Genomic DNA, 487,587 nt, shown 5'->3' with positions numbered 1-487,587 from the left:
CAATGCCTCTCTGTATATCATACAGCATTTAAATAAAACCACTGTGAGTCTTCAAGCCTCTCAAAAGCTAGAAGAGATGCATGATGCTCAACAGCTAAAATGTGCTGGGCTTATAACCAATATTAATGTGAATGTATGGATTAAACACGAAGAGGATTGTACGAGCATTATGTTCGTTATGTTGAATTGTGGTATGTAGAACATTTTCACAAACCTGATAAAATTCAAAACTCAAGGAGTAAATAGCGTTTTCAAGTAGTATGTCTCCATATTTCACGTTACACCATTCAAATCAGTAGCATCTTGTACTACACTTTCCAAGTAGCCTATGTATACCTTAGCCTTCGAGTTACCTCCATACAAAATGCCATCAAAATCGGCTCAGCAGTTCAGTTGGGAAAGCGTAACAGACAGACTTTTACATTTATAATACTAATATGGATAAAACTATTTGAGAGTTACAACAGCAAAATCAACTTTGATCTAACAGTCACCCCTCGGGTCAGGAGACTGTTGGGTGTCAAGGTGAGGTGGTGACATTAAAAAGTGTTTGGAGGCCGAGCTCTGAGTGAAAATGCGATTGCTGTAATGAATATTGTCTTCTCTAGCACTCCAGCAGTGGGAAATGGTAGCGGGAGCCAGTGAGGCAGCCCGCAGACATGCCTCTGCGGAAACGATGGGCCTCAGTATTGTCCAAGATGGATGCACACTTAAACTTGTGCCCACAGCACCTCCCTCAGCAAACGCCACATACAGCCAAGAAGGCGGTACATGTACAGCCTGGGAGTGGCAACCATGTGCCCACCCAGCAAGCTGAAGATGGCAGCTTCAGTCAGTCGGTTTGGCCCTCCACCAGCGGAAGGCCCAGTAGGTCCACATCATCTATCAGTCACGGGTGCGACCCGCTGTTGTGGCTACATGGAGCGATGAAGTCCAACCGTAGCTGACAGGCTGCAATCTCATAGTTGAAGTCTTCAAACAGGCAGCAAGCAGAACATCACAGTTTTCCAACAGAATTAACCTGTACCTAGCGAGACGGTCTTTCTGACAGAATTTGAGATGCAGATCATATGACCAGACACAGAGGATGAATGTCTGAAACAATGATATTTAAAGGCAGATATAAGGTCCTTGTAGCAAGTTAGGCAGTCATTTACCTTCTTTAACACGAGGCATTAACAGTCCTGTGTGCACTGTGTTGTCTCAATTACAGTTTTCCCCTACCTCTGAATTTCTAATCTGTAGCAGAACACCTTGGAGTAGTGGAGTTCACATGTTGGATGTTATTAATTCGTACTTTAGTTTGCAGAATGGCGTTCCGTGCACTGTCATACTGGAGCGTTTGTGATCCATGCTATGGCTCTGCTCATTATGTGGCAATGAGTTATGAGCATTGCCCTACTTTCATAAAATTGACACTCTTCATGTGCTATAGATTATGTTTGTGACATGCAGTCTGAGTCAGATTTGGTTATTTTACTGTCTGCGTCAAGCAATAGCTTCAAAACTTTATTAATGCGCCCTAGAACTGTCCAACAATGCTCCTTTCTTCAAAAAAGTTGCCTCAAATTTTGGGTTGATGCTGCCCTAGAACAACTTCATATACACAGGTTATATTTATAAAGGTTTACATTTGGAAATTATTGTTTAAAAACTCCCAAGAGTGGCTTTTACTGCTCATTACCACTCAGTTCCATGAAATCTAGTTTTAATCTTCGATTACTATAACCTGATAACAAGTATTAAGACAATTAAGCCTAGTTCTTATTGTTACATACAGTGTCAAGCCATTCTATAGGGATCTGATGTAATGGTAGGCAGCTGGCAGCTTTTGCCTCAAGTGTAGGTAGAAGATATAAGTTGCTATAAGAAACACAGCTATGCAAAATCAAACAATGGAAAATCCAGGATGGAATGTAAAAATATTATGAAAAGGATAGCTGCTACTCACCATATAGAGGAGATGTTGAGTTGCAGATAGGCACAAGAAAAAAGACTGCCAGAAATGAGCATTCGGTCAACAAGGCTTTTGTCGTCACAAAATGAGCCTTCAGCCAATGAGACCTTTGTCGAAAGGGTACAAAACACACACACACACACACACACACACACACACACACACACACACACACACACACACACACACACACTGCTATATCTCAAGTTGTGCTAGTGATGAGATACCGCTGTTCTGTAGTTCCATCCTTTACATGCCTCTAGGTTTTCCATCCTCATAACAGCTGATTCTTACAGTTTCTGGTAAACAGTAAATCTAGTAGGTCATTTTTTCTGAAAATGTGGTTTAGGTTCCAACATTTCTCTGTGATACTATATGATGCCATTTTCATCTCTGAACAGCTGTACCTCACACGAACACGTTTTCGTCCGTACCATCCTAGCTGGACAACTAGTAACACTCCCTGTTTTACACCTTGCAAATCGTTTATTGTCATGAGAGTATGTGCATCATCTTGTTCCATAATTATTAATACTTCTTCCATCCACAGCTGCACTTGTTTATTCTTGGTTACCCACTTCATAGCATACAAATGAATGGTGTAGCAATGATAAAATGTGTTTCCATTCACTACCAGAAATTGGAATATATGAGTAATCTCACATTATATGTTGTAACCTCCGTGGAGGCTATTCTATGAAATAGTGCTAAATTCCTTTGTGGCAATTTGACTAAATGCTGAAGTTATGTTAGAAAAACCCTGTATGCTTGACGTAATCCTCCCGAAAACTGTTGCAATGGCATCAATGCCGAACTTAATTGCCCATGTCCTGTATTATGATGGCTGCTTTCATTCCTGCCACTTGAAGGCTTGCATCATTAATACTGTCTGCCAGTATCTGTAACAGTTTAGCGATAACCATCTTCTTGCTTAAGATACTCAATCATTTCTGAATGATTGCCAGATTATTATTGGCTGTTGTTACAGTATTGTGCCCACATTCTGTGAGTTCTTTGGCTACCTCCCATATCACTTTAGCATTCTTCTGTACACTACGTTCCAGTTTCATTAGTTGAGTGGCATGCCACTCTACCATGGTTTGCGCACCTTTACTGTATCTTGCACCTGATTTATTGCCACATTACGTTCTTGCACATCTTCTTAATTTGCTGACATAAATAGGGACATACCGTACAATAGGTCCCCCCTTACCTGTGGTTCTGTCTGACTTTCCTGAAATCTATCCCATTTTCTACACCTCTCCAGTCCATTTCCTTCATCCCTCTTTCCTTCCCCTTCAATCCTACCATCTGAAGGAGGAGCCACTGGCTCCAGAAGTTTGCCAATTACAACCATCTTTTATGTGTGTTTTCTGCAGACAACACAAAAGGAGTTACTCTAATTCTTACAGCATACCACAGCCCATCTACATACATTAAAATCTCATGCTAAATAATCCCAATGTCAGCAAATGAAATGTCTGGGTGGTACAACCTCAGTGCATGGAAGCTTGTGCCCTTGATTACCAAAAGTGCACACCTGACAGGCAAGCGACAAATGCCTCTGAACTCAAGACAGATTAGGTGGTTCATAATGCTGGGGCAGATTTATTTTGAGATTGAAGTGAATGAGTGTTTCTGCAATCTACCATGGCCAACAACTCCTACAGTGAAACAAAAAGGTCAGCTACAAGGTAATAAAACAATTTTCACCAACCACCCTTAATTCTGAAATGCAGACTGCAAGATGGAGCGACCCAACACTGAGAACGAAATGTCTGAAACAGGAGTATTTAAAGGCAGACATTACATGATAGTAACAGACTATGTGACCATGTGCCCTTGTTCAACCAGAGGTGTTGCCTCTGCATTTTTCATCTCTACTACAATGCCTTGGAGTGGTGGACTCAAATGTATGTTATTACTCTGTACTGCAAAGTGCGTAGAATGATATTATGGGTGCTGTCATAATGAACTTTTTGCACTGCTTGCTATGGCTCTGCCCACTGTGCAGCAATGAGTTATGAGTGTTGCCTTGGTTTTGCACTATTGGCACTTTCTGCACGCTCTAGATCATGACTGTGACACAGGGTCGAAGTTGGAACTGGCTCTTCTACCGTCTGTATTGAGCAACAGCTTCAAAAATGTATTAGTCAACCATGAAACAGGGTTGCTCTGCAACATTATTATGAAAATATACCAATTTATTTACCATGACACTTTATTCAAATAAACACAAAATTTTATACACCATAATTTCTCAATCACCAAGTGTTTTGGTCTGTCTCATGTTGTTTTCTATGCAGTTCTGACATCTGTTATTTCCATATGAAGCATAAAGCTGAAAACTACTTACTGAAAAAATAAAAAGGTTTTCTCATGTTATTTCCTGTGCAGTTCAGACATTTGTTACTTCATGATGAACCATAAAGCTGAGAACTACTTATTGAATAAATAAAAACGTTTTATTTTTGTATTTATTTTCATGTTTTGTCAAGCACCAAAGTGCAATTCAATTAAAATTCCAGATGTAAATGATACAATAGTGGATATTTGATTACAGAAATGAATCAATAGCTTATACCGTATAGATCAAAACACAGTATCAGCCTTTAAAATTTTCTTTTTCTATCTTTCACTCACAAACACCTTCACTTTCTTGAGATGATTTACTGCCAATGCATAAAGAAGAAAATTTACAATCAATGTAGTTGATAAATATAATTTGAAATTCACTCATTCTGAGACCAGTATTCTGTTTAACCCTCTAAGTGGCACTGGTAAATATATATACAACTAGATTTGGGTGTTTTATTACTTTATTTACTATATTCAATTGTACTGGTATTAATATATCAATAATAGTTTCTTGAATAAGTATGAATACCATTTTTGTGTTTCTATATCAGTAGCCTTGACATATCAATGAACGAATGACTAATGGTATCAATATACATTGATGGTCTTTTAGACTCTCAACTTCAAACTGGTTTTGCACTCAGCTAGCATTTATTACCTGTGGATTTTCTCTTCTGATATAAACAATGGTTAAGTTCAACTCACAGTAATGTTCCCTACATCATATAGTATAAAATCAATACAGGAGTCATTTGTAAGCATATTTACAGTTTTCCTCCACCCCGTACATGGAAGTAAATAGACTGTCGCATAAGCAGTATTTAGTTACATCCAATTTTACTCATTGTTTTCTCTGAAATGATTCTTCTAATGAAGAATGAGCACTGCAGATAATATTGTTTGACGTATTATCTCAAGAATGTAGCTGCTGAGATAATATCAATCATTTCCACTTTCAGTGTGTATATATGATGATTACAGAAAATATGCAACACAATGAAAACAGTTTATGTGTACCCTTCAACGGAATAAGCATATTATTTTCTCAGTTAGAGAGACAAGCTGGACATTTGTGACTGCTTCTTTTAGACCAGTATGACTGATTTCATGGAGGTGGCACAGTTTCATGGCAGAAGAAATTCTGGCTGATTGTGTAAAGAGCCGCAGGGAAGAGGTTGCAAAAGAACACATAGAAGATTAAGAATTTGGAGCAGATTCTGATGCAGGTGATGTGGCTACTATTTCTACAGTTTCAAACATTACTACAGTAACTGGTGGTAATCTGAGTAACAGTGTCAAGTGAATCTAGTCATCTCAGTACTAAACTGGAGAGACTAGTCAAAGGTGTCTTTGCGTAGAATATCATGACAGTGTTTGGTGGGTATGCCTTGGCGGTGAAGTGTATTCACAGTTGTCAGCACTTGTGCCTGTGACTTTCAAGCGATTCTTTGGTTGAACTATAAACCAAAGCTAAGCAGCATCATGTAGTACCAATAAACAGTAATTTCATTTCTCCTGTTTACATGAACTATTTGACAGCTGTCCAGTCCTTCACAGAGGCTGAGATGTTGCGTCATGGCTCAGTTTCCTCAAGTGGTCTCTCCAGTTTGGTACTCAGCTGAAGGAGTGCATCAGTGGGTGAAACATCCAGTACAGATGCAGCAGGTAGAGTAGACTATTTGCTTGTGCTTACAGAAGCATTTCATGAAAGTTGTGAAACTGACCCCAATGCTAAAATGGCTGCAAATGTGGATTTTTATGCAAAATGTCCCCCTGAGGGCATGTTTACTAACTGAAGTTGACATACAAATTTCCTGCAGATTTTTTTTTTTTTTTTTTTTTTTTTTTTTGAGACAGGTTTTTTGTTCCTGATTCATGGTACAAAAATTTACCACCATATAATTCATGACAGAAATATATAATAAATTGAGCAGTCTAACATTCTGACGACTTAAAAGTGTGAGTGTGGGTCTGGGTTACACGGATTTATTTCCCCAAACCACATTCCACTCCTTTACAAAAGCACTTACTTTGGGCTTGCAGCCACTCTTCTTTACTGCATAGCTGGCTTCTGGAAACTCTCTTGACTTCTTCTTCGTCAAATAACGCTAGGTACAGGAACTTTCTAGCCTCTTTCTACTAGTGAAATAAGTAGCCATACAAACTTTACATTTCAACAATCAACGATGTATTTGGCTTTCAAGCACAATAAAAATTCTCACTTTCAACATAATATGTAACTTCAGTAACTCTCTCGTGCAGTCGTATGTTAGAAACAATTGCATGGACGCCATGACTTTCAAAAAAGGAAACTGATAAAAAAAAGTCAAGAGTCTATATAAGTACTTTTTCAATTGTTCTTGTTTCACACAACAATAGTCCGTGGCACAATAAGCACAAAGCTGTATATAGATTCCATACACACTCACTAACAAATCTATGGATTGCCCGACAGGTACTTGTCAGTGCCGTTCGACTTCCGTGTCTACTTTCTTCATGCAACTGATTTTAAATCTGCACACACAAACATGTGACACACAGTAGGTAGGATTTTACCATCCCACACTCGTATCGAGAATATCGTGTGTTCTAGATGGTAGAAGGCTGAGTGGTTCTAGAATTTAAACAGAAATTCTCGAATCACTACAGCGGGTTTATTGATTTCTATTGCCAAAGAGTACATATGACATGGGTGTCTTTGTTATGTTTGATAAAACATTTTGTCACTCAGACAGTTAAGGTATTAACACCCAGCTATTCAAGCAATTTTGAGAGGTTAATTGTGCTTTGAATCATGATCTGAACCCTTACCCCTTCCTTTTGTTGACAGAGAATTTGGCACAAGTGTTTCAATGTTGCCTATACACCAGATAGCAGAAAATTATCTCAGAAAGTGATGTACCCCAGAAACATTCCAAGTACCACTGCAAATGCCACTCAGTTCGTTGGATAAGGTAGATGATAGTCAAATATTCAAGATGTTATCTTCAAGATCTTTTATTTTTCAGAAACTTGCAGAAGTTTTAACACAGAAGTTAACAATGTGTATTTTAGCTTAAACATAAAATCTCATATGGAATGAACAACTATTTCAATAGATATTCAACTGCACTAACATTACACTGAAATAAAAACAAACTGTAGTTTTTGAAGAAACTTCATGTTTTGGTTAGGTCTCTTAGTACTGCAGATGAATATTACAGAAACCTCATGACAATTAGCATTTAGTTTTTAAAATGCACACATTTCTTCTTTTACTGCAGCAATGAACAAATGTGTTCTTTATAATTTTATGCCAAAGCACTTAAGACTGAAGAAAGAAATTTATTAGGCTTTGTAGGTCATACTTGCGTAGGATTTCCAGTAACTGAGGAATCTTTCCTTTTACATTCTGTCCTTTAAATTTATGCCTGTCAATATAAAGGTCCGAGACCAAGCCTGGAATAGGAATTGTGTAAGTACTGTATAGATATCCACAACAAAACATGCTTGAGTACAATGTTGTGCCTCAAAACACTGTTTTAGAAGGCACTGTGCAGTAAATAATATATTTGAGAAGTCAAATGAATGAAACACTTCAAGTATCAGTATTTGGCTTACGGGGAATCTTTGGTCATAAACCAGACTAATAAATGCCTTCCAAACCACTCGAAAGGGTTCAGAACATTTAAAATAGAGGAACTGAAGCTGTTGGCGCAGAGAAGATTCTTGTGTTTTTGCCTACAGGAGAGACATTTTAAACCAAGATGCATGCACACAGGCGGGGGCACGCGCCCATCCACCGACCCACCCACCCACACACACACACACACACACACACACACACACACACACACACGCCGAAGTACCAGTCTTGTAAACATGAGTGGTGATACATAATTTAGTGTAACACTGTATTCTGCTCTTTTGCTGCTGTGAATACTGATCAATGGGAAGTAGTTAATAACTTGTATCCAAGTGAATGCTTCCCAGTCTCCTATGTACACCTGTCCTTGGCAAAAGCCCACCACATTGGGTACTCAACAGAGAAAACTAAATACTGTGCAGCCCACTTCTGTTTTCAAACACTGAGGGCAGTGTCTATCACTTGACAGATCACTTTACAACCATGATGCACCATAACACTGATTTGCCTGTTTGAAAGCCTTTTGGCCATTATCAGATGTAAAAGTTCTCAATGAAAAATGTCACTTTACACTGAGGATAAGGTTTCATAACAAGTGATATGCCAACCATGTGCTGAGAATTTTGCAACTTTTTGCATCATGACAGCAGAGGCACAAAGTAAAATCAGACCAGTGTTTCTGATTTTGATAACTCATTCTACTAACTTTACAAGGGTATGAAAAACCATAAGACAGATTTCTGGCAAAATTGCCCGATTACTAATAACTGCTTTATTGCAACAGCAGTATTTCCAGACTAAACTTAGTTAAATTTATAGACAGGAGACTCAGTCAACTCATACAAATACCCAGATTAACAACTGGTATGGATATGAAATGGAATGATCATATATGCTTATTCATAGAGAAAGCAGATGAAAGGCTTTATTTCTTTCTTAAGATACTGGAAAAACATTGTTGGTCCACAGAGGAGATTGATTACAATCGACTTGTATGACCAATACTAGAATGTTGCTCAATGTGTGGTATGCATACCAAACAGAGCTAATAGGAGAAATTGAATGTTCAAAGAAAAACAGCACATATGGCTGCAAAAATGCTAAGAAACAGAAAACTGATCCTACACTTGAAGATGGATCTCAACTATCCCACAGAAGGACAAGACTAAACTAACTACAGTTATTATTATTATTTTAGGGTGTTAACCTATAAGATCAGCAGTGAACTTACTCCATTACGTGTGCACAAAGAAGCATTTAGGCAGTCATCATTCCCATGTTCCATGTACAAATCAAATGGAAAGAAACCATAATATCTAGACAGTGGGAAGTGCACTCTGCCATGTACTTCATGTTGGTTTTGAGAGTATGGATGTGAATGCACACAAGTAACATCCCTTATCCATGAGGCATCTGCCTTCATAAATATTTTCTAAAACTAAGTAACTATTTAAAGTTGTATTACTTAACAGTGAAAAGCTCTCAGGTTACCAGCTGCATAGCAATGTTACAATACCATGACCGTTTGATGAGTGTCTCACTCATCATCTTCTGGTGGAGTTTTGAGGTATGTGGATGCTGTAATATTTATACTATTGGTATGCCCCCCTCCACATGGGTGCAGTTGGATGTGTACTGTCCAGCCAATGGGCGGGAGGAGGAAGAGGCCACAGTGGTGGAGTAGTGGGTGTGCCATTCGCATCTCTGTGTAGGCATTTTGACTGTGTCTTGAAAGCTGGACATTGCTGAGCATGCTCTTGTCTTATTGCTGGTCCACTTAGTTGATATCCTTCATTTTTGCTGGCCAGATTCTCATGAACCTGTATTTTAGTGGATTCACTTATGGTGCTGTCCCAATAGCTTGTTGCTCGACAAAGCATATTCGCATTCTGAAAGTCGGAGGTGGTGTCTCCCTTGAGGCTATGCTCAGCTAGCTATTGCTGATTTCTCTGACTGTCCCAATCAAACATGCCTGACATCAGTGTTATGAAATTCAGTGCTGTGTTTTTCCCAATGTACTGTTGGTCACACTCGTAGGTGATATTGAATATTCCAGGTATATTCAGTTTTAGTGTATCTCTGGCAATGCCAAGCCACTCTTTCGTTTTCGGCAGAGGTTGTAAGGTCATTTTTATATTGTATTTTTCAAGTAGCCATGCAATTTTGGCTAAGAGCCATCCCATGCATGGGTCTCTTGTCTTCTTCCTCCTCTCTCCACTTTCCAGCATCTTGCTTTTCTCTTCATGAATGAATGTACAACACAGCCTGCAAATAAGGCCAACAGTACAATGGGCAAATGCAGTGCTGTGTTTTAAAACACTGTGAGGAGCACATCAGGCACGTGTAATTGGGACAGACAGAGAAATCACTGACAGCAGAGCATAACCTAAATGGAGACTCCACCTCTGACTTTCAGAATATAAAGGTGTTTTGCCGAGCAACTGGCTACTGGCACAGCATTATAAAAGAAGCAATTGAAATACAGGTTCATGAGAATCTGTACAACATAGACAAAGGATACCAACTAAGTGCAGCATGGAATCTCACGTTACAAGCAATATGATGAGAACACGTCTAGTGTTGTCCAACTGGAATGCACACACAGATGTGAACAGTGCATCCATTACCACCACCACTGCAGTCTCACCCTGTCCTGCCCACCAGCCAGACAGTACACAGCTGTCCACAGACAGGTGGAGGGGAGCACACCACTAGTATAAACCTTACAGCATCCACATATCTTGACACTTCACAAAAAGATGACGACTACAAGACTTGTCAGAACATTGTGATATTTTAACATTGCCACCCAGCTGAACCCTGAGGGCCAACAGTATGTGCTGCAAAAGGGTACATTCACATATAAGTGCATTACTTATGTTTGTATTTTGGATTAATTATAGTTTCTGCTACATATTTGTTTGGTCTGATTTGCATCTTCCCTTAAAAGGGCGTGACAACAGATGATTGCATTAGATCACTGGTCAAGGCTGCTGTTACTGGCTGCTGCACATCAGATGCAGAAAACAACTCACAAGCCCCCATGTAATAAGAAAGGGTTCGGCATCTTGTCACTTAACAATTATTCCTGGCTAAAATAAAAATGTAGTACAGCAGATATGAATTTCTCAGTAGAACCAACTGATTTGTGTGTGTGTGTGTGTGTGTGTGTGTGTGTGTGTGTGTGTGTGTGTGTGTGTGTGTGTAGAATGCATGCACACACACAGGGAAACATTCCACGTAGGAAAAATATATCTAAAAACAAAGATGATGTGACATACCAAACGAAAATGCTGGCATGATGATAGACACACCAACTAACACAAACATACACACAAAATTCAAGCTTTCGCAACCAACGGTTGCTTCATCAGGAAAGAGGGAAAGACGAAAGTATGTGGATTTTAAGGGAGAGGGTAAGGAGTCATTCCAATCCCGGGAGTGGAAAGACTTACCTTAGGGGGACAAAAGGACAGGTATACACTCGCACACACAGGAAGTCTTATTTATAAAAGAACCACATTTAGAGTCTGATTCAGTCCCGGAAAGTATCCTGTCACAAGTGGGGCACTTCTGTGGTTCTTCTGTGGGAGGTTCTGGGTTTGAGGGGATGAGAAAGTGGCTCTGGTTATTTGCTTCTGTACCAGGTCTGGAGGGTAGTTGCGGGATGCAAAAGCTGTTTAGAGGTCGTTGGTGTAATGATTTAGGGATTCCGGACTGGAGCAGATTCGTTTGCCATGAAGACCTAGGCTGTTGTCCAAGCACCTCATATTTTTCACGCAAATGTAGATTCCTCCGTTTTATAGGAGTTATTTCCGAAATCAGAAGTAACTGGTGCATACACAAATTTTCAGGTCACTAAAGTATCGTTACCTGTTGACTTCCTCAAATCCTGCCCACAAATGAGATCCTTCCTTCATGAAATCCTCCCCACTCCACCAAGAGTGTCTTTCCGCTGTCCACCTAACCTTCGTAACCTCTTGGTTCATCCCTATGAAATCCCCAAACCACCTTCCCTACCCTCTGACTCCTACCATTGTAACTGCCCCCGGTGTAAAACCTGTCCTATGCACCCTCCCACCACCACCTACTCCAGTCCTGTAACCCGGAAGGTGTACACGATCAAAGGCAGAGCCACGTGTGAAAGCACCCACGTAACATGCCTTGGTGCATAGCCAGCACATCTTGGCACAGTGTTACACCGTCCGGGTTATCTGGATACTTCCCACCAACACCAACCTATCCAAACTCCGGAGATGGGAACTTGCCCTTCAATATATCCTCTCTGCTCGTTATCCACCAGGCCTCAATCTCCGCTAATTTCAAGTTGCCGCCACTCATACCTCACCTGTCATTCAACATCATCTTTGCCTCCACACTTCCGCCTCGACTGACATCTCTGCGCAAACTCTTTGCCTTTAAATATGTCTGCTTGTGTCTGTGTATGTATGGATGGATATATGTGTGTGTGTGTGTGTGTGTGTGTGTGTGTGTGTGTGTGTGTGTGCGCGCGCGCGCGCGTGAGTATATACCTATCCTTTTTTCCCCCTAAGGTAAGTATTTCCGCTCCCGGGATTGGAATGACTCCTTACCCTGTCCCTTAAAACCCACATCCTTTCATCTTTCCTTTTCCTTCCCTCTTTCCTGACGAAGCAGCCGCCGGTTGCGAAAGCTCGAAATTTTGTGTGTGTGTGTTTGTGTGTTATTTTATTGTGCCTGTCTACCGGTGCTTTCCCACTTGGTAAGTCTTGGAATCTTTGTTTTTAATATATTTTTCCCATGTGGAAGTTTCTTTCGCACAAGAGTATACCTGTCCTTTTTTCCCCCTAAGGTAAGGTTTTCTGCTCCCGGGATTGGAATGACTCCTTACCCTCTCCCTTAAAACCCACATCCTTTCGTCTTTCCCTCTCCTTCCCTCTTTCCTGATGAAGCAACTGTTGGTTGTGAAAGCTTGAATTTTGTGTATATGTTTGTGTTTGTTTGTGTGTCTATCAACATGCCAGCACTTTCGTTTGGTAAGTTACATCATCTTTGTTTTTAGATATATTTTTCCCACGTGGAATGTTTCCCTGTTGGTTCTACTGAGAAATTCATATCTACTGTACTACATTTTTTTATTTTAGCCAGGAATAATTGTAAGCGACAAGATGCTGAACCGTTTCTTATTACATGGGGGCTTGTGAGTTGTTTTCTGCATCTGATGTGCAGTAGCCAGTAACAGCACCCTTGACCAGTGATCTGATGCACCACTTTAGTGCAGTAATGTGTTCACTGTAAATAAGTGTGTGTGTGTGTGTGTGTGTGTGTGTGTGTGTGTGTGTGTGTTTGTGTGTGTAAGTACAATCTAACTTTTGCACCACTTCAGTGAAGTAATATGTTCATTGTAAATAAGTGTTGTAGTAGTCTATTATATGTTTGTTACCTTATAAATAAAAAAAACATTTTTATTTTAAATTCAGTGCACTAATGAGATCTTAGTAAATTAGTGTTTGTAAAATGATTCTTTCATATTGTGTTCATTTAATAACAAAAATAACAATTAAAATAAAGAAGTGGACCATCATTCCACTTGCGACCTGTGGAAGGTACATTACCTTATTCATTTCATTTGTAAATACGTGTCATGTATTATTGTTTTTCTGGCGTGTTCTACATCCTGGAGAACCTCCTCACAACGGATCAATTAGAATGAAAGTAAATCTAATCTAATCTAAGGACAGTAAGGACAACAGCCTAGGTTGGTTCAGGAGAATATATCCTATAATATGTAACCCAGCAACCCATAAATCTCATTGTGCTACAAAAAATTGCAGAACATTTAATCTAACATCACTAGTCTATAACAGAAGATACTTGTAGTTGACATATACATTATTTGGGAGTCAAACTGAGCATGAGTATTACGTTGAGTGACCTTCTGAGGAGCTGGAAGATTCTATTCGTGGTATTTAATTAGACATCTTTGAATATCACTGACTTCAAACTGATGCACAGGAAATTCAACAAGGGGATCTTACATGGACACACCAAAGGATAATAAAAACACTGCCAAAACCCTGCTTTACAAAATAAATGATATTTTAAGAACAAAAGTAATTGAAAGACAGTTGTACCATAAAGCCTTTCAAGTTGCTGTGGATGCTGAGAGTACCGCAGCTGTACTTCCTTCTCAGCGGCCAATAGGTCACGATATTCAGGCAGAAGTGACTGCTCCCATCCAGATTCTCTTTCACGCAGCTCGTGAAGAGCCTCCAACAGCGACATTTCGTGTGCCATTTTCTGCTGTTCTTCGAGGCGAGGATGAAGGCGATGCAATACACTTATAACACTCTCCTCATTCACTGCTGCAATTATAATGTACAGCCTCTGTGAGATGTATAAGGAGGCAAAGATTTCCAATGAGACAAGAAAACATTAACATCAGTTCCTGACGTTAAAACATTACATTACGTAAAACCAACTAGTAAACTCATACCCCAAATACATTGACTGTATAGACTGGCAGTTAGACTTGCTTCTAAATTTCATTTTCTAAGCAAAGGGGAGCTGCATAAGTAACTGTATGATGATTAGACAGGTGCACAGGTCAATGGTTGCCAGGCAGTCTGAGACAAATATATGGTATTTTATGTTGCTTAGATAATGTCATGTCACCTTTCAGGAGCCATTTCCATGGTTGTACAGCATCAAGTAAGCATCACCTGTGTACCATATCTCTCCCTCAGGTTTGACAGTCCAGTAACTACCCTGTACCAGCACAACTGATGCCAATATCTGTCTCACCCAACAATTGCTTAGCTTTTCGTTTTGTTAAGAATACAACATGGACTGGCAGAAAGGATCCCAGAAATATAAGAAAAGAACCTTCATGACAGATTAAAACTGTTCCGTGACTCAGGACTAGAATCCAGATCTTTGCCAATGAATGGCAGCAGACTGTGTTCCTGCCAACAAACAGTGAAAAGTGTTTGCTGTAGTCCAATTTTTGCAAGTGTTAGCATAAAGCCATGCCATCAATCATAGTTATTTTCCCATTTTATTTTAAAAATGTATGGTTTTTAGGTGAGTCTCGCATTAATTAATTGTATTTGGACATTAAGTCTACTTGATTCAAGGCAGTTAAGTTCAAAATGCAAAATCATTTGTTCAATATTCAACACCATCTAATCTGTCATTGGTGTAACTTTATGATGTGCAATGATATTATCACCATGTGCAAAACAGCAGGAAAAAAAATTAAAGACATACCGGGTCTTCCAAATGTTTAGGGTCAAGAATTATACAAACAGCAGAGGATCCTAAACTGATGATTGGAAATGAATATTTCAAGTGGTTAGAGGTGCTCAATAAGCAATGCAGGTGCTTGTAAACTGCTTATATTTCATTACAAGCAACTGTCTATCGCCTTAACATTGGCGGTGCCACCTTAAAAAACGATATTGTGTTGTCTTTGATGTGTCCATGGTGTTTATCCTTGGTTAATACATGACTGTTTGTTGAAGATAGAGGACTAATCATTACAAGAACTTGCAGTCATGCATTTCTTGTATGGTGCAGCAGAAAGTAATGCCCAGAAACTCAAACAAGTGTACAGACAAAACTTTCACAAAAGACATAATTTTATTTTATGCATGCTGGATCTCATGAACTCTACAGCTGCTCATAATTGTTGGTCAACACACAACCAGCCATAATTACTTCTAAAATGCTGTAATTCAATGCTGTGACTGGTTTTGGGCTATCATGCACGTCTTTAGATGGCTAATACTTTTAAAATGCTTACTTTCAAAGCCATGAAAAGTCTTAGGCTATCATGTTCATCTTCAGATCATATGAATGTTTTGCATGCCACAGTGATTGATTTAAAATATGTCTGCTGTTTTCACTGCAACAGCTTATACATTGTCCTGGAAAAGCATACAGATCTGAACAAGACAAAAATAAATACAAGGAACATTAGAATGCTTTTACTAACAGAACAACGTAAAACGTGGCACTAAACATTCAAATATTCTCATTCTGTGCAGTAGCAGATGATATGCTGCTGACAAAAACATTAGTGCAATCAGAAATATTAGTCATCTGAAGATGGGCAAGATGGCCCAAAACTGGTTGTGGCATTGAAGTAAAGCACTTCCAAAGTGTTTGTGACTGGTTGCATTATTCACCAATGAACATAATTCTAAATGCAAGAGATTTATCATCATGGATAGAAACAGAAGTTATTCAGGCCACAGAGATCTTGCCAAGAATATTGTGAATGAATTGTTCTACTACAGAATTTGAGGGAATGGTATTCAAGCGTGTAGGACAACATTCATCAATGAGCACCTATTAACTTGCCTGTGCTGTACACACTTTCAAGAATAACACACCGTGAAGAGTTCTGATGGAGCAGTTGCCAAAAGCAACATTTGAAATAATGCTGCCAAATGATTTGGAACCTGTATTTCAATTCTGTCTCTGGGTTATTTTGTAACATAGTCCCTGAGTCTGGTGCTCAACACATGAACAGTTGGTATGAGTTTAAGTTGTTATTGTTGTAAAGTATAAGATTGTTGAGTCAATAAAAAAATTAAATTTTCATTCCCAACCATTACTTCCTGTTTACAATTCTCTACCGTCTGTAAAATATTGACCCCATATGTTTGGCAAATCCTGCACAGGACAATATCATAAAGATTAAGGAATATAAAATTGGCAATAGAATTATTCTAAGTTACACAATAGTTTATGAGCCTTCTAAAAATATGTTTCACTCACAGAAAATTGAGACAACATGAAAAAATATCATATGACTAAGTAGTTGCAAGAGATAAATGCACACAATAAAACATACGTAGCTTGGGAACCACAGATTCAAATTATGCTTCACTTTATCATCTTACCTTCATAGATCTTGCATATTGAACCTTTAACAACTTACCACATAAAATATCTAATTTAATTTTCTTTTTTGTAGCTTCTCTTGTAAGGACATCCTTCAAAATTGATATGGTTGATATATTGTCAGACTTGAACTCAGCTCCTCCTTTCCTAGAACATGAAAGAAAACAGTGTTGCAGTTTACTGAAATAAATGGCACGAAGCAAATTTTTTAGTGGCTTTTTGAGTTGCATAATTTGTGATTTTTGACTGGAAACCTCCCTCAATACAGAAGATTTCTACATAAAACCACTTGTTCAATGAAGGCAAAATTCCATTCTCAGTTCAGTAGTGTGTGCTTTGTCTTCAATAATGAGTGGGGTATATCAGATTCCGTACACTGTTCAGTCTGCCAATATCTATCCTCAAACGATTATTTGGCGCTCAGACGTGCGTCACATTCTCTCTTAATGGCAAGAAGGGGTGATCAGTACCTTAAGTTGCCCACTGGATTATAGAACACCAAGCGATGTCATTTAAATGCTATCATGAGGGATCTGAAGACCTGCCTTGTAACATCTGTGAGGTGTACATTGTCTATTGAGACTCTGTCAGAATCTTACCTCCCACACTTAGTGACACAGTACCTTATAAAATGCTCTCAGATGCTGATAATTTCCTGACATGTTAATGTGTTTTGTGTAAAAATCAATGTAATAATTCACATAAATACTCTATCATTAAATAACTAACTAAACATCATTTTGGTTAAAAAGCTGAAATTTGCGTAATGTTTTCAGTTTCACACAATCACTATTATTTCATTTGTTGCATGCAATTATTGTAATTTTTTATACTGTCTGAGTCAAAGAGAAGATTAATGTTGGGTATGTGTGAAGTGTGAATTGCTGAAATTGTTGAATGAGTGAGAGAATCAGATTGTGCAACCTTACTGCTAGTCGCATACATGGGGGAATATGATGAGTGCAAAGCAGCAGCTTTCAGTGCTTTAGTGACATAATGTTTACTTCATTTATTCAGACAAGTAAAGATGCAGTAATTTTTTGCAGACTTTTTGAAATTTATTAATTTGAGTTTTTGTTAGATTGATTTTGGGACTGTGACTGGTGAAAAGTGGAGATTACCAGGTCATATGAGTAAAAATAGGAAGCCTACCATTTTACCTTACAAATTACAGAAGAGATGTGCATCTTCATATTTTTTTATGGTATGACTGATCCATTAAAATATTGGGCATTCAACTGCACCAACCCTATTTTTTCCCCTGATATTTTAGCTGCATATTTTTCAAATGCCTTTAGACTGAGCTGATGCATTAGAGCTACAACACTCGCTCTGTCCTTTTAAACACATGAACCAACCACTGTGCATGGGGCCACATATACACAAGCACCAGAGACGTTGATTGATGGCAAAGAAATATGCATAAATTGAATCTGTGGCTATGTAGTTAAACCATGGTGGGATACTGATGTATCATTATGAGCCGCACTATAGTGACTTCTTTGAGAGTTTATAAAAAAAAGTGCATGATTCCACGATTTTTCCAGTCTGATACCATTATCATTATTATTTAAATTCTTCATTAAATGAATTCCAACTTCTTCTTTCAAAAAAATTAAGCCAACACTACAATTTTGACATACTGAGTGTAACAGTTCTGTCACTAAATGTAACTGGATTTTCTCTTTTGATGCTAGTCAATTGTCAGGTTAAGCATTACTGCAAAGGGCATTTGATTCTAAGGCATTATGTCAGGGTGAAAATACTAAATAAATTAAACAGCATTTTTACATAAGATAACTTTTATTGAAAGTTTTGTACAACTGTTTTCTTACTCGATGTTCTGCCTCGGAGAGGGGCAGCTGTGTCGTTTGCGAAGCCTTCTGCTGCGGCAGCGTCTGATTACGCCTGGCGGTGTGTATCTCGTGTTGCTATCTCGCCCAGTTGGCTGGAGACACGCATCGTGCTGTGGCCCGTTTAATTATTGAGAGTGAAGTCGTCCATCAGACAGTGATACCTTGAATGTGGCGTCCCAGTGTTTCCCTTCTCTAAGCGACTGCATGTGTTGTGTGTCGGCCAGCGGAGCGGCGCGGCAGGGGAAGGCCAGTGTCCCGGACTCGAACAACGGACTCCCGTTTGCCAGTTTTCGGCTGTCAGATCTTCATCTCAGCTCACAGGTGACTGCTGATGTGAGTCCGTCTCCTTCCCGTCCTCACGAGTCATCTGGGTATGTAAAAATCAGATTTCAAATACCTTTTAACTTCTGTCTTCTGGCGCTGAGGCTGCTGCCTGGTATTCCATTACAGCGGCGGACTTGGTGCATCTGTGCATGATGTAGTCTCTTCTTGCATTACGGTCTTCAGCACCGAAACTGGCTGAAAACTACTGATACTCTTCTTCTTTTCTTGTCCGGACCACTGCGTCTCGCATATTTATTCACTTCAGTTCACTGGAGGTGAACGACTTCACGGTCATTGCCTCGTCTGTCACGTTGAAAAGCTTCTCGAGGAATCTTCTTAATGTCGGTCATTGGCTCTTGGAATGAAGGCGAGGGCCTTTGCTCACATGTGACAACTGAGAAACACGTGAGCTGGTCGGGCGATGCTCTGACGGCTGAATTGACAGCTTCTCCTGAACGTGCTATGCTGACTTGCAAGCGTCGGTCGTTCCCACTGCTGCTTTGTCCGTTGTTTGCCAGTGTAAAATTCTTCTAAACTAAACTAAGTTTTTCATTTATTTTCTAATTTCTCTAATTTATTTACTTATCTTAAGTACCATTCAACATGAGAGACAAGTGCTAGTGCCATGTGCTGCCACAGCCGATTTATTGGGCTTAAGAGGTGATGTAATTACAGTGTTTCATGCATCTTTCATGGACTATACAAGTTGCCTGCCTGAAGTACAAAAAGCCACACTTGCAGGGATCTTGTACATCACCACACTGCAGAGCGTTAAATCATCTTTTACAGGTTCGAAAAGTGCTGATTTTTTCAGTGGAGGGTAATAAATCACTTTAAGTTTGTTTCTGGTAACAATCTGTCCTAAGTTGGATGATATACTTCCTACATATGGCAGAAGAACTGTGGATTTAAGTCCTTTGTCTTCTTTCAAGAATGTCCAAATTAGTTACATTCATTGCACCTTGTGTATCTGTTGTGGAGAATATCCATTTGCTTCAAAAACTCCCTTTTAAGTTTAAGGGACTACTCTCATCACCAATGCTATGGGCTCTCAGAACCACAGTTCAAGAACATTTATCATCTTGAAGGCTATTTGTATGTAAATGTAAGTCCATAAGAGAAGTCACCTTTCAATAAACTGTGTATTCTAAAGTACCATCATCTTTGTGATGAACCAGAACTTCCAAAAATAAAAGGCATCCCTCTTTTTCAATTTCCATTGTAAACTAAATTTTTTAAAGGACAGTATTCAGATGGTTTAATAATTCTCATAATATAACCTCACCATGGTGCCATACTACAAACACCTTGTCAACGTATCTCCGGAATAATGTGGTTTTCAAACTAGCAACACCTTTCCTCGAAGTTCTCCACAAACTAAATGACCACCAAGAGCCACAAGATACTATCTATGGCTACAATGTCATTCTCTTTTTTTTAAAAAAAAGAGTTAGATAAAAAGTTGCTGTCAGAACATTTTTAAACAAAGTTAAACAAAAAACTCTTTATCAAACCATTTGCCAATAACAGATAAGGATATTAAGAAGGGAACCTCGATGAATAAGGATATCCCGTCAAAGCTGAATAATAAATCAAAACTGTTCAGTCTCGGTGATTTGAGTTTACCAATGGAGTACACAGAGTTGCCATGTTCTGAGTAAATTTTCCCACAAGATGTCTTATGTCGACACTAAGCATTTGGCATAGTTGTAATTTGCAGAGCCAGTGTTAAACACCACTGCTCCCATGATAACAGCTTTATTATGAATTTTAGGGTAGTCCATAAAGCTTTGGAGTAACTGCACCACTTGGTTTTAATCTTCACACATCCAAAACTTCATTGGGAAACTTAAATCACCGATTCTGAACAGTTCTGATTTATTAGTCAACTTTAATGTGCTTTCCTTATTCACCAAGGTTACTCTTTAAGAATCTTTATCTATTACTGACAAAAATATTATTAAACAGACTTCTGTTTTGTTCAAACATTTTCTTATTTCTTAATAACAAACTTTTTGTACAAACTAATGATGTCTGCATTACATTTGGTGACGTTTTTTTAGGGGTGACTGCGAAGAAACGGCAATCAAATCTGCTAGTTTGAAGCCCACAGTACTTTGGAGATACAATGAAACATTTGTAGCCTGGCCCCAGTGAGGATACTTTGCAGGAATCTTTAAACCACTTACATTCCATCCATTGGAGAAAAAAAAATAGTTTATAATGTTAATCAACTGAGAGGGATGTCTGCCATTTTTAGATGTTTTGGTTCGCCGCAAAGATGATGGCACTTTGCAACTCTCAGTTCATCAGAAGCTGACTCATATGGACTTATACTTACATGCAAAGATGTCACACGACCTTCCCAGATGATGAGTCTTTGCAGAAGTTTGGTTCTCAGAGCACATAGCATTGCTGATGAGAGCAGTCTGCAGGAAGAGTTTTTACATTTAAGGGGAGGTTTTGAAGCAAACAATGCAAATGTGTATTGTCCACAACAGATACAGAAGACACTATGAATAAAATGTAATTTGGACACAAATAAAGAGGGAGAAGACAGAAAGATTTAAATCCATGGCTTTCCTATTACATGTGGAAAGCCTGACATCATAAACAGGTTGGATCCTCACCAAGTGTAAGGTTAGTGTGATTTTTTGTCATCCACTGAAAACAGCAGCACTTTTGGGTTCCACCAAAGATGGTTTAATGCTCCGTAGAATGGGGATTCTCAATATCCCCTGTAAGTGTGGCCTTTCTAACACTGGGCAGATGACTCATACAGTCCATGAAAGAGGAATGGAATACTGTAGGTACAAGCCTTTCTAACACTGGGCAGATGACTCTACAGTCCATGAAAGAGGCATGGAATACTGTAGGTACAACTGCCTCTAACAGCCCAATAAAGATTTTTACACATTAGGTATTCAGTCATGCAAGTTCCTCACTGATTTCTCTGGCTGCCCAGGCCAGACTGAAACTGAAAAGCATCAACGGGAGCATGGAGTAGAAAGGAGAAAAGAAGCACAGAAGGGGAAAAGATCAGTGGGTGCATTGGCGGACAGCAGTGCTGTGCACAAGTGGATGAGGGGATGTGAGTTGGGAGGTGATGAAAGGACAGAGGGGGCAGCAATTGTTGGGTGGAAGCTGTGGTAGCAGTTGGTTACTGTATGTTGAGGCCTGGATGATTTCAGGAGTGGAGAATGCGTTGTAAGGATAACTCCCATCTGCGCAGTTCGAAAGAGCTGGTGATGGAGGGAAGGATTAGGTAGCTGGGTTTGTGAAGCAACCATTGAAATCAAGCATGTTATCTTCAATTGCATATTGTCCAACAGGGTGGTTCACTTTGCTCTACGCCACAATTTGGCAGCGGCCATTCATCCTAGTGGATAGCTGGTTGGTAGTCGTACCAATTTAAAAGTTGAGTGATGATTGCGGCACAGCTGGTACAAGAAATTGCTGCTTTCATTGGTCGCCCGCACCCTGATAGTGTAGGATAAATCTGTGACAGGACTAGAATAGGAAGTGCTGGTGGATTGGGCAGGTATTCCACCTGGTGTTCTACAGGAATATGATCCTTGTGGCAAGGGATTGGGATTGGGAATGGCATAGAAATGGTCTAGAATGTTGTGGAAGTTGGGTGGCTGTTGGAATACCACTTTAGGAGGGGTGGGAAGGATCTTGGGTATGATGTTCCTCATATCAGGGCATGATAATAGATAATCAAAACCCTGTTGAAGGATGTGGTTCAGTTGTTCCAATCTGGGGTGGTATTGAGTGACAAGGAGTTGCTCCTTTGTAGCTGGTTCCTGGGGGTGATGGGAGGTTATGAGTGTGTGGGGATATGGCACTGAAATCTGTTTGTAGTGCCGGTGAGAAAGCCTTTGCCAGACTTTCAGCATACTGAGAAAGGTATTGCGAGACCTTCAGCAGGCTGAGAAAGGTAGCTACTATCACTGTAGATTACCAATGATATATAAGTGAGTAACTTCATTTAGCTTTATAATATTCACACTTAGACTATAAAAGTTTTATGAGTAACACAAGAGAGGACACCACTGGGCCTATATGTACACACCAGCTCTTTACTACCTTATTAATTATGGGCAGTATACTGCTCTACATACATTTCCAAATTTGTATTCATTAGGGTCAGCCTTTCTTGGTGTTGCAAGATTCACAAATATTAGAGTTTCTGTAGCACTGAATACACAGATATAATATTACTGGGTGCACAAAAAAATCTACTCACCAAGGAATGGCAGGAGAAAACACATAAAAAGTTATGGAAATGTGCAAGCTCTTGATATCAGTGATTCCTTGCTCTGTCAGAAAGGTTGAAGGGAAAGGAAGAGGGTGAAGCAATAGGTCTGGCAAAATTTGGGAAATGTGGAGAGTTATGGAAAAGTTGCCCAGAACCCTGAGTCAGAGGAGATTTAATGCACAAGATGAGAAGGAAAGACTGATTGCTGGGGACTGCACTGGCTCAGATTTGAAAACCTGAGAGTTAAGAGTGAAAGACGGGGTAATAAGCAAGACAGATATCACTGACAAAGCCTCATGCAACTGTTATATAAGAGCAGAAAGCTAAGTACATTATATGTAGTAGATAGACGATGGTGGGGTGAGGAAAAATAGAAAAATAAAAAAGTAAAGAGGAGGTGGAAAAAAGGAATAGAAATGCTGAGGCCGAAGATATTAAAATACATTTTGGTGAGGTGTGTGACGAGAATCAAGAGCATGTTCTAGTGCCAGTTTCCATCTGTGGACTTCTGAGAAACTGATGCCAGGGAGGAGAATCCAGGTGGCACATGTGGTCAAACAGGTGTTGAGGTCACAATCTGTCATGTTGTACAGCATTCTCTGCAACAAGATATTGTATGTTGCCAGTATACATCCTCTGTCTATGCCCAATTATTCCAACTGGTAACTTGGTGGTAGCCATTTTAGGGCATTATTTTAGGAGATCCATTCAGTCTGACATTTTGCCCATCACAGCAAAAATAGCTGTTCCTTCTTTTGTCTTTCTAACAATTTATGTAATAATTCTTTTCTGTAACAGCATCTGAAAGTCCCAATAATGCCTTAGTGAATGGGTAGAATAAATGAGGTTATGTTATGAGGAAGTGAAGCCACTTTTATGAAGTTGCTCTGTTTGTTTAGGATGTTACAGGATGGATGAGGTGGTGTGTTGTCAAGGAGCAGTAATGTTCCCTCCCTTTTGCCAATTTTTAACTAGTGAGCATTCACAGAGGGTAAAAAAAACTTCCATAAAACCTTCGAGACAGGTGCTCATTTATGAGAATTAAACAATAGGCATCATAGACATTTCAATGTGTTTGAAGCAACACAGTTCCTTACTTTTACCATTGATGAGCATGGGGAACCTGTATCTACCAGTAGCATTAGCATAAACTAAAGCAGTAATAAGATCCTTGCTTATTTTAGGTCCATGCTGCTAATTCATGACTGTGAAGCAAGAGTTTTTCTGGTAAAACTGTGCAGTTGAGTCCTGTTTTGTCAGCATTGCAAACACTTTTGAGAGCATAATCCACTTCCCTCAATATGTCCCTTAGTATGATTTTCAAAGAATCAGCTGCTAAAGAACCAGTAGATAGTTTTTCTCCTTGTGTTAGAAGCTCACGGATGTCATGTCTTGACTTAAAGCATTTTTCAACCAACCCATGATTGCTTTAAAATTCATCAGCCATCTGAACTTTTCATAAAACTGAATTGCCTTTTCACATAAAATGGGACCAGAGATAAGTACTCTACGTGATCAAGATCTGTGTTTGCGGCAAGCTTCATAGTTCAAAAACTTGCGGCTCATCTTTCATTTTTTTGTATCAGCAATTGTCGACTTACCAGTCTTGTACTCATTGGCTATCTGGTTGCAAACTTTCCCTCCTCTAACCTTTTAGGTCAGGAAAATCATCACAGGATCGGGGAAGAGGGAGGGTGGGGGGTCGCGGCCTTGTGTGTAATGTACAAATAGAACAGTTTAGCTAAGGGGTCGTTCAGATAATCATTTACTGCACTACACTATCAAAGGGAGGGCTGTGTTGTGTACTAGCTGGTACGTAAACCCTGTTTGGCCTTCTACAGCAGTATGAATACAACATTGGGCATTGACGGAATGTGTACTGGCAACACACAATATCCTGGTACAGAACATGCCCTGGAACATGACATTTGTGACCTCGGTACCTGCTTGATCACATGTGCCACCTGGATTCTCCCACCTGACATCAGATTCTCAGAACTCTGCAGCTGGGAACTGGCAATACATGTCCTTAGCTCTCATCACTCATCTTACCAAAATTTATGTTAATTTCTTGGGTCTCAGCATTTCTTTTCAGTAACTATTCCTTTTCTTCCCTCCCTTTCAGTTTTTTATATTTTTTATTTCCTGACCCATCTATTTTTCTTCACCATATCCTCACCTGTCTAGATTGTAAATACACCTAGGTTTCTTCTCTTATTTAACTGTTGCGTGATGTTTTGTCAGTGATATCTGTCTTGCTTTTTACCCTATCTTCCACCCTTAAGCTCTCAGTTTTTCAAATCTCATTCAGGGCAGTATCCAACAATCAGTCTTCCCTTCTCATCTTGCCCTGTTATTGGTGTTCTGGGTGACTTTTCCATATCTCTCCTCATTTCCTAATACTTGCCCAACCTTTTCTTTCATTGCTCTTCCTTTCTTCCTTCTCCTTTAACCTTTCTGCTGGAGGAAGAAATCACTGGCTCCAAGAGCTTGCACACTTCCATAACTTTTTTATGTGATTTCTTCTGCTGCTGCTAAGTGAACAGATTTTTTATCTATCCAATTTTATTGATTTTCAAAAATTGATTATTTTCATGAATGCATAGTAGCTGCTGGTGACATAATGTTACAGATTCAAAAAGAGTTAAGTTAAAACTGTTATAATATCTCTGGTATGGAAAAGTTACCTTCAATTGATTTGCAGTAATGGATTTACTCATGTCAAATGAAAGATTTTATTCAACAGATATTGTGTTAATTGAGGCCTCTGCACTCTTGTTGAGAAATATAGTAACTTCATTTATCACTTTTTGAGCCAATTAAAAATGGTCTGTGATCAATACTACATTCCAAGACAAGTGGAAAGTGTTCCAACACAACACTTTTATTTTGAAGTGCAGAAAATCTGGAGCCATTAACAGAAGATACAGAAGGGACTGAAGGTAAAGTTGCAGTCAATCTTCACCTGCAACTAACTTCATTTCAACAGAAACATTACAAATTCATATTACTGACAACTCGATAAATGGCAGGTGTAGATTCCAGCTGAGAAGAGCTCTGCATAACTATAAGCAGGAATATATGGACTTCAATAACATCACAGTAATTTCTGGCATTTAATGAGGCATCTCTGACAACAGCTTAATAAACAATCTTGCACGGATTATGGTCAATATGTCATAGAAATGCATGATAATGACAGTAAGAAAAGTATCTGTAATGTTCTACACCACAATTCAAGGACATTCCCAAGAGTCAATAACAGATCAGTGACAACCTACAATCACACATAAAAACTGACACAAAATAATCTGAGAAACTAATATGTAGAGAACACCCAACTTGCTCCTCTTACCAGACATAGTGGGAACTATAGAACTTCTCATGCCAATTTATAAAAAAATTTATATTTCAAAGAGCTGAAACCTTTCAGTAAATTGCAATAATAATGAAAAACCATCAAGCAAATACAACAAATAAAGAAATAATTTGGCTTCATATCAAGTATTAATCTTGCAATTATATAACTCACCAGTAAGAACAAATCAACATAGTATCAGTGAAGGCTGATTTAAATGCAAGAACATTTTTTTCATTCATAGGTGGCTTCTCTGGAACTTCAGGCAAGCAAAAGCATATCCACGTATGTATTTCTGCCAGGCTGAAGGATCCTTTCAGTGTCAGAACATTAAATGGTCTGTAAATTCATGAGACACTTTTATTAGCTGATTCACTAATGGAAAGGTAACTACATTTCCACAGCAATTAATTTAATATTGCAACTAGTCATCCAAAACAAGGCAGAAAGGCGGGCCACATGCTTCCATATCTGCTATTATAATTGTACTAACCTTGTTTGATCGGGATGGTGGCAGCGGGCATGTAAAGAGAGTGGCTTGATGGCAAATGTTTTCAGTGTGCAACTCTTTGGCTGAGCAAGTGGAGTTACATATGCCCTTAGTGTTCCATACTGTCCTTCTACTGTTCGAAGCTTCACTTCAAGTCTTGTCACATTAACCTGACATCGGTAGGTCACCAAGAGATGATTACCACTCTGCAAATGTATAAGTGAAAAAATTAATAGTTTACATATATTACAACATGGGGTCTCAGATGTATACAATACATATTTCCTTTTGAAAAGAAATAAGAATAAGGGAAAAGAAACAAGAATAAGGAAGAGAGAAAATGGAAATCAGAAGAAAAAATTATTTGGCACATAAGAAATTGTATCAGTAATACAGAGATTATCAATACCACATTAAACTGAAATATAAAAGTTTTGGTTAGGTTACAGTAAGCATATTTTCTTGTTGACATTTATGACTAAATAGCTAAACTCAAAAGGAGCTTCAGGAATAGGTACGGTGTATTGAATATCACCTAAGAAATTTATTGCAAAGACTGATATAATTGTAAAAAAAAAATATGTATCTGAAGTTTAAACAAAACAATTTAGGACAACACATGCGTACAAATAGTGAAAGCAGTAGCATTTACTGTGCATTACTGATATGAGAATATAATGGAAGACATTTTTAAAAACCTTTTCAGCTTATAAATGACTAAGTAATGAATGAGTTGTAGTTTGCTGTAATGTCTTATAATGAACTAAGTGAGGAATGACTGGCAGTTTGCTACTGCATAATAAACAACAGTCAATATCTTGAGAAGAACTACTAAAATTAAGAGCAGTTAGGAGATTTTTATTAATTTGGAGTGGAGCTTCACAACAAACGTGCACCAAAAGCAGATGATGAGTGCAGGCCTGCAAGCAGCAAGCATTGTACCCCCTCCATCATCACAGGGAATAGGGTGAGGAGCTGTGTAATTATTTGTGTGAATGGGGAAATCAAACTCGATGGAAATGTTTGGAAAAATCTGCCTGTCACATTGCAAATACATTACTTCACACTGCAGATCAGTGCGAATCAGCTACTGGAAAGTTTTTTTTATTTTCCCATTCAGTTGCACTACAGATCCTGATTTATTACCCAACATATCTTGTGCTTCGTCTGTAGACACATAAACTAATAAATTCCATGTCAAACCTAGTTTTCCTACACTTTCTGCGGTGCTGTTAAGAAATTTATGTCCAGTTGTGTGATTGTGATATCTACATTTTCCCAGAGTGCTACAGAATATGTAACAAACTCCTTACAAAACTTTGCATTCTGGCTCTGAACATAGCTGCCTTAACTTGTGTGAGGTGCCAACTGCCATAAAGAACGTAAGTGGATGTAAAAGTTCAGCTGCACCCAACAAATATGTTGCTCAGTAAAAAAGAAGTACACCTGGAAAGATGATGTCAATTTTTATCTGATAATGGCATATGCTACCAAGAGAATAGATAATGGTTTCGACATTGTCCACCAACATATAGCATAGTGGAATAGCTACCAGAGTACCATGTGTTTCCACCATTTAATGGGGAATCCTCACATCTATAAGGCTCAGCATGGTGCAAGAGAGAATTTAGCATGAACTCTGCAATTCACAGTCACAATGCTAGAAGTAAAAATTAATTTTCATGGAGTCTTCTCTGAGGTTCAGAATTCAGTTTTATATCTGGTGAAAAAACCAGACAGGAAACTGAAAATCCCCACATTTTAAAAAAACACAGTGAAAAAGCTACCTCGTTACTCACTCAGTTTACAATTCATTCATATATTTGCACTCAGGGATCTAAATTCTGCACTACTAATGTATATATTAAAAAGATCTTTGGAGGGGAAAAAAAAGCAACAACAACCCTACAACTGAACTGTGTACAAGAAGTGGCAATGCCCCCCCCCCCCCCCGGAACTATTATTTTTCTTCCAGAATGTCCAGTAATCTAAAAGTAATTGCCAAATTTGTCAATGTGAGTAGATTAGCATTAGTTTTACTTTGTTGTTACAGAATTTGTCTGCATGAGCTGCTTTACAGTGCTCATGCGGCAATGCTCATCCCTCTGCTATTTTGAGTAAAGGTACATTTCTTGGGCAGTACCTTTCTGATGGGCTTCCTCCAATGATAATTTGTGATGATTAATTAATTAACTATGTCTTACACCCTAGACAATATTGTATACTTCTACCTGCAACTGTCTCCAAAGCTGGACTCTACTAAACTTCTTTGATCCAGTAATTTCAGAAATGATTATAATAAAAAACAATAAGTTTCTGCACTTTTGATAATGTTGAATGTTGGAATGAAAAATAGCAGCTTATTCACATAAGACTTCACTTCCTTCTACACACATCTTATAACAGGTACAAGTGTACTTTTAATATTAACCATAGCTTGTACAAATGTTCTCAAAAATAGCTCTGCTCAGACAGCATTTCTTTTTGCACTGTACAATACGGAACATTTACTTAAGCAATGGTTGCATATACACTCCTGGAAATGGAAAAAAGAACACATTGACACCAGTGTGTCAGACCCACCATACTTGCTCCGGACACTGCGAGAGGGTTGTACAAGCAATCATCACACGCACGGCACAGCGGACACACCAGGAACCGCGGTGTTGGCCGTCGAATGGCGATAGCTGCGCAGCATTTGTGCACCGCCACCGTCAGTATCAGCCAGTTTGCCGTGGCATACGGAGCTCCATCGCAGTCTTTAACACTGGTAGCATGCCGCGACAGCGTGGACGTGAACCGTATGTGCAGTTGACGGACTTTGAGCGAGGGCGTATAGTGGGCATGCGGGAGGCCGGGTGGACGTACCGCCGAATTGCTCAACACGTGGGGCGTTAGGTCTCCACAGTACATCGATGTTGTCGCCAGTGGTCGGCGGAAGGTGCACGTGCCCGTCGACCTGGGACCGGACCGCAGCGATGCACGGATGCACGCCAAGACTGTAGGATCCTATGCAGTGCCATAGGGGACCACACCGCCACTTCCCAGCAAATTAGGGACACTGTTGCTCCTGGGGTATCGGCGAGGACCATTCGCAACCGTCTCCATGAAGCTGGGCTACGGTCCCGCACACCGTTAGGCCGTCTTCCGCTTACGCCCCAACATCGTGCAGCCCGCCTCCAGTGGTATCGCGAAAGGCGTGAATGGAGGGACGAATGGAGACGTGTCGTCTTCAGCGATGAGAGTCGCTTCTGCTTTGGTGCCAATGATGGTCGTATGCGTGTTTGGCGCCGTGCAGGTGAGCGTCACAATCAGGACTGCATACGACCGAGGCACACAGGGCCAACACCCGGCATCATGGTGTGGCGAGCGATCTCCTACACTGGCCGTACATCTCTGGTGATCGTCGAGGGGACACTGAATAGTGCACGGTACATCCAAACCGTCATCGAACCCATCGTTCTACCATTCCTAGACCGGCAAGGGAACTTGCTGTTCCAACAGGACAATGCACGTCCGCATGTGTCCCGTGCCACCCAACGTGTTCTAGAAGGTGTAAGTCAACTACCCTGGCCAGCAAGATCTCCGGATCTGTCCCCCATTGAGCATGTTTGGGACTGGATGAAGCGTCGTCTCACGTGGTCTGCACGTCCAGCACGAACGCTGGTCCAACTGAGGCACCAGGTGGAAATGGCATGGCAAGCCGTTCCACAGGACTACATCCAGCATCTCTACGATCGTCTCCATGGGAGAATAGCAGCCTGCATTGCTGCGAAAGGTGGATATACACTGTACTAGTGCCGACATTGTGCATGCTCTGTTGCCTGTGTCTATGTGCCTGTGGTACTGTCAGTGTGATCATGTGATGTATCTGACCCCAGGAATGTGTCAATAAAGTTTCCCCTTCCTGGGACAATGAATTCACGGTGTTCTTATTTCAATTTCCAGGAGTGTATTGCATGATATGGAATGCCTTGTCCTATTTCTTGGATATTCTCCAGAGACCCACTTCCACATTGTATACACTAGTCCACAGCTGTAACTAGTCATCTACTGGATGTGCAGTTTAAGTACCATTCTCAAACTGCTAGACCATCCTACCATGTCCACGTAAACATCAATCACCAATACAACAAACATACACCGCTAGTGGAAAAAAGGTAGTATACCTGGAAACATGACATTTATTTTGATCCAATGACAGCATATGTCACTTGGGGGATAGTGGACGTACCGATACGGGTTTCAATGGCATCTGTCAACAGATAGTGTAGTGGCATAGCTACCACAGCACCATCTGTGTCTACCTTCTTAAAAGGAATGCTCACACACAGAAGACTCAGTGTTGGCAAACATGTGAAGCACGCAATCAACCATGCCACAGAGATGCACTCGCACATCCTATAGCCGACTAGTAAGTTTGAAAGGGGTCAAACTGTGGCCTTCTGAGTCGCTGGATGGTCCTTTCAGAGAACTGCCACACAAGTTGGATGTGCTGCATCAGTTGTGCACTGATGCTGGTATCAGTGGTCATGTCAACTTTCTCACGCCCATTGACAGGTCTGGATCCCCTCCAGGATCATCATACTGTAAGGGCAGCAGTGGCCAATCATACAGCCACCACAGCCCAGGTAAGAGGGCTTGTGAGCCCAGACATGTTAAGACAAACTGCTGCAAACCAGTTATTAGCTGTGGGACTATGGGCACACACCCCTCTAGTCCATCTTATGCTCATGCCACAACATCAATGTGCACAGCTCAACTGGTGCTGTCAGAGGATCACTTGGGAGATGGGATGGCGGTCTGTAGTCTTCAGCAATGACAAGAGATTCCACCTGCACACAAATGATGGTCACTAGCACATACAACATAGACCTGGTGAGTACTGTCTCACAGAATGCATTTGTCCAAGACACACTGGCCCCTTCCCAGGTCTTATGGCTTGGGGAGTGATAAACTACAACTCTTATCCATCTTTCCATCTTTGGTGTTTCCAGAGGGGACACTAACCAATGCTCAGAACATGCAGAATGTCGTTAGATCCGTTCTTTCGCCATTCTGACAACAGGAAGGTGACGTGTTGTTGCGACAGGATAATGCTCGCCCACACACTGCCCAAAAGGCTCACAATGTGCTCTCCCTGACATGCAGCAACTTCTTTGGCCAGCATGATCTCTGGATGTGTCTCCAATTGACCACATGTGGGTATGATGTGACTCAAGTGACTCATCAAACAACAACTCTTAACAGAACTATGTGAACAGGTCGAGCTGGTGTGGCATATGTATCCCAGGACAGATTCATAATCTGTATGATTGCCTGGATGCCAGAGTCCGCACCAGCAATTCCACTCACAAAGGCTACACCGTGTACTAATATGTATGTTTCAGCAAGGGTTGATACCTGGTGTCTCCCTGAACCACTTGTGCTACTGACCTGTAAATGTAATCATTTCATATACTCCATACGCACTGTTCCAACAATAAATCTTCAGTAAATGAAAACCTCTAAAATGATATATTAATTTTTTTCCACGTGTGTCTTAGCTAACCTATGATAACAATAACCTTATTTGTCTTAATCATGGATACTTATCTAGGGGCAGTTACATGAAAGGCATAAATCTAACCTCTATTTGCACTGTATATAGTCATGGGTGACTGGAATTCGGTAGTAGGAAAAGGGAGAGAAGGCAACGTAGTAGGTGAATATGGACTGGGGCAAAGAAATGAAAGAGGAAGCCGCCTGGTAGAATTTGGCACAGAGCACAACTTAATCATAGGTAACACTTGGTTCAAGAATCATAAAAGAAGGCTGTATACATGGAAGAAGCCTGGTGATACTAAAAGGTATCAGATTGATTATATAATAGTATGAAAGAGATTTAGGAACCAGGTTTTAAATTGTAAGACATTTCCAAGGGCAGATGTGGACTCTGACCACAATCTGTTGATTATGACCTGTAGATTAAAACTGAAGAAACTGCAAAAAGGTGGGAATTTAAGGAGATGGGACCTAGATAAACTAAAAGAACCAGAGGTTGTACGGAGTTTCAAGGAGAGCATAAGGGAGCAATTGACAGGAATGGGGGAAAGAAATACAATAGAAGAAGAATGGGCAGCTTTGAGGGATGAAGTAGTGAAGCCAGCAGAGGATCAAGTAGGTAAAAAGACAAGGGCTAGTAGAAATCCTTGGGTAACAGAAGAAATATTGAATTTAATTGATGAAAGGAGAAAATATAAAAATGCAGTAAATGAAGCAGGCAAAAAGGAATACAAACGTCTCAAAAATGACATCGACAGGAAGTGCAAAATGGCTAAGCAGGGATGGCTAGAGGACAAATGTAAGGATGTAGAGGCTTATCTCACTAGGGGTAAGATAGATACTGCCTACAGGAAAATTAAAGAGACCTTAGGAGATAAGAGAACTACTTGTATGAACATCAAGAGCTCAGATGGAAACCCAGTTCTAAGCAAAGAAGGGAAAGCAGAAAGGTGGAAGGAGTATATAGAGGGTCTATACAAGGGCGATGTATTTAAGGACAATGTTATGGAAATGGAAGAGGATGTAGATGAAGATGAAATGGGAGATACGATACTGCGTGAAGAGTTTGACAGAGCACTGAAAGACCTGAGTCGAAACAAGGCCCCTGGAGTGGACAACATTCCATTGGAACTACTGACGGCCTTGGGAGAGCCAGTCCTGACAAAACTCTACCATCTGGTGAGCAAGATGTATGAGACAGGCGAAATACCCTCAGACTTCAAGAAAAATATAATAATTCCAATCCCAAAGAAAGCAGGTGTTGACAGATGTGAAAATTACCGAACTATCAGTTTAATAAGCCACAGCTGCAAAATACTAACACGAATTCTTTACAGACGAATGGAAAAACTAGTAGAAGCTGACCTTGGGGAAGATCAGTTTGGATTCCGTAGAAACACTGGAACACGTGAGGCAATACTGACCCTATGACTTATCTTAGAAGCTAGATTAAGGAAGGGCAAACCTAAGTTTCTAGCATTTGTAGACTTAGAGAAAGCTTTTGACAATGTTGACTGGAATACTCTCTTTCAAATTCTGAAGGTGGCAGGGGTAAAATACAGGGAGCGAAAGGCTATTTACAATTTGTACAGAAACCAGATGGCAGTTATAAGAGTCGAGGGACATGAAAGGGAAGCAGTAGTTGGGAAGGGAGTGAGACAGGGCTGTAGTCTATCCCCGATGTTATTCAATCTGTATATTGAGCAAGCAGAAAAGGAAACAATAGAAAAATTCGGAGTAGGTATTAAAGTCCACGGAGAAGAAATAAAAACTTTGAGGTTCGCCAATGACGTCGTAATTCTGTCAGAGACAGCAAAGGACTTGGAAGAGCAGTTGAATGGAATGGACAGTGTCTTGAGAGGAGGATATAAGATGAACATCAACAAAAGCAAAATGAGGATAATGGAATGTAGTCGAATTAAGTCGGGTGATGCTGAGGGAATTAGATCAGGAAGTGAGACACTTAAAGTAGTAAAGGAGTTTTGCTATTTGGGGAGCAAAATAACTGTTGATGATCGAAGTAGAGAGGATATAAAATGTAGACTGGCAATGGCAAGGAAAGCGTTTCTGAAGAAGAGAAGTTTGTTAACATCGAGTATAGATTTAAGTGTCAGGAAGTCATTTCTGAAAGTATTTGTATGGAGTGTAGCCATGTATGGAAGTGAATCATGGACGATAAATAGTTTGGACCAGAAGAGAATAGAAGGTTTCGAAATGTGGTGCTACAGAAGAATGCTGAAGATTAGATGGGTAGATCACATAACTAATGAGGAAGTATTGAATCGGATTGGGGAGAAGAGAAGTTTGTGGCACAACTTGACCAGAAGAAGGGATCGGTTGGTAGGACATGTTCTGAGGCATCAAGGGATCACCAATTTAGTATTGGAGGGCAGTGTGGAGGGTAAAAATTGTAGAGGGAGACCAAGAGGTGACTACACTAAGTAGATTCAGAAGGATGTAGGTTGCAGTAGGTATTGGGAGATGAAGAAGCTTGCACAGGATAGAGTAGCATGGAGAGCTGCATCAAACCAGTTTCAGGACTGAAGACCACAACAACAACAACAACAACAACATGGCTCTTTTCTGAATTTAAATATACAGGAACTGTGTGACCTTATAGTGTTTTTTGGATGGTATGATTGCTTGCCAGTTGTTGCCCAGTATTGGACTGTGGTGAGTGGTTCACTGCAGATTGGTCTACCTATTCTATGTTACAGCCTGCCAGGGATGACAGTGAATCATATCACCCTTTCAACATGACAGTTCACTGGCAAGGATGACTTTCCCTAGACTGAGGCACCACAGGTATGGTACTAGTACTGCAATACATGAAAAGCAATAGTCTTCCATTTATAAGGAATCCACAATTTAGCCATTATAAAATGGGCGATATCACATAATTCACCCATCACGGACTTCACTGTTGGACGTACAGCCTGTACTACACTGAACTGACAAGTCATGGGATAGTGATATGCACTTATGCAGATGGCAGTAGTATCGTGTACACGAGGTATAAAAGGGCAGTGCACTGGTCACGCTGTCATTCATATTCAGGTGATTCGTGTGGAAAGGTTTCTGGCATGATTATGGCAGCACAACAGGAATTAACAGACTTTGAATGCGGAATGGTAGTTGGAGATAGACAAGTGGGACATTCCATTTTGGAAATCATTAGGGAATATTCTGAGATCCACAGTCAAAAGTGTGCCAGGAATACTAAATTTCAGGCACTGCTTCTTACCACGGACAATGCGGTGGTCGACGACCTTCACTTAACGACCGAGGGCAGTATCATTTGTGCAGAGTTGCCAGTGCCAACAGACAAGCAAAATTGCCTGAAATAACCACAGAAATCAATATGGGATGTACGACGAACATATCTGTTAGGACCACGCAGTGAAATTCAGCATGAATGGTTTATGACAGCAGATGACCGGAGTGAGTGCTTTTGCTAACAGCACGATTTCGCCTGCAGTGCATCTCCTCGTCTCCTGACGATATTTGTTGGACCGCAGATGACTGGGAAACTTCGGCCTGGTCAGATGTGTCCCAGTTTCAGTTGGTAAAATCTGACAGTACAGTTCAAGCGTGGTGCACACCCCGTGAAGCCTTGTTGTCAACAAGTCACTCTACAAATTGGTGATGGCTCTATAATGGTGTGGACTGTGTTTGCACGGAATGGACTGGGTCCTCTAGTCAAACTTGGCTGATAATGTTTGACTACACAGAGAGCATTTACAGCCATTCATGGACTTCATTTTTGTTGATGACAATATGCCATGTCACAATACCACAACTGTCCATGACTGGTTTGAAGAACATTCTGGACAATTCGAGCCAATGGTTTGGCCACCAGATCACCCGACATGGACTGCATCGAACATTTATTGGACATAATGGAGAGGTCAATTTGTGCACAAAATCCTCCACCGGTATCACTTTCGCAATTACAGATGGCCGTAGAGGCAGCATGGCTATGTATGTCTGTAAGGAATTTCCAACGGCTTGTTAAGTCCATGCTATATCAAGATGCTGTACCACTCCAGGCAAAGGAGGTCCAATGAGATATTAGGAGGTATCCCACGACTTCTGACACCTCAGTGTAGATCTTACAGCATTCCCATCGAGTAATATGGTCTGTGATTCAGGAATAATTAACTTTCTAACTCTCATCCTTCCATGCACATTCAATGCTACAAGTGCAGAAAAAAAAGTGCTGCCAAATGAGTAAACTGACACTCAGTTTCATTGAGTAGCAAAGTGTTATAGTTAACTATATTTTCAATTCCCTTTTCACTGGATGCCTGGTAATATACACTCCTGGAAATGGAAAAAAGAACACATTGACACCGGTGTGTCAGACCCACCATACTTGCTCCGGACACTGCGAGAGGGCTGTACAAGCAATGATCACACGCACGGCACAGCGGACACACCAGGAACCGCGGTGTTGGCCGTCAAATGGCGCTAGCTGCGCAGCATTTGTGCACCGCAGCCGTCAGTGTCAGCCAGTTTGCCGTGGCATACGGAGCTCCATCGCAGTCTTTAACACTGGTAGCATGCCGCGACAGCGTGGACGTGAACCGTATGTGCAGTTGACGGACTTTGAGCGAGGGCGTATAGTGGGCATGCGGGAGGCCGGGTGGACGTACCGCCGAATTGCTCAACACGTGGGGCGTGAGGTCTCCACAGTACATCGATGTTGTCGCCAGTGGTCGGTGGAAGGTGCACGTGCCCGTCGACCTGAGACCGGACCGCAGCGACGCACGGATGCACGCCAAGACCGTAGGATCCTACACAGTGCCGTAGGGGACCGCACCGCCACTTCCCAGCAAATTAGGGACACTGTTGCTCCTGCGGTATCGGCGAGAACCATTCGCAACCGTCTCCATGAAGCTGGGCTACGGTCCCGCACACCGTTAGGCCGTCTTCCGCTCACGCCCCAACATCGTGCAGCCCGCCTCCAGTGGTGTCGCGACAGGCGTGAATGGAGGGACGAATGGAGACGTGTCGTCTTCAGCGATGAGAGTCGCTTCTGCCTTGGTGCCAATGATGGTCGTATGCGTGTTTGGCGCCGTGCAGGTGAGCGCCACAATCAGGACTGCATACGACCGAGCCACACAGGGCCAACACCCGGCATCATGGTGTGGGGAGCGATCTCCTACACTGGCCGTACATCTCTGGTGATCGTCGAGGGGACACTGAATAGTGCACGGTACATCCAAACCGTCATCAAACCCATCGTTCTATCATTCCTAGACCGGCAAGGGAACTTGCTGTTCCAACAGGACAATGCACGTCCGCATGTATCCCGTGCTACCCAACGTGCTCTAGAAGGTGTAAGTCAACTACCCTGGCCAGCAAGATCTCTGGATCTGTCCCCCATTGAGCATGTTTGGGACTGGATGAAGCGTCGTCTCAAGCGGTCTGCACGTCCGGCACGAACGCTGGTCCAACTGAGGCGCCAGGTAGAAATGGCATGGCAAGCCATTCCACAGGACTACATCCAGCATCTCTACGATCGTCTCCATGGGAGAATAGCAGCCTGCATTGCTTGCGAAAGGTGGATATACACTGTACTAGTGCCGATATTGTGGATGCTCTGTTGCCTGTGTCTATGTGCCTGTGGTTCTGTCAGTGTGATCATGTGATGTATCTGACACCAGGAATGTGTCAATAAAGTTTCCCCTTCCTGGGACAATGAATTCACGGTGTTCTTATTTCAATTTCCAGGAGTGTATTTTTCCTAGACTTAAAACACTTACAGTGACATATGAGACTGGACCTGGAAGCTAGTTATCTGACAATCAGCAGCATACTCTTCTATTTTACAGCCACCATCATTATCAAAATGAATTTACACAACAGGATTGGAAAACTTCACTGCAATGCAAAATTTATAAATAATACATAATACATACCGAGGAGTCGCATTTACTGTGACTAACAACAGCTGAATTTTTTTCAACATCCAGAAGGTCAACTTGTACATCACTCTGTATAAGGACATTGTCTATAGGTGCCTGTACCTCAAGACTTAGCAAGTATGATGCATCCTCCTTGCACAGCACCATCTGTCAAAGTAACAGCATATGTTACCAATACCATTAAGTGTATTTATTATCCAAATAAACAGTGAAACTTCCATTATTTTGACAATTATTCTACACTCTATGACAGTAAAAGCAATATTTAAATTTACCTGTATTTCAATGAACAGTCGTACTAAATTTTTTATTTAAATACTAGTACTGAAATAGCCCTTTTTATGTTACTTTTAGTAATTAACTGAACAAACACTGTTTTTTGCCATTTACAAATACTTTTTGCCTTCCTTTACAAATTTTGTTACTGTTACTGCACAACCTAGGTTTTGGGTTACGAGACTGTTAAGAACTTCAAGTTAGATTAGATTAGATTAGATTAGATTAATACTTGTTCCATAGATCATGAATACGACACTTCGTAATGATGTGGAACGTGTCAGGTTAATAAAAGATGTCTGTACAAGAAATTACATTACACAAAATATTGCATGACACTAATGATTAAGTTTTTTTTTTTTTTTTTTTTTTTTTTTTTTTTTTTTTTTTTTTACTTTATATCTAAAAATTCAGCCAATGAGTAGAAGGAGTTGTCATCTAGAAATTCTTTTAATTTATTTTTAAATGTTAGTTGGCTATCTGTCAGGCTTTTGATGCTGTTTGGTAGGTGCCCAAAGACTTTTGTGGCAGCATAATTTACCCCTTTCTGTGCCAAAGTCAGATTTAACCCTGCATAGTGAAGATCATCCTTTCTCCTGGTGTTATAGGTATGCACACTGCTATTACTTTTGAATTGGGTTGGATTATTATCAACAAATTTCATAAGGGAATATATATACTGTGAGGTTACTGTGAGGATCCCTAGATCCTTAAATAGATGTCTGCAGGATGACCGTGGGTGGGCTCCAGCAATTATTCTGATTACACGTTTTTGTGCAATGAATACTTTTCTACTCAACGATGAATTACCCCAGAATATGATGCCATACGAAAGCAGTGAATGAAAGTAGGCATAGTAAGCTAATTTACTGAGATTCTTATCACCAAAATTTGCAATAACCCTAATAGCATACGTAGCTGAACTCAGACGTTTCAGCAGACCATCAATGTGTTGCTTCCAGTTTAACCTCTCATCAATGGACACACCTAAAAATTTTGAAAATTCTACCTTAGCTACAGACTTCTGTTCAAATTCTATATTTATTACTGGAGTTTTGCCATTTACTGTACGGAACTGTATATACTGTGTTTTATCAAAATTTAAAGAGAGTCCGTTTGCTGAGAACCACTTAATAATTTTGTGAAAAACATCATTTACAATTACATCACTTAGTTCTTGGTTTTTGGATGTTATTACTATACTTGTATCATCAGCAAAAAGAACTAACTTTGCATCTTCATCAATGTGGAATGGTAAGTCATTAATGTATATCAAGAACAGTAAAGGACCTAAGACCGAACCCTGTGGGACCCCGTGCTTGATAGCACCCCAGTTTGAGGAATCAGCTGTTTTAACATTACACGAACCACTTATTTCAACTTTCTGCATTCTTCCAGTTAAGTATGAATTAAACCATTTGTGCACTGCCCCACTCAAACCATAATGATTTAGCTTATCTAAAAGAATTCCATGATTTACACAATCAAAGGCCTTTGAGAGATCACAAAAAATACCAATGGGTGATGTCCGGTTATTCAGAGCATTTAATATTTGATCAGTGAAAGCATATATAGCATTTTCTGTTGAAAAGCCTTTCTGAAAACCAAACTGACATTTTGTTAGTACTTTATTTTTACAAATATGGGAGGCTACTCTTGAATACATTACTTTCTCAAAAATTTTTGATAGAGCTGTCAGAAGAGAGATTGGGCGGTAGTTGTTGACATCCGACATATCCCCCTTTTTATGCAATGGTTTTACAATGGCATATTTCAGTCTATCAGGGAAAACACCCTGCTCCAAAGAGCTATTACATACGTGGCTGAGAATTCTACTTATCTGTGGGGAACAAGCTTTAAGTACTTTGCTGGAAATGCCATCAATTCCGTAAGAGCTTTTACTTTTCAGTGAGTTTATTATTTTGCTGATTTCAGAGGGAGAGGTTGGTGGAATTACAGCTGTTTCAAACTGTGCAGGTATGGCCTCTTCTATTAATAGCCTTGCCTCTTCTAGTGAAGATCTAGATCCTATTTTCTCCACAACATTTAAAAAATGATTATTCAAAATATTTTCAATTTCTGATTGTTTGTTAGTGCACTTGTCATTCAATTTTATTGCACTAAAGTCTTCCTGTGCTCTTGGTTGCCCTGTTTCCCTTTCAATAATATTCCAAATTGCTTTAATTTTATTATCAGAGTTACTGATCTCAGACATGATACACATGCTTCTGGACTTTTTAATAACTTTTCTTAGTACCTTAGTTAGTTAAAAATCGGGTTATAGCCCAAAACCTAGTTTGTGCAGTAACAATAACAAAATTTGCAAAACAAGGCAAAAAACAGTGTTTGTTCAGTTAATTTACTATGTTTCACCAGGAACCCACAGCTGATTCCATTAAAAAATTACTTTTAGTTATCATTTGATGTGTACTGTTTGACACTGACCTCTTGAACATGAGAACCACTTCCCTCACCAATTACAGCAAGACAGAAACACAGTTTCCAACTGTGAAGAATTTTTCGTAATATACTGGTGGGCAAAACTTCAGGACAAAAGTAACTTTTGCAGGATCTGTCACAGCCAAGTAACATACCTCAATGAAACTTACACCGTAAAATAGAAAGAATTGCAACAACATAGAAGAGAAGGTAACTAAAAGAAATACATAATGATATTAACAGAAATGGTACTTTTACTCAAAGACAATAATTACACTGAAGTTACTGTGATTCATGATATTATGTTGGACATTAAAACAGGTGGGACATGGTTCTTAATAGAATGTGTGATCACCACAGGCAGCAATGAATGCTCTCCAATGTGATACCCTGCTGGCCATAAGGCTGATATGGATTTTTTGTGGTATGAAGTTCCATTCCTATACCAGCATAATTGACAACTGCTGGATGGTCACCAGCTGCAATATGTCTCCCCAACACATCCCACATGTGCTGGATGGGACTTAAGTTTGGGAAATGGGCAGGTCATTCCATTTACTGAATATTCTCTCATTCGAAGAGCTTCTCCATCCATGCAGTTTGAAGCAGTTGTGCACTTGTGTCCACAAATATGAATTCAGGGCCAAGTGCACCCCTTAAAAGACACTCATGGGGAGGGCGTACAGTGTCACATTAACATTTTCAAATGAGAGTACCATGTTCAAATATTTGGGGATTAGTACACCCATGCAACAATATTCTTCCCCACATCATGGCATCTGGATCATCAAAACTACCATGTTCAATAATACTGGACATACTGTTATACGGCAAAAGATGGGAACATGTAATGCACCCAAGGACAGGTCTTAGACAAATTTTGGAAAGTCTCAATGATGTTGACTCTTTTATACAGTTTGTTCAGCAGTTCATGGAAAAAGTTACAACCCCTCACACCTATCTTCTCTCCCACATTAGGCGAGTGAAGCAAGTTCCTTGATAAATCCATTTATTTGACATTTTACCCCTAAATTACTAAAACACAGGAATTAAAAATTAAAAAAGAAAAAAAGTAAAGTCTGTTGTCAAACATGTTGTTCATACTCTATGGGATAATTTAAGACCACTCAATGTGAAATGTATGTAAACATCTCATAATTGTATTTCCAATAAGAAAAGGAAAGTCAGTCACTTGTAGGTAATTAATGCATGGCACATGGAAACACAACAGCATAGAGATGCTAATAATTTATAAGGTATAACTCATTTTGTAGGATACACAAATAGCCACACTGATGCCAAAAGACAACCACTTGTGGGGAATTTCATAGGTCCCCAGGGTGACTGCAAAGACCCCAAATTTTTCTAACAAATTTATTGTGTAAGATACTGGAAAAAATAATGATCACCAGCTTAAAATGCCACAGTATGTTGGCATGATTAAACTATGCCCAGTTTAGGTCTACAAAGGAAAAAGTACGAAGGGCGCAATTAATGAAATGAGGCTAAGTAATTTGTTTATATTACAAAAGGAAAACATTTAACAGTTATAATGATAGACATATTCAAGATATAAGAAAGAAACTTCCACATGGGAAAAATATATTAAAAACAAAGATTCCAAGACTTACCAAGCGGGAAAGTGCCGGCAGACAGGCACATGAACAAAACACACAAACACACATACAGAATTACTAGCTTTCGCAACCGATGGTTGCTTCTTCAGGAAGGAGAGGGAAAGACGAAAGGATGTGGGTTTTAAGGGAGAGGGTAAGGAGTCATTCCAATCCCGGGAGCGGAAAGACTTCCCTTAGGGGAAAAAAAGGACAGGTGTACACTCGCAGACACACACACACACACACACACACACACACACACACACACACATATCCATCCGCACATACACAGACACAAGTAGACATTCATGTCTACTTGTGTCTGTGTATGTGCGGATGGATATGTGTGTGTGTGTGTGTGTGTGTGTGTGTGTGTGTGTGTGTGTGTGTGCGCGCGAGTGTACACCTGTCCTTTTTTTCCCCTAAGGGAAGTCTCTCCGCTCCCGGGATTGGAATGACTCCTTACCCTCTCCCTTAAAACCCACATCCTTTCGTCTTTCCCTCTCCTTCCTGAAGAAGCAACCTTCGGTTGCGAAAGCTAGTAATTCTGTGTGTGTGTTTGTGTGTTTTGTTCATGTGCCTGTCTGCCGGCGCTTTCCCGCTTGGTAAGTATATATATAATTAATATGGGATGTGTCCATCGTTTCATTTTATGACAGCTTGAACTCTCACTTGGACCACTTTCTATCACAAGAGCCAAAACCAGAGGAGGTCTTGAGTGAAAACCAGAGGCGGCCTTGAGTGAATTCAACGTTCTAACACATCTCAAATGTGTTACATTGGACTGAACTTGGGATATGGGCAGGGCACTCCATTTCACGAATGTTACTGTCCACAAACTGTTGCCTCACAGGTGATGGTTAATGACAGGGAGCACTGTCATGGTGATACATTCATTGATTTTATCCTAAATGTTCCTCTTCTTTATGCAGCATTTAGCATTTTCTTAAACAAAATAAAGGAACCGTACCCTAACCATGAAAAAGAAACTCTCATAACATAACATCTCCTGCTTTGTACTTCACTGTCAGCTCTACACATGATGGCAGGTAGCATTTTTCAGCTTCCATTGATTATCCACAGGGTATAACGTGACTGATAATTCCAAACCACTCATTTCCAGTCACCCATTGTCCAGTGGTGTCAGTCTTCGCACCACCTCAAGTGTTGCTTAGCACCGGCTACAAAAATGTGTGGCTTATGAGGAACTGCTTGACAATTGTACCCTACTGTTTTTAACTTGTTATGCACAGTTATTGTACTACCTAGAGTGCTGGTAGTACTGCGAAACTCACAAATGATTCCATGTGATTTTTTACCAACAACCCTCTGCACTGCTCAAAAGTCCCCATCTGTCAGTATGTGATGTCTGCCTGGTCTTGGCATAGCTGTGGTGTTTCCTTCATGTTTTCAGTTCACAATTACATCACCAACAGTTGACCTGGGCAGCTTTAGAAGGGTTGAAATGTCTGAGATGGATCTTTTACTCAGGTGACATTCAACCATTAGTCCATGTTCAAAGTTGCTTAGCTCTTCTGACAAGTCCATACTGCTGTACTGCTTCTCTACTGACAACACATTCCCTGCCTCCTTTTATACTAGTGGATCCGGCTGTAATGATATCTTGTGGGCAATTCTTTACTACCTAAGAGTATCCAGATACTTTTGATCAGATTGTTTATGTGCTGGGCTGACAGTAGACATCCCAATCCCACATGAATTATGTAGTAAATAAAGGCCACTGTTTATGAATAAAATTATTAAAGTGGAACTAAGGTTTTGTTTGTCACTTATAAATTGATAAACACAACAATGAGTACCACCCGTCATCAACAGAAGACTGATACATCTATCTTGGGAGTGATGTCAAACTTGATGAGTCATTTTATTTCAGTATTATGTTTGCTTCAAATGATGTTTATGCTGAAGTAGTTCTACATCTACATATATGTACCATGCAAGCCACTGTACAGTTTATGGCAGGGGTAACTTATATCACTGCTAGTTATTCCCTTTCCTATTCCACTTACAAATGGAGTAAGGGGAAAAACAGTTGTCTATATTCCTCTGTGTATGAGCCCTGATTTGTCTTACCTAATCTTCATGGTCCTTATGCGAGACGTTTGTTGGTGGTAGTAGAATAGTTCTGCAGTCTGATGCAAATGCTGGTTCCATAAAATTCCTCAATAATATTTTGCAAAAGCAACATCATCTTTCTTCCTGTGAGTCTCATTTCAATTCACAGAGCATTTCTGTAATATGTGTTGATCAGACCTACAAGTAACAAATACAGCAGCATGCCTCCAAATTACTTCAATCTCTCCCTTTAATTTGACCTGGTGGGAATCCAAACATTCTGGCAGTACTTACGAATAAGTCACACAAGGGTTCTATATGAAATTTCCTTCACAGAAGAGCTATGCTTTCCTAGGATTCTCCCAAGAAACGGAAGTCCAAAATTCACCTTTTCTACAACCAACCACATATGCTTATTCCATTTCATATTACTTTGCAATGTTATGCCTAGATATTTAATCAAGAAACATACCACTAATATTGTAATTATAGAATTCTTTTACCCACTCATCTCCATTCCTTACATTTTTCTACATTTATAGCAAGCTGTCATTCATCACATTGAACAGAAATTCTATCTAAGTCATGTTTTATCCTCCTAAAGTCACTCAACGACAACATTTTCCCATACTCTGCAGCCACAGCAGCAAGCTTTCACAGATTATAACTCACCCTAACTTTAAATCGTTTGAGTATATAGAGAACAAGACGAGTCCTATCACAGTTCCCTGGAGCACTCCTGATGAGACCCTTGTCTCTGATTAACACTCACCACCCAGGCCATTGTAATGGCTTCTATTACTAAAAAAGTCTTCAAGCCATTCACATATCTAAGAACCTATTACATATGCTTGGACCTTTGTTGGATGTGAGGTCCGCTTGGACCTTTGTTAATAGTCTACAGTGGCACACTGTGTCAAACACTTTCCAGAAATCTCGGAATATGTAATCTATCTGTTGCCCTTCATCCATGGTTTGCAGGATATCATGGGAGAAAGGCTAAGCAGAATTTTGCTTGAACAATATTTTCTAATTTCTGTGCTGATCTGTGGACAAAACTTTTCCTACCACAAGGGAATAGATTACTTAGAATATGTTCAAGAACTTATGCAGCAAACTGACATTAATGTAACTGGTCATTAATTTTCTGGTTATGTTCTTTTTCCCTTCTTATATATGGAAGACACCTGCTCTTTTTTCCAGTTGCTTGGGACTTTATGCTGGGAGAGATATTTGCAACAAAAGCAAACTAAGTAAAGGGATAATGGCAAAGAGTACCTCTGTAAAACTGAACTGGGATTCCATCCTGACCATGACTTACTTGTTTTCAACTCTTCCTGTTGCTTCTCAGTGGGATGAATGCCTACTTCTATGTCCTCTATTCAGTCTGGAAGTGTCTCCTGGATGAACATCAATTTTCCTTTTGCTGTTTTCTACTGCCACACCAGATTAGTCAACAAATCCTTCGACCAGAAATGGCATCCATTCATTGTCTAAGTAAGAACTGCTTATCCACTTTCCAGCACAAAGACTCTCATAGTCATCGTCACTATGATGATATAATCACTAATCCCTGTCTTTATGCTGACACTGTTGATGATGTCAAGTCTCTTTGTGTGTTCAAGGTCTAGAATATTTTATTGTGTTTCGGTTGTTGAACTACCTGCTCAAAACAGTTTTTGGAGAATGTGTTCAGAATTACTTCACAAGACTTATTGTCTGTGCCAACTGCAGTGAATCCACAGATTTCCCAGTGATGGCTCTACCAATTTTCTTTTAATGAATCTACAACTAATGGCACGTGACGAGGGACTCCCGTCGGGTAGATCGCTTGCCTGGTGCAAGTCTTTCGATTTGACACCACGTCGGCAACTTGTGCGTCGAAGTCTACAACTGTTTCGGTGGAATTGGGGTGGCCAATAAAAATATCCAATAATTAACTTGAATATACCTAGGCCAGTTATTTGTGTCCAGATAACTTCACAATAAGACTAATCCAGGATGCAATAATGACAACATTATGAAAAAGGTAGATTACCACTCACTGATGTTGAGTCGCTGACAGGCACAACAAAAAGACTTCTAAACAAGTAAGCTTTCAGCCAAATGGCCTTCTTCTGCAGTAGACAACATACACACATGCATTCATGCAAACACAACCCAAACACACATGACCACTGTCTCTGGCTGCTGAGGCCAGACCAGAGACAGTGGCTGTGAGTAGTGTCGTATGAGTAGTATCGTGAATGTGTGCATGTATGTTGTCTAACTCAGAAGAAGGCCTTTTGGCCAAATGCTTACTTTTTTAAATAGTTTCTTGTTGTGCCTATCTGCAGCTCAGCATCTCTGCTACATGGTGAGTAGCAATCTATCCTTTTCATAATATCGTCTATTTCGACCTCAAAAGACATAATATTTTTGTCAACTACAAGGAAGACTCTCCCTCTTATGATGTCTAATGTATCTTTTTGATATACATTCCATGTCTTGTTAACTATTTCAGAGCTTTTTATTTCAGATTTCATTCATTTCTCACTCCAGAGTACAACCTCAGCAAGACAGCTTTCCTGGAAGGCACTGAATTAAATAGCCCTTACGCAATGTTTTTACTCTGTAAATGACTATTTAGGTCAATAAATAATTCTCATAATGTTTATATTAAGGCAAAACTGAAAACAATGTCTTTCATTCCCTAAAGTTTCAGCTTTTTTAAAAATCTGATGGGCAGCTGTTGAGTGTGGTAAAAATCTTTACTGAATTATTGTAGTGAATATAGGGGCTTCCTGTTTAGGGAAGACAAAAGTAAAGCCTTAGGGCAAACAGACTATGCAGTTACAATACTGTTAGTATACATGTATAAAATGTTGTATTACTGTGTCTTGTATGACCAACTATTATTACTTTTTTTTGCTCAATGTAAAATTTGTATGTTCCTTTTGCAAACATTGTTTCCCATAAATTTGCATGTACTTTTGGACAACATCCATACACTATTTATTATCTACAGATGGATAAATAAATAAAATAAATAAATGTTGAAGTAATTCCTGTAACTATCAGCCTGAGTAGAGTGGCACTAGTCATAATTTGTTTCTAACATACTTTACATAAATTGCCAGCAATGACTGTTCCCACCTTTCAATGTATAGTTTAACATGTTCAACATCCCTAAAGGCTCTCATTCATGATGGGATTTACTGAATACGAATTGTGAATGGATGAATGAATTACTACTTGCATACTACTATACAAGGTATGAAATTAAAAAATGCAAGAGCACAACTGTCACACCAAGCGACAATCCTGCATAGTCTATAGACATTAATGCTCTTATATCCAACACAAAAGACTATTTGTTTAGTCATCATTGTAATTGCATGTTAACATATACCGAACCTGAATTATATTGATGAGTTCTTAATCAAAGTCTTCTGCAGCTTAAGTTTATGTTTCCTCACAGGTGTACTACATGTATAGTATTCAAATAACAGCTAATATTCTGCTACTTATTTCTAAATTTAAACCAGCTTACCCTGTCACTCACTGCAGCCATCTGGAGAACAGAGAGACCATCCGATTTGTCTACTGTTGAAGCCTGGTATTTTTCCCTTTCTTTGTTAACCCTCTGCTCAAGCTCTTCTATCTCTGATCTGAACAAAACAAAAGTACACAAAATATTTGTAAATATATTTTCTTTAGTTTCTGTCCTCACAATAGCCTTAAAAAGGCAGTCCTGACTTGTCAGTTATGTCCCCAAATAAGCAGTCAAGAGAGATTAGTCTCATAAAATACATACAAGCACAGATCAATTTGCTATTATTACTAAACACAATACCTACTTATTGCACAATAAGAACTATGGAAATCTTAAATTGTTGTAGTATTGTGAAATCTTTGTGTGCTTATGTCAATAATATCATCATGTTGTCCCAATGGATTTTCATCAGTGCTCCACAGTGTGGGTGTTTCCAGATGTAGTTACCAAATGACTATTGGACAGCTTAACATATTTGTCGACTGACAAATCTCAGTAAACATCACTCAGCTGAAGAGAATTGGTATCATAAAAAGAGACAACCCTACAGATAGCTAACCTTAATATTGGGTTGGTGCATAAGTTCATACCGTTTCAGCTGAATAAGGTGGGTATGGAATGGATTCCCAACCCAACTTCTGTACAGTATTTTCTTGTCAGTCTAACAGAATGCGGGTGGACATTATCATGGATTACCATCATTTCACATGGTCTTCCTCATCGTTGCTCTTGGGAGTGCCTCTGCAAGACATTTCAGTTATTGACAATAAATGTCAGCAGTCATGGTTACACCTTGGGAAAGCAATTTGTAGTACACTAACACTGTCATCGATCCACCAAGTGTATTAACATTACCTTTTGTGGATATGCACAGGTCTTCAAACAGGGAGTTGTTACTTTGTTTGGGCTCAACCACTCCTTCCTTTTTCTTCTGTTAGCATAAAGACACTATTTCTTGTCACCAGTAATGATACAGGATAGGAGAGGTTGGCACGGTTCACAACCCAGTTAATGTAGAACAAACGGAGATGCACATGCGGACACTTGCTGTTTTTTGTGAGTTTGGTTTAGAGCACGCGGTACCCATACATCTATTTTTGAACCTTCCCTACTGCATGCAAATGTCAAATGATGGTGGAACGATCACAGTCAATCACATTTGCCAGTTATCGAGTATGATGACGTGGGTAATTTTGGATTAATGCATTCAAACTATTTTCATCAAACCCCGAAGGTCTTCCTAGAATGTGAGAAGTCATTAACGACAAAACAAAAATCTTTAAAATGAGACAACCATTTTCTTGCCATGCTCTGTCCCAATGACATTCCCATGCATGAAGCAAATGTTTCTTGTTGCCTCTGCTCCTGTCACCCCTCTACTGAACTCAAACAGAAGAATATGTCAGAAATGTTATTTCTCCACTTAGCACTCCACTTCTAGCATCCACAGCTCAACTTATTATCTCCACATGACAAAATGACAATATGTAAACTCAAATAGCAAAAGTGAATTACAAATAAAAATGACAGTTGATAAATAAACCCATTGCAACTGGAATACCAACATCCAAAGCATAAAGATTATGAACTTATGCACTGACCTTATATATTTGAGGAGCTGATGACTCTGTGAGAGGATTGTGGTTGTGTAGATTGTCACTGTAGCTGCCATGCAAACAATGTAATGAAACTGAAGTTATATCCAGTAAATGAGCTGCTATTACTGAAGGATCACTACCGGACACATTTTTAATTAGTTCTTACTCTAACTTCACACTTTATTTAATTATGTCCTGCCAGTACCAATTTCTCAATGCAATTCATAAATAGTCTCTCCACTCATTTCAGAAGTTGATGAAATATAAACACAGTTCTCAGGTAGTGCAGCTCTGCCAACACTTTACAGGTAGGGAGCAGACATTTATATGCATCTGCACCTCCAAGAATCTATAGCAGCCAAGTGAAATTTGTCTTTAAATAATCAGATAATGGAAAATCTAGGATGGATGTTAACAATATTATGAAAAGGATAGTTGCTTCATTGTGTAGCGAAGATGCTGAGTTGCAGATAGGCACAACAAAAAGACTGTCACAAAATAAGCTTTCTGCCAACAAGGCCTTCGTCAAAAATACACTCCTGGAAATGGAAAAAAGAACACATTGACACCGGTTTGTCAGACCCACCATACTTGCTCCGGACACTGCGAGAGGGCTGTACAAGCAATGATCACTCGCACGGCACAGCGGACACACCAGGAACCGCGGTGTTGGCCGTCGAATGGCGCTAGCTGCGCAGCATTTGTGCACCGCCGCCGTCAGTGTCAGCCAGTTTGCCGTGGCATACGGAGCTCCATCGCAGTCTTTAACACTGGTAGCATGCCACGACAGCGTGGACGTGAACCGTATGTGCAGTTGACGGACTTTGAGCGAGGGCGTATAATGGGCATGCGGGAGGCCGGGTGGACATACCGCCGAATTCCTCAACACGTGGGTCGTGAGGTCTCCACAGTACATCGATGTTGTCGCCAGTGGTCGGCGGAAGGTGCACGTGCCCGTCGACCTGGGACCGGACCGCAGCGATGCACGGATGCACGCCAAGACCGTAGGATCCTACGCAGTGCCGTAGGGGACCGCGCCGCCACTTCCCAGCAAATTAGGGACACTGTTGCTCCTGGGGTATCGGTGAGGACCATTCGCAACCGTCTCCATGAAGCTGGGTTACGGTCCCGCACACCGTTAGGCCGTCTTCCGCTCACGCCCCAACATCGTGCAGCCCGCCTCCAGTGGTGTCGCGACAGGCGTGAATGGAGGGACGAATGGAGACGTGTCGTCTTCATTGATGAGAGTCGCTTCTGCCTTGGTGCCAATGATGGTCGTATGCGTGTTTGGCGCCGTGCAGGTGAGCGCCACAATCAGGACTGCATACAACCGAGGCACACAGGGCCAACACCCAGCATCATGGTGTGGGGAGCGATCTCCTACACTGGCCGTACACCTCTGGTGATCGTCGAGGGGACACTGAATAGTGCACGATACATCCAAACCGTCTTCGAACCCATCGTTCTACCATTCCTAGACCGGCAAGGGAACTTGCAGTTCCAACAGGACAATGCACGTCCGCATATATCCCGTGCCACCCAATGTGCTCTAGAAGGTGTAAGTCAACTACCATGGCCAGCAAGATCTCCGGATCTGTCCCCCATTGAGCATGTTTGGGACTGGATGAATTGTCGTCTCACGCGGTCTGCACGTGCAGCACGAACGCTGGTCCAACTGAGGCGCCAGGTGGAAATGGCATGGCAAGCCGTTCCACAGGACTACATCCAGCATCTCTACGATCGTCTCCATGGGAGAATAGCAGCCTGCATTGCTGCGAAAGGTGGATATACACTGTACTAGTGCCGACATTGTGCATGCTCTGTTGCCTGTGTCTATGTGCCTGTGGTTCTGTCAGTGTGATCATGTGATGTATCTGACCCCAGGAATGTGTCAATAAAGTTTCCCCTTCCTGGGACAATGAATTCACGGTGTTCTTATTTCAATTTCCAGGAGTGTAGATCTCACACACACACACACACACACACACACACACACACACACACACACACAGAAATGCAACTCTCACACAATGGAGAACACTAAGTCTCACATTTACAGAAATAATACCTCTTTGTGGAAGAAAAAGTACAATGAAAAATGGTACTAGCAATAAGTTTTCAATGGATTTCACAAACTGACCTAGATTTACCAAATACTGTCTTGGCATTTCTAAGTGAGTGTAATTTCTCCAGTCATTTTGGAATTCAATGAACTATTGTTAAACTTTGCAGACAGTCTAGCTTTTCAAACATTTTACACATATTGAGTCGTATATTCAAGTGTACCTTTATTTCACAGACTCTACAACATACATGTAAATTTTTCTTTATTAAAAGTACGTCAAACTTGAAATAAAATTTACACACACACACACACACACACATTTGCATGACTACAGTGTTCCAGCCAACAACATTAACCTGGCAATGGGATGAGGGGATTGTATTGGGTAGAGGAAGTTACAGGAGCAAAGAGATAGGGAGAGAAAGGGTGAAGTGAAGGGAGTGTGGCTAATGGCTGACTATAAAGCTAGCAAGGGAGCTGGATAGGAATGTGGTGCCCTTCAGCACATCCTGGTGAGAACAGGGGAAGTTGCATGGGGCACACATAAAAGTGGAGGATTTGGTTGGGAGGTGGAAGGGGAGGCGTAGGCCAGAGGAAGATGGAGACCACACAGAGGAAGACGTGAGTATAGATAAGCGAGGTGAAATTGTGGCCACAGGGACAAGAGAGGAGGTAGATGTGAGGTTGGTGCTGGTTGGGGCAGGATGAGTTGTAAAGACAACTCCAGTTTACTTAATTCAGAAAAGCTGGTATTTGGGGGCTGAGGAGAGGGAAGAGAAGAAGAGACTGAGATGGCATAGATTGTGAAGCAGCCACTGAAGTCAAAAAGTTTGTGTTCAGTAGTATGTTATGTACTTTTGTACTGGGTTGCTTTTGGCCATAGATTGGCATTAGCCATTCATTCTGGTGAACTTCTTGCTAGTGGTCATCAAAGTAGGTAGAAATTTAACAGGTAGGCCACTCTAGGTTATATGCTGCCACTAGTCAGTATCCCCTGATGTCACCAGGGAGAAAGCAGCTTCACGGAATTCTGTTCTCCGTTCTGCTAAGTGATGACCGCAATGTTTTTCCTCAGTGTATTTTACATAATGACAATTAACAATTACATCCTTTAGCCCAGATACATTGTTAAAACAATAATGTTCTAATTAGTCATGCTGGAGTGTTGGATAACAAAAGGGTTAAAAATGGAATGAGGCAGCTCAGAGTTTCAAAATGTGGCACATTCAGCTTTGCCATCTCTCATAGCTGTGTATGTTTACTGTTCACAATAATAATCAAATCATGGTCATGTTACTTTACATGATTTTCTGCAAATATGCTCAATGCACTCAGCCAATCAGTTGATGGAAATGGGAAACCTCGTTTGGAAATCACAGCAAACCAGTCATCATCTGTGATTTCTTTCATAGCAGGCAGACAATTTCCTGTTTGACCTTGCAGTGAACAGTGAATCTTCTTGCATTTGGAGACAATGCATGCTGCCAGGTACTTCAATATACTAACTGCCACATCTTTACTGGGACAATCGGAACAATTAGAACTCAATATTGGAAGCATGTTCTCATCGATTCTATCTTTGATATTATTATAACATGAATCGATGGTTAAACTGGCATCTAGTCTTACACACGACTAATTGAAAAGGCTGTATTCATAATGTTTGTTGATTCCTCTCAAAGCATACATTACTATAGGAGATGGAAATATCCTTTGCCCTGCCATTCAATGCTCTAAGCATGGACAACATAGCTTATTAGAGCTGGAAGAGAACTGCTTAAAACCTTCAAAGAGGTAGCCTATGTATTCACAAAGTGACCACTGATAGTCAAATAAGTTACATCTGTTGATGTGATATTTCAGTTGATGGTGGTCTGCAGCTTATTTACAGCTTGCAAGCAGCCAGTATATTACAAATCCAATGGCAAAATGGCAAGTGGACTCTACGAAAGAATAGTTAAACAACCAGATGGAGCTGGAGTACACATTGTAGTTGTTGCTGGTGGCATAGAAACCAAAAATTTGAAAGTATGGAAGCAACTTGGCCTATTCACGAAAGTAATTCCAAACCATGTGGATTGTGACAGGATAGATTGGGAATTCTATTATGTTCCCCCTTGTTGAAACTGCCAAGGAATCACTTACTAAAAAAAGGATTAGTGTTGCCAGATGTCATGACAAGGACAAAGAGGTTAATGCAAGTTCTACCAATATAATGGAAACAAAAGTTGTCACTCACCATACAGAAGAGATGCTGAGTTGCAGATAGTCACAACAAAAATACTGCACACCATAAGCTGCCAACCACACACACACACACACACACACACACACACACACACACACACACACATATGGTCATGTATCAGACAACAAATCCTTTGTCAAAAACAGACAACACACACACACACATGCGTGCAATTGTCAACTGCAACATTTTCATTTTGGACGGGGTGCTGGAGTTGGCAGTCGTGTGTGCCTTGGGTGTTGCTTCTCTGTGTGTGTGTGTCTTTTGCTGACAAAGGCTGTGGCTGAAAGCTTTATGTGAGTGTCTTTCAATTGTGCCTGTCTGTAAATTGATGTGTCTTCTTTATGGCAAGTAACAATCTGTCTTTTCCTACATTGTTTTAAGAAGTTCATTCAGTTATGATGCTAGGAATAAGGATAAGTCTCCAAGCATTTCAGAAATGAGTTTTAACACCTATGAACTCAGTCACTGGTATCTTTAGCATTGTGAGAAACATGAGAGCATCTTATATACTGACTGCTAGTTTAAACCAATACTGACTAGGAATTATTTTCCCATATTTTGGGCTGTTGGTGCATTTCACAGCATTAAAAAAATACTCCTTATAACATTCACAAGAAACTTCAATGTTATTCTGTTTCTGACTATGCTGGAGTGCTGAGGACAGAAGTCCATCATCTACCTCTGCTTCCACTGTAATTTTATTTAGTAACAATGGCAGATGACTTCTCCAAATACCATGGTTTTCCTTTCTAAGCAACAATATATCTGGTCTGATGTGAAATACTGTGACAAAACAACCTGTATGTCATTACTAACTACAAATTGCTAGACGCTTCCCTCCAACCTCCTCCCAAATCTCACCCCCCACCCCCCACCTCATGCTAGTACACTCACTGTGGGCCAGGAAAGAGCTGGCACCCAACTGAGCACAATGTAGGGAGACAGGTGTGTGCATATGTGTGTGTGTGTGTGTGTATGTGTTTGTTTGTTTTTCCTATAGTTAGAAGTGTTGATACAGATACAAAATAGGTCGAAAATAGGTCTTACAAGTCATCTACTTAATTCCTAAACAATTCATTATGAGCTGCAGTAGATTTTCTTTCTATACTCCTGTAAGATGCAACATGGCCATTTGTCTTAACAATATTGTTGATAATTATTTCCCGAGGCTTTCTTCTTGACACACACACACACACTAAACTCTTTCTTTATATCTGTTCACGCTATAACATAGTAGCCTAATCTTGCAGATAAATGTACTACTAACTCGGAAGTCAGACAAACAAATGACCAATGAGACAGCTAACAGTAACATATGTCTCTCAACAACATGTACCTTAAATTGACTAGATGCAGCAGTTTATAGAACCAGTCACCAACACGCATGAAACTAACAGCAATACTAAACAGCGAAGAGCATGAAATAATTCTTGTTTAAATCAAGAGGTCTATTAATGATCATACTCTGCAACATCATTGCTTAGTATAGGGTCTCGATGCCTGTGCATTAACCAACTTGCATTAGAATAGCTAACACAGTAAATATTTATTTCTTAAGCTCAGTTTGAAGCAATTAAACAGATTGCAAATCTAACTACACTGGCTCTGAAGGAGCCTTTTTGCTTTGCTTCATTAAATAACTAGCTTTGCACATGACAACCTTTAAACTTTCATGGTTTGAAGAACTATGCTCATTAACAAAACTACATAACTCTTTAAATAACAAATATGCTTTGATAAGCAGTTTTTTAACCTACTCAAAATATAGTTGGCAGTGCAAATGCTAACACAACATTAAATTCAAGTTCAAACACTTTCTCATGAAATGAACACTGACAAAACTTTGTAATTCTGATCAAAGCATATAAATGTAACAATTAATAATGTTTTTCACTATTATTGTTCTTTTAACTAACAACTTTACTATTTTCAGACAGGTTTCCAACTAAGGCAAATTATTTAAGAAAATGACTGCAGATTGATTTGAAAATGCACTGGAAGTGAAGTATTTCTCAAACTATAAAACTCAACTTTAAACAGTGTAGCTTCAGACATTAGAAAGCAATCACAAGTATTTTTACAGCTGCCAAATAAGTCTTTCCATAATAAAATAGGACACTCAGAATTAAATTCACTAGGATAGGATTCCTGTTGAGGTTTAAGATTTGGGATAGTCGCGGGCTTAAGATAAGAGTTTTAAGCAACACCACAATTATTAAAATCAACCAAATTTCACAAATACCTGGTCCATTTACAGAGCGCCAAATATAAGTAATTTAGTGGAAGGCTGGTGGCATAATTGGCAGTGGCTGTTAAAGTGCCGGCTTTGCAGTCATGGCAGTACTGTTGGCCTTGCCCAGTACTGTTGGCCTTGCCCCTTTACAGATCTTCTTGGCATTGGAATTATATTTCTATAGGACTACAAGCTATGCCATGATGATAGTATCACCAAATGCAGCATCTGAGGCCCAAAAATACTGCTCTTAAGCTCATCTGGCCTCAAAACTCCAAGATTATGAGCCACAATGATACACTTCTGTTAGTGAGATGTTAACCACACACAGCTCAGCACCGGCTCCTTACCTGTCACAATGGACGAGTTGCCACTTGCACACCAACCTTATCTTTTCCACTCCACAAGACTACTTCCATAGCTGCGGGGCTTCCTCACATCTTTTACTTTCAACCCTATGTTCCCTAACTATGGACCAAGTCATTTACAGTACATTATATAACAATCATTCCAGTAGTTATTTAAATCCACAAAAACAGTTTAAACAAAATCGTTCAAGAGGTTCACATAACTGAAATATGTATAGATAGTCAAAGAATTCTTCTGTCCATTCCATTCAACTGCTCTTCCAAGTCCTTTGCTATCTCTGACAGAATTACAATGTCATCAGCGAACCTCAAAGTTTTTATTTCTTCTCCACAGAATTTAATACCTACTCCGAAATTTTCTTTTGTTTCCTTTACTGCTTGCTCAATATACAGATTGAATAACATCGGGGATAGGCTACAACCCTGTCTCACTCCCTTACCAACCACTGCTTCCCTTTCATGTCCTTCGACTCTCATAACTGCCATCTGGTCTTGAAAGGAGGATATAAGATGAACATCAACAAAAGCAAAACGAGGATAATGGAATGTAGTCGGGTGATGCCGAGGGAATTAGATTAGGAAATGAGACACTTAAAGTAGTAAAGGAGTTTTGCTATTTGGGGAGCAAAATAACTGATGATGGTCGAAGTAGAGAGGACATAAAATGTAGACTGGCAATGGCGAGGAAAGTGTTTCTGAAGAAGACAAATTTGTTGACATCAAGTATAGATTTAAGTGTTAGGAAGTCGTTTCTGAAAGTATTTGTATGGAGTGTAGCCATGTATGGAAGTGAAACATGGGTGATAAATAGTTTGGACAAGAAGAGAATAGAAGCTTTCGAAATATAGTGCTACAGAAGAATGTTGAAGATCAGACGAGTAGATCACATAACTAATGAGGAAGTATTGAATAGGATTGGAGAGAAGAGAAGTTTGTGGCACAACTTGACCAGAAGAAGGGATCGGTTGGTAGGACATGTTCTGAGGCATCAAGGGATCACCAATTTAGTATTGGAGGGCAGCGTGGAGGGTAAAAATCGTAGAGGGAGACAAAGAGATAAATACACTAAGCAGATTCAGAAGGATGTAGGTTGCAGTAGGTACTGGGAGATGAAGAAGCTTGCACAGGATAGAGTAGCATGGAGAGCTGCATCAAACCAGTCTCAAGACTGAAGACCACAACAACAACAGTCAAAGAATTTCCATGACAGATACAACACTCTTCATAAGCAACACTACAAACTGACATAGAAGTGTTGATACAGATACAAAATAGGTCGAAAATAGGTCTTACAAGTCATCTACTTAATTCCTAAACAATTCATTATGAGCTGCTGTAGATTTTCTTTCTATACTCCTGTAAGATGCAACATGGCCATTTGTCTTAACAATATTGTTGATAATTATTTCCCGAGGCTTTCATTTTATTTTTCAGCTACTAGTGTGGCTGACTCTGAAATATATTCAGTACTTTTGATAAACATTAAGTCACATACGATATGGGCCATGTTGTTGTAATGGTGGACACAATTAAGCCTGCCTTGATTTATTTCACCTGAAATTCAGTTCAAACAAGGAAAGTAACAATGATGGCTAATACCACAGTTCAACCCACAAAGAAAACCATTACTTCTTGGAGACTGCAGCTAGCTAACATGTCGAGCCTGTTGCTTTGCACAATGAAGGAGCTGTCAATGAAAAAGATGAGTGAAAGAGAATAGTGGAAGCAGCTACAACCATCACTCAAGAAAAATAAGAATGACTGCTTACAGTATTGCTAATTATCCAGATATTAGTAACCTTACTAAGAATGCTGAAGTTACGGTTCCTGAAACTTTACAAGGGTTTGTAAGGTATGTGGTTGTGTCAAAGGAAAAAAAAAAATAGTGAACAATTCCATTTCAGAAAATGTACAGCAATATCCTATGACACTGTGCTGGTACCAAGGCCTAACTCCTTCATCTCGTGAAGGTTGACTTACTTTGCACAACAATGTGTGAGAGCTGTTGAGGATACAGTTACACTAACAAAACTCGCAGTGATCTGACAGAAAATCTGGATGTTTTCCTGTAAATAATTATACAGAACAGATTATTTGCTCAACAGATCTTGTGGTATTTTAGTCTTGCAGGTGTCCAGGTGTCTCGGGTATGAGGATTGTAAATGTATTATAAAGACAGTAATATTGTGATTAATTCTGTAATAATTCTTAACAAATGATTTTGATTCAAATATAAATATTAAGGTGCATAGTACTGAACAAAAAACTGTACATCAGAACTGTTCTGAATCAATAAATATCAGTTTTAAAATTAATTTCACCTTACCCCCCCCCCCCCCTCTCTCTCTCTCTTTTTTTTAACCTTCAGATTTTAGTTCTAACAATTACATGCTACATGTTTGTTTCTATATATATATATATATATATATATATATATATATATATATATATATATATATAAAAGGCAAGTAGTTGTGGAGAAACAGTGGAAAGATTTAAGTGAATTAAAATTGAAGTTGAAAATTTTCAGACTCGTAGGTTTTTAATCTTCCAGGCAGCATCTCTCGAAAACAGGTTATCTTGCTTAACCCTGCAACCTTCCTTACAAAAGCTATACGTAGTAACAAAGTAATGCACGGAATCAATCCAAGTTATGCAAATATAACTTTATTCATAAGACTCTGACCACTAACAGATAATAAGCCTCCTGTGAATCCACATGTAACAAGACGTACCACAACTGATGTGAACAGTACAAGTGGAAGAACATAGTGAGGGGCATTCACCACTGCTCCACGCATATATATGTGCGCTGCTGGCAGACGGTGTGGCGGAGACTGTGCCGCATACACTCTTCCCATAGGTGGCCTCAGTGGCTAGCCTGAGCTGATACAACTGGCAGCTGATTCAAGCCTATCCTTGCAGCGATGCCGCACTCAGCAAACACACATTGCACGCACTAGTAGCAGAATACAAGCACACTGATGGAGGAGATGCTGGCAGCCCCTTGAGGGACACACCCATCAGATCTGGAGTTCTGGCAACCCATGCCAATGGAGGGGGCAGGACGATGTGCTGGACGGGAACTGGAGCACAGGGCCGGAACATACAGGGGACGGGGTCACGCTCAAGGGCGGTGGGCCCATGAAGCGCCTGATGACAGCACGGAAGAGTAGGGAGCCATCACCATCTCTGCATCATCACCATCAACACTCAGATCCCAGTGTGGAGGAGATGGGTGAGGCGATAATGGTGCGGGGAAGAGTGGATGCGGCTCGACCGGAACAGCCGGCTGCGGTAACGGACCTGAGGCTGGAGACAAGACTGGCGCCCGCTGCTGGGAAGCTGGAACCCCACACCTGGAGGTGGTAGACAATGTCACGAGGGCTCCTCGAGAGCAGGTTGCGACAGGCTCGAAGCAGAGGGTGGCGGGGTAGGTTGCGGTGATGGGGGCAATACCCGCAGACTCCTATCTTCCAGTGGCAAGCAAGGGCACAACTGATCAATGTGGTGTGCCACCAGCCTTTTGGCCATACAGACATCAGAAAGATGGCATGCTCAATTATGGACAACAATGGCCAGTATCCACTTGAGCCAGCAACCAAATCATTGTGCCCACACTGGCAATCCCGGCGTGAAGCGGCCAGATGAATCTGACCGCGGCACATGTTATGCAGGCTGCAGAAGGTGGAGTGTGCATGGCTGCTGGCTCGCCAGCAACTCAACCAGCCTCAAGTCAGTCCTCAATAGGTGTAAAGTGATAGGTGCTCAGACTTGCCATTTGATTGAGGGTGGAATGAATGTCATGATGGGAACAAAACAACTGAAAGGTGTGAAAAATGACAAGGGCCCATTATCGGTAACTAAGCTACGAGGTAACTTTTCAATAGGAAAGAAACCTCAAAAGTGCACAAATTGTGACCGGAAAATGTAAAATTGTGACCGCAAAATGTCAGGAAACTGCGAAAATGCATCCACAAAAAAGAGCCAGTAGGATTTCAAGAAGGAACTTCTAAAGTCTACATGAATGCATTCCCATGGCTGGTGGGAAGTGGACCAGGGTAACAGGGACACCCTGGGGGCTTCCTGTCGTTGGACACACTGTTTCACAACCTGTGACAAAACAGACAACATAATCATCAATCTCTGGTCAAAAATTCTACCTGCTAACAGTTTAGCGTGCAAAATTCCCCAACTGCAATGGGGGAGAAGGCATAGAACTTTGCAATGGGAATGACTACTCTGGGAGAGAGGTCGTCCATGGACAACAGCAAAACACCGTCAAAAACAGAGAGATCACACCATAATGAAAAACAGCTGCACGGGAGGTCCAAAGCCCAAAGCCTCGTAATTGGGAAGCCCTTTACTGCAGCCTGCGTTTCAGTATCAAGATGGAAGTAAGCAATTCTTCATGATCCAAGTCAGGATCAGGACCCACAGGAAAGAAAGACATGGCATGTGAATTGACACATTTACATATAGGTTGAAAATCGATTTCACAAATGTAGTGAGACAAGAACAGCACGCAGCATTGTAGATAGAAGGCTGTCTTGTCAGGCAAGGAAGTGTAAGGGTTAAAAAAGGAAACCAAGGATTTATGGTCAGTAATAAGATGAAACATGAAGGGGGGAAAAAAAGTCTGGAGATCATAGACTATGGCAAGAACTTCTTTTTTGACCTGAGAGTGACACTCTGGGCCAGAGTGAGAGATTTAGAGGCAAAACCAACACATTGTTTGAGCCAGCAGCATATTGATGGAGTAGGACTGTGAGGCATCAGTCACCAAAACTATGTGCTGGTTCTGAGAGAAAGTAGCCAAATGAGAGGCTGAGAGTAGTTTGGATTTCAATGTTTGAAAAGCGCATTCACATTCCGAGCTCCACCAAAAAGGCACATTCTTACATATCAAGGCATGCAACAGGTAGATTAATGTGGCTGCTCCTGGCAGGAAATTATGGTAGCAGGCTTGCTTCTCTAGGGAGGCCTCAATCTCCTTCATGGACGCGGGGCGAAGCATAGACATAACAACGGAGATGTGGTCCGGCAGAGGGTGAAACCCATCTTGCAATATCTTGAATCCTAAATAAACAATGTTGTTGTTGTGGTCTTCAGTCCTGAAACTGGTTTGATGCAGCTCTCCATGCTACTCTATCCTGTGCAAGCTTCTTCATCTCCCAGTACCTACTGCAACCTACGTCCTTCTGAATCTGCTTAGTGTAGTCATCTCTTGGTCTCCCTCTACGATTTTTACCCTCCACGCTGCCCTCCAATACTAAATTGGTGATCCCCTGATGCCTCAGAACATGTCCTACCAACCGATCCCTTCTTCTGGTCAAGTTGTGCCACAAACTTCTCTTCTCCCCAATCCGATTCAATACTTCCTCATTAGTTATGTGATCTACCCATCTAATCTTCAGCATTCTTCTGTAGCACCACATTTCGAAACCTTCTATTCTCTTCTTGTCCAAACTATTTATCGTCCATGATTCACTTCCATACATGGCTACACTCCATACTAATACTTTCAGAAATGACTTCCTGACACTTAAATCTATACTCGATGTTAACAAACTTCTCTTCTTCAGAAACGCTTTTCTTGCCATTGCCAGTCTACATTTTATATCCTCTCTACTTCGACCATCAACAGTTATTTTACTTCCTAAATAGCAAAACTCCTTTACTACTTTAAGTGTCTCACTTCCTAATCTAATTCCCTCAGCATCACCCGACTTAATTTGACTACATTCCATTATCCTCGTTTTGCTTTTGTTGATGGTCATCTTATATCCTCCTTTCAAGACACTATCCATTCCGTTCAACTGCTCTTCCAAGTCCTTTGCTGTCTCTGACAGAATTACGATGTCATCGGTGAACCTCAAAGCTTTTATTTCTTCTCCATGAATTTTAATACCTACTCCGAATTTTTCTTTTGTTACCTTTACTGCTTGCTCAATATACAGATTGAATAACATCGGGGAGAGGCTACAACCCTGTCTCACTCCTTTCCCAACCACTGCTTTCCTTTCATGCCCCTCGACTCTTATGACTGCCATCTGGTTTCTGTACAAATTGTAAATAGCCTTTCGCTCCCTGTATTTTACCCCTGCCACCTTCAGAATTTGAAAGAGAGTATTCCAGTCAACATTGTCAAAAGCTTTCTCTAAGTCTACAAATGCTAGAAACATAGGTTTGCCTTTTCTTAATCTAGCTTCTAAGATAAGCCGTAGGGTCAGTATTGCCTCACGTGTTCCAACATTTCTACGGAATCCAAACTGATCTTCCCCGAGGTCGGCTTCTACCAGTTTTTCCATTCGTCTAGAAGGTTGAAAAAACTGAGATTTTGCGAGGTTACACCGTAAACCAGCAGATTGTAAGACAGAGAACAAAAACCATGAGAATTTTCCAAGTGATCAGCTGTGGAGGAGCCCTTGACAACAACATTATACAGACAATTAATGCAACCCGGGACAGGCATAGTCAACTGCTCTAAAAATCATTGAAAAACAACATGGGCACTAGCCACACCAAAAGGAAGGTGCAAATATTGACAGAGACCAAAAGGATAGTCAAAACCAGAACTTGTCGAAACTCTTTGCCTACAGGAACCCACAATACTCAGCACAAATCAATTTTAAAAAAGTACTAGCCACCAAACATTTTCACCAACATTCCTTCTGGCATGGGAAAGGATGAGTATCCATGATCGACTATGCGTTGACAGTAGTACCGAAGTCGCCACATAGGTGAATTTTCCCACACGGCCTCTGTAACACAACCAGTGGAGTTGTTGATTCAATAGCCATAACAGTTTGCACCATCCCGAGAGATTGAAGTGTATTCATTCTGCTTTCATTTGATCTTTCAGGGTGACAGGAATAGGCTGTGCATAACAAAAATGAGGCAAAGCTATGGATTTCAAAGAAATACCGTATTTACTAAAATCTAAGCCGCACTTTTTTCCAGTTTTTGTAATCTAAAAAACCGCCTGCAGCTTAGAATCGAGTGCAAAGCAAGTGGAAGTTCAGAAAAATGTTGGTAGGTGCCACCACAATTAACTTCTTCTGTCGAATATATGTAGCGCTACACAGGCATGCTTTGTAGGCACAAAGATAAATACTGGCGCCAAAACCTCTGCATCAGTAAATAAAATAAATAAATAAATAAATTGGTGGAAGATGAGCTTTTTTTCTCCACCCCGAGTTTCGACCACTGCATTTTCATACATTATCCAATGAAGTAAATACAAATTCCGTATTGTTCATCTTCGAATGTAGCAGAATTTCAATGTACTATGAAAATCCAACTGGCAAGACTGTTAGGGATGTTTGTCAGTATGGCCAACTCTACGTTCTGAATTTTTTCCTACCTGTGAGAAGAGATGGTTGCTAATAGTAACCTGATGAAATGTGAATCACATGCAGTATTCTCTTCACCATAAGAAAATGTGAATCACATGCAGTATTCTCTTCACCATAAGAATAATACGAATATAAACATTTTGCCATATATTCTTTCGTGTTTGCTGCTATCTCATTTAAATCCTGTCTGCCTAATAAACTACGAAACTAGAGTGAGACAACAGCAAAAGCGGAAGAATATACGTATCGTGTCATGTTTATATTCATATTATTCTTATGCCTAATAGTGATACAGTCAGAAATGAAGCACGGCAACTGACTAGATTTTTAAATCTAAGATGACTAATTTCTGTGCAGAATTTGATGTACTAAAGAAGCGGCCGCAAAGATTTTCAAATGGAGAAAATCTTTCGCCTAACTCTCGTTCAGAACATGTTCTATCATACGCAGTCTATTATTTGGTTCTTTTTGATCATTATCAAAGAAAGCAACAGTGTAAGTAACAACAAATAGCAGTCACTTGCCGCTGTTTCGCTAATGAGACAACTCCTCTTCCTTTTTTTTAAAATTGTAAGCGGCGGTAGCGTGCTCAAAAGCAAGCCATGCTGCGAGCGGCAACAGGCCGTAAACACACACTATCAAAATGTGACAAACAATGTATGACACAGTAAAGTAACGCATTTCAGCTTAGAGTGACGTAAACAGCTATAACAAAGAAAACGGCACTGATCAGATCAAAGCAAAATAAGCAAACGATTCAAACCAGACGAAGCACGTGAAAAAGGAAGGGTACCCATATAAATACGGACGGAGCACCTGATGCATAGCAATGGCTACCTGGTAAAGCTTAACTGCTAAGCTTATGACTCGAACCAAACTACTGTAGCTGTATCGTCTTTCATTCTACCTAAATTGTGTCTCATATTACAATGGACCAACTTTGTTTCGATTTGGAGGTGCGGGCTTAAACTTTTCTCTCCCCTTGAATTTCGAGTCCCAAATTTCAGGTGCGGCTTAGATTCGGGAATTTTTTTCTCCCCTTTATTTCGAGTCTTATTTTTCAGGTGCAGTTTAGATTCCAGTGCATCTTAGATTCGAGTAAATACGGTATGAGCAGCAAAATCAGTGATAGAAACTCCAAATGCCTGAAATGCATCCATCCTGAACAAGTTCTCAACAGCAACCACCAAAGAAGTTACAGAATGAACCACTAACTTGTAAGAGGCAGATGCCATGAACTGTCCCGGCAGCACAAAGTTCTGTTTGTTACAACTAACCAGCTTCAGTGTGACTGGTGTCAATGGCAGTGAGACTAAACTCACATAGGTTTGAGAATTCAATAATGTCACTGCAGCACCTGTGTTGACTTGGAGCCAGAGCACTAGAAAAAAACACTTAACCTGATAAACAACTTGGGAGAAGTCACAAGTACTGGAGTTATACACTTTATGCCGATGTATATATCCTGAGCCACCTTTGGCAAACGACGTTTGGACGTGATGTGGCCTTTCTTCTGGCAAGCATTATAAGTAGTCCAGCAGTTAGGGCATGCCGAACCTTCATGATGGACAAAACAGAAAGGCAAGGTGGAAACAGAGCATGCTAACAGTGGTGATGTGGCTCTCACAGCAGCTTGGTCTGCTCGACGCTGGGCCCGCATTTTTATGCCACCACTGCCGCTACCTTGTACAAGAAGCTATTCGTCACCCTAGTGGGCCCATCTTGAGAAACTACTGCCACATCGCCCCATGCTTCAATTTGGTCATCTGCTTCAAAAGATTGTGCTATCTGCAAAACTTCTGCAAATGGGGTGGGTTTCACAGAGTAAAGCCTTCTGGCGCACTTCCTTGTTTGGGGCAAACAGATAATTGTGTCACACATAAGAGTCAGTATGGGCATCAGTAACAAATTTATATCTAGGGCTAATACCATAAAGTTCAACTGCTGAGGCCCTGTACAACTAGTTTGGTTTCTTGCGGCATCAGTAGAATTCAACTCACACTGTTATGACATGCGTTCGTTTGTGATGGTAGTCGAACAATAAACTTCACATACGATCAAAGTAAGAGCTACCAGTTCTTATAAAGGGAATCCACAAGAGGGGGAAGGCTTTGCACAAATCTGAGTCTGTCACACCGTAATCCAAAAAATGCTGTCTAAGTCTTTTTTCATAAGCTTCCCAGTCCTTTGGACAAATCATCACATGGAGGAAAAGTGAGGAGTTGGCCCAGTGGAATGGTAACCAATCTGTTAATGGAAGCCAACAAAGTGGTCACTGCTAAAGTAAACTGTTCAATGAGGGCCGGCAGCACGACGTCCATAATGATTACCTTTATGAAACCACGCTTCAAGACTGCACACACAGAAGCCATTCCAAACACATCACCAATTGTGTACAGGGAGTACACAGAGACAAGAGAAAAAAAACCTGGATTTTTCCTGGTTAAAAATACACTTTTTCCCCACATGAAAACGAACTTTTTCCATTTTAAGTAACAGTATTCTTTCCCTCAGAGCTGTGAAACTTATCAGTCCTTTGAATGGTGAAGGTTTTATAAACCGGTGCAGAGCTTAGCCAGCACTACATAAAATGAAATCCACATCTTTCATGCATGACTACATATACACTGCATATCTTTGTATTAAGAAAGTATAAATATGAATTCCACCAAATACAGCACGTTAATTTCCAAAGGAAACGCAGATTGCAATGCACTTCTGTAAGCCAATCATAACTCACGTCATGTCATCTTGCCAGCCAATGACAGGAGATATTCAGAGTACAGGACACATACTGTAGTTAGCCAATAGCAACATCACTGTTAAGTAGCGTGAACACACAAATACAAAACATCGACAATTTTCTATCACTCACCAGTTCCAAATTAAGTCCTTAATCAATGGAACAACAAGAAAATAAACATCTGTGGGAAAGAATGTTGGACTTTATCTATATCTAATAATGGCAAAGGTTATGTCTGAAAACAAAGAGCTATTCCACTGAAACTCTGGTTCTACGGCAAAATATTCTCAAGGAAATTAATAACAAGTGAAATTCAGATACATTAATTAATCTACATATAACATAGCTAAAAGAAAAGCTAAGTTTCCTCATATAATAATTCGTCTTTTTTTGCATGTGTTATCCTTTAAGATATATCAAACATAAATGGGCCACTGAAATTTTAAATAATGGCGTAAATGACTGGTTTTCTGTGACTGAAATTTTTTTCAGGTGGGTGGTCCTCAAGTGCTAAGTACTGAGTGAGTCAAACGCTTGGTGATTTAAGAAATTCATACAAATTTTCACACATAACATAATTCATCCTGCATTAAAAGAAATTTACTTTAAAAGTAATGCTTCTCAAAATACCATTTGCAATATTTCCTTCTGTCCTGTTAGAAACGAAAGCATTTGTAATGTCACACTCATCAAAGCAGCTTGTTGTTTCAAAGTATTGCATAGTCTTTTTCCTGAAGCCATTGAGATGTTTTGCTGTCGGCAGAGGCTTGTCTTGCACTATATTTAGTTGTAAATGTCGCATTTTCTTTGCATTTGATTTTTACTTTGGTATCTTTCTCCCATTTATGTTTTTTTACTGCAGTATTATTCTGCAGTAGCATGCTAAAGTACAATTATTTGTCTGAGTATCAGTTCATTTTGTGGCACCATTTTTCTAGCTTCAATGTAAAGAGTAACCAGGAGTCTTTCCAAATCATACAGAAATATTCTTCTTTAAATCATACAGAAATATTCTTCTTCTGTAAAGAACATTTTTTCCACCCTGGATTTAATCAGCTCCACTACACAAAAGCATTGCAGGCACGAGCATCAATAGTACGGTAGAAGATGATCATTGGTCAGTTGTCGGTTTTCCTCTTGATTGTGTAGATGACAACAAGCTGATCCAATGTATCAACAGCTCCCTTATGTGCAATGTAGTCAAGTATCAATTTTGGTTTCTGGTCTTCTCTGTTGCATATTTCCTCAATATCGTGCATTGCGCTCATCAGGAAAACTTGTTTGTTCTTCCTTGGAACATAAGATATTAAAAAAAGACTTTGAACTGTGAACATTTTCTTTGCTTGATGCATGGGAGTTCAAGCTTATTTTTTATCACCATTCCCAGCACTGTAAGACGTTTTTTGAGAAGTCCTTGGCCTAATGCATATGATGTGGAGAAATTGTCAATGTGACTTTTTTCCTTTTAGCTTATGTGTCAGAACCATGACAACCCTCACACTTTGATTTTTCTCCGGTGCTTGTCCAGGTAATTTTCCTGTATAGATTTGTGTCTTCAAAACATAAGAGGTAGCACTCTCACAGAATACCCATATTTTTACCCAACATTTTGAGGGTTTGCTCACTATGTACTGTCTGTATGAACAACGACCTTGGAAAGCCTTCAGTTGTTCATCCACAGTCACATTTGTGCCAGGATTATATACTTTTGAAAGTATTTTCAACCTTATATCTCACAGAACACTTATTGGTGTCAACTTGACATTTACTCTTTGTGCTCTACAATCAGACTTACCATCAAAATGTAACACACGTGAGATGCGTTTCAGCGACATTACGGCACGAAGATGGCTGTATCTGTTTCTGGATCCCACAGACCCTTTGTTAATTCACCACAGGATTTATACACACCAGCCAATAATAACAGGCCAATATAGCCTTTAAGTGCAATTTCATCTACTGCTTCCCAGCCATCCCCATAAACTCTTTGACCATCAATATTAGTAATTTCCACCACAATACAGTGAATATTATCATTTATCATAACTTGAAAAGGTGATTTTATATTACTTATTCTGGTGACAGCACATCTTGTCGGGACCAGGAGTCAGTTTTATAATGTTTGTGGAAAAGGTTCTAACTTCCACGTCACTTTTTTGTCTTTAGACTGAATCAGTTGAACTGCTTGCACACTGTCATTTGAGGTATTGATATTTGAAATGTCTTCTGAATCAGATGAAGGATGCATGTTATCATAGTGGTGTGATTCTCCTTGATGTCAGATACATTTCCTAATACTTCCAATAGTCCATTGGAAAGAACTCATTTTTTGTTCTCACGCTCTCCCTACCATAACCTGTGCTAGTCCCATTCTAGTCTGATCTGTTCCCACTAACTCTGCACTGAGCCTCTCTTCTCTGCTGCATCATTCTCTACCCTATTCCTCACCTCAACATAGTGCTTTTATTTCCACCTCTTTCCCTCTCATACTTCTACCTTATTGTGATTTTTACGTTATTTAATCATATTTTCCTCCCATTGTCGCTGAAAGCTACCTAACTCTTCATGTCAGTGGCTGTCCTTCCTCACCTTTGTTCACTGTTTCTATTCTGGAGTTTCCATCACCATATCATCAAACAAAGATATCAATTAAAACGATAATACATACAGTTCCTTCAAGTATCATTTCAGTATGGGAGAAGTCCTAAAACAGTTTAAAGTAAGGCATTTTTAGAAAATGTTATTTGCTACACGGAAACTGCAGATTAATTAATTGCTATTTACATAAATCAAACAGAGGATAAGATGCAAAAAAACTAAGATTGTGACCTAATCAAAGACACATAGAACACTTCAGAAAATGTGCAGGAGCAACATAGCTATGTATAGCTGAAGACCACAGTGCATGCAAAAATTTAGAGAAGGTGGATTTCAAACTACTAATGGTGATGATGACTGAAATAAACTGTACGAGAAAAGGATGTTATGAGAGCAATGTGACAAGTTCTCATACTTGCAGTGTGCAGAGTAACACCATTCTTTAGGTAAAAATGCACTTAATCATGTTTGTGGACAGTGCATGGTCCTGATAGCCTTTTCCTTTTGCAGTCCAGGCCTCTTCTTATAATATTTTTTTTCATCCAGTTTGTCCATAAGTGTTTACCAGGTATTCTTTTACATTATGGAAAGTAATCAATAGGAGAGTCCTTGCATTCCAAGAAAACAAATATAAACAGCTCCTTTTTTAGTGCAGCCTTCAGTCTATTTATAATGTTGTTTAGTATGTGGAATTAAATGGTGAACTACAGAAACAACTCTGCTAATAAAATCAGTTGTAGTCTTTATAAAACTGAGAGACCATTGCTGAACAATTTGTTTTCACGTTTTATTTTGGTCAGCATTCAACAAATGTGGAATGCATCTTGCACAAAGCTTAGTTGTTTCTTCATGTCAACAGCACAGCAGTCTCTCCTGACATATATATAATAGAGGGAAACATTCCACGTGGGAAAAATATATCTAAAAACAAAGATGATGTGACTTACCAAACGAAAGCGCTGGCATGTCGATAGACACACAAACAAACACAAACATACACACAAAATTCAAGCTTTCGCAACCAACAGTTGCTTCATCAGGAAGGAGGGAAGGAGAGGGAAAGAAGAAAGGATGTGGGTTTTAAGGGAGAGGGTAAGGAGGCATTCCTATCCCGGGGGCGGAAAGACTTACCTTAGGGGGAAAAAAAGGACAGGTATACACTCGCACACACACCCATATCCATCCGCACATACACAAACACAAGCAGACATTTGCCTTTACAAATGCATTCCCTCTCCTTCCCTCTTTCCTGAAGAAGCAACTGTTAATTGCGAAAGCTTGAATTTTGTGTGTATGTTTGTGTATCTATCGACCTGCCAGCGCTTTTGTTTGGTAAGTCACATCAACTTTGTTTTTAGATATATTTTTCCCACGTGGAATGTTTCCCTCTATTATATATATACCTGTAATTATCAACTGTCCAATAATACTGTGCACTATCTTGATGTTTTGATCTTTGGTTGCAGAATTATATTTAGGAAAAGTTTGGTAAAAAATTTCATGCTCCATTTTTAAAATAAATAAAGTTGTTACAAAAACACAGATTAATTTGACATTGCTGTGCTTTACTGGGAACAGGTCCTATTGGAGGTGGTATGCCCCTGCTTTCCTCTGACTGTTTAATTGATTTATCTAGCCAGCTATGGGAGGGGGACTAAGTTTAATATGCAAATTCAAATATGGAGCAACTTAGCTTGTAGCACTATAATGAACCACTGTAAGATAAAAGAAATGCTAAGTGACAAAAAAGTTTGACAGAATATTGGATCCCCTGACCTTTGAATGAATATGAGAGCTCTCCACTTTACCACTCAGCCACACACTAATTTCTTAACTGTAAAAGATGAACAAGCATTTATTTATTTAGTTATAGATGAATATGTAATGCTGTGACTGCATTTCAGCAGGTAGACTGGTGTGAGGGTTTGTGTCAAGTGGGGTGGATATAGAAAGAAAGACGCGATAACTGAGAAGAGGTGTAGCTAGCAGCTCGGAAGGAAGCAGCAGGTATGTGAAATATGAATGAGGGAGGGAGAGGCGGCAGCGGGTACTGCGGCACCACAGATGGTGAGGTTGTATGGCACACGATGGTGATGACGATGATGATGATGTCGAAGCATAACTGGGGAGGAGGCGATAGGACAGAGGAGGGGAAGGCAGTTGAGTAGCTACTGTCAGTGCAGAGGGTTAGTGGAGACTGAGGCCAGATGGATTACAGGAGCGAATGTATTGCAGGGATAACTCCCATCCACATTGTTCAGAAAAGCTGGTGCTGGGGAGAAGGATCCAGATGACACTGGTTGTGAAGCAGTCATCAAACTTGAGACGGTAGAGTTCAGCAGCGTGTTCTGCCACTGGGTGTTAAATTCTACTCTTGGCCACAGTTTGGTGGTGACCATTCATTCTGGTGGACAGCCAGCTGGTGGTCATGCCCACATAAAATCCAGTGCAGAAATTGCACCATAGCTGGTGTATGATATAACTGCTTTCACAGGTGGCCTTGCCGCTGATATGATAGTATAAGCCTATGACAGAACTAGAGTAGGATAATCAGAGCAGATGAATCAGGCAGGTCTTGCATCTGGATATTTCACAAGAATCTGACATGCGTGTCAAGGAACTGGGAGTGGCAACCAACCTAAGTAGTGCAAAGAGATATGCAGTAGCACTGAGCGAGCACACAAAGTATGAAATAGTGAAATAGTCACAGGTGGGACAAATTCCACTCCTTGTTGCCAAGTTGTGTATCACGCCATGCCAATTAATGTGTCTCAGGTAGCAAGAACAGACAAAGTTTATTTACAGCTCATGTACTGAATGCAGCAAAACACTCATTTGGACTTGAAGCCCTACTATCTGGTTCCAGTCCACCAATAGTCAGTAATGTTGCACTGAGAGAGTTCTTACAAGAGCAATGGCAATGCAAATGCATCAGTGGAGAGTGGCAAGACTTGAGGACAGTCTAGGTGAGAGGCCTAGTAAGGCAGGAGCTCATAGCTGGTCAGGGTAGCGTTGCTGTTATGGACGATGCAAAGAGATGGCCTCCATTGGAAAGCCCAAGTGTAGCCACTCTAATTAGGGAGTGATGGTGAGTTGTGCACTGACAGGTTGCAGGTACAGCCGGTGTTGGGTCCAGTGAGTTGATCACAGACAAGGTGTGAAGTGAGCACTCAGACATGGGATGGAGAGTACAGCTGGACTAAGGTGAAGGGAGTTCTGATTTAGGGACAGGAATGCAGTCGGCACTTAGTCCAGAGTGACTCCTAATCTGAAACTGGCTCTGATCAGCTGTATGGTGTGTTTTAAAGCCACCTGGACGAAGAATACTGCCACTATCATCAGCAGATATGCGATCTGCAGAGGAAGAATCAGTGCCCATGATGGCCACACTGAATGTGGCAAGTCTCACACCATTAATGGCAAAGCTGGCACCACTTGTTACCATGGCAGCTGCACAAAATGCGATTGACAACAACTTGCTGTGCTTATATTACTGTCAGACTGATTTCCTGCAGTGGCGTTGCAAGTGCCGGAGAGCTGGCACCTTGCAGCACACCCTTGTGCTGCCTGGAGATGGATTGTAGGTGGATACAACAGCAGTTATATTAGATTTCAAAAGTGTTGTTAACTCAGCTGAAAATCCAAAATGGGACTACGATACAAATATATATGGCCAAAATTTCTCATATGGTGACACAAAACAATGACAAACAAATCATCTCTTCTTTCATTTGGACCTCTTCTCACTCCTGCATCACTCACTCAAAATGAACAGGTAGATCAGTTAACAGAGTTAGAATTAACATCAGGAATTTGCTATCACTCACCAATTCCTAAATAAGACCTTAATCTGTGGATCAAGGAGAAAATTAACATCTATGGGAAAGAATATTTGAATTTATCTATATCTAATGAGGAAAAAGGTTATGCCCAAACCCAAAGAACTTTTCCACTGAAAGCCTGGTTCCATGGCAAAATGGTCTCAAGGAAATTGATAACAAGCAAAAGAAAGATACGTTTTAATCATGGATATTATCCAGCACATCTTCAACAAACATAAATCTTGAATTGTCTCCTCTGCAGTAGTGATGATATTCTGATCTGAACTATATTATTTTAGCATGTTCCAAAAAGAGGGTGCACAGAAGAGGTTTTAAAGGCAGATTTCAGAAGTTTGCTTCCTTCTACCTTGTGGTTTTCCCAGTATTTTATGACAACTCCATCAATATGTGTAAGTTTTGGTCACAGCTTTTGTCAGTTAAGGAGGGACAAACACACAAGCAAGCAAACCTCATGCACACATGACCGCCATTTCCAGCATCTTAGTAAATAAATGCTGAAGTAGGCAGTCATGTGTGCATGAACTGTGTTTGTCTGTGTGTTTGTGTGTCTCTTTTACTGATGAAGGCTGTGACCAAAAGCTATACGTGAGTGTCTTAATTGCGTCCGTCTGCAACTTGGCTTGTCTTCTTAATGGTAAGTAGCAATCTGCCTCTTCCTACCTGGAGTTTCCAATGTTTGATCCACAGGTATAAATTAATACTCAATTTCCTGATATCATCTCAAATTACGTGTAAAGCTTGTATCTATAACACCTTGATGTTCCAAAAATGAATATTTGAAATTATATTTATAACAACTATTTGAAATGTATTATATTTGTTATATATATATCAGCATGGCACTTTGCCAAATGCCAAATAAAATAATAATATAGAAATAATTACAGTAATATAAAGAAAGTGGCCTAAAAGGTGAACTATATGGAGATAATGATCTTCACACTGCAGAATATGATGTGAGTTAGCACAACAAACTGTTAAATGAAGATGGGGTCACGTCTTTCACACAGTGTGTATATTGTAATTATTAATATTTATATCAGCCACAAAGGAAGTAAAAAGAAAGAAACCAGGTGCTTTAAGTCTGCAATGTTTATAGACTAGCCTAAATGTGTGCAATCACCCGTGACAGCTAAGAAGTGCACCCAAAGTTACAAATAATGAACATGACAAAATTATATATACATGCAATAGTACCTCAGTCGCAGAATTTTTGTTTTAGCATCCTGAGAGATGGTGACACCACCTGTGTTTGTGTCAATTTCCACCTGTTTATCAATTACTTCTGTAGTAAGGCCAAACAGCCAACCTAAATATCAAAATACTTATTAATGTACTAGCAAATGACTAATTTAACCATGTAACAAAGTATGTAATTAATTTCACAGTACTACAAAACGATATTCTGACTCATAAAAAAATTTAACATTACCAGTGGACCATAATTAAATAAATAAAAATCACCTTATAGTTGAAGAGTGGAATGGTAGACAAACACATAAACAACATTAGGAATCTGTACTGGCAGAAGTAAAGCTGTGAGTACCGGGCGTGAGTCGTGCTTCGTTAGCTCAGATGGTAGAGCGCTTGCCCGCGAAAGGCAAAGGTCCCGAGTTAGAGTCTCGGTCGGGCACACATCTTTAATCTGCCAGGAAGTTTCAATCTGTAGCTTAGCTTTTGGAGCTCTCTCTCTCTCTCTCTCTCTCTCTCTCAGACACACACACACACATACACACAAACACACAGAGTGGAAAGGCAGATGAAATGCCTGTATTTGCCAAAGCTTTAATGGTTGGCATACAGCAAACAGTTGATCTCACACTTTTCAAATTAGAATTCAATCTTCAGTAAACACAGAGGAACTTTAATGTATTGTTACTGGATAAACATTAAATTGTTTTATTGATAGTAATATATTCACATGGCAAATTTTGAAATTATGCAATTTCATCTTCAGATGTGATTGTGGCAGTTCAGGTCCACTGAAGCACTGAAGTACATGAAGTGATACAAATATAACTAGACTGAAAATCAATAGTGTTGCTGTAAGCATAAAGTATAGCAGTTCTTGTGTGCACCTAGTATGAAGGTCAAACATACAGTAATCAAAGTTTCATGTCTCCTTCGGCACCTAGGCAACCACCAGGAATTTAAACAGCAGTCTTTACCTTTATTCCCTTTTAATCATCTCTGGTGTGGTACCATCATGCTCATAATCTTAACATATTTAAGTTTTTTAATAGCTATCTGCATTTCATTTTACTCCAAATTACTGCAACCTAACTTTCACCCCCCCCCCCCCCCCCCCACCGAATCCAGAACCATGGACCTTGCCATAGGTGGGGAGGCTTGCGTGCCCAGCAATACAGATAGCCGTACCATACCATTGAACTTTGAAAAAACACTGTACATACAGTTCAGTACAGGGAAAGGCATAACACCGGAAATAAATATAGAGTGTGGGGGAAAATCTTTAGCTAAAGCAGATTGTTCAAAATTTCTGGGTGTCTGTATTGATCAGAATTTAAACTGGAGGACACACATTGACAATCTACTAAAACGATTGAGCTCAGCTACCTATGCTATTAGTGTCATTGCAAATTTTGGAGACAAGCACATCAGTAAGTTAGCTTACCATGCATATTTTCATTCGTTGCTTTCTTACGGAATCATCTTTTGGGGCAATTCATCACTAAGAAAGAAGGTATTTATTGCACAAAAACGTGTTATCAGAATAATGTCTGGGGCTCATCCAAGATCATCTTGTAGACAATTATTTAAAGAATTAGGGATATTGCCAGTAGCTTCACAATATATATACAGCCTAATGAAATTTGTTGTTAGTAACCAGATCACTTCAGAATTAATAGCACAGTCCACAGATACAATACTAGGAGACAGGGTGACCTTCACTACCGTTCATTGAATTTGACATTGGCACAAAAGGGGGTGAATTATACTGCCACAAAGATTTTTGGTCAATTGCCAAACAATATCAAAAGTCTGTCAGACAACCAATCGGCATTCAAAAGTAAGTTAAGGGAATTCCTGAATGACAACTCCTTCTACTCCATAGATGAATTTTTAGACATAGGCCAAAGAAATACAGTAAGCATTAACAATTGTACCGTATATAAGACTAACAATGATTATTTGGGATAAATGAATCTTGTGTACTTTGACACGTTCCACATCATTACGAAAGAATCGTGTTCATAATCCATGGAACAAGTAATATAACTAAATAACTAACTAACTAGGTGCAACCACAACGGAGGGGTATCTGTTGAGAGGCCAGACAAACGTGTGGTTCCTGAAGAGGGGCAGTAGCCTTTTCAGTAGTTGCAAGGGCAACAGTCTGGATGATTGACTGATCTGGCCTTGTAACAATAACCAAAACGACTTTGCTGTGCTGGTACTGTGAACGGCTGAAAGCAAGGGGAAACTACCGCCGTAATTTTTCCCGAGGGCATGCAGCTATACTGTATGATTAAATGATGATGGCGTCCTCTTGGTAAAATATTCCGGAGGTAAAATAGTCCCCCATTCGGATCTCCGGGTGGGAACTACTCAAGAGGATGTCGTTATCAGGAGAAATAAAACTGGCATTCCATGGATTGGAGCGTGGAATGTCAGGTCCCTTAATCGGGCAGGTAGGTTAGAAAATTTAAAAAGGGAAATGGATAGGTTAAAGTTAGATAAAGTGGGAATTAGTGAAGTTCGGTGGCAGGAGGAACAAGACTTCTGGTCAGGTGACTACAGGGTTATAAACACAAAATTAAATAGGGGTAATGCAGGAGTCGGTTTAATAATGAATAGGAAAATAGGAATGCGGGTAAGCTACTACAAACAGCATAGTGAATGCATTATTGTGGCCAAGATAGATACGAAGCCCACACCTACTACAGTAGCACAAGTTTATATGCCAACTAGCTCTGCAGATGACGAAGAAATTGAAGAAATGTATGATGAAATAAAAGAAATTATTCAGATAGTGAAGGGAGACGAAAATTTAATAGTCATGGGTGACTGGAATTCGATTGTAGGAAAAGGGAGAGAAGGAAACATAGTAGGTGAATATCGATTGGGGCTAAGAAATGAAAGAGGATGCCACCCGGTAGAATTTTGCACAGAGCACAACTTAATCATAGCTAACACTTGGTTTAAGAATCATGAAAGAAGGTTGTATACATGGAAGAACCCTGGAGATACTAAAAGGTATCAGATAGATTATATAATGGTAAGACAGAGATTTAGGAACCAGCTTTTAAATTGTAAGACATTTCCAAGGGCAGATGTGGACTCTGACCACAATCTATTGGTTATGACCTGTAGATTAAAACTGAAGAAACTGCAAAAATGTGGGAAATTAAGGAGATGGGACCTGGATAAACTGAAAGAACCAGAGGTTGTACAGAGTTTCAGGGAGAGCATAAGGGAACAATTGACAGGAATGGGGGAAAGAAATACAGTAGAAGAAGAATGGGTAGCTTTGAGGGGTGAAGTAGTGATGGCAGCAGAGGATCAAGTAGGTAAAAAGACAAGGGCTAGTAGAAATCCTTGTGTAACAGAAGGAATATTGAATTTCATTGGTGAAAGGAGAAAATATAAAAATGCAGTAAATGAAGCAGGCAAAAAGGAATACAAACGTCTCAAAAATGAGATTGACAGGAAGTGCAAAATAGCTAAGTGGGGATGGCTAGAGGACAAATGTAAGGATGTAGAGGCTTATCTCACTAGGGGTAAGATAGATACTGCCTACAGGAAAATTAAAAAGACCTTTGGAGATAAGAGAACCACGTGTATGAACATCAAGAGCTCAGATGGAAACCCAGTTCTAAGCAAAGAAGGGAAAGCAGAAAGGTGGAAGGAGTATATAGAGGGTGTATACAAGGGCGATGCACTTGAGGACAATCTGGTGGAAATGGAAGAGGATGTAGATGAAGATGAAATGGGAGGTAAGATACTGCGTGAAGAGTTTGACAGAGCACTGAAAGACCTGAGTCGAAACAAGGCCCCTGGAGTGGACAACATTCCATTGGAACTACTGACGGCCTTGGGAGAGCCAGTCCTGACAAAACTCTACCACCTGGTGAGCAAGATGTTTGAACAGGTGAAATACCCTCAGACTTCAAGAAGAATATAATAATTCCAATCCCAAAGAAAGCAGGTGTTGACAGATGTGAAAATTACCGAACTATCAGTTTAATAAGCCACAGCTGCAAAATACTAACACGAATTCTTTACAGACGAATGGAAAAACTAGTAGAAGCTGACCTTGGGGAAGATCAGTTTGGATTCCGTAGAAACACTGGAACACGTGAGGCAATACTGACCCTATGACTTATCTTAGAAGAAAGATTAAGGAAAGGCAAACCTACGTTTCTAGCATTTGTGGACTTAAAGAAAGCTTTTGACAATGTTGACTGGAATACTCTCTTTCAAAGTCTAAAGGCGGCAGGGGTAAAATACAGGGAGCGAAAGGCTATTTACAATTTGTACAGAAACCAGATGGCAGTTATAAGAGTCGAGGGACATGAAAGGGAAACAGTGGTTGGGAAGGGAGTAAGAGAGGGTTGTAGCCTCTCCCCAATGTTATTCAATCTGTATATTGAGCAAGCAGTAAAGGAAACAAAAGAAAAATTCGGAGTAGGTATTAAAATCCACGGAGAAGAAATAAAAACTTTGAGGTTCGCCGATGACATTGTAATTCTGTCAGAGACAGCAAAGGACTTGGAAGAGCAGTTGAATGGAATGGACAGTGTCTTGAAAGGAGGATATAAGATGAACATCAACAAAAGCAAAATGAGGATAATGGAATGTAGTCGAATTAAGTCGGGTGATGCTGAGGGAATTAGATTACGAAATGAGACACTTAAAGTAGTGAAGGAGTTTTGCTATTTGGGGAGCAAAATAACTGTTGATGATCGAAGTAGAGAGGATATAAAATGTAGACTGGCAATGGCAAGGAAAGCGTTTCTGAAGAAGAGAAATTTGTCAACATCGAGTATTGATTTAAGTGTCAGGAAGTCGTTTCTGAAAGTATTTGTATGGAGTGTAGCCATGTATGAAAGTGAAACGTGGACGATAAATAGCTTAGACAATAAGAGAATAGAAGCGTTCGAAATGTGGTGTTACAAAATAATGCTGAAGATTAGATGGGTAGATCACATAACTAATGAGGAAGTATTGAATAGGATTAGGGAGAAGAGATGTTTGTGGCACAACTTGACCAGAAGAAGGGATCGGTTGGTAGGACATGTTCTGAGGCATCAAGGGATCACCAGTTTGGTATTGAAGGCAGCGTGGAGGGTAAAAATCGTAGAGGGAGACCAAGAGACGAATACACTAAGCAGATTCAGAAGGATGTAGGTTGCAGTAGGTACTGGCAGATGAAGAAGGTTGCACAGGATAGAGTAGCATGGAGAGCTGCATCAAACCAGTCTCAGGACTGAAGACCGCAACAACAACAACAACTTTCTTCTTATTGATAATCATCTACTTTTACTTGGAGTCCAGCTTTGCCTGAACTCAAAAGTTCTCAGAAATATTCTCTCTATTACCCAGTTTTCATGGGTCTTTATGAATTTAGGAGGGCATTTTCTTTTCTGTTTTAGTGATGTTCAGTGTCCCTTACAATAATTTTGATATTCTTTGTATCTCTTCACAAGAGAGCCTACATGATAGTTTGTATGGTTAGGAGGGAGATGGGGGGTGGGGGCTAGACCTGGAAGTATGATGTACAGGGTGTCCAAAAAGACTTTCCCTGATTACATAAATAGATAAATCAGGCTAGAAGTAAGATACAAATATGAAACTTGTGTAGAATTGTTTACAATTATCAAAGTTTTTTTTTTCTGTTTTAGGTTCGCAGTACGTAAGTGGTGGATGAGGAGCAGTGCCCAAGAAGCCACGTTAACTAACCAAGAGAAGGCACAGTGTGTGCTGTGGTACCATGAGACACTATCACCAACCACAGTGCAGACACACTTCCAGACAACATTTGGAAGGAATCCACCTGATGTCAAGAGCATTAAAGCCTGGTATGAGAAGTTCAAGAACACAGGATCGGTTGCTGACCTTCCGAGGTCTGGTCGACCAAGAACTTCAGCAGACAGGGTGGAAGGTGTAAGGTAGTCTTTTCTGCAAAGTCCAAGGAAATCGGTGCGCAGGGCCTCACGTGAATTACAGATGCCAAAAAGCTCTCTCCATGACATTTTACACAAACGTTTATTGTTTCGTGTATACAAAACGTTTATTGTTTTGTGCATACAAAGTGCAAATTGTTCAGGCCTTGTTGCCCAATGACAGTACACGTCGATATGACTTTGCGGTCGAAATGCTATCACATATTGAGGACGATGATGGTTATCTCAGACAAATTGCCTTTTCCGATGAAGTGACCTTTTTTGTCAGTGGAGTAGTGAATTGCCATAATGTGCACATTTGGGGTTCACAACCCCCTGGCGAGGTCATGGAGAGCACCAGGGGCAGTCCAAAGGTGAATGTTTGGTGCGTGCTACTGCACGATCGAATTATCGGACCATTCTTCTTCGCTGAGGTTACCATCACATCTGCAGTGTACCTGGACATGTTGCAACTGGATGCTGTTTCTCAGCTGCTTCAGTATCACCCTGATGTCTTGTTTCAGCAAGACGGTGCACCGCCTCATTAGGGTTTGGACGTCCGTGCCTATTTCATTATGACCTTTCCTGGGCAATGGATTGGTCGTGATGGGCCAATGGTTTGGCCTCCATGCTCTCCTGACATAACCCCATTAGACTTCTTTTTATGGGATTATGTCAAGGACGAGGTCTACCGAACACGTGTACCAAATCTTGAAACTCTGCAGCAACGGATAACCACAGTTGTTGAATCGATCCCTCCAGTGATGTTGGCTAATGTGTGGACGGAAATTGAATATCGCCTAGATGTGCTACATGCTACCAAGGGTGTTCATGTGGAAGTTTACTGATGTGTGAAAAAAACTTTGATAGTTTGTAAACAATTAGACACCAGTTTCATATTTGTATCTTACTTCTAGCCTGAGTTATCAATTTATATAATCAGGGAAAGACTTTTCGGACACCCTGCATTTTTAATGTTTTGGAGGACAAACAGCAACTTGTAAGTAGCCATAAAAGAGTTCCAGTTCCTATCCTGTTAAAAACCTGCAGAATGCCCACTTTGAAATCATTTTCTTGAAAGATATGGGTATGGAAACCCTTGATTCTTTACCATCTTCTCTCCAAATTCTGTATTTCCTTTTGTTGCTTCAACTAGACTGTTGGACTGAGTGAGGTGGCACAGTGTTTAGCACACTGGGCTCACATTTGGGAGGATGAGGGTTCAATCCCATGTCCAGCCATCCTGATTTAGATTTTCTGTGATTTCCCTAAATCGCTTCAGGCAAATGCCGAGATGGTACTTTTGATAGGGCATGGCCAACTTCCTTTTCCATCCTTCCCTAATTTGATGAGACCGATGACCTCGGTGTTTGGTCTCTTCCACTAAATCAACCAACCAACTAGACTGTTGACTACGCAGAAGACAACAATCCACACACTACTGTTGTCAGGTGTGTGCTTTCCATTTCTACCAATTGTTCTTCGACCCTCCTCTGGTTGCTTTTTCACTCCAGCAATGGTGTCTCCTAAGTTTACTGTTTCTTCAGATATGTCACCCTCTACAGTCTGATGTTTTTAATGGCACCCCTGCTGATCCTTTTTCATCTTATTGTTGCTGATACCATACCACGGTGAATTTTTATTTTCTACACTTGGATCCAATTGCGCATCAGCAACAAGAATTCTGTTTGCATGGAACTTGACTATTCAACCTTATCTCTAAAGCTTTTGCATACCATCAGTGCTACCACTGCCTGCAATATTTGTCAGATTCTTACTTCACTGATACGATTCATTTTTCAATGTTTATAAAGACATTTTTCTTCTCTGTCACTCCTAATATCCCACAAAATCATTTGTTATGGAATTTACTGTCATTTATCAGCCTCTGTAATGCTTTCAAGTCTTATTATTCTTCACCAGAATGTGAGCATTATTTCTGCAGACTCATTCTGTATGAAACTCTTTCAGTACCTGCAATATTATTTCTAATTTACAACAGACCCAGTATCTAAATTTCCTGTTGGTTTCATTTCTTAGTTAGTCTTTACACCTAATAATCCTACTAAACCCATGTGATATTTTTTGATTCCTCTTCCAACTCTATTAACACTTCTTCTACAATTTATTGTTCCTAAATAAAAAGAGGTAGAAGCAGTTGGGTGGCTAATGTTATGTTTCTATTTACACTGATGAGTCCAAACATTACAACCATCTACTTAATAGCAGGTTTCTCTTCCTAGGGTACGCAATACAGTACCATATCCATATATCATGAATTCGACAAGTTCTTGGGGGGTTTAAGGAAGTACGTGCACCAGATGTTTGTGCATAATGCCTAGGTTATACGGTTTCCATAAGTTACAGACTGGTGGTTTGTGGTTGGGGAGCTGGCACACAATGTGATCCAATTGGATGTGTTTCATTGGCTTCAGGTCAGGACAGTTTGGTGGCCAAGACATCAACATCAGTTCAGTATCATGATCCTCAAAGCACTGTGACAATATACTGGCATTGTGACATGGACAGTTGTCCTGTTAAAAGATGCCACCACTGTTGGAAAAGTCATCAGGCATGAATCAGTTGTCATGGTGCCTTTGGTTCTGCCACAGGTCCCATGGAAGCCAAGTGAATGTTCCTCATAACATATTACTGCCCAATCAGCCTGTCAGTGGTATTCTACATCTTTCGAGCAGCTGTTCACCTGGACAATGATGTATCCGGCCACTGGTGAAACAAGAAACATGATTCATCTAACGATGTGACAGTTTCCACATGATCTCGTGCCCGCTGCAACCATATTTGACTATGTCATTGGGTCAACATTGAAACACACAGGGGCTGTCTACTGCGGGACTCTATGATCGACAATGTGTGCTGAATGGTGTGCTCCTAAACATTTGTGCATGGACCAGCATTGTAGTCTGTCGTCAGATCTGCCATAAATTGACACTTCTCCTGCTTAACAGATCACATAAACCTTCTCTCTCTATGTTCTGAGATGAGGCAAGGACATTCCACAACTTGTTGTCTGTGTATGGTTTCCATGTCCTTCAACCACTTTCCATAGATGCTCGTGACAGGAGCATGTGAACCATTGACCAGCTTCACCTTTCTGAGTTACTCTGATTCCCAGGCACAGGGACACACCAGCCTGCCCATCATCAAAGTCGCTTATGACAATGGATTTCTCCATTTTGGGCCCATATCATTGCTAGAATGATTCCCCATTCACCTGCTATTCGATTATGTACTTTCCTTGCCAGGTCAAATGCTCACAGTGCCAGCAAGCGGCATTCAGTCTAGTGGTGGGCAGTGGTCATGTTTCGGCTCATCAGTGTATTTAGGTGAATTTAATATAGCAGTGTGATACATACCAGTATATGTCGTGACCACAATTTCATCATAACCAGCACTGCCAAGGACACCACACTGCACAGAAGTAATGCTCTCATTGCAAGTCTGTGAAAAGAGAATCCTTGGGTTAATGGACTAAAAATATAACTAAAAAAAGTAATACCTTAATATAACTTACAGAAAATTTAAAATTAGCTACAAGCCATTGAACAGCTGTTCTGATTTACTAATTTTTATTTCCAGTTGTTCTGACTGGTTTCAAACTGAAACAGTGGTGCTGTATCAGATGGCTGTATTATAAGTAAAAATCTAGATGGGCAACACCAGCTGTTAGATGTAGAATTCACATATCAAAACAGAGGACGTGCAAGAGAAACTACTTTACAAGAGTCAGGCAAAAGATTAAGTTGGGGGGAAATAACATTCTGCATGCTTAACTTGATAAAGTACTGCTGCAGCCAAAATCAACAAAGCAGGCATAGTGACTGGGGCCAGGAATGAATACCTCAGGGTAACTGCTGGAGATGGAGGAAACAAGGCCATAAAGAGTTAACATGACCAGAGTAGCATTAGGAAAGTAGTGTTTGTAAGTGCAAAATACTTTCATTTTTGTTTCTGTTTAGTGAAAGTAGCATTTCTGAGTTGTTAACTTGTGGTGTGCGTACTGTAAGACCTTCGGTACACACACCATCAGATTATTTGACTTGTCGCTCTAACGAAGTAGGCGAGTGTCAGCAATATGTCTCGTGGTCTTATCGTGGCGTGTTTATCTTCTGCTGTTAGGTCCGACGATAGAAATGCCACTTGCACTCTTAGAGTAGGAGATTGACAGTGACCAACTTTAAACAGAACTTGATTAATTTTCACACACATTTATTAAAACAATAAAAAACATATATATTACGTAACTTGATTCTGGATGCTGTTTACAATTGACAATCTGAAGTTCCTTTGGTCTTGGTGTGTTAATCTTATTCTCACATATCTCTGATACTTGACAAAGTGTCTATACATTTCTCTTCATGGCTATGTACAGGGATATGATAATCTTATTAGGTGCAGACTGAAACTTAACCATAGACTGGTAAAGACAAATGCAGACTGGTACAGACTAATGCAGACTGACTAATTGGAGGTCTGTACACTCGTTATAATACCTTGCGCGTTCATGTATCACTGCGCGAGTGTGATCTGCGAGGATATAAGGTTCTACGTTAGCAGATGGTTGAGCACTGCGCCTGCGCTGTTATGCTTAGCGGGGCGCACTCTAGTGGGAAAGTTGTGTACGCGCTGACTACGCGGAACTATGTACACAATATAACTGAAAGATGGAAAAACCTCCCGATAATGAATTCAGTAGTTCCCAAACTTAGACCTTGACCTAAAATCCATAAAATGAGTGTTCATTATGGTCAGTTTAAGCAACATAAACTATCTTAAATGCAATCTTCGGAAGAAGCTGAGTCAATAGCTATGCCAAAAGTTCATAGTGATAAAAATTTATTGTAAGAAACATCAAAGAACTACTTAACAGTATCAAAATCCTCTGCTTCATCCCTCACTACAAGTTTCTCTTAATGACAAACATAAAAATATCCCTTGATTATGGTGTATGAACTAAATAACAAGTCCTCACTTAACACAATACACAATGTTAACCTTAATGCTCATGGAAAGTGATCTAACTCGGCAATGCCAATGTCTCTAATAATGGAAACAAAATAAATGTTGTTGACATAATAGCAAAGAAAATATAAATTAAATAACTAGTAGCATAATCCTACCACTTGACTCATTCCATTTAAGTCAGGCAAAGAACTCAAAATATCATCTGTCCTTCCTGTTATAAGTAATACATAATACAATACGTCAAATCTCTTTCAGAAATCAAATGATAACATTGTCTCCATCGTTAAAATACAGTACAAAATTCAATTAAACACAACCAACAACCCTCAGACATTAAAATCACAAATACACAAATATACAAACACAACTGCAACAAGTACTCCTCTCATTACATAGGGCAACTTTTGAAATTAGATTCGTATTACTCCTACATGCCATGAGGCTCAACAAGCTTAAGAAATTCACCTTTTGCAATTAGTCTACCCATTATAGATTACTGAGAAAAACTGCTTTAGCCACAGACTGAAACTGTACCCACTGCTGCTAAAGGATATGGACTTGCAAGAGGAAAGTGATATTCTTATTTGTAAACCTCTTTTACTGTAATACTACAGACTGAGCAAATGAATTTTCCAGATAATATATTCCTTAGCAATTTGTGTAAAATTCTACACACACTAGGCAAGGAAGGATGCATACCAACTGCCTCATATTCATCCCCCCCCAATGGAAAATATTTTTGTAGAGGGTGCTTCAGATCTACGGTTGAACAAACTGAAGAATAAGAATATGAGCTACCATTCTGACTACCCAGCTACATTAAAAAGAACATGAACAGTTCCACAAGAGAGTTATACCAGCCCTTGTACAGCCTTTTAAACATGGGGTGACACAGAGTACACAGACAAAATTTAGAGTTGATTATTTGTTTTTTACTAAATGTGTTAATAAAAACCAAAGAGTAGTGTGTGATAGCCTCCTTTCAGATCACTACATTAAAGGATAAATTACACGAAAATAGGGATAAAATACTGGAAGGATTCATGTATTTATTACAAATACAGACGTAACCAGTGAAGGTTTACCTCCCATCAATAGCAAACATTGTAAACATTTACATCAGCATTCGATTAATCAGTGACCTCATCAGTCTACAACATTGAAGTCGATAAGTCCAGATTTTAATTTAAAAACAGTGGCAGTATGCAGTCCTAGTCTAGGAATCATTTCATGGGTGGTGAACACGAATTTGAGAAGGGTGTAAACCTCAAATAAGTACAATTCTACAGATGGGTTTGCGAAATATTGTTCAGGTGGAGAGACATTTATATGAGATTTATTGCAAAAGGCTCTCCACTTCTATCATTCTTAATATAAATTCTGACTTTCTTGTTATGAATCTGAATTTGTTGCACACAGTTACATTTGTAAATCTATGCCTCCAATCACAGAAAACATGTAGTGATTTGTGCACACAGTCTCGATATATTTCTTCATGACTTAGTCTTGTTGTTGGTAATTTTGATGAGGTTCTCCAAATGCTATTAGCATGTTAAATGCTTCTTTGGACTATACACTGCTAAACAAGTAATACAAACACATCACACACAGTGACAAAACCTTGTGTTGTGTACAACTTCGTACACAATCGTAAGGAGAGGTGGGAAACTGAATGGTGCAGCAACTGTCATTGTAGGAAAGCTGGAAAGGAGCAGAAATGATTAGTGAACAAGGTAACACACCAAACAGAAGATTTACTTAACCTGTATTTCTCCAAACATATGAAGAATAGTTACAAATAATATAGCAAGAAAGAGAGTACAGCTATCACAACATCCAGAAGGATGAAACACAAATGAAGGTGTCGCAGCGAGGTGGCTCCGAGTGTGTATGGCCTGACCAGCTGCAGCAAGTCATCCTACATTGTGGCAGCAGAGGGCGCTCCAAGTACAGAGCTGCTGAAGGTGCGTCTCAGCAGACGTGTATCATTGGGTCTGACAGATCTTGTGTGATTGTATCAGCATCAATCAGATCCAACATTGTCACAAATTAAAACAGTGATCCAGGAAGTGTAGAATGAATTTCTTTGATTTCCGACACTGATTATAAAACGTTTGTCCTTAAATTACCAAATTCAGTCAGCAACGACCATTTTCAGATCTGTTTTATAACTTGGCCTAAAACAATAAAGTCATAGTGGCATTGTCACAAAATATACACAACATCAGCATAGCATCATCACACATATTTAAAATGAGATGTAAACTATGCCAAGTTCTGGCAAAGTCATACTCAACAACAATGCATGCTAATTTTGTGTGATGCCACTATGGCTTTATTATTTTAGGACAAGTTATAAAACAGATCTAGACCTGAAGATGGTCACTGCCAACTGAAAATGATAATAAAGACCAAAAGTTTTGTGATCAGTGGCAGAAACGAAAGAAATTCACTCTCAAAATATATCTCATTAGACAAGATTAATCGGCCTTGCTGTGGCGGATACCCCAGTTCCCGTCATATTACTACAGTTAAGCACTACTGGGTGTGTCTAGCACTTGGATAGGTGTCCGTCCAGGTCTGCTGTGTGCTGTTGGCAAGCAGGTTGCACTCAACCTTTATGAGGCCAATTGAAGAGCTGCTCTACTGAGACATAGCAGCTGTAGATCACAAAAACTGACAACAGCCATAAAAGTGGTGTCTTGAACCCATGGCCCTCCATAACGGCATTCAATAACAACTTTGGTGTGAGGATGACATGGCAGTTGGTCAGTACTGCTTTGCCTTCAGAGGCCTGTTAAAATGGAGTTCAGTTCTTGGACAAGATTAACAGCTCTAGAACAGACAAAATGAGAGTTATGCCATCTAGATCAACAGTTCAACTGAGCTGGCAAGGTTTGTGACATGTGATGACAGGAAGAGACTTTTAATGGTAACATCATATCAATGCAAACTGTGTGTGTGTGTGTGTGTGTGTGTGTGTGTGTGTTCCACATCTTCCCCTAAACCATTGGAGCAATTTCAACCAAACTTGGCACACATATCCCTTTCTGTCTAGCAACAACTGTTGTTTGGGGTAAGAACCACCAACCTACCTACCACTGTTCAGGAGATATGACATCATAAACAATGAGACGTGTAAAACACTGCAGCCATATACATGATGTTTAGACACACATCAAAAAAAGTTTTGCATCACCCTGGCTCCCAGAACTCCTGAAGATAAATGTTGACTGTGGATGCTGTATCACAGAGACAGTCCCTTTGACTGTTCAGAGATGTCACTAAACCTGCCCAAAGATATAAACAACCAAGCATAAGCAGCACCTATTAGACAGAGGGGGTCCAACAGCCGATCAGTTCCAGTCATTCCACCAGGAAGGAGGTACACGTCTCGTGTTGTCTATAGTTCAACCATGCCTAGATGATCAATACTGCAGTTTGATCACATCGCAATAGTTACTTTGCGACAGGAACAGGTGTGTTTATGGCAATAAGAAGTGCAATAGTATCGAAGGAAATTGACGGAGATCCGAAATGTGAAATGATTTGGGTGAAGGTCACGGTTAAAGCAGGCTCAGACATGGTAATTGGATGTCTCTATAGGCCCCCTGCCTCAGCAGCTGTTGTGGCTGAGCACCTGAAAGATAATTTGGAAAATACTTTGAGTAGATTTCCCCACCATGTTATAGTTCTGGGTGGAGATTTTAATTTGCCGGATATAGACTGGGAGACTCAAACGTTCATAACGGGTGGCAGGGACAAAGAATCCAGTGAAATTTTTTTAAGTGCTTTATCTGAAAACTACCTTGAGCAGTTAAGCAAAGAACCGACTCGTGGCAATAACATATTAGACCTTCTGGTGACAAACAGACCCGAACTATTTGAACAGTTAACACAGAACAGAGAATCAGCGATCATAAAGCGGTTACAGCATCGATGATTTCAGCCTTAAATAGAAATATTAAAAAAGGTAGGAAGATTTTTCTGTTTAGCGAAAGTGACAAAAAGCAGATTACAGAGTACCTGACGGCTCAACAGAAAAGTTTTGTCTCAAGTACAGATAGTGTTGAGGATCAGTGGACAAAGTTCAAAACCATCATACAATATGTGTTAGATGAGTATGTGTCAAGCAAGATCATAAGAGATGGAAAAGAGCCACCGTGGTACAACAACCGAGTTAGAAAACTGCTGCGGAAGCAAAAGGAACTTCACAGCAAACATAAACATAGCCAAAGCCTTGCAGACAAACAAAAATTATGTGAAGCGAAATGTAGTGTGAGGAGGGCTGTGCGAGAGGCGTTCAATAAATTCGAGAGTAAAGTTCTATGTACTGACTTGGCAGAAAATCCTAAGAAATTTTGGTCTTATGTCAAAGCAGTAGGTGGATCAAAACAAAATGTCCAGACACTCTGTGACCAAAATGGTACTGAAACAGAGGATGACAGACTGAAGGTCGAAATACTAAATGTCTTTTTCCAAAGTTGTTTCACAGAGGAGTTCCTTCTCTAGATTGTCGCACAGATGACAAAATAGTAGATATCGAAATAGACGACAAGAGGGATAGAGAAACAATTAAAATCGCTCAAAAGAGGAAAGGCCACTGGACCTGATGGGATACCAGTTCGATTTTACACAGAGTACGTGAAGGAACTCGCTCCTCCTTCTTGCAGCGATGTATTGTAGGTCTCTAGAATAGCGTAGCATTCCAAAGAATTGCAAAAGGGCACAGGTCATCCCTGTTTTTGAGAAGGGACGTCGAACAGATGTGCAGAACTATAGACCTATATCTCTAACATCGATCAGTTGTAGAATTTTGGAACACGTATTATGTTAGAGTATAATGACTTTTCTGGAGACTAGAAATCTACTCTGTAGGAATCAGCATGGGTTTCGAAAAAGACGGTCGTGTGAAACCCAGCTCGCGCTATTCGTCCACGAGACTCAGAGGGCCATAGACACGGGTTCACAGGTAGATGCCGTGTTTCTTGACTTCCGCATGGCGTTCGATACAGTTCCCCACAGTCGTTTAATGAACGAAGTAAGATCATATGGAATATCAGACCAATTGTGTGATTGGATTGAAGAGTTCCTAGCTAACAGAACGCAGCATGTCAATACTTTATTATGACAAATGTGTAAAATACCTGGCGAGTCCAGCAAGGTGGAGATTCCCTGCTGTTTTTGAGTGGCATTATGTGGGCCCAACGTATGCCACTGGTGGTAATGGAAGGCGCCGTAACAGCTATACGTTATGTGAATGCCATCCTCCGATCGATAGTGAAACCATATTGGCAGCATTTTGATGAGGCATTTGTCTTCATGGATGACAATTCGCACCCCCATCATGCACATCTTGTGGATGACTTCCTTCAGGATAACGATATTGCTCGACTAGAGTGGCCAGCATGTTCTCCAAAAGTGAACCCTATTGAACATGCCTGGGATAGATTGAAAAGGGCTGTTTATGGATAACAAGACACACTAACCACTCTGAGGGATCTACACTGAATTGTTGTTGAGGAGTTGGACAATCTGGACCAACAGTGTCTTGGTGAACTTGTGGATAGTATGCCACGATGAATACAGGCATGCATCAATGCTACTTGGTATTAGAGGTACCAATGTGTACAGCAATCTGGACCGCCACCTCTGAAGGTGTCACTGTATGGTGGTACATCATGCAATGTGTGGTTTTCATGAGCAATAAAAAGGGCGGAAATGATTTTTATGTTGATCTCTATTTTTAAAGCAAATATTCAGTTTTCATGGCTCTACTGCGTGGCATCAAGTTCCTAATTGAAGTTCTGAAATTGAGCACATTTCATCCCTTTTCCAGTAACTTCCATTCAATTTGCCGTTGTTGGCTCACATAAAATGAATTTTTATCTACGGAAGACTGAATGCAGTACCTTTTAGAAAAATGAACTGAAGTTCCTCATACAATAAAAAAATTACTTAGTAGTAGTAGCTACTCTGGAATACAGCATCCCAATCAGACTTCCTACATAATTCATTCACACATGAAAATGTAGTCTTATTGACGAATAAAACTCACGAATGAGAACTGTAACGTACGTTATCGTAAATGAAAGCACAAATATTGTGCAGATTTATTATTTTGTTTGCATGTGGAGGATCATGCTGAGGGACCATGCTTCTCTTCAATTTGGGAAGGCAATCATAATAACTTCGTGAGAGGAAGTACCTACACAGACATGTATACAGAAGTTCTTAGTATACCAACCACCTCCTGCACTGGTTCTCAACTATCCCCACACCCTTACCTCTAGGATCCCTACCTGTCACTGTTGATGCAACCTCCTTATACACCAACATCCCTCATGTCCATGGCTTTGCCACGACTGAACACCATCTCTACCATTGCCCTGCAGATTCCGAAACCACTTCATTCCTCATATGCCAACCAACTATGTCCTAACCCATAACTGCTTCACCTTTGAAGGGAAGGTAAACAAACAAATCTGTGGCATAGACATGGGCACCCACATGGCACCCTCCTTTACCAATCTCTTAATGTACAACCTATGGGAAACATTCTTAGCTTCCCAAAACCCCAAACTGCTGGTTTGGTTCCAGTTTTATAATATGGACTCAAAGCCAGGACATCTTATCTTCATTCCTCCGCAACCTCAGCACCTTCTCTCCCATCCAATTCACCTGGCCCTCCTCCACCCGTTGTGCCAGCTTCCTCGATGTCAATTGCCTCCCCTCAGATGGCTCCCATCTTGCTACACATCAGACCCACCAATCACCAATGGAACCTGCACTTTGACAGTTGCCACCTCTTCCACACCAAAATATGCCTCCCATACAGTCTGGCCACCCATGGTAGATGCATCTGTAGTGATGAGAACTCCTTCTCCCTGTATGATGAAGGCCCCACAAAAGCCTTTGCAGACATGCAATATCCTCCAGACCTAGTCCACAAATAGATCTCCAGCGCCATATCCTCACACACACACCTGTTCCTCACATCCATCCCATGAACCAACCACACTTATACAGCCCCCTTGCCACCCAGTACCACCTGGGACTGGAACGACTGAACCACATCCTTTGTCAGGACTTTGATTCTTTACCATGATGCCCTGAAATGAGGCACATTCTACGCAACATACTTCCAACTCCTCTCACAATGGTGTTCCACTGCCTACTCAACCTCCACAACATTCTAGTCCTTCCCTCTACCACTCCCAATCCCCAGCCACATGGATCATACCTCTTGGAAGATTCAGACGCAAGACCTGCCCAATTCACTCACCCAGCACCACCTACTCCTGTCCCGTCACATGCCTAACCTACCCCATCAGAGGCCAGGTCACCTGTGAAAGCAGACATGTTATACAACAGCTCTGCTGCAACCACTGCACAGCATTTTACACTGTGACAACCAACCAGCTGTCGACTAGAATGAACGACCACTGCCAAACTGTTGCCAAAAACAATGTAGATCACCCAGTGGCACAACATGCAACAGAGCACAATATGTGAGATTGCAATGGATCCTTCACAACCTGTGCTATCTGGGTCCTCCCCACCACCATAACCAGCTTTTCTGAGCTATCCTTACATCTCATGCTTCGCTCCCTTACCCTCCCTGGCCTAAAACTAAGGTAAATCACTGTCCCTCCAAACCCCTACCCAATAGTGTGTTTGTGTGTGTTTGTGTGTGAGTGAGTGTTTGTACACCATCACCTGCCCCAGGACCTACCCCCAGTTTGTGTCAGTTAGTTGTGTGCCGCTATTTCACACACTAGTCTATGAAACCACGTGCCCAGCCATCTGCCATCTGAACCCTCTACCTGCACTCTTAGCTAACCCACAGATGACTTTTCCCTCCAATACCATCCCTGCCTCCTACCTCTCTCCATCCCTCACCCCACCCCACCCAACACTCCCACCTCACCCCAGTACACTCACTGTGGGCCAGGAAAGAGCTGGCAGTCGACTGAGCACAATGTAGGGAGACACGCATGTTCATGTGAGTGTGTTTTTCCTACAAGCTTGAAAAAGGAAGTTCATTCCCAAGCTAGCAAAGCTCTGTACCTTTTCTTTTGAAACTGTAGACGATGCAGCACTTCTGCCTTTTGTGAATTGTCTCCTTTATTCTTAAAAAATTCAAGGTCAAATATATTCTAAGAGATCCTTCACAGCAATCGCGAAGCAGGTTGGTAAAGAAGTCTACAGAGTCATTACAGAAAAACATAAAACATAATAAAGAATCTCTGTGGAATAACACATCCAGCAAAGGAAAGCACTACACTATCAGCTTTTTTACACAGACTATTATTAACCACACACATCCCACTTTAATCACTATCTTTTATCTATACTGGAATAATAATCAATCTTGTTGCCAGAATAAATGATACATGAAAATGTTGCAATAATGAATACACTTCTGAAAACATGTAATAATATTTAGATACAGATAAGTGTAAAAAATAGGAAGGATCATAAGTGCAAGTAATTATTATATCATTTTAAAGGATGCTTAACTAATGTCCAATTTAACCTTAATGAAATACAAGTATATCTTCAATTTCCTACTAATGTTCTTTGCTCTTGAATGAACTTTATTCAAGCAATACATAATGTAGCATTCTGTGAACTAAAACAGGAAAGGAAAACAAGGAGTGGTTTTCAATAGTGTCATGAGCAGTGAGTGCCACCAAAACATTATTTAACTATTGCATGCAAGTTCATAAATAATATGCTTCCACTCTAGATGCAAGCAATCTTAGTTCATTGCTTGATATTTTGGTCATCAACAGTAACGATGGTTGGATGTTGGTTGCACTCACGCCACCTGTCAGCTTTCCTCTTAATTTTAGTGTAATTACTATCACTGATGACCCACTTTACATACTTACACTGATGAGATAAAATCTTACTACCACCACCCCCTGTGAGACTGAATGCTACATAGTGGCATTGTAGGCTTGTGGTGCAGTAAGGAGAATACTTAAGCAGAGAAGATACCAATGAGGAATCATTTTAGCAATGATACAAGCTGCAATAGAGAAATGTGCTGGCATGAGCAACTTTGACAAGTAGCAGATTGTTATGGCCTGGCACCTGGGAATAAGTATCACAGAAACAGTGAAGCTGGTCAGCTGTTTGCATGCTACTCTCATGAGAATCTATGGAAAATGGATGAGAATCTATGTAAAATGGTTGAAGGACACTTGAATAATCAGCAGGTGATAAAAATGTTGGACATCCATACGATACTACAGAATGAGGAGATTGGATGCCTACCAACTCTGTAAAGTATGATAGGCAGAAATCTGTGACAGATCTGACAACAAAGTACAATGCTGGTCCAGTCACAACTGTTTTGGAGCACAGTGTTCAATGCACATTGCTGAACATGGGGCTCTCCAGCAGATTACCCTCGTGTGTTCTCCAGTTGACCCAGTGCCATTATCAACTACAATTGCAGTGGACATAGGATCATAAAGATTGCACTGTGGATGAATGTAAAAGTCACCTGGTCAGATGCATTATATTTCTCCTTGTACACAATCATCCAGGAGAACAGCTGCTCAAAACATGTATTGCATTAATGATGCAGGCTGTTGGAGCAATACTATAATAACACAGACATTCACTTGAGTTTTCATAGGACCTGTGTTAGTAATCAACAGGCACCACAACAGCTGTTGGCAACACAAACATTATTCTGCATGAACTACATCCCATCCTGCATGATGTTCTTCTCCAACAATGACGGCATCTTCCAGCGAGACAACTGTTATGTCAAATGGTTAGAATCATGCTACAGCAGTTTGAGGAGCATGATAGTGATCTGACATTGATGCTTCGACCACCAGCTCACCTTACCTGAAGCAGACGGGATGCATCTGGGATGCTATTGAGCATTATCTCCGCAACAACAAAGCTCTGGCCCATAATTTATGGGAATGGCACAACCTGTTCTTTGACACCTAGTGCCAAATGCTTCCCGAACTGAGAACTGTTTGATTCCATTGACTTCTGTACTCCCTCCAGCAAAGCCTCCCAATGCTGCACCTAGCCACCATCCAATCCCCTCTATATCACTGCATGCTCCCACAAGCAACACTAGTATCTTCCCCCACACCCATCCCGCTATTTCTTCCCCTCCCCACCCCATGCCTCTTTGGTATCCCCACCACCCACCCAAGCTAGGTTGCTGCTCACTACACACAAAACCGAGCGGGGTGGCGCAGTGGTTAGACACTGGACTCGCATTCGGGAGGACGACGGTTCAATCCCGCGTCTGGCCATCCTGATTTAGGTTATCCGTGATTTCCCTAAATCACTCCAGGCAAATGCCGGGATGGTTCCTTTCAAAGGGCACGGCCGACTTCCTTCCCCGTCCTTCCCTAATCCGATGAGACCGATGACCACACTGTCTGGTCTCCTTCCCCAAACAAACAAACCAACCAACCACTACACACAAAGCGGCAGTCAGGCCTTAGAGTCCAAAGATGACAGTGGCCAAGTGTGTACGAACTGTGCTTATGTGAATTTTCTACTTCCGATGAAGGACTTGGTCTGGAGGCTGAATACTTTTTATTTCCGTGGTGCCCATTTGTTACTCAACACCTCTTTGTGGTGAGTAGCAATCTCTTTTTCCATATTATTGTTGCACCATCCTTGACCCCCCCCCCCCCCCCCCCCCCCCGCACCATGAACCATGGATCTTGCCATTGGTGGGGAGGCTTGTGTGCCTCAACGATACAGATAGCCGTATTGTAGGTGCAGCCACAATGGAGGAGTATCTGCCGAGAGGCCAGACAAACGTGTGGTTCCTGAAGAGGGGCAGCAGCCTTTTCAGTAGTTGCAGGGGCAACAGTCTGGATGACTGACTGATCTGGCCTTGTAACACTAACCAAAATGGCCTTGCTGTTCTGTTCTCCAGGCGGGGACTACTCAGGAGGACGTCGTTATCAGGAGAAAGGAAACTGGCATTCTACGGATCGGAGCGTGGAATGTCAGATCCCTTAATTGGGCAGGTAGGTTAGAAAAATTAAAAAGAAAAATGGATAGGTTAAAGTTAGATATAGTGGGAATTAGTGAAGTTCGGTGGCAGGAGGAACAAAACTTTTGGTCAGGTGAATACAGGGTTATAAATACAAAATCAAATAGGGGTAATGCAGGAGTAGGATTAATAATGAATAAAAAAAATAGGAGTACAGGTAAGCTACGACAAACAGCATAGTGAACACATTATTGTGGCCAAGATAGACATGAAGCCCACGTCTACTACAGGAGTACAAGTTTATATGCCAACTAGCTCTGCAGATGATGAAATAGATGAAATGTATGATGAGGTAAAAGAAATTATTCAGGTAGTGAAGAGAAGCGAAAATTTAATAGTCATGGGTGACTGGAATTTGAGTAGGAAAAGGGAGAAAAGGAAACATAGTATGTGAATATGGATTGCGGCTAAGAAATGAAAGAGGAAGCCGCCTGGTAGAATTTTGCACAGAGCATAACTTAATCATAGCTAACACTTGGTTCAAGAATCATGAAATGGAAGAACCCTGGAGATAGTAAAAGGAATCAGAATGATTATATAATGGTAAGACAGAGATTTAGGAACCAGGTATTAAATTTAAGACATTTCCAGGGGCATGTGTGGACTCTGACCACAATCTATTGGTTATGAACTGTAGATTAAACCTGAAGAAACTGCAAAAACGTAGGAATTTAAGGAGATGGGACCTGGATAAACTGAAAGAACCAGAGGTTGTACAGAGTTTCAGGCAGAGCATAAGGTAACAATTGACAGGAATATGGGACAGAAATACAGTAGAAGAAGAATGGGTAGCTTTGAGGGATGAAATAGTGAAGGCAGCAGAGGATCAAATAGGTAAAAAGACGAGGGCTAGTAGAAACTCTTGGGTAACAGAATAAATATTGAATTTAATTGATGAAAGGAGAAAATATAAAAATGCAGTAAATGAAGCAGGCAAAAAGGAATACAAATGTCTCAAAAATGATATTGACAGGAAGTGCAATATGCCTAAGCAGGGATGGCTAGAGGACAAATGTAAGGAAGTAGCGGCTTATCTTACTAGGGGTAAGATATATACTGCCTACAGGAAAATTAAAGAGACATTTGCAGAACGGAGAACCAGTTGCTTGAATATCAAGAGCTCAAATGGAAACTCAGTTCTAAGCAATGAAGGGACAGGAGGAAGGTGGAAGGAATATATAGAGGGTCTATACAAGGGCGATGTACCTGAGGACAATATTATGGAAATGGAAGAGGATGTAGATGAAGATGAAATGGGAGATGTGATACTGAGTGAAGAGTTTGACAGAGCACTGAAAGATTTGAGTCGAAACAAGGCCCCCGGAGTAGACAACATTCCATTAGAACTACTGACAGCCTTGAGAGAGCCAGTCCTGACAAAACTCTACCATCTGGTGAGCAAGATGTATGAGACAGGCGAAATGCCCTCAGACTTCAAGAAAAGTATAATAATTCCAATCCCACAGAAAGCAGGTGTTGACAGATGTGAAAATTACCAAACTATCAGTATAATAAGTCACAGCTGCAAAATACTAACGCGAATTCTTTACAGACGAATGGAAAAACTGATAGAAGCCGACCTTGGGGAAGATCAGTTTGGATTCTGTAGAAATGTTGGAACACATGAGGCAATACTGACCATATGGCTTATCTTAGAAGAAAGATTAAGGAAAGGCAAACCTACGTTTCTAGCATTTGTAGACTTAGAGAAAGCTTTTGACAATGTTAACTGGAATACTCTCTTTCAAATTCTGAAGGTGGCAGGTGTAAAATACAGGGAGGGAAAGGCTATTTGCAATTTGTACAGAAACCAGGTGGCAGTTATAAGAGTCAAGGGGCACGAAAGGGAAGCAGTGGCTGGGAAGGGAGTGAGACAGGGTTTGTAGCCTATCCCCGATGTTATTTAATCTGTATATTGAGCAAGCAGTAAAGGAAACAAAAGAAAAGTTCAGAGTAGGTATTAAAATCCATGGAGAAGAAATAAAAACTTTGAGGTTCGCCGAGGACACTGTAATTCTGTCAGAGACAGCAAAGGACATGGAAGGGCAGTTGAACGGAATAGACAGTGTCTTGAAAGGAGGATATAAGATGAACATCAACAAAAGCAAAACGAGGATAATACAATGTAGTCGAATTAAGTTGGGTGATGCTGAGGGAATTAGATTACGAAATGAGACACTTAAAGTAGTGAAGTAGTTTTGCTATTTGGCAAGCAAAATAACTGATTATGGTCGAAGTAGAGGGGATATAAAATGTAGACTGGCAATGGCAAGGAAAGCGTTTCTGAAGAAGAGAAATTTGTCAACATTGAGTATTGATTTAAGTGTCAGGAAGTCGTTTCTGAAAGTATTTGTATGGAGTGTAGCCATGTATGAAAGTGAAACGTGGACGATAAATAGCTTAGACAAGAAGAGAATAGAAGCTTTCGAAATGTGGTGCTACAAAAGAATGCTGAAGATTAGATGGGTAGGTCACATAACTAATAAGGAGGTATTGAATAGAACTGGGGAGAAGAGCAGCTTGTGGCACAACTGGACTAGAAGAAGGGATCGGTTGGTAGGACATGTTATGAGACATCGACAGATCACAAATTTAGCATTGGAGGGCAGCGTGGAGGGTAAAAATCGTAGAGGGAGATCAAGAGATGAATACACTAAGCAGATTCAGAAGGATGTAGGCTGCAGTAGGTACCGGGAGATGAAGAAGCTTGTACAGGATAGAGTAGCATGGAGAGCTGCATCAAACCAGTCTCAGGACTGAATACCACAACAACAAAAACATCCTTGATTTTCCATTGTTTGATTTGGCTCTGAAATATAGGGTAGCTTCTCTACTTTTGTATGTGTCTGTCAGCAGTGCTTGCAATTTTACCTACTAAATGCAAGTATAGCATGGCCTCTCTGTCTCCTTATTAATTTATTGAAAAATGTGGTGGACTGGAAATGTAACACCACTTACAACAGTCAGTGAAGGTGAAACAAGAGGGGGGGGGGGGAATTATATGACAAAAAACAACTGGAAACTAACTGTAATGATATACAACAATACTAATTGGTAAATTTGCAAACAGAAAGATTATAGTAATGAATGACACATGATGCATTCCTCTTCTTGGGGCTGCAAAGATCTCTAAAAACAAACTAGTAAAAGTTGTGATAAATGTTATCACATGAAGGGAAAACAAGTGAAACAAAAAAAAAAAAGGGGGCGTCACATTTGAAAACCAACATAAGAAGGACACTGAGGTGTTACAGTGACTGATAACAAATGACTAGAAATTAAAAGGAGCACAGGAAACAAGAAAAACAAGAAGAAGAAAAAAAGAAGTATCACTGAAGCTACAAAATATATGACTTGAAAAGTTACAAATTTTAAGAGCAGCTGTGAACATCAGGAGACACTGTGTGTGACTTTGAAAGCAACAAATGTAACTGAAAGAAATATAAAGCAAAAGAGCTACTCATTTACAAGTTTGTTTTCATACTTGTTATGTAAAAGGCACATGATCATACATATGTGAATCTGAGAGTGGCATCACTATCATCAGCGTCCTCTGGAAAAGAGTAGACATCTATGGAACCATCCTGACGTCCCACCACTAAGTCTGGAGTGCCATTTGCTGTCAAGTCATAACAATCCATACAGGTAATACAACTACTGTTACTAGGTTTTTTCAGAATCCAAGCATGGCTGACTTCATTCCTGAAACAATAACATCCAAGTTTCTAAGAAACCTCCAATTACATACATATAAAAATGTACATCAAAGTAAAGAGTGATTCTAAATGAATGGGACAAAAGAAAGTATTCTGCAGTACATTCACGATTTTATTTCAGAAATACACATACAGGTAAAAAGGTTAACGCTCACAATTCCTATGGACATTTACAGACTTGTAATGTGGGTTCCAACTGTGACATAGAATCTAGTACTAAGTTTCCTGCCAGGCCCATTCCAACGTAGCCCGATAAATGGAGTTAACCGTGCTAACTACCTGGTGGCTTCAACACTGTAAGCCTTGCAGAAATGATGGTAATAAACCACGTCCTTCACACATTCCCACAAGAAAGAACAACTGATGTAAGGATAGGTGATCTGGAGGGCAATAACACGTATGACACATCATTTGACCCAGCACAACCAGTCCATAGATGTTGAAGATTTGAGGCGACTACATAAGAGGTTACACCAATGTGGCTGGGCACCATCCTGCCACAAAGTGAAATTGGGTACCTCTTCTGACAACTGAGGCAACAACCAGAGAGAAAGCATAGTGACGTAGGTTAGGCCTGTAATGGTAGATTCTGTGAAGGAGAGAGGGCTAAAGACTCTGCAGTTGATTATGGCAAAGCAAACATTAAGTTTCAGATAATCACATTCATTTTCCAGAGAGGCATGGAGGTTTTGTGTACCCCATATCCTCAAATTACACTTGGTCACTTTGTTACTTAAGTGAAATGTGGCTTCATCAGAAAGCACACGTTTGCAAAACCATCCAACTCTAGCTATGCTTGAAAATCAATGCATAGTTGTCTCCATTTCATTTTTCAACAGGTTTTAGTGCCCACAACATCTAAATTCTGCCAGCCTGAAACTGTAGATGCTTGTGCAACACATGTCACAACACTGTTGATTGCAACACATTCACTTCTCTGCTGGCACAACACATGGGTTTCCTGGGGCTTCTTTCATTCGAATTGCTTTGCCCATCTAGCAATCTTGTGATGGTATGGTACCATTTTTCCAAATGTGGTCTAAAAAAGTCTTTGGACAAGATCACTGATGATGTTATTGAGTATTTTTTCTATCACAGATGCCACTATTTTGAATACTAATGCCAGCCATGAACAACATCGGTGACCTTCCATTGTTTCATTGTTGCCAGCTAAAGTGTGAGTTAAGTCTACGTGTTTATTTCCGAAATAAGGCCATTACTGTAGTAACAAGCATACCTTCATTTTGTCCCACTCATTTTGAATCATCCTATATAATCATGACAATCTTTTAAACATAAACAGAATTGTAGTGTTTGTCTCTGATAAGTGAAAACATTAAATTACTAAGAAAGATAAATTTTATGAAGTGCTTACTTATTTAGTACGTTTGTTAACTAAATTTAAGTCAGAAGTGACCATTACTTCGTTTAACTTAGTGTACATATGAACGACATAAACTGTGGATAACACTGGTGTGAAATATGAGTATTCTCATAAGTGTATCTGTTCTCTTGAAAGCAATATGATGAAACTTTTTCCTCCTTCTTATCTTTGTTTAGATCATCTCTGGACAAGTTTTGCTGTTACTCCCCACTTATTTGTTCATTATCTTTTCATTCTCATATTCTGCAGTTTTCTTTACTTTTTTGTTCACAAATTTTGTAGCATGAGACTGATTCTGTTCTGAAAATCTGTGGCAACATCAATTTTCAATTTGAAAGTTACCATCAACAGTACTTTGATTTCATGTCTTCTGACAAATGGTAGTGTCTTGTGTGTCAATGTCCCTGCCCATTTTACATATGTATTTCCTGATGGTGTCTGAGATGCTGTCTATCCAGGATACAGTTCTTCATTGATTTGTCTAATTAATGAACTGTTCTGTGTAACTGAGGTCCCAATATATCTTTGAGAACCTTTTGTTCTTCATGTTCTAACCTCTCAATTAATCCTATTCCTTTAAGATTCATATTTCCTGCTGCAAACAAGGCTTCAAGTAAGATTGTTTATGGGAATGTATTAACTTGGCACTGACTGTTGTAGGTGATCTTGGTGACTTTGTATGGTAAACATATCTTGTTGATTTGTGTTTCTATAGTTTCTCATATTAAATGATGCAAACAATAACTCTGGGGTGAGATTTTGGTCGGCTTAATAGCCAGTTACAAAAGATTGCAATACGAGAATTACAATGCTTTCTGTTAACTAAGCCCACACTTTTGTAAAGATAGTTATCCATGCATGAGTAAATAGGCATATTAGTACCACCACCACAATGCCTTGATCTGACCTTGAACTAATTCAACCAGTTATAAATGGACCTACAGTTTAATGCAGACTCTGAAATATAGTGCAATTTGGCATTTTTCACATATAAAGGCTTTATATGATCATTCCATTTTAAATCACTCCTAATGTGTACTTCCAGATAATTTATGGAATTAACTGCTCCTAGTTGCTGACCTGCTATATTGTAGCTAAATGATAAGGGATCTTTCTTTCTATGTATTCGCAGCACATTACACTTGTCTACATTGAGATTCAATTGCCATTCCCTGCACCATGTGTCAATTCGCTACAGATCCTCCTGCATTTCAGTACAATTTTCCATTGTTACAACTTCTCGATATACCACAACATTAAACACTAAAAGGAAGCATAGCGCACTTCAGAATGATATAGTGTAAAACAGAGATTGATGTTCATTTACAAATGCTGTTATGAGGAATGTACAAAGCATCACAAATTATTGGAAAGAGACTCCATATCACAGCAAGGTGTGTGTTTGTCATCAAAGATGAACAATGACACTAAGTGTTCAAATTTCATTTCCACTGTGCATGAAGCTAATCGAGTACCTGGTCAAAATAAGACAACAAGTTTCTGTGGAAAATCACATTTTTAACAGAAACTCAATGTTTTTAAAGTAAACAAAACTGTACATTCTTGAATTTTCAACTGATAATTTCATATTCTTTCAAGCAATAATAACTTTTATTTTGAGCATTAAAATTGTCATTGCCACAATTGTATTATTTTTTATAACAGAAGTCTTAATTAAAAATTATTGTATTTAGAAAAGAATATTGTACCGGAACTTTCTGGCATGTACCATACAGTTATACAGAATGAACATTAATAAAACTGAGAAACTGCAGGGACAGATTCCTGATTGGAAATGGAGGAAAGAAGATCCTAAGAACATGTGGTTGGAAATGCATCATTGCCACAGTAGATGACACTGAGGAATGAAAGTTCCTCTGACCACGTGCCATGTGTTCCTTGCATGTTGCAGGTTGTGTGATTGATGCAGTGTACTGTAAGCAGCAGAATAGTATGGTATTCATGTCAGTATCAAACCAAGAGGGTGTTTCTGTACAGCCAAGCAGGTGGAATTGGTTGAGAGGCAGCCCGGCTATACCTAACAAGTATCCTCACAGTCAACAACCACGTCGCACAACATTGGAAGCCCTTTTTGGGCATTTATGTGATCACGGGCCCTTTCACACAATGCAGGGAGGCGGCTAACTGTGTGCCCACCAGATATGGAGAACAGTGTTCTACAAGTTCAAGGAAAATAGCCTGCCAACATGATGTCAGTCAAAATATGATTACGTGTATCTTGCATGACACCCAATCCTATCCCTATCGCTTGCAACAAGTGTAAGGATTATCAGCAGCAGATTTGCCTTTATTGGAAGGATTCTGTTGATGGTTTTTGCACCAGTCCATCACAATTATGGACATCATCAGTCTTCTTTACCATGAAGTAACATTTACCAGAAGTGACATCATCAATCTGCATGATCGTTATCTGTGATCTATGGGGCATCTCATTAGCATTGGTTCAGCATCAATGTATGGGCTGGAATTCTTGGTGACCACATACTTTGACTGGTTATTATTCCACAAAGCCTGGACTTCATGTGGAATACTCTGCTTGGGACACTTGAGAATGTGCCTTTGGCAACTGACAGGTTATGTGGTTTCTGAATGATGGAGCCATGATGGAGGAACACACTTGGATTTCCTGGGTTGCTTGGGAATGTGCCTTAGGCAATATGACAGGCTATGTAGTTTCTGCATAACGGAGTACCACTCCACTTCCACATTACAGTTTACCAACACCTCAAAAACATCCTCCCCACTTGTTGGGTAGGACATGGAGGCCCCGCAGCATGGCCTGCTAGATCACCAGTCTTAAGTCCCCTGGATTTTTTACCTCTGGGGACATCTGAAAAGCACTGTGTGTGCTGAACCAGTTCCTGATATACAGACCTTCAATAGTGTGTTCACAAAGCATATGATGCTATTCAGAGAGAGGCTAGAACATACAAAGAAAGTGCGGCAGCCCACGATGTGACATGTGAACACGTGCACTGCATCCTTTGGAAGCCACTTTGAACCTCTGTTGTGACATGGATGCAATGCGGCTCTGTATTATGTTCTGGGACAGTCTGTTGTCATTGCACACATACCATCCATTTATGGACACATGTTCATTAGGACTTTCTTTCCTCCATTTCTAGTCAGGAGTTCGTTCCTGCAGTTCATTGGTTTTATTAATGTTCACCCTATATATAGAGTAAATTCACAACAACTGAGTCATTTGTTTCAGGTCTTTCCTAGGTAGTTTCTTGATGTGAACAAACTTTTTGTTTCATTATCTGTTCCTTTAAGAATTTTGACCTGTCTTAGTTATTGAAAATGAATTTTCTATGAAGAGTGTATTTTTAGAAAATCTGACCAGAAGAAAAATAAAAAAAGGGTTTATTGGCAATTAGAATTTTGTTATTTACATTTAACATCAAGAATATGGTTTTATCTGCAAATGAAATTCAAGCAGCAAACACTGAAGCTAAGTAGTAGAACTTAATATTGTTTATATCACTTATTTTCCACTAAATCTATCATGTGCTGAAATAGCTGTAATTAAAGCTAAAACTGCACAAAGAGGTGATCCCAAGAAATGTGTATTAAAACATTATGAAGCTACATGAAATTATTTACAGGTTCTAAATAGGCAAGTTCAAATTGGTTCAAATGGCTCTGAGCACTATGTGACTTAACTTCTAAGGTCATCAGTTGCCTAGAACGTAGAATTAATTAAACCTAACTAACCTCAGGACATCACACACATCCATGCCCGAGGCTAGATTTGAACCTGTGACCGTAGCGGTCGCTCGGCTCCAGCCTATAGTGCCCAGAACCACATAGCCACTCCGGCCGGCAAATAGGCAAGTATTGCAATAAATGTAGCTTATTTAGAAAGTGAAAAGTTCTAATTGGTTTGTACAACTGGGGTCAGACACTCTCTGAGGAGAGCTAGAGAGTTATAATTGTGGATGTCATAGTATGGGAGCTTAGTGTAAAAAATTTAGAAGACTAATGCTGTTTATATTTCAGCTGAAGAAGAAGAAAAGACACCGGTATTCAGATGGAGCATGAAAGGGAAAAAAAGGATGTGTATAAAACAATTGTGGACAGATAATTTCAAAGAATGTAGAAGATAAAAAATAAAAAGATTCAAACTGTATTCAAACTGGAATTTAGAAGAAGAAGAAAGATAAGTACATTAGAGACAAGAAAGTCTGTGTATTTTAGTTTTTGTTCTTGGTAAAAACTGTTACGCGCTGTTTCAATAAGACTATTACAGAGGAGAGTGCAGTCAGCAGTGATAATAATTGTATAACTAAAGCAACAGTGAGCGTACTTTTTGAATTATTCAAATGATAAATTCAGCATAATCTTGTTAAATAATCTTAGTACATTGAATCCCTTTAGGCATAAGTAAACGCTAATTCGTTCTACTTGGCCAGACAGCTTAATTATTTGTGTTTGGTGACTCACCTTGTAACTGTGACGACACCAATTCTTCCATCAACAGTTCCATATAATATCTGGTCATCACTTCCAGGAAATGGAAACAGCACTGATGGCACTGACTCTAACTCTACACTGTGTAAGAGATCATGTCGATCCAATACCCGCAAAATTCTGTCTTCACATGCCAAAACTGCCAACAGCTTATTGTTACCCTGCAGATGGATGTCAGAAAACACTTTCTAATTTTCACTGAATATACATTATTTTGATGTACGTATGGAAGATGAAACAGATAACAGCACTTAATATTGATATTTACAAGTAAAATAACTGGATTCGCTCAACATTCAGGTTTTCACACAGATTATTTTAATTCATATCTGCATTTCCCTGCATGCCATGCCTAGCCACCCAGGATAAGATTAATTTTCAGACAGTTTTCAACAACTGCAAGTCCATTTACAGCCAATAATCCCCCCCCCCCCCCCCCAAAAAAAAAAGAAAATCTGGACTTAAGAGTTCTGAGTTGGTAGCAGTCAGGAGACATGCTTTGCATCCAGCAAAACAATGCTGTATATAGCAGCACAGTAATAGCCACTGGTAAACACTGTGCTTCATTTTGTTTTGCTGTGTTTGCCTGTTTCCGCTAAAATGTGTAATTGCATGCTTCCTTGTGACACAGGCACTACTTGTATTCCTAGCAATAGAACACTCACTGTTTGCAATGAGTACTTGGGGCGTAGCAGAAAGCGTTAATACAGCAGCTGCACTGTTTGTAGAAGGTGGGATATATTCCCTTTGTGATGGTCCTATACTTGCAGTAGTAAATGTGCAGGGAGATTGCAGGTATCCCACACCCCCTCTGAATAGCATTCGAAAAAAAGTTTACAGATTGATTAAGATTTCCTTCTGGTAGCCAATTCACATTTTTATGACACACTTAAGATAATGATTATATGCTATTCAAGGCCACACCATTCAAATTTTATTTAATTGTACTTAATATACTTTTTGACAAGAAGCAACACAATACATTCAGTATGAAAGTGTTTGAAGTCTTAGACTCTATTAAACTGAGAGGCTTGGGCCAGTTTCAATAACAGCATAAAACCTCTGTTAGTATCTGATGATCCCTATTATGCCACTGCATTCTGTTCCTTATGGAAACACTCTCTCATTTGAAATAAAATTGTCATGTCACAAATTTTAGAATCTCCTTATCTCCCCATACTCACACCACAAAAATTAAATTCTGATCAACATTTTATTTTCTGCAAACAAAGTGATTTGAAAAGAGGTTATGAGATGAATATCAACAAAATTAAGACAATGATATGGGAATGTACTTGAATTAAATCTTGTGTTGGTTAGAGAATTAAACTAAAAAATACGAAACTAAAAGTAGTAGATGAGTTTGGCTATTTGGGCTGCAAAATAACTGATTTTGACCTACATAGAGATGACATAAAATGCTGATTGGAAATAGCAAGCAAATCATTTCTTAAAAAGATATTTTTTTACAGTATGTTTATGTGTAGGAAGTACTTTCTTAAGACATTTGTCTGGAGTGTAGCGTTGTACGGAAATGGAATGTGGGCGGTAAACAGTCCATACAGGAATGAGAATAGAAGTTTTTCAAATGTGGTGAAACAGAAGAATGTGAAGATTAGACTAGTAGATCAAGCAACTGTTAAGGAGGTGCCAAATCAAAAAAAATATGAAGGGATTGGTTAACAGGGCATAGCCTAGACATCCAGGAATCAATTTGGTAACAGAAAGGAAGTGCTGCAGGAAGATCAAGGCATGAATACAGTAAGCAGGTTAAAATGTATGTTGTTTCCACTACATGGATGAAGAGCCTTGCACAGGAGAGCATGGAGAGTGTATTCAAACCAAGTTTTAGACTGAAGACTGCATCATACAACAATATGTGCATGTTTTCATGTTTTCTTGCATGTAAGCTTCATACACTCCTGAAAATGGAAAAAAAACACATTGACACCGGTGTGTCAGACCCATCATACTTGCTCCGGACACTGCGAGAGGGCTGTACAAGCAATCATCACACGCACGGCACAGCGGACACACCAGGAACCGCGGTGTTGGCCGTCGAATGGCGCTAGCTGCACAGCATTTGTGCACCGCCGCCGTCAGTGTCAGCCAGTTAGCTGTGGCATATGGAGCTCCATCGCAGTCTTTAACACTGGTAGCATGCCGCGACAGCGTGGCCATGAACAGTATGTGCAGTTGACGGACTTTGAGCGAGGGCGTATAGTGGGCATGCGGGAGGCCGGGTGGACGTACCGCCGAATTGCTCAACACGTGGGGCGTGAGGTCTCCACAGTACATCGATGTTGTCGCCAGTGGTCGGCGGAAGGTGCATGTGCCCGTCGACCTGGGACCGGACCGCAGCGACGCACGGATGCACGCCAAGACCGTAGGATCCTACGCAGTGTCGTAGGGGACCGCACCGCCACTTCCCAGCAAATTAGGGACACTGTTGCTCCTGGGGTATCGGCGAGGACCATTCGCAACCGTCTCCATGAAGCTGGGCTACGGTCCCGCACACCATTAGGCCGTCTTCCGCTTACGCCCCAACATCGTGCAGCCCACCTCCAGTGGTGTCGCGACAGGTGTGAATGGAGGGACGAATGGAGACGTGTCGTCTTCAGCGATGAGAGTCACTTCTGCCTTGGTGCCAATGATCGTCGTATGCGTGTTTGGCGCCGTGCAGGTGAGCGCCACAATCAGGACTGCATACGACCGAGGCACACAGGGCCAACACCCGGCATCATGGTGTGGGGAGCGATCTCCTACACTGGCCGTACATCTCTGGTGATCGTCGAGGGGACACTGAATAGTGCACGGTACATCCAAACCGTCATCGAACCCATCGTTCCACCATTCCTAGACCAGCAAGGGAACTTGCTGTTCCAACAGGACAATGCACGTCCTCATGTATCCCGTGCCACCCAACGTGCTCTAGAAGGTGTAAGCCAACTACCCTGGGCAGCAAGATCTCCGGATCTGTCCCCCATTGAGCATGTTTGGGACTGGATGAAGCGTCGTCTCACGCGGTCTGCACGTCCAGCACGAACGCTGGTCCAACTGAGGCACCAGGTGGAAATGGCATGGCAAGCCGTTCCACAGGACTACATCCAGCATCTCTACGATCGTCTCCATGGGAGAATAGCAGCCTGCATTGCTGCGAAAGGTGGATATACACTGTACTAGTGCCGACATTGTGCATGCTCTGTTGCCTGTGTCTATGTGCCTGTGGTTCTGTCAGTGTGATCATGTGATGTATCTGACCCCAGGAATGTGTCAATAAAGTTTCCCCTTGCTGGGACAATGAATTCACGGTGTTCTTATTTCAATTTCTAGGAGTGTAGATCTAATCTGCTGCTAAGAAATAAAATAACAAAACAATAAAAAATCAATTTAGTTTTTCAAATACAGTTGTGCCATTCTACCAGTACTTTGTCCCAATAAATGTGTGTGTGTGTGTGTGTGTGTGTGTGTGTGTGTGTGTGTGCGTGAGACAATAGAGAGAGAAAGAGGGGGGGGGGGGGGGGGGGGACAGAGAGAAAGAAAGAAAGAGAGTCTACAAGGACACTCGGTGCAGTAAACCATTACAGAACATCAATAAAAATGTTCTTGGCTTATAATCAGCATAATTTCAAATAAATATATTAAAAACAAAGATTCCAAGACTTACCAAGCGGGAAAGCGCCGGTATAGGCACAATGAATAAAACACACAAACACACACAGCTGCTTGTGTCTCTGTATGTATGGATGGATATGCGTGTGTGTGTGTGTGTGTGTGTGTGTGTGTGTGTGTGTGTGTGTGCGAGTATATACCTATCCTTTTTTCCCCCTAAGGTAAGTCTTTCCGCTCCCGGGATTGGAATGACTCCTTACCCTCTACCTTAAAACCCACATCCTTTCATCTTTCATTTCCTTCCCTCTTTCCTGACGAAGCACCCGCCGGTTGCGAAAACTCTGAAATTCTGTGTGTGTGCCTATCTACCGGCGCTTTCCCCCTTGGAAGCTCTGAAATTCTGTGTGTGTGCCTATCTACCGGCGCTTTCCCCCTTGGTAAGTCTTGGAATCTTTGTTTTTAATATATTTTTCCCATGTGGAAGTTTGTTTCTATTTTATTTACATCATCAATAATTTCAAATAAAACGTACAAGCTTTCAATAGCTGTCTCCACCATCATCATCAGGAGTTGAAATTACAAACTGAATGTCAGTGATTGGAACTTTTGGTGACGTTGGTGGAAACAGCTATTGAAAGGTCAAGTGTTTTATTCAAAATTATGTGGCTTGTAAACCAAGAAAATATTATTAAAGCATGCCACTGCAAAAGACTCTGAGGACACATTAAAGATCAATATTTGGTATATTTCTAATTCATTTCCTTGTTCTTACTTTACTAAAGATAAATGCACCCCACAGTGTTGCACAATATAAAACACATACGCAAGCATTATTAAAATCAGAAATAGTCACCTTTTCTGCCCCCAGAGCAATGACATCAATTATGCGATCTCCACAATGGAAAGAATTAACATCTTTACAGTCAAAATATTGATTATATGCATGATCACCACATACTAAAAGATTGCTTCCACAAACATACCTGAAACAAATCAGTATAAGTAATAACTATTAGAAGTCAATAAAAGAGAAATTATAATTATCACATAGCTGTTAAAGAAAGCTCTCATGAGCAACTGGTTTGCAATTAAAAGTTAACTAAACAAAAATTTTGCACTCATTTACACTCCCAGAGGCAATGACATCTTGAAAATTAAAAATGTAATATTTGGACAAATAAAATAACTTAAATATCCCAGCATCTTCTTTAAGTGTGTAAATAATCAAAATGTGAAATGATAAGTATATTTCACAATGCCCGTAAGACATATCATGCTTTGTGGTATAAGTCAAAGAACAGAGATAGCTCTAGTAAAATCAAAATATGAATATTTACGTCAGCTGAACAACTGAGCTTGCTAGCATATCCACTAAAATAATTAACAATTCTGACCTGAAGTGCAATATAAGTCAATGTCACTTTTTGCAATGCTCTTTCAAATATCTACATTTCATAATCAGCAAAAGGGGTATTCTTTCCACCTGACAATAGCCCAAGCCAGTAATAACAAGCTCCCTCCTCAGCCTGATGAACATGTTGAATTAAACCAAAAATACCATAGCAGCTAAGTAGTTAAGCGATAAGCATAAATGTGGACATCTGCTAACTGACATACTTTGTCATCAGTGCTGTTATTGTTTAATGATTTTCTTATGAGCCGCATTTTATATCGTCACCACCATCAACATATTATTTTAGTCAAACAACAACAAAGGTAGGAATATCAAAAATGTAGGAAAAGACAGCTTGCTACTTAACGTAAAGAAGACACATCAGGTTGCAGAAAGGCACAGTTAAAAGACACTCACATATAACTTTCACTCACAGCCTTCATCACTAAAAGACACACACACACACACACACACACACACACACACACACTTCACGCATTCATGACTGCCAGCTTCAGCATCTCGGGATGAAATGCCGGCAGTTGTGCGTGCATGGGGTGTGCTTGCTTGCCTGTCTGTCTGTGTGTGTGTGTGTGTGTGTGTGTGTGTGTGTGTGAATGGTGTGTATGTGTGTGTGGTATGTGTGTGTGTGTGTGTGTGTGTGTGTGTGTGTGTGTGTGTGTCTTTTAGTGATGAAGGCTGTGGGTGAAAGCTATATGTGAGTGTCTTTTAACTGTGCCTGTCTGCAACCTGACGTGCCATCTTTACGGTAAGTAGCAATCTGTCTTTTCCTACATTGTTAAAGTGTTATTTTAGTCTTGATGAGAGAAATAGAGACTTAAAAAATGAGTTTACTTCCCCAGTTGACTTTACAAGCTTGTTAGAAATCAGCTCAGTGAATTTCTGTACACTGTGCAAAATGTAAATTTGAAAGAAATCTCAAGTACTGCATTTTCGCTTCATGCCCTCTATCTCTGCTGCCAATCTTTATGATCTACAGTATGTGCTGTGTGTGGTGGAAAGTATGTAAACGAGTATTGTGTGTAGTTGTTGCAACTGCATCATGTCAGATTTGAACACGAAAGTCTTTAAAATGTGCTATCGCAAAACCCTTGTTCTATTTATGTTTGACATCTCTGTCATAGCACATCATCTGCACAAAAAATATATTTTCAGCACCTCACAAATTGCTTTCACCCCTACCTGCACTCCTGTCGCTGAAGGGCCACTTCCCCTCTCCACACATCCAGTAGGTGAGCTCATTTTGTGTGTCTTAGTGTGGTGAGGTGACTGTGTTGCCTATCGGATGACTTAACAAGTCACTAGCCAGAAACGGGTGTCGTTTCCTGAATTATGACTGAGCATATACTTCGAGGATCAGTGTTTGATCAACTATCCTGTTTTTCCATTACAGATGAAACCTAGTAGAAGTTGTACCATAATTGCGTGGTTAAGCTAAATGTTGCAAGTTGTGTTGGCAGCACCGATCATGGACTATGTCAGTATTATCTCTCTCAATCTCCTTTCTCTACAACTGCCTAAAATATTCCCTTAATTCTGCCACCACCCGTGGTGGAAACCATCCATATTTTGAGCCACCTGGAACTTGTTCAGTCACATCAAATGTCAACAGGAAGAAAACGGGATGAAGTCAAGCGAGACCTCAAGTAAGAACTTAAAATTGAGGTAAACCTTACTAGGAAGAAATGTAAGGTCGGTGAATTTTTAGCATCGATCTTATGGATTTTTCACAGGGATTACAAATTTATGATGTAGAATCGCAAAAAACATAAAATCAGATAATGTAAAATCGAAGTTCCACCGTATTCTGTATTTTTTTAAATTTATCTGGAGTCCTTCCATATATTTAAACTCAGGTTGTTAAGACATTCTGTCTCTCCCATATTCTTGTCTAAAGCAATGTTGAATAATACTGATAAAAACTGTCACATTGTAGCAGAGTGCTTTCAATTTTGAAGGCCTCTATCATCTTATTTACAATTTTAATTCTTTCAGAAATGTCAACCAAGCATGTCTTTGTAAGATTCCCAAGCAATTTACCAAAATCAAATGCTTGATCATTTCCTGTCCGTGGATTCTATCAAATGCTTTCTTGATGTCAACAAAGAACATATGAAGGTCTTGGCGACATGCTCACCATTTCCCATAATCTGTTGAAAAATAAAGATCTCCCCTTGCAAAATTCACTTTGGTATCCTATAACTGCATCAGCTAAAAGTCACCTTGGCACAGTATAACTTCATTTGCTAACAGCTGAATTTGATCTAAAAGGTGGTTTGAGAATAGTTTATCACAAATGTTGAGCAATTCAATATTGTGGTAAGTTCTTATGTGGTGTAATTAGAGAACTTTATGTGGTGTAATTAGAGAGCTTTTCCACTCTTCAGGGAGCTGTTCAGTAATCCAAATGGTTGTTGTTAATTTATAGATCTTCACAAGAAGGGAGTCACCTCCTTCCTTATGTCTAGTTACAATTAGAGTGACATATAAAAAATAAAAAAAGTGAATTTGTAATTAATCATAAGGATTGTTGAAAACTATGGTCGAAATCAAAACTGTGCTGTTTTTAACAGATATAGCCATGGTCGAGAATTAATGTTACACCTGTCAGCAAATTACCTAAGATTGCAAGGGTTTGTCTCTGGACCGTTGGATTTTTACTTTCAACTTACATCTTCTGTCACTTGCAGGCAACAGCTATATCAAAATGTGAAATTATTAGGTATGACTATGAAATATCTTCCTATGTACAATAAAATATTTAGTGTAATTACTTACATTGACTTTATTGGTTCTGTTAAATTGGTGTCAAAACTAAGGAATAGTTTTCCTTTCTTAGTATATCCACGAACTTCATTTCCTGATGAAACAAATACTTTATCCTGCACTGTTCCTGAAATGAATACAGCCTTCTTATTTATCTCTTAAAATTCATGCTTGTAATTCATTACACAACAATTCAAGTTATATTTATTAGACACATTAAATGTCAGATAACAACCATGAAGTTACCTAAAGCACCGCCCAGCTGCAAGCAAGATACTGGAGGCCCAGGTAGAGTTTTGAATACTAAATGAATTTCACCTTTTTTCAGTCCAAATACTTGTAAAACTCCATCTCTATCAGCTACAGCTACCTTAACACAGAAATAAGACAGTTTAATAATTAATAAATATCATTTAAAAGATAAATAAGAAGGTACATGTCTAACAACATTGGTGTATTCTGTACATGCATGTACACCTATGCACTTAAGACTGTAAAGAAAACATGCCACTCTTTAATTAAACAATGGAAAATACAGGATGGACTAATGACAAAATTATGAAATGGGTAGTTGCTACTGACCATATAATGGAGATACTGAGTCACGTATAGGCACAACAAAAAAAAGAAAAAAGACTGTCAGTAAGTGAGCTTTTGACCATAAGGGTCTTCATCAGGAATAGACAACATACACACACACACACACACTCACGAAAATGCAACTCACACACACACACACACACACACACACACACACACACACACACACACACACACACACGGTCACAGTCTCTGGCTGCTGAGGCCAAACTCTTTTATTAGTACGTTCTTGATCCTTTTATATTAAAACAATCTAAAGAATACTAATAAAATTTGAAGCATGGACTTTAAATGATGATTCTATGAATATGGTACAATCGTCTATGTATTGCTCACAAAGTTATCATGAAGACAAGATTAGAATAATTGTAGCATGCACAGAGGCAATCATTCTTCCCATGTTCCATATGTGAATGGAACAGGAAGAAACCCTAATATCTAGAACACTGCACTTCACAGTGGTTTGCAGGGTATAGATGTAGATGTAGACCGATTTCGATATGGGAAAAAACAAGTACTTTAGGATAATATGTGCTTTAAAATTATTTGCTTTTCCTAGCCACAGGGAAAATATTTCAGGACATTCACTGCAGACCTGTTCCAATTCTTGGAAAGGGACTTCTTCTGAACCAAGATTACTTGAATCATTAATGACAAATCTGAATGAAGAGAAGGGGTCCAAAAAGATTTTGTGCTAGTGCGCTAAACCACTGGAAGTGTGATGCTATGACTGACACTTTGGTAGGATCTTATATTGTAAATCAGCCTTCAATGGGAATACTTTTTTTTATTGTAGCTAACTAAACGTTGTTCTGGGTGGGTCAATGCTAGGGCACCTAATTGTAGGTAAGTATGTAAACTGATCAGGGGTGCCATGTCCACTTGAAACATGATCATCTAATCCCGAATATTCTGAGAAATAAATAATATACTTGTTCCTGTTATGATAGAATTAGCAGCTGCCTGGATAAGATTAATGTCCAATCCTAAGCCATTTCACCAGTTGGCCAGTAAGAGTAAGCATGACAAACACTTGCAATATATACCCTCTTGTTGACATTTGTGGCACGAGGCCCACCTGCAAGAGCGATTTGTCCCTGGCATGTTGCAAAAAATCCTTTGGGCCAGAGGAAAGTGGTTGTTTGTCTGTTATCTACTCCTGTTATGCAGTGTTAGCAAGTTTTAGAAGAAACAAATCACAGCTTGCTACAAAGAAATGCTGTTTCCTGGTCATCAGTGCAGTGCAGTGGCAGACATCGAGCTGAAAGGGACACCCTGCAATGGTAGCAGCTGTAGTATTTGGACGATACACAGTAATTTTATTTAGTTTCTATCTTTTTTCCCCCTCATATTTCTGTAAAGAACTGGACTGTATCTGTGTATTTTACTGTGTGGATTAGTGTTTATAGAATTACTTCAAGTTTTCTCTTGCATAAATTTTAGTGCATATCTTTGTATGAGGTGGCTTCCTTGTGCAGCTTTTCTGTCACTAGAAGCACCGTGTCACGTGACAACATTTAAATCTCATGTTAATGCACAGTGTATAATTTAGATCAGTGCTTTAGAGCTACTGTAGCTTTTGTGTAAGCAGAGTTTCTAGTACAAAGTAGAGAAATTAGTTTATGTTTCAAGAGCTTGCAAATCTTGCAGTCTCAGGCTGTTGTGAGAACTCTGCAGAGCAGATTTTAGTGCTTGCTTATTCTCCTTATAATACTTTGTGTTCTTTTCAACCTCAAGAGCGCTACTATCAGGTAACTTACTCTTTTGTGGGTGTATGTCAGTACTTTCTAAGTTACTCTTGACTGCTTTGTTTATATTTTTTTATATCTTGTTCATTTTTTTACACAGTACAACATGGCTTGTTGTGCTATCTACAAAAGGGGAATTGGCTGCTGTTCATAAACACCTGGAAGCTGCATTTTCCATTATCACCAGGCTTGTGGCTACTGGTGACAGCTGCAATTATATTGGTGTGTATGTGACGAGACCTGTGACACCTTTGCTGCCATTGGAGTCCTCTGATGACCTGATTGTCTCTGCATCTTCCAATACACAACATCTGACCACACTATCCTTACTCAAGAGTGAGTGGCAGACAGTAGTGGGTTCATGTGTTGGTTGGTTTAAAAGAGGGAGAGAGAGACCAAACTGTTAGGTCATTGGTCCCTTATTTTGATTAAAATTAATTCCACAGGGGTGGGAGTAAAATAATCAAGACATACAAAACACAGCTGGAAGAAGGGAGAAAACCAAAAGAATGACAGAAGGGCAACAAACACTAAAATGGACAAGTCGGACAAGAAAACCACAGAGAGGCGCAAGAAACATGTAGAAGAGATCAAAACAAGACAGCAAATTACCATGGCTGGCTGACCAAGAGAATAAAAAGGAGAAGCCAGCCACATAGCAACACATTAAAACCTCCATCCTAAAAGCACTAGGGTGGAGAACACACAGCGACAAAGGACATGTGCTAAACCTTAGATCAAATGATAAAACCCACCCTTACGAATAAAACGTAAAACTAAAGCTGCTGTTGAGGCACTGTCAGCCAACACCAATGGTAGGGTGCTGGGGAAGTTAAAAGTCCGCCGCAGAGCAGCTAAAAGTGGGCAGTCCAGCAAGAGGCAGTGCCACAGCGACACCGAGGTGGGTCCTCGCGATGGAGGAGGTAACTATGCATTACCCATGTATGGCCAATGAGAAGCTGGCAGAGGACAACTGATTCCCTGTGAGAGGACCACGTGGAAAACTTCCACACACTCATAGTCTCCTTAATGACACAGTTTGTTGTGCGTACCGTTATGCCATTCCATCTCCCAAAGCCAAAAATCCCTGCAGTGTAGAACAGCACGCAGGTCAGTTTCGGAGATGCCCATTTCCAGAGGCAGTTTCCGCGTAGACTGTTTGGCCAGCCTGTCAGCAAGTCTGTTGCCTGAGTTTCTGACGTGTCCAGAGGTCCACACAAACACCACTAAATGACGAGACCATTCCAGGGCATAGATGGACTCCTGGACGCTACCAAAGGATGGTGAGGGTAGCACTGGTCGATAGCTTGTAGGCTGCTCACGGAGTCACTACACAGGAGAAATGACTTGCCAGGGCATGAGAGGATGTGCTCAAGAGCACGAGGTATGGCTACCAGCTCTGCAGTGAAAACACTGCAGCCACCTGGCAAGGAGTGCTGTTCAATATGTCCTCCATGAACATACGCAAAGCCTACGTGACCATCAGCCACTGTTCCGTCGGTGTAAACCACTTCATGGCCCAGTACCTGTCGAGAATCGAAAGGAAGTGGTAGTGGAGAGCCGCAGGGTTAACAGAGTCCTTAGGGCCACACAAAAGATCCAGAAGAATCTGTGGCCTAGGTGTACACCATGGAGGTGTACGTGAAAGGACCTCGAGGAGAGGTGGTAAAGGGAAGGACTCCAGTTTAGATAGAAGCGACTGGACTCAAACTGCAATTGTAAGGCCTACCTGGGCCGCCGATGGGGAGATTAACTGCCGTGGTTGGGAAAAGGAGATAGTAATTTGGATGCACAGGGGAACTACGAACGTGTGCAACATAATTGGCGAGCAGTTGTGCATGACTAACCTTCGGTGGAGGGACTCTGGCCTCCATCAGGACACTGGTCACTGGACTCATTCTAAAAGCTCCTGTCGCTAGGCGAACATCACAGAGGTGTACTGCGTTCAGTAAATGCAACGCTGAGGGCACCATTGAACCGTATATCAGATTCCCATAGTTCAGGCGGGATTGAATAAGGGCTTTGTAGAGCTGCAACACCGTATAGCGATCTGCACCCAAGTTGGTGTTGCTCAGGAAGTGGAGGACATTGAGTTGCTGCCAGCACTTCCACTTAAGCTGACGAAGGTGAGGTAGGCAGGTCAATCAGGCATCGAAAACCAGTCCTACGAATCAACCACTACAGTGCGTAGATCAATACCGGCGTTGCACTGTTCATCCATAACCAGTGCTTTACCTTAATAATGATCTACTCAAGTCACCACTGTCCCTTATACACACATGCCACTATGTCATTCAACGTTAAAGAAAGCGATGTAATTTTACTAATACAATGATCCTCATAAATTTCGGTTTCTGATGTTAAATAGTGTCGAACTAATTTTTCTGCAATGCCAAGGAATTTGTGGAGATGCCTTGTTCCTTTTATTGCTGTACAGTTTTCAAATCTGGTTTGAAGTGATGTTTTCATATGCAGAACCACTTCTTCTTTCTTGATCAGAAAATAGGTAATACCTTTAATATTATCCTTGCAAAAGACATGCGTGTCCTTTACTGTGAGAATTTGGTATGTGGTGGGTCTTTGTAGGCTCGCTTTACTGCCAGGCACTTAAATGTGATTTGCAGAGTATCCATGTAGATGTAGATGTACTTACTTCACGTTTTGTTGTACCTCCTACTCCATCACATGCATTTTTATCATGGCAAGATGCAAAAGTGCCATTCAGCATCCAACCCAAAGTCCACTTTGTGGTTGCACAGTTCTGAAAAATTTTTTGTTCACATACCTACAACCACTTCCATCTGAAAAGTATATCAGCTTCTAAACCTTGGGAAAATTTTCTTTTATGTAATTATTACATACTTTTGAAACACATGCACAGCCAAAGTGTTGTGCTCCAAGTAGTCGCTTGGAATGCAAATTGAAGAACATCAAACTTAATCTTTCTCATTTTTAAAGTAGAGAAGAAATGGATGCACTGTTGCCTGGTCATTGACCCAGTGGTACTCTGGTATTGCAATCGGAATCACAAATGTAAAATTTTCTTCAAAATCAGCTAGCACTATGCACTCAGTTTCATGAAGTTGTGCTTTTTTGTCCTTCAAAAACTTACTTTGGATTTTAGAAACATAGTGGTGACTTTTGAGTTTCTGTAAGTTATCAATTGAAGATCCCAAGTAATCTTCCTGAGATTTAACCACTGTTATCATTTCTGCCCTGTCAGTTGTGACCCTCTGTTTGAAGGTAATACTGTCTGGCATTTCCTCATCATATTCGTGAAACAATTCAATAAAGGTTTCCTTACCAGGGCATTTATCACACAAACTCATCATGCAGTCATAACTGTTAGTGTCACAGACCATTAAATCTAGTAACTCTTTGTAGTTAAGATTACTGAGTTTTGCACCCTCAATCACCAGTTTGACATTTTTATGATATAAACAAACACATATGGAGTGTGTCCTTGAGCATCCAGCCAAGATACGCCACTTAGGGCGGAGGTCACAAAATTTTGACCTTCCAATTTTCATTCAGGATGAGAATTTTTGAAAGCTACATAAAGTTCATTTAAATTTGACAGCACTAGTCATTTCTGCTTTGTTACTTTAATTCCATTTATAACAACTCTTTTACTATCCTTGCAACTTGGGCACATTCTAGTGCTTTCATCATCTTCAAAAAACTGCTGGATCTTTTTAATTGTTTCTTCACTTATACCTACTCGTTTCTTCTTTCCTAAAACCGGAAGAATGTCTTGCTCTTTCACTAATTTTTGTGTTAGTTTAACCAAACGATGAGAAATGTTGAATTCATGAACTATTTTTTTTCTCTTGACCATGAGTCAGGGAGTAAACTTGAAATTTTAACTTGTTCCTCTTTATATGTCACTGAACATTGGAGTACTGCAGAGTATTGATGTAGATGCAGATGTAGGAGGAATTATTCCTTCGTAGCTCCATCAAATACCAACAGTGCAATTCAGTCTCCCTCATCTTCCAAATTCTAGTTGTAAATGGTAAGACAATGCAATGATGTTGATGCACTACACAGTGTAGTAAGGCAGATACAAAAGTTTGAATAGTTAAGCTGTGTGCACACAGCACAATCCAGATTAAAAGTTGGTCAAATTCATCCTTGGTGACTGCTGGATAGTGGCTATTCATTTCAGACGATAGCTGGTTGGTGGTCATGCCTACATATCAGGATGCGAAGAAGTTATGAGGGAAATTCAACAAGTAATACAACACTTTTCTTTTTCTTCCTCGGTAAGTCTCAGCTGAAAAAATGTGGAATTTGTTGTGTGACATCTTGAAATATTGCTGATTTAGCCCGTATAGTTTCATGAATTTCCAATAGATTGTAGTGCTATACATAGACAAAATGGTGTCTGTAACAGAGGTGCATTCCAATCAGAGCTGTCAATGAGTTTCTTTTGGGGAAAAAACGGAGCATCCCAGATATTCATGGGTGCTTGCTGAATGTCTATTGAGCCCTGGCAGTTAACAAAAGCATGGTGGCAAGGGCACCTGTCATCATCGCAATAAGGTCGTGCAAACCTGTGTGACCGAGAGAGGTAATGTAGTGGTTAGTACACTGGACTTGTATTCGAGACGATGAGGGTTAAAACCTGCAACCGGCCATGCCGGTTTAGGTTTTTCATAACATTTCTAAATCGCTTCAGGCAAATGTTGGGATCGTTGCTTTGAAAGGGCACAGCCGACTTCCTTCCCCATCCTTCCCTAATACAATGGGACTGATGACCTTGCTATTTGGTCCCTTCCCCCCAAACCGACCAACCATCAAACCTGTCTGATCTTCCGTGTCCTGGCCAGCCACACACAGCTGTCATTCCTGCAGTATTGGAACATGCGAACATTCTCATTCGAAGTGACTGACGGACCACTATTAAGAACCTTGCTGCTCAAAGGATGCCTCTATTGGTAGTACTGACACACTTGTCCACAAGATGGGCTACTCAAAGGTGTGTGCTCGCTGGTTTCCTCATTGCCTAGCAGAAGACCATAATGAGCAATGAAGGGCCATCTGTGCATATTTGATTGCACATTACAATGCTCATTGTGACAATTTTTTTTCGAACTCCATCACAGGTGATGAAATATGGATTCACCACTTTGAACTGGAAACAAAACAACAATCCATGGAGGGGCGCCACACCATCTCTCCTCGAAAGAAAAAGTTCAAAGCTGTACCTTCAGCAGGTGAAATCATGGTGATGGTCTTCTGGGACTCTGTAGGGGTTATTCTGTTTACTGTCCTCCCTCAGGTGCAATGATCAACTCTAAAGTGCATTGTGCTACCCTCAGGAATCTGAAGGAATGACTTCAGTATGTTCATTGCCACAAAAATATGAACGAACTTCTTGTTCTCCATGACAATGCAAACCCTACTCAAGTCTGTGCACCCAATAGGAGCTCACAAAATGTCACTGGACTATTCTTCCTCATCCACCCTACAGACTTGATGTCACACCTTTCGACTTCCAACTGTCTGGCCCAATGAAGGATGCACCCTGCAGGAAGCAGTACGTGGATGATAGGGAAGTTATTGATGCAGCACAATGATTGCTCTGATGTCGACCAATAAAGTGGTGCCATGTGAGCATACATGACATCCCAGTAAAATGGCATAAGGCCATCATGTTAAATGGAGATTAGGTTGAAAAATTGGATTTTGTAGCCAAAAGAGTGGAGAATAATGTGGTATATTGGAATCCTAAATAAAACCAATCTGCTTTCAGATAAAAGAAATGTGTCGCATTACTTACTGAAAGCCGCTCATACAAAAGAGTTGGTATATGACATGATAGCTTTCACACAATTGTATATTCCTGTGGCTGGACTGGAGTGACTGGTGAACAGGACAGGTCTCCCACCTGGGTATTCCACAGGTGTGTTGTGCAGGTAGCAAAGGAATGGAAATAGACAGACATATGAATGGAGTAAGATATTCTGTAGATTGAATGGAAGTGGAATACAACTTCGTGGCAGGCAGAAGGATTTTGGAAAGGATGTTTCTTATTTCAGGGCTTAATGAACAGTCGTGAAAGCCACAGTGGAGGGTGTCAATACATTGTTCCTGTTTAGGTTGATATTAGGGTACAAGAAGGATGCTCCTCATTTTCAGTGTAGTACCATGTGCAATCTTATTTATGAATCAAGACTCGGACATAACTGCAAAGAAGATAGCTACACAGTAGCTGAAATTGGTTTGCAATACAAAGATTAAAATTTACAAATGATAATGCCTATCCTCCTGTAAATGCTCTATGGCAGTATTCACTGGGATATGCCACAGGGTGGGTCCAGCCACCTATCAGAAAGGATGTTCTTCCCTTGTGCACACTAACCCCTTTTCTTGCGGATATACGGGAGTTGTGCCAGACATATATTCATACAATGTAGGTGAGTTTCGTAGATATGTATACAGCATAGTGCTACATTCGTGTTGTTTGATGATGATGATGAGACAAGAAAGAGTGTGAAACCTAGTGGTGGCACATAGTTTACTCATTTTTAATAGCACCAGGGGAGCCATCAAACTTTGTTCCCATCTGTCTGATGGGTCATTATTAAGTATCATACACCCTCACTTCATGAGGTACTGCAGGGAGGTTTGGAATTGGTACAGACCGGTGACTTTATGCCACCACCTCTCTTCCCTTGCAGCCTAATACTTGTAAAATAAAAAGTTCATCTAAAGTCAGTATTTTAAATGGCTTACCTCCGAGTTGATCGCCACAGCAAAGGCTTGTGATAAAGGTGTTGGCAACAGAAGCAGATCATATTCAGAGCAAATAAGGATATGGCTTGGAAGAGTTTTGTATAGATTATATTTCAAAGGTAGTGCCTGTCTATGAAAGCCTTAGAAAGACATTTAGTATGGTGAGCTGTGGACTGCTCATCAATGCAAATGTACCATCTTCAGGTGGCTGTGGGAGAGACTTCAAAATGGAAGGGACACTATTAAGTGGAGATACTGTTGCGAGTTGTGACATGTTATAGAGATGGAGGCTTTACGGAGCCATCAGAGAGGTCAATGTCCAGGAGTACGACAACATGAGAATGGCGGAGCTGTTGAGGCTGTGGAAAGATGGACTGGGTCCTGAACCGGAAAAGATATTTAGGATCTTAACGAGATAGGAACGTTTGTTTAAGTGTCTCACAAACAGGTTGACATACTCGTATATGGGTGCCAAGTGAATCTTCCCCTCAAAGGAAAATTATTTGTGGGGATGGATATTGTTAATCATGTACAGTATGTAAAGAATGAGGTGGTAAGTTTGTAATTGGAATGAAACTGGGTGAAGTAATGATCGATGGCTGTAAAACCAGGGGTGTGAGGAATGATGTATATAGGCGGTGGCATCAACTGTGGCAAGTGAGGATCACGGGGCAACAGGGGGAAGGAGTGGGATGGGTGGGGGCTTTTAGGTAAGCTTGTGCCCTTGATACAGAACTTAAGACTGTTGACAATGTGTGGGAGGTAATGGTCAAGATTCCTTCTGTGGATGCACAGTGACCAGGTAGGGTAATCAGGTTTGTGGATTTTAGGAAACATGTAGAAGGTGAAGATTGGTGATGAAGAGTTGTTGAGGTGAAGAGGGAGGCATATGTGGAGTAAAAGTTTTATGGTGGGTGTATGGATCTGAGTAGGGACTGGAGGTAATGCTCGACTTCTTGGATGAGTCAGTGAATTAGAAAATATCTTCCATCAGGTCATAACTGTGATCCATTACGACACAGGTGGATCCTGGGAGGATCACATTTTGGATGAGTGCTCTTTCCTTTTCTGAGAGATTTGTATTCTTGGGTAGGACCTGAGAAAGAAAGGTGAAGCCAGACTGGAGGCAAGGAATTCCTGGAAGGTAACAAGGAGCCTAATGGAGAGGGAAATGAGACAGAGTTGAAGAATGAAGGTACGAAATGAAAGAGGCAGCGTCCGATGTTGGTCTTTGTTAAGTTTTAATCTGAGAGGTTGGTAGCAAAAAGTATGTCCACTGTAGTGATTACGTAACACAAAGATTCAGGATGACTGAATTTGGGTGTGTGGCTTAGCGGATTGTTGACACTTAAAGAGTTCCAGGTTTGTTTGGAATCTGGATTTTGTGTGATGTTGGGAAGAAAAGTCTGGGAATTTGGCAAATGGAAGAGGTCAGCAAGCCCAGGTTGGGGTGCTATAAGTAGTAGTAGAGGACTTGGTGGTGTGATTCAAAAGAGATGCAATAAGTATTAATGTGCAAAATATGAACAGCTGAGCTTTTTCATTACCTTACCCACATGTTGGTGCAAACTCAATCTAATTTCCATCTATATGTCTACAATTTCATACATGAAGTTTCATTTTGTGTGCGTTCACTTAACTCTGCGTCTGGTACATACATGGTAACTCATTTTTAATAGTTTGAAATCACATAATATGATATTAAGGGCTACGCTGTTTGAGCTCAATGACTTGTGGTTTTTATTGGTCCATTGAATTATCTTTTGTACAGCTATGTAGTTATACACCTGTTGCATTACTATTATGGTTATAACTGATATAAATGGGATTAAAACTTTTATCAGCGTACTAGTATTATAAGCAAACATTACAATCTCTGAAGAGATGTTAAATATATTTCGTAAATAATTTGTATGGGTCAAGAACTAGACCTTGTGGGGCACCAAATCTGATGTTTCCCCATTCGGAATTTAATTTTAATCCTACGGTAACATTTGTTAAGCACGATTCTTTTTTAAAATATGCTATTTCATCCTTACAAGGAGAACGTCTATACTGTCATATTATTTCTCTTAGTAGAATTTAATGATCAACGTGGTTGAAGGTCTTTTTTAAGGAAATGACTTCAAGATAATTTTTCTCGATCTAGTTCAATTTCCTCCAGAACATATCTACCAGGAACCGATAAAACACAACAACATAAGATAAAAATTGTTTTCGAATGGACAGAATACCTACTACAGTTTTAGTAGCATTGACACTCTTTTCATGCACTGTACTGGGGGGATCTGAATCCGAGTGTGGACTTACCGTGTATTACAGTTTCACCGTTACGTGTTTGTACCTACCAAAATAGAAGAGGGCACATCATTTACAAACCTGGTATATTAATGCCGACCACTGGAGAGAGGCGTCACAGTTGAGCATATTTATATATAAAAACTGAACTAATAATCTTAAATCTTAGTTACTGCTATTGCCCTGACCTTCTGTGGTATCTTCTGCCCCTGACTTGGTAACAGTTTAGCTGTCCTCGGGTACGTTAATCCCAGCAATGTATAGTCCACACGCGAAAATTCAAGATCCATTGTCAACATAAACCTCGTACCGTATCGTATACAACAATCTCCATAGTGATGCATACATCCAAACAAACGTCTCTGGAATGTTATAAATGTTATCGCTGACCAGAGACTATGTGACGCGAACGTGTGTGAAAAATTTTGTTGTGGTGTAAACAAGCAGTTCTTGCGTGTGTAGCAAAAAGAAGGAGAAAATGAGTGGCACTATTAAGAAATTCAACAAAACTAAAAATAAGAGAAAGATAAAAATATATAAGAAAAAGAAGGGAGTGGCAAAAACGGAGGACCAAGAAATACAGGAAGTTCAAAGCGCGTATTCAGACGTAAGTACAAACTTCATTATAAGGATTAAGGTATGAACTCTAATCTGTCAGGAGTACATGTGTCGAAAATCAGTCACCATGATGTAAAAAAACAAAATTGAAAACATTATTGGGAAACGTAAGTGTTTGACATTGCGTACCCATGTGCCTCTATCGCAACCATGCATTCGCTTCAGTTTTAATCGCGCTGTTTAGAACTCGTGGTGGACGAATGAAACAGTGTAAATGAATAAAGAAACATACAACACCGCACAGAAGAATTTCCAAGTCAAAAATTGGCGTCTTGACGTGACCAATGGCAGCTATTTGTATTTGCCGATATATTCCGATATGAAATAAAATAAGCTTCTAGAGTTTGAAAGCTTACATCTTTCGTATTAGCCCCCACACACGTATATGAACGCAGAATAATTCAGTGTATTCAGATTTACAGTGATGCCGTTGAGAAGTTTTCTTAGCGTATGGCTGTGTGTTATAAGTTTTGCGTTTATTACAGGATATTCTGAAGAGCATTATTTCCGAGTTACTCTGTAGTATGTGGTAGAGGGTACACACTGTCTCTTAATTAACTTTCAAACTGACCTTTGCAAGTAAGAAAATTTCATTGATTACCCCTACCGGTGTTGACAATACACTAGGGTGAAGTAGGGCAAGTGTAACCATGGGGTTAGTGTAACCACGGCTTATGGTGCCTTAAAGAAGCTGTATTTTTACCTCTGACCCATCACACATATTAAGTTACTCCTTTCTTTGTTACATTTCACCATAAGTTGTCAAATCTGACATAAATTGGTAATTAATTTTTGGACTTGAATTGACGTCTACATTTTCACTCTGCGAGTGAGTGACATCCTTAGAATTTGGTGGTCTATCATTTTTGCAGTTTTAAAGATAACTGCACAAATTTTTGGTTACAAACTAACTTTTGTGTGACCATTTCAAATATGAGATCCATTTTACTCTACTGAAAAAGCTCTTGATATGCCAGGCATGGTTACACTTACCCCAACTTTATCCCATGTGGGGGCAAGTATAACCAGGGGGGTTACACTTGCCCCAAACAAACTTACCGGAACAGATTTATTTATTTCAGCCATAACCCTGTTTTTGCTATCACACTAGATCAACTAAACTGGCATTCCTGTGCATATGGATACCAGAATACCTGATGTGCTGGATTTGTAGGCCTACTGAGTTTGTGTGAGATATATTTTATTTTTTATTTAAGTGTAGTATATTTTTAAACCACATTTCCTTTTATAAAGTATGACACAGTCCGACAGTGTAGTCCCACTGGTAAAACAAAGAAGAAAAGGATTGCACCAAGAGCTGAAGTTATCACTTTTCAAGATGCCATCTATATAGAAAAAGATTTTAAAAGAAACAAGAATAATAAGGAGAAAGCAAAACGAAAAAAAGCATTATTGACATAAAAAAGGGCTTGGTAATGAAAAGTAAATCTTCCCAACAAAGTGCTGTTACTTTATTCGAAATGGCATCTCGGAATGTCGTGGAAAAAAATCTCTGATTGCTCATGTGGGTAACAAGAAAAAAAGACTGGAAGTTGAATCAACAAGTGAAGAAAGTGAAACTGAAGGAGACGTATCTTTAATAAGTAGTGATGATGAAAATGGGACCATAATAACACTGGACAATCTCAGGAAAGAAATGATAAACTGTGAAGAAGAAAAGAGGCAAACTTTTTTGAAGCCAAAGATAAGATTATAGTTGGAAACTATGTTCTGATAGATTTTTCAACAAGATGTAAGAAAGTTCATTTTATTGGCCAAGTTACCAAAATTAGTGATTTAGGAGATCCAGAAGTGATTTTCCTCAGATGCAAAAATAAGACAAAGCATGGTACCACATTCTACTGGCCTGATAGAAGAGATGAGACAGAAGTTCCATCCTCTGATGTCATTTCAGTGCTGCCCGAGCCTACTTTGAGTCGCAGGGGACACCTGACATTTGGTGTTACATTTGATTCATACAACATTCAGTGACTAAATAATAGTTAGGGCCTAAGTGTGAATATAATAAGTTGAATTAGGGCAGTTTAGTGTTAAACACAAATTGCCAACAACTTTAGTTCAATTACCATTAAAAATTAATAGAAAGTGAACTTATAAAGTGAAATCTTCTTTTCTCTTGATACTAGATATTTTAATATTTTTGTTAAATTGCCTACTAAAGAAAAAATATTACTTTTGTAGAATTTAAACTAATCAATTACTGGCCTAAAACAAAAATAAATCATCTATGAAGCATTCTGTTTCAGTGTTTTATGGTTTAGGCTAACACTTATTTTTTAGTTTAGCTAACATTTTCTGTGTATTTCATAATATACAAAGAGGCGTGTGCAAAAAAGTTCATATCTTGAGTAAAATTTAAGATATTTTAATAATTTAAAAATCCTCAAATTCAGGAAAAAGTGGTTAATCAGGTCACTTACCCCAAGTCTCTTTTACAATGCTCTGAATGGGTACAACAATGCGGGGTTACACTTGCCCCGAACCATGGGGCAAGTGTAACCTCACAACACAAAATTTTGAAAACAATTAATTGACCATATAATTTCTTTTTTCAAAAACAAAATATAGATTGTTTAAAAGTCAATAAGTCAAACTTTAAGCATGAGAAATTTCAAAATAATATCTTCAATAACAAGTTGGCAATTTGGTGTAAAATTTGAACTATGCCAAAACGTGGTTACACTTACCCACTTCACATACCAACGTGAGAGATGATGTGTCTTCACTCTTCTTGTAAGAGGGTGTAATAAAATTTTAAAGAACAGTGTCTTTTATGATGTAGCCCCTCAGCACTGCTCTTTTGGATATTTATCAGACAAAAGAAGTTGAAGGTGATCCTACAAAAGAGCAAGACAATTTGTTGTGATGTCTTGTGAGGTCCAAGAGCATAGAAGAGATGCAGTGCTTGCACTACAAAACAGATTTTCTACATTACTGAAAGCTTTATTATTAAAAATTCCAGAAAGAACCAAGAAGCATACTACTTTTCTTTTACAAAGGCCTAGGCTGTATCGTAAAATCAAGATGTTTTTGAAGTGGTGAGATGGTTTGCCGTCATTCATTCTTGCCATGCACCATTCTTTTCTTGAATAGAACAGGCTAGGGGAAATAAAGTTTGTGCATGAAATATGCTCCACCACACACCACAAGATTGTTTAAAGTGTGTAAATGTTGTTGCTTTAGTGTTTCACTCTTAGAAGTTCTTGGCACTATATATGAAGAAAAAAAAGGTATTTAATGTTAACTGAGAGAAAGATTACTTTCAGTCACAGTGTTCCTTAAAAGTTGCTGATAGGCCACATTTAATTGCCATAAGTACAAGTAGTATTGAGCTGCATGTTGAGAGTTTATTGTTAATATTCTATGTACAGGTTTAAGTTCCTTTAATTTTCTTTTCTTTTCTTTTGTTAATGTATGGCTACCTTGACACATTCATGAAGGTTCTCTTTTTTGGTAAGATCATAAGAATGCAATGAATGAACATATATTTATTAATTAACATGCTTAACAAAGGATCTCATATGGATACATTGTCTGTGTCATTTACAAATAACATGGGTATTTATGGCTCTGATACACTTCATTGAAATATGCTGGACTGTTGATCCTGAAGGCTACACGACACTGAGAAAACACTGTCAGTTAGATGTTCTTAGTTAGTATCATGTTCCAAGGATCACTTACAAGATAGTCTTAATAATGTGGAATAGATCATTTGACAATCACATTGCAAATTAGTTTCTTAATATGGGTACATATTTATAAGTTTTGTTTTTGTTTGTCGTTATTAAATATACTAACAGGAGTTAGTAATTCCTACCCACCCTGTTTTGCACATTACATTCTTCTACAAAAAAGGAGGAGTTGTCAAGGAGAAACTTTTTCAGTTTGTTTCCAAATTCTGCTTTGTTGTCAGGCATTTCATGATTATGTGCACCTCTTTTTATGCTAAAAACAATTGCAATGTGGAGTAACAAATGTCAAAATTCTCTTCTGGCATTGTAATTATGTACATCATTGTTTGTTTTGAACTAAAATGGATTATGTACAACGAACTTCATGAGGGAATAAATATACTGTGAAGCAGTAGTCAGAAACCCCAATTCTTAAACAAATGTCTATGTGATTATGGTGGGTGAGCACGTGTTTGAGCTACAAAGACTTTCCTTCCTAAGGATTAGTTATCCCAGAACATATGACATTATTGAATGAAAATATTTTTAAAAAATCAACTTACTCATTATCTCTCCCCAAGATTTGCAATGATTCTAAGTGCAAATGTGGCTGAACTAAATTGTTTTTAGAACTCTGAAATGTTCTTTTTCCAGTTTAAATTCTCATCTGTATGGACACATTACAATTATGATGTACTGCCCTATTTATTATTTCCTCACTATGTGTTATGCTTATTATTGCTGTAGTACCTCTGGATGGACAAAACTATATTGTGTCATTTTAAAATTAAGAGTGAGACCATTCACACAAAACCAGTCAATGATACTTTTAAGAACCTTGCTTATCATTTCTTCTACAGCTGTGTATGTATACTTGGATTGATTACAATGCTGGTATCATCCACGAAAATAACTAATTCTGCTTGCTTCATTTTAGATGAGATTGTTTACAGATATGAGGAACAACAGTGGACCTATGATAGATCTTTCAGGAACCCCATATGTTATTTCTGGCTCGTCAGAGTTACGTCCCCAGACTATATTAATTGAGTTACTAAGAACAACTTCCTACATTCTTTTGGCTAGGCATAACCTTATTCATCCGGTGACAATAATATCACTTCCATAAAAACTCAGTTCATGTAGGAAGATATTGTGGTTCTCACAGTCAGATGCCTGAGATGGGCATGTCCTGGGTCAACGGAGGCACCTGATCCCACCCTAATGCTGTGACCCGTGACGTAAGGGTGTTATAGTGTGGGTGTGTGACGTCATTACGCGGCGCCGAGTTTAGTTTATGAGTGGATGCGTTTGTAGATGTTGTCTTGTTGTTTTACGGCTGAGAGTTTAGTTTATGAGTTGGTTGTGTTTGTAGATGATGTCTTGTTGTGACTGATAGTGCCCTCTGGTGTGTGTGTGTGTGTGTGTGTGTGTGTGTGTGTGTGTGTGTGTGTGTGTGTGTTATGTGGTGTACTGGCTTACTGGCTTCATTTGAGCTTTGATGTTGGCAGAGCAGAGTTGTTGGCATTGTCTGTGGCTGAAGGATTGAAATTAGTTTCAGTGAGTTATTGTTTAAATTTTTTTATGCGTTTGTCTTTCTGATAGGAATTGTTGGTTTGCATTGTTTGTGGCGCGGCAAAAGACATTTAATTTATTATGTGGCTTTTGTTAGTTGTGGATATGATTATGAAGTACAATTGTGGGAGGTTGCGGGCAGAGGAGGGCGAGGACATGTTGTTGTTGATAAAGTTTTTCCAGATGTTTAGATTGATAGCAGAGATTGTCAGATGTAGTGTCTGCAGAAAAAATATGAGGTTGGCAAGAGTTCTGGCGTCTCGGGAGAGGGACTGTTAAATGTGGCGGTGTCGAAAGGACAACCTTTGGTGCTCCATCAGACACAGTATCTGGTTCGAGAAATTTATGTTTGCCATGAGAGTGATTGTTTTGATGACTTATTATTTTTGGTATAGGTCCTCTATCAGTTTTTGTGCGCATGAGACTGGAGTGAGTAAGAGGACAGTGCTGGATTGATTTTCTTTTTGTAGGGAAGTGTGTTCAGAGTATCTGAATTAGAAGGGTAAGTTTGGTGGTGGTTGAGATAGACTAATCACAGTTTGGGAAGATGAAGTATGGTAGGGGTAAGTCTCCGATTAGTTTATGGGTGTGGGGGGCTGTTATTTTGGGGGGAGGGGTGGTTACGTGGATTGTATTTTCAGGGTCTTGGAGGGACGTACTAAGGGGGAATTGGTGGGGTTTGTTGAAGAGCATTTAGAGGAGTGAAGTACTGTAGTGTCAGATGCTTTTTCATGATGGGGAAGAGCGATTATGATCATTAAGTTGTAAACCATAGTTTAGAATTTGAAAATTATGAAACCAAGGTGTGTACTAAGACAGTACAGGTGTTTTGGCGATCGTTTAGTCAGTCATAAGGAGGAGGAGGCACTCTTCTAACCTGCAATCTCATTTAGATGAGTATTGCTGGTGAAAGTGTGTCCCTGCGAATTATTGCATTTTTCACATTTTTTTGATGGCAGTGAGTAAGATGTGCAGGCCAAAAGTGGTTAGTTGAGGGACTGTGTACGATTGGGGTGGCCAACCTAGTGTGTAGCACCAGAGTTTCTTGATGGTAAGTGGTCGTTATTTGTGGGTCTATTGTTCCCAAGTTCTGATGTTTTGTGGGGATTTTGATGTGTTGTAGGTTTGGTTATATTTATCGCAGTTGTTGGTGCTTGGTTTTTTGGTATCGGCAGCTATGGTTGACCTATCTAGGTCAAGAGAAATGTTGGATTCCAATCTTTGTTTTTGTAGCTGTATGTGGTGTGGTATCGTCAGCTGTCGTTGAACTATATAGGTCACGGGAAATGTTCGATTCCAGTTTTTGTTATTGTAGCTGTATGTGGTTTGGGATCGTGAGCTGTTGTTGACCTACATTGGTCAAGGGAGATGTTAGATTTCAATTTTTGTCATCACCGCTGTATGTGTACTGTTATCATTAGCTGTGGTTGGCCTATGTAAGTTAAGGGAAGTGTTCGGTTCCAGGTTTTGTTGTTTTAGGTGTTGGTTTTGTGGTATCAATAGTTGGGTCCGATTCCAATTTTTGTAGTCATAGGTGTTTTTTTATGGTACTGAGACCTGCTGTTGAGCTATATAGGTGAAGGGAAGTGGCCGATTCCTGTGGATATTGTGGGTGTAGTGGAATGTGGACACCAGTTCCCACTTCCCAGCAGGAGAAGCATAAATCTTCTTTGGCTCCTCTGGCCAGGAAGGGATCCCTTAGATCACTCCCTTCCCATGTTTCTGCTAGTGGAAAAGATGACGCCCACCAGTGGCTGAAGAGCCCAAAAGCAGATGGTCGTAGCGCTTCACAATCCTCCTCAGTCCCGGAGACTGAATCAGCGAAGCCCTCCCAGCGAGAGAAACCCAAGGGGCAGCGAGAAAAGTCCAAAAAGAAGACCCCTAAGACCAAGGAAATGGTGGTGGCACCCACACCACCGCTACCTACAGTCTCTGCGCCTGGGTATGAGGTGGAGATTCTGGTGTACACTAAGGACCTAGGTCTCGCCAGACCCTCAGACACAATGGATATAGGCGGCTCAGGCAATAAGTCAGTTTCAGCTTGTAATCCTGAGGCATAAACTGCCTCATTGAATGTTCTATGCCTTCCCAGTCTCTGTGTCATCCTCCAATGGAATTGTGGCGGTTTTTTTTCCACTGCCTGGCTGAGCTACAGCAACGGTTAAGCTTTACACCTGCTTTCTGCATTGCCCTCCAGCAAACCTGGTTCTCGGCAATGCGGACCCCTGCCATCCGCAGCTCTAAGGGATATTACAGGAACCCTATCAACTATAATTGTGTGTCAATTGGAGGTTGTGTTTATGTCCTAAACTTGGTCTGTAGTACAACTGAGCCCTTTCAAACCTCTCTTGACGCAGTGGCTGTCAGAATAAGGATGACACAGGAAATAAGTGCCTGCATTGTATATCTTCCTCCATATGGTGCAGTAACCGTGAATGAATTAGCTGCACTGATTAATCAACTCCCTATAACTTTCCTAGTTTTGGGAGATTTTAATGCCCATAACCCCTTGTGGGCGGGCACCGTGCTTACTGGCTGAGGCAGAAATGTCGAAACTTTACTGCCTCAGTTCGACCTCTGCCTCTTAAATACTGGGATCGCCACACATTTCAGTGTGGCTCTTGGCAGCTACTCAGCCATTGATTTATCCACTGGAGAGCACGTGACGACCTGCATGGTAGTGGGTAGTGACCACTTCTTCATCTTCCTGTCACTGCCCCAGCTTCAGGCCCACTGACGCTTGCCCAGATGGACTTTAAACAAGGCAGACTTGGAAACTTCCACCCCTGCAGTCACCATTGACTCTCCCTCATGCGCTAATGTCGATGTGATGGTTGACTACAATTGTTAATGCGGCGGAAAACACGATCCTTCGCTCTTCAGTGTGCCCCTGGCGAAAGGTGGTCACCGGAAATCGCTGAGGCAATTAAGGAGCATTAGCAAGCTCTACAGCAGCAGAAGCGGCACCCTTCTCTTGAGCACCTCATAGCCTTTAAGCGGATCCGCACCTGCATTCGCCAGCTTATCAAAACATGGAAGCAGGTGTGTTGGGAGAGATACGTCTCGACCATTGGAAGCCATATGTCACTTTCCCAAGTCTGGATGAAGATCATACATATTTTTGGGTGCCAGACCCCTACTGGTAACTCTGGCATTAACATTAATGGCATATTGTCTACCGACGCAAACTTGATTACTAAGGACTTTGCTGAGCACTATGCTTGAGCTTCTGCATTGGAGAACTACCCCCCATCCTTTCGCACCTTCAAACGGCGGATGGAATGGAAAGTTCTCTTGTTCGCAATACCCCACAGTGAACCCACTCATGCCCCATTTACAGAGTGGGCCCCTCAGTGCCCTAGCACATTGTCCCGACACAGCTCCTGGGCCATATTGGATCCACAGAAATATGATTAAACATCTCTCATCTGACTACAAGTGACATCTTCTCGGCATCTTCAACCGGATCTGGTGCGATGGTGTCTTTCCATCGCAATGGTAGGACAGCACCATCATTCTGGTTCTTAAACCAGGTAAAAAACTGCTTGATGTGGGTAGCTATTGGCCCATCAGCCTCACCAAGCTGCTGAAACGTATGGTGTGTCGGCGGTTACTTATGAAAAGCGTATGACACCACCTGGCGACACCACATCCGTGCCACATTATACGAGTTGGGTCTCCGAGGCCCACTTCCGATTTTTATCCAAAATTTCCTGTCTCTTCATACTTTTCATGTCTAATTTAGTGTCTCCCATAGTTCGCCCCATACCCAGGAGGATAGGGTCCCGCAGGTCTCCGTATTGAGTGTATCTCTATTTTTAGTGGCCATTAATGGTCTAGCAGCAGCTGTAGAGCCATCCATCTCACTGTCTCTGTATGCAGACGACTTCTGCATTTCATACTGCTCCACCAGTACTGGTGCTACTGAGCAGCGACTAAAGGGAGCCATCCTCAAGGCGCAGTAATGGACTCTAGCCCACGGTTTCCATTTTTTTGCCTCAAAGTCATGTGTTATGCACTTCTGTCAGTGTCGTACTGTTTATCCGGAACCAGAACTTTACCATAATGATGATCCACTCATTGTAGTGGAGGTACATGGATTCATAGGACTGGTTTTTGATGCCCGATTGACTTGGCTTCCTTACCTCTGTCAGCTTAAGCAGAAGTGCTGGCAGGACCTCAATGCACTTCGCTGCCTGAGCAACACCAACTGAGGTTCAGATCGCTCTACGCTGCTGCAGCTCTACGGAGCCCTTGTTCAATCCCGCCTTGACTTTCGGAGTGTGGTTTATGGTTCGGCGGCACCCTCGGCGTTGTGTTTTCTCGACACAGTACACCAATGTGGCGTTCGCCTTACGATGGGACCTTTTAGGATGAGTCTGGTGAGCAGTGTCCTGCTGGAGGCCGGAGTCATTCCATTGCAGGTTTGGGGTGCGCAGTTGCTTTCCAGTTTTGTTGCACACATTCGTTGTTCTCCGAATTACCACCTCTTTTTCCCACCCATGGCGGTCCATCTCCCACATCGGCAGTCCAGGTCAGAGCTTATAATTGCAGTTCATGTGCGATCCTTTCTCTCTGAACTGGAGTCCTTGCCTTTACCACCTATACTTGAGGTTCATTCACGAACACCTCTATGGTGTACACCCAGGCTGCGGCTTTGCCTGGTCCTTTCACGTGGCCCTAAGCACTCAGTTAACCCTGCGACTCTCTGCTGTCACTTCTTCTAGGTTCTTCACATGTACTGGGGCCATGAAATGGTTTACACTGTTGGTTCAATGGCTGGTGGTCATGTTAGCTTTGCCTCCATTCATGGAGGACATATAGAACAGCACTCCTTGCCAGATGGCTGCAGTGTTTTCGTTTCAGAGCCGGTGGGCATATCTTGTGCTCTTCAGCACATCCCCTCATGCCCAGGTGAGTCATTTCTCCTGTGTACTGACTCCTTGAGCAGCCTACAAACTATCGGCCAGTGCTACCCTCATCATCCTTTGGTAGCGACCATCCAGGAGTCCATCTATGCCCTGGAACGGTCCAGTCGTTCAGTGGTGTTTGTCTGGACCCCAGGTCACGTTGGAATCCCAGGCAGCGAACTTGCTGGCAGGCTTGACAAACAGGCTATGCAGAAAATGCTTATGGAGATCGGCTTCTCTGTTACTAACCTGCATTCAGTATTAGACCACAAAGTTTTGTGGCTTTGGGAGCCGGAATGGCATAATCTCGGTACGCACAACAAGCTGTGTGCCATTAAGGAAACTACAAACGTGTGCAAGACCTCCTTGTGTGTCTCTCACAGGGTCTCTGTGGTTCTCTGTTGGCTCCGCATTGGCCATATGTGGCTGACACATGATTACCTCCTTCGTCATGAGGACACACCTTGGTATCGCTGTAGCTCGTCCATCTCTTGCTGGACTGCCCACTTTTAGCTGCTCTGTAGCGGACTTTTGAGCATCCCAGCACCCTACCTTCGGTGTTGGCAATAATGCTCCAGCAGCAGCTTTAGTTTTACGTTTTATTTGTGAGGATGAGTTTTATCCTTTGCTGTAAGTTTTAGCACACGTCCTTCGTCCCTGTGTGTCCTCGACCCTAGTGCTTTTGGGATGGGGGTTTTAATGTGTTGCATAGTGGCTGGCTTTTCCTTTTGATCCACATGGTCAGCCAGATATGGTAACCTGCTTTCATGTTTTAACCTCTTCTACTTGTTTCCTGCGTCTTTGTTGTTTTCTTGTCCCCTTTTGCCATTAAAGTGCTTCTTGCCCTTCAGTCATTGTTGTGGTTTTTCCTTTCATACCCGTTTTGTGTTGTCTTATTCTCACCCTCGTGCCATTGTTTCCTTGGGAACAATGGTCCGATGACCTTGTAGTTTGCTCCCTTCCCCACTTTCCCGCACTTGTCTCGTTAGTTTGATTATATTTTTGAAGGAAGATGTTGTTATCATATATTACATGTATTTTAGTGTTTGTTGTCATTTTAATGTAGTGATGTCATGGGTGCCGTATTGGAGACATTGAGAGTGGTCATTTGCACTATATTGATGTCATCATGGGTCAAAGCAGACGGGTGGAATTGGACACTTCTGTAATGTTCATGTCCTTAATCCAGCCACAAATCTGAGTCAATATTCAGTAGACAGGCATTTGGTTCTCTAGGCAGCAATTTGAAAATAGTTTAAAGTGTTTCCATGAGTCAGACAAACCACAAACCAGTGTGTCACTGTGTACAGCTCTCTGTTTACTGTGTTTGTTGGGTATGTGTTCCATAAATCATAATCATGATAAACATTGCGATGTGAAACATTTCATCAGAACATAGCACACAATCATCTTGATGAGGTTGGAAGCTCTTGTTGATGTTTTCCTGTGTTTGTGAATTAAACTTGCCTTCTGCAAAACTTGATGTATTTATTTTTTCTGTTTACCCAGACATATTTCTATCACCTAAGGGTCATATATTGTCAGTCTCTGTTTATTTCTGTAAATATATCATGCAGAGTTCCAGTGTGTGTGTGTGTGTGTGTGTGTGTGTGTGTGTGTGTGTGTGTGTGTGTAAAATGCTCACCTCAGTGAAAGTGGATTTGTACAGGTTGGTGCTTGCGTTTATGCTCTTTGTAGTTTTAAAGCATTTCATCTGTCAGAATAATTTGCTTAGGGGCATATTAATTTTGTAAACACTTCTCCAAGAGTATTGTGTATGAGAACTTGTGATGTCAGCTGAGGGTGAAGTGTAAAGGGGTTAAATAAGTATGTGTGATTACAATCAAGCAACAAAATACACCATATACTCAGCACTGGATGGAAAATGTAAGTATAGGAGATGCACGATCACAACTCTCAGAAAAATGTTTCCAAAATTAATAATACTGTAAGTACAGTATTCCCACTACTTTGCAGATGACATACTATAAAACCATAAAAAATAGTTGTAAATGCAAGCTGATCTATACAAACCCACTTTCATCATTAATGTAATTTGAGGAGAGCAATAAAAACAAAATTATACTCTTGTTATAATTTTTAGACTTAAAATAGAAAAACAGCCATGAACTTTCTATTTTTAAAGAAGGAAATTGAGACCCACAGATGATGACCCACATGTTAAAACATGTGTAAGTAAATAGAAAAGAGATTTACATTGTGTTTTGCAGAAGGTTAAGTTTAAACGCAGAAGATGAAAAATTACTTACTGGAGTTTTTTTGCTGTGTAAGTGACTAATTATGTTTGTTCAAGAATTCCTCTAGGTATACAACAATTTATCAAGGAGAAATATCTTTAACATGCATTTTAAAAACATTAAATTACCTAGCAGATGTCTGAGTTCCACAGATAAATTGTCATAGAGTTTTATAGCTGCATATTTTACCCATTTCTGTGCCCATTTTAGATTCATTAAAGAGCAATGCACATAATTTTTCCTTCTATAGTTGTACTTGTGAACATGGGTGGCCACAGAAAATCAAAAATTGTCATTTTTTTATATAAATAGTTCAGTGAGCTTAGGGAGGTGTATGCATCAAGAACAAAACTAAACAGGAGTTACACAGAACTATGTATTTCAAGGGATTGAGATGTATGTGTTCAGTATTTGTTGGTAAATAACTTTCGCTAAAATGGTGGGCGTATTCCATAAGTATATGCTAACAACGCATTGTGAATATGATTCCCACAGTCTGAAATCATCGTACATACTTGTTATGGTTAAATGCAGGGTGTTCAACAAGTTATTCACAATAAATATCTTTATTCCTACACCAATAATGTTCGGTTGTCACCAAAAATTTAAAATTTGAAATACATTTTTAAAAACGGAACTATTCAGAATATCATGTTGAGTAGTACAAAAATGAATGCCCCCACCCGCTCCCGTCCACACACGCACTAGCTGTTACCCTTACACTCAGCATTCTTAAATCTGCTATGTAGTAGAACAGCAGACCATCACTGCTAGAAAGTACATACAGTCAGATTCCAGGAGAGAGAGGGGTGATAATGGACACTTCCTGCCACACCCACCTCTTCCAAATGCATTTGCTGTGAACATCTTTGTTACTCTCAAATTCCAAAAATGTCCAGTGACACCGTTGTTAATGTTTCCAGCTGCTTCAAAAGATGCCTGCCAGATGGAAATATATTGGATCTAAAGGCAACAAATAGACATGAGCTCTTGAGGATATCCACATTGAAATTGGTATAAATGACCATGATGTGGTTGTAGCAACAATGATTACCGAAGTAAAAGGGCAGCTGAAACAAACAGAAACATACATATGTTCAGTAAACCAGATAAAAAAAGTAGTAGTGTCATATCTCAGTTAGAACTTGAAACTTCCAGCTCAGGGCGGGACCATTTAAAGAAACCATCACTTACTGTTTAAAAGAATAGTGGACCGTGAACTAGACAGATATATATCCGCAACAGTAGTTCATAATGGCGGGGAAGCGCCACGATATACAGAGACAGTGAAGAAACTTCGAAAGAAATATAGATTACTGCATAATAGGATGTAAAACAAAGTTTAAGGCTAAAGATAGTGATGCCGAAAGAAATATGTTTGGCTGTGAAGAGAGCAATGTGTGATATTTTCAGCCACTACCCTAGCAGAATATTGTCAAATGATCTTTCAGACAACCCAAAGAATTTCCAATCTTATGTGAAAGCTGTTATTGGTACAAAAGTTAGTGTCCAGTCCCTAGCAAATGAGACAGGAACTGAGATTGAGGTTAGCAAAGCAAAACTTGAAATGCTTAACTTCATTTTCAAATGTTCCTTTACAAAGGAAGACCCAGGAGAATTGCCCCGATTTAACCCTCGTACCACTGAAAAGATGAATGAAATAACTATTAATGTCAGTGGTGGTAAGAAACAGCTGAAATCATTAAAATTGAACAGAGCTCCAAGTCCCAATGAAATTCCTGTCAGATTCTATACAGCCGAGTTAGCCCCTCTTTTAATTATAATTTGTCGAAGATCCCTTGAACGTAAAACCGTCGTGTCCCATTTCTTGGGAAAAGGCACAGGTCCCACTAATCTAGAAGAATGGTAGCAAAAGTTATCCACAAATCTACCATCCAATATCCTCGACATCGATTTGTTGTAGAATTGTAGAACATATTCTGAGTTCAAACTTAAATTGGGTATCTTGAACAGAAGGACCTCCTCAGTGTCAACAACATGGATGTCGATCATATGAAACCAGGCTCATCCTTTTCTCACTTGACACACTGACAGCTTTGGATCAAGGCAACCAGGTAGATATTTCAAAAACTTCAATCACGTGAAACCCAACTCGCCCTTTACTCACACGACTTACTAACAACTTTGGATCGAGGCAATCTGGTTGATCACCCCAGGGGGTCCACAACTCTTTTGTGGATACGTGCGTAGCGAGCTCGGGACCATAAGCTAGTGTGGCCCTCTTTCCTTTCCATGCTACATACCTTCCTTTTCCACATCCTTCCTCATCCCCCATCTTCCCCCCCCCCCCTCCCCCTTATCGCCGCCTCTTCCCCTCCCTTTCTCCTCCTCGGGGAGTATGTTTAGTGCCTACATCTGGAGACGCACGCTTGAAACTGTAAAACAGTCTCTCTTCTTCATTTTCTCTGGTGGCAAGTCTCTGTCCTTCCTTTGCCCTTCTCTTTTCCTTACCTCTTCTCTTTACTCTCTTCTCTACTGCGGCGTTTGAGACCTCTCTTCTTTCCTTTCCTATTTCATCTTTTATTGACTATTGATTTTGTCATTATATTTTGTTTATATATTATTTCTCATGAGCAGCATTTATTAAAATATGCAGTACTAATTGATGCTTATGCAGTTGGGAATCGCAAGTTTGTGACCATGGTGTTCATCTTGTGTATTTAAATTTAGTTATTGAAAATGTAGCAATTTTTACTTAGGGTTTCTTGCTTGTTAAATGAGTGTTAGTGGATTCAGAAAAATCAGGCAAGCAAAAGTATCTTAACATATCCAGAAAATTTACTTTTGTGTGGCTATAATTGGTGCTGAAAATCTGAACCATGTAAAATCTTTAATTTTCATATTTTTTAAACTAATTAGGTTTGGGTTAATGTAAACACATTATTGAAAAGGGGAAAAGTACGTCTTTAATTTTAAAGTGGTCCTTCCTTATGAATCTGTGTATTAGCACATCAGATTTTCCCTGTGGCTAGACGTACAAAATTTTATAATAGCAATAACCTTTAATTACCATCATTTCTGACGAAATAATTCTCTCATTGCAACCACAACAACAAACTGAATGATCTGAATGATAAAATTTTGTGGATGGATTTGTTTCTACAGTATTGATAATTTGCATAGCATATGATTAAAGTAAGAATTTTAACATCAGAATTTTGAAAAGAAAATTAGCAAAAATTTTGTATATATCTTCATACAAGGAAGAAAAGTGCACACAAAGTAGGATGGTGGGAGTCAACCTACTTCGCCACAAAGACTTCTAAAGCTGCCCAAGTCGACTGTTAGTGATGAGATTGTGAAATGGAAATGCAAAGGAACAGCCACAGCTAAATCAAGACAGGACCAACCTCTTGTAGTGATTGACAGGGACCGTTGAGCTTGCTGAGGGTGGTTGTAAAAAATCATAAGAAATCAGTGGAAGGAAACACTTTCAAGTTCCCAAGTGTTATCAACAGTCCAGCTGGCACAGTGATCGAGCAGCTCCTCGTAAGCCACACATTTCAGTAGACATTATTAAGCTATGCTTGAGATGGTGTAAAGAGTGACGGCACCGGACAATGGATGACTGGAGACTAGTGCTTTGGAATGTCTAATGGTGTACCCTGTGGCAATCTGATCTAAGGGATTGGGTTTGGCAAATGTGTGGAGAATGTTCCTTGTCGCTATGTCTAGTGCCAACACTAAAGTACATAGAAGGTGACGTTATGGTGAAGTGTAGGTTTTTGTGGTGTCCTCCTTGCTCTTAAGAAAATGATAAATATGGAAAGATGTGAAGATAGTTTACAGCATTGTGTACTGTGGTAGATGAACAGAATGGAGATGATTGATTGATCTCTGTGGCAGTGCATCCTGTCGTAAGGCAATGTCAGTGAGGCAGTGTTTTGTGAACAATAACATTCCAGAAATAGTCTGATGTGCCCAGAGTCCTGACCTTAATCCAGTGGAACACCTTTGGGATGAGTTAGAATGTTGATTTTGTACCATGTCCCAGCAGCCAAAATCACTGCTTTATCTGGTTTCGCTCTTGGGGAAGAATAGACTACTCTTCCTCCACAGGTATTTAGATATCTTTCTGAAAGTGTCCCCTGCAGGGTGCAAGCTGTCATGAAGGCAAAGGGTTGATACACCCTATATTAATGTCCGCTAATATGTTTCCTGTAACTTATCAGTTAGTGCAAGTGGGAGACAGGATTACGCTGGAAATATACTGTCATGGAATCTTAGCTGTAAGCTTCTCCATGAGGCCCCGTGCCTCTCTTGTAGTGTCCTGTATTCAAGTTCTACAGATGCACACAAGACCAGTTTACAAACTTTTCCGTTTTAAAAGTACTGTCACCCTTTGGCTGGAAACTGATGAACATATGCTAAAGCAACTCTGAATGGCAGTGAGAGAACTTCAAACTGCTTTGTCACATAAAGGAGGCATGGAGGTGCAGACAGGCACATTGAAAAACTGCTAAACATTTAAGCTATTGGACTAAAAGTCCTTCGGAAACACACACAGAGCTACTGTCTCCAGCAGCTGGGACCAGACTTTCCATTGTTTGCTATGCTCATATACAAGTTGTAAGCTGCAGTCTATAGATGTTGCAGAATAAAGGCCGGACAATTAAGAATTATAAGAAAATGGTTCTTCTCATATTCCTCTGCTCCTCACATGAAATTAGTGAAATGAGAATGTGGAACAATTTTTTGAATGTTATTGTGTGAGATGACCAATTGATTTAGAGAATTCACTTGCATCCAGGAGTAAAAGACATCAAATACCTAGCTGACAAGAATATTTTTTTCTCTGGCTTCTTTAATTTAGTTAAAACAAATACTTCGATGGTTCCCATGTAAAAAACACAGCCAGTTTCCATTCTCAGTCTTGTCAAATCATACTTCACCCTCCAGGCACTCTATTGATTTCATCATTGATGGAATGTTAAATTATCATCTTTTTCCTGCCCTTTTTTTAATATCATTTTATTACTGGTATGGAATGATGGACGGAAATAGTATTTTATTTGTTATCACAAGTGAGAGAGAATTACTTTATAAACTACTTAGGAGACTTATTTTGTTTCGTACTTTGATGGTATTTATTCTTTTGCAGATTGATACATCAAAAATAAATAGTTTCAATGATTTTCCACTCTCTCACCGAACAAAGAAGGGTCTGAGAGATACTGGATATGTAACACCAACAGAAATTCAGCGTGAGAGTATTGGACCAGCTCTCAGAGGCCTTGATATCCTGGGTGCAGCAAAGACTGGAAGTGGGAAGACAGTAGCATTTTTAGTCCCGGTATGTTTCAGTTGCGTGTTTGTTGTAAAATTATTAAGCTCTGAATGTACACTTCTTCGTGTATCTGGTAATGTTTGAACAAAGCTTTTATTTTATTTTTTTTAAATTGTGTTTATTTTTATTTCCATGCATAATTGAGTCAAGTAACTATAGGGACATTGTCATTGTGCTCCAAATATAGTGGAAGATGATCATTTATTGCATACATAAAGCCCCCTTAAGACAGTTTCTATAATATTCAGTGTGATAGCTGTGATCTAACTTCCTAACATCATGATACTGTTTTGCATCCTTTTTCATTATCATAAAAGCTTCTTTTTTATTGTTGCAGAAATCTCTCATTAAAGTATGTCATTATTGGGTGTACAATTTGAAACAAAATGCTTTATTGTTAGAGTGATAGTCTAAAAATACAAGGGTTGGAACTTAAATAGTGGCAACTATTTATTCACAATCAATACAAAAGAGTTACATGCTTGCACATGTTACTGTCCTTTAAAGTAATCACCAGCATTGTGTAGAACCCGTTGCCAGCGATGTGGAAGGCGTAGTATACATTAGCAGAACCTGTTCTGTTGATGGTGCAAATGGAGTGTCTCAAGTTATGGTGATTCTCATGTACAACTGCGTTAGTGTTGTCCTAACGCATTATGTTCTTCTACGGCATACCGTCAGTGCACAGTATTACTGTTCATTTTTGGAGCATCGTCCCCAACCAGCTTTGCGAAAGAGGCGCCAACACTTTCTGCACAATCCACCCATAATTTTGCATGACAATGCGCGGGTGCATACAGCGCAAGCTGTGGCTGCTGTGTTTGGTTGACGGGACTGGGTTGCACTGTACCATCCACCATACTCCCCGGACTTAAGCCCTTGTGACTGTGATTTGATTCCGAAGATGAAGGAACCGCTTCGTGGCATTCGCTTCAGAACTGTTCCAGAGATTCGACAGACAGTAGACTGCTCTATTTGCACCATCAATAGAACTGGCTCTGCTAACAGTATACTACGCCTTCCATATCGCTGGCAATGGGTTCTACACAACGCTGGTGACTACTTTTAAGGACAGTAACAGGTGCAAACATGTAACTCTTTTGTATCGGTTGTGAATAAATAGTTGCCACTATTTAAGTTCCAACCCTCATACATTGTTCATAGACCTTTGTGAATTTTGTTTCTGATTTAAACCTCCAGTTCAAGTCTCTCCCTGTGGATAAACATGCCTTGGTGCACGGCCAGCACATCATGGCACAGTGTTACACCGTCCGAGTTATCTGGATACTTCCCACCAACACCAACCTATCCGAACTCCGGAGATGGGAACTCGCCCTTCAGTATATCCTCTCTTCTCGATATCCGCCAGGCCTCAACCTCCGCTAATTTCAAGTTGCCGCCGCTCATATCTCACCTGTCTTTCAACAACTTCTTTGCCTCTGTACTTCCACCTCGACTGACATCTCTGCCCTTACTCTTTGCCTTTAAATATGTCTGCTTGTGTCTGTGTATGTGCGGATGGATGTGTGTGTGTGTGTGTGTGTGTGTGTGTGTGTGTGTGTGTGTGTGTGTGTGTGTGAGAGAGTGTACACCTGTCCTTTTTTCCCCCTAAGGGAAGTCTTTCCGCTCCCGGGATTGGAATGACTCCTCACCCTCTCCCTTAAAACCCACATCCTTTCGTCTTTCCCTCTCCTTCCCTCTTTCCTGAAGAAGCAAACATCGGCTGCGAAAGCTAGTAATTCTGTGTGTGTGTGTTTTGTTCATTGTGCCTGTCTGCCGGCGCTTTCCCTATATACACTTACGAAATTCTTATGATACCACATGGTATCATCACATCCTCACTACTCTATGCGAGTTGGATCTCCGTGGCCCATTCCCGATTTTTGTCTAGGACTTCTTGTCACAAGGTACAAGGGTACAAGTTGATGCTTCCGGCAGTACTCCCCCCGCCCCCCACCCACCCCCGCAAATATACAAGGCAAAATGGTCCTGCAGCGCTCTATTGAATATGCTGCTTTTTGTAATGGCTTATTAAAAGTCTAGGTGCAGCCGTGGGGTCTACAATGTACGCTGATGATTGCATTTACTATTGCTCTTCCACTTTTGGCGTTGGGGAACACTGCAGGGTGCTGTGCAAAAGGCACAGTCCGGGGCTCTCACCCATGGCTTCCAGTTTTCCACCACCAAGACATGCTTAATTCAGTTCAGTTACCGTCGTACTGTCCGTACACAAACAGAACTCAGCATTGGCGACTAATTGCCCAATGTGGTGGAGTCTTATTGCTTTCTGGGACTGGTTGACGAACTTTCCCCACTTTCGTGAGCTTAAGTGAATGTGCTGATCACACTTTAAACTTTCGCTGCCTCAGTAACACCAGTTTGTGTGCAGACTGCTCTACACTCTAATGACTTTACAGAGCTCTAATCCTATCCCGTCTTGATTATGGGAGCATGGCGTATGGCCCGGCATCACCCTCAGCATTGCGGATGCTGAAACCAATACACCATTGTGAAGTCTGACTTGCGACAGGTGCCTTTCGGACCAACTCTGTGAGCTCCCTGCTTGCGGAGGCTGGTATCCCTCCACTATAGGTCAGGTGGCAATAACTGTTGCACAGTCATGCGATATACATGTCCCTTTTCCTGGTAGGGATATCCATCTCCCACAACAAAGGCCCAGTACTGGACTCATGATTGCTGTTTGCATGCAGTGTGTCTGCTCTGAACTCAACTCTCCCAACTGTCATCTCTTGTCTGGGAGCAATGGCATACATCACCATGGTGTGTAACCCTTCCTCAGATCTGCTTCCATCTATCATTTAGACGAAAGGACTGTTGACCTCATAGTTTTTCGTCAGCTGTCCCTGGCTGTCCATCATGTATATAAGTGTTTGTAAGTTTTTAAGTGCGTCCCCCCATGAACCATGGACCTTGCCATTGGTGGGGAGGCTTGCGTGCCTCAGCGATACAGATAGCCATACCTTAGGTTCAACCACAACGGAGGGGTATCTGTTGAGAGGCCAGACAAACGTGTGGTTTCTGAAGAGGGACAGCAACCTTTTCAGTAGTTGCAGGGGCAACAGTCTGGATGATTGACTGATCTGGCCTTGTAACAATAACCAAAACAGCCTCGCTGTGCTGGTACTGCGAATGGCTAAAAGCAAGGGGAAACTACGGCCGTAATTTTTCCCGAGGGCATGCAGCTTTACTGTATGATTAAATGATGATGGCGTCCTCTTGGGTAAAATATTCCGGTGGTAAAATAGCCCCCATTCGGATCTCCGCGTGGGGACTACTCAAGAGGATGTCGTTATCAGGAGAAAGAAAACTGGCGTTCTACGGATCGGAGTGTGGCATGTCAGATCCCTTAATCAGGCAGGTAGGTTAGAAAATTTAAAAAGGGAAATGGATAGGTTAAAGTTAGATATAGTGGGAATTAGTGAAGTTCTGTGGCAGGAGGAACAAGACTTCTGGTCAGGTGACTACAGGGTTATAAACACAAAATCAAATAGGGGTAATGCAGGAGTAGGTTTAATAATGAATAGGAAAATAGGAATGCGGGTAAGCTACTACAAACCGCATAGTGAACGCTTTATTGTGGCCAAGATAGATACGAAGCCCACACCTACTACAGTATTACAAGTTTATATGCCAACTAGCTCTGCAGATGACGAAGAAATTGATGAAATGTATGATCAAATCAAAGAAATTATTCAGATAGTGAAGGGAGATGAAAATTTAATAGTCATGGGTGACTGGAATTCGGTAGTAGGAAAAGGGAGAGAAGGAAACATAGTAGGTGAATATGGACTGGGGCAAAGAAATGAAAGAGGAAGCCGCCTGGTAGAATTTTTCCACAGAGCGCAACTTAATCATAGGTAACACTTGGTTCAAGAACCATAAAAGAAGGCTGTATACATGGAAGAAGCCTGGAGATACTGACAGGTTTCAGATAGATTATATAATGGTAAGACAGAGATTTAGGAACCAGCTTTTAAATTGTAAGACATTTCCAGGGGCAGATGTGGACTCTGACCACAATCTATTGGTTATGACCTGTAGATTAAAACTGAAGAAACTGCAAAGCGGTGGAAATTTAAGGAGATTGGACCTGGATAAACAGAAAGAACCAGAGGTTGTACAGAGTTTCAGGGAGAGCATAAGGGAGCAATTGACAGGAATGGGGGAAAGAAATACAGTAGAAGAAGAATGGGTAGCTTTGAGGGATGAAGTAGTGAAGGCAGCAGAGGATCAAGTAGGTAAAGAGACGAGGGCTAGTAGAAATCCTTGGGGGGTAACAGAAGAAATATTGAATTTAATTGATGAAAGGAGAATATATAAAAATGCAGTAAATGAAGCAGGCAAAAAGGAATACAGACGTCTCAAAATGAGATCGACAGGAAGTGCAAAATGGCTAAGCAGGGATGGCTAGAGGACAAATGTAAGGATGTAGAGGCTTATCTCACTAGGGGTAAGATAGATACTGCCTACAGGAAAATTAAAGAGACCTTTGGAGATAAGAGAACTACTTGTATGAACATCAAGAGCTCAGATGGAAACCCAGTTCTAAGCAAAGGAGGGAAAGCAGAAAGGTGGAAGGAGTATATAGAGGGTCTATACAAGGGCGATGTACTTGAGGACAATATTATGGAAATGGAAGAGGATGTAGTTGAAGATGAAATGGGAAATATGATACTGCGTGAAGAGTTTGACAGAGCACTGAAAGACCTGAGTCGAAACAAGGCCCCTGGAGTAGACAACATTCCATTGGAACTACTGACGCCCTTGGGAGAGCCAGTCCTGACAAAACTCTACCATCTGGTGAGCAAGATGTGTGAGACAGGCGAAATACCATCAGACTTCAAGAAAAATATAATAATTCCAATCCCAAAGAAAGCAGGTGTTGACAGATGTGAAAATTACCGAACTATCAGTTTAATAAGTCACAGCTGCAAAATACTAACGCGAGTTCTTTACAGACGAATGGAAAAACTAGTAGAAGCCGACCTCGGGGAAGATCAGTTTGGATTCCGTATAAATGTTGGAACACGTGAGGCAATACTGACCCTACAACTTATCTTAGAAGAAAGATTAAGAACAGGCAAACCTACGTTTCTAGCATTTGTAGACTTAGAGAAAGCTTTTGACACTGTTGACTGGAATACTCTTTTTCAAATTCTGAATGTGGCAGGGGTAAAATACAGGGAGCGAAAGGCTATTTACAATTTGTACAGAAACCAGATGGCAATTATAAGAGGCGTGGGACATGAAAGGGAAGCAGTGGTTGGGAAGGGAGTGAGACAGGGTTGCAGTCTCTCCCAGATGTTATTCAATCTGTGCAAGCAGTGAAGGAAACAAAAGAAAAGTTCGGAGTAGGTATTAAAATCCATGGAGAAGAAATAAAAACTTTGAGGTTCACCGATGACATTGTAATTCTGTCAGAGACAGCAAAGGACTTGGAAGTGCAGTTGAACGGAATGAATAGTGTCTTGAAAGGAAGATATAAGATGAACATCAACAAAAGCAAAATGAGGATAATGGAATGTAGTCGAATTAAGTCGGGTGATGCTGAGGGAATTAGATTAGGAAATGAGACACTTGAAGTAGTAAAGGAGTTTTGCTATTTGGGGAGCAAAATAACTGATGATGGTCGAAGTAGAGAGGGTATAAAATGTAGACTGGCAATGGCAAGGAAAGCATTTATGAAGAAGAGAAATTTGTTAACATCGAGTATAGATTTAAGTGTCAGGATGACATTTGTGAAAGTATTTGTATGGAGTGCAGCCATGTATGGAAGTGAAACATGGACGATAAATAGTTTGGACAAGAAGAGAATAGAAGCTTTTGAAATGTGGTGCTACAGAAGAATGCTGAAGATTAGATGGGTAGATCACATAACTAATGAGGAAGTGTTGAATAGGATTGGGGAGAAGAGAAGTTTGTGGCACTACTTGACCAGAAGAAGGGATCGGTTGGTAGGACATGTTCTGAGACATCAAGGGATCACCAATTTAGTATTGGAGGGCAGCGTGGAGGGTAAAAATTGTAGAGGGAGACCAAGAGATGACTACACTGCGCAGATTCAGAAGGATGTAGGTTGCAATGGATACTGGGAGATGAAGAGGCTTGCACAGGATAGAGTAGCATGGAGAGCTGCATCCAACCAGTCTCAGGACTGAAGACCACAACAACAACAACAAGTGGGATTAAAAAAAAAAACTCTACGGTTGACGTATGAACCAATTTTGCATTGCTCCCTTCCAAATGGATGCAATGTATTCACTGCATAATTTGTGGCCATTGATTGAAGCCCTCAGTCACATTTTTTGTTGCACCGGCAAGATGATCTACATCGGCAGTAATTTGCTGAGTAACCTTCAGGTTATTGACCAGTACTGTCCTTGACAGGATCTCCTCTCCGACCTCCATCAAGCAGGACTGACGGTCGTCTTTGACTGGACCCCAGGTCGCATCGGAATCCCAGGGAACAAACATGCTGACTGTTTGGCAAAGTTGGCTACTGAGATGCCGACTATGGTGATAGGGTATTAGAACTGGACCTTCACTCAACTCTGTGCCATCAATTGTTAGTGGACTGGTGTGCCTTGGTTTCTCCAAATAACCTGCAAGCATTAAAGGGGACCATGACCATGTGGCAGTCTTTCGTTAGTGCTTCTCTCAGGAAATCTATCTTTCTGCTGACTTTCCATTGGCCACGCTTGACTGACCGAAAGTTGAATTCTACGTTGTGAAGATCAACACTATTGGTGGTATGGTGCCTGTCTTATGGTGGCTCACATCCTACTGGACTGCCCTAATTTGGCCAGTTTACAGTGAAACCTTCAACTTGCTGACACACATCCTCCAGGACCAGAGGGATGATACCAAAGCAGCTGATCTGGTTTTGTATTTTACCTGTGAAGGTGGTTTCTACTCCTCCTCGTGAGATAAGGCACATTGGCCCCATCGCCCACTTGAGGGATTGGAGGGGTGCCCGTTACATGCTCTGACCTAACGGCCCTGTGGCTGCTCTTGCTCAGTGGGCTTGCCTGCCTCCTACCCTTTCCAGCTTTTTAATTCTTATTATTCTTTCACATCTGTCTTTGATTTACTGTGTTGTTGTCATTGTTCTCTTTCCTGAGGCTTCATCTACTTGTCTGCATTGTCCCATATTAATGTTCTGCTGTAGTTCTCGAAGTCTGTGAGGGTTGTTGTGATACACCTTAGACTCCCCACACAAAGCAATCACACACTGACAAATCAGGTGACCTGGGTGGCCGGCTAAGGCTGCAACCAGACTGACTGTCAGGCATGAAGACTGTAAAAATTACATTTATTTGTTAGTACACACAAAATATTTTGATTTATCCCACATTGCTGTACAATAGGCTGTTCCAACACTGGTCATGGGTCATGGAAACACTCGAGCCACTGTTAGTTTTCTGGGTGTGGTGTAGGCTACCCAGCAGGCGACAATGTTGCGTGTATTCTGTATATGCATGAGCCACTTGACTGCTCTAGCCCATAGGCATTTGGCCAGGACTGTACAATCATGTAGACCTGTCTGTCTGTATATTAGCTGTTTGCCTACCACTGCCTGCAGGCACCTGGGTCACTGCCTTCGTGCATTTGAGCTATAAGCCTCCTATATAAGATTAGACAATTCAGAACACAAGATGATGCTATTTTTATGTCAAAATTGCCAATTATTACTGTTTTATGCTTAATGACGAGATATTTGCCATTGCTGATAACTAGTGACCTAGTCATTCAATGAGAGAAATTTTCTGTACATATTGTTTGATTTAAGCAGTTTTTAATTGTATGAGAAGGAAAATTCAATTGAAAAACTATGAAATTATGAGACAGAAAAGCTGGCCAGTACTTATTTTCATTGGTGAGATTCTTAGTATTGCTAATAGACACAATTAGACATGTTTATTGGTGTTACTGAGAATTTAGCCTGTGAAGGTATGTAGAGCCCAGCCGTTCGAAAATACTTTTCTTGCCTTGCTTAGTTACATTGCTGGTTGTGTACTTATTGGATTGCACTGGGATTAATCAAAACAATTAATATTTTATGTTCTTTGTTGAAAGAAAACATTCCAATCGTATCCTCTTGTTTAGTTGATTAAGTCGATTACATTAGCTGATGCCTGGTATGTTTGTTGCACTGAATACAATATCCATACACCGATGAGCCAAAATATTGTGACCACCTGCTTAATAGCTTGTTTGTTTGTCTTTGAAGTGATACAAATAACTGAGTCTGTGTATCAGGGATCCAACAGTTTGTTGATGGGTTTGTGGAGGTATGTGGCTTTGGATGTCTATGCACACGTCAAATAATACGCGTAAAAAATGAGCCGCTGATTGGCCTACGTGGTGATGGTGCTTGATAGTGACCCAGATTTACATCGGATGAATTTGGTCGCCGAGACGTCAATGTACGTTCACTTTAATGCTCATGAAACCACTGTTGCACAATTCTGGCTCTGAGACTGCTAAAAGATGACATCATTGTCAGGGAAGACATCAAGCATGAAGGGATGCAGGTAGTTTGCAGCTGTCACCATGTCTTCAATTACTACCACAGGATGTATGCAAGCACAGGAGAAAGTCTCCCATAGCATAATACTGCTCCCACTAGTCTTTGTCAGTGGTGCACCGTACATTTCGAGCCGCTGTTTACTTCGGTGACAGTATTTGTTGAGACAACCGTTGGTCGAGTGTAGCAAAAATCTGATTCAACCGAAGAGCCGACACATTTCCATTGATTGACAGATGAATTTTGATGATCCTATACCTACCTCAATCATTATTGATGATGTTGTTGGGTCATCATGTGTACATGTAGGTGTGGTCAGCTGTGAAGCTTCATGTTCAACAATGTATGATGAATGGTGTACTCCAAAACACTTGTGTGTGCAACATCATGGCTCCCTTTCGGCAGAGATGCCACAAATCACCATTTATCGCACTTTACAGAGCAGACAAACTTCCAAACCCCATGTTCTGTGAATAGTCTTGAATGTTTGAACATGTAACGCCTAGTGGTAGTTTCACTGTCCTCCTATCTTTTTCTGTAGATGGTCATGACAGTAACATGTGAACATTCAAACAGCTTCACTGTTTTTGATATCCTCATTCACAGGCTCTGCATAATAATAATCTGCCCTTTGTCAAAGTTGCTTATCTCAGTGGATTTCCCCATTTGCGGCCAATATCTTTGCTAGGGTGATCCTCTGTCCGTGTCTGCTCCACTTACATACTTTTGTTACTGCGTCACAGGCCTGCAATGCCTCCAGACAGCATCCAATGTCATGGTGGACAATAGCCACAACTTTTTGGCTGATCCCTGTGTGTGTGTGTGTGTGTGTGTGTGTGTGTGTGTGTTTCTCTCTATCATGGTCCCTTCCAGATTATCAATGTTTCTTGAAAAACATCTGCTGGGACTCATGTCATTATGGCACTTATGTCAGCCTTATTTGTTCGTTCACAGTACCTGGAATGTATCTGCTATAGTCAAGGACCTCACACTAACTTGATTACTCCCTGGGGGCATTTGTCATATTTTTCCCAATAAAAATTACATTTTTTTTCATTGGTGCCTTATTCTGCAGCTCTAATATCTTCTTTGACAGATAAAGTCACCTTCACTGTATCATTTTATCTTGCAGGTCTTCAGTGTGTCAGATTTCAATTCCCCTCATTTGTAGAATTGTTAGTCCTTTGAGCATCAGACAGTTGCAGAGTCATTTACGTCTGAAGTAATGACAGTCATCAGTGCAAAAAGGCATAGCTGTGAAAATTTCATCTAATGGTTCAAATGGCTCTGAGCACTATGGGACTCAACTGCTGAGGTCATCAGTCCCCTAGAACTTAGACTACTTAAACCTAACTAACCTAAGGACATCACACACATCCATGCCCGAGGCAGGATTTCATCTAATAAATGTGTTGTTGTGTTCAGCTACAGATATTTAAGAAACGAAAAAGGATTACAGCAGAAGCTACCCTTATACTAGATATTTGTGTTTTTACAGGTGCTAGAAAACCTGTTTTGTCACCAGTGGACGCGGCTCGATGGTCTGGGAGCCCTCATCATCACACCAACCAGGGAACTTGCCCTGCAGATATTTGAAACTCTACGTAAAGTTGGCCGTTACCATGATTTCTCTGCTGGGCTTATAATAGGTTTGTATACCAGACATTAAATTTGGCTTATTTGTAGTAAGTTAGAATACTTCTTTCACTGTACTCTTCAAACGAGCTTGAAATGGAAAAACAGGCATGTGAATCTTCAACAGTTGAACTGTTCTTTGGACACTATTTATAGTAAGAAAGAATTTTGTCTTGTATACCTGGCAAAAAATTTCTCATTGGAGTCAGTTAATAAGATATTATATAGCCCCTTTTTATACTCTTGACTTATTTGTGTGATTAAAAGATGAGACTATTTTACCTCAATCACCAGACTGTTGAGTCGGAGAACTAAAGTAAATCTTCTTTCATATTACTTTCAAAATAATATTTTTCTTAGTTGTGGTATGTTTAAATATGTGATTCAGACCCATATTCCACCATCAAAATTTAGGTTTCACACAATTTTGAAGTGTGTTTAAATAGGGCACAATTGGTGAACCTCACAAATTTGTCTGGACCATTAGAAAGGATTCATAGGGATCAGTATTCTCTGGTTACTATTAGCACTTCTGTTGAGAAGGGTAAACATTGCAAAACACTAAACCAGTCATAAATTTGGTAGACTTAGAGTCGATTTTGTAAAGCTGTTGACCTTACATTAATTCAGAAAATGACTTCGAGTTAAACTGAACTCAAAAATCTAGATTGTATGAACATTAGTCTCATGTTATATCATTGTGAAGTAGGATCATCTTTGACTGGAGAAATTTCACCAATTAAGTTGAGTTCGATTGCAACTGTTAGTTCACAATGTAGTGGCAGTGCACAAGATGAACAAATAAAAAGAAGTTATTAATACAAAAATGTCAGGTAAATGTGAATATTCTATTCTCACAGTGATAAGCCTGAATATGTTTTTAGATTTGTAAGGTTAGGTTAAGAAATTATTGGATATGTAAGTAATGAGTGAGTGAAGCTGATAGCAGTTCTTGTACACAACTTGTAATTAATGTGATTAGTGTAAGACATATTATAGAGGCCTTAGTGGTGATGTAAGAAAGGGAAATTAGAGATATTTGCAGTGAAAAGTTAAGTATTTGGAATGCAACAGTAGCCAGTAAGAATTTAACATCTCTTACAAAAATACTCTCTCAGCTTGAGTAGTATTAACTGCACAATTAATGTCAAATTTCCAACTACAAAATAAGTAATTGAGCTTCTATGACAACTGCACACGATGATGAACATGGAAGGCAAATGTTAATTATCAGACGGTGCTTGAATGGTTGCATTTTGGAATACTGTTCAAAGGACCTCAGGTTGGGCACCAAATTAGTTCTCAGAACTTTTTTTTTCGTTTGGCTTTTCTTTTGCTTCTTGCACTATTTGTTGATGTGCAAAATGCCAGTTTGTGTAAATTAAATACTCAGAGTAAAACTAAGTAGTGCAAAAGTTACTATAACTGCACATTTGGCTTACATAATACAATATAGCACTGAGTGCATGGATGAGGGGCCTGAAACAGATGACAATGTATTTGTTAGTGTCCGTGAAGAAATACCAGTACCAGTGGAAATGAAGCTAACAGGAGCCACAGAGGTAATGGGGTGGGGGGTGATGGGGCAGAGAAAGAGAGAGAGAGAGAGAGAGAGAGAGAGAGAGAATAAGAATAAGAATATGAATATGAATATGAATATGAATACCTCCATGGCAGGTAGAAAACTGCGTACTGCGCCAACCTTTAGACACCACTATCTTGTAGGAAATGTACGGTATGAACAGTACCTCAGTACATAGGTGAAAATCAACATCAGACATTGTAGCTCACTCTCGTAATAGTACAATAAGTTGTACAGAGCCGTGTGGAGGGTCTGAATCAGAGGCTGAGACAGTTATGCGACCTTGTGGGCTGCAGATTTGTCGACTTGCGCCATAGGGTGGTGGGGTTTTGGGTTCTGCTGGATAGGTCAGGAGTCCACTACATGCAGCAAGCGGCTACACGGGTAGCAGGGGTTGTGTGGTGTAGACTGGGCGGTTTTTTAGGTTAGATGGTCTCGGGCAAGTACAGAAAGGGCAACAGCCTCAAAGGGTGCGGGGCAAAGTCAGGACATGCGGGGACCAAGCAGCAATCGGTATTGTAATTGTAAACTGTCGAAGCTGCATTGGTAAAGTACTGGAACTTCCAGCGCCGATAGAAAGCACCGAAGCTGAATCGTTATAGGTACAGAAAGCTGGCTGAAGCCAGAGATAAATTCAGCTGAAATTCTTACAAAGGCACAGACGGTGTTTAGAAAGGATAGATTGCATGCAACTGGTGGTGGCGTGTTTGTCGCTGTTAGTAGTAGTTTATCCTGTAGTGAAGTAGAAGTGGATAGTTCCTGTGAAATATTATGGGTGGAGGTTACACTCAACAACCGAGCTAGGTTGATAATTGGCTCCTTTTACCGACCTCCCGACTCAGCAGCATTAGTGGCAGAACAACTGAGAGAAAATTTGGAATACATTTCACATAAATTTTCTCAGCATATTATAGTCTTAGGTGGAGATTTCTATTTACCAGATATAGACTGGGACACTCAGATGTTTAGAACGGGTGGTAGGGACAGAGCATCGAGTGACATTATACTGAGTGCACTATCCGAAAATTACCTCGAGCAATTAAACAGAGAACCGACTCGTGGAGATAACATCTTGGACCTACTTATAACAAAAAGGCCCGAACTTTTCGACTCTGTAAGTGCAGAACAGTGAATCAGTGACCATAAGGCCATTGCAGCATCCCCGAATATGGACGTTAATAGGAATACAAAAAAAGGGAGGTAGGTTTATCTGTTTAGGAAGAGTAATAGAAGGCAGATTTCAGACTACCTAACAGATCAAAACGAAATTTTCTGTTCCGACACTGACAATGTTGAGTGTTTATGGAAAAAGTTTAATTCAATTGTAAAATGCGTTTTAGACAGGTACGTGCCTACTAAAACTGTGAGGAGCGGGAAAAACCCACCGTGGTTCAACAACAAAGTTAGAAAACTACTGCGAAAGCAAAGAGAGATTCACTCCAAGTTTAAACGCAGCCAAAACCTCTCCGACAAACAGAAGCTAAACGATGTCAATGTTATTGTAAGGAGGGCTATGCGTGAAGCATTCAGTGAATTTGAAAGTAAAATGCTATGTACCGACATGACAGAAAATCCTAGGAAGTTCTGGTCTTACGTTAAATCAGTAGGTGGTTCGAAACAGCATATCCAGAAACTCCGGGATGATGATGATGGCATTGAAACAGAGGATGACACGTTTAAAGCTGAAATACTAAACACCTTTTTCCAAAGCTGTTTCACAGACGAAGGCAGCACTGCAATTCCTTCTCTAAATCCTCGCACAAACAAAAAAATGGCTGACATCGAAATAAGTGTCCAAGGAATAGAAAAGCAACTGGAATCACTCAACAGAAGAAAGTCCACTGGACCTGACGGGATACCAATTCGATTCTACACAGAGTACGCGAAAGAACTTGCCCCCCTTCTAACAGCCGTGTACCGCAAGTCTCTAGAGGAACAGAAGGTTCCAAATGATTGGAAAAGAGCACAGGTAGTCCCAGTCTTCAAGAAGGGTCGTCGAGCAGATGCGCAAAACTATAGACCTATATCTCTGACATTGATCTGTTGTAGAATTTTAGAACATGTTTTTTGCTCGAGTATCATGTCATTTTTGGAAACCCAGAATCTACTCTGTAGGAATCAACATGGATTCCGGAAACAGCGATCGTGTGAGACCCAACTCGCTTTATTTGTTCATGAGACTCAGAAAATTTTAGATACAGGCTCCCAGGTAGATTCTATTTTCATTGACTTCCAGAAGGCATTCGATACAGTTCCGCACTGTCGCCTTGTAAACAAAGTAAGAGCCTACGGAATATCAGACCAGCTGTGTGGCTGGATTGAAGAGTTTTTAGCAAACAGAACATAGCATGTTGTTATCAATGGAGAGACGTCTACAGACGTTAAAATAACCTCTGGCGTGCCACAGGGGAGTGTTATGGGAAGATCTGCAGTGGATAGGCACTTGGTGCAGGGAGTGTCAACTGAACCTTAACATAGACAAATGTAATGTATTGCGAATACATAGAAAGAAGGATCCTTTATTCTATGATTATATGATAGCAGAACAAACACTGGTAGCAGTTACTTCTGTAAAATATCTGGAAGTATGCGTGCGGTACAATTTGAAGTGGAATGATCATATAAAATTAATTGTTGGTAAGGCGGGTACCAGGTTGGGATTCATTGCGAGATTTCTTAGAAAATGTAGTCCATCAACAAAGGAGGTGGCTTACAAAACACTCGTTCGACCTATACTTGGGTATTGCTCATCAGTGTGGGATCCGTACCAGATCGGGTTGACGCAGTAGATAGAGAAGATCCAAAGAAGAGCGGCGCGTTTCGTCACAGCGTTATTTGGTAAGGGTGATAGCGTTATGGAGATGTTTAGCAAACTCAAGTGGCAGCCTGTGCAAGAGAGGCGCTCTGCATCGCGGTGTAGCTTGCTCGCCAGGTTTCGAGAGGGTGCATTTCTGGATGAGGTATTGAATATATTGCTTCCCCCACTTATACCTCCCGAGGAGATCACGAATGTAAAATTAGAGAGATTTGAGTGCGCACGGAGGCTTTCAGACAGCCGTTCTTTTCAAGAACCATACGCGACTGGACCAGAAAAGGGAGGTAATGACAGTGGCACGTAAAGTGCCCTCTGCCTTACACCGTTGGGTGGCTTCCAGAGTATAAATGTAGATGTAGATGTAGACCTTGCGTGCACTCAACAACGTAATCTGTGTGACTTGAAATAATTGTCTGTACTAACACAACGATGTCACATAAAATTTGATATTCAGCTTTTCTTGCTATAAATCACACTACAGCTCACTACATCACCATGTACGAAAGGATGGACACAGTAACATTTTTCGTGGTATGATGGAATGAGTGGTAGATATCTGGATATTAATTACAACAATGCGTCTAACTATCAGGTTTCGCTAGGTTTGAAAGATAAACTACCACCAAAGCTAGTATCAATCACCAGAAAAATAGTAAAAGCCAGAGTCTGTGGGAGTAGGATTGAGATATTTATCAATAACAGCAACTTATAGGGAAGCCTACACCATGTGTTCTGACAACACATCAAAATGCTTTCTAGATTATGTAGGTACCAGAAACAACAGATTTTGAACATAACTGATGAATGTGTCCTATAGATCCGTTCGCCTTGTAGTTGCTCCTCTTTTAAAGCTTCAATGAATAATCTTATATACAAGCAATCAGTGTGAATGTATAAATTTTTACATAAATTGGAAAATACGTTAACAAGGCCAAGATATAATTTAATATTGTTTATCTTTCGTTGTCAGTCAACAATAACCTGTGTAAGTAGTGGCGTGCAACAACAATATCCTAGACTCTATTGAAATTTTATCATAATAAACTATTTCGTCAATCTCAAACGTGCGGAATTAAATGGAATAACTTTGTTTATAATTAGTAGTTTTCAGTAAAACACAAACTTGCTTTTCATGTCTAAATAAACATTAATTATCTTTCTTTTCATTGCAAGTTATTAACTGAAAAATACTTTTCCTTCTCTTTAGGCTTTTAATTTCTTTCAACTTTGCTTTTACCAATATGCCATTCTTTTACTTTATTGGCCTTTGGATTTAGTTTGATATGAAAAGATATATTCGAGATACTAGTCTGCTTTGAAATAAACTTTTCAATATTTTTCTTGTAATAGTTTAGGCCTAAAGCACAAGTCGGATACTGACATTTTCAGCCTAAAACAGTTAATTCTTTATTTCCTGCCATTAATCCATTTACAGCTATAAGTCAGCGTTTTACTTGATGAGTGCTGGTTCTTTATTCAAAACCACACTTAGTGGAAATGTAATATAAAAAATAAATCAAAAAACCTGAGTGTCACCACCACTTTTGAACTATATGAACTTAAAATAATCAAACAAAGTTCAACCACTTCAGGCATTGACTTCCGCAACTCGCTAATATTTAAAATTAAACACACAGCACTCGATGATCTCTTTTTAGAGACAATTAGCGTGTTCCCTAATAAATGGTTCTCGATTTGTAATTTAGGGATAAGGGGAAAAGCTATCAAATTCTCAATAAACTTCTGATTGTTTCTCAATAAATAACTATTACCTAGACTTCTCTTTAATATAGACTACACATTCAGTGCAACCAATGAGATTTCCAGAATTTTCTATATTACGACATTCATGCCAAAGCTGCACAATAAATCCTAATCAAACATCGCTAAGTCACTGTTGATGAAATAATCACTTTCTACACAAGCCTATAATCTTCACAAAATATCTTTCTAAATGACTTAGAACTGTTTTTAACATACTTAAGTTATATCCATATCACAAAGTAATTCATGTATCTTACATGTGAGCCAATCTCATCATATTATTGAGATAATCTCTCTTGAGGCTCACTATTAGAACAATATCCAGATGCTGAACTGAAATTCTAGGAGGACAAGCCAAGAACCATTCTCTGTGAACAAACATATCATGCTAATTCCCTCTTTAACAATAAGTGTTTCTTCTTAGCATTTACCGGCAATGGTTTCTAGTGATCAGCTGCTCCGTAGCTGTCATCTTTGTCACACATCGTGATTCAGCAGTCAGCTGGGCATTGCAAACTCGCAGATTTGACAGACACAGCTATTCTCAAAAATTAACTGTTATGTATCTACAACCTTTTAAGACAAAAAATATAAGGAAACTGTACAGACCTCTTAACAAACTCTTCATTCACTCAAAACTTTAAAGTTGATAATAATTTGAGGTGCTATTAACAAGTCTTGCACTTGTTCATCTTCGCTACTTTGAAACACAACTCTTCCAATGAACAAGTGCTTATTACTTTTGAGGTATACATTTTAGAGCACATGTTTACTGGACAGAGCTTACAGTAGAATAGATTTGTTTCACAGTATTGAAGCTCAAGAATTGTTCATAGGTCTTAAGATATGCATTTTAGTTACCATGTTTACTTTCTTTCTTTGATTCGAATGATCATTCATGTCATATCCCTGAATATTGACCATCACTTCTGAAAGATGTTGCATAACAAGGCTCATTTCACACATGGCCATGCCTTTTATTGAGTAGGAAATGCCTGTGACTGAACTGTGGTAGGAGGTGTGCGGATGTTTGATAAGTCTTGCACCTGGACTGACGAGGTTCAGTCCTGCACCCATGGGGCTGGAAAAGGATATTCTGCAAGTTGAATTGGTCGTATAATACTGCTTTTGGTGACAGCAGGATTTTGTTTAGGATATCTCTCATCTCAGAGTATGGCGGGAGGTAATTGAAGTGCTATTGAAGGATGTGGTTGAGCTTGCCCAAGCAAGTGTAATATTGGGTATTCAGAGGAGTGCTGGTTGGTGGTCAACAGGTGGTCAATGGTTTCAGAGGAGGAGATGGAACAGGAGATCTGTTGATGGATGAAATGGGTAGGATATTGTGTATCACTAATTTAGTATATTTCAACAACTCAAGCTTTTCACTGCAGATGGAGCATTGACACATGACGAGGCTGTGACAGAAAACTTTTTGACATGGGTCAGGTGACAGCTGCCGGAGGGGTGGCACAGTTTGTGATTGGTACCCTAGATATGAACAGAGATACTCGTGGAGCCATCTGAGAGGCTGAGATCAACATCTGCATCTACATCCATACTCTGCAAACCACTGCAAAGTGCGTGACATTAGGGAAAGTGGCTCATTGAATTGAGAAGAACCAGGTGAAGCAAATTTGGAGTAGATGTTAGATTATGGAGGGAAGAGCAAAAATTGACCTTGCAATTAGTCCAGATGATGAAAATTCATCAGTGAATCTAAACCACAAAAGTTATTTTAAGTGTTGACCCAATAGGAAGGATGGCCCATAAATAACTTTACATGGGGTGGTGCCATCCAAGTGCCCATGACAGTACCACTGATTTGTTTGTAGATTTTGCCTCCAAAAGTGAAGTAATTTTGTGGCAGGATGTGGTTAGCTACAAGGATCGGGAAAGAGGTGGTCGGTTTGGTATCAGGATGATGTTGAGAACGTAATGTCCCATGGGCGCAAGGCGATGGGCATGAGCGGTGTTGGTGTACAAGGATGTGACACCCATAGGGACTATTAACAAATCTAATGCTAACAGGACAGAAACAAGAGACATTGAAGGAACTGAGCAGGGATTTGAATGCAGGATGGGAGTTAATGTACAATAGTTTGGAGTTGTTGCTCAACAATGACAGAGATTCATTCTGTGTGAGCATTATAGCCAGACACAATGGGACAACCTTTAGGGAGACCTGTGGGCTTGGGTTTGTGGATCAGGTAAAAGGTTGGAGTGGGAGGGGGGGGGTCTGCTAGTGTGAGGAGGGAGATAGGATTTGGTATGAACTGAGGAGCTGTTGCTGAGGTCATGTTGGACTTCTGGGCGGGGATCAATGTCTTAATATTTGTAGAGAGAAGTGTTGGAAAGTTGCCAGAGACCCTCCGCCACACAGTCACTATGATTCATGACCACTGTGATGGAGCATTTGTCTGTGGGAAGGATGAGGATGAGAAGGTCTGAATTGCTTTTTAGGGCACAGATAGCTATGTGCCCCACAGGAGCAATGTTGGACTCACTGGGGAGTATGTACATTCATAATTAAATATGTTTAATTGCAAATTGACACACAGTTTTAAGAAACACAAATGATTGTAAATAAACATACACAGTCCCACAGTGCAATCATAAACACACACAGTTGGTTAATAGTCAGTTTGGGCAGCAGGAGTCGGTAGTGGAGAGTATGTTAAAAACAACACTGTAATTAGATGTTTGAAAAAGGGGTGCTTCCATGAGAGCAGGGGTTGTACTATGACACTATTTAATGTGATGGGTCGTTAGAATAGCAGGTATTCAAATTATGCTGCAGAGGGTGGCCAGTGTATGTTTTGAAGACAATTATTGTTTAGGAGAAGAAAGTATATTCTTATTGAGGAATAAAAAATAGACAGTTGGTTTTAAATAAGGAAAGAAAAGCAGAAATTTGTTTAAAATAGTATGGGAAGGAAGAGAGTTGAATTGGCACTACATAACAGTAATGAAATTGGTGGATGCAACAATACATAAAATAAGGGAAATCACCCACTCCCCTATGGTGGAGTGGGGCATCAAAACACATAACAGGAGACACTATGCGCACTAGGTTTCGAGCTCTTGCATTTTTTCTGGTAAAAAGCACACACACACACACACACACACACACACACACACAAACACACACACACACACTGACACTCCTATGTCCACAGCCTACTGGTTGTTGTTTATCAGTTCAAGAGGGAAATGACCTGATGCATTGCACACGGCTGTTCCTCAGTTTGTGTCTGAGATGTCCAATGTGACTGTCCCCATGAAGGATGGCATGCTGCTGGTAAAGATCTTTTGCAAGAACAGTGGCTGTGCGCCAGTAGCCCGCAGAATTTCCAGCCACCCGAGGACATGAAAGTCGTTGGTCTGATGTCTGCTAAGAGTTTGGAGAAAATGACTAGAAAATTGGAAAAGACAGATTCCTTTGAAGTACAGTGTGGCAGAGGAAGGAAATAATTAACCTGAGACATCCATCAAAGATATCATCACATCACATTGCAGTGGTGTTCAAAAATGCAATGCATGGAGAATTCCCCGAACTTTGGATATGCGTACTATCACTGTGCATAAAATCCTACAAAACATCCTGGATTGCTATCCATACAAAATTACCCATGTTCAGGAGTTGCTTTCTGCTTACCTGTCAATAATACAAACGTTTGCTCTGGAATTTTGTGCTCACATGAAAGTTTGTAGGGAGTGGACCTGGAATATTCTGTATACAGACAGAGCCCATTTCCATCACCAAGGACATGTCAATACGCAGAATTGCAGACTATAGACAACAACAAAAACCTACACTCACATCAGCCGGTACTACTTCATTCTGCAAAGACGACTCTGTGGTGCAAGTTTATGGCATCATTTACGGTAGGGCCATATTTTTTCTAGGAGATGAGTTTTGCATGTCCTGTTATCTGTACCATCTCTGGTAAATGCTATGAGAGTCTTTTGCTTACCAATTTCATTCCAACCCTTCAACAGTATGAATTTGTGGGTAGGAGCATCTTTATGCTTGTCCACAAATTGCACAGCCAATGAAGCAGCAGCTGTAGAAACATTTCGAAAATGCTAAAATTATCAGCTGTCATTTCCCTACAGCCTGGCTGTCCAGATCATCTGATCTTAATCCATGTGAGTTCTGGCTGTGTTCCAATTACGATTGTAGCTGAATTGAATGCACACATTACACAACAAATTCTGAACAGACACCCGAGACACTGCAATCTGTTGTGGAACATGCTGTTTCTAGATTTCAGCTTGTGACAGAAAACATTAGACAGCATATTAAACATGCCATGGGCTATTCTCACAACAATTAGAAACAGATGTCGTTTTGAGTTTTATGCGGATTTTGGCTCCAGGATAGTTAAAAACTGATTTTTCCCATCTTACTGGATAGGAAATTGTCGTAGCAAAGAGGCTTACCTAACTAACAGTGCCACAACTCTTGACTGCCAAACTTGTACAGTCATGTACACTGAACAGTACAGGTGGAATAATGTGCAAAGCAAGCCATAGTTGTCGTATTGCAATTCATCTGTCATTTGTAGCCAACCTCATCTACATTAAGATGCATACATTTTCATCTATTGATAAAGATTTTTTCCCCTGATGTTTACCACTGTGCCAATAATATGTTGTTCCAATCTGATGTCATTCTGAGCAGTGGTTCTCTTTCTACAGCATTTTGAAACTTGAACTTTAATTATGGACACCTTGTAGTTTTTAGGTTGTTTCTCATACCCCTTTATGTGGTACCTACCTCCCACCTCAAATACATGCTACGCATACATTTAGATAACTTTGTCAGCCGTGCCAAATAATTTACTGTAGATGCAAGTAGATGGGATGTGCTGATTCTGTCCTGGGGTATGAATAGAAGACTGATGACCTTAGATCTATTTCCTCAAACCAGTAATCAGTAGCAGCTGTTTGTGAAGGTGATTGTTTCATTCTAGAAGATTTATCTTTCAACGTCATAGAAAACCTGTTATATATTTGACACAGAACAGGAGTATCAAGTGAAGTCTGACAGTTAAAAATGTAAAAGTGGAGGGAAATGAGCTTTAGGACATTTTAAAAAATGTACAGCCGCATGTAGATTAAAGAGTGCTGATGTATATTGCTAATACACTGTTTCTATTGTATCAGTTACTAATTAAATCAGCTACATCCCATACTCATATGAGGGGCATTCAGAAATATTTAAAATAGTATTTTTTTGTACCTTATTTATTAATGGACAATAGTAAATGTACATAGGATCTCCCAATACATGCTCCACAAACATTAATACACTGCTACCACCCTCCAGGCAACTTCATTATTGCATCATGAAATTATTGCTTGGGTGTACTATGCACACACTCTGGGCATCTACCTGCAGTTCTTTCTTGTTGCCGTACCTCTTACCTCACAATGTGTCCTTCATATTATCAAATACAGCATAATCCGACTGAGCGAGATGTCGTGAATATGGTGGATGTGATACAATAGTGAATGCCAATGATGTCAACTTTACAGGTGGAGCACTGCAGGTATGGGCCCATGCTTCTGTGTGCTGGAGGAGCACTCGTTTTGACCACTTTCCCTGTCACACCTTTGCTGAATCCTGCATCTAAGTCCTGTGAGTGTGTCACAGTAACCCTGCCGTTGACAATTGCTCTTTGTGGACGCCAGTCCATTAGCAGTATTCCACAAATAGTGAAGTGGGTTGGGCAAATTCCCAGTGGGCTGTACGTTTATAAATGAGCATTTGACTGGGAATGTGCTCAAAGCAGCTTTAAATGGCCAAAATTAGGGCATTTATTAAAAAAATTGCTTTTTAAAGTTTTTACTGCTAGACTCTATAACTTGTGATGATACTCCTGATTTTTTAAAGGTTAGTAAATATTTCATTTAAACCTACATGTATCACTGATTGCCTTTATTACTAAGAATGAAAGGAAAGAAGAGAGAAGCGTCTTTACCCCCCACCACCCCCATCTTTCTGTGCCAAGGAAGTGCATATCTTGCTGACAGTTGCTCGTCACTCATTTACAGTGTTACCAGTTATATTCTTTGCTCTCAATTTCTCTCTGTTGCACTCATAGAAACACCCCCCCCCCCCCCCCCCCCACACACACACACACACACACACACTGCATTGAACAGCTATGTTATGATAAGCCAATATAAAAAAAACTTTGTATTGTAACATACTTTATAAACCAAGTTAAAAATTTGTATATTGATGAAGGATGATTATTGATAGCAAAATTATTACTTAATGTATTAAACCAGGCAAGTGCTGGTGACAAATATTCTTACATGTTAACCTGTTTTCAGTGAAAAAAATGCTAAAATGATTTATTGTCAGATGTAGCAACATTTGAGACAGACTATAGTTTTCTATTCTGCTCACTTCTTTATCTACTTTCGAATGACTGCATTGCTGTGAAGATAAAATGAGAACACTGACATGGATTTAATGAAAAAGAATAAATGCCCACCTTGCAGCTGATCATCTTGATCCAATAGTACAAGGCAGTAACCTAAAGCCTATCGAGATGCTTGATGCAATAAGCTTTTTTTCTGACACAGCAAAGAACACTGTACTAAATGTTATCCAGGTTAAAAAGAAATTGGCCGATTACAAGGACAAACAAGGAATTTGATACAATTTGTGTGGGAAGGAGTGATTCCTCACCCTCAGGAAGATAAAAATCACCATGTAAATCCTTCATTGTGGTGGTGAGATTTAAGAGGAATCTCTAGGCACATCAGTCACATATGCTGCTACATAGCATTCCTGCAGCACTTTTGGATGGGTCCACAGTAAAAAAAAAAACAGTATGGACGCGCGCGACACACACACACACACACACACACACACACACACACACACACACACAGAGAGAGAGAGAGAGAGAGAGAGAGAGAGAGAGAGAGAGAGAGAGAGAGAGAGAGCTGCAAAACTAACCTACCACAAAAACCCATATCAAACAGTCCAAGCAAGGACCAAATGGAAAGGAACAAGTGGTCAGCGAGTAGTCAGATTCAGGAGAATCTGAGGCATAGTCAGAACTTCATGATTCTTCAGCAACTTATGAGAATCAAGAAACTGACTGACAACATTTTTTTAATCTCTCTGCAGTAATATAGTATAAGTAAAAATACTACCTACAGGCTAGCAACTTAATATAAACTGTACTTTATTTCAAAAATTACATTTAAACTTGAGTGGTGTTTTCTCTTTTTGGTATGCAATACCCCCACAACTGACCACATTAAAGATGTAAAAAGTTATGTTTATATAACTCTCCCCTAATTCTCAAGCATCTTTTTCAACTTGGTTATCCAACCACTAAAGAAGCAGTGTTGCAAAACACCTTTTCCAATACAAAATTTTTTATAAGCACTGCTTATCAAAGAATTGTTCTGATTCATAATTGCCTGGGCATTTATGAATTTTGGGCATTTGCCCAGGCATTTATCTTGGGCACTGGCCCCAACTTAAAAGTGCCCAGACATTTTACAAACTGCCACAAATGTCCCAAAAAGATGGAGATCTGCTTACCTGCAGATGGAGCAGCATGAAATTTTTTTGGACCAGTGACTCCCATGTTGTTTCCATTACAAAGCTGGGACTTTCTTCTGATGTATGTGTTGGTAACACCATGACTTTTCACCAGGTTCTCCATAAAAATTGTATCTTCATTCTTCATTTCAGATAGTGAATGACAGACTTCATCTCTGTTTTCGTGCTGGGCCTGTGTCAAGTCCCATGAAACCCTATGTGCGCACACCATTTTCATATTCAAATCATTCTGAATAATGAAGTGCATGGTTGCTTGGGAGAGACCTGTCTGCCATTCCAGTTCCTTGCAGGTTATATGTTGTTCAGCCTTAATCAACTGACACACAGCCGCAGTGTTCCCAGGAATGTGCGATTTTGACGGATGACCAGTGTGCAGGTTGCTTTATTACTGAACTCAGTGATATAGCTATAAAGTATTTTGAGCTGTAATTTCTCGCCCATACACCACAGTTAAATGTTTATGAATATATTAAAAACAAAGATTCCAAGACTTACCAAGCGGGAAAGCACCGGCAGACAGGCACATTAACAAAACACACACACACACACAGAATTACTAGCTTTCGAAACCGATGGTTGCTTCTTCAGGAAGGAGAGGGAAAGACGAAAGGATGTGGGTTTTAAGGGAGAGGGTAAGGAGTCATTCCTATCCCGGGAGCGGAAAGACTTCCCTTAGGGGAAAAAAAGGACAGGTGTACACTCGCACACACATACACACACATATCCATCCGCACATACACAGACACAAGCAGACATATTTAAAGGCCTTTAAATATGTCTGCTTGTGTCTGTGTATGTGCGGATAGACATGTGTGTGTGTGTGTGTGTGTGTGTGTGTGTGTGTGTGTGTGTGTGCGCGAGTGTACACCTGTCCTTTTTTTCCCCTAAGGGAAGTCTTTCCGCTCCCGGGATTGGAATGACTCCTTACCCTCTCCCTTAAAACCCACATCCTTTCGTCTTAACCTCTCCTTCCTGAAGAAGCAACCATCGGTTGAGAAAGTTAGTAATTCTGTGTGTGTGTTTGTGTGTTTTGTTAATGTGCCTGTCTGCCAGTGCTTTCCTGCTTGTTTATGAATATATGTTGTTTTGATTTCTTTCTTGCACGAAAATGACTGTGTCCATCTTTGTCTATGATAGTCACCTTCTATCTAGTCCATAGCTTTCACAATATTTAAAAGTTATAAGCGCTGTTCATAACTGACATCTAGTGTCTGAGTGGTGCTTCAGAATCAGTTCATTTTCCTAGGAGATGATATCCCTGTTGTTTGAGGGGTATTTGTAAAACAGTGCAATTGTAAATCATTTCCAAATACCCCTTACAGCTACTGTACAGGTTGGTGTTATTTATTTTTAATTAATATTCTGCTTTTCTCTCAGGTGGGAAAGATTTACACTTTGAGAAGAAGCGCATGGAACAAGTGAATATAATAGTGGGGACACCAGGCCGCTTGTTGCAGCACATGGATGAGAATCCTCTCTTCACATGTCACAACTTGCAGGTTAGAACATTATCTATATGCTTATTATTATCAGCATTTTTAAATGTCAACCTTGAATCTGATATATTCTTATTAGTTTACTATCTATAGATATGTAAGAGCATTTTCACTGACTTTTTGCATTGTTATAGCATCATGACAGCTCCATTGGCCACCACTTTTTGGGAATATCTCCCCTTCTTCTGTGTTCCACTCCTCTCTCTCTCTCTCTCTCTCTCTCTCTCTCTCTCTCTCTCTCTCTCTCTGTGTGTGTGTGTGTGTGTGTGTGTGTGTGTGTGTGTGTGTGTGTGTGTGATATTAACTCTTATAAACACTCGGACAATAAATCTGCTTTTATTTCAAATGCACAGTTTAGACAAGGAAAAATAAAAACATTTAAATTGTATTGTTCCATTTTTTAAAAACGAATTTGTATACTCACCATATTTTTGTGATTTTGAATACTTGGAAACAACCATTGACCATATTTTTCAAACTTAGCATTATTGTGGGTGTGACACGTTAAAGTTGATGTGTATTTTTGTGTGATGAAACAAATTAGCATGAGAAATACGTTCATGAGTGTGCCTATAAATCCAAGATTATGGTCTTGTTCACAGATACTAGTACTTGATGAGGCAGACCGTTGCCTTGACCTGGGATTTGAAAAGACAATGAATAGCATCATTGAAAACTTACCACCAAAAAGGCAGACACTGCTGTTTTCTGCAACACAGACCAAGTAAGTATGCCAGTAGTGATACACAAGAAAGTTGTGTACTTAGAATCTAACTAAATACTTTTCTTGTGTTGTTGCATTTATAGAACTTATTGTAGTGCAACATTTTTTTAGTGTATAACATTAATGTTTTGATCTCTTATTAATTATTTTTTTTGCAAGAAAATTGTTGTCAACTGGAATGATGAATGATAAATTTTAAAATATTATACACACATGTTACAAGGTAGAATCTAGGAATTTATGTCAGTGGACAGAATGCTTGAAATTTATTTTCGAAGTTAATCCAATATGATCATTACATTTTTTTTCTCTTGCGTACACTGCTTACACATAATAACAGCGCCATCACGCTCAGTGTACTTGATATCGTGTTAAACTTGTATGGCAACTATTTGTAATGGTTTCAGTATACAGCATTCCTTATTACCTTACCAAAAGTTTATTCAGGAAAATTGATGGGCCTAAACAGTGGAACCATTGGCCACCGTGAGACTGAATGCAGCGTGGTAATGTTGTTGGTACATGACGCAGTAAGGAAAGTGTATAAGCAGAGCAGAGGAGACTTGAGAATAATTAGCAACAATACAAGTCACAAATGGGGAAATCCACTGACAGAAGTGTCTTTGACAAACAGCTTCTTGGAATGAGCATCTAGGAAACAGTGATGCTGATCAGCTGCTCATGTGTTACTGGATGAGCATCAGTGGAAAGTGGTTGAAGAACCATGAAACTGCAAGTAGGTGGAAATGTGTTGGATGACCACACCTCACCATGGAAAGCTGTGGTTTTCTCACTCTGTAACACAGAATAAATAGTGATCTGTGGCAGGTATGACTATGGAGTACAATGCTTGCACATTCAAAAGTGTTTTTGAGTACGCTGTCAGTGCATATTGTTGAATGTGTGGGCACAGCAGTAGACAACACCTGTGTACTCCCACATTGACCCAATGACATTATTGTAGTGGGTATGGGATCATCAAGATTGGATTGGGGATCAGTGGAAATGTCACATGATGATTGGACCATGTTTCTTGTTACAAGAAGTTAGTGATTTTGTCCAGATACAGTTATCCGTGTGAACGTCTGCTCAAAACAAGCACTGTGCAACTAATGCAAGCTGGTGGATGCAGTGTTATGCTAAGAGGGACATTCAGCTGGGTTTCTTTGAGATATGTGATAGTAACCCGAGGCATCACGTCAGCTGTGGAGTATGTAAACATCATTGCAGACCACCTGCATCCCTTCATGTTTGATGTCTTCCCCATAAGTGATTGTCTCAAAACAGGATAACTTTGAGTGTCACTACAGTGGTTTGAGGAGTGTGATGGTGAGCTCATGTTGATGTCTTGGCCACCTAATTTTGCCTGGTATAAAGCTGATGGAACACGCCTGAGATGCTATATGGCACCATCTAACGACTGGCCTGTAATTTCCAGGAGTTGTATGACTGTGTGTGGAGACACCCTGTGATATTGTATGACCCGTGTGTGGAGACATTGTGTGACAAACCTATAGGACACTATCAAAGGTTTGTTGATTCTATTCCATGCCGGATCACCGCTTTATTGCATTCCAAAGGTGGTCCAACACACTATTAAGCAATTGATCTCAATGTATTGGCTCATCTTTGAACATAGTTACCCAGTGTTAGTCACTTGTCCCATTGCAAGAGTTTTCATATAAATACTAACAGCCTGCTCTGGCTTACAGCAGGATGACTTGTCTGGCATGTTTACAGGCCACTGTATAGAGTTATGAATAAAAATCAGAGAACAACATTAGGTAACTGAACATTATCAAATAACTTAAGTAATTTAAGCAGTACATGCCAGGAAAGCTCTTGTTAGCCATGAGTGTTATCTGTTCCATATGTAATTGGTGGAGCACATAATGATTTAATCAATGTGTTTATAACAAATGTAAATATTCTATGGGAATTTTGTGCGAGTGTGTGTGTGGGGAGGGGGGGGGGGGGGGACACGCATGTGTCCAAGGTTGGAATTTGGAGGGGAGGATGACCTTAATTGACTTTGGATTTTATACAATTTGCTGGTAATCAGGCCGGCCAGAGTGGCCGTGCGGTTCTAGGCGCTACAGTCTGGAGCCGAGCGACCGCTACGATCGCAGGTTCGAATCCTGCCTCGGGCGTGGATGTGTGTGATGTTCTTAGGTTAGTTAGGTTTAATTAGTTCTGTGTTCTAGGCGACTGATGACCTCAGAAGTTAAGTCGCATAGAGCTCGGAGCCATTTGAACAAATACTGGTAATTAGCTTTACAATTTCTCTTTGTTATTTGGTACCTACACGTTCTTCCAGTGCCTGGTAAATACGTATTTCATAAAATTCCATAGATAATGTATATGTAATAATCTCTTGAGAGGGTGAATTTTCTGTCGTTAGGACGCGAAAAAGGGAGTGTTATTGTTGCCATGTAAAAAAATCCTTTTTCAAAGTTTATATTTAATGTGGGATATTCCAGTGATATGTTCCCAAACAATCTATCATAAATATTTTCAGATGTTATTTGTGTTATATTGTACGGTTTCTATTATGGTTTCCTTCAGTAATTGATTGAAATGTATAATTAAACAAAAATTAGCTCAATCTTAATGCTGAGATTTAGTTTAATGTGACATGAAAAAGACATCTTGCACTAGCTGTGAATGCTTGCATAAGATATGTGTGTAAATTTGGTTGTTTGATCACATCAGTCCTTCTTATCCTCAGTCAGGCTGATAATTTTAAGAGGAGGCATTCTGATTGTGTTTTAATCTAGAGCATTGTGATGATTTTTTTTAAGTGCTAGATGTTAAAGTAAGAAAATCTTATATTCCAAATTAGAATCATAAACTACACTGATTTGAATTGCAGATCAGTCCGTGACCTGGCACGTTTGAGTCTAAAGGACCCCTGCTATGTGTCTGTGGTGGAGAAAGCTCAGCACTCGACTCCAGAGCAGCTGAGGCAGAGTTATACAGTTGTAGAGCTGCATGACAAGATGGCTGTCCTGTGGTCTTTTGTACGTTCACACCTCAAGCACAAAATTCTGGTTTTTCTTGCCAGCTGTAAGCAGGTAAGATCAACATAGTTCTGTTGCTTGTCTGCCAGCTAATGTTTTCATACTTTACAGCTGCAGTAATTTCATTACACAGTTTTTGTTTGGGGATTATTGTGATAAATATTGGTTTAAAATGATGTCCTAATGCTAGAGCTTTAAATAGTTTCTATGTCTCACTTCTTAATGTCAGTTTTTAGCTTTTTAAGTTGTTGGTTGGTTTACATTACAACACTATTCTGTTTGCTAGCTCTTTTTTTTTTTTTTACTTTAATACCAAGATTTGATTTCCCTTGTGCACCATAGCTCATAATCACATGTGGCAATTTCAGCTGTGTGCACAAAAATAATACATCACATCTTTTCCATGTTTAACTGTGATAATCACATGTTGCTATGAATGAGTGACTGTACATACTTGATTTCAATGAATATATTTGAAGTTTGTGTCAATCTGTGGATAAAGATTAAATGTTTGAGCGTACATTGAGACCCTATATTTGAAATTCACTATTTATATGAATGTGCTCACATCCACTTTGAACTTGTAAATAATGGTGTAAGGTTGAAATTTATCAGTAGTGCAGAAAAAGCATTTATGACAATTGAACAGTAACAATGAAAATGGTTCTGTCTCTCATCTGAGAATTTGACTTGTATAAGAACTAATGGAAGACAAGAGATTTAGTTTATCCTGCATGTCGGTCATATGTAGCAAAACAGTTTTCTGTGGTTTATGTGTATGTAATCAAAATGTAAACATCTTGTATATATTTTATAATAAATTAAAAATGAAATCCATGTCTAGGTAAAATACCATTATGAGATCCTTTGCAAACTGAGGCCAGGTATATCAGTTTTGGCCCTGTATGGCTCTCTCCATCAGCTGCGAAGGATGGACATATACCGTAGCTTCTGTGCAAAGAAGCATGCTGTAATGATTGCCACAGATCTTGCAGCAAGAGGGCTTGGTAAGTATTCCAATTCACTTATCACATATAGGGTTCAAATGTTTTCTGTATCTAATTGCTAGGGAGTATGGTTCTAGCATTTTGTAGTCACTTGTTAACAGTATTTACAGCTGGATATTCTCGTTGACGATTTGAATTAGAATTCACTGGTCTGTTAAGAAAGAGGAGGAGTGGGAGGGAAACCGAGCACCTTTTTTGACTTGGCAAAAGAAGAAGGAATACTTTGGTATTTCAGAAGTCACCTGCCCTTGGCCTTGGACTGGCTATTGGTGTGATGCTCATTGTTGGTATATTGGATCACAATCAGATCGTAGATGTCAGACACACGAAACACTCCGTTTTGGAGTTGTAGAGGCTCTAGGTTTTTCATGTGTCTTATGTGTCAAGCGTATTGTGAATACCTCTCTTTTAGAGAAAACCCCAGCTGCCAAAGTCAGCTGCTATATGAAGTGTGTTGATGATAGCAGTCACTGTTGACTACAGTAAAAACTTGATTAACTGTCACTTTTCGACTAGGGAGTGCTCGGAATGCTAAAAAGGTCAGATAACCAGAGGAGAATAAAGCAACTCATTTACAGATCTCAAAACAATGTAATAAGTCAAAATTAAGTAAAGAGAATACATTTTTAATTTAGAGAAAGGAAAACTCAGAACCATCTATGGATTGAAAATATGTCTAAAAACTGTAAAATGTTTTCTGTTTCAATTTCTTAAACCTTGGCTTTGTGGCCCCATCTTGCCATTTCCTTGCTTACAATAGGTCTACAGCTATAGTGGTTGTCTGTTGTTCAGCATAATTTGAGGGCAGTCTCAAATGCATCCTTTGCTGCAGAGTGGCTGATCGTTTTGTCTTCCTCTCCTGTTGCTGAGTGGTATACAGTTGAAAAACAAGGTCAATGTACTGATTGTGTTCAGGCCTTTCATAGGTAACAGCAGCAGCAGCAGCACCACCACCACCACCAACAACACCACCACCACCACCACCACCGCCTTCTGCAGGCCATTCCTCGATATCAGTGGGCTGGATAACATTTTGAAGAGTATACAAATCAGTGACTAAATCTGCTGTGTCTGACGAACAAAACTACTTCTACAGTTTTTGTTGCGTGGTTTTGTTAAGTTGCTACTAACCAGGAGGAACGCTGTAAATTGCATCTTTTATGTGGAGGCCTTTCATTGCCTCAAAAAGATCAAAATACTCTTGTGTGCTCTAACGAAATGCTAATCCTGTTTTAAAGAGTCTGTAACACCCTGGTCCATTGGTTGGATTATTGAAGCCATGTGCATTGTGAAGGACAACAACATAAACTTTTGTGTCACGTTGTTGAAGCTCAGACTTAAAGGTGTGCCTTGGACCATAGTCTAGCAATATGAGTGCATCGGGTGGTAGGTTTTTGGTTTTCAAGTATTTATAACAACCAGAACAAATTTATCAAAAACCATCCTTTAAAGAAACTACCACGAATCTGCGCACTTTTCTGAGATTTGTAATAAATGGTAAGTGCCAACATGTTAACAGTTTTGAAGGCTCTTGGTTTTATAGATTTGCTGATTACGGACGTCAGTTTATGGTAACAACTTGTGTTGCTGCATGTTGCAATGGTCAGGCTGTCCTTTGCTGTAGTGAATTTAAAATTAGTTGCGCCTTTTGACAGTTAAGTATGGAGCGAGTGGAGCGAAACATAGTTACCAGCGTGTGCCAAACGTATCAGGAGGCGACAATAACACGAGGCTTGCTCGGTGCGTTACATGTCAGCCGTGCAAGCTGGCCAATCTTCCACAAATGATTTTAAACAAACTATATGGTAATAAACTCTGACTCTCGCACATCTTATATCTTCATTCATCAGATTCATAATTAGTTATTCATCCAGATTGTAGCTGGATTAAACACACACACACACACACACACACACACACACACACACACATACATTCTCTCTCTCTCTCTCTCTCTCTCTCTCTCTCTCTCTCTCTCTCTCTCTCTCTCTCTCTTTTTCTCTCTCTCTCTCTCTCTCTCTCTCTCTCTCTCTCTCTCTCTAAGAAAAACAACTCAACTTAAAGCTGAGCTAAAAGCCTGTATGGTGGCTACTGGAGAGCCAGGCTTCAAACTATAAGGACTTAGGTTTTCTGAAGTTCCTTCCATTTTCCAGTTACTCCTGTTTAATCAGTTGATAAACAGACATCCCTGTCCCTTCTAACAAATTCTGAATCAGCGTCTGATTTTAGAACAAATTTTAAATACTGAAGTAATAACTTCACAAAAATCATCTCTATGGATGTCATTCATAGTTGTCAATTGAATAAAAACCAACTGCATGCTATCTATTGCTTGAGGTGATTCCAAAATCTTAATTATGCACCCTCCCCCCAAAGCACTGGTTTTCCAGTTTTGGCGCAAGTGGGCTATGTAACATCACATTACACATGAAAATGTAGTAATGACTTTTCTGAAAGTACTTATATTATTTCTTTCTTCTTACCAGATTTCCCTGCTGTTGACTGGGTTGTTCAGCTGGACTGTCCAGAGGATGCACACACGTACATTCACAGGGCAGGGCGCACAGCTCGCTACCAGGCAGGTGGAGAGTCCGTACTGGTGCTGCTGCCTTCGGAGGAGAAGGCTATGTTGCAGAGATTGGAGGCAGCTCGTATACCACCTCTGCAGTCCATTAAGTATGTTCACCTATCATATGTGCCACAAAAAAGTGTGAAATGTAAGGAACCTGTAATCTTAGACCCTCTGATTAATATTTCTCAGGTTTTTATTTATTTATAAATGTTGTTGGCTTCTGAAGTATATTGGATAAGATTATTCATTTCCCTCACTCAGAGGCCCACACTTATCCTGCTCCACCATAAGTTTACTATTTTTATCGAAGAGCTCATTATTGAATGGGTGGTCTTCAGTGCAGAAATAAGGATTCATATTTTAATGGAAAGTCCTGGGTGGGATAAAAAACAATATCTAATCTTCTGATGATGGGCTAATTCTTTACAGTCTGTGCTGTAAATGACGAGTGTTCATCTATTTTTTTCAACTACCTTAGTGAATAATAAAACAAGCACTCCTTCTCATGTGTAAATGCAGCACAACCCCACTGTTACATCCACAGAATTAACATTTTCCCTCTGTTTATGGCATTTTTTATTGCTCCTGACAAATTTCCTGTGTCCACATTGTTAATTCACACCTGACTTTTGTGACTAAATATTTATTATTTTCCTGCAATTTACGGAAAAATGTTTGTGGAGAAAAAATTGATGTAAAATGATGCTGGCACGGCGTTGGCCACCAAGCAGTGTTTATAAATGTTATGTGGTTAAGTTTCTTGACACCAAGGTGCTCTACTGAGCCTATTTGAACTGGTAAGAGCGTAAAAGTTGGAACAATTCATCCCTTATCTCCTGCCTCTGCCAAGCTCTGCATGTTGTGGTGGCTGATCGCAGCATCTAGGTTCGTTTGAATAAAAATATCATGACCAATGACAACCGTTTCCAAACTGTCTCCACTGCGCATGCACAGTTTCTCGATTGTTGTAATAGTGATATCTTTGTTGAACTGTATTTAGCATGTTTTGTCATTTGGTGATTTGTAGCGCTAGTGTCGCTAGTTGACACCTTCACTCACTTTGTGTTGCACAAATGTTTCTGGTTTAAACACAGCACCAACTGTGTATCTTTTCATGCTGAGAAAAACATGTTTTGAGTATTTATTCTCATTGTCAAGTGATTACACACTTATGTGTGTATTTTTTGTGATGGTATGCAAACAGACAGTGTGACTGATAGTTTGTTTTCTGCATAACTGAGAGGCACTGTTCCTGATAACATCAAAAAGATGACTGTAGTGCAAGACACACAGAATGACACCACTCAATATATTTATGTAAATATTTTCACTTGACAATGAGAAAAAATTCTCCAAATGCATCATGCTACACGTGAAAAAATACTTAACTGTTGCAGTGTTTCATTATTTAAATAATGAATGACAGCTGCAGGCTTTCCAAAAACATTGATTATGATGTATGAAACTGAGTCAAACGTTTCTACTTCCCAGACTGTTACCAGTTCCAGTTACATCAGCGGTTTTTATTAGATAATAAACAAGTCCCTGTCAAGTATTTTGATACCTATTATATACATATATCTTACGAGAAGTGTGAAAATGCAAGGGGGTATCTTATGCATAACTTTTGCAGCTTAAAATGTTATTTTCCACTTTTTCATTTTCCTCACATTTGACACCTTCTTTTTTAAGTCACTTGAAAAGCGTAAAAATGGGTTTTCACTGTATATTGTACCATCAGTTTACAGTTCATCACACTTCATACAACTTCATATACACGAAATGCAAGTCAAATAGTTATTACCACTTGTTTGAAAATTCTTTTCCAAGCAGAGCGCAGGTATGCAACAGATGTCAAGACAGTCTCAACTTCTCTTCTCATGACAGTAGTCAACTCATGAACATGCACATAAGAACAAATTAATTTTGTCCCAGTATGCTATTCAAAGTGCAGTATTTTACAAACAATAAACAATGCATGCAAAAGCCATTCATCGGCTAGGAAGACATGGGAGTAACACATTACTTTTCTTGACTTTTCTTTTGTTCTTTTGTGTGTGTGTGTGTGTGTGTGTGTGTGTGTGTGTGTGTGTGTGTGTGGAGGGAAGAGTAGATGACAAGGGAGGCAGCGGAAAGAAAGGTGTGATTGTAGATTAATGGAGTGAAGTGAGAGGCATGGGGACAGGGGTGAAAGTGGCTGTGGCATAAGAGGATAGTCGAAACTAAGACAAGATAAACTATCAAACATCAAACAATGAGTTCTCCAGGTAGGAAGATCAACAATGTAGGAAAAGACACGTTGCTACTTCTTCTTACTGTAAGTAGCAATCTGTCTTTTACTACATTGTTGACAAGGTAAACTGTGGAATTTAAGAGTGTGTTTTAAGGAGAATTCCCATCTATGTAATCCAGAGAAAGTGCTACAGTGGGGCAGGTTTGAGATCCATGTTGCATGGATTGTGAAGCAACCATTGAAGTCAAGAATATTATGCTCAGTAACATTTTCTGTCACTGGGTCGTCAACTTGGCTGTTGGTCACAGTTTGGCAGTGGCCATTCATTTGGGCAGAAGGTTGGTGGTCATGCCCACGTGAAAGACTGCAGTGGTTATAACAGAGCCAGTACACGACATGAGTGCTTTCCCATGTGACACTGCCTCTAATAGGATTGGATGTGCCTGTGACACGGCTAGAATAGTTAGTGCTGGGTGTGTACATAGCACATATCATACAGTTGGATCTTCCATGAGGTATAGTGTATGTGGCTTAAGGATATACCAGGCTCTCTTTTACAGTGGGTAGGCGATGAAATACTGCTTTGGCCAAGGTGGGAAGGATTTTCTTCATTTTAGGACACAGTGATAGTTGAAGCACTGGAGAAGGATGTGGCTATGTTTCCAGTCTCCTTTGCAGCTGGTTCATTGGGGCAGCTAGAGAATTATCAGCATTTACAGGTATAGTGTGAGATAGTAACTAGTGGATTAGGTTTGGATGGCAGTGCTTATCTATGAATGCTTGGCTGTCACTTCAGATGCATGTTCCACAAGTGATCAGACTGTGTGGAAGTGAAGGCAAGTATCAAAGTGAAAGTACTGTTAATGGTTTCTGCACTTTATATGGACAAAATTTTGATGAAGCCACCAGAGAATTGGTGGTCAGTGGGCATGAATGTGGCACACTGGGCTAAAAAGGTTCAGGTGAGGTTGCCATGTAACTTATGGCAAAGATTGGTTTGTATATCTCCTCCTCATATACATGCAAGACAAAAAGGAACACAGTGATTAATTAGAACACAGAACTTCCCTGTGGCAGAACAAGATGCAAGACCTGCCCTGTCCACCCATCTACCCATCCAACACCTCCTACTCCAGTCCTATTACAGGCTTATCCTGCCCAATCAGAGGCTGGGCTGTGTGTGAAAGTCGCCATGTCGTACATCAGCTCTGCCACAAATACTGCACAGCTTTTTTTGTTGTTTTGACTATCAACCAGCTGTTCACCATGATGAATGACCACCACCAAATTGTTGCCAAAGACAAAGTTGACCACCCGACAGCACAACCATCAGTTGAGCACAACATGCTGTTTCAGCAGCTGCTTCACAACACAGGTCACTTGGATCATTCTCTCGACCATTGGCTTCTCTGAACTACACAGGTGGGAGTCATCCCTACAATGCATCCTCCACTCCTGTAGTCATCCTGGTCGCAATCTCCAATAACTCACTGCCCCACACCCTCCAGCTGACAGCTTCCCCTTCCTCCACCGTGTTGACTTCTCCCAACTCGTGACACCTTCAGTGTGAGCTGTTCCCCACCAGCTCCCACAACTGTGCACCATGTGCCTAGTCCATATACCTCCCAACCCTCTCTCCCCACATTCCTAGCCACCAAACCAGCTGCCTCTCTGAGCCGCTGGCCGCCCACCCCCAAGCCCTCACCCTGCCTCCAGCCTCCCTCTTCCTCTACCCACCTCACCCATCACTAACCCCATCAAAACCTAGTCCACCTGCCTAAATGCAGCACTGGCACTGTTAGTCCTGCCAGCAGCATTAGGGACATAGGTATTTACATTCTTCCAGAACTTTCCTGCAACATTACTGCAAAGTACAAGACTTCGAAACAGTAGAGGGACACATAAATAATGGACTCTGCGCTCTTGTGGCAGACTACCAAAAGACCACCTGAAACTGAATCCGGCTAAAACTCAGATATGTGCTTTTCATCAATGAAACAGACGCCAACAGAAAATTAAGTCATGTGGGGTGTCAGGGAGCAGGAGCACTGTCATAATCCAAGATATCTGGGGGTAAGACTGGACTGTGCACTAACATTTATGAAGCACTGCCTAAACAAAACAAAAAGTATCCACCCGCAGCTCACAAGTAGCGGAGGGGATGCCTAATCGACAGTACTCAGAACATTGGTACTTGTGTTACATTACTCCATTGCTGAATGCAACTGTGCTATTTGGTACAGTTCTTTTCGTGCCATGCGCATAGATGTTGCCCTCAATAAGACGTGTAGAACAACATCAAGATTCTTGAGGTCAACAACGACCTACAAAATTTTATTCAGTTTTGACACTATTTGGACTGTGAAGTCTTTCAAGATTGATTACTTGGATAAAAATTTTGTGATCAGCTTGCTCCATCAAAGCAGTGGAAATTAGACTCTGTGATAAAAACTTAAGTTGCAACACCAGTTGTGCACTTAGCAGCACATGGAAATGTGCACTTCATAAAAAAAAAAGAAGAAGAAGAAGAAGAAGAAGAAGAAGAAGAGCACAGAGGATGACGTCTTGTAACTTACCGTCTGATACGAGTAGTGGCATTGCTAGAAATGCTGAGTAGAGTGTGCAAATATTATCTGTGGACATAGAGAGCACTGCCTCAGTACACACTATTCCTGTTATGTCATAATGATGTAATCCAGCGAACCAGATGCATTCACTTGAATATAAATGTGGGAGCTTTGTCAGTTTCGCAGCAGTCAGTATAGCCCCCGACACTGATGATGGAAGTAGTCCTTGAAAGCTTGAGATTTTATTCTATACTATTTGTTGTTATTAATTTAATTATAACACTTCAGTCTGACCAAATTAATGGATTTATTGCATTCTCTTCATGCCTACTTTTTTAACATTGACTCTCATAGTTAAAGCAATAAAAATAGGTTTTGGGACCTACCTTTTTTTGAACTGTTTGTGTAAAATGTAGCCCAGGGCCAACATCCCATGAGATGAATACGTGAAAAGTCCCTAAACTATCGTCAAATTGTCCATGAACTGACTCTCAACATCCTATAACTGAACATCCAGTTTGTCACATTCTCATGCAGCCATACCAATTGAATTTATAATTTTTATCTCAGGTTACATGTTGCATTGTATTGCTCCCCACTCCTGATGATATCGTTTTGACCTTGCAATTCCACTCCTTTTTCTCCCCCTCTTGTAGCTCGGAAATGTTTTTTCTCTTGGTGAAAACAAAAATTTGAGAGAAAAAATGGGCCTGTCTTGTGTAAAATAACATAATTGGAAGTATGATGATAGTCATTACCTGAATGAAACATCAACAACCAAAGGTGATTACATTGTTACCTCATATACAGTAATTAATTTCCAAACATTAACAATAGTGTTGCCCTATTCTGAACTAATGAATGAGCACTACAGTTGAAGTTTCTGTGAAGCAAAAATACAGTATACTGAAATATATAGTGTAAATAAAATAAAAAGAAATTTCCACATGGGAAAAATATATTAAAAACAAAGATTCCAAGACTTACCAAGCGGGAAAGCGCTGGTAGACAGACACAATAAAAAAACACACAAACACACACACAAAATTTCGAGCTTTCGCAACTGGCGGTTGCTTCGTCAGGAAAGAGGGAAGGAGAAGGAAAGATGAAAGGATGTGGGTTTTAAGGGAGAGGGTAAGGAGTCATTCCAATCCCGGGAGTGGAAAGACTTACCTTAGGGAGAAAAAAGGATAGGTATATACTCTCTCTCTCTCTCTCTCTCTCTCTCTCTCTCTCTCTCTCTCTCACACACACACACACACACACACACACACACACACACACACACAATTATCCATCCAACTCTTTGCCTTTAAATATGTCTGCTTGTGTCTATGTATGGATGTGTGTGTGTGTGTGTGTGTGTGTGTGTGTGTGTGTGTGTGTGTGTGTGTGTACCTATCCTTTTTTCCCCCTGAAGGTAAGTCTTTCCGCTCCAGGGATTGGAATGACTCCTTACCCTCTCCCTTAAAACCCACATCCTTTCATCTTTCCTTCTCCTTCCCTCCTTCCTGACGAAGCAACCGCCGGTTGCGAAAGCTCGAAATTTTGTGTGTGTGTTTGTGTGTTTTTTTATTGTGCCTATCTACCGGCACTTTCCCACTTGGTAAGTCTTGAAATATATAGTGTTGCACAGATAAGCCACACCTTAATTTAGTACAGTTGACTCTTGGTAAATTGAACCTTGATAAATCAAATATCTCGATAATGAAACATGTTTTCAAGTCACTTTAAAAAATCCTTGACCAATCAAAGAAATCCTGTATGTTTTTGTATATTTGATAAATCGAAGCAATTATCATGCTAATACTTTTTGCGAACAGTCTGGAATTCAAAGTCAGTAGTTCTCCGACACCTGACAGTTTTAATTGCTTCGCCAGCTGTTAAGGTAATTGTTCTGCCATTCAACTGTTAATGACAAACATTTGCTTTCTGAGCAATCCATAATTATTATGGTACATATATCAGTTGTGAAAATTACTGCGAAGAAATGTAAGTGTTTGCCTTTCCCCAAAAAGACAGTTTATGGATGCCGTGGAATTTATAGTCTGGTTAAATTACTTGTTAAGTGATGTCCGTCACTTGCTGCTACAGTGTTGCCATGTTGGCTGCTAGTTACTGCTCGGTTATTGCCGACACACAAATATAATGGGTCACTTTCACATGTGCTGTTAATGAATAACGTGGAGCAATGTTGGAACCAGTCTCTTCGAGGTATGATGGGAGTGCTAGGTGCTCTGTCAGCAGCTAATTTTAAGTGACCAGTAACTTTTTGCTTTTGTTAGTTATCTGAAACGTCCTCATACTGACTGCACTAGGTGCCTTGTTGCCTATCGATGAGCAGTCCCTGTTACAGGTTATAAGAATGATAGGTAGAAAAAAATAGGAGCAAAGAAAAAGTCAACACAATGATGAAACTATTGAAAGAATGCAATCTCTGCCATAGGCTGTATTGCACTTTATTAAAATTGTACTATTAGGTAATTTTGGCCATGAACCATTATTGAGCACATTTGCTATGTCTTGTATTACAAATCATACTCGTCACCTTCTTGTATGAATGTGACGTAAAAGAATGTGATGGACATGATATGTAATAAATGGCGTAGCAGATGTGCTTGATAATGGCTCACGCCAAAATAATCTAACATCTTAATAAGGCACAATAGCGCTTACAGTGGACAGTGTATTCTTTTATTAAACACTTAGAGGCTGTGGATCCCTATGGAAGTAAAATCTTAATAATGAAACTGACACGGCAAAGTATTAGAAATGAAAAAATTACATTTAAACCAATTAACTGAATAAAAATTATACTCAGTCATTTTATAAGATTTAGAAATGAAAATTTTCAAAGATGTGACAAGAATCTAACATGTGACCTTCTAAACGTCAGAAATGTATGTTAACCACTATGCTATGTTGCTGTCCTGCATTATCCTGTTAGATTTATGACTTTCCAGAAGCAGTGACAACTCTGATTTGCTGCCTTCAAGAAGTTTGACTTCACGTACAAAGCTTATCTAATGCAGGCCGACCTCTATGATGGTGATAATTGTATATGTGATGCCGAATCATATTTTTCACGGAAGGATCCTGCAGTGACTGATTCATACTGTGTGTGAAAGGTCCGCATTTTGTTGGTTTTGTGTGTGTGTGTTGTGTGTGTGTGTGTGTGTGTGTGTGTGTGTGTGTGTGTGTGTGTGTGTGTGTTTTATCTATGAGCTAAACTCCACCCGAACAGGCCTCGGAAGACCCAGTGGTACTGTCCGACCAAGGCCTCGGAAGACCCAGTGGTACTGTCCGACCACCATGTCGTGTCATCCTCAGCCAATAGACTTCACTGGATGCAGATGTGGAGGGGCTTGTGGTCAGCATACTGCTATCCTGGCAGTCACCAATTTTTGTGACCAGAATGTTTGTTATCAATCTGATGAAATGTGAATAAAAAGCATGATGCCAGGAATTGAGATCCAAAGTTCCAAACACATCAATAAACAAAACCCAACAAGGAATTGGAAGTGAACCGATTAATTGTTGTGGCAGTTCGACAGCGATGAGCAGTTCAGTCGTGACATTGAGCCTCTCTGATTGGAGGAAACAAATTCCAACGCATGAAGTGTCAACTGACAAGTAATTTTAATCAGACTAAAAATTAAAGAAGGGTACAATGAAAAGTTTCTGGATTCTATCATCCACACTCAACAGTGCTGAAGCAGAGAGATAAGATTGCTGAAAAGTGCCATAAAAGGCGAAAGCAGACTGGTTGAAGTCAGATACTGCCACTTGAAAAATACTGACTGTTGTTGCTTCATCAATGTAAGAAACAAAACATATCTGTCTTAGGTTATATACTTAAAAAAGACTGTCATTCACTGTTAGTCTGGTCTTGAAGGATTCGCCACTAGTGAGGGATGGCTCACTGACTTTTTAAAAAAGATAACTCCATTTTTTAGATTTTTTGAGAAATTGAGAGCTTTGAACAGTTTGTTCAGCATGAAAAAATGAATGGAATTTAAATTTGCTGATGTATTCTTGGAAATTTATTTGTGCTTTTCATTTGAAATGTTAAATTAAATAAAAAAGTAATTATATGGTAAAAAAACAGCTTTCTTTTAATTTATGCTCTAGTTGCTATTTTCTGCTCTCACTTGTAAAAAAAATACATATGATATTGAAACTATAGTATAAATAAAATAGAAAGAAACTTTCACGTGTGTGTGTGTGTGTGTGTGTGTGTGTGTGTGTGTGTGTGTGTGTGTGTGGGCGCGCGCGCGTGTACACCTGTCCTTTTTTTCCCCCTAAGGGAAGTCTTTCTGCTCCCGGGATTGGAATGACTCCTTACCCTCTCCCTTAAAACCCACATCCTTTCGTCTTTCCCTCTCCTTCCTGAAGAAGCAACCATCTGTTGCGAAAGCTAGTAATTCTGTGTGTGTGTTTTTGTGTTTTGTTCATTGTGCCTGTCTGCCGGCACTTTCCCGCTTGGTAAGTCTTGGAATCTTTGAAACTATAGTATGATTTTTAACTTTTTATTTTTGCTTGTTCCTGGTGCCATTTTAGTCAGTGAACTCTCAGTTATTGGAACATATTTTTTAAGTCCTTTGAACTATAAATTAGGAAGATTAGACTATACATGCTTTTTTATCTACTGGCTTTCCCTAAACTGGAACTAAACCCATATTCTGCATGACTGCATAGTTTTTCAAAGTACCGTCTGCTGGTAGTTGTACACCTTGCTCTGCAACTCATGAAACAGTGTGTGGTGGAGGGTACTATTTAACCATATTTGTCTCCTTCCTTTTCCACTTGTGTTTGAAACATGGGAAGAAATATTGTCACTATGTAAATTTTTCAAAGTTTATCATCATGGCCAGATACAAAATGGATCATGATCAATTTTAACTAATAACATCAATATGGACTGTTTCAATGCAGATAAGAGCTCAACATGCTGATGGTATTGAAGCCATTAGAGGAGGTAAATTGCTTGAGTTTCTTCTGGTAGACAATGTTTTCAGTCCTTATGCATTACAATCAACTTTCACCTTGAAATTAAGACTGTATGTTCACAAATTTCATTAACAGAAGATGAATTTCACTTTTTCTCATATCCAGGATTAACCCAAACAAGCTGCAGTCGCCACAGCGGAAGTTGGAGGCTCTGCTGGCCCAGGACCCTGCCCTGAAGGAGAGTGCCCAGCGGGCATTTGTTGCTTACCTCAAGTCTGTCTTCCTAATGGCTGACAAAGCAGTGTTCAACATCGAAACACTAGATACTGATGCTTATGCGAAGTACGTAAGATACATGAAAGACACTGTAATATTATCTAGATGTTACTAGATAGAGGATTAAAGTATGGAAAGAACACTGATTCCATCACATTGTCTCATTTTGTATGCTGTAGTGAGTAACAAATTAGTGGAAGTGCAGAATGATTCAAAACATATATGTGGATAAATACTGTTTATCAAACAGAAAAGGTGTTCAGCAGCAGACAAGTACTGTGGTTATAATTCTGTTGTGTTCCTAGTTGATAAATAAATAATATATATTATAAAATATTTTACACTTGAGTGCAGTATTAACAATTAATCACAAAAAGGCAGTAGAAGGATCAGCTGCCAGAATGTAAATAGTATACATTATAGTCATTTTACTTGCACAAAATATGATATAGGTAAGATGAAATTCTTTCCCCAGATTTGCCATTAGAAAAATACAGGGTTATCTTACATTTGCATTTAAACTACCACTGATGATGTCAATGTTTTTATATTGTGTAAGAGATCAGTATAGGGAGCATCATACATTTACATATGAAGCTTTAGCAATGGAGATCTCATTTAGATTTATTTTGAAGAATTTGGAAAGATTGGAGGGGGGGGATAGTAACATCAACTTGACTGAAAATTGGGACCAATGTGGGGAGGGGATTGGTGAGTGGACAGCAAAATTCGATTGCTGCCACCTATGGAAATGTATACCATGTATTTTGATATTTTGTAAACATGTACCTCATTTAAAATACAGTTTGAACCCATTTGTTGTCGAAATTGAACTGACTTTTAAAATAGGACAAATACTCAACAACAGTATACATTTCTGCTGGAGTTGGTAAAAGTCTATATAAGGGTCAATGTTGTCAACATTCTCCATGAGGTATGATGGGAAGGAAAGGGTTGCTCCATCTGCTGGTTTTATGGAGCCAGTAAGAAAGCAGCAAACAGACAATACGTTTGGAAGCAAGATATGGAGAATATTGTCATATTCTCACATTGTTATAGATGTGAAATCAACTGCGTATTTGGACAACAGCTATGTTCTTAGCTCCTACTGAACCACTACCTCACAAATCACAGCATATTTGGAAGATAGAGCCAAATAGTTGACAACCAAGAAATAAAATTTTATGGTGCCCATTTCACTTCACTTACGTCACTGCCTGACCACCTCCTTGGAAATCATGACATATTCAAAAGAAGCTATGGAAGGAGCAGGAGGAAGAAATAAATGCCAGTAGGCTTATTACAAATGAAGAAGGTTATGATACCGGTGGTGGTGGTGGTTGTTGTTGTTGTTGTTGTTAAAATATATTGAGACCACATTTAACTGTCTTAGGTAGTAAGCAAAAAAGGATTTGAAGAAAAAAATTGACGTAAACCATTCCTTTTTGTGTATTAACAATAATTATGGAAATTTCTGGATGAAAAAATGCGTATTATTAGGGAACTGTAACAGCTCACTTATAGCGCACTGATGCGTGGAGCATAGAAAAACATAACAGAAAACAGTATTCGCATTAGCGTTCGTGCTCTTGCCCTTTGTGCAGTAAAAGTACACACATTCACAGAAACGACCACACAGACACCCGAACACACTGTCCCACGGCCCTAGCAAGACAGGTTATTAATTATCATCGTGTATGCTGATGAAGGTGGCAAAGGAGTAGGGAAGGGCACACTAGGCAAGGAGCAGGTAACAGGATGGAGTGCATTAAGAGATAAAGGAAGAGTGAAAGGAGTGGGGGGGGGGGGGGCAAAGGGAGTGGGGAAAAAGAGAGGAAGGTGGAGATGACAAGAGACATGGAAGGGACAAAAAAAGAGGGGGGGGGGGGAGTGCCCACAGGGAGGAGGAGGAAGACATGTTAGTAAACTGCATGCATTTCAGCAAAGAACTTGCAGCAACATCAGTATATACCTACAGCACCATGGCTGTTTGGTATTTGACACATGAATTTCATTGCCAGGCCACGCAGCATTCTAGGATCAACCAAGAATAATATCAACTTATGTTTAGAATCATAAAATACCATATGATGTTTTAATGCAAACAATCATATATGAGAAAAGTCCCTCAAGTAACATTCTAACCTGTGCAGTTTTAATGTCATAGGCTGACCCAGAGAGAAGAATGGGTTTGACCCTAATGCAAGAAACATATGGTTCTTGAATTCACATTTATGCTGCCTTTCATTCATCTGAAAGGTAAAGGCTTTCCAATATTGCTGTCGGGAGTTTAAAATTAGTTTATAACCGTGTAGCAAGCAGGACTTAAGACTTTCTAACAATTATTTCATCAACTGGTGAATAAGTATCCTCCCATTTTGCTTTCATCTGTGCAAACCTCCAGAGACTTTCTGAGGTACAACAACCTATGTTTAGGCTTTCCACATTTTATTTTTACAACATACCATCTGTGGATGTGCAGAGTAGATCACTAATATTACTTGCCAAGTAGAAGTAGTATGAAACAGCAGACAATCATCAAATAAAGATAATAACTAGCCAACGGTGGTGGTGGTGGTGGTGGTGATGCAATGGTTATTTTATCCTGTTTGTTGTTGCTCGACATCAGTCTTTAGTGGCCAGATCGAAATACGTAAAGTTGAGCATGTTAAAAATAGTATCATGGATGAAGAATAATAGAGAAAAGCCTAAATTTACAACTATTTGTGTGGCTGGCTGTTCACTGAACTAAAAATAACTTTGTAAAACCTAAAAATCTGTTACATAAAAGATTAAGCTGGATATCACAGAACTCAAAACAAAAGACATTTACCACACTCACCTCATCATCTAAAATAAGGGACAATTATCAACCCCCCCCCCCCCCCCCCCCCCGGCCATAATTTCAATCAAACACGCTTTGTTAAAATAACTTGAACTAGAATGAGTACTTCACATGTTTAACAGACAGCTGAGTGTTTCTACTGGTGTAAAAAGATAGGTGGCAGAAGATAATGCCCTACAAGAAGATACTTCCATATCTGAAGGGAAAGATGAACACCACAACTGTATAACTGGTAGTACCTCCTTCAGCTTATTATCCATCACCTTCTTCCTGTTGGCACATGAGCTTTTATGTCAAAAGTGAAAATATTCTCAGAAGAAAATTCTGAATCAATTGTTTTCATGGAATTCTTCAGCCTCCAACTTGTTGGGACTGCCATTTGATTGCTGAGATGCATCACTAAAACATTCATGAAGAAGAAAGAACTGAATGACACCCCTTAACATAAAATCAAACTATAGAATATCTAAGATGGAATCTTATGAAAAGGAGAGTTGCTACTCACCGTGGAGCAGAGATGCTGAGTCACAGATGGGCACAAAAAAAGACTGTCAGAAAGTGAACTTTCCGCCGACAAGGCCTTCGTCAAAAATAGACACACCCCCTGCCCACATACACAAACTCTCACGAAAAGCAACTCATACACACACGACAAGAGCCTCTAGCTGGCTTTAGCAGCCAGGGACTGTGGTCATGTGAGTGAGAGTGAGTCCCATTTGCTTGTGTGTGTGTGGAGGGGGGGGGGGGGTGTCTGTTTTTGAATAATATCTCCATCAGGTGCAGCATTAGGAGTAGGAATTAGAATAAAGGTGGAAAAGGATATTGTGTAGGTTTGGTGGGCAGCAGAACTTTGGGTGATGTGGGTAGGGTTATAGATAAGAAATTCTTCATTTCAGGACATTGTGATAGATAGTCGAAGCCATGGTGAAGGATTCGGTTGAGCTTTTTATGGCTAGGATGATACTGGATGATTAGAGAAGTGTTGGTTGGTACCTGGTTAACAGTTTTACGATGTCAAAGGAGGCGGCGCAATGAGGGATCTGTTTATGGATGAGCTGGACAGGGTATTGTCTGTCATTAGAAGCTTTGGTAAGGTTATTAGTACATTTCCACAACTCCTTCTTTCCACTGTAGATGTGGCATCCATGGATGACAAGGCCACAGAGAAGAGACTTTTTGACATGGAATAGGTGACAGCTGTCAAAATGGAAGTATTATTGGTGGTTAGTGTACTTGATATAAACAGATATGTTTATGGACCATCTGAAAGGTGGAGATTGAGATCTAGAAAGGTGACTCAATAAATTTACAAGAATTAGGTGAAGTGGATTTGGGAGTAGGTGTTTAGGTTCTGGAGGGAAGAGCAAACAAAGTATGTCCCTATCGTGAGTCCAGATCATGAAAATGTCATCAAAGAACCCAAATCAGACAAGGGATTTAGGTGCTGATTGGGTAGACTGGATTCTTCCAGATGACTCATAAATAAGTTGGCACAGGACAGTGCCATGCAAGTATCCGTGGGAGTACCATGGATTTGTTCATATGTTTGTGGGTTAGACTGTTGTTGACCAGGAGGTTTAGGAAAGAGGTGGTGGGTTTAGTACCATGAAGATGGAAAAGGCTGGGTTCCAGAGCTGCAAGACCGTGACCACAAGTGCATCCACAAAGAGCAACATGTAATCTGACAATGGAAAATCCAGGATGGAATAATGGTGATAATGGGACAGGAACTGTGGAAAGGCAGTTAAGGAAGTGAGCAGTATCTTGAATGAAGGATGGGAAGTTATGGACAATAGTTTGGTTGTGGTGGTCAACGAAGACAGAGGTTCATTCTGTGGGAGCATTGTATCCAGCACAAAGGTGGGCAATCAGTAGGGAGACCCGTGCAGTTGGGTTTGTGGATTTTATTTAGGTGAGTAGACAGAAGGCACAGGTGCAGGAGGGGGCCACGGGGGGGAGGGGGGGGGGTTGCTAGTGTGAGGAAAGAGATGCATTCAGGTGTCAGGTTTTGGGGTGGATCTAAGGCCTTGAGGAGCTGCCGAAGGTCACTTTGGACATTCCAGAAGACTAAACCCATACACACATCTGTGGTACTGCCATGGGCACCATCCAGTGCCAACTTATTGATGGGCCGTCTGGAGGAATCCTTCCTATACATTCAACACCTGAAACCCTTGTCTGGTTCAGATGCACTGATGATGTTTCCAGGATCTGGACTCAGAGCAAAGACAACCATTGCTCTTTCCCCCATGACCTAAACCTAAATTCCATTCGTCTGGTCTTTCTCAACTCAATGACCCATGTTCTTAGATGTCGATATCCGTCTATATCTATTTGTATGGAGCACTCCCATGGCTAAGTGTACCACTACTTTGGCAGCTGTCACCCATTCCATTGCAAAGTCTCTTCCGTACAGCCTCACCATCTGTAGGTGCTGCATCTGCAGTGGAAAGCAGGTGTTTTTCAAAATAATCAATAATCTTGCCAGAGCCTTAAGTGACAGACCACATCCTACCCAGCTCATCCATAACAGATTTCCTCCCCTGATACTGGTAAACCTGTTAACCAGTCATCAGTCAACATCCTCTGGTGATCCGGTATCACCCTGGACAAGAAAGCTCAATCACACCCTACACCAGAATTTTGACTACCCCTTGTCATGCCCTAAGACCAGGCATATCCTGTACAAATTCTTATCCTCATCACCCAAAGTAGCATTCTTGTCCAGAAATGAGAGATTTCTTACCTATAATCCTACCCACATCATCCATGTTTCTGCTGCCCACCCAACCTAGAGAATATACATCCATATTCCAATCCTGCTCATAATCCTGTACCCTACGGATCATTCCCCTGTGGCTAACCCAGGTGCAAGACCTGTCCCAAACACCACTTCTACCGCAGTCCAACCATATGTGGAAGCAGCCATGTTATGTATCAGCTATACTGCAGTTACTGAACAGTGTTCTTTGTAGGCATGACAAGTAACCAACTGTCTACTTGCATGAATGCCGACCCTTAAACTGTGGCAAACCACAAACCTGACCATCCAGTTGCCGAAAATGCTGCACACAACAACACAAATTACTTCAGCAGCTGCATCCCTGTGCAGGCTTTTGGGGATATTCCCTTCTTGCATAAGTTTCTCTGAACTATGCTTATTTCTCACTGCCTAGCTTTACTTTTTCTCCACACCACTCCTTTCTTGTATGCGATCTGCCATGTACAGTCTTCTCATCACATGGTATTTTATGATAATAAACATGACTTGATATTATCCTTGGTTGATTCTAGAATGCTGCATGCCCTCCAGTGAAATTCATGTCTCAAATGCCAAATAGCCGTGATGGTATGGGTACTGATGTTGCTGCAAGTTCTTTGCTGAAATGCATGCAGTTTGCTAATATGTCGTAATGACATTTTCTGAGCTCAGTAGTCTGTAGAATTGTGGCCACCAAAATGTTTATTCAGTATATGTTCTCTCAGGTTTCCACTTCACTGTGCTATTATGTAAAATTTATGTGCATAGAGGCGTAAAACCTTTCACCATAACTTATTGTAATATCACTCTTAACAACTGAGGTTTGTGTGTCACCGATTTATTCTTGAGAGAGAGGAAGTGAATTACCTTTTTTATTTGCAATTTTGATTAAGTTTGTTTGATGTTGGTTATTAGTTTTACATAATTTGTCCTCTTCTAGGTCCCTAGGTTTGGCTATACCACCACGAATTCGATTCCTACAGAAGTACCAAAAAGCTCAGCGACAGAAGCAGCTACATATGCTTGAAGCATCTGGAAGGGACAGAGTGGTAATTCCAAGCCATTCTGTAGATGCTCCAGTGGAAGACGACAGCGTTGCAGCTAGTTCTGAGCATGACGAGACAGATGACAGCAGCAGTGAGAGTGACCACGACCATAATGGCGCTGCTGGAGACATGCACTGGACACTCGGTGGTGAGTTGTGCTTCAGTCAGTTAGATTCTGGGGCGCACTGGAGTTTCACTAGTGCATTATTACTTAGTGAGCTACTTTGTTGTTTAGCAGATTTTAGTATCAGTACTGAGACTGTATGTCCTATTAAGTGAAGTCCCACAAGTGTCTCACAGATATGCTGGCTGACAAAAGCCTTCATTATGTTGTTTGATTCTATTCTGTTCATGACTTGCCCCAGTACTTATAAGTGTAGTTCTCCTGAAATGTGCCAAAGATTGTTGTGAAATAAGGAAATACTATAAATTGAATCCATTAATTTAGGAATACCACTTTGAACGTGAGGGTCCCAGTTCTTCGTGTGAAACTTTCACAGTTGTTCCATGATTGAAAAATACCAATGTAACTAAGTAAATACTACACTTAGGTGACAGAAGTAATGAATACCTCTTGATATCATGTTGGATCTCCTTTTCCCTGGCTTAGTGCAGCGACTTGATGTTGTGTGGGTTCAACAAATCGTTGGAAGTCTCTGCAGAAATATTAAGCCATGCTGCCTCTATAGCTGTCCATAATTGTGAAAGTGTTGTCGGTGCAGGATTTTGTGCACAAACTAAGCTCTTTATTATTTCCCATAAATGGTAATTGGAATTCATGTAGGATGGAGTAGGTGGCTACATCATTTTCTCAAATTGTCCAGAATATTCTTCAAACCAATTGAAAATAATTGTGGCCTGGTGACATGGCACATTGTCATCCATAAAAATTCCTTCATTGTTTGGGAACATGACATCCATTAATGGCTGCAAATGGCCTTCAAGTAACCGAACATAAGCATTTCTAGTCAACAACTGGTTCAGTTGGACCAGAGGACCCATTCCATTCCACGTAAATACAGACCAAACAACTATGTACCCACCATCAGCTTTCACAGTGACTTGTTGACAACTTGAGTCCACGGCTTTGTAGGGTCTGTGCCACATTTGAACCTTATCACCACCTCAGCTGACCAGGCCATGGTTTTCCAGTCATTTGGAGCCCAACTAATATGACCACAAGCCCAGGAGAGGCACTACAGGCGATGTCGTGCTGTTAGCAGAGGCACTTGCATCGGTCGTCTGCTGCCGCTGCCCACTAATGTCAAATTTCATTGCATTGTCCCAATGGATACGTTTTTTGTATGTCTCACATTGATTTCTGTTGTAATTCCATGCAACGTTGCTGGTCTCTTAACAGTGACAACACTACACAAACTCCACTGCACTCGGTCGTCACGTGAAAGCAGTCAGCCACTGCATTGTTCGTGGTGAGAGTAATTCCCGAAATTTGGTATTCTCAGCAGTCTGTTGACACTGTGGATCTTGGAATACTGAATTCCCTAATGATTTCTGAAATGGGATGACCCATGCATCTTGCTGTAGCTATCATTCTGCATTCAGATTCTGTTAATTCAGACATGCAGCCATAATCATGTTGGACACCTTTTCTCATGAATTACTTGAGTACAAATGACAGGTCTGCCAATGCACTGCTCTATTATATCTCGTGTATGTGATACCACCACCATCTGTTTATGAGAAAATTGCTGTCCCACGACTTTTGTCACCTCAGTGTGGTAAGATAGTTTGTCGCTTAGCAGCTTTTGGTATCAATACTGAGACTGTATGTCCTGTTCAGTGAAGCCCCGTGGATTTTGCCTATGATACAGCTAATAAGTTTCACAGATATGCAGCCTGACAAGCCTGCACTATGTTGTTTGATTTAGTACTGTTCTAGACATGCCCCAGTACTTACGAGGGACGTTTGAAAAGTCTGTGCAAAGTCCGAGAGATGGCACCACTGGTACTTAACGAGGTCATGTTTCGTTAGTAGCATCTTTCGAAAGAAACGGTTATTATTGGATCTGTCTAACTTATGGTTATGTTTTGTTACAGATTGATACGAAGTAATTTGTATAAAATAAGAAATCTTGGTATTGATGGCAGATTCTTCACGAGTTACATTAAGTGGATGTAGCTGCTAGTAAACTTTCCAGGATGTGAGGTCATGGTCCAAGAAACTCTTCTGTTCCTGATGGTTCATCCAGAATTGCACTGGACATGCTCAGAAGCGCGCCTCTAGTGAGTCTTACCGACTTACTCGTAGGACATCTGAGCACGACATAAATACTGTCGGAAAGGGGGTGCGTTCAAAGTAAGATGTGATGAGCAGAGATAATCTGTGCCAAAGATAAAAATTAACAATTGATTGTCATCTTGTCAAAGATAAAACCATCTAGCAATTCTGCAGATCTACTGTCCGAATGTCACTAAGTTTCATTTCCTCCTCTTTCCTATTAAAATTATGCTGATGCTTATAAATTTCAATGGCTTCTCTACATAGTCGTGGATAATAATGTGACATTGTAGATAAAATTTCTGTTTCAGAAAACTTCACTTTGTGGTTTCCTGACTGAAGAGCATGCTCTGCTACAGCTGATTTCTCAATTTTTCCTAGTTGGTAAAGACTTTTATGCTCTATGCTCCTCTTGGTAGTTCTAATGTTAACTTTCCCAAACGTACATGGAATTTTGTATACACCACATGTCGGCAGAGGAGGATGTTTATCCTTCACAGATCTGGATACTTGTATTATTTTCTTTGTTGGTCTAAAGACAGATCTGATATCATGTTTCTGTAAAATCTTACTGATCTAATCCGTTACTTTTTTAATAAAAGGGAGAGAAACTGTATTCTGCCATTGTTGTGGTTCATCCTTGTCCTTCGGTCTTCTGTTCCTTGGTCGCAAAATTCTCTTTACTTGTTTCTCTGAGTAGCCATTTTTCTCGAAAGCCTGCTTCAGATGTTTTATTTCAGCATCCAAATGTTCCAATGTGCATATCCATTCAGCTCTGTCGACAAGTCTTTTAATGGCACCTCTTTTTTTGTGGACGGTGATTGGACTTTTTATGCAAATATCTGTTTGTTTGTGTTCCTTTACGGAAAACTTTATGTTCCTAACTTCCATTAGACTTTCTTGTAGATAAAACATCCAAGAAAGATATTCTGTTGTAGTTTTCCATTTCCATGGTGAACTGGATTTTTGGATTAATTTTTTTAGATGATCAAAGAATTCGTCCAAAGCCTATCTACCATGGTACCAAACCACAAATGTGTCATCCACAAACCAGTACCAGCGAGATGATTTCTTATTTACTTTGTCCATGGCCGATTGTTCGAATTTATCCGTGTAGAAACTAGCAGTCGCAGGGCCTAATGGGTTATGCATTGCTGCGCCTCAAGTTGCTCATAAAATTCATCGTCCCACTGGAACTGACTTGTATTAAGTCAATGTCTAAAAAGAGCAGTCAAATCTCCTGGGAAAATATCTGTTATAAAAATCATAACTTCATTAACTGGAATAATAGTGAATGACACTACATCGAAACTTACAAGAATATCCTCAGGAGCCAAAATTAGTCCTTAGAGTTTTTCAATAAAATAATGTGAGTCTTTTACATATGAATCAGTTCTCCCAATACTTGGTTGTAAATGAGTTGTCAGTTACCTCACTACTTGGGAGAATTGATGGCACTAACTATGGGTATCAAAGGAAAATCTATTTTATGAGTTTTGGGTATGCCCTACAGTCTAAGACACACAGTTTCACTCTTCGACAAAGCTCTTTTATCTTCTTTTGAGTAGAGGTAGATGACTTAATCAGATTGTTTGTTTTCCTCAGTATGCTGGCTGCAGGGTCCTTCGTAAGGTTTTTGTACTGTCCTGACATTAAAAGGTTCACCATCTACAACAAAAGAGAGGTGTCATTAAAAGTCTTATCGATAGAGCCAAATGGATATGCACATCGCAACACCTGGATACTGAAATAAAACATCTGAAGCAGGCTTTCGAGAAAAGTGGCTACTCAGGGAAAGAGGTAAAGAGAATTTTGCGACCAAGGAACAGAAGACCGAAGGACAGAGATGAATCACAACACCAGAAAAATATAATTTCTCTCCCTTTTATCATAAAAGTAAAGGATCAGATCAGAAAGATTTTACAGAAACATGACATCAGATCGATCTTTAGACCAACAAAGAAAATAAGTCAAGTACTCCGATTTGTGAAGGATAAAAGCCCTCCTCTGTCATGTGGTGTATGCAAAATTCCGTGTACGTGTGGTAAAGTTCATATTGGAACTACCAAGAGGAGTGTAAATACACTGCTACAAGAACACACAAGTCTTTGCCAACTAGGAAAATACAGAAATCAGCTGTAGCAAAGCATGCTCTTCAGTAAGGAAACCACAAAATGAAGTTTTGTAAAACAGAAATTTTATCTACAACGTCAAATTATTATCCATGGGTGTGTAGAGAAGACATTGAAATTTATGAGCATCAGGATAATTTTAATAGGAAAGAAGAGGCAATAAAACTTAGTGACGTATGGACAGTAGCTCTGCAGAATCCCTAGACAGTTATCTTTGACAAGATGACAATCGATAGTTAAGTTTTATCTCTAGCAAGGATTATCTCTGCTCATCACATATTACTTTGACCATGCCTCCATTCCTACAGTATTTATATCACTCTTGGATGTCCGATCGGTCAGTCGGCAAGACTCAGCGGAGGAGCGTCTCTGAGGATGTCCAGTGCAGTACTGGACGAAACGCAGGAACAGAAGAGTTTCTTAGATCATGACCTCACTTCCTGAAATGTTAATCAGCAGCTATCTCATCCGGACGTGAAAGCCTTCATTCTGTGATGAAGTGGATGGCCCTTTCTCATTTTCTGCTATAGTAGCATCCTGTCATTTCAGTTTTTGATATATACAGCACTACTCATGGTGAAATAGTATTAGTAGTCTGGTATGAGGAATATTGGTGGCAGAGTTTACAAAATATGCTGTAGCATTTCCCTTCGTCTAATTTTAGTCTGAAAGTGATCATATGAATATGAATAGGTGAAGCAAATAAATGTGACTACAGAATATTAGTTGAAGTGACAGAATGATCTGCAGTAATAGCTGAGGTCTAGGTCAAGTTGACAGTTGATAATTTGGTTGCCAGCCAGTGTAGCCCAGCGGTTCTAAGCGCTTCAGTCTGGAACCGTGAGACCACTACGGTCGCAGGTTGAATCCTGCCTCGGGCATGGATGTGTGTGATGTCCTTAGGTTTAAGTAGTTCTATGTTCTAGGGGACCAATGACCTCAGATGTTAAATCCCATAGTTCTCAGAGTCATTTGAACCATTTGATAATTTGGTTGAGTTGATGAAGCTACCAAATGTGAATATGAAATGTATGTTGAGGTGATGGAACAACCTGTAGCCTACCCCAAAGTCTCCATAACTGTAATGTCTCTCGACCGTATACTGTATTGGCTGTGAAAAACAAACAGTAATTTAAGCTCCCGTATACCTGTAATAAGTGTTATATAGATACTTCTGACAGGATCAGAGACAAAGGGGATGGGGCTGTGCGATGGGTTACTTCTGACAGGATCAGAGACAAAGAGGATGGGGCTGTGCAATGGGGATCATGTGCAAACAACCCAAAGAAAAATTTAAAAAAGGATTTTTACGTCTATGAACTTTTAATTTTCTGAGAGAACTTTCTCAGTCATTAAACACCTCAGTAGGCAACCATAATTGTTTATGCTGCATTCAGTGTTCTTGTGAGTTGCCAATGAGAAATATTGAAGCAGATAATGTCAGCCTGAGAAAGTGTTCTCTTGTAAGTGGACAATGTGATTTCTGTCGATTATTTTTGCAGCTATGGTGTGTGAATTGCTTCATGAGATCACACGGATACAAAGCTATAGAAAGATGATATTTGAAGTAGGTTGAACTGCAAGAGCCTTATTGCTCTAAAGAAGGGTACTAAGGAGGAACAGTGGAGCTACAGAAAGTGATGCTCAAATATTTTGCACGCTGTGTTCACATTAATGCCATTAAAGTGCTTCTGTGATCACCATTCTTGTGGATGAACATTCCATAACTATATACTAAACAAGGGACAATCCAGATAGGAATATCAGCAATGTGTAGTTTAATGTGACTGCTTCTAGGTCGTGGAGGTATGCCTGCCCAAGATTGAATCTGCGTGGTCCATGAATGTCTGAAAGGGGGGTTGGTGTGCCTGCCAGCCTACAAGTGGTTTTTAGATGGTTTCCCACATCCCACTATCTGTATACCTGGTTGATTCCCATGTTGTGCCTCAGGTGCAAACTACACAAACATGAAGTCCACTTTCTCACACTTGAACACAGAATTTACTCTATACACAGACGGATTGGTTACAGAGCTTCTCCCTTGTGGGGGGGGGGGGGGGGGTGCATGAAAGACTGGTGACCTATGCTATGTGTTATCTGTAGACACTTACTCAGAAGCAACAACACTCTGATTCACAGATTGTGCATCATGTCCGATCCTAATAGCCTGCCAGCTGAGCTTCAACACCTTAGCTCAATTTTCCAACAGAATGGCTATTCTAGCAGATATAACACTCACACTTTCCAGCAAAAATGAGTATGTATAAGGGAACAAAATGAAGAAACAGAGACACCCTTTATCATAGCATACTTTCTATACTTTTGAGGATTTCGTCTAGTATTGGAAGAGTCCTCAACAGACAGAACAGCAGATGTGTTGTTTTGTCCCCTGCAAAACTGAGGAATTTGTTGGGTCATGTCAGAGACAATCTTGCCGTCAGGAAACGAGTATACAAAATTCCTTGTGTATAGTGGCTTACATTTGCCAGACAAGGGATACAGAGGGAGACCAGTATAATGAACACATCATCATACATGCCTCTACACCTGAATAAATCTGCTATAATGGAGCAGTACCTTAGTACCAAACATCGTATGATGTGCAAGAAGAATAAAGTTGAATCCTCAGTTTCATCTTTGTGGGAAACTGTGATAAAGAAGGCAATATTTGAAACTTCCTGGCAGATTAAAACTGTGTGCCCGACCGAGACTCGAACTCGGGACCTTTGCCTTTCGCGGGCAAGTGCTCTACCAACTGAGCTACCGAAGCACGACTCACGTCCGGTACTCACAGCTTTACTTCTGCCAGTATCCGTCTCCTACCTTCCAAACTTTACAGAAGCTCTTCTGCGAACCTTGCAGAACTAGCACTCCTGACAGAAAGGATACTGCGGAGACATCCCCCAGGCTGTGGCTAAGCCATGTCTCCGGATACTGGCAGAAGTAAAGCTGTGAGTACCGGACGTGAGTCGTGCTTCGGTAGCTCAGTTGGTAGAGCACTTGCCCGCGAAAGGCAAAGGTCCCGAGTTCGAGTCTCGGTCGGGCACACAGTTTTAATCTGCCAGGAAGTTTCATATCAGCGCACACTCCGCTGCAGAGTGAAAATCTCATTCTGTAAAGGCAATATTTATTCACACAATGTATAACCTAATAAATAGGAACACAGAATTACAATTAAGTACAGTCTGGAACCCCACTCTTGCTGTTGTTAGACAGCTGTTGTTGAGAGAAACAAGTATTTCTGATGACAGTTCCACTGCAACATACTGGATGATGCCAAAAATTTTGATTTCTCAGTCAACCATACTGATACTCGGCAACAGCAATGGTGAACTAACACTAGCACAAAAGGCTACAGTTCTGTTTCTGGTCTTCCATTTGGAAGCAACTTGGTCACATTAACCAGCAACACCGTCTGGCAGTTTTGAGTAGTTGCCTCAAAGAAATGCTGTTGAATGATCTGTTGACAGATCCAAAAGCCATATGTTCAATATATTTATTGTTTATGAGATTCCTAAATAGTGAGTTGGATATGGTTCCAAGGGCATCAGTGACACTTAAAAAGTATGTTTCCATATAATGACACCACCTAGTCAAAAAAATATGTAAGCATTCTTTTGGTTGTTGGGAGGATACAGTTAAGTATAAGAACAGTTCAGTTCACAATATTTTCTTGATGTTGTTCATAAGTTGGCAACATGTCAGTTACATGTAATAATGGAGGTACTTAGTAAGGATAAAATCAAACAGAAGTAACAATAAGGGATGGATAGGTCCTGAGATTAAAGCATTTTGTGTTAGGAAGAAAGAGCTCTACATAACTAATTCAGAGGACAACTTGCAATCAAGTTTTGAAACTTCATTACCGTTAGTTTTTTCCCCTCATTTTTTAATTTTTTTCTTTCATTCTGTTGTTAAAGAGCAAACTCACGCACTACGCTAAAAAATTAAATCACTCCAAGAATAAGGCAAAAACAATTGGAACGTTCTTAAACAAATAAAACTAGTGCTCCTATTACAACTGGGCCCCCAGAAAATAGCTCTGGCAGAAATGGGGATACTTCCATATTATTGGCCACCAAATTATCAGTGGCCCAAAATGTTGCACCCATTAGTCAACAACCAAATACAGATGCACTAGATTTACTTGTGCATGCACTGCATGCACATCTGACAGACATTAGTTTCAAAAATTCAGCCCGTAAGTAGATTAGAAACTTCATCAATAAAAAATCAGTAATTCTGCTGACTATAATGTTGTTTCTAGCAGAATATTAAAATTTTATGGTGATTTCATATTATTGCCCCTTAGCTGCCTTTGTAATCAGTCACTGTTTCAGGGCTTATTTCATGGCAGACTAAAATATATTGCAGTAACGCCCATCTGTAGAACTCTGTATAAGCAAACCACCTCTGATTACATACCTATTTCACTTCTTTCAGTTTTTTGAAATGTTTGAGGAAGTGACATCTAGCAGAAAATAGATTCGTTTAACTGAACAGGATTTGCTAACTGCCTTTCAGTTTAGCTGCTGTAAAGGATTGTCCACAGACGAAACAGTTCAAGACTCCCCTTGCAGAGTCCCAGCAGAGATACACAAAAACACTTAACCATGTTCATATATTTTGTGACGTTCCCAAAGAATTTGATTATGTAGTTCACAACTAAAGCATTTTGGAATTAATGGTGTCCCCCCTTGCATGGATGGAATCATATGTTCATAAAAGAAAGCTGACAGAATGTGTCACAGGCATAAAGCTAACCTTGGAACAGGGGGAACGTAACTTGTTCTTCCACAGGGGTTAATACAGGGCTCCCTCTTGTTTCTAACCTACATAAATATCAAGCAAGGTGGCACATTGGTTAGCACACTGTACTCGCATTCAGGAGGACAGTTCGAACCCGCGTCCGGCCATCCTGATTTAGGTTTTCCATGAGTTCCTTAAAATGCTCGGATGGTTCCTTTGAAATGGCATGGCTGACTCCTGACCTACCACAATCTGATGTGACCAATGACCTCGCATTTGGTCTCCTCCTCCCAAATCAACAAACCAACCTACATAAGTGATCTTCCTGTGACTTTAAAGAGCTCTTCAAAAACTGTAATGTTTTCTGATGACAGAGGCATATCTGTTAGTTGTCCAAACTCGACCTTGGCAGGCACATCTCAGATGAAAGTGTACAAGTGGTTCACAGGTAACAGTTTGAGTCTTAATCTCACAAAGACTCACATTATGTGATTTCAAACAACCAATAATGAGCTATGGTGCTGAAACGCAATATGTGAAATCTTCAGGATCCAGTTGAATAACAAGTAAAAATTGAGTCATCACACAGATAAACTAATCAAGAAGCTCAGTTCAAGGTGTTTTGTCTGTAGAAGCCTCTCTCGTTGTGTCGACCTAGCTCTTTAATAGTTTGTGTTACTGACAGTAAAAATCAGTTTCAACTGGTTTGTGATTCACACATCACAGTACAAGATACAAAAATAATTTTCATATAAACTTTGTCCCATGTTTTAGAATAAACCCATCTACTTTAAAGCATGTATGGGGAATTCTTACCAATTCAAAATAAAATTATACGAGATGATCAAAAATTTGCCGTTTGAAGGCCCGACAGTCCAGAATTGGCATGCCAATCAGGCAAAGCCGCCATGAGCATTGAGGCAGTCATCCCACTGACACACTAGGTTGAAGACATCCTTTTGGTAAAACACTGTGTCCTGCTGCGTGAAGGAGTTCATAACTGTGTGCACCACATCCTCGCCTTACAGGAATCATTGAAGCTTCAAAGGCTTTTTTAAGGGACAGAAGGCATGATAGTAGTATGGGGAGAGATTAGGCATATCGGGTGGGTGTTCAAGTATGTCCCATTTGAGTTGGAATAACCTTTGTGTTAAGACAGTCACGTAATGGAGATGTGTTCTATCATGGAGCAGCAGCATCCCTTGTTGCACAGACCTTGATGCACCATTCCACATGGTAGTTTTTGACAGAAATGCTGCCCCATACACATTCTTCGTCATGGTTTTTAGGTGATGAACTCATCAAACCATGTTCAGAGCACATTTTTATCTGGAAAGGAAGTTCTTGTAGGTTGTTTAGTAGAGAGTGGAAAAGGTAAAAATCTGATGGCCCAGTATCAGGTGAATAAGGTAGGTGTGGATTGACTTCCCAGCCCAAGTCCTGTATTGTGTTTTTTGTCAGTCTAGCAGAGTACAGGTGGGTTTTATCGTAGAGTGGTGGTGTTAGCTACATGGTAAGTAGCAGTGTTTCATATAAAACTGCATGCCAAATAGTAATTTACTCTAAACAGGACTCAGTACTTAAAGTGGTAGGTAATTAGGTATATATTTTATTTGAAAAACACCAACATAATCAAGTAAATATTAAGCTACCAACAACTGATAAACAGCAACTATTCAATGTAATTGAATAGGTAGCAGCTTTCTTTTTCTTTTTTTTTCAGATTAACACCTTTTTTCTAACTTACTTGATTAAATTTAACTGTCCTAAACAAGAATAGCTTTGAGCAATATAATGGTATTTTATTGTTCATTCAGTGTAAAAATTATGTTTCTGTGATCTCCTCGTCTGTTATTAATATATACTTTGACTCATTTCAAATCCCTGAATTTTTTTCTTCTTGATAGTGTCTACAGAACACATTGAATGAATGAGTGGATAGCTCTAGCTACTCAGTTTGTAACTCTGGAACTGCCTATTAATTTGTGCGTTGCAGTCAGAGGTAGTGGTCGTGTTGAGATGCAAGAGATTGACATAAATTTCTCCAAGAAATTTTAATCTGACTTTTCCGAATAAATTGTCATGCTTATGTAGCTTTCCATCTACATATGTTGCTAACATTGCTCCACAAAACATGTTTATAATGGAAACTTCTAGCTGCCTTAGCATTTTTTAAACTTCTCATGTCTCTTCTGTTTGTCTTTGGGCTTTTAGTATATGCAGGCACTATTACAGACATGTATCAGATTATAAACATTGCAAAATTTTATAATTTCCTGTTCATCTCACTACCCAGTTATTATTTCCACCAGGAGCTAGTGATGATAATGACGATTCCGATTTTGGTGGAATTCTACATGTGAAACAACGGGACCACGCATTGCAAGATGACATAGTTCCAGACGACGAGAGTAATTTTATGGATGAATCATCTGCAATGAATAAGAAGAAAAAGGCAAAGGCATTGACCAAGGCTGCTATTGCTAAAAAGGTTCTCAAGAAGAAGATAATTGCTAATAAGAAGACAGTGTTTGATGAAGATGGACAGGTAAAGATTTTTGTGGATTTGATTTTTGTCTCTCATGCTCATCAGACTATTATGTTTCTAGCAAGTGCAAGGAATGTCTGTGATACATTGTCATTTTTATTTTTTATGTTACATTTCAATTTTGAGAGAACACTAACTTTGTTGAAATGTTTCAATGTCTCATTGCACTCTAAAAGCAGTGTGTAACACCTCCGTTTTTATCCTGACCTGATCTGATCGAATAGCAGCCCAATATTTATTATTTAACATGACCGCGAACCTAATGGGGCTGGTAATCGGAATTGACTGCTATGGAAGTTGTTACTTTCCAGTTCGTCCTGTTCAATACTATAATACTGAATGTATGGTAATAAGGAACACCAACACAGTTTTACTAATTACGAACTTATATTCTTCTCAAAAGACAAAAAGGAGACAGCCACTGCCTTCGTCATACATGTCTAATTACAGCTAATCTCAGCGCAGGCTTTCTTCATTTGCCATTATCGCCACACACTAATCCATCACTGCAATTCAAGGTTAGACCAGCGCAGTAGACGCGAAAACAAATATCAGCACAAGTAACGTCACTGATCACTTTTATAAAGATACTTCATCACTTTCCCAGTATTTATTTATTGTTTAGGGTTCTAACCACAGTGATAGTGACACCCTTCTTAGTTAAAAACCCTGTATTCCAATAATGGTGTACACACACACACACACACACACACACACACACACACCATTCCCGCCAACCACTTTGGCGCATCTCGACACTCGCTCTCGCAACACGTCACAATCGATTGTTTGCCCTATCGACCTGTGCCAAGTGCAAAGTTATAGTAAGGGCCTACGGACCCCTTACATGTGGTGTAACAATATTGACTCTGACCTCCTCTATAAGCATGAAAGCAATAAATGAAAGTTATAACACATCCCTTAAAAAACATTTTTGTAATAGAGAAGCCTGTTAGAATAATTCAGATGGTAGCTCTGAATGGCTTGCAGAGCCCTGTTTAAACAGCTTGTTGTTTTGCAGAACTTTCAGAATCACTCATTAATTATATTTGTCCATATTATTATTCCAGTTCTAAAAAAGTTTTGGTTCTCAAAAAGTTGTTTGAAGTATGATTGTAAAAAATAATTTGTTCAGGAAGGAGTCAAGTACATGGTACACACTGTTTCAACATTCTGACAGAGTATATTAGATGTGTCGGGGATGATGTAACAAAGTGTAAGAGTGAATTAAAATACTTTCTCATAGCCAACTTCTGAAGAATGTCTTCACAGTGATTCTTCAGCTAATGTAAAATAAATTAATCTCATGTTACAGTGGGTGTGGCCATAATATAATTCAGATTAGCCTTCAAGAATATTTCATAGTTTAAGTAATTTCATTCCATTGAACTGTGCATAAATAAAACACACATCTTTCACTTATTTCCACATTCCAGAAACTCAGTGAAATATTATTCATGTAATGTGATACAATGCAAATGACTACAGGTGACCAAGATAAAAATATCTCGTTCTCATGAGACACAAAGATAGGAGACTGAGGTCCAAGACATAGTGTATGTGGAAGCAGATGCTGAGTAAATATAGTATAAACATTGTAAGAATGATAGGGAATATTAATAGCAATTCAGGCCAGGAGAAGAATCTCTGCGTACCAGTTGTGGAAACAATGAGAGCTGGTGCTATGATGACAAATGAAAATTACTTCTTTGAGATAAAGTAAATCACTTTCATTTGTAACTATGAAATTGTTTGTTTGGGAAAAGGAAGAAGAAAGAGATTGGAAATTGAAAAACAATGCCCAAAATGCTAGAAGCACAGAAGAATGGCTCAGAACATTATCTTAGAAGAAATTTGTGTAATTGTGGTATCCTTGCCTTACCTGTGGTACTTCCAATTTAGAATCGTAGTGTAATCATGTAACTGTGTGGTTTGGTTCAATCTGGTGTGACACTGCCTGTCTCAATAGTTATTTGGTGTGTGTGTGTGTGTGTGTGTGTGTGTGTGTGTGTGTGTGTGTGTGTGTGTGTGGTTTTTTTCATTGGGGCACATGTGCATGCACATTTCTGATTAGCATATTACACCATTCTGTGATGAAAGTGTTCAAAACCTAATACTTGTCATTGTGATACGTTTGTTCTGTTAGGCTTAACCCACTTCTTCTGTTCTTTTTCTATTCAGTTTCCTCAAATTCTTTCTGTTTTGCTTCTACCAGTACAATATTTACTAATATCATGCACCATCAGTGTGTATATGTTTAAACAATCTTGATAAATTTCGCATAGATTTAAGGTACTGTTAGAAATAGGTTTTTTCCCATCTTTGTTCAATGTTCTAACTTCTCTGTGTATGATTTCGTAAATTTCAATCTGTAATTTGTCGATTTAATAGTGTGTGACATATAACAAATGAAACTGTAGCTAAGAGCTGTGTGGAGTTAAAATAAAAGCCTTACCATCTGTGTTTGTGTTATCTGTGGTCTCATATCACATTAGGTAAATTATAGAATAATTCCAATTAAAAAAATAACTAGCAGTTTTCCAAGACAGTAATATTACACAGTTATTTCTGGATCTTGAATTATCTGATATACCTTAAGAGTGTTATTTTTAGGGTTGTTTGCATTAATCTGCTTACATAACAGTGTATTGATATACGGCATAAGATCTTTTGATTTGGTTTGTCAGATGGTTTCACAGATCAAATGAGCCATGTATGACGTGTGGTAATAAAGAAACCAGACTCATTCTCCAGCTCTTTATTGAAAAAACTTAAACAACTAAAATGTTGTCCCCTTCAGTGTAGCCTCCTCCCCAATCCCTGCACTGTCCCATGCAAATTTTCCAGTGTTTGAAGTAGAGCTGAAAGTCTTTTTTCTGTTATGCTGTTGAGGAGGCTTGTTGCTTTTTTCTTCACTGTATCCACAGGCTCAAACATGGTTCCTTTGAATGCAGATTTCAATTTTGAGAAGAGAAAGAAGTCACATGGTGCTAGGTTAGGCGAATACAGTGGATGTTTCATCACTGGAATGTTTTTGTCAACAGCCTCTTGACAGACATTACATTATAGGCCGGCATGTTGTCCTGACAAAGAATCACTGAGCAATTCTTCCACAGATCTTGTCTCCTTCATTGCACACGTTCACAGAAGGTCTTCAGAACAGTTACATAATAAGCTTGATTGACAGACTGACCCAATCAATGTAGGTAACCCCTCAGATATCGAAGAAAACTATCATCATTGCTTTGAATTTTTATTTGTTCATGTGCACTTTCTTCTTCCTAGGGTATTGAGGGCTTTTCCAATACACGGATTGTCACATAGTCTCTGGATCATATTGGAATATCCATTTTCAACTCAAGTAATTACTTTTCTGAGGTAATCGGACTCATTTTCAATGTTTCCAAGGGTCTCAGCACAGCAGCCCACTCAGTGTTGCTTCTGCTCGTTTGTGAGGATTCTTGGCACTGCTTTAGCACAAACGTTTCTCATGCCCAGATCATCATGCAAAGCCTGTCTTAATGGTTTCCTTATTGTTGCAGGCAAGTCCTGAAATTGCTCAAATGCTCAGACGATGGTCTTCTCGAACAATTCTATTGACCTTCTCCACATTCTCTTCAGATTTTTAAATGGAAGAACCCTATTGAAAACTTGTGTACAAAATAGATACTTACCACCATAAACGCGTTTCAACAAATTGTAAAGTTTCTGTGGTGGATTTACCAAGTTTTGTGAGGAATTTGATGTTAACCCGTTGTTCCACTTCAAAGTGTAACATAATTCCAACAGACCTCAGACACATGGCCCATTTCTAAGAAGGCTTACAGCCAGACTAACCACAACAACAACATGAAGTTTCGCACACGTGTTAGGGAGAGCCCTTAGCTTATTCCTCCACTCTTCTCTTTGTCATCAATGAATCTTTAAATGCGCACAATTTCAATCTGGTTTCTTTTTGACAGACTTGGTACTCCACAGTACATGCACACACACACACACACACACACACACACACACACACACACACACACACACACACACTAGAAGAATTTGTGCTTGCCTGTCAGTAAAATCTTTCAAACATTTCTATGAATTCTTTATAAATTCTCAATAATCACAGTACAAAATATCTTGCTTGTAGTGTTTTATATATTATGTTGTGCCATTTCCTGAGATTGTTAGTTGTACAAATGCACAAGTAAACCCTCTTTGAAATTTGAGAGACAGGAAGAGGCGGTGACAAACAGTTAGTTTGCAACTGTAGACGAGATTAGTACTTGGATGATAATCTTGGAAAGTGTTTTCACATGTCATGCATGTACATCACAATCTCTCATGATTGGAAGCATAAGATTTTTCTCACAATTGTTACAGGCTGTTGTGGATGCAACACGAGAGAAAGTAACTGAAGTAGCCAGGCAGTATGAAGCAGAAGGAGGAGGAGGAGGAATTGACCTGGAGCGTGCGCGGGAAGTGCTCAGAGAGGAGGACCGTGTTGACAAACAGCGATTCCGTGAGAGAGTACGCATGAAACACAGGTGAGGTTTATTTTTATTCTCATCACACTTCTTTCAATTTTTGCTTGGAACATTCTTCAGGACAGAATTTACTTTTGGTGTTGACATGAAAGTTTTCATATAGGCACTCAATGAATTTAGGAAGGAATAAATCAAAATTTAACGCATTTTTATTAATTTTTGTAAGAAAGAAATAAAAGGAGAAAAAAATCTGTTGAGCTGAGAAGTCATGATAGGCACATAAAATTATTCATTATTGTTTCATTGCTGTGTGTGTGATATGTCTTCAAAGATAAAACACTGGCAAGCTCAAGGGGTCCCATATTGCACTGGGTATATGATTGTTACAAAGGGAATCACTGTTCTCCCTGCAATGCCAAATGCCTAAGATCATGCCTGTCAGGAGAAAGAATTCCAGGACTAATGAGAAGCAGCAGCAGCAGCAGCTAATGAGGAGAATTTTCTCCCTATTGTTTTAAAAAAATTACTGATTACTTTGGAAAAGTTTTGACAAAGTGTGCATTCAAAGTTATTTTTAAGGCCACCAGGAAAATAGATGAATTTTTGTGAACTTTAAAATTGTACATAAAATTCCTTTTCATTTTGGCTAGCTTTCTATTAGAACCATAAAGAGAAATTTACCATTTGTCTTGCTGAACATCAGAGGAACTAACACTTCAGACAAACTATTAAATCAACCGCAGCAGAATGTGTTTTATGGTGTGACAACTGTGAAACAAATTTCTGTGATGTTCATGTTATACATTTGTCAAGACTACTAATTATTGTGTGTGTATTTATAAATACATATATGTTAAAGTTTTATAACACCATAATATTTTTAACAAAAAGTAGTAAGGATGAAATAATACATCAATGTCAGTTTTGCTGAAAGGGAAGAATTCTGACTAGATTACTAATTTTCATATTCATTTGGTAAAGTGTGAGAAATTGTGATACCAACTGTACAGCTCACACTGCTCCTTGGAGCCCCTTGAACAGCTGCCAATGTTTTATTTCTTAAGACACCTGCTGTGAATGGGAATGAAGCACTTTTGAGTAGTTTTGTGCTGTGGCCACTGCCTCTGTCTAGAGATCTGAACAACAGTTAACTATGGCTGTGAAAGCCTTTGTTGCATTAATTTATCTGTGTTGAGAGTTTGGAGTTGGGAAAATGGCTGGTTTTTTGCTAATTAGACCATTATTTGTCTGCCCTAATAGTTCGGTTGAGTGGTTGAGTGCCAAGTCCTGTGACATGCTCCACAGTGGCCAACAGTAGAACTTGCAGAAAAACAAAGAGCCAGGACACAACGGCTAACTGATATTGATGGCATTTTTAAAATATAATTTTCTATTTAGTCGATACCTTGCAAAAATATTCACAACAAGATGGCATTTAGCAGTGGAGCTAAGGTAAGATAATACTTCATTGTTATCCACTATGAACACAAAGGAGTCAATCAACCAGTTGTTAAAAATGGAATGCAAGATATTGAGAATATGAAACTTCCTGGCAGATTAAAACTGTGTGCCAGACCGAGACTCTAACTCGGGACCTTTGCCTTTCGCGAGCAAGTGCTCTACCATCTGAGCTACCCAAGCACGACTCATGCCCTGTCCTCACAGCTTTACTTCCCCCAGTACCTCGTCTACTACTTTCCAAACTTAACAGAAGCTCTCCTGCAAACCTTGCAGAACTAGCACTCCTGGAATATTGAAAATATATTTGGCAGTAGATGAGTTCATGGAAAAGTACTATTAAAATCTGACAAAGAACCATGCAAGAAGGGAGAACTAATATCATTATAAATTCAAAAGAAAATATTACTGTTCAGTGTGTACATAATATAGAATGGACAACTGGCCGACTAAGAGGATGTGGAACTCAGTAACCCAAAAGGAATCAAAACCAAGATAGTTTGAAAAATCCACAGTAATCTGCAGCATCCATATTATTTTGCTCCTTGCTCACACGACTACACGAACACATTATTAGTTTAACGATAGTCATATACCTGCCAAGTTTTAAAGGTTTTCCATAAAAACCCAGATTCATTGAGTGTATTATGAATTACAAGTGGAGCATTTTTTTTTTTGTACACTGTGTACCTCCACCAAACACTGTATTATTTCTTGCAGATTGTAGCTATATATGTAGCTTGTTTCCTTTTGATATTCTCTCTTGTTTTCACATCCCGTAAGCAGAGAACACCTCAGTTTTGATTTTTGATACTTGCTCATAGTCTGATATGCTAGTGTTTATCTAAAGTTGAATGTTTACTACATTTATGCATATATCTACCATTGATTAATTTGTATATCTAAAAACAAAGATGATGGGACTTACCAAACAAAAGCGCTGGCAGGTCGATAGACACACAAACATACACACAAAATTCCAGCTTTCGCGGCCAACGGTTGCTTCTTCAGGGAAGAGGGAAGGAGAGGGAAAGACGAAAGGATGTGGGTCTTAAGAGAGAGGGTAAGGAGTTATTCCAATCCCGGGAGCGGAAAGACTTACCTTAGGGGAGGGAAAAAAGGACAGGTGTACACTCGAGCCCCCGCCCTCCCCCCCCCCCCCCCCCCCCCCCCCCCACACACACACACACACATATCCATCCGCACATACACAGACACAAGCAGACATTTGTAAAGGCAAAGAGTTCGGGCAGAGATCGTTACAAATGTCTGCTTGTGTCTGTGTATGTTTGGATGGATGGACGCGCGCGCGCGCGCGTGTGTGTGTGTGTGTGTGTGTGTGTGTGTGTGTGTGTGTGTGTGTGTGTGTGTGTGTGTGTGTGTGTGCGCGAGTGTACACCTGTCCTTTTTTCCCCCTAAGGTAAGCCTTTCCGCTCCCGGGATTGGAATGACTCCTTACCCTCTCCCTTAAGACCCACATCCTTTCGTCTTTCCCTCTCCTTCCCTCTTCCCTGAAGAAGCAACCGTTGGTCGGGAAAGCTGGAATTTTGTGTGTGTGTTTGTGTTTGTTTGTGTGTCTATTGACCTGCCAGCGCTTTTGTTTGCTAAGTCATATCATCTTTGTTTTTAGATATATTTTTCCCACGTGGAATGTTTCCTTCTATTATATTCATATTATTTAATTTGTGGTGCACTAGGATTCAAAATATTTAAGTGAGGGATTATATAGTTTTGCCATTATTGCATCTTTCCTCATTTATAAAATATGTTCCTTTTCCTAGTCAATAGAAAATTTTATTTACTATTTCAACCAGCATTACATATTAAAACTTTCAGAGAAGAAAAGCAGAAGCTGAAGAAAGCAAAGATGAAAGAGATGAAGGAAGCTGAAGATCAAGAAGTAGAAAAAGATACCCAGGATGCTTCTGAATTTGGCAGTGAAAGTGAAAGCAGCGACGGACCAGACTTATCGTGGTTGCCAGACCCTGATAAGGTATATGGTAATAGAGGAGATGATGAGAATGAGGAAGAGGACAGAAGTGCAGACAGTAGTAGTGAAGAGACAGAACCAGACAGTGAACCACATCCACAGCAACAACGAAGGTTAGTAAGCTGTAATTTAGGTTGGCTTGTTCCTGTTGTACAATAAATATGTGAAGTTTTGCACATTTGTGACTAAATTTCATTTCATCTTCGAGCATTCTACATGCTATTGATCTTAATATTATTATTTTTTTACAATTTGAACAGTACATAATGATAAAAAGAGTACTAATAAATAAAATAGTAGATCATGTAGGTTTGCATACAAACGTACAATTAAGTTAAAATTGCAGATCTTCATTTGCTCAGTAAAAAAATTAACCCAAGGCATAGAGAGCCTTCTTCTTAAGCCAATTTTATAAAACATTTCTGAAGGTGTGTGCTTTGGGTGGCAGTGCACTGGACAGTAGTACTCCCAGATATTTATAGCTGTTGTGAGTTGTGCTTAGCCTTCCAGAGCGATGGTCAATCTTTTCTTTGGGACGTATATTGTGATAATGGAATGATTGCTGTAATTTGTATTTCTCAGAGTTTTCTTGTGAGTGGACTAGACAACTAAGTATTTATACTGATGGGACTGTCATGACACCCAGTTTCTTGAAAAGCAGCCTACAAGATATATTGGAAAATCCAGGATGGAGTGTAACAATATTAGAGAAGGAAAGTTGCTACTCACCGTATAGCAGAGATGCTGAGTCGCAGATAGGCATGACAAAAAGATTCTCACAATAGGTTTCACACACACACACACACACACACACACACACACACACACACACACACACACACACACACACACACGTGCGCGCAAACAGTTTTGTGTGTGTGTGTGTGTGTGTGTGTGTGTGTGTGTGTGTGTGTGTGTGGGTGGGTGTGTTTGGTGTTGACGTGTTTGGTGTTGACAAAGGCCTTAATGGCCGAAAGCTATAATTGTGTGTATCTTTTTGTTGTGCCTTTCCTTCTCTAATATTGCTACAAGATACATTGTTTTTAAGACACCTGCCACACACATGATAGCCTTTTTCTGCCACACAAAAACTCTTTTTGTCTCTGTGCAGCAGTCCCTGAACTGTATCCAGTGTGTTATGTGGCTATGAAGAAATGCAGCCTCTGCATGTGTGAACAGTATGACAGAGAGCTATAGTTTAAAAGCTGCTTTACTGTACTCCTATTCAACACTTTATTTATACATCTAATCCAATACTTCAACTACTTTACAGCTGTTAATTATACCATTGGCAATGGTGAAAATGTCGGTAGCCAAGACTCTTATATAAATGCATTACTAGCTTCTACTGTTGTTGGAATCTTAACTACGACAACACATTTTATGTGCATAGTGAGTGATCAGTAAATCAAAAATTTCAAAAATTTCAATCATGATCAGCTATTTGTCACAAGCTCTTTTTAAGTGATGTCTAATTTTTGGTTCTTGCTATTTTTATTTCATTATTGGAGTGCCATTTTCAGGCATAAAGATTTGATGGCACGTCATATAATAGGTTAAAAATTGACCTTTTTGTAGGACTTCATTACTTTCGTTATAAATGTAGTCATTGGTTGTTATTAATGACATTACTAAATTTGTTATTGACTTTATAGAATCTGTGCAGCTGTATTACAAGAAATAAAACATTAACTTTTTGACAGAGACCAGGAAAGAAATAAAGTGCACAGCTGCTGAGGGGATTTTATATAGAAAGCCTGGAAGCGATGTTGTAAAAGCTCTTACCAGTCTTCTGTAGCTTCATTGCATCTGCTGTTGAGGTTGCTACCATACTAATCCAATGATGTAGATGTAGAATTGCTGTTCTTGGACTTGTCAAAATTTTAAAATTACTGGAAGTATAATGCACTTACATTAGCCTCCACTTCTCACTGTCTTTGTTAAATGTGTACCAAAACAGTTTATTGAAACAAAACAAAATACACATAAATGACTATTGTTGCAAATACCATGGTCATTATGAGCAAGTTCTTTATCTCACACATTGTAAATATCAGTTACTGTTGTTGTCAACTACACACATTTTCAAAGGGCTTGTGAGTCTCCAAGAGATGAGATCAAAATCAAAGAGTTTATAAAATAGTGCCTGACTCTGCAAGATAGTGTACAGTAATCATTGGCATATCCTCTGAATTGGCCACAATAGTTAGGAATCACTGGGGTCACGTAGAAATTAACAGTGGCAGAATCAGTATATCAGCCCTCAAGCAGGATATAATAATTTCTCTCCATGTTTTAGCAGTCGTATCACCACTGTATGGTGAAATGTGTCATGCTGAAACGTGTCATGTACAAGTCATTATTTAAAATGGAAAATATACAAAAAATGAAAAATATACAAAATATTCAACAACTTTGCTGATGTATCTGTTATTTGATTAAATACCTTTGCGTGACCATAACTGCAGTGGCTATTGGTGAAATATTTGGTTTTTGGTTATATCTTTTTTTCCAGTTTAACCTGAGTGTTACAACCACTCAAAATAACTGGTTTCTAAAATAACCAATTTTTGGTTTTTATTCGTAGTATTTCATGTAATAGATGTAGAAATGGGACAATGATTGAAAAATTTTGGCTCCCTCAGTTTCAAAACACACAGAATCAAAATATTAAATTAAATAGGCAAATAAAAGAAAACTTAATCCATCCAATATTTGCTGCTTTTCTCAAAAAGTGATCAAATATTACCAAAAAAAATCACCAATATTCTCCTACTGATTCTAATTTTATGAAACGGTGCTCAAAAATCGTGTTGTAATCAGGGATCATTCCAGTATTTGGGGATTATGAGTAATCAGTGCTAAAGGGTGAAAACTGAGGTTGTGTTAACTTGTCCATTTTCAAGCATCACAAGCAGACAAAGGCATATTATGTAGACACAGGTAACAGATCAGCTACTTTCTGTTTTTATTATATACTATGAATAAATTGTTGTTAAATTTTTAATTTAGTACTGTTATCGTAATTTCCTTCCTCTTTTATTATTCCATAGAAATTGCAGACAAAGCTTCAATCTTTTAAAACAAGTGAAGCATTGTCCTTCATTGCTATGCCACTTCATAAAAATATTTCCAGACTAGCATTGGTGCCATTCAGCAATATAATGGATATCCAGTGAGTTATGAGAAAGTACCATACAGACCAGGCAGGGACAAGTCTTGCACTCTGCATGTACACGTGTATTTTAAGCTACAACACATCACAACAGGGACTCAATTGTCTTAGCAATTCTGTACCAATTCTTATGTGGTTTGCTTGTTTCTGTCGTCATTGTTAATAAAATAGCACTGATTACTTTTCCCATTTTCATATTTCAAACTACTGGAAATTTTTCAAATAAAAAAAGTTTTATTTAGAAACATAAAAGTTTAGCACTGCTGCTATGGCTAATTGATTTTTCTATGGCTAATTGATTTTTCTTTTTTTTAACTCGCACATTAGTAAAAAATAAAGTACACCTGTTATAACCAAAGCAAGTACAGAAAAATATTGGTTATTCAGAACTAAAGTACTGGTATTGATCTTAACTGGTCAGTTTTTCCGATTCCTAAATTTTTGTCAGAATATGTTGGCTTATGGAAGAACATCTTCAAAACATGTTGGTGAAAAAATTGCAATTTCTGTGACAGATTTATACTAACAGTAGCCAAATTGTTATCTTGCCTGCTATTTGTAGGTGACAGGATTGCACAGGAGAGTTTTTCACTTAGCATGGAAGGGATGATATCTAATTGGAAGTGGTGGGTTGGTTTAATAAAGGAGATGCCTTGCTGAGCCTAAAAAGACTTGTGAAACAAACTGGAGAGAAGGTGTTATCATTGTAAAGGAGTGAAGACAGTATATCTTGGCTCCAAGTCCAATACACAAGGATCTCACCAATGAATCAGAACCAGATGATGGTTGTGTAAAACACTGCCCATATTAAGCCAATGAGTGGCCAACAACTCCTGCACTGTGATAGCTGCCACACATTTATCACTGAAGTTCTGTCCCATACAGTGTGTCACGCGTAAAAGTTGATAACCATCCTGCTCTTAATTTCAAGTAATTTTTTCTGGTTTTACCAATGGCAGAAGCAAATTATGTACATGAAAGAGAGAGAGTCACATTACCAATGTCATGTGCAGAACATGATTCTAATGTAACAACATAGTATAATTCAAATAGTAATGACAGTGTGATTACAGCAAACGTGCACAAATTCTACAGTCTTCAGAGAAAATTAATACACTAATGGCATTACAATTGCTACACCAAGAAGAAATGCAGATGATAAATGGATATTCATTGGATAAATGTTTTATACTAGAACTGACATGTCATTACATTTTCACGCAATTTGGGTGCATAGATCCTGAGAAATCACTACCCAGAACAACCACTTCTGGCTGTAATAACGGCCTTGATACACCTGGGCATTGAGTCCAACAGAGCTTGGATGGCGTGTACAGCTACAGCTGCCCGTTCAGCTTCAACATGATACCACAGTTCATCAAGAGTAGTAACTGGCGTATTGTGACGAGCCAGTTGCTCGGCCACCATTGACCAGACATTTCCAATTGGTGAGAGATCTGGAGAACGTGCTGGCCAGGCCAGAAGTCGAACATTTTCTGTATCCAGAGAGGCCCGTACAGGACCTGCAACATGCGGTCGTGCATTATCCTGTTGAAATGTAGGGTTATGCAGGGATCGAATGAAGGGTAGAGCCAGGGGCGGTAACTCATCTGAAATGTAATGTCCACTGTTCAGAGTGCCATCAATGCGAACAAGAGGTGACCGAGACGTGTAACCAATGGCACCCCATATCATCACACTGGGTGATATGCCAGTATGGCGATGACGGATACACACTTCCAGTGTGCGTTCACCGCGGTGTCGCCAAACACGGATGCGACCATCATGATGCTGGAAACAGAACCTGGATACGTCCGAAAAAATGACATTTTGCCATTTGTGCACTCAGGTTCGTCGTTGAGTACACCATTGCAGGTGCTCCTGTCTGTGATGCAGCATCAAGGGTAACCGTAGCCATGGTTTCCGAGTTGATAGTCCATGCTGCTCAAATGTCATCGAACTGTACTTCGTGCATATTGTTGTTGTCTTGCAAATGGCCCCATCTGTTGACTCAGGGATTGAGACATGGCTGCACGATCCGTTACAGCCATATGGATAAGATGCCTGTCATCTCGACTGCTAGTGATACCAGGCCATTTGGGATCCAGCACAGCGTTCCGCATTACCCTCCTGAACCCACTGATTCTATGTGCTGCTAACAGTCATTGGATCTCAACCAATGCGAGCAGCAATGTCGCGATACGATAAACCGCAATCCCGATAGGCTACAATCCAACCTTTATCAAAGTCGGTAACATGTTGGTACGCATTTCTCCTCCTTACACGATGCATCACGACGACGTTTCACCAGGCAACGCCGGTCAACTGCTGTTTGTGTATGAGAAATCAGTTGGAAACTTTCTTCATGTCAGCATATTATAGCTGTTACCACCAGTGCCAACCTTGTGTGAATACTCTGAAAAGCTAATCATTTGCATATCACAGCATCTTCTTCCTGTCGGTTAAATTTCGCGTCTGTAGCATGTCATCTTCGTGGTGTAGCAATTTTAATGGCCAGTAGTGTAGTTATAAAAAGACAGTACAACTGATAGCCATTCAGTACCTTGGACGAAAAAAGCATGTAAGGTGGGGGGAAAAGAACAAAAATTATGGTAGTGTTAAATAGGCTTCTAACCATTTGAATTTTGTAGTAAGGAAAATGATTTAAACTTCACGGTGAAAATGGCCACTAACAATAATTTTATTTTTTAAATCATGCATTATTGTACATTCTGAAAAGTAATTTGGATGTATGATAATATTTAAATATTAAATGCTGTTGATATCTTTTATTCCAGATCAAAAACAACAGTTGGAAAAAGAAAAATGTCTCCTGAAAGTAACAATGGTAATGTGAAGAAAGTAAAGAAAGCCAATCACCTACCAGAAAGCTTGGAAGATGCTGAATATCTAGCTCTGCAGTTTCTAAGAAGCTGACAGTTTGTGTGGAGTTATAAGTAACAGTGTGGTGACTGATGTACACAAGAAAATATTTTGAATGTTGAACTGTTTGTTAAATGTCTGTAAATAGTCAGTCTGAAATTCATTAAATTATTTGTGTTTATGGTTGCTCAATAATTTTCTGCAACTGTGTGTTTCCTTTTTTACTTCATACTGCTAATCAGTTGTAGCCATACTGGCTTTTCTCATTGAGAATGAAGTCTTATCATAGTGAATATCACAGCCAAAAATTCATTCAAATAACATACACCTCATACCCATTGTTAACTCAGTCGAAAGTGTAGCCCACAAATTAATGATACTTTAAAAATACACGTGGTCACATTCTAATTATGTAAACAAGAGTCATCTAAATTTGACATGTAATGCCAAATATTTTCTCCATTATATTATAAATTTGTGCATTTGCATTCTGTTTTTCCAATGAAATTCATGTGCATAATGTCCTTTAGCTTTTGAAGTGACTGAGCAGCACCCATTTGTTTATAAGTTTTAAGATCTTGACACAAACAGAACATCTAGTCATTTATCCCAAAAATTTTAAACATGAACTTTTTTTATATTTTAAATGTCCCCCCCCCCTTTTCTCATGTCTCACTTTACCAAAATACACCACCAAAAGTAAACATACAGTAGCTGGCAGTGGAGGTGGGACACCTGCTAGTATCATGACCAGTGCACCTTCCACTAGCTGTTTGCTACCATAAACCCCAAAAACATAAAAATCACAGTCTTAAGGCGCAAATATAGAAACATAACCACCTTTTTCTGTGGCTTCAGCTATTTCTCTATTGCACAACTGAAACCAACTTGACTTGCAGTTTAATCTTGTTTAAATTCTGTTCCCTCAAAGAGATCACATAGAAGGTCGTTTTTGGACATCAAAAGCAGAAATACATCCAGTACTAAACCTTGTGTGACACCATATTCAAGGTTTTCTCTTGTGAATTGTTTTCATGTTGAGACGATTTCAGTCTCTCTCACATATCTTCTGCTTCAGCCAAGGAGTAGTTTTCATTTTCCTTACCATTTCAACATTTATAGCAGAATGTAGAACTCTGCTGTGCAAAACTTAAGGACTAACCTAACTTTCACAAGATGTGTCACTCCCTAGATGAAACTTGGACCATCCATAGAAAGAACTGCTACAGTATAGTACAGAGGAAAACTGTAAGAAATACACAGTAAGGTGAACAGAAATGACACTTTTATTCATGGACAATAATAACACTGAAGCCACTGCAATCCCTGATTGACCCTTGGACATTACAAAAGATGGGACATAGTTCTTAATGTGTTGAGTTGGCACCACGGGTGGTAATGCATGCTCTGCAACATGCTCTTGTGCTGGCCACAAGGTTTTAACGGGTTCTTGTGGTAGGATGTTCCATTCCTCCACCTATGCGGTTCACAATTGCTGAATGGTCGTTGGTGAGTGTGAACATACACTGAAGGATGTCTGTCCAATGCATCCCACAAGTGTTTGATAGGATTTAACTTGTGGGAATGGGTGGAGGGGAGGGGGGGGGATGGACAAGCCAGTCAATTCACTGAGTATCATATCATCTCAATCCATGAGCTCATCCATTTGCGCAGTTCAATGCACGTACAATTTGTCATCCTTAGAAATGAAGTCAGGGCTGAGCACACCCCTCAAAAGATGCACCTGTGCAGTGTTACAGTAATGTTTACCAGTGAGTGTAGTGTGTCAGTATGTGCACACAACATTATGCCTCCCCACACCATATCACCTGAATCACCAAAACAGTCATTTTTGTCAGTGTTGGATGTACCCTCATATGAGATGGGAACATGTATTGTGCCCAGGAACATTGTTGAATATAAGACAAAACTGGTAATGTATACTGATTTCACACACATTGGAAACTTAATTCTGAAGCTTGTTTACTTTACTAAATGCATGCTAGGCTATTTTCATTATTCATTTGATTTCTTTTGGTGTCAGCCAGTTGTCTCGAATTTCCATAAACAACTAAAACTTACCTACCGGCTCTATGAATTCATTGTTTCAATAGTAATCTCCACTATTTTCATTCTGATCTGTTAATTGTATGCTTGTTGTGCAATGTCCTTAGGTTGATTAGGTTTAAGTAGTTCTAAGTTCTAGGAGACTGATGACCATAGATGTTAAGTCCCATAGTGATCAGAGCCATTTGAACCATTTCTTAATTGTATTAGACTTATTCGAAACTAGCTGATCCGGCAAACTCTGTTCCGCCTTAAAGCCAATAAATAATTTTGGATGTTAAGTTCAATTCTTTATTAGGAAATACAAATAAAAAAAATTGAGTATTTTAATGATTTTTTATGTTTTTGGTGCTTAGCTTCCACTGTTCAATTAAGTACCTTGTGATACATGACATTTTTTGTTTTGTCATCAGACACAAGAACAAACAACACAGATGGTCTTCCGACCCGCGAACATGCACATATAATTGACCATATGAAAAACGTGGATATTCCAGATTTAAACCACAAACTTTCAAGGATTGGCCTTGTGATTTGTTAATGGTCACGGTGAATGCATGACGGATCGGAAATTGAAGTCTTTTAAACTCAAACGGCATATTGGTTGCGATCATCAGGATCCCTGGAATGAGAACTTCCTCACCTTTGAATTTTCCTTTGAGTATTGTTCATCAATTTACGTACCACCAAACGTGTACCGTTGCACAGTTTTGGTTAGTTTATGTTTCAAACATGATTACTACGGAGCCAACTTTTAGGCGTAAATTGTGCGGTGGTAAGCCAGGCACATCCAAGGAGTTTACAAATTCAAATGGATAGCTGGTGGCTTCATCTTCATTTGTTACACAGTCAATAGATTTGAATGAATGCATTTTACCAATGATCTCATTCTGAATTATGTAGTTTAGGTCATCTGCATCTTTATTCTTTGCCACTAAAATTGCTCGCTCACTCAACCATTCATTACTTTTGTAGTTAGTAATGATGCTTGGGAATACTTTTTTGATAAGTTCGTCTTTCAATGAAACAAAGTTACAGAAATTATGAGGAAATGAAATCAATCCCCTCGATTCTTCGACAGGTACTCGACCATTACAGATAGTCAGCAAATGACAGAGAAATCTTCAGCAAATATATCATTAAGCAATGCAACTCTCATGTTTGTTGTCAGCTGAAGTTTCTTCACATAGCACCATAGATTCGATGATTTGAGGCAAGAATTTATTTCGTCTGCAGCCTTTGCTGTTGGAAGTACTGGCAGTGTTTGGCGGAAATCGTCAGACAGTAAAATCATTGCTCCTCCAAAACATCTCAATTCATTTCGCAATGTTTTGTATCCTTCTTTCATTCCGGCTTTGTCGAGAAATATTCGATGATCTTGGTTGCGGCATTGTTAATGATGATTCAAAGAAAATATAAATTATTTCTTTAAAATTTTAATTAATGATATATGCTGATACTTAACCATAGATGTTTAGCTGTCATTTGCATTTTGTTATTCCATGCCAGATGCGTTTCTGTTATACCATGTTTTATAGCGTTTGAATGGGATAAAAAGTATCCTGTGTCCGTCTCCTGGTTCTAAACTACAATTTTCAGCCAAATCGGTCCAGCTGTTCTTGAGTTATAAATAGTGTAACTAACGTGACTTTCTTTTATATATATTTAGATTATTTTCAGACTTGCTTCTATTCAGTTTTTTTAATTGTTGATATTTATGCATGCTAGAGGCAAAGAGTACAATGTCAATAAAAGAAAATTAGCTTGAATATGTTCATTAACATGTATTTCTTCTTCATTTCCCTAGTTTCGGGATTACTTTCCTCAGTGGCTCTTGTGAATAGTTTTTGAATGTCCTCTTTCAGTTCTGAAGTTTTTTAACTCCCAGTTCACCTGCAGATGTGCCATATGAAATTTGAAATAAAACAAATGTAGTCTTAGAAAAACAGATTAGATGTTTCTCCTACATCCTACACATTGCCATAGACCATAGCAGTTACTCCCAGAAAAGGCCAAAGCTATGGAAGGCTTTGTTGATATAAAAGTTTGCACAGAATGTCTCTCCTTTAAAAGAATATCTTCCTTCTATGCATACCTGAAGAAAGAATAGAAAGTGACAGATGTGGGATTAAAAAAATTATTTACTTGGATTTTGAGGAAAGTAGTGATAGGATAGGAAGAGGAGAAAATGGAAACGCACAACAAAAATTGTGGATAGTAGTAGTCTCTTGTTACATTTTTAAAAGTTTATTGTTTAAAGATTATGATAGGATTAACTTTTTTAAATCCCTCCTTGCAGATACACAAATGGCGCTAGATAATTATTTATTTATTTATTGAATAACCTGCACTTTACATGTGACTGGATTTTCTGGCTCACCTCGGGAACAGTTAGATATATTCAAATGGAGAATCTGTTGATATTATGTAACAGTTATGAACATACATAAGTTATCTTAGGATGCCTAAATATAGTTTCTTGGTCTAGATTTGAGCAGTTGTAATTGTGACAAGCCAGTAACTTCTGTTAAGTGGAATAATTTACTGCATCTTTACAACTCCCCTCTCACATCCACACCCCACATCTTGTGGTTGGCGAGGATTCACGGACACATGGAAGAAGCTTATGTCCTTGATCTTGAGGTCAGTGTTATCACCACTTGTATAGATAACTAGCCTGTCACAATTAATAAGGCATTGCCCTCATATATCCTGTAGATGAAAAGAGTTGTGAAGTATTTCTTAAAGCACAGAGCAGATCAGTTCTTACACACATGGCCAACACATTCACATATATTGGTAAGCTTCATTTTCAATGCAAAAATTACTGCTTTTTTGACAGAGATACAACATAACATAAATCCCTTACCTCTTCAGAGAAGAAACTGTTCACCCCAGGTCCACTAGGATGTAGCAAACCAGTGAAAGAAGCCATGTTATTTGATCTTGGCTCTAGAGACACACAATTTATTAATGTTATCAAAGAGATCAGGCAGTCTCTTCTGGACATTACAGGTAAAACAAAAATTATCAATATATCATGTGCATATGTTGCATGGCAATTTTTATGTAAATATCTATCTTGTGTTATGAACTGTGATGTCTAAAGGTTTTATTTGCATCCCGTTTTAGAATGGGATGTATATTAATTAGTATGAAAACACGGTTCTGATTTGAGTTGTAATATTTTGCTACTTCCTGGATTAAAAACATTATTTTTACCCCATATACACACACACACACACACACACACACACACACACACACACACACACACACACACACACACACACAGTTTATGAGGTGAGAATGTACAAGAAGATTTAGGCTTTTGAAGTTGAAGTATTTTGTGATAGAAATGTTATAAATCCTAGTTCTTTGCTGTTAACCAGCAAACTATCTGTAGTGTGTTATCAAACCTAATACATTTTTTAAAAAAATTTTCAAAGCTAAATTATTTTATATCTTTTACACAGTAAGTTGCGTAAACACTAATTGTTATTCCTAAATACTCAGTAATAATTGTTTATTCAAATAATAGGAAATCCATGGTGGCCAGGCTTCAGTTTCCAGAGACGACAGTTGCTGCACACGTGTGTGTGTGTGTGTGTGTGTGTGTGTGTGTGTGTGTGTGTGTGAGAGAGAGAGAGAGAGAGAGAGAGAGACATTCATGCATATGACTGTGTACATGCAATGAAGACTAAGTCTGATAGCTTATTCAACAGTGTAATGCTTTTTCATTTACCAGTATTTCTGCTTTGAGACTGCAGCCTTTTACTGCTGCCTAAACAGGCAAACAAAATTGTCTTGCCTTTGTATTTTTCTTACTCAGTACACTCCCAGCTCACCACATTGTATTCATATTTAGATGCATATGTTCTTAGATGATGAGAGGTTCACCAGGTATTAGTATAAGTAATTTATTCATCCAATGATCATTTCACAATGATTTAGGCTTTGTCGGATTAATCCGGAAAAAAAAATGTACGTAATACACAGAAACATATGAAGGGTGGCATGTTGTTCTAATTTGCGGTTGGCCTGTAGGAGGATGCTATCGGCTGAAACATATGAAGGCATACACATGAGCTTAACAGGGAGAGAAGAGGTGGTGAGACGTAATCTTGTTGAAGGAACCAATCTGGCTTCTGTCAATTAATTTAGGAAAATCTTTTGAGAAGCTAAATCAGTATGTCTGGACAGAGCATGAGTCTTTATCATTCGAGTCTTAGGTCATTGTCTCAACAAATGCTCTGTATCATTCTGTTATGTGTATCTACAATGCTTTTACATATATACAAATTTGGAAGAATTTAGCTAGATAACATGAGAACCAGTTAAACATTGGTTAACACTGCGTACACCACATACTCTTACAGGTGGTCTGCATACATCGCACACACTTTTAGATTCCTTCTATCATGTCTCTGTTACTACTCCATATCTTCCCTGCTGCAGGGTAGAAAAACTGTATCAGCTTTCCAAGTGAGGTGTGAGATATTGAGATCATAAAATAGTGAGACATTAGTATTACATATTACTGATCTTGGGTGTATGATTCTACTGTAAAAAATAATTACATTATGAACATTTATGTAACTGAAGTGCTTTTGTTCTCTTTAATTTTGTTATTGACCGTAATATGAGTTCTCAAACTAATTTTTAATTGTATAGTAAACTCTAGACTGCATGTTTAAGTTTCCTTTCATCCAAAGTGTAAGTGAGCACTGCAACCATGCATTGTATAGGTCTAAATAGTGAGATTCCAGTTGGTTACCCAGATGTAAACCCTGACTGTGTCATCAAGATTGATTTACAGAAGCAATTTACAGGCCACAGGGGAGCAAAAAAAAGAAAAAAAAATCGCAATAAGATTAGTGAAAGGTAGGAAATGTCAAATCAAATAAGATTTTTCAGATAATTAAGGACTAGAAATAATGCACCATTGTGGAGGTATGACCATAAATTGGTAATCAATCAACAAACAAATGCAAAATGAATCAAATTAATCTGACTGGTACTATCCAATACTAGTTATGCTAAACAGTCCAGTTATTTGTTAAATTTTCTCAAGATAAGCTTTTTAAGCTGAAGAGTCAAAGATAGATAAACTTTAAATTTTTATTCATGGGTGATCATATAAACATAAATTAAATTTCCCCAAACACTCTTCTTTTCTCAAATCGTATTTTAACTGTGAACATTCAAAATGTTCATTTCCAGCATTGCTATGATGTTAACATTGTTAAATAAATGATTGGTACACCCTCTCAACAAATCCTATTATGTTATGATTGATTGTCACACTCTCAAAATTCTTGTGGCCTGCATTTCAAATGTTAAATGTCTACCTTCACAAATTACTGTGCATAGAAACCCATTGATGTAAAACTGAACAGTCTGGGAGGTCAATCTAGGTGGAACAGAGAGAGATGAGGCAGAGCACCGTACTGTCAATATATCAACCTTCAGTGTTTCAAGTAGACAAGAAATTCCAATCCACCAAAATAGAAATTGAAGCTTCATGTTAGATTATTTGGGCAAGATTCATCATCCAGATTCACCATAAACTTATGACTATGTTCTCCTACTGACCACCAAGCTTTTCACAGATGTAACTCAAAACTAGAGGAACTCCAGCTCACAAATACATATGTTTCCAAACTTACTGTCATAATTGGAGGAGACTGTAATTGCCAAGCACATAAATAGGATATCTAAATAATGGGAAGTCCAGGATGGTATCTTAAGCCCACCCAGCTAGCCACATGGTCTAACGCGCTACTTGCTGTGTGGGGGGTGTGCTGGACCCTGGCACGAATCCGCCCAGCAGATTAGTGTCAAGGTCTGTGTGCCGGCCAGCCTGTGGATGGTTTTTAAGGTGGTTTTTCATATGCCTTGGTGAATGTGGGCTGGTTCCCCTTATTCTGCTCAGTTCCACTGTGTCTGCAATTGCTGCGCAAACACCATTTCCACATATGCATACACCATAATTATTCTACCACGCAAACATTTGGGATTACACTTATCTGGTATGAGATGTTCCCGGGGGTGAGGGGTGTCCATTGGGAGCCGAACCGCAATATAACCCTGGGTTTGGTGTAGGGCAGCGGTGGGGTGGGTAGACTGCTGTGGCCTGTTGTGGGGTTGTGAACCACTGAGGGCTATGGTGGGATGAAGCCTCTCCGTCATTTCTAGGTCCCCAGTTTAATGCATTCATACATGGTATAATAACAGTATAATGAAAAAGATATATTGGTGCTCACCATATAGAGGAGATGTTGGAGTCACAGGCAGGCACAACAGAAAGCCTGATATGCATTTAAGCTTTCAGCCTAAAGGCCTCCTTTCAAAACAGTAAGAGGGTACACATTCAGACAAACACAACTTGCACACACGAGACTTTGGACTTCCTGTGTGCAACTCATTGTTTTCTGTGTATGATGAGTAGCAGTTTATCCTTTTCATAACATTGTGAATTTGGTTAACTACAGATTTTTGAGTGGTGGGCTTGACAAGACACTGAATAATACTGAACACTTTCTCTGGAATAGATAGTTTAGAAGCCCACTCACAACGGAAATATGTTACATTTAGTGGCAATAAATTGGTCTCACTCCTTTGAGAATGTCCACCTTGAAACTGGTATCTGTGACCACTTGGTCGTTGTAGCAACATTGATTACACAAGTAAAAAGAGCAACTAAATTAAGTAGGAAGATTTATGTATTCAGCAGAGTAAATAAATATATCCCAGAGGTCTGGGAAGGACCAAGAAGAGGAACTTTTAATGTTGGTCCAGAGTTGCATGTAATTGGACAAGTGCAAAAATACAAATAATTTTAAGACAGAACACTGGTTCTTACATGAACAAGTGTATATGCACTTTGAAAACCGGGCTGTAGCCAAGGCTTATCAATAACAATTTGCCAAAAATTCAAATAGAATCTGTGATCAAAGTCGAAGTATTATTATAGCAACATTTGAATTGTAGAAGTAGTCTGGTGACAGATCTCTTGGATGAACAGTGTGCAGGCACAGAATCACAACTGTCTGGTATTATAGTGGTGGCCCTCTTTTATGTGTGGTATAAAGTGACTATTCATGCCTGTGAAATCTTCACATCCTGTGCAGCTGCTTCTTGGATCCTTGTAAATGACCACTTCCAGCTGCATGGGTGTTTCTGGCAATACAGTACTGGTAGCACTGGCAGTACACATTAACATTATTACCAGTGAACAGAGTCTGTTGGATCCAATATCACAATTTCAGAAACAGCTATTACAGATGAAATAAAATACGTGACATCTGAAGTCTATCACTTCTTTCACCAATTGGATTACAAATGCAGCTGTTGAAAAGCACCATAAAGGAAACATCACAAATTCAAAATCAGTGGAAACTCCAGATTGGAATATCAACAAAATTAGGAAAAGATAGATTGTATTCACTGTAAAGATGATACACTGAGTTGCAGACAGACACAATGAAAAGAGACAAATTGCTTTTTGGCCAAAGCCTTCATCAGAAAGGAAACACAAACACACACACATATGTATATATATATAGCGCTGGTAGATAGGCACAATAAATAAAACACACACACACACAGAATTTCTAGCTTTCGCAACCGACGGTTGCTTCTTCAGGAAAGAGGGAAGGAGAGGGAAAGACGAAAGGATGTGGGTTTTAAGGGAGAGGGTAAGGAGTCAGTCTAATCCCGGGAGCAGAAAGACTTCCCTTAGGGGGAAAAAAGGACAGGTGTACACTCTCGCACACACACACACACACACACACACACACACACACACACACACATCCATCCGCACATACACAGAGACAAGCAGACATTTGTAAAGGCACAAAATGTCTGCTTGTGTCTGTGTATGTGCAGATGGATATGTGTGTGTGTGTGTGCGCGCGCGCGATTGTACACCTGTCCTTTTTTCCCCCTAAGGGAAGTCTTTCTGCTCCCGGGATTGGAATGACTCCTTACCCTCTCCCTTAAAACCCACATCCTTTCGTCTTTCCCTCTCCTTCCCTCTTTCCTGAAGAACAACCGTCGGTTGTGAAAGCTAGAAATTCTGTGTGTGTGTGTTGTGTGTTTTATTTATTGTGCCTATCTACCGGCACTTTCCCTCTTGGTAAGTCTTTGTTTTTAATATATATATGTGGATAGATACACAAACATACACACAAAATTCAAGCTTTCGCAACCAATGGTTGCTTCATCGGGAAAGAGGGAAAGACGAAAGGATGTGGGTTTTAAGGGAGAGGGTAAGGAGGCATTCCAATCCCGGGAGCGGAAAGACTTACCTTAGGGGAAAAAAAAGGACAGGTATACACTCTCTCTCTCTCTCTCTCTCTCTCTCTCTCTCTCTCTCTCTCTCTCCCTCTCTCTCTCTCTCTCTCACACACACACACACACACACACACACACACACACACACACACGTTCGTGTCTGCTTGGGTAGCTCAGTCGGTAGAGCACTTGCCCGCGAAAGGCAAAGGTCCCGAGTTCGAGTCTCAGTCCGGCACACAGTTTTAATCTGCCAGAAAATTTCATATCAGCGCACACTCCGCTGTAGAGTGAAAATTTCATTCTAGCAGACATCATGGTTGCATGAACCAGGCACCTGATGCAGAAGCCCATGCACAGCAACACTCACCAAACAGTTGTTGAGGAGAGACTCTTGGTATTCGTTTGGTTCATCTTGGTGTTGCTCAACAGTTACACGTCTGTCCACCTGAACTCGTTTCTACAATCATCATTCATCACTATCATCTATGGTCCGTGGTTCACCACAGTTGCCTCAGTGCCAGTTTTGGATAGCACTATTTTGCCATGCACAGTATACTTTAACCACAGGGGCAGCAGCACAGTTTAAAAGCTTAGCCATTTCAGATGTGCTTCCACCCTGGGTCTGAAAGTCAATGATCATACCCTTTTGAACATCTGATAATTCGCTCTGTTTCTGTGTTACAACAATGACTCCACTCTTTTCTGCATCCCTTGACATGGCTTTATGTACCCTCCACTGCTAGTGCCACCAGCTGTCATTTGTGGGTGGTTCTATCGGCTTTGAACAAAGGTGGTGGCCACACTAATGTGACTTGACTGTGTATTTTCTTATGCACTACTTATCCTCCTGGTCTTAATGCATGCAGGCCTCCTTGCCTTGACTCTTCCACATCTTCCAGTTCACTATTCCAGATCTTCCCTTTCCCTTTCTCCTTTCATCCCAGTTACACTGCTTTTGGAATAACATCTGTACTCCTTGAAAAAGGCCCCACAAGCCTCATATGTACAGAAGAATGCTGAGGATTAGATGGGTAGATCACATAACTAATGAGGAAGTGTTGAATAGGATTGGGGAGAAGAGGAGTTTGTGGCACAACTTGACTAGAAGAAGGGATCGGTTGGTAGGACATGTTCTGAGGCATCAAGGGATCACCAGTTTAGTATTGGAGGACAGAGTGGAGGGTAAAAATCATAGAGGGAGACCAAGAGATGAATACAATAAGCACATTCAGAAGGATCTAGGCTGCAGTAGGTACTGGGAGATGAAGAAGCTTGCACAGGATAGAGTAGCATGGAGAGCTGCATCAAACCAGTCTCAGGACTGAAGACCACAACAACAACATCCTCAGCTATGACTGTTCCTTCCTGGTCTCCTCTGGCTGATCTGAACTTCTGCTTAGTCTACGTTTATGATTTCATCTGTGGCCTTCTAGGCTCTTGGAATCCAGTCCCCCGGGGTTTGTGTAGTAGCTGGTTCTGTCTGTCATTCAGTGTTCTCCTTCGTGTTAATGAAAACAAAGATTATGCGCAGCAGAGTAAGTGTTGCTGTGGCCCTTAATATGACAATAGTCAACATGTTAACAATCCTCTTACTGTTTTTATTAATTGAAAAAGGTTCATGTTTCGGGGAATGTTCCTGCCAATTACAGGACCTACACCCTTCAGTACAATTACCATATAATATAGAAACTGGTTTCTTTGTATCCATTCTACAAGTACATATTTACCTACACCCCTACATCAGAAATTACTGTTTGTGGTCAAAAAATATGTGTTTTTTAAATTGGTTTCAATGGATTGTTAAGTTTCAACCTTCCCTCCCCCTCAAAAGCCCTGCTGTCCTGTAGCAGTCCATCTTGCTTACTGTACAACACTATACTACAGTGATACCCAATAAACAAAATACTAAAAATATAATTCTTATCTTATCTCCTAGGTCTTAATGCATGCAGGCCTCCTTGCCTCGACTCTTCCACATCTTCCAGTTCACTATTCCATATCTTCCCTTTCCCTTTTTCCTTTCTTCCCAGTTACACTGCTTTTGGAATAACATCTGTACTCCTTGAAAAAGGCCCCAGAAGCCTTATATGTACAATTGTTGCCCTTGTAGGAAAAATGGTTCAAATGGCTCTGAGCGCTATGGGACTTAACTTTTAAGGTCATCAGTCCCCTAGAACTTAGAACTGCTTAAACCTAACTAACCTAAGGTCATCACACATATCCATGCCCAAGACAGGATTTGATCCTGTGACCGTAGCAGTCGCGCAGTTCCAGATTGTAGCGCCTAGAACCGCTCGGCCACCCCGGCCGGCACCCTTGTAGGAAATTGGATCTTGATGTTTATAGGTTAAGTCATTTCTACAACCTGATATAATCCCTGATACCTTGTAATGAATTTTTTCATCTTCTTCGGGATATAGGGGGTCAACGACATGACCCATTCACCCACTTTCTACTGTAGCATTCTTGCTGTGTGGCTCACTGCTTCCTCTTGCTTCCCTTGTGCCATTGTGTTAGCTCTGCACACTCTAATCCATGCTTCTCTTATCACTCTTGTGAATTCTTTAACAGATTCTCTCATCTTAACCTTCTTGCCTTTTATTATGTCAAATGGTGACAGCATTTTATGCCAGTACACTACCTCGTAAGGGAACAAACCAGTATTTATGTGCTGTTTTGAGTTAAATTCTATGATGAAATATTTTAAATAGATGTTCCAAGTGCTATGGTGTGCATCCACATAGTGTCTCAACAGTCAAGGTCAATACTTCAAATATACAGGTACTGGTTCCTTTCTTTTTGAATGCCCCTTATACTTGTACTAGTGATGCCTGTAGTTGGACTTTGGGGTCCCTTTGGGATATAACATCCATTTTTCCCCAGTCCATATCCCTGAAAGTACTACTACCATTATATTAACCTCTGTCCTTACTTCCATTGTTTTGTGGATGACAATATTGTGTCCTAACATGTCCCATCTGTGCATCCCCATAACATCTTATATTAGCTGAAAATACTCCATCTGCCTGTCTTGTAATCTGTTGACACATCGATTTCCTTGTATTCTGCTGCCAACTTAATAGCTGGGTGTAAATTAACCAGTACTCCTGTCTGCACTCTTCTTGACATTTCTGAAGGTAGCCCCCTTAAAAATGCATCAAGTGCTCTTTGCTCAGCTTCCTGCAATATTACTCCATTCACTATTGTGTCCTGTTGCAGCTCAATACACTCATTGACCTTTCTTCTCATATCTTCCCTAAACTCTCCATGCTTCTTCACTACCAACCCTAACTGCTATCAGACTGGCACTGTTCTGCTTTCTATACCATTGTACTAACTCCTTCTCAAACTCTTCAGATATCTATTGTACCTCAAGAGCACTTCTGACTGACTACACCATTCCATATTATCTATTGTTAATTACACTACCTTTCTCAACAATACATGTACTGCCTCTGGCTCTGATACCCCTTCCATCCCTGACGCTGACGTATCGTTGCCTTTATCCTTTCTAATTTTGGAAGATCAATAAATTATGAATACAACAGAACAAAACATACCAACTTAATTCCTCTATCTAATCATTAATCATTCTTACGTCTCACATGTGTCATATGGCCCTAACACTTGCTTGTGAAACTTTCCACTGCTACCAACTTGTGTATGGTGCTGAATGATCCAGAAAGTGCCAACAGCATTTCTTTAGGCTCAGCAGCCTCTACAATGCCCCTCAAGCTGTTGGTGACACGATCCTTGCCCTGCCTGCCAGTGATGTCGGAAGGTGACTGACCAGAGTCATATCAGGCAGTGACTCACCGCCCCTGTGCTGGTGGTCGTGGCTGCTATCCCCAGCCAGTATTGGCCCAGTGTAGTGGCAGTTACAGGACTGATCAGTTTCAAGGTGGGCTGCCCTGACAAGGATGGGAACTGCGATCTGTGACCACCATCCCATATGGTGGCCAGGCGACACAGTGGCTTAGGTGGTAGAGCTGTGGAACTGACAGAAATGGCTAGTACAAGTGGTTTGAGTATATATGCTCTTCCAAGCTGCATAGGTTTGGCCTGTGCAACACCTTTTGGCAGGTACGTTAAACATTTCAGCAGCCACCAGTGTGGAAAGGCTTGTGAACCTGCTGCTTGAATACTGCTGCTTTAAATATTTCCAAGTTACCAGGTTGGCCTGCCTTACAACAGTGCAGTGACTAAGTTACACACACACATGCCTGAATGCAGATGGTGCTGCTGCAATCCTGTTTCTGACTTAGTTCATTTATGATCAAATATGGTTGGTGTGCTACAGTATTAATTATTGTACATAATATCTGAATATGTAGTAATTGTACGTAAACAGTTACTTCTCATTTGAATCAATCTAAATAAAATCATGTCATGCTGCATGGCTAAAGACCTTTGGCATCTGAACCAGTTCATACAAAACATGTAAAGTAATCACTTTGAAAATGTAGACTATCTCAGTTAGTGTGAAGCAATACTAATGATTAATTTGTTAGTTAATCCAATATTGTAAAGTTCTTTCTAGTATCACACAAAATTACATGAAATGAATGGATTGGCAGGGTAATTTTTAGTCATTAACAGACACTTAGTTTCTTGTGTCTTATATTATTCAAAACCAACAAAAATTATTAATCTGTACTTCCTTACAAGAATAATATATACAATGGTTTGATCTTTCTTTTTTGTAGTCATCTCCAGTGAATTATATGCTCAATTTGTAATACAATACACATCACATACTTGTATGCTTGGCAAATGGTTATAAATCACCAAGGCATCAATCAAAACCAACTCACAGGATGCTTAAGGAATCTGGAGATAGTGAATATCTAGGCTCTCTGATCAATTGCACAGGAAAGTGTGATAAAGAGATAAGATGACGAATCTTGCTTGGCCGAGCTGCAACAGTCAAACTCACTAAGATATGGCAAAATCGGGCAATATCCAAGACAACGATGGTGTGCTTGATAGAAGCATTGGTGTTTCCTGTATTCTTATATGGTTGCAAGACCTGGACCATGAAAGGTAGTGATATGAAGCGCATTGATGCCTTTGAGATGTGGTGTTGCCAGAGAATGTTATATGTACTGTGGATACAAAAAGAACAAATGTTTCAATAACAGAAGAACTTAAAATGACAAGAAGATTATCTTCTCATGTCAGCCAAATATACCTTCAGTTCCTTGGGCACATATTGAGAAGGAAAGGGGATAATTTAGAGAAGACCATTGTGTAGTGAAAAGCTGAGGGCAGAAGACCACATAGGAGAGCTGCAAATAGATAGTTGAATCAAGCGAATAAGATTACCAGCCTGCCTCTTCACATCATATTAACAAAGGCTGAAGATCGCTGTGGATGGAGACATCCATCTGAAGTTTCAACTACATAAGAATGAATGAGGAAATGAGGTCATGACACTCAGCAATGAGTAAAATGACTACCAGTACCATAATGAGAGATGAGACTGTTAGGCTTGTTATCCTTTTGAAGTGTTGTTAAATGCATTTTTACTCTGCTTGCTGTACATGACATAGATAATTTATTAGAGGCTGTTAGTTGGTATTTAGAGCTGGAAATCTCCACAATACATTTGCTATAATATTCTTCTACCCTGACGCTGTACAATAGCCACACCCTTACAAGGGCACACAATGCTGCACTCCCAACCACTGCACTCATATGGTAGTTATCACAAAATAAATATTACAGGGCACTGTTCAGTCTTTCACAGCAAAATATAATATAATATAATTTCATGGCAAATTTACTAGGGCAGGTTCATTATGCAGGTTGAATCACCTCAAACGTGCACCACAAAAATTTGCGGAAATGGGAAGTGCTATAGATATGCGATTTTCACAGAATGAATAGGTAGTTAGGCCCTTGTATTGTTAGCTAATTAATAGACTGTAATAATACTTAGAAAGTATATTTTTGTGCAAACACACACTTCTTTAAGTGGAACAGTGCCTATTGGCATTAAAAAACTAAAAGTAGGGTAAATTAGAATGTCAGTGGTGTCTGTTGCAGGATTCTAGTGTAAGTCATTTATTTTGAAAAGTCCACACTGACTCTTGTTTATGCCAATCAATTTACATAGTTACTATAGGTACGATGTTGTTATCTTTGCTTACACTGTGCTTGTGTGTTCCTTGAATGCATTGTGACTTACTTGTTAGTTAGTGCATCACAGTCCAAGCAGTAGGTCATGAGTGAACAAGAAGGTTTACCAATGCAGAAAAAACTGACACGCTCATGATGTAAAGAGAGTGTAGGAAGAATGCAGTTTGTTCTTTTATGGAAGATGTAGCAAGATATCCCAATAGACATAAATCATCTTGGCAATTATTTAACAACCTCTTTACCAGTTACGTAAAAGTGCTAGTGTAACACATACACAGTGTACCAGAAGGAAATAAGTGATGACAGTAGAGAGGAAAATTAATATTGTTGCTACTGTTGCAGTTGATCTGCATGTTAGCTCCCATAAAATCAGGAAGTGGCATGAGACAGGCAAGTGCCGTACACATTCTCCACCAACATAGCTTCCATCCCTATCACAATTTCCTCCATCAAGAGCTGCATGGAAATGATTATTAGAATCATGTTAACTTCTGTACATGGACATGTATCACATTCCTTGTTTAGCGTTTACCAATCGTAGCCAGATAAATAGCTGAAACGTGCACTATTGGTCTCCTGACAGCCCCAGTTGGCTTTGTCAGGTGGAACGTCAACACCCATGGAGTATCAAAATGTGGTGTGAGATAGTGAACCATCAGTTCATAGGTCTGTTTTTCATAGACAGGACACCAAATGTGAACAAGTATTGCAGCCTCCTAACAGACCATTTTCCATGGATGCTAGAAGATAATCCTCTGAAGACTTGTGGTACCAACATGATGGCAGTCTAGCCCTTAGTACATGAACTACTACAGCATGTTTTCATGAATTGTTTCCAATTTGTTGGATTGGACACAGGGGACCTGTATATTAGCTGGTCCATTCTCTGGATTTGACACCAGTAGACTTTTTTCTGTGGGAAAAGCCTTATTTATTTAGATTTTTTTTGCATGGAGTCATCAATGTGATAGCTTTTGGAAATGTCAAGTACAGTTACAAACAAAAATACATTTAGATATTAGCCTTACAGGTGGTAATTAAACAGTAAATTGATGCTTGTCAAAATACATTACATCTTACACATATTAATACAGCAAATTATTTTTTTATATATTATTTTGTAGCTCTTAAACTTAAACATTTAAACTTTGTTGAGTGAATAGACACAGTTTTCAATTAAGAATTCTTTTAGTTTTGATTTGTATTGCTTTTTATTACTGTTTTTCATGGACTCAGGCTGTTTATCATACCATATCCGTCCATTAGTATATGGGCTCTGATCCGTCATTTTTAATCTTGTTCTTTGTTGGTAATAATTCTCTTTGGACCTGGTGTTGTGGTCATGTATACCACTACATTTAGTTAGTCCAGTTTTCTGTGAGACAAAAAAGTAATTAATTTATAAAGATACAAAGAGTATATGGTGAAGTACTTGTGTTGTCCAAAAACATCACCGTAAGAGTCTTTATAGCCTATTCCATGTATAATCCTTAACCTTCTTTCTTGTAGCAATAGTGGTCTGTTAAGGTGAATGTCTGCAGCGCAACCCCATATTTCTATACAGTAGCTAAGATGGGGATAGATTATCTCATAATACACAGTTTTAAGCATGTGGGTGGGCACCATTTTGGACAGTTGGCTAAGAAGATACAGCCCATTGCTGACTTTTTTACATACAGCATTAATGTGGTTAATCCCCCGAAGGTTTTGAGTCCAGGTAGACCCCTACACTCATTTCCTTCATCTGCCACTACGCCACCTAGCTCATTTATGCATGGGTGGTAAATATTAACATCTGGGATTTATTTCCATTGACCTTTAATTCTTGTGCATGAAAATATGAACTCAATTCTAGTATCCCATTGCTTGCTGAGAATTTCAATTCCTCACAATCTTTACCATTAAAGAAAACTGAGATATCATCAGCATAATTTATAATGTATGAGTTAATGGGGTGTACAACATCATTAATACATGCTTAAAAGAGGAAAGGTCCAAGAATTCAAACTTGAGAGACTCCCTGTGACACTGTGTCACTCGTGGATTTAAAGGTTAAGATCTTATTGTCAGTTTGATATGTAAGTTTGGTACATTGTTTCCGATTCACCAGGTAGGTGGATAGAAGTTTCATTCATGCATTGCTGATATTGTACGACCACAATTTTTTAAAGAGAAGCTCATGGTTTACTGAGTCCAAAGCTTTGCTCAGGTCAAGGAATATTCTGGCTGTGAGCATACCCTGTAGTATATTGCTATATACTTGATGAAAGAAATTAATAACAGCAGTGATCATGCTTAGGTCTTTCCTCAACCCATGTTGTGATGCAGTAAGCATATTGTATCTTGAGAAAAATGTGAGTTGTGATAGTATAATTGTTTCACATATTTTACTGAAGGTAGCAATTAGTGATATCGGTCTATAATTTGAAACTTTTTCTTTACTTCCCTTCTTATGGATTGGTTGATTTACACATATTTTTAGGCATTTGGGTATATGTTTTCATCAATACTACAGTTTATAAGATAGGTAAGGGGTTTAGTTATTTCATTGGCACATTTCTTTAACACCACATTTGAGATACCATTCCATCCAGATGAATACTTGTTATTTAGCTCTTTCATTGTGTTAAATATTTCCTGCCGATTCACTTCCCTAAATTTGAGCTCTATACCATACATGACATCATTTGGTGTGCCAGCCAGTAGATCTATAATAGGGGCTGGGTGGTCAGAAGGAGAGATGAAATGCTTATCGAATAAATTACATACTTGATTGGGATCTGTCAGTAGATGGCCCTCGTGTCTAATGCTAACGGGTTCAGTCTGTCCCTTGCTGGTTGTTTTATGATATTTATTGATTAGTCTCCAGGATGCCTTACCTACATTGGCTGAATGCTCTATTGCATCGTTGATTATCTGTTTCCTCAAGTGTGAAAGGTCTGTCTTAGAACTTTTTTTGGCTTAAATATATTTAGCTTTGTTTCCTTATATAAACAGTCAAGGTCATATATATTTTGCCTTAACTTAATAAGCCTAAGTGTAAGTTTCAACCTAGTATTACTTTCAAGACGAGAGTTGGTTCATACCCTGATTATTTCTTTGAGAGGGCAGCAGCAGTTGAAGTGCTTCAGCACTGTCTTATAAAATTTTTCCCATTTGTTTTCTGACCCTTTAGTTTGGTAAATAGTGTCCCATTTCTCCTCTGCTAACTTAATTTTGAAGGTGCTAATGTTGGTGGTATTCAGAACCTGCTTCTTCTCAATTATCTTAGTTGCTGTTGGTGCAGCAAACCTTAAATATTCTAACACCTGACAATAGTGATCTGAATAATGAAAATCAACTGTCTTTTACGTTTTTGTTGACTATTATATAACCTATCTTCCTGGAGCTTGACTCTGTTATTCTAGTGTCAGAGTTCACTATATTTGTGGATTATATGAGTTTAATATATCTGTTATTTTCAAATATGTTGTATTACAGGAGTTCGCATCAATATTTATCTCTCCAACTATGCTAAGGTCAGTGGATCCTGTTTGTCTAATTGCCCTGTTAAGTCTATCAAGATAGCACAATACATCTGTACTTGGTGGATGGCACATACCAATAACTGTATGTTTAGCTAACCTGTTTGAATGAGTTTATGTGGACCACAACACCTGCTGTTTCAGATGTTCCTTCTTTGCAGTATTGTTCAACAACAATTTCATTGTCTTTTAGTCCTTGTTCTGTAATTACTAACAGATATGGTGAATTTTCGTCCACAAATACTTGCAGCAAATTGAGTTTATTTCTAAGATACTGCACATTTAGATGCTAAAGTGTACTGATATTTTACAACACTTCATGACACAGTATTTTAATCAGTCAAATTATTACACAAGTTGGTTTCTTTGGCATGTGAACAGGGTTCTTTCCAGTCCAAAGAGTTTAGTTCCATAAAATCGTATTGCTTGAAACTGAGCCTAAAAAAAAGTTGTTGATTATAATCTAAGCTGATTGGGTCTGTGGTTTTATGCAGCTCCTTACAAAGTTCCATTGTAATGGGATTTCTCGTAACTCTGCTACAATTATTTTGCGACGAGCCAACACTATAGTTGTGCCCATGCACTCTGCTCAGAGGAGGCCAAGTTGACTGAATACAAATGAAATGCCAGTGTGAGGCAAACACATTTATTACAATGATTGAGATGTGTACAATTGAGCCTGATATAGTCCATCGTCAACTGCATGACTGCAGTTGACGGCTTGAGGTTAAGTGGTGCGGATTCCGGAGGGTGTACACTCCACTCCATAAGACGTAGCATAGCCATGTGCTTGTCTCTGTAAGGCCAGCTGCCAGCACTATCTGTGCAGTGCCGCATTTTTCGCAGGTGAGGCAAAAGTGGGTGCATAAATGGATGAGCTGCCTTCTGTGTGTGCACATGTGGTGATTCTGCTATTGCTCGACCCATTTGCTTCGCGGCTAGGCAGCACAATTATTCATCCAATGCATCCAGCATGTTCTGATGCCTGTCTCATACTGGTTCTCGCTTTGTCATCACAGACCCAGTGCATGCTGCACTGATGTCGGGCTTTCAGCTAACGGCAAATCTGCGCACGCGTGCTGCGGATGCTGTGTCGGCCACAATAGTAGATCCAGCATCCGCACGGCTGTGTGGGGGACCACCAGACAGATGCCCCCTTGGAGAGCAGAGCTTGGGACTGTGTGACAGCACAGCCATCACTCTACAACTCCATCCTATCATAGTTCACGTGCATTGACATAAGTGGTAGCACGATGGCTGTGGTCTGGTGGAGCAGTGATTTGGCAGCGACTGGTGACATCAGTGTGCGGTGCCGGCTGACACGTGGTGGCGAGTCCTCTTGCGGTGGCTAGTGGCAGTGGCGGCAGGCAGTACTGCTGGGAACATGGGGGCGTGACCCCGTGCAGCGGCTATGAAAAGAACAGCTGGTGGCGTTGGCTCCGAACTGTCTGAAGCATCGCACAGCGTAAGCACATGGCTCTGTGATGTTACGACTAGTTTGTGAGTCCTGGAACAACACCAGACATGTCCGGTGGCACGGGGGTGGCATCCAGAGCTCAATGGGGAAACGGTTACGGTAACCAGTGTGGGAGTAGGACTGCCTCGACGCCCAGTGTGGTGGAGGCATTTCGGCATGGACATGGTTCCGATCGTGGGGACTGGCACGGGGGAAACCTGCCTTGATGCCCAATGTGGTGGAGGCAACACAGCACGGATGCAGTCCCAGGAGTGCCAACAGATACACAGCCGGTGACGTGCGTGGCAAAGTCTGTGGCTCAACTGGTAATGGCTCAGCGATGAGGCGGCCCACTGGAGACAGGGTCTCTATGGCAGGCAGCAGCTGGTGCGCTGGGTTCTCGCCCGTTTGGTCTCTGGTGGCGTGGCGCAATTGTCACGCAACACGGGTGTTTGAATCGGATGTGCCAGCTGGAACACTTGACGTGGTCCACTGGTGGCTGTGGTGGGGGTGCTTCGGGCTGCTGCACCGGCTGGCATGGCATGGCAGGGCAGGGCAGGGTGGGGTGAGGCGCACGTGGCAGCACAGTGACAGCTTGCAGCAGGATAACAGCCAGCAACATCTGCATGCTGTTGTCAGTGGTGGGTATGGGTGCTGGCGGCACGGGAAGCTTTGTCAGCAGTTATGTCTTCTGCGGTGTCATAGAAGTGTGCGGCATCAGAAGCAGGCAAAACAGTTTGATGTGATTGATGATGACCTTTGTCGGCTTGCTCTCGAGCTCCAGCGTGATGTCGCTGCAGGTGATGACGTGGTGCAGTCCTGAGTACGCTGTGCAGCTGCGGTGACTGTGCGGCATCAGTGTGCAACGTGACGTGGCTGGAACATTGCAGGTCGGCGTGCACAAACACTTTGCCTGTACCGTGCAGCGTCGGTGCGAGCAGTTGGAGGCCGGTCACGTGTGCGCATCAATGTTCTGTCAGTGGCGGTGCGGAATGGTCGTGTGGCAGTGGTGCTTCCTCTACCGAGTCCCCTGGAATAGCCAGTGACTGCCCGTATATGAGTGCCGATTTCCTCTTTGGGAGTAACTCGTAGGCCGAGCAATACCGGGGTAAGTGCCTCTGTCCTAGTCGTGTTGGGGGAAGTTAAAACAGCTTTTAGCGCCCTGTGGAGCCTCTCTACCATGCCGTTGGACGCCGGATGGTATCTTGTTATTTTTTGCAGCTGCCCTCCACATAAGAGGGCGACGAGTGTGAACAGCACGCAGTCGAACCAGGGGCTGCAGTCAGTGGTCACAAGACTGAGGCAGCCGAAGCGGGCCACCCAAGTTTTGACTAAGGTGGTGGCGACTGTTTCGGCGGTGATGTTTACAATCGGCGTTGCTTCCAGCCAGCGTGTAAAACGGTCTACCACGGTCAGCAGGTAGCGCTTGCCATGGGACGAGGGGAGAGGACCCACGATGTCCACACGAACGTGTGGAAGCGCCGTGTCACATCGGGGAACGTGCCGACGGGCGCGTGGGTGTGTCTGCCGACCTTCGCGTGCTGACATTCAATGGTGGGCCAGACGAAACGTGTGGCCACGAGTGATGTAGTGCTGTTGACACAGGGTGTGAGAGGCCGTGCATATGGTCAAAGGTGCTGCGCCGGAATTTCTCGGGGAGAAACGGCCGTTGTGTGCCTGACGAGGTGTCACACCAGATCTTGCAATCGGAGCCTGGCACAGCCAACAGTTTCAGTTGTAGGCCGCTGGAGGCGTCGTGGCGGAGGCTATTTAGTTCGTCGTCACTCTCCTGCACGTCGGTACTGTCCTCAAAGTTCACAGTGGGAGAGATGACGGCACACGCTCGAGATAGGCAGTCAGCCACGATGTTGTCAATGCCAGAGAGTGGCGGATGTCTGTGGAGAACTGCGAGATGTTCTCCAGTTGTCGGAAATGGCGTGGTGAACACTTATTGTGATTGTTGACGAACGCGTGCGTGATCGATTTATGGTCCGTGAATATAATAAAAGGACGTGCGTCGACAGACAGGTGGAAGTGTTTCACAGCCTCAAATATCGCTAGTGGCTCACGGCCATAAGCGCCCCAAACGTGTTGCGATTCCGAGAGTTTCCTGGAGAATAAGGCGAGTGGCCGCCAGCTGTTATCGAAGCGTTGTTGTAACGCCTCGCCTATAGCTGTCTGGCTGGCGTCTAATATGAAGGCTAGCTCTGCGTCATACATTGGGTGTGTGAGTACAGTCGCTTCTGGAATGGCGCGTTTCGAATCGTTTAAACTTTTTTCCCGTGCATTCGTCCAGGGAACGGGAGTCTTCCCTTTTGCTGTCGGGCCTTGTAGGGCTGTAGTCAGTGGTTCCTGGACGTCGGAAAAAATTCAGCACCCCCAGTTAACGACTCAATTCCTTGTACGTCTGTGGACGAGGCATCTCCACGATTGCTCGTACCTTTTTGGGAAGTTGTTTGCAGCTGCTGGGTTTGGCGAGGAGTCCGAGGAATTCTATCTCAGCGACTCCAAACACGCGCTTTGCCGGATTGGTGACGATTCTGGCTTCGCTGAGACACTGGTAAATGGTTGTCAGGTGTTGGCAGTGGAGATCGGGCGACGTCGAAAACACCAGGAAGTCGTTGAGGTACGCAAAGCACCACGGTAGTCCTCGTAGCACACTGTCCAGGAAATGCTGCTAAGTCTGGAGTGCATTTCGGAGTCCGAAAATCATAAGAGGCTCTCAAACAATCCGAAGGGTGGCGCTATTGCCGTTCTTGGAATGTCCTCAGGCGTCATGGGGATCTGCGTGAATGCCTTCGCACAGTCGATCTTCCTGTACAGTACTGACCCCACCAGAGTGGGATGGTACTGCGTAGCAATCTGGAACCGTTCGCACGTTTAGCGCACAATAGTCACCGCATGGACGCCACGAATTGTCCTTTATTCGAGCGAGATGCAAGGCGGAAGACCAGGGACTGCTTGACGGGTGGATGATGCCTTGTCGCTGCATAGCCTCGAATTCGGCCTTAGCTGTGGCGAGCCGATCGGGGTAACGCGACGTGGTCAACTTCAGGTGGGTGGACCAGTTGTGGTTAATATGTGATGTACCATGGAATGTTTGACTTCTTTCGGTACGCCAGGTGATGGAGCCCATTCTGGAAATTGGTCTAGTTGTAGGCATAGGGACTGGAGCACTGCACTGGTTCATGTTGAAGAAGGCAGTGTGTCACCACTGTCCCACTATCTTCAACCCAGTCATAGAGTTGATCAGCTGGGCGTTTGCTGTGTCGGCTAGGAAACTGAAGTACACCAGAATGTCCATGCCCAGGGTTGGTTCGTTCACGTACACCTCAGTAAATGTCCACACAAGTATGCAGTGGAACCCAAGGTTCAATTCTCGGTAGTGTGTGCCACACATTTTTAATGTGGAATTGTTAGCCGTGGTCAGTGAAGGTTCCTTGGATGATATTTTGTCCCTGAGCATAGATAACAGGTATATAGACAGGTTGGAGCCCGTGTCTAGTAGGTAGATGACACTGTCATTCCGCTCTGCTACACTGAGATGCCTTGATATGGCACCGCAGCTGGGTGCATCTAATTCTGGCTGTGGTTGGCGTTTGGGTGCGAGCATGGTGGCCAGCAGTTTGTCACGTCATTGCCAGAGCAGGTGTGGTACCAGCAGTAGGCATTGGGTGTCTGCTTGGATGTCAGTAATGTTTCGCCAGGTTCGGGTCGGGTCGCATCATCTGAAGCTGGAAAGGCTGTTGGTGCGGTTCCTGCTGCACTCTGGCAGTAAACACGCCAAGAGCTCAACCTATATGGTTAGTGATGCCACCTGGACAGCTGAGTCACGAACTTTGGTGTGGAACTCAGCATCTGCTGCAGCGTGGCTGGGGCCGAGCAGTGGAGCCGGTTTTACGGCGGCACAGGCTGCAGAGGCAACAATATTTGGCGCAGTTGTGAGTACATCGAGGACTCAGCCAGGTCAACTCCATGTAGGGCTGGGCCGCAATCACTGCTTGTACTTGCTTTGGCAGGCTGCGCACCCAAATGGTGTGTCGCAGGGGAGTGTCATAGGACTGTTGCTATTCACAATATACATAAATGACCTGGTGGATGACATCGGAAGTTCACTGAGGCTTTTTGCAGATGATGCTGTGGTGTATCGAGAGGTTGCAACAATGGAAAATTGTACTGAAATGCAGAAGGATCTGCAGCGAATTGACGCATGGTGCACGGAATGGCAATTGAATCTCAATGTAGACAAGTGTAATGTGATGCGAATACATAGAAAGATAGGTCCCTTATCATTTAGCTACAAAATAGCAGGTCAGCAACTGGAAGCAGTTAATTCCATAAATTATCTGGGAGTACACATTAGGAGTGATTTAAAATGGAATGATCATATAAAGTTGATCATCGGTAAAGCAGATGCCAGACTGAGATTCATTGGAAGAATCCTAAGGAAATGCAATCCGACAACAAAGGAAGTAGGTTACAGTATGCTTGTTCGCCCACTGCTTGAATACTGCTCAGCAGTGTGGGATCTGTACCAGATAGTGTTGATAGAAGAGATAGAGAAGACCCAACGGAGAGCAGCGCGCTTCGTTACAGTATCATTTAGTAATCACAAAAGTGTTACGGAGATGATAGATAAACTCCAGTGGAAGACTCTGCAGGAGAGACGCTCAGTAGCTCGGTACATGCTTTTGTTAAAGTTCCGAGAACATACCTTCACCGAAGAGTCAAGCAGTATATTGCTCCCTCCTACGTATATCTCGCGGAGAGACCGTGAGGATAAAGTCAGAGAGATTGGAGCCCACACAGAAGCATACTGACAATCCTTCTTTCCACGTACAATACGAGACTGGAATAGAAGGGAGAACCGATAGAGGTACTCAGGGTACCCTCCACCACACACCGTCAGGTGGCTTGCGGAGTATGGATGTAGATGTAGATAGCAAATCCGGGACCATATCGGGCTGCGTCAGGCCCTGGAGATGGGGCAGGAACTGCAAGGGCCTCCTGTCTCCGTGCCAAGGAGTAGATGCTGTCTTCCTGGGGCTTAAGGACTCCTGGAAACAGCCATCATGCCAGATGGCCTTTGCTGTGGCTGGGTGGCACCTATTGGAAGAGCCCCTGATCTGAGTGGGTGGCATCAGGGTGGATGACTCACAATGAAGAGGACTAAGCCATCTCTTGCTGGTGAGTGTACAGCACCAGCAGTCTCTAAGAATGGCAAGATAGAATAAAATGCCAACAGGTAGGACCCTAAATCTTTTCCCTCCCTCCCTACACCATGGGAGGAATGTAGAGCTGCAGAACAGAGAAAGCCATATTTCCCTCAGTATTTAGTCTGAAGAAGAACCAATGGCGACTCTTTCCTACAAACAAAGTCTCAGTGTTTCATTGAACACCTTGAGGATACGTTTGGAGAAGTGACAGCACTGTCCAAGATGCGAAACAGCACAGTCTTGATTCAGACAGTATCACCAGCACAATCCCAAGCGCTACTCACCTGTGGCAAACTGAATGATATTCCTGTTTCCGTCACTCCCCATAAAAGCCTCAACATGGTCCAGGGGATTATTTTCCATCATGACGTCCTCTTGCGGTCTGACGACAAGTGCCACACCAATTTAGAATGGCAGGGTGTTAATTTCATCCGACATGTTTAAAGGGGACCCAAAGACAACAGGGTTGCTACTGGTGCCTTCATCTTGATCTTTGAGGGTGATTCATGGCCTGAAAAGGTCAAGGTGATGGTTTACTGCTGTGATGTTAAATCATATATCCCTCCCCCTATGCGGTGCTTTAAGTGCTGGAAGTTCAGGCACATATCTTCCCGCTGCACTTTCTGCTCCACATGTCGAGACTGTGGACACCCGCAGCACCCACATACTCCATGTGCACCACCTCGTACTTGCATTAACTGTGGAGAGCACTACTCGCCCTACTCACCAGACTGCCCTGTACTCCAAAAGGAGCAGAAAATTATGGAGTAAAAGACCGTGGACTGGTTGAATTACACAGAGGCTAAACGTAAATGTGAAAGATTACACCCCATTTGGTTGATGTCAACATATGCTGCAGCTACATCACCATTGCAGTCCCAAGTGTCAGTGGTTCCCTACTCTGAGCCACAATCAGTGTGCCCTCCAGGTTACCAGAATACATCTACCCCCTTGGTGGTAGGGGCAAATCTTACTCCGTTGCTCCCAAAGCACCTACTCTGGGAACTAGCCCCCCCCCCCCCCCCAAATGCAGGGGTTATAGGTTCCCTCCCCCCTCTCCCCTTGAGAGTAAGCTACAGCCTCCTCCAGCTCCCCTCATGCAGAAGGTGTCCCTTGGGGCCCTCTCTTCAAAGGTCTCCACTAATGCCATGGTGGACACTCGCTAGTAGCTCAAGGAGCCAAAACCTTCTGGACAAAGAGCATCACGGTCTTCCTCCATGTCTAAAGCTGCTTCCCAGCAAGCCCCTAAAGAGAAGTGAGAGAGCAAGCAAACTAAGAAGAAGTCTGCTTAGAAACAGGCCCCTCTGATGGCTCCAACGCCACCACTCCCTGTCAATTCTGCATTTGAGGATGCAGTGGAGATCTTAGCGCCCCCTGCGGGCCTGGATCTTACTGATGCCTCATCCACCATAGAAATGGCTACAAATACTCAGTCAGAGGCAGCAGTGACCCTGAGGCATAACTTGCTTCCTTGTGCACTTTATGCCTTCCCAGCCTCACGATAACATCATCCTTTAGCGGCACTGTGGCAGCTTTTTCCATCACCTGGCTGAGCTACGGCAACTGTTAAGTTTTACACCTGCTCTCTGAATTGCCCTCCAGGAAACCTGGTCCCCAGCAATGCGGACCCCTGACCTCCATGGCTATAACGGATATTACAGGAACCGTAGCAACTATAATAGTGTCAAGTGGAGTTTGCGTCTATGTCCTGAACACAGTATGAACTGAACTTGTGCCCCTTCAAACCCCTCTTGAAGCTGTGGCTGTCAGGATAAGGATGACACAGGAAATAACTGTCTGCAATATATATCTTCCTCCAGATGGTGAAGTACACCTGAACGCATTGGCTGCACTGATTGATCAACTCACTAAACCTTTCCTACTTTTGAAAATTTTAACGCTCATAATCCCTTGTGAGGTGGCACAGTTCTTACTGGCTGAGGCAGAGATGTCAAAATTTACTCCTCACAACTCGACCTTTTAAATACTGGGGCCACCATACATTTCAGTGTGGCACAGGGCACATATTCAGCCATTGATCTCCCGGTTTGCAGTCCTGGCCTTATCCCATCCATTCACTGGAGATCACATGACGACCTGTGTGGTAGTGACCACTTCCCAATCTTCCTGTCAAGGCCTCAGAGTGAGGCCTACAGATGCCTGCCCAGATGGGCCTTAAACAAGTTGGACTGGGAAACTTTCACCTCTGCAGTCACCATTGACTCTCCCCAACATGCTAACGTTGATGTGGTGATTGAGCTGTTAACTATAACGATCATTTCTGTGGCATAAAACATGATCCCTCGTTCTTTAGGTTGCCCCCAGTGAAAGACAGTCCCTTGGTGGTCGCCAGAAGCCACTGAGGCAATTAAGGAGTGTGCCCTTCCCTGGAACACCTCATAGCTTTTAAATAGCTCCATTCCCGCATTCTGCAGGTTTTAAAAAGGCAGAACAAGAGTGTTGTGAGAGGTACGTGTCGACCATTGGGTGCCATACGTCACCTTCCCAAGTCTGGGCAACGATCAAACGAGTTTTTAGGTACCAGATCCTAACAGGTGTTCCTAGTGTTAACATAAATGGCATGTTAACTACCAACACAAACGCAATTGCTGAGCATTTTGCTAAGCACTATGCTCGTGCCTCTGTGTCAGAGAATTACCCCACAGTCTTTCACACTCTCAAATGGCGGATGGAGGAGAAAGTCTTCACTACACACCACAGTGAACCCGATAATACCCCACTTACAGAGTGGGAGCTCCTCAGTGCCCTTGCACATTTCCCTGAAACAGCTCCTGGGCCTGATCAGATCCACAGTCAGATGATTAAACATCTCTTGTCTGACTACAAGTGACATCTCCTCGTGATCTTCTACCAGATTTGGTGCGATGGTGTCTTTCCATCGCACTGGCAGGAGAGCAACATCATATCAGTGCTCAAACCCAGCAAAAACCTGCTTGATGTGGGTAGCTATCAGCCCATCAGCCTCACCAACGTTCTTTGTAAGCTGCTGGAACATATGGTGTGACAGCAGTTGGGTTGGGTCCTGGAGTCACGTGGCCTACTGGCTCCGTGCCAGGGTGGCTTCTGCCTGCGTTGCTCTACCACTGATAATCTTGTGTCCCTCAAGTCTGCCACCTGAACAGCCTTTTTCCAGATGCCAACACCTTGTTGCCATCTTTTTTGATTTACAAAAAGCATATGCCTGGTGACATCATATCCTTGGCACATTACATGTGTGGGGTATCCTAGGCCCGCTCCCAAGTTTTATCCAGAATTTTCTGTCACTTCATACTTTCTGTGTCCAAGTTTGTGCCTCCCATAGTTCCCCCCATATCCAGGAGAATGGGGTCCCACAGGGCTCTGTATTGTCATTCTAGCAGCAGCTGTAGGGCCATCTGTCTAATCCTCTCTGTATGCAGTCGACTTCTGCATTTTGTACTGCTTCACCAGTATTGGTGTTGCTGAGTGGCACTTACAGGAAGCCATCCACAAGGCACAGTTATGGGCTCTAGCACATGGCTTTCAGTTTTCAGCCGCAATGTCGTGTGTCATGCACTTCTGTCGGTGTTGTACCATTCATCTGGAACCAGAACTTTACCTTACTGAGAATCCACTCACTGTAGTGGAGATATATCGATTTTAGGACTGGTTTTCAACACCCGATTGACTTGGCTTCCTCACCTTCATCAGCTTAATCAGAAGTGCTGGGAGCACCTCAATGCTCTCCGCTGCCTGAGCAACATCAAATGGGATGCAGGTCACTCTACACTGGTGCAGCTATACAGAGCCCTTGTTCAATCCCGCTTTTACCAAGGGAGTCCGGTTTATATTTCAGCAGCGCCCTCGGCATTGCATTTACTCAATCTGGTGCACCACTGTGGTGTTCGATTAGCTATGGGAGCTTTTAGGACGAGTCCAGTGACCAGCGTCCTTGCGGAGGTTGGAGTTCCTCCATTGCAGGTCAGGCGTGCACAACTGGTCTGATCCCTTATATCTGAACTGGAGTCCTTTCCTTGCCACCTATACTTGAGGTCCAATCATGGGGTATACCTAGGCCACGGCTTCATCTGGACCTTCCACATGTCCCAAAGGACTCAGCTCACCCTACAGCTCTCCGTTGTCACTCCATCTTGATTCTTGACATGTACCGAGGCCATGAAGTGATTTACACTGATGGCTCAATGGCTGATGGTCACATCAGCTGTGCATTTGTCCATAGAGGACATATTGAACAGCATTCCTTGCCCGAGGGCAGCAGTGTTTTCACTGTAGAGCTGGTGTCTATAACTCATGCTCTTGAGCCCATCTGTTCATGCCCTGGGGAGTCATTTCTTCTGTGTACTGACTATATGAGCAGCCTACAAGCTATTAACCAGTGCTACCCTTGTAATCCTTTGATAGTGACCATCCAGGAGTCCATCTATGCCCTGGAAAGGTCCTGTCATTCAGTGGTGTTTTTGCGGCCCCCATGACATGTTGGAGTCCCAGGCAATGAACTTGCTCACAGAATGGCCAAACAGGCTACACAGAAATCACTTATGAAGATTGGCATTCCAATAACTGACGTGTGTTTGATTTTACGTCACCAGGTTTTTTGGGCTTGGGAAACAGAATGGCATAGTCTCAGAATGACCAACAAACTGCACGCCATTAAGGAGACTATGAATGTGTGGCAGTTCTCCATGCAGGCCTATCGCAGGGACTCTGTGGTTCTGTGCCGACTCGGCATTGTCCATGCTTGGGCACCCCTTGGATACCTTCTGCACTGTGAAGAGCAGCCTCAGTGTCAATGTCGATGACAGTGGCCCATATTTTGGTGCACTGTCCCACTCTGATGGCCCTGCAATGAAATCTTCAGTTACCGGACTCGTTGCCACTAATTTTATCTGACAATGCCTCATCGGCTGATTTAGTTTTATGTTTTATTCATGAGCATGAGTTTTATCATTTGATCTAAATTTTAGCACATGTCCTTTGTCCCTCTGTGTCCTCCACCCTAGTGATTTTAGGGTGGAGGTTTTAATGTGTTGCAGAGTGATTGGCTTCTCCCTTTTTATTCTCATGGTCAGCCAGCCATGGTAATCTGTTTTCTCATTTTAATCTCTTCTACCCATTTCTTGCATTTCTGTGGTTTTCTTCTCCCCTTTTTTGCATTTAAGTGTTTGTGGCCCTCAGTGAGATGCTGATAATGGCATCTTCAACATCTTAAAGGCATTCTTGACTATCATGAATTCACTACATAAAATTTCAGTGGTAACTAATGCCCATGACTGTTACAGTGTGTATTTAAAGCAAACCTAATTTGTGTCTCCATAGTGGCACTACTAGCTCCACTCTTATGTGGGTGGCATAAAATTTGAACAGACATCTTGTTTCAGATGCAGAAACATACCTAACACTTTTCTTTATCTCACACAATCCTCCTTGGTGTTGAGATTTTTTTCGCATTAGTGTATGTTTATGCATCATGTATCAATTTCCTACAGATAAGTGGTTGCCTTTCCTCATTTTTGTTTATTGTTTCCATCCCTGAATTCCTGTTATTGCAACAAAAATTTAGTAATGTTCAAACTGAAACACTTTTTGTCAGGCCCACTGTTGGGACGTTTCTCACTATTTAAAACCATACTTCTTAGATACGCAACCTGCCTTGATAGCCAAGTGCAATAAAATGACCACTTTCTGGAACCATTTGGAGGGATACAGGGCTCAGATAAAATCTGCCTCATGGATTAATGATGGAGGCCAGTTGGCAGGGAGGTGCATGTGGTTTCTAGGCAATTTTCTACATCCACCTAGGTAAATACTGGGATGGTTCTCATGTTCTCCATCAGATATACAGTGAAGAAACTCCTTGTAGCATGATGTCACATTTGACCGTGTGATACACTGAATGCAGACAGAAGGGGTACACGGATTCCTCTCCAGAGGAAGCTCTAAGTAGTTTTACAATACCTTTAGGAGTGGCAACCCCATTGCAATAATAGCCTTTGTATTGGTATGCTTGGTTCTCCATGAATTATGAGAATAACCAAAGCAGTTGCAACCTGCCATTGACTAGATAAAGATCTCCAGAGATGGAGGTAGAATTTCTTAGATATAAATAGGCTAGAATTATTTTCCCATTCCATCATGGCAGGCTGTTACAGCAACCAGTTTAAAATCATTTCAGAACAAAAACAGTCTCAGTTGAGAAAATATTTAATTTCAGTCATGTGTTTCACCCTTTTGGGGCATCATCAGATTGTATAAAAGTAACTGATGACTTTACTAGTCAAAAAACAACAGCACCATCTGCAAACAACCTAAGATGGCTGCTCAAATTGTCACCCAATTGTTTATATAGATAAGGAACAGCAAAGGGCTTATAAAAATACCTCGTAGAATGCTAGAAATCACTTCTGTTTTACTGGATGTCTTTCCATCAATTACTATGAACTGTGACCTCTCTGACAGGAAATTATGAATCCAGTCACATAACTGAGATGATATTCTATAAGCATGCAATTTCACTACAAGCTGATTGTGTGTTACAGTGTCAAAAGCCTTCTGGAAACAATGAAGTGGACCTTGAGTACACTAGCCACCTTTACCATGACTGTACAAGATAGGGCTGAGCTTGCAGAAGCATGGTACAAGTTACACATGGCACAATGTCTGTATTGGTGCACACACAAACATTACAAAGTCATGTTTTCACAACTGAGATTATTTTTGCTCTGAAATAGGCTAGAACCACTATAACTATAAAAACAGCAAAATTAGTCATCTAGAACAATCCATTTGTAGACAATAACATCATAAAATTAAAGGAATTTGTTTAAGGGACACTTTAACGACGAGATAACTTCTTTAGCACCACATTCCTTCATCAGTTTCAGATATTCAGTCATTATGTACATTTGCAGTAATGAAACATACATTCTTATGAAATCCTTGCTTTCAAAAGGAGCATCACCAGATGAGTACACAGCCATTCTCCTGCAGGGGAGTGGAACATACAGTGTGGAGGCAGCACTGCAGATGTGTGTTCCGAGACCGGGAGGAAGGGTGAGCATAGTCAACTTTTGTGCTAATTACACTTTTGCCTATCAAAAACCTCAGATTATTGACTATAGAAATTTGAGCAACTTCAGCAAGAGCAGTGAAGTGCAAAACAGTGAATGGTGAATATGAAGTTTTCAGAAAAACAGACAAGTTAGTTATAAAATTCCAATGAGTCAGAATGGCTGGCCAATACTTTTCTTGAGTAGGCAAAATTCTAGGAACTACTGATAGACAGAGGCACATAAAATTAGAAAAAAATAATTAATTGATTCATCCAATTATACATCATGTTATATAGTATACATGCAATATACTAGTTGCTTGTAACTGTATAATTTTTGATAATTTTATGAAGCACAAAATGTCATTATAATCATATGGGTGGAACATGATAAGATAGCTCTAAACCTTAAGTATATTTACAAATTAGATTCTAATGTTCCAAGCAAGTCTAATACCATAACATTAGAAATTTCTTTGAGCACTTAAGTGTAAAACGAAAATTGTGATAAATCTAGTATTTCACTTTAAACTGGTTAAAATAATTTATGACCTTGAGAACCTCTGCACAATCACATCCTTGAATTATCTGACTCACAAAAGTAAGAATCAAAAGAATCTTAAGGATACAAAAAGTCAAAGAATAATTCAGCATACAGAAGCAGCTACATATAGCGCTTCACTAGTAAACAAATGTTCTGTCTATACTACAATAAATTAAATGAGAGCAGACAAACACTGATTTGCAAATGAATGATAAGTGATGTATCGGCGCACCCAGTTGTTGTCATTGTTGTTGCAACTGGTGCTGCTGCTGCTGCTGTTGTCACTTACAGTCTGATGCTACGTTTGATGCAGCTCTCTATGCTAGTCTACACTATGCAAGTCCCTTCATTTCTACATAACTAATCTCAGCATCCACTTGAAACTGCTTACTACAATTTTTATCACTCAGACTTGCCTTAGTTACTAAATTTACTATCAACTCATTGTGAAGAATGTCTTCTATCAACCATTTCCTCTGTTAGTCAAGTTTTGCCATAAATTTCTTTTCTCCTGAATTCAAATCAGTGCTGCTTCATTGGTTATCAGATCTACCCATATAATCTTCACTATTCTTCTGAGGCACCCATAGGAGTAATGACAATTATAAAATCATTAAAAACTGGTTTTGATAAAATTTCAACAAAGTTAAAGAAGTGCTTTTGAGGTAAATAACATATTGCGTTATCAGTGGAACATTTTCTGAATAGCTGAAATATCCTGAAATTAATCCTTTGTTTAAGAAAGAAGGTAAAGAAATACAATCAGTTTTCCTTCCAAATTCACTTTTTCTAGCATTCTTGAAAGTTTTAGAAAAGGCAACATACAATTGGTTTCTTAACCATCTGACAAAAATAGTATGGGGTGGGCCAAAAGTCACTACCCAGGGTAACCCATTGAAAACATTAAGGCAATCTCATTTCTTGTGGTAATTATAGATACAAACACCACAACTATTAAATAAGACATCTTGACAGTGTTCACTGTTAATTCTAACCTTTTGTGAAGATGTTTTCTAATGAAGGAAAAAATTGCTTAAAAATACATTGTACAAAGGTGGCTATAATTTAATAATAAATGGAGGGAATAATTATTTAAACACTGATCCATCTAAAATGAAGGCTGTCTACAATTTATGGAAACATTTGGAGAAAAGTGGATCTGTGGCAGATTGCCACAGGTCAGGTAGGCCAGCAATAAGTAATGAAACTAAGCTTCAAGATTTACAAGCTGTTATCCAGAGTACTGAAAGAGGCAACTATTGTGATGGTGTGATTAGAGTTGTTTCTGCGTCAGGAGGCACTCTCCCAGTTTGCTCCTTGCCAGTTTTCTTCAGAAGGATAGTAGTGATCTGTAGTCACTGGTAGGCACAGTAAAAAAGATTCAGAATTAGATATTTATTTCCATAAAATTACAGGTAGTGTCTTGACTCATTGTTGGCATCATCTGTCAATGCCCACTGATGAATCACGTAATATGAGTGGCCTTCGCCCACTCATGGTACAAAATACACTTTACTAAAATTCCCTTTAAATTCAGATAACAGGCTTTGCAAAAAATAACTCTGAACCCATTGTGGCTTACTTGAATATGATCACCATCAAAACATACTTGTGTGAGAAACAAAACTTTTCAGTGACTCACCCCACAATTGCTGTAACTGTTAGTGTGGCACTGTACAAAACACTCCTTACAGTCTGATGCACATGCTGCAAGCACCAGAAGTGTGACCACTTTCTGATACCAATTTTGCAAGAGGCAACTATTGGGAAGGTGTGAGCAGAGTTAGTTCTGTGTCAGGAGCTACGCTCTTAGTTCATTCCGTACCAGTTTTCCTCGAAAGACGACAGTGACTTGTAATTGCTGGTAGGCACAGTGAAAGAAGTTTCAGAATTAGCAATTTATATCCATAAAAACACAGTTAGCGTCTTGACTCATGGTTGGTATCGTCTGTCGATGCTCACTGAGGAATCGCGTCTTAAGCGGCCTTCAGCTCTCTCATGGCACCTGACACGGCACCCCTCATTACAGCTGGCTGCTGCACTGAAGGTTCACTGCTTGCAGTGGCCACGGCTCTGGCTGTACTGCGATGCTATGGCAGTGAGTGGTGACAGTGCATGTATTGAACTTACACACACTTACTTGGGAGGTGTTCTGTCCCCTCTCGCTTACCACCCTGCTACATCATCTGTCATACTATGCTGACAATTGCCGTACAGCCATGAAGATTGATGATATTGACCTGCCATCCTGGTACACCCTTTTCAGCCTGCCAGAACATCAGGAACTGTGGTGTCCTCATCCTGGTAAGACAGAAAGACCTCAAGGTCCTCCCATCTGCACCAGAAGCAGACTGTGGCTTTGAACTCTGTAACTAGTGATTATGGTGAACTAGCCATTTACTCCAGTAGTGGCTCTTGTTGTCCATAGCATGCAGGATATCTACAAAAGACTTGTGCCAGATATGACTCTGCTGCAATCAGGGAATTAAGTGTGAACATCTTGCATGCCATCGATCTGTCCGACCACCTGCCTTGTTAGCTAAACTGCTGGGGTATTTATGGAGCAAAGTGGTGGCTAATGTTTACCTTATGTCATTCATCATGACCACATAGAGCTTGCTATTACAAAGATGTCAGCGATTTCCCCTAGGCTGTGGTTGTTCAACATGTTTGTTATAACATAGAACTGGCTTGTAAGAGCTCTAGGTACCATTTGTTGTGTTTGCCTTAGCCTCTCTTCTGTCACATGATGATGGTGACATAAACCTGTTTGGCCATTCTGACCCACAACATTCTGCTGAAATCTGCTCCTTGGCTCACCAGAAATTCTGATGTTGTGTTTTTCACTGACCCAGTCTCAGGGGCAAAATGTTTTTATTGCGACATTGCCATAATGTAGTGAGATAGCTTCAGTCTAGGACTTTGAAATTTTTACCCATTTTACTGTCATATACAAGGCTTGCATGCAGCAGCACTAAAAAGTCTGCTTGTAGAAGATGATAATGAGCTCTTTTTTAAGATAATTTGCAGTGATGAGGCAACTTTGAAATTATCAGGCCATGTCCACAGATACAACTATACCTGTTGGTATACGGAGAACAATAATATTGTTTTGAGAGGCATTTCAAATTAACCTGGAGTTACCAATTGGGGTAGTATCTAATGTCTTGGAGTAATTGGGCCTTGATTGTTTGATGGAACTATAAATAGAGAGAACTACTATGAAATGTTGACAACCTACCCCATTCTGGGATTAAAAATAACCTATAACAACTTCAGTTCACTTTACTTTCAACATAATGTAGCTCTATTACATTACACAACAGCTGTGTGTGAAACTATGTTGATGAGGTATGTGGTGGTAAAGTTACTGAATGGTGAGGGATGACAGAAATGCCATCCAGATCACCTGACCTAACACCAACAGATTTTTTCCTTCTTTTTGTGGTTACATTAAAGACAAAGTGTGTACTACAAAATTTCAAGCAACTGAGGACTTTAAAGATGTTATTTACTATGATTTTGAAGACTGATTCCAATAAAAGACTGTATAAAAAGTATGCTTGAGTGTCCCAGGTCATCTGATGAAATGTGTCAACAAACATGGAGAACAATTTGAGAAAGAACGTTATAAATAATCTTCTAGCTTTAGTAAAGTGTTCAGAATTCTTATTTTTTGTTTTGGATTCAGTTAGGTTATGATGGGTAGTGACTTTGGTCCACTCTGTACATTGTCAAAGTCACAGTTTACATTTTTAAATGGTTCTTATATTGAGAAGGCTATCCACACATACAGTAAGAATGTACTTAATTCACTATACAATAAATGATGGGCTACTGGTATTCTCTGAAATCTGTGAAAGGCATTTGGCTGTGTGAATAACAATATCTTTTTAAATAAATTAGTATGACAGGAAATGTTGCAAAATGGTTCAAATCGTACATCTCTGGCAGGAAACAAAGATTGTCATTAAGAAAGAGGCATATTAAGTTATTAGGCATCATCAGCTGCCCCACAAGATACCACCTTAGGGCCCTTACTTTTTCTTGTGTATATTAATGACCTTTCATCTGTAACATTACTAGATGCCAGGTTTGTTTTGTGTTACAGATGATACAAACATTGCAATAAATAACAAAACAGGTCTCATCTTACAAAGAATAGTTAACTGAATTTTCAAAGACATTAATAAATGATTCCTACCCATTCCTTTGTCACTAAAATTTAAAAATACACACCACACACAGGTCAGAACTTGTAAGAGCTTTCTGCAAATATATGCTTACTATAAATGACAAACAGACAGAAGCAGCTCACAGTGTTAAATTCTTGGGGTTACAGCATGATAACAAGTTCCAATGTGAATGTTGTTAGACATTGACAATATAAAAAAAAAATCCTAGCACACTGTGCTTACTTTGATTCCACAGTGTCATATAGGATTATGTTTTGTCCTACATCATCTAGTTGCAAAATATACATGTATAATGTATATCTACATAAATAATCTGCAAGCCATTATGCACCGTGTCATGGAGTGTAATTTATACCACTACTAGTTATTCTGTTTCCTGTTTTGCTCACAAATGGAGTAAGGGAAAAACAACATTTGGTATGCCCCCATATGAGCCCTAATTTCTCTTATTTTGTATCTGTGGGCATTATGCAAAATGTACATTGGTGGCAGCAGATCATTCTGCAGTCAGCCACAAATGCACATTCTCCAAATTTTCTCAACAGTGTTTCATAAAAAGAATAGAGGGAAGATGTCCTCCAAAGCATAACTGGAATATTTGTGTGTTGATCAAACCCAACAGTAACAAATCTAGCAGTACATATCTGAACTATTTTTTTCTCCTTTAATCTGACTTTGTGGGAAACCCAGAAATTTGAACAATACTCTAGTATGGGTCATACTAGCATTCTATATATTGTCTCACTTATAGATGAGCTACACTTTCCTAAAATTTTCCGTTCATTTCACTCATCATATCACTTTCCAATGTTACACCAAGGTATATAATGGACACAACTGTGTCAACCGGCACACCACACATGTTTTTGAACATTGTAGGATTGTTTTTCCTGGTATCTGCATTAAGTAACAGTTTCCTACATTTAGAACAGGCTACCATTCATCAAACCAAATATAAATTCTGTCCTAGTCATCTTTTATCCTCCTACAGTCACTCAACAGTGACCCCTTCTTCTACACCATACCATCACCAACAAACAGCTACAGATACCTTACTACTAATATAGTTTACATATTGGCCCCAGGATAACTTTTTGTCGAAATAAACTCCTAGGAATTTAACAGAACTAGGGTCATCATATAGTGGCTTGTCCCTTAGAGTGAAGATTATCTGCTGAGTTTTATTTTTATTTAGGAGGAAACCATTTGCTCTGAACCAATATGCTGCATAAGTGAGTGTATTTTCAGCACAAGTTTTAAGATCATTAAGACTGTTACTGCTATGAAGAAAAGTCGTATCATCTGCATACAATACAGTGGTGGATCTAATAAACGAGGGGAGGTCATTGATCATTATCAGAAACAGGAAGGGCCCCAATACAGATCCCTGAGGCACACCTACTTTAACATTTTCTATGTTTGACATTCCTTACCAACACAAACTATCTGTTTACGGTTGTTGCGATAAGCTTTTAACAGTCTGAGACTGTTTCCTTTGATGCCGTAGAATTCTAGTTTTTCTAGTAGTGGCATGTGCTCAACACAGTCGAAGGCCTTGCTTAGGTCACAGAATGAGACCTGAGCAAAGCCTTTGTTCTCAAAAACTTTGAGGATGTAACTGACTACCGTGTTGACTGCATCAATGGTCGTCAGATTCTTCCTAAACCCGTATTGGGTAGCATTAATAATTCCTAGATTCTCCTCAATTTAGCTTATAAGGCTTTACCACTATCAAAGTACAGTCATTGAAGGTTTTCTTTAAGTTTTGGAAACAGATGAAAATCTAATAAGGCCAAGTCAAAACTGTGTGAAAGACGATTGATTACAATGAGATGAAGGTATCAAATTGTTGAAGATGTTACAGCATTCATAGTGGCCTGACACTGCCATGTTGAAGTAGAGGGTGCTCCATGTGTGTGTGCTCCATGCGTGGACAAACTCTCTGAATTCATGCTTTCAGTTTTCTGAAGGTTTCTCATGCAACAATATAATTATGTTACTGACCACCATGTAATACACCATAATTTTGTAGCAACAGAAGGGTGCAACTAATAATAACTAACAGTCATCCACAGACACACTGCAAACCCATATTCAAAAAGCTTAGAGTACTTACTATACCATCATTATACATATACAAATGTGTACTGTATGTCAGGACCCACATTGCAGATTTTCAGACAAATGCCGATTTTCATAACTACAATACCTGTAATAGCATAGCACTCCATACTCAGCGAACAAAAAGAACGAATACACAAAGGCATGTGAGCCATATCGGTGCAAAACTAAACAACGCACTGCCAGTCAACATCAGGCAGTTAGAAGATGATGACAAATTTAAAACAGAACTTAAAAGATTTCTAGTAGAACAATGTTTTTATTCTGTGAATGACTATGTACGTCAATAAATTTTTTCTAATGATATTTATAAAGACAAAATGGAAAATACTCTATCTTTACCTAATCATTCATTACCTAATCATTCAATACATTTACATACTTAAAAGACAGCTGTTGTGTAATGTAAATATATACTTAAGCAGTGTTGTGTATATAAGGACTTGCCGTTTAGGGAGGACAAAACTAAAGCCTTATGAAAAACAGACTATGAATTTAAAATAACAAGCAGGGATGTATATAGGCTATATTAATTTCATTGTATTATTATTAATTTCATTGTATTATTTTGTTTTGTACTTTTTTACATATATATTGTTTGTGTCCCATTCCTTTGAAATGGCTTACATGTACCCTTGACAACATCCATACAATATTTATTGTCAACGGATGGATAAATAAAATAAATAAATAAATACTAAGGTCAGCGAAGTGAGAAAGTTGACCAAGTAATGTACATGACATGTAATACCACAACCAATATTGAGAACAGAATATAAGAAATTAGAGGCACTGATTTTCAGCATGCTCTCATAGAATATGCTCAAGAATTCTGCAACAAATCGATATTAGGGATAGTCATCTGTAATTTTTTTGTCCTTCTTATTTCTAGGAATCTCCTATACTTTTTTTCAATCACTTTAGGCTTTCTGCAGGGTGAGAGATTCTTGACAATAGCAAGCTAAGTAAGGGGCCAAGGCCAAAGAGTGTTCTCTGTAAAAATGAACACTGGGATTCTTTGAGGTTGTGTCTCAGTACCAGGAATGCCTATTCTACATCCTCCAAATGGGAATCTTTGCAACAGTCAAACAATGATATTTATTACAACCATTCTGCCTGAGTTTGCTCTAAGTTATTACAGGGAGCTAATTTGCGCCAATGGTCAACCTAACACATTCTGTACATGTACTTTATCTGTTCCACTGTACACTCATGAGAAACTGGAACAGAGAAGTCTGCCTAGAAGCATATAGCACATTCTGATGCTGGCAATAGTGTATCATGACATGGACTCCAAAAGGTACGAAAAGCCATTGGGGAGCCTTCCTCAAATGTGAAAACTCAACTACCACCTATAACTCCTGGAAATTGATCAGAGATGCATCCAAGGCATACATATTTTGCTAAATGCTGGCTCAGATGCACTCAATAGGATTGAGGGCAGCTACTTTTCAGGAGATGCACAACTTCCTCATGTATTCTTCAAACAGTTCTGCACAGTTGAGGATGGATAGGGTGGCACATTGTCTTGCTAAATGTACAACTTTGCTGTGGGATCCTGTGGTCAAGAAAAGAACCGCACATAATCAGGCACTAGCTTCTTACACCACTCACTGTGAGAGATGATGGCAGAAGTAGCAGGGTCTCCATATTAATCCCTTGTAAATATTCTCCACATGAATATCTCTCTGCCACCCACCTATATGGTACTCTGTTAGTAAGCTGAAGGCATTGCCTTACATGCTTTTCCACATAAAGATACCTTCTTACAGATGTGTAAGAATGAAAAGGGTGGCCCATCAGTCCAGGCAACATTATTGCATGCTTTTAGTGCCTACTCGTGGTGTTTCTGCAACAATGTTAATTTCTGTGTCAAGAACAGATCCAGAATTAGTGTTAACAAAATTTTCATGAATGTAACAAATGGTTTTCAGCCAATTATTTGTCTCTAAACTTTGAAAAGACAAGTTATATGCAGTTCAGAAATTGTGAGGGGCTCCTTCCAGTATATGTGTAAAATATGATAATGAGGAGATAGAAGAGGTTGTCAGTATTAAATTCTTTGAGTTACACCTTGATAATAAGTGCAGTTGGGAATAGTACACCAGAGAATTGGTGAAACGCCTATAAAAATCTTTTTCTGTTTCTGTCTATTATGTGAGACATAGGTGACATAGTATACTTCAATTACTTTAATTCCATAAAGTCATATGGGATCATTTTTTGGTCAATTCATCCAAAAGTGTGTAATATGAATGACTTGTGGTATGAATTCAAGGACACTCTTTAGGGGTCAGTTCAAGAAATTGTTATCTACTTTACTAACAAACCTGTCTCATTATTCTTTTTGTCCTAATTATCTAATTGTGCTTGAGGAAAGTTTCCTTGCTAAATGATTTTGTTATAGTTGGCTCTTACAGCAAGTAAGCTTTATATTTTTCATGTTTAATACACATGTCATCTGAATTTTTTCCTACTGTTTGTTACACAAATTAAGCATAGTGACATACTTCACAGTTAAACCAATTAATATTGGGCAGAAAAGAGAAAAATGAGGTTGCCATCTAACAACAAGAGAACTTGCAGCAGAATAAAAAAAGTTGTATAAAAGAGGAATGACGGAGAGAGGAAGGAGTTGGAGAAGGCAGGGAAAAGTGGGTTATAGACATTGTTGTTGTTGTTGTTGTTGTTGTTGTTGTTGTCTTCAGTCCTGAGACTGGTTTGATGCAGCTCTCCATGCTACTCTATCCTGTGCAAGCTTCTTCATATCCCAGTACCTACTGCAACCTACATCCTTCTGAATCTGCTTAGTGTATTCGTCTCTTGGTCTCCCTCTACGATTTTTACCCTCCACGCTACCCTCCAATGCTAAATTTGTGATCCCTTGATGCCTCAAAACATGTCCTACTAACCGATCCCTTCTTCTAGTCAAGTTGTGCCACAAACTTCTCTTCTCCCCAATCCTATTCAATACCTCCTCATTAGTTACGTGATCTATCCACCTTATCTTCAGCATTCTTCTGTAGCACCACATTTCAAAAGCTTCTATTCTCTTCTTGTCCAAACTAGTTATCGTCCATGTTTCACTTCCATACATGGCTACTCTCCAAACAAATACTTTCAGAAACGACTTCCTGACATTTAAATCTATACTCGATGTTAAGAAATTTATCTTCTTCAGAAAAGCTTTCCTGGCCATTGCCAGTCTACATTTTATATCCTCTCTACTTCGACCATCATCAGTTATTTTACTTCCTAAATAGCAAAACTCCTTTACTATTTTAAGTGTCTCATTTCCTAATCTAATTCCCTCAGCATCACCCGATATAATTTGACTACATTCCATTATCCTCGTTTTGCTTTTGTTGATGTTCATCTTATATCCTCCTTTCAAGACACTGTCCATTCCGTTCAACTGCTCTTCCAAGTCCTTTGCCGTCTCTGACAGAATTACAATGTCATCGGCGAACCTCAAAGTTTTTACTTCTTCTCCATGAATTTTAATACCTACTCCAAATTTTTCTTTTGTTTCCTTTACTGCTTGCTCAATATACAGATTGAATAACATCAGGGAGAGGCTACAACCCTGTCTCACTCCTTTTCCAACCACTGCTTCCCTTTCATGCCCCTCGACTCTAATAACTGCCATCTGGTTTCTGTACAAATTGTAAATAGCCTTTCGCTCCCTGACAAAAAATCCACTATATCTGAATTCAATGACAACATCTAACAGTCTTTATTTAAGTGATTTTGGTTTCCATAAATCATTTTTAGTTGATAGCAAAACAGTTACTTCAACACTAAAGTTGATTCACAGTAATGTCTCCTTGTGGTAGTTCTCTGCTACAAATAGCCACCCTCTCCATAAGTGATATTGAACACCAACCTCCTTCTTTCACCTTCTTCCCTGCTACCATGAGGATTTCCCAATTAATAGCCCAGTGCATGTGCATTCTGCAACCCCCCCCCCCCCCCCCCCCCCCGCACTCACACCTCACACACACGAAATTAAAGCAATTTGCTCTCATTAAAATAGCAATAATTTTATGTATTGAACTGAGTATTACAACAACTTGTTGACCCTTCATTCGAGATTGTCAGTAAACTTTTTGTTGTGATGTCAGATGACAGTCATTAATTCATAATGGCACCACTAATGAGGGTACTTGTAAAGTGGAAATACAAAACATTTAGTTTCAGTAGGTGATGAGTAAATACTGCCTTATTTGAAAGAATGCTGATATTTCATCTCTGGAAGTAACAGTCTTTCAGAACAGGACTCACAGTATTTATTGTGTTCTCCTGTCAAAGTGGTAGGTTTTGTTCAGCAGTGTAGTATATTTTCATCACTCGAAGCAATGATAAAGCATCATGTATGTCTTCAAACTTTGCTAGAGTTATACGTTTAATGACAATAACATGAGTAGTCAAATTCTGGCTGGAGAATACTGCATAGATCATTTTTCAAAGGATCTTCTAGATGATCCAGATTGTGTTCTAAGTGAAAGCATTAATCATGGAAATATATTGCACAGTCAACTGCAAAGAAAAAATTACACTTCCAAAATGCAGCTACAAACAATTTAACAGTCCTCAATGAAACCATAAATCCCATCATTACAAATGAGTTTAGATACTATAAATCATAAAAGTCCACACCAATCAAATAAGGCAGAGTTATTACTTTGGTGATGAAATAAACAGTTAGTCATTTTTTCTATGAAACATCCCTGTTTGAATATAGCTTGTTTATGTCAGTTTCCCTTTGCAATAAAATTAAAAACTGAAAACAGTTCTCTTGTGAGTGAACCTAAAGTTCCTTTTTAGTCTAAAACTTCTTTCAGTATTCATATAAGAAGGCAAAACATCCTCTGACTGCACCAATGAAGACAAATAATGTGAAATAATGTTTCAGAATGTACAGTATATCGCCAATTTAAAAAAGCACACTTATATTCTGTGAACGAGTTTGAGTGCAAAGTTCAAGAGACTCATAATTATTAGATAAATAATTACAAAAAATTTTAATGTATGATGTAGAAAGATACACAATAATGTGGGACGGGCATTCATGTTAGAATAGTGTAAAGTTTTTGATTGGCTTGATGAAGTCACTATGGAGATAGCCTTTGAATCAGCAGTCTTAAAAATAAAGCTATGCAAAAATACCTTAATAATTGTTAGATTGGCTAATTGACAACAAAAATAATCCATTTTTCAAAATTGAATGTAATGGAATAGATAAAAAGAATCTACTCACCCAGTGGCAGCAGAAGAACACACACACACACACACACACACACACACACACACACACACACACACACACACACACACACAAAAGGCTTTACTTTGCAAGGTTTTGAGATCAGTGGCTTCTTATTCCAGCAGAAGGATGGAAGGAGAAGGAAGAGGGGTGAAGGAAAAGGACTGGAGAGGTTTAGGATATCGTTCTCAATCTGTCCAGTAAGTCTCTCCTTACCTCGGGCTCAGGATAACTTTCCCAAACTCTACCTCTTTTCCTGAAGCTCTCCAGTCCTTTTTTCACCCCCCCCCCCCCCTTTCTCTGCCATTCAACACTTTTGCCAGAAGAAGGAAACACTGACTCCGAAAGCTTGCAAAGCAAAACCTTCTTTATGTACGCATTCTCCCACCCCCACTTCGTGAGTAGATTTTTTTAAATCTGTCCAGTTACAGTACTGATTGTTAGCCTGTAGATGTCACGAAATAGTGTTGTAGATGACTTCTTTTTTGATTTAAAAGAACTTCTGGATAAGATATCAACAAACAAAATAAGACTTTGATTATAAGAGATATGAACATCTAAACTATAATGGAAATTACCTTAGATATTCTGATCTATTAGGGTCCTATAACCATATCAACATAGAGACATTACTAACCAAAATAACACTTGACTCAATGTCTTGCATTGACAGTATTATTACATTTTAAAATAGGGAAGGATACTGGTAAGAACTATTGAAAAGTTTCTCTTGGACTATAAGCCACCATTCATAGAGATTAATACAGACTGCTAAATAGTTCTGTAAAGTGACTTACTGAGTTTTAAAAGAAAACTGGAGCATAATAACCTTAAGAAAGATGTTGCATGCAGAGAGTGGTAGCAGGTATACAAATTGGGTGATATTAATGAAAACCACCAGATTTTTCTGAATTGCAAAGATGTGAGTTATCCTTACAACAAATTCTCCACTCCTGTAATCATTCCAGTCTCAATCTACTGTAACACACAGCCACCACACCCTCTACCCAACAGTTTCCAGCTCCTTTGTCCTATGATCTCTTCCCCATTCTTGTCTCCCTCCCTCTGTGTTTGCCACCCCCTGCCAATGCACCTGGCCATCTTTCCCCACTTCTCTCCTTTTCGTTCCTTCTTTCTCTCACCTCCCCATCCCACCTACTGACACTGCTGATAGACTTGGTATTCTGGATGATTTTTCCATAACTTTTCCCATTTTGTAAATCTCTTCAGTCCCTTTCCTTCATAACTCTTCCTTTCACTTCAACCCTTGTGCCAAAAGAAGGAGGCAATGGATCCAAAACCTCATATGTTTCCCTTCCTTTTATGTATTTTTCCTGCTGCCAGATGGTGAGTAAATTATCTATCCTATTATATTGAGTAATAAAAGAGTTACAGATCATAGCCCACTTTCAGATGGAAGGCAGTTCCTTAGGGGTTGGCAAATAATATAAAACTACTGCATGGAAACATATATAAGGGCACATTGAAAAGATTGTTAATTACACGATGTTTATACTTACTCAAGGATTTGGAACTTCATTACTGGTAGGACTGTTTCTGTATATTGCAATCTATTCAAGGTGGTAAATGTTTATACAGTAGTATCTAATGTGCTAGTTTCTGAATATTCATTCAATGCATGGATGGTATCATTGTTGTAAATGAAATGAACACTGTCCAAAATAGAAATCAGAAATTCACTTTGTATACTCACTTTAAACTCACCACTGGATTGTATGACATAAACTTCAAACACGGCCAATTTAACTGAAAACTTTTCACTTGAATCTGTTGTAGGGCAAAAGTGGTCTGTACTACAGTAGAAAGGAAAGTGAGTAAATGACTTCACAAATAAAACTGAGGACTCGTGGCACCGCTGCTATGTATGCAACCATTGGACATGATGATTATTATGAACCACTACAGTGATCAGAACCCACATTCTCAATTTGTCATGCCCAAAAAAACATACACAAATAGTGCACTTTTCGATCACAGGTACACAGCAATGACATTCATCTGTACTCTGTTTTTGTTTGACAGAGCACATATGTTTTCTCACAAGAATAAAGTCATTTTGTTTACATTGGACAAACTTCTAAGTTTTTCTCTGAAGCATGGACTACAGTATTGAACTTTTTATCCAGACACCACTCTTCCTCTTATGGAGCACATTTTCTATTGTATACACTGCACTGCTTAATTTTTGTCTTACATCCACCACAGTCTCACAAAACATAGCTTCATTAGAGACCATCTGATCCAGGCACTTAGCCATTTTCACCCTGTCATTGGTCCTTCACTACAGCAAGATCATGCATTCAACTTTGGTACTAAGTCACAACTAGCCGTACACTCTCCCACATGCTTCAGAGAGAGAGAACAGATCAATGAGTGGGAAGTGACCACAGCTCCACCATTCCCAGATTCATTGCAATCACAGAGAGGTAGCAAGAAGGAAGGGGTGCTTTGCTTTCTAATGTATGCAAGTCACAATGTTAGATTCATACTTACTCCATTTCTGATCTCTAGTCCAAGACTGTAACGATATTAGGGATAAAAACATTATTATTATTATTATTATTATTATTATTATTATTAAAAGTTTTAGTTATTATCAGAAGTCGTGTGTTTTTTGTGTTTTACAGTTACTAATTGTGTCAAATGGAGCATACGGAAAGCGAATGCAAGCTATCTGTGATACTGCAGAGATTCCTGCAGATCTCCTTGACTTTCCAGAAGATGGTGCTTTTGATGTAAAGAAGGTAAGTCCATAGATTATATAAAAATAAGAGATTATAATTCAGCTCCATAAAGTTCATAATATATTTATAATAACAGTTTCCCACAACTTATAAATATATGACTCTGAAAATTCAGTGTGAAAAATGTAACTTTCTGCTACTGACTTGGAAGAATGTTTACTGAATAATGAGGAATATAAATCTCATAATGCCCAAAATATTATGAGTCCAATTACAGCAGAGTCCCGCTAATCCAAACCCTGGCAATCCAAACATTTGGTTAATCCAACCATGAAAAATGTTAGTCTTAATATGAAAAACTGTGCAGTAAGCTGCTGTACATTCACACTATTTTAATTTACACAATACAGTAAACATGTATTTGAAAAATTGGCAAGAAAATGTTAGGTTTAAAAAATGCATAACAAACTTACTAAAATACAGTGGACATTTTATCCCTACTTTTTAGATGACAAAAACTCAGTCATTGTATTTTGGTGTAATGAAGACAGTCTGTTACATGACACATAGTTGTGCCATCGTCTCATAAACATCAATTCATCAGGTGTAGCAGCGGGCTGTTGATCCAAATAACGTGGCGCGAGGTCGAGGGCTTCTGCTGCATCACTGTGTGGCACCAGCTTTCCTTTGTCGCTTTCAGGCTCATTGTCACCTCCGCCACAGCAGTCCACTTCTTCCTGGTCTTGAGACACAGCAGCAACTAAATCAGGGTCAGTAAGGTTCTCCACACATGCCACATCTGCTGCCATCCACTCATCTACATCTCCTTCACTAGCTTCTTTACATCCAGGGATTGTCTGTAGCATTTGTAGTAGATTTTCCTCTTTATTTTTAGTCAGGCTGTCCTGAACTTCAAGAGATGTCCACAATTTTCCCCACAATTTTCTCAGAGTATTTTCTAAAATATTCTGCCATGCCTCAGTGGCCCAATAAACAAATTCTTCACAGTGGTCTTTTTTTATTTTGTCCACTAAAGGAATGCTATCATCTTGAATCAGCATTCTTAAAAATTGTTTTATGTAAAGCAGTTTTAATGTTTGCAGTACACCTTGGTCCATGAGCTGTAGAAGTGGTGTAACATTCGGTGCAAAAAATATTGCCACTGTTTCTCCATCACATAATTCCTCAGTGCTGAGGTGAGATTTCACAGGGAGACAAATGATTTTCCTTAGAAAACCTTAAACAGAGTGAACAAACTGGCCGTGAAACCATTCTTTGAACAGCTTACTATCCATTCATGCTTTTTTTTCTGGTTGTGATAATATACGGGCAGAGACTTCCTGTTGCAGTTTTTAAAAGCACTGGGCCTAGCAGATATGCTGATCAGCATTAAAGGCAGCTCTTGGCTACCAGCAGCATTGTTGCATGCTAATAAAGTCACACAATCTTTGCACATTTTAAAAAAAGAAGCATGGACTTCTGCTTTTGATGCCAGGCTTTTTGTTGGCAATGCCCTAAAATTAAGGCCAGTCTCATCAGCGTTATAAATTCGTTGGGGAGAATAATTTACCTCTCGTATCGTTTTTTCAAAATCACCCAAGTACTCCTTTGCTGCATCACAGTCAGAAGAAAGCTTCTCTCCAGTAATTGTTAGCTGATGGATTCCACGGCATTTTTTGAATATGTCCAACCAACCCGTACTCACACTATAAGACTCATCATCATTCATTAACGTGTTCAGATAAACAGCCGTCTCCCGAACCAGTGCTCCACTCAAAGGAGTTCCCCTTTCTCTTTCCTGTGTAAACCAAAGGAATAGAGCTTCATCCACTTTATTGTACTGGAACTGCTTCAGAGCGTGCTGAATATCAAGTGTCTTTCCTAATGATGTTGCACAGGACTGTTCAAATTTCACTCGGTTCTTCTTCCAATCACAAATGGTTGCTTTACCAACACCCATTCCATTGCCAGTTTAGATACATTCTCACCATTGTCTATCCGCTTCAAAGCATTCAGTTTTTCTTTGAGAGTTAACATTGTATGTTTCTGTTTAGTCATGACGAAAATACGTACACCACTACACCTGAACGAATACAGTACAATTGTTACCCGTGCCAGCGATCAACAAGTAGCATAACCAAGCACTTTGCAAGCCAACTGGCAGTGCACTGACCTCAGACACTACAAAGGTCTCAACAATGCACAACAAAAAGGGCAGGGAGTGGGAATGAACCATTGTTCTCACTCTTGTTCCCATTTGTTACGCAAGTGTACCTACTTATCTGCTCGGTATACTTCGTTCTAGAAACCCATCACCGTAATTCTGGCTAATCCAAACAAATCGGTAATCTGAACAAGAACTGGTCCCAATTAGTTTGGATTAACGGGACTCTACTGTACTAGCATTTTTTCTTTACTCACAACAAAGAACTCTAGGATAATAGAGAATGAGGATGAACAATCATTCTAAAATTACTTTCTTGGTTCCTATAAGCAATGAGTAGTGCACTCTGAAAAGAAGACCACAGGTTTCACTCTTTTTGAGTTACAGACAGACAGTGGATTATGTTTAACCAGATGTGAGGAAAATTAAAGTAAGGAAATGAGAAGTTAGATATGGTGATTAAATAATTAGATAAAGATCACATCATGAAGTTATGAGAAAGGTCTTGTAGTCAAACTAACAAGGGAACTAGCAGCACACTTAAGAAAAAAAATGTTGTTCAATATTAATAATGCCTACAAAAACAATAACAAAAAATAACTAAAATGAAAATTAAGTAACAGTCAGATGATAGTGAAGTCAGTAAATAGACTAAGGAACAAAAATACCATTAGCACAGTAAGGAGAGCATAAGCTGAGTCCATTAAACTACTGAAAAAAATTAGAAAATAGAATGGAGCTGTTTAAGAGTATTAGAATTACAGGAACAGTAAATATGAAGTGAAAATAAATCCCTCAGACATTTTTAACAAGCTTGCTTTCAAGTGGGTGTTCAAACCAGTCCTTGAGCTGATGGCAGCTTTCACTTTTTTTCTGAATATGTCTTCCTGGATACAATATAATTTAACTCTTAGTGTTACCTACCTTTAAGCCCTGCTTCTACTTAATTTTTTCCTCATCTATTTAAGGGGAGAGTAAGATATTAACTGTGCGAATTAAGTGCAGGACTCAAAGTGCTATCAGGGTATGTTTAAGAAAAATTAATTTTTTGTCCACTTTGTATGTCTCTATCTTTCATAAAATGAGGGTAAGACAACCATTCACCTGAAAAGGATGAGTGGAGAATGGAAACACATAACAGAAAACAGCATTCATACTAGCTTTCTGGCAGTCCACTATAGTTGAGCGCTTGGCTTTCGATTGTTTTATGTACTCCTCCATCCAGAGATTTCTGCATATTGTTCCTCCTGCAAGTTCTCTATAAACATTCTAACTGAGTTATAACTTAGCATTCTGTCATTACTGTTCTTCCTTTTTGGCCTAAATCTGACTGGGCATCATGACTTACTGTTAACATTAGACCATTATAACAAGTTAAATCATTTATTTTCTATTTTTCATGTAAATCACTAAAAGTAATTGAATATAACAACTACTGCCTGTTACACATGTCCTTCTACCCTCATCAGAAACTGCACTGATGGATATTGTGATAGATCTTCTTCATGAATTCTGTATTATGGAAAATCAGTATTAACATCTCCGTAAATAATGAATCTCCAGTTATGTCTGAAAAACCTTACTTCCAAACACGGTGTGGTAGTTTAAACTATGCATTTGTGTGAATAGCTGAGTTGCTGATTCCATTTTATGTGTAATATTTCAAAGACTGACCCAGCTGCCTCCTTCAGGCACTGGGAACTGGAGCTCAAGCAGCAAGTCTGCATAACAACTCATCTTGCATCATCTGAAGAAGGCAACTGGGTCAGTCCTCAAAATATTGTGCATGAAATGGAATAAAAAACTCAGCCTGTACTGGAAAGCACACTATTAACCTTATTCCCAAACTTTTGATGACACTGAAAATATTTCCTGCTTGTGATGATTGTTGCACTGTCAGTACTACTAGCTTATGTGTTCCCAGGTCTGCTGTTGTGGCGAATCTTTGAAAGAATGTACAATATACCGTATAATGACCAACCTGTAGGGCCTGTGATGTAGTGCTAGATGTTGTGTACACAGCAAAGAGGGTGCACATATAACATTAGACAACTCATTGCCAACATCTACATCTACATCTATGCCTTGCAAACTGCCGTGAAGAGCATGACAGAGTGTACATCTCATTGTACCAATTATTAGCATTTCTTCCTGTTCCATTCACATATGGAGCATGCAAAAAAATGATTGTTTGAATGCCTCTGAGCATGCTGTAATTGTTCTAATCTTATGCTCATGATTCCTATGTGAGTGATATATAGGCAGCTTGAGTATATTCCTAGAGTCAGCATTTAAAGCCAGTTCTTAAAAATTTGTTAGCTAACTTTCTCAGCATAGTTTACATTTATCTTCCAGAGTCTGCCAGTTCAGTTTCTTTAGTATCTCTGTGATACTCTCCCATGGATCAAACAAATCTATGACCATCCATGCTGCCCTTCTCAGTATATGTTGAATATTTCCTGTTAGTACTGTTTGGTATGTGTCCCACACACCTGAGCAATATTCTAGAACTGGACACATGAGTCTCCTTTGTAGACTGATTGTACTTCCTCAATATTCTACAGTAAACTTAAGTCTACCACGTGCTTTACCCATGACTGAGCCTATGTGGTCATTCCATTTCATATTCCCACAAAGTGTTACACCCAGGTATTTGTATGAGTTGGCCAGTTCCAAAAGTAATTCATTGCTATTACAGTCATAGGATACTATGCATTTTGTTTTCTCAAGTGCACAGTTTTACATTTTTTATCATTTAAAAAAAAAAAGGTCCCAATCTTTGCATAACTTTGAAATCTTTGTCAAGATCTGACTGAATAATTACACAGCTTTTTTCAGACAATACTTCATTATAAATAACTGCATCATCTGAAAAAAGTCTGAGTTTACTATTAATATTGTCTGTGAGGTCATTAAGATACAACTTGAACAGCAGGCATCACAACACACAACCCTGGGCTACACCTGAAGTTACTTCCACATACACCCATTAAAAAAAGTTTTGCATCACCCTGGTTCCCAGAACTCCTGAAGATAGATGTTGACTGTGGATATTGTATCACAGACACAGTCCCTTTGACTGTTCAGAGATGTCACTAAAACCACCCAAAGACGTAAACAACCATGCGTGAGCAGCACCTATTAGACAGGGGGGATCCAACAGGCGATGAGTTCCAGTCATTCTACCAGGAAGGAGGTACACGGATCATGTTGTCTGTAGTTCATCAATGCCTATATGGTCAATACTGCAGTTCAATCATGTCCGCATTGTTACTTTGCACCAGGAAGGTCTCTCCACAAGGTTAGTGTCCAGGTGTCTCGGAGTGAAGCAAAGCAATATTGTTCGGACATGGAGGAGATACAGAGAGACAGGAACTGTTGATGACATGCCTCACTCAGACCGCCCAAGGGCTACTACTGCAGTGGATGACCACTACCTATGGATTATGGAACCCTGACAACAATGCCACCACGTTGAATAATGCTTTTTGTGTAGCCACAGGACATCACATTACAACTCAAACTGTGCGCAATAGGCTGCATGATGCGCAACTTCATTCCCACTGTCCATGGCAAGGTCCATCTTTGCAAACACGACACCATGCAGTGCAGCACAGATGGGAGCCAAATGGACCACTCAGGTCTGCATCATGTTCTCTTCACCAATGAGTGTCGCATATGACTTCAGCCGGACAATCGATGAAGATGTGTTTGGAGGTAACCTGGTCAGGGTGAATGCCACACCATCCAGTGAGTGCAGCAAGGTGGAGGTTCCTTGCTGTTATGAGGTGGCATTATATGGGGCCAACGTACACTGCTGGTGGTCAGTGAAGGCGCTGTAAAGGCTGTACAATATGTGAATGCCATCCTCCAACTGATAGTGTAACAATATTGGAAGCATATTGACAAGGCATTCGTCTTCATGGACAACAATTCGTGCCCCCATTGTGGACATCTTGTGAATGACTTCCTTCAGGATAACGACATCATTTGACTAGAGTGGCCACCATGTTCTCCAGACATGAACCCTTTCAAACATGCCTGGGATAGGCTGAAAAGGGCTGTTTATGGACGACGTGACCCACCAATCACTCTGAGGGATCTACAACAAATCGCCATTGAGGGGTGGGACAATTTGGACCAACAGTGCCTTGATGGACTTGTGGATAGTATACTGCGATGAATACAGGCATGCTTCAATGCAAGAGGATGTGCTACTAGGTATTAGAAGTACCGGTGTGTACAGCAATCTGGACAACCACCTCTGAAGGCCTCACTATATGGTGGTACAACATGCAATGTGTGGTTTTCATGAGCAATAAACAGGGCAGAAAGGATTTTTATGTTGACCTCTATTCCAATTTTCTGAATAGGTTCTGGAACTCTCAGAACCGAGGTGATGCAAAACTTTTTTTGATGTGTGTATAACGATGAGTAGCCATCCATGATAATGTGTTGCATCCTCCCTACCAAAAAATACTCAATCCATCCACATATTTCACCTGAAACTCCATATGATTGTACTTTTGACAATAAGCATAGGTGTGATACTGAGTCAAATGCTTTTTGGAAGTCAATAAATACTGCATCCACCTGACTGAGTTGATCCAAAGCATTGAGTATGTCATGTACGTAAAGTGCCAGGTGAGTTTCACATGATTGATGTTTTTAGAGTCTCTGCTGGTTGACATGGAAGAGGTCATTCTGTTTGAGAAAGTCTTTTGTTTGAGTTCAGAATAAGTTCTAAGATTCTACAACAAATATATGTCAAGGATATTGAACAGTAGTTTTGTGGATCACTTCTACTACCCTTGTTGTAGATGGGTATGACCTATGCTTTTTTCCAAGAACTGGGCATTGTTTTTAATTTGAAGGATCTACGATAGATTGTAGTTAGAAGAGGGAATAACTCAGCCATAAATTTGATATAGAATCTAATAGGCATTCCATTGGGTCCTGGAACTTTGTTCAGTTTTAACAATTTCACCTGTTTCTCAACACTGCTTGCACTTATTTCACCCATTTTTTCAGTGGTATGAGCATTAAATTGGGGCAACATCATAGGACACAAAGAAATAATGAAAATCTATCACAACTAAATGCCTGCCAATTTCTTTTCTGCATTCTGTATGTCATCTAGAATGAGTGATTTCACTTCTTGATGACCAGGGTTAGAAAGAAATAGCATTTGAGTGAAGAAGAGATTTAATGCCAGTTAGCATGTCTCTGTGAAATTTTGCTTGTTTTGTACCACCCTTTCGAGAGCTAGAATTTGATTGAAAACTTTTTACCTTGGTTGTTAACATCATGTAAGAATATTTGCAATCATAATATAGATTAAAAAACCCTTTTAGAAGTCCATAATTATTTTTGTAACTGTTCATATTAAACATTATATTTCTTTTTTAATTTTTTCTTGAACTTCCACATACAGGACCGTTTTTGGTGTTGCCATCATTTGACCAAAAGATATTTTATGAATAGTGAAATGTGTTTTATTTATCTCATACAAACAGAATTTCAGAACATAAATCTGGCGTATAGGGGAATGTCAATGTTACAGTTCACTTATTTAAAATTTTATCACTCTGATTACTTAGTCAAGAATTAACGTATATAAAAAATTTGCCATACTTAAAATATTACTTATTGAGGAATTTATATATGATTCTTTCTAATGCTATTTCATAATTTACATCCACTATAACTAGCATAAATTTTTCTTCCATTTTTGGAATCCAGTTCAAAGTATCACTATGTCCTTCATGAAATCTTCATCTTTCAATTAGAAAATCATGTAACTTGCTTTTTAAAATATTTAGCTTCATCTTCTTTATGTCACACCCTTTTATTTTGTTGTGAATTTTCATGGCTATATACCGAGGAGTATGAGCATACAATTTAAGCGATGTGAGGTGAGCATAAGTGGTTCTTTATGTCTTGTGTTGTATGAGTGCTCAAAATAGTTTTTCTAAATAGATCAGCTCTGCTGCATAGGAAAATAATCACCTCAGAGATGTATAAATTAATATTTTTAGGTCTTTAAATAATGGCTGGCGTGATGCCCTTGGCTCTGTTGGACACATATTATGAATGACTTTTTTTTTTTTTTCCAACTTTAAAATTCGTGTAACATTTCACGAGTTTCCCAAAAAAAAAGTGAAAAAGGAAAAAAGCAAAAATGCGAAAAAGAAAAACAAAACATATCTAATAACAGATTCAAAGTAGCTATAGTATGCTGCTTCCTGGTATCTATATGAATGCACTGGCTAAAATTTCCATTTGCAAATACAAGGCTGTTTAATTTATTTATTCATAGGAACCTGACTGAGTCAAGCTCTTCCCTTTTTTTGATTATTGTAAGTGATATAGATTTTGTCAGTTTTTGACTGCTTGGTTTTAAAACTCATCATGTAGGTTTTCGAAATGTTTAGCCTCAAGCCATTTAGATTGAATCATGTTCCCAAGTTACTTAATGTATTCATGAAATCTGTGGTCTATTCTCAGAATTCATTTTCAATTAGGGCAGAAATATCATCTGCAAACACAGTCAGATTAGTATTTATACTGAGAGGCAAGTCATTTATGTAGAACAGCAATAGAACTAGTTCATGAATTGAGCCTTGAGGAACACCTTGGGACAAAGCTTTCCACTCTGAAAAGTAACCTGTTCCATTTGATGTTTCCTCTCCATGAGATATGATTCAAACCATTTCAAAGCAATGTCCCTTATTCCATACCTGTTAAGTTTGAAAAGCAGTAGGGCATGGTTTACAGAATTGAATGCTTTTGTAAGATCACAGAATATCCATGAAACTTTAGCTTTCTTATCAGATGATGAAGTAATTTTTTCAATAAACTAATTTATTGCATCTACTGTGTTTTTACCTTGTTGGAAGCGAAATTGGTTATTTGAAATGATATCATATTGTGTGATGAAGCCCTGTATCTGTAAAGCAGCAATTTTTTCAAATATTTTTGATATGTCTGGAAGTGTAGAAATGGGATGATAGTGCCTCATATTATCTTTTGAACCTATGTTAAACAATGGATTTACTTCTTCATATTTCAAGAGATCAGGGAAGTAACTTTCCTCAAATGATTTGTTTAGCAAGAGAGAGAGAGAGAGAGAGAGAGAGAGAGAGAGAGAGAGAGAGAACTATTATGTTGTAAACTTTTTTAATTGCTTTGGTGGGTATCCCATCTCAACCTGCAGAGTCTCTGTTTTTTAAGGAGAGTATGACATTTTCAACAAATTTTGTTGAAACTGTGTTGAATTTCTAAGAAGGTCACTGGTCCTGCCTTTCAACCTAAAACTATTTACTTTCTGCTCATAATTTGCTACATCTAAATCAGATGTTGCTATGTTTAGACAGTACTCATTTGTAAGATATTTGAGCTGGATCTACAACAGATTTTTCCTTAAGTTTGATTTTTGAAGTGTCTTGCTTGTAATTTTTGACACCTGATTCAGACTTAAATACAGACCATAGTGCCCATGTTTTATTTATTGCCCCAGAATGAATTTATTATTTGCCATTTTTTAAGATTTCACAGCTTTTTAAAAAAATAGTTTTATAGCTCCTAACATATTTAACAAAATCAGACTGTTTGTTGTACTTCAGCTGATTGTGTAGTTCCCTTTTCCTCTCACTGGAAATTTTTGTTCCTAGTGTGATCCATCTCATCTTACTTAATGTTTTATTGTTATATGATCTTGATGCGAAAGTTTTATTGAATTGTTTAAGAATATACTAAATAGATATACAGTATTCCATCAAATATAGTATTTCACTGTATATGTGTGATTGCTAGATTCATTGATGCATGTACAGAGAAGAACAAAATTTTATATTCATTAGTAAAACTTCTTATAATCTGATAATAGCAGTGCTGAAATGCATCATGTACGTGAAGATAGAATAAAAACATAACTTGGTAGTACTAGGTACTACCAGAGAGAGACATTTCCCACAAACCCCAAATTACTCATCTGTCAACCGCACCTGCTGTCCACCTGGCTAGAAAAAGAAATGTGGAGGAAACAGGCAAAAGTATAGGTAGTTTATGACATAAAAGAGAATTAAGAAGGAAAGGTAGTAGATAAAGAGTGTACACTTAAAGAACTTTCGTTATTTCAAAATGTGCAACAAGGGAAGGAAGGAAATTAGGGTTTAATTTACAGGCGACAATGAGACAGAACACAAGCTTGGACTGTCGGATAGGGAAGGAAATCAACCGTTCCGTTTTGAAGCACTCATTTCAGCATTTGCCTTAAGCTATTTAGGAAAGATATGAAAAACCAAAATTTGGACAGCCAAAACAAGTGTTGAATGCTACACTCCTGAATACTAGCACTTCATCTTACAGCCTCATCACCCCACTCGAAGTGTGAAACAGAGAGACAATTTGTTTAAAATTGGTCCATATCAACTTTTGATTCTATCAGAATGAATGATACTTAGTTATAGTTTGATAAGTATTGCAAACCGAGTGAGGTGGCGCAGTGGTTAGACACTGGACTCGCATTCGGGAGGACGACGATTCAATCCCACGTCCGGTCATCCTGATTTAGGTTTTCCGTGATTTCCCTAGATCACTCCAGGCAAATGCCAGGATGGTTCCTCTGAAAGGGCACAGCCGCCTTCCTTCCCCATCCTTCCCTAATCCGATGAGACCGATGACCACGCTGTCTGGTCTCCTTCCCCAACCAACCAACGAACCAACCTAAGTATTGAGAAATATGGGCTTCTGTTTGAAACAATAAATAACGTTCACATAAGTTGACATCATATGATAGTTTAAGAGCAGTTGTTAATCAGAAAGCTTGCGGAATCAACTGTACACATTAAGGATATGATCTGCAGAGATAGTGCTAAATAGTAACAAGTGATAAAAAAAGAAACTGGACATGACATAAAAAGTTTGGTATCAAGGGAGACTTCAATAAACAATGAATGAAACTTACAAACACATGAGTAGCTCTAAGTCATCTACATCTACATGTACATCCATACTCCGCAAGCCACCTGACAGTGTGTGGTGGAGGGTACCTGTACCTGTATCGGTTCTCCCTTCTATTCCAGTCTCGTATTGTTCGTGGAAAGAAGGATTGTTGGTAAGCTTCTGTGTGGGCTGTAATCTCTCTGATTTTATCCTCATGGCCTCTTCACGAGATATACATAGGAGGGAGCAATATACTGCTTGACTCCTTGGTGAACTTATGTTCTCGAAACATCAAAAAAAGCCCGTACCAAGCTACTGAGCATCTCTCCTAAAGAGTCTTAGTTTAAAAATTTAACTGATCTAAAGAATAAACTTGGGAGGCTAAGATGGTTCTCATCTTATCATTTAAAATTCCACATCAATGATTACAAATTAATAATCATCAATATAGGGTACTGCAAGTTTCCACAACAGACAAATTTATTTTGCAATTATTATGTTTTAGAAAATTAATTGATTTATTCATTCATTAATCCATCTGTAGACAATTTCCATTGTACAGATGTAGTCAGGATATACACAGTTTCAGTTACATTTATACAAATAACACAATGCAGACACATCTAATTTAGTCAAAAGGTTTCATCCTTAAGTCAATACCCAACTCCAAATCAGGGTTTACTCAATGTAAGCTGAATGAAATAAAAACATAAATAATAATGATTTGGTGTCCACATGAAATTCATATTTATGCAGATTTACACTTCCATGGTTTCTTTTCTACCATGTTGTGCCATCATTCACTAATCTTTACTATCTTACACACTGGGAGCCTCACTTCGTAGCACCATGTATGTCCAAGGCAGACAGAATAATAATAATAATAATAATAATAATAATAATAATAATAATAATAATAATAATAATAATGATAATAATAATAATAAGCAAGCAATAGCAGGATCATTTTTGTATAACCAGACATTTTATGATGCCCTTCTTGTTTTGAAAGAGAACTTTTCTACTCTTTAGCTTCTAGCTATTCTTTTAGACTAAATAGAGAGAAAGAGACTAGATAGCTGTGTAATTTATTTCTGATGAGCGATATCTTTTCAGTGCAGTTAATTCCATGTGGTAATTTATAGTACAAAATGTACCCAACTGTTGTGAGATATTTTTCAGTTGACTTGAGCCACTTCCTATGTAAATAATAATCAACCCTATTTTTCATGTTGTAATTGTGTTTATTTTTATTTAGCTGTGTAGAACTATTTGATTTCAGGTGCATAATTGTTGCAATTATATGAGAGGAGGGAGGGGGGGGGGGGGTGCTGATAAGTCCTTGGCTTTGTAAAGAATAAAAAATTCTCTTATGGGTTTGAAAAAATTTATTTACTCATCATACTTCCCCTTGAGCTCAACATATTTACTGTATCTTTTTTCCATCTTCTTTAACTCATCTAAAAAATAAAAATAATTACAAAATGTGAAATGTGCTGCAAACCACTCATTCACAACCTTTCAAGCTTCACCAATGTTCAGAAATTGTCTTCCCTTGGGACATTTGGGAACAGATGAAAGTCAGGGGGTAGGGCGGACAGCAAGTAAGGCGAAGGGTAGATATTCAACGATTTTAGAGTGAAGACCGAGTAAGGTGGTGCAGTGGTTAGTACACTGGACTCATATTTGGGAGGATGGGAGGACAATGGTGGTTCAATCCCATCTCCAGCCATCCCGATTTAGGTTTTCTATGATTTCCCTACATCACTTCAGGCAAATGCCAGGATGGTTCCTTTGAAAGGCCACGACCAATTTCCTTCCCCATACTTCCCTAATCCGAGCTTGTGCTCCAGCTCTAATGTCCTCATTGTCAACAGGACATTAAATACTAATCTCCTTCTCTCCTCAAAGTGAAGATCTGCCAGTTTTTACTGTATGATGACCATCTTGTGAGGAGGGTCATTGTCTTGCTGAAACAAAATGCCTTTCCCCAGCTTACCTTGGCACTTGAAGACCAGTCATGCTTCACTTTGTCAATAAGTTCACCTTAGTGATTTCCCATTATGGTTGTACCATGCTGAAAGTAGTCAATAAGTATAACTGCATCTTTATACCAAAAGATGGGTGCAGGCAACTTGTCTGCTGATCATTGTGTTTTGAACTTCTTTGGACTTGGAGAATCACAGTATCTCCATTCTTCGCACTGTTCTTTGGGTGCCGCAAAGGGTAGCTGTGTGGTCTAAGGCATCTTGTCACGGTCAGTGCAGCACACACCATCTGAGGTTTGAGTCCTCCCTCAGGCATGGATGTGTGTGTTGTCCATAGTTTAAGTTAGATTGAGTAGTATGTAGGCTTAGGGACTGATGACCACAGCAGTTTGGTCCCATAAGACCTTACCACAAATTTTGTTCGTTGGTATTTAGATGATAAGTGTATATCCATGCTTCATCAATGGTGACTAGACGATCAAGAAATAAAATTGGTCCAAATTGGAGTGTGAAGCACCTACTCATTCATGATTTTGGTCCCCACTGAGACATTTGGGAACCCATTTAGCTGAGAGCTTTCTCATGTCTCACGACTAACATGACCACAGTTTTGTGGAATATGCAGCAGTTCTCTGCTATCTGTTAAGCAGTTTTCCTTTGGTAATCCAGGATCCACAGTTTCTGCTACTGTGACTTAAGGTGGTCTTCCAGGACACTCTTTATCTTCAGTGCTGAAATGCCCTGTTTTAAATGCAGCTACACAGTTCTTGATAGTGGAACAGGAAGGGCAGTTACCACCCAATGTACCAGACATATCATTCATCATAAATTTGTCTCCTCTCCCCTTTTCCCTTAATAAATCACAGCATGAGTCTCTTTCACAGTCAGTCCTCCATTTTCTTGTGCTATGTTCACTTCAAAGGTGCACATATTCATAAAAACCAGTGTTACACAATTACTATCACACATAATGTAAAGAATGAAGTTTAATGTCAAAACATCAGAATTAATGTGCATCAGTTTTAACTAGGAAAAGCCAAGGACTTAGCATATAGTTGTATATTGTGAATGTCTAGCAATGATATTAAGTTCTTTAATTTTTTTCTGCAGGATTGTCTTGCATTCAGATCTGTATTGCCTTCTTTTGAAGCTTCACTAACCTATAAATATGTGCTGCATTTCCCAAGACTATACCACAGTATGATAGGAGAGACTGATTAGGCCATAGTACATTGTTAACAGTGTGTCTATGTCTACTGTCCTAGACATGTTTCTCATTAAGAATAAGCTAGTGCTCACTTCTGAGCATATATTGCTGATATGGTTCTCCCATGTCAACTGTTAATCAATAATGACACCCAAGAATTCTCTGCTTCTTTGACAACTGAATTACATAGTTTAAGAGATATATTGTTACTCTTTGCAGTTTTAGTTGCTTGTAACTGTATGTATGTATGCTGTCTTATTTCCATTCACAAATAAATTGTTTTCACTGATATATTTGTAAACTTCCATAAAAAAGTAGAAGCAATTGATTTCATTTGTTCTTTCACTGTATCACTTTTTACTATAAACATTTTATTACTATAAACATTTATTTCTCACCTCCTGCTGATATACCATCTACACACGAAACGAAAAGAAGGGGTTCCAGATCTGTTCCCTGAGATACACCAAACTTGACTAGTTAAAATTTAGAGCACACAGATACAGTAGTGGTGCTGGTCTTATAGTAGTATACGCTGCTCTCTGCTTTCCACAAATGATTTCATGTCAGCTTTTGCCTGATATAACAAGAGTTTAGTTTGTGTATTAGTCTGTTGAGACACACATAATCAAATGTGTTTGAGAGGTCAAGGAAAGCTTCACAGACTTCCATTGCTCATACACTGACCCAATAACATTGGCTTCATAGGTAGCAATGTCTGTGGTGATACGCCTACATTTCCTAAAACCATGCAGAGCCTTAGTTAGTATGTTATTCTTCACTATAAAGTGTAATATTCTATTGTTCAAGACAATTTCCACAATTTTAGTTAAAATAGGTGTGACAGTAATTGGCTTACAGTTGGCACGGTTCTTCTTACCACAAGTCTCATAAATAGACACAACCTTTCTATTGTTCAGGTATTTAGGAAACATCCCATTTGCCGAAGGTAAGTTAATTAAGTCAGTCAGAGGTTTAACTAACCAATGAGCACAGGCACTTTGCTACACAATTTGATATTCCATCATGACCCCCTGTGATTTTGGGCTTTGAAGAGTGTATTACTTTTTTACCTCTGATACACTTGCTACCAACAGAAAAGTACATTCTGTGGCATTGGGTATGCTATATATTAAAAACAAAGATTCCAAGACTTACCAAGCGGGAAAGCGCCGGCAGACAGGCACATGAACAAAACACACAAACACACACACAGAATTGCTAGCTTTCGCAACCGATGGTTGCTTCTTCAGGAAGGAGAGGGAAAGACGAAAGGATGTGGGTTTTAAGGGAGAGGGTAAGGAGTCATTCCAATCCCGGGAGCGGAAAGACTTCCCTTAGGGGAAAAAAGGACAGATGTACACTCGCACACACACACACACACACACACACACATATCCATCCGCCCATACACAGACACAAGCAGACATATTTAAAGGCCTTTAAATATGTCTGCTTGTGTCTGTGTATGTGCGGATGGATATGTGTGTGTGTGTGTGTGTGTGTGTGCGAGTGTACATCTGTCCTTTTTTTCTCCTAAGGGAAGTCTTTCCGCTCCCGGGATTGGAATGACTCCTTACCCTCTCCCTTAAAACCCACATCCTTTCGTCTTTCCCTCTCCTTCCTGAAGAAGCAACCATCGGTTGCGAAAGCTAGCAATTCTGTGTGTGTGTTTGTGTGTTTTGTTCATGTGCCTGTCTGCCGGCGCTTTCCCGCTTGGTAAGTCTTGGAATCTTTGTTTTTAATATATTTTTCCCATGTGGAAGTTTCTTTCTATTTTATATATATATTTTGCGCTATTGTCTTTTATGGGTTTTTCCACTGTCCTGACATAACGTTGATTAAAAATACTGCTGATGACATTTGGACCTCTAAATTCCCTCCCATCTTTCTCTAAAATTATATTACTGCTATGCACCTTTCCTATTGGATTCTTTCCTACACCAATTTACACTGAGATGACAAAAGCTATGGGACACATCATAATATCAAGTCAGACCTGCTTTTGCCTCAGGTAGTGCACCAGTTCAATGTGGCATGGACTCTACAAGTTGATGGAAGTCCCCTGCAGAAATATTGAGCCACATTGCCTCTATAGCCATTTATAATTGCGAAAGTGTTACCCATGCAGGATTTTGTGCATGAACTGACCTCTCAGTTATGTCCCAGAAATGTTCAGTTAGGCAAGATTAATGGCCAAATCATTCACTCAAATTGTCCACAATGTTCTTTGCACCCAATGCAAACTATTGTGGCCTGGTGACATGGCATAAAAATTCCATTGTTTGGGAACATGATGTCCATGAAAGTCTGCAGATGGTCTACAAGTAGCCAAACATAAACATTTCCAATCAATGATCAATTCAGTAGAACCAGAGGACCCAGTCCATTCCATGTAAACACAGCCCACACCGTTACGGAACCACCACCAGCTTGCACTTTACCTTGTTTGCAACTTGGGTCCATGGCTTCATGGAGTCTGTTCGACACTAAAACCCTACCATTAGCTCTTACCAACTGAAACAGGCACTCATCTGACCAGACCACAGTTTTCCAGTCATCAAAGGTCCAACTGATACGATCACAAGCCCAGGAGAAGTGCTGCAGCTGATGTCCTGTTGTTAGCAATGGCACTCCCATCAGCTGTCTGCTGCCATAACCCATTAAAAACTTATTTCATAACACTATCTTAATAAATACAAGCCATGTTTTTTTAAGTAAGTAGCATTTTGAAATAAAAAAAAAGATGTGCTAAGATATCTCAAGAATTTTATTTTTACATGAAAGCCTGTACCTTATTCTATGCACTGACACCATTACAGTCTGATTCTTTCTTGCTTACGTTGTGTACTGAGTGGTTAAGATGCCTCCAAAAATCTTGAGTCCTTCCGACTGTGAACTACGGGTTGTTATAAGATTTCTCAGTGCTAAAGGCCTAAAAGTGATCGATATTCATCGTGAGATGTGTGCAGTTTATGGAGTAAACATTATGAGTGATAGAATGGTAAGAAAATTTGTGAAAGCATTTAAAGATGGCCGCACAAATGTGCTTGATGAACAACGGAGTGGGCGTCCTTTGATCGTTAATGAAAGTTTGGTGCAGGAAGTGGACAATAAGGTGAGAGAAAACAGACGCTTTACGATTCCCTCCTTGTGGGATGACTTTACTAATGTTTCTCATAGTGTTTTGTATGGCACTGTGACAAAGCACTTGAATTACCAAAAATTGTGTGCACATTGGGTACCAAAAATGTTGATGGATGTGCACAAAACCAAATGTTTAGACAGTGCATTGACTTTCCTTGAGCGGTACCACAACGACGGTGATGATTTCTTAATCCAAATTATTACAAGCAATGTAACATGTGTGGCCCAAATTACACCAGAATCAAAGCAACAGTCCATGTAAATTGAGCAAGGGCATCGTTTTGCTGCAAGACAATGCCTGTCCGTATGTGGCGAATCAGACCAAAGATTTCATCACATCTTTTCGATGGGAAACTCTAGGTCATCCTCTGTACAGCCCCGATCTTGGGCCCAGTGACTACCATCTGTTCTTGCACTTGAAGAAACACCTGGGCAGTCAGCGTCTTCAAGACGATGACGAAGTCAAAACAGTGGTGATGCAATGGTTAACATGTCAGGCAGCAGAGTTCTATGAGGATGGTATTCAAAAACTGGTACAATGTTATGACTAGTGCTTAAATATTGATGGAAATTTTGTAGAAAAGAAGATTAAGGTACAGGCTTTCATGTAAAAATAAAATTATTGAGATATCTTAGCCGTCTTTTTTTAATTTCAAAATGGTACTTACTTAAACAACACACCTCGTACATTCATCGCACATCCTATATTGATTTCTGCAGTAACTTCATGCAGTGTTGCTTGTATTTTAGCACTGTCACTACACATATGATGCTGCTCTCAGGCATTAAGTAAAGGCTGTCGCCCACTGTGTTGCCTGTGGTGATATGTAATACCTGAAATTTCATATTCTGAGCCCACTCTTGACACGATGGATCATGGAATACTGATTTCCAAAATGGAATGTCAACCTTTTCAAACAAATCACTCGAGTACAAATGACAGCTCTGCCAACACACTGATCTTTTATAGCTTGTGTACATGAGACTGCCGCCATCCATATACATGCATAACACAATCCCATGATGCCTTTTGTCAGCTCAGTGTATGTGGGACCACACAGTCTTAGAAATGTTTTGGAAGCTGAAATTTCATTTTGGTAAAAAATGGATTTAGTTCCTCTTATTATTCTAGTACAGGCTCTCTTTTTCATATCATGTGACTACTGGTTAAAATATGTTAAATGTTACCGGATTCAAGTTAGCTTCTTACTTCTGTAGAGAGAATATGATGAAAGGAGGAGTTGCCACATTCGCCACAAACCATTTTAATTTCAAGAATAGTGATTTCAATAAATTTTGCTCAGAGCAGCACTTAGAAGCTAGTGTAACAGAAATAGTATTTCATAATAAGTCCTTAATAATAGTAAGTATATACAGGGCACACTCAGGAAACATTAACCTCTTCAAAAACATCTGGGAACTCTATTGTCCCAGCTCACAGTAAAAAACAATGAAATAATGGTTGCTGGTGATTTTAATGTGGATTTATTGCAAAGCTCTGTCAGTGAAGAATTGTTGCAATCAGTAATACTATCATTCAATTTAATTCCTACTATGAACTTGTATATAAATACTCTGAGACTGTTGTTGATAATATCTTTGTAGACAAATCTAGGGAAAAAGTCATATCACAAAACCAACAGTAAATGAGCTATCTGCTCATAACCTGCAGCATCTTATGTTAAAGGTTGAAACTTGTCAGGATACAAAATTTATTAAATCTGAGCACAGGAGCGTAATAAATAAGTGAAAAATTCAGAATTATAGGGGACTGCTCAAAGACATGAACTGGAAATATGTTTACAATACTTCTGACTTGAATGGAAAGTACAAAGCATTCATTAATAAAGTTATTTCCACTTTTAAATGTTGTTACCCTCTAAAGGTAACTCAAAAAATGGAAGCCTAAAAATAAACCATGGATTACACAAGGAATTAAGATCTCATGTGGGACAGAAAGGAGACTGTACCTAATATCTAGGAACAGCTCTGATGTTATCATTGTAATACATTACAAAGAATACTGCAAAATTCGGAAGCAATTAATCCAGAAATATAAGCAGCTTTATTATGAGAAAAAGATAATTACACCAGGCAATAAAATAAAAACTGAGATAGGTAGAGGAACAGATAGCTCTAAAACAAATAACACACTAAAAACAAGTGAACATAGAGTTACAAACCTCTTCAATGAGTACTTTGTTTCTGTTACTGACAGCTTAAGATTATCAGGTTCAATAAACAATGCAATGGAGTATCTGAGACCAGTCTTTACAAATAACTTCAGTGAAATGGAAATGACATTCAAATCTCCCAATGAAGTAGCATCCATCATAAAATCCTTAAAATCACAGTATTCTAGTGGTTATAACAAGTCAATGAAGTTAATCAAATAGTGCTCATGTGAGTTGAGTTCCATCTTAAGTTACACTCCTGGAAATGGAAAAAAGAACACATTGACACCGGTGTGTCAGACCCACCATACTTGCTCCGGACACTGCGAGAGGGCTGTACAAGCAATGATCACACGCACGGCACAGCGGACACACCAGGAACCGTGGTGTTGGCCGTCGAATGGCGCTAGCTGCGCAGCATTTGTGCACCGCCGCCGTCAGTGTCAGCCAGTTTGCCGTGGCATACGGAGCTCCATCGCAGTCTTTAACACTGGTAGCATGCCGCGACAGCGTGGACGTGAACCGTATGTGCAGTTGACGGACTTTGAGCGAGGGCGTATAGTGGGCATGCGGGAGGCCAGGTGGACGTACCGCCGAATTGCTCAACACGTGGGGCGTGAGGTCTCCACTGTACATTAATGTTGTCGACAGTGGTCGGCGGAAGGTGCACGTGCCCGTCGACCTGGGACCGGACCGCAGCGACGCATGGATGCACGCCAAGACCATTGGATGCTACGCGGTGCCGTAGGGGACCGCACCGCCACTTCCCAGCAAATTAGGGACACTGTTGCTCCTGGGGTATCGGCGAGGACCATTCGCAATCGTCTCCATGAAGCTGGGCTACGGTCCCGCACACTGTTAGGCCGTCTTCCGCTCACGCCCCAACATCGTGCAGCCCGCCTCCAGTGGTGTTGCGATAGGCGTGAATGGAGGGACAAATGGAGACGTGTCGTCTTCAGCGATGAGAGTCGCTTCTGCCTTGGTGCCAATGATGGTCGTATGCGTGTTTGGCGCCGTGCAGGTGAGCGCCACAATCAGGACTGCATACGACCGAGGCACACAGGGCCAACACCCGGCATCATGGTGTGGGGAGCGATCTCCTACACTGGCCGTACACCTCTGGTGATCGTCGAGGGGACACTGAATAGTGCACGGTACATCCAAACCGTCATCGAACCCATTGTTCTACCATTCCTAGACCGGCAAGGGAACTTGCTGTTCCAACAGGACAATGCACGTCCGCATGTATCCCGTGCCACCCAACGTGCTCTAGAAGGTGTAAGTCAACTACCCTGGCCAGCAAGATCTCCGGATGTGTCCCCCATTGAGCATGTTTGGGACTGGATGAAGCGTCGTCTCACGCGGTCTGCACGTCCAGCACGAACGCTGGTCCAACTGAGGCACCAGGTGGAAATGGCATGGCAAGCCGTTCCACAGGACTACATCCAGCATCTCTACGATCGTCTCCATGGGAGAATAGCAGCCTGAATTGCTGCGAAAGGTGGATATGCACTGTAATAGTGCCGACATTGTGCATGCTCTGTTGCCTGTGTCTATGTGCCTGTGGTTCTGTCAGTGTCATCATGTGATGTATCTGACCCCAGGAATGTGTCAATAAAGTTTCCCCTTCCTGGGACAATGAATTCACAGTGTTCTTATTTCAATTTCCAGGAGTGTATTTGTGTAATCAGTCTCTTATCAGTGGAACATTTACAGACTGGCTAAAATGTGCTGAAGTTAAGCTTCTTTACAAGAAGGCAGTTAGGGAGGTACCACAAACTATTGACCAATTTCACTTGTGCCAGCTATTTGGAAAGGTTGTGTTCAAGCATCTCCTTAACCATCTGATTGCAAATAATGTATTGCCCAAGTCACAGTTTGTATTTCTTAAGGTTTCTGATATAGAGAAACATGTTTACACTTACTTTGAGAATGTAGTTAATTCACTAGATAATAAATTAGGAGCTACTGGCATTTTCTGTGACCTGTCAAAGCCTTTGAATGTGTGCACCACAGCATTCTTTTAAGTAAATTGGAACATTATGGTGTCACTGACAGTGCTGTGAAATGGTTTGAGTTTATATAACAGAAAGCAAAGGGTGTCATTGCGAAATACTGTGTAGTAAGCAGTCAGTCTTCATCTAACTAGGAATTAATTACATGGGGTTTCCCTTAAGATTTCATCTTGTGTCAGTTGCTTTTTCTTGTGTTCATTAATGACCTCTCACCTGTTACATGTGATACTAACATTGAAACAAATGGCAAGTCAGGTACAGACTACTAATCAAATTGTCATGTTAATAAATGGTTTAAAGCTAATTCACTGTCATTAAACTTTGAAAAGATCCACTATATGTAGCTGAGATTTTGTAAGAGATTTCCTTCCATCATTGGTATAACATATGAAGACATGCAAATCAAAGAGGTTGACAGTGTTAAATTTCTGTGAGTACAACTCAATAATAAATTCAGTTGGGAAGGGCATACCACAGAGTTGCTGAAGTGCCTCAACAAGTCTGTATTTGCAGGATGAATGATATCAGATGTACGAGATATAAATATAAAAAACTTGTGTACTTTGCCTATTTTCATTCTAGCGTGTCATATGGGATCATATTCTGGGGTAACTTGTCAAACCGAACAAAAGTTTTTATAAAGTGCAAAAGCATATAATAATACTCATTTGTGGTGTAAATTCAAGAACATCATGTAGAGCTCTTCAAGGAACTGAGTATTCTAACTACTGCTTCTCAATATATTTATTCCTTAATGATTTTTGTTGCAGTTAATATGTCTCTGTTTCCAACCGATAGCTCAATATGCACTATCAATACTAGGAATAATAAAAATCTAAATAAAGATCTTACCTTGGCTAAAAAAGGGGTCCAGTATTCAGGAACATAGATTTTCAATAAATTGCCAGCAACCATTAAAACGTGATTACAGATAAAGCACAATTTAAACAGAGTCTAAGTGACTTTTTGTTAGGCAACTCCTTCTACTCAACAAATGAACATTTTAAGAATATTATGAGAAGGAAAGTTGCTACTCACCATACAGCACAAATGCTGAGTTGCAGATAGGCACAACAAAAAGATTTTCACACTTTAAGCTTTCGGCCAATGGCCTTTGTCAGCAACTGATACACACATGTGCGTGCATGCATGCGCATGCACACGCGCACGCTCGCACACACACACACACACACACACACACACACACACATGTTCACTCAAACACAACTCACACACATGACTGCAGTCTCAGGCAACTGAAACCACACTGCGTGCAGCATCAGCAGTGGATGATGGGAGTGGTGACTGTGTGGGGGAAAGGAGGAGGCTTCGGCAGGGCAGGGGAGTGATAGTATGGTGGGGTTGGCAGACAGTGAAGTGCTGCAGTTTAGATGGAGTGCAGGAGAGAAGGTGGGAGGGATGGGAGGGAGGGGGTAGCGGTAGTCATTGAAATGAGGGATGTCATGTTTGGCAGCGTGCGCACTAAAAGAGTGGTCACTTGTTTCTTGGCCACAGTTTGTCATTGGCCATTCATGTGGACAGACAGACTGTTGGTTGTCATGCCTACATAGAATTCAGCACAGTGGTTGCAGCTTAGCTTATAGACCACATGACTGGTTTCACAAGTTGCCCTGCCTTTGATGGTATAGGTGAGTTTAGTGACTGGACTGGAGTAGGTGGTGGTGGGAGGATGTATAGGACAGGTATTGCATGTAGGCCTATTACAGGGGTATGTGTCATGAAGTACAGGATTGGGAGCAGGGGTTGTATAAGGATGGACAAGTATATTGTGAAGGTTCGGTGGACGGTAGAACACAACTATAGGAGGGGTGGGAAGGATAGTGGGCAGGACATTTCTCATTTCAGGGCACAACAAGAGGTATACAAAACCCTGGCGGAGAATGTAATTCAGTTGCTCCAGTCCTGGATAGTATTGAGTTACGAAGGGGCTGCTCCTCTGTGGGCGGACTGTGAGACTTGAGGTAAGGGATTGGAAACAGGGTTTGTGTGAGGATGGATGAGTATATTTTGTAGGTTTGGTGGACAGTGGAATAAAACTTTGGGAGGGGTGGGAATGATAGTGGGTATGACATTTCTCATTTCAGGGCATGACGAGAGGTAATGGAAAACCTGGAGGAGAATGTAATTCAGTTGCTCCAGTCCTGGGTAGGACTTAGTTACGAGGGGAATGCTCCTCTGTGGCTGGATGGTGGGTCTTTGGGAGACGGTGGGAGACTGGAAAGATAAGGCACGGGAGATTTATTTTTGTACAAGGTTGGGAGGATAATTACAGTCAGTGAAGGCTTCACTGAGACCCTCTGTATATTTCAAGAGGGACTGATTGTCACTAGAGATGCGACAACCATGGGTGGCTAGGCAGTATTGAAGGGACTTCTTGGTATGGAATGGGTGGCAGTTGTCAAAGTGGAGGTACTGCTGGTGGTTAGTAGGTTTGATATGGGCAGAGGTGCTGATGTAGCCATCTATGAGGTGGAGGTCAACATCTAGGAAGGTGGCTTGTTGGGTTGAGTAGGACCAAATGAACCAAATGGGGGAGAAGTTGTTGAGGTTCTGGAGGAATGTGGGTAGGGTATCTTCACCTTCAGTCCAGATAACAAAGATGACATCAGTGAATCTGAACCAGGTGAGAGGTTTAGGATTCTGGGTGTTTAGGAAGGATTCCTCTAGATGGCCCTTGAAGAGGGTGGTGCCATGCGTGTGCCCATAGCTGTACCCCAGATTTGTTTACAGGTAATACCTTCAAAGGGGAAGTAATTGTGGGTGAGGATACAGTTGGTCATGATGACTAGGAAGAAGGTTGTTGCTTTGGAATCCATAGGGCATTGGGGAAGGTGATGTCCAATAGTGGTAAGGCAATTGTGATGAGCAGGGCATCGTTTGCTGAAGGGACAGGAACTGTGGAGAGTCGGTGGAGGAAATGGTTGGTATTTTTTGTATAGGAGGGTAGGTTCTGGGTAATAGGTTGAAGGTGCTGGTCTACGAGAGCAGAGATTCTCTCAGTGGGGGACAGTAACCAGCCACAATGGAACAATGGAGCAATGGAGCATCCTGGGTGGTTAGGTTAATGGACTTAAGGAAGCATGTAGAAGGTAGGAGTGCAGAGAGTGACAGGGGTGAGTAGACATATGGAGTCCAAGGGGATGTTCTGGGATGGGCCTAAGGATTTGAGTAGTGACTGGAGATCCTGCTGGATTCCTGGAATGGGGTCACTGTGGCAAGGTTTGTAGGTGAAGTATTTGACAGCTGGTGGAATCCTTCCATCAGGTAATCCTTACAGTTCAGAACAACAGTGTGGAGCCTTTGTCCGCAGGTAGGATTACAATGTCAGGATCAGATTTTAGATGTTGGACTGCAGTTCTTTCTGCAGATGTAAGGTTAGTCTGCATGTTGAGGGATTTGGGGAATGATGGTGAGGCAAGGTTTGTGGTTAAGGAACTCTGGAAAGTTAACAGGGGGTGGTTTGGGAGCATTTGGGGAGGATAACAGTTGGATGGAAGTTTGAAATGAGTTAGGCAAGATTCAATTTTGGTCTTTGGTTGAGTCTGATTGCACTGGTGCTGCTGCTCGCAGTGTGGTTTCAGTTGCCTGAGACTGCAGTCATGTGTGTGAGTTGTATTTGTGTGAGTGTGTGTGTACACTTGTGTGTCTGTTGTTGACAAAGGCCATTGGCCGAAATCTTTAAGTGTGAAAATTTTTTTGTTGTGCCTGTCTGCAACTTAGCATTTCCACTATATGGTGAGTAGCAACTTTGCTTCTCATAATATTGCTATATTCCATCCTGGATTTCCATTGTTTGAACATCTTAACAGAGCTGTTAGACCACCTCATGTAAAAATATCTAGTATATTTCAGTTTTGACTGCACTTGGTCACAACAGTCAAAACTAGGTGTTTTGTGTATGATAAATTTATTAAAATTGCATAACTATGTTTCATTTTGGCAATGTATTAATTCTGTAAATATTAATGGTTCCAGTTTACTGTAATGTCGTCATATATTTTGACAATTTCTTGATAAATGATCAGGGAAGTGAGTATTGCATTCAGATGTTTTATGTTTTTTATGTTATTCTTTCTGGCTTCTTCCACATCCATGAGAATCATCTCTTTCTTTGGTCTATGGAATGAAAACTGAATCTAATCTGATATAATCTAATCTAATGTAATCCCTTGTTCTTGTAAATGCCAGTGCTAGGAATAGTTTTGTTTACGAGACAACTTTCATGTCCCTTTTTAGGATCATCCCTTGAATTTACAATGTCTGTGGTGATCCATCTCTCAGTATTTCCCTTATTTGGATTTCTAGATAATAGGGGGCAAGCAATATATATGTAATAACTATGTTGAGCAAAAGTACCGGCAGATCAAAAAGTCAGTATAAATTTGAAAACTGAATAAATCACGGAATAATGTAGATAGAGAGGTACAAATTGACACACATGCTTGGAATGACTTGGGGTTTTGCTAGAACCAAAAAAATACAAAAGTTCAAAAAATGTCCGACAGATGGCGCTTCATCTGATCAGAATAGCAATAATTAGCATAACAAAGTAAGACAAAGCAAAGATGATGTTCTTTACAGGAAATGCTCAATATGTCCACCATCATTCCTCAGCAATAGCTGCAGTCAAGGAATAATGTTGTGAACAGCACTGTAAAGCATGTCCAGAGTTATGGTGAGGCATCCCTAGAGATGTCGGTTGATCACGATACACTTGCAACTCCAGGTAACCCCAAAGCCAATAATCGCACAGACTGAGGCCTGTAGACCTGGGAGGCCAAGTATGACGAAAGTGGCAGCTGAGCACACAATCATTACAAAAGACGTGCACAAGAGACATTTCACGCGTCTAGCAATACTTTGTTTTCTTTTTTTCTACTTCTAATAAAACCCCATGTCATTCCAAGCATGTGTGTCAATTTGTACCTCTCTATCTACATTATTCTGTGGTGGATTAAGTTTTCAAATTTATACTGATTTTTTTATCACTCGTTACTCCCATCCCTCCTATCAAACAATATAGGAAAAGACAGATTTCTGCTTACCATAAAGAAGACAATTGCAGACAGGTATAATTAAAAGACACTTACATAAAGCTTTTGGCCACAGACTTCGTCAGCAAAAGAGATACACGCACCATTGTTACAAACAAGCAGCACACATCATGTACTCCAATGTCTCGGCCCGAGATGCTGGTGTTGGCTGTCATGTGTACATGATGTGTGCTGCTTGTATGCGTGAATGGTGTGTTTCTCTTTTGCTGATGAAGACTGTGGGCGAAATATTTATGTGAAGTTTCTTGTAATTGTGCCTGTCTGTAACTGAACATGTCTTTTTACGGTAAGTAGCAATCTGTCTTTTTGTACATTGCTGATATTCCTACCTGAGGTTACCATCTCTCCTATGTAATTTTTTATTTTTAAATTTTCTGACTTCAGCTGACTAAATTCTCACAGTATTACTCCACATCAAACACTAGTTACTGTTATTTCAACTACTTGTCCATAATGATCTGAGATTGTAGCATTTATTACTTGAACTGTTTGCCTCACCTGAGGAATATTTGTAATTGCATGGTTTATCAATGGTTTTGAGATCTCAACATCTTGTTGTTGGTGGTGGTGCTTAGTGTTTAACGTCCTGTCAACAACGAGGTCATTAGAGACGGAGCAGAAGCTCGGGTTAGGGAAGGATTGGGAAGAAAATCGGCCATGCCCTTTCAAAGGAACAATCCCGCCATTTGCCTGAAACAATTTAGGGAAATCACGGAAAACCTAAATCAGGATGGCCGGAGACGGGATTGAACCATCGGCCTCCCGAATGTGAGTACATCTTGTTGGGCTTTATACATTCTTTTTTTTTATTACACAGACTGTAGTCTAATATGCATGCAGCCACAGTTACAGTATGCATGGTTTCCACCTAGAGTGTGGTACTGTTCCTCACATGTCATGCCCTTGCACCCTCTCCTGCCATAGTAATTGGAAATGTTGTGTCAGATTCACTTCTCTCGCTGACTCACCTTGTAATAGGTGTGATACAGCATTATATACAATGATTCCATGTTCAAATTGAGAGCTTGCCAACATGGTGTTCAGTCATGGAAAGGCAAATGGCAATGGGTTGAGGGCAGCAAGGTTGTATCAGGAGACCTATCCCAATCGATAAGAACCACAGCATTCAATGTTTGCAAGAGTGTTTTGCCTTTTGTCTGAAACAGTGTCATTTCAGAAAGCAGGAAATCATGAATGATGTACACAAAGTGTTTGAACACCAGACTCGGAGGAAAATGTGATTAACGCTGTGGAAGGGTACCACCAAGTCAGTAGCTGGCAGTTGGCCCACTAGTACAAGCCGGACAACCGTGAGGAACATACTCCATGACAACTGGTACTACCGTTATGACTTACAGTGTGTGCAGGGCTTACTAGCGACAGACTTTCCACAGTTTTGTCACTGGTTTCTCCACCAACACCCACTATTCTGGGATTTGTGTCATCCATCCTATTCACAGATGAGGCCACCTTTACATGGAGTGGTATCTTCAACTTTCATAACAGCCATCTTTGCGATAGTATGCAGAACTCCCAAGGTATGGTGACAGTGAATCATCATCAACAGTGCAGCCAAAATGTGTTGGCTGGGATAATTAGCAATCGTATTTTGGGACCAGTCTTCCTTCCCGTCACCTAAGAGGCCAGAACTACTGGCATTTATTGCAGGTGACTTTGCCTCCTCTGCTGGAAGAAGTGCTATTGATGATTTGAAGGGTTATAGGGCTGGTAATGATGGTGCTCTAGCCCACTTCACCCTTAATGTCTGGACGCATCACAGTTGTATCTTCCTTGGCTGGTGAATCAGACAAGGGGGTTGGGTTAGGTTTTTTAGGGGAGGTCATCAGTCTCATTGGATTAGGGAAGGACCAGGAAGGAAGTCAGCCATGCCCTTTCAAAGGAAACATCCTGGCATTGGCCTGGAGCAATTTAGGGAAATTACGGAAAACCTAAATCAGGATGGCTGGGTGCAGGATTGAACCGTCATCCTCCCAAAAGCGAATCCAGTGTGCTAGCCACTGCGCCACCTCGCTCGGTAGACAAAAGAGTCCAGCTGCATGGCCTGCTCATTCACCGGATCTCAACCCATGCAATTTCTGGTTATGGGGCTATTTTAGAAGTATCATGTATGCAGAGCATATGCCAGAGCTGGAGACACTGGAGCAGCATATTCATGCTGCCTTTGACACTGTTCAGATGCAGCCTGGCCAATGTGAACAAGGGAGACAGAACGTGCTACAGCATGTACACATGTGTTGAGGCACATTTTTCAACACATATTGGAACTGTGGGTACATGGTACAGTGTGTATTAGACCACAGTCTCTCTGTAACAATTTATGGTTGAAAAAAATGGTCTCTAGCATGGAAACCGTAATTTACGGACATAAGTTTGTTAGACCTTTTTTGTTCTGTATCCTCTCACCGATCAATCCTTAACTTGAGATTGTAGATATTTATCAGATCACAGAAACTTCTGTATGACAATATCCTTTAATGTATCAATATTCATATCCCCCATTATAACTAATGTTCAAGAAATTATCTATTGTCTGACCTGAAAGCACTTCTAGATCTTTCTAAAAAAGAAAAAAAAATAAACATTTTATTTGTGAACTAGGTTATTACTACAGACCCTGCAACTTCATACCATTGCTTACATACACTGCAATTACCCCTCTCTTATATTTAATACTATAGAAATGAATGAATCTTTTATAGTTCTCTAGATTGCAAACACGTATTTCATCTCTCCCAGGCCATGGTCTGACATAATGAAAACCTGGAAGACCTATAGTGTCTCAGCTCCTGTACTCCAAGTGTGGACCATGGAAGAGCAAAACATACAAATACTGAGTCATGAAAGTGCACCAGGAGCTTGGTTTGAATGCTATTGAAACACAAAATTATCTCTCATTTGCATATGATGTTTGCAAAGCAATACAAAATACAAATGAAATGTTTATACTACATTGAACTGAAAAGTAAGCCATGATGGAGTGGAACACAACTCTTAAAAATTTATAAATTGTAAGTTTTCAGAAAGCCTGTTCTAAATAGTAATCATAATGTAATGCAACTCAGGTAAGAAAACTTCTCTGCTCACAGGTGGAAAAATTTATCTCTGAAAGCCAGCATGTTTACTCTGCAGTGTCAGCTGTCCACCTGGAGACAAGTTCTGGTGTAATAAACCCAGCAGCAGAGTTGGGAAAAGTATTAATGCAGCTACAAAAGAGGCCTCTCTTCATCTTGGATGGTATGAGTAGCATAGGTGGTGTCTCATTTGCACTGGATAATCCTGCATCGCCTGATGTTCTGGTTACATCTGCTAATAAGTGCCTGCAGTCTGTGCCTGGCTGTGCCATCATCATTGCAAGAAGAGCTGTATTTCAGCAGTGCAAAGGTTACAGTCAAAGCTTATATCTTCATTATGTACTTAACATATTATTCACTGTGCAGTCATTTCAGTGACTGTGTGTCTCAGCCAAGAAAGTTTTTAAGGATAAAGAATAAGTCCAGGAGTAAATAAGAACAAGCCAACAGATATTATAAACTGATTTATTAATTGTAGTCAGCTTTTATGTTGTGGTCTTCAGTTCACAGACCGTTTTGATGCAGCTCTCTCTGATGCTCTATCCTGTGCAAGCTTCTTTGTTTCCAAATAACTACAGCAACTTACATAATTCTGAATTTGCTTACTGTATTCATCTCTTGATTTCTCTCTATGATTCCCACCCCCTCCTCCTCCCCCCACCAAACATTTCCCTCCAATACCAAATTCACGATCCCTTGATATCTCATAATGTGTTGTATCAATTGATTCTTTCTTCTAGCCAGGTTGTGCCATAAATTTCTTTTCTCATCAGCTCTAATCACTACCTCCTAATTACTAACATAATCTGTCTATCTAATGTTCAGCATTCTTCTGTGGCACCAAAGCTTCTATTATCTCCCCTCTAAACTGCTTATCATCCACATTTCGCTTCCATGTATTGCTACACTCCAGAAAAATACACTCAGAAAACATTTCCTAACACTTAAATCTATGTTTGATGTTAGCAAAATTTTCTCTTCTTCAGAAACACTTTTCTTGCCATAGCCAGTCTACACCTTATGTTCTCTCTATTTCAGTCCAAATAGCAAAACTTATCTTCTACTTGAAGTGTCCAATTTCCTTATCTAATTCCCTCTGCATCAACTGATTTAGCTTAAATAGTATTTATTCATGAACACATATGTGCTCTCTTTTTATTTGCAGTGGATAGAAATAGACATGCAATTCAACATGCACTAATGTTGCTACATTAAGGAAAATCTTATTTTCATTAAAAATAAATGCATCCAAAACTCCCAACACTAACTACATTTGTTCACACAAGTCAGTTATGACAGTGCCGCAGTTTTTTTAGATTCTGATTTTTGGAAAGGTTTTCAGTTTCTTCAGAAGAGATTATTTATTACAGTTTGTTCCATGAACTAAATGGATCTATCATGTGGTACAAGACAGTTTAGTGGAAGTTGTTTCCATTCCTCGTATTTTCCTGGAACACCACAATAGTGAATGAAGAGATGAATTTTTACTATTATTGATTATCCCTTATATGACAGGTAACTAATGTGATGTAAGTGTGCGTAACGTGATCCAAACACTTTGTTTTTCAGGAAATTGTCGCAGCTTGAGCTTAGACTTGTGCTCACAGCTGGATGGCTTGGATACATGTGGGCAATTTCGCTTTACACCACCCACACATTGTCTTCTTGCATTACACAGAGCTCTTGAAGAGCTGAAATCTGAAGGTGGAGTATCTGCCCGAGTGAAAAGGTATATCAACTTATTTAGTCTTACTGTAAAGTTGCCTGTGGTAGCCACCTTCTCTTATGTTACAATATTCCAGTGAGACTTCATACGTATTAGTACTCTCCCTTCACAAAACCGTCAACCCTTGCACCAGTTTGGATAGTCCCACAATTTATCATCTCACTCAAACTTCTTGCTCCTTGTGGTGTTCCATCGCCTTCTTCAAAACACTCAAGAAATACAGCACTTATCATCCCAGTCATCCTTCTGTTGCAGGCTGCAAGTTCCCTGTGGAATGATTTCCTGCATTAATTGATGAACATTACGATAATAATAAAAAGCCTCCCATCCCTATAAGAACTGTTAACACTGCATCTATCACCTTTAATTTATAGCTATTAAGTTTTCACCTTTATGAGTTATGGAAGGAATAGAGGTAACAATTACCTATAAGTGGGGATGTTGAGTGGCTGGCATGCAAAACTAAGACTGAAAATGTTGCTTAGCTCTTACACACCATTTATATTTATCATTTTCTCTCTCTCTCTCTCTCTCTCTCTCTCTCTCTCTCTCTCTCTCTCTCTCTCTCTCTCTCTATCTATCTATCTATCTATCTAGTTCTGTATCTTTGTAGGCCTTATTTTTTTTCATTTTAAATGCTATTTCTTCTATTTTTGCTTGCCCTTATTTTTATCCACCAATCTCTCTTAAATTCTGGAAGTTTATAAAATGGAAGGTTAGCATTTAATGTCCCATCAGGAAAGGGCTCATTAGACATGACTGGAAGCTCACAAACCAATAGAATTTTATGTGTCTGGCAGTCATTTTACATTTGTTTCTGTTTGGGAGTTAGTAATAGATGTCGCATGTTGTAAAGAAATATAATCTACATCTGCAAGATTACTCTGTAATTCACAATTAAGTGTCTGGTAGAGAATTTGTCGGATCACCTTCAATCAATTTCTCTACCATCCAACTCTAGAACAGAACACGGGAAAAATAAGCACTTAAATATATCTGTGTGAGCTCTGATTTCTCTTATTTTATCATAATGATCATTTTTCCCTATGTAGGAGGATGCCAAAAGAATATTTTCACAGCCAGAGGAGAAAGTTGGTGATTGAAATTTCACAAGAAGATCCTGTCACAAAGAAAAATGCCTTTGTTTTAATGATTGCCACCCCAATTCACATATCATGTCCATGGGGCACTCTCTCCCCTATTTTGCAATAATACAAAATGAGCTGCCCTTCTTTGAACTTTTCTGATGTCCTCCATCAGTCTCATCTGATGCAGATCACACACCACACAGCAATACTCCAGAAGAGTGTGGACAAGTGTGGTGTAAGGAGTTTTTTTTGTTTATTTATTTTTTTAGTAGACTAGTTACATTTTCTAAGTGTTCAAGTGATATATCATAGTGTTTGGTCTGCTTTCCACTGAACATTATCTATGTGATAGTTTCTATTGAAGTTATTCATAATTGTAACCCCTAAGTATTTAGTTCAACTTACAGCCTTTAGATTTTTTGTGATTTGTCATGTAACCTAAATTGAATGGATTTATTTTAGTACTCCTGTGGATGACTTCATGCTTTTCATTATTTGGAATCAATTACCACTTTTCAAGCCATACAGGTATCTCTGTAAATCATTTGCAATTGGTTTTCATCAACTAATGACTTTACAAGACTGCAAATGACAGCACAATCTACAAACAATTAAATGTTGTTTATGTAGATCACATACAGTGGAGAGCCTATAACATTTCCTTGGGGAACACCAGATATTACTTCTGTTTTACTTGATGACTTTCCATTAGTGTCTATGAACTGTGACCTTGCTGACAGGAAGTCATGAATCCAGTTGCACAACTGAGATAATCTCCATAGGCATGCAATTTGTGAGGAATGACCTCAGAAGCCATCTGGAAAACTAAAAATATGAAATCAATTTGAAAAGCCCTGTATATAGCACTCATTACTTCATGAGAATAAAGAGCTAGTTGTGTTTTGCAAGAAAGGTATTTTCTGAATCCATGCTATTAGTCAATAAATCGTTTTCTTTGAGGTATTTCATAATGTTTGTACACAGTATATGTTCCAAAATCCTACAGCAAATCAACATTAGTGGTATGGCTCTGTAATTCAGCACATTACTTCTATTTCCCTTCTTGAGTATTGGTGTGACTTCTGCAACTTTCCTGTCTTTATGTACGGATCCTTTGCCAAGTGAGGAGTTGTAGGTGATTTCTAAGTATAGAGCGATTGTATCAGCATATTTTGAAAGGAACCTGCCTGTTATACAATCTGGACTGGTGTCCTTTCCTTTTTAAGTGATTTAATCTGCATTGCTGCACCAAGGATATTCACTTCTCAGTTACTCATGTTGGCAGCTGTTCAAATTCTGGAATATTTACTTTGTCTTCTTTGGTGAATGAGATTTGAAAATTGTGTTTCATACCTTTAAATGCTAAAATATCTGTAAGAAAGTGTATCTCTGATGCATAAGTATTACTCAACAAAGCAAACCATGCACTTTGTCATAGTGATAACTAACTTGGTTATGTGATTAGTGTGTTGTTATTTTACAGTGAATGATGGAAAGTGATTGCAAAAAAATAATTTCACATGCACAAGCAATAGCTTGCTGTCAATATCATTAAAATTTTGACAATGAGAAGGAGAAACAAGTGGCAGTGCCAATGGAAAATTCAAACATGTTAGAAAAATGTTAAAAGCTGATTAAATTGATAGTGTGAAAATTTTGGAAGGAAGGATAAGATGCCAAGTGAGGTGGGATTCAACTATCTAAGTCACAGAAGAAGAAAAAATATCTCATTGACAGTATGGATAAAAGTGTTATTAGGCAGCAATTTCTGTGATTTTACGAACAACAGAGGAACACCAATGTGAGTAAACTTCACAGTATTCTTTCATAGAGCTGAAAGTCAAGGCCAGCAACAAAATTATGAGAGAAATAGCTGTCTGTGGCCAAAATAACCAAGTAATCATCTATGAATGAGAAAAAAACAGATTGAAAAAGCAAGCATTAGATTTTTATGAAGAAATGAAGCATCAGAGTGAAAGTGACATTGATTCATTTGGACATATAACATTGTCACAATCATAGTGAGCAAGGTGTATTGTAAAAAAAAAAAAAAAACAGTGTCTATAAAGTTTAATTGTCATCATATACAGATCATTGGCAGACAGACATTTGGTGTGTGGCAGAAATCCACATACAAGACTGAAGTGTATGCTCTTAATACCTCCACTCTCTTTCTTGGGTGTAAAAACAACAATGCTGCCACCTTGGCCTGACCTCCTGTTTAGTTTTCTGACTTGTACAATAAACATAATCGTCACAATAGTTACCAGCGATACTTACTTGCGGGAATCAGATTTATTTTACATTTGCCATTTGCTGTTTTTATTATACTCTGAATGAAAGATGTGAAGCACACAGAAGGGAAGGAGGAAAAGAAATGAAACTTCATGGGTTGGGAGGATTTGTGATGTTATTTCAATGCTTACAAGATCGAATCAATAAAAAAATAAAATAAAAAAATAAACACCTTGGCAGTATGAGCCTTTTTATCAGTACGATCTTGCACTCCCTGTATCCTGTAGCATGCACTGGTTCCTTTGAGAAGGATATCATGAAGCCACTGTATTCTCTTCTGAGGCAAGCTGGCCCACAACTGTTGGAACTCATTCTCGATGTCGCGGATACTGGCGCTGGGACAAAGTTGTCATCTGAGCTGGTCCTATGTATGCTCTATTGGGGACAGATCTGAGGATCGTTATGGCCATGGGAGTCCCTCAACATCACACAGACAATTCATAGACACATGCTATGTGTGGACAACAATTGTCCTGTCGAAAAGCTGCACAACAAAATTGTCACATGAGAGGTAACATATGAGGATGAAGGAAGTCTGTTGTATGCTGTTGTGCCATCAAGATTCCCTCAATCACTACCAGCCTTGACCTGAAATCATACCATATCACTCCCCACACCATGATGCAGGAATAAGACTGCTGTGCCTCTCCAAACTATTGTAAGAAAGGGACCTTTCCCCAAGTAACCGCTACAGTTGCTCACGGTGGTCATCTGGGTTAGTGCAGAAACGGAATTCATTGTTGAACACACTGTGATGCTGTTCATCTACAGTCCGTGCTTCCCCATCATGGCATCACTCCAAATGCAGCCATTTGCATTGTGGTGTTAACAGCAGCCTACACAAGGGACAGTAATTCTCCAGTCCAGCTGCTGCTTATCTCCAATTAATGGTGCAGGATGACACAGAAAGTTACAATGAGTCCATTACATTTTCTTCAATGGCAGGCACAAATGTGAAAAGGTTACTTTTTTTGTCAGTGCATAATATGGCGACCCTCTATTGTGTGGTTGACAGGAAGCTTGACAATGAGTACACTGTCTTCAGGTTTCCATGCAGTCTAACATTGAACCACTGTCACATTTGAATGTCCCTGGACCACTGTCACATGTGAATGCCCAACAAATCTGAATTTTGCATGACTCAACCTGGCCAAATGGAGACCTGCAGTGACACCCCTTTCAAATTCTATCAACGGATAAGAACATTATCTCAGTTGAGGATGTGACATCTCATGTCCTTCACAGTGAACAGTCGACATCTGATGATGTTTTCATCCATTATGTGCCCTACCAGGCATGGTACCAACACTAAATATGAACAATATTAACACATCCTGGTAGCTATTCTACCTGCCACTGAAAACTCAACTCTAAACTGACTGGTTTGGGCAGGGATATCATCTTCAGCATATTTTTTATAGTTACAGTGCTTTGTTACACTGTTCTGTTATCATCATTGAAACCCACCTGCCTTTCCTTGTCCTGCTTGGCAAAACTTGCCTGTACGAGGGGGTACCCAAAAATAACCGGAATTTCTTTCTACATCTACATCTACATCTACACACATACTCCACAATCCATGATACGGTGCATGGCGGAGGGTACCTTGTACCACAACTAGCATCTTCTCTCCCTGTTCCACTCCTAAACAGAACGAGGGAAAAATGACTGCCTATATGCCTCTGTATGAGCCCTAATCTCTCTTATCTTATCTTTCTGGTCTTTCCGTGAGATAGAAGTTGGCGGCAGTAAAATTGTACTGCAGTCAGCCTCTAATGCTGGTTTTCTAAATTTCCTCAGCAGCGATTCATGAAAAGAATGCCTCCTTTCCTCCAGAGACTCCCACCCGAGTTCCTGAAGCATTTCCGTAACACTCACGTGATGATCAAACCTACCAGTAACAAATCTAGCAGCCCGTCTCTGAATTGCTTCTATGTTCTCCTTCAATCTGACCTGTTAGGGATCCCAAATGCTCGAGCAGTACTCAAGAATAGGTCATATTAGTGTTTTATAAGCAGTCTCCTTTACAGATGAACCACATCTTCCCAAAATTCACCAATGAACCAAAGACGACTATCCGCCTTACCCACAACTGCCATTACATGCTTGTTGCACTTCATATCGCTCTGCAGTGTTATGCCCAAATATTTAATTGACGTGACTGTGTCCAGCACTACACTACTAATGGAGTATTCAAACATTACGAGATTCTTTTTCCTATTCATCTGCATTAATTTACATTTATCTATATTTAGAGTTAGCTGTCATTCCTTACACCAATCACAAATCCTGTCCAAGTCATCTTGTATCCTCCTACAATCACTCAACGACAACACCTTCCCATACATGACAGCATCATCAGCAAACAGCCGCACATTGCTCTCCACCCTATCCAAAACATCATTTATGTAGATAGAAAACAACACCGGACCTACCACGTTTCCCTGGGGCACTCCAGACGATACCTTCACCTCTGATGAACACTCACCATCGAGGACAATGTACTGGGTTCTATTACTTAAGAAGTCTTTGAGCCACTCACATATTTGGGAACCAATCGGATAGGCTCATACCTTAGTTAGGAGTCTGCAGTGGGGCACCGAGTCAAATGCTTTCCGGAAATCAAGGAATATGGCATCCATCTGATACCCTTCATCCATGGCTCGAAAGATATCATGTGAAAAAAGGGCGAGTTGCATTTCGCAGGAGCGATGCTTTCTAAAGCCGTGCTGATGCATGGACAGTAACTTCTCTGTCTGAAGGAAATTCATTATATTAGAACTGAGAATATGTTTGAGAAACCAATGTTAAGGATATTGGTCTGTAATTTTGAGGATCCGTCCTTCTACCCTTCTTACATACAGGCGTCACTTGCGCTTTTTTCCAGTTGCTCGAGACCTTACATTGGGCAAGAGATTCGCGATAAATGCAAGCTAAGTAAGGAGCCAATGCAGCAGAGTACTCTCTGTAAAACCGAATTGGAATCCCATCAGGACCTGGTGATTTATTTATTTCCAACCCATTCAGCTGCTTCACAACCCCAGGGATGTCTATCACTATGTCCTCCATACTGGAATCTGTACGAGACTCAAACGGTGGAATGTTTGTACGATCCCCTGCATGAAAGATTTCTCAAATGCTAAATTTAAAATTTCAACTTTCGTTTTGCTGCATTACGTTGTCAGGCCAGACTGATCAGTGAGTGACAGGATGGGTGCCTTCGACCAGCTTACCAATTTTACGTAATACCAGAATTTCCTTGGGTTTTCAGCAAGTTCTTTTGTTAAGGTATGATGGTGATAGTTGTTGTATGCTTCGCACATCACTCTTTTTACAGCAGCGTGAATCTCTACTAACTTTTGCCTGTCCTCATTCTCCCGATCTTTCTTGTACCGTGAGTGCAACTGTCTTTGCTTCCTGAGCATTCTCCGAATTGCGCTGTTAACCCATGGTGGGTCTTTTCCATCTGTAACACACTTTTTCAGCACATACTTGTCCAATGCATGATCTACAATGTGTTTAAAATTTGCCCATAATTCTTCCACGTCCATCGTACCAGAAGTAAATGAAGTCAATTCATTTACTAAGTGGGATGCTAACAACTGCTTATCTGCTCTTTCTAGTAAGAATACTCACCTAGCCTTCTTGACTGACTTTTTAACTTTCGTAACCATAGTCGTAATGACAACAACATGATCACTATTCCCTCCCTGAACACTGACACTGTCGATGAGGTCTGGTCTGTTTGTGGCTACCAGATCTAAAATATTTCCATTATACATCAGCTGTTGGTTTAGCTGCTCAAGACAGTTTTCGGATAATGTGTTCAAAAGTAATTCACATGATGGCTTGTCTGTACCACCTGTAATGAATACATAGGCATCCCAGTCTATACTAGGTAGGTTGAAGTCACCTCCGACTAATATAGCATGATCCGGGTACTTCTGCGATACAGAGTGTAGACTCCATTCGAATGATTCTAGATCTGTCATGGTGGAACCTGGTGGCCGGTAATAACACCCAACAATTAACTTTATTTCTCCTAGCCCTGTTAAACGTGTCCAGATAACTTCGCAATCACACTCTACATCTACATCTGCATCTACATCTACATCCATACTCCACAAGCCACCTGATGGTGTGTGGCGGAGGGTACCCTGAGTACCTCTATCGGTTCTCCCTTCTATTCCAGTCTCGTATTGCTCATGGAAAGAAGGATTGTTGGTATGCTTCGACCTCAGTAGACACAATATTTTTGTCAACTGCAATGGAGACACCACCTCCTATGGTGTCTAATCTGTCTTTCTGATACACGTTCCAACCCTCACTAAATATTTCAGAACTTCCTATCTCAGGGTTCAGCCAGGTCTCAGTCTCGAGAATAGTTTGCGTGCCACATGCTTCCTGGAGGGCAGTAAATTCAGGAACTTCATTCCGAACTCTCTGAAAATTTACTGCTTTCTAGAAAGCATATACTTTATTGTTTTCAAATACAGCCTTAATCTCCTTTGAAGTACTCTCCATTATTATTAATACACTTGTCCAAACGTTCTTTCCAGTGTTTGAAGCACCTTCTAAATTCGTCGTCTTTGATACCTGCAAGCACTTTCATGACATTGCATTTTGCATCTTCTACATCTGCAAAACGTTTCCCTCTCAAGTCTCTTTTCATCCTCGTGAATAGGAAGAAGTCTGAGGGTGCTAAATCTGGCAAATAGGGCACATGGATTGAGGTAGTCATCTTCATTGAGGCCAAAAACTGGCGAACGCTGAAAGCCACGTGCGAGGGAGCATTGTTGTGATGCAGGAACCACACGCCAGAATCCCACAAAGCCGGATGTTTTCACGACAAACTTCTGTGAAGCCATTTCATAACCTCCAAATAGAATTGTTGGTTTACCGTCTGGTTTTCAGGTACAAATTCAGAGTGTATGATCCCTTTGATGTCAGAAAAAAAAATCAACATTGTTTTCACATGTCGAGCTTTTTTTGGTCAATGTGAGCCAGGTGACTTCCATTGTGATGACTGTTGTTTAATTTCTGGATTGTACCCATAGCACTGTGACTCATCACCTGCAATGATTTTGTTGAAAAAATGTGGATCATCTTTGAACACGTCCTTCATTTCGAGACAGGCTCGAACATGACAATCCCTTTGATCTCTGGTAAGAAGCTTCAGCACAAATTTTGCTGCCACTCTTCGCATCCTCAAATCAATAATCAAGATGTGCTGAATTGAGCTCCAGGACAACCTGGACAAGTTCTTGAGTTGGTTGATTGTCCTGCGTTGATCTTCACTGATGAAATCACGGATTTTGTCGATGTTGTTTAAATTTCGAGCAGTTGAAGGTCGACTGGAACAGGGCTGATCTTCAACCACCATTTCTCCCTTTTTAAACCAAGAAAACCATTTGTATACTTGCGTTTTACTAAGAGCATGGTCTTTGTAGGCTGTCTGAATCATCGCAACAGTTTCTGCTACGTTCTTGCCGAGCAAGAAAAAAAACTTCACTGCCACACATTGTTTGTAAGAACTAGCCATTTCCTCATGCCACATCTGCACTGTACACACACTCAAAGAACTGCCAAAGAAACCACCCTTCTCACTGTTGGCTGACGCCACATGGCAGAATGACTCAGCAGAGCTCCTACTACAACCCTCTGGCGGCGCAACCTGCTACTACAAGTACACAATATGCAGCATTATGGTTCTGGTTACTTTTGGGTCCTCCCTCGTACTTGTTGGCACAGTAATTTCCTTTCATCTCGCACTGTCTGCTCCTAAACAGCTGGTGTCACTATGTCCATTAATGTGTGCATGTCTTACATTTCTTTGTTCGTTTGATCTGCTATATCTGAACCAGTGACTTCCATCACTTTTGTTTGTTCAGATGAGAATGTACAATACTTTTCTCATCTCTGACAACTTGAATGAAGATCAATGTCCAATCATCCAATGTGCTTATCTGTTTACAATGTAGTCATTGATCAGATGGATACCCGCCATTGCAATGTTTGAGGGATTTTCAAAAAGAAAGTTACATACTATTATGGCACACCAACTACATTTTATTGAATGCTGCAGTATCCTTTAAAGTGACACACATACATGTCACTATTTTTCAGCATAGTTACCAAGTCACTGTAAACAACAGCTGGAACATTCTACCAATTGTTCAATTCCTCAACAATAGAAATGTGTTCCTTGGTTACAGATCCATTGAAGAATTGCTGTATGATTGCCCTTATCATCTGAAGATTTACAATCAGTTCCTCAAATTGCCTGGACATTGTTATCTGTGGTCAATGCCATTGCTTTCCTTCCTGATCAGCATCACCTGTGTCTGCATGGGCTTGATTAAACTGTAGGCATCATTTCACTACTGCTAAATGTGACATTGAATTTGATCCATATTCATGGTCAGTGCGCAATTTAGACATTTTGTTCAAGGAATCGTACTGTCCCATGCTCTTCAACTGTGGGGTACATTGCCAGATGCAATGCCATTTTACTCCCATGCTGTGATGCACTTGTCATCCATACCACAGCAGAACTGTCTCTCAAGAATCCCAGAACACACACTCTCTTCTGATGATGTGCCACCCTTGCTGTGCAATGGTCTTAATGTGGGATAACAAGTATAACTTGCTTTTTGAAGCCCCTTGTAATTTTTTCAGTGTACTGTCAGTGGCAAGCAAAGCTGTAATTTGGTAAAGAGGGTAGTATAACACAAATTTCCACATAAATTTACAGAGTGTTACCCATAAAACTGGTAATCATCACACCCGCTATGCAAGTAACATTGAACTAATTAAAAAAGAACAGATAACAGTAATGTTAAAAAAAGGAGTTACCTGTTTATATGAGATGCTGGAAGTGAGGGCCATGGGGACCCAGGCATTGTTGACTTCATGTGATGACATTACCCGCGACATTCTGTAATTGTGAGGTGTGATGTTCTTTTCTCTAATAATTTCTTGTTCAAGATCGTCTGCTGTGCAAGGATAGCAGCAAACACTTTGCTTTTTAGCAAAGTCTAGGGATCTTAGGGGCAGAGATCTCTAGTGATATGTCTGTTTTCAGGGAACATCTTGGTGATGTGGCCCATACTTTGGGTTGGGTATGTGAGCGGTCGCTTCATCTATTGGAATACCGCATACAGCGTCTCTGCATCCATTAATTGTGCATAGAAAGAGTAAAAGACCTCTAGATATCTGGAGCTGTTTAAGATGTAATTGAAAAATATGGGTCAACAATGTGCATGCTGGACAAAGCACACCAAACACCATCTTCTCTGAGGGGTGAAGTTGTTCGTTCAAAATATATTGGTTGTCCTGTAACCAGTATCTGCAATTCTGGGAGTTTACATAATCTGACAAATGAAAATGGGCCTCATCTGACATGAAGTAAAGCAGGGGGGCCAAGTAACCATTAGCAATTGATGTTAACAGCCAATTACAATAATGAACTCTTTTTTCCTGATTGCCAAATTTCAACTCTTGTACTGCATTCACACGAAAGGCAAGAATCCCAATTTCAATTTGCTGTTATAATGCCCCATTTCTTTAACAACTTGACAATATGATCTTCTCACAACAACTGATGCACTCAATTTTCCGGTAAAATGCCGTACAGCCAACTTTTGAGACCTTATTGTCACTTTGTAAGTGATTCACCTAGAGATGTTTAACCGTTACATGAGGCATACTGGTTTTATGTGGGACACCCAGTATTTAAGAGAGTGGCTGTGATTATACTGTACGAAAAAGAGTTAGTCCTAACAATAGAATGACTAAGTGACTTCAAAGGTTTTATGTAATAAGTATCATTGTGTGCAGAAAGAAACTAATATCTTTTAGCATACCCATTTTTGACATCTTTCTTTTACTAATAAAAGAGATTTTTCATGAGGAAATAATCCTCAGAGATGCTAAAATAAAAATTATTTTGCCATTGCAAACAGGTATCGTGAGAACTGCCAAACTTTACAACATGGGATGGAGCTACTGGGATTCCAGAAACTGGTTAAGTTGCCAGAGCAAGAAAGCCATATTATAACTTCATATCTCTGCCCCAAGCATCCCAACTTTGCTTTCAACACTTTCTACTCCCGTCTGAGCAATAAAGGTTTGTTTACCACATTATAAGTGTTGTTTAATATTACATTTAAGATTGCTAAAGATACTTGTTACTGCATTGTGCAACTATGCTGTTACTGATGATGATGATTTTGTTTTTAGAGGGACTACACTTCATGGCCATCACTTCCTTTTTGTTTTAGAATATAATGCTAGTGCAAAATTGGTCTTCACAACATGAGGGAGCACTGGATAAATTGGAAATATGCCATTCGTAAGAAAATGAATTAGATACTTTGCTGGAAAAGCAATGACTGAAAATATCATGGTAGAGAGGAACATTGTTGGAGGCCCCTGAAGCCTTGACTATACTGAGAAAAACGATGTGCTCAATCCAACATGTAATTTGGGCAGACTGATAAACAATATTTAGTAAAATTTGAATTATCTCCTAAATTTCAGGACTCACTGGATGACTGTTTCATCATCTGCTTAGAGAGGTGCTCTCAGCTTCATCCCCATACTCAACTTAGCGAGTACTGTACACTCAGTGAAGATATGTCCTATTGAAACTTCCTGGCAGATTAAAACTGTGTGCTAGAACGAGACTCGAACTCGGGACCTTTGCCTTTCGGGGGCAAGTGCTCTACCACTGAGCTACCCAAGCACGACTCACGCCCCATCCTCACAGCTTTACTTCTGCCAGTATCTTGACTCCTACCTTCCAAACTTTACAGAAGCTCTCCTGCGAATCTTGCAGAACTAGCGCACTACGATGCACAGTGGAAATCTCATTCTGGAAACAGGTTCGCAGGAGAGCTTCTGTAAAGTTTGGAAGGTAGGAGCCGAGATACTGGCAGAGGTAAAGTTGTGAGGATGGGGCGTGAGTCGTGCTTGGGTAGCTCAGTGGTAGAGCACTTGCCCACAAAATGCAAAGGTCCCGAGTTCGAGTCTCGGTCCAGCACACAGTTTTAATCTGCCAGGAAGTTTCATATCAGCGCACACTCCACTGCAGAGTGAAAATCTCATTCAGAATATGTCCCATTGTTAAGATGGCCACCACAAATATCTTAGGTTGGGTCTTCATTTAATAGAAGAAAACACTGGAAGCAAATTATGTGGCCAGTGACATTCTGGAGTAGACGGCGGAGCATATAAGGGTGCCTCTTGGTACTGTATCATCAGTCTCTTGGCTCACTCTGATGATTGATGGAAGACATGACTGATTTACCATTGGAGGAGTTGGAATTTCCATGTCTACATTTTTGAAACTTAATAGATTAGTAATAATCTGTCAATGGTATCCAATGAATGTTTACGAGGAGTGACAAACACTGTTTGCAAATTGGCATACAGTTGATAAACTGGAAGGAACCCTCTCACTACAGTTCAACTTCTTGCATCATACACTTCTGGCCATTAAAATTGCTACACCAAGATGAAATGCAGATGATAATCGGGTATTCATTGGACAAATATATTATACTAGAACTGATATGTGATTACATTTTCACACAATTCGGGTGCATAGATCCTGAGAAATCATTACCCAGAACAACCATCTCTGGCCGTAATAACTTCCTTGATATGCTTGGGCATTGAGTCAAACAGAGCTTGGATGGCGTGTACAGGTACAGCTGCCCATGCAGCTTCAACACAATACCACAGTTCATCAAGAGTAGTGACTGGCATATTGTGACAAGCCAGTTGCTCAGCCACCATTGACCAGACGTTTTCAATTGGTGAGAGATCTGGAGAATGTGCTGGCCAGGGCAGCAGTCGGACATTTTCTGTATTCAGAAAGGCCCGTACAGGACCTGCAACATGCGGTCGTGCATTATCCTGCTGAAATGTAGGGTTTTGCAGGGATCGAATGAAGGGTAGAGCCACGGGTCGTAACACATTTGAAATTTAATGTCCACTGTTCAAAATGCCATCAATGTGAACAAGAGGTGACCGAGACATGTAACCAATGGCACCCCATACCATCACGCCGGGTGATACGCCAGTATGGCGATGACGAATACACGCTTCCAATGTGCATTCACCGCAGTGTCACCAAACACAGATGCCACCATCATGATGCTGTAAACAGAACCTTGATGACATTTTGCCATTCGTGCACCCAGGTTTGTCATTGAGTACACCATCGCAGGTGCTCCTGCGTGTGATGCAGCGTCAAGGGTAACCATAGCCATGGTCTCCGAGCTGATAGTCCACACTGCTGCAAATCTCGTCAAACTGTTCATGCAGGTGGTTGTTGTCTTGCAAACGTCCCCATCTGTTGACTCAGGAATCGAGACATGGCTGCACAATCCATTACAGCCATGCCGATAAGATGTCTGTCATCTTGACTGCCAGTGATACGAGGTCATTGGGATCCAGCACAGCATTCGGTATTACCCTCCTGAACCCACTGATTCCATATTATGCTAACAGCCCATTGGATCTTGACCAACGTGAGCAGCAATGTCACAATACGATAAACTGCAATCACTACAGGCTAAAATCATGATGGTACGCATTTCTCCTCCATACACGAGGCATCACAACAACGTTTCACCAGGCAACGACAGTCAACTGCTGTTTGTGTATGAGAAATTGGTTGGATACTTTCCTCATGTCAGCACGTTGTAGGTGTCGCCACCAGCACCAGCCTTGTGTGAATGCTCTTAAAAGCTTGCAATTTGTATATCACAGCATCTTCTTCCTGTCGGTTAAATTTTGCATCTGTAGCACATCATCTTCACGGTGTAGCGATTTTAATGGCCAATGGTGTTTTTTGCCAGAACGTCATGTAGTTTTGACACATTTGAAAAACCCAAAGGAAATCCATATTGTGTTCAGTCAGTTGATTCTTTCAGTAATGTTCAATTCAACCTGACAGTGTTCAACACAAATTGGCCTAGGAACAATGAAAGAGTTGGTTGCATGATTGTGCATAATAATGGTTACAGACAGTGATCTTTAAAGAGCAAATGCAGCATATTGGTCATTGGGGTTGCTGCCTTCGAGCAATTAACTGATGTTATTTGTGGAATATTTTAGTATTAATAAAGTCATGGCCTATTGGACAAACTTTAAACTGCAAGTATTAAAGTAAGCTTTGTATAGATACCAACTCATGTGGGTATCGTAGGAAGTGAACTTCATGACTGAAATACAAATGAATCTTTCACAACGGAGTTACTAAATTTCAGAATTCAAAAAATGTACACCTCCTCCTAAAAGTCTGTGAAATAGAGTAAAAAATCACCACACTACTAGCAAACATAGAACAATTAAGAAGAAGAGAGAGTGAGTCTATTGCAGTGTGCAGACTAAACACTGGCCACATATGTATGATTTCATGCTTTCCCGGCGAAATGCTGACATTCTGGAGTAGTCGGGTGTTCTGCCGGATGTTCGTGTCAAAGTTGCACAATATTTCGACAGTGTGCCTCACTGTCTTCCTCAGGTGCTTCCTGGGACTTGTCCCTGTTTGGAACGCGTCCAGTATTTATGCCTAGGTGTTAGGCGTTCCATGTGCGGTCCGCGCCGAGTCCTCTGCTCTGTGATTGGTCCATTCCCGAGAGGGTGTGTCTGGTTGGCGCCTGGTGCTCCCTCCGCCCTCCGCGCCACGCCAGGCATCCCCTCTGCCATCCGTGCCGCGGCAGGCGCTTCGTCCGCCGTCCGCGCCGCGGAAGGCGCTTCCTCCGCCGTCCGCGCTGCTGCAGGTGCTGCCTCCACCGTCTGTGCCGCGCTGGGCTAAGTGCGCCGACTCCCACCAGAGTTGACACTGCACCAAGAAGAGGGAGGAGGCGCCCAAGTGCTGCAACTGTAGCCACATGTGGCGAGCTACAGAGGCTGCACCGCCTTCAAACGCGGCCCACGGCAGCAAGGACGTGCGGCACCCGCACGAAAGTTGCAACCAGGCACCAGCTTCGCGTCTGCCACCAAGGGGGAGTCCTCGGACGCCCCCAGGGGGCGGCGGGTGGGCGTCCCGACCACCACGGCGCCCAACCAGGCAGCCGGCACCCAGGACGACCAACACCAGGGCGGACGGCTAAACCGTCCCCCCACGTCAGACACGCCGCAAGCTGCTAGGCGTGCGGTCCCGCTAACGGACGCGGCTACCGCCAAGGATGTACAGACTACCCAAAGTCCACAAGAAGGTGGTGCCACTTCGACCGATTGTTAGCAATATTGGGGCAGCCACCTACCCCACAGCAGCTTATTTGAAGAAGATACTGTCACCTTACGTGGGGAGGTGTTCACACCACATTCGGAATTCAGAGGATTTTTTACAACGCCTCCAGCAGTTACGCATCTCAGACTCAGATATCATGGTCAGCTTCGATGTGGTGTCCTTGTTCACCCGTGTCCCACTGAATGACTCGCTCAAGCTCATTGGGGAAAAATTCGACGGGCCCATCTTGGATCTGTTCAAGCATGTACTGACCTCGACTTGATTCCTTTACGGAGGTCAATTTTATGAGCAGACAGAAGGGGTGGCGATGGGTAGTCCCCTTTCACCAGTGGTAGCCAACCTATTTATGGAGAAATTCGAGGAAGAGGCACTAACATCAGCCACACATCAGCCAAAATGTTTCTACAGATACGTCGATGACACCTTTGTCATCTGGCCCCACGGAAAGGAGGAGCTGGACAACTTCCTGGAGCACCTTAACTCACGCCATCCCAATATTAAGTTTACGATGGAACTGGAGAAGGATGGTCTACTTCCTTTCCTGGATGTGCTGGTTAAGAGGAAGGCAGACGGTACCTTTGGGCATAGTGTGTATCGCAAGCCCACACATACGGATTTGTATCTACAAGCAAACAGTTGTCACCATCCAGCACAAAAGAATGGTGTGCTCAAAACTCTTATCCATCGGGCACAGACGCTCTCTGATTCTGACAGTCTGATGACAGAGATGGCACACTTGCGGTCAGTATTCAACAGGAATGGATATTCTGCCAGAGACATCCAGAAGGCGTTTCACTCAGTAAGTGCAGCAAAGGAACCAGCAGAGGAACAGGAAGAGGAAGAGGCCAAGAGGGTGGCATACCTTCCATATGCAGGGCCAGTATCTGCCAAAATCAGCAGAATTTTGGCCAAACACAACATCAAGAGCATATTCTGCCCACCCACGAAGATCGGTGCACTATTGGGCAATACTAAGGACGACCTGGGACTACAGAGGCCAAGAATTTACAGCATACCATGCCAGTGTGGGTTGGCATACATAGGCCAGACCACCAGGACGGTTCAAATCAGGTGCAAGGAACACCAAAGGCACACCAGATTGGGACAAGCTACGAAATCAGCAGTGGCTGAACACTGCCTAGAACTTGGCCACGCCATGGACTACAACAACACCAGAATAGTAACACAGATGGTGGCTGGTGGTAAAGAGGTATACCTTAGAGAGGTGTTCCCCCAATGGCAGGTGAAATATCCTCTAAGTGTCTTCAATGGTGACAACTTTTCTGTGATTTCATTAAAGCAGGGTCTGGATTTCATGTCTTGTCTGACAATCAAAATCTCCATGGTTTCCTTAAACAATGACTCCCATAATAATGGAACAGAAGTTAAGATCTTCCATAGAGAAGAAAGTTGTTAGCTTAAGTGTTAATGGGTTGCCTTCTTCTATCAGCAGGCTATTTTAGCATTTCTGTTGGCAATATTCTGTTATCACCCATATTCCATTGTATATAGGACCCATTATGCATAGTGCTGACAGTGTTGTGGATTCAAATGCTCTATGTGCAATATAATCAGATAATTTTATGAAAGCCCATTTTTGCACTCTGAGGCTGATATCTGGCGTTTAGCAGCATCCACGGATGAAGTAGTTTACTGCAGGCAGTGGTCTTTACACATAGCACCGGTATGTAGCCTCATTTACTGTTTCTGAATCAAAGAATAAACAATAAACTGAAATTTCTGTATGAAAGGTTTTCTAATTTAAGTTCCCAGCGCATCATATGATCAGAGGTAGATCAGAAAATGTGAAAATGACAGCTAATTTTAGAAAAGAAGCCTTGGGATTAGAGACACCAATGCAGACAGTGGTTAACCATCCTTTCAAGCTGTTTGGGTAGTCATTTCCCTTCTTGTCTAAGCTGCTTGGATAGTCATTTTTCTTTTGCCATATGCAGTTGAAGATTTTGAAGAATGTGCTGAATTTTCATTGCTGATAGATTTCTACACCTGATTGTCAATCAAGTCAGGGTCTATGGATGTCGTGTTATAAGGTTCCGTATGTTGCAAACTGAAGGAATGACTGGTAGAGCCTGACATGAATTTCTGAGATAAGAGTGGCTATTGATAATTGCTGGATGCAGACATTCTGGCAAAATGTGATGCAACAAGTTAAACTGTATTGATAGGGTTAATGAAATCACTGTTGAAGGAGAAGTCTAGCACCGTTGTTGAAGTATTGTGACCACTGACACACATTAATTTCACCACACTTGTGAGTATTTGGTATGTGACCTCACTGATAACATACAGTAGTCCCAGGACACCCTTCACTTTTTTATCGTAAATTTTGCTTTTGCATGATGAGCTTATAACTGAGCCCCCAACAGTAGATACCCAGTTCCCCTGGACATACTTATATTAGTTGTTTCGTCCAGAGGTAGGTTCTTGGCTTCATATACCATCTGAGGTAATATTACGGTTTACACACACACACACACACACACACACACACACACACACACACACACACACAAAATCGCCAACTCCAGCACCTCAGGTTGGAGAATGTGGTTGCATGTGCTCTAGTGTGTGTGTGTGTGTGTGTGTGTGTGTGTGTGTGTGTGTGTGTGTGTGTGTGTGTGTGTACTGATAAAGGCTGTGACCGAGAGCTATATGTGAGTGTCTTTTAATCGTATCTGACTGCAGCTTGACATGTCTCCTTTCAGTAAGTAGCAATCTATCTTTTCCTACATTGTCGACATTCCTTCCTGGAGTTTCCATTGTTTGAAAAACTTTTTATTGTAAATGTAACGTAATTTAGTAATAGTGATGGTTAAATAGAAAGTTACATAGCCAATGGCCATCATATTATCACTCAGAAATGAAAATACTGAACCATTTGAAGTGATACACATGTGAGTGTCTCAAACGAGCCACTACCTGGTGCTGATGACAGACACTGGCATATTTCAGTCTGTCTGGGAATATCCCCCTGGAACACACACTATGTGAAGAACAGGGTTTTAGTACTTCATGTGAGATCTTGTCAACTTTGTGAGAGATACGGTGAGGGATTTATTTTCTTTGTCAGAGCAGGGAGTAACTGCAATTTGACTGCATGTATGAGGCACTGTTTCTTTCATATGTTCTAATGCTTTGTTGCTTGAACTGTGTATGCCAATCTTCTGAGCTACTTAAAGGAAGTGATTATTAAATATATTGGCTACCTGACTGCTACCATTTATTGCCTGTTTTTCACAGACTACCCTCATTCTGTAACTGAGTCCCTGTTTATCTTTCTGCTAGGACCAATATAGATTTAATTTTATTACCTGAATTACTAATTTCACCATTATGCACAGATTTTATAATCACTTTCTTTAAGACAGCATAGTATTTATTATATTATGTAATCATTCCTATTTCTCTGTTTGTCCCAAGCATTTCAAACAGTTCTCTTTTCCTTGCATATAATAATATTTTGATTGCTTTTGTAATTCACAAGTTTTTGATGTCTTTTTAGCACCATATTCTATTGTTTTCTTGGGAAACAGCTGTTAAACATTAATTAAAAAACCATCAATAAATACTTTAAATCTGGAAATTCAACCTCTCACATTATACACATTTGAAGTGTACATGAAGTTTCATGTATGGCTGCCTTAAAATTTAGTTGTTTGTTCATTAATTATTCAGTTTTCTGTCATACCACCTCACTGTAATCATATCATTCATTTAGTGGGGCTTGTCAGAGAATGCACAAACATTTATATGACTGATTAAGCTTTCATCTTGAAAAATGTTGTCTTTTGGTGTTTTTGTTTCTTATGTAATTCTGGTGGGAAAATTAACAGCAGAATAGATATTGCAAATGTTAAACAACATTATGTATCTTACATTTTACCTGAATCTTTCAGAAAACTCCAAAGACAATCGTGTTTTCTTTTGTCTGCTTGGTGGCTCAGCCAATAATGACTCATATTTGTAAGAATATCTGAAAGTTTCACAGTGGGAATCGACTTTCCAGTAGCGGTAATTCATAAGCTCTGTCTTCCAACCATCAGTTTAATTAGAAACTTCTGGTGTCAATACATTTGAACTTGATTTCATTTTTTATGTATGTAATCCTTTATTTTAAGATATGGATTTCTTTATTTATATGTTGCTCAGAAAGACATTTTAGATCACATGAAGAGTTAACAAGTTACCAAGTTCTATGTTTGGTCTTCGTAAGCAAAAACCAAGATTGTCTAAAACAAGCAGAAACCGTTTAATGGCTTTATTTTCAATTTTCTTTTATATTATTTGACAGAGGATGACCACTTATGTTGGGGAATAGTGCCTACTGCTCACACTATTAAAATTCATTGTTCATTTTCACCACACCACTTCTCGAAAGTTACACAGCCAGATTACCTGTACTTTATTTATTTACTTGATTCTATTTCTTCATAATTACAATCAAATAAGCAATGCTATGTGCCACGGTAGCTTTTACTCACAAAGAAAATGTAGTTATCAAGAAACAGCAACCATATTCATCATCATCATCATCATCATCATATGTACATTTATATATGCATAATATAAGTTTAGTAATTAAAGTGATCACATATTACTACAGTGTTCATAATATTCATCATCAGCTTTAATCACAGTTGATGTTCTCTTATTAGGACAAGTCATCTATCCTGGAAAAGTGACAAATGCAGACAGCTTTCGTATTGGAAACATAGGAGACCTTTACCCAAAGGACTTGCAGCATCTGGTATCCTGCATTAAGGCTGTACTCACTGATATGGGGGTACCTCTGCCAGTGAGGTATTAATTCCAGAAGTGAGTACTGCTACCATGTTGTTGTTGTATTCAGTCTGAAGACTGGTTTGATGCAACTCTGTTACCACGGTGGCAACAACAGACCCTCAGAAGTCAAATAAATAACTTTCTACCAAATGATATTAGTGAATAAAATGGAAAAGTACCAGCGTATGCATACAGGTATTAACTTTTGTAATTGAATAAAAGGAATAAATTTTCTGCAACAGAAACAAACGATTTTCCAGTGGTATTAAAAGTTTTACTATATGTTTCATCAGTTGAAAGGAGAGACATAACATGCAGGGAACAACAGTGAGGTTACAAAGCTATTTTTACTATACAAATACACATGAGATGGCTTAGTACTAATTGATATTTATGGCAGTATTTTCAGGAGGAGGTCTTGTAGGCGAAAGCTTTAATGTTAAAAGATTCTGGAACATTCATAATTTTGCAACAATGGTGTGGTGGAGCAGAAAGCAGTTGGCATCCGTGTACATACTTGTGTATAATGTGTAACTGTCGGAAGTTTCATTGTTCTATGTCCGTTAGTTATTGTTCAGTGCTGTATTGAGTAGAATGCTGCATCACACAGTTTGTGAATTTCGAGATGACAGAGTTAGCGGAGCAACACATCTGCATTTAATTTTGTCTGAAACTCAAGAAAACCTATACAAAGGCACACCAAATGATGCTTAAGCCATATTCGGTTTTATGAATAGTTCACATGGTTCAAAAATGGCCAACAGAAGTTAATGGCGATCCTCGTTAAGGACTCTTTTTGATTTCTACCAACGACATTCATGTTAGGAATATCAATGAAATTGTGTATGCCAATTGAAGACTGACTGACTGCAGAAGAATGTAACATTTCAGTTGGACCACATCATGAAACTGTGACACAGCATCTTGGAATGCATCGTGTTGCCACCAGGTTTGTCCCATGGCTCAGAAAGATCTTCGCCTCGCCTCGCAATCTGTGAAGAGTTTTGGATCACGCAAATGAAAACAAGATGTTCCTTAAAGAAAAATCATTTTAAAAAAAAATAATCATAACTGGTGATGAGATCTGGATCTTCGGTTAGATTCCAAGACTTACCAAGCGGGAAAGCGCCAGTAGACAGGCACAATAAAATAACACACAAGATTCAAAGATTCCAAGACTTACCAAGCGGGAAAGCGCCGGTAGACAGGCACAATAAAATAACACACAAACACACACACAAAATTACGAGCTTTCGCAACCGCCGGTTATTTTATTGTGCCTGTCTACCGGCGCTTTCCCGCTTGGTAAGTCTTGGAATCTTTGTTTTTATGCCTCATCCTCTGTACTCTCCAGATGTGGCCCCTGAAGACTTTTTTTTATTTCCAGAGTTGAAAACCCATTGAAAGGGCAAAGATTTGCAATGATAGATAAGGTAAAAGAAAATTTGCAGATGGCACTTTGTGCGATCCAGCAACAGGCGTATCAAGACTGCTCCTGAAAGTGGAAATGGTGTTGGGAGCAGTGTATGAATTATGGAGGAGAGTACTTCTAACGAGACAATGCACAATAAGTAAAAGGAAAGTGCAGAAAAATTTTGAGGACAAAGTTCCAGATGTTTCTGAACACACCCCATCTGGTGATTACCAATCTATGCTTTCCATAATATTGTTATTCTATCCTAGAATTTCCATTGTTTGATATTTTAATTGCAATTTTTGAATTTAAAAAAATCCAATTTTTTAGTGTTTTGAACACTAGTACCAATAAAAGTAACATAATGAAAACAACATCAACACAAAAATTAGAATCATCACCAGTATGAGCAGCAGAACCAACGGTGGCAGCAAAAGCAGCAGCAGCAGCAGATGGATATGTAAATAAGACTACTGTGGAAGGAATCCTGAAAAATACAAGCAACACTGGCAGCAGCAGAACCCAAACAACAGTATCAACAGGACAACACTGCTTATAGAGGAGCCAGGGGCCTAATAGGTCTACATCTAATTCACACCGAGGTGATTTTTTATGGTTTGAAAGCAAAAAAAGAAAAAAGAATGTGACAAATGAGCTACAAACTTACAGTTAAGTCAAGGCAACTTCTCTTATTTTTAAACATTCAGGGCATTGAAGTAAAGTTCAAGTATTGGTGGAGTCATTAACACAAAATGAGTATTCTTTTCTCAATTTATATGAAAACTGGCTTAAACAAGAACAAATAGAACATTATAACCCATTAGGTTATGAATACAGAAATGGTTTCTGCAGATCTCAGTATCAAAAAGGTGGTACTGTACTCCACATCAGTGGAACAGACTTCAGAGTACTTGATCTCAGATGGGTATGTGTTGAGAAACACTTTGTAGCTATGGGTATAATACATGATGTAATGCAAGTTATTTATGCATGTATCTACCGTGCCAGCAATGCAGATGAAAATACTTTTCTAGATAACTTAGACAGATCCTCTGCTACACAAGAAACAGGGACGTATATCCAACAATATTGGTGTGAGACATCCATTCAGGCTTTGATGCAACCTGTAACAAACCTTGTGCAAAAAAGTTATTGAATACAATTTCCATTATGCTAATTCAAAACCTACTAGACTAAAAGCATGTCCTCATGATATGAATTCCACTAATGTGAAATAAGTTATTTTCTCAATGATTAATGGAAAATCTCATACGAAGATGTGAAACAAATACTAACAAAGAGATAGAGGGGCTGGCCAGTACTTAGCTCAGTACAGCCGATAGATACACAAAAAACAGAACTGAAAATTTACCTTCCTAGCTTTCGGAACAAATGTTCCTTCATCAGGGAGGAGAGAGGGGAAAGAAAGGGAAGAAGGGAAAGTAGATTCAGTTACTCACAACCCAGGTTATGAAGCAACAGGGAAAGGAAAACAGGGAGGGTAGCAAGGATGGAGGCATGGTTGTCAGAGAAAAGCCAAAGATATTCTACTGTAAGTACTGTGCCAGCTTCAAACCAAAGAGGATACATACAGAAGTAAAGAGGTATATAGTATAAAGATAAACACAACTATTTAGGATGAAAAGATGCGTGAATGGCTAAAGAGGAAAGCAAAAGAGGAGAAGACTGAAGAGTAAATGGGAGTGAGGTGGTTTAACGCAGGTTCAGTCCAGGGGGATGGCGGGATGAAAGGATGTGTTGGAGTGCAAGTTCCCATCTCCGCAGTTCAGAGGGACTGGTGTTGGGTGGGAGAAACCAAATGGCACATACGGTGTAGCAGGTCCCTAGAATTATGCTGGAGGAAATGCTCCGCTACTGGGTATTGGACATCTCCTAGGCGGACAGTTCGTCTGTGTCCATTCATGCGCTCAGCCAGTTTAGTTGTTGTCATACCAATGTAAAAGGCTGTGCAGTGCAGGCATGTCAGTTGATAAATGACATGTGTAGTTTCACACATGGCCCTGCCTTGAATTGTGTATGTTTTACCAGTAGCAGGGATGGAGTAGGTGGTTGTGGGGGGATGCACGGGGCAGGTTTTGCAGCGGGGTCGGTTACAGGGGCAGGAACCGCTGGGTAGAAAAGGTAGTCTGGGAATATTGTAGGGTTTAACAAGGATGTTACGGAGGTTAGGGGGGGGGGGGGGGGGGCGACGAAAGGCAACTCTGGTTGGTGTGGGGAGAATTTTGTCAAGGGATGATCTCATTTCAGGGGTTGACTTGAGAAAGTCATATCCCTGGCGGAGTAATTTGTTGATGTTTTCTAGGCCAGGATAATATTGGGTGATAAGGGGGATGCTTCTGTGTGGTCTAGGGGTAGGAACATTGTTGTTGGATGTGGAAAGGTGTATGGCTCGGGAGATCTGTTGGTGGACAAGGTCTGCAGGATAGTTGCGGGAGAGGAAAGCACTGGTCAGGTTATTGGTGTAATTGTTGAGGGATTCGACACTGGAGCAGATACATTTGCCACGAATACCTAGGATGCAGGGAAGGGAGCGTTTGATGTGGAATGGATGGCAGCTATCAAAGTGAAGGTACTGTTGTTTGATTGTGGGTTTGATATGGACAGAGGTGTGGATGTGAGCTTCAACAAGATGAAGGTCAACATCCAGGAAGGTGGCTTGGGTTTTGGAGAAGGACAAGGTGAAATTCAGATTCGAAAAGGAGTTGAGGTTATGGAGGAAATTAAGGAGTGTTTCTTCACCATGATTCCAGACCACAAAGATGTCATCTATAAACCTATACCAGGCCAGGGGAAGCAGCTGTTGGGTATTCAGGAAAGCCTCCTCCGTGCGGCCCATGAAGAGGCTGGCATAGGACAGAGCCATCCATGTTCCCATGGCAGTTCCCCTGATTTGTTTGTAGGTCTGGCCTTCAAAAGTGAAGTAATTATGGGTGAGGATGAAGTTGGTAAGTGTGATAAGGAATGAGGTTTTTGGAAGATCTTCGGGTGGGCGTTGGGAGAGGTAGTGCTCAAGGGCAAAGAGACCAAGGGTATGTGGGATGTTTGTGTAAAGGGATGTAGCATCTATGGTGACAAGAAAGGTTTCAGGTGGGAGAGGAGTGGGAATGGATTTGAGGCGTTCTAGGAAGTGGTTTGTGTCTTTGATGTAGGATGGGAGTCTGCGGGTGATAGGTTGGAGGTGTTGGTCTACCAGAGCTGAGATACGTTCTGTTGGGGCTTTGCAGCCTGCTACAATGGGACGGCCAGGATGGTTCTATTTGTGGATTTTGGGTAATAGGTAGAAGGTAGGGGTACATGGCTCAGATGGAGTGAGTAAGTCTATGGAAGCCGTTGTGAGGCCTTGTGAGGGACCTTGGATTTTTAGGATTTTCTGCAGCTCAGTTTGGATGGAGGGAATGGGTTCCTGGGTAACAGTTTTGTAGGTTGAGGTGTCGGAGAGTTGACGCAGTCCTTCTGCCACATACTCCACATTCAAGTACGACAGTTGTGGAGCCTTTATCCGCCAGGAGGATGACAATAGAGCGGTCTATTTTCAGCTCCTTAATGGCACGGGTATCAGCTGGGGTGATGTTGGGGGTTGTCTGGATTTTCTTCAAGGACTGGGAGGCAACACTGGATGTGAGGAATTCCTGAAATGTCTGCAAGGGATGGTTTTGAGGGAGGGGAGGAGGATCCCTTTGAGAAGGCGGTCGGAACTGTTCTAGACAGGGTTCAACACTGGGTCTAGTATTTGGGGGCTGTGTTTGGGTAGTGAAGTGATATTTCCAGTTAAGGTTCCGTGTGAATGAGAGGAGATCTTTAACCAGGGCAGTGTGGTTGAATTTAGGTGTGGGGCTAAAGGTTAAGCCTTTTGATAGAACAGATGTCTCTGGAGGAGAGAGGGATCTGGATGAGAGGTTTAGAACTGAATTGGGACTGGTGATATGTGGCATTTAACTGTGGTTATAGATGAGATTTGATCTGGGGTTTTCTCTCTCTCTCTCTCTTTTTATTTTATTTTTTGCAGTCGGGGAGGGGGGGCAGGAGGGTGCTCAACTACTGAGGTCATTAGCGCCCAGTCACAATTGTAAGAGCACATAGAATCTAGTAAAACTCAAGGGGGAGGGGAGAACACCAGAAGGTTCTTACAAAGATGCAGATAAAATAAGTGAAAGAGTTATCTAACTCTTTGGACAAGCCAGTCAAAGTAATAAAACGAAGAACACGAGCAGCTGCTCGAGCGTCATCAGCTAAAATATCCTGTAAAGTAGATGGCAGAGACAGGACAACACGAGATTGACTAAAACGGGGACACGATAATAAAACATGGCGCACTGTCAATGCATGATCACAAGGGCATTGCGGGGCTGGGTCACCGGAGAGCAGGTAGCGGTGGCTAAGCCGGCAATGCCCAATCCGCAACCTGGTCAGAAGGACCTCTTCTCACCGAGATGGTCGGGAGGAGGTTGTCCAAGTAGTTGGGAACGGTTTTACGACCCGTAGCTTGTTTCCTTGAAGTGATGACCAAGTATCCCACCACAATGACACAAGCCTCTTACAAACAACCCCACTAATGTCAGATGACGGGACACAATGGGAGGCTGGCCGAGGCAGGAAGACTGCAGTCTTGGCTGCAGCATCAGCAGCCTCATTCCCAGGCACTCCTACATGGCCGGGAACCCACAGAAAGCTGACAGAAGAGCCATCATCAGCAAAAGAATGGAGGGACTGCTGGATCCTTTGCACCAAGGGATGGACCAGATATGGAGGTCCAAGGCTCTGAAGAGCACTGAGTGAATCAGAGCAGATTACATACGATGAATGGCGGTGGCAGCGGGCATACTGAACGGCCTGATGGAGAGCAAAAAGCTCGGCCATAAAGCTGGAACACTGGTCGAGGAGCTGGTATTTAAAGGTGACAGTCCCGATGACAAAGGCACAGCTGACACCATCGTCAGTTTTGGAGCCATCTGTGTAAATAAAGGTGTGACTGGCAAGTCGCGCACGAAGTTCGACAAACCGTGAGCAATACACTGCAGCCAGAGTACCCTCCTTCGGGAGTAAGCTGAGGTCGAGATGAATATGAACCAGAGCCTGGAGCAAAGGTGGTGTCGGGCTCCCACCCTCTCTGAAGGTGGCAGGGAGTGCAAAATCCAATTGTCGAAGCAGGCGACGAAAGCAGACTCCAGGGGGCAGCAGGGCAGACACGTACAACCCATACTGACGGTTGAGAGAATCGGCGAAGGAGGACTGATAAGAAGGGTGGTCGGGCATTGACAACAGCCGGCAGGCATACCGACAAAGCAGGACGCCGCGCAGGTAGGTCAATGGTAATTCAGCAGCTTCAGCATAAAGACTCTCGACGGGACTAGTGTAGAATGTTCCGGTCGCAAGACGTAACCCCCGATGGTGGATGGAGTTGAGACGGCATAAGACGGATGGCTGAGCAGACGAGTAGACGAGGCTCCCATAATCCAGCTTTGATCGGACTATGGACCGATACAAGCGAAGCAGGACAGTGCGATCCGCTCCCCAAGATGAACCACTAAGAACTCTGAGGACATTAAGGAAACGTGTACAACGGGCAGCCAAATAAGAGATGTGCGCCCTAGAAACTTTGTTGTTTCCACGAATGGGAGAACAACAGGACTGAGATGTAAGGATGGTGGAAGGAACGCTTTATATCGCCAAAAGTTGATGCAAACTGTCTTCTCTTCAGAGAACCGGAAGCCATTAGCCACACTCCATGAGTATAGGCTGTCAAGACAACGCTGAAGTCAGCGCTCCAGGAGGCATGTTCTCTGGGCACTGCAGTAGATCGCGAAGTCATCGACAAAAAGAGAGCCTGAGACATTAGGTGGAATGCAATCCATAATTGGATTGATCGCTATGGCAAAAAGGGCTACGCTCAAGACGGAGCCCTGAGGCACTCCGTTCTCCTGGAGGAAGATGTCAGACAATACGGAATGATCTGTTAAAAAGGAATCAATAAAAAGGGGCAGGCGACCGCGTAGACCCCACCTGTGCATAGTGCGGAGGATACCTCCTCTCCAACAGATATCATAAGCCTTCTACAAACCGAAGAACACGGCTACCGTTTGGCACTTTTGCAAAAAGTTGGTCATTATGTATGTCGACAAGGTCACAAGGTGGTCAACAGCGGAGCGGCGGCGACGAAAGCCACATTGAACATTGGTAAGTAGCCGTCAAGATTCAAGAATCCAAACTAACCGAGCGTTAACCATGCGCTCCATCACCTTACAGACACAGCTTGTAAGAGAAATGGGGCGGTAACTAGAAGGAAGGTGTCTATCCTTCCCGTGTTTGGGTATAGGAACAAAGACGGCGTCACACCAACGCATGGGGACTTGACCTTTGGTCCAGACGCAATTGTAGGTACGAAGAAGAAAGCTTTTGCCTGCCAGAGAAAAGTGTGTTAGCATCTGAATGTGAATGGGATCTGGCCCCAGAGCAGAGGACCGGGACAGTGCAAGTGCACATTCGAGTTTCCGCATAGTAAAGGGGGCATTATAATTTTCCTGATTCAGCGAGTGGAAGGAAGGTCGCCGAGCCTCTTCTGCCTCTTTCCTGGGAAGGAACGCAGGGTGGTAATGGGCGGAGCTTGAAACCTCCGCGTAAAAGCGGCCGAAGGCGTTGGAGACATCCACAGGATCAACAAGTACCTCATTACCTGAAGTCAGGCCAGGTACCGAGGAGTGAGCCTTAATGCCCGACAGCTGGTGCAGGCCACCCCAGACGACAGAAGAGGGAGTAAAACTGTTAAAGGAACTGGTGAAAGAGGCCCAACAAGCTTTTTTGCTGTCTTTGATGACTCTACGCCATTGCGCTCGGAGTCATTTGTATCCAATACAATTCGCCAACGTAGGATGGCGGCGAAAGGTGCGTAAAGCACGTCGTCGAGCATGGATAGCGTCTCTACAAGCCTCATTACACCAGGGGACGGAAACGCGACATGAAGAAGAGGTAGTACGAGGAATGGAACGTTCGGCAGCATTGATGACAACAGCATGAGGTATTCGACCTGATTGTCACAACAAAGATCGTGGTCTGGAAAGGTCGCCAGGGAGGAGTAAAGTCCCCAGTCTGCTTTCGGTATGTTCCAGCTCGAAGGACGTGGGGATGGGGTGTGGTGCAGGAGACGAACGACACAGGGGAAATGGTCACTCGAATAGGTGTCAGAAAGGACATACCACTCGAACCGACAGGCAAGAGTGGTAGAACAGATCGAGAGGTCCAAGTGGGAGTAGGTATGAGTAAGTCCGAGAGGAAAGTCGGGGCGCCAGTATTGAGGCAGACAAGATTGAGATGGTTGAAGACATCCGCCAAGAGGGAGCCTCTCTGACAGGATGCAGGAGAGCCCCAAAGGGGATGATGGGCATTGAAGTCGCCAAACAATAAAAACGGCGGAGGAAGCTGAACAATCAGGTGCATCATGTCAGCCCGACTAATTGCAGATGATGATGGAGTGTAGACAGTACAAACAGAAAAAGTAAAGGCAGAAAGAGTAATACGGACAGCTATTGCTTGGAGTGGGATGGTCAATGGGATGGGATGGTAATAGACATCGTCCTGAACGAGCAACATGACCCCACAATGAGCTGGAATACCGTCCACAGGGGTGAGGTCAGACCGCTCCGAGGTACAGTGGGTAAAAGCAATACTGTCAGTTGGGCGCAACTTGGTTTCCTGGAGACCAAGGACGAGCGGACAGTGCAGGTGGAGGAGCAGTTGTAATTCCTCCCGATTAGATCGAATACCTCGTATGTTCCAATGTAACAAAGCCATCGCTAGTCAGAAAAAAGGGGGAACGAAACGGGTGAAGAGCTGGTCACCTCTACGGCTGCGGAGGCCAAGGTTTCGAGGGAACAACGCTGCAACCGGTGGGAGGCGGATCCTGTTCCATCAAGTCGTCGCCAGCTGCAGCCGCATTCCTGGGTTGTGTAGGAGGGGCAGCATCATTCGCCGACGACAGGCCAGCTGAGCGCCTGGCAGCAGAACGTCCTGGCAAAACTGAGGACAGCCGGGAGCAGTGACTCACGGATGGAGCGTCAGATGAAACGTGCCGGGGTGGAGAAGGGGATAAAGACTTCTTCTTGGAGGCCTTTTTGGAAGTCCGATGAGGCACGGGGATGGTGGGCTGGACCCGAAGAAGGTCCTCACGCATGGGGTTCGTTTTGGAACGCCGGACCTCGGAAGCCGGGGTCTGAAACGTTTCCCCAATGGACGCCTGAGAAGAGGATCGCTTCTCAGGTGGCGGAGGGGGAGGAGGAGGAAGGGTGAGAGATTTGGTCTGTGTGGGTATGTGCTGGGATGGGGAGATTGAGTAGGGTGGCTAGGCTAGGTTTGTTGGCTATGAGGGGGGTTTGCTGAAGGTTCTGTTGTGGTTGGTGTTTGTGAGGGATAGATCAGTATGTTAACAGAAGTGTTAAAACATTTTATAAAAGTGGACAGGAACATGTCCAACAAAACTAAGTCTAAAAGTACCTTAATACTAACAAAATACAATCTGAAAAAACTAGTGCACCTGCTCAGCATAAACGACTGGGACAGACAGTTTTTAAGATGTGGTTCTAATGCAGAACTTGTTTATGAAGTCTTCCGCAGTTATTTAACTAGTATCTTAAATAATCATCATGTTCCAAAGAAAAAACAGTTAACTAGAAATGGAAAACCATAGTATACCCAAGAATTGGAGAATCTAAAGAATAAAATACTGCTGTTAAAGGGCTAAGCAAAGTGAAGAATTCTGTTGACTTGAAGGATCTGCAAAAAACTACCAAGAAACTGTATAAGAAAGAGTTATAGTTGGCTAAACAAAGAGCCAACACTAATTCCTTTAAAAAAACAAGCAAGCCACCACAAAGCAGCAGGATTAGAAATCAGTAACACTAAAGGTGTAGTCAGAAACTCTAATAACACAGTTCCAATGCCAGCAGATACATTCAACCAATACTTTGTAAGCTGTACAGAATAAATCAAAAAGTTAATAAGAAAATCTAATGAAACATATATGGATTACCTTAAGAACACAAACCCAAATCGTGATCAGGCCGGGCCTTCATTAAGCAACCTTAGGGAGGTAAACCAAGAGGGAAGTCTTGAAATTGTCAAAGACTTGAAGAATTCATTCACTACAGACATATTTAATATGTCAAATAAGCTCCATTAACATACTCTATAAATTCGTGTCCAAGAGAGGGTATTTTTCCTGATCCCCTCAAATTATCCATGGTGACTCTGATCTTTAAGAAGCAAAGCAAATCTTGCCAGTTTCACTAATCCCAGTACTTGTAAAGCCTTTGAAGGCATTTTGTATAAACAAGTGTAGGAGCATCTAGAAACAAATAAGATGTTAAGTATATTACAGTTTGGTTACAGGAAAGAAATTACGCAAATTGTTGAACTCTTAGTTAGAGACATTTTCACAGGACCACGCTCATACACAGGTAGCCTTCTGTGTCCTGAGTAAGGCCTTCCATTGTGTTGACCATTATGGTTTGCTCTCCAAACTAGAATACTATAGAATTTGTGGCAAAAGTCTAAAACTAATGAAATCATGCCTCAATAAAAGAAAGTGGGTGGTGAGTTCAGGATGTGTTATCAAACACACATGGAGTATCACAGCGATCAAAATTAGGACCTCTTTCATTCCTACTACAAATAAATGACTTACCAGATAATACAAACGTAAAGACATATATGTATGCAGGTGATACTACTTTCTGTCTCTAAACTACATATTTGAAGACTTTGTCAAAAGAATGAATTTGATGAAAGAAAGTGCAGCATCCTGGTCCAATGCAAATGGTTTACTATTAAGTGTAAATACAATACAGAGTATGTAGACCAGTCTACCAAAGACTGCAAAAATAGAAAATAAAATGTAAAATTTTTAGTCATTACACTTGACAGCATACTAACATGGAACACCCATGTAGGACAAGTAACAGTTATATTATCAAGAGTAAGAGACTGATGCCATGTGTCACCTTTGAATGTGTAAGGACAGGAGGGTATTTTGCCATTTTAAATCTGTTTTCAATTATAGACTAACACTCAGGAGGGAGGAGGGGGGGGGGATAAAAATAAATTACTGAAATTCTTATAATTCAGAAGAAAGAAATTACAATAACAGTAAGAGCATATAGCAGAACTCGTTGCAAATCTTTGTTCATTAAGTATAAGATTTTAACTGTGATTAATTTATATATTTTAGAAAGTGTTAATCACATATTCACTGAATTGGTTCAAGTGTAATAAATAAAAAAACATTGTTATAATAAAAGAACTCTGCTCTTAACAGATTAGTAAAAACAAATAATAGTACCTACATAGTAATCAAAATATATAACAAACTTATAAACATCTCACAAGCATGTCAATCAAATCATTTAAGAAAAAACTACATAGCTTCTCGATAGCAAACTCATTTCATTCTTTAGAAGAATTTTTACAAATGCCAAATGGAACACTGTCAATAATGTAAAAATGTATTTTCTAATATCAATGTAATATTAATAAGTAAATGTACTGATGAAGTCTGTCGCATGTACAAATGCTGAATGATTAATAAAGAATCTGAATCTATCTTCAGGTACTAGTTCACTTGTATGCATATGAACAATTATCAGTTCTTTCACCCTCACCAATGTTTGTTTGCTAAGTAAAACCGTAGTTCGTAACCTGCATTAAACTGTAGGTCCCACTGTAACCCTCGCATGGTATCAGCTCTGGAAAAACATTTTGTGTGCCTTGGGTCTTTTTTGACCCCAATGTGATTCAAGCAAGTTTATGGTGATAAAATTTGAATTATTTCCACAAAAGTAATTTAATTTATTGAGAAGCATATGCACAATGTTGATATTACAACTCAATAGTTTCTTAATATAATTAAGTTACATCTAAAATATATCTAAAAACAAAGATGATGTGACTTACCAAACAAAAGCCATGGCAGGTCGATAGACACACAAACAAACACAAACATACACACAAAATTCAAGCTTTCGCAACCAACGGTTGCTTCATCAGGAAAGAGGGAAGGAGGGGAGGAGGGTAAGGTAAGTATTTCCGTTCCCGGGATTGGAATGACTCCTTATCCTCTCCCTTAAAACCCACATCCTTTCGTCTTTCCCTCTCCTTCCCTCTTTCCTGATGAACCCTAAGGTAAGTCTTTCCGCTCACAGGATTGGAATGACTCCTTACCCTCTACCTTAAAACACACATCCTTTCATCTTTCCCTCTCCTTCCCTCTTTCCTGATGAAGCAACCGTTGGTTGCGAAAGCTTGAATTTTGTGTGTATGTTTGTGTGTCTATCGACCTGCCAGCGCTTTTGTTTGGTAAGTCACATCATCTTTGTTTTTAGATATATTTTTCACACGTGGAATGTTTCCCTCTATTATATTCATATCATTAAGTTACATGTAAGTCATAATTATTTACTACATTTTTTTGAAATATCAAAATATATTTTATTTGGTTTGTTTGGTTCCAAAAATTATTTTAACCCAAAATATTCATAATCCACACATTATGAAACAATACTGAAATTTATTAATAGTATGTGTAATATCACTTACATGGAATTTTATTAGAAATACACTCCTCCTCACTCTCTGTGCATTACGATGAACAATCATTACACAACACACTTATCCTACCATGTTTTTTACAGATAAACTTGTGGCACCCATCACACTGTTGATTCACTTTCTTGTCCTTAGACCTTGGGCAGGTATCGCACCATTTTCTTTTCAGATTTGGAACATCGGCTTCCTGTTTATCGTATTGTTTTTCCTTTAGAAGTTCCTTGAAGCCTGAAGATATTATAGCTGAACGAATACGTTGTGGTCTGCACTGGGGCGACAGGCTTCTTCATTCAATGTGAGATTTTACTAGTTCTTCTCCTAGTTTGGAGAGGAAACCCCTTCTTTCAGTTTTACTTCTCATATCATGTAAAAATTAACAATACAGAGTGTAAGCATTGAGACAAGATAAACCTAATAAAAAATTACAGCAAATGGCCACCTTCTTGTTCCATGTTTCACTGAATAAAGCCTAGCCATCTTATCAACTGTATCAACTCCTGACTTTGTTGAGTTCTAGAACATTACTATTTCAGGTTTTTTGTGCACATGCTCACTTACATCAAATGTTTGGTGTAGAATAGAGAACAAAATGACTGATTTATTTTGTGTCGTAACACACAAAGCTAAAACAGTTCTCTGTGCATACCCAAAAGTTTTTGATAATGGATGCCTCTGTTTTGATGGCAACACTTCTTTTGATCTCTCTTTTTGGTTGACCTGAAGAGTTTCCATCAGTGTCAATTTATTGGCAAGAAGTTCTTGTCCCAAATCAAAACTTGTAAAAATAGTTATCAGTGGTAATGTTCCTACCAATTCTCTTCAGGTGATCAATTAAATCATGTATCATCAAACGGGGTGATTTCAGATGGTTTTGTCATTATTTTGATTGTAACTTTCATATATATTGTTAGATTTAATTGATTGTTATGGAAGTGGTTTGGTATATGTGTAACAAATAAAATATCCCAGAACCAGAAAGTGTATGTGTAGGTGTATTTATCTGAGGAAGTTAAATAGTGTCCGAAGTCACCCCATGGATTGGGGTGATTTCGGACACACGTGTTTTTTAAATCTCTGTCCGAAGTTACAGTATATAGAGGGCGAATTCGACCATTTACTGACTTTTTTTTAAATTCTACATGATTTTTATTTTATTTTGATGACTTTGACACATTTTAAGGTAGCCCTTTCTTAGGAATAAGTGATATGGAATGATATAATGAATTTTATATACTACAGATAAGTTCCGTACAACCTTGTTTAATATTTTTGCTTAAGCGAATGGAAAGATCCTCTGACTGTCGTTTGAGGAATAAATGCACGCTTTCTTCTCCTGGCAAATTATTACGAAATTTCTTCTCTTTTCGGCCAGATTTATCAAGGTAGCCTTTAACTAAATATCTAATATCCTATTTAGCAAAGGAAAATCCCCAATGTGCAGCCCTCAAGATACCTTGCTTCAACATTTCTTCTTCTTTATTTAGCATTGGCTGTCCTCCATTTTTTTTTTAATTTAATTTTTTCAAATCACACGATTTTCTGTACAATAATTTACCACTCTGAATATCACGAACAGCTTTATCTAAAAGCTCCGGTATCTAAAAGCTCCGGGTCATAATTACACCGTACTGTAGCACCTCTCCTGCTCTTATACATTCTTGGCATTGTCCGAAATCACCCCACACAGTACACGGTTTTACAAAAACCATCGTTATTTTATAACCTCGCAAGAGAAACTCGACAAACTTGTACAGAAATTGTCTCAATGGTATTAGCTACTGAGCGCGTCAACAATTACGGTTACAATAACGATCCACTCAGCACAACAATAGAAAGTTTCCACTTTACGATAATGCATGGATTTTTAACACTTGAGACTGTTCGTCAATTATTCACCTAGGGAAACAATTGATGCAAAATAAAAGTTGTGGAAAGTGATGAATGCAATCTTGCACTTTAAATAACTGGCGCACAGATGTTAAAATAAGAAACTCTTTGTTTCTACACAGTGGCAAAGAGCAAATAAGCCACACTGTCCGAATTCGCCCCGGTGTCCGAAATCACCCCGTTTGACGGTACCACTCATTTCATTTGATTTATTTTTCTTCCTTCAGCAGATTTCCCCGTATACGCTTATGCATTTATGACATAATTGGTCTGACAGTCTACAGCAGCCCACACTTTTATCCCATACTTTCCAGGTTTTGAAGGAATGCACACCTTGAATGGACACTGTCCCCTGAATATACACAGATGCTCATCAACTGCAATATAAGGTCCAAGGACATAAGACAAAATGCATGCCTCAATGAACACTTCAAACACAGCCTTTATAGGTTCAGCTTTTGATCCAGAAGCAGCTTTTCTTTCTTCCCTTGTAAGTTTATCATCAAACTGGAAGCACATCAAAATATCACGAAATCTTGAAAAGCTCACTGTAGCTTAAAAAACAGATAACCAAAATTCACTCAAGGGTTTCCCACATGCCTTATGCAAGCCAGGTATTATTAGTGGATCAAGGTGTGCCTGCAGCTCTGTAGAATCAAGTTCAATCCAGCATTCAAGATTTGGGTACAGAATTTTATTATCTTCTGCATGATTACTGGTATGCATCACTATTACACACTGCACGTGATTGGTGACAAAAAGGCTGAAACAATCTGCCCTTGTCTGTAATTGTGGTCCGTGAATAGCATATCTGGACAATGAGTAGACTACACCCACATAAAAACTGTTTACTTGTAGTTAAACAAGCCTTGGGGTCTAAAAAGGCCCAGACATCATGTGAGGGTTAAAGCTGTACTACCTCCAACACGACCATGTCCAGTACTCCATTTTGGTATTCAAAACAATCTTCAGATTACAACAGCTTTGCTTAAGATTCTGTTGTCACCACTATTTTGCACTATAAAGGGACATAGACTAAAGCCTTTCCTCAGACATTGTTTCTTTGTAAATGAAAAACATTAAACAATTGTATGAAAAGGATAGTTGCTCCTCACCACATAGCAGATACACTGAGTCACAGACAGCCACAACAAAGAGACTCTCAGAAACTGTGGTCATGTTTGTGAGAGTTGCATTTGCAGAAGTGTGTGTACGTGTATGTTATTTATTTCTGGCGAAGGCCTTCTTGGCCAAAGGCTCACTTTCTTACAGTCTTTTTGTTGTGCCTACCTGTGGCTCAGCATCTCTGCTATATGGTGAGCAGCAACTGTTCTTTTCATAATATTGTTACATTCCATCCAGGATTTCCCATTGTTTGAGACACATTGAACAGTCTGAGGAATAAGACTTCTCAAATAACTAATTGGCTCTCTTTGATGGTTATCATCTCTACTTGATCATTTCATTTCTCACTTATCTAAAACTCTATACATGTCACTACCAAAGTATCACAACTTTGCCTATAATATGCTTCGAAGAGATATCCTTTTATGTTACAATGTCTTTTAAATCACTATTATGAGCTCTGATATGGAAGGTATGATTAAATCTCCTTCACAGGAGCCCTGAGCCTTATTTCTTGTTCTTTGTGTAAATTTTATGATTCTTGATTAGGATTAACACTGAAACATTAGTCTTCTTTTATACACTTAAAAACATTGTTTTGTAGCACACATTTTATATTTTGAACTACTGTTCTGAAACTTAGAAATGCAATGATTTTCCTCCTAATCAGCCCCCCTTTTTTTCTCTCTCTTGCCACTATGCAGTGCTACCAGACCATGAGGTGTGTCTTATTCGCCTTTTGCCGTGGGTGGATGCTGAAAAACAGATTCAATCTATCCAAGCTACAAAAATAACAATCAGTTTTGCGATAACTCTTCTGAATTATAATCACAATGTTTCCACTGCACAGTTCCATTTACAGTTGAGGCTGATATAGATCTCTCATAACTTGTAACTCACAACAGATCAGAACAAGTACTGCTGCACTCATTTGATATTACGGAGTGATACTTCCCATCTATCACCTTCAATTGTTCTGGCACTGACATTATCGCCCATACCCTTTATTCTGTGGCCTCGCAAGCACTACCAAGACGCGATGCCAAGGCATACACTAGCCTCCACTGCAGGCAGGGACGTGCACTCGCTATCACAGCTTGTTGATGTTCCGAGCTAGCATCTTTGACACCGAATCTGCACTCATGGCAAACCAGAGTACACACAGTAGGATGTTCCACACTTAACAACTACCTAAACACTGTTTCTGCTTTCCACGAACACCTTTCATCACTCTGAGTGGTTAGAAGTGGAACACATTATTCCACAGAATCAACATGTTACACTCAAATTTATATGAGCAGTTTGAGATTGGAATTTGTATGAGCAATATTATACAGAAAGATTTGTTTTCATAGAAGGCCCACCTTGAGCAGAACATGATTTTTCTCTCTTCACTGAAGTTTCAGCATCATCAGTGGGCTTTTATTATTTTCCTTGTTGCTGCATGCTGATTTTTTTCTGGATTTTTATGTTGTTTATTACAATTGTTTTGTTTCACAGTTCGTAATTTTTCTGGTGTCCTTATTATCTTCTCTGTGAAGACCTGCACTAAGTCACATTCAGTGTTACTGTTTACAAACTTCCAGAAAAAATGAAAAACTGCGAAAGAAAACAACAGCAATGAAAAACAAAGATCCAGGAAAACCACAGCATGTGGTAACAAGAAAGATAATAAAAGTCCACTGAAGATGCTGAAACTTCAGTGAAACAGGTCTGGGAAATAAAATTAAAGATAAAAATTGTGTTTTGCTCAAGCTGAACCCTCTCCAAAAATAAATGTATTTATAAGCAAACATGGTCAGAAGAGCTTCATCCTAAAGATAATTATGCAGAAACATGTGGTAGAAGTCAGCCTGGTCATTTATTCATAGTAGCACATGTTTATGTACCGGTGCAATGAGAAGAAAATAATCTCTCATTTATTGAAGATGAAACCTAGATATGCATAAGTCATAATATGGCAAGACAATTCACAGAATGATTTCACAGTCCTGTCGAGCCAAGAAAAGATTGTCCTGTTCTGTGTGTTGAAAAACTTGAGTAGACATTATTCTGTATTACTTATACACCAATTTTTCTAACATTCAAGATAAGATCTTTCATAGTATTAGATAGAATTGTGAAGGAAGCAATTCAGTTATTACTGGATTCTTTCTAGAGGCTTCTTTCTTCTGTGTGGTAATACACATACTTTTGTGACTTTCCTAGTCTCCTCCAGATCTAAAATTTCAATTCTCGACTCATCTCCCATATTTTCCAGATCTGACCCTGTTAGTAGTCCATCATATGAAAAACTTAAAAAATGGAAAGATCCGCCGTGACTTTTTGTTTTTAAAACAGTTTGCAAACTTTATTTCTTACTGACTCGGTAGTTGTCTAGTCATTGGGGTTCACTCTTCAGAAAAATATTCACAGAATACACATTTATTTCAAAATGGCTCTGAGCACTATGGGACTTAACATCTACTGTCATCAGTCCCCTAGAACTTAGAGCTACGCAAACCTAACTAACCTAAGGACAGCACACAACACCCAGTCATCACGAGGCAGAGAAAATCCCTGACCCTGCCGGGAATCGAACCCGGGAACCAGGGCGTGCACATTTATTTGATGGCTCCAGTTGTCTTGCACCAAGCTATATGGTACATCTGTTCACAGTGTACAGGAGCCTGAGGATGGCATCAGTGAAGTGACAAAATTGGTAGCTTAAAGAAAAATAAATCACAACTAATTGGTGTACAGTTGTTGTTTTGTTTTTGCGCTATGTATTGTTTGATCAGCTACTGTCCCAAATCCTTGATGGATCCAAGAATATACTTCAAGACAGTTGGTTGTAGATAACTGGGATGATGAGCAATCATTTCTGTCCCATTGGATTGTAGTACCTCTTATACAATGTTCTGCTTATTACAACAATTGGAATTCTCCTTCGGTCAGATCCTCCTCTGACCCTTCTATGGTTTCAGCAATTCCTCTGTTTAGCAGCAATTCATATTTTCATCAATGACTGAGACTTTGTTTGTGCTGCTGTGCTCCACAAAGGATTTTTTGAAATGAAGTCGGCATCATAGGGGCTGTGACAGCTTTTGTGTACTACTGTATTCCAGAAGCTCAGATCCTTCAGGCTAATCAGTCAGTATACAGTATAATCCTCCATCCTCCACTAGAACTTTTTGATGGCCCAGATAACTGAAAGGCCATCTTTTTCAGTTGTAGAACAGCACCGATGTCTTTCTCAGTTGTTCAGTTGTTCATCTTGGACTTGGACAGTACTCTGGTTTTTTGAGCTATCACTTTTTCAGCACCTTCCTTATTAATATTAGTAGAGCTGCACCTACTGCACACCTGCTAGTGTTGGTGTGAAGATCAGTCTTGGCACTATTGTCATAAAATGCTAGGACTGGAGGAATGTTGGCACCTCCTTACAGATGAGGAAAGATTATTCAAGGAAAATTTGGTGTCTCCTGGCAGCAGTGCTTGCAAGGGTTGTGGACCGGTAGTGGACTGGTACAGAGGTCCTTGATGAGTCGCCAGCAGTAAGAGCACATTCCGAAAAAACTCCTCACATCATGTGAAAAAATTTCTCACATCACGAACATGCCGAGGATTTGGAAAATCTTTGACTACTAGTATTTTCTGTGGATCAGGACAGGCTCCATTGCTATCAATTAGATGGCCCCAAGATTTTTATTTCTTGGGTGATGAAGAAGCACTTTCTTGAATTTGGTCAGAGACCAGCAGTCTGAACACACAACATGGTCGTCAGGTGGCTTAGATGGTCTTCAAATGTCTTAAATAATGATAAGTCTCATCCAGATAGCAAAAAAATTCATTTAATATGTCTGAAGGTAACTGGAGCATTACGTAGTCCAAATGGCATTACTTTGAACTCACAGAGGCCAAATGGTGTTATGAACACAATCTTTTCCTAGTCAGCCTCATGTACCTCAATTTGCCTGTATCCTGTCTGCACGTCCCTTGTTGAAAAATACTCTGCTCCTTCCACATATTCTATGGTGTCATCAATGTTTGGCTATAGGTAGACATCTTTCTTCGTGATTCTGTTCAGTCGTTGGCAGTCAATGCTTCACAAGGAGCAAAAGAGAGATCAAGGAACCTCTTGGCTTCAATGATGCCATTTTGCAGCATTTTCTCAAATTCCTTTCAGGTTATCCATCATTCGACCAGCAACAACCTATTCAAGTGCTGGCTCAGTAGTTGATGATCACCCGTACTGATATGGTGTTTCAGCAAGGGCCCCTTGGTCTATCTTTTCTTCAGTAATGATTTTGAAGCAATGACCACCAGCAACACTCATGATTCACACTGGAATCTAAATTTGTTTTATGACTATATCTGTGTGACAGTTCACATCTGATAGTGTGGTAATAGTTGAACACTCTGCAGTACCATAAAAAATGTCCAGGGCACCCACAGTAGAAACATAATGGCATGTTGTCCTCCAGTCTATAAATGTCTCTTCCATGCAGGGCATTAGACTTGGTGGAGGAGTTGTTTGTACCTTGATTGGCGATATGTTGGTTTGCCATTTGACGGCTGTGGCATAAGTCACAAGTGGCCATGTCCCTCCCTCCTGAAGAGTTTGACTGGCGGTGGAGACTAGTTCGAAAGCTCGGTACACCTCTTCAACATTCTCTGTTACCTCTTGACTTATGGGGTTGACATTCAATGCTGCTTACTTGGTGCGGGGCTTTAAATTCCTGGTAAATTCCTGGCTTACTTGGTGTGGCAGTCCTGGGCGCTATAATGGCCGTATCTCTTCTCTTAATACATGGTGTACGAAAAAGGCAAAGTCACAGCTGCCTTCCACAACGACCGTAGTTACTTATTCAGGAGTCGATCATACTTCTTTCGTCTGATTCTTCTCGTGCTGCATTTTTCCAGGCATTGTGCACCACTTTATGAATTCCTGTCATTGTGGTATTCTTTACCAGAAGACCTGCGTACATACATTTGGTGATTCCTTTTGTCAAGTGCGAAATTTTGGCAAATCCTGTCATATTCAGTCTTACAATGTGGCATAGGGACAAACCATTCTGTATGTAAGACTGTGTTGTCTCCCCATGATGTTGCGCCCCATTCCTTTGTTCTTTCGCAAAGACAACTTGCAGCTGATTGTCACAGTTATATACTTACCAAAATTTATCACTTTGTTAGAAAAAATATGTTTAATGAAACAGAGATGTATGTTGCTCAGTCTTCAACAACAATTGTAATTTAAGAACTTACCTCAGCTCAGTACAGCCGATAGAGACACAAAAAACAACCGAAAATTTACGTTCCTAGCTTTGGGAATAAATGTTCCTTCATCAGGGAGGAGAGAGGGGAAAGAAAGGGAAGAAGGGAAAGTGGATTTAGTTACTCACAACCCTGGTTTTGAAGCAACAGGGCAATTTGCCATGTTTATTTGCCCATAACATCATACATTAGGCACCTGACTTACGCCGATTTCCAAATACATATCTAAAAGCTGCTGTCGCTCGCCTATGGTAATGTTAATACACTATCCGACCAAAAATATCTGGACAACCCTACATACTATGGTGTATTACCTAGTGCTGGTTTGGTAATCATCACAGTAATGATTCTGATTATAGTATCCTGGATACTCTGTAAAAGAGGGTTTTGAAAATGTTTCATTTCCTTCTGAGAAGTAGTACCACCCCCACAACCTGAAGGTGAATATCACACCTGAACCTACCTGCCAACTTTGGTGCATGTGATCAGGCATGACACCCCCCTTAGAATTAAGTTGTAGTCTAGGTATCAGGTCAATGAACTAATTTTGTAATGGATTTGTATTTCTATGTAAAGTCTATGGAATCCCAATTTAACTGTTGAGTGTTAACACTCATGTAAGTCATTTTGTAATGTTCTTATTCACCCACTTGGGTAATTACCATTGTAATCCTAGATTTAAGAACTCAAAGAAATATTACGGGGCAAAAGCCCCCTTGTGACTGTCAGGCCTGGGAGCATTCTTCATTCTCTCACCCCCACGAGGGTGGAGTGTTTCAGTGTGCTGTGCTCTGGTGTCCCTCATCATCGCCTGGGTACCCACCACCACTGATACAGCCGACACACACACTCACACCATGGCGCCGCCCCTACTGCCGTCGCCCCAACTTCACAAGTTTGTTATTCGAGAGCCTTCCTTCAGGCCGTTCAGGCCACTTTGTAACTTTTGCACATATGTTATGGACGTTAATTTCTGTGACCCTTCATAATGATCATAAATTTTTTTAAATGAAATAATCAATCAGAATAAGCTCATTCATTTTCATCCAGAGAGCCTTCTTCGGAAGGGGAAAGGATGTGCAGGGAGGAGACTCTCCAAGAGGGATCATTGCTGACAAAATTTTTTCCACTCATAATGTACGGCCATAGCCGGCTTGGGCATACTGTGGCGGAAGGTGCTGGCCAGAAGACCGTGGTCGGCACATCCCTGCCACGTGCTCCTCGGTCAGGCTGTAGTCCCACGGGTTGGCTGCACTGACAAGAGTACACTACTAGCAAGGCGCGTTGGCGAAATCTACCCTCCAATCAGAGACTAGTCGTGTGATCACGTAAAGACGCGGCCGGGAGCGGCGAGGGCGGCTTGGAAACAGCCCCGCGCTCTCTTAGCTTCGGACCTCGGCCCCGAGTAGTCGCTCCTCTAGCCTCTGCCTCTCTCCTCAAACCTCCTGATGAACAGACGGCAACCCCTCTTGGGGCTGCTCAGCCCTACGTAGGCACCCATGTACCATCTTTACATGAATAAATAGGGTCCATTCCAGCTTAATTACTTCTAATTATTGCAATGGCCACAATTTTCTGCTCCTGACATCTATCCTGACAAGCAGTGGAATTGACAACCAAATGTCATGAGAGGCGGACTCATCAATACAAAAGGAGGTGAGGAATATTATGTTGTCCGTACACAAGCAGTAACAGTAGAATGGGTCCATCAGGAGAGCTCAGTGACTTCAAACATGGACTCGCCTTTGGATGTCATCTGCCCAAGTTGACTGTTGTGAAGCGATTACGAAGTGGGAACATGAAGTAACAACCACAGCTAAACAAAGACCAGGCACACCTTGTGTACTGGACAGTCAAGTATTGTGGAGGGATGTTTTTAAAAATTCACACAAGATCAATGGAAGGCACCCCTCTTTAGTACTACTAGCAGTTCATATAGCACAATGCCTGCATAGGTAGTTCAAAAGAATGGGATACAATGGTCAAGCAGCTCTTCATAAGCCACACACCTGTAGCCAGTGCTCAGTAACGCTTGAGGTGATGTGAAGAGCAACGCCGTTGGAGAAAGGATGACTGGAAATGAGTGAATTGGAATGCTGAATCACGCTATAGCCTATCACAATCCAAGGGAAGGGTTTGGGTTTGGTTGGTCGGTTGACGCTTTACGGCACAAAACTGCTAAGGTCATAAGCACTCGTATCATAATGTACAAAAAAAAAAAAAAAAAAAGCACTAAATAAAAACTTGAGGAAAAAACCCAACCAAGCAACCTCAAATAAGGAGCAGCCAAGGACGAGGATGTCCCTAGGGAAAATTTCTCTAAACATCATTGAGATGGCAGGCATGGTGGGGGGGGGTTTCATATTTACTTCGCCATGGCGCTGCAGCAAATAAAGAGGAGGATACAATTGACAAAACACGTGTCATCCGTCATCCACTAAAACATCTGAAAGTCGGCACCAGATCAGAAAGTGGCGCACCATGAGAGGTTGAGAGCAGTAGGCACAGAGTGGGGCAGGGTCACCACTTAATAAATGACGGTGACTAAAACGACAGTGTTGTATAAGAGGGCTGAAAGGAAGTCGACCGTGCTACTGGGAGAGGTTTAATTCTCAGAGTTTGTTCCACTCGAAACAAGATCATTGTGCACTCCAAGAGATACTATGTGCTGACAGACAGCGACACAAGCATCATCTTAGGGAACAGAATGACTAGCAGGCAGAGCAAGGAGACCTGCAGCCTTTGCAGCAGCAGACTCATTACCAGGCATGCCGACATCACCAGGAACCCACAGGAATACCACGTTGGCTCCCCCCACAGTGAGTGAGTGGAGGCATTCTTGGATCCACTGTACTAAAGGGTGGACTGAGTATAGTGCGCGAAGACTCTGAAGAGCTCTGACAGAATATGAGCAGATGACACAATTTGGAAGCCCGTGTTACTCGATGTACTGGGTGGCCTGATAAAAGATGTCAAGCTTCGCAGTACAAATCGAGCAATAGTCAAGAAGCCAATATTGAAATGGATACAACAAAATACAAAGGCACACCTGACGCCATGGCCAGTCTTGTAATCATCTGTATAGACAAAGATACTGTCCCCAAGACACGTGCAAAGAGCAAGAAACTCGCTGTGATACACAGGCCAGGATCAGTGTCCTTAGGAAGCGAATGGAGTCCGAAGCAGCAAATGAAAGCGAACTCTGGGAGGCGCAGAGAGGATGGGGGCAGTTCGCACTGGAGGTCAAGGGAATTGTCAGGGGGAGCATAGGATAGGTGAGCAGGTGTAGAAGACAGACAGCTCATGTAATGACTGAGGAGAACATCTCATCAGTAGGACAATGGTAAGTCAGCAATCTTAGCATAAAGACTCTCAATGGGACTAGTATAGAAGGCACCAGTGGCTAAACGTATCTCACAATTGTGGATGGTTTTAAGAAGGTGTAAGACAGACGGACGTGTGGATGAATATATGATACATTCATAATCTAGTTTTGAACAGACAAAGGAATGGTATAAACAGAGGAGGATGGTCTGATCCACTCTCCACGAGGTACCGCTTAAAAAACATAGGACATTGAGGGAGCAAGTACAACGAGCTGCCAGGTAAGAGATGTGGGAAGACCAACAGAGTTCTCTATCATACATGAGTTCCAAGAATTTTGTTGTGTCAATGAATGGAAGACGGAATGGGTTGAGACATAGGGACGGGGGAAGAAACTCCTGATGCCGCCAGAGGTTCATACAGACAGTGCCGCTCAAGCAGACATGTTCATTGAGAGCTGCAATAGATTGCAAAATCATCAATATATATATATACCAAGCGGGAAAGCGCCGGCAGACAGGCACATGAACAAAACACACAAACACACACACAGAATTACTAGCTTTCGCAACCGATGGTTGCTTCTTCAGGAAGGAGAGGGAAAGACGAAAGGATGTGGGTTTTAAGGGAGAGGGTAAGGAGTCGTTCCAATCCCGGGAGCGGAAAGACTTCCCTTAGGGGAAAAAAAGGACAGGTGTACACTCGCACACACACACACACACACACACACACACACACACACACACACACACACACATCCGCGGATGGATGTGTGTGTGTGTGTGTGTGTGTGTGTGTGTGTGTGTGTGTGTGCGCGCGAGTGTACACCTGTCCTTTTTTTCCCCTAAGGGAAGTCTTTCCGCTCCCGTGATTGGAATGACTCCTTACCCTCTCCCTTAAAACCCACATCCTTTCGTCTTTCCCTCTCCTTCCTGAAGAAGCAACCATCGGTTGCGAAAGCTAGTAATTCTGTGTGTGTGTTTGTGTGTTTTGTTCATGTGCCTGTCTGCCGGCGCTTTCCCGCTTGGTAAGTCTTGGAATCTTTGTTTTTAATATATTTTTCCCATGTGGAAGTTTCTTTTTATTTTATATATATATATATATATATATATATATATATATATATATATATATATATATATATAAAACAGAAAGAAACTTCCACATGGGAAAAATATATTAAAAATAAAGATTCCAAGACTTACCAAGCGGGAAAGCGCCGGCAGACAGGCACATGAACAAAACACACAAACACACACACAGAATTACAAGCTTTCGCAACTGGCAGTTGCTTCGTCAGGAAGGAAGGAAGGAGAGGGAAAAATGAAAGGGTGTGGGTTTTAAGGGAGAGGGTAAGGAGTCATTCCAATCCCGGGAGCGGAAAGACTTCCCTTAGGGGAAAAAAAAAGGACAGGTATACACTCGCACACACACACACACACACATATCCATCCGCACATACACAGACACAAGCAGACATACATGTCTGCTTGTGTCTGTGTATGTGCGGATGGATATGTGTGTGTGTGTGTGTGCGAGTGTATACCTGTCCTTTTTTTTTCCCCTAAGGGAAGTCTTTCCGCTCCCGGGATTGGAATGACTCCTTACCCTCTCCCTTAAAACCCACACCCTTTCATTTTTCCCTCTCCTTCCTTCCTTCCTGACGAAGCAACTGCCAGTTGCGAAAGCTTGTAATTCTGTGTGTGTGTTTGTGTGTTTTGTTCATGTGCCTGTCTGCCGGCGCTTTCCCGCTTGGTAAGTCTTGGAATCTTTATATATATATATATATATATATATATATATATATATATATATATAGCCCGAGATACCTTGTGACAGACAGCAAATAAGACAATGCTGCGCACAGAACACTATCCCATCTATCTGAGCCCACATGTACCTTAAAAAGAGGGTCATTTAAAAACTCCCATATAAAAACAGGCAGGCAGCCCTTGAAACCCGATTTGTGCTTAATATGGAGGGTACCCATCCTCCAGCAGGTGTCATACGCCTTCTCCAAATCACAAAACATGACCACAGTTCGGCACTTCTGCAAAAAAAAAGTTCATAATATGAGTTGACAAGATGATCAACTGCAGAGCGGTGCCTACAGAACTGACAACGGGCATTAGTGAGGGTTTTCCGTGACTCAAGGCACCACACCAACTGACCATTGATCATATGTTCCATCACCTTGCAGACGTTACTGGTGAGGGAAATTAGGGGCAGCTGGAAGAAAAATGTTTGTCCTTACCATGCTTAGGTATGGGAATGGCAATGGCCTCATACCAGCAACTGGGAAATGTGCCATCTGTCCACACATGGTTATATGTATGGAGGAGATAGCATATGCTCTCAAGAGATGGGTGTTCTAACATCAGAATGTGAACACCATATGGTTCTGGAATGCATGACTGGGGCAAAGACTGCATGTTAACCTCCTTCATATTAAAAACAATAGTGTAACATTCACAATTTTGTGAGGAGAAAGATATCATCTTTGCCTCTGCACCCATTTTAAAGGGAGGAAGGCAGGACAGTACTGGGTAGAACTCAAAATGTCTGTAAAATAGCGGCCCAAGGTGTTCGAGATACCAAGAGGGTCTACAATGACATTGTTCACTACAAAAAGGAGGGAATACAACTGTTAAAAGAGCTTTGAGGAGAAAGCCAACTAGCATTTTGCTATCCCTGAAAATGTGGCAATACTGTGCACGTAGCTGTTTATGACGGATACAGATTGCCATCGTGGGATGGAGTTTAAAAACACAGAGAGCACATCTCCAAGCACAGACTGCGTTGCAGCATGCCTCAGTTCACCAGGGAATGGAAACACGTCAACACGTCGCAGCAAGGAAGAGGTACAGGGTGTGGAACATTCTGTGGCTGTAAGGATAGTGTTTGTTAGGTTTTCTACCTAGTCATCAATGCAGGGGAAATGGCGTTTATTCAAAGTGGGCAGTGAGGAGTAGAGCCGCCGGTCAGCTTTGGAAGGCTGCCAGTTGGTTGCATGTCCACATGGGATAGGCATTAGCAAATGAATAAAACAGAGGAAATGGTCACCAAACTGTGTCTGACAGAACAGACCACTTGAGACAATGAGCAAGCTGAGCAGTAAAGATCAAAAAGTCCTAGCGGGAAAAGGAGCCTAGGGATTCATAAACAAATATGGGTGTACCCATGTTCAAACGGATTAGATCCATCTGGCTGAAGACATCTACTACGAGAGCCTCTCAGACGGGGGTGTGAAGTGCCCCTAAGGGAATGGTGGGCACTGAAGTCATTGAGCAGCAAAAAGGGATGAGGAAGTTATGCACTAACTTGTTAAATGTCTGCCCTGGTGACACCAAAAGATGAGGATGAGTAGATGTTGCAAAGAGAGAAGGAGAAACCAGGAAGGGTAAGTCAAAGGGAAACAGCTTGAAGCTGGGTGTGCAAGGGAATGGTGTGACTATAGACATCATCTAGAATGAGCAACATGACTCCCCCATGAGCCGGGGTCCCTGTCTCAGCAGAAAGGTAAAAACAGACTGAATTGAAGTGCGGGGAGGTGAAACTAATCACGAGGGCGTAATTTTTTCCTACAGGCTGAAAACAACTGGAAAGTATGATCACAAGAGGAGCTGTATTTCAATAATATTGGATCTGTGGTGGCTGCCTAGTGCCAGAGTTCAAACATGGACAACGGCCAGGTTCAGAGGCTGGAGAATCCTGCTCCATTAGTTCAACAGAAGTGTCAGTATTCACCTTCACTTGGCCAGTGAACTGGTTGTTGGCGGTCTGAGGTGGAAAAGGGGAAGATGATTTGCCTTTCTTTGATTGCTTAGAACCTTGGCAATTGTCAGGTGCACACCCAGAAGTTGCCTGGCAAGGTGTGCGCCAAAAAGTCATCATGGGAGAACTCCTTTTTGAATTTCCATACTTCTGTTTGCAAGGCATCCGATTTCGCTGGTGTAGGCATAAGTTTGTTGGTATGGTGTGTATCCCTAGCATGTGAAGATGAAGGTAAATCTAATCTAGGAGCTGGACAATTTCACAACTGTGGCACCAAACTGGACGTCTGCATAGCCATGTCCTTCGTATATTAGAGCGTAGGGAGAACAGTACTATAACTGCCAGAAGGTGGCGTACAAGGTTTGCGACTAGCCAACATTTTCTGAGCAATGTGAGTAGGAACCTTTTCCTTCATCCATATCTCCTGAATGACTGTCATTGAGGCAGCAAGGACAGTCAGGTAGGAAGGAGCATGATCATTCTGACAGCTGATACAGCGAGGGGAAGGAGGTGGACACTCACCCTCAAGAGCATCCCTGTCACAGGTTACACATATGGATCCATTTTCACGAGATTCACGAGTGTGGGTCTATCACTGACATTTATAGCAATGCTTGGGATTTAGGGTATATGGACTCACAATAACAACTTCGTAGCCAGCCTTAATTTTTGATGGAAGTACCACACAGTCAAATGTGAGGAACAGAGTGTAGGTTGGCATTAATTCTTCATCAACCCTTTTCATGATGCAGTGAACTGCAGTCACTCTCTGGTCAGTGAGACAAGCTGTTATTTCAACCTCTGTCAGGCCATCAAGTAGCTAAGTGTATATGACGCCATGGGAGGAATTCAGAGTGTGGTGGGACTCTACTTTAAAAGGATAGCTGTGGAGAAGTGTTACATTAATCAGTTTCTGTGCTTAAAGAGCACTATCGGTTTCCAAAAGCAAGGTCCCATTATGTAACTGAGAGCAGAGTTCACAGGACCAGCAATGGCATCTAAACCCTTTTGAATAACAAATGGATTCACTGTCATGAAATTGTGACCATCTTCCATGTGTGATACCACAAGGTATCAGAGTGCAGCCAGGAGAGGCATCAATTCTTTCATCTCAACCCATTTATATCTCTGAGATGATGAACTCATCACGGATATATCACCCATGATTGCCAGCGTCTCCGATAGCGCACTCGCTCCTGCTCCTGCTGTCTGCCTTAGATGATTGTCCACACCTCAGGTCACACCTACCGGACTCCAAACAGAGGGACTAGTTGGCACAGAGGAAGGTACCAGCTCAGGCAATCACACCTCCCTGAGGCTGGCATTTACCAGGGGGGATGTACAACCCCTACTTGTCAATCCGGGCTGCAAATTATGTGCCAAATGCATGGGCCAGCCTTCAGGAATGGATAGGGAGGAAGAAGAAGAAGAAGAAGAAGAAGAAAAGGAAAAGAAGAGACCTCAAATCTCAAAGTGGAGGAATGGTAAGAAAAGGAAGGACAGGGAAAGAAAGATGGGTGGACAGGATGAATTCATACAGAGTTTACCAAGAACTTTGGTTTCCTGGAAAGGGAAGTAGCGCTGCAAAGGCTGGGGCCCCATGGTAGCCAGGCACGTACTTGCCGAAAAATTATGAGTCCCCTGGGAGGAGGAGGGGGGGGGGGGGGGTTGGGTGGGTGAATGCCTGGAGGACTTTACCTGCCATCATGTGTATTGCCTACAGTGAAGTATGGAGGATGTAGTGTTACAGTCTGGGGGTGTTTTCTGTAGTTGGGATTTTGTAACTTTATTGTGCTTAAGAAAATGCTAAATGCAGAAGAATACAAACCTACTGTACAGTATTGTGTACTGTGTACAGTAGAGGAACTGTTCAAAGATGATGACTGTCTCAGCTGACAATGAACCCTGTCATAAAGCAGCATCTATGAGGCAATGGCATGTGGACAATAACATTCCTTGCCTGCCCGGAGTCCCAACCAGAACCCAAGGAAACACCTTTGGGATGAATTAGAATGCCAACTTCACTCCAGACCCCAGCATCCAACACAACTCTCATATTTGGTTCCAGCTCTTAAGGAATGATGGGATGCGATTCCTCCTGACATCTCACTGAAAGTGTCCCCACCAGAGTTCAAGCCATCATAAATGTGAAGGGTGGACACATCCCATATTAATAATTGTCTTGATACTTCTGTTCAGACAGCGTAAATGTACCCTATTTCCGAGCACTATAAATACACTTTTGTCAAATACTGAGTGCTAGCATTTTATGCCTCTCAGGGGATCTGACACACTCCAAAGAGGTGAGAGTTTCTTCAGATTCATCTCTTGGAAGCTGCACAACTGAATAAGTTTTCATAGTAAAGTCACAATTCATCACAACTTTGTGTCTCTTAGGCCATTCTCAAGACATACTGAACAAAAAACAGCTGGCTTTTGTACCATCTTAAGGGTGTGATACCTTTGCAAAAATTGCTAAAATTTACCAGACTTCTTTCATCACCACCAAAATTAGCTTTATCCAGTAAAAAGAAATCACTTTCACTGGGATTATTTACAACCTCAATAATGCCAACAACCCTTAATTGAAATTATATATCCTTGACATCATTGAAGTGTGGCAGTGATCTACAGTTATGTTAAATATGGAAGTGAAAACGTCTACAGCCAAGATCGCTAATTACAATTTTATTTTTGAAGACTCATTCCAGTAATCCAAGTTGCTATTGTTGGATGTTTTGTGCAAGACCCAATGATGCAACTTAGATTTGCCAAAACTAGTCATCAAAAATAAAATTATAATCATGATCTTGGCTGTTGAATTTTTTGTTCCTACATTTAATCTTAACTGAAATTTAAATAAAATACCTGAATGTCATAGAGGCACATATTCATGAACATAACATTAAATGCCCACTCTTACACACATGTAACACCATTTTATTCCATGCCTCATGCACATTTCAATAAACAGAACCAAGAAACTTTCTGTCCCTTGGTTCATACTTTGAGAGAAAACGTTTAATATGTGCTGATTAAAAACATTATCCTCATAAACAATGGGTCACACAAACTTAGTGTGACATGACGCTAGCTAACATATGGACTGGTGCCCATGAGAAGCTCCAAACATGGCCAAAGATAAAATTTCCACAGTAGTGAATGGCTTGTACAAATGTGTAACAGTGGGCACAGGCTTATGACTGATCAAATAAATAAAAGCCTGATGTCACAGGTACCAGTATGTCACTTAAGGTACTAGAGGGCGTAGTACCGTATTTACTTGAATCTAAGCCACACTCAAATGTAAGCCACACCTGAAAAATAAGACTCGAAATCAAGGGGGGGAAAAAAATTCTCGAATCTAAGCCACACCTGAAATTTGAGACTCGAAATTCAAGGGAGAGAAAAGTTTTATATCGCACCTCCAAATCGAAACAAAGTTGGTCTATTGTAACATGAGACACAATTTAGGTCGAATGGGTGAAGATACAGCTACAGTAGTTTGGTTCGAGTCGTAAGCTTAACAGTTAAGCTTTACCAAGTAGCCATCGCTGTGTGTCAGGCACTCCGTCTGTATACCCATCCTTTTTCAGGTGCTTCGTCTGGTTTGAATCGATTGCTTATTTTGCTTTGATCTAATAAGTGCCATTCACTTTGTTATAGGTGTTTACGTCACTCTAAGCTGAAAATGTATTAGTGTACTGTGTCATGCATTTTTTGTCACATTCTGATAATGAGTGTTAACGACATGGCTTGCTTTTTTGCGCACTACCACAGCTTACAATTAAAAAAGAGAGGAATTGTCTCATAAGCGAAACAATGGCAAGAGACTGCTATGTCGTTACTTACACTGCTGCTTTCTTTGATAATGATCAACAAGAACCAAACAATAGACTGCGTATGATAGAAGGTGTTCTGAGCAAGAGTTTAGCGAAAGTCTTTCTCCGTTTGAAAACCTTTGCAGACGCCTCTTTAGTAGATTACATTCTGTACAGAAATTAGTCATCTTAGATTTAAAAATCTAGTCAGTTGCCGTACTTAATTTCTGACTGTATCACTATTCAGCATAAGAATAATACAAATATAAACATGACATGATATGTCTATTCTTCCTCATTTGCTGTTGTCTCACTCTAGTTTTGCAGTTTATTAGGCATACAGGATTTAAATGAGGTAGCAGCAAACACAAAAGAATACATGGTATAATGTTTACATTCTTCTACCTTTTATTTTATTTTATTTACTGACGCACAGGTTTTGATGCCAGTATTTATCTTTGTGCCTGCAAAGCATGCCTGTGTAGCACTACATATTTTCGACAGCAGAAGTTAGTTGTGGTGGCACCTACCAACATTTTTTAGAACTTCCGCTAACTTTGCACTCGATTCTAAGCTGCAGGCAGTTTCTTGGATTACAAAAATCGGAAAAAAAGTGCGGCTTAGATTTGAGTAAATACGGTAACTGACAACAGAGACATCACTGTACAAGCATTCCAAGATTTCTTTTAATGTTTGTATAATGGTTCAAGAGGTGAATCACAAACACAGACAGGTAATAATAAAAATAATAATATTGCAAAAATTGCCATTTGTAGTGTACATCATCATTTAAGGTATGGAAAAAGGGAAGTCACCTGGAGGTAATGGTGCTTCAATGTGAAAGTGGAGAAAATATTTTACAAAAGGGACTTGCAAATCTTTAAGGTGAGTTATTCATTCATCAAATTCTGGATAATCATATTCTTCAAACAATTAACAAAATACATTCTTATTGCCAAAATATGTATCTTAGTTGAAATTTTCTATACTTGCAAGCCCAGTGTGTCACTGTCAATGGCATGAGTCATGAAACTCATATGAACTGTTTACAAAAACTGCTAGGCACATCCAGAGTAGCAGCTCTAGCATGTAAAATATCAAATGAACTTACACTTACCGCCTGTTTAAAATGCCAGTTCTCACTTTGAAGTATATACACTCTGAAGAAATGTAATTTCTCTGTATTCGTAGAGTCAAAATTTAACTGATTATGATTAAAAACATAGTGATTTTTTTTAATGTCCAAATTCTAGTTTATTTAACAACAAACCTAAAGATACATCACAGACTCAGACAACAAATTTATGTAGGTACTTCATTATCTATGAAAACTGGTTTAAAATCTCTGTCAGCAGATCCGCACTCGAAGGGGCAGTGGTGAATAGGTTTCCTAGAACAAAAAAATGACTTTTAAGAGCAGTTGCATAACAGAAATATTATTAAAATAATTTAGCTGCAATTTCAGGAGTCGGAAGAATGTGTACAGCAATCTAAGCGTCACATTTCAATTCAACCATCGGTCTGTTTCAGTATCTCCATCACATATGTGAAGACAGCTACAAACCAAAGACTTATTTTGTCATGTGATGGATCTCACAAACCATGTAACTCACTAAATTGCAGGCCCATCTCATTAACATCAATGTGCATCTGGGTTTTGGAACATATATTGTGTTCAAACATTATGCATTACCTTAAAGAGAATGGTTTATTGACACACAATCAACACAGATTTAGAAAACATTGGTTTTGTGAAACACAACTAGCTCTTCACTCACATGAAGTGCTGAGTGCTATTTACAAGGAATTTCATATTGATTCAGTATTTCTAGAATCCTGGAAGGCTTTTGATACTGTACTGCATAAGCAGCTTGTAGTGAAATTGCATGCTTATGGAATATTGTCTCAGTTATGCGAATGGATTCACGATTTCCTGTCAGATAGATCACAGTTTGTAGTAATTGACGGAAAGTCATAGAGTAAAACAAAAGTGATTTCTGGCATTCCCCAAGGTAGTGTTAAAGGCCCTCTGCTGTTCCTTTTCTACGTAAACAATTTAAGAGACAATCTGAGCAGCCATCTCAGGTTGTTTGCAGATGATGCTGTCATTTATCATCTAGTAAACTCATCAGAAGATCAAGATAAAGATATCTGTATGGTGCAAAACTTGGTAATTGACCTTAAATAATGAAATGTGCGAGGTCATCCACGAGTGCTTAAAGGAATCTGTTAAAACTTTAGTCACACGAAAAATCAGTCAAATCTAAAAGCCATAAATTCAACTAAATACCTAGGAATTACAGTTATGAACAACATCAATTGGAAAGAACATGTAGAATATGTTGTGGGGAAGGCAAACCAAAGACTAGGTTTTATTGGCAGAACACTTAGAAAATGTAACAGATCTAGTAAAGAGACTGCCTACACTACACTTTTCCGTCCTCTTTTGGAGTACTGCTGCACAGTCTGGGATCCCTACCAGAAAGGGTTAATGAAGTACATCGTGAAAATGCAAAGAGGAGAGAGTGCAACTGACATGAACAGGATTTGGGGTGAACATCTTTAAAACAAATGCGTTTTTCATTGCGGCGGAATCTTCTCACAAAATTTTAATCACAAACTTTCTCCTCCGAATGTGAAAATATTTTGTTGACGCCGACCTACATGGGGGGAAACAATCATAATAATAAAATAAGGGAAATCGGAGCTTGCAGGAAAAGATATAGGGGTCCATTATTTCTGCACTGTTCGAGATTGGCATAATAATAGAATTATTTTGAAGGTGGCTCAATGAACCCTCTGCGAGGCACTTAAGTATGATTTGCAGAGTATCCCTGTAGATGAGATCAGAGCTGCCCAGATCACATGACCAAATTACATACACTAAACTAACACAACAAAAATTTAACAACAATCACATTAAACAGCCTGAGATTCACTGTATTAATCTAAGACTCTAGTAGGCTACATTCTCAAAAACTGCCTCCATCACCACAAAGGTGTAATATGTAACACGGGGAAGATAAAAAAATAACTTACAATGAATTTGAAAGGAAAATTATGGAAAAAAGAGGCAATACTCAAATAATGATTGAAATTATTTTGGATGTTAACAGGAGATCATTCTATTGCAGGTTGCAATGAAGGTGTTAGTATGCAATGGCTAATTGTGTGTTCACTATTGGACACTCCAATGAGGAAAATATCAAGACCTCTCAATCAATGACATAAGGTAGTAGTCCAATTATTTTAGGCTAAGACTGTGAGTGGATATAATGTATCTTAACAATACCCAAGGTCATCACAGCTTGCATAACTCATGGTAAATCAACTATGCCCAATGAAGAAACAATACCACATAAATTGTTGCGAGTCAAAATATATTTCTCCAACCCATTTCTGGACTGACTTAGCAACAGTAATACCATTTTCAAATAAAAAGGCAGTCTCTGTAGCAGGAATTTATTTTAAAACTTAAATGTAACTTTTCTAGGTTTTTCCAGAATACCCCAAAAACCATGGCTTCTAGTGAAAGTGTTTACCAGTACAAAAACTACATTAAATCTCCAATGAAATAAGTCCTATTTCTTTTTTCCTCTAGGACTAATATGTTGTCACAATTGATTGAAAAATTGCAGATTATTAAAAATAGTGTTTCAACAGTACAAAATTGTAGTTTTTTGTTAAATGAAATGAGTTAAGGATAAATATTAAATGTGTGTACAACAAAGAGTAGACAGCATTCTGCCAGAACTGCTGATAGCTTTGTTAGAGTCAGCCATGACAAAACTTTTCCAACCGGTAGGCAAGATGTATGAGATAGGCGAAACACCTTTAGACTTCAAGAAGAATATAGTAATTGCCATTCCAAAAAAAAGATGATGTTGACACAAGTGAACATTATCGAACTGTCATTACACTAAGTCACGGTTGCAAAACAATAATACAAATTATTTAAAGAAGAACGGAAAATCTAGTAGAAGCTGACCTTGGGGAAGATAAATTTGGATTCTGGAGAAATGTAGGAACACATGACGCACTACTGACCCTACATATTACCTCAAAAGGTGGCAAAGGAAAGACAAATCTATGTTTATAGCTTTTGTAGACTTAGAGAAAGGTTTTGACAGTGTTGTATGGAATACTGTCTTTCAAATTCTGAAGGTAGCAAGGATAAAATACATGGAGTCAAAGGCTGTTTACAACTTGTTCAGAAACCAGATGACAGTTATAAGAATTGATGGGCACTGAAGAGAAGCAGTGGTTGAGAAGGGAATGAGAGAGCATTTGTAACATATCCCCAATGTTGTTGAATCTGTACATTGAACAAGAAGAAAATGAAACCAAGGAAAAATTTGGAGGAGGAATTAAAGTTCAGGGAAGAGGAATAAAAACCTTGAGGTTTGCCAATGACAAAATTATTCTATCAGAGATGGAAAAGGCCCTGGAAAAGCAGCTGAAGGAATGGACATTTTCTTGAAAGGAGGATATAAGATGAATGTCTTGAAAGGAGGATACAAGACGAACATCAACAAAAGCAAAATGAGGATAATGGAATGTAGTCAAATTAAATCAGGTGATACTAAAGAAATTAGATCAGGAAACAATACACTTACAGCAGTAGATGAGTTTTGCTATCTGGTCAGCAAAATAACTAATGATGGTCGAAGAAGAGAGGATATAAAATGCAGACTGGCAAGAAAAGCATTTCTGGAGTGTAGCCACGTATGGAAGTGAAACATCAACGATAAACATAAACATGTTCCGTAATAGGCTGTAACGCGATTTTTACTTAATCATGCCATTAGCTTTTTTCGACTGCTTGTCAGGCACTTGTTAAACCAGCATGGAAAAGCATTACATGCATGCAGACAATCAAGTGCTTTTCCACATTGGTTTTTCAAGTGCTTGACAGTGACAAGTAGTCAAAATTAGCTAATCACATATTAAATAAAAATCATGTTACACCCTACTATGGACCATGTTTACGTTTATTAAGCATCTGGAGGATGTGGATCCTCACAAATACAAAATTTTGTGGATGATAAATAGTTTAGACATAAACAGAAGTTTTCAAAACATGGTGCTACAGATGAATGTTGAAGATTAGATGGTTACATCATATAAATAATGAGGAGTTATTGAATAGAATTGGGGAGACAAGGAATTTGTGACACAACATTGGAAAAAGGAGGGATTGGCTGATAGGACACATTCTGAGACATAAGGGAACACCAATTTAGTACTGCAGGGAAGAGAGTGAGTATGTGTGAGGGGGAGAGGGGGGGGGTTAAATCGTAGAGGGAGAACAAGAGATGAATACAGTAAGCAGATTCAGAAGGATGTGGTTGTAGTAGTTATTTGGATGTTACCAGGTCCACAAAGGATAGAGTAGCATGGAGAGCTACATCAAACCAGTCTTTGGACTGATAACAACAACAACAATAATCATGTCTACGAGCAGTAGAACTGCATTAAGGCATGATTTGTGCTCTGGGAGTTTAACAAGTTGGAAGGTCAGGGAAGGATGTTAGAAGCATGAGGGAAGGTAGGCTGCCAAAGTTTGGTCATGCACTTCCCTCCTTCATAGATCTGCAAAATGAAGAGTACACGATTCCTCGCTCTCTCTCTCTCTCTACCCCATTGCATCACAAGAAGCAACTACAGGGTATTACATAAAGTTATACCAACCCTTCTACAGCTTGAGTTATCGATTTTTGAATCACAGACACTCCAGAGGGAGGAGGGGGAGGGGGAGGGGACTATTATCCACAAAACAGGTTTTTTAACACTACCTTGAATATAGATATGAATTGCCAGTAATACAAATACAATAAAAGCACATAGACAAAATCTACATAATTCTCTGCAGACTGTTCTACATGCTGCTGAGGAAACTGATTCTTAGTCATCCTGTATTACAATCATATCTTTATTCCTGGGAAGGCAACTTTCACCACCCTGGTCACTGCTCGCTTTTCAGCTTACAGACACTACATCTCTCCGGCATTTTCTGTCCAGTTCTCTTATACACGTAAAAAAATTAACTTCACTGAGCTCGTGTTTATATAGTGGAGTTATTTTTAGTTTATTAAGTGAATAATACAATAATATTAGAGAAGAAAAGTTGCTACTGACCATATGGTGCAGGCACCACAAAAAGATTCACATAATTATAGCTTTCAGTCATTAAGGCCTTTGTCAACAAAAGACACACATACATACACAACGCACCCACCTGCCCAGACAGACACAGACACAGACACAGACACACACACACACACACACACACACACACACACACACACACACACACACACACACACACACACACACGTAAGCAGGAAGCTGGGGTGGCAAGGGGAAGGAATAGTATGGTGGGGTGGCAGACAGTGAAGTGCTGCAGTTTAGACAGAGGGCAGGAGAGAAGGTGGGGAGGTGGGCGGGAGGGGGAAGTAGCAGAAAGAAGAGAATAATAATTTTAAAAAAATATATTAAAAGACTGGGTGTGGCGGTGAAATGACTTCTGTGTAGTGCTGGAATGGGAACAAGAAGGGGGCTGGATGGGTGAGGACAGTGACTAACGAAGGTTGAGACCAAGAGGGTTACAGAAACGTAGGATGTATTGCAGGGAAAGTTCCCACCTGCGCAATTCAGGAAAGCTGGCATTGGTTGGAAGGATCCACAAGGCACAGGCTGTGAAGCAGTCACTGAAATGAGGGATGTCATGTATGGCAGTGAGTTCAGCAACAGGGTGGTCCACTTGTTTCTTGGCCACAGTTTGCCGTTGGCCATTCATGTGGACAGACAGCTTGTTGGTTGTCATGCCTACATACAATGCAGCACAGTGGTAACAGCTTAGCTAGTAAATCACATGACTGGTTTCACAGGTAGCTTTCCCTTTGATGGGATAGGTAATGTTAGTGACCGAACTGGAGTAGATGGTGATAGGAGGATGTATGGGACAAGTCTGGCATCTAGGTCTAATACAGGAGTATGAGTCACGAAGTACAGGATTGGGAGCAGGGGTTGTATAAGGATGGACAAGTATATAGTGTAGGTTCAGTGGACGGTAGAACACAACTATAGGAGGGGTGGGAAGGATAGTGGGCAGGACATTTCTCATTTCAGGGCACAACAAGAGGTATACAAAACCCTGGCGGAGAATGTAATTCAGTTGCTCCAGTCCTGGATGGTACTGAGTTACGAAGGGGCTGCTCCTCTGTGGGCGGACTGTGAGACTTTGGGAGGTGGTGGGAGACTGGAAACATAAGGCACAGAAGATTTGTTTTTGTACAAGGTTGGGAGGATAATTACAGTTAGTGAAGGCTTCAGTGAGACCCTCCGTATATTCTGATAGGGACTGCTCATCACTGCATATGTGACCACCATGGGTGGCTAGGCTGTAAGGAAGACCAATATTGAACCTTGCCATTCCATCCTGAATTTTCCATTGTTTGATTATTAAGTGAATACATACTTACAGTTGATGAGAGAGTTTTATGTAAAATACATTCCTACTAACAATGGTTGAGAAGTGCTTAAGTTGTAAGTGTACTGCCAGTGATCTCTGTAGTTCTGGTGGGAATGGAACTGGATTGGTAAAAGCAGCACCTTGCTGCTTGCTGTTGTTGACAGCATACTGTAAAGCCATGTAACCAAGTTGTAATCACTGGTGGTGAATTCATGAATGACTAGGAAGTTGCTGCACTACTCTCACCAGTAATAGTGTTACTGGTAGACTGTATAAATCTCTTCCACTCAGGAACTGCTGGCACCTGTAGAGTGGGTTGCACTGAGTGGTGCCACTTACCACACATCCACAGCATATCTTGCAGGTGGGTGTCAATATGCTGAACGCAATAGGACTGATCATGTTTAAATCTAGAGCAGTAATCTCTTGTAACACATTGTTTGACTTGAACTGATATATTTGGAGTTTCATAACACCTAAGAGACCTACTTCTGTTATAGAGGGAGCCAAGTTAAGCCTCTGGGCCTCTTCAGATGCTGAAGCTAAGCATCTGAGACTCTCAAGCTGTGAAAAATATGCCAGCCATTGATGGTGGAGACAATGAAATTGACATTGTCAGATACATAATGACAGCATGCTACAATTGGGGGAAGGCTTATCAGTGTGGTACACAGTTAACAGTTTTGGCTGCCGTGCTTTTTTACATAACAGCTCATTTAACAATTGCAAGTAATAACTTAATAAACAGAAAATAACTTCACTGGACAAACACAAGCTCAGTGAAGATATTCTGTCAACTCACATGAGAAAACTGGACATGAAATGCCAGGGAGGTACAGTCTGTAAGCTGTGGAGCATGCAGTACTCATGGTGGGGGATGTCACCTTTCATGGAAAAATTGTACAGCTGTCTACCAGGCTGACTTCTCTTTAGCACTGTAAAACAGTATGCATAGATTTAAATAAATTTCGTCCATATCTGTTTCTTGCATTGGTACTATTTGTAATTCATGTCTGTATTCCATGTTAATACAATTTGTGGAAAATAAACGCCATCTGGCACTTCTGCACACTGTGTTGCAGTGATTCCCAAAGTGAGCTGCAGATAGGTTGGTATAACACTGGGAAACATCCTGTAGTTGCTTTTTGTAAGGTATTGTGGTAGAGAGACTAGGAAACTACATGTTTTTCTTGATTGTGCAGACCTCTGAAAGAGGGCACTGCATGACCACAATCTGGCAACCTATATTCCATCAAGCTTCTCACCTTCACCCCGTCTTTCCACCCTGTTACATACCAAGAATGTAATTCATTCCTTAATAAGGTTTTATGGCACTTAGATGTGGTACACAATTTAATATTAGCTCGTAACATACGTTATTCAACAGAATACATTAATTTTATACCATTAAAATAATATTTTTAATTATGTGCAATTTTTCCTCCCCTGCAACACAGAAACTATCAGTCCTAGAGAAAAAAGATGAATTGGACCTTTTTACTAGAAAATTTAATGTAGTGTAAGTCTGCACTGGGAAACTTTTTGCCAGAAGCCATGGTTTTGAAGACAGACAGCAAAAATATTAAAAAGTGATCTTTAAACGGCCCCCTCTCTCCCCCTCCCGGTCCCACACACTGCACTGGTCAAGATTTTTAGTATGTTATTTATTACACGCTCCCCTACCACTATACAAAAATTTGTGAGTACTTGCATGTTTTCCCTGGTTTTCATTCATTGACTGAAGTAGAGAAATAATTTATTGCTTGCTTGAAGTGGTGTATGAAAGTGAAAGTGGAAGTTTGTTTCTGAGTGTGACTGACAGCTGCCAGTCACTGCACCAGTCCTTTGCTAACGCTCTTGGGTTTCATTACCATTTCCTGGCACTGCAACCTGCCTAACAGACCACAGCATTGTCTGTAAACAGCCTCACGGAGCTTCCAACATACCAATTATTTGGAATATCATTCTTTCACAGTTAAGCAAAATTTGCACCTTTTTTCCCTTGTTTGACTTCTACAGTTTTCTCACAGCTTCATTTTCATTGTAAAGTACAGAAATTCATCAATACTGCAGTAACATGAGGTGCATTGTGTCAATTATGACAATTTATTGGAATCTGCAAAATTGAAAATTCTTTTCCTTGAATGACAATATGAAGGATGTTGGTGGAAAAACTCTGGGTGAAATAGATTGATTATAATGAAGAGGAGTATCATAGATGTGGTGATGATGATGTTTAGGTTTGTGAGGCATTCAACTGCACTATCATCAGAGTCCAGAGAAATTCCAAATCTGCACACAGTCCAATCTAAGCACTTTCACGAACGATGATGGATCATGACGACAACACAAACATCCAGTCCCCGGGTAAAGAAAATCCCCAGTCAGGCCAGGAATCGAACCCGGGACCCCATGATCGAGAGGTGGCAATGTTGGCCACTAGACCACAAGCTGTGGACGAGTATCATAGAGCTCAAGTAAGAATAAAAACTCATTCCAGTTTTCACAGCCAAAAGCGATCTGTGTCAACTGATAACTCAGTGTGTTCTCTTGGTCTCTGATCACTAGTAAGTTGAAGCAATAATTTATACCTCATTGTCACATGAAGCAGTTTAAATTTGTCAGATTTCTTTTATGTTATAAAGTTCATTCTCTCTCTCTCTCTCTCTCTCTCTCTCTCTCTCTCTCTCTCTCTCTCTCTCTCACACACACACACACACACACACACACACACACACACACACACACACACAGTGTCAGACAGGCTAGCTTGCCTGCCACGCCTGCCCACCTGCCTGTTGTGGCAGTATTTGGGATCTTGTGTGTACACCAACAACGATCCCTTCCAGAGCTCAAGGCTGAGATTCAGCAAGTAATTTCAGAACTAGAGGAACAAGTATGCCAAAAAGGCGTGGAAAATTTCATCAAAGGAACGACTAGTATGTGTGTGCCTGCAGAGTTGTGGAGAGCATTTGAGTAATATCAAATTTCATACAGCATAACAATACTCAAAAGTTGTAGTCTTTATGAGACACTCTTTATTTACCAATAAGTAGTTACTTGGATAAATGAAATGATATTCAGAACTCTCAATATATCCATGCTGAAGGTTATCTCATACATAACTAGGTCTCCCTGTTTCAGGCCGAACGTAACAGCTGAAACGCACACAGTCTAAACTGACTTCAAGTTTTACACAATTGTCACATTGTATAAATTTTGGGGAAGTTCCTGAAACACAGGGAAACCAAGTCACTAAATTTAACACTGTCGGGATAGGGCATTCCAACTCCCTTAAGTGTGACATTGTACAAACGTGAATTGAATTGAACAAATGTATTTAATTACCCGAGGTCATCAAAAAGGAGTAGGCTACTACTTCATATGGACCTTCCACATTTACAAAGGAAAGGAAGAGTGGTTTAACATCCAGCTGATGGAGTGACTAGAGCTTAGGAAATATCCTAGCATTTACCTTAATCAGTTTAAGCAAACCCCTTGTATTGCAAAACAGGGATTTAGGCCCCATTTCTGGCAAGTGTATGTGTAGAGGTAACATCTCACTGAATACAACAGACGCTGAATCTGCTGCAATGCATTTTACGTGGGAATGACTACAAACCAATTGTCCTGCTGCATGTAAGGCCACCGCCAGGGCCGAGTTGATCACCCACAGCAGAAACTGATGAGCACAACATTCACAATTTCAAGGGCTGGTTCACAACCGGCCATGTGGATCCCCCCCCTCATAATTGCCTCTCCCTCACGCATTTCAATCCTGTACACATGCTGTCTCCCTCTGAGCAATCAGCCATCCTTCCCCTACCTTCCCTCCTGCTCCCCACCTCCTTTTTCCCCTCACCCATTCCACTCAACATAACCCTTTGCCCCAAACTACAGTCCTGATATGATGTATTTCTTATTTAACAGTACAGGTTGTGAATGCTTGCTTGAGTGTGTGGGTGTGTGCGTGTGTGTGTTCTATCACTGGGGTGAGTTGTTACCTCTACTCCTAAATTAAACAATGGAAAATCCAGGATGGAATTATATACATTCTGTCGAAGCTTTCACACCATGTATGTGTCTTCACCACTGAGACACCTTGCTTTGTTGTAAGTTCACAATTTGAGTACATGTAGTGATATCCGGAATGTACACCGAAGAATCAAATTGTATCAATCAATCTTCCTCTCCAAATTGCAAAGCTATTTTCTCTGACAAAACTCCACAGCTACTTTAACTGTTAATTTAATTTTTGCACGAACTCTCACATTTGTGTCAAAGGAGAGCCCAGACCATGTGAAATTTCAATAATTTCACTATAGGATAAGAAGAAATCATACATCACACAAATCTATAAAAAGAAGGCAGGAAAAATTACTTAATTCCAAGGTGTAATATCTACAGGCTTTTGTTTTTTCGCTAGACTGGAATATTCTCAGCAAAAATCATGTGATATGCACTATTGCACAACAAACTGATTAACTCAAGGAATATGAGCAGTTAATATGAGGGCTGTCAAAAAGTATCCACCTTTTTTTTTAATTGTTGATACCAACAATAGTATCAAAGTGCGCGTGGTCTTACATTTGCAGACATATGTGGTGGGCATACCTGATTTTTTTTCAGGAGTATGGAAACAACCAGTCACTGGATAATCGTTGACAAGTGAACAAATGGCAGTCGTCGGATTTTGTGTTGTGGGCAAAATAACAGAAAAAGTGGAACAGTGTTATTGCATCAAATTTTGTTTTAAGCTTGGCCATTCTCAAGTTGAAACAATCCAGAAGTCACGACAAGTGTTTCTGGATGAAGCAATAGTCAGATATACCACTGCCACCTTAACAAACATTTCAGTTAATTTATTTTTACATTGTAAATATGTAGCTCATAAGGCAGACTGACAGAAAACTGCTTCAAAGATGGCCACTCAGCAGTGAAGAGTGCAGCACGCAAATTAGGTTATTTTTGATCACATAAGGATCCTGGTGATGCAGGATAGACAAATAACAATCGGTGAACTTGCAGACAAGGTTAATATTAGTGCTGGATTCATTCACTCCATTTTAATAGAACATGTGGACCTCAGGAGGATCTCAGCAAAATTTTGTGCCAAAAGTTGTGGAGAGGCAACTTCATTTGGAGATGACACTGTGACATGTTGGATACTCTGAAGAGTAATCCAAACTTTCTTAACACAGTCATCAATGGTGACAAGTCCCGAGTTTATTAGTACAACACAAAAACAAAGTTCCAGTAATTTCAATGGAAGCATCCATCATCCTGGAAACCCAAAAGAAGGGAGGCAGGTTTGCAGCAAAGTGAAAGCCATGCAGAACATCTTTTTGACTCCAATTAGATTAGATTAGGTTAGATTCAGTTTTAGTTCTGCAGAGCAAAAATTCAGATGATTCTCGTGGGTGCGGAAAATGCCAATGGTGTGGTCTACCACGAGTACATCCCAGAAGGTACTGAGGTCAATAAGGAGTGCTACCAAGAGGTTCTCTGTCGCCTTCATGAAGCACAGAGACACAGACAGTCAGACTTGGGGGGTAGCAGGCAGTTGGCTCTTCACCATGATAATACACCTGTTCATTCATCTCAATTAATTGTAGATTTTTCTGGCCAAACAACATGGCTGTGGTTTGTCAGCCTCCCTGTTCCCCTGACCTAGCACTGAGTGACTTCTGACTTTAACCTAAACTGGGAAGACTCTGAAAGTGAACAGATTTCAGAACAGGGAAGACATTATGCAGGACCCAATGGAGAAGTGGTGCACCATACTTAAAGAGGCTATCCAGCAATGCTTTCAGCAGTGGCAGCAGCATTTAGAAAGGCGTGTACAAGCTGAAGGGGACTACTTTGAAGGTGACTAACATCAAACAATTGTACCTGAATAAAAACTGATTTTATAAACAAAAGCCTGATACTTTTTGAGCAGCCATCTTATAGCAAATAATGCAGGGTTGAGCAAGTGAATGAAGGTATACAATATAATTGGGTTTTGTTAATTTTACATGAAGGGGATGTGTTCATTTTACCTGTAAGTGGTGCCTGTGCAGAGTGAGCAAGAATACTGCACCCAGTGGGTGCATCAATAACACGGAATCCCAGGCAGCGGAAGCGAGGATCCACACGATACAGCATTCCACCCAGTTCGAAACCTGTGCCAAAATATGGCCGTCCTGAGAAAGGGTTCACAAAGTCTGCCCAGTACCCTGCCATCTTCAGTTTCGTACACACTTCTTGGGCTACAACCACAAACTGTAAAAAAAATAAAAAAATAAAAATAAAAAAATTAAAATTTGGATTCTTACTGAAATGACACAGTTCATGAATACTCTCATGATCATAAAGGCAGCAATCCACACACAAAACCTGGGCATCCAAATAAAATATGTACAGTGACAGTTACATTATAGAAAATGCGAGCATTCACCCAGATATACCACTGCCACCTTAACAAACATTTCAGTTAATTTATTTTTACATTGTAAATATGTAGCTCATAAGGCAGACTGACAAGAGGGCTCCAACAGGTGGCACAGTGGAGTGAACGGAGAGGAGTCACAACAGTGAGAAAGTATGACCCCTTGTAAAAATACACCTGCGCAACTAAAGCCATTCTAGAATGTTATTTACATGTAACTTCACATGAAAGGCATTCAACTTGTCTGCTAAATATCCACAATTTGAGCAAGAGAGTTCATGCTCTTTGTTAAAATAAACACACTGTCATTAACAACTATTGGCTCTGAAATTTTATTCAAGATCATTTTATCAACAAATTTGTGAAATACTGAATAAGATACATTAAAGAAAGTATTCTTACACTTTTGACAACAGTTTCCCTCTCTCCTTCAGGATCTGCAGCGACATTTCCTCCTAGAGTACGTTTCTTAGCTCTGTGGTATGTTAATGTAACAACACTAAGTTCTAAGCCTCGAAAGTTGACTCCAGTGAACAGTTCCTCCACATCTGTAAAACAAACATACTATATGTGATACTTTAGACTGTTTTGAAGAAGGTAGTCTCCACTAATTTTTAAGTTACTGAAGTTCCATCACCTTTCCTCAGTAATACTGGGCATCGCTGCACTGTGAAATCAAACTTGCTGTCAGTTACTGGTGTCTGAAACACATAAATTGCACACATTTCATAAAAGAGCAGAAAGTACTAGATGTTGATAATTTATGGGCTTGTAAGTAGCTACTTATTTCCATTAAAGAATTTCTCTATGGTACAGCAAAAGATGTCAAGAAATGCTACCGCTCTCGGTCAGACTTTTATTCAGTGCCTTTCATACCTCTTGGAGCCAAAGTTAGATTCACAACAGAGTAATACAGATCATTTCTCCTGCTAGTATTGTATTTATGAAAATCTATATTACTGTTAAAATCACATGGCTTGTTGGCAACAAATTTCAGGTGTGATTGAAAGTGCTGTAGGGCTGTAGTTAATATTTCAACCTGTTAAAGAGAGACCCATAAGTGAACTTGTGAGTACTATACAGAATTCAAATTATTTGCTTCTGTACAATGAAAATATGTTAACTTGCTATTTTTGCATCTCTCTCTGAAGCTGAAGTCTGTAACAACAGTAGCTGAACATGGTTTTTCCAACTTAAGTTTTCTTCAATATGCACACTCAACCTACAACATGTGATCTTTTATTAGGGTGCAACACACTATACAAATGTCTGCCTCTGAAGGTAGAATACTACACTCATGTTCATAAATTAAGGATAGTGCTGATACATGGTGAAACAATGCTCTGGTGAGCGATTTGCGGGTTTAAATCACCTCGGGGTATGACCATGCGGTGCATCAGACCTGCGGTCGTCGCATGGTGGCATATGCAGAGGTGTGTTCGTGCATGCCAGAGTACGGTGCAGCGAGTGAGTGTGCAGATGTTTTCAGGCGTGCTAATGGTGACTGTGTGTTGAAAATGGCTCAAAGAACACATATTGATGACGTTATGAGGGATAGAATACTAGGGCGACTGGAGGCTGGTCAAACACAGCAGGTCGTAGCACGGGTCCTCTGTGAGCCACAAAGTGTGACCTCACGATTATGGTAACAATTCCAGCAGACAGGAAACATGTCCAGGCACTACAGTGTAAAAGACCGATATCTCACTATCAGTACCCGCAGACGGCCACGGAGTACTGCAGGTAGCCTTGTTCGGGACCTTACTGCAGCCGCTGGAACAGTTGTCTCCAGACACACAGTCTACAGATGACTGAACAGGCATGGTTTATTTGTCCGGAGACCTGCAAGGTGCATTCCACTGGCCCCTGGTCACAGGGGAGCCCATAAAACCTGGTGTCAAGAACACAGTACATCGTCATTTGAGCAGTGGTCCCAGGTTATGTTCACGGACAAGTCCAGGCATAGTCTGAACAGTGATTCTTGCCGGGTTTTCATCTGGCGTGAACCACAAACCAGATACCAAACCCTTAATGTCCTTGAAAGGGACCTGTACAGAGGTCGTGGTTTGATGGTGTGGGGTGGGATTACGATTGGTGCATGTACACCCCTGCAATGTCTTTGACAGAGGAACTGCACCAGGTCAGGTTTATTGGGATGAAACTTTGCACCAGTTTGTCTGCCTTTTCAGGGGTGCAGTGGGTCCCACCTTCCTCCTGATGGATGATAACACACGGCCCCCACTGAGCTGCCATCGTGGAGGATTACCTTGAAACAAAAGATATCAGGTGAATGGAGTGACCTGCCTGTTCTCCAGACCTAAGCCCCATCGAGCTCATCTGGGATGCTCTCGGCCGACGTATCGCTGCACGTCTTCAAACCCCTACGACAGGAGCTCAGACAGGCACTGGTGCAAGAATGGGACGTTATACCCTAGCAGCTGCTTGACTACCTGATCCAGAGTATGCCCACCCGTTGTGCGTCCTGTGTACATCGGCATGGTTATCATATCATATATTTATGTTGGGGTACATGCGCAGGAAACAGTGGCATTTTGTAGCACATGTTTCGGGACGATTTTCTCAACTTTTCTCTATAGATGGTTCTTTGGGCATACTGACAGTGAAATCATGAACAAAAAGGGATAATTCTTACTCGTTATTCCAATAAAGTGATGGATATTTATAACACAAAAACAGTAATGGCTAAAATTAAACATGACAGAATGGCCACAGTAATTTCTCTTCATTCGTATAAAGTGGCATCCCTTGATGAAATACTTAAGTAGACTAATATTAATTTCTGCATTCTATTCCTTATATAAGAACAAATCAAGGACAATCTGTAACATGTATTTCACAACAACAACAACAAAAAAAGAATTCAAACAGAATGGTATGACTGACATAACTGAATGCTTTTGATAAACTACACAGCATCTCAACTGTGAACATTTTATTATTCACAAATGTAATTTTGTGCCTAGTAGTACTCCAAATGAATGTCATATCTCTGTAATCTACATAAACTGCCACGGTCGACCTATCCCTGGAAGACTAGTGTTGAAAACAACAGAATGAGGACGTTGTTAATTGTCATAGTCCAAAATCAAGTATATTGGAGGTAAAATGGGCTAATGAATTGTTTCCAGCAATGTCAATAAACGGAATAAAAATGGTGATCTAAACACTTAGTCCCATAGAAAGTACTAATCCTGCAAGTGTGTTAAGGGGTACAAATACAGAGTTACAGACAAAGAGCTTTACTTCTCGTGCCTCCCCCCTCCCCCCCAAATCATCTTTACTTCATCTAGTACCTTCCTCTCCTATTTTGCAGAAGCTGTTCTGTATATCCTATGGCACTAAATTCCTGTTTGCAAAGTAAAAGAGATGTAGCAGCAGAAGTAAAGATGTGAGGGCACATCATGTATCACATCTAGATAGCTCATTCAGTAAGCACTGCCCACGAAAGACATGGTTTGCCTGTGAGTGCCAGTCCAGTACCCAGTCTTAATCTGATCAGAGTTTTGAAATGAGTGCACACACTTCTCACAGTTCAATTCTGGAAACAATTTCCTAGGATGTGGCTAAGACATTTCTCCACAATGCCCTTTCTTCCAGGAGTGCCACCCCCACAAATTATTCCAGCAGACTTACGTGAGTTTTGGAAAGTAGGAGAGAGGTACTATTAGAAGTACAGCAGGTCCCAACTTGTGCTCAGTCAGTCCTGTCAGTGTGAGGACTCCTTGCAAAGGCAAGGAAAAGGAATGGACATGTGTATTTAAGTGATTCCGTTGGTTTCGAGTTCTTTGAGAATGGGCATTTTAGTACCCACACCAAATATGCAAATGGAAGATACAGACATACTGATACATGTAACATCATCCACATCCGATGAGGCCACCTACAGCGGAATGCTGACTATATCACAGGCCAGAAATGTGCACTTCTGTAGTGGGCAAATATAAGGCCATCTTGCTCTGGACTCCTTCTCAGTTGCTATTACTCAATACAAGTGAATTGTGAGCACCTATGCTGTTTACCTATGCTAACTTACTCTTGTGCTGCATAGTGCTTCAGCTGATGAGTGTGCTGTTTTCACCACTGTGCTTCACATTGTAATTTCCGTACATCTGCATAACAAATTAGCACTGCTTGGATTTATATACATTTCTACCACGAACTATTACTCGCATCGTTTGCATTAAAACTTCTTTTGTTTGGTTTTTGGATTAAGAGACAATTTGAATCTGTTGTTACAAAAGTTTATTTGTATCAATAGATGTTGTCAGTCCTAAAGTGACCTACTAAAATACTTTCTCTCCAATGTGATTTCATGAATTCAGTGTATTTCAAGAATAATCAACTGTGACAGCCCACCCATTAGAAACACTACGTTCACGAGCGGAGGACAACTCTAGCAACGAGCACCACTTGCAGGCAGTGTGGCCACTTAGGGACCGAGCTTTCTCATGTAGGAATGCATACTCAGCAGTTAACAACAATTTATTAATTTAATAACATGACATATATATGAATGTCACTGTTTACTTATGCAAACTAGGTTTTTTTTACCTTTAAAGTTAATCTTGTCCAGTTATTTAAATAAAGATTTACCTTCACACTTTTAATACCACATAATCCTAACCATTAACACTTCTTGATCCATCTCCTACCTCTCACTATCCTGCCACCACATCTCAAAAATGTTTCAAATGGCTCCGAGTACTGTGGGACTTAACTTCCACATGTCTCATTTCCCTAGTCATCATTCCTGACATACACGCCTGCAAAATATGAACGACTATAGTAAATTTTTTTTTTTGTACAATCAGAAGTTGTCACAACTTGAGACTTTGAAGCAGGTGTGATGGATGTGCCGTTGGTGCATAATTTTTGACTGCATACTGTTATTTAAAAGATTTTGACTGATCACAATGTACAAACATTATGTTTCTTTGTTGTCTTTCATACAATCAGCTGTTCCTGGCATCAAGCAATTTACTGAGAAAGTCTTGCCATATAATAAAACCCATGACACCTTAGTTCACTCAGAGACTCTGTATGACTTTTGTTATACCTTAATACAGAGAACTAAATTAGATCGGTGCATCAACACTTTATTCAGAAACAAAAGGTAGTGGGGAAGGGAATACATAAAGCAGAAGATGAACTTAGAATAGCCATTGTCAATACACATGCATTAATTTCATAAAAGAAAGGGAACCTGTTGAATGTATGTATTCAAACTTAAGAAAAAAGATACGTAATGAAAAGCACATACAAATGTTTCATTAAAATGTTGATACACCACCTTTGTAGAAAAAACTGTAAATTAATGAGAAAGTAATTCATATGTCTATAGAGCAAATAAAATGAATCTCATAATTTGTAAAGTAGTCAAACGTCAAAAATTTAAAATATTCAAGTCATATTTAACAAAAGCTGTCAATGGAAAGTCCAGGTTGCAATTTGTAATAGTCTTTTCAATGTGCCGGGCTTCAGCATCATCAATCATCTTTATGGTGAGGAAGAATCTGTCCTTTCCATAATGTTGTTAATTAGAAAAGTGGTAAAGAAGGAATCAAAGGAAAGAAGAGTTGAAAGAAATGCATGAAAACTATGATAGAAGCAGAAATTAAAAATAAATAAATTCAATTGCAGACTTGTTTCCAACCAAATGTCATGCAGAATATTAATCTCTCCTTAGAAGGAAGATTAGGGTTTAAAAATCCACCGACAGATCGGTCATTAGAGACTGAGAACAAGAATGAATTCGGGAAGGATGGGGAATGAAATTGGCACAGTTCTTTGCAGAGGAATCACTTTGGCATTTGATTTATTTAAGCAATTTAGCGAAAACATGCAAAATTTACATCTCAATGGTCAGATGGGCATTTGAACCACTGTCTTACTGAGTGCAATTCCAGTGACTTATTAGCTGGGCCACCTAACTTGGTCACTGATCTCCCCTTACTAGTTATAAATCTGTGTGGCTTTATTACGGATACCACTAGCAACAGCCACTATATCATATGGCGGCACCATTGCAGATGATATGTAATGTGTAACTGCAGTCATGTTTGCAATCACAAAAAAGATTAACAAATGCTTCAGTAAGAACAAAAAGATAAAAATAATCTTAACATTTGATAAGGATGCACAGGAAATCTTGTCCTACTATTAGATCCCCTGACCTGAATATGAACACCTGTAGCTCCTTTCACACATGACATCTGACTGGAAATTTGGGATAAATAAACATTTCTTTTGAAAAAAATAAATAATAAGAGTATTTACTTCTTCATTAACTATTGAGAACACATTTTAATCTCAGCACAAGTTTGAAAATTGTGACTTGCATCTCTTTTTCGTACATTCATTCTTGATCTATATTTTGTACTAATGTCTGCCAATGCTGAAACACCTACCTCACATAAGTGGGCTGTTACAAAAGATATCTAACATTGTAGGGCTTTGTTACTCCTGCTTCAACGTGCTCCAAAACTCAAGCAGTGACAAATAATCGAACTTGAATTTCATTGTGCAGGCTGAAGAAATAATAGTAAAGTAATCTTGTTCTTCAGTGGTTTTCTGAAAGTTCTCTACTGAAAGGTTCTTTGATTGGTTGTGTTGATCAATTACTTCTGGAAAGTATTTCAGAAAATAATCAAACAATGGAAAGTCCAAGTTGGAATATCAACAGTATTATGTAAGGAATAGACTGATACCGTAAAGACTACACATTGAGTTGCAGACAGGCACAACAAAAAGACCGTTACACATCGAGCTTTCATTCAAAGCCTTCCTCAGAAAGGAAATACACACACACACACACAAACAAACAAAAGCAAGAACACCTGACTGCCAGAGCAGCAGGAGATAGAGGTTCTTGCTTGTGTGAATGTGTGCGTTTTTCTCTCTTACGAGGGCTTTAGCTGAAAGATCAATGTGTAGCAGTTTTTTGGTTCTGCCTGTCTGCAACTCAATGTATCATCTTTACAGTGAGTAGTAATCTATTCTTTTCATTATATTCTTCAGAAAATAATCACAGAGTTCAGTTAAATGATCCACAAGCACAGCCTTCAAGTCTTCACTCAACTGCAAGCCACTATCTTTTAAAGCTGTGAAAAGAGCAAAGGAAGCATAATTTACATCTCTATCAGTCAACTTTTTCTTCCACAATAGTAGCTTATTTCTAAAAGTTTAAATTTTGTCTGACAGTTGCTGAATATTGGTCTCACACCTTGAAGGGATACATTCAATGAACTGAGTTTTTGCAAAGATGTCACAACTATATGTCAGCTTCCAAACATAGTCACTGTCTACGAACTTCTTAGAACTCAGTTTCTCTTGAACAAGATAAGTGTAAGATCCAATCAAGAGTTCATACACACTTCTTCAGCAAAGGGAGGCTATTTAAAGGTCAGAGCTTGCAATTCGGCATAACAGCCAATCATACTATAACCTCCATATGTACACGTGCCTACAAAATTTGTCTGGATTATTGTTGTTTTCTTTCATAGAAGAGTGTAGTAATTAAAAGATGTCTGTTCCTTTTGCTCTAAGCATTATTTTCAGGCAGAAAAGAAGAGCTTCATGGAATATTTTGCCATGTATACACCGTACATAACAAATTAGATACACATCTTTGTGGTCATCTGTAACTTCAAAAGCTCTGAGTTTTTCAACCAACCAATCATCAATGATTGAGTATTTAACAATTAATATTACTGTCTGACAAAAGCATATTTGTCAGTTGCTTGGCAACTGACTCAACTAACATAAGATATTCCATGTCCAGAGCAGCTGGTGAAATAACATCTCCTCCCCTCTGTGCTGTGATGTGTCTTGCTCTTTACTACAAGGTAGGCAGCTTTGTAAGATAAAAGAAGAGCCTTTGTAGGAATCTTAGCTTGTTTAGTGAAAGTGTTTTTTGCTCTGTCATTTCTTTTACTTGTGGGAAAAGTATTCTCATGGTTTGTTTACCAAACATCCATGATCTGACTCAACAGATATATCATTTTATCAGGCAACATGCTTTCAGTAGCTAGAACTTTGAAACAAATGACACATTTCAGTTGTTCTTCATTTCCAGCAGTAGTACATGCAAAACTGAAATTCAAGTCATTGTCATCGTTCTTACTGAAGTTTCACCTATTCATGTCTTTAGAACGGCATGTACATTTGAAGTATGGGATTTTGTACTTACACTTATAAGTTAAATTAAATTAAAAAAAAAAAAAAAAAAAAAAAAAACAGACCTACCAACTTTCGTTTATGTCCCACTACTCCTCCTTGGGGCTGTGATTTTTATTTCCGTCAGTGTAGTTTCTACACATTTTTTCTGAGAATTTCCACCTTCTGCACTATTCAGCATGGCTAAACACTTTTTTATATTGACAAATCCTCTGAAGCTGTCTTGATATTTCTTAAGTTTTGCCTCCATTATCAAGTAGCACATTAGAACAACCTCTCTTGGTGCCTACACATTTCCTACAGGCAAACCAATTGCCATCTCACACAGCCTCAACTTTCTTTTCCATTCTTTTCCATATTGTTCTTGTCAGTAACTTGGATGCAGTCAGCCATTATGTTGAATGAATAATACTGCTCACATTTACCTCATTTGTCATCTTCAGTGTGGATGATAGTTCTCTGAAATTCTGATGCTATGTCTCTAGCTTCTATGACAAAGAAATGGCTTTCTTTTTTTAATATATTTACATTTTTTAAAACTTAATTTCTGGTTTCATAATTTAATTATTGGCTAATTTAGAGTGTTTCTGGATTGTTCATTTATGCATTGCATCCAGTGCTAAAGTAACTGCAACTGTGATTATGGTTAGTGTGGCGAGCAAGAGTACGAGGGTGCATTCACACACACTTCTTATCTGAGCAGCTGGAAGTGCTATCAACTGGTTCTTACACGCAAATGGATGTTGATTACCTTTCAGAAACTAGTACAAATTGCTTTGAACTCTGGGAAATTCATTATTACAGACATTTGGAAGGACTGCCACCTGTGCCAATAATATTTTCAACAAACTGATGAGCACAAAGCATTCTAGATAGCAAATTTCTATACCAGATTATATGTTGTGGATGCATTGAATGCAAAATCTGACCTGAAATTACAGCTGTAACGTATTTTCATCAAAACACTATCTTATAGTGCCCACCATTATTATTAAAAGTGGAGTACGCCCATGTAAACTTTGGCCTCACCGATCCATCAGAATGAATGTATTGCGGTGTTCAAAATGTGTATACTTTCTGGGTAATTTTTTTATAAGATGGCAGTCATTACCTATAAATGAAGAAAATGTGACCTAAGGTAGGCTAAACAACAAATCCTTGTACAATAATCTAGACAGGTTTTCTATGGCTGCACTAAAACAAAAATGGTGGTAGCCAGAACAGTTCCTATGTAAAGGGCAAGAGCTTTGTCCAATTTAAGTTTATGGGCTATTTCTAATATGCTCATTGTTGAGGAAATTGGTGTTTAATGCCCTTCTGACAATGAGCACAAGCTCCAATTAGGGAAGGATGAAGAAGGACGTTGGCCATGCCCTTTCAAAGGACCAATCCCAGCATTTGCCTTAAACAGTTCCAGGAAATCACGGAAAACCTAAATCAGGATGGCTGGACGCAGGTTTGAACTGTCATCCTCCCGAATGCGAGTCCACTGTGCTAAGCACTGCGCTGCTTTTCTCGGTGCTCACTGCTGATGAGATGTTACAACCTATTCAATCTTCCTTCCTACATTCACTCACTCACTCACTCACTCATCCCCACTGAGAAAAGGAGTAAAGGTGATACAACAACTAACATGCAGAGAATACCAAGAGAATAAGGGAATTATATGCAAATGTACATGGACATTTAAATGCCTGCCAAAGGGTTCATCAAACCACCTTCACAATTATTTATTAGTCCAGTCTCGTATAGCGCGCAGAAAGAACATCTATACCTTACCGTGAGAGCTCTGATTTCCCTTATTTTATCCTGGTGATTGTTTCTACCTATGTAGGTCAGTCTCAACAAAATATTTTTGCATTCAGAGGAAAAAGTTGGTGATTGGAGTTTCATGAGAAGATTCCTCCACAATGAAAAACGGCTTTGTTTTAATGATGCCCACCGCAAATCCTGTATCATTTCAGTGACACTGTCTTCCTTATTTCACGATAATACAAAACTTGCTGCCCTTTGTAGAACTTTTTCAATGTACTCTGTCAGTCCTACCTGGTAAGGCTCCCATACCACACAGCAGTATTCTAAAAGACTACGCCAAGTGTAGTGCTGGCAGTCTCTTTAGATCTGTTGCATTTTCTAAGTGTCCTGCCAGTAAAATGCAGTCTTTGGTTACCATCCCCCACAACATTAATTGTGTATTCTTTCCAATTTAAATTGTTCGAAACTGTAATTCCTAGGAATTTAGTTGAATTTATGGCCTTTAGATTTGACTTATTTATCATGTAACTGAAGTTTAACGCATTCCTTTTAGCACTCATATGGATGACCTCACACTTTTCGTTATTTGGGTCAATTGCCAATTTTCACATCATACAGATATCTTTTCTAAATTGTTTTGTAGTTGTATAGATCTTCTGATGACTTTATTAGCCGATAAACGACAGTGTCATCTGCAAACAACCTAAGACGGCTGCTCAGATTGTCTCCCAAATCGTTTATGTGGATAAGGAACAGCAAATGGCCTATAACAAACTACCTTGGGGAACACCAGAAATCACTTCTGTTTTACTCGATGACCTTCTGTCAGTTACTAAAAACTGTGACCTCTGAGAAATCTAGTCACATAACTGACACGATATTCCATAAGCACACAATTTCAGTACAAACCACTTGTGTGGTACAGTGTCAAAAACTTCCAGAAATATGGAATCCATTTGAAATCCCTTGTCAATATATATGTTCTAAAGTCCAGCTGCATATTGACATTAAGAATATAGGCCTTTAATTTAGTGGCTTACTAATACTACTCCTAATGAAAAGAGGAAGGAAAAATTGGATTGGGCATACATTAAGAAAAAATGACAGAGTGATAAAAAACAGTTTCAGAAGGCTACATAAACGGGAAAAGGAAACGAGGAAGGAAGAGATTTCAGATACTAGATGACGTAATGGACAGTACAACATACAGCAGCCTTAAGAAGGAAGCAATGGAACACAGAAAATGGAGAGGCAAAGGACGTGCTAATACAGCAGAAAACTGATGATGACTCCTACTACCTTTCTTGAAAATTGGTGTGACCTGTGCAACTTTCCAGTCATTGGGTACAGATCTTTCGTCAAGCGAATGGTTGTATATGATTGTTAGGTAAAGAGCTATTGCATCAGCACACTCTGAAAGGAATCTAATTCGTGTACAGTCTTGACTAGAAGACTTGCTTTTACTAAGCGACTTAAGTTGCTTCAATATGCCAAGGTTATCTACTTCTACATTACTCATGTTGGCAGCAGTTCTTGATCCGAATTCTGGAATATTTACTTCGTCTTCTTTGATGAAGGAATTTTGGAAGGCTGTGTTAAGTAACTCTGCTTTGGCAGCACTGTCTTCAATAGTATCTTCATTGCTATTGCGCAGAGAAGGCTTTGATTGTGTCTTGCCGCTAAGATACTTCACATACGACCAGAATCTCTTTGGATTTTCTGCCAGGTTTAGAGACAAAGTTTCACTGTTGAAACTATTATCAGCACCTAGCATTGAAGTCTACGGTAAATTTCGAACTTCTATAAAAGATCGCCAATCTTGGAGACTTTGCATCTGTTTACATTTGGCATGTTTTTTTAGTTGTTTCTGCTACAGTGTTCTGTCCTGTTCTGTGTACCAGGGGGGACCAGCTCTGTCGTTTGAAATTCTCTCTCAGGAAGGCATCAAGTGAATTTTTATCTGCTTTTTTGAATAGGTATATTTTTCGTTAATTTTTGGAGGATTTACGGGTTACAATATTCAAACTCGCTACGACAACCCTGTGTTCACTAATCCCTGTATCCATTTTGATGGTTGTTATTATCTCAGGCTTATTTATTGCTATGAGGTCAATTGTGTTTTCACAACCATTTCGTAATCGGGTGAGCTCATGAACTAACTGCTCGAAATAATATTCAGAGAATGTGTTTAGGACAATTTTGGATGACGTTTTATGCAGACATCTGGAATTAAACATATATTTTCGTCAAAATATCGAGAATAAATTAAAATCACCACCAACTACAATTGTGTGTGTTCGGTAGGCCTACATGTTTGAAATCAAACTCAAGTTTTCTTTAAATCTTTCAGCAACTGTATCTGAATTGGGAGGTCGGTAAAAGGATCCAATTATTATTTTATTCCGGCTGCCAACAATGACCTCTGCCCATACTAACCCACAGGAACCATCTAGTTCAATTTAGTGACAAGATAAACTACCTCTAACAGTGACAAATACGCCACCGGCAACCGTGTTTAACCTATCCTTTCAAAACACTTCTAGATTCTTTGCAAAAATTTTGGCTGAGCTTATCTCCGTCTTTAGCCAGCTTTCAGTGCCTATAACAATTTGAGCACTTGGAGCTCTGGTACTTTCCCGACACAGCTATGACAGTTTACAACTGTTATACTGATGGTTCCTGTACCTATGTTCTTCCTGTGTTCGGCCTACACCCTTTGTGACTGAAGCGCTTCTTGCGTTTTCCAGAGACCCTATAACCTAAAAAACTGCCCAGTCCATGCCACACTGCCCCTGCTACCCGTGTAGTTGCCTCCTGTGTATAGTGGACATATGACCTATTCAGCAGAACCCGAAACCCAACCACCCTTTGGAGCAAGTCAAGGAATCTGCAGCCTACACAGTCGCAGAACCGTCTGAGCCTCTGATTCAGACCCTCCTCTCAGCTCCGCACTCAGTCCTGTTGACTATGCTGCAAATTGTCAGCTCTGCTTTCATCTTGCAAGCAAGACTGGCCGCCTTTACCACTTCTGTTAGCCACTCGAAACCAGAGAGAATCTCTTCTGATCCAAAGTGACACACACCATTGGTACTGACGTGAGGCACCACTTGCAGTTGGCTGCACTCTGTTCTCTTCAGGCATCCAGAAGGACCCATTGCATGTCTAGAATGACTCCACCCTGTATGCACACAGAGTGCACATTGGCTTCTTCCCCTTCTTGGCAGCCATGTCCCTAAGGAACCCCATAACGCACTTAATGTTGGAGCTTCCAACTGTCAGATTTAACCAGGTCATTGCTCACTTGGGAGATGTGCTAACCACTGTGCCTGCCTTGTATAGTGTCTCTGCACAGCTGCCTTCATTTATGATGTTTGAGACTTGAAAAGGTCTCTGGAACCATACAGTTTCATTCGATTAAAAGCAGTTAGTTCAGGTTTCAGGCAGGATACCCCATTTTGTTTGAAGCTGTGGTGCTATTCCAATACAATTGGAGAGCCTCTAAAATGCTGTTCGAGTTTAACGGGAATACCAAGTGGAATGAGGCACGAATGGGAATTTCAAATGAGGTCAGAGGCACGCTACAAAAACCCCTGCTGTTGTGCAAAAGCCACTGTGCCAGGGTGGTTTAGTCGTTAGCACACCTGTCCAATGAGCAGGAGACACCAGTTCAAATCCTGACCTCGGTACAAATTTCATTCATCGCTTCAGTCTGCACAACTTGCATTAAGAAAGAGACTACAGCACTATGAATTAAAATAAAATACATTCGCTTTCATGTCAAGAGTTATGAGCCGCAGAATCTAGTGTAAACACTCTGTTCACAAAGGATTAGTATAACCACATTATTTGTTGTATTTTTGAATGCATCACATTCTGGTTGCACTTAGTTCTTTATGTAGTACTAGAAAGATATGTCTACTACATAATTTCTTTTGTCTTACTTAAGTTTTAGCTCTTGTCTTTGAATGTAACTAAACATATAACATGCAATATCTCAAAATGCGCTATATGATTCTGTTTGTGCAGAAACCAAACTTTTCAGCATCCAGCATTTTAAATCGATATAGAATCTCATAAGCTTCAACATGTACAGCAATGAGATATTTGTGTAAACACCTAAGGTAGCTGCAGTAGTCAGTCTATGTGTTGATACTGATGGTAATTTGCATTAAGCTGTATCCAATGTTGCCAGCTAGGACAAAGAATATGTTGAAGTATGCTTCTGGCAATTATGTAACACAAAAGTGAGGTAGAGACGTGATTTTAGCAGTATGTGAAAAATGTACCATTAATTTTTGATAAAAATGTAAATTTCCAGGGGCAAATGTGATAAAAACTCATGTTTTTTGTAATTTCTTTAGTTTCTGCATTTACACCAACGGGATATGTCTGCAAAAGTCCTGTACCTGAGCAATTGCACCATATGGCAAAGGAGTGGAAGTAGAATCATACCAAGCAGGGCCCAGGCCACCTGGAAGGTAGAAGCGATAACCACGTGGTGCTAGTAGCTCCCAGTTAGGTACCTGACTGTCATCTATTTCTGAAACATACAGATTGACAAAAATAAACATTGACAATCACTAACTGTGAAATAAAGCTACCAATGCTACAAATTGTCAAATCTGCTACAACCCTGAACTGAAAACTATCAGAGAGAAATAATTTATTTCTTCCTGTGCAATCAAAAAATTTGGTGTACATAAAATAGTGTAAATGTAAAAAAAGTTCAAAATTTAATACAGTTCAACACAGTCTATACCACATCCGTGACAATACAATTGTGTCTCATAAAACTGGATAAACTAATATTTTAACCAAATATTGTTTTGCATAATCCTCCAACTTATAAGTTTAGCTTCTGTTAGAATGAGACATTGTGTTCCCTACAGGACTTCTTGACTCTTAGGTCATCTTGTTTGATTGCCTGAGTTTCCTATTGCCTGGTGCCTTGCACACTGCTAGACATCTCTCTCGCTATCGTAGCACCAGATGTGTCTTCTGTTTATTTAGGCCGATTTTCTCTGTCAAGTACGTCTGTTGCACCACTTTTACAACTTTAGAGACAACTGAAACAAATGAGGAACTTTGGTGAAAATAACAGAAATCAGACAGAAGCTTAATAAAGCTGTGTTGAATTTTTTTTTTTTTTTTCACAACTGAGACATATTTTAAGCCTTTTCATATATATCCACAGGCTTGTGAAACTAGTACTTCAGCCTTGCTCTGGTGGACAACTGCTGTTAACTTGTAACTTGCTGAGGATGGAATCTTGTTTCATCACAATAAAATACATAAACACCCACTGGCTTGTTGAGTTAGGAAGAAAGGAAGATTAGTTCCAATGTCATCGACAGTGAGGTTATTAGACACAGAGCACATGCTTGGATTGTTTCATGGATGGGGAAGGCTATCTGCCGTGCCCTTTCAAAGGCACCGTTCCACATCAATTTATGGGAAAACTCAATGAAGGATGATCAGATGCAGATCTGAATCATCGTCCTGGCCTCGAATACATCAACAAATTACTCTGCCAGGGATATGACTTTCTCAAGTCAACCCCTGAAATGAGATCATCCCTTGACAAAATTCTCCCCACACCACCCAGAGTTGCCTTTCGTGACCCCCCTAACCTCCGTAACATCCTTGTTAAACCCTACAATATTCCCAGACTACCTTCTCTACCCAGCGGTTCCTACCCCTGTAGCCGACCCCGCTGCAAAACCTGCCCCATGCATCCCCCCCACAACCACCTACTCCAGCCCCTCTACTGGTAAAACATACACAATTCAAGGCAGGGCCACGTGTGAAACTACACACGTCATTTATCAGCTGACACGCCTGCACTGCACAGCCTTTTACATCGGTATGACAACAACTAAACTGGCTGAGCGCATGAAAGGACACAGACGAACTGTCCGCCTAGGAGATGTCCAATGCGGAGTATGACCTCCAGCATAATTCTAGGGACCTAGGAACCTGCTACACTGTATGTGCCACTTCGCTTCTCCCGCCGAACACCAGCCCCTCTGAACTGCGGAGATGGGAACTTGCACTCCAACACATCCTTTCACCCCTCCATCCCCCTGGACTGAACCTATGTTAAACAACCTCACTCCCATTTACTCTTCAGTCTTCTCCTCTTTCCCTTTCCTCTTTAGAAATTCACACATCTTTTCATCCTACATAGTTGTGTTTAACTTTATACTATATACCTCTTTGGTTTGAAACTGGCACAGTACTTACAGTAGAATATCTTTGGCTTTCCTCTGACAACCATGCCTCCATCCTTGCTACCCTCCCTGTTTTCCTTTCCCTGTTGCTTCATAACCTGGGTTGTGAGTAAATGAATCCACTTTCCCTTCTTCCCTTTCTTGCCCCCCCTCTCCTCCCCGATGAATGAACATTTGTTCCAAAAGCTAGGAACGTAAATTGTCGGGTTTTTTTTTTATATATATCTATCGGCTGTACTGAGCTGAGGTAAGTACTGGCCAGCCCCTCTATCTCTTTGTTAGAATTGAAAATCTCTGTCCATAAGGTAAAAGAAAATTTTCTTATAACCTTTGGCATATATTCTCATGACAGGGAAAGTTAACAACTGCTGGTCCAGTCTGTCAGCTGTGTTCATTAAATTATGGTGTTGTATACTTGCTTACGGCTTCTGGACTGGGGTTATGGTTTCCCTCAGTTTTTCCTCTTGCTGTCATACTGACACTTGTATGGATAACGGATAGAATATTTACTTCTTTTTTATACATTCACTTCAGAGCCATGAACTTGTGTGAAAATAACACAAGTGACCCTCCACCACCTTTTTTTTTAGTTTAGATACTTTGGAACTTGTCCGGCATATTTCACCTTGTAGATATAACTGTGTCTATGGCATCTGTGCCGTTTTCAGTGAGCCTTACACACAATAACGAGGAAGTGTACCAGTTGTCAACACATGCTGTATGACCATTCGGGGTCTGCCCACTCCCCCTGTATACATCTCAAATCCCAAACAGTAACCACTACTTGACTCACAAATTTTAAGAACTTTATTCCAAAACATGCCTTTTTTGTGGTTGAACTGGAGGTAGCACAGCTTACCCCTGCATTTCATGACGCTTTCATCAACTGTAAGATCTTCTTCAGGATATTAAACACTTTGCAAATTTTGTTTGAGATGGTCAGTAACAGGTTGCAACTTGTTCAGACAGTTTGCAGGATCAGCATTCTCGTTATTATTAAAATGAAGAAACCTAGAATCATGTAAGAATCGTTGGATCAGCTGGAGAATGGGATACAACTTCTTGTTCGCTTTGACCAATGACTTCATATTTTAGTCATAGGTATTAATTTGTTTATTTTCAAGCCATAGATAATAAATTGGTTATTTTCTGTGGTGAAGCATCATAATTGTAAATAGAAATAAATTAACATGTTACTGAGGGACAGATACTGAGTACGCTTTTTGTCACTCGTGGTAATTTAAATCATTTGTGTACATTTTTTGAACTATAACTTTGCTTGATGGTGAATCATTCCAATTGCTGTTTCCTCTGCAATTAATTCATATCTTGTACTATGTAGGTCCGTTAAAGAATAGGATACTAGTACTAGCGAAAGCAAAAAAAAGCATCCTGTACCTCAGCTATCAGCTAAAGTACATGATACACATTTTATGTTTGCCACTTTTTTCACCTGCATTAGTACTAGTACCCTACACTCCAGTTGATACTAGTACTAGTGAAGGTGAAGAAAACCAATAAATGAAAAAAAATTTATGTATGTAGACTGAGGTACTCCACACCAGTGTTATGTATGTCACTCTTTTTTGCTTTTGCTAGCACTAGTAGCCCATCCTCAGGAACAGGCTACTATACCTTTCTACTGTGAAACAAATGATATATGTAACATTACATTTGAAATATCGATGTCCATGATATGTTTTCTCTGTACTGGTTTGTTTCTCAACATTCCTCTATGCTTTTAAATCTTTAAAATGCATCATCTATGGTACCTTGTGGCATTTGTCAAACCCGACAGGTTGTATTCCACTCTTCAGTATACCCGAATCTTCTACACACACACACACACACACACACACACACACACACACACACACAAAGGTCTTGCATCACCTTGGTTCTGAGAGTACGAGAACCTGTACAGAAAATTGGAATAGAGATCAACATAAACATCATTTCTGCCCTTTTTATTGCTCATGAAAACCACACATTGCATTTTGTACCACCATACAGCGATACCTTGAGAGATGTGGTCCAGACTGCTGTACACACTAGTACTTCTAATACCCAGTAGTACGTCCTCTTTCATTGATGCATGCCTATATTCATCGTGGCGTGCAATCCACAAGTTCATCAAGACACTGTTGATCCAGATTGTCTCACGCATCCACGGCGATTTGGCATAAATCCCTCAGACTGGTTAGTGTGTCACATCGCACATAAACAGCCCTTTTCAATCTATCCCAGCCATATTCAATACGGGTTCGTGTCTGTCGTACCCCGAGCCTGTTAGAATTCGTTTCAGCAGTAGTCAGAGAGCACCAGAAAATGGCGTTACTGTGCGTGTGCAGCCACGATGACGTAGGAAGCCTGTATGTTCGTACCTATATAGCATTACGAGATCTTTAAATTACACCATAAATGAAACAGAACATCAGAGGGCACCCCAACAGCATCAAAATTTCGTAAACCAGACTAAAATGCACAATTCGGCCAAAAGTACACATTCGTAGGTCGAGATTTACAAAAAAATAGGAACCAACCTGATGTTAAGCTTTTCAGTGTGGTTTTCGGGCTGCAAATTTTCTTGGAGTACAAGTACTGTATTATCTCATGTTTGGTTATTATGGCATAACACCATACGAACCAGGAGGTAAAATCGGGCACCTGTAATTCAGCAAACAGTTGACACTAGCCAATACTGTGGAATGAAACATTTTGTTTCAAATAAATTGACTGCCTCTGCGGAAAAGATTATTAAAATCCAAATTTCTTTAGAAATTGACAAAAATAAGTTTAGCATTCCGCAAAGCATTTTAATTCACTTGCTAGCTCTCAGCCACAGAAACCCATCTTGTTTTCATTTTACGTGAGAGTTGTAAATAGACTGCTCTACGCATGCGTGAATCTGGCAGCTTGGGCCCGTCAGAAGATTTTTCCAGCTAGTGTCTGGCTGCTAACTGCTACTGCTCATACAGCTAACAGCCGTACTTCCAAATAGCCATGAGCGGGAGTAGGTTCTGCTCATACACAACTAAACTGCACATAACTGATGGAACATGGTTCAAAATTGTTTTCTTTGAAAATGCCTCTGGAATAATAGTTAAAACTTGCACTTTTTCACTGTAGGATGCACAATATTCAACAGCTCAATTCATATTTGTAAAAAATTCCTGGCAAGAGGTGCAAGAGTGCTTTGGTTCATTTTCTTCTGGAGATGAAATTTCTACATTGAAGAGTGTGGTCAGTTTTACTGTAGTGTAATCATCCACGGCTTTAGTAATTTCCCTGCACTTTCTTGATGCATAAAGCTTATGACTCGACTTCATTGACTACGGTTTCTCAACAGGACTAACTTCATATATTTTGACTCGAACCTCCAGCAGGAGTGGCTGTGCAGTTCGTGACATTACACCTCACACCGCAAGGCATAATAAGACTTTGAGGTGGCTAAGATTAGCATACAAAGAATTACTCAGATGGGTACAACTGTATTAAACAAGCTACCAGGACACATTAAACGATATGTAGACAACAAAGATAAAAGGAGAGGAATTTGTGGATTAAGTGAAGCAGTCAATACTGTTCCACTAAGAAACGACCAAATGTTCAACTAACCTAGGTCTATAGCTAAATCTGCACTGCAGATCACACTGTCATCATAACCTACATACAACAAAATATAGACGCAAAAAATATTATTACTGTTATATTCACGTCTCGTTTGCATGCATCACATACCAAATAATCATTTAATTACAGAATCAAGGCAACAATGGCCCAAACAAACTTCAAATTGATAGTAGCTTTACCTCTTATTTTAATTAATTACGTACACTTATACCTTTCCTTCCACATAGTCCCTTTAAATGAGAAAAATACAAACAACAGTACTTGCATATTACTACAGAAACTGCTGCTGAATCTGCAGTGCACATCTTGGCGGGACATGTAGGCCTACATAAAAGACTATTGAGAAGAGTTTCACTTCTAAGCATAATATATAATATCAGATGATTATTTCGAGAAATTAAATTTTTCGGGGTTTGTGTACGAACAACATACATAACATGCATCAAAATACAACTCGAAAGTTTGTTCAGATTAGTTAAGTTTTATCAGTTTACGTTAAAGTTTTAGTTTCACGAACAGTTTTTTTTAAGCACGGCAAAATGTGTTTGAATACAAAACAAACGTAAACAATGGTCACTCTATCACAACTTTTACTTGGTAATCATATTCGTTGCTTTCTCGAGCTCACAGCCAAATAATCATCTTCTAACCCAACAAAGACATAGTGCTACATTGCAAATCAGTCTCTCACCATAGTCAAGGTATTGGGGGAAGTACATTAACGCACACTAACGCGAAGTGCTCAATATTTCTTTGTATATCATGTATATTACTATGTGCAAACAATTGTTTACGTTACACAGCAACTAAAATATAAATATTATGCAGTAAATATATACTTACTGTCACAAAAACATTAGTTTCAAAACAGTATTACTTTTATTGCGTAAAAAAAAACCTGAGCGATTTATTACCTTCTGCTGATCTACGGGGTTTAATTACTTTGTATGTGTCCGACGTATCCGAATTGCTCCTACTTGAATAGCGAGTAACAGACGTACAATTCAACCTTTTTAAACCATTCCGACCCAAAAACAACCTCACCGATTGCTGCATCTGGAAACCAAACTTACTGCTTTAACTTGTCATAATACTTAATCAAAATAACAGTTCATTTGTTATTGCTAACAAAAGCGCAACGAATCAAACATGAAACAATTTCCGAACAAAATCCAAACAACCTAAACGCAGCACGATAAACATATCTTTGTTCTATCCCCCTTCGTCATAGTGAACATACAACTTGGATGCGCGAACACTTCATAGCGGATTAAGTGGATCTTCTCAAATAAACGAGATTTTCGCAAGACTTTGCTGCTCTCTATTCACGGATAATGGGACGTATGAATAAAATGGAAAATACACTTATTCTCAGAAGTTGAGAGGAAGTTCTCTGGTTGGCATGAATAAAGAGAGTCTGTGTTGTAGTTTATGCAGATTAACGCAGTTAAATGACAGGTAACAACTATTTAAGGGACAGAATAAACTTATGCTTTATTCGCACAACACATATTAATACATTTGACTGCCAAACTATATAACGTTGCCCCATCAACAAACACGGAACATGTATATTCCACAGAGTCTAATGCACTCTGCGCATCATATCTTGTGCGCCACTACGAAAGCTCGAAAATGTTTGTTCACATATCCCCAACACTCCTCCTGAACAAATATTTTTCAGATACTCAACACTGTACATCCCATGTTAAACCATAATGTTTCGCCAGCTTCTGAAATTTGTCCTTACTGAGAAGCTTGGTTAGGAGTTAAGATAACATTTCTTCCGTGCATAGATAATTGAGGATTATATTCCCCTGTTCCACAAGATGTCTTATAAAGTGATGCCTTATGTCAATATGTTTGGATCTTACACTGGTGACATTGCTTTTTGCAAGTCTAATAGCTCCCATATTGTCACAAAATGCCACAGTTGGCTTTAATGTTGGAGGGGATTCTATTTCACTCATCAGTGAATGGATCCAAATAGCTTCTTGGATAGTGAAGGACAAGGCCATATATTCAGCTTCTACAGTACTCAAAGCAACAGTTCTTTGTCTCTTACAAGACCATGACATAAATCCTCCCATTAGTCTAAAACAACTTCCAGTGATGGTGTGTCAGCTTTTCAACATATTTCCCCAGTGTGCATCACTGTATTCTTCCAAATTTCCATTTCCATTTTTAGAATATTTAAACTTATAATCAGCAGTTCCATTTAAATATCTGAATATTCTGTTGACTGTTAGCCAGTGCTTTTCTCTCGGATCACTGCAAAACTTGCTTACTGCATTTGTGACAAATGCAATGTCATGTCTGGAAGTCTGTGCTAAGTACAGTAAACTTCCTACAGCTTCCAAATAGGGTACACTTTCCTTACATTTCTTGTCATCATCAGTTATTAGCAGTTTTGCATTGTTTTCGATAGGAGTAGAAATAGATTTACAATTTTCCATATTGAACTTTCCTAAGATCTTCCTTGTGTACAGAGACTGATCAATCCATAATTCACTGTTGGCACTCCTTAGAATCTTCATGCCTAAATATTGATAACTTTCCCCTAAATCATGCATATTAAATTCAGACCGTAACTGTTCTTCAAAACAAGTCCATCTGGCTTTCAATATTGGTTAAAATAAAAAAAATCATGTACCCATATGACCATGATTGCAATATCTTCATTGCACCTTTTATGATACCTACTGGGATCTGCCTTTGACTGTAACATGCCTAGTTTTATCAAACTTTTATGCAAACATTTATTCTAGCAGTGGCCACTTTGCTTTAATCCATATATGCCTTTCTTCAAATGCCAAATTGTCCTCTCCCCTTGATATGGTCGCTTAACTTCATCAGGTGGTATTACATATATTTCCTCTTCCAGTCTTCCATTTAGGCATGTAGGCTGTTTTCACGTCCATTTGATGAATTAATAAGTCTTCCTTTACTGCCATAGCTAAAAGGTGTCTTAATGATGAATACTTCACCACTAGTGTGAAAGTTTCATTGTAATCTATTCCTTCTTTCTGGGAATATCCGATAACTACCAATCTGTCTTTGAATTTTGGTATTGCACTCTCAGGATTATTAATACTAAACGCCCATCTTGTTCTTAGTGGCTTTTTATTTTCAAGCATGTCAACCCATTCATATGTTTCATTACTCACAAAAGATTGCAGCTTCTTTACAATAACCTTTTTCCATTCTTGAGCATTTGAACTTGCTAAAGCTTCATGAACTGTGATTTGTTCATTGTTGATGGTTTGGGCAGCATACATTTCATAATCTGGATATTCTTTTGGTTTTGCCATACATGAAGACCGCCTTAAACTGACTTCCTCAATTTGATTCTTGAGTAGCACATCAGCTTCCTCTTTATTCTTGTCTTCTGTCTGTTTCAGTTTCCATCTCTGTTTCAGCACTAACACATATTATGCCTGGTTGCAGTACTGTATCAATTTGATTACTTTCCTTTATTTTCGGTCTATAATCCTCCAAAAATAATACATCTCTACTACTTATATTCTTCTTATTCTTAGGATTATAAAATGTGTAGCCTTTTGAATGCTCACAGTAGCCAAAAAATATTTTTTTTTTTTTAGATTTTGCATCCCATATTCCTCTTAATGGTTCTGGAATCTGAATCATGGATTCATATCCAAAGACTTTTAAGTGCTTAAATCCAGTTTCTTCCCAGTCCATACTTCATAAGGTGTCTTGTGTCTCACAGCTTTGGTAAGTTGATCTGTTAATTAAATACACTGCTGTTCACACATCTTCTGCCCAAAAGCACTTAGGTAGCTCAGCATCGCTTAATATACTTCTTGCCTTTTCTACAATGATTCTGTTGGCTCGTTCGGACTCCAGTCTGAGAAGGACTGTAGCGAATAGTAGGGGTTGGTTGGGTTGTTATGGGGGAGGAGACCAGACAGCGAAGTCATCGGTCTCATCGGATTAGGGAACGACGGGGAAGGAAGTCGGCCATGCCGTTTCAAAGGAGCCATCACGGCATTTCCCTGGAGCAATTTAGGGAAATCACGGAAAACCTAAATCAGGTTGGACAGACATGGGAGAGAATAGTAGTCTGATGCCTTATACCCATTCCTTTCAACTGTTCCTTAAACCGTCTGTTTACATATTCTGATCCATTGTCTGATCTAATAATTTTAATTTTCTTCCCACTCTGTCTTTCAACCATTTTGCAATAAACAACAAATACATCATTCACTTGATCCTTGCTACTTATAAAATAAACATGTGTGTATCTAGAAAAATCATCTATGAATGTCAGAAGTTACCTCCTAAGGATTCATTCTCCATGGGTCTACAGAGATCTGAATATACGAATTGCAAGGCTTCGGTAGATCTGCTCTGACTCCATTTAAATGGCACTCTAGCTTCCCTTGCAAACACACCTCACATTGAACATTATTCATTCGATAATTTTCCATCCCAGTTGCCATATTCTTCAGTAAAGTCATACTTTTCCTATTCAAATGTCCAAGTCTACTACGCTAAAAGAAAGATTTTGCAGCACAAACAAAGTGATTTCCTGTATTCGCTTTGTAAATACCTCTTACATTACTGGCAATAGCTAAAATATCACCACAAGAGTCTATCACTTTGGCTCCCTCTATATCGAAGATAACTTTATTACCCTTCTTTACTATTTCCCTTGCTGACATAGTGTTCACCATGCAAAACATTATTTTAAAGGCAAGAAAACATTTTATTAACACTATAATTACACTCTGGATACGAAAAAAACACATTTACTGGAAAAAAACAAAGAAGTTACACAAAAGCAAAGAATAAAGATATTGACATCAGAGTCATGGAGCAGCACATAAACATAGACTTCAAGGAATTTTTTTTCTTTTCTTCTAACACTTTCTCTAAAAGAAAAAAAAATCATGAAATTATTGCTTTACCTTCTGCAACTGACTTGTCCATGACACTGCACCACCTTAGTACTTTGCAAGAATTCCAGTTGTTGAGCACCTTGTCCAGTTATCACCTGTGAAATCTGCATCAGCGTAAATCTTTAACTCTTCTTCGGTTTTGCAATACTTTGGCATTCTTCGGCACCTAGGTATTGTTTTTCTTTAGTGATTGAGGTTCTTCACTGATAGCTTGCATCCATTCTTCCATCTCGTTTGACTGCAATATTTCTGAAAAACAGTTTGGATCTTTGTATTCAAGTGCATCAACTTTTGTTGCCATACAAAATTCACCACTTTCCATCCAGGTTGGTTTTCTTCGTTGTCTTTTATTCTACACTTTCTCTTCGTTAGAAGATTCAGCAGCTTCTGCTTTTAGAAATTCTATTAATTCTTTATTTTCATCGGATTCACTCGACTCTTTACTTTCTTTAGATTCGAGAGTGCCAATTTTTTCTTCAGTTTGACTTCCTCCAGAAGTGTACAGCCTAGGAGATTTAGATTGGTCATCTTTAGATGAATTCGGATCATTAAATTCTTCCTGAGGGACTTCAAATTCAACATGATTACTATGTAAATCACAAAAAATTTCTGGCTTAAATTTCACATCGTGACTCAACATCACTTTCTTTTAGATGGAATCCAAACCCTAAATCCATCCTTGTCATTAACATATCCAAAAGTCGTCCAAAAACTGCCTTAGCATCAAACTTGGAACGGAATTGTTTGTTAATGTGAACATAGCAGCCTGTGCCAAAAATTCTCAGATGATCAAGTCGTCCTACAGGTTGATTAAACCTAAGTTCATAAGGGGTTTTATTTTCAACTGAAGATATTCCAGTACGATTTATAAGGGTAGACTGCTGTGTTACATGCCTGTGCCCAGGACCCTTTTGGTAATTTACTCGGATATAGCATTGACCGGGCAGCTTCAACAATGGTCCTATTTTCCCGTACAGCCACACCATTTTGTTCAGGAGAGTAAGGAGGAGGAATCAGAAGCTCTATTCCCCTGTGTGCAAGCAGTTCACTGACTTTCTTATTGTTAAATTCTTTGCCACCATCACATCTAAATTATTTGACAACATGTCCATTAGTTTGTACTTCATTTAAAAACTGCTTAAGCACAGTACACACTTCACTTTGTGTCTTATAAAGGAAATTCGATGAAATTTACTAAAATCGTCTTTGAAACATACATAATAATGCTTACCTCCAAAAGATTTCGTGCTCATTGGTCCATTGACATCCACGTGGATTAATTCACCAGTACTGGTAGAGTGTATTGTTCATGTTTTGAATGGCAGCCTATGCATCTTTCCAACCACACAGCCATCACAAAATTCACTCTTGGCATCTTCCACATTAATGTACATTCCTTTTAAAATATTCTTCACATGTTGTTTATTTTTATGACCAAACCTTTCATAGTACACTTGCAATGTTTCGAATGCTGTCATCAAGTTCACATGATTCATTTTTGCATTTCTAACAACACACATGTTCAACAAATAAATTCCATTTTTCACATAACCTGTCATAACAATATTGCCATTCACTTGTTTTCGAAGACAGACATTATTATAACTAAAATTAGTACTGTAGCCTCTGCAGGCAATGGCTCTCACAGACAACAGATGAGCACTTGCATCAGGGACATACAAAACAATGTCCATTCTAGCATTGTACCATTTATTGTTTCGTCGAATTTGGATGTAAACAGTTCCTTGGGTGTATGCACACATTTTGACATATTGTTTTCCCAATGAAATTACTTGAGGAGCATCAAATTCCTTATATGAAATAAAATACTGTTTGTTGGGAGTGATATGGTTTGTCGCAATACCATTTATTTGGGTCACTGTGAATACTGGTCCACACACCCATAGCGTATGAAGTAAATGCAGCGTGTTCACTTTCTCGCTTCTTCTCTTTTCTGTTATTACTGTCACGAGTGTTCTGTGGACACTCTGATGCCCAGTGACCTAATTATTTGCATATATTACATGGAAACTTCTGTTTTACTCGTGACTTCGTCATCTTTACTTGCTAATTACTTGTTTGCCGTTTTCTTGTTCTAGAAATGACGAAAGCTGCACTTCTATTAATGTCTTGTTCACACAGTTCAATAGTACAGAGTTTTTCAATTAATAACATCAAGCTAGGCTTTTCTCTCGGTATCGTATCCCGGAGATCCTTAAAATTGTCGTAGTCTTTTCCCAGTGTAGACAAAATTCGACCATTTAAGATTCTTTCAGATAGCGTATTTTCTTCATGTTTTGCTAATTCATCCTTCAGGTCCCCAAATAACTTTTGCAGTTTGACCACATGTGCACTAATATCTTCCGTTTCATCAAGTTTAAAATGGAAAAATGTTTCAATCAACATATTCAAACACTGAGTACTGCTACGTTCAAATCGGGCGCATAATTTGTCCCAGATTTCTTTAGCATTCTTGCACGTTAAGATGAGTACTGCAACAGGTTTATTTAGCGCACTTGCTATAAGACTTGCTGCCATTGTGTCGTCCTTGTGCCAATCCACACACGCTTATTTTTGTGCACTTGTCGCATCTTGCTGCAACTCTACACGTTCTTGCGTACTGTTAATAATATCTTCTAGTCCATATGAACACAGCACCATAGAAATATGCCATATCCTTTTGGCCCAGTCCTCAGGTCCTTCAAACTTATCGATGTAGACCTTATAATCGCCGCTAGCAATCATATTTCTTTACAGACATAGGCTCATTTCAAATATTGTTTTAATTAAACTATGTTGTTTGCCTTTACATGTGTACTGGGCCCATAACCTGACGAAAAATATTATTTTAAAGGCGAGAAAACATTTTATTAACTCTATAATTACACCCTGGATACGAAAAAAACACATTTACTGAAAAAAACACAAAAGTTACACAAAAGCAAAGAATAAAGATATTGACACCAGAGTCATGGAGCAGTACATAATCATAGACCTCAAGAATTTTTTTTTCTATTAACAACTAGCAGTAACAATCTCCTTTTCCTCATTCACATGTTAATTAAGATCTACTTTTCCTGTGAGTTCACACCTTAACGTAGATCTGTCACAATCCTTGACTGAACGTCATACAAACCTGAGAGAGCCTTGGTAATTTACACAGATACTCCTGAATCTAGGAGCCATTCCGCATGATCGTCACTCGCTTCATTAAATGAGTAAAAAACAGATAATGCCTTACCTTTATCGGTAGTCTTTCTCTCATAACCACTAGAATGGACATGCTTCTTTCCTTTTATACTTAACTTTTCGTTACACTTTGAAGCAATATGTCCAATTTTCTGGCATCTGAAACATCTTATTAGCTTTTTCTTCTTGTACTTAGTGTATAAAGCCGACGATGTTTCTTTTTCTGAAGCATTAAAATCTGGTTCATTCTTCAGGTCCTGTAGAACCTTACTTTAACACTATCCGCTTTAATGGATATCCTCGAACTTACTATACTCATAATCATTGGCAAATATTTCTCTGGTAGTCCAGCTAACAATAAAGTCCCAATCCATTCATCTGCAATTACAAAACCAATATTCTTCAGACAATTGGAGATTGAAATTATTTTATTCACACATTCATCCACGCTTTTACACTTATTCAATCTTGTGGTTAACAGCTCACGAAGTAATCCTACTGTTCTGGTTAAACCACCATCTTCAAATGCGTTTTTCAGTTTCTCCTATACGTCCATCGCTGGTGTAGCCTTTTCTATGTGAACATAATTCACTGGATCAATCAAAAGGATTAGTTTTGATTACACCTTCCGATCTTTAGCAGCAAAACGTGATTCCGTAGGTGCCAATTTACCGTTTATGACGTCCCATAAGTCATCTAAGTGCAAATACGCCTCAATGGCAAATTTCTAGATCGTGTAATTTACGCGCCCTACAAGCCGCTCTATTTTCGGTATCTGTGTTGTACTCATTTCACAGTTATTTTCTTCTTTGTATAGCATACACAATCCAAGTTTATACGACTCTTCCGCGCACCTTTTGCGCAAAAACACGACACCTTAAAGCTTATTATTTCACTTTAATCCAGTACCCGGGCCCATAACCTGTTGTAGTTTATGCAGATTAACCGAGCTAAATGATATGTATCAACTATTTAAGTGACAAAATAAACTTATGCTTTATTCGCACTACACATATTAATATAAGGGACAAAATAAACTTATGCCTTATTCGCACAACACTTATTAATACAACAAATACATGTATATTCCACTGCGCCACTATTCTCACTTGCCTTTAGCCAGTGATCCCCATAATAGAGATCACTGCCTTTAGCCATACAGTAAATATCTCTGGAGTGAGCATTCACATGCGCAGAACAGATTTTGTGTTGTCAACATACATTGCCGGCCGGGTCACGTGTTCTAGGGACGTCGTGTGTTTGTCCGTCTAGCGCCCTGTATATTTAGAATGTCAGTACATCCCTAGTACAGATGGATTCTTTTCGTACGTGTCGTGGATTTTCTATATATGTTACGCAGACATTTTAACAGTATCCATTTGATACCGGGTATAAACCAGCTATGTAACTTTTACAGGCAAGTGATATTGCATTCTGCTTCTTTGCGATAGGTGTCACAGTTCAGATGCATTCATTTTTTTGTAGTTTTCGGTATGATACAGCACTTTATATTATTACAGAGCCTGACGTACATTTTTGCAGTGATCGTGTGTTGAACATACTTTGGAATAGTTTGTGTGGTCAAAATTACTCCTCTTTATTTTCTGGAGCCACATCTTTACTCGTTGTTCATCCTTCGGGAAACTAAAATATAAATCACACATAATCATTCTCCATGTCCTAGACACACTTAAAATGGTCTACTGTAACTTTATAGTAAACAAAAAGGTTTGGACACAGATATTATACGAAGACAATTACAGACCCCCACTCTATTGAATTTATCTGTCTCCCGTTTTTCAAGTCTATATAGATAATCGACAAGTTACTGATAAATGCATAGAGGACAAAATTTGCTGAAACAACTAACCATTCCCTTTCCTGTTCCACTAGCAAATTTACGAGAGGAAGCGATTGTTTGTAAGCTTTTGTACGAGCCGTAATATCTATTATATAGCCATAAAATCGTAGAAAAATAGGTCTACAGTATCAAGCCTTAATTACAATGCGTCTCGAAATTTTTAAACATATACAGTGTCTCTTACTAATATCATAACTACACTCCTGGAAATGGAAAAAAGAACACATTGACACCGGTGTGTCAGACCCACCATACTTGCTCCGGACACTGCGAGAGAGCTGTACAAGCAATGATCACACGCACGGCACAGCGGACACACCAGGAACCGCGGTGTTGGCCGTCGAATGGCGCTAGCTGCGCAGCATTTGTGCACCGCCGCCGTCAGTGTCAGCCAGTTTGCCGTGGCATACGGAGCTCCATCGCAGTCTTTAACACTGGTAGCATGCCGCGACAGCGTGGACGTGAACCGTATGTGCAGTTGACGGACTTAGAGCGAGGGCGTATAGTGGGCATGCGGGAGGCCGGGTCGACGTACCGCTGAATTGCTCAACACGTGGGGCGTGAGGTCTCCACAGTACATCGATGTTGTCGCCAGTGGTCGGCGGAAGGTGCACGTGCCCGTCGACCTGGGACCGGACCGCAGCGACGCACGGATGCACGCCAAGACCGTAGGATACTACACAGTGCCGTAGGGGACCGCACCGCCACTTCCCAGCAAATTAGGGACACAGTTGCTCCTGGGGTATCGGCGAGGACCATTCGCAACCATCTCCATGAAGCTGGGCTACGGTCCCGCACACCGTTAGGCCGTCTTCCGCTCACGACCCAATATCGTGCAGCCTGCCTCCAGTGGTGTCGCGACAGGCGTGAATGGAGGGACGAATGGAGACGTGTCGTCTTCAGCTATGAGAGTCGCTTCTGCCTTGGTGCCAATGATGGTCGTATGCGTGTTTGGCGCCGTGCAGGTGAGTGCCACAATCAGGACTGCATACGACCGAGGCACACAGGGCCAACACCCGGCATCATGGTGTGGGCAGCGATCTCCTACACTGGCCGTACACCTCTGGTGATCGTCGAGGGGACACTGAATAGTGCACGGTACGTCCAAACCGTCATCGAACCCATCGTTCTACCATTCCTAGACCGGCAAGGGAACTTGCTGTTCCAACAGGACAATGCACGTCCCCATGTATCCCGTGCCACCCAACGTACTCTAGAAGGTGTAAGTCAACTACCCTGGCCAGCAAGATCTCCGGATCGGTCCCCCATTGAGCATGTTTGGGACTGGATGAAGCGTCGTCTCACGCGGTCTGCACGTCCAGCACGAACGCTGGTCCAACTGAGGCGCCAGGTGGAAATGGCATGGCAAGCCGTTCCACAGGACTACATCCAGCATCTCTACGATCGTCTCCATGGGAGAATAGCAGCCTGCATTGCTGCGAAAGGTGGATATACACTGTACTAGTACCGACATTGTGCATGCTCTGTTGCCTGTGTCTATGTGCCTGTGGTTCTGTCAGTGTGATCATGTGATGTATCTGACCCCAGGAGTGTGTCAATAAAGTTTCCCCTTCCTGGGACAATGAATTCTCGGTGTTCTTATTTCAATTTCCAGGAGTGTATAATTAGAGCTACATGGTGTGTACCCATGAAAAGTTACTATGCCTCCTTTCACATATTTTGCTTTGCATTCATAGCAACAACAGTAATTCACCGTCACTATTACACCATCAACAAACGGTGAAAACACAACAAAAACTCTTGATAATAAAAACTTCAAACTCTGCGGAAAGCACACACACACAGCGACGTTCCGAAAACACGTGACAATCCTGGTTTAATGTTGACAACATGCGCAGAACGCAATGCTCACTCCAGAGATATTTACTCTATGCCTTTAGCTCGGCTCGAAACGAGACCAGCCATGAGCCAATAGAATTTCAAGATAGCTACAGCCAATAGGATTGCTTCATTTCAGATGAACCTCGCGCGGACATTTTTAACTTTGGTGTTTACATGTTATAATGTGTTATCGAGCGTTTTTAGTGAAAATGGCGAAATTTGTGTTTCTTGAAAGATAAAAAAAGATATACGTAGTTTGAAGGAACACAGGAGAAAGGAACTGTAGAAGTTTATATAGATTTAACAGTGAAAACATGATTTGCCTGGTGAATCCCTTTCTTTCCTTAAATCATGAAAGAAGAGGAGGCGACCTTTCCAATTAATGCCAAATGAAAAGAGCTTTGCACTATTTAGCTGATCTAAGCTTTCAGATTGGTGTAGGAGAAGTCTTGGGAATACACCAGACTACAGTATCACTAACATTTTCATATGTTCTGTAACAGGTTAACAGAAAAGCACCTTGTGGATCCGGTTTCCGAGAAACGTTAACGAACTAGAAACAGCTTAAGTGAAATGGCAATAGAAATATAAGTTTCCATGTGCGGTAGGGACCCTGGACTGCGCTCATACCAATAATGAAACCTTCTGCACATGGAGACGAATAAGTTACTCGAAAGGGTTTTCAATCCATAAATGTGCAGGCGACGTGTGATAACAGTGAAATGTTTACTAGTGTTGATGCTTCATGTCCTGGGTCTGTATATGATGCTAGGATATCGAGAAACTCAGATGTGTACCGTACATTGTGAGAGAACCAGTGCAATGCCCTAATTTTAGGAGACGGAGGATATGGCATTTGCAACGTGGTTAATGACAGCGTTTCAAAATTCCGAAACACCTGATGAGAGGGCGTACAACAGACTTCACTCTAAGGAGAGGGTGATAATCAAACGGTGCTTTGGACAGATAAAATGGCGTTTCCCAATTCTGCACAATAAAATAAGACTTGCCCAAACAAAAATCCCCAGTGTTATAATAGCCTGTTTTGTTTTGCACAACGTAGCAAAACGTGTGGGATGAGGACTTTGAGGGTCCTAGTGATGATAACAATCTTCCAGTCCTGGAGAAGAGGAACCAGCAAACGTACGTGTATGTGGAACAAGTAGAAGACAGGAAATTGTTAATGTAAAATGTCAACTGTAGTGTTTGAGTCTGAGTCTGTCAAAACATTGCATAATTAAACCCAGTTTGTGTATTTTTGTAACTACAATAATATTTCATCATGAAAATAAAAACAGTGCTCTGATGTTGCATAATAAAATACAGTTAAGTGTGTTTCTTCATCCTCTATCATCGATTTTACTTTCAACTAAATTGTTTCACATTCAATCTTCAGATACTACAGTAAATAGCTTGGGACACAACAGGTAACTTTAATCGCTGGAACCTTAATACCATTTTTGTACTGTAACTTCAGCAGATTGATGGTCACAAATTTTTGTTTTACTTTCCCAAAAATTGTTCCAAGAATGTGGTGAAGGTATTTACCAGGTGCTATAGCAAATAAGTGCACAAACTGTCTAAGGTGCACAATTTAAAATAGAAATAAGTTACTCTTTTTGTTTTACTTTCCCAAAAATTGTTTCAAGGATGCGGTGAACCTATTTGCCTGACACGGCAATATATAAGTGCATATACTTTTTAACATTTCACATTGGATTATGTTATTCTTATTGTTTCATTGAAAAGAAATTTGTACTGAATAATTTTTGTAAGAGGATATGGAATTTGGTAAACAAGGAATGTGAATGAACATTCACTTAGAAAACATGTTTTTAGTAATAAAAATCGCTGCTGTAATAGGACATTACACAATTTGTTCTATTATATATCTTCACACACAAATTTCTGCTTTCCTTTCAGTATATCCAACTGGTATAATAGCACCAGCCTTTGCAGCTCTGAACTGGACAAATTAACTGTCTCATCAGTTTTCATACTCAATCTCTGCCATTTAGACACTCTCTCATGCCCCAAAAAGGGTGATTGAGCAGGTATGATGACTTCGGGGCTCATCAGATCTGTATGGTATGCTGCAACAATATGCGGTAACTGCAAAATTGATTCTGGTTCTTAGAATATGCAGTCTGTATCAGTTACCTGGGGAAGAGATGATAGCGGTGGAACCACCTACTGCACAAGCTCCTAATAAACAAAGAAGAAAAGTAATAGTAGTGTGTGTCACCATTCTGTTTCTAGTTGGTATATATAGCAAGCAGGTTTATGCAGAAATGTGGAAGGGGTTTGTCCAATTTCATGCATAGTACACTGTGATACTTTTACAGAAAATTGGTCAAATATTAGACGAATTTTACCAAACATTGTTTCATTTTCACACATTAAAAATATTTTTCTGAATCACAATTTAAAAGCATTAAGCACATAATAATAATAAAAAAATCGGAAAGTATGGGGCTTACCAGGAACTCTGTGGATAGTTGGGTTGCAGTCATCTCCATCTAAAAACTTCAAAAATGTCTGTTCCCAATTTTTCAGAAAAATCTTAATTTTTTCCTGCCTTATTTGTATCCGTCTTGGCCTTGATGCGTGATTTCATATTGTGAAGTTTCTTCATAATCTGCCCGTCTGTAATTTCTTCCCCACAAATAATCCTGTAACGGCGCTGTATTTCCTTTAACACAATATGCTTTCTCTCTTCTTGCAGCTGGAGTTTGCAATTTGCTGATGATTGCTGGATAATCTTTGATAATGCGAAGGCTAATTCTGAATCTTCCATTTCGGCACAGAAATAATGTGAGAAAAACTTTCGGTATCATAAAACACACGCAAACGAAACAAACTAAGAACCAAAGATGTTTGATTTTAATCTCTTTGCTGATTACTTACTTAAGGAGGGGAGATAGAGAGAAAGTACTCTTGGATCTTAGTTTTTATTCATATGGAACTGAGAACTTTCTCCGAGAATGTTCTCGTTTTTAATCATACGACCCAATATGTCTGCTAATTTTCATAGCTTCATCCATTCTACTGCTAGATGGCTGTCGCATTAGACCAGTACCATTCATGGCAGATTGTCGTGTAATACCCGCTTAAAGCCCATATTACACGATGCCTGCTGCTCGTGGTCTAGGGGCTAGCATTGCTGCCTCTGGGTTATGGGGTCCCGGATTCGATTCCCGGCCGGGTTGGGGATTTTCGCTGCCCTGGGACTGGGTGTTTGTGGTGTCATCTTTTGTGAGTGTGACTAGATTGGATTGTGAAAAAGAAAATGGACTTTGTAGAAACTGGGACTTTTGTACGGGTGCTGATGACCGCGCCATGGAGTGCACCACAAACCAACCATCATAATATTACATGACACACCCACCACATTATTGAAACTTCTGAGAGACCTAACTTTGTGCTTAATAAGCAGTTATTCTTATTTTGTGCAGCTGTAACGAAATTACACTACAATTACCCAGAATTGTGGACAATGTGCTCATTTTATGTCTTGCTGGTACAAGCAAATGATTACCTGTATTTACGTCTTAACAGCATTTTAGATTTGGACGACACACTCATCTATGCAGCATTTGCTGTGACAGTATTCGCCTTATTGGTTAAGCAAAGGGTAGAACGACGACTTGCCAAGTGCACAAATTGGATTAGACACTGGCTGGGAAGAAGGGGTGAGCAGGGCATAAACACCCCACCTCCTCTTAACGGAGGAAATAAGTCCCAAAGATCCACAGTAATTTAGAAACTTAATTAGAATGGATGTGCCTTGTCGGAGGTACATGACAGGATCCACACAAGTGACAGAGCTATTTCATTACAGTGTGACCGCAAACATGCAAAAGGACGTTTACAGTGCTCACTGCTCGCGGCAGGCACAACCATGCAGTCCTGTAGCTATTCTCGCAACACTATCTTTCCTTACACAAAAGATGCAATCAAATCAAATAAATGTTTTACTTTCACCAGTTAAGGCGATATGTACAATTCTAAAGTAAAATTGGTTGCACATTATTGTGTAAGATTGTGTATGCTTAGGTTAAATCATATGATGTTGAACTGTATTGCTTATTTTGTATATCTTATGTCAAACCACATACATTTTGACAAAATAGACATCAAGAGGAACTGTTCAATTATCAAATGCTTGATGTGTGCTATAAAATGTTTACATTTATGTATGTAATATGGAGTGAAAGTGTGGGTGCTTACAATGAGCCAAATATTTTCGGTTCATTTACAGCAGTGAGAGATACTAGATTTTGCTACAAGGGACCATATAAGGTGATGGACTCACCTGAAATTTGGTGAGATCTCATTGTTATTCTGAATGTATGGGCTGGCCTTAGACACTGAAATATATGATACACAATGTGGTTCGAGTGCAAGAGGTCGGAAATGATGACCTTTCCGTTGCAGCATTGGAAATTCTCAAGCACGCAGTTGCCTACCACACTATCCTACAAAGCAGGTATTTTGACAGCATGAAATTCGTCATTATCTAAAAACTGTAAAAACAATCTATGCTGCCTAGCTTTGTTGCACCAACAGACTTAACAAGGTGTGTGCACAAAAGAAAAAAAAAAAATTGCTCAATGTGTGTGAACATTGCCGTGAAAGAGGTGTATAGTCATTACTCCGCAATAATGGAGCCACAGACTCTAACTTTGAACATCCCTTTGTCACGGCAGGGACTTTGAAAATTGAACTTTCAGAATATGTGAATAAAACTGTAAAATAATGGAGAGCTGGCACACCTACAGTATACATTAAAATAAGTTTGGTTATCAATAAAGGTATTTTAAACCTCGGTCACACTAAAGATACAATATAAGTTATAAATGAAAATAAATTTTAATGTGGTACGACTGTATGTGAGAAGGACACTACAACTGTGTACTGTTGTCCAGTAATTGTGGACGACACCAGTATGCAGTAGGGGGCAGATGTATTGGGACTTACCCTAGTTTACATGTATGGGTATAAGTTTTATTTTTCTGTTTATTTTTATCTTTTAATTCATCTAAGTAGTTTACGGCAAAGATTAAAATGCTGTATATCCACAGCCATCAATCCTGTTGAGATATCAAGAAAAAATGAAGAACATTAATTTTCTTATGTTTTGTAAAAACTCCTCCTGGATGTTTCCTTGATGATGTACCGTCTGTCTTCTCTCATCCATGATAGAGAGAGGACGTGAATTTCTGTTTAGTTCACTAATAATGTGAAATATATTAATTCTTATAGTAATAAGCCAATGTCATTTATTAGTTCTTTATTTCACCTAATCTATCTGTCTGTCTCACCAGTGCCAGTATTACTGCAGTGAAGCAAGAAATTTCAGCAGAGCAACCAGGATGCTGTAACATTGTCTTCTAAGAAAAAGGAGAATTAAATAACTTGAAGGCTAGAAGAAATATCATTTAATATGTGTTACATATTTTTTGTTTACATATGAAATCATAAGTCTGACTGTCTGGAGTGTGCGCCCTGTGCGTAAATTACCTGAGAAACACGCTCCCGAGTGAATGCACTATGTTGTGCCTCTTGTGCAGTGCCACCAATTTTCCATCATACTTATTATTCTTAAAATTATTAATTAATCAGTAGAAGATGTGTGGGAGAGGAATGTGGGAGGAAAAGGCAGTGGGTACACGTGTGGCGGAGCCAGTGATCAAGCTGCTCACAGTAGTGATGACGTAGGTGTATGGATTGGGATGGGATGACTGTTGGTTAGAGGATGTGGGTGCAAGTAGTTAAGCAGAGATTGATGCCAGAATAATTACAGGAGTGAATGATGCACTGCAGTGATAATGCTCATATATGTAGTTCAAAAAAGCAGGTGCTGGGGAAAGGATCCATATGGCAAGGCTTTTGAAGCAGTCATTGAACTTGAGCATGATATGCTCTGCAGTGTGTTATGCCATTGGGCAGTCAGCTCTGTAATTGAGACCAGTTTCGCACGGGCCATTCCTTCTGGTGGACAGTTGGTTGCTGGTCATACCCACATAAAATGTTGTGAGAGGTTGCAGCAGAGCTGGTATATGACAAGGCTGCTTCACAGTTGGCCCGGCCTCGGATGGGACAGGATAAGCCTGTATCAGCACTAGAACAGAATATGCTTGATGGCTGAATCAGGCAGGTCTTTCTAACCTGGATCTTTCACTGCAATATGTCCCCTATGGCAAGGGGGCTGGGAGTGTAAGTGGTGTAGGGATGGTCAAGGATGTTTTGTACGATTATTATTATGATGGTATGGTGGTGAGGGGATATATGCCAGTACGGTCTTCAGGACCCCTCCTACATTGTAATGAGACAGAAGGTCACAAAATTATTGAAAAGGCAACTGCAAATAAAAACATAAAGTCCATCTTATGAACTTGTATGCAAATCACATCGTCAGATCTCTCTCTCTCTCTCTCTCTCTCTCTCTCTCTCTCTCTCTCTCTTTCTTTCGTTCTCCCAACCTAAAAGACTATGCCATTGTCAAGACCAGTCACAAAATTTTGAAAGCTTGATCACACTTGTCTAAAGTAGACAGCTAATCCCCTTAAAAAATTTCTTCTGCCTTATTTTCACAAAATAAAATGCACCGAGTTAAAATGAGGTATACAGAAACTTGCATGCCACAGAAATCACAGACTGGAGGACACTCCAGTCCTCCCACCAGAGTAAAAAGCCATGGCTCAAGGGACAGTACTCACTACTGTCATGGGCAAGGGTGTCTTCATCCCACCAGAGTGACCAGCATTAGGAACATCATTCACCGGTAGTTCGCTTCACCAACTGCAGCTTATTCTCCATCACTGTCAGCCTGTCCTCCTGCCACAATTGCATGGTTCTGTGACTCACCAGCAAGATGACAATCTGCAGGGAAATGGCAGATTGTGTAATGTTATGGGCCCTCTGGGTGGTGCCCAACAGAATGACATTTCCTTACCTACTGCCGTAGGACGTACAGCTGGTCATGTACGAGATGCTCTATTCTCTCTGATGCATACATGTGCTTCAATGACTGTAGGAAACTAAGGGAATTGGAGCATATGAGAAACTGTCCGCCTGAAGATGTTTAATTTGCTCCAGTGCTTTTAGGGTCGTGTGGAGCTCTGTGGAAAATACAGTTTAGTGACAGCAAAGGCAAATTCTTAAGACATAGTTATGGAACATTACTGAACACATGATGGAGCCTCTTGTTGTGATTCATTAGTGTACACAACTCTGAAACAGTGATGTCTATCAAACAAGTTAAAAAACAGAGACAAACGAAAAATTTCGAGTGCAGTCTTTCATCAAATTCATCAGTTTATGTGTAGGAGCAAAGGTGATGATCTGCTCCAGATGCACCACGTGAAGTTGTCGCCTGATGTGAAGTTGCAGGTCACTAGTCTCAGCACAAAGGCTCACTACGGGGCTGGTTTGCGGGGGCCACAGTGGCCAGCTGAATTTCTTCACGGTGCACCACATCCAACACTTTTAAATAAGTTTGTCACAAAGAACCATACACTGTGCATTCATAATCAAGCTGAGATCATGCAAAGGCCCTGTCAAACTATAGAAGGCAAGTCCAATCTGCTCCTCAAGAATTGTGGCTAAGGCACTTTAAAATACTGAGTGCTTTTAGCAACCATGTTAGTTTAGAGGCTCAGAAACCCCATTATGTCTTTAAAATTAAGAATAGTGTCCCTCATCTTCAACTCAGAAGTGTCAGTTGCAACTAATGAGTAGTTGTTGCAAGGATGGAAGAGGATCAAGAGAAAGAGAACCCATCAATAAACAAAGAACACTTGACAGGATACATAACAACAGAAGTGATAATACTAATAACTATGGCAAAGACAATCACACTTAAAGGACTCTTTTGAGGAATACCATTCAGCTGCTCAAAGCAGTCAGATAGGATGTCACCACTCTAAAACAGCGGGTTTAGATAAAGGACCATATGAAGATGGGAAATCCTCAAAAACCCCATTCTTGGAGCTGCCTGAGAATAATATGCCTCCAAGTGGTATCATATGCCTCCTCAATGTCAAAAAATTACCCAGGAAGTTATGCTAACACAGGAAAGTGTGTTGTATGAATGTTTCCTAAAAGAGATGGCAGATCTGCCGGCAAGTCAGCTGCAGCCCACTGGTCAGAAAATAAAATGCAAAATCAAAGGCGGATATACACTTCCTGAACTCACACTGAAAGTGACTAAGGAGCTGCCTGGAGTCTAAGATTCAGACAAGCAACAGTTGACCATCTGCTCCAATGTTTTCCCCACACAGCTAGTGAGGGGAAACTCTGTGATAACTATTTGGGCATTTGTGATCTTTCACAGGTTTTAAAAGAGGCATTAAAACTGTCTCTCGCCAAGAGTTGGCAAATGGATCTGACACCCAAATGACATTAAAGAGAGAGAGGATGATGTCTTAGCTTTGCCCTGTCAGGTGTCACAGCATACTGTAATGGATCCTGTCATGGTTGGGGGACATGTCACAAGCTGCACACAGCTCAGAATCCAAATTCAACATGTAAAAGGGACAGTTGTCTCCTTCATCAGTGGTGGAACAGAAGTCTCAACTACTCCCCTCAGCGGTCACTGTGCAGTGACAGAAAGCTGTATCCTGATTGGTGGTGACTGTAACTATGGCAAAATTGACTGTCATAGCCTTAGCAACATCTTGGTGACTGGTTTGGAGACTTCCATTCCCTATTACACCAGCCACTGGGCACTGACCACCTCTTCCACAGATCCTCCTCATAGCCTCCCGCACAATTGTACTTTTAGTGGGACTGTTTGTGGTGGTCAGAACCGTTGCCATGATCTCTTCTTGCTATCCTAATAATTTGCTGACATTTCTCTTTCACTACCCAAAAGGCTGCATGGTTCTTTCCAGTTGGCCGGGACTTGAACAGATGCACAGGCACCCACCTTGACCTGTTGCAACGCGGTATTCATCACTCCAGCAATGGACAGCTTACTTTTCAGCAGGCCTGAAATGTAACACATGAATGCATCAGTGGCATGGTGGATCATTTGGGTATATGATACAGTCATTCTTGGACATTGTCACAATGTTGAAACACAGCAAGTTGGCAGTTAATCATTCAGTCTGCTTTACAGGGCACCACTGTGACCTTCAACCAGTTCCCACAGAGCAGTGTGTGTGAGGGCTGGAGAGCATAGCGAGAGATCAATAGCATTGAATGGCCCTGTTGCAGCACAAAAGTGCATGCACTGTCCCTTGTTCAACAAACATGCACATGAGATACCTCTCAGTTAATCCCTGGGGTAGGTGATTGCAAAGCATATTGTATGCATGAAAATCACCATAGAGGCTGCAGCGGGGAGTGGGGGAATCAGGCTACAGTGGTCACAGAGAGCCTGGTTGTGTAGCACCTCATATGGGGGCAGGTTGAGTGGACATAATGTCTACAAACGGCACACATGGATGGTTACAGCAGCCACTTGTACACCGGTCACGAGGAAGAGAAGTAACAAGTGGAATGGATTGTTTACAAAAATAGCCACTCCTCTTTCAGCTCTCTCTCCACTTAGGTCATTCTATTTGTAGAGTGTGCAGCCATGTAATTCAGGAGTGTCAGGGAATTTACAATATGTTTCTTAGATACATTCCAGGGTTGCCAAAAGTTTCCCCAAGTAAAATTCTCTGATTTTCTGACAAGTTTTAGCATTTTTCCCTGACAGATTTTGAGATCTCAAGGGTAAGTAAAGATGTTAAGTAGGCAAAAAATGGTAAGGGCTTCTGTATTTCTAAATGTGTTATTAACCCTCTAGTTTTGAATGAACAGCAAGTTGTTTCTTTTACAAGATTTATGGTCTGAAGTGTAAGTAATTTGTGTAAATGAAAGCCATTTTAGATGAAAAATTTCTGTTTTTATTAACAAGTTAATTCTAACTTCGAATTAAAAGCAATCCCATAATTGCTGACACTTAATTAGAAAAAAACTGAGACAAAAACATTTTATTCAAGAATTTTCCTTCTGTTACTATTAGCTTACTTTTTTTTAGTAGATTTATTCTATTTTTAAATACACAGATGATGAACATTATAATGTAAAATACTCTAGAAAAATGTTACAAAAATATCTGTCCTCTTCAAGTGCAAAACAAATATTGACACACATCTGAATAGCTATGATGTACTCAAAACACACATTTATCAAAGCAAAGAATTAAAGTGTGTACAGAAATTTTACTTGGCTTGTATTGTTTTTCATATAATAGCTACAGCAGTGACATATTATGAAATCATACACTTAAAAGAAACTTTTATGGCAGAATCCAATATTTAATTACAGTTTATCACTACAAAATCTCTTACATCATGTTGAACACTTTGATTTTAAGGAGTTTATATTCAGACCATGTGATAGCTTCCATCAATGCTTTTAAAGATAAAACATGTTTTCTACACAATTAAACCTTTTAAGCAAACATGATGACATCAAATCATCATATGAATTGTTTGAATCACAGTGAAGGAATTTAAGAACAAACTGTTCATGAGATTAAAATCAATTACAAATTTGAAGTTAGTCAAAAATGCTTTTATATCTAAAGTGCTGACAATCTTATGATTACATGCAAATGAAACAAAAGTTTTTCTGTTTCATTAGGTGTTACAATATGTGAAAATTCTTTTATTTTCAGCAAATTATGTGACACATTCAGTCCTTTCATGTAAAATTCAAACAAATTTTAAGATGTCAGAAAACAGACTGCATATATAAAATGAGCAAAGGATTCAGCCATTATATTCAGTCTTAAAGATAGTGTGTGTATTTTTACATAGCTGCAATCCCCGATAATTACCAGCAACCACAATAATTACCATCTATGACTGGAGGACTAAGCAAATGGAACAATTATACACAAGTGCTGAAGTAATAGAAGAGGACATACATATAAAAATAATAACAGTACATTTCTTCATCTTTGTATACAAGTGTTATCTCATATTTTATTAGGTGCAGGCATAGAAAATTTAAAATTTGTACTTGAAGTTAACTTTCAGCAAATATTGAATGTTTATCTGCTCAACACCATACATCTGAAAATAAGAATTTTATCAACAATTCAAATCATAACTATAGTACACATCTTTGTAACACATTGCTGAGAATGGAAATTCACCTATGAATTAACAATGCTCTTTTACTACTTTTTATGTCTCAAACCATATAAGTCATTTTTCAAATATGGGCTGAGGAAAAATATTGCAGCTGAGATGGCATCAAAAATTATTCTTCAGAATACATCTCTCTTTTCACAGAATATTATTGGTTATCACACACCCTCCAGAAAGATTAAAAGTTTCTGTTGGGTTAGGACACATATCTACAATTTCACACAGAACTTCAATTGAATTTGGGAAGTTGAGATGCGTACTGACAGACAGAAGCAGTGATGTCAGTAACAACATGGGCTTGAAAAGGCTGTCAAGTAAATGGATCATACACAAAATGGTTGATAGGCTCCTTCACAACTATTGGAAATGGAGTAACAAATGTTTCAAGGTACATACATGCCTTGAAATTCTGTTTGGTATCTGTCTACGTCAAACATTTTGTAACTAATTTCTTTATGAATTTTCTTTATTTTGTATGCATTCTACATCTGGCATATAAGCCGCCTGGCCACTATTTCCCTAAATTAGTATGGATTGTTATGGGCTGCCTTTCAAGGAAATGAACACAAACTAAAGTGTATAAAACACATATTCATATCCTGACAACCCTGATAAACTGAGCATGAAAATGTAGACAGAGGTCTTTTCAGTCACATTTTTCATTAGGTTTCTTACTTTGGTAATACTTTCCTCCTATCATATAGGATTTACGAACTTTCCAGGCAAGATGATGCATCAGTCAAGACAGACATAAAAGAAAGATGGTGTATAATATAACATTAAAGTTTAAAAAAAAAATAACAATACTCTGTATTTTCTCAAACAAACAATTCAAATCAATAAATGAAAACCAGTCAAAACTCCTTTGTGAGAGAAGGAATCTCTTCCTCAGTTCCACTCAGTACATTGGCCCTTTCGGTCAGTATCCATAACCTTTTGACCTCGGTTCTTTAACTTGCTGGACGATGGATGTCTTCCATCTAGCTCTTTTGGCTTCTTCATCTTGCTTCTGCTTTAAAGCCTCACAATACCAATCTCGAGCATTCCAATAGTCTAGAATCATTCTCTTGTTAACATTGATCTTGAAGACAGCACCAGTTCGATTTCAGGTCATCATATATTTGACACATGGCTACCAATGACTCACTTTCTTGGTTGACTATCATATAATCTTTATTAATGGAAAGACTTTGCTCTACAAATGCTTGACCATGACTCAGAATGAGAACCTTTTGAAGAAAGCTATACAAATGCTGACAGATGGTATTACCATCCAATAGTGATCAATTCTCATTTTAGTCCTCCTGTAGTTTACCCAGATATCCAAAAATACCTCCTTATCAAGAAGATGCATAAAGTCCTTCTCAACTTAAATCACAGTCCTTAGCACTTAAATCAATTCTGTGAAGAGAATTTCTGAAAGGCATTCAAGATTCTAGACTTGTTAGATATTGGGCTATTACTTATCACAACAGGATCACAAAAGCTTATATATCTACACATGCTGTATGTCAAAACTGAGGTTAGAAGGAGATTCGATCAGGAAGTCTCTGTACTCGGTCCTGTAAATTAAAATACCTTTGGCAGGCACTTTTTACTTTTCTGAGCTCAGGCCATACAGCATGATCTTAGTTCATGTCTCTTGCAAGAATAAGAGCAGCTTTATTATCAAGTTTTATATTACACACTGATTTTGTGGCAGATTCGGTAAATCACTAGGTGGTTCAAAACAGGTAATGGGATAGTAAAAATTCGAGAACAAAATGAAAGGTGACTGGTTGCAGTTAATTTCAAAAAGCCTACGTTATAAATCGATCTCAGAAAAGATACACCTCAGTTAGTTTATAAGGCTGCATTCTTGAAGAAGATTCCATAACAATAAAAGCTGACACACTGTCCCCGTGAATACTCTTCAGATCAAGACACAGATCCTTCAAGAATGTCCTACTGACATTATGCCCATCCATTGATACCTGAAACATGTTGGTAAAACCATCCAACATATCAGCAGCAGTGGTATGGCCTAAAAATGCAGATGAAAAATATTGCATTTCAACTTGTTTGTTAACTTTGTGCCAATATCTGACAGCAATATCCATTTGCTGCAGCTCAGCCACCTTGTTAAGGCTCTCATCAAATAAGATTGCAAAAGGAATGTCCCCTTCAAGATCTTCAAGAATATGTTTCCTGATGTGTGGAGCTAATCCATGAACAATACTGTATAATGTCTTGGTCTGCCCAAGCTATATCTTACTAGCTAATTATTGTTAGTGAACATGACTGGAAACAAAGCAGTTTGCTACCCTGTCATAAGAAAGGACATATCATTTTCAACAGCATGCAGAGTCCGTAATATTTCAGCCCTTGTAACATCATTCTTGCAGATCTGTATTTTTTTTTGCTATATTGCTGGTAGCATTTTCCTGATCAGTCCACTAAATGACCAGTGAGATTAATTGGTAAACTGTTAATGATTTAATCAATTCTAGCAATGAATTCCATTTTTTTTAAAAATTACTCACAAACTTAACATTTTATTGGTAGTTTGAAACATCAATTTCCCCACCACTTGATATGTGATTTATTCATATCATTACATACTATTTTCAAATCATTTGATTTGATGTACAGAAGACATATCAAGGTTTACAAAAGAAACTTTTTTCTCTTTTTTTAAGAGAAATACAAAAGTTTAAATTATATTTTACATTTCTAAGTTACAGCTACACATGTACATAAAATAATACATGTAATACAATCCCAGTGTTCAAACTGTGAAGCTGCCCTCAATGAATTCATCAACAGAACTATTAACACTTTTCCACCAGAAGAGTAAAGAGCATTCTTTTCAGTGAACCAAGCTCCATGTTAAATATATTACTGCCTTTTATTTTGTTGAAAATTTTTAACCCAATATACTATGGCGTTTGGGCATAAAATTTTAAACGATGTGTTGGAAGTTTGAAGTTATCTCTGTGGCGAGTGCTGTAGTTGTGGTCAAAATGGAAAGTGTCTAGTGTATGTTGATTTTTATATAGGAACACCACCACATTTTTTAACAGTGGTCAACAGGATCCCACATTTCAACTTCCTTTTGTAATACTAGGAGCCTAGTGACATATGTTGAATTTCCCCAGAAGATTATGCCACAGCAAATAAAAGACTCAAAGCAGCATTGATAAACTATCTTTCTGGTATCCATGTTTGTGGCACCTGACAAAATACACATTGCAAATGCTAATTTGTTCAGTTTATTTGCTAAGTAGTCTACATGTACCTACCAGTTTAAATTTTTGTCAAGATTTAGGCCTAAGAAGTTCACGTGGTTTACTTCTGTGATATTCTGATCATTGCAAGTTATCTTTTTTCAGTCCTTTCTACTGATTTAGCTTCAAGTTGTATCATTCTTGTTTTAGTTACATTTAGTTTTAGTCCATTTTGATAGAACCAAGACTCGAGTTTTTCTAAAGTATTTTTGGCTTTTTCTGGAATACTTTCAGATACCTCATTTTCAATCAGAACTGATTTATCATCAGCAAATAAGACTGAATGAACATCAATAGCAAGTGGTATGTCCTTTACGTAAACAAGAAACAGACAGGGACCCAATATCGAACCTTGTGGGACTCCTTGGGGAACTGTTTTCCAATCTGAGGAATAATTGGTTCCATTTGAAGTTAAAATTACTCTTTGTTTCCTACCTGACAGGTAAAAGCTAAACCATTTTAAAGCTGTGTCCTTGATTCCATACATCTGTAATTTGTGGAGGAGTAATGCATGGTTCACTGAATCGAAAGCTTTAGTTAGATCACAGAATATTCCTGTGACCTTTCTACCCTTATATAATGTGGAGTATATTTTTTGGATAAACTCATTTATAGCATTCACAGAGCTTTTACCCAGTTGGAATCCGAACTGGTTTTTAAAAATGATATCATTTACAGTAAGAAATTTACTAATTTGTTTTGCTGCAATATTTTCTAACACTTTAGAGAATACCAGCAAAAGAGAGATAGGGCAGTAAAATTCCCAATATCTTCTGTCGATCCTTTTTTGAATAGAGGTTTGATCTCAGCATATTTCAATACATTTGGAAAGCATCGCTGTTCAAAAGATTGATTTATAATAATTGACAATGGCTGAGAAATAATATTGTACACACACTTGATTACAGATGTTATTTCATCGCACCCACATGAGGTTTTATTTTTTAGAGACTATATTTCCTTTTCCACATCCCTCTGGGTGATTTTTGCAATTGTTTAAAAGATGTGTTCTGGCCGTTCTCCAAATTTGTAATGCCTTGATACAATGTCAAATCCACATCTGATCTTACTATATTTAGGAAGAATTCATTGAAACAACTTTACACCTGAACAGGGTTTACCATAATTCCATTTTCATGCCTAATTTTCAAAATATCTTGAATTTTTACTTTGGCTTCTAGTTCTATTGTCATGTGAGCAAAGCCAAGATATCTGTATGGAGGAAAAAGTGGCAGTTGACCCCAAATAAAGAAAATTGTGAGGTCATGCACATGAGTACTAAAAGAAAGAAATCCATCAAATTTCAGTTAGAAGATACATAGTTTGAATCTCTAGGCTGTCAATTCAACTAAATACCTACACATTACAGTTATGAACAACTTTAATTGGGAAGACTATACCGGTAATGCGTGGGGAAGAGGAACAATGACTGTGCTTTGTTGGCAGAGCGCTCAGAAGATGCAGCAAATCCATTAGACTGCCTACACCAAACTTGTCTGCCCTCTGTGAGAATACTGCTGCATCATATGGGATCCTTACCAGATAGGATTGACAGAGAACATCAGAGACGACCAAGAAGGGCAGCTTGTTTTATACTATCATGATACAGGGGAGGAGTGTCACAGAAATGGTACATGAGCTTGTTTTTTTATCATCACGGTATAGGGGAGAGAGTGTCACAGAAATGTATATGAGTTTCAGAGGTATTTTTTGTTGCAACGAGAGATATTTATGAAATTTCAATCACCAACTTTTTCCTACAAATATGGAAATATTTTCTTGACCCCCACCTACATAGGGCGAAAGTATCATCATAATAAAATAAATCACAGCACGAATGAAAGATTTAGGTGTTTGTTTTTCCTGCATACTGTTTCAGGTGGATGGTAAAGAAATAATCTGAAAATAGTATATGAACTCGCTGCCTGGCACTTACAAGTGAATGGCAGGCTAGTCACGTAGATAAAGATTATAAAATGCAAACAATGGTTCTTTCCTTGACATAATAATGCATGGAAATTGATGCAATATTGCTCCAAGAAAACAGAATGAAAATGTTGAAATGATTGCATTGGTTGCAGCACTGTAATATATTATTGTTATTCTTGAAAATTTGGTCACACTAATGTCTGTTGATTCATCAGTTACAATCTTATTCATGCTGTCACTAATATCTTGCTGCAAATTTTCTACAAAATAGGGACCTAGTACATGTTTTATAACTGCAATATACTTTGTTCTATGTATCTGAAGTTTTCTGGCAACATCATTGTCTCAATTTACTTACATACAACTCACTTAAGTGACCACAATATGATCGCACAATGGCAAAAAATGAAGTGAAGCCTAAAGATTCTTTCAAAGTTTTTGTTGAGGATGCTGCAGCTGTCTTGTGTTTTTTGGTGTCACTATTGCTTATATGTCAGGATAAGGTGTTAGCGAAGTACTATGAGAAAATATGCAATATGCTCTTGTGTCATTGCCAAAAATTCTTTCTAACCAGTTTGCAAATGTACTATCACATAGCCATTCAGCACACCATTTCTGGACATAATGGCCTTTACTTTACTGCTAAAGCAATGTCCAGGTACTATAGGTATGCATGGTGCATGCAGCTGCATATTTATTAATAATACTAGAATGCTTAACAATACAAGAAGAAGGACAAAATACCATTTACTGTAAATGTTTAGGTGATATAAATTCAGGAGCTAGTAGAAGTTAATAAACAAAATAGTGCTACATTTTGTATGCTGAATGGTTCAAGTGATTCTTAAAAGCAATTTTACCATAAAACCGCACTAATATGTTGAAAACCTACCATAATGCCCATTTGCCACTAAACAGGTACTCAAAATAATCAGACTTAGTGGGAAAACCACTAACTTGGCAACACTGGCACAATGGCAACACACAAACGCAAGTCCAAGTAGAGCACAAAACTGAGCAATATGAGTATACATTCTACAAAATGCGCAGCAAGGAGGAAAAAAATACAGTCTATAACAGGTTGCACTTTCTGATTTCTGCAAACTCAGAAGTACATCGATTAAAAAGACTAATAAGCAAAGGACTTCCCACATTGGCCAGAAACCAAAATCATGGATTTTCACAACAACCATCTTAAGTTTGATGATCATTAGCCAAAAGTTGGGAGAAGTAATGGAATAATTGGGAGGTGGGAGGATAAGCTAAAAATCAGTAGTCTCCTGCCTAAATTGACAGATGGTAGGTATGTACTATCAGGGGAACACAGCGGTTGTCGATAGCTGAGTATGTCTGATTTCAGAATGCACACACAATGAAGAAGAGATTAATAAAATCAGATCCCTTATCAAAAGGGGAAGCAAGAAGAACAGAAACATTGAGAAAGCAGTGCAGTCAGTGGTACCCTGCTCATCCACCCTCTTCATTGAAAAAACAGTGGCAAGTTTCCATAATGAATGCCAAAACTTGACATTTGAAAAGGATAGGTTACATCAAGCTGTGCAAGGGCATATTGAAAATGCCAAAGTCTGTTGGTAATTTCTCAGCACCACTCTGTTGGTAAGGTTTTCCAGTTCGAACAATGCATTACTGGAATATCCTTTTAATAGTCTAATGCACCACCAACACAGCAGGGTGAAAAAACAATGCAGTCATTGAAAATAAAATTCGTTAATGGTCAGGGAGACTTTGCGCAGCCTTTAAGAGTCTATGCATCACTTAACAGCTGTAGCAGTTCACTTACTGAGAACTGACGAAAAAGGTGAATATCCACCGTATTCTTGACTGCCGGGACTGCCTTGGATTGCTTAGCTGCTCCCACATTGCTGATTATGGCTGTCTTACCCCATGTTTCTGGGAGCGAAAGACTTGCTGCATACTGTGCAATACGGCTGGAACTCTTGATATCTTGTGGGCCTTGATGCCCTCAAACCTCTAGGGATTTAGCACTGCATTTTACCTTGCTTGGTTTTACCATGATATACTACTAGAACATTGTATGAGCTCCCAATGACTGAAGATGGAAAGCTGTTTGTTGACAACACTCCTGCAACAATCAGAAGCTGGCACGCCTCTGAAGGTGAGATTGTACACGAAAGAATGGATTTTCCCCACGAGCCATGGATATTTCTGGCAGGTGCTTTGACACCTACAACCCTGCCTGTGTGTTTGTGGAGACCCGACCTTGAGACTGCACCCACAGACTGTGAGAGTAAAATATTTGCAGCCTCTCTCATGCCTCATAAATGGTGTAAGTTATCAAAATGAGGTTTTGCAGATTATAGCATGGAAATATTTGAGTATTTTTCTACATGATAAGCGTGTGGAATTTTCTTATCTACCACAGTATATGAGTAACTGTAGACTTATATAATGGAATGTCACAATTTTTTTAAGTTTTTTTGATAGGAGCTGAAATGAGAATTAGTGTGGCTTTGCAACAAGATAAGTAAAGAAATTACACATTTGTTTTATACCTTAAATGTGATTTCGCATATTTTTGACCTGAATTGACCACATTTACTCATTTAATAAACCACAGTTTCAAGATTTTGTCACAACTGCAAGTGCATTAGGATGTTAATGAGGTTGCATTGTGCAAACACTGTCTTGTTTTGCCTAAGGAAGCAAATTTTAACAGAGAAACATGAGAAATGTAGCTGTTATTCAAAATTAGCCACTTCTAAGTGAGTGAGTGGTCTTTAAGAGACAGCAAGTTTTAATTGCTACAAATACAATGGAAGGACGGGACCAGTGACCATATTGAAAAACATAACTGTACTGTGAAATACCTCCTTTGTGAAAACTGACACACGAACACTAAACAAATAAGAATGTAATACATAGAGTGTACAAAGAGGTGTTGAAAAATTTCTAAACAGTATTCCAAATGTGAACTGCAGTGTTTTTATAAAACTAATCAACAAAATCTGAAATGAAGTTTCAGAAAAAAAATTATTTGTTTGTGTGGCCATATTGTCTGTGGCTGCTTTATAATAAGTGTAAGTCTTTCAAATCCATCTTCCAGTAGAATGAAAAAATGGTACCAAAAATCTAAAAACAATTGCAAGCAGATGGCATTTCTCGATGTGAGCAACCATCTTAAGTGCTAACATTTAACATCTTTTATAACGAACAGAGCAAGCCAAATTGTGTGTGTGTGTTTCATTAAGACCACTAATGTTATTTTATTTCAATAAAACAAAACACATTTGACATAAATACGCATTTCCTTGGAGTTGCAGGACTGATTTAAAATACCACCAGTAATTTCAGAAATAACCTCAGAAAAAAGTAGGCCTCTTGAAAGAAGAGTATAAGACACGGAAGAGTTGAGTAAACCAACACCATGGGTGACTTCCAATAAAATGTTGTTTCTACTATGTTTGTTATTATTAGTTATTACCCACTGTGTTATATCTATTATTTTATAGGAATTGTGAGATTTTTCTTTCGAAAAATATATGAGTATGTAGTGTACAAACCACCAGTGACTGCCACAATCTTCTTATTGTCCCTACTTTCCAATATATAAACTATTTTCAAAGTGCCAAAATGTACTAAAATAAATAAAATGTCTATACAACGCCGCACTGTACAACATACTTGCAGTGAGACAGTTGCAATTCCAGAAATCCATCGCTTGTGGCCTCTGGCCTGCTGAGGAGCACCGCAGACCTCGGTTCATGGATAAACCATGAAAATCAATCGCATTACACCATATACAAGCAGACCCAGCCTGCGGGCAGATTGGTGAGACTAGATCCGATAGGCAGGGCCTGCACGCTGGTGGGAAATGATGAGCTTCAGATCAGCAGGCCTGACCCGTTAGAGATAACCACAAAAATGGCCTGCAGTTTTGGCCCTTTGTGGAAATCCACTTATGTGGCCAGCTATTCATTAGTCTCATACAGCACATTGATGAAATGAGAAAGCAGTGATCAATCCAGGAAACAGATTACTTGTGCAAATACACTGAGAATCAATACTAATGAGCATAGGTAGAAACTCACCATAAAAATTATCGCTGGGCTGCAGACAGATATGTAGAAAAGACAATCACTCTCTCACAACAAAATTTTTGGCAATAGCCTATGTCAGAAAGAGAGCACATACACATTTACGCAACCCCTCAGACACAACTCACACACACGACTGCCATCTCCAGCTGCTGCGTCTAGTCTCTGAGGATCAGATACAAATAAACCACTCCTCATGCCTCCTGGCCTCGCATCAGCAGCTGTTAAGCTAGCGGCAAAAGTGGTGGGTGTGCTGACTGCAAGCTGAGGGGAGTGGCAGGGAGGAGAAACAGCAGGAATGAAGGAGCAGGGAAGCGGCAAACGTACTCATCTGCACCCAACCAGTGACAATGCAGGACGTCTCAGTAAGCAAAATATTTAGGATGAAAATGAGAATATATATATTTTTTTAATTTCCATGACACATTTGAAATTTCATGATTTCCAAAACTTGTAGCAACCCTGTATCCACACACTGATCTACTCCACGCTAAGAGACGTAGTTCCTCCAAATGTGTCCTGGACCCTTTCAAGTTTCACTGTATTATAGAAGCCATCTTAACAATGAGGTCTGCCTATCTTTCCTCTGTCATTCACCCAAAGTGGGGAGATTGAACTGGAAAGAAAGGAGTGAGAGATTACTCATGGGGGGACTCTGGCTCCCTCGGGGAGGCTTATTCATTTGTACCATCAGTATTATGCTCATCACCTAATCCATCAGACAGGACCAAGGCTACATTGTCTGATGTCTTTGCACCAGATTGTTTTGGACTGTTGGTTTTAATCTGTTTTAACAAAAATATGTACTTGGTTCTTTTCTTATGCCTGCTATGAGGGACTGTTATTCTTGCTGACATTAGGTTCAGCTGCTATCCCTATTTCGGATATAAGAAAGCTCGATTTTTTGACTTGCTGTGTACATTTGCAGCTAACTTCACAACTGGTGATAAACGTATTTTGCTCAGCTGTCAACTTCTGAGTGTCAACACAAGTTGTTTTTTTTTTTTTTTTTTTTTTTTTTTGTGTACAAGCTGGTTCAATACCAAGGTGAACAACCGCACTTGGTGTCTGTGAGGCCTTAAATATATTCTTTGTGTTGGAGTATGAGATGCATTTCATCACTTTAATATCCTGAATTTTTTCTCCTCTTCCACAAATAATCTGACCAATGAAATCTATGGCAATATGACTAAAATGTTGATACTTAAAGTGCCGCATTGGACAGGGTCTAACGTTCATGTGGAGATAGCCTGCTTTAATATATTCTGGCAATTTTAGTACTGAATATCAGAAAACAAAATGCAGACTCCTGGAGCTTAGGAGCCAACCCTTTCCACGACATTCTAAACTTCAGTGACCCCTGTGCTTCCCCATTCTTGTTAGAGTTCTTTGGTATTCATATCCATAATGTCTTGGCACATCACAATTCCTTTACAACTGAGATCTGTGTGGAGCTCACTACTGATATGATGTTCTCCAAGTAGTTTGGTATTTAAGAACTTGTTTCCTCAGGTAGCTATTGGAATGTCTATCAGAAGCATGCCATTTATCAGCCTTGTCCTGCAACTATTTCCACAACTTTGTGGATGTAGAAAAGTGACAATTTTTTTCAAACAAACCTTCTACAAGCTTATCAATGATAAGTTCACTATTTACCACAGGATGTGGCCCATTACTGTCACTGAATGCACTGATATTCACAGACATCTCAGGTAGACAAGCTAAATACCTCTTCTGGTTTTGGGTATTAGTATGGCACTATGACCACCTGAATCACTGAAAGTAAAGGAAAGTATGTTAGCCTAAATGAAAGTCCCACAAGCAGCTAGGGAATTAAGTGTTCAACCAGACAGAGCCTCACTTGAGTGGGTAAGCCTTAGACAACTGAGGTGCAGCAGGTTTCCAGACGCTGCCTGTAATGACCATTCCACTTCAACAGTCATACATCTCATCAGTGTGCAACACACCTTCAGACTGAAGGTTTTTAATAGAAATTTTACCAACCTTGCGAACTGGATGGTTAAGCCATGATACCTTTTCCCTGTGGCACACAAAGTTCAACCACCACGCCACAGGGCGGTTGATGAAGCGAGCCCATAGCTTATTTACAGCGCAGTGGTGGCAGTCACCAGTTCCCAGCTCAGTAGACCTATAACCACCAAATGATGGCTACCGTATTTACTGGAATCTAAGCCGAACTCGAATCTAAGCCGAACTCGAATCTAAGCCGAACCTGAAAAATGAGACTCGAAATAAAGGGGGAAAAAAAAATTCCTGAATCCCACCGGAAATTTGAGACTCGAAATTCAAGGGGAGAGAAAAGTTTTAGGCCGCACTTCCAAATCGAAACAATGTTGGTCCATTGTAATATGAGACACAATTTAGGTCGAATGAATGACGATACAGCTACAGTAGTTTGGTTCGAGTCGTAAGCTTAGCAGTTAAGCATTACCAGGTAGCCATTGCTATGCGTCAGGCACTCCGTCCGCATTTATACGGGTACCCTTCGTTTTTCACGTGCTTCGTCTGGTTTGAATCGATTGCTGATTTTGCTTTGATCTGATAAGTGCCGTTTTCTTTGTTATATGTGTTTACGTCACTCTAAGCTGAAAATGCATTACTGTACTGTGTCATGCATTGTTTGTCGCATTCTGATAGTGCGTGTTTACAGCCTGTTGCCGCTCGCGGCATGACTTGCTTTTATGCACGCTACCGCCGCTTACAATTTAAAAAAAGGAGAGGAATCGTCTCATTAGCGAAACAATGGCAAGAGACTGCTATTTGTTGTTACTTACACTGTTGCTTTCTTTGATAATGATCAACAAGAACCAAATAATAGACTTCGTATGACAGAACATGTACTGAACGAGAGTTAGGCGAAAATGTTTCTCCGGCTGAAAATCTTTGAGGCCGCTTCTGTAGTACATCAAATTCTGCACATAAATTAGAGTCATCTTAGAATTAAAAATCTAGTCAATTGCTGTGCTTCATTTCTGACTGTATCACTATTAGGCATAAGAATAATACGAATATAAACATGACACGATACGTATATTCTTCCGCGTTTGCTGTTGTCTCACTCTAGTTTCACAGTTTATTAGGCAGACAGGATTTAAATGAGATAGCAGCAAACACGAAAGAATACATGACAAAATGTTGATATTCGTATTACTCTTATGGTGAAGAGAATACTGCATGTGATCCACATTTCATCAGGTTCCTATTAGCAACCATCTCTTCTCACAGGTAGGAAAACAATTCAGAAAGTAGAATTGGCCATATTGACAAACACCCCAGTCAGTCTTGCCAGTCGGATTTTGGTAGGACATTGAAATTCTGCTACATTCGAAGACGAACAAAACGGGATTTGTATTTACTTCGTTAGATAATGTATAAAAATGCAGTGGTCGAAACTCGAGGCAGAGATAAAAAGCTCGTCTTCCACCATTTTTTTAAAAAATTTATTTACAGACGCAGAGGTTTTCGCGCCAGTATTAATCTTTGTGCCTACACAGCATGCCTGTGTAGCACTACATATATTCGACGGCAGAAGTTAGTTGTGGCGGCACCTACCAACATTTTTCAGAACTTCCACTTGCTTTGCACTCGATTCTAAGCCGCAGGCGGCTTTTTGGATTACAAAAACCGGAAAAAAGTGCGGCTTAGATTCGAGTAAATATGGTAATTTCCTTGAGGTTATCATCATTTAGCATGACCCAGGGGCTTATAAAATGACACAGAGTGGTGAGCATTATCCTGCAATGTTTTGTAGATTGGATGGGTAGCAGAATACTACTTTAGGAGGAGTGGGAAGGATCTTAGGTAGAATGCCTCTAATTTCTGGCCATGATGCTTTGCCTATCTACTATCATGTCTGGATATGAGAGACATCCTACCCAAGAGGCTTCTTCAAGTGATATTTGCTGGCCACCCATCCCTCTGCTATGGCTGCACCCAATCCCTTGAAACAGCGGTCATATTCCTGTGGAAAACAAGATGCAAAACCTGCCAATTCCCCCACATAGCACCTCCTAATCTAGTCGTATCACATGCTTACTCCGTCCCTCCACAGGGCCACCTGTGAGAGCACCCATGTCATGGATCAGCTCTGCTGCAATTTTTTAACCACCAACTAGTAGCCCATCAGAATGAATGGCCCTTGCCAAACAGTGGTCAAAAGCAAGTTGACCACCCAGAGACAGAACTCACTGCAGAGCACAATATGTGAGAGTTCAGTGGCTACTTGTGCCAGATGGATCCTCCTCCAAGTAACAGCTTTCCTGAACTACTGTGATGGAAAAGAAATCACAAAACCAAGAATGAGCTGTGTGACAAACAAAGTTGGTAGGTGTGCTTATACATCTGACAGATGATGTCTATTCAAATTTTGCCCCAGTTGGATAAGAGTGGTGTTAGTAATGCCACCATAGAGGATGCAAATCAGTTTTACTAAAATACATGCTGTAACTGTTGTGACCATTAGCTACCTTTGAAACTGGCATGGTGAGTTGACTTGGTCAAGAACCCCTTTAAGGCAACAAAGATGCCTTTATCATCACCTCACTGAGTTTGAACGAGTTATGTAATAGAACTATGAGAAGCTGGATGTTCCTTCTGCTTTACTGCAGGAAGACTTGGCAGGAATGGAGTCACTGAACATGACTGCTGGCAGTGATGGTCACGAGAGGGTAGAATTGCAAGAAAACTGGGCTACCAACAGTCACATGCCATTTCCAAGAGGGAAAATAATCATGCTCAGCGTATGGCTCTGGTACATCATACTGTATCTACAGCAGCTGTTCACACCACAGTGACACAACGAACTGTTACAAAGAGGTAGCTTCAAGGACAGCTCCAAGCCAGATGCCCTGTAATGTGCATTCCACTGACCCAAAATCACCACCATTTATGATTTAAGTGATGTCAAGTGAGAGCTGGAGGGCAGGATGGAAATCTGTTGTGTTTTCTGATGAAAGTTGGTTTTACGTTGGTGCCAGTGATTGCCGAGTGTTGGTTAGGAGGCAGGTAATTGGGGGCCTGCAATCAACTATCTGAGTGCTAGACATATAGGACCTACACCTGAAGTTATGGTCTGGGTGCAATTTCGTATGACGGCAAGAGCACTCTCATGATTATCTCACGCACCTCAACTGCAAAACTGTACGTCAATCTGGTGATCCTACCAATCATGCTGCCACTCATGAACAGCATTCCAGGGGGTGTTTTCCATTTGGATAATGTTCACCCACATAACACTGTTGTAACCCGACATGCTGTACAGAGTGTTGACACGCTGCCTCGACTGCTCAATCACCAGATCTGTCTCCAATTGAACACGTGGGATGTCATTGAATGACAACTCCAACATGACCCATCCCTGTATCGACCAACCCAATGCAACAGACATGAACTCCATGCCACAAACTGACATCCGACACCTGTACAACGCAATGCATGCTTGCATTCAACAGTCTGGATGATACATTGGTTATTAATGTACCAGCATTTGACATTTGCAATGGCTTATCTTGCATTTACATTAACCTGTAATCTCGCAATGTTAATCACTTAAATATGTTACCTAGACAAATGCATTCCTGAAATTCTATCCCTCTACATTATGTTTTGGGGTTGCAAATTTTTTTCCACCAATGTATGTGGTGCCAGGTATCCTTGCAATATGTCCTTTACTCCTGTAATCCTTCTGGCACCTATCTCCGCTTAACCAACTTACATCTCCATCCTCTATCCAACAGCCTCTCTGTCCAGTCATCCCCTTGCCATCCATGCCTCCACGTCACCACCAATGTGTGCAACATGAACTCAATGGCTCTGATGCTGTACACACACTGCCTCTGCCACCCGCATTCGTATCCTGCACACCTGTCACCTCCATCTGTGCACAAGATAGCTACCCCTCCCTAGCTCCTCTTCTTCCTACCTCTACCAACTCATCCAATACAAACCCTCACTCCATTCCATCAGTTGAGCTGAACTGCAGTCTCAGCATCATGTGTTCAACCAATGCAATATAAGTGCCCAGATCTCTCTCTCTCTCTCTATCTCTCTCTCTCTCTCTCTCTCTCTCTCTCTCTCTCTCTCTCTCTCTCTGTGTGTGTGTGTGTGTGTGTGTGTGTGTGTGTGTGTGTGTGTGTGTGTGTGTCCTGCACCAAGAGAATGCATCTATCAATCTGCTGTGCTTATCAGGTAAAATGTTACCAAGTATGTCATTAATAGTTTTATACATAATCATGGAACATGAACAAGAACCAGTTCGGACCTATATTTATGTATGAAGGGAAATAGACAAAAACCTAAACACAGCATTTCCTGTCAGGGAACAAAATCGTATAATAAATTGTCCAAGGACATGAAAAGCATAATAAATATGTTTCTATGCACAAAGCCTGTTAAAAATAGTTTGTAAGTAATGGATACTACTAAATTCAAGATTACTTACATGATGACAATGGAACGCTGTTTACAAGCAAATCATGTACCCAAGATCTATAGAGCTTACTACTACTGTCTTGTCATTCTCCTGAGCTCAACAACTCAAGTTATTCATCAAAAGGGGAGGTGCAGACTGTTTTCCATATGGAATTAAGGGAAGATATGGAGATGAGCATGGGACACTGTGTATGGTCCTGAAGTTAAGTACTATGTACAGATCTGAAGGAGTGCAGGGTGTAGAGCAGCATGTTTGTCATCCTGCAGTTACCACAGGATGTCCATAGTGTGTGTAGTCATAGTGTGGAGAGATGTGAAGAAATAGTGCAAAACTTTCTATAAGTTAACTTCCACAAAATTTTAATGAACAAAAGAACATTGTGTAATAATTTGAAACAAGCAATTGTATGTTATCTCCACACAGTAAAACAATAAGCATTATGTTAACTATTTTGCAGATACTTTTAACATAGGAGTTTCAGATGGGTGGAGGTGTTTTGAACTATGGTTGAAGGAGACATTGGTAGAACTCGAACCTGAATTTTTCATTTATGACACTGCCAACCTTACCATGTGATTGTACGGTAGCAATTACCAAATGCTTTGCATACTCCTCTTTGCTTTTTCCCCCCAATTATTGAGTGGAGAGACTCATCTTCGTCGTTCATGGGGTTTAAATACAACTCTCACAAAACCAGAAGGAATGGTGATCCTTATGACTATCTGTCAATTCTGCTTTTGTAGAGGCACAAAATACGGGTGTACCCTGCAACACTACAAGAAAGGGGTGGGGCTTGTTCACCTGCACTGCTCCACACCCCTTGGGTGTTACACTCACGGCTGATTGCCACATTGTAGTGTCCGTATTATACCAGCAATTTTCCTCTCATTCTCTTTCACTAGTTCTCTTTTTCACAATTATTAATTTCTGTTCCTTCCAGTTCTTAGTCATGTTATTGTTCTTATTGTATTGTGAATAATCTGGGGGTCATTAATTAAAATGTGTAATCAGTTCTCCAATCACAGCACATCACCAACAAATAATCCTAAAAAAAAGTAAGATGAGAAGTGGAGAAAGATTATTGGGTTTCATTAGTAAATGTGTTGTTTCAGCTGATCATTTAAACAACTGATAACTGTGCAACCAGTTTATGCTCAATAATTTACATAAAAAAATAATGTGCAAAATAATAAAATATACCAGAGACTACTTTTATTAGCATTCTCTTGTTACATTCATCTCATCCACAGCCACAGAAGCATTTGTTCAGACATTCTAGAAATAAAAAAGTGCCATGAACAAAAAGTAAACATCAATTAAATTTTTACACCACAACAACATGTATTTTGTATAAAATAACTACAATGGTGAATACTGACGTACATGCTATAATACAAAAAAAGGAACAAATTGAGAATATTCTCAATGTAACACCACAAAAATATATAAATAGGAAGTTCTATATAACAAATTAGAGCACCTTCACTATTAATGTTTCATTAAATTGATGCAAGTATGGTGGCCACATTTGAATATTCTCTCAAGACTTGTGTCAGTTCCATCAGTAACACAGTTAGCAGTACAAAATCATTTTAAGTACATTATCACAACATATAAATAGACATATTATCTTTTCCTCTTGCTCTTCAAAACACACACACACACACACACACACACACACACACACACACACACACACACACACACACACACACAAAAGAGTGCAGAATTAAAATGAGACAGTTGAGAACACATCTATAAATTCCCTAGTCATTTACTTATATTTATCAGACTGGAAGTTGGCATAAGCCTCTAGTTTCTTCAGTTATATCTATATGTGACTAGTCATAGGCACCCTGATGTATAATTTCTTTCAAAAAGTATCTGAAATATCTTTGTGTAAAAAAAGTAGACATAACTATTTGAAGTTGTACTAAAGTTCCCAAATCCACTCCTTAATTAAAAACATACAACGAAATTGTTACACTGTCTTAAAAATCACACAACGCAGTTACCTTAAGAACACATGTAATAGGCATTTCTCTCAAATAAATACTGACTGACTAAATTACACATACTGTTGCACACACAATAAAGAACATGCCCTGCTCCTTGCTGGAAATATGTATATTATTGAGTTTTAAAGAATGTAATATTCTTGTACTTTTTCTATATTGCACAAAGGTGTGAATCTCCAAGTCACAAAATAATTTTCCTCTTTCCTCTAAATTACAATGCTGTTTATGCCAAATAATAAAACAACAAAAACTGAAACAAGCACAGATTTGATATTGCTGAAGTATGGGATGTTTCTGTATTATAACCAATACAAACACACAAAATGTTTGAGTTACTTTGAAAGCATGATGGGAACTTCACTAAGTATAAGTAAATCGAGAGAAGAAACAGCACAATATGTTTTATTTAAAAAGAAAGAAGAGCTACTTCAATAATGCTACTGAATTAGTGTTATGAATACTGAAATTAATTACAACTAAACATCACACTACATTTTCACATGTAATAACTAAACATTACAAGAAGTTCTGTACAAAATAAATTTTATCGTGTTGAATATAAAGTACATGGACACAACAAAAACAATTATTGCCAATGTATGTGGATGTCCATTTCAACTAAACAACTGATTAGTAGTTACACAACAAAAAGTTAGATTTCCATCTGAGAAGAAATGAATAATGTATTAACAAAAGTATGACCCCGACTGTGGTCAACAAATTCACAGTGTTAGTGGATTTTATGGTCACTGAAAGTATCATTTAAAACTGAGTAAAGTTACATATTATAAGGTATACTTCACAAGTAGAACAGTAGGAAAAGTAACTGACCATCATGGGCTGCAGAATGCAGAACACAACAGTACTGTTCTTTTCTGTCAACTGCGAAAGGAAGAAAAATAAACTCAGGACAACAAGATAAGAGGATCTTTTGCAAGAATTTAATTAAAAATTCATAAGCTACCTCCTCAAAAGCAATTCACAAAATACTAAGCAACAAAACTGTGTAGCTTGCAAGATGTACAACTACACACACAGAAACAATATATCGGGGGCAAAAAGAAAAAAAGCATATAAGCGAAGAAGGGTAATGGCTTTCTAATCTGAACGGTTTTGCCAAAAAGGAAAAGACTCAAAGAAGTGTTACACACATGTGCCCCCCCCCCCCCCCCCCCCCCACCAACCCACAACAGCAGTCTTATCATTCACAATCAAATCGAATGAAAGTGAGCTCACGCAAAAGCACGTAAATTTTGCAAAATATTATGAACTCTTCAGATAATCATATCCTTTGACACCAGGACAACTATATCCTTCATGTTATGTACACACATTTATCCCTGTTAATCCAATAACACTGAGTGCCTAAAAATGTAGCAGTACTGTCTTTCGAATCAGCTGGGAAAAAAAAGCACCTACTGCATGTGAAATAAGCACTGTCTAATATTCTGAAAAGCAAAATAGAAGGCAATGTACTTGCATGTAATACAAAAATATCCCATACACAGCATAAACTTTGAACACAGTAATGACAGAACTTGAACAAACAGCAAAGTACATTGATTCAACATTGTGTGAAATATGTAGAAAAATCCATTGTTGAAGATATGACATACATACACATTTGTAGTTAAGGAGCAAATTTATTCTGCAATAACAGGAAATGGATGCTTGATCTTAAACGCAATATCATCCCCACATGCAGATTTCTTATTGTAATGTTACTTAGTGACACTTATCTATAACTGTCACATGCGTAAAACCAATATTTACAATAAACCCAAATTCAATTTAATGAACTTTCATTGGATACATAAAATATATGAAATAAAAACAGACAGAGTTATACAAATATATTGATAGCAAGTGACTTGACAGTCTAATGCAACAACGGAGAGCGATATTTTTCTCAGCAAAGAACTAGTAGAAAATTAGTCCCCTGATAAGAAACAAAAATTTTAAAGGAAATAATATTGACAACAAAACTGCATCAAATAATACAAAATCCAAACGGTACAGGGAAAATATAAATACAGCTTTTGTATTATACCACTTCTCCATCAATATAAATATGCTAATTAAATGACGCGTCATTTACTTTGCGTGAGTTCCAGCGTTATTTCAACTCTCTATAATAATAATTTTTATAAACATCTCAGTGAATTTACATATTAAAACACCATTGAATTATTGTCTTCATGGAAGAATTTGTTACTAAAATAAATTGCAAACATCAGTTTTGTAATGGATTTCATCGATAACACTAAAAACTGGCCTGAGAAATCCAGTTTCCTGATGGTATAAGAGAGGAACCTTTGCTGTACCCTGAAATACAATGAAACAAATAAGCTGACTTTTGCAAATGTCTGCAGCTAGACAGTACGGTACTCTTGTTCTTAATGTGCTATACATGTGTGCATTATGGGCTATTACACATGTAACTCCTCAATTTCTGAAATTTACATATTTCTTTGGCTCTTACAATATTTTATATGTATATATATATACAAAATACATCTCAAATGTTCAAATCACAGCATAAAAGAAACAATTTTATGAGAAGAATACTGAATGGTATGAGAGAATAGGCTACAGGAGAAATATTTGTGGTAACACAGGGTATTAATCATCCAGTTTGGATCAAAAAAAAAATTAATTTTGCACCAGGTAGTGCAGAAACTTAGTTGGTAACTGCACATATTTGTTACTGTGACATTTAAAACCAGACATGCAATACAGTAGCAAGAAACTACCATGCATATCCAAGGCTCTTCCCACCAGCCCACCCTCATCACCACAAACCAACAAAAACATAACAATAGTTCACAATCGTCCTTAAAACGTTACTTTGGACCGTAAGTGGATTTATACTGTTTGGTCAGACATAAGATTATTTTTGAAATATAATTTAGTTGCCATATTTACTTAAATATAAATGGAGCACATACCAACAGAAGTTCAGCGACAGTCAATAAAAGAAAAAGACCCAGCTAAATCTCAGACTTTCAAAGTTAGAGTGGTGGAAAACTCACAAAGGAGCTCGACAGTGAAGGCAAAAATCAGTTTTAAGATAAAAAGAGTTCAAGAGGTACACATGATACAGGAAAGAAAAGGAATGTCAACACACTATTTCAAAAGCAAGATATAATAAAGATACTTCATAATGTATCCTAAAAAATAATTAAGTTGTAAGTTAAATTACAGGCATAAGAGAGAGAGAGAGAGAGAGAGAGAGAGAGAGAGAGAGAGAGAGAGAGAGAGAGAGAGAGAGAAATTTAATGTAAAATAAAATTTACAGTGTATCAATAAGAAATGTGCAAAAAGAATGTAGGTAAGATATGTTGCAACAGGAAATGAGTGATAGAGAGCAATGAGAATTAGAGAACAGAATAAAGTGTAAACATACCTTCCTTAATGGAGATGAGCATTTAAAATCTGACAGATGTCTACATCATTAGTCTATGCACTAGCTCAGTGTGACTTTTTCGAGTAACTTCTAGCATTTGTCTCAAATGATTCAGGAAAACCAAAGTACACGTAAATTAGGATGACTGGACAGGATTTGAATCTCATACCCCCTATATACATCATCATCGTATGGATGCATCATATGCTATTAATATGACACGAAGTTGAAAACTGATGGGAAACCAGTTAGAATATATGGGGAATATATCAATGATACAGTACTAGAACTAATGCACATCTGATCAGAGAAACACCACAGAATCCATACTTGCACTTCACAAATTATAAGCTCCGAAAAAAGACCAGCATGTGTGCTAGCTCATATGGTGACATTAGTTAAAATGAAACAGGTCTTGCACCTATGGTATTAAAATAGTTAGTAGCAATGTTGGATACATATTTTACAATGCAACAAAGGAGAATCACATTGTCTGGAAGGAATACTCATATTACTGAAGTGCAATAAAACAGTATTCTGTTCATTGGAGAAATCTTACGATTATGTATGATAAATCTGAGAATATATCTGTTATCAAATACAGACCTGTAATGTTATACGAAGAGTGATTGTTTACTGCCTACAGGTAGAGGAGACAGAGCAAACAAATATTCTTGAATTAGCAAAACAATTATTGGGTGGAATGAGATTTTGTTCCGTACCGAATCAATCTGCAACAAAGCCCAAGTATATGCCCAGCTGATGAATTCAACATATACAAATGTGTGAAAACATCCTTCAGTTACACAACAGAGTGATTATGGTATAAGAAAACACAAATTTGTCACATGCCAAGGGCTTAAGTCATTGAAACAAATGTAGGAAATGTGATTCATGATGGGTACACAGCGTAAATTAATGTCCATTGCTATCTGCAGAGCTTGGAACTCCACCCCCTTAATTATTTTGGACTGAAAACAATAATCTTTATATACTGGTTGACAGTTCGACATTTAAACAGATTGGGACAGCTGAAGAACCTGAAAACATTAGTGTGAACACTCTTACTTTACACTGATTGATCATGCACTTTTGTAAAAAATATAGCTGGGCACTAATAAGGGTGGGAATTGATTTTTTTTTAAAAAAAAGGCAAATTAATTTTATAATAGAACTGCGTCCTTTCCCAGTAATTTTGCAAGTATTGTCAAACTTCACCTAAACTAGTTCAGTTATCACCTTGAAACTTAACACTACTGAAATATTTTATTATTTTGTGTGACTTTGCCACTTACATTTTAACAGCCCATTTAGCACTGATGATGGACACTTCCCATCTACCTTAATGAACATCCACACAGAAAATCAATTACTTCATCACTTTTTTAATGGGAAAACAAATGACAGAAAAGAACAAGATATTCTGCTAAATGATAGTTGTCATATTATTTCAATCATTATGCATGGGAAAGAGAGACAATTGCCTTATGTGCCCTGCATAATACTGGGATAAAAATAAAATAATTGTAACAATAAAACCAATTACTTCTATTGCCTCCCTCCACCCCAATATCTATAATTCTATTTCTTCCATCATCCTTCAGTCTTTGGTTAGCAAATCCTAGAGATCCATTGTTCGATATCTTGTTCAGAGTTACATTGAAGTAACTGCTTTAGTATACATCAAAACAGACTGATGAATGTTTAGGGGTTTCTCTAGCCACTGCACAGTGAAGTTGTCACTAGTTACATTACATAATTCATAAGAAATGTATAATTACACACATATGTTAAAAACAAATATGTTAATGCACTGGTTACATTCACTACTAAGTGTTAGGAACATTGCACTGAACCACAAAACTAAATGCCTATTTCGACCTCTGCATTATTCTAATTCTTAATTCTTCCATTAAGCAGTAATGTATTAAATGCTACAGCAGAATGAATGTACTAGATAACAATTTGGAAATAGTCTAATGAAACTACAAAAACTTTTCCCAAAACTTAAAAACTGTTGAACAAAGACATTAAAAGCTTTTATGGTTATTAATAGCAAACGACTGTTTCCAATGCCATTAATGTCACCACAAGAATTGTGTGTGTGGTCATGAAACATGTAAATGCTGCACTGTTTAAATGATTAACTTATTCTTATGTATAGTATTCTGCTTGATGCTCTTTTGAATAGATACGAGTGGCAACATTCTCTGTCACTATAACGTCAGTGATTTTACTCAAATCTATTTACGTACCTTTCTTATCACTGTCACAATACCATAAAATCAATTAAATGTGTGGAATTACACTAGTTACAGATGCAAACATGTGAATAAACTTCATACTGTTTACAGCCAGGAAATTTTTGTGATGATCCTCTGTATTTCATATCTCACTTAATACGTTTTTCCTCTAGATCACTAGCAACAATGTAGTAATGTAAAATTAAAAGAAACAATATTATTTTTGTAACATCCTTAAACAATAATTCAAATAACAACATCTGCCACATATATCTTAAATGCACAAACTTCATATTTCTTCAATGAGACTGTGAGCAATCAAACATTCACCTTTCCATTCAGTACTACAAAATGTATGAGATCAGTGGTATACATCAACAATAATTTATATCTGACCATTTTCTGGCACATATATAAGCACATAAGATGTTTCAATCTAATGCTTCAAGAAATGTAGCACACTGTCAAAATACTGATAAATAAATATGTGATACCTTGCACATTCATTCATCAACGTGGTACTTCATTGTGACAGAAATACAGTAATTCACATTACAATAAGTAAAAAATGTAACACACAGACCACCCCACAGGAAGAAGCAATTAAATCTTCCAATTGGATACTATCACATTTAATGATTTAAAAAAAACTTCAACACTAACAGTCACTTATAAACTAACACAAAGAAGTAAAAATGTTGTTAGTACTTCATTACTTTCTGTGTTCCCTCAACTATGATATCCCCTATTTGGACAAGATGTTATGCATTAAGTTATCTTTTTTGTGAGTCATGTAAATAAGACTTGGTGGTTTATAATGCTATTCTACATTCTGTATCCTTCAATTGACACACAAATAGGTTTCCCTTTATAGTTTTCCTGAACTTTTTACAAAACTGATGAATTAATAAAAATATGTATTTTACAGAAATTCTAGTTTCAAAATTTCTCAGTGAGCTACATGACCTATACCACTGCTCTCACCCATTTAACATTAAATAATGTTTAAAATCATTTCCAGTTTACACACCAAGGAATCAGTCATCCACAGTAGACAGCCATAATATATGCTGAAGTAAACTATAGCTTTGAACATGACTAATCTTGTACTATCATACAGCCACAAGTATATTTTCTTTTGCAATGCTCAAATTTCTCAGTTATAATACATATTCAATTCACCAACAAATATTGTCATAGTTATTGTTCAGTTACAAAAATTTCATATTATAAAAATATTGCCATCATTTCTGAATATACAGTTATCAAAAAATTTCTGCATTAAATATGATCTATGAAAACTGTCTTGAACACCTGTGAGACGATGTCAAAGGAGGTTGGTAAATGAAATTAATTTGCACCAAAGTAGCTTTAAAAAATGTGGAAAAACCTAGCTTGCGATACAGTATATTCACTTTCACATGTTCAGTGAAAACAAATAAAATTACACTGTGAGCATCAAATATTATCTTGTGTGTAATAAGCAGCTGCAGAAAGAGAGGTGTTGAATAAACACTTAGGTGCAAAAAAATTGATACAGTGCACTCACCAACAAGAAGGATGTTGGTTCACTTACAGAAGAACATACATTGCATTTTAGACTATACCTTCAAACATCCATTTAAAAACACTACTGTCTGTATGTTACAACAATTCTTCCAGGACAAGAGCAATGATTTGATTAGCTACACTTTTGATATCTGTGACTTTTGAAGACTTGCCTGTGTCTTATTGTGTGGAAATCATAAAAAGTTTATGTAACAAACCATAATTTTGTCAATATTTTCAGAAATCAAAATTCCTATTTAAAATAAATTAATTGGCAATATACAACCAGGACTGTTGAAAAACAAAAGATTTCTTTCCTTCCAAACCATATTATCACCAATACTGCATGTCTCGCTATGATTTTCAATGTTAAATTATTAAGTATAAGGAGCTTAATTTGTAGATACATATTGGCCATCAATAAACTAATTGAAAATCTAATGCTTCAAACATGTCAACACACCTCTGGTGTTGATAGAGGTCTATTTTTCAGGTTTTTCTTTTCGTACTTGGTTTCACTTCAAACTGGAAATCCAAACCCACAAAATTCTGTGATAAGATACAACTGCAGCCGCCTTTGGACTCACAAGTTGAAATTTTATTCCTTACCCAAAAAATGAACATATTTAACTAATATTCAAAAACCATGATCCTGATGAAATCTGTTACGTCCATCATGAAATTTACACTGTTTTACAGCAAAATGGCGGTTTCCTCATTGCAACTGAATTATGAATGACTATCTCCAAAACAATTTTTAAGTGCCCCAGCAAAAGATAAAAAAAACATTCAAGTAAATTGTAACACTTGGTACACAAATACCATCTCAACGAATATAGCAGCTGGATGTAAGAAAATATTGAACAATGCTTTAAGACATTCTCAGCAAGTTCTTAAAATGTATTGTAAACTGAATTGTTAGCTGGAAAGATATTAAATGGTTTTTAGAATATAAAAGAAGACCTTAGCCTGCAGTTGAACTATTGCGGAAGTAATTATGAAGGGAGAGATAATATTATACCCTTAAAGTTAACAATAATAATCTCCATGTTCTTGTAAGATTTAGCTGTATAAAATTCAATAAGGCTATTTTCAGGCATTTTGCACTCTCACGCATGCTACCAGTGAATATATAAGTACTTACGAGATAGGTTAAAGGCAACATAAATATACAGCCATGTTTCTTTCTGCCTTAACACAATTCCTAACACTTACATCTCCTCAATTTCTCTGTTGTTTTCTGATTCAAAGTTATCTCACAATGATTAAATAACATTTGATGCAGGCTGCTGCAATGACACTCATGCTGTTTTGTGCCTTACTAGGTATCCTTCGTGCATTTTTGCCTGAATGACGACAGTCATTCTTTCCCCACTTTTCGTTTGAAACTGATCCAATTGGTGTACACTCCTTTCAAAAGTAAAACAAGAATCTGTGAAAAGTAACTGTTTCTTTCATAACCAGCTTGACGATGCGATGCAGAATTTTGCATTAGGATAGAAAATTATCTGTTAAACTGGAATTTGGGATTTCCATATGACAAAAGCTCACAGATGTGAGAAATCAAATCATTACGACTGGTGCATAAATTCTGTAAGAACAGCTCACATACACGTCAGAAGACTATTTATCAGTAATACTGAACAAGTCAATAGTTTTACAAAATGTGTGTGGATGGGCACAATAAAAAAGAATGGTAAAATATGTTTTTACTGTGCCTGCCTGTGACTCAACGCCTCCTCCATATGGTGAGTAGCAAACTAACCTTTCCCTATTGTTTTCCATACTAGACTTGCCACAGTTTCTCAAAACTGTGTTTCAGACAAAGCATGAAACACCATTGCAGCGTGATGACAGTTCTCCATTGGATCTCTTTCTCTTCTTTTCCACGGTGAAGTTTTCATCACCTGAATCTCCAGTGTTTACGATTGGACCTTCTACATGGACACGACTCTCGTGTTTCTGAAGAAGAAAGTTTCGGGTAAATGTTGCATCACAGCTGCGGCATTTGAAGGGTCGTTCTCCTGTGTGTGTAAGGATGTGCCTCTTGAGATCTGTTGACCATCCAAATGCCTTGGGACAAAGACGACATGGGTACCTGTATTCATAAATAACAATAAGTTATGGTCAGTTGTTAAAAAAGTCTCTGTTATGAGAGCCTGTTGCAGTAAAGAAATTAGGATCAATAAACGAAAATATTATAGAAAATTAACTACAATAGTAAAAAATAAAACATATTTTTTAACTTTTTTACAGTGTATACTACTTTGACAATTTAAGCTCTCTTTTATAACTACTTTCAATGTCACAGTTAATATTACTTATCCAAAACTTCAGCAACACATAATTAACATTGCATAAAATGCTTGTTCCAGCTGTGGCAAATTAACTGTGAAGAAATAAAAGAACAAACTTCTGTCCATTTTTGCACATACTGAGAGATTGTTACATATTTCCCATGTTGGCATTCAAAAATCAGTTCACCTGTCAGGCGAGTAGCGCACACTCATTTTACTCTCACTGTACTACTGTAAGCAGCACAAAATGTACATGAATAATTCAATTTTTCCCATGAATTTCTGGCAATATATACATAACGAGCTACTATTTGGAACATAGTTTATGCAAGATCTGGTGAAAACTACACTGTGGTACCATATTAAAGGGAACATCACAAGTCACAGTCATTAAATCATAACTTCGTCACCCTAATAAAGTCCCCCAATGTAAAACTGAAATCCTCGTCAAAATGTTGTGCTTTAAAATGTACACAGCTAATTGTGGAGAATCTCAATGGAAAATGCCATTTAACCTAATTCCCTCTGTATTTCTAACTTCAGTTTGTCTGCAAACTAAAGAGTGATCAGGATACTCTCTTCACCCCACTGTAGCAACTACAGGACATTCCCCAAAGTTTTACAATCCTTCCAAAAAGCTCCTTTTATACCAGTGTCTATGGAGTGTTCAGAGGTACCATGGGAGCTTTCATTTTCCATTAAATACATTCATATTCTAATGAATATAATAGAGGGAAACATTCCACATGGGAAAAATATATCTAAAAACAAAGATGATGTAACTTGTCGATAGAGACACCAACGAACACAAACACACACACAAAATTCAAGCTTCTGCAACCCACGGTTGCTTCATCAGGAAAGAGGGAAGGAGAGGGAAAGACGAAAGGATGTGGATTTTAAGGGAGAGGATAAGGAGTCATTCCAATCCCAGGAGAGGAAAGGCTTACCTTAGGGGGGAAAAGGGACAGGTATACTCTCTCTCTCTCTCTCTCTCTCTCTCTCTCTCTCTCTCTCGCACACATGCGCGCACCCGCACGTGCACACACACAGGCACAAGCAGACATATTCATATTGTAAGGCATACATAAATTAGTTTTTCTCTGAACTAACATCTTAATATCTGTGTGGTAAGATTAATGAATGTTAGTATTTGTTCTACTTTTTGTTTACCACTGCAGTATTGGAATGGTATGATATATTTGGTGACAAGGAATTAACTCAGTTTTGCAAGTTATCAACACACTGTATCAGAGAAAGAATTATTTCCTGTTATTACACAAGTAACAAGAAAGTCAAAGACAACACAAACGAAGAACAGGTGACAGTCCTTTTTGATTTTAGCTATGAGGGCATTTGGCCATGGTGCAGGGCATGTTTCTCCCCATATAACTCAAATAAACAAGGACATAAATACTAGACATTAATGTCTGCACTGTATGAATAAATGACAATGCCGCACAAGCAGATCCAGCTACTGCAGATCAAGTTGCCTGGAAACCATATCAACACTGTCTGTTAGTTTCAGCTCTGGATGGCTATTTATTCACAAATAGTAGGCAAAGTTTTGCAATAATTTGTGACATATGCAAATTTCTTGTATACTTACACACAAGCAAATTTCACAACATAACTGACCATGAGCCACTGGTTACCCTCTCTGGTTCACGTTCAAGCTTCACAGACAGAACTGCTCGAAGACTACAGAGGAGGCATCACATTTGCATGATTATAAATATTCAGTTCTGTACGGCTAAATTAACCAACATGCCAACACAAATGCATTCTCTAGATTTCCAAACACATCCCAACTGTTATAGTAAGGAAACCCTACACATTCACAAATACACACATTGTTGAATACTGTGGAAGGGTTTTCATACAAACCAAATGGAAAACCTCAAAAGATCTGAATGCATCTTCTCCACCAAGGTTTAAACTATTTCCTTGAGGAGTAGACTCCAATGTAGTTACAGGAGTGCTACTACACACACCATGTTATTTATGGTTATTAAATAAGCTAAAGCTTTTTTATGTAGCTCCACTGAATTTGAAACTGGCATTAAAATTTGCATATTAGCCCTAGTTTTTGAACTGTAGCCACTGCCTGAGAATGTTTAATTCTCACATCATGGTATCACCATATGATACGGTGAGTGCCTTTCAAGCATTCATCACATGATCTACTTATGGAGGCCAAATAAAAGGTCTTCATTTTTTAAGATATTTTCTTATAAAAAAAAATAGTCCTTTTTCTACACTTCTCAAATCACTTTCATGATAGCCGTGTTGTGATATGCTTCAAGCTAGCAATCTGCTATTAACAGAAAAATGCCAACACCACCTCTCATTACTATACTAATAACATAAATAACTTCTCTACATTTGTGGTGAAGTGACATTTACTTTGATAAAGCGTTCAATTGTGTCTTCTATGGAAAAAAGCGCATACTGTTTGTACTCTAGCTCTAAGATGGAAGACTACAACAGGAAATGGACACCTCATACAGTGTACTACATGTTTGTCCAATATCAATACACAAACAATTGGGGAAGTATTTGTCATTCGGACTGCTGATGTTTCAATGGGAGTCCACTTACTGTATTAATACTAATGACTTATTACTGTATGATTCTTCCTGTGAACAAAGTAGACTTTATGAAGATAACATCAAAAGCTGTATATCCTACACTTTGATTAAAATAACTTTTAGACTGACGGATACCAGTGGTTGCAAACAGAGTAGCCAGCTGGTATACAACACACCACACGTTCGTACAAACAGTAATTGTGCACGAAAAAAAGCTGTTACCAACCGTACAAACCGTCGTGGTCAGTGGTAGGGAGCATAGTGGTGGTAGTTGCAACAGCTGTGTATTTGGCTCTCATTCATTCCCCCACCCATCCCCACCTGGCCTCCTCCCATCCCTACAGCCTGTGTCCCTCACAAGGCTCTAGAAGTACCTGCTGCACAGGTAGCACAATCAGCATGTGAAGCCTGCGAAATACTTCCAACTCACTGATGCCCAGCTCCTACCACTCAACTCACTGAAAAACCAAAATTCACTTCAAATTTTTCACGATATCCCAATAAACATTCAGACATAAGTTATAACAACAAGCTAAAAGTTTCTATTACAACAGGCTTCGAGAAAGAAACTAACGTTTTGTGAAAATCTGTTATTTTGTTTCTTACAATCAGTTTTAACGATGATAACAGGGTGTTTAAACCATTAGACAAATTGTTTCTCCTGTACATATTCTCTCTCCTTATATGTAGTTTTAAACAACAACTGTATACAAAACTATGTGCTGTTTTGCTTTCTTATTCCCAGTTGGTTTTAGCTGAAAACAATTAAGTTGTGTTTATGGCTTATCAGCTTACAATTAGAATACTATTATGGAATCTGAATCGTTCAAAACTATGGAATCCTACCCTTTTGCAGATTAAAACTATATCAAATATTGTTATTGAAGCTACCATCCTCACAGATCCAGCAACAGGAGAGGTCTCTCTTACCCTGTACACCAGTAACCCCAACCGATTTACCTATTCAATGTATGCAACTTCAGCTCCCATCAAGGTTTGGTTGGCAAGAATACAAAAAAAAGGATCAAGGTCAGAGTGGTTCATGGTGTGGGTTCCTGTAGTCATGTCCTAGTACATGAACCACGGGCAACGTATGAGTGGCCAAGTAAGTGGTCCCGACAGTCGGGATACCAGTTACTTTGGAATAAGGCTGGGCATCTCGGACATATTCTCAGTCGTGGTCACCTTTGTGCTCATACGCCAAAGACTACCAAATCCGCCGGTTAGTCCTTCAGCCATTAGGGGTAAAACCCAATGGGACTCGGGGCAAGTAAGGCTAGCAACCTATTTCCCAGGTACTTTAAATATGATGCTGGCAACAATCAGAGCAAAATGCCTTGGATCTTTGGAGGTGACGGAGTCCCACCTCTAACTGACAAACCAGGGACTGCTAAGATACGACCTGGCAAACAAATGGTAATGAGATGGGGAGCTATTAATATCAATGGGGGCTACTCTGGGAAGAAGGTAGAGCTGGCAGAGGTTGCAAGTAAGATGGGGCTGGACGTTTCAGCTGTTAGTGGCATTCGGGTAAGGGGTGAGAAAGAAGAGGAAGTGGGAGAATACAAGGTCTACCAGTCAGGAGTCAAAGCACGAATAGCACAATGGGGTGTAGGGCTTTAATCAGGAAAGAAATGGAACCCAGCGTAGTTGCAATTAGGTATGTAAACGAACGACTGATGTGGACAGATTTGACAGTGTCTACCAAGAAAATTACGATTGTGTCAGTATATTCGCATTGTGAAGGGACAGATCAAGATAAGATGGATAGTTTTTATGAGGCACTCAGTGATGTAGTTGTTAGAGGAAAGAACAAGGACAGTGTTCTGCTCATGGGTGATTTTAATGCCAGGATTGGAAATCGAACAGAAGGGTATGAAAAGGTTAGAAGTGGCTAAAGAATGTCTTGGAACAGTAGTGTGTAAAAGTAGGATGAAGCAAACAGCTTGGTGGAATTACACAGTCAAGGCGGCCTGTAAAAGGAAAAAGAAGGCGTATCAAAAATGGCTACATACTAGAACTCAGGTAGACAGAGTAAGTTATGTTGAACAAAGAAACAGAGCCAAACAGATAATTGCAGCATCCAAGAAGAAATCTTGAGAAGACTTTGGAAACAGGTTGGACTCTATGGGTCAAGCTGCTGGAAAACCATTCTGGAGTGTAATTAGCAGTCTTCGAAAGGGAGGTAAGAAGGAAATGACAAGTATTTTGGACAAGTCAGGAAAACTGCTGGTGAATCCTGTGGATGCCTTGGGCAGATGGAGGGAATATTTTGAAGAGTTGCTCAATGTAGGTGAAAATACGATCAGTAATGTCTCAGAATTCGAGGTAGAATGGGATATGATGGATCACATTTGAGGAAGTGGAGAAAATGGTCAATAGATTGCAGTGCAATAAAGCAGCTGGAGTGGATGAAATTAAGTCAGAGCTCATCAAATACAGTGGAATGTCAGGTCTTAAATGGCTGCACAGGATAATTAAATGGCCTGGGAGTCAGGACAAGTTCCATCAGACAGGACAAAAGCAGTAATCACACCAATCTTTAAACATGGAGGCAGAAAAGATTGTAACAACTACAGGGGTATCCCTTTAATCAGCGTTGTGGGTAAAATCTTCTCAGGTATTGTTGAAAGGAAAGTGTGAGTATTAGTTGAGGACCAATTGGATGAAAATCAGTGTGGGTTTAGGCTTCTTAGAGGTTGTCAGGACCAGATCTTTAGCTTACGGCAAATAATAGAGAAGTGTTACGAGTGCAACAGGGAATTGTATCTATGCTTTATAGATCTAGAAAAGGCATATGACCGGGTTCCTAGGAGGAAGTTATTGTCTGTTCTACGAGTTTATGGAATAGGAGACAAACTTTTGCAAGCAATTAATTAAAGGTCTTTACATGGATAGTCAGGCAGCAGTTAAAGAGTTGACGGTAAATGGAGTTCATGGTTCAGAGTAGTTTCAGGGGTAAGACAATGCTGCTACCTGTCTCCACTGGTGTTCATATTATTTATGGATCATATGTTGAAAACAATAGACTGGCTGGGTGAGATTAAGATATGTGAACACAAAATAAGCTGTCTTGCATATGCGGATGACTTAGTTGTGATGGCAGATTCGATTGGAAGTTTGCAAAGTAATATTTCAGAGCTAGATCAGAAATGTAAGGACTATGGTATGAAGATTAGCATCTCCAAAACGAAAGTAATGTCAGTGGGAAAGAAATATAAACAGATTGAGTGCCAAATAAGAGGAACAAAGTTAGAACAGGTGAACGGTTTCTCACAGGATGGCAACATAGTGAAAGAACTGGAAGAGAGGTGTAGCAAAGCTAATGCAGTGAGTGCTCAGCGGCTATCTACTCTCTTCTGCAAGAAGGAAGTTAGTACCAAGACTAAGTTATGTGTGCACTGTTCAATCTTTCGACCAACTTTGTTGTATGGGAGCGAAAGCTGGGTGGATTCAGGTTACCTTATCAACAGGGTTGAGGTTACGGATATGAAAGTAGCTAGGATGATTGCAAATACTAGTAGATGGGAACAATGGCAGGAGGGTGTCCACAATGAGGAAATCAAAGAAAAACTGGGAATGAACTCTATAGATGTAGCAGTCAGGGCGAACAGGCTTAGATGGTGGGGTCATGTTACACACATGGGAGAAGCGAGGTTACCCAAGAGACTCATGGGTTCAGCAGTAGAGGGAAGGAGGAGTCAGGGCAGACCAAGGAGAAGGTACCTGGATTCGGTTAAGAATGATTTTGAAGTAATAGGTTTAACATCAGAAGAGGCACCAATGTTAGCACTGAATAGGGGATCATGGAGGAATTTTATAAGGGGGGCTATTCTCCAGACTGAATGCTGAAAGGCATAATCAGTCTTAAATAATGATGATGATGATGAAGGTCAGAGAGGGGGAGAGCAAATTGACATAGAGAGCAGGAAGGAGGTAATAGACAGAGAGAGGCAGAGGAGGATGTAGATAGAAACAGGGGGAGGGGTGTGTGTGTGTGTGGGGGGGGGGGGGGTCAGGTGGTCAGAGAAATGGGGGAGGGGGAGGAGGAGATTAACAGGGGGAAAGAGATTAAAAGGCTTGCGTGCCTCAGCGATACAGATGGCCGTACCGTAGGTGCACCACAACGGAGGGGTATCTGTTGAGAGGCCAGACAAATGTGTGGTTCCTGAAAAGGGGCAGCAGCCTTTTCAGTAGTTGCAGGGGCTACAGTCTGGATGATTGACTGATCGGGCCTTGTAACAATAACCAAAACGGCCTTGCTGTGCTGGTACTGCGAACGGCTGAAAGCAAGGGGAAACTACAGCCGTAATTTTTCCCGAGGGCATGCAGCTTTACTGTACGATTAAATGATGATGGCATCCTCTTGGGTAAAATATTCCAGAGGTAAAATAGTCCCTCAATCGGATCTCCGGGCGGGAACTACTCAAGAGGATGTCGTTATCAGGAGAAAGAAAACTGGCGTTCTACGGATCGGAGCGTGGAATGTCAGATCCCTTAATCGGGCAGGTAGGTTAGAAAATTTAAAAAGGGAAATGGATAGGTTAAAGTTAGATATAGTGGGAATTAGTGAAGTTCGGTGGCAGGAGGAACAAGACTTCTGGTCAGGTGACTACAGGGTTATAAACACAAAATCAAATAGGGGTAATGCAGGAGTAGGTTTAATAATGAATAGGAAAATTGGAATGCGGGTAAGCTACTACAAACAGCAAAGTGAACGCATTATTGTGGCCAAGATAGATACGAAGCCCACACCTACTACAGTAGTACAAGTTTATATGCCAACTAGCTCTGCAGATGATGAAGAAATTGATGAAATGTATGATGACATAAAAGAAATTATTCAGGTAGTGAAGGGAGACGAAAATTTAATAGTCATGGGTGACTGGAATTCGTCAGTAGGAAAAGGGAGAGAAGGAAACATAGTAGGTGAATATGGATTGGGGGGGAAGAAATGAAAGAGGAAGCCGTCTGGTAGAATTTTGCACAGAGCATAACTTAATCATAGCTAATATTTGATTCAAGAATCGTAAAAGAAGGTTGTATACATGGAAGAATTCTGGAGATACTAAAAGGTATCAGATAGATTACATAATGGTAAGACAGACAGAGATTTAGGAATCAAGTTTTAAATTGTAAGACATTTCCAGGAGCAGATGTGGACTCTGACCACAATCTATTGGTTATGAACTGTAGATTACAACTGAAGAAACTACAAAAAGGTGCTAAATTAAGGAGATGGGACCTGGATAGACTGAAAGAACCAGAGGTTGTAGAGTGTTTCAGGGAGAGCATAAGGGAACAATTGACAGGAAAGAAATACCGTAGAAGAAGAATGGGTAGCTTTGAGGTATGAAATAATGAAGGCAGCAGACGATCAAGTAGATAAAAAGACGAGGGCTAATAGAAACCCTTGGGTAACAGAAGAAATACTGAATTTAATTGATGAAAGGAGAAAATATAAAAACTTAGTAAACGAAGCAGGCAAAAAGGAATACAAATGTCTCAAAAATGAGATCGACAGGAAGTGCAAAATGGCTAAGCAGGGATGGCTAGAGGACAAATGTAAGGATGTAGAGGCTTATCTCACTAGGGGCAAGATAGATACTGCCTACAGGAAAATTAAAGAGACCTTTGGAGATAAGAGAACCACTTGTATGAACATCAAGAGCTCAGATGGGAACCCAGTTCTAAGCAAAGAAGGGAAGGCGGAAAGGTGGAAGGAGTATATAGAGGGTCTATACAAGGGCGATGAACTTGAGGACAATGTTATGGAAATGGAAGAGGATGTAGATGAAGATGGAATGGGAGATACGATACTGCGTGAAGAGTTTGACAGAGCACTGAAAGATCTGAGTCGAAACAAGGCCCCGGGAGTAGACAACATTCCACTAGAACTACTGACGGCCTTGGGAGAGCCAGTTCTGACAAAACTCTACCATCTGGTGAGCAAGATGTACGAGACAGGCGAAATACCCTCAGACTTCAAGAAGAATATAATAATTCCAATCCCAAAGAAAGCAGGTTGTGACAGATGTGAAAATTACCCAACTATCAGTTTAATAAGCCACAGCTACAAAATACTAACCCGAATTATTTACAGACAAATGGAAAAACTAGTAGAAGCCGATCTCGGAGAAGATCAGTTTGGATTCCGTAGAAATGTTGGAACACGTGCGGCAATACTGACCTTACGACTTATCTTAGAAGAAAGATTAAGGAAAGACAAACATATGTTTCTAGCATTTGTAGACTTAGAGAAAGCTTTTGACAATGTTGACTGGAATACTCTCTTTTAAATTCTAAAGGTGGCAGGGGTAAAATACAGGGAGCGAAAGGCTAGTTACGATTTGTACAGAAACCAGATGGCAGTTATTAGAGTCGAGGGGCATAAAAGGGAAGCAGTGGTTGGGAAGGGCGTGAGACAGGGTTGTAGCCTCTCCCTGGTATTATTCAATCTGTATATTGAGCAAGCAGTAAAGGAAACAAGAGAAAAATTCGGAGTAGGTATTAAAACCCACGGAGAAGAAATAAAAACTTTGAGGTTCGCCCATGTCATTGTAATTCTCTCAGAGACAGCAGAGGACTTGGAAGAGCAGTTGAACGGAATGGACAGTGTCTTGAAAGGAGGATATAACATGAACATCAACAAAAGCAAAACAAGGATAATGGAATGCAGTCAAATTAAATCTGGTGATGCTGAGGGAATTGGATTAGGAAATGAGACACTTAAAGTAGTAAAGAAGTTTTGCTATTTAGGGAGTAAAATAACTGATGATGGTCGAAGTAGAGAGGATCGTTCCTGAAGAAGAGAAATTTGTTAACATCGAGTACAGATTTAAGTGTCAGGAAGTCGTTTCTGAAAGTATTTGTATGGAGTGTAGCCTTGTATGGAAGTGAAACATGGACAATAACTAGTTTGGACAAGAAGAGAATAGAAGCTTTCAAAATGTGGTGCTACAGAAGAATGCTGAAGATTAGATGGGTAGATCACATAACTAATGAGGAGGTATTGAATAGAATTGAGGAGAAGAAGAGTTTGTAGCACAACTTGACAAAAAGAAGGGACCGGTTGGTAGGACATGTTTTGAGGCATCAAGGGATCACAAATTTAGCATTGGAGGGCAGCGTGGAGGGTAAAAATCGTAGAGGGAGACCAAGAGATGAATACACTAAGCAGATTCAGAAGGATGTAGGTTGCAGTAAGTACTGGGAGATGAAGAAGCTTGAACAGGATAGAGTAGCATGTAGAGCTGCATCAAACCAGTCTCAGGACTGAAGATCACAACACAACATCCGATTTCCAAAAGTAATTATCAGTTGCAAAGCTTCGCTGGATTCGCTAGTATAATATATGCCCCACACTTTTTCCTGACACCAAACAACCCATTCTAATCCCACACCCCCTAAAACACACACACACACACACACACACACACACACACACACACACCTGTACTCCTTATGCACTGATAACTTGTCATTCTCATTAAGTGAAGGCAACAAAATGCTAAGCTCTGAAGACTAGCTCACAAACAATTTTTATTTACTTATTTGCCCGTGGAACATTCAGAACAACAGTATTGGATATATCAAGATACAGGACTGGATATGTCAAGACACATTACCGAAATAATATATAAATATGTAAAACATAAGCAGCATAGGGTAGGATTAGGTGTGGACAGGGCAAAAAGTTGGCCATGGGTTAATCAAGGGAGAATTTCTAGCATCCACCTTAGTAACTTGGAGAACCCATGTAAAACCCAAATCAGGATGGCTCCTGCTGAATACAAGTCCCAAGCATTACGCTTGGTGCAGCCATGATACATAATAAACAACAAGAAACCAACTAAATGTCATTTCAATGCCAAGAAATATTCACTTATGTCACACACTCTGGTTTGTTTATATTCTGTAAAGCAAGTGCAAGATGTTTACCTAAGGAAGAGTGTGTGTAGTGTTATTCATTAACACAAACGTTGAACATAAAAACAATGTTTTCTAAAATGATCTATCCACTATGTGTATCCAATGGGATCAAATACCTGTAAGTAATTTCATCAAGTTGACCTTTATTATATTATTACGTAAATTACTCCAGGCACTTCGTCACATACTGTTCTTACCTATTCCCTTGCCACAGCTACAAAATGCTCTCAACTATTACTAAGAGGTGACTTCAAATTGGTAATGGGAAAATAAAAATTCTACCATCACAAAAGGCAACTGATGCAGTTATTTCTGAAACCTCTATAAATCACAGACATAGTCTTCCACATCTACAGAGTGGCCCATTGATCGTAACCGGGCCAAGTATCTCACGAAATAAGCGTCAAACAAAAAAACTACAAAGAACTAAACTTGTCTAGCTTGAAGGGGCAAACCAGATAGTGCTATGGTTGGCCCGCTAGATGGTGCTGCCATAGGTCAAACAGATACCAACTTTTTTTTTTTTAAAAAAAAAGGAGCACCCATTTTTTTATTATGTATTTGTGTAGTACATAAAGAAATATGAACGTTTTAGTTGGACCACTTGTTTCGCTTTGTGGTAGATGGCGCTGTAATAGTCACAAACATCTCACAATTTTAGACGAACAGTTAGTAACAGGTAGGTTTTTCAAATTAAAATACAGAACGTAGGTACGTTTTAACATTTTATTTCGGTTGTTCCAATGTGATACATGTACCTTTGTGAAGTTATCATTTCTGAGAATGCATGCTGTTACAGCATGATTACCTGTTAATACCACATTAATGCAATAAATGCTCAAAATGATGTCCGCCAACCTCAATGCATTCGGCAATATGTGTAATGACAATCCTCTTAATAGCGAGTAGTTCGCCTTCTGTAATGTTCGCACATGCATTGACAATGCACTGACGCATGTTATCAGACGTTGTCAGTGGATCACAATACCAAATTTCCTTCAACTTTCCCCAAAGAAAGTAATCTGGGGGTGTCAGATCCGGTGAATGTGCAAGCCATGGTATGGTGCTTCGATGACCAATCCACCTGTCGTGAAATATGCTATTAAATACCGATTCAACCGCACGCGAGCTATGTGCCGGACATCCATCATGTTGGAAGTACATCGCCATTCTGTCATGCAGTGAAACATCTTGTAGTAACATCGGTAGAACATTACGTAGGATATCAGCATACATTGCACCATTTAGATTGCCATCAATAAAATGGGGGCCAATTATCCTTCCACCCATAATGCCTCACCATACATTAACCCACCAAGGTCACTGGTGTTCCACTTGTCGCAGCCATCGTGGATTTTCCGTTGCCCAATAGTGCACATTATGCTGATTTACGTTACCGCTGTTGGTGAATGACACTTCGTCGCCAAATAGAATGAGTGCAAAACATCTGTCATCATCCCGTAATTTCTCTTGTGCCCAGTGGCAGAACTGTACATGACATTCGAAGTCGTTGCCATTCAATTCTTGGTGCATAGAAATATAGTACAGGTGCAGTCGATGTTGATGTAGCATTCTTAACACAGACATTTTTGAGATTCCCTATTCTCGCACAATTTGTCTGCTACTGATGTGCGGATTAGCTGCAACAGCAGCTAAAACACCCACGTGGACATCATCATTTGTTACACGTCATGGTTGATGTTTCACATGTGGCTGAACACTTCCTGTTTCCTTAAATAACGTAACTATCCCGGACACTTGGATGATGTCGTCCAGGATACCAAGCAGCATACATAGCACACGCCCGTTGGGCATTTCGATCACAATAGCCATACAATACGATATTGACCTTTTCCGCAATTGGTAAACGGTCAATTTCAACACGGGTAATGTATCACGAAGCAAATACTGTCCACACTGGCGATATGTTATGGATACCATGTACTTATATGTTTGTGACTATTACAGCACCATCCATCACAAAGTGAAAAAAGTGGTACAACTAAAATATTCATATTTGTTTAAGTACTACATGAATATATAATAAAAAATGGGTGTTCCTATTTACAAAAAACACAGTTTATATCCGTTTGACCAATGGCAGCGCCATCTAGTGGGCCAACCATAGCGCCATCTGGTTTCCCCTTTCAAGCTAGACGAGTTTCGTTCTTTGTAGTTTTTTCGTTTGATGCTTATTTCGTGAGATATTTAGCCCTGTCACTATCATTGGTTCACCCTGTATAATGAATGAAAGTTTTCATGATTTCTTCATTGCGGAAGAGACACGGATAGTTTTGGAAAGACTAATAACGGAAGGGCAGGTCACATCAGAGCCCCATGTGTGAGTAAAAGGACAGACAAAGATGAAGGGGGAAGTGTCACTGCCATTTTATATGAGCTGAAGTGAGATGACTGGCTTGGTCACTCGGTGTATTGTAAACCAATCTACATAGACCTTTATATCAGTTAGCACAGTTTCCATCATTCAGGCCAAAACAGAGCTTTGCTGAACACACCAATGCATAAAGCAAAAAGCACATCGGACAATAAGCATATTGGTAACAATTTGTCCATTTTATTTGGACTGTTGAGCTCCGTTGCCGTGGATAATGGTATTTCACTGTAAAAATACGGCAACCAGCTACTTTTTAATGAGTTTTATTTACACCAATATGCATTTCGGGTTTGCACCCATCTTCAGCTGGCAAATTACATGGATCTTCAGTTACTAAAGTAGTGACTGAAGATCCATGTAATTTGCCAGCTGAAGATGGGTGCAAACGCGAAATGCATATTGGCATAAATAAAATGCATTAAAAAGTAGCTGGCTGCCGTATTTTTACAGTGAAATAAGCATATTGGTGTCACAATAAAATACCTAATCCCTGTGTTCTGACAAAATAGCAATGGAACACACGAAATCAAGTTAGCTCGCTCTGGAAAATGCAAATCCAAATGTAGTAAAGCAACACACCAAGTCCAGCGCATGATATTCCTTCGCTTCTGTGCAGCACCATCAAGTGATACTGTATGTAACTTAAAAAGACACCAGATTAAAATAGTCTTTCAGGCGCCTAAGAAAATCAATGAAATGTACCCTATGAAGGATAGACATGGCATCAAAGTTCCAGGTGTTCCTAACTTTCCACAAATGTTTTACTGTGTGTTAGTGACACATCAAATGAAATTTAGAAAAATCTGCAGTTGGTAAAACAGCATGACCACACTTCAAACTACAATAACTCAATCATCAAACAGGCTATAAAAATTAGAATGTGTGTCAACTTTAACAGACATGGGACTTGCATTCAACAAGCAAAAAGTGGGAACTTGATAACAGGAGGCTGAATAGGAATATATCCCTTTTTATACATCATTATAGAAATGAAAATGCTTCAAGTGGCGTTTCATCACTAGCACTGATGTGGTTGCAGTGGGAACTACTATTTCACATACATCAGTGTGCATAATTCCATTACTTCCATGGCAAAGACAATGGCGGATGTTGTAAAAGGTTCTGATTTTCACAGAGAATTAATGCGACAAGTGCAACAGGAACATTTAATACCACTTTGTAACATACTTTCAGGACACAGGCAAATAGAGAGTCATGCATGATGTCAAGTAGTGACTTCCTGCATAGTGGGTGCATACAAAATGGCTGTACTGGAGGTGACAGAACAAATGTACTTTTAGATGGTCAATCTATTCATCCTTTTAACAACAGTTAACAGTTTAAATGTAATAAATGAAAACAATGGAAAAAATTACCTCCTTTTGCCTGCAGATTTTTCCTCTGTCACTGCAACATTCTCCATCTGGTCTTGTTCTTTGATTATGGTAGAACATATTTTCTTGGGATTTTTCTGTTTTCTGCTAGAAGAACACTTGCGTACATTTTCTGTACACTCCTTCATCACTACAATGTTTTCACCTGCACAAGTCCTACCACTGCTAGTACTAGACAAATCGAGAGCAGATTCACACAGTGCGCTCCTGGATGCAGCAAGCCTCATGATACAGTTCTCCAGCCGGGTCTGCAGGTCGAGCCTCGCAAGAGATGCTTCTTTCTTATCTACTGCGGGCGTAGTTTCACAGAAGGAACTATTTGGTGAGATCCTGGTACTAGCACTCTCACAAATAGGAGAAGCTGTGGACGAGAGAGGCGAACAAGATTCCAGTGACGATGGCTGTGTGTCAGCAACTTGACCGCTAGTATGTTTCAATGCTGTCTCCAAAATGCTTTCTTTCTCTTTTCCTTTATATCTGTGGAAACAGTGAAGCTCCCCAACATTTTCACTCGGGGCTTCGCCATCAGGTTTTCTTTCCAGGACATGTTGTGCAAAATGCTGTAGTAAGAGAGATGCTGAACTGAAGCTTGCCTTGCAGTCTGAGCATTCCAGGCAACGTAAGGATTCTGAAAATAAGATATTTTGTAAGATCATTAAGTATGCTTGACATGTTTCATATAACTGTTAATAAAGAACACTATGTCTCTTACACATTATATTCAACTGCTGGATTATAGACTTATGAGAACTCTACAACTCTAACTTGATTTCACATTGTTGTACTAATTGCAAAAATGCCAACATTTGGAAACGAGTGTAACTTTCTAAGAAGTACAGAAAAGATTTGTATAGCAATGTAACCCTCTTGGCCCATAGACTGCCTCTGTGCCAGTACCATTATTTCCTAGTGAAAGGTCCAGTCTCATACTCTGATTCAGTCAATTGGCGAAGGGAGCTACATTACTGTATAAATCTTTTCTGTACTACTTGGGAGGTTACAATAATTTCCAAATGGTGGCACTTTTGCAATTAGTACAACAATGTGAAATCAAGTTAGAGTTGTGGAGTTCTTGTAAGTCTATAATCCAGTATGAACTTGTTTTACAAGTGCAGGTGTTTAAGGAACATGTGGAGCCACTGAAATAAGAAAAGTATAGTAGCTAATTACATACAGAAGACACCGAAGTGCTAAGTAATAGTTCTTCTTACTGTGTTGATATGGAATTTGAAACAATACATAGATCACCACAGGTGCATGTACAAACCACTGCTACTCGATTGGTAGTGGAGAAGGTGTGGCATAGGTGTAGCAAGTGCTCTTTAATTGTCAAGGCTCTTCTTTTGTTGTACAGATTATAGGTTAACGAAAGTGGAATACTGCGAAATGCTTATGTGATTCTCAAAAGTAACCCGCTGGCCCAGTTTTCAGGGGCGGTATGTTAAACAGGAACAGAAATAATTATAATATTTAACATATATTCAATAACCTTTTCTTTCACTAGTTGGAATGCTTGAATTGTGATTGTAGCTGTGAGCATGCATTCAACCATCTGTACAGCTTTGTGCAACTTGATGGATCAAGTGCATTACTAAAATACAGAATTATCTTCTATTTCACAGATTAGCAAATACAACACATTATCTGGAATGAACGTTTAATCACAGGCAACAGCCCATGAGTGTCTGCAAGAAGAGAGGGTGTGGTTGTGGTGGTGGTGCAAGAGAGGGCACTTGTAAACCAACACAACATCCCCCCACTCTAAAGTGCAGACCTCAGAATCACAATTTAACAACATACAAGTTACACACCTGTTTAGTGTACAGCAGACTTCTCATTTTATAACTACAAGGAGTCCCACATAAAACCAGTACACCTAAGATAAAAGTTAATCATCTCTAGTGTCACCCTAACCATCATCTACTTCACGTCTGCTGTGCAGCGAGCTACCTTAATTTAAGTATTAACTGTATTTTTCTTACTTGTCACTTCTACCGTGTGTTTTTGCTTTTAGGAAGCTTTAATTGTCGAGTGCTATTAATAGTGTTCCATAGATTTCGTGTTTGTTTTGAATACAATCAGAGAGAGTCCCTTTAATCAACCATAGTGCCAGTAGTGCTAGTGTTTGTTTTCAATACAGTCCAGAGACAGGTAGTGCTATTTTCATTGTTTTCTACAAGAAGTGGTTAGCAATCACAGTTTAGTCAATAATCAGCCGCCTTTAGTGAATCAGCAGTCTAGTTAAAAGTTGATTAAGTCTCTTCAGTAAATTAATTCCTTAGGGTGGATAGGATGTGTGACTGCTGTGTACGGACGCAGAAGGAGGTGGCCACTCTTCGCAAACAGCTGAGCGTGTTGATGGCCGCGGTCAGCCGTCTTCAGGCTGCTGCCTCGGAGTGTAGCGGCAGTGGGGAGTCTGGTGCGTCGCAAGGTACACCCCAGGTGTCTCTGCTGTCGAGACATCTTCGCAGGTACCGGGCGCGGTTGGGCCACCCTCTCCCCAAGGGGAGTGGCGGGTTCACCGGCGCACGAGGCGGAGGGTCAATGTGGAGGCTGGCTGTGTGGCATCGCCCGCTCTGCCTGTGAGTGGACATGTGGCTGCTCCTTCAGCAAGGTCCGTGCAGGCACATGGGGGTAGAGGTTTATTAGTTATTGGGAGCTCCAACGTTAGGCGGGTGATGGAGCCCCTTAGGGAAATAGCGGAAAGGTCGGGGAAGAAGGCCAGTGTTCACTCTGTCTGCTTGCCGGGGGGTCTCATCCGAGATGTGGAGGAGGCCCTAATGGCGGCGATAGAGAGCACTGGGTGCACCCGACTGCAAATTGTTGCTCATGTCGGCACCAATGACTCCTGCCGTCTGGGTTCAGAGGTCATCCTCAGTTCGTACAGGCGGTTGGCGGAGTTGGTGAAGGCGGAAAGCCTCGCTCGCGGGGTGGAATCAGAGCTAACTATTTGTAGTATCGTTCCCAGAACCGATCGCGGTCCTCTGGTTTGGAGCCGAGTGGAAGGCTTAAACCAGAGGCTCAGACGATTCTGCAGAGAGCTGGGGTGCAAATTTCTCGACCTCCGCTATCGGGTGGAGAAATGTAGGGTACCCCTGAATAGGTCAGGCGTGCACTACACGCCGGAAGTGACTACGAGGGTAGCGGAGTACGTGTGGAGTGCACATGGGTTTTTTTTTTAGGTTAGAGAATTCCCTCCCTAGGCCCGACAAGACGCCTCCTGAGACGCGGCAAGGCAGGAGTAGGCAAAATGCAACAGGAAACAACAATATTAATGTGCTAATAGTAAACTGCAGGAGCGCCTATAGAAAGGTCCCAGAACTGCTCTCATTAATAAACGGTCACAACGCCCATATAGTACTAGAGACAGAAAGTTGGCTGAAACCACGTGTAAACAGTAATGAAATCCTAAACTCAGATTGGAATGTATACCGCAGAGACAGGCTGGACAGTGAAGGGGGAGGCGTGTTTATAGCGATAAGAAGTGCAATAGTATCGAAGGAAATTGACAGAGATTCGAATTGTGAAATGATTTTGGTGAAGGTCACGGTTAAAGCAGGCTCAGACATGGTAATTGGATGTCTCTATAGCCCCCCGGGCTCAGCAGCTGTTGTGGCTCAGCACCTGAAGAATAATTTGGAAAATATTTCGAGTAGATTTCCCCACCATGTTATTGTTCTGGGTGGAGATTTTAATTTGCCGGAAATAGACTGGGAGACTCAAACGTTCATAACGGGTGGCAGGGATAAAGAATCCAGTGAAATATTTTTAAGTGCTTTATCTGAAAACTACCTTGAGCAGTTAAACAGAGAAACGACTCGTGGCGATAACATATGAAACCTTCTGGTGACAAACAGACCCGAATTATTTGAATCGGTTAATGCAGAACAGGGAATCAGCGATCATAAAGCGGTTACTGCATCGATGATTTCAGCCGTAAATAGAAATATTAAAAAAGGTAGGAAGATTTTTCTGTTTAGCAAAAGTGACAAAAAGCAGATTACAGAGTACCTGGCGGCTCAACACAAAAGTTTTGTCTCAAGTACAGATAGTGTTGAGGATCAGTGGACAAAGTTCAAAACCATCGTACAATATGCATTAGATGAGTATGTGCCAAGCAAGATCGTAAGAGATGGGAAAGAGCCACCGTGGTACAACAACCGAGTTAGAAAACTGCTGCGGAAGCAAAGGGAACTTCACAGCAAACATAAACATAGCCAAAGCCTTGCAGACAAACAAAAATTACGAGAAGCGAAATGTAGTGTGAGGAGGGCTATGCGAGAGGCTTTCGATGAATTCGAAGTAAAGTTCTATGTACTGACTTGGCAGAAAATCCTAAGAAATTTTGGTCCTATGTCAAAGCAGTAGGTGGATCAAAACAAAATGTCCACACATTCTGTGATCAAAATGGTACTGAAACAGAGGATGACAGACTAAAGGCCAAAATACTAAATGTCTTCTTCCAAAGCTGTTTCACAGAGGAAGACTGCACTGTGCTTCCTTCTCTAGATTGTCGCACAGTTGACAAAATGGTACATATCGAAATAGACGACAGAGGGATAGAGAAACAATTAAAATCGCTCAAACGAGGAAAGGCCGCTGGTCCTAATGGGATACCAGTTCGATTTTACACAGAGTACGCGAAGGAACTTGCCCCCCTTCTTGCAGCGGTGTACCGTAGATCTCTAGAAGAGCGAAGCATTCCGAAGAGTCATCCCCGTTTTCAAGAAGGGACGACGAACAGATGTGCAGAACTATAGACCTATATCTCTAACGTCGATCAGTTGTAGAATTTTGGAACACGTATTATGTTCGAGTATAATGTCTTTTCTGGAGACTAGATATCTACTCTGTAGGAATCAGCATGGGTTTCGAAAAAGACGGTCGTGTGAAACCCAGCTCGCGCTATTCGTCCACGAGACTCAGAGGGCCTTAGACACGAGTTCACAGGTAGATGCCGTGTTTCTTGACTTCCGAAAGGCGTTTGACACAGTTCCCCACAGTCGTCTAATGAACAAAGTAAGAGCATACGGACTATCAGATCAATTGTGTGATTGGATTGAGGAGTTCCTAGATAACAGAACGCAGCATGTCATTCTCAATGGAGAGAAGTCTTCCGAAGTAAGAGTGATTTCGGGAGTGCCACAGGGGAGTGTCGTAGGACCGTTGCTATTCACAATATACATAAATGACCTGGTGGATGACATCAGAAGTTCACTGAGGCTTTTTGCGGATGATGCTGTGGTACATCGAGGGGTTGTAACAATGGAAAATTGTACTGAAATGCAGGAGGATCTGCAGCGAATTGACGCATGGTGCAGGGAATGGCAATTGAATCTCAATGTAGACAAGTGTAATGTGATGCGAATACATAGAAAGATAGGTCCCTTATCATTTAGCTACAAAATAGCAGGTCAGCAACTGGAAACAGTTAATTCCATAAATTATCTGGGAGTACGCATTAGGAGTGATTTAAAATGGAATGATCATATAAAGTTGATTGTCGGTAAAGCAGATGCCAGACTGAGATTCATTGGAAGAATCCTAAGGAAATGCAATCCGACAACAAAGGAAGTAGGTTACAGTACGCTTGTTCACCCAATGCTTGAATACTGCTCAGCAGTGTGGGATCCGCACCAGATAGGTTGATAGAAGAGATAGAGAAGATCCAACGGAGAGCAGTGCGCTTCATTATAGGATCATTTAGTAATCGCGAAAGTGTTATGGAGATGATAGATAAACTCCAGTGGAAGACTCTGCAGGAGAGACGCTCAGTAGCTCGGTACGGGCTTTTGTTAAAGTTTCGAGAACTTACCTTCACCGAAGAGTCAAGCAGTATATTACTCCCTCCTACGTATATCTCGCGAAGAGACCATGAGGATAAAATCAGAGAGATTAGAGCCGACACAGAAGCATACCGGCAATCCTTCTTTCCACGTACTATACGAGACTGGAATAGAAGGGAGAACCAATAGAGGTACTCAGGGTACCCTCCGCCACACACCATCAGGTGGCTTGCGGAGTATGGATGTAGATGTAGATGCAGAATTGTTGTGAAGTGGTAAAACTGTCTCAAAAGTTAACTACACTGCATTTTATCAGAGAGTTGAGTGGAGCTGCGTGTTCGTGTGTCAGTTACAAAAAGTTCGTCTCGTTGACTTGTTACAGAAATGGGGCAGTTTGCATTAGAGCAGCGAACTGATGTTGTGGAGTATTACGTAAAGACATGTTCCATTAGAGTTCATTATTATAACTGGCTATTTAATAACAAATACTAACTTTACTCACTTTACTTTATGTTGGACAAGGCTTGGTTTCATTTGTCAGATAATGTAGACTCCAAGGATTGCAGATAATGGTCTCAGGACAATCCTCATATTTTGCATGAGGAACCTCTTAACTCAGAGGAGATAGGTGTTTGTCTGGCATGCAATTATTGGCCCCATATTTTTCAGTCACACCTTAAACAGTACCAGATTTTTTACTTTCTCTACGCACAATTAACTGATGCAAAGAGGCTATATGCAGTATTTCAACCAGATGGAGAACCACACACACATCCAACTAAGGTATGGCCCACATCACCAATGTGTTCCCTGAAGACAGACTTGCCAGGAGAGGCATCTGGCCCTCAAGGCCCCTGGACTAAAACACTGTGCGATTTTTATTCATGGGACACACTAGAAAAGCAAAGTGTACGTTGGCAATCCTCGCACAATAAATTATCTTAAACAGATTACTAGATAAATTAACAACATCACATCAGCAGAATTACAGCACGTTAAGAGTAACGTCATCACACAAAGTCAGCAACGCCTGGATGCCCACAGCCAACGAGCATATCTTATTAAAAGGGGACCAGTCTTCTTTTTTAAACATTACCGATTCTTTTTTAGTTAGTTCACTGTTACTTCACTCTCAGGCATGAGGTGTACTGGTGTTATGTGGTACACACTGTATAATAGATTAAACATGGAATACAACATTTATTAATATAAATCTCCAACATTTGAATTTAATTTTTTATCCCTCTATGACGATCATTTTTATTCATTGTTGAATTTTCTTACACTACAAGACACTATGATCTGCAATTTCATTAAACTGCAGATTTAGGCAATTCTAAACTGACACAGACTACAACAATGGTAAATATTATACGAGGGTAAGTCAAATGAAAACCTTAAATTTGTGCTGTTATCCTGTAAGTTGGTAAGTGTGCTACAAACAGCGTGCAGAATGGCCTGTAGGTGGCAGCATAGTGCAGATGCACACATACCGTCACCGTATCAGTATAAAGATGGCCGCCCCATTTGCAACTTACACCAGGGAAGAACTGTGTTCTGTTATTCAGTTTTTGCTTAGTGAAGGTGTGAAACCTTCATCGACGAATGAAGGTTCAGTACAGTGATGCATGTTTGTCACAGCAGCAAGTCTACGAATGGAATAGGAGGTTCACAAATGGTGTGACTTCAGTGGAAGATGCTCCTCGTCCAGGTCAGGCACAACGAACTGTGACTCCACAGAAGATTGTAGTAGTTTAAGCCATAGTGAATGAAAACTGCCGAGTGACACTGAATGACATTGCAGCATGTTTACAGACTAGTCAGGGGTCACAGCACACCACACTGTGCATGATGTGCACCTGTTTCACACAGTGTCTGCAAGATGGGTGCCATGACAGTTGACTCCTGAAATGAGAGAATGATGTGTTGATGCTTGTGAAGAACTACTTCGGCGATTTGAACGAGAAGGTGATGGCTTCCTTGCGAGAATCGTTACTGGGGACAAAACCTGGGTTCACTTCCACCAAGTGGAAACGAAGAGAGCAAGCAAAGAATGTTGCCATTCCTCATCACCGAAACCAAAGAAGTTTCGAACACAACCATCACCAGGGAAGATTATGGTGACTCTCTTTTACGACGAAAAAGGTATCATTTTGGAGCATTACATGCCTAGAGGGACCACTGTCACCAGTGCAACATTCACAGATATCGTAAAAAAAAAAATCTGTGGCCTACAATCAAATCAAAGTGACGTAAATTGCTGTCAGTAGGTGTCCTTTTGCAATAGATAATGCAAGGCCCCACACTGCCCATACGACAGTTGCAACAATCACAGACCTGCATTTTGAGTGTCTTCCTCATCCACTATACTCATCACACCTTGCCCCAAGTGATTTCCATATGTTTGGATCCTCAAAGACAAAATGAGAGTTCCATTCTGATGAAAAGATACGCCACGCAGTGCACGAGTGGTTGCGTAGAAAACCAAAAGAATTTTTTTCTAAAGGAATTTATGCAATTTGTAAGCACTGGAGGACTTGCATTGAGCGTGGGGGAGATTATGGTGAAAAGTGATACAGCTTTGTACCACTTCTGCACAATAAATAATATTTTAAAAAATATTTAAGGTTTTCATTTGACTCACCCTCGTAGCTTTAGCAACTGCTGTACAACTTAGGTTTATATAGTTGTCACGCCACTTATGAGAAACTCTTCTCAAGTGCACCTGCGTTTCTGCATTGATTTAAACTCAAGGGAGAAACAAACCTTGCTGAATAGTGCTCAAACAAAGCAGCCTATCTATTTGTTATTGTCAATTGTCTGTGCTTATTGGATACAAACTCACTCTTGGAGACAAGTAATTTTACACGGCAGATCGCTGAATTGGCCCCCATAGAAAGTGGTTGTCATACAATAAGTGTATTTCGGTCAATCATAGCAAAACTTCTGTGCAAAATCATCAATAGTCTGAAAAATAAGACATGCATTCTGAACCATTAATACACACTTTTTTATCCAGCTCACAGTCAACATAAGGCACAACACTGTTCATTTTGCACAACACTTCTACTTGTGTTTTCAGAAAAAATTACAAGTCTCTATAAGTTTTATTACTTTTTACAAGAGCAAAATTAATGTATTTAATGCTTCATGCATTCAGGTTGCTAAGAGTCACCCTGGGGTAGCTCCACACTGTGCACTCCGACTTGACAAAGAAGAGAAAATATATATATATATATATATATATATATATATATATATATATATATATATATATATATATTTGAAGACCTGTAAATGAAGTTCACACAATTTTGACAAAAGAAGCACCTGGTATGTCTTTTCAGTATAACAACAGTATATGCGGACTCTTAGAAGATTTTACATCTATACTCTGCAAACCAAAGAAACACATGGAAAATGATACTTGTCATGGTGCTTCATAACAGAGGTTCTTCCCATTCCATTTGTGCATGGAGCATGGGAAGAATGCTTGCTTAAATGCCTTTGTCCACACAGCAATTAGTCAATCTTGTCTTCACAATTCCTATGTGGGTTTTAATAGAACAGCCCCTTGAGCATCATTTGCATCCCCCAAACAGATTACATTTATTTTATGTTTAGTTAATTGTTTAATCCCTCTCCATGAACCATGGACCTTGCCATGGGTGGGGAAGCCAGCTAGCTCCACAGATAACAAAGAGAATGAAGAAATGTATGAAGAGATAAAACAGATAATTCAGTCAGTGAGGGGAGACAAAAATTTAATAGTCATGGGGGACTCGAATTTGATAAGGAAGAGGAGGAAAAGTAGTAGGTGAATATGGAATGGAGGTAAGGAATGAAAGAGGTAGCCACCTGGTAGAATTTTGCACAGAGCATAACTTAATCATAGATAACACTTGGTTTAAGAATTATGAAAGAAGGTTGTATACGTGGACGAGGCGTAGAGACACTGGAAGGTTTCAGATATATATAAAGGTAAGACAGAGATTTAGGAACCAGATTTTAAATTGTAAGACATTTCCAGGGGCAGATGTGGACTCTGACCACAATTTATTGGTTATGAACTGTAGTAGACTAAAACTGAAGAAACTACAAAAATATAGGAATTTAAGGAGGCAGGACCTGGATAAACTGAAAGAACCAGAGGTTGTAGAGAGTTACAGAGAAATCATTAGGGAACGGTTGACATGAATGGGGGAAAGAAATACAGTAGAAGAAGAATGGGTAGCTAAGAGAGATGAAATAGTGAAGGCGGCAGAGGATCAAGTAAGTAAAAAGATGAGTAGAAATCCTTGGGTAACAGAAGAGATACTGAATTTAACTGATGAAAGGAGAAAATATAAAAATGCAGTAAATGAAGCAGGCAAAAAGGAATACAAACATCTCAAAAATGGTTAAGCAGGGGTGGCTAGAGGACAAATGTAAGGATGTAGAGGCATATATCACTAGGGGTAAGATAGATACTGCCTACAGGAAAATTAGAGAAACCTTTGAAGAAAAGAGAACAACTTCAATGAATATGAAGAGGTCAGATGGAAAACCAGTCCTAAGCAAGGAAGGGAAATCAGAAAGGTGGAAGAAGTATACAGAGGGCCTACACAAGGGCGATGAACTGGAGGGAAAAATTATGGAAATGGAAGAGGACGTAGATGAAGATGAAATGGGAGATATGATACTACGTGAAGAACTTGACAGAGCACTGAAAGATGCGAGTCGAAACAAAGCCCTAAGAGTAGACAACTTTCTGTTAGAACTACTGATAGCCTTGGGAGTATAGTAATTCCAATCCCAAAGAAAGCAGGTGTTGACTATCGGTTTAATAAGTCACGGACGCAAAATACAAACACAAATTCTTTACAGACAAATTGAAAACATGGTAGAAGCTGACCTAGGGGAAGATTAGTTTGGATTCTGTATAAATGTTGGAACACGTGAGGCAATACTGACCCTACAACTCGTCTCAGAAGATAGGTTAAGGAAAGGTAAACCTACGTTTCTAGCATTTGTAGACTTAGAGAAAGTTTTTGACAATGCTGACTGGAAAACTCTCTTTCAGATTCTAAAGCTGGCAGAGATCAAATACAGGGAACGAAAGAATATTAACAATTTGTATAGAAACCAGATGGCAGCTATTAAAAGTCGAGGGACATGCAAGGGAAGCAGTGGTTGGGAAGGGATCGAGACAGGGCTGTAGCCTATCCCTGATGTTATTCAGTCTGAATATTGAGCAAGCAGTATAGGAAATGAAAGAAACGCTTGGAGTAGGAATTAAAATCCACGTAGAAGAAATAAAAATTTTGAGGTTTGCTGATGACATTGTCATTATGTCAGAGACAGCAAAGGACCTGGAAGGGCAAATGAATGGAATGGACAGTATCTTGAGAGGAGGATATAAGATATACATAAACCAAAGCAAAAAGAGGATAATGGAATGTACTCAAATTAAATCAGGTGATGATGACAGAATTAGATTAGGAAATAAGCCACTTAAAGTAGTAGACACGTTTTGCTATTTGGGAAGCAAAAACAACTGATTATGGTCAAAGTAGAGACGATATAAAATGTAGACTGGCTATGGCAAGGAAAGCGTTTCTGAAGGAGAGGAATTTTTTAACACTGAGTATAGATTTAAGTGTCAGGAAGACATTTCTGAAAGTATTTGTGTGGAGTGTGGCCATGTACAGAAGTGAAACGTGGACGATAAATAGTTTGGACAAGAAGAGATTAGAAGCTTTCGAAATGTGGTGCTATAGAAGAATGCTGAAGATTAGATGGATAGATCATGTAACTACTGAGGAGGTACTGAATATAATTGAGAAGAAGAGTAATTTGTGGCACAACTTGAATAGAAGAAGGGATCAGTTGGTAGGACATGTTCCGAGGCAGCAAGGGATCACCAATTTAGTATTTGAAAGCCCCTCAGAGGGTAAAAATCATAGAGGGAGACCAAGAGATGAATACATTAAGCAGATTCAGAAGGATGTAGGTTGCAGTAGGTACTTGGAAATGAAGAAGCTTGCGCAGGATAGGGCAGAATGGAGAGCTGCATCAAACCAGTCTGTGGACTGAAGACAACAACAACAACAACAACAACAACAACAACGGTTTAATGTAGTATGTTACAATGCACCTATACCACTAATTAGTATGTTTGAGGGAACTTAAGTAAAATCTGAGTTTGCTATTGTATTCTGCACTCAGTAACAAGTTAGTGAACGTGCTAAAATATTTTGTTTTAAAAAATTACTAGGTAACTGATCTAAACTTGTTACACCAATGAGTACAGAGCTTGCAGCTTACAAATTTACTTTCGACAAATCGGAAAGCTATTTTTGATAAACATATTATTTGGAATCCATTCACATGGTAGCAACACTTTCCGGTCTTTCTTTCAACTGTAATTAACTAAAATGCAATATGCATTATTATTTTCTGGACCTTTTAAGCTACTTTGGAATTCTTAATGTTTGCATCCACTCAAAATTGTAAAGCATTATTTTTGTTATTTTTCTATGTATGTGAATTAATTTTGTGACACACTTTTAACTGACTTGCTTAAAATTCGTAAATCATGATTGTCAAGGTTTGTTGTAAATCATATACACACCAGCAGTTTGCATACAGCAGGAGGGCAATTTGTTACCAACCTTCAACAGAACAGCATGTAGGACTTTGTTTTATATATTTTTTTTGCGACCAAACATCTTGTGTGTGAATAAAGCAGTTTTATGTAAAATCTGTGCCTGGAATTTATTTCATATACTACACAATGATTTTTGTACAGCAGCACAGCAGAAGAGCTCTGGAGTATGTGCAGCAGCAAAACTACACCTCAACAATGAAGATCTACAAGTGATGTAAATTTCACGAATGTTTTTGGCGACATTTCATCTCTAAAATAGTGAACAGAACTTTCAACTTTTGTAAGTGTGCAAATATTTAAACTATAAGCAATCCACATTATACATTTCCCAAACCACACTAATCTCTTTGCCATCCGCAGTTCCATTTCAGAGTGACATGTAGGGGGGTTGTAGAATATTCTGGTTTCTTCAATCAAAACTGGTTTTTGAAACTTTGCACTCACATATTTTTTTAATTTGCTGGTTTTTGGGACATGCCTATACAGCCATCTCAATAGTGGAATGTTAATTATTATGATACGAATGTGGGACAACACAACGTCCAGATCCCGAGCAGAGAAATCTCTGACCCAACCTGGAATCAAGCCTGGGCCCCTTCAGTTACCAATCCCCCGCACTGACCATGCAGCTACCGTGGCAGACCATATATGTTTCCACAGGATAGTTAGAACCTTTCTTCAGATGTCTGCCAATTCAGGTTTTTCAGAATTTCATTGATGCTTGTTGGGTGCCAAACAAACCTGTGGCCATTCGTGGTGCCCTTCTTTATATTTCATCAATATCCCCTTTTAGTCCTTTGGATGCCACTGAACTGAAGTCTGCTATCATAGGGTTGGGTTATTTTGGGAAGGAGACCAGACAGCAAGGTCATCGGTCTCATCAAATTAGGGAAGGACGGGGAGGTAAGTCGGCCGTGCCCTTTGAATGGAACCATCTCAGCATTTGCCTGGAGCAATTTAGGGAAATCATGGAAAATCTCGATGGCCAGATGCAGGATTCAACCGTCGTCCTCCCGAATGCGAGTCCAGTGTCTAACCACTGTGCCACCTCGCTCGGTGCTATTAGAATTGCTTAGAATTGAATCTACGTGGTCATTACATTTCATATCCCTACAAACTGTTATCCCGACTCATTTGTAGGGGTCCACAGATTGCAAATGTGACTCATTGATTTTGTATTTATAGGAATCGTATATTTTTCTTTCTTTTGTGAAAAGCATAATTTTAGATTATTATACATTAAAAGCAAGCTGGCAATCTTCACACTATTTTGAAATCCGACCAAGGTCTGGCTGCATTCACACTGTCTACACAATCATTCAGTATGAACAGCAAGGGTCTTGACACAGTACCCTAGGGCACGCTTAACTTACTTCTACAGCTGATGATGAATCTCCACCCAAGACAACATACTATATCCTCCCTATCACGGGAGCCTCAATCCAGTGACAGACTTCACTTAATATCCCACACAATGATACGCCTGACAATAAGGGCAAATGTGGAGGAGAGTCAAAGGCCTATCAGGAGCCAAGAGATACTGCTTCAGTCTGACTTGCCTTGATCCACGGTATTCAGGATGTCATGTGAGAAAAGTGCAAGTTGTGTTTCACACCACATATGTTTCCAGACTGTGCTGATTGGCATAAAGGTCATTCTGTTCAATATACTCAATTTTGTATGAGCTCAGAATATGTTCTAAGATTCTATAAAAGATGGTTGTCAATGGCATTGGACAGTTGTTTTGTGAACCCTTTTCCTGTTGGATGCTAGTAATCGGTACTGACCCATCTCGAACTGCTATCAACTTCAAATAGCAGACAACGCTGTGTTTAATTAATCTAACATGTTGATAAATGTGATTAGAAAGTCAATTACACATATATTTCTGCTCTTGCATGTGTTGATGACCTAAACGGTATTATATGCTAATTCAAGTAGCAGTGGCCAGAAATCCATTTAAAATGGTCTGATGTCTTTTTGTTTCAGTCAGATCAAGTAGTCCTGTTAACCACTTCACCAATAGCCTTCTTAGAGTGCACACACAATACGTATGCACAGCTAACAACTCACAAATTTGAAAAGTATGTAAGATGTAGGGCATACATATTCCACAGCATTATTAAATGATGTTCATTACACAGAATTTGATTACTGTAACAGTTGCACTACATCTTTTAGCCAACTAGACAACTGTATACCAAAGACGAAAACAGCAAGGTTTTTCTCACAGTGCTTCACAGAACAGCATCGAGCTAAAACAACACTGAAGGAAAAAAATACTCACATGGAACAAGACCTACACTCCAGAATCTTGTGATTTGTTTTACCCTTTTCCACTAGCTTCTAACAGAGGAGATACACTGCCTTCTAACAGAGAATATGGTATTATTCATGCAAAAAGTTGAGGCATCTATTAATCAAAATCACCTTCCTTTGATTCACACTTAACTCTGACAAACGTGTTTTGTCCAGAGCTCTTCGGCATGGAAACTTACCAAATACAGTATATAAAAAAAGGCATTTTGAATCTTGCCTCACCTCCCATATGCTCCACCTCAAGTAAATTTCTGCAGAGCATCAAGCAACATTCAAGTGCTTCACATATTATCTAATTACTGCAGATAAACCATAAAGGCAATCAAGTTATGCTAGATAAAGATTACTCACTGATGAGAATAGTACAAGAAAAATGCCACAATTATTTTTGTCCCTCTCACCACAAGGAATTTAGTCACAATACCATACACAATCCTGATGAGAGTATATAACCTCCTCCTCCCCCCCCCCCCCCCCTACACACACTGTTTCGTGTACAATACAGTTCTGAGAGATATCTGCATATGAACAAACAATTTCTTATATGTGAGTGCAGGCTTTCTCGGTGAATTTCATATATGAAGTCTTCCGATTTGTCAGCCGAGTAGCATCATCGTCTCGTAGCAACGTTTCGATGGACTGCATCTCCATCATCTTCAGGCGAATTGTCGGGATATCTGCTGGACCGCTCTCCACTTCCCGCGGCCGGCCAATCACGCGCCCACGGAATCGCCCGATGCGCCTGGATCGGCCGGTGGCAGTGGGGATGCGTCCGGCAGAGATATAAGCCCGCGATCAACAATATCCTGACACTTCGCCTGAAGATGCTGGAGACGCATTCCATCGAAACGTTACTACGAGACGACAACTCTACTCGGCTGACAACCTGTTAAGACTTCATATATAAACAACTTCTTACCTATGGGCAAGCTATTTAACAATATACATAAAACAATTCTGGAGTTACAGAACACATTAATAAATTTCGAGAAACGGAGTGATTCAAATTAGACAGTTACAGGTATTTCATGGTAATCAAAAGTATACTATAAAATGAAAATGAGATAAACATTAACATACATTTTAAAATTCCAATTTACACAGCGTGTAAATGAAATTTGTGTTGTCAAGTTAAAAGCTGCATGAAATGAAGCCAATTAATATGTTGACTGGCTCCAAACCAACAGCAACATTTCTTGGAGACAACCCCAACTCGGGTAATAGTTTTTGTTATTTGAAAGATAATTGTTTTATATTACAATGGTATCCTCCGTATCTGACATATCTGTAAAAGTTCTTTTACTGTTGCCTTTTGAATTCTTTTTATAATTTACAGAAAAAAAAGTTGTTTCAAAAGTGCCAATCAAGAAAAGTTAGATTTTTTTCTGTTGATTAGTACCATTTAGTATTACATTCTCTATAAAGGATAGCTTCCCAGTTGGGCAGATTTTATTATTTTTTCTTTCTTTCAAGGGTAGCCTAATGTATTTCTTCACTGAAGTTGTTTCTTACTAATTTCTTTGTTACAATGTTTATTTCTATCGTCTTTGTTGCAGATATTTCTTACACTTTGTTGTAGTTTCTTGTGAGTTTCCTTATCGTGGTTGTTCATTGCAGGTTTCTGTACTCACTGCTAATTTGTTTACTGAAGAGGCTTCTAAGAATTCTGAGACCATCCAGTCAGTTCTGTATTTTTCATGAGGAATTTGACAGTTGACACAGTTGCAGTGTGTTTTGTGAAAAGTACTGTTTGAAATATCTTCTGACTGAGGTCACAGGAGAGTGAAGTGTGCTGACTATTTGCATATCCATAAAAGAGTGATACATAAGACAAACAAAAAAACATACTTTGTTCAGGTTGGGAATAAGTGTTCTCATTTGAAGGCATTGTTTCAAAGTGAAGATGTTCCCAGTGACGACTTTTTGTGTTCTAATGTTTTGACAGAATAACTATGACAGTACCTGAAAAATGTGAAGCCTCCCATGGTGCAGATCTTGCATCGACAGAAGAAGAATTACATACTCTGAATCAGTCAACTACAGAGGTAGGTGTTGGTCCTGTTAAGAAACTGTGGTCAGTGAAGTCGAGTCACAAGCTCTATGCATCAAGAAAGTGCAGAGAAATTACTAAAGCTATGGATGACATCAAAACTGACCACACTCTTCAAAGCAGAAATTCCATCTTCAGAAGAAAATGAACCAAAGCACTCTTGCATCTCTTGCCACAAATTTTTCACAAATACAAATTCAGCTGTTTAATACTGTGCATCCTGCGAGAAAAGGTGCAAGTTTTAACTATTATTCCAGAGACATTTCCAAAGAAAACAATTTTGAACCACATGCAATCAGTATCAACGTAAATGCTAGACAAAGCAAGAAATGAGGTTTGTAAACGGAGTTTATGGAAGACCAGATCCCTATTATGGTCATCCTGTAGAAGCAGCTCAAGTTCAAATAGTGCAGTCATTTAATCTGGAAGATAAATGAGACTATTCTCGCCACAGTGCCAACAAAAAAGACACTATAACTGTAACAGCTGAAGGTCAAAAAGTTGTGAAAGTGAAGAGGTACATGACTCGCCAGTATTAAAGAAACTTTTGCAATTTATAAGAGCACCTATCCAAATTTACATTAGTAGTCAGTGACATAAAGCGAGAGACTTGTTGGTTTCAAGAATGTGGTAACTCCTGTGGAAAGGAAGGACTGTCTAAAGACACTTGGCCTGGGAGACGTAGCAGAGAAATCTGCAAGAAAACTGTTGCCTTTGACAGTTCATTGATGAACTTGGTAAATGGTCAGTGAAAGCAGTAAAACACCAGCATCTGAAGATATTGCCACAACACATTGCAGAAGTGGAAGTGTGTGTACAGGTTGAAGAACTATGTTTAGTGCTTCACTATGAGTTTGCTGAGAACTGGTCTGTAGTCCTACCACAAGAAGCACAAGGGCATCATTGAAGTAATGACCAGGTTTCAATTCTTACAGGAGTGACGTATTTTCAGAATGTTACAGGAGAGACATATTTTCAGAATGTTACAGGAGAGACATATTTTCAGAACAAGATCACAACTGTTGCAATTATAAGTGAAGACACAGGACATGACTAAGCACACACTTTGCTAGCAATGTGCAAAATCCTTCGTCTTGAAACAGGGGCAGAGAAGATCATCACTTATGATCGTGCTCCTAGTCATTTTAAAAACCATTAGCAGCTGTATGAATTGAGTAAGTTGCTTGTGCCAACTGACCAGGTAGATAGTGCTACTGGTCATGGGAAGGGGTCTTGTAATGGTGTAGGAGGCCTAGTGAAGCACCATACTACAAAACAATCTTTCCAAACTAAATACTGCTGCAATTCAGAATGCTGACAATTATACGAGTCATTAAATATTACACATCCACAGCCCTCATTCTTTGGTCCAAAGATGAAATTGAAGTATTCCGTGGGCAGAAAAAAGAAGAATGGTCCAAACAAACTACTCATGTGAAGGGAATTCAGAAGACCCATTTTGGGACTCAAAGTGATGGGGGAACTCATATTGTATGAACTTTAAAGAACAAGAAAGAAGAAATTTTGTTCATTAAGCCAACACCTCAGAAATAGCACGATAATATTCCGATTCACAATCTGAGGAGGATGTTTGTGACATGTTATGACTGTGAGTGGCAAATTGCAGAGTTTATAGACACCAGTTATGAGTTAAAGGAAATTGCAGTAAACTTTATTCTACCACATGGACCAGCTGCTGGTTATAGGTTTCCAACTGAAGGACAGCAACAACACCATCAGTACTCACTTCCTGTTCACAATGTTGTGAAGAGTCTAAGTGCTCCATTTCCTATTGGTTCAAGAGGAAGGCATTGCTCTATATCAAAGGAAGTAGTGGAACACATTTTTAGTTCATTGACTGGCTAATTCAAATACAAAACAGATTGCACAGAAATTGTATAAATTGAAACCTTTAAGTCTTTTGGACCTTTCACACACACTTTGGAACCATTTAAAATGCTTCAAAAATGAGTCTCGTACTCAACTTTCAAAACTATAATTATGTTAAATAAGGCTAGGTTTTGTTTTTAATGAGCCTGTCATGTGATAATGTGGTAATAAAACATGTTTTATGTATGGCAAAAATTTCAAAAGTCCATAAATTATAAAGGGAGTTCAGAATGTCGTAGTAAAAGAACTTTGACAGGTAAGTCCAAATGGAGGATTTCTTTGTACTCATAAAGCAATTATCTTTCAAATAAAAAAATCCAACAAAATATCTAAAACTGCTCAAGAGATACAGCATTTTAAAATTTTTTCCCAAATTCGCATCTTCAAAACAGTATGCACAGTGTCATCTTTGGAGGGCTGTATCTTGGAGCAGATTTTTTTTTTTTTTTTTTGAGAAAAAAAAAAGTGTGTTCCTTACTTAGTCCTTCATGTTAACAAATGCAACATTCAGTAACATCCGAGACTAGGAAGGTAAGATTTTTTCCTAGCCTGTCTGAATTGATATGGACTATGCAACAACACTTTTGTAAATGTTCCATTCGACATGTAAGCCTAATTGAACTACATAAAAAAATTTAAATACTCTGTCAAAACGAAACAATTTGGCACCTACAGTAAGATGACTTGTGAATACACTTAAACGTCACGTACAGAACACTCAATTTGCATCAAACCATTTACATGTTCAGAAAATTAACATTTGTGTCCAGCATTGAGCAGTACAACTCCTTAACATGTTGCACACAAATACTATTTAACAAGATGTCAAGTGACAGTCTGGTTGACCACTCATATCTTATAAAATTCATCATCTGACCTATGGTCACATGTGAATTGGATGTGTAAATATAGTTCAAGTACCATTCCACAATACATTTTTCAAGAAACCCATTCCTGCACATTCCTTGAGTGTTCACATGATTTGTGAAACTAGCTTTTTTGTTGTATATCACAAAAATCATACAATCTGCCGGAACTATCAGCAGTGACAATTCCAGAAGATGCTCATAATTAGCACTTATCACTGAATCTGCCCATCAGTAGAATTGTTAGTAACATGGGCATCAAATTGACACAAGTATGAAAATAAACATGTGAAGCAATCACTCTGTGGCACACTAAAGAACTATCAACCAGTATGTGGCAGGAAGATCCCTGACAACAAGCAAAACCTTACATAAGCCAAGTTATAGGTAATAAGTTGGGGGGAGGGGGGGGGGGAATCTGCAAACATAATTTTGATTTGTGAAACTAGCTTTTTTGTTGTATATCACAAAAATCATACAATCTGCCGGAACTATCAGCAGTGACAATTCCAGAAGATGCTCATAATTAGCACTTATCACTGAATCTGCCCATCAGTAGAATTGTTAGTAACATGGGCATCAAATTGACACAAGTATGAAAATAAACATGTGAAGCAATCACTCTGTGGCACACTAAAGAACTATCAACCAGTATGTGGCAGAAAGATCCCTGACAACAAGCAAAACCTTACATAAGCCAAGTTATAGGTAATGAGTTGGGGGGAGGGGGGGATTTGCAAACATAATTTTGAAAGAAGCACTGCGCTTTTTGATATATGTACTGGTAATCATTTATAGAAATATTCTTTGTGGAATTGCTTTTTCCTTGTGTTACTGGAGGATGTAAACAGGGCCTCAGCAGTGTCCGAAAATGTGGACCAATAATAGTCATTAGGAAATACTGTGCAGTAAACAAACAGTTCAAAAATCTGGAGTTGTCCTGAGAGTTCGAGGCATTGTTGTCACGAACAGGGTTGAAACAACACTAGCTGGGAATGATAGCAATTAGCATTGCGTAGAAGATACGCATAACATCCTCTCGCATTTCAATGCATATACTGGACGTAAACAGTAGTCCTCGCTACCACAAACACATTTGCACCTTTCACGTTCGCTGGCTTCGCCAAGTCCCAACCAAATGGTCACCTTCCTACCTAACCTAGATCTCCAGCTGCACAACAGATTAGTCTGTCGCAACAATCAATCTTACGAGTGGTGGGGAGGAGGCGGGGGGCAATACGTAACTTTAAACCAGCATTGTATTCTGTCACGACAATTCATACAGTTTGCCTGTATACAACCAATCATTGCACGTCACATCAAAGTCTACAACTGACTTAAAAACCACAAAGGCTACGCTTCCTTCATAATATCTGATTATAAAACGAAAAATGCTGAAGCGATTTATTTTCATGAAAGTTAAATTTGACAAGGCCCAACTTGGATAAAACAGCATTGAATTTTGTTTACCTGTAAATGATTGCATTACAGAATACAGGGCTGTGGGGTTCCAGCGGTGGCAGCATTGAAACCTGCCGAAAAGGAATGTTATTCTGTAACTGGTGTTATATATCACATCATTGATTGTGGTATACAAAAAATGTAAATCACAAAAAGATATTTACGGCTTTCATATTCACAATATATGTTGAAAACGTACAATCATCACGTCGATGGCTTCCGAATGCCGCATTTATATTGAACAAAACATCATATCCTTCGCACAAGTAGCACTCTAACAGAACGTCAAAACATTACATTTGCGCTATACACACGTACAAATGAACCAGAACCAATTTTGATATGTCTGGCTTAACATTACATATATTCATCACACAGCTTACAAACTAAAAAATTCTGTCGCCATCTTGGCAGATGTATTTCCGTTCTTAACAGCAGGCGTGACGTTGGAAGCGCAACTTTCAAAAGGGGAAAACAATACACCCCAAGGAAAAATACGTACGCCGCTAACGACTTAAAAGTCATTTCCCTTAACGTTTGCTCCAACAGCCGTCAAGTTTTCTAAAGCCCTGTAAATGACATGTTACAATATCTGAAACAACTTGTATAATAATGATATTACATATTCTTTCAATCCTTCGAGACGGCAATATAATAAGTCTTTTGCGCTGTAGTGCTATTGCTGAATATTTATTTTGTTTTGATCTTGTGACAGCGCATACGATTATAAGGCAAGTCAATTGTAATTACGCTGGAGTTCCACTACATGGGATAGATATATGGGGTAATTATCCCACAGAAGGCACTTAGAATTATGGGAAATATGTGCCAGGAAAACCTTAGAAATTTGTTCAAACAATTTAAGATACCGTACCAATTGTTGATCTCTGTATGTACTTGAGATAATCATTACGGCAGTCAAAGGTAAAAGAACACTTAATAAAGAAACACACGATCACAACACTTGAGGCAGAGACAAACCCCACAATCTCTCTCATAGAACCACATTTTATGAAAAAAGCCCTCACTGTGCAGGCATAAAACTACTGAATTGAATCCATCCTGCCTCCAAATCGCCCATTACAGGACTAAAAATAGAAATTAAAATTATGGCTCCTCAACAATTATGTTTATTCAGTAGATGAGTCTTTAGATTTAGTACACTTGTATGATGGAAAACACCATTTTCTAAAAAATATGAATCTTAGACTGAGTCACAAATTCTAAATATGTGAATCTCAGACCTGAAGACCGTGTCATAAACCGTAAATTTCTTAATCTATGTACTGCAATAGCAATACATTATGTCACGTTGTTCTCCAGACTAAATTTAGAAAAAAATGTGTAGATAATAATACCAGTCTATAATGTGTAACTTAAGTAAGCAGGGCTCTGACTTACACAGAAGACAGGAAAGAAATTGTAATCAGTTCATGCTGGATCAAAATAAATAAATATATACATAACAGTAATATTGCTAGACACACAGCAATTGCGTCGTTACAGTTCGGACTGAATGAGAAAAAGATTCTTCAAACACAATACATTACCATAATAAGAAATTGTTGTTATTGAACTTGAAATAAACACGCAGTTACGGTATGAAAGTGAACATAAATGCTTTTATTGCCGACGCACAAAACGAATGTAACACGAGGGTAGGCAAAACACAACCATGTTAAAAGGAACGTCTATAAAAGCGTCCATAGCAACTGCGGCAAAGATAAATATGTAACAGAGGCATAGATTCTAAATTATACAAAGCGATGTCTCTCAGTACTTCATTCTCGGTGTCCAAATTCTTGTGTTAGTTGCTGATGTATGGTTCTTAGCAGTGGCTTTGTCATCATATCTGCAAGCATTCCATTTGTGGAAATTTGCTCCACTATGATTTCTCCTGTATCTACCTTTTCCCTGATGAAATGATGCCTGGTGTCAATGTGTTTAGTGCGACCTTTATATCCACTTGCCTTTGACAGATCAATTGCATCTTTGTTGACATAAAACAGTCTCATCGGGCACTCTTTAGGAAAGGGTATATCTCTCTTTGCAGACGTTGCAGCCAAAGTGCTTCCTGGCATACCGAAGTTAAAGCCGTATATTCTGCTTCTGTCGTCGAGAGAGCTACTGCTGGTTGTTTTTTACTATTCTATGAAACTGCTTCACCTTGCAACATAAATAAAAAACCAATGGTTGATTTTGTATCTCCTATGTCCCCATCCCAGTCAGCATCTGTGTAACCTGTGATGTCACGATGTTCTTTGGAAAATTGTAGCTTGAAGTCTTTAGTTCCATTTAAATATCTTAGCATTCGCTTTACAGCTTGCCGGTGGGATATTCCAGGGTTATTACTAAACCGACTCACAACACAAATCGCGTACACTAGATCTGGTCTAACACCTAATTGTACATGCATTAAGCTACCTACGGCTTCTTTACATGGGACTTTTGTCATGGCATCTCTTTCTCTCTCTGTTTTTGGGCTCATTTCATGACTTAATACTTCGTTATTGTCAAGTGGAGTGGAAACTGTATTACATGTTATACTTTCGTAAATGTGATTTATATAATGACTCCGATACAACCATAAAAGTCCAAGCTTCCGATCTCTCTGTCACTCGGATCCCTAGACAACTGGATACATCTCCAAGGTCCTTTAGTTTAAGTTGTTCCTTTAGTTGTTCTTTAAATGCAATTTTCTGTTGAATATTGTTACAAAATATCAGCATGTCATCTACGTAAACAGCTACAATTAATATATCACTTCCTCGGTTTCTGTGATAAATACACTCCTGGAAATTGAAATAAGAACACCGTGAATTCATTGTCCCAGGAAGGGGAAACTTTATTGACACATTCCTGGGGTCAGATACATCACATGATCACACTGACAGAACCACAGGCACATAGACACAGGCAACAGATCATGCACAATGTCGGCACTAGTACAGTGTATATCTACCTTTCGCAGCAATGCAGGCTGCTATTCTCCCATGGAGATGATCGTAGAGATGCTGGATGTAGTCCTGTGGAACGGCTTGCCATGCCATTTCCACCTGGCGCCTCAGTTGGACCAGCGTTCGTGCTGGACGTGCAGACCGCGTGAGACGACGCTTCATCCAGTCCCAAACATGCTCAATGGGGGACAGATCCGAAGATCTTGCTGGCCAGGGTAGTTGACTTACACCTTCTAGAGCACGTTGGGTGGCACGGGATATATGCGGACGTGCATTGTCCTGTAGGAACAGCAAGTTCCCTTGCCGGTCTAGGAATGGTAGAACGATGGGTTCGATGACGGTTTGGATGTACCGTGCACTATTCAGTGTCCCCTCGACGATCATCAGAGGTGTACGGCCAGTGTAGGAGATCACTCCCCACACCATGATGCCGGGTGTTGGCCCTGTGTGCCTCGGTCGTATGCAGTCCTGATTGTGGCGCTCACCTGCATGGCGCCAAACACGCATACGACCATCATTGGCACCAAGGCAGAAGCGACTCTCATCGCTGAAGACGACACGTCTCCATTCGTCCCTCCATTCACGCCTGTCACGACACCACTGGAGGTGGGCTGCACGATGTTGGGGCGTGAGCGGAAGACGGCCTAACGGTGTGCTCAGCTTCATGGAGACGGTTGCGAATGGTCCTCGCCGATACCCCAGGAGCAACAGTGTCCCTAATTTGCTGGGAAGTGGCGGTGCGGTCCCCTACGGCACTGCGTAGGATCCTACGGTCTTGGCGTGCATCCGTGCGTCACTGCGGTCCGGTCCCAGGTCGACGGGCACGTGCACCTTCCGCCAACCACTGGCGACAACATCGATGTACTGTGGAGACCTCACGCCCCACGTGTTGAGCAATTCGGCGGTACGTCCACCCAGCCTCCCGCATGCCAACTATACGCCCTCGCTCAAAGTCCATCAACTGCACATACGGTTCACGTCTACGCTGTCGCGGCATGCTACCAGTGTTAAAGACTGCGATGGAGCTCCGTATGCCACGGCAAACTGGCTGACACTGACGGCGGCGGTGCACAAATGCTGCGCAGCTAGCGCCATTCGACGGCCAACACCGCGGTTCCTGGTGTGTCCGCTGTGCCGGGCGTGTGATCATTGCTTGTACAGCCCTCTCGCAGTGTCCGGAGCAAGTATGGTGGGTCTGACACACCAGTGTCAATGTGTTCTTTTTTCCGTTTCCAGGAGTTTATATGGATCAGCGGTGGACCTGCTGAAATTTAAACTTAGCAGAACTTTGTACAGTTTGAGATTCCATCAGCAACTTCCCTGTTTAAGTCCATACACTGCTTTCTCATGTCTTTTATACCTTCATATTTGGCTGTTTTTGTCATGTAGTAAACTGTGGAAATTTTAACATAAATTTGTTCTTTCAAATCATCTTGTAATAAAGCTATCACCACATCACAATGATCAATGTACAAGTCGTATTTAGCAGCTAGTCCAAACAATTATCTGAGTGAACCGTATCGTATCACTGGTGAGTATGTTTCTTCATAGTCCAAACCCTTTGACTTCAGAACATCCCTTAAATAAAAGTCGAGCTTTATGGTGAATTTTCTGTCCTTGTAAGTCTCTTTTTATCTTAAAGATCCACCTAGCATCAATCGCTTTTTTCCCTTGAGGTAGGACAGCTGATCCCGAAATTTTGTTTTCCGCGTGTGACTTCAATTCTTCTTCCATTGCTTGAAATCATTTCTCTGAATCTTTGGATTGCAAAGCTTCTTCCACAATTGATGGCTCTGATTCTTGTGAATCTTCTTTAGTACAATAGGTCACGTAATCATCCACCTTCTTCGATATGGGTATTCTGGAAGATCTTCTGAGCACTTGTTGAGGCAGTTCAGATTCTTGTTCTATTTCGACTCAGCCTGTTTCTTCTGAAATTCTGTTATCTGATCTGTTGTCCCTTGAATCATCTTGAACCGTAATGTTCTCCTCCTTAGTTTTGAACAGAATAGATATCTGCTTTGGTTCCAGCAAGTGATCACATGTTCCTGTCTTGTTATTATTCTTTTGAATTAGTTCTTCTTTAAATATCACATCTCTGGATTTAATGATTCTTTGTTGAACCAGATGGAACAACTAGTATGCCTTGCTGTCTTCACAGTATCTGACGAGTATGCGCTGAACACACTTCTCGCCCCATTTGCGCCTAATGGTTTTTGGTATGTGGACAAATGCCTTACTGTCGAGTAATCTTTGATGTTGGATGTCCGGTTTCTTTCCTGAGAAACCTTCCTCTGGCGCTATGTTCTTCAAAGCTTTTGTCGGTGATCTGTTAATGTGATAAACTGAGGTGGAGACTGCTTCTCCCCAACAATTCGTAGGTAATACCGCTTCAAATAACACACATTTTGCCTTTTCCACAATTGTTCTATTGTGCCTATCTGCAACACCATTTTGTTCTGGTGTGTAGGGAACAGGGGTTTCATGTTTAACTTCTTCTTCCCTTAAAAATATCGTCAGTCTTTCATTTACATATTCTTTTCCATTATCGGTTCACTAGATACAAAGAATTTCGCCTGTCTGATTCTTTATGAACTTTAAAAGTTGCGTATAATGTCAGGTACTTGGTATTCATTGTTGACAATATACAAAAAATCTTTCTAGAGAAATGGTCAATCAGAGTTAGAAAATATTTAGCTCCACCACTCAATGTGGTTTGCATTGGATCACACAAATCTGAATGCACTAACTCCAAAATTCTTTTACCTCTAGAAGTGGAGCAAGGAAATGAAAATCTAGTTTGCTTATCTTCTAGGCACGTAACACACGAAGTGCCGACGACTCCTTTGTATTTGATGCCATTAGCCAAACCGTTTCGTAATTCTTCCGTCACATCTATGTGTAGGTAGCCTAATCTTCTGTGTCATAGATTCGCATCAAGATACAAGGATGCATATTTTGTTTCTGCACTGCAATCACTTGGTTGGTCCAGCCTATACGTTCCGATGACTAACGATGCTGTAGTTATTAATTTCTTCTCCGTATCTCGAATGTGACAGCCTCTATTGTCAAAAATGACTGAGTGACCCTGTTGCACTATTTTGCTTACGGAAAGTAAATTTGTAATCAGCTGAGGAACATAAAGTACATCTGTCACCTTAATATTTATTTTCTCTCCTCCATCCACAGCTTTAATATGCGTGCAACCTGTCGCTTTAACGGGTAAATTTTCGTTGTTGGCCACGACCACTTGTGAACTGGGAACTGACGCTACAAAATTGACATCACATGCATGGTTTGACATGTGAGCTGACGCACCAGAATCCACAAACCAGTCATTGTGTATAACTCGTGTTGACGATGGCATCATGAAGAATGTCTTGCAACTGGTTTCTATGATTACTGATTTTTCGCTTGCCTTGTTTTTACTGCGACAATTTTTCGCTATGTGTCCATATTTGTTGCAGTTGTAACACACCGGGCCTCTGGGATTGTGGTGTGAGCTGATTCGCTTATCTTTTTTATTCGCCTGGAGAGCCATGTCATTAATTTATTTTTAATGGAATCGCTCGTTATCGGAGTGTTATGAGTTCTCCAAACCAATTATCATTGGTTTGCACTCATTAGGCAGCCCAGCTAAAAAGATACATCCTACCCACTCGTCTTTCACTTAAAAGTTAAAATAATTCAGTTTATTTGAGGTTAAAATATTTCTTGACACATATTCTTCCACAGAAGAACAGTTCTCTAATCGTGTTGTTAAAGGCGTTCTCACCAAGCCTATTCTTCGATAAAGTCCTGAATCCACGTAAGTTTGTTTTGATTTATCCCATGAAAGTTTTACAGATGCACATAAAAGCAGGATAAACTGATAAGACTGATGTCGCCCATTATTCACTGCCACAATTGGTCGTATTGTAAATAAGTTTTCATTGCAAATTTCCATTTATTGTAATTTTCCCTTCCTCTCAGTTTATCAGTTAATGGCAACGAATTAGCACTGACTTAACTCATGATATCGGCGTTCTGCATCTGCATCTTGATGTGACGAAAAAAAACGTAGTTTTTATTCACTTCAAATAAACCGCAGGGTGACTGTGCCTGGGCCAATAACCTGTTGTTATTGAACTTGAAATAAACACGCGGTTACGGTTTCAAAGTGAACATAAATGCTTTTATTAACACGTTCATAACGAATGTAACGCGAGGTTAGGAAAAACACAACCATGTTAATAGCAACGACTATAAAAAAAGTCGTCTGTAGTAACTTCTGCAAGTAAAAGAGGCATCGATTCTAAATTCCAACAGAAATATAGTATGAATAGGAAAAACAGTTCGTATGTCAAACTATAGTGGCAAAGAAATAAAACACCTGATGCACTAATAAGATTCTTAAGAATATTTATTAACGACTAGATAAATACACACACATATTTCTTCATATAGTAAACACAAACATGGCACAAAACTGATTTTTGTACAAGCATATATAATCATTGTTGACTCTCCTCGCGACAATATAAATACTATCGATATAAATGTACCACATTTCTCGAAATTTTACAGACTTATCCTTGCCCAAAGGTTTGGTAAGAGTACCTGCCACATTGTTTTCTGAATGCAGTATACAAATGTCTGTTATTCCATTCGTTGTTACCAACGGTTTAGTTGATCGGAACTAATGACGATCGATCAAGCCAATTAATAAACAGTAATTACATTACTGAATATTGGGTCACACAAGACAAGTACAAATTAAATATAATTCATTACCAGAGCAAATTGCCTCTTTCTTCTCTAAAGAACCCACATTTCTGTCTTTTGCGGGAAATTTTGTTTCTTCCTCTATCGAACTCGGCCCGTTCGATTATCTTTCATTTTTGATGTGTTTGTTGCTACATAGCACCTTCCCCCACCCCCAGCGAAACTGAATCGTGTATGTAATTTGTAGGCTACACGTTGCGTTTCCATTGTAGGCTGTAATATGAATTAGTGGAACAACAACATGAAATGTACAAAGACACACAGTAAAACGTGTTACATAACAGGACGACTTCCCTTCAGTTCATATAAGATGTTAAGAGGAGGAGGAAAAGTAAACACTGTATTATATATAATTGAAACACATATAAGAACGTTACTGGCTTTAGAAATATAAGATAACAGTGGCAACAGAATCATATATTCAACAGAAGGATGTACTTGTGAGAGAAGTAAAGCTACAATAAATGTGTCTGTTAAACCATAACAATTGTCTCTTAACACTATTGCTGTAAATAATTTTTGTGGGAGAGAAGAAAAAACACAACCTACGCACATGTACCTATTACTCCATGGTATATGCACTGTGAACCAAACCATTGTTTTGAAATATTCGACAAGATATTCCTCAAAGAGCACTGGGGGCCATGTCAATGTTCACATCACCTGATGTGGCAATAGGGGCGTGGTCTGGAGCGGTCCGCTGCTGCTGTGATTAGATTAGATTAGTACTTGTTCCATAGATCATGAATACGACACTTCGTAATGATGTGGGACGTGTCAGGTTAATAAAAGGTGTGTATACAAGATATTACATTACACAAAATATTACTTGACACGTGTGGCACGATTCCTCTAACTTGCACTGCATAGAGAGCGTAGTCGATGAGTGTTGTGGATCTTGTGCTGTGTCCTAGTCTTGCAGTATCCACGCTGTTTACAGCCTATGTAGCGAAACCGTTGGCCTTCTGTGTAGGCTTATGTCAAACGCATTGTCACCTCAGAGTAGCTCTTTATGTGAAGCCAAATATGGCTGTTGGAGTGATGGCCTCACTTTATGATCACGCAATATTACCGAATCACAGTGTTTCCGATCTTTGTGTAGAAGTACTCAGGAAGAACCGTGAGATTCCAGGGGAGGGATATGAATCTTGACAGTATGCATTTTTACTCATTGGGCTGCTCATTTAATGAGTTCTGCCAGCAGGTTTAGTGCTGGTCAGTAGAGAACTTTCGCCAAGGAATTTGTGAATGCTCCTTGAAAGCTGATCCCATGACTAATAGACTTCCATTCTACTCCCTCCCCCCCCCCATAACATTCATGCTACTTTAAAGTGCGATGCCGCCACTCTACCAGTCCATTGCTTTGGGGGCGCCAGTTGGTGGTTCAAAAGCGTTTCTCTCTGCACATTTGAAAATGGTTTGAGAGCAGGACTGAATCAAACTAGCGACACAGGTCTGTTGTGATTGGATTGCTGTGGAGCATCTAAAGAGTGCTATCCACATATCTACAAATACTTTTGCTGTTAATTCCGCCATGATTTCTGACTGTGAAGTGGCCTCAACCCGTCTCGAAACTCTGTCAATAGCCAATAAGATATGTTTACATTCCCTCAATACTGGAAGGGGAACAACCATATCCAGCTGTACATGCCGTAATCATCTGGCTGGAATTTTAGATGTGCCAAAACCAGCGATCAAGTGTCATCCTATTTTACCTCTTTGACATTCCACACATGCCTGTGTCCAAAGTCGGCACTGTTTTTTCATAACAGTTCTTACAAAACGTTCTGTCACAACGAGTAATGGGCATATGCCTCGGTGAGCCAATCTGTACAAATTGCTAAATATGGTTTTTCTATAGTCCATTGGTACAAACATGAGGGCTCATTCTTGCTATACCATAATTTGGTTACTGTACTGATCATTTGTCAATGGTCTAATTATAGACTAGTTGTACTGTTATTTAATAATAGTTGGAATTCCTCATTGTTCCTTGTACTGTCACGAGGTTTTTAAAGTTAATGAAACCTGACATAAAACTGTTTCTGGAAACATAACCGGTGACCATTTTATCTGCCACCTTTATGTATACATCATCTGTGGAGAATTACTGATCAAACCCAAGTGCCTAAAACATCATTGTGAAAAATCCTTACAGAGGTTTTTGATCGCCTCCAGTAGCGAGCAGTGATCAGTAAATATTATAAATCTTCATTTTTTAATGCCTTTCTCGAAACATGTAAAGGCCTAATAAAACATTCCTGATCAAATGTGGGCCGTTTGTGTAGGGCCGGATTCAACTTTTATGAAAAAGAATCTCTCTGGGTAGTGTTTTCTGCCAGCAATCTGGTGCAATAGAGCAGCAGTCACCACGTAAGTTATACCAGTTATATACGTTAATGGGGGACACTACTAGGTGTGCTAGTGTAACAACCTGATTTAAAATGGGTTTGATCTTTTCACATGCTTGTTGCATGTCATCTGTCCATTTAAGCACTGTGTTCCTGTGATTAACCTCCCCAGTCATAGCATGTATCAAAGGAGCCTGAAACTGTGGTGCTAGAGGGCAAAGTGTGTTTTAAATGTTTAAAGCCCCTAGGAATCGGCAAGCTCCTGGAAAGCTGTAGGTCTAGGCACAGAACCCACTGTTTCAAATCGTCCATTTGGGAGTGTTACTTAGAGAATGACCCCCAGACTGTTACTTGATTTTTCTAAGTTGGCACTTCTAGTTAATTACATACGATACCTTGGTTCTGAAGAATATCAAATATTGATTTTAGGTATCTTTCATACTCTTCAGCAGTTTCTGAAAAAAAGGATATCATCCAAATAGCCTAAACAGAACGAAAAACCTCTTAATAGTGAATCAATAAAAAGCTGCCAAGTGTGGGCAATACTTTTAAGCCTATAAGTCATGAGTATGAGTGCAAACATATTCATGATACATTATTAATGTTATCTGAAAGAAGCAACACCGATTTTCTTTGATTTGTGTTATCTTTTATTCCTTATATGCTTTGTCTTTTGCTGCTTATTCTGTGTGTGCGTCGTTGTCCGCCATTAGTTATAAGCTGTTACATATTTCAATAAACTCTACACAAACAGGCTTATTTTCACGCTTCATATACTGTATAAGGTGGTAAGCCTTCTTACAGTCTATCACGCCAAATGTGTTCATCCCTGCCAGAGCATGTGAAAAATCTTGCAAATTTGGGATAGAATATCTATCCAGTAATGTACAGGAGTTAAGAGCATGGAAAATCTCCACATAATCTAAAAGAACTGTCCATTGTAGGTGCAAAGTAAATGGGTGACTCCCATTGGTTTGCTGAGAGCTGTAGTACATCTGTCTGCAACAGTTCATCTACGATTTGTTTAGATGCTCTCTGTCTATCTGGTGCCAGTCTATGTGCATGATCATAGTGCTAAGTCCAATTCAAACTGTCTGCCATGTCAAGATGTGTTCACACCGTCCATCACATCGTGGCACCAGGATAATTCAAACTGTCCATCATGGCACTATTATGTCAAGGTGTATTCACACTGTCCATAACTCCATAGTACATCAAGTCAATTCAGATCATGCGATCTCAAATCGCATTCCTGTCCTCTGCTGTTCTTTTTGCGGGAATTGCAATCTTCACAAGATAATTTTCAACTGTTTTTAAACACGAAGTAAACATACACACCACAGTAGCTTATAAGCTTATATGTGGGGCCGCTGGAGTTCACATTTGTAGAAAAAAGATATTTATTGATTTGCTACTTGCATGGATAGCTTGTATAATAGAGAAGGGAGACAGAAGTGTAAAATAACACAAAGACCGTGTGTGAGTCCACAGAAATGCTGTTACATGGCACAGAAAACGAATTTCATACATTCTACAAGGAGCATGAGGAAGAGGAATCTGTATTTTATGTTTTGGAAAGTGGAAGCATCAGTTTCTTTCATTTGTTGCATCAAATTGTACCCACAATTACTAAAAGGAACGCAGTGTTACAAGCTGCCATCTCATAAATATATACCAATGATACTTGCAGAACTGTTTTGCACTTAATTCAGAAACGTGCTTAACAATAAATAGCCTGTCACAAATACATATTTAAACAAAACATTTACAGTGTCTGAAGGTTACCAGTGCATTTCTTTATGTAGCACTAAAATGCTTGACAACATACCAACAAATTCCATCTACTTATCAGTCTCATTCTACCTAATGTTTTTTTTTTCAATTCAAATTGTAGTCATGTTGCAATCCATTTCATTATAAAATACCAAGTACAGTACTGGTATTTAACAAAATCAACTTTATAAATGTAGTAGAAGGCAACTAATTTAGTGCGCCCAAGTCATTCAATCCAGACCTATGTCTCACTGCTATATTAATTTATCGTGAGTTATTCTAAACTTTAACAAAAGAAAGAATTTATAGTATATAACGAACAACAAATAAATGATATCAACCATGAAAACCAGAATGAAATGAAATATGGAGATCTGCGCATGGCCATATATTGGGAGGAAACGAGTTTGTAGGTCATGTGATCAGCAATGGACGGATGATGTCAGTTGTCAAAACTTTCCTCCAGAGAAAACGTAACAGTGCCATTATGTGACGTGATGGGATGGCGTGGCCAGTGTGTATACCACCATTTGAAATGCATTGCAAAATGTTTTGACAGGACTGGATGTGACATGACATGGTGGCCAATGTGTATTAGCCTTTATTGGTATAATGTTAATGATGTCATAAAATAGCAGCCCTGTTTTTTTCTTTGATTTCAAACTTCTGTTTTTTCTAGTGTTTGAAGTGGTCTGGAGGGGATGACAGGGTGATGTGGAAATTCCAAACGGTAGTGATATTCAGATACATACATACATACATACATTAATGCTTGTTCCATAGATCATCAATATGACATTTCAGAATGATGTGGAACGTGTCACTTTAATGTAAGTTTTCTTTACACAAAATAATTAATTAATTAATGTTTTTACAGTTACTTCTTCAAATCTAAGAATTCATCTAATGAGTAGAAGATCTTGTCATTCAGAAATTCTTATAATTTGCTTTTAAATGTTGGTTGGCTATCTGGAGACTTTTAATACTATTTGGTAAGTGAGCAAAGATTTTTGTGGTAGCATAATTCACCCCTTTCTGTGCCAAAGTGAGATTTAATCCAGAATAGTGAACATCGCCCTTTCTTCTAGTGTTTGAATTGGGATGGGTTATTAATGACAAATTTCATAAGTGAATATATGTATTACGAAGGTACTGTGAATATCCCGAGTTCCTTAAATAAATCTCTGCAAGGTGATCTTGGGTGGGCTCCAGCTATTATTCTGATTACACGCTTTTGTGCAATGAATTCTTTCTCTCTTAAAGATGAATTGTCCTAAAATATGATGCCATATGAAACCAGTGAAAAAAATAGGCGTAGTAGGCTAGTATACTGATATGTTTATCACCAAATTTGTAATAACCCTAATAGCATAAGTAGCTGAACCTAACCATTTCAGAAGATCATCGATGTGTTTCTTCCAACTCAATTTCTCATCACTGCACACACTTAGAAATTTTGAGTATTTTACCTCAGCAATGGAATTACGTTCATAGTCTATATTTATCAATGGTGTTATGCCATTTCCTGTACAGAATTGTATAACTGTGTTTTCTCAAAATATAGTGAGAGTCCATTTGCAGAAAACCACTTAATAATTTTCTGAAATACATTATTTGCAATTTCCTCAGCTGATTCTTGCTCGTTGAGTGTAATTACTATACTTGCATCATCAGCAAAAAGAACTAACTTTACTTCTTCATGAATATAGAGTGGCAAGTCATTAATATATACACGCCTGGAAATGGAAAAAAAACACATTGACACCTGTGTGTCAGACCCACCATACTTGCTCCGGACACTGCGAGAGGGCTGTACAAGCAATCATCACACGCACGGCACAGCGGACACACCAGGAACCGCGGTGTTGGCCGTCGAATGGCGCTAGCTGCGCAGCATTTGTGCACCACCGCCGTCAGTGTCAGCCAGTTTGCCGTGGCATACGGAGCTCCAGCGCAGTCTTTAACACTGGTAGCATGCCGCGACAGCGTGGACGTGAACCGTATGTGCAGTTGACGGACTTTGAGCGAGGGCCTATAGTGGGCATGCGGGAAGCCGGGTGGACGTACCGCCGAATTGCTCAACACGTGGGGCGTGAGGTCTCCACAGTACATCGATGTTGTCGCCAGTGGTCGGCGGAAGGATCACGTACCCGTCGACCTAGGACCGGACCACAGCGACGCACGGATGCACGCCAAGACCGTAGGATTCTACGCAGTGCCGTAGGGGACCGCACCGCCACTTCCCAGCAAATTAGGGACACTGTTGCTCCTGGGGTATCGGCGAGGACCATTCGCAACCGTCTCCATGAAGCTGAGCTACGGTCCCACACACCGTTAGGCCGTCTTCCGCTCACGCCCCAACATCGTGCAGCCCGCCTCCAGTGGTGTCGTGACAGGCGTGAATGGAGGGACGAATGAAGATGTGTCGTCTTCAGCGATGAGAGTCGTTTCTGCCTTGGTGCCAATGATGGTCGTATGCGTGTTTGGCGCCGCGCAGGTGAGCGCCACAATCAGGACTGCATACGACCGAGGCACACAGGGCCAACACCTGGCATCATGGTGTGGGGAGCGATCTCCTACACTGGCTGTACATCTCTGGTGATCGTCGAGGGGACACTGAATAGTGCACGGTACATCCAAACCGTCATCGAACCCATCGTTCTACCATTCCTAGACCGGCAAGGGAACTTGCTGTTCCAACAGGACAATGCACGTCCGCATGTATCCCGTGCCACCCAACGTGCTCTAGAAGGTGTAAGTCAACTACCCTGGCCAGCAAGATCTCCGGATCTGTCCCCCATTGAGCATGTTTGGGACTGAATGAAGCGTCGTCTCACGCGGTCTGCACGTCCAGCACGAACGCTGGTCCAACTGAGGCGCCAGGTGGAAATGGCATGGCAAGCCGTTCCACAGGACTACATCCAGCATCTCTACGATCGTCTCCATGGTAGAATAGCAGCCTGTATTGCTGCGAAAGGTGGATATACACTGTACTAGTGCCGACATTGTGCATGCTCTGTTGCCTGTGTCTATGTGCCTGTGGTTCTGTCAGTGTGATCATGTGATGTATCTGACCCCAGGAATGTGTCAATAAAGTTTCCCCTTCCTGGGACAATGAATTCACGGTGTTCTTATTTCAATTTCCAGGAGTGTATTAAGAACAATAAGGGACCCAAGACTGAATCCTTTGGGACTCCATTCTTGATACCTTCCCAGTTAGAGGACTCGTCTGGTTTTGTTAGAGTATCTGTACTGTTAATTACAACCTTCTGTATTCTTCCAGTTAAGTATGAATTAAACCACATGAGCACTGTCATACTCATACCACAATACTTAAGCTTATCTCGAAGAATTTCATGATTCACACACTCAAAAGCCTTTGAGAGATAAGAAACTATCCCAATGGGTGATGTTTGATTATTTATTGCATTTAATATGCGATTAGTGAAAGCATATCCAGCATTTTCTGTTGGAAAGCCTTTCTGAAAACCAAATTGGGGTTTGTTAGTACTTCATTTTTACAAATATGTGATACTACTCATGAATAAATACAATTTTGGATAAAGTTGTCAGAACTAAGATTGGGTGGTAGTTGTTAGCATCAGATCTATCCCCTTTTTTATGCAATGCTATAACAATACCATACTTCAGTCTGTCTGTAAAAATTCCCTGTTTCAGTGAGCTACTATATATGTGGCTGAGAATCCTTCTTATTTGTTGGGAACAAGCTTTTTGTACTCTGTTGAAAACGCCATCAATTCCATGTGAGCTTTTACTTTTGAGTGAATTTATTATTTTCCTAATTTCAGTAGGAGAGGTGGGTTAAATTTCAATTTTATAACATTTCGTAGGTACTGTCTCTTCCATATAGTGCCTTGCATTTTCTAATGAATAGCTGGAACCTATTTTCTCTACAACACTCAAACAATAATTATTAAAAATGTTTTCTTCTTCTGACTTCTTGTTAATAAATTTTTCATTGTGTTTGTTAGAAATAGTCTTCCTGTGCTCTCGGTTGCCCTGTTTCCCTTTTCACAATATTCCAAATTTTTAAAATTTTGGTATCAGATGTGTTGATCTCAGATATAATGCACATACTTCTGGACTTTTTAATAACTTTTCTTAATGCAGTGCAGTAGTTTTTATAATGTTTCATTAGGTTTGGAATCTTTACTCCTCCTAGCTATAAGATACATTTTCCTTTTCTGTTTAGAAGATATTTTTATCCCATTAGTAAACCATGGCTTTTTACATTGTTTCTTACAATTTTAGTTCACTGTTTCCTTAGGGAAACCGTTTTCAAATATACTCACAAAGGTATCATGAAATAGGTCAAATTTTAAATTAGCATCATGTTCCCTCTACACGTCATCGCAGTCTAACTGTTGCAAGCTTTCCCTAAAATTCTGAAGTGTTAAATCGTTAATGGAATGCACTATTTTGGAGGACTGTTTTGTGTTACTGTATGCTATATCATGTACTGTAACTGTCTGTGCATTGTGATCAGGCAGACCATTCTTATCAGGAAAAGTTTTTATTTGATTGAATTTCTTCTTGGTCTATGAAAACTTTATCTATCAGTGTGCTGCTTTCCTGTACCACCCAAGTAGGAAAATCAATAACTGATGTCAAATTGAAAGAACCAAGTAGTACTTCAAGGTCAAGCTTTCTATCTGACTCTTTCAGAAAATCTACGTTGAAATCCCCACAAACAATAATT

At 39.9% G+C, this 487,587-nt stretch overlaps 5 protein-coding genes across 12 annotated transcripts; 2 read left to right on the top strand and 3 right to left on the bottom strand.

Annotated features, from left to right (window-relative positions):
* Positions 1-7,326: 7,326 nt before the first annotated feature.
* Positions 7,327-125,873, bottom strand: LOC126281937 (Bardet-Biedl syndrome 7 protein homolog). Its single transcript, XM_049981283.1, has 15 exons — positions 125,718-125,873; positions 114,389-114,512; positions 114,155-114,269; positions 110,816-110,945; positions 106,324-106,511; positions 100,269-100,458; positions 84,095-84,179; positions 74,788-74,899; positions 48,532-48,649; positions 38,587-38,739; positions 27,122-27,324; positions 26,803-26,967; positions 16,867-16,976; positions 14,054-14,284; positions 7,327-7,753 (listed from the first exon to the last, which is right to left on the bottom strand). The coding sequence occupies exons 1-15, from the start codon at positions 125,871-125,873 to the stop codon at positions 7,620-7,622; spliced, it is 2,214 nt and encodes a 737-aa protein (XP_049837240.1). The 3' UTR covers positions 7,327-7,619.
* Positions 125,861-219,178, top strand: LOC126281936 (probable ATP-dependent RNA helicase DDX10). 2 transcript variants are annotated; one of them, XM_049981281.1, is made up of 14 exons: positions 125,861-126,136; positions 143,708-143,899; positions 153,940-154,090; positions 169,212-169,333; positions 169,933-170,054; positions 172,927-173,128; positions 173,919-174,081; positions 176,568-176,757; positions 186,569-186,745; positions 193,226-193,479; positions 204,764-204,999; positions 209,374-209,537; positions 212,772-213,038; positions 218,899-219,178. In XM_049981281.1, exons 1-14 carry the CDS (start codon positions 126,008-126,010, stop codon positions 219,035-219,037), a joined length of 2,508 nt encoding a protein of 835 aa, XP_049837238.1. In that variant the 5' UTR covers positions 125,861-126,007; the 3' UTR covers positions 219,038-219,178. The 2 variants fall into 2 exon arrangements, with proteins under 2 accessions (XP_049837238.1, XP_049837239.1); XM_049981282.1 differs by having other exon boundaries at positions 125,923-126,136; positions 153,967-154,090.
* A 4,536-nt stretch (positions 219,179-223,714) lies between these two features.
* On the top strand, positions 223,715-320,613 carry LOC126281716 (2-aminoethylphosphonate--pyruvate transaminase-like). 2 transcript variants are annotated; one of them, XM_049980889.1, is made up of 8 exons: positions 223,715-223,849; positions 223,928-224,065; positions 252,638-252,738; positions 267,512-267,628; positions 297,392-297,686; positions 298,946-299,105; positions 310,450-310,613; positions 319,430-320,613. In XM_049980889.1, exons 1-8 carry the CDS (start codon positions 223,825-223,827, stop codon positions 319,579-319,581), a joined length of 1,152 nt encoding a protein of 383 aa, XP_049836846.1. In that variant the 5' UTR covers positions 223,715-223,824; the 3' UTR covers positions 319,582-320,613. The 2 variants fall into 2 exon arrangements, with proteins under 2 accessions (XP_049836846.1, XP_049836847.1); XM_049980890.1 differs by lacking the exons at positions 223,715-223,849; positions 252,638-252,738 and having other exon boundaries at positions 223,915-224,065.
* Positions 320,614-352,998: 32,385 nt separating this feature from the next.
* Positions 352,999-386,696, bottom strand: LOC126281259 (cobalamin trafficking protein CblD). Its single transcript, XM_049980061.1, has 6 exons — positions 386,403-386,696; positions 380,032-380,165; positions 366,312-366,375; positions 366,077-366,222; positions 365,286-365,508; positions 352,999-353,160 (listed from the first exon to the last, which is right to left on the bottom strand). The coding sequence occupies exons 1-6, from the start codon at positions 386,542-386,544 to the stop codon at positions 353,093-353,095; spliced, it is 777 nt and encodes a 258-aa protein (XP_049836018.1). The 5' UTR covers positions 386,545-386,696; the 3' UTR covers positions 352,999-353,092.
* Positions 386,697-407,178: 20,482 nt separating this feature from the next.
* LOC126281258 (zinc finger protein 572-like) lies at positions 407,179-472,747 on the bottom strand. Of its 6 annotated transcripts, none has more exons than XR_007551236.1 (5): positions 472,573-472,741; positions 471,032-471,093; positions 449,984-450,629; positions 435,158-435,490; positions 407,179-408,377 (listed from the first exon to the last, which is right to left on the bottom strand). XR_007551236.1 is itself a non-coding variant. In XM_049980058.1 (4 exons), the coding sequence occupies exons 2-4, from the start codon at positions 471,045-471,047 to the stop codon at positions 435,211-435,213; spliced, it is 942 nt and encodes a 313-aa protein (XP_049836015.1). In that variant the 5' UTR covers positions 471,048-471,093; positions 472,573-472,737; the 3' UTR covers positions 425,368-435,210. The 6 variants fall into 6 exon arrangements, 3 of the variants coding, with proteins under 3 accessions (XP_049836015.1, XP_049836016.1, XP_049836014.1); XR_007551235.1 differs by lacking the exon at positions 407,179-408,377 and adding an exon at positions 425,368-428,520 and having other exon boundaries at positions 472,573-472,747; XR_007551234.1 differs by lacking the exons at positions 407,179-408,377; positions 472,573-472,741 and adding exons at positions 425,368-428,520; positions 471,222-471,446.
* Positions 472,748-487,587: the final 14,840 nt, after the last annotated feature.

Source organism: Schistocerca gregaria, chromosome 7 (assembly GCF_023897955.1).
Source record: "Schistocerca gregaria isolate iqSchGreg1 chromosome 7, iqSchGreg1.2, whole genome shotgun sequence".
NCBI classification, from domain to species: Eukaryota; Metazoa; Arthropoda; class Insecta; order Orthoptera; family Acrididae; genus Schistocerca; species Schistocerca gregaria.
This window is presented reverse-complemented; position numbering and strand designations above follow the sequence as displayed.

What these genes read in the sequence shown, in the direction of transcription:
- LOC126281936 (XM_049981281.1), top strand. Translation starts at nt 126,008, where the DNA reads ATGAGTGGCACTATTAAGAAATTCAACAAAACTAAAAATAAGAGAAAG. An exon ending in TTCTTGCCAGCTGTAAGCAG is followed by an intron (nt 173,129 to 173,918) that starts GTAAGATCAACA and finishes ATCCATGTCTAG; the next exon opens with GTAAAATACCATTATGAGAT. An exon ending in CATGCACTGGACACTCGGTG is followed by an intron (nt 193,480 to 204,763) that starts GTGAGTTGTGCT and finishes TATTTCCACCAG; the next exon opens with GAGCTAGTGATGATAATGAC.
- LOC126281258 (XM_049980058.1), bottom strand. An exon ending in AAATCTGCAGGCAAAAGGAG is followed by an intron (nt 435,491 to 449,983) that starts GTAATTTTTTCC and finishes TTATGAATACAG; the next exon opens with GTACCCATGTCGTCTTTGTC.
- LOC126281716 (XM_049980889.1), top strand. Translation starts at nt 223,825, where the DNA reads ATGGCCAACACATTCACATATATTG. An exon ending in TGTATTTCAGCAGTGCAAAG is followed by an intron (nt 297,687 to 298,945) that starts GTTACAGTCAAA and finishes TTTGTTTTTCAG; the next exon opens with GAAATTGTCGCAGCTTGAGC. An exon ending in CTCCCGTCTGAGCAATAAAG is followed by an intron (nt 310,614 to 319,429) that starts GTTTGTTTACCA and finishes TTCTCTTATTAG; the next exon opens with GACAAGTCATCTATCCTGGA.
- LOC126281259 (XM_049980061.1), bottom strand. Translation starts at nt 386,544, where the DNA reads ATGCAGCAATCGGTGAGGTTGTTTTTGGGTCGGAATGGTTTAAAAAGG. An exon ending in CCCAGTATTACTGAGGAAAG is followed by an intron (nt 366,223 to 366,311) that starts GTGATGGAACTT and finishes TTTGTTTTACAG; the next exon opens with ATGTGGAGGAACTGTTCACT. An exon ending in GGGAAACTGTTGTCAAAAGT is followed by an intron (nt 365,509 to 366,076) that starts GTAAGAATACTT and finishes TTTTTTTTACAG; the next exon opens with TTTGTGGTTGTAGCCCAAGA.
- LOC126281937 (XM_049981283.1), bottom strand. Translation starts at nt 125,873, where the DNA reads ATGCATCACTATGGAGATTGTTGTATACGATACGGTACGAGGTTTATG. An exon ending in CACCATCCCGATCAAACAAG is followed by an intron (nt 26,968 to 27,121) that starts GTTAGTACAATT and finishes ATGAATTTACAG; the next exon opens with ACCATTTAATGTTCTGACAC. An exon ending in ATGTTGATTTGTTCTTACTG is followed by an intron (nt 16,977 to 26,802) that starts GTGAGTTATATA and finishes TTCATGTTCTAG; the next exon opens with GAAAGGAGGAGCTGAGTTCA.